Here is a 503,484-nt window from a genome sequence, read left to right as displayed (position 1 = left end):
TACTCTGCACTCACTACTCTGCACTCACTACTCACTACTCTGCACTCACCACTCTGCACTCACTACTCGGCACTCACTACTCACTACTCTGCACTCACTACTCGGCACTCACTACTCTGCACTCACTACTCACTACTCTGCACTCACTACTCTGCACACTCACTCTGCACTCACTACTCTGCACACTCACTCTGCACTCACTACTCACTTACTACTTTTTAGTTCCAGTTTTTCTTTGTCTACAAGAGCCATTGCTAAACTGGATTCACAATGCTTCACAATGATCCACAGATCTTGTAAAGGCTAAGGTGCTTATGTTTCCCTGGGCAGGCAGCTCCTACATAAGGGGCCATATTGCAATGATGTCAGTGTACACTGTGGGCGGAAATCAATTTTGTTGACTTCTCTGTACATCAAAGTGTGGCTCTTGGCCTCATGGAATAAATTAGGACCACAACAAATCATGGCAGTTACCCCCTTGAGCTCCGTCTTCACCCGTTTTGTTTCTTTTATCGAGTTCCGTTTGTTTTATTTGGTTTTAGTCTGGTGCTGTATTAATCTAGCGAGCACCAAGGTGCGCTCCATCAATAAGTATTAACGTTATATTACCATGCCCATTACATACTACAATGTCATAAAATTACTTTACAATCCTTTTTAAAATGGTACGTGCAATATTTTTCCGGAGAGACGTACCCACTGAGGGCTCAGTCCAAGCTCCACAAAAATCCCGATTCAGGCGTAAATTGGGATTATAAATGGGGTGCTAACTGTACACCGTAGGTTTTGGTCGCACAATTTATGGCATAAAACTTCTAGTGCAGACTGTGTACTCAAGCGCACAGCCTGATTTTGTTCACCTCGAAACTGGGGAAGAACGCAGACAATTAGCTGATTGTTCTTATCTGTGATATTCCTATAGGTCTGGTAGGGGTGCACCAGCTACAATCAACACCTCATGGCATCACAAATTGAGGGTGTAATGTCACCACACCAAATTGGTATAAGACTGAATGTACCCTTAACTCACTTCCTTATTGTGTCTCTTTACCTCAAGGTTTCATGAATTCAATGCCCACAGGGCGAGACGTTTCTACTCCTTCACGCCGACAACTCTTTGGTACCCCGGGGGTGTCAACTAGAGCTCAATTCTGTTTTTCGTGAGAAGTCCTGCCTCCTCGTGCTTCTGTCAGTCAGGCCCTCGAGCGCGCTCTTGTTTCTCCTCCCTCCTCCCCTTACCTCCTCCCGCAAGCTCGGCCCCTGCCTCCCACCGCTTTTCTCGGCAAGCCGCTCGGTGGCGCACCCCTGCAGTCGGTGGAAGCGCACTGCAGCTGCCCCACTCCCCGCGCCTCTCGATGTGAACCTCCCGGCGGAGCTCGCTCGCTCTCCCGGTTCCATTTCCGTGGGATCTGTTCCTTCACATCTGAGCGCGCACCCGGCTCGGCGCCGCTGGAAAGGTAAAGCCGCAGCCGGAGCTTGGGAGGGAGCTGGGCTGGTGTTCGGGGAGCAGGGAGAGAAGGGTGCTTGTTAAACGAGACCCCCAGTCCATGAATGGAGCTTGTATGCGCGTATGTATATGTGTGTGTGGGGGGGGGGAGTCTCTCTGTATATATGTGCGTGGCCGCTTGTGTGTGTATGCGCATGCGTGTGTGCTTCCCAGGAGCCAGCGCCTGGCCGCAGCGCTCGTTCGCGTGCCACTTTCAAATCGCCTCCAAGGAGATGCGCGCGGCCAGGACTGTCTCCTGGGAAGCACACATGCCGACAAAAGGGGCTCGGCGGAGACGCGCTTCGCGCGGCTAGCCGAGACCTAAAAAGCTTTATTCGATCATTTGAAAAAAAAAGCACATATAATACATCAGTAATTACGAAACATTGGGTAAAATTAAAAGTCATACAATCGATAAAAGAGAGAGGCGGCAGAATAGCAAAGGCTGCAATTTCTACTAGAAACAATTCATTGAAGTTAAAAGGCCATACTTTTCCTGGCGAACAAAGATTTCAGAATAAATATCGCTGTGAAAAAACATACATCCGGTTCGTCGAGTGCAAATAAAAGCCTCATAGCGGTTTTAACAGTTGACACAAAATATTTTTAAAAAAGCGGTTTAAGATAGGCAATACGGAGATGCAAATACAAAGGACAGAGTAGCAAAAAGTGCTCGGTGCTCTGCTTAGAAAACCCATCACATGGGCAGGGGGTTGACGTATACTTTTTTATCAGGGGGAAAGCCACCAGATTATGGACTATACCAAAACATAGTCTGGTAAGGACATACTGTTTGTATCTCTTCCTTGTGTGACTTTACATCTTGTACATTTGCAATTTTTTTCTGTTTGTATCTTCCATGTAACGCATGTAATCCTAAATCCTTATGTTTTGCAACTGGTTCTCATGTAAAGCGCTCTGACACCTTCGGGTAAAGTTCGCGCTATATAAAATCACATTAAATAAATAAATAAATGTGAAAAAATCAAGGGACCATAAAAAGATTTAGGGGACCCCTATATAAACGAGCCTCTTCTTGGAAAATACGTGATAGAAATCATACACTGACTTAGAAGACTCAAACACATCCATATACATTATATGACTAAAATGATACATGGATTGTTTAATGCATTGAAGTTGTATTTATAGAACACATACTACCCCTAAGGAGGCGTTCAAGCTTTTTATACTGAGCAGCTCACTGCTTCAGATCCTTTTGGTTAATTCAGCGGTTATAATTGATTTCCTAGCAAAGCTGAAACAGCAGCCTGTGCAGGAACTAAAGTGCTAATATTTTTTAAGTTGGTGCATTGTTTGCGGCAGATTATCCAGTGTGCCATGGGCCCTGGTACAAACAAGCATTGGCATAGCCAATAGGTCTCGCTTTTGGTACCTTATAAGTATTTAGTTATGCTGCACAATGTCCTTGGTGCAGCAACATCAACTGTTGCATGGCTAAAACACTTATAAGGTCCCAATGGCAAGACCTATTGGCTATGCCATTGCTTGTTATTAAGTGGCACCATCTTGCTAAGACAGCGACATAGCCAGTCAGCATGGTATGAGAAGCAATTACCATAAACCACGGATACAGAAAAGGTCAGCCCGAAGTTGTCCTCCCATTGGGATGGCATCACTTCACGAGTCTAATGTCCTTACCCTACGGAGGGAGGACCCCCTTACATTAGGGATTCCCAACCTATTTCTATGCCCCACACCCCTAGGAAATGTTTGAGTAATGTTCACACCCCTAAAAAGTCTCACCGGATTCCTATTATGCTTACAGTACATACTTTGCCTCTTTGTTGCACCCCCGAAATGTCATCTCGCCCCCAGGGGGTGTGGGCACCCCAGGCTGGGAACCCTTGCCTTACATAAAGGACAGACTGGTAGCCACTCTGACCTGCATCGAAAGGTGTCATTGTAACCAATATCAGGGCTTGTCAGTGTGACACACAGATACTGCAAGTGAGTAAAAAGTTCACTTATAGTGCCGCATAGTTCTGTAAAACATCAGTGCCGCTGGAGCCTCCCAATCAATCAATCAATTAATCATATCATTTGTAAAGCGCACTACTCACCCGTGAGGCACTCAAGGCGCTGGGGTGGGGAATGCTGCTACTGCTCGAAAAGCCAGGCCTTGAGGAGTTTTCTGAAGGTCAGCAGGTCTTGGGTCTGCCGTAGGTGGATGGGGAGGGTGTTCCAGGTCTTGACGCCGAAGTGGGAAACCGATCTGCCACCTGAGGTCGCTCTTCGGAAGCGGGGGACTGTAGCGAGGGCGAGGTCGGCGGAGCGGAGCTGGCGGGTGGGGGTGTAGAAGCTGAGTCGACTGTTGAGGTACGTTGGTCCGGTGTTGTGGAGTGCCTTGTGTGCGTGGGTGAGGAGCTTGAAGGTTGTCCTCTTGTTGACCGGGAGCCAGTTAAAGGTCTCTCAGGTGGGGTGTGATGTGGCTGCGGCGAGGGATGTCGAGGATCAGGCGTGGAGAGGCATTCTGGGTGCGTTGGAGCCGTCTCAGGAGATTGGCCGAGGCTCTTGCGTAGAGGGCGTTTCCATAGTCCAACCTGCTGCTGGGCCTGGGTGACTGTTCTTCTCGTTTCAGTGGGATCCACTTGTCGATCCTACGGACCATGTGGAGGGTGTTGAAGCAGGAGGAGGAGACGGCGTTGACCTGTTTAGTCATGGAGAGGGTGGAGTCGAGGATGACCCCTAGGTTGCGTGCGTGGTCGGTGGGTGTTGGAGCGGTTCCTAGTGCGGTCGGCCACCAGGAGTCGTCCCAGGCCGAATGGTTAGATTAGAGGATGAGGACCTCCGTCTTGTGCGAGTTCAGCTTCAGTCGGTTGTTCCTCATCCATTCAGCAACGGCCTTCATTCCTTCGTGAAGGTTGGTTTTGGCGGTGTGGGGGTCCTTGGTGAGGGAGAGTATCAGCTGGGTGTCATCGGCATAGGAGAGGATGTTGAGGTCGTGACGTGGGCGAGCGGTGCCATGTAGATGGGGAGGAAGACCCCCGAGGGGCTGCTACGGTGGCTGCGTGAGGACCCAGCGTAGCTGCTGGGGGACAGCCCCGCGGGGCCAGCGGAGAGCAGAGCTGGGGGGTCCTGCTGCCGGGGAGCCTGGGGCTGGGCGAGAAGATCAAGGCGCTGAAGCTGGAGCTGCACCAAGCAGCTCACCGAGCTGGAGAAGGAGTTCCACTTCAACAAGTACCTGACCCGGGCCAGGCGCATCGAGATCGCCAACTCCCTGCAGCTGAACGACACTCAGGTCAAGATCTGGTTCCCTACCTATGCCGACTTCATGGGCCCTCACGAAGATCCCAGAGAGGATCCACAGCGCCATCACCGTCCTGCTCACACCACATAGGATGATTCAGAAAAGGGGGTACTTTTGACAGCTAAGGCAAGTTTCTTTTTTCCTCCACCTTGGCTGCCTTGCATTTTGATAACTCGAACTTCAGTCGGTGACTTTTATTTTTCGTTTCTTTTTTACTTTCACTTCATTTATTTTACTGGCCCTGTATGTATTTAAATGCTATGGACTCCTCAACATAGTTGTTTAATTTAAATGGCCGCTTGCTGGTGTGTTCCCACTACCCTATGACAACTGAAAGAGCACCATAGTCCCTACAATCACTAAACAGAGTAATAGGACTCAGTAATAGGACTCACCAATGCTGGACACTAACAAAGGACTATATATCCGGGCAACAAGTCATACTAAGGATTCGGCCATCTTGGAATGTCCTCATTACATTGCTTTAGACTGATCTCTCACATAGGTACCCCAAAGACTAGACTTTTTGACCACCTCCTGATCCTCACTCTATTCTGGCGGAGTCCGAAACGCATACATGACCGACTCCCGGTGGACCTGCTCCGACAGCTATAGGGGAGACTGGCTCTGGCACACCGCTATAGCCGTCACCTACCCAGCCGGACTTTGGACATTTGTCTCGTTTTCTTCCCCGCTGCTGTCTCCTCCTGTGGTTTACCAGCTTTCCCCGTTCTTTCTGATCTTGATTTCCATGTTCATCTGTTTTTTTGGAACCTTATGTAAAGCGTTGAGACGACATGGCCATTGCCCGGTGGAGCAGCTTTGTTCGGCTATAGACGAGTCTGGCGCCCGCGGCCGTCACCTACCCAGCCCGACATTCGTGCATGGCACTCCTCGTCCTTTCGCTGCTGTCTCTTTATATCTTCCGCCGAGGACCTCCTCTCCCTCTCTCAGAATCCCTTTTCTTGTCCCCCTCTTCCTGCTCACCCTCTCCTCTGATCCTGACCTGCCATCGTGTTCCGTCCTTTGTCCGTTCCTTTCTCCATGCTCCCACTCATTCCCACGTTTCCCTTCTCTTCTCCTCCTTTTCCCTGACCCCTATTTTCCTTCGCTCCCATTGCACCTTAATATCTTTTGTTTTTTGTAATGATCTAATCATTAGATGTATCTGTATAACCTTGTTTTTCCTCTTCCTCGCAACGATCTTTCATGTACATTTTGTAACGTTTGTAATATGCTAAATGCTAAATTCCTCATGTAACTTGTAACTGGTGTAATTCTATAATTTTGTGGAAACTTATGTAAAGACGTTGAGACGACATGGCCGATGTCCGGTGGAGCCGCTTGGTTTGGCTATAGAGGAGTCTGGCGCCCGTGGCCGTCACCTACCCAGCTGGACATTGGTGCATGGCACTCCTCGTCCTTTCGTTGCTGTCTCTTCATATCTTTCTCCGATGACCTCCTCTCCCTCTCTCAGAACCCCTTTTCTTGTCCCCATCTTCCTTCTCACCCTCTCCTCTGATCCTGACCTGCCGTCTTGTTCCGTCCTTTGTCAGTTCCTTTCTCCCTGCTCCCACGCATTCCCACGTTTCCCTTCTCCCTCTTTTCCCATACCCCTATTTTCCCTTGCTCCCATTGCTCCTTAATATCTTCTGTTTTTGTAATGATCTAATCATTAGATGTATTTGTATAACCTTGTTTTTCCTCTTCCTCGCAACGATCTTTCATGTAAATTTTGTAACGTTTGTAATATGCTAAATGCTAAATTCCTCATGTAAAGCGCTCTGATACCTCCGGGTCTAGCAGCGCTATATAAAACTCTTAAAATAAATAAAAATAAGGGTTGGGCTGTGGTATGAGCCCTGGGGTATGCCGCTCTGACCTGTATGGAAAGGTGTCGTTGTAACCGATCGTAGGGCTTGTCGCTGTGGCTCACTGATACTGCAGGCAAGTACAAAGGTCTACAATGTGCAGTGAGCAACGCCCCAGAACACAAAAGGACAGTGTGCACTTCTACCCAGACAGCTTGTTGCTAAGATATTAAACTTTCCCTAGCTCTCCTCAAAGGCAGCTATGGTTACCCTAACAAACTCCATTACTGGGGTAATTAACGCCTCGTATTCAATTGTCTGTACAGAGTAGACACAAAGTGCATTGCTACATATTTTTAATGTTGCAATTGACTCGAAATATGTCATAAATGTATTCACACCTCGATATACATAAATATACAACCAAACTCTCTCAAGCAAATTATACAAAACAACAGGTAAGGAATTCCAGGTAAATCTTCGCCTAACGCTTGAGCGCCTGTAAAACAGCACTTGGCAAACAGGCGACCTCAAATCTCTGTTTTTCAAAGAGTCTTTCTAAGATCAGGCTCGGCTCGCCCGAGATCCACACGGTGCTAGAAAGGGTACAAAGTCTGTGAACCAAGTGCTCGCCAGGCCGACATCCGCACTGCGTTGATAAGTGACACATGAGTGTTTGCACTGCAGGCCCAGAGTTACAGCTTTCGGTGGATTCCGTACCAGGCGTGAAGGGTACCTTTGTCCAGACATCAGGGGGCGCTCAGTACAGGTTCGGACAATCACAGGCCTGCGCAAAACCTTGGTTAGAAACCCCTGGGAGGCTTCTCGTCTTAGGTGCGTCTTGTGGCTTGCGTATAAATATGTAACGTTTTAAAATCAGCCCAGTCGCCTGTCTGATACTGACAGCCAGCACAGGGAGGGCCGGGTATATCCTTTCTGGGCAGTGCCAATCAGGTTACTCTTCCCTGCAGTACATTCCATCTGTATTTTTGTGCCTTTTGCTGTTTTTTAGTTAACCACCATTTTCACTGTGTAGCTTACAATCGTTCTGCCAGTTGCCGCCAAAGCTGTTTTTGAAATAACTGGGAAGAGTTTTTACTTAACTTATGTATCTGAAAAACGTGTACTAATAAAGTAGCGATGAGGGGAACAAACAGCGGCTTGGGGAGGCTGGCATAGATAACTGCGGAAAGCTAAAACATGGCTGAGTTGGTGAGAGGAAAGAGAGATATGGGGTGAGATAGGAAAAAGGGACAGTGAAAGGGAGTGAGAGAAGGGTGAGCATGAACAGAGAAGAAGGACTAGGAAGATGAACAGGTGGATGAAGAGACAAAACGGGGTGACGTTGAAGAGCGAGAGGAAATGAGAGATGTACACATGGGATGGCGAAGAGGGAGAAACAGACAGGATGGATTGGGTGAGAAGAGAATAATGGATAGACGAGGCATGAAGAGGAGCAGTAGACACGTGGATAGGGGTGGGGAGACTGGATCTGGGGGCAGAATGAAACTGGAGACAGACATGGGAGGGGAAGAAGAGGGATACGCAGAAGACTTGAGAAAACAGAGTGAACACTATGGTAAAACGGTAAAACTGGAGAGGCTGGAGGTGGGCACGGAAGACACAAATATACGGATGGAGGTGAGGCGAGAGGAAGAAAGCCTAGGAAGCTAGGGATGCAGACATTTAGAAGGACACGGACAGGCCACGCTTGGGAGAGAAGGCAAAGTGATCGATAAGGGGACACTGGAGAGATACATGGGGAGGGCTGAGAGAAATAGGGGCGGGGAAAGAAGGAGAGAATACATGTGGGGAAACAAGCTTTAAAGAGACACACGAAAGGGAAAGAGAAAAAGACACATGACCACGAGATGCGCTCTGTGGTGGGGGAGAGGCGGAGCGACGCGCTTATAGAAGCGGGGGCTCTTTAAAGCTCACTGCACGCACGTGCGCCTGGAAGAGCAACGGCTAAAGGAGGAGGAGCAGGAGGTGAGCCTGCAAGTGGTGCGCACGCGCCTGGACCACCGGGTTGTAAGGCTTAATGAGCCATGACAATGGCCAGATGGCGGCTGCGCGAGTGCACGCGTGCGTAACTGCAAGCTTGAGGCCAGCAAAAGCGTGTGGTAGCACTTTGAAAACCCACTTAATATATGTCTGACAGCGCATGTGCTTGCTCAGGCGAGACCTAAAAAGGAAATGCCCCCCATGGCTGCTAGATTGAATTATAAAATACAGTTATAACAGGGTACAGTGGGCCCCTAAGGCCGCTGGGCCCTAGTGCAACTTCACCTGGTGCACCAATAGAAGCGATACCCCAGATTGTTTGTTGCACTAAAGCTCAACATGCCTCCAATTGTGGGTATGTGCACGTATGAGTGAAATAAATGTGGGAATAGGAGAGTTGCAACATTTTTCACAGATTAAAAGAAGCCAGAGCTGCTCATTTCAGAGAGACAGAGTGCATTGCAGGAAGGAAGAGCAAGAAAGGCAGCAGGAGGAGAAGGACGTGCTTATGAGAGCACTAGGGAAGATAATTACGGGAACAGAAAGAAGACAAGCCTCAAAGGAGACCTGAGAACTGCGGCACAAACACAAGTAGAGCGTCCAGCAGAGTCATCTTTTCCTCTAGAGTCTGCCAGTGGTATCAGAGTCAAGTGGAAGAGGAGTGTGGAAAGTTCCCGCCGGAGAGAACTCTGCGCTCCTTACATGGCTGTGCAGGGCTGTAATTAGTGACTGCAGTCCCACTGCTTATCTCGCTGCAGCATCGTCATGGTTTACCCGAAGCTAGGCTTCCCCTTCTACGCCGCCGCAGATGTGACGTCACTTGGTAAGTGCTTCATGACGTGGGGTGCCAATCTAGGACACTGAAGAGGTTGACCCTTGTCCATCATTCAGCATGGGGGCAACCTCAGTTGGCTGCCCCAGCTATTGTCAATCTATGGACCATAGGAGCAGGTGCAGTCCCTGTGCACCTCCTGCTGCACCCCCTTCAGGGCTGGGGAGGAAAAGCCGAAGTCCCAGTGTCATTGAGTGACTGGGGAGCGCTGTGAGGTGGAGATGATGAGGCGTAACGGACAGAGCTGCATACTTTGGCGCCGGGGAACAGGGTTAGAGTCTCTGCGTCGGCTCAACATCCTGTGATTATGGGCAAATCACTTAATCTCCCCTGTGCCTTCAAAAACGAATGTGTCATAACGTAATTGGTGCTCACATAAAGCACCCCAATACTTTCGGGTCGACATCGCGCTATATGTAAAAATAACTGTGAGCAGAGCCTGGTGTATTCTTCACAGCCCTTCTCCTCTCCCATATTGCTATGGGGCAGCTTTGTGGGTCTCATGCAGTGTCATGGCCCCGCTGATTTCCATGCAGAGCTTGGGGTGGCAATGCCTAGAGGCCCCTACTGTGCGCTCCGCTCTGCATCCTTTGATAGTTTACAGTCACCGGTGTACTCCCTGCATATAAACACTTCTGCAGCCCCTGCATGGCTGTGGAATCGAATGCTGGGCTGTGCTCCTCACTGGACTCCCTGCACAGCTGGGCGAGGGGCCCCTGCACTTCTAGTGTACGTCCTGCAGGGCAGGGGCCGGAAGAGCCGGGAACACGGAGTCCCTTCTGTACTTCCTGCGAGGCTGGTACAGTTTACATGCAGTCCCTGTACTTTACGCCGTGCGGGGAGAGAACTGCCGAATCCCCCGCTGTACTCCCTGCAGGTTTTAGCTCCTAATCTGCCGCGCGCACTGCTAAAACTGTATGATCGCGAGCCAGAAATACTTTATTGATGTGACTCATCCCATGTCAGAGAGGTGTTGCCAATGTAAACACACAGGACACGTAAAGCAGTCCAAAGATTACAACAGAGGCCACTGCAGTTTCAGGCCTGTGTTGTGGGTAGGGAGCAATTTTAATGTCTGTGCTTTTTATAACAACGGCAAGACCCGCCCCAAGTAAAGCACTGCACGTCTATGTCAGTCAGCAGGGGAAAGGAGTTTATCAGGTGGCACGTCGCTTTGATGGCTAGCAGTCTCAGCGCTGAGTTTTAAGGCATTCTTCTGTGTTGTAGTGAGCGGCAATATATGAAATTAATTATTCTATTGAAATAGAAATAAATCAATTGGACGGCTGAAGCAGTCACGCAATACCTGGGACCAGCTGGACTGAACCAGGGCGTGCGAGCACTAATAGCCAGGTGTGACTGTGGTTTACTGCTGGAAATATTCACAAGCGCCAGGAGAGCAGTTTGAGGGAGCAGAGCCGACTGCCAGCCGCCCCCACAAACAATGCGAGGAGCCCGAGAGGGGCTAGGAATGCAAGAAGAGGCTGAACAGCAGAGAGGGGTTAAGAGGCTGCACCACAACACTAATGCACAAGGACCGCCGACCCTTACCTCCAGCTGATGCCAAGCACACCCGAGCTGCGGTCAGCGCCGTCGCAGGACAGGAAGAAGCAGGGAGTAAGTGAGGCTGGGTGGAGGAGGGTACCCGAGAGCAGCCTGGAGAGTTTGGGGTCCCGAAAGTGAAAGAGGACCGCGTTGCAGCCAGATCTCTTGTCTTTATGGGGCCATGTGTTTTAAACACATGGCCCCAAAAAGATAAGAAAACGTTTACCACAAATGGAAAGCAGGCGAGGCAGTCCAAGTGGGCCGTCCCAAAAAGCCAAAGAGAGGCAACATACATAGCTGTTTTCCAATGGCTGCCCACCATTTAGCATAAACGGTGAGGCCAGCCAATGGAAATGAGGGGCGGGGCTTAAAGCCCTTTTATAAAAGTACTCATCTGCATGAAATCTCACCAAGCGAGCTGCGCATGTGCGCAGCAACGCTAGGCGAGACCTAAAAAGGACAAAAAAACGCCCAGCAGAGGAGACTGCAGAGAACAACTGACTTGCCCCAATCCAATTGGCCCGTCTGCAGTTTCCAGAGATCCTGCACCAAAGTCGCCTTGTCCTGCAGCCAGAGACCTCCAGAACCCTGGGAGGACTGACTGTCTTCAACAAAGACCGGATCTCCTGTGGACAGCAGCTCTGTTCAAAAGAAAACTCCCAAAACAGACTCTGAGCCTGCTGAGGACAAAGAAACCGGACACCTGGAATCACCACTGCACTCGTAGCCTACGGCCCGAGTTCGAGTGACCAACCGGTCCCAGCGAGGTCCCCCAGCGCTTCAGAGTCCGAGTCCACCGTGGGTTGGCCCCTCCAGGACTCCCCGATGTTGCCTGCAGCCTCTGGACGGAGACCCCCCAACCGCAAGTGGCCCGGTAAGGTGAAATACAACCTCAAAAGATACCCCTGCATTCAGCTGCCCTGCGCCCTGGAGAAGAGAACCCGAGGTGCACATATGTCCCAAACCCTCCAACTTACCTGCCCAGCTGTTGGTTCCTCCCGGAAGTCCTCCTGGACCGAGCCTGCAGCTCAAAACCAAAACCAAAAATCCCTGTTGAAAACAACAGGGCACCCAACGCCAAACCAGCACCCTGCACCCAGCCGCCTCTGCAAGTGCATTTTTTGTGCTAAACAGGATCACCTTTTGCCCTGAACTTAACACCAAGAGCTTTGCTCCCACAACCCAGTGGCCTGCTCGTAAAGCAGCCACCAACCAGAGGCCCGCTATCCCCTATTGGATAACTTTGGGGCTCAGCACTCTGCACCCACCCGTCCTAGTGCTGCTGAGGGTGTAACAAGAGTGCTTCCTTGACCATGGGGAAACCCTTGTTCTAACCCCAGAAGCTCAACCCCAAAGACTGATTACTTACATGGTAACCCCTAATTTAATTTTCCTCCATAGGAACCGTTTTTCTCTGAAAAATGTTTTAAGTGTGGAGTTGATTTGTATGGAAACCTAAAGAAGTACAATTGTGCAAAATTGTTTTTACTTACCTTTTCTCTAGGAAATGTCCCAATGTGATATCTAGGTATATCAAGAAGAAATGATAAGGTCAGTAGTGTATGCAGTATAGGCTGCACCAGTACATTTATCCTCAAGATGTCCAATATTGAATAATGGTCTAACTTGACATGAACCCACTACTAAAAAGTTACATATAAGAGAAAACCAGTTCCTCTTCCAATAAAAGCAATGATATCAAGTAGAATAAAGATCTCTATAATTCAATTGTAAAGTACTGTTAGAATCTTTAAATTCTTATAATTTCAAAAACATATAAAGACGCGCCCTATCGGTAGAAAAGAGTAAATGCCTGGAATCTCAAGTTATTTTATTAGATTTTCCAAATGTCATGGAGAAATCCTTCATAAGGAAAGTATACACGCTGGGAATCCCCGTAGCATACAGAATGTTTATCTGCTGAGTACAGAGCCTCAATTCACTTGTCATTCGTTTATCCATGAATACCCTTTCCTACCAATAGGGCGCTATGGGGGACTCCCAACGCTGATTACTGATACGCTCAATGAGGAGGTTCGCGCCATTGATATTTGAACTGCTATACTCCCAACCCTGATGAAGTCCATATCGGAAGAAACGAGCTGGCTGGGCTGATGCATGTATTCATACACCTGACTGTGAAAATAAAAAGAAACAACTGAATACAAGAACTTTCAAGACTACCGTCTTTATATGTTTTTTAAATTATAAGAATTTAAAGATTCTAACTGTACTTCACAATTGAATTATAGAGATCTTTATGCTCCTTGATATCATTGCTTTTTCTTGGCATGGCATATCACACTGAGTAGAAAAAGTAATCTAAAAGTCCCTAAAAAGTAATCTGTACAGTAATTTCAATACTTTGACTCACCTGTATTTCAAAACAACTGCATTGAACTTGCATTCACTTATAAAAACTGCATAACATTTTGCAAAGCATTCATTTCACTTACCTGTGCCAGGCTTGGCTTGGTTCTAGAACTAAAAGAACTTTATATTTTCGGACAAAATAAATTGGTCGGAGTTCAGTCTTTGAGTGTGTGTAATCATTTGCTGATTGAGTATGTACAACAAATGCTTAACACTACCCTCTGATAAAGCCTTACTGCTCGCCCACAGTACCACAAATAGATAGTAAGGTGCAATCTACTTTTGTCGGGATCTAGCTGAGGCATTTACAATTGATGCGCCTGCCGTGTAATTAGGAAGCAGGCAGAAGAACGGACTACGTGTCCCAGAAGGCTCATGGGAGGAGGAGCCAATAAATATGGGAAGTGCGCACTTCCGCATGTGCGTAGTTCTGGATATCGAATGTGAACCGCGTTGGAGAACGCCAAGCCGATACTGCTGTGCGGTACAACCTATCGTGGAACGCGGAGGGGAGAGGATTCACCCGCCGAAAGCCGCGTTGGAAAACGGCGAGTCTGGACTGCTGTGACACGAAGTTTGTGTGGACTATTGGTGGGGACAGGATTCACCCGCGCCTTCCTGAAGTCCGTATGCTGTTCAGATGCAAGGTAGGGAGAGAGGAGCTGGGCTCAGCTCCGTCTCTCAGAACTGCCACTGTTAACCTTGTTTATACTTATTCCTGGAACTGGGTAGGGACACCGTGACGTAACGGATCAGTCCCGCTGCCCTGTGAATTTCTTTGTTGGCATACTCGCATTGAAGGTTACTAACAGATTTTGGTTGCTCAGTGTGTTGATCCCCCGGTGAGGAGGAGCGCTGTGTGATCGGATTGGGTTGACTTCCTATGAACGGCAGACAGCGTGTTGATCCCCGGGTGAGGAGGAGCGCTGCATCAAGTATAATTAAGGCGACGGTTGTTACACCGTGGAAGCCAGACTTTGTAGAGTTAATACATAAGGCTTGTTAGCCTTGGAGTAGACAAGTATCTTTTGCTTTTGAGGAAAGGGGCAGTGCATTTTCTTTAGCTCTGATGCAGCAATCAGAGATGATGCCGGAATTGGCTGTTCATGGTTAAAGGAGGCTGGTTAGTCTTCGTGTTCGGTTATTAGTTAAGGATCTGACTATACAAGGTATTTATACAATTAGTGAGACCTATTGAGAGTAGACCTTGTGAAGGTTTGTGTTTACTAATGTGTCTATTTATGTATTCCAGATCCTTTGTCCCTGCTGTCCCTTCCCGTCCTTTGTCCCCTGCCTGATCTGACCAGAACTCAGTGTTTCACGATTTGAGTTCGGAACGATCTGGAAGTGGAATCATTATAGCATCATGCCGACCCTGAGGAACTGGATCATAACAACTTTTACCTCTGCCTACCTTTGGGGTTTCACTGGACTCTGTGCACACTATACCTCACTTTTGTATATTACATACAGAGCCAGCTTTCTACAGAAAGTTGGAGCTTTTTGAAAAATAATAAGAATGTATTCTCCAATTAACTTCTCCGGCGGTTTGCATCGGTCTACTGACATGTATGAGATTTGCAAGTGTGCTGCTGCAGGATCGGATATCAGAAATGCAAATGTATGTTTTTCCTTACCTGTCAGGAACACAGCGAAATTGCTATGGCAGGCAGAGAGAGCTTGAAAAAATATTGTGCACTTGCCTGCAGGTGCAAGTTACTGGCAGGGCATTATTTGAGTCACACAGTGCCAGTCCCTGCAGAGTCTGAAGCCCGAAGAGGAATCAGGTTTTTTCATGCAGGGATCGGGAAGGCGGTAGACTAGCCTAAAAATCGGTAGTCTCCCACCTGAATCGGGAGGGGCGGCATGTATGTAATGAGTGGGGACTATGTGAGTTCATGCGAATGATTGGCGGGAATAACAGATAAAACAAGAGAAAATTAGATCTAATTAGATAGAAGGGGTATGATTTCAAAGAAAAGCGTCGCAAACAGAGCGCTTCAGAAAAGGGGGTGGTGATGAACAGAGTGTCTGAATTAAGCAGACCACTCTTACCCAGTCCAAAGATCAGGGCTTGATCCATCACCGTTATTTAGCTCACTGCCCCATCCCAGCTCAGAACCTGGCTATATGCAAATTAGTCTGTCCCTGGCCCAGTGCATCATGGGAACAGGGCAGACCAAACTACCAAGCCAATTCTTCACCAGAAAGGAGACAAGCTACCGGGGACCGGTTTCTGGCATTTCAGCCTCGTCGGCCCGGCTTGCTTGAATCCTGATGGAGCAGTGAGCAAGGGACTCATGTCTGAGTATACCCTGCCACACCTATAGTGGCCAAAAACGATTCAGAAAAGGGGGTGGTGATGAACAGAGTGTCTGAATTAAGCAGACCACTCTTACCCAGTCCAAAGATCAGGGCTTGATCCATCACCGTTATTTAGCTCACTGCCCCATCCCAGCTCAGAACCTGGCTATATGCAAATTAGTCTGTCCCTGGCCCAGTGCATCATGGGAACAGGGCAGACCAAACTACCAAGCCAATTCTTCACCAGAAAGGAGACAAGCTACCGGGGACCGGTTTCTGGCATTTCAGCCTCGTCGGCCCGGCTTGCTTGAATCCTGATGGAGCAGTGAGCAAGGGACTCCTGTCTGAGTATACCCTGCCACACCTATAGTGGCCAAAAACGATTCAGAAAAGGGGGTGGTGATGAACAGAGTGTCTGAATTAAGCAGACCACTCTTACCCAGTCCAAAGATCAGGGCTTGATCCATCACCGTTATTTAGCTCACTGCCCCATCCCAGCTCAGAACCTGGCTATATGCAAATTAGTCTGTCCCTGGCCCAGTGCATCATGGGAACAGGGCAGACCAAACTACCAAGCCAATTCTTCACCAGAAAGGAGACAAGCTACCGGGGACCGGTTTCTGGCATTTCAGCCTCGTCGGCCCGGCTTGCTTGAATCCTGATGGAGCAGTGAGCAAGGGACTCATGTCTGAGTATACCCTGCCACACCTGAAAAGAGAGCGCAGCATTAATTAATGAGCAGATACAACTTTTATTCACATCATCATGCAACAGCGACCGGTCCAAGAAATGCTGTTACAACTGTTCAGACCTTCCAATGCACAAATCTATGCTACCGTGTGAGGAGGGCAGGGCCTCATGGTGAGAGCTACCTAAGAAGCACTCTGCTCCTCACCAAGTTCCCCACACCCCCCCCAATTTTTTTTTAAAAAGGGTCATTGATGCTGTCGCCCATGTCATGAAGTGTTTTCACACCTCTTAATGGACATCAGCTGGTTACTGCCTCCAAAAATTAGCTGTAAAGCCAGTGTACAACGGTTTCCAGCTCCTTCTCTCAGCCACAGTGTGAATTTAGCTTCTCAACGGGTGACCGTGTGAAGGGAGCCAAAACCGTGTGAGTTGGCAGCTCCTACAGGTTGTCTTGGAATCAACATTCCAAGAGAAAAACCAAATGACAGTGGGAGGAAGGGAAAAGGATACAGTAGAAACAAGTATTGATAAATGCATTAGGTTTCTCTATGTTAGTAATGATAAGCTGCTTTTTATTGTACGTTGTAGATTGCTGAGTAGTTGTGCTATATAAATTACAGAAAGTTTGTAAAAGTGTTATGACTTCTGTATGTACAAAAATGCAATATGTTGTGCTGTTACTAGTGGTATAGTGTGACTAAGTAATAGCAAATGTTTGAACAATGGAATGATAGTGGAAAATAATAGAACAAATTCATGTAATAGCAATATTATCTGTTTAGAGGAGTTCTGACAACATTTGGGAATGGCGCCACTCCGCCTGCTGCACCATTCAAATCAGGCCCATAGTGTCTGCAAGATAACTGCATTTGTGACTGCCTGTTTAGTAGTAAAATATAGCAATATTTGGTGTTTAGAGGGGTTCCTTGAGCTTTGGGCCCCGGTATTACTCCACCTGCTGCATCATTGAACTCATGACCCTAGTGCCTGCAAGGTAACTACACGTGTGACTGCTTATTTAGTAGTTAAATATAGTAATATTTGGTGTTTAGAAGAGTTCTGACATCTTTTGGCCCCGGAGCCACTGAACCTGCAGCACCATTGAAATCATGGCCCTAGTGCCTGCTAGATAACCACACTTGTGACTGCCTGTTTAGTTGTAAAGTATATCAATATTCTGCATTTAGTGGGGTCACTAGAGCTTTTGGCCCCAGTGTTACTGCACCTGCCACACCATTAAAATCAAGCATCTTTTAACTGCAAGATAACTGCAATTGTGTCTGCCTGTATAGTAGTCAAATATAGCAATATTAGGTTTTTTGATGCGGCCAAGACACATTTTGGGCCCGGTGCCACTGCGCCTGCTGCATCATTCAAATCATGACCCTATTGCTCGCTAGATAAGTGCACTTGTGACTGTCTTGTTTAATAGTAAAATGTAGCAATAATCTGGATTTAGTGGGGTTCCTAGGGCTTTGGGGCCACTGCACCTGCTGCACCATTCAAATCATGTCCCTTTTAACTGCAAGGTAACTGCGATTGTGGTTGGCAGTTTAGGAATAAAATATAGCAATATTATGTGTTCAGTGGGGTGCCTCGAGCATTTAGCCCTATTGCCACTGCACTATTGAAATCCTGGCCCTAGTGCTTGCTAGATAACTGCAATTACGAATGCCTGTTTAGTTGTAAAATATAGCAATATTAAATGTTTAGTGGAGTTAAATGTTTAGTGGAGTTCTGACAACTTTTGGGTCCGGCACCACTGCAGCTGCTGCACCATTCAAATAATGGCCCTGTTGCCTGCTAGATAACTGCAATGGTGACTGCCTGTTTAGCAGTAAAATATACCAATATTTGGTGTTTTGAGGAGTTTTGACAACTTTTGGGCCCTGTGCCACTGCAACTGCTGCACCATTCAAATCATGATCCTGTTATCTGCAAAGTAACTGCACTTGTGACTGCATGTTTAGTAGTAAAATATAGAAATTTTAGGTGTTTAGTGAGGTGCCTAAAGCTTTTGGTTCTGGTGTCACTGCACCTGCTACACTATTGAAATCATGACTGTGTTGTCTGCAAGGTAACTGCATTTGTGACTGCCTGTTTAGTTTTACATTTTAGCATTAATCTAGGTTTAGTAGGGTTCCTAAAGCTTATGGCCCGGGTGCCACTGCACCATTCAAATCTAGTCCCTTTTAACTGCAAGTTAACTGACATTGCGACTGCCTGTTTAGTTGCCAAATATAGCAATATTATATGTTTAGAGGGGTTCTGACAACTTTTGGGCCCAGTGCTACTGCACCATCTGCACCATTCAAATCATGACCCGGTTATCTGCAAGGTAACTGCACTTGTGGCTGCCTGTTCAGTAGTAAAATATAGCATATCTCTTGTATATTAACTAAATTTTTAATGTGCAACGTTTATTACAACATTTAGAATTTGATCATAATGACCAAATAGATTAAGGTAAAAAAAAAATCAATCCAGTAATAGCTACAAAGTGCAAATAAACGTACTGAGGCATGATTGGGAAAAAGCCACAAATGTTCTGAGGCTAAAGCACCTTCTTTACACAACTGTGATAAAAAAGCAAGCATTCCAGCATACTGTTAGAAGCGGTATGTCTTTTCCATAGGAAGAGATCTTGACAGTCAATGGGGCTTAACAGCATGAACAGCTTTAGTAGAAGTATCGTAAATGCGTGCAGCCACAGGAAGTTAAAAAAGAAGTTCCAAACAAATGCAGATGAAGACAGTAATTTGGTCATGGAAACTGACAAGAGCCCCCTTTTAAGATATATTAAATATAAGAGATTTTACAAGCACAGGGCAAGCGGCTGTGCAGTCAAAACCTAAAAAGGGGAGGGAGAAACCATTTAAAAACGTTTAAAATGTGATTTATTTTTCCTATTTAAAAGAGACCATAATTAAACACTGTGCTTCAGCTTCCATTATAGTATTCTGGGCTGGAGCAATTTCTAACAAACCCAGCCATAGAGTCAAAATCATCAATAGAAGATTCCTCCCTAGTCTGAGTTGAGGATTCAGTAAACAGAGATTTTATGGAAGACTCAAAAATCGGGGACATGACTGGATTAGTATGTTCACGCACTGACCAATATGGTCAATAAAATGATGCAAACAATCATCATTGTTCTTTTCTGGTTGGGTATGGCATTAGTACATTATTACATTTTGACACTTCATGCTCCAACATTTCCCATCCTGTGTTATCAAACGTTCCTTGTTTACTTTAACTACCTTCAAGGATCAGAAAAACAGCACTTTCTTTTGCCCAGCCACCAGGGAATTTGAATCCTTAACATATCACCAACTTTAATGATGGTACCCACTACCTTTTGCAATAAGTCATAGCAAGCCTTTGATTTAAGTTGGTGTCAAGGACACTCTCTTGGTGGCATCCCAGGACGTCCCTGTGTTTGACGCACAGTTGTTACCCATACTGGATTACGCAGACGATGCAGTGTAGATTGCAAGAACGGGGCTAGCCCTTCAACGCCTCATAACCACATATATGGCTTACAATGATTCAATAAGCCTGAAAGCCAACCTAACCAAATCCTTTGCCATTATAGCAGGGACTGGCAAACAAGACAAATCCCCGTACCTCTATGTGAGTTCTGGAAGACTTGAAGTGGTAGACACCTTTCCCTATCAGCGAGTCCTCTTTGATAAAAACCTAACATGGTCCAAGCTAGTGGAGGGAATGACCCTAGGAATGGAGAGAAGTCTGGCAGCCATAAAATCATTTCCCAAGAAGCTGGGTGCCAGAACATTGCTCCCCATAAAGAACATTTATCAGGCCAAGACAAAGGATGCAGTAACATATGGGGCAGGCGTCCGGGGCATGGCCTGATAGACTCACTGCAAACCCTTGAAAATAGTTTTTTTATGTTTATAGTGTCCCTGTACACTATAGTTCCTGTTCCAACTACAATTTACACACTGAACTGGGCTTGCCTTATATCCAAGATGTAATTAGGTTAGCCCCGATCCTACTGTGGCTTTTCATTTGGAAGAGGGACACGGTGACCTTAACGCAAAAGATAATAAGTAAATGCCTCAAAATGGAAAACTACAGGAGGATCAGATGGCTCAAATATGTGCAATCAGAGCTTACTGATGCTGGATTGCCTAAAGTATTTACAGATCCAACAGCATGTAGTAAGGTTCTGAAACAAAAGCTAATTAACATATTTATGCTGAAGGCAGAATACAAACAGCGGGAAAAGAATCAAGACAAACAGGCGGTTCTGGCTTATCACTTAAATCCGCCCGTAATAGAGGGTGGCTATTTTTATCTATTAAATGTCAGTAGAGCACAACATAAATGTATATTATTGAGATTCCGCATGAATTTGATATTGTTGATGTTAACTCATCCGAAAAGAGCTTTTAAGCACTCAGGTCTAAGCTCATGTACTCGTGACAACCTTTCCCTACAATCTGATCTGCATCTAGTTTTTTTCTTTGGGCTCTATAAGAAAGAAAGGACTGGGGGGCGTGGCTTAGCGGGCGACAATGGCGGTCGCAGCTTTCTAGAGCTCCCGCCGGCCCGATATAAATCCGACTGGTTATCCTGGCCCCCGAACCCGAACTACAAACCAATTGTGGGGCGAGTGTTGCCGAAGGTGTCGGGAGTCCTCCGGTGCAAACAGCGACGCTCCGGGGCTGTTCGGTGAGGCTGGGTCGCCGGAAGAGCCGCGAGGCCTAGTGCGGGGCGGCGAAGCCGGGGCCTCGAGTTTGGTGCCTCCGGGCCGGAGGGCCTCTAAGAGGGCCGGCCGAACCGCCGATTTCCCTGGGCTTCGACTATCCTGGAGACCGAGGGGCGGCAGGCGTTCCCCCAGATGACTCGGCGGTGGTAGCTGTGGTGTTTGGAGCAGGGAAGCCACCCGGAGGGAGCAGCGGCCTACTTGATCCGGCGCAGCCGGGGCCTCGAGTTTCGTGGTCCCCGCCCATTGGGATCGACATCGGCGTTCGGCCGCAGCGGAGCCTAGGGAGCTGAGACCCTTGGTGTGTGGCCTCACCCAGACGACTGGGCTTCCACTGCTAGACTTCTCTGGCGGCAGGCCGGAGTGTGGCTGGACGGATCAGCGGGGATCGGGCCTGTGCCGGGCGCTGCCCTGAGGCAGGCGACAAACTGTAAGTGACTCCCCTGGGACCCTGACATTGGTGTTATCGGTGGCTGGTCCTGGGAGGCAGACCGCTGGAGTGTGGGGCCCGCAGTACTTGGCGCAGTGGTGCAGACCGGTCGGAGGCGGGTTGGCCACGACGTGGGTGCTGATCCCGGGGCCTGATTCAGACTGGGGGAAGTCACGGACTTGCAATCCGACCGGGGGACTGCGCCAATACCGGTGTGAGGGCGCCTGCACCCCGAGGTGGAAGAAATGCTGGGTTGGCCTATATTGGACATTACCGACGGTGTGAAGAGACTGCGTTGGTACAACCGCCCATTCCATAGGTGGCCCAGTCGTAGACTGCTGCCATGACCAGAGGAGGCGGTGGCCCCTCCAAACAGGGGACTATTGATACATTTACAGGGCCCAGTGGGGGGCCCGGGCCCTCCGGAGGAGGGCATGGAGCAGGGCCGATAATGCGGCACTTATGGCAGCGATCACCCAGTCCAGGGACATGCTAGATGCCAAAATTGGTGCAGTGGGTGCAGATGTAACCCTGCTGCGTCAAGATCTACGGAACGCAGTGGTGCGAATCACGGAGGCAGAATCTAGAATTTCGGTGGTGGAGGACGACGTCGGGTCCCTGAAGAAGAAAATGGCGGCAATGGAAAACATTCAAAGGGGCCTGGCACTCCGTGTGGAGGATGCCGAAGGGCGGGCCCGCAGAAATAACCTCCGCTTTATTGGCTTTCTGGAGAGATGTGAGAAAGGGAACATGGAACAGTTTCTCTCACAGTGGCTGGAGAGCTGGCTGCCCCCGGGGGTTCTCTCCAATTGTTTTGTCATTGAGCGTGCCCATCGAGCCCTGACACAGAGGCCACCGGAGGGTGAGCGGCCCAGACCAGTGATAGCTAGACTTTTGAATTACCATGATAGGGACGCCATTTTGCGGGAAGCGAGGACCAGGGATTCCATTTCGTTCGAGAACCAGAAGATCATGATCTTTCCTGATTATACCAGGCTCGTGCAACAACAACGCCACTCCTTCATAGCCGCCAAGGTGAAGCTGCGAGGTCTGAAAATCCAATATTCCCTGCTGTATCCGGCCCGCCTGAGGGTGGTCTTCCAGTCGCGAACACTCTTCTTCGACACCCCTGAAGATGTGTTTAAATGGACGGACGAAACGGTGAGGATCAGGCCGCATGCCCAGCCGGGACTGAACCCAGGCTCTTCGAGAGGATCGTCGCAGGAACGTGGAGACCAGCCGGCCAGAAGCAGGAGGAACCGGAGGTCCAGATCACGGAAGCGGTCTGCTTCAGTCAGTGGGACACAGGATAGTGGGACAGTGGACTCTGATCACTCTGGAAAGGATCATTGAGGGCCTTGGGAGAACTCTGCTTCTCAGTAGTTGATACAGGCTCCTGCTGAAGGGAGTCGCGTGGCCGGGTTCCATCGCTTGGATGCATAACCACTGCCTCTGTTGGTGATTGCGAATGATGTATTGGACCTGTGTGGGATTGTGGGGAGGGGTTCGGGTGGCCGATTATTAGGGGCTGCCATCCTCCTACTAGAGTGGGAGTTGACTGGGGGGGGGATGTTTCCACTGTTTTCCAGGGGGTTGGGATCCATTGGCATGGTTGGTCCTGGGTCGTCTGTTTTGGGCCCGAGGCTGCCCATGCCGCGACAGGTACTTCAGAGTTCTGTGAGGTATAGGGGTGGGGGCGCGGGGTGGCAGGGGGGAGGGGGGGAAGAGTTGGGGCGGGGTGGGATCAAGGTGGGTACCTGAACAGAGTGCGGGAGGCCGAGATTTTGCTGAGAGGGCTGTCTGACCACTCTCCAGTGGTGGTCAGGGTTGACCTGCTTAAGAGAAGACAACCGTTCCGGTGGAGGATGTCCTCGTGGCACCTTCAGCAGCCGGACTACATCCAGCATCTACGTGGTGCGATTGCCCATTACTGGCAGGAAAACCTGGTGAACGATATAGACGCAGTGGTGGTTTGGGAGGCGATGAAGCCCACCATACGGGGTATTGACATCGCGTGGTGTGCGGCGGCCCGCAGACGACGCCGGGAAGCTATCGCTGAGGCGGCCATGCTGGTGAAGTCCTTGGAACTGCGCTGCCGGAGAGGGGGAGATGAGACTGCGGTGAGATTGCTCCTGCAGGCGCAACAGACCTATGCATCGGTGTTGCTCGATGAGGCTCGACAGGCGTGGCTGGCCACGCGGAGTAGAGTATATCAATGGGGCAATAAGTCCTGTACGATGCTCCATAGGCTGTGTCAACGTACCTTCCAGCCGCATACGCTACCGGGCCTCACTGCTGAGGACGGAGTGGTGATTACTGACCCGGGTGAACTGGCGGCGAGCTTCGCCCACTACTTCGCGGCGCAATATGCTCCACAGGATGATTTATCGGGGGAGGACGTCGCTAAATTCATTGAAGACTTGCCGCCGAGGGTGATCCCGGATGAGACCAAGGTAGCACTAGACCTTCCCCTTACGGCGGAAGAGCTGGGTGACACACTGGGACAGCTCAACACCGGGAAGGCACCTGGGCCGAGTGGCTTCCCGAGCGAATTTTATAGGAAATTCCAGCTCCAATTGGGGTCCCATTATCTGCCACCTGACTGGCGCCACGCTGAAGTGGTAGTTTTTCAGAAGCCGGGCAGACCTCCGGACAGACACGATTCCTACTGTCCGATCTCTTTGCTCAACATAGAGGCTAAAATACTGGCCAAGGCTTTGGCGAAGCGGCTCCTCCCATATGTAACGGATTTGGTCCACCCCGACCAGGCCGGCTTCATGCCGCATAGGGTGACGCGGCATAACATCCGACGGGCGCAGGCGGCGATTGATGCCATGGGTGCCGCGGGGGAACGGGCGGCTTTGCTGCTAGCAGACATTGATAAAGCGTTTGACTCAGTTAGTTGGACGTACTTATTTGCGCTCCTACCCCGTCTCAATCTGGGCCCGGTGTTTATTTCCTACATCAAATTACTCTATACAGACATCACTGCGTCGGTGCGCGTCTCCGGGGCAGTCTCGGAAGAGTTTCCGATTGGCCGGGGGACCCGACAGGGGTGTCCACTCTCCCCATACCTCTTTGCTCTAGCTATGGAGCCTCTGGCCTCTTGGGTGCGCATTGACGCACAGATGCGGGGCTTCGAGTGGGGTGGGAACCTCACTGATAGAATTGCGTTATACGCAGATGACGTCCTCTTCTTTCTTACAGACTTACACAGGTCGGGGCCCCGAGTCTTGGACATTATGCGTGTTTTTGGGGAGGTATCGGGCCTTCGTTTAAACCCACGCAAGTCCACTCTGTGGATGTTGGGCGGTGGGGCTGCAGCGGGTCCCTGGGCGTCAGCTCTGCAGGTGGCGGCCGGGGGTTTAAAGTACCTGGGGGTGTTCCTCTCAGAATCTGTAGATATTGCTTGGGAACGTAACATAGTGCCAGTATGGGAAAGGGTCCAGACGGATGTAAAAACGTGGTCCAGGATGCCCCTAACTATTTTCGGTAGGTCTGCGATCTTCAAAATGGTTGCGCTCCCGCGCCTCCTATACCAGCTGCAAAGCTACCCACATCCAATTGCTCCCCGATGGTTTCGGCAGGTCAACTCCGTTCTGGGCCGCTTCCTGTGGGCTGGAGGTGGTGCCAGGGTGGCACTGCGGACATGCTTCCGGTCTACATACTGTGGTGGCTTAGCCACGTCGGACCTCTTATCCTATTATCAGGCCTCCCAGCTACTGGTACTCAATGAATGGTGGTATGGAGACAGGGGAGACCCGGCATATGCCCTGGAGCGCTTGCTGATGGGGAATAACACCCTCCATACGATTCTGTACTCGGCTAGGCTAAGGCGGACACTGCCGTGTGCCACGCGGGTTGTCTTTGAGGTGTGGAGACAGGCACTGCGTCGCATGGGCTGGTGGGGTAGATTGACGGCGGAGACTCCGTTATGGAAAAACGGGCGACTGCCCGCGCTTGCTGCGTTGTCGGGATTTGATGGCTGGGATGCAATTGGGATCTCGTCGTTGGGCCATGTAATGACCGGGGTCACCCTCAAATCGTTCCAGGAGCTCAGCACGGAATTCCACATGCCCAAGACCCAATTCTACCGATACCTTCAGTTTCGCCATGCGTTAGCACCTAGCCTTACTAACCTGGAGTCACTCCCCGAATTTAGCCCAGTTGAAGCGAAGGTATTCATGGAAGACCTTGGAGATAAGAAGGTGTCCCGAATTTACCGAACGTTGATTACTCACTGCTCCACCACCCTACTTTCACTTAAGGCGGCCTGGGAGGGAGATGTCGGTCCCCTGGATGAGGATGATTGGAGGGAGGCCCTGGAGTCCCCGCGAGGGGCCGCAATTGCCATACGGCTTAGACTCATTCAGTTCAAGTACTTACACAGGGCATACTATACCCGAGAGAGGCTGTGGAAGGCGGGACTGATTGGGTCTCCGGAATGTCTGCGCTGTGGGGCTGCGGTGGGTACGCTGCTGCATACTGTGTGGTCGTGTGCTGGGTTGGTCAGATTTTGGAGGGGTGTTTGGAGTTGCTTGTCAGAAGTACTGGGATGGGATCTTCCCCGCACCCCGCGATTAGGGCTACTTCATGTATTGGAGGGAGTAGGTGGAAATATATATAAACGTCACTTATTGTTGTTGGCGCTTGTGGTGGCCAAAAGAGACCTAGCGCGAGCATGGAAGGGAGAGCGAGCCCCCCCCCCCCTATGTGCGTGGAAGGCTGGATTAGACTACTTAATGGGACTGGAACGTCCGGTGTTTGAAGCGAGAGGATGCCCCCGGAAACACTTTAAGATCTGGAAGCGGTGGGCGGAGTATAGGGGATTGATACTGGACCCCCCCAAGGGAACAAGAGGAAGAAATACAGGCTGATGATGCGGTACAGGCCTAGGCAGTGCGTCATACCTACCACGAGACGACTAAGTACCTGTTGTTTTGAATACTCACGTGTAAGGGGTTAGGGAGGGATAAGGGGTGGGTAGCAGAGAGGTTGGGTGGTTGGGGTTGGTGGGTGGAGGAGGGGAGGGGTCCTGTTATTCATCTTTTGTTGTATGGACTATGCATTACAGATAAAAACGTGTCATGATGCTTGGTGGTGATCTCCTGACTGTGGGGAGCCACATATTGCCTTTTGCTTAACTACTCAATAAAAATTTGTTGTGAAAAAAAAAAAAGAAAGAAAGGACTGACTATATTGTCGAGATTTTAAAACGGTACATTTTTAAACAACATCGGGTCGCACTCTATTTTTTAAACTATTTGACGGACCCTTTTGTCTGCTTCTCTGTAGCAACGTTTTTTTTAGCCTGTTTAAAAAAGAGGAAGCAGTGGGGCTGAAGAATGTAGTGGCTTTTAACCTTTTACCTATTTTCTGACCTTCTAGTCTGCTTATCGGTAACAACGTTTGTTTGGGCCTGTACAAAAAAGAGGAAGCAGTGGGGCTGAAGAATGTAGTGGTTGTTAACCTTTTATCTATTTACTGATTTGATTTATGACTTATTACAGATTAAAGTGACATTTTATACCTATATCATGTCTCTAATTTTGTACAATATACCCTAATTTCTCTTTTAGAGTATCCCCGTTTCTAGGATTCGTTAAAAAAGTAATATTAATTTCGTGATCTGAAACTCTAGATATGGATTTTATGTTAGATGAATTGTAATTTTAATGTTGGTTTTTGTCATTTCCATCTGACCTTATTTATTGGATCGAATAAAGAATGATGGTACTGTATCGATTTAAGTTGGTGTTGTTCAGCTGTTGTGTGTGCTTTGTTGGTGAGAACAGCAGAACAATTATTGTGGAAGAGTTGTAACATGGTCTTAAGCCACCTCAGGCAAATGGAATAGGTGGGCTCTCTACCTCTCAACAATAGGAAAGGTGACATTCTCATGATTGAGTGAATCATGATCCTATAAGTCCACAACCGGTCTCTAATGGTGAAAGATGGAGACGATCTCTCAATCAGTGCTCAGTGAACATTGTCTTTGAGATTTTTATTAAACAGTTCAACCTGCATGTTACACCAGGGACCATACAACATAGTTGTAATGTGCCTAATCTCGTGGAGTTTAAGAAATTCAGACATTTCTGTGGAGATACATTGCACACCATTGTCTGCGATAAAGAACTCAGAACCCTCCCTGCTAAAAACAATGTAATAGTAGACGTTTTCACTTTCTATAGGCATTTTCTCTTTATCTATGGCAGTCAAGTATTTCAGGATTTTTGCTTTGGTTTTCTCCATTCTAGGGAGGGGGGGGGCTCTTATTCTGTAGGAATTACTATGGAGGAGCACATTGTCTGGCTGAGGTAAGTATGAAATTACACAGTGTCAAGACAACAAATTGATGGAGGTAAGTGTTATTTATCATTAGAAGAAATGAAGAAAAAGAATCTATAGTATATAGTGATTTAATCAAAGAAATTACAACGTTGCCTGGAATCCACGGTACATAGGTCTATGTAATGATAGGCAGAAGTACACATCACATAAATCCTGTCAGAGCAGCAGTGGAATGCATAAACGTATTGAATACAATGGCAAAACAAGATGAACACTAGTGTCCAAAGTGAGGCTTGAAATGCTGTGTGTAAAGCTAGGGGTTGAGCTTCAGCCGAGTGAAGCATACTAGGCTTTACAATGAAAACAAGACAAATATTAAAACAAACCCGTTGATTTTAATGCAGAATAGTATAAACCTGATACATGAAATGTACAATGAACAAATCACACTTATTCTAACAATGACTAACGTAGGCCATCATTCAGCATACAGTCATCTTTTCATTTTTGTTTCACTCAGCACACAGATTCAAGCCACACAAGCCACTTTGTAAACACTGATTAGAGATGTAATATCACTTTTCCCAGGTACAGATTGATTTTTCTTTCCTTTAGAGTTCTGTAGCACAGTTTCATTGAGAGTTAATGTTCCCAAGGCTTCACCAAGTGGGGCCACAATGATTTCTCAAATGAACTATTCCTTGTATATTAAGTAGAGACATTTGTACTATCTATTGTGGTCTCTGAAAAGCCCCAGTGATGGGAACTGTGTTATGTGAATCTGTGGTTTACTGCCGAATAGTGTGATTTCACAAACTGTATCCTTCTTCTTTTAACCAGTTTGCTTCAAACAGTGAAACACATAGACAAATACATTGAATGTATAATTCCAATTGTATTTTGCTTTATAAAAGGGGCCCTTTTAAAATCATTACAAGGCTAAATACATGCTTAGAATCAGTCAGTAATTTTAAATCAAGACATACCATGTGGTTCAGAATAAAATACAAATAATAAAATAGCAGATCAAAGTAACGTTCAGCTCAAACAAAACAAATCATAAATCAGAGGTAAGAACAACATAGTGTTGCCTCGTAAAGAGCAGAGGAAAGTGAGCCCAAGATCCTCAGGAAAGCACTTCTTTTATAATACAAATAACACCCCCTCCGCAGCGAGACGTAATCATCTCAGTCCCTTATGAAAAGTGACCCGAGGAGAGTGGAGGAGGGGGCTGAGAGGAGCCATCTGAGGTGTAGGGAATGCGTTTCAAAGAATAATTACCACTGACAAGGGGCTATGGAGAATCTCTTTTTGTAGACTTCCAATGTTTATACTTGGATTAAAATGTAGCAAGGTACACTCTTCATGAATATCCACGACTTACAAAGATAAGCGATGGAGTATTGTTGTTTGAATTCCAGAAATGACAACACTGCATTGTGTGTGGACCAGATGGGCTTTATTTGTGGTTTCGCCCATCCAACCGTAGCAGAAAAAGGCCAAAGAAAATGAGTAAAAGGCATTGAAGGATACTAAAACTCTAAATTTGGTTGAAGTTTTTCTTCATCATGCAAGAGAAAAAATATGATATATTTTTTGGCTCTGCCTTACAAGTGGAAGGAAGAAGATACTTACAGAACTATGGGCCCGATGTACGACCAAGCACTTTACGAGTCGCAAATTGCGTTGCAAATGCGACTCGGAAAAATGCTATGTATTTGCAACCCCAGTGGGAATGGCTGGCCCTCCCAGGGATGGTGGCCTGCTGGGCTCAGCAGACCTTCATGTTTGAGACTGCTTTTCAATTAAGCATTTTTAGGTCGAGGACCGTCGCACTGCGTAGCAGTGGGCGGAGCCAAAGATTTTATGTTTCTTAGAGGGGGCTTGGAACCCGCCCCTCTTCTCCATTGGCTGGCCTAGTAAATGCTGGCCAGCCATTGGAGGAGAGGGGCGTCACTCCCTTTAAGCCCCATCTTTTTGCGATTCGGGGGCGTGTTTTTTCGTTTCTTTCTATTTACTTTCTCTCCTCTTCCCATTGGCTGGAATTTTACCTTCCAGCCAATGGGAAGAGGAGAGAACGAAAACCACGCCCCCGAATCGCAAAAAGACACTGGTTTCTCAGCGGCATTTCTGCTTCGCCTCGGAGAAACATGGTGTTCCTTTCCCCCTTGCGCTGTGTCCTCTCTGCCTGGGCCACAATGTGTGCTGTTTGTCCCCTCTCCTACGAAAGCCGGAGAGACTTTCCCTTCAAGTATTGTTTGTTTTATGTGCCTCGTTGCTGCCGTTCGGACTCTTTCTGCTTGTCCTGGCACTGGAGCCCCCACCCTCTCTGCTCCTCTGATGTTGAAGCCCAGCCGGTGGCCCCGCCGCGTGCAGTGGTCCCTAGCCCCCATTAATGCCCGACCACGGAAAGGTGTCCCCTGCACAGACCGAGCCCCGGTGCGGCAGCCACAGTGTTTTTTTGGTCGCTGCACCGGATCAATCCCAGGGCCGGTAAATGGATATTATACCAGCGGGGGGCGGGGTAGAGTGCAAACTAGGAAAAAAAACTTGCAGTGGGCTGCCTTTGAGCCGAGCGAGCCTGCCTGCTGTGACAGGGCAATTGCTAATGGGGAACATTTTCAGCATATGGTGATTGCAGCTAAATATACTTATTTCACGCGTGCTGCAAACACTCCTGTGTAATGTTAATCGTTGTCTTGCATTGTCTGAGTTTGGCAACCATTTTGGGCGGCACAGAAATCGAAGGAAAAGTCAAAAGAATGTCTCTAACAATCTATCCAACAACCACTCCAAATGGAAGAAGCTTTTAGGAAAGTGAATGCGTGCCGTTTCATTTTGTTTGCATACTTCCTCGTGCCACATCACTGACGGGGGCATGATATGCCGCCAGGAAAGGCACTGTAGGCTGTTGGCATTTGTCAAGATCTGTTGTTGTTCTCATCTATGTCCCCCTCATGCCAACTGTGCGACTGGCTACCCCAGTGCATTCTGGTAATTGCAGTCTCGGTGAAGGAGAACAGGCAATCATTCCCCCCACTGCTCCCAGGTGCGAGTGTATTTAGGGTATAACATGCCTGGGCTGACTAATGTAGGACTGAATTGCTGAGTCATTCCCTCTCACGCGTCTTTGCCAGTGACAAATCTGCACGGTGTCTAATGATCAGGGGGCGAAGCTAGTGCAAAACTGTTTGAAGTCAGGTGAAAATATAAAATTACTTCGAGCAGACAGTAACGGCCCTTATCATGATGGAACACTGTACAATGTTCTTCTGTGCACACACAGCTGGAAGCGAACTCTCCACTCGGGCCAACTGCAATAAACAATCTCTAGAGATTCATTTTGACTATTTCTTCAAAAGGGGAGACCATTACATTTAGGAAGCATTTTAACTCACAAGCAGGGCAGAAACGTTTTAAATCACTGCAATGGTGAAAAAGTTGCTAATGGGGAACATTTTCAGCATATGGTAATTGCAGCTAAATATACTTATTTCACAAGTGCTGCAAACACTCCTGTGTAATGTTAATCGTTGTCTTGCATTGTCTGAATTTGGCAACCATTTTGGGCGGCACAGAAATTGAAGGAAAAGTCAAAAGAATGTCTCTAACAATCTATCCAACAACCACTCCAAATGGAAGAAGCTTCCAGGAAAGTGAATGCGTGCCGTTTCATTTTTTTTGCATACATACTTTATTGATTTTACAGAGTGCCGCATAAAGTGTGGGCGTGAAAATGATGGATGCATAGGCGGAGCTAGAACTATTGAATACGTAGAAAATTCTAAGTTCAAATTAGATTAATTCAAGATTTAGGCATTTAGCTATGCAAGACATCAATATTATAACGTCTACATGCAATTGAGGATTTATCGGAGGTTAATTGTCATTCAATGACCGTATGTAAACATTAAAATTCGAAAGAACATTCCTAAGGAACCCACCACCTGCCTTTTATCTGGCTCACCTCGTTATCCTTTAGCTTATTCCGAGCTCGTGGGTGGCCGAACATGGCTGTTTGTCAGGGAAAGGGGGACTCGTGTTTTATTTGCATTGTGGAAAAGGGGGCTCGATTGCCTTAAGGGCTTCAAGCATTCAATCCCATTCTATGGAGATCTGTGTTTTCCATAGGCCCCTATATTCTTCTCTCCTAATGGTTGCACTTTCTGCATTGCACCATCAGACTGCCTCCATGTGCCATCAGTGTAATGTTGGGGGGAGGGCTGACTTCCACCTCATAGTGATGGAGCGCTTCGGTATAAGTAGGGCCAAATCAGCAAACCGAAGCTGTACTTTCTGTGACTTGGGGCGTCGGTAAAGGCCTGCGTTTTTTTTCATAACAAATAAATTGATGGCAGGAGTTCCCAATATTTTGATAATCTTGAAAATAACTTCATCATTTAGCACCCACTAATGTTCTTCCACATGGTGATAGCTGAACTAGGTTTCCTTTGCGTTCTACAGATCTGTGAGATGGACTGCCCTGAGGCTGCTATGCCAAAATGTCATAGGGCCTCATTGGAAGGGCTTGAGATCAGTTTCTCTCTTGAAGAATGTTGAGGTAATGCATTGAAGTTTGCATTGTGTATGTTGTCCAGAAAAGTGGATTTGGAAGCAACTGTTAGCACATAAGACATTAGGGTCAGGCCGAGCGTCCTAAGTTACATCACAATGGTATGACACCTCAGCTCAAAGTTTAGAGTCTTCCACTGAAGGCTCCCCATCCCCACTTTGACACATCTGTTACAATGGCCTAAGAGCGTTCTGAAAGGGGACGTCTTGGAGCAACTTGGACGTCTTGGAGCAACATGTTCGTCTTGGAGCAACATGTTCTTCTTGCATCATCACACTACAAAGTGAACATATAGTTTGTTCATCAAGATTTGTTCGTCCCAATTCCTCGACATCTGAGAACACCGGTCTTCCAGAAGCCTTCCAAAAGGTTACATATGAAGTTTGACATTCAGGAACCATAGATCCTTGAACAGAAAAGATGTGTCCTACTGTTCACAGAGTTTCCCCAGAAACTGACACTTGCTCTGAATTTTTGACAGTCTCTCCTCTAAAGGAAACACCTTTGAGATCTGTGTTTCTTGCATTGCATTACCATCTGAGCACTGAACGACAAACTGGTTTAGAGGACAGATTTGTTTTCACTGATCTACAAATCTGCATCTTGAAGCAGGCCGACAGCCATCCATAGACCCTGTATTATGCTATGATCTGCGATGGTCTTGAGAAACCAGTCTACCATTAGTATGCACCCGGACAATGTTTAGGGGTTAATATGCAAGTCAAAGGGGGCGCTTTGTGCAGGTGAAGATTTCCGATGTGCAAGAATTCTTCTGAGCAAATTGGAAACTTTTGACAAATAAAAAATAATCTTTCCCAAGAAACATTAAGTACATTGAACGGAGGCCAGCCATTGGAGGAGAGGGGCGTCACTCCCTTTAAGCCCTGTCTTTTCCAGATTCGGGGCATGTTTTTAAGGTTATTTCTATCTGTGACGTCATCCGTCACTCAAACCTAAAAAACACGCCTCCCAGTCTCGAAGGCGCCTATCGGCGGCTGGTGCTGTGAAAGCACGTCCGTCCTCTGAACTCTGGAGGTCGCCCTGTGACAGATGTCCCGTAAGGCTCCACGGAGGTGTTCTTCTTTTGTGATACGCGATACCCGATACCGTTCAGCATGTCAATTCAATTAAATTATCTTTAGTCGATTCACACAAAGTGTATCATAAAAGAATACATAAGGTTAACATTTCTTTAAAAACATGGGCAAACTTGTAAAATGTGTTAGCATCAAAAGGGACAACAATGTGTGTGGCTCTCTATGTGTGTGTGTGTGGCTCTGTGTTTGTGTGTGGCTCTGTGTGTGTGTGTGGCTCTGTGTGTGTGTGGCTCTGTGTGTGTGTGTGGCTCTGTGTGTGTGTGTGTGGCTCTGTCTGTGTGTGGCTGTGTGTGTGTGGCTGTGTGTGTGTGGCTCTGTGTGTGTGGTTCTGTGTGTGTGTGTGTGTGTGTGGCTCTGTCTGTGTGTGTGGCTCTGTGTGTGTGTGTGTGTGTGTGTGTGGCTCTGTGTGTGTGTGTGTGTGGCTGTGTGTGTGGCTCTGTGTGTGTGCATGTGGCTCTGTGTGTGTGTGTGGCTCTGTGTGTGTGTGTGGCTCTGTGTGTGGCTCTGTGTGTATGTGGCTCTGTGTGGATAGCTTTTTTTGTAGGTGGCTCTATGTGTGGGTGGCTCTGTCTGTGTGAGGGTGGCTCTGTGTAGGTGGCTCTGTGTGTGGCTCCATGTGAATGACTGTGTGGGTGGCTCTGTATGTGTGTGTGTGTGTGGCTCTGTGTGGGTGTAAATGTAATAGGGCATGCATATGCGAGCGATTAAGCTATTGGCATTGTAAATGACAATGCCATTTATTTAACGATTAAGCTATTGGCAATGTAAATGACAATGCTATTTATTTATGATTTTAAAAAAAAAATGTCATGAGCAGCCCGTTTACCTTAAAGGAAAACGGGATGCATTTAAAAACAAGCATTTGCAATGCAATAGGTCTCGCATTAGGAAAGTTTGAGCTATTGGTATTGTAAATGACAAATTTTGTATTTATGTGTTGGTTTTGAAAATAGCTACATTAATAACTTTGTCATTTAAAATTCCAATAGTTTTAACTTTCGCAAATGTGACACCTATAGCATTTGTAATGCAATATGTGTTGTATTTACGTGACTTAGATGTACTGATATTATAAATAAAAATGGCTTTTAATTTTTTTAAACAATTAATACTTAAATAAAAGTTATTGTAATTTATAATGGCAAAAGCTAAAACTTTTGTAAATAACTTTTCTGAAACTTATGTTCAGTGTATGTTATTGTGACGAAAATCCAAGAACAGAAGTGAAATATTAACATCTTTTTGTGACATTTGTAATAAAGCTTGAAACATTGAGAGAACATATTCAAACCAGTTATTGTTGAATGGTTGCACAGATTGATGCTGTGGTCGCGCTGAGTGATGTTATGGTGGCGTCGAGTGATGATGCTGTGGCGTTCAGTGATGCTGTGGTAGCGCATAGTGATGTAGTTGTGCCCCTGAGTGATGCCGTGGTGGGGCTGAGTGATGCTGTGGTGATGCGATAGATAGAGTGAGTGCGAAAGATAGATAGAGGGAGGGCGATAGATAGATAGAGGGAGGGCGATAGATAGATAGAGAGAGGGTGATAGATAGAGGGAGGAGGGCGATAGATAGATAGAGGGAGAGCGATAGAGGGAGGGCGATAGATAGCGTGAGGGAGGGCGATAGATAAATAGAGGGAAGGAGATAGATAGATAGAGGGAGGGCGATAGATAGATAGAGGGAGGGCGATAGAGTGAGGGAGGGCGATAGATAGAGTGAGGGAGGGCGATAGATAGATAGAGTGAGGGAGGGCGATAGATAGATAGAGTGAGGGAGGGCGATAGATAGATAGAGTGAGGGAGGGCGATATATAGATAGATAGATAGAGTGAGGGCGATAGAGTGAGTGAGGGCGATACAGTGAGTGAGGGCGATAGAGTGAGTGAGGGTGGTAGAGTGGTAGAGTGAGGGCGGCAGAGTGAGGGTGGTAGAGTGAGGGCGGTAAAGTGGTAGAGTGAGGGTGGTAGAGTGAGGTCAGTAGAGTGAGGGTGGTAGAGTGGTAGAGTGAGGGCGGTAGAGTGGTAGAGTGAGGGCAGTAGAGTAAGGGCGGTAGAGTGAGGGCAGTAGAGTGAGGGCAGTAGAGTGAGGGTGGTAGAGTGAGGGCGGTAGAGTAAGGGCAGTAGATTGGAAGAGTGAGTGTGGCAGAGTGAGGGCGGTAGAGTGAGGGCGGTAGAGTGGTAGATTGAGGGCGGTAGAGTGGTAGAGTGAGGGTGGTAGAGTGAGGGCGTGAGGGTGGTAGAGTGAGGGCGTGAGGGTGGTGGAGTGAGGGCGGTAGAGTGGTAGAGTGAGGTCGGAAGAGTGGTAGAGTGAGGGAAGTAGAGTGGTAGTGAGAGCGGTAGAGTGAGGTCATGAGGGTGGTAGAGCGGTAGAGTGAGGGCGGTAGAGTGAGGGCGTGAGGGCAGTAGTGTGGTAGAGTGAGGGTGGTAGAGTGAGGGCGGTAGAGTGAGGGCGGTAGAGTGAGGGCGGTAGATTTGTAGAGGGAGTGCAGTAGAGTGAGGGCGTGAGTGCGGTAGAGTGGTAGAGTGGTAGAGTGAGGGCGGTAGAGTGGTAGAGTGAGGGCGGTAGAGTGGTAGAGTGAGGGCGGTAGAGTGGTAGAGTGAGAGTGGTAGAGTGGTAGAGTAAAGGCGGTAGAGTGGTAGAGTGAGGGCGGTAGAGTGAGGGCATGAGGGTGGTAGAGTTAGGGCGGTAAAGTGGTAGAGTGAGGGTGGTAGAGTGGTAGAGTGAGGTCAGTAGAGTGGTAGAGTGAGGGTGGTAGAGTGGTAGAGTGAGGGCGGTAGAGTGGTAGATTGAGGTCGGTAGAGTGGTAGATTGAGGGCAGTAGAGTGGTAGTGAGGGCGGTAGAGTGAGGTCATGAGGGTGGTAGAGCGGTAGAGTGAGGGCGGTAGAGTGAGGGCGGTAGAGTGAGGGTGGTAGAGTGAGGGCGGTAGAGTGGTAGAGTGAGGGCGGTAGAGTGGTAGAGTGAGGGCGGTAAAGTGGTAGAGTGAGGTCAGTAGAGTGGTAGAGTGAGGGCAGTAGAGTGGTAGTGAGGGCGGTAGAGTGAGGTCATGAGGGTGGTAGAGCGGTAGAGTGAGGGCGGTAGTGTGGTAGAGTGAGGTGGGTAAAGTGGTAGAGTGAGGGCGGTAGAGTGAGGGCGTGAGGGCAGTAGAGTGAGGGAAGTAGATTGGTAGAGGGAGTGCAGTAGAGTGAGGGCGTGAGTGCGGTAGAGTGGTAGAGTGAGGGCGGTAGAGTGGTAGAGTGAGGGCGGTAGAGTGGTAGAGTGAGGGGGTAAAGTGGTAGAGTGACGGCGGTAGAGTGAGGGCGTGAGGGCAGTAGAGTGAGGTCAGTAGATTGGTAGAGGGAGTGCAGTAGAGTGAGGGCATGAGTGCGGTAGAGTGGTAGAGTGAGGGCGGTAGAGTGGTAGAGTGAGGGCGGTAGAGTGGTAGAGTGAGGGCGGTAGAGTGGTAGAGTGGTAGAGTAAAGGCGGTAGAGTGGTAGAGTGAGGGCGGTAGAGTGAGGGCGTGAGGGTGGTAGAGTGAGGGCGGTAAAGTGGTAGAGTGAGGGCGGTAGAGTGGTAGAGTGAGGTCAGTAGAGTGGTAGAGTAAAGGCGGTAGAGTGGCAGAGTGAGGGTGGTAGAGTGAGGGCGGTAAAGTGGTAGAGTGAGGGTGGTAGAGTGGTAGAGTGAGGTCAGTAGAGTGAGGTTGGTAGAGTGGTAGAGTGAGGGCGATAGAGTGAGTGCGGTAGAGTGAGGGCGGTAGAGTGGTAGAGTGAGGGCGGTAGAGTAAGGGCGGTAGAGTGAGGGCAGTAGAGTGAGGGTGGTAGAGTAAGGGCAGTAGATTGGAAGAGTGAGGGCGGTAGAGTGAGGGCGGTAGAGTGGTAGATTGAGGGCGGTAGAGTGGTAGAGTGAGGGTGGTAGAGTGAGGGCGGTAGAGTGAGGGCGTGAGGGTGGTGGAGTGAGGGCGGTAGAGTGGTAGAGTGAGGTCGGTAGAGTGGTAGAGTGAGGGAAGTAGAGTGGTAGTGAGGGCGGTAGAGTGAGGTCATGAGGGTGGTAGAGCGGTAGAGTGAGGGCGGTAGAGTGTGGGCGTGAGGGCAGTAGTGTGGTAGAGTGAGGGTGGTAGAGTGAGGGCGGTAGAGTGAGGGCTGTAGAGTGAGGGCGGTAGATTGCTAGAGGGAGTGCAGTAGAGTGAGGGCGTGAGTGCGGTAGAGTGGTAGAGTGAGGGCAGTAGAGTGGTAGAGTGAGGGCGGTAGAGTGGTAGAGTGAGGGCGGTAGAGTGGTAGAGTGAGAGTGGTAGAGTAAAGGCGGTAGAGTGGTAGAGTGAGGGCGGTAGAGTGAGGGCATGAGGGCGGTAGAGTTAGGGCGGTAAAGTGGTAGAGTGAGGGTGGTAGAGTGGTAGAGTGAGGTCAGTAGAGTGGTAGAGTGAGGGTGGTAGAGTGGTAGAGTGAGGGCGGTAGAGTGGTAGATTGAGGTCGGTAGAGTGGTAGATTGAGGGCAGTAGAGTGGTAGTGAGGGCGGTAGAGTGAGGTCATAAGGGTGGTAGAGCGGTAGAGTGAGGGCGGTAGAGTGAGGGCGTGAGGGCGGTAGAGTGAGGGTGGTAGAGTGAGGGCGGTAGAGTGGTAGAGTGAGGGCGGTAGAGTGGTAGAGTGAGGGCGGTAGAGTGGTAGAGTGAGGGCGGTAGAGTGAGCGCAGTAGAGTGGTAGTGAGGGCGGTAGAGTGAGGTCATGAGGGTGGTAGAGCGGTAGAGTGAGGGCGTGAGGGCGGTAGTGTGGTAGAGTGAGGTGGGTAAAGTGGTAGAGTGAGGTGGGTAAAGTGGTAGAGTGAGGGCGGTAGAGTGAGGGCGTGAGGGTGGTAGAGTGAGGGCAGTAGATTGGTAGAGGGAGTGCAGTAGAGTGAGGGCATGAGTGCGGTAGAATGGTAGAGTGAGGGCGGTAGAGTGGTAGAGTGAGGGGGGTAAAGTGGTAGAGTGACGGCGGTAGAGTGAGGGCGTGAGGGCAGTAGAGTGAGGGCAGTAAATTGGTAGAGGGAGTGCAGTAGAGTGAGGGCATGAGTGCGGTAGAGTGGTAGAGTGAGGGCGGTAGAGTGGTAGAGTGAGGGCGGTAGAGTGGTAGAGTGAGGGCGGTAGAGTGGTAGAGTGGTAGAGTAAAGGCGGTAGAGTGGTAGAGTGAGGGCGGTAGAGTGAGGGCGGTAAAGTGGTAGAGTGAGGGCGGTACAGTGGTAGAGTGAGGTCAGTAGAGTGGTAGAGTGAGGGTGGTAGATTGAGGGCGGTAGAGTGGTAGAGTGTGGGCGGTAGAGTGGTAGAGTGATGGCGGTAGAGTGAGTGCGGTGGAGTGAGGGCGGTAGAGTGGTAGAGTGAGGTGGGTAAAGTGGTAGAGTGAGGGCGGTAGACTGAGGGCGTGAGGGTGGTAGAGTGAGGGCAGTAGATTGGTAGAGGGAGTGCAGTAGAGTGAGGGCGTGAGTGCGGTAGAGTGGTAGAGTGAGGGCGGTAGAGTGGTAGAATGAGGGCGGTAGAGTGGTAGAGTGAGGGGGGTAAAGTGGTAGAGTGACGGCGGTAGAGTGAGGGCGTGAGGGCAGTAGAGTGAGGGCAGTAAATTGGTAGAGGGAGTGCAGTAGAGTGAGGGCATGAGTGCGGTAGAGTGGTAGAGTGAGGGCGGTAGAGTGGTAGAGTGAGGGCGGTAGAGTGGTAGAGTGAGGGCGGTAGAGTGGTAGAGTAAAGGCGGTAGAGTGGTAGAGTGAGGGCGGTAGAGTGAGGGCGGTCGAGTGAGGGCGGTAAAGTGGTAGAGTGAGGGCGGTACAGTGGTAGAGTGAGGTCAGTAGAGTGGTAGAGTGAGGGTGGTAGATTGAGGGCGGTAGAGTGGTAGAGTGTGGGCGGTAGAGTGGTAGAGTGATGGCGGTAGAGTGAGTGCGGTGGAGTGAGGGCGGTAGAGTGGTTTAGTGAGGGCACTAGAGTGAGGGCGTGAGGGCGGTAGAGTGAGGGCGGTAGACTGAGGGTGTGAGGGCGGTGGGGCGGTAGAGTGGTAGAGTGAGGGCGGTAGAGTGAGAGTGTGAGGGTGGTAGAGTGAGGGCGGTAGGGTGGTAGAGTGAGGGAAGTAGAGTGGTAGAGTGAGGGCAGTAGAGTGAGGGTGGTAGGGTGGTAGGGTGGTAGAGTGAGGGCGGTAGAGTGGTAGAGTGAGGGCTGTAGAGTGGTAGAGTGAGGGCATGTAGCATGGGTTGGTGGTCAGGAACAGACCGGAGACTTTTCTTGGGTAAACTGGGTTTTATTTTTAACAAGGCTCTTCTGCTGCGTGAGGTCAGTCTTTCCCTGGCGAATCCGGATTGGTCCGTGGCTGCGGTGGGTTAAGCCTGTTCTGGCGCAGGGTACCCTTGCTGGCCGTAGGCGGTCTTCGGGAGTCTTCTCCTCACCTCCCGTCGTCGTCCAGCCAAAAGAGAACCAACAAGAGGGACCGCCTTTAGTTCAATGTATTAACACTGATTGCCCTTTTGGGGAAGACCGGAGTGCCGGGGACACCGCTGAGAAGTGCTCTCAGGCTATCTACAGTGATGGGGCAGCGCGAGGGAAGTGTGAAGGGAAAGGTAAGGGATGGGAAGGCAGGTAAGGGAGGGTAGGAACGTAGGGAGGAAGGGACACAGGAATGGAACATGGGTACAGGGAAGAATATATACAGAAGTCTACACAATTTACACAAGAGGGCCACCTCTCCTCCCCACCCAGGCCGACAAACGCCGCCGTACCTGCTGAAGCCACACTCCTCCCTCGGGAGTGTGGCACGGCGCTTCGCGGGGACGTTGGCCTCCTGGCTGTATCTCGCCGTCTTCACCTTCTCTCCTCCGCTCACGGGACTCCTCGCCTCTTCTCACGCTTTCCGGACTCCGTTCTCCACTCTCCCCACTCCGACCGCCTTCTTCCTCCGGGGTGACGTTGCACGATGAGTAGAGGATTTCCTGGCTCTTGTCCATTCCAGACTCAGGGACGTCATCAGGGGGCGTGGTCTCGTCTTCGTCGGAGAACACCCAATTAAAGGCTCCTTCCTCCTTTTCAGCGTCGACGTCGCTCTGCCAGGGCTCCCAGTCTCTCTGGAGGGAAGGAGGGGATTCAGCGTCAGCGACCCACCAGTCATCAGGGGTCGGCTCCCTCCCCACCTCGCTACACTCCTCCCCCCCTGGATGCTCCCGATCGGGGAGAATAGGCACTCTAGATAGGTAATCTGCATTACCGTTCTCAGCCCCCTTCCTATGTCTTACTGTGAATGCAAAGGGCTGTAAGAACAAGAACCATCGCAACACCCGAGGATTTAGGATTTTGTTCTTCTGCATCCATTGAAGGGGTGCATGGTCTGAATATAGGATAAAGGACTGGCCTTCCAGGTAATATCATAATTTGTCAATGGCCCAACGTATGGCCAAACATTCTTTTTCCACCGTAGGGTAGTTACGCTCCCTGGGATGCAGTTTCCTACTTATAAAAAGCAGTGGGTGTTCGGTCCCGTCCTCCCCCTCTTGTGACAATACAGCCCGATGCCTATGTTGGAGGCATCTGTAGCGAGAGTGAAGGGTTTGGTAAAGTCAGGGGTATCAAAACCGGGCTGGAGGTTATGGCATTTTTCAGGCGTTTAAAGGCCTGTCTTGCCCCTTCCGGAGGGGGGTGATACCAGGGTGTTCTTAACATTCTTCTTTAAAAGGTCTGTCAGTGGAGCAGCCATTTCAGCAAAATTCACAATAAAACGTCTATAATAACCGATGAGCCCCAAGAAAGCCCTTAGTCCTTTCTTGGTGGTGGGAAAGGGAGTATGGGTTATCACCTTTATTTTCTCTTCTTGTGGCGCTATGACACCCTCCCCAAGCATGAATCCCAGGTATTTCACTTTAGGAAAGTCCGCTCGGGATTTTTTTGAGTTGACGTGTAAACCTGCGGTCTGCAGGGAGGACAGTACTCTGGCTATGTGGTCTAAGTGTTCTTTCCACGTGTTGCTAAAGATGACGATGTCGTCTAAGTACACCGATGAGTATCGCGTATGTGGGGCTAGGATTTCATTCATCAACCTCTGAAAAGTTGCCGGGCCCCGTGGAGGCCGAAGGGCAGAACATTAAATTCAAACAGGCCATCTTCTGTGGCGAAGGCCGTTTTGCGCTTGTCTTCCTCTCTCAGTGGAACCTGCCAATGTCCCTTGGTCAGGTCCAACGTGGTGATGTAACGTGCTTCCCCTATCCTTTCTATTAGTTCGTCGACACGAGGGATGGGGAAGGCGTCGAAGGATGAGATGTCGTTAAGAGCCCTAAAGTCCATACAGAACCGGGTTGATCCATCCGGCTTAGGGACCATGACAATGGGGGATGACCAATTGCTCCGGGATGGTCGTACCACCCCAAGCCTGATCATCTCCTGCACCTCCCTTCTTATGTCCTGTCGTCTGGCTGCTGGTATCCTGTAGGCCCTCTGCTTTACGATCTTTCCTTCCTCTGTTTCGATGCGGTGTTCTACCATTTGTGTTTGCCCTGGTGTGTCGGAGAAAAGACCGGAAAAGAGACGCAAGGTGCCTATCAGTTCCTTTCGTTCATCTTCAGTTAAGTCTGGGTTTATAGGTAGTTGCTCTAGTGTAGAACCCTCTTCTCCAGAGGGTGCACTGAAGTGGGTGGCTTTGGGTAGAGGACCGATCCATTTCTTTAGGAGGTTAATGTGAAAGCACTGCTGCTGTGTAGTGGCTATCCGTAGCCTATAAGTCGTTTTACCTAGTGTCTCGATGACCTGGTATGGCCCCATCCATTCACTCCTGAATTTCTGGGTCGAGGAGGGTAGCAGTACCAGGGCCCAATCGCCCTTTGCCATGGTTCTCCATTTCTTTCCCTTGTCATAATGATGTTTTTGTTTTTGTTGGGATTTGTCTAGGTTGGAATAGGCCAGATCTCTTAATTTCCCTAGCTTAGATCTGCGGTGTTGGGTGTATTCCAACAGGGACTTTTGGTTTGAGGCCTCTTCTTTCTCCCAGGCCTCCTTCATTATCTCCAGGAGAGAACGAGGCTGGCGACCGTAGAAAAGCTCGAAGGTAGAGTACCCTAGACTGCTTTGTACTTGTGCCCTCAAAATGTACAGGGCCAAAGGTAACAGCCGGTCCCATTCTATATTTTCTATAGACAACATTTTTTTCAATGTGGCCTTGAGGGATCTGTTGAAGCGCTCTACAAGGCCGTCTGTCTGGGGGTGATATGCTGAAGTGCGTATGTGCCGTAGGTCTAACGTGGCGCATACCTCTTTCATCATTTTTGAGACAAAGGGCGTGCCCTGATCCGTCAGGATCTCCCTGGGGAACCCCACCCTTTAGAACAGCTCGATCAGTTTCTCGGCTATGTTTTTAGAGGTTGGGGAACTTAATGCGAAGGCCTCGGGGAACCTAGTGTTGTAGTCCACCACTACTAGAGCATAAGTGTGACCGCTGGCGGTACGTGGTAGGGGCCCGATTAGATCCATTCCCACCCGCTCGAAGGGATTCCCTATACTAGGCAGGGGTTGTAGAGGGACCGATGGAGGTTTATACATATTTTTCTTCTGGCATACTGCACTTTGTTTGCAGTATACCTCTGCTTCCTTATATATGCCTGGCCAGAAGAAGTGCTTGACTATGTTTTGGGTGGTCTTCTCTGCCCCTGAGTGACCCATGGTAAGGTGTGTATGAGCATAGAAGAGTATCTGCTCCCTAAAAGTTTTTAGCACCACTAGTTGGGGGGTCATATTGGACTTTCCTTCCCTATACAGGAGGTCGTTTTGTATTAGGAAACAAGGGTAGGTATCAGAGGGGGTGGTCTGCTCTACATGTGCATACTCCCAGGCGTTAAGGAGGGTCGGGTCGTTGGCCTGTGCGAATTTAAAACTACGGTCCAGGACCCAAGGTTCGGAGTTTACATAGGAGTTATGTGGTTTCTTTTCCCTTTCCTTGATTTCAGTTTGGAACATGGATAGGAAGTCCGGGTTATCCACCCCTATGATCAGTTCCTCCGGAAGGGAGTCCACAACGCCTACCCTGACTGTACAAGGGGTCCTGCCTACTGGTTGCAAAGCAAGGTGTGCTACTGGATATGGTTTCACATCTCCGTGCACACACCGTATGTGTACCAGGACCTTGGGAATTATTTGGGAGGGAAGAACTAGTCCCTTCTTTATGACGGATTGTCTGCACCCTGAGTCCAACAGGGCCTTAACACTATTCTGATTCACATATACCTGTACATAGAAGGACGGTCCCATCTCTGCGGTGTACATCACCGCTCTGGGGATGTATCCGACTTCCATTGGTTCTTCCGTGCTTCGTTTTCTTGGACACAGCCGTGCGATGTACCCCCATTCTCCACACTCGAAGCATTGGGGACCCCTTGCAGGAACCACATCCATCCGTACGGGTCTTAGCTCGGGGACCTCTGGACCAGGTCTGTTTTTCCTCTCTGGTTTCATAGAAGGGACGGATTTGGTGCCTTTGTCTGTGTCCCAAGGAAAAGGACATGGTTGCGCCCTCGCATAATTGGAGGCCATTTCTATGGCCTGTATTACTGTGAGACCTGCGTGCTGCCTCAGCCATCGCTGTGTCCCATACGGTAATGCCTCCATGAACTGCTCAAGGTATATGCTCGACATTATCTCCTCTTTGCTGCGACTTGCTGGTTTCAGCTATTTGTCAGCTGCCATTTTGAGACGTAGAAATAGAGTCTTGGGGTTCTCGCCTGTTACCCCTCTCTTTTTTCTAAACCTTAGTCTATATGCCTCTGCGTCTAACCCTAAGTGGTCCAGGATCACCCCTTTTATCTCTGCATACGGGGTACCTCCTGCATGGTTTGCGACTTGGTAAGCCGCCTGTGCTTCCCCTGTCAGGAGTGGGGCCAAAAAATAGGGCCATTTGTCCTTGGGCCACCCACAGGCCCGTGCGGCTCTTTCAAAGTTTGTGAGAAAAGCGTCTGGATCCTCCCCTGGCACATATTTCTGTAGGGACAGCCCGGCAGGATGGGGGGCCATGCTTCTTCTCTCCAGGGGTGTAGGGGCAGTGGGGTTCTGGACAGCCTTTGCAATCCTTCGATCTGGGCGCTGATGGTGTTTTTGAACATAGTTCTGTCAGCGTCCGCCGTGGTCAACTGCTGGTTAACAGCCCATTCCAGTTTCTGCTGCCCCTCAATCAGCTGTTGGATAACCTGATACATCTTGGTTATCTGGATGGAGGGGCCGGATCCCACTTCTGACACCAGTTGTAGCGTGGGTTGGTGGTCAGGAACAGACCGGAGACTTTTCTTGGGTAAACTGGGTTTTATTTTTAACAAGGCTCTTCTGCTGCGTGAGGTCAGTGTTTCCCTGGCGAATCCGGATTGGTCCGTGGCTGCGGTGGGTTAAGCCTGTTCTGGCGCGGGGTACCCTTGCTGGCCGTAGGCGGTCTTCGGGAGTCTTCTCCTCACCTCCCGTCGTCGTCCAGCCAAAAGAGAACCAACAAGAGGGACCGCCGTTAGTTCAATGTATTAACACTGATTGCCCTTTCGTGGAAGACCGGAGTGCCGGGGACACCGCTGAGAAGTGCTCTACAGGCTATCTACAGTGATGGGGCAGCATGAGGGAAGTGTGAAGGGAAAGGTAAGGGAAGGCAGGTAAGGGAGGATAGGAACGTAGGGAGGAAGGGACACAGGAATGGAACGCGGGTACGGGGAAGAATATATACAGAAGTCTACACAATTTACACAAGAGGGCCACCTCTCCTCCCCACCCAGGCCGACAAACGCCGCCGTACCTGCTGAAGCCACACTCCTCCCTCGGAAGTGTGGCACGGCGCTTCGCGGGGACGTTGGCCTCCTGGCTGTATCTCGCCGTCTTCACCTTCTCTCCTCCGCTCACGGGACTCCTCGCCTCTTCTCACGCTTTCCGGACTCCATACTCCACTCTCCCTACTCCGACCGCCTTCTTCCTCCGATGTGACGTTGCACGACGAGTAGAGGATTTCCTGGCTCTTGTCCATTCTGGACTCAGGGACGTCATCAGGGGGCGTGGTCTCGTCTTCGTCGGAGAACACCCAATTAAAGGCTCCTTCCTCCTTTTCAGCGTCGACGTCGCTCTGCCCGGGCTCCCAGTCTCTCTGGAGGGAAGGCGGGGATTCAGCGTCAGCGACCCATCTGGGGTCGGCTCCCTCCCCACCTCGCTACAGGGCAGTAGAGTGGTAGAGTGAGGGCGGTGGAGTGAGGGCGGTAGAGTGGTAGAGTGAGGGCGGTAGAGTGGTAGAGTGAGGGCGGTAGAGTGGTGGAGTGAGGGTGGTAGAGTGAGGGCGGTAGAGTGGTAGAGTGAGGGCGGTAGGGTGGTAGAGTGAGGGCGGTAGAGTGGTAGAGTGAGGGAGGTAGAGTGAGGGCGGTAGAGTGATGGCGTGAGGGCGGTAGAGTGAAGGCGTGAGGGCGGTAGAGTGGTAGAGTGAGGGCGGTAGAGTGGTAGAGTGAGGGCGGTAGATTGAGGGCGCAAGGGCGGTAGAGTGAGGGCGGTGGAGTGGTAGAGTGAGGGCGGTAGAGTGAGGGCGGTAGAGTGAGGGCGGTACAGTGAGGGCGTGAGGGCGCTAGAGTGGTAGAGTGAGGGCGGTACAGGGGGGGCGGTAGAGTGGTAGAGTGAGGGCGGTAGAGTGAGAGCGGTAGAGTGGTAGAGTGAGGGCGGTAGAGTGAGGGCGCGAGGGCGGTAGAGTGAGGTCGGTGGAGTGGTAGAGTGAGGGCGGTAGAGTGGTAGAGTGAGGGCGGTAGAGTGAGGGCAGTAGAGTGAAGGCGTGAGGGCGGTAGAGTGAGGGCGGTGCAGTGAGGGAGTGAGGGCGCTAGAGTGGTAGAGTGAGGGTGGTACAGTGAGGGCGGTAGAGTGGTAGAGTGAGGGCAGTAGAGTGAGGGTGGTAGAGTGGTAGAGTGAGGGCGGTAGAGTGGTAGAGTGAGGGCGGTAGAGTGAGGGTGGTAGAGTGGTAGAGTGAGGGCGGTAGAGTGAGGGCGGTAGAGTGGTAGAGTGAGGGCGGTAGAGTAAGGGCGGTAGAGTGAGAGCGGTAGAGTGATGGCGTGAGGCAGTAGAGTGGCAGAGTGAGGGCAGTAGAGTGGTAGAGTGAGGGCGGTAGAGTGGTAGAGTGAGGGCGGTAGAGTGAGGGCGGTAGAGTGGTAGAGTGAGGGCGGTAGAGTGAGGGCGGTAGAGTGGTAGAGTGAGGGCGGTAGAGTGAGGGCGGTAGAGTGGTAGAGTGAGGGTGGTACAGTGGTAGAGTGAGGTCGGAAGAGTGAGGGCGGTAGAGTGGTAGAGTGAGGACGGTAGAGTGAGGGTGGTAGAGTGGTAGAGTGAGGTCAGTAGAGTGAGGGCGTGAGGGCGGTAGAGTGGTAGAGTGAGGGCGGTAGAGTGAGGGTGTGAGGGCAGTAGAGTGGTAGAGAGAGGGCGGTAGAGTGAGGGCGGTTGAGTGGTAGAGTGAGGGTGGTAGAGTGAGGGCGTAAGGGCGGTAGTGTGGTAGAGTGAGGGTGGTAGAGTAGTAGAGTGAGAGCAGTAGAGTGAGGGCGGTAGAGTGGTAGAGTGAGGGCGGTAGAGTGGTAGAGTGAGGGCGGTAGAGTGAGGGCGGTAGAGTGGTAGAGTGAGGGCGGTAGAGTGAGGGCGTGAGGGCAGTAGAGTGAGGGCGGTAGAGGGGTGGAGTGAGGGCGGTAGAGGGGTAGAGTGAGGGCGGTAGAGTGAGGGCGCTAGAGTGAGGGCGGTAGAGTGAGGGCAGTAGAGTGGTAGAGTGAGGGCGGTAGAGTGAAGGCGGTAAAGTGGTAGAGTGAGGGCGGTAGAGTGAGGGCGTGAGGGCAATAGAGTGGTAGAGTGAGGGCAGTACAGTGAGGGCGGTAGAGTGGTAGAGTGAGGGCGGTAGAGTGAGGGCGGTAGAGTGGTAGAGTGAGGGCGTGAGGGTGGTAGAGTGAGGGCAGTAGAGTGGTAGAGTGAGGGCAGTAGAGTGAGGGCGGTAAAGTGGTAGAGTGAGGCCGGTAGAGTGACGGCGGTACAGTGAGGGTGTGCGGGCGCTAGAGTGGTAGAGTGAGGGCGGTACAGTGAGGGCGGTAGAGTGGTAGAGTGAGGGCGGTAGAGTGAGGGCGGTAGAGTGGTAGAGTGAGGGCGGTAGAGTGAGGGCAGTAGAGTGGTAGAGTGAGGGCATTGGAGTGAGGGCGGTAGAGTGGTAGAGTGAGGGCGGTAGAGTGGTAGAGTGAGGGCGGTAGAGTGAGGGCGTGAGGGCGGTGGTGTGGTAGAGTGAGGGTGGTAGAGTGAGGGCTGTAGAGTGAGGGCGTGAGGGTGGTAGAGTGAGGGCGTGAGGGCGGTAGAGTGGTAGAGTGAGGGCGGTAGAGTGAGGCCATGAGGGCAGTAGAGTGGTCGAGTGAGGGCGGTAAAGTGGTAGAGTGAGGGCGGTAGAGTGAAGGCGTGAGGGCGGTAGAGTGAGGGCAGTAGACTAGTAGAGTGAGGGTGGTAGAGTGAGGGCATGAGGGCGGTAGAGTGAGGGTGGTAGAGTGAGGGCGGTAGAATGGTAGTGAGGGCGGTAGAGTGGTAGAGTGAGGGCGGTAGAGTGATTGAGTGAGGGCGGTAGAGTGAGGGCATGAGGGCGGTAGAGTGAGGGCATGAGGGCGGTAGATTGGTAGAGTGAGGGCTGTAGAGTGGTAGAGTGAGGGAGGTAGAGTGAGGGCGGTAGAGTGAGGGCGATAGAGTGGTAGAGTGAGGGCGGTAGAGTGAGGGCGGTAGAGTGAGTGTGGTAGAGTAGGGCGGAAGAGTGGTGGAGTGAGGGCGGTAGAGTGAGGGCGCTAGAGTGAGGGCGTGAGGGCGGTAGAGTGGTAGAGTGAGGGCGGTAGAGTGAGGGCAGTAGAGTGAGGACGGTAGAGTGAGGGCGATAGAGTGGTAGAGTGAGGGCGGTAGAGTGAGGGCGGTAGAGTGAGTGTGGTAGAGTAGGGCGGAAGAGTGGTGGAGTGAGGGCGGTAGAGTGAGGGCGCTAGAGTGAGGGGGTGAGGGCGGTAGAGTGAGGGCGGTAGAGTGGTAGAGTGAGGGCGGTAGAGTGAGGGCGGTAGAGTGAGGGCGGTAGAGTGGTAGAGTGAGGGCGGTAGAGCGGTAGAGTGAGGGCGGTAGAGAGGTAAGAGTGAGAGTGGTAAGAGTGAGGGCAGTAGAGTGAGGGCGGTATAGCGGTAGGGTAAGGGCTGTAGAGTGAGGGCGGTAGAGCGGTAGAGTGAGGGCGGTAGAGTACTACTGTTAAACTGTTAAATGTTGTAAGAAACCATGGAGAAGAAATCTAGAGTCGAAGCCTAACCACCGCCCTTCTCACAGAAATAGCATGTTTTACGTAATTTCCAACTCACGTGGATAGCAGGAACACATATTTGAAAGGTTGCTTCTGCAATAAAAGAGAAACGATTTGTTTCCCACTCAGCCACGTCAAAACATGCAAACAAGTCCCCTAAAGAACAAGCATTGGAAATGCAATAGGTCTCGCAGCATTAGAGTTAGTGCTTTTAGAATTGTTTATGGGTTTTTTTGTAAATCTTTAGCATTTTTGTTTCCTGTAGCCAATGCTAAAGAATAAAAAAAAAAAAAACCATAAACATTTCTAAAAGCTCTAACTCAAATGCTCCGAGACCTATTCCACTGTGTGAGGGTGAGGGGTTGAGGGTGAGTGAGGGTGAGTGAGGGTGGGTGAGGGTGAGTGAGGGTGAGGGGTTGAGGGTGAGTGAGAGTGAGAGTGAGGGTGAGGGGTTGAGGGTGAGTGAGAGTGAGGGTGAGGGTGAGTGAGGGTGAGTAAGGGTGAGGGTGAGGGTGAGGGTGAGTGAGGGTGAGGGTGAGTGAGGGTGAGGGGTTGATGTTGAGGGTGAGGGGTTGAGGGTGAGTGAGGGTGAGTGAGGGGTTGAGGGTGAGTGAGGGTGAGGGTGAGTGGAGGGGGGGCATTGTACGTGATCTCACCAAGACCGTATAATGGCATTTGTAAGCAGCAGCCTCAGTTGCTTGGTAGCAAGTGTGATCTTGCACAGATTGGCCACTTTAGAAGCCTCGCTGTAGATATCTTTATAAACCCGTTTAGCAGCAACGATGGGAACAACAGAGCGCTGCAGCTCAAATAGCAGAAACATGAATATTCCACAGTGACAAACGGCCAGGTAGGAATACGAGCTGATTTTTTTTTCTGTATAGGGCAGTTGCTCCTTGAAGAGACAGACTACCTATGGGGTAGAAGCTGAGGCTTCTTGAGCTTTTGGGATTCCTTCCATCTAAAAAGCAATTACTACAGCTCGGCGGTTTTCATGCATCTGTCTGGGGCGAAAGGGGTCCGTGGCCGGTGTTTAAGGCTCCCCCGGCCTGGGGCTCCCTGGGAGCGTGAGTGCGCATCACAGGTGAAGCTTGGTTTGTGCGCGCTGCAGACCGTGCACACGTTGCTGGAGACACTGCATGGGAGCCTTTGTATAGAGTGATAAGAAGTGAACTGCTTTCAATCCTGGTGAGGGAGACTGCACAAGAATGCTCTGTTGATAAAAGAAAGGCACACAGCTGCCATGGTAAAAGAAGAAGTGCAGCCCCAGTGCGCCTTTCAATTTCCAACATCGCACCAGTGAGAGAAGAAGTGTGGCGGCTGTGCCCTTTCTGTTATCAACAAAGTGCCCGCTTCACGCCGCCGCACTTCATGAAGCACAGGGCCATGAAGTGGGTGACCTGCTGATAAAATGAAAGTGTGCTGCCTTAAGCCAGCACCGCATTGTAACAAACTGAGCATGTGCAGCAACGGAGAATAAATGAAGGGTGAAACAAACTGGGACAAACCCCTGTGTCGTTGCTTTCCCTGTGCTGCCCGGACCAAACCTGCTGTTACCTGGGTGAGTCATTGCACCCCTACGAAAGGCCGAGGTGGTGGTTTTCCATCAGAGGCTGCTCTTCGCAGTGGTGAGGAGAAATGTAAACTAAGCAGCTATGTTCCCCGGACCCTCTCCCAAGTGCCGGTGATGACAGAAGACGATGGCCTTTAGCATGGCGTCCCTGAAGCGGGTGCTGGGCTGAGAAAATAAAAGCTGCTTTGCGCTCTAAATCTTATTAATAAACAAAGTTTGTGCAATTTTAAGCATGCTACACACATTTCCTTCTCTTTATTAAAAAAATATTTTAAAGAGGGCTCTCAAACACACGTTCACCTTAGAACTATGCCTTCAGACTGCCTGAGCAGGAAACTAATAAAATGAAAGATTTCCAGACATGTTTTCAGTTGCGCTGGAAATCGAAAGGCATTGCGTGGCGGGAGGGGGCGGGGGGAACTTCGAGGGCAGGCAGGATGACTCAGGGGAGGGGGCGGAGCGGGCCAGAGCGGCAGCACCGCATTGTAACAAACTGAGCATGTGCAGCAACGGAGAATAAATGAAGGGTGAAACAAACTGGGACAAACCCCTGTGTCGTTGCTTTCCCTGTGCTGCCCGGACCAAACCTGCTGTTACCTGGGGTGAGTCATTGCTCCCCTACGAAAGGCCGAGGTGGTGGTTTTCCATCAGAGGCTGCTCCTCGCAGTGGTGAGGAGAAATGTAAACTAAGCAGCTATGTTCCCCGGACCCTCTCCCAAGTGCCGGTGATGACAGAAGACGATGGCCTTTAGCATGGCGTCCCTGAAGCGGGTGCTGGGCTGAGAAAATAAAAGCTGCTTTGCGCTCTAAATCTTATTAATAAACAAAGTTTGTGCAATTTTAAGCATGCTACACACATTTCCTTCTCTTTATTAAAAAAATATTTTAAAGAGGGCTCTCAAACACACGTTCACCTTAGAACTATGCCTTCAGACTGCCTGAGCAGGAAACTAATAAAATGAAAGATTTCCAGACATGTTTTCAGTTGCGCTGGAAATCGAAAGGCATTGCGTGGCGGGAGGGGGCGGGGGGAACTTCGAGGGCAGGCAGGATGACTATGGGGAGGGGGCGGAGCGGGGCAGAGCGGCATGTGGGTGTGAAGAAGCCGGGCCTTTGAAGTGAAGCTAAGCTTCACTTCAAAGGTGTCGGAGGAATGCGGGCGGCTGTGCACGCGCTTTTAAGCTCAATGCATATGCGCATTGAGCTTAAAAGTCACGGGCACTGCAAGGAATCGCCACGATTCCTTGCAAGTTAGATAAAGAGTAGATGAGCCCCTATAGTCTCGCTTGCTCGATGCGCATGCGCATCGACAGGCGAGACCTAAAAAAAACCTTCAGCATAGATAACTAGGTTTTAGTAAGACGTATTGGAAACCATAGAATGGCAGAGGAAAGGCAGCACTGGGAGGGGGGCTGGGCAACCATGCCAGCATTCCGATTCACGAGCAGATGGTCCTGTTTATGACCTGCGGAGCGCGTGAAGTGGCAAATGGAATCAGAGCGGCTGCGGTCGATTTGATGTTCTTGTCTTGCTTTGTGTTTATTGAGTACCCCGTGCCTTTCCAAGTAAGAGCCACGCACCCCATGTACTACAAAGTAAACATAGTATTATGATGCAACTACAAATGTCCAGATTGCTAGAACAACCTTGTTTTTTGTATTTATAACATCGCAACATATATGTAAAAATACTGATCACAATTATTTAAAATCATCACACACTACAATACCTTGTATAGTACAAAACATGCTGTTCTACTTTCTGTCGAACGTTTTGGGAATATAGAATTGTGTTCAAAGAGCATTTCTTGTCAGGAGGTTTTTACCTGGAAAACCGCACGAAAAGATAGGTACTTTTAATTTCCATAATGCGGAAAGTCTGGCTCACTGTTAGCCTTATGGAAGGCGATGCAGACCGTGTATTCACCCACACACATTACACTGATAAGTGACATTTCTGGGCTATTAGTTCCGGCGTCTGAATAAAAGTCGCGAGTGGTATCCCAAACACCTCTTGACACCCTGTGTGATCTTGGACCTGATACTTAACCGCGAGAGCTGCTTAGAACATCAGAAGGTAATGTAGGGTGCCTCGAAGCAGGTAAACCCCAGTGCTTACTGGTGTGTATATTTAATATTTAACGGGCATATATTGGTTCAAGGAACGGCGTGAACACTGACCAACAGGAGATGCAATATGAAATGGAAATCATAAGCAGTGTGTATGTATTAATTTTACACACGTTGCTATTAAAAAAAAACATAGGTCGTCGTAAAAGAAGCATCCTTTCAATCAACATTGTTCCGCAGAATTTATTTAAAATAAATTAAAATTTTCTTAAGTCTCTGACCCCGTGATCGCGGAGGTGTCCGTGGTAGCTGCCGTTTGCATTCAATCATAGTTCTACCCAAGCCTGCTCGGTAGATTTGCACAGGCGTGCGCTGGTGTGCATATTTGCACTTCAATATTTTAAATAATTATTTCTGACTTTCTTATTTGGTCCCCTGTACTACTCCCTTGTAGCGGAGCGCCTATTTGAATGGATTTTTGCCCCGTGTGATGTTTGACAAATTAAAAAAACTATTATATTTCAAACTCAGCACCCGTTTCAAGTCAGCCAAGTAGAAAGTGTACTCTGAGGTGCCCGCTTTCTTAACGAGACGGGATATTTTCGTACCTGCGTATTTACATTGATATAGTGCATTCGTGCAATGGAACACTAAGAAAGGGCAACAAATAAAGCACAACCTGTTATTTCGTTAATAAAAAGACTTTGCAGAATATTTTCGTGGTCTTTGCACTCTTGCATAACAACTTGAAAACGGTATTTGTTATTGAATCGACTCTGTGCGGATGAAGGGCTGGGCAGTCCTACGTACTGGTGTGCGAGTCCCGGCTCCACCCGCCTGGACGCAGAATCAGGTGAAAAGTGAAATTATGTCTTTCTCACATTACATTTAGTGAAAAAAATATATATACAAAGGAGATAGTAAATGCACATTGATCTACTATTTCAAACGTGTTCCCTGGCATTGCAGTGTAGCGATTGCCCTGGGTGTCAGGTTCAGGAAGGGTCGAAAAGCACGGAACAGCAGATGTGGTTCTCGCATGTCGCCACTGGAGGGAGCCAGGCGACTGCAGGACTACCTACCCTCTGTGTGCATGTCAAAATAAATCTAGCACTGGCATCAGTACTGATGTATTAAGATGAGGTGTTTTATACTAAACATCTTTATTTTCAGAGAAGCCTTTATGAAGCTGGGCATCTCGTAATGACCAGTTTTCAGTACATATGTTTCCTGATCACTTCCAATGTCATGGTAAAGGGACCAGACATCACAGGGGCATATCTGTTCATGCAGATATGTCCTCACATATAATATAATGCACCATGCCATAGGGCTCTAAGGCCTGCTGTAGGGATAAATTACATATAGTATATGCAGTGCACAGCGCATGGCACCCAGTGAGTGTGCAATATTGTATTTTCAAAAATGGTTAGCACCAATTCACATATCCTGCAGTGGCAGGCTGTATGTCATTTTTGTCTGGGTCCCTTTGGGTGGCAGAATATATGCTGCAGCCAATAGAGACCCTCTTTATTACCCATGCCATGGGTACTAGAGGTACCATTTACTAGAGGCTTACAGTCCATGAAAATTGGATTGCAATTAGACATTTGCCTGTTTTAAGGGAAAGGGCACTGGCACTGGGCCCCTGGGTAACAGGGCCCACTGCACTTTCAGTCAAAACGCATCAGAGGCTTTTTTAAATCTACACAGCTACCCCTGACGAAGGGCTAACAAATATAGCCCAAAATGCATTGGGACTCATTAAGAACTTAAAGCTGGTTTAACATGAATTGACATAACCCACGTGATGTGTTAAAAGGCCTGGATTGGCATAACCGCCTCATTTGAAAAAATTGGGAGTATGGACAGCCCGTTTGCGAAAAGTGAAATAAAAGCATGATTAATGATGATGAACATGGAATAAACATGAACTTTGGAATAGAAAAAAGCTCGTAAGAATTTTTCATTGAAGCTGTGCGATTGGAAAAGCATCACAATGGTGTTGCTATTCGCTTTTCAACATCAATGTCATGTGCTTGGAGCCAAGGCATAGTTCCAATCTGCACGCAAGCAAAGTTTAAAAGCAAAAAGCAGAGAACAGATTGACAAATTGGTGTGCATGCTGCAACCTTACCGCTAAGCACATCATATGAACACAAGGTTGTCTGACCAGGGACTAAAGAAAATAACTCAGCACTCTGCCCCAGGACTTGCATACAATCAGTTTGCTGTTGGGCAGTGAGGGTGTCTGAAAAGACAACTCCATCAACTGACCCATCTTTAGGGTTGTTTGAGAGGAGGTCAAGGAGAGATTCACTCTCTTTTTGCTGATCCTCATCAGTGACCATCAGCATGGTCACATCAGCCCTGTCATGAAAAGGTTTCAGGTGGTTGTTATGTTATGTTATTGTCTCTTTTATAGCGCGCGAATCACCTGGGGGCATCTCGGCGCTTTACTCTGAATCACCTCATTGGCGGGATTGTCGAGGAGTAGGACTTAGTTAAAACAGAAATGCTTTTAAGTGTCTCCGGAAACTAAGATAAGAAAGGATTTCTCGGAGTGATTGGGGGAGACTATTCCAATATTTAGGGGCGATGTACGAAAATGCCATGCCTCCTGATCGCTGTCGTCTAATACGGGGTACCTGAAGTAGCTGCAAGAGCCAGATCTTAACAGGCGAGATGGAGTGTATCTTGCTAGTCTGTCCTGGAGATACTGCGAGCCTTGACCATGCAGTGCGCTGAAAGTGAGGCAGCATATCTTGAAAGCCGACCTTTGTTTAATCGGCAGCCAGTGCAGCTGACGTAGCAGTGGCCGAGAGGGGGAGCCACCCGGCATATTCAGGACCAGCCTTGCTGCCGTGTTCTGAATGACTTGCAATTTTTGCAGGGCAGTGGCTCCCACCTCAGCCAACAAGGCGTTGCCATAATCCATGCGGCTCATGACCAAGGCCTGAGTTATGGTTCTCCGATGTTCCGTGGGGATAAAAGGCAGAATCTTTCGCAGTAGCCTCAGTCTGTAGTAACATGCCCCTGATATTGCGGCCACCTGATCATGCATGGACAGGGACTGGTTAAGTTTTATACCCAAATTGTTTACACATGGCTTTGGAATGGGAGGAGGGCCTAGTTGGGATGGCCACCACTCATTGGTCCAGACCGCTTCAGCCGTCCCGAAAAGCATGACTTCCGTCTTGCAGGGGTTGAGTTGTAAACAGTTGGAGGTCATCCACTGAGCGATTGCCAGAATCCCTTTAGCAAAGCGGATTCTGTCTGCTTCGGGATATGGGCCGATGTTAAAAAGCAGCTGGGTATCGTCGGCGTACGATATTATTTCAAACCCCAAGGCTTCTACCACCTTAGCCAACGGAGCCAAATAGATATTAAAAAGCGTAGGGCTAAGGCAGGAGCCCTGGGGGACGCCCTTATCCAATGAGGTTCTTTTAGATTGGTGAGGACCTAGTATGATCGTTTGAAAACGATCTGCCAAAAAGTTCCGAAGCCATTTGTGGGCTAACCCACGAATGCCGCAGGCGCTTAGCCTCTCCGCGTGGTTCACATGGATAACCCTTTTCTTTCTAGGATAGGGTAGGGACCTGTCCTGCAGGGCGCTTGGTGCCACAGGCTCCAAAACCCATACCTTCTGCCCTAGCTGAAACTTAACTGGTACAGCCTTTTGATCCAACCATTGCTTCTGTAGATCTTGGCTGGCCTCAGGATTTTTATTTGCTTTCTACGTGTGCTCAGCCATCCTGGAACGTAAGCCAAGCACATAATCCACAATGTCAAGCGTTTGAGAGGCTTTTCCAAGCCTTCCCTCACTAGACGCATTGGTCCCCTAACAGGATGGCCAAACAGAAGCTCAAAGGGAGACTAAGGCCGACTCCTTTCTGTTGCACCTCTCTGTAGGAAAAAAGCAGGCATGACAAAAGGACATCCGATCTCCTTCTGAGTTTGTCAGATAGTCTCATGATCATACCTTTCATTGTCTTGTTGAATCTCTTAACCAGACCATTGCGTTTGTGGATGATTTGGGGTAGCAAATTTATAGGACACACCACATTCATTCAACATTGCTTCAAGGTAAGCAGACATTAACTTTCTACCTCTGTCTGAAACCACCTCCTTAGGGAAACCCACTCTAGTAAAATACTTAAGAGGGTCCTGGCAACTGCAAGAGCAGTGACAGTCCTAAGGGGAATTGCTTTAGGATACCGGGTTGCATGATCCATGACCACCAGTATAAATCTGTTTCCTGATGTTGTTTGAGGGTCAAGGGGGCCAACCATGTCAATCCATACCCATTAAATTGGAACCCCAACCATTGTTAGTGGAATTAAAGGGGGCTTTTGGTTTGCTACCTGTCTTGCCACTGGCTTGACAAGTAACAAAGGAGATGCACCACTTTCTGGGACATACCTAGCAAGTAGAGGTTGGCAATTAACCTACTCCAAGTTTTAGTCGGGTCAAGATGCCCAGCTAGGTGGATGTCATGTGCTAAGGTGAGTAAGAACTCTCTGTACTACCGAAGCACTACCACTGTCTCAGTAGCAGCAGGTTTGGGGTCTCTGGCATCAGTATACAGGAGTCCCTTCTAACAATAGGTCCGGTGGAACCACTGACATCTCCCTTCGCCTGATCAGCAGCTTGCTTTCCCAGGGTCTACACAGTGAGACATGTCCTTTGTCCCTGGCAAAGATCCTTCCTAGAGGGTCCCCTGGGTCCAGGAGCTCTGCCATGTATGGCCCAAGTTCCTGTTACTCAGTTCCCGCAAGGCTGGCAGGTCTTCGCCCTTGGGACAGGGGGCCCATGCTTGTGTCTCACTAGATGTTGGTTTCCCAGCCTTCTTCCCTTTTCTCTTGGAGAAATGGGCCATTATTCCAGGCTCCAATACCTCTTTCTCACCCTGGTCTTTGCTTTGTGCTCTTGTTTCTACACACACCCATTCAGGTATTCCCAGCATGGCTGCACAGGTTCTCGTCTCTACCTCAGCCCATCCTGAGGTCTCCAGATCATTACCTAGCAAACTTCAACTGGCATTGCAGAGAATACGACCAACTTCTTTTGGGCAGTATCTACTCTCCATTCCAAGGTCACGAAAGCCATGGGATGAACCTTGACAATGGTATCAGCATTGATAACTGAATATATGTCTGTCCAGTTAAGTACCGTTCTGAGGATATCAGTCGTCAGTCGCTACGGTGACACTTGCACCTGTATCTCTCAGTGCCTCTACTTCAACCCCATTGATATGCGGCTTGTGTCTGTATTTCTCCAGGTTACTGGGTCAGACAGCCAGGTAGCTATATCCACCCACCTTCTAAGATTAAGGTAGCTTTAGTGTGCTCTCTGACCTGGCACACCAAGGATCCCATCTGAAGACTAACAACTCCTGAAGGTGTTTGACTAGTGGAAGCTTTTCTGGGACAGGAAAAGTCCCCAGTTAGGTGACCATTCTGCTTACAGTCATGGCACCAAGCCTTTTTTTGGATCCCAGTTTTTTCCATGATAAAACCGCTCTTTGATTGGAAAGGGTTTCTGGGCTCACCCTCCTAAACAGGTTTTTTGGGGCCTTTAAAAGACTTTTGGGATTTTTCCCCTGTCTGTTTCACATCTTCACCGGGGGGGTGCAGTAGCCTCTTTCTTTTGATCAATCCCACCCTGGGTCTTTCTGGACACCCTTGTTTTGACCCAATGGCCGGCCTTCTTCCCCAGGTCTTGGGAAGAGACCAACCCTAAGTCTACCAAGTACTGATGCAGTTTTTCTGAAGTACAATTGCTCAACATATACTCTTTCATTATCAAATTATATAGTCCTTCATAGTCTTGCACCTTACTGCATTTTAACCAGCCACTTAGTGTTTTGGCTGAGAAGTCAACAAAATCTACAGAGGACTGACACAAGGTTTGTGAGTCTCCCTGAACTTAATCCTGTCCTCTTCAGTGGTGAGTCCAAAGCCCTGAATCAGGGTATCCTTCATGAGGTCATATGACTCATGATCTTCCTCATCCAATGTCCACAGTCTTTCCCTGCACTTTCCTGAGAATAAATCCCACAGTAAAGAACCACAGTGTCTCTGGTGTAATGTCCTCATCTTACAAGCCCTCTCAAAGGCTGTAAACTACTTTGTGATTTCATCACTCTCAACATATTTGGGGACAATCCCTTTGGGAATTTTTTGATCAACACTTTACCCTCTCTTCCCATTTAGTTTTTTGCTGTCACCACCCATGTGTGCTATACCCATCTCAGCCCTCACTTGTTCTATGGCCAGGACTTTGGCTTCAAGTGCTGCTCTTCTGGCTAGTCTCTCAAGAATTGCTTCTTCATCATTTAGCTCTTCTATGACCTTTGAGTCGCCTGACCCACTTCCATTAGCGGAAGGCACTCTAGGTACATTTCTAGGGTAGATGCAAGAGGTCATCTCATCACTTTCTCTAGTGAGTTTAGGGGTACAGTCTCCTGGAGTACTGTCCCCACTGTCATGGTCACTGTCCACTTCCTCCTCTAGAGAGGTGTCAGGATCGGCTGTTATATTAGCTGTCACAAACTCTGCAAGGATCTACTGGAGCTTTGTCTTGGTAGGGGTTGAGCTAGTTTTAATGTTATAATTCTTACAGAGAAGTCTTAACTGCCTCACATTAAGATGCAGATGAGGGGTCGGGTCGAGTTCCTGAACTCCATCCTCTGAGGAAGACGCTATACGAAGTACAATTGGGACCTTTTTAGAAAATCAACAAAAAATCTTATCAGACTTTTAAGGCCTAACTGACTTGTACACTTTTTAAAGTTCTGATACAAAAAAAGGAAGTTCTTAACACAAGGCCCTAACAGTTCAGATTAAATATTTGAAAAAAAGGAAAACATTTGCAAAAATATTTTTGACTAAAGTCAATTGTTGATTTCTTAGTGGAATCACCTATTGACAGAGTGGTATCAGCAAATGCAAAGTCTTTTATCCCACGGCTGAAGCACCAATGTAGTAAGCTGGCTTTCTATGTAGTATACCAAAACGAAGCACACTGTTCAGAAAGTCCGGGCGACCCGTATTAGCTTACAGGGCCTTGCTTGGACAATCCCAAAGTGCTCTGTTTGTGGTAGTGTAGTCGAACAGTTTAGGCTTATCAGAGGGGAGTGTTGAGCATTTGTTGAACAGTCAATAAACGAGACACACACTCAATAAGAAATCAAAGGCCAGTTTAGAAAAATAACACAACATTTTATATAGTACTTAGACACTAGATCTGCCGGATCAGGTAAGTACTTTAGTTCGGTATCGGATTTACACAGTTAAAGAGTTTAATAATAAAGCTGTCAGATTTGAGACATGTGCCTCGAACAAGGTAATGTTATACTATGGAAGGAAAAGACATGTTCTGCATACAGGTATTTGAAAACAGTTGAAGAGGGTACCCTTTAGGGCTTAAGGTGCTTGGGGACCAAGGTCCAAAGAACTACCAGCAGTTCTGATTTACCTGGTGTGTCCGGGTGCAGAGGTGCTGGTAGCAATGATAGCCTCAAGCACAGTTAGCTGTCAAAGTTTAAAGGGACCTGCCAAAACAAACAAGTCTGAAAAGGGGGACTTGGGGACAGGTCCGGCGGAACCTAGAGGGGGAGCTCAGCTCATGGGGACTCTTTGGCCAAGGGGACACAGGTAGAAGATGTGTACTCGGACTGTGGGGCTCGGGTGCAGAGGTACTAGCTGGTGGACTACTTTAGCGTTGGAGGCTCTCAAGGTTCTCGGTATACCTGCAGAGGAGGGAAAAACAACACAGCAGGGCCACTCTCAGTGTGAACCTCATCTCTCTTGAAGGCCCTTGATATGTAGGTAAGTCTTTGTGGTGGTGTTGTCCGGACTGGACACAAACAAACCTGGGCCCCAGTAGTCAGGGTATTGGTGCACAGGGGGCTCCTGGAGGGGCAAGCGTCTCAAAACTCACCAGAGAGACGGGGCTGACATCCTAGAACCTCGGGGACATTCTCCTATCACACTTGATGACCAACAGCACGGAATATCAGACAAATCCTTTTAAGCCTGCAAATGCAGGGGGTGGCTCCTCCACCACAAGGGAGATGTTGCTTGCTTGTGGAAGTTGCTGGACAGTCCTCCACAGCCTTAGGAGGAGTTCAGCATTTGAATGAGTAAGTTCAATTGTCGATGTTCCAGCCGCGAAGGCAGGGTTTGGCGCCAAGTAGTGGTAAAGTCCTCAAATCTTGTTGTGATTGCTCTTCTTTGTCCTTCCTTTGGTACTCAGTAGATAATTCTGAGTTCCTGGTGTAAGGGGATCCCTAAATACTGAATTTAGGGGCTTATAGGGTAGTAGCCAATGGGCTACTTACCTCTAGAGTGACTACAATGCCTATATGACCACTTCCTGGGGAGAGTGGACATAAAACTAACCCAGAGTTCTTAGTTTCACCAAATCCAAGATGTTGTTCACTTCAGGTAGCCCATCTTGGAGGTGTGACTAGCCTGTAAGTGAAAACACCTTCTGAATACCTAATTTTCTAGCCTGCTCTGGTGCTAAATGGGCCTCAGGGCAGGGGATGGCATTCCCAGATCTAAGGGAAAGCCGGGGCCGCGTATCAAAAGCTGTAGAGGCTTTGAAGCCTTTGACCTTGATATGCTAAATTTGCTAGCTATCCTGTTGGAGGGGGTGTGATTACCTTCCTCCAGACAGGAATTGTTTCTGACCTTAAAGAGCACAGGGTCTCACTTGCAGGGAGTCAGAAACTCATCTGTGGTGGCAGGCTGGGAGATACCAGTTAGCCAGCACACTAAGAGACTAGTAGGATTCAGGGGACACCACAAAGGTGCTCAGGGTGCATGTCATAATAATTCTAGTACTGGCATCAGTACTGATTTAGTAAGATGAGGTGTCTGATACCAAACACCATTATTTTCAGTGAAGCCATTATGTAGTTGGGGAACTTGTAATGACCAGTGGCCTGTACATATGCTTAAAATAGCTTCCTGGTCACTTGCAATGTCATGAAAATGGAGCCAGACATCAGAGGGGCATATCTGCTCATGCAGGTATCTCCTCACATATAATACACCCTGCTTTAGGGCTCTTAGGCCTGCTGTAGCGATGACGTACACACAGTATATGCAGTACACAGGGGCATGGTACACAGTGAGTGTGCCATGTTGTGTTTTCAAACATGATTTGCACCATTTCATGCATCCTGCAACGGCAGCCTGCATGCAGTTTTTGTGTGGGTCCCTTTGGCATAATACATGCTTCAACCAATGGGGGCCCTCTTTAGTACCCATGCCCTGGGTACCAGAGGTACCATTTACTAGAGACTTACAGGGGCGCTATAGCCCTTGCCAATTGGGTTACAATGACACATTTACCTGTATTAAGGGAAAGAGCACTGGCGGCATGGTTAGCAGGGACCCAGTGCACTTTCAGTCAAAATGCATCGGTACTAGGGCAAAAAGCGGGGGTGAGTATGACACAACGGGGCACTTTTCTACACTTTGCCTCCCCTCTTCCCCGCAATTTGGGTTGTTGGATTTGGCACCTTGGGAACTCTGAGCTGATGAATAGAAAATCGATGTGAGATCCTACAGTGAGTTTTCTGTGTATGACATTTGAGGTCCTGACCTCATGCATTCCTGAAATGAAAGTCATCCTTCCAGCAACATGTTTGTTCATTTAGAAGGAAGCCCTTCATTGTACTTAACGGCTGTCTACTAAGATATCTGCGGCCACTGATAATCTCAGAAGTGGCCAGGGGTCCTTGAGCTCCAGAATTTGCCAACTTGTATAGTCTATTTCCTCTGTCTCTTAGCCCCCCCTCGATGTTTGGGCACCACCTGTCGTTAAGGCACTGGGTAAGGCCCAAATAGCAGAATAGGAGTGTAAGACACTGAGACGTGGGGTGACTATTTCCAGTAAACAGGTTTCCATGTTGGTGAACCTTGCAGCGGCTTGAGACTTTAAGATAGGCTAAATCTTAAGGAGACAATATCTATTGACTGGATACATGTTTGGGCACCTCCTCTAGGGTTCGAAATAAAAGTAAGGAAGCTGAGATGTGGAAAATTAATAATAACAACAGTATGCAAGAAGACAAAATCTAAATCCCTCCGAAATCAAATCACTCCTCATAAATCCTTTGAAGGGTTTTGTCTCAGCTCCAGCCCACTTTTTAAAAACTAAGGAAATAATACTGGTAACACCATACTGCAATACATAATAAGCAGTCCTATGAGATGAAAGAATTGTTAGAGCATGCAGACTTGAACAATAAGTCTGCCCAGCCGGAGCACCATCCTGATGACCAATTAAAATTTCTCCTGAAGATTTTACGTTGCCAGATATTGCCATTGAAACCTATATAAAGTTTGTGTTTGATCAAAATACTGGCTGCTCAGGTAGTACTCCATTAATGGTTCTTCAAAAAATTATAATGAAATTGTTTAGCAGTACGCCTAGAATTAAATCCTTCTTGTCTACTCAGTAAGCCCCGACTTAGATTTGCAGGACTTTTGTTATTTATCTGGTAATTACGTGCAATATTCAGAATCACTACAATGTTTGGCAATAATTGTATCTTCTACTTTAACTCTCATAGAAAAATCAGTAAATAAGTCAGATCATATTTTAGACTATCTCTCTGTGATCCTTCAAAGTCTGGTTCCAAAGGCAGGGGAAGTCAAGGGTTACGGGCTGTATTTTATCTCAGAGTCACTATAAGCCTGATACAAGCAGTCCGGTACTATGCCTCAGCAGAATCAATCTATATTACCACAGTCTTCCTCTATAGACTTTGGGGCACAAGTAGGCCAATCAAATTGTACAAAAGGTAAGTGTGATAAAGTGCCATCTTTCTTGCTTTGGTATGCCCCCACTTTTTTCTTAACTGCTGATGTGCTTTGACTGAGTGTGCCCTGGGTCCCTGCCAATCAGGTACCCAGGGCCTGTGTTCCTTCCCTAAAACTGTACCGAAACGAAATACCCAATTGGCATCTCTGGCCACCTGTCAGCCCCTAGTAAATGGTACCCTAGGTACCCAGGGCATGGTGACCAGAGAAGACCCCTGAGGACTGCAGCACTGATTGTGCCATCCTTCCGGGGCCCTGTACCCTGGCACCCACACACTGCCTTGGCAGGATGAGTGCCTAAGTACAGAACCAAAACCAGAGTCGACAGGGCACACATCCCTGTGTGCCCTGCCCACAGAACCTACTGCCCTGGCATACCTCAGTCACCCCTCGAGCTGGGTGCCCTATGCCAGAGGTGAGGGCACGGGTGCATGAGCCCTGTGCCCCTACAGTTCCCAGGGCCATTCCTGGGCACTGTAAGTGCAGTACTGCCATTAAGAGTATATGGTGCTGGGAGGTTGTCATTACGAACCCCACAGCACCACAATGGCTACACTGGAGACTGACAAGTTTGGTATCAAACTTCTCAGCACATTAAACCCGCACTGATGCCAGTGTGGGATTTAATGTAACATGCACGAGAGGGCATCTTAGAGATGACCTCCAAAATCCGAACCTACAATCCAAGTCTGGGCTGAGTGGCTGCAGAGGCTGCCACACAGCAGACATGTTGCTGGACCCCTGGGTGGAGAGCCCCCCACTCTCCTGGGTCTGCAACAAAGCACATCCTGGGCGAGGTGCTATGTCTCTTCCCCCAGGATGGACAGGGGGAAGCTTCAAAGGCATACCGCTTCTCCAGACCATTTGCTGTACCCAGCAACCAGCCCCCCACCAGTCCTACCCCTACTTTGGCGGGAGGACTGGCGGGAAAAACTACGTCAGGAAGCGGGGTGTGCCAACCTGTGCCAACTCCACCCCTCAGGTGGAGGAGGCGAGGGGAAGCACGACCCCGAGCCCCGGCCATCTTGTAGATGTGGAGCCCTACCCAATCCCAGCTAGGGTCCTGCCCCCCTCCCACAGGAGAGGAGCAGGTCAGGGGGTGTACTCACCCCGGGAGAGGAACCCATTGGTCCCTGCCCTTGCCCTACCTGTAACGCCCCTAAATTCAGTATTTAGGGGCTCCCTGAACCTTCCTTCCTCAGATCCCGATAGAAAAAAGAAGCAAAAAGATAAAGAAGAAGACCCACCGCGCAGCTGCTAACAACAGGACAACACCAACTGACTTGGCCCCAGCCCTACCGGCCTGTTGATCCTGGAACCTGCTCCTGCCTGAACCCGGCGACCTCGACAGACAGTGACCTTAGGACACCCAGAGGCCCTGCCTGCCGTGACCCTCTCGACGATTGGGACTCCCTCCAGCAGAGGCTCTGCAGCAACAACCCACCTGGTGCCAGCCAGGAAGCTCTGGACCAGCCCACTCTGCACCAGCCGAGCCCGGGCCGGGCCAACCCAAACCAAGACCACGAGGACGTCCCCCCGGCGACTGGGACCCGAAGTCCAGTGCCCAAAGACCCTCCTCCACGAACCAGCCGACGCCTGCAGAACCAGGGGCCACCCCAACCGTGACCAGCCGAGGGTAAGCTTTTCCGACACCCAAAGACACCCCTGCACCCAGCGCCCTCCAGCCCCCTGTGCCTCCCTTTGGGATACCTACCTGTGCTCCAAGATCCCAACTTACCTCTCGAAGTGCTGGTCGCCCCTGGAGAGTCTCCGTCCCCGAGCCTGCAGCCTTTTTCCCTTTTGCAAGATCCTCATTGGATAACATTGGGCGCCCAACGGCTCAAAAGCACCCTGCACCCAGCCGCCCGAGTGCCGCTGGCTGTGACCTCTCTGTCCTAACTTACTTCCCCCTTGCCCTGAGCAAGTGACCAGGAGCACAGCTCCCACAACCGCATGGCCTGCGAGGCAGCAGCCACCAACCGAAGGCCCCCTTTCCCTCATTGGATATCATTGGGCCTACCTACCTCTGCACCCGGCCGCCCCTGTGCCGCTGAGGGTGAACTAACTGTACCTACCTGACCCTGGGGGACCCCTGAGTCTATGCCCAGAACATTGACTTCATCAACCAAGTACTCATCTGGAAACCGGTAATTCACTTACCTGCCATTGGATAACATTGACCCATCTTTACTCGAACATTTTTTAAGTGTGAAGTTTTGAAAACTGAAAATATTCCTATAAAATCAGCCAAAGTCCGAATCCGAAAGTACTCACCTGTAATCAGGGGAGAAGCCAGTACTGTACCTTTCAGCCCAGTACTGAACCGCAAAAGTAATCCCTAGCGGGTTTACTAGTAACCTGTATTTTCTCCATAGGAACCCATTGTCTGCTTTTCTATGAAATTTCTTCTAAGTGTCTACTTTTGAAAACTGCAAATATTCTTTAAAAGTCGTACGAAGTACTAAAACGCAATTACCTACCTGTGTTTAGTTAAGCCACCAGTGCTGGCCCTAGGAGACTAGTACTGGGTTACAAAAGTAACGCGATCGTACTTTACCTGCAACCTGAATTTCCTCCCTTTGAATAACATTGTCAGATTTAACTTGAAAAGTTTCTAAGTATGAACTTTTAAAACAGTATTATATTCATGATAATTCAATACAGTAACTAAAACGTGGTTGCTAATCTGTTTTCAGTTTGCACCCCAGGACTAAATCTTAGATCTAGTCCTGGAACTACAAAAGTAATCCGTAGAGTAATCTACTGTATATTGTCTTGCAAAACCCATTGAGCTCAATGTTAGAGAGTGATTCAGAACTGTATTGCTTACTGCCTATTCTATAACCATTGTGTGCACAAACTGTATTGCTTCCTTGCAAAGTATTTATATGAGAATACTCATATCCAGAAAAGTATATTTTTACAACTGTTGGTTCTAAAAATAAAACAACTATATCTAAGGATATAAAAACCATTGGCCTGGAGTTCAGTCCTTGAGTGTGTGAAACCTTTTGCTGACTGAGTGTGTACAACAAATGCTTTACACTGTCCTCTGGTGCTGCCTTACTGCTCGACCAAGCTACCACTTTGGAGAGTAAGGTCAGTTCTGACTTTAACCTCTGTTATACCTCTGGGGTTGGTGGACTCTATACACACTGTACTTCATTCTAGTCCAGTATATATAGAGCCACTTTCTTACAGTAAGGAAAAAAGTAAAAGTAGGAATAAGAGAGATGTCTCAAATGTATTCTTTAAAGAAATTATTTGAAGAACCGTCAGTAGAGTAAATTGACTCCTTTCGTGCCATGATAGATCCAGAATCTAATTGTGCCATTTTACCACATTTTAGGATAAAGGAGCCTATCACAGATTCTTCAGTAACAACTGTGGAAGGAATGGCAAAAAATTGGGGGGAAATCGGAAAACCCCCCAAAACAACAAAGAATACAGAAAAGGTGGAACAAGAATGTTGCCTTGCCCCAATTCAGGATACATGTGCCTTTTCAAATGAAGTGAAGGAAAGAGACTTCCCCCTGGAAACTTTAGTTCCATGTAATGTAGTTCTTAACTGTCTTGTTGACTCTTTGCTGATCTTCAGATCGAGCTGGCACCTCATATGAACTTGGTTTCTTTTTCACCAGCTGATAGAGTAAATCTTGCATCCATAAATGGCTCTCTCAATCATGATGCTAAGGTGTTTTCTTTTTCTAATAGATCAGTAGAAGAGGTAAAACAAGCATTTACAATGCAATGGTCTCAGCATTGATAAAGTTAGAGCTATTGGCATTGCTCATGACATTATTTTTATTTATGGTTTTGTTTTTAAAACATATAAATAAATTGCATTGTCATTTACAATGCCAATAGCTCAATGTAATGTAAAAAGGGCCAATATCAAGAACATCATTGAACAAGTAAAAACATTTTTATATGAGCAACTGATGCACAAGTGCATAGTGGTTGGAGTCTTTAACACCCGAGACATGGGCCAGTGTTAGGCAACCCAGGGCGACCATCAACAAACCTTATTACAAGCTTGCCTCAAAGAATTTGACCTGGGATAATCCAATTTAGAAAGGACCAAAGGGTGCAAATCAATTCACAACTTCAAAGACATATCAACTCTACACTATATCTTTTTAAGTAAAGACCTGCTAAAAAGACGAATAACCTGTAAGGTCCAGCAAACAAGTGAGTGACCACCTCCCCATTTCCATAGATATCAACATAGGAGCAATGACGCACAAGAATTACAAATTACAAATTAGCAGGCTGCTCTCTTGATTTAAACGTGGGCAAGTTAACAAAAAGAATCAAATGGAGTCCAGCCAGCATGGATAAGTGCTCTTGTCAGAAAATGCCCCCGGAATCCCGCCGCGGCCGCACCGGAAGTCAGGCAAGGTCGCCTGTGACGGGGGCGGGGCCGCGTCCGGACCGGAAGAGGAGTCAGGCGGAGTCAATGCGTCTCGCGGCCCGGGGCTCCTGTGAGCAGTGGAGAGCCCCGGGGCCGCCAGCAGGAGGTTGCGCGCCGCGTGTTGAGAGCAGAGTCCCCCGAGATTGGACAGGTAAGTTCCAAAGGGCTGGGGGGGCTTGGTGCACTCGTGTGTGTGTGTGTGTGTATGCTCGTGTGTGTATGTATGTGTGCGACGGTGACGGTGGCGGCGGGGGAGGCGGGGCGCATCGGTGCACTTGTGTGTGTGTGCGCGCGTGTGTCTATGTGTGTGGGGGGGTGTGTGTCTCTGTATGTATGTGCGTGCGTGTGCCCTTGTGTGTGTGTCTGTGTGTATGCGTATGCGTGTATGGTGTTTTGAGCTTCCCAGGAGACAGCGCCTGGCCACAGCGCGCGTTCGCGTGCGCGTGGCAGTTTCAAATCGCCTCCAAGGCGATGCGCGTGGCCAGGATTGTCTCCTGGGAAGCAGACACGGCCACAATAGGTTCTCGGTGAGAACGCGCTTCCGCGCGCTTAGCCGAGACCTAAAAATATACCTGCTTCGAATGACTCGGATTATCTAGATTTTATTGTACTCTTTGATGAGTAGGTACACCACTAAATACATTGTTTCTTTAGAATAGTTTCTCTGGCATTGATGCACTAAAGGTGGTTCATAGTAGTGATATTCAAACAGTTCAAATTATCTATCCTTTATCAAACAACAAATCAAGAGAGATTGTTAAACTAAGGTAGTGGCAAACTTTATTGTGAAAAATTGTGATTACTTCCTCAGTTGTGGTAATGACGTTATATTCTGTTTTCTGGGGAAAGAAAAGATAGGCTGCAGGGCACATTTCACTAAGGCCGATGAATATTTGATAATGGTCTGGCACGGATTATTACAAAGATGATATGATGGAAATGGCAAAAAGTACAGCAGTATGGGGGGTCTATTTTAAATGAAGACAAAAAAGTGAGTTTTTGGCTACTAGGAGCACTTAACTACAATCGCCCTCTGGGGAATAGGTAATCCCAGTATAGTTAGCCATGGTTTAAGAGTCCTCTCCTGGAATATGCTGGATGCTCTAGGAATTGTAGAGAATTAGATTCATTAAATAGCTAAAAAGCTGATTGTATATCAATCCAGAAAACATGGCTAACTTCGGATTTCCAGTTCATAATTACTGTGTCAGATGGCCCGAATCCCCTTCGAGTGGGGGGGGTGTCGGGCACCCTCAAAGTGACCGTCCGGGACGACGCACCCGTGGACTGCCTCCTTGGAAACGACCTAGAGAGCTCTCCCTGGGCCCAAGTCGAACGGAGAGAGCATCTAGGAATGATGGGACTACCAGAGTGGGTCTGCGCGACGACCCGATCCATGACTGCCCGGGCCCTGGCGGCACCCGAGGCCACCCTGACTGAAGAGCCAGAGTGGCCCGCGCCCCCACCGGCCGCAGTCAATGAAGAATCCGACCCCGAGCCCGAGCCATCGGAGCATGACCAAGAAGGCAGCGCCGAACTCAGCGACATCCCCGAACTAGCCCAATGGCGCCAAGAGGGTGGTCCCACCCGAGAACAATTCCGGCAGGAACAGAAGGCCTGCCCCTCCCTCGAGGGGACCCGACAGCAAGCCACCGCCCAAGCTGCCGGGGACACCTCGGGGTCCCACTGGGTCCACTGGGACCACGGCCTCCTATACAGTGAACAGAAAATTGCCGAGCTAGGGGCCAGCCGAGTGTTAGTGGTCCCCCTACGATTCAGAGACTTCCTTTTGAACCTGGCACACGATGTGCCCCTCGCCGGGCACCTGGGGCAGGACAAAACTTACAGCCGCCTGGTGACCCATTTCTACTGGCTGAAGATGCGCAACGATGTGCATAACCACTGCCGCACCTGCCCGACATGCCAAGCCAGCGGAAAGAGCGGAGGGAAGGTGAAGGCCCCGCTCCAACACTTTCCAGTAGTGACCACTCCCTTCTAACGAGTGGGGATAGACATCGTGGGGCCCCTGGACCCCCGAACCTCGCAAGGGATCGCTTCATCCTCGTCCTGGTGGACCATGCCACCCGCTATCCCGAAGCCATCCCCCTACGAACCATAACGGCTCCCGTGGTGGGCCGAGCACTGATGGAGATCTTCTCCAGAGTGGGGTTCCCCCGAGAAGTCGTGAGCGATCGGGGCACAAACTTTATATCAAAGTATATGCGGTCCCTGTGGCAACAGTGCGGGGTCACGTATAAATTCACCACCCCGTATCACCCCCAAGGGAATGGACTTGTGGAGCGGTTTAACCGGACACTCAAGGGGATGATCCAGGGCCTAGAAGAGCCCCTCCGCTGCAAATGGGACGTCCTGCTGCCCTGCCTCTTGTTCGCCTATCGGGAGGTACCACAGAAATCCCTGGGCTTCAGCCCCTTTGAACTCTTGTACGGGCACCCTGTCCGAGGTCCCCTCAGCCTGGTCAAAGAAGGCTGGGAAACTACAGTCCAAGACGCACCGCCGGATGTCTACCGGTACTTCCTGACCCTCCGAAGCCAGACTCGGAAGTTCCGGGCCCTTGCCGAGGCCAATCTTGAGGCCAGTCAGGAGTACATGAAACGCTGGTATGACCAGAACTCTTCATCCATCGAGTTCGAGCCGGGCCAGCGGGTCTGGGTCATGTCCCCGGTCGAACCTTGTGCCCTCCAGGACAAATGGTCGGGCCCCTTCAAAGTGATCGAGCGCAAGAGCCCTGTCACCTATCTCGTGGACATGGAGTCCCCCCGAAACCCCCTACGGGTTCTGCACGCCAACCGGCTCAAGCCTCATTTTGCCCGCACAGAACTGAGCCTGCTGCTAGCTACCGACGATGGGGCCGAAGACGACTCCGAGCCCCTGCCCGACCTCCTAAGGTGCGCTGAGAAAGACGGCTCCGTCGAGGGAATCTCTCTCTCCTCCGACCTGACCCCAGCGCAACGCCGAGACTGCCAAGAACTGTTGGGGCGATTTACGGACCTGTTCTCCCTCACCCCCGGGGTGACCCAGTGGTGTGTCCACGATGTCGACACCGGGGACAGCCAGCCAGTGAGACACCGGGCCTACCGAGTTCCCGACCGAGTTCGGGCCTGCATCCAGACAGAAGTTACCAAGATGCTGGCCCTGCGGGTGGTCGAACCCTCCGACAGTCCCTGGGCCAGCCCAGTGGTCCTGGTCCCCAAAGCCGCCGCACCTGGCACCCCTCCAGAACTCAGGTTTTGTGTCGACTACCGGGGACTGAATGCTGTTGCCAGAACCGACGCACATCCCATCCCCCGAGCCGATGAACTAATCGACCGCCTGGGAGCCGCCAAGTACCTCAGTACCTTCGACCTCACAGCCGGGTACTGGCAGATCGGCCTCACTCCAGGCGCCCAGGAGCGGTCAGCATTCTCCACACCCGATGGCCACTTCCAATTCAAGGTGATGCCCTTCGGCATGAAAAACGCCCCAGCCACCTTCCAGAGACTGGTGAACAAAGTGCTGGCGGGGCTAGAAGAATTCAGCGCCGCCTATCTAGACGACATTGCAGTGTACAGCCTCCACTGGGCCGAGCACCTGACGCACCTCTGGGAGGTCCTGACGGCCCTCCGCCGGGCCGGACTAACTGTGAAAGCCAGCAAGTGCCAGATAGGTCAAGGATCCGTGACCTACCTGGGACACCAAGTGGGGAGCGGCCACGTGGCTCCCCTCCAACCCAAGATTGACGCCATCGTGGCCTGGGAGCCCCCGGTTACCCAGACAGCCGTCCGGGCCTTCCTGGGGCTCACTGGATATTATCGGCAATTCATCAAGAACTATGGGAGCATTGTGGGTCCCCTCACTGAACTGACCTCGAAGAACCGGCCACAAAAAGTACAATGGACACCCACGTGTCAGGTGGCCTTCGAGACTTTGAAAACAGCCATGTGCACCGCCCCTGTGCTCCAAGCCCCTGACTACAGCCGGGAGTTTGTAGTCCAGACCGACGCCTCGGAGCACGGTATCGGGGCTGTCCTATCCCAGATTGACCCCGAGGGGATTGACCATCCTGTGGCCTTCATCAGCCGGCGGCTGCTGGCCAGAGAGCAGCGATGGAGCACCATTGAAAGAGAGACCTTCGCCGTCGTATGGGCCCTCAAGAAACTCAGGCCCTACCTCTTCGGCACCCACTTCCGGGTCCAGACTGACCACCGGCCCCTGCGGTGGCTGATGCAGATGCGTGGCGAAAACTCAAAGCTGCTGCGCTGGTCCATCTCCCTCCAAGGGATGGACTTCACGGTAGAGCATCGCCCTGGCGACGACCACGCCAATGCTGACGGCCTGTCCCGATTCTTCCGCCTCGACGAGGAGAATCCCCAGGAAGATGGGTGACTCTCCCCGCCTTCAGCTGGAGGGGACGTGTGTTGGACTCGGCCTCGTGGCGTGGTCCTACCCCTCCCACATGGCGGGCCTGGGACGACATCGGCCCTCCGTCGACCCGCTGTCGACCCCCCTGAACACGAAACATCGACGAGAGCAGCCCCCCCTGGCAACCCACGGCTCTCCCCTCTGGGACCCCGGCGGACCCTGCTCGCCAACACCGCCGGTCTGGCGACCATGCCAGGCCACCATTTCCGGCCCGACTCCATCTTGGGCCCATCACGTCCCGAGCACGTGGCCGCAGCCAGCCCTGGCTCCGGCCTCAGCGAAGCCCCGACATCGAGGCACCAAGATCCTCCCGGGTGGTAGAGTGGCCACTTGGCGGAGCCCGGAAGAGGGGAGTTTCGAGGGGCCTCCAGCCGTCCCCGGACGCCTGGTATCGATCGCCCTTCAGCCTCCCTGGGCGCTGGCTCCACCCCCCTGCTGGGTGTCTGGACACCTTCATCCCGGCCCCTCTGAACCCCAGGCGCGAGGGTCGGGACATCAAAGGACTCCAGTCCTATATCTGTGCAAGCCCTGGATTAGGACTTCAGTTGTATCTTGGAGTCGAAGCCCTGCTGACCTTGTCGGGGCTGATCCTGATCCGAACTCTTGCACCTGGAACCTTCGAGGCCCTGCTGACGCTGTCGCGGCCTGACCAAGCTGAACCACCTCCGAGGCCCTGCTGACGCTGTCGCGGCCTGACCAAGCTGAACCACCTTCGAGGCCCTGCTGACGCTGTCGCGGCCTGACCAAGCTGAACCACCTCCGAGGCCCTGCTGACGCTGTCGCGGCCTGACCAAGCTGAACCACCTTCGAGGCCCTGTTGACGCTGTCGCGGCCTGACCAAGCTGAACCACCTTCGAGGCCCTGCTGACGCTGTCGCGGCCTGACCAAGCTGAACCACCTCCGAGGCCCTGCTGACGCTGTCGCGGCCTGACCAAGCTAAACCATCTTCGAGGCCCTGCTGACGCTGTCGCGGCCTGACCGAGCTGAACCACCTTCGAGGCCCTGCTGACGCAGTCGCGGCCTGACCAAGCTGAACCACCTCCGAGGCCCTGCTGACGCTGTCGCGGCCTGACCAAGCTGAACTATCATCGAGGCCCTGCTGACGCTGTCGCGGCCTGAGCCCTTGAACTATCCACACACCAGTTGGTGCCAAGACTGTCCCGCTACCCCCTATCCCCGAAACCAAGACTTTACGGATCCCTCGATCCTTGCCGGCTAACCTGCCAAGAACTTGCCTTAATTGCTTATATAAAGATTCTTGTGAATATTCCTCCTGTGTGGTGTCCATCTGTAAGTAGTGTGATTGCTCAGCTGTTACGATTGTAGGAGAGGAGCCTCGCCAAGGAGGCCTCCCTACGGCGCTCGGCCTATTCCATACAGAGAGGTGGGTCTCGGGGCGGACAGTCAGACACCTTCTGTCTCCCCTGGGGTCGCCTTTCCAACAAGATGGGTTTAAATACTTAGGGATAAATATTACAAGGGACCCCCAACAGATCTAAGAGAGAAAGCTTCTGCCACAATTAGGTAGATTTAAAAGGGATGTCAAAAGGTGGAAGACGTTGTTGTTATTGTTAATTGGTATTTATATAGCGCCAAATCACCGTCAGGTCTCTTAGCACTCATGGGGGAGTGGGCATAGCTGCTAGACAAAATCAAGAACAATGCATGAAACGGAATTTAGACCGTGTTTAGGGTCTCTCTGAACAGGAGCGTTTTGAGCTGTTTCCGGAACAGGAGGAGAGTGGATTCCTTTTGGAGGTGTTCAGGTAACTGGTTCCAAAGCTGGGGGACCAGGACGGAGAAGGCTCTGTCCCCTTTTGATACAGTATTGTACCGTGGGCAGGACAGATGGCAGGCCTTGGAGGACCGCAGTGTACGGCTGGGAAAATAGGTCTCAAGGCGTTCTTCAATATAGGTTGGAGCTTGGCCAAGATCGCTTTATGGGCAATACAGAGGCCCTTGAATTTTGCACTTTGCCTAATAGGGAGCCAGTGCAACTTGCACAACAACAGAGTGGCATGAGACCTTCTTGGGAGCCTGAAGATCAGCCTGGCTGCATCATTCAGCACCACCTGCAGTCTGCTAGCCAGTTTCTGAGGAAGGCCAATGTATAAGGCATTACCATAGTCCAACCTCGAGATGATAGTGGCTAACACTATCATCTGAAGTGAGGTGGTGGAAAGGAGAGGGACAAGTTTCCGCAGCTGCCGCATCAGGCCTGTGCAAGTGCCAACCACAGAGGAGACCTGGTTGGCCATGGAGAGCTCAGAATCTACTTTTATACCAAGGCTCTTCACGACCAGCACAGGTAGGAGGGGTGGAGCCTAGCTCTTGGGGCCAAAAATGATCGTTCCAAGGGGAGCGTTTGGTGGGGATAACAATGACTTCTGTCTTGTCCGGGTTGATTTTCAGTGAGCTTGCTGTCATCCAACTCACTGTAAATCTGAGAATGTTTTGTGCAAGGTCCTGTGCATGGGGGAATTATCGATACTGAGGATGAGTTGGTTATCATCCGCGTAGTTAAAGATTCTACAATCCAAGTTGGCTAAAGCCGCTACCAGTGGCTGCAAATATATATTAAAAAGGAGTGGGGACAGGGCCGAGCCTTGAGGGACTCCACAGCTAAGCATACCCTTGCCACTAATGCTAATGGGCAGAGCTGCTCTATTTAAAATGATGACGCTACCCTGTTTACTCTATATTGTGCAAAACACCCCATACCTATTACTTCCCACGTTCTTTGGAGCGGTAGAGGCTGAACTCCGATCCCTTCTTTGGACTGGAGGGGAGGCACGGATCGCCCTACACAAATTACAAAGAGGCATCTATGAGGGAGGACTGGTGATACCAGCGATGAAGTTGTGTTACTTGGCCGCTCAGCTGACCAAAGTGAATGACTGGATGTTTAGGGACAGACAGAATAACAAACCCCTCAGTTGCCCTGATGAAATCGCCACAAGAAGGAGCGATGAAACATGTCGGCTTGAGGAGATAATCTGTGTTGGTATATAAGTAACCAATTTTAATTGGTAGTGCTTTGCTGCATCAGAATAAAACGGTATCAGCAAGCAAAGCACCACCACCCACTTGTTTTTTGGTGTGGTTTACATGGGGTTTCGTTACGTGTATTTGTACACCTTTTTATGTTGATCACTATTTGTGCTCTGTCTTCATTTTCTCACTATTCTCACGTCCGCACTACTTTCCTGTTGAGTGCACGTTTGTCTTTTCACAAATAGAGAGAGTCGCCGATGATGAGAAGTGGGTATACCGGGAATTATTGACCGGGAACCCCCTCGGGTTGTTCTACCGTGAGGTACTCTCTCTATCTCTCACAACTTTTCTGTTGGTGAATGATTTGGTCCTGTGTGATTTATTTTTAAGTGAAAAGAATACATTCAGACCTTTTTGTTTATGTTATTGGACATATCCAAGGTAGGAGTGATAATTTATATCCCTACCCGGTCTACGCAGAAGAAGGATGTTTACATGGGCGAGGCACTAATTGTTTGAAGACTTTGTGAGTGGGGGGCTGCCTCGCACATTCCCATCCCCCTACACCCCTCTTATTTATGCAGATTTAGTACGGCGGCTCAGCCGTGAGGGTCTTCCCCTTTTTCTAAAGAAATGGTTCACTAAACTGACCTTTTTTTAAATCATTGTTACTTTTGCAGCAGCTATTAGGCACACAGTTTTTGTACATAATATAATCTGTGACACAGGAGGTATATCACTGTAACGGAGACACTTCAGCACTAGATCTGTGTTATAGGGATGAATTGCCTTGCCTTCTCTGACGAGCAGATTGCCCTTATTTTAGCCGGTCCCTCACTATTACCAGATGCTCCCCTCAGCACCGAGGGAACAGCCAGGGAAGAGTGGGAAAAACTGAGCGTGCTGAAGAAACGCCAAATTCGCGTGGCTTTACATGGAGCGCTCATGACTGAGTACCTCCCCCCCAGCTTGATAGTCCGACTCGAGCCCAAGATCTTCCTCGAGGACAAACAATTTCGGGTGGATTGGAGTTGCATTGCGAACAAATGCACCCGAGATTGGTTGATTTTAATAATCAACACGGCTAAACGGCTGAGTGAGGCTCTACTTATCGAAATCTTGGAGCTAGAGGATAGCCTTAAGAACAATCAGGCCCTCACCGATGCAAAAGAACAGTTAGCACGCATACAGGCAGACTTGGCTGAATACAGAACATATATGCTCAATCAAAAAATGAAAGGCCTTAAAAAGAACCTTGAACGATATACCCACACTTGGGCCTTCCCTTACACAGAGGATGAATACTATGACAGACCACTAGAGCAAGCTAGGAATCAACCATACCAGAGGAGGGGACAGTTCCATCAGAGAGGAGGCAACAGGGCACAAGGGAGCAACAGACGAACCCCAAACAACTGGCGGTTTGATAATACGAGCAGTGAGGACGAAGAGGGCCCAGCTCGCCAAACAGCGCCAATAAACAACAGGGTCAATTTTGCACCTGATAGCAGATCTGACGAGGACTTGGGAGCACTACTCAGGTCTTTTTTAGGTCAGCCCCAGAGAGGGTCTCGGGGGGGCAGAGGTCAACCACAAGGGCGAGGCAGGGGGACACAGCAAACATGGCAAACATTCTCCCCCCGCATCACACGGAGCAGGGCCAACACATTCCGCAATTAAGGGAAATAAACATTCTACCTCCCACGGTGGTCAACGATATAGTAGTAAACTTATCATCTTACGAACTATCACCTATTGAAAGGACTGTGTTAAATAAAGGACTCGGTTATGTTCCGACACCCAGCCATGACCCTTTTCTATGTAGAACAGAGGTATCTGAAATGATGAGGAAAATAAAACTCCATAAGTTCTTTGAGCATAAGGAGAGCACGCCACTTTCCCTCTTTAACACCAATCTACATAGGCCGTCTACCTTTTGCCCGCCCACATCACTTTTGGGACCTGAGGTGGCTGTATTCGAACAACGAGTCATCCAGGAAATTGAATCCCTGGAACAAACTACTGAACAAAAACTGAGTCATAACATGACGAAGAAAGAATGGCAGGCGGTTGGGACTTTACAAAAAAACTTGGCTATCACCATCAAGCCGGCCGATAAAGGCGGGGCAGTAGTAGTACTCAACACCACTGACTACGACACGGAAATACTGAAATTGTTGGGTGTCCGTACAAATTACCATCCTCTTACACGGGACCCCACACCTGAACTTGCTAAAACCATCAAGCAGATGGTTGCAGATGCTGTCACAAATAAATGGATCTCACCCAAAGAAGCGGACTTTATCATCAACAGTAACCCGAGGGCGCCGGCATTTTATATCTTGCCAAAGATCCATAAGCCCCAACGCCCGCCCCCTGGACGCCTAATCGTCTCAGGGATTCAATCCATCTTGGAACCCCTCTCCCAGTTTGCCGATTTCTTTCTGAGAGAGGCGGTGGTCACCCAAGAGTCTTATGTACAAGATACGACTGACATCTTGAACATCTTGAAAGACATATCCTTTGACCCTGACAACCAATTACTGGTTACAATTGACGTCGAGTCATTGTACACCAGCATCCCCCAGGACGCCACGCTGGTGGCAGCAGCACGGGCCCTGGGGTCGATGGAATGGTTTTATGACACACCCCAAACCTTCATCATGCAATGTATTGAGTTGGCTCTCACAAGAAATTTCTTTGAGTACCGTGGACAATTATACTTGCAGACCTCTGGAACTTCCATGGGGGCCACATTTGCTCCTAGCCTGGCCTGCATCTATGTGGGTCAAGTGGAGAAGAATGTGGTCCTCCACGAGTCCAATCCCTACAGAGATAATATCTCTCTGTGGAGACGCTATATTGACGACGTCCTCTGTATCTGGACGGGTACAGGGGACCGGCTCAATACATTCCTACAATGGCTGAACCAGGTGGACCCCAGCTTGCGGTTCACTTGGTCCATTAGTAATGCTTCTGCGGTGTATCTGGACGTAGACATCACTGTAACAGATTCTAAGTTGGTCACTAGTGTCCATCACAAGGCCACGGATAGGAATTCCCTCCTCCATTACCATTCGTTCCATCCGAGGTCGTTACGTGACAACCTTCCGGTGGGACAATTCCTGCGTTACCGCCGGAATTGCTCCTCCACAGAAACTTTTCTTGAGCAGTCCTCTGAACTTGTGAACAGGTTACAACAGCGAGACTACCCAGCCAAAGTCATCAGACATGCACGGAAGAGGGCTTTGAATACCCAGAGAGAAGCCCTACTGGAGCGTAACAGAAAAGAGAAGCAAGTATGTTTACCAGTAGTGACCACCTTTGATCCCCTATCGAGTAAAATTAGACAGATCATTCGGAAGAACTGGTCCATCCTTGACACAATGGAAAACAAGATGCCCATGCCGCGATTTGCCTTTAGGAGAGCCCCTAACTTACGAGATAAATTGGTCCACACACGCAATAGGGACATAGCTAATACCAGCACTGTACCAGCCGGCCATTATCCTTGTGGAAACTGTTCGGTCTGTGGGCTCACAGAGGACACTAAGATGGTAACTCTACGTGGTGGTAGGACATGGTTTCTTAATAGATTCAGCAACTGCAATACGACACACGTCATTTATAGACTGATGTGCAGCTGCGGTCTCTATTATATTGGCCTAACTACCCGGAAAATAAAAATACGTGTGCAGGAACATCTGAGCACCATCCGCGCTAAGAAGTTGACCACGCAGCTGGTACAACATTTTAACACATCAGGACATGACCCTAGGGACTTGAAGTGGACTGTCCTTGAAAAGGTGGTGGGCGATTCGCACAATTTGGGGAATATCTTGGCGAAAAAGGAGGCTAAGTGGATATATTTGGAACGGGCAGACCGGGAGGGACTCAACGAAAATATTGAGTGGAATAAGATCAGTAGGCGCTGACAGGGCTCTGTCATACGCTTTCCACTTCACCCTTGAGCCCCGAGGCTGTGTTGTCTTATATATATATCTCTCTTCCTCCCCCGTGAATAATGCCTCGTTTTCAGCATCACCTAGTAGGGTATCATTATGTGACCAGTTCTACTTATATTGGGATTGGGTGCCACTGCCTTTCAATTTTTTAATTTTTACATTTGGTTCACACTCTGCTCACCGTGTCCAGGCAAAGAATATGCCACCATAACTGTTGAAACGAACCCATTCCAAGATGGCCGCCGCACGTAACCGTGAGGGGCGGGGCTCCGCTCTCGCTGGTTACTTCCTTTCCGACAATCAGTCCGTGCTTGTGGACCGTCAGAAGCGCCGGAGGGACGCGGCTTGAGTAAGAGAGTGTGTGTTTGACCGAGTGAATGAGTGCGGGGACTTTTGCCACGCCATATATGCCTGTATTTCCCAGTGCTGGTACAAATGCGGAGTCTGTTGACAGTACGAAAGGGAATGGGGGGTATGTTTTTATTACTCCACGCCGACTTAAACATGAGGAAGCTCGAGTGACTAGAGGCTGTCCGAGTAGTATTAAAGTGTGGTGATGGCTAATGGGAATGACAACAAGGGTTGATATGTTTGGTGGTTTATATATCTTATCGCCAGACAGCATTTACAGAGCAATTCAGATGGAATACGCTGGTGTTTTCAGGAAAGGGCGTAAACCCCTGGTCAGTGTTAGACAGGGTCTGCATGCGCATACATGTGGGGATTCTGAATATGCTGTTGTTGTGTCTTTTCAACTCAAATAGGTGACTGTGAATTGTCCAGGTCACGGTCACGGACACGTGAACATTTGGCACGGAGTCCTGAGGAGTGACGCTGGTATGTGCTGACATAGCGCACTCCAGGTAAGGCAGGCTTAAACTGTGTGTCTATATATGCTGTATCAGTAGTGCCCCGTGGATGAGGTACTTGAATCACGCCCTGAGCGTGTTTTTGTTTCACACAGGTCCATTTTTAATGTGAAAAGCTTGAGAATAACAAACCCCTCAGTTGCCCTGATGAAATCGCCACAAGAAGGAGCGATGAAACATGTCGGCTTGAGGAGATAATCTGTGTTGGTATATAAGTAACCAATTTTAATTGGTAGTGCTTTGCTGCATCAGAATAAAACGGTATCAGCAAGCAAAGCACCACCACCCACTTGTTTTTTGGTGTGGTTTACATGGGGTTTCGTTACGTGTATTTGTACACCTTTTTATGTTGATCACTATTTGTGCTCTGTCTTCATTTTCTCACTATTCTCACGTCCGCACTACTTTCCTGTTGAGTGCACGTTTGTCTTTTCACAAATAGAGAGAGTCGCCGATGATGAGAAGTGGGTATACCGGAAATTATTGACCGGGAACCCCCTCGGGTTGTTCTACCGTGAGGTACTCTCTCTATCTCTCACAACTTTTCTGTTGGTGAATGATTTGGTCCTGTGTGATTTATTTTTAAGTGAAAAGAATACATCCAGACCTTTTTGTTTATGTTATTGGACATATCCAAGGTAGGAGTGATAATTTATATCCCTACCCGGTCTACGCAGAAGAAGGATGTTTACATGGGCGAGGCACTAATTGTTTGAAGACTTTGGGACAGACAGAGCCTGCCAACAGAGTGGACAGAGTTTATATGGGGTCCAGAGGCTGTGCACATTTGCTATACAGTAAACAAGTGTATAGGGAGCTACCGACACACACACACACACATGGTGGTTAAAGCCTGGTGAGAGGCACTGAAATATTTGGGGTGGGGAAACAAGCTGACGGTGATGCATCCACTGTGGGGAACAAACAATTAGAGGAGGTAGGCAGACTAAAGGGCTTCGGGAATTGTTGGGACTAGAAAAACTCAGTGATATATGGAGGCACCAAGCGTTTGTGCAGTTTATTACCCTCCAACAAGTGTATGAACTAGGACAGGGGGAATAGCTATGATACCTGCAGTTGGGCCATGCTATAAGAGGTTATATCTGGGAGGGTGACGTACTAGCAGAAGCCTCCCCCCTGGAGGATAGACTCTTGACAGAGCCCTTAGAGAAAAAAACGATTTTGTTGGTATTTAAATAACGAGTGAATAACGCGCCGGACCCTTGGTAACACTGAGAGCTGCATGGGCGGGAGATGTCAGACTAATAGAAGATGAGAATTGGAGGGCGGCAATGCAAGGGCGGAGAGAAGTGGCAATTAGTTCCTTTTTCAGATTAATCCAGATGAAGGTCTTTCAGTGCACTTACTGCTCCAGGTACTCTTGCACTGATTGGGTAGGGCAGAATCAACCCTATGCCACAGGGGCTGTGGTCAGGAGGGAACGTTCTACCATCTGATATGGGAGTGCCCACAGACACAGAGATAAAATAGGAAGAATCATGGCACAGGTTGCAGAGGTGGAGGTCCCCCTGGAACCGAAATGGTTCCTGTTACAGATCCCAGGGGAGGTGGCATGCCTGAGAAATACCGGGATCTGGCTGGCGTTAGCAGCTGTGGTAGCCAAGCGTAAAGTATTTAGGAGTTGGGTGCCTGTACCCTATCAAAGGTTGCTGACTGGAAGATGGATCTAGACTGGTGATGGTTGGCTGAACGAACCTTCTACCAAAACTGAGGCTGTCCGAAGAAATGGGAAAAGATTTGGGGACACTGGCAATCCCACTGAGGGTTGTGATAGGATCCTTAGACTAACTGAGAGGTCGGTGTCACATAGGAGGGATACTTGCTTCAATAACAGTAAGATAGATAAATCGATGGTCGAAATGTATGTACAATGGTATCTAACTGATGTACTGCTAATTAAAAAAAAAAACTCCCCCAGCAGCTCTGTTGCCTCTGCAATACCGCAGGGCGAGCCAGCGCCCGAGGCGGTTTTGCTTACGGGGTACGCGTCTGCTTTCAAATGCTATTGCTTACATTTTGAGAATTAACCTTTTCGGGAAGGTGGGGGATCCAGTCGTCTATTGGCTTCACTTATGACCACCCGTCTTTACAACCACATATTCTTCTTTTGTATTAAGTTTTGTTTTGGCTTTGTCAGGAATCATGCAATTACATCTCTGTGATTCAAATAGATAAAAATTCCCGGAGAACGCACTGGTCCCTCTCTCAGGCATTTACTCGCGCCACAGTGGCACTGTGGCGCGAGTAAATGCCTGAGGCAGCCACTTTTATGAGGGACATATCCGCTTGTAAGTGCCTACATTTGAGCTTTATTCCTATGGGACGTTGGGGAATCGAGTCATGACGCAGTCCTCGTTTATAATTTCAAAAGGGGGTGGTGATGGACAGAGCATCTGAGTTCATCAGAACACTCCTACCCAGTCAACAGATCAGGGCTTGATCCATCACCGTTTTTTAGCTCACTGCACCATCTCAGTTCAGAACCTGGCTATATGCAAATTAGTCTGTCCCTGGCCCAGTGCATCATGGGAACAGGGCAGACCAAACTACCAAGCCAATTCTTCACTGGAAAGGAAACAAGCTTCCGGGGACCGGTTTCTGGCATTACAGCCGTCTTCGGCCCGGCTTGCTTGAATCCTGATGGTGCAGTGAGCAAGGGACTCACGTCTGAGCATACCCTTCCACACTTGTGGTGGCCAAAATAATTTCAAAAGGGGGTGGTGATGGACAGAGTATCTGAGTTAATCAGAACACTCCTACCCAGTCAACAGATCAGGGCTTGATCCATCACCGTTTTTTAGCTCACTGCACCATCCCAGTTCAGAACCTGGCTATATGCAAATTAGTCTGTCCCTGGCCCAGTGCATCATGGGAACAGGGCAGACCAAACTACCAAGCCAATTCTTCACTGGAAAGGAAACAAGCTTCCGGGGACCGGTTTCTGGCATTACAGCCGTCTTCGGCCCGGCTTGCTTGAATCCTGATGGTGCAGTGAGCAAGGGACTCACGTCTGAGCATACCCTTCCACACTTGTGGTGGCCAAAATAATTTCAAAAGGGGGTGGTGATGGACAGAGTATCTGAGTTAATCAGAACACTCCTACCCAGTCAACAGATCAGGGCTTGATCCATCACCGTTTTTTAGCTCACTGCACCATCCCAGTTCAGAACCTGGCTATATGCAAATTAGTCTGTCCCTGGCCCAGTGCATCATGGGAACAGGGCAGACCAAACTACCAAGCCAATTCTTCACTGGAAAGGAAACAAGCTTCCGGGGACCGGTTTCTGGCATTACAGCCGTCTTCGGCCCGGCTTGCTTGAATCCTGATGGTGCAGTGAGCAAGGGACTCACGTCTGAGCATACCCTTCCACACTTGTGGTGGTCAAAATAATTTCAAAAGGGGGTGGTGATGGACCGGTATTCTGCATCATTCAGAAGCTCTGTCCACCACCACCCCCCTTTTCCAAAATCGGTTTTATCCACACTATGTGTGGGAGGGTATACTCAGACGTGAGTCCCTTGCTCATTGCACCAACAGGATTCAAGCAAGCCGGGCCGAAGAAGGCTGTGATGCCAGAAACCGGTCCCAGGAAGCTTGTTTCCTTCTGGTCAATGTAGTAAAGTGTTCGCGATGCATCATCTTTCGATCTTCTGCTATCTTCGCTGTCTTCGCCATCCCTGGACACGTGTTTCGGGGTAGTACCCCTCATCAGCAGGGATAGGCCGTGTACTGGGGTTGCCGATGGCTGCCAATATCTGCCAGGTATAGTACCACTCAGGCGCATAGGTGCGGGATCCCAGGCTCGTCAGCCCGCTGCTCAAGGGAGCTTTAATGTTACAAATTCCTAATCCCTGCTGATGAGGGGTAAATACCCCGAAACACGTGTCCAGGGATGGCGAAGACAGCGAAGAAAGCAGAGAATCGAAAGAAGATGCATCGCAGAACACTAACTACATATACTACATTTACCACAGTCCTTAGGGGCGACCCCGCTGGTGTGTGAGCAGTGTGCGACCCCACCCCAATTGTAATGTTTAAAGCTCCCTCGAGCAGCTGGCTGACGAGCCCGGGACCCCGCACCTGCGCGCCTGGAGTGGTACTAAACCTGGTGATATTTGGCAGCCACAGGCAACCCCAGAAGATAGAAGATGGCCTAATCCCTGCTGATGAGGGGTAAATACCCCGAAACACGTGTCCAGGGATGGCGAAGACAGCGAAGAAAGCAGAGAATCGAAAGAAGATGCATCGCAGAACACTAACTACATATACTACATTTACCACAGTCCTTAGGGGCGATCCCGCTGGTGTGTGAGCAGTGTGCGACCCCACCCCAATTGTCATGTTCTTAAGTATGCCTGCAAAAACATTGATCCAGTGTCTGCACAATGAATGAAAGTTCTGAAAAGCAGGTGATGAGACGGGCCCGCTCTCCATTTTTGCCCTCACCCTCAGAGTGAAAAAACAAATCTTAAATCTGCAGCAGTGCCTCCCTTCATTACCTTCAATGAAACTTCAAAGAGACTCGTTATAATTCTTTCACAGTCTCATCATGTCAGAACTGGAGCATTTTCAATATTATATACAAGGAAGCGGTAGTTGTTGCTTATTCATCTTATGCAACTAATAACCACGACAAAGCCAATAGTACCAGCTTGTTATATGTGTAATTTTACTTGTTGTAATATTTATCTGGACGCAATGACAGAGGCAGCAAAATAGCAGTCAGGCGGCAGACTATGCTAAGCACAGATTTATATAGCTTACATGTTTTTAAGCCACACCCTTAATTACATAACCAAATCCCCTTTGAAAGACAACCCCAGTTTTTTTCATTCCACTTAAAGCCCTGCTGTCAGGTCAATATGTAGGTCGTTTTTTTTGGCTGGTTGTTGGCCTGCTTTATGGTCAGGTGAGCTGGTTTTTACTGTTGATTTTTATGATATTAAAGCAAACATTGCCTGCACCAAACTCAAATCAGTGCAGTCTTCCATACCTTACAAAAAACTTTACACAGCATTTCGTTACAAGTTAAAACTGCCCCGGTTTACAAATATGGGACACTTTTCTAGCTAATTAACTAACTAATGGGGGCCCCTTCTATTTTGGTACTGGGCCTATTTTCTTTCCCGGTCTGTAGCTGCATGTTTGGCAGCGCCACTGGCATTATGCGATTGTGCAGCAGCGGCGATTTCTGCAGAATTATGCATTTGGCGCATTTGCCACATAATCGATCATCTGCTGCATAAGCTACAGATTTTAACAACAAAATTGCTTTCTATCGCAAACGGTTCAAAAGTTACTAAAAATGCAGCAACACATCTTGCTGCATGTGGGAAGGCCCTTTCAAAAGCTGGAATAGTCAACTTTCTGTTTCCCACTGCTAAATTTGGGTGTTACATTGGTACTAATGGGGTGTAACCAGTGCCTAAACAGTGTTACCAAGTTTAAAAATGGCAAAAAAATGAATAAAAAAACTATTTCAAAATGTGCCACATTATGCCACATATTTTCCCTTTTCTTGCTACATAATTTACTCACCTTTCCGCATAATTTAGCCCTCTCCTGCAGCATAATTGCAGTGGCCCTGATGTTAGGGTAATCAATGGCAGTGATTTTGTTCTGTTTATATTTCACATGCTTTACTTCAGGTTTTAAGGTTCAGGTTTTAAAGTCTTTATTTCGATTAAAAAAAATCATAAAAGACAGGTAGTAACAGACATTAGTTAATAATAAATACATATTCATTAAGGTCATAAGATTAGTATTAAACGGCATAAAAGACAGTCCTGAAACAAAATTACTAAAAAAGAAAAAGGTTTACGAATAGGTTCCAAACAGTAATTTGTAAGGGAAGAAGAAAGGGACAATACAGTTAAATAATATAAAATGAGTCAAAAACAATCATTATCAGGAGCAAATAGACAAACCAAGAAATGCTCAAACAGAGGTACATCACAACAATCTCCAAGATTAAGCTATTGTTTTGACCTGAGTATCCAGGCCCAGCCCAGGTATTTGGCCAGACTCACTGTAATAACTTCTGATGTGTTAGTTTTTAATACACAAATGGCCTCTTCAGATTGTCTAATAGGCAGGCGCTGAAACAGTGGTTTTAGCCATTTGGCCCTTGGTGCCAAATATCTAGGACAAGCAAACAGAAAATGACCCACTGTTTCCTTGTGGCCTGGGCACCATCTACAGTGATCCGTGGTGCCAGTTGACCAATTTTTCGTAAATGTGTTCAGTGGCAATGCTCCCACCCGGAACTGGTGGTAGAGTTTCCTGTCCAAAGATTTAGAGACTGTATCCCAATATTGTTCACGGGATGGGTCCAACTTGAAAGACAGGAACCTACCCATGAGATTGGTGGAGCTGGAAGCATTGACTCTAATCTGGCGGAGCGTAGCCCAATACAGTTCTTTAAGTGCCAGTTTAGATGGAAAAATACTGGTGGCGGGAGATGTCCAAAGCTGCTCTAGCCCCATGTCCGTCAAAATGGATTTTACCATTTGGAACCAGGGGATTTTCCCCGAACCCCTAATTGACCTGACTTCTGCTACCTCATTTGCAAATAAAGTGAGGTCAGGGGATGTCCATAGGCGCCTCCAGAAAGCAACCAGTCTGAATCTGGCCATCTCATTAATCGGGGGACATCCCAGGTCCAGGCAGAGGGGAATAGAAGGGGACGACTGTGGCAGGCCCACCAAGTTTCGCAAAAATTTACACTGTATTTTAAACAGACCCGTAAGATCCATATGGCCCCACAGATCTGCACCATATAAGATTGCTGGGTTAATTTTGGCATCATAAATCTTAAGCGCTGGGATAACCCGCTTAGTGATAGATCTTTTTTGCTCACTTAGTAGGCAACCAGTGAGTCGGGCAAGCTTAAGATGTTGAGCACCAACTTGGGCTTTCCATCTCAGGCGGCTGTCTAGCGTGACCCCCAGATATATCATATTCTCCACTTGGTCCAGTTTGACACCACCCATACTAACTGTGCTCCGGACAGAGCAGTTCTTTGTTAGAACCATGAACTTGGTTTTTCCCACGTTCACCTTGAGGTCGCTGATGGCACAGAACTCCTCAAAGCGGTCCAACGCCCGCTGTAATCCGCAACGTGTTCTGGAGAGGAGTAAGGTGTCATCAGCAAAGATGAGCATTGGGAATCGCTGTCCTGCCAGCATTGGGGCGTCCGTCGGAGTAGATTCGAAAAATTTGACCACTTGGTCAATAAACAATAAAAAAAGAGTTGGTGCCAGTACGCACCCCTGACGGACACCTCGAGTAACTGGGAAGGGTTCCGTCACTTGACCCTGTCCTCCCCATCTCACCCTCGCAAAATTGTCCTCATGCAGTTTGGTTATTAAGTCAAGTAGTTCCTCAGGTATTCCCAAACTCCTCAAGACTCCCCACAATTTGTCCCTCGGGACTAGATCGAACGCGGACTTCAGATCAATGAACGCTGCGAAGATGGTACCGCCGCCAAGCTGGACCACCTTCCAGTAGATCAGACAGAATCTGAACACCTGGTCGATGGTGCTCGTTCCTGATCTGAAGCCCGCCTGCATTGGAGATAGTATGTCCTCTGATTCGATCCAGCCTTGGACCCTACCCAGGACCATACGTGCAATGAGTTTTTGCATGGAGTCAATGAGACTAATCGGGCGGTAGTTACCTGGGTTGGACCTACTGCCCTTTTTATAAATAGGTAATATCTCCGCCCCCTTCCAGGATTTGGGTATTCTCGCACCTGCAGCTATAGAATTGGCCACCTTGGTAATATATGGCGTCCACAGAGCGGGGTTGGCTTTAAACAGGTCGGCGGGTATAAGATCCATGCCCGGCGCTTTCCCTCGCATGGTAGAATTTAGTGCCAACTCGACCTCCCTTTCTGTGAAAATAATGTTCTCGCCTTGGATGGGTGGGTGGAGTGCCATTCCCAGAGGACAGGAAGGTTTGGGATTCTCGGCACAGAACTGAGTCGAATAAAAAGTCACCCATTCAGTGGGGGGCACATGGTTTGCGGGAGTGCGTGCATCCGGATCCTTCCCCCACTTAACTATTTCCCAAAATTTAATAGGGTTATTGGATGTGGAAGCTTCCAATAGGTCCGACCAGTACTTGTCCTCCCACTCCCGTTTAGCTTCCCACTGTGTTTTCCTATAGGTTAGTCTAGCCGCTTTCACTGAACCCATGATCCGAGACTTAACTGCTTTAATAAGATGAGTGTGGGCTTCCCTAAATTTTTTATTGTACCATTTCTGGGGACGGATAGGTGCTTTAGTAATTCCCTGGTGGCATGGTTGTGAAAGCAGGGATTTTAGATCATCAAAACAACGGTTATGGAGGTTTATGATGTTGTTGGCCGTTTCGAGGTTATCCCCCAACTGAGCATATGTCAGCATCTCATTATATATGTTGTTAACCACAGTGGTGACCTTATTCCTTAGTGTTTCGTCCTCCACAATTTTTGACCATTTTAACCTCTTCCTATCATTTGTTAGGAAGGCGTCCCCAGTCTGTGAAGTACCGGGTTCCTCCAATCTCACAAGTCCTGGCAACCTTAGTTGCAGAGACAAGGGGTTGTGGTCGCTTTCTGGACGGGATAGTACTTCCATGTCCACCAGCAGGGGCCAGTCTCCTAGTTTTAGCAGGATGTAATCAATACGGCTTCTTCTTAACCCGTTATCAAATGTGTAGTTGGCTTCCTGGTCTGATCTTGCACGGCCATTACAGGCCCGAAAACCTCTATTTAGACAGAAAGCCATCCAATTCACCACTGCCTCAGTTGCAGTTACCGGTTTAGCGGACAGCAGATCGGGAATACCCCATACTGCATCCTCCGCAGAGCCCCAGCTATCCCCTGGGTCGAGTAACGGCTCAAAGCTGCAGTTTAGGTCTCCAGCGAGAAGAATAACATTATTGCTATCTAAGGCTGCCAAGTTGAGGTCCAATACTTCCAACAGGGGGGGGGGAGCGACCTCCCGGCAAACCTCGAGCATATATGTTGATCAGGAACAAATCCTGATGACCAGTCTTGCTCAGCTTGATAATAAGGAGGTCCGGGTCTTGTACTGTTAGTTCTGTAGGGTGATATCCCAAGGATTGTTTCACCCAAATCAGTAAGCCCCCTGAGGCTCGCCCTTTGGCACTTCTAATGGCGGGTTTGAAGAAATTTACGTAGCCCTGCCTAAATATTGGGTCAGTTGCCCAGGTTTCCTGGAGTAGGATGATGTCAAATGTATCCATAAACTCCAGCCAGTCTTCAGAGTGAATACGGCCCTTAACCCCAGCAATATTCCAGGACACAAGGGTAAGTGTTTCTGATGTGGAGACCACGGAAGGGACCACCACATCTAAAACTGCAGGGGTGCCCTGTCCATCCCCACCGTCCCACCCATTTTCAATTCTCCCAATGGTGTTCTGGTTATTCCCGGTCATCAAGGGGACTCCCACTTCCCTCGATGGTGATATGACAATCCCTGTTAGTGCTGGGACCCCCATACACTCTTCCACTATGGTTACAGGCTGTAGAGACTCCTGACTCTGCCTCTCAGCCCGAGACCCAAGATTTTCTATGGGTTCGGGTAAGCAAGATGATGTTTGAAGTCAATCAATGGCCTCGAGATCAGATAAAGGGCCAAAATGATTGAAAAGGGGTGGGAATTGCGGAAGTTGGGGTGTCCTTATCATAGGGTAACTCCTAGTGGCGGGTCGTCCATGTTTAGGGGCCTTCAAGATAGAAACCTGCCTGTGTGGGTAAAAGTATGATAGGCCCAAGGTCTGGACATCCCCCTGCCTGGCAAACCTAGCTTCTCTACAAATCGTATCCACCACCCAAGGGTCCTTAAACGAGATTAAAATACAATCACCCTTCAGATCTTTGGTGCCATGGCCCACCCAGTCAACTCTTCTTACAAACAGGATTTCAGTTGGCGAAGATGGGGGTAAGGGTCGATTTTTATTTAACCAATAAATCACCTTATTACGCAGGTCACCATAGGTCTCCCTCTTGCCAGGTTGTAGGGGGGCTACACCAGTCAATACTATTGTGTATAGTGTAGCCTCCATAGGGAGGTCAGCCCGCGGGGTAGTGTACCTGGAGTGTTTTTCTGCCATAGGATTTATGGTACTACGGTGGTTAGCTAGGGGCCCGTGGGGAGGATGCCGGGGGATGTTTAAACTAGGTTTTGCCAAGGAGAGTGGTTTGGTAATATGGGGTCTAGCAGGGTTTGATCTATCCGGTTTGTCCGTGGGCTTCATCATATGGGTATGTTGAGACGGGGCCTCGGATACCTTGCTTGAGGTGGTTTTAGAATCTCCACCCCTCATCGGTCTATCGGTTACTGGCCCTGAGGGTTTGTGGTTAATGGAATTACTAATAAGAGTGTTAGGAATGTTTGATGTCTTTGGGGCTAAGTGTGAAGATTTAACCCCCCCTGGGTTCGTGCCAGTTAAAGATAATAACAGAGCTGAATTCGTGTTCGCTACAGCCTCCAGTGTGTCTATTTTTAAGGTCATTAACCTAGTCCGCTCCAAAACAGGTAATAAAAGATTTTTCATCAAAGCCTCAATTTTTGCCAACAAGGATTCGTCACTGTTTTGGCACGGGTTCGAAGAACCTAAGGAGATGAGGGAGGGGCATAAAACATTTGGAAATGTACTGGGACATTGTTTTTCACTAGGATGGCCAAATGCCAATGTGGGGTTGCCGATTGTATCTTTTAATTTAGGCATCTTACGTTCTCTCCCTCCCATGTGGCTCATGTCTTGCTTTCTCTTCCTCGATACCATGTCTGTGCCTAAAGGATCTATGTGAGTTAGCATGTTAGACACAGTCTTGGGAGAGTCAGGAGATGAGTGGGCGGATTCCGAACTGTATTCGGACACTAGACTGTCCTGGGTTGCAATTTCCCCGCTTGCCTCAAGATCGTCCAGGTGGTGTTCAGCATAGACTGGTATGTGTACAGGAAGATCAACCCCCTCACTATCCATATGGACTATTGCATCAGTAGTGTCTAAATAAATACAATTAAAAGCTGCATGTGCATGTGCATGTGACACGGGACTAGGAATCGTGGCCAACCTACCCAGCGAAGAGCGTTTTCCGCTGACTAGGTCAATTGAGAGTCGTTTTTCCACCATTGCAATTTCTTTTTCTAGAATTCCCGTGGCACGTGTAATAAAAGCGTCCAATGGACCCGATACCACTCCTTTGGGTGTTTGGATTTGGACTGTGCGTGTTTTGCCTGATCTTAGAGACATGATATCTAATTGGCACCAGCTACAGTTATAAAGACTAGGCACACTGTTTACACAAAATGTAGTAATGACTTAGTAGCCCTCACATCCTTTACTTAATCTTGCATTCCCCAAGAGTGATAGCCATTTCCAGCATGTGTGTTTCTGTATTTCATTTCACAGCATATTACTCTTGGATGATGCACACTTTGTACTGAGTCCCCTCCAGGTGTTTACAACAGGCTACAATTGAGCACCTTGGAGCTGAGGCTGCAGGCAGTACAACTTTCACACTGTGCCTGTCTGTGGGTCAAAAGGGTGTTCAGATTACATGATCATTCAAAATATGGCCTCTCTGCAGAGCCCAAAGAGCAATGGTAATGCATTCCAGTTGTGATTCTATGCAAATGTGTGTGAAGAAGCTACTTATTGGTCAAAACAACAAGGGAAAAAGGAAAATAATTTATTGTTGTTACTCATTTAGCTTAAACAGCTAACAACCATTTACAAAACCCAGTAGCGGCCCGCATGAGTCAAAGGTGTGTGGGTCGGGGGCGGGGTTGGTTTAATTTTAATTATAAACAAGCACTGGCGTTGCCAATAGGTTTCGCATTTGGAAAGTTGGAGCTATTGGTTTTGTAAATGACATTTTATATTTATATATTGTTATTGACAATGCCAATAACGATATATAAATATAAAATGTCATTTACAAAACCAATAGTACTGTCCCGCAGTCCTGCATCTGCGAGAGGGTGGGGTTACACCCGAGGTGCCTGGGGGCTTCACTGGGCGGGCATGCGTAGAATCCAATATGTTAACGGAGTACGACTGTGCCTGGGGAAGCGTGTGCAACCCCTAGCTCTAGTGAGAAACAGATGCAAACATAGATAGAAATGAGGAAGTCGCAGTACTATTTCTGTGTGGGTGGGAGTGCATAGGCAGTTTAAGAGAGATTACTAACTGCAAACTGATACGTATTGTAGCGATAGGAGTTTACATTGTCAAGCTGCGGGCGGGGGAGAGCTCCTGGCAAATGGCCTTGCAATGCTGGCAAATGGCCAGAGGGAAGCCGGATGGGGGCGGTAGAGCCTGGTGGGGGGGCGGGAATGCGAGCGAGGGGAGGAGAAGTGTGGCCGGCGGATTAGGGAGATGCGTGGAGGGAAGCCGGATGGGGGCGGGAGAGCCTGGTGGGGGGGCGGGAATGTGAGCGAGGGGAGGAGAAGTGTGGCAGGCGGATTAGGGAGATGCGCGTGCTTGTGTGGTCACGTGACCCGCTTTTGTGGTCACGTGACTGACATGCACTGTGGAAAAAACGCAGTGGTTTGACGAGTCGATGGAGCACTTGAATTCTCGCCTATTACATTCGCAAGCGAATGATAACAGGCGAAACCTAAAAAAGAAAAGAAAAAAAACTTTCCTTAGCCAGTCCAATCCGATTCCACGTTGTTGTTGCTTAGGGGTCTCACATGTTCCTATTCTGCCCGGGCCCCACATATCCTAGGACCGGCCCTGTTAGCTCACATATCACTTTTTAGTCCCTTCTCACAACACTCTGCCTACATCAGTAGTTTTAAGAAACCCCTAGCAGAAACACAGAGAGGGGGTTCTAGCCCACATTGCCACTAAGCTTGCGAGGCGAGGTTTACCTACGAAGAAGCATGCCACCTATGTGTGCATGGGGGGAAACGTCCTGTAAAAGGGATATCCTATACCTTACATTTCTTAACTCTCCAGGTAGACCCAGACGGCCTCAGTGTGTTTTGTGGTATTTCTGACCTTCCCCCACAGCACAAAAGGGTGGAACTTATGTTATGTTCCTCACTACTTTGAAATAGCTGCATTTTCTGCTTGCAAAAAATGTTACTCAAAGAGACACATTCAAGGCTTGGAAATGTCACACACAAGCAAAATGAAAACGTGTAAATGTCACTCATAAGTACACCAAACACTTGGCAGCTCTGCATTACCTGGCTTCACTGTCCTTTAAATGTTTATGACTGTGTAATAAATAAAAAAAATCGAAAACAGCAATTCTTCCACTAAAACCAGCAAGCTGAAAACCGACAGTGAGAACTATTCCGACACTCTCCTGTCCAGCAACGTGGCACCCATCACTGGCATATTGTGTGAATGAATTCAACTCTCTTGTTCATTACCGGAAGCAGTGCTTTTGACACACGCTGCTGTTCCACTGTCTTCATTCCCTCTTCAATATCCGCTTGAAACACTAGACCGCGCGACCGTATAACGCTCCAGTGGCAATTTTAGATGTGGTTATATTTCGCGCTTCCGTAGCGACTTGCATGCGTTTCTACGCTTAAAACACTAGACCGCGTGATTGTATTTGCTTAGCGGCCATTTTAGGTGTGAGTATGAATCGCGCATTCCGTACGACATGCATGTATTTATCTACACTTCCTGACTACAGAGCAGTCTAGTGTTGGACGAGTTCATGCCATGGCAGACTAGCCAGCTCGCGCACATTGACGACGTCTGGAGTGCCAGGTGCATCTGCCAGATCTTGGGCAGGCGGTCTCCAATCTGAGGTGCAGTCCAGTGTGGGAGTGGCAGCAGGTAAGGAATGGTGCGTGGGATCTAAAACAATGTGCCTGATTTGAAGTATTTTTTTTTTACTGAACAGCATTTTATGAGCTATTTACAGTATGGGGTTACTATTCGCAGTTCTCTCACCATGCCTGGCACTGTGGCACAGCCTTCCTTTCTGGTCGCAATGCCAACCGAGGAAGTCAAGTGTTGTCACCGATGCATCTGTAGAGTGTTTTATGTAGTCTGTAAACGAAGCTCCTTCCTCCACCAGGACGTCGGGGGCAAGTTGCACGAGTATTGACATGCACAGCACAATCTGGAAAGGGATAAATGTCAAGAAGGTTCAGTAGGGAGTGTTGAAATTGGTAGCGAGTGGGTCGGTACGAGTGCAGAGAAAAGCCTAATGTTATGGTTGTTATGGGGCCCCAGGACACAAATGACTCCGGGGCACACAGTAAACGTTTGTGGGAATTTGGAACTATCAAGCCTGTGGAGGAAGTTTCGGGATAAAGGACACTGCTAGGTAGGAAAACGTCTGCGGTTATGGATGGTCATGGCCTGTGGGTGAGGGTGGGTTTGTTTTCCGGGAAGTCCCCCTGCAGCGACATGCTCGTGGTAGACAAACATTTACTGAGTTTGAGGTTTTCCTAGTTGTAGGCCATTCAGTTCAGGTTTTTTCTTTGCATTCTGAATTTTGTTTACTCACTTAGAATACCAGGACTACAAGTCACAAAATGCAAACTAAAAACATAGACTTGAAGAACTGGGCACGCATGGCCTCGGAAACTCGAGCTGTCTGTACGATTACTTGTTGGCATGATCGAGATGGGATACATCTTGAGAATTGACTAGGATTAATGCTCTTGAAATTTCGACTCTACATTTTCACTAACACTGAACTTGTGCAATTTATAAAAGACGATTAACCTAGGCTCTTTGATCCACTAACCCCATGACAGCAACTGAAAGGTCATCATCCTTTGCAGAGGCTTTGCCATTGTGGCCAGGCATGTTCTGGCGCTTTCTTTTCAGTAGCTTTTGATCTGTTGAGTTCAAAATTCAATGAAATCTGCAAATTGTGAGACAGATGGTGGATTATGTGGATATGCAGCTCATCCATAATTTTGAAGAAAACAATGTGACAGACAAAATCACGTAATTTCAGTGGTCCTATCTTATAAGCAGCAGTTCCAGAGAGTGGGCCTACACCTGAAGACAGGGAGGCACTTCTAATTTTTAGGAAGGGCCCGCGTGAGTAGTGAGTTTAAAAACCAGTGTAGTATCCCAGATTACATTTATTCGTCTGACACATTACTTGATGTTAAAAGTTTAAAATGTGAGGATTAGGGGAACTTTACCCCATCACCACTGTTACCGTCAACCTGTTTCTGCCTATGGCTCTACTGAGTCCGCAGCATTCTTCAGGACGAACAAATGGGCTCCTGGTGAGGCAATGTTGTGCTAAGAATTGCCTTGCTGTTTGGGTGACCTGTGTCTACCTCTAACCTAACAATTGGTTCATAGATACCCGTGGATACACACATGATTGTTTAAGGTGCCTTAATTGAAAGGAGGACACTAATAACGTTATTTATATATATATATATATATATATATATATATATATATATATATATATAATGCATAAGCAGCATTGTATTCTAGTGTGATGTTGTGACACTGCAAACGAGAGGTAATAGTAAAAGCAGTTCTTTACTCAATTGTGAGACCAGCTCACAACCTTAACCAATGTAGGATCTTCAATGCCTCATGGAAGAAGGGTTTTAGGGGCCCCTATAGTCATACTCTAGGGAAAGTAATCATTTTTGAAAGTTTAAGAAAATAATAATATGTATATATGTGTGGTTTGTTCTACGTAAATTTTTTTCACAGGTGCATGTGATGGTGTATATCAATCCAGTTGTTTTACAAATAGTGTGGTGTCTTAATGTGTACAACAGGTCATGATGCCTAAAGTCTTTCCTTTCAACCGTGAGGTCACAAGACTTACAATGACCACATTTGGAGTGACCCAAAAGGGGTGGAAGACTCATTTGGGACATGATGTCTGAAGTATGATTAGTTTTCAAAAAAGGAACTCACTACAAAGTCCCTAACTTTTTTTGCCTCTTTTGAAGGCAAACAGTTGTTTGTCAGGCATATCAATCTCAGTGGCAACCAGGTTCCAATATTTGTTGATCACTTTCTTAATCTAATTGCTCCTTGTCTTAAATGTGGTGACGCACACTAGTCTATTGGCAGTGATTATCCCTTGCTTTTACCTCTAATAAAGTCTCGCAAGAGCAATGGGGTATCCTCTCTCTTTTAATCGGGTCATTAGTATATTAGTTTCATGGAAGAAATCTGCTGTGCATGTGCAATTGCGCCTTAGCCTACGAAATTGGCTTAAGGGACGGTTATCGCATAGATTCCTAGAATGATGGTAATTATATGTCAAGAGTGTGTTACGTTCTGTTGGCTTTCAGAACAGATTGGTGTATATCTTTGCGTCTTCTATTTTGAGAGATGGATCCAAAAAGGTCATTGTCTCTCTGTCATGTGTCATTGTGAACTTTAGGTCAGAAGATCAGCTGTTTAGTCAACGGGTAAAATCAATCAAGCTTAGTTCATTACCAGTCCAAATCATAAGTACATGATTGATGTATCTTTTCCAAATCGAGATGTTGTCCAAGAAAGGATTTACTGTATTGTAAATGTGTCTTTCCTCATTTATCCATGAACAGATTTGCCAGATGGGGGAAGCAGGTTCCCATCGCTAATCCTTTGCATTGAAAGAAGAATTAATTTTCAAAAGTGAAGTCGTTTTTACTCATAGCTTCATCTAATAGCTGTACAATGAAATCGGTTGGGACCCAACAAGGATGCTCTCTTTTATTAACAACCTCACAAACAACCTCCAGGGCCTGGTCCTGGGGTATGCTTGCATATATAGAGAAACAACATCAAGTGTTACTAACCACTGTGTTTCACTATCAAATGGTTAATTTTCCACCAACTGTCTTACTGCCATGGTATCTTTGAGATAGGATTTTGTTCTTTCTACCCGTGGTCTCAAAGAATGTGTTAATATAGTTATTGAGCGGCTCCAATATGGAACCGCATCCAGAAAAAATCTGTCTCCCTGGCGGATGTTGAAGATCCTTGTGGCCCTTAGGCAGGGTATATATTTTGGGTATGCGAGGGTTCTTTTTCTTGAGGAAGTTGAACTTGGGTTCCATAATGAAACCTTCATCAAGCCTTTTTTGAGTTAACCTGCGGATCAACTTTACAATATCCTCAGGAGGGTCCTTTCTGATTTCAAGGTAACTCTCCTGAATCTTGAGTTGTCTATTTATCTCCGCTGTGTAATCCGAGGTGTTCTGAATGACCACTTCTCCTCCCTTATCAGCGTCTTTTATCACAAACTCCTGGTTGTTTTTGAGAGATTCCAGACGTTCTCTTTCGTTCTTGGTGACAGTCGTACCTAATATATTTTCTGTCAGGCAATAAGTTCATGACTTCTTTAAGCACTATTTGTTCATAGGCTAAAATGTTTGGAGTGACTAGGTACGCTGCTGGTGTAAAGGTGGAAGGAGATTTCAAATTGGTGGCTGACATATGTGTTACAGGTGAGGGATTCTTTGTAAAGAAGTGCTTCAGCCGTATTTTTCTGAAAAACTGCTGTAATCCAATTTTTACGTTAAAAGTGTTGGGAACCTAACAGATCCCGTCATAAATCTGCCCACCTACATACTGACTGAACCAGAGAAAAACACTTCAGCAAAGGATCTATCGTTCATTCCGACTGCCCCTCTCAACACTTTTACTCTGGGTCGACACATCAACGCTTACTCCATTCACGTCCTGAAGTCACTTCACTTTATAAATCATTGTTAAAGTTAAGACCTGGTGCAAGTCAAACCAAATATATTGTGATAGGACGGATTCTTCAAAAATGTATGTATTGTCGTGATATGTTCATGTATATTTGTCAGTTTTATGAATATGCACTGAATAGTAACTTCAAGGCACTGTAGCTCCATGTTATTTTTGTTTTTTGTATGTGAATTAACCCTGCTACAGCCATATATATCAATATGATGCATTTAAATGATATGTAAATAATGTACATTGAATATGACCGTTGGTGTGTTTTGACTTATCCCTTTACTTTCGTAACAAGTGTGTGATTGATGTTGACGTCTTGCAGATAAAACTAGGCAATTGATTTACCAGACAGAACACACAGTAGCATTTATCTATTATACCCAGGATCTGAGGGATACAGGGTTGCCCCATTATATTTAATGGACCATCTCTTTAAGGCAGGATTATTCTAATAATTTTTATTTTGAGTTTTATAAATCATAAATATGACCCAAAAGTGTCTGAGCTCTTTGCAGAGCAAAGGCAGTTGCCATTACATACATCTTACAAAATCAACAGGGGTATCTTATTGATATAAAAGATAACTTTGTCCACCCACACCTTAAGGGGAGTATGTTACATTAGCACTACTGGGATCAATGTCCTCATGGTCTGCTCATGTTCCACCTGTGATAGCATTGCAGAGTTCCGGTGTAGAGAACCAAGTGTATGTTGTATTGTTACATTGCTAACTCTCGGTCAATTCAGTACTCGAGGAATCTAATAAATAAACTCCTTTTGACCTTCCTTTTGCGAACCCTGGTTGATGGGTTCAGCGGAGTCTCCAGTTGTGGAGAGTTCCATATTTTGGAGACTGATTTCCTAAATATCTCCTGTTATAGTAGGAGTGAGCTTGTGCTTCTAAGAGAGCAACTATCTCCCGATAAAGTCAGATTATAGGCTAGGTACTGAGGTTTAACATAACGCAGAGTTTTGTGTGTCAGGCAGGTCATCTTGAGGATGATCTTAGCTTCGTCTGAAAGCCCTTGTAGGGACTTTAGTGATCTGTGATATCGTCACAATGCCTCAGTCCCATTCTAAGTCTAGCTGCAATGTTGAGGGTTGCCTTTAGCGGTTCGAGTCGTGATTTGGGAATTGCTGACAGTGTCCCATTTCTATAGTCAAGCCTAGATAAAACCAAAGATTGTATTGCTATTTTAAGGTCGGAAGCTTGTACGAATGATTTCAATTTCTTCAGAAGTCTTAAGATGTAGAAGTGCACTCTGTGGGGATGTGCTAATGTGAGCTTGCATGTTGAGATTTTTGTTGTGTTATGTCAAGGGATTTTATGGATCTGACAGTTGTGGAATTGCAGCCCAGCACATCCAGGTGAATGAGGTATTCTTTTAGGGAGGGGAGGGGAGGGGAAGGGAGCTGTTAGGGGGTGGGGGGATAGAGATGAGCAGGAAATCTGTCTTTAGGAATTAAGTTTCAGGTGAGTTAGCACTAGCCATGTTTTGGGTTAGCTGCAGTGTATCATTGAGGCATATAATGTCTTCTTGGGAGGATTACTTTAGGTAAATCTGAGTTTCATCAGTGTACATATGGTAGGAGAGGCGTGCATGATTCAGGATCTCTCTTAGCGGTTCCAAGTACAATTTGAAGAGTGTTGGGGAGATAGTGGAGGCTTTTGGGGACTCCCAGTCAGACTGGAGACGGGTGGGAGAATGAGCTTCCCATTTTGATAAGTTGTGAATGGTTGGAGATTAGAGGTGAACTATTTTAGAACGTTTCCGGATAGCCCCATTCTACGTTCAAGCAGTTCGAGGAGGTTGTTTTGGTTGACTGCGTGTATGCTTAGGAAAGTTCGAGAAGGATGGTGTTAGACTTGGCATCTTTTGGCATGTTTTCCCTGACTTTTTGCTTTCTGGCCTCCCGGTTTTGACTCTGCTTTTGCTGGTGTAATGATTCTGTGCACTTTCCTCACTGCTGTCCAGTGGTAAAGTTCAAGTTCTCCTGTATAAAATGTGTTATGGATTGGTATTTCCATGATTGGCATATTTGATTTATGTGTCAGTCCCTAGTAAAGTGCACTGCGAGTGCCAGGGCCTATAAATCAAATGCTGTTGGTGGACTGCAGCACTGGATTGTGCCACCCACGCAAACAGCCCTTAAAGTGTAACTCTGGCCTGCCATTGCAGAGCCTGTGCGCAGCCTGGGGCTGCCATGTCGACTTGGCCAGTGCACACACTTGCAAGTCCCTGAACCATCCCTTTTTCTACATGTGAGTCGCCCCTAAGGTAGGCCCAAGGTACCCCCATGGGCAGGGTGCATTGTATGTAAAATGTAGGACATGTCGTGGTGTGTGTGGCATGTCCTGATAGTGAATTACAGCCTACTTTGTTTTTTCATTATTGCAAGACTACCTTTTCTCCATAGGCCAGAATGGGCAGTTTGATCATTACATCCTATGGTTCTAACTGACTCGGGGAACATGGTTGAAATTAGAGCTTAGTATGCGCTTAGGATGTGCGTTTGGGAGGAGGGCACCCCTCCAGGCCAGGCAGCAGTAGCTTGTCCCCAGAGGAGCTGGAGGACAGGCGTGAAGCAAGGAAGTTTGAATTGGAGAAACTCAGAATAGAAAGTGAGAGGGAAGAGAATAGAATAGCCAAGGAGGAAAGGAAGATGATACTTGAGAATGATCAAGGAGCTGGAGCTAAAGAGTAGAAACGGCTCAGATGGTGGCAGCAACTTTTCAGCACACACACACTGGATTGTCCACATCCTCAAGAACGTAGGTAAAGAGTACAAGAAGGGTGATGACATTCAAAGGTGGTTTCAAGGGTATGAGTCATCTATTCATATGAATGGGGTACCAGAGAGGAACAGGGGGTCAGGGTTGTGGCCTCTCTTTCCAGATGAAGCTAGGGATACTCAGATAGCTTTGGGTAAGGGGCAGGTAAAGGTTCCCAGCCCCCAGGTGATAAGAAGAAAGGGGTCTCTACAGGGAAGCCTGCTGAGACCGGCCCCCGCAAGTGTTATGCATGTGTCCAGGTGGGTCACATGAAGGGGGACCACAGGTGCCCAAAGGGGACACAGCCACCCACCGTTGGACAGGCCAAGGTGTTGGCTAGTGTAGCACTTGGGGAGGAGGGGTGCCCACTGGAGGGTGGGGATCCCGCAGAAACGACCCTCGTCTCACTAAGGGACAGTGAGATAGTCCCAGGAGACCAGGTGCCCCCTAAAACAAAGAAATATAGCACCTGGGTGACCATTAATGGGAAAAGTGTAGAGGCTCTCAGAGATACTGGAGCCAATATGACCTCAGTCCGCTGTCTGCTGGTCTCTGAGAAGCAGGTAGTCCCAGGGGCATTCCACCAAGTAGTTGCTGTAGACCACTCAGAGCGCCAGTGTAAGGTGGTGCAGGTTCCCTTTGAATGGAGGGGGGGTCTCAGGTCCCTTGAGGGTGGTTGTGAGCCATACTATTTTATTTTATTTTTTTAAGTTTTAAAGACCTTTATTGCATCAGTACAAGTGTACACAGCATACCGCCTACAACCCAACGGGCCGGCTGCATATAGTAAATCATTTCAATTATTCCCATGTTCATACACAGCCAGTGTGCCGACAACCCGGAGGCCCGGCGGCATATCCCGGTACCCAATACATCTCATCATTGCAGCGTGTCCTGTTGTGATGCAAGGTCCATGTGTTTCCTATCGGTGTAACCTGTATTCACAATAAGCTTAAGTTCTGGGTGCATGTGTCCTGTTCAACCTACACTACGTTGTTCATCTGAAAAAAGCATGCTAAACACAAGTACTGAATGGCTGAATAAACGTCATCCTTTTATGTCAAATACATATCAACATGGTTGTAAGGCCTAGAGGAAGTGTTCAAGTTTAAAGGCGTTACAAATCACACGTGTAAACCGTCTGGGCCATTATTCATGCTGCGCAGTGGGATCCCCCCTACTGATCCCTATTCAGTGCGAGATCTTCAGACACTTCTACCTCATACAATCAGAGTCCCGCATACCACACACTCCAGCACATTAGCACACCACTCTGTAACCATCATGACGCTATATTCTAACATGAGTACCATAACCTTGTTCCTTTGAATATTGGCGCATTTATGCCTCAGTATGGCTCCAGTATTGTAATAACTCAGAGTCTTTCTGCAATCTCATCCAGCGTCACATCCTCAGCACCCTGCGACCCATCAGCAGAAGAATCGGCAGTGGCCAATAAGTATTCCCTTAGTGGGCCCCAGATATCCCTGGCTCTACTGTGTAATGGCTGTGTATCTGCATATATCTCATTCTGTTCCTGACAGCATATCAGATCAGCTAGCCATTCCTTACATTTCGGGGCTCGGCCACGGCCCCATCTACATGCCACCCTTCGTTTCGCCAGCAACAGTGCGACATCTATAAACTTCCTGTGTCCTTTGGGTATGCGCAATGTAAACCCTAAGAGCATTATGAGGTGGTCTTTATCAAACCGAACATCCACCATCTTTTGCAATGCCGTGTGAACTTGGGTCCAGTAGTCAAACACCCTTGGACATGCCCACGCCAGGTGTAGAAAACCTGCGCCTTCCGCTTTGCACCTCTCACAGCGGTCATTGTCCACTAGATGAAACCTCATCTTTTTTTCCGGCGTATAATACATTCCCTGCAAAAATTTATAATGAATAATTCGCAGTCTGCAACTGCCTGAAACTCTTGAAGTAAGTTCACAACAATATGACCATTGCTCCTCATCAATGTCCCTACCTATATCTACACCCCAATGTTGAAGTGCCCTACATTCCCTTTGTTCGCATTGCCCTCGGATGCTACGGTACAGATAAGATACCAAATGTTTACCATCCGCCGACGTAAGCAGTAATTGCAGTGAAAGAACCGTGTCCGGCTCCTTAGGAAACGGTGGTAGAATCGCCCGAAGCCCTTGCCTGAGCCGTACATAATAAAAGATGTCTAGTGGCGTGGGTTGGCCACCGTGAAACAATCGCTCACGCGTTTTGAACTGCCCATGCTCAAACAGATCACCCCATGTGATGACCTTCAGTTTTGCACACATCATCTGGAATCCCCTTTCCTGCAATAAGGATAGGTCTGGATGATACACCAGTGGCATCGCAGGAGCGTACAGGATAGTGACAGGCAATTGGCGCATTATTCGCCACCATGCATCAATCGTACATGTCACCGTGGTGGCCGGCGTCTCAATCATAGATACTGGGCCATGAATAATGCCCTTCAGTGGAAGAGGATGGGCAATCCATTCCTCCACAGCCAGCTGCGGCATGAATGGTGTGGGCTTATACCAGTTATAGGCAAACTGTGCCTGAGCGCTCAGGTAATAAATCAGAAAATCAGGGACATCAAATCCTCCGTTGAGGTAAGGTTGTGTTATGACCGACCAAGCCAATCTCGGTTGCTTGCCTGCCCAAAAAAGTCGCAGCAATTCCGACCGCAATGTTTTAAAAAAAAAAAAAAGCACCCGGGTAATACGGGATATTCTGAAATAAGTACAAGAAACGAGGCAGTATCACCATCTTGATTAGGGACGCCCTACCAGCCATGGAGAGCGGCAAAGATATCCACCGTGTAACGTCTTCCGTTAATTTAGTGATGGCAGTACCGTAATTGAGTCGCACCGTCTCATCCTTAACAATCCTATATCTGAATCCCCAAATATCTGAGATCAGAGTCACACCACTCCAATGGATAATCCAGTGCAAACCTGGCCACCGCAGGAGTCGGGACATTTTTTGACTTTTTCCAGTTAATTTGTATACCAGACAGTCGACCGAAGACCAGGAATCCCCTGAGAAATGAGTTGAGGTTAGTCTGCGGGTCTACCACATAGAGCGTCAAATCATCAGCATAAAGTGACACATCTATTTGACGTTGGAAACATTTAAAAGCACTTTTTGGTGTAATTGTCGGAAACGACATGCCAAAGGTTCAATCGCAATCGCGAATAAAAGCGGGGATAATGGGCATCCTTGTCTGGTACCTCTGGTGAGGGAGATGGATTCTGACAGTTCCCCATTTATAAGCACTTTCGCCATCTGGTCTGTATAGAGCAGTTTGATCCACGCTACAAATATTGGAGGGAACCCCATCCTGTTTAGAATGGCAAACAGGTAGCTCCATTCAACTGAATCAAATGCTTTTGTCGCATCGAGGAATACTGCAGCTACAGGGAGGTCTGGCGCTATTGTCTGGATCAGAGAAAAAAAGAGTACGTAAGTTACTAGACGTGGATCTTCCCGGGACAAATCCGGCCTGATCTGGCAGAACTATCTTGGTCATTAACAGGGAGAGTCGAGTAGCCAGCACAGAAGACCTCTCTCCCATCCGTCCAGTACATTACAGATGGGACACAATATTTCACGTCCCTTCAGCACCCTCACACACCCTCTCATACCCTCACCCACTCTCACACACCCTCAAACCCCCTCACCCTGACACCCCCTCATACCCCCTACCCCTCACCCCCGTCACCCTCACCTCCGTCACCCTCACCCCCGTCACCCTCACCCTCCCACACACTCACCCTCACCCTTCACAAACCCTCACCCTAACCCCCCCTCACCCTCACACCCCCTCACCCTCACATCCTCAGCCTCACACACCCTCACTCCCCCTCACCCTCAGACTCCCTCACCCCCTCACCTTCACACCCCCTCACCTTCACACACCCTCACCCTCACACCCCCTCACCCTCACCCTCACACCCCCTCACCCTCACACCCCCTCACCCTCACACCCTCACCCTCACACTCCCTCACACCCCCTCACCCTCACACCCCCTCACCCTCACACCCCCTCACCCTCACACCCTTACCCTCACACCCTCACCACCCCACACCCTCCCCCTCACATGCCCTCACACCCTTCACCCTCACACCCCCACACCCTTGCACCCCTCATCCTCACACACCCCCTCACAATCCCTCAACCCCCTCACCCTCAACCTCCTCACCCTCAACCCCCTCACCCTCAACCCCCTCAACCCCCTCACCCTCAATCCCCTTACCCTCACTCCCCTTACCCTCAATCCCCTTACCCTCAATCCCCTCACCCTCAATCCCCTCACCCTCAATCCCCTCACCCTCAATCCCCTCACCCTCAATCCCCTCACCCTCACACCCCCTCACCTTCATACCCCCTCACCCACCCTCACACACCCTCACCCTCACACACCCTCACCCCCCTCACCCTGACACCCCCTCACCCCCTCACCTTCTCACCCCCTCTCACTCACTCACCCTTACACACCCTCACTCACCCTCACTCACCCTCACTCACCCTCACTCACCCTCACTCACCCTCACTCACCCTCACTCACCCTCACACCCCCTCACCCCCCTCACCCTCACACAACCTCACACCCCTCACCCTCACCCCCTCACCCTCACACACCCTCACACACCCTCACCCTCACACACCCTCACCCTCACACACCCTCACCCATCCTCACACACACACCTTCACCAGCATAGCATAACAAAACATAGCATAACATAGCATAACATAACAAAACATAGCATAACCTAACATAAAACAAAGCATAGCAAAACAAAACATAGCAAAACACAACAAAGCATAACATAACATAACAAAACACAACAAAACATAGCATACATAACACAACAAAACATAGCATACATAACAAAACATAGCATTGCAAAGCATAGCAAAACATAGCATAGCATAACAAAACACAACAAAACGTTGCATAGCATAACAAAACAAAGCTTAGCATAGCATAACAAAACATAGCATAACAAAACATAGCATAACCAAGCATAGCATAAGCAAGCATAGCATAACCAAGCATAGCATAACAAAACATAGCATAGCATAGAAAAACATAGCATAGCATAACAAAACACAGCATAGCATAACAAATCAAATCATAGGATAGTAAAACATAGCATAACAGAACAAAACATAGGATAGCAAAACAAAACATAGCATAGCATACAGCATCACTCCGCACCACCACAGCATCACTCAGGGGCAACACTACATCACTATGCCCTATCACAGCATTACTGAACGCCACAGCATCACTCGTTCGCCATCACAACATCGCTCAGCGCCACCACAGCTTCAATCTGTGCAACCATTCAACAACACCTGGTTCAAATATGTTCTCTCAATGTTTCAAGCTTTATTACAAATGTAACAAAAATATGTTAATATTTCACTTCTGTTCTTGGATTTTCATCACAATAAAATACACTGAACATAATCTTCACAAAAGTTATTTACAAAACTTTAAGCTATTGCCATTATAAATTACAATAACTTTTATTTAAGTATTAATTATTGAAAAAATTAAAAGCCATTGTTATTTGTAATATCAATACATGTAAGTCACGTAAATACAACACATATTGCATTACAAATGCTATCGGTGTCACATTGGCGAAAGTTATTTTTTTTAAGTTCAAAGTAAAGTTTATTGACATTTTTTTTTAAAGTCATATAAACAATTGAAATAAATAAATACATGAGATTAATACAAAAATAAAGCACACAATAATGAGAATCAAAAATAGATAAGAGAAAACAATTTATAGAATGTAAATACAAATATAACCAGCTAGGAAATAAGAAATAATACAACGCTTTTAAATAGAAAATTAAACAACAGGGCTATAATGTAAGTATTATGAAGAAGAAAAAAAGATAATACAATAAGAGGAACTCAAGTAGGTTTAGCAACTTCTTGTTGAAAGGGAGATTTAGGCAGAGAACGACGAGCACATGAATCAAAAAATGAAGTAACCGGATCCCATAACTGCCTTCGTTTTGGGGCTAAAGCAAGTGGGTAAACATACGCTGTGTCTAACCTATGATTATAGCAAACAGCGTACCACCAAGCCTGATAAGAGAGTTTAGTGGAATCTTTCCAAGCCTTGGTAATTTGCTGAAAAGCTACTGCAAGAAGCAAGTCAATTATTTTCATGTTGAGATTGCAAGGGTTCCAAATAGGGGATAAACTACCTAACAATAAGTGGGATATATAAAATGGATGTGTAGTGGAATTTTTTTTGTTAATTTGAGACCATACCTGAACCCAAAACAGGCGAACCAGACTGCAGTTGAAAAGCATGTGTAACAGATCTGCTTGAGGAGCTGAGCAGGACCAACAAGCGTGTGACAGGTCAGGATAACTTTTACTAAGTGTTAATGGGGAAAGTAGGAATCGATTATAGATGAAAAATAGAGTCTGGATAGTGTTTGCAGCCCTCGATGATTTCCGTAACTTTACCCATAGTCTATCCCAGAGTTCTACAGGCCATGAAAGGCCCATGTCTACTTCCCAGGCCTCTTCCACCTTTGTCTTGGTGCGTGGTGATGTTGGAGCGTGTAGGAAAGAATAGATTTTTGACGCCCTAGTACCTCTAGTAAGTAAAGTGCGTAATTGAGATATGCTAGAAGACTCCTGAAGTGGTGTAGAAGATAACTGGAGTGCTTGTGTTAATCTGATATAATTGGTGCGAAAGGAAGAAGGGAGATGAAAGGACTCTGCAACAACTGAGAATGGGAGAATACGTGATTGATGGAATAATTGATGTACCCATATAAGACCTCGACTTCTCCATGACTTCCAGAAGAAAGGTTTATTATTTATTAAAATCGAGGAGTTGTACCATATAGTTTGATCATGAAAAGAGGAGATTAAAGGAGGCTGTAGAATTTTTAAGGTATATTTAGGAATAGGAGTAGAAATAGATTAAGGTGAACGAGAAAAAGAGAGGTATTCTAGGAAAGAAAAGGGAGATATATACTCCAATTCTAATGTTGTCCATAGGGGGGAGAAAGTGGGAGAACCATCGAGCCATCTAGAAGCTTGGTTTAACAAAAAAGATTTATGATACAAAGAAATATTTGGGAAATTCACCCCACCCTCAGTCTTTGGTCTTGTTAACTTAGATAAAGACATGCGAGCCTTTTTGCGACCCCATAGAAATGAAGACAAGATGGAGTTAATCTTCTTGAAATGAAATAAAGGAATAGAAAATGGGATATTGGAAATCATGAATAAGATCAAGGGGGAAAGCATCATCTTGATCGTATCCAGTCTACCCCACCAAGAAAGGTATAAAGGATGCTATTTAGAGGTAAGATCTGTCAATTTTTTAAGACAGTCATCCATACAACGTGAAACCGTACCTGAAAGAGTGGGAGTAAAGTGAAGACCCAAATATTTGATGCAATTAGGATTCCACGTAAAGCCAGAAGAGATGAAATCCGATTTATAAGTAAATTTGGTGAGAGGTAACATTTCACACTTATCTTTATTTAATTTGTAACCTGAAACAGAGGCAAATAAATTGACTTCATTTAGAAAAGCAGGTAGTGAAGTCGTGGGTTCAGACAAGTATAATAAAACGTCATCCGCATAAGCAGCCATTTTAATTGTGGATTGTTGAAACGTAAAACCCTTTATGGCAGCATTTTGGCGGATTCGCAAAAGGAAGGGTTCTAAGGCAAGATTAAATAGGAAAGGAGAAAGAGGACAACCTTGACGCACCCCTCTAGCAAGAGGGAAATAAGAAGAAATGCCACCATTCGCTGCAATAGCAGCTCTCGGGTGTGAGTATAAAAGAGAAATGAGGGTCGAAATTCGTGGACCAAATCCGAACCATTTCAACGTCTGGAAAAGATACGACCACTCAACTCTATCAAAAGCCTTTTCCGCATCCAAGGCAATAGCAGCAATAGAATGAGAGGAATGCCAAGTCTTGGAGAGAATGTCAAAGAACAATCTGGTATTATCCGAAAGCAATCTACCCTTAACAAAACCAGACTGCTCCTTCCCTAATAAATCCGGTAAGAGGGATTCTAAACGAAGCGCCAAGGATTTGGAGAAAATTTTGTAATCGATATTTACCAGAGAGATGGGTCTATAATTTTTACAATACTGCGGATCTTTACCTGGTTTGGGGAGAATACAAATAAGAGCGTCAGAAAAAGAACCAGAAGAAGAACCAGAATCAAGAAATGAAGAAATAAGAGAAGTTAATTTTGGAATAAGTAAAGCTGAGAAATGAAGAAAAAATTCTACTGTGAATCCATCCGGACCCGGAGCATTATCTTTTTTTAAGAGCTTTCAAAGCACCAATAAGTTCTTTTTGAGTTTTATGTGATTCTAATGAAGAAAAGTCTGGAGGGGTAATGAAAGGAGATTCAATAACGGAGAGAAATTGAGAAATATCCTGTGATGAGGAGGTGGTTTCTGAGGAGTATAATGATTTGTAAAACTGAAGAAATTCCATTAAGATATCTTCATCTGTATGTTTCAAAACAGAATCCCGATCATAGATACTGTCTATATTAGTCTTATTCTTTTTAATTTTCAAATAATTAGCCAATAGTTTGCCAGCTTTATTTTGGCCTCCATAAAATTTAGCACTAGAACGCAATAAGTAGTTGGAAGCGTTGTTTGTGGTATCCTTATTAAATTGCAACTTAGTGGCTATGAGCTCGTTTAGACATTCAGAAGATTTAGAAGCAAAATATGAATGCTCTAGATTCTTGATCTTAGAAAAGAGTTCATTAGTGATTTGCTCAGCTTTCTTACGTTTACGAGAGACATAACTAATAATGAAATCCCTAGCAGATGCCTTAAAGGCATCCCACACAACAGGAAAAGACACCTCAGAAGATTCATTACGTAAGAAGAAATCGTGAAAAAAGGCAGTAAAAAATGAAACAAAATTAGACTCAAGAAGGAGGGAACTGTTAAAACGCCATTTTTTGTTTAGGGCTGGCTTCTGCAAAATGTCGAGGTGAATGGAGACTGGTGCATGATCCGATATCAAAATGGAGCCAATATCAGAAGCAAAGAGAGACTGAGAAAGATGGTGTGAGATAAATAATATAGTCGAGATTGCGTCTGATGAGGTGGAGAGAAAAAAGAATATTCTCTTAGAGTGGGGTTACACAACCTCCAGGCATCAATGAGTTTAAATTGATGTATGAGTGCTGTGAAAGACTTGTGTGATTTGTGGGGATTGTAAGTGGTGATAGAATTCCTATCTAGAAAAGGATCAAAAACTTCATTGCAATCTCCCGCCAGAATGAAATTAACTTCATAATATTGGGTAATGTGAGGAGATAGGGAAAACCAAAAAGAAGCATCACCTGTAGTTGGGGCATAGATATTAAGGAGGGACACTGGGGTATTATCTACAACAAACTTGACCAAAACCGATCTACCAGATTGATCCGCTGAGTCAGCCACAAATTACGCTTACCATCACCTGGGGAAAAAAGACCTCCCCAACCCAATTTCTTTTAAGTTTGATAGATTCTTCAGGTGAAAGGTGCGATTCTTGTAAACAGGCAATGTCGGCTTTAAGTTTGGCTAGGTGTGTCAAAACTCTCTGCCTCTTTATGGGGGAATGCAAACCTCTAACGTTCCATGAAACAATCTTTAAAGGCATTCAATAAAGCAAGAAAAATACATAATAAGCTGGTAAAGACAATTCAATAATATGATGAAAACCAGAATGCTAGTTAAACAATCAATAATAAATCTTAAGAATAAATGACAAAAAACTGTTAAAGCGTGGAAAGAGGAGCAATACATAATGCAACATTTTTGTATGTATAAAGAAGAAAAGATGTGTGAGAATGAACTTTCAATATAGTTATACAAGAAAAAAGAACTGTATTCATAAACAATCAGAGAAAACAAGAGAACAAATGAAGAATGAGCTAGAAGCATGAGAAAATAAAGAGAAGAATAGAAAAAATAGGAGAGCGTCCAGGAGAAGATGAGAAGAGTGAAAAAAGTTGAATAAAGGTTAAACTTCAGAGGACGGGAAGAAGAAAGGAACAGGAGAAGAAAAAAACAAAAAAGAAAGATGAAAACAGAGAAATATGACTTACAGAACATCCGAGACATGTACGGGTGGGAGGGATGAAGGCCACATAGGATAATGACGGGTACGTAACTCGTAAGGGAAGGCGGGAGGAAAAGACGAAACAACGAACTCCAGGAATAAAATGAAGAGAGGAAAAACACATAGGGCAGTGATCTGTAAAATGAAGACAAAAACACAAGAAAAGCATTAACAACAAGGTAATTCAAAGAAGTAATACAAAACAGAACAGTACCTAAGAACTAACCAACACAGTGAGAGAAATATGTAAGCAGCACCATAAGATAACCATGGAGAACATCAAGTAAATTGAGGAACAGAAGCCACATCCATACCATTAGAACTATGTGAGTATAAAACACTCTTCAATTTTAGCGGATCTTCATAGGTAGTGGTTTTATTATTATGAGTCACCCTGAAAAGGCAAGGATGATACAAACCATAATGTGCACCAAGTGAACGTAATTGAGGCCTTAATGATAAGAATTCCTTGCGTCTGTCAGCTGTTGCTTTAGCAGAGTCATGGGAGAAAAAGAGGGGATTGCCTGACCATGTGATTCGTTTCATAGCTCTTGCAGCTGAGATGATCTTGAGCAAATCCGTATATTCAAGGAAGTAAATAATAACTCCCCTAGGTTTCCTGACAGCTGAGGAGGAAGATGCATTCGAAGGAGGACCTAAGTGGTGCGCCCTTTGTATATTGATATTGGTACTATCAGGCAGTGAAAGAACTTTTGGCAAGAAAGACTTGAAAAACCCCAGGGGGTCTGACCCCTCTGTCCCTTCCGGAAGACCATACATTCGTAAATTATTCCTTCTATTGCGATTTTCCAAATTTTCGAGTTGTTTGTGCATGGCTGAGACCTGCGCACATAGCGGATCCACTTTTGAGACAGACGAGGTCAAGGAGACAACATCACGTTCCAATTGGGTGACCCGACCATCAACAGCTAATAACTTGTCTGTAATCGTTTGAAGTGTGGCTCTAGACTCGTCAATGAAGGGATGTAATGCTCTTATTTCTTCCAAAAGGATATCCATGGTAGCCAAGCTAGGCTGCTTTGGAGGAGAAGGAGGGTCCTTCTTAAGCATTTTCGTTGAACCTTTATTAGCTGAATAGATGGACGAATTCGATGATGGTGACGTATGCTTAGAAGATGACTCCTGTGAATCCTCCATTTCAAGGCACTGAAATCTGGAGCTCGTCTGAATTAAGAACTTTCGTGAAGAAATTGAAGGTTTATGCAAGTCTTTTGAAAACCTACTCATGAGGAAGAAAAAATTAAACCAAAAATAGAATAACACTGTACATTACATAAATTTGCCTATATTTAAAATAAAACAGATAAAAGTGAGAGGAAAACAGTCATATGGTTATAAAATGAAGCAGAAATATGCCGATGACACAAATGCAAAAGTAATTAATTAGAATTGCACTATATGTAAAGTACTAGCATAACAAAGACCAGTAAATTGCAATAATATGAGAAGGTACGAACATCTATCAAAGGAACCATTCAGTATAATATAAAGAAAGGTAGAAGGATATGTTATCATATAAATGTTAAAGAGACATTGCACAAATGACCTCAAAACGTCTAAAAATGAAGATCATGAGGAAAAATAGAAGAGGTACTGTATAATAAAAGTCAAGGAGAGTGTAGGAAATCCTAAGCAAACCGCTTGAATAGTTGGAAAAACAAAGGCTCCACAAGCTCAAATGAGAAGATGAAAATGAAGCATTACAAGTTCATGCATAACTGACTTCCAAACCTGAAGAAGGAATGCTAGACTATGATATAAAAAATATTCAGAAACTGCACTTTATCCATGAAACTGAAAGGTGGTGGAGTGGCAACTTATCGTCAGGTCAGGAATTGTGCTGTAAAGCATACTGTAGTAGCGCTGGAGGAAGGAATAATATCGACTGAGAAACTGCATTCAGTGAAGATAAATAAACTTGAAGCAGCAGACAACTTGAGGAACCATTTCAATATAAAGCAGCATTAGAACTAGAATAGGGCCAACGACCGCTTGCCTCCATAGATAAACTGCCGAGTAACCGCTAGGAGCGAAGCTCCGTCAGCGGGTCTCGCAAAATGGCGACCGTGCCACTTCAAAGGCACTGGAGACAAACGAAGCGGCAAAAGAAAGGCTGCAATCCGCACTCAAGGCTCCACACAGCGAAGCCAGTACAGCAAATGCACAGAGGGAGGGAGCGGCATGGTAAATCACCTTGTGACAGCAAAAAGGACCTGAATATCGCTAGGAGCAAAGCTCCGTCAGCGAGGACCGGAAAATGGCCGCTCTCTCACCAGGCGTCGCAACTTCGCCGAAATGTAAACAGAACCTTCCGACCTCCAAAGCTTCAGCTGAGGGACCCTCGAATGCAGCGGATATTCCGTAAGCCGGTGTGGCTGTTTGAACTCCTCAGGACGTCGAAGGGAGCCGCGTCATGTCCTCCTGCACCGCCGCTGCCCGGGAGAGCTACGAGAACACCGCCAACTCCTGCGGGCGCTAGCCACGCCCCCCATTGGCGAAAGTTATAACTATTGGCATTGTAAATGACAAAGCTATTAATTTCGCTATTTTCAAAAACAAAACATAAATAAAAAAATTGTCATTTACAATACCAATAGCTCAAACTTTCTTAATGCGAGACCTATTGCATTGCAAATGCTTGTTTTATCTGCATTGTACACGTTCTTAGCAGCAGGCATTTTACCGCTCTGCGCTCTAACTTCCATTAGACTAACCTCTGGTCTTTTTCCAGGAAGACATTAAACACCAGCTTTAACTTGACATTTTAATTGATGCCTGACAAATTGCTTGAGGCCAAGAAGGCTGAAGCAGGTCACTTGTAAAAATGATACCCCACCCCAAGTCAGCGCCCAGTGCTATGGCACCGATCGCACCGCCCTAGAGCCGGCCCGGTCACTACCTTTTCCCTTCTAACACTCATGCTGCCATGCACACGAACACACAAGAGCAAGACCTCCCTCCTCACACTCGCCTTCATCCCCTCCTTTCACACAGGCATGTCACTACTCTCCCCAGATGACTCGCACACATACACACACTCAGAGGCGCAACTAGAGCCACATCTCGGGGGGGAGGGGGGCTAAGAAAAATTTGGGGGGGGGTTTGAAACTTTAAGCAACAGGCAGAGTGAAGCTGCATGGGCTCTTGGAAGGGGTGACACAACATCAAAGCCCCATTAACATTCACATGGTCTTTTAAAGACCTGTGAAGTGCTCGGGTGCGGCTGTGTGTGTGCCCGGGAGCCATCTGAGCCCGGGCTGCCACATACGACGGGGGGGGGGGCTGAAGCCCTTTGATTCCAATGGGTGTTGCGTGCCTGCACACACTGGCCCCAGCCTCTCAAGCAATGGCAGAGACTAAGCCTCTGAAAGCACATAAGCACGTACGTACGCACGTCGCTTTTGGGCCAAACATGTTGCAGGATGATTAAGGTGGCATTACTAACTCCCCCCACGCTGCTGCTGCAATTTCACACGTCGTGCCGCGGCACCCCTGGCACCTCATTACGGCGCACCGGGGTACCGCGGCGCACAGTTTGGGAACCACTGATGTAAGCTAACACACCACCACTTGAAACCAAGCGAATAATTCCCCCTTCACTGCAGTTTAGTGCAAACTGACCTTGTGCACACTCGAGGCACATACACCTGGTTTGCAGCCAGTAGATCCTATTCTTGCCAAAGTTCTACAAATGTAACTAACACTATGTCCCTACTCCTACCAATCTATAGCAACCAGACAATTCTGCTCCTTGAAAGACGAGCTGTGTCTCAACTGCAAAAACGTACGGGACATTGTGGACACCTTTATTCATCCAAAACCTCCAAAAATACATCAAGCATAATGCATTGACAATTCATAACAAGCATTGGCATAGCCAATAGGTCTCGCCTTTGGGACCTTATAAGTGTTTTAGTTACCCAGCACAATATCCTTGGTGCAACAGCATCAAGTGTTGCATGGCTAAACACTTGTAAGGTCCCAAAGGCGAGACCTGTTGGCTATGCCAATGCTTGTTTCTTTTTCAGTAGGACCATTTGTTGCTTGTAATTGATTGGCTATGGGCATTTATTAGGCACAGGTGTGGTTCACTCTGGATTCCCCCACTGATGAGATACGTAATTAAGCTCACTGGCTTCTGTTATTTTACGTTCACCTTGGCAAAAGTCAGATTTCTGTGCCCAGTCAGTCTTTTGTGACTATCATGTTAGACCCCACTTTTACCTCCTAAGAAGAGGTGTGGTCCTAGCAGTGCCAGTGAGTGTATTCTGCGGGCCCGCTTCTGTTGTGGCAGTTTCCTCGATGTGGAGGCATCAGCTGTGACCTCTTTCCCAATCACAAGCCGCGGAGCGGGGTCAGTGTTGCATTCCTGCACGGCAGGTGCTCATCTTGACCCATTGTAGCCCCCTAGGCCAGATGGATGCTGGTTCTTGGTCAAGTCATTTGCAGCCTCTGGGCCAGGTCTTGAACAGGTGTGCATCCTTGGCAGTAGAGAGTGATCTTCAGCTTTGATGTCAGTCTCTCGATCCCTCTGAAGGATTCCGTACAGCACACTGATGCTTTACTCATGAAAGGTCTTGGGACATGAATCGCTTGGGTAATAGGGAGCCCTTTGCAGCGAGGCTTACTCCTGGTTTGCTTAGGAAAAGCTGTGCCTATTTAAGTACGCGCGTTAGTGCAAGCGTGTGTTTAGACGTGCAGTGCTATCACTATTTTAAAATATACCGCTTTTGCTATTTTTGTAAAATTTTCATTTCTTAACCCCTGTTTTTATAAAGCATTATCGCGCCCACATACTTGCACGTTAAACTGTGCCCCCACCGCTTGTAGAGCGGATTACTTCGTGTACTTCACTGTCACTCGAGGCGCCTCGCCGCCATCTTGGGGCTGTCTTGGACTTCGATCGTGCCACTTGTCTGAGCGCTCTAGTGCTCAGCTTGGACACCAGGTGAGCCTCTATTTAAAGCTCACACCCCCCCCGCGCAGCGGAAGTGCCTGACTCGCGTCTGAGTCAAGCCAGAGTCTGCCCGTCTGCGCCCGTCAGCGCTAAGGAGGCGTGAGAGGCGGGAGACTCTGAGCATTCTTTGGCTGTTGCACGTAACCTCCTGACTCAGGTATGTCACGTGATTTCTTATTATCTTTTCAAGAACCTCAAGCTCCATGTCATGGCTCCTTAGTCCCGTTAAACTGGTATGGCTCGGTCAGCTGTGCCCACTGTCATCAGACTCTAAGCCCTGAACTGCCAACCGAGACAGACGCTATGCTACTTCGGGGCGGGCTAATTAATGCACGTTCCTTAGGGAAAAATGCTCAGAATGTTTATGATCTAATTACTGAATCCCAGTTGGACTGTCTTTTCGTTACAGAGACGTGGGTGAAGCCGTGGTGTAATCCTGTCTTAGCCATAGCCCTACCCCATGATTTTCTTATCCAGCGGTTGGATAGACACGAACAACGGGGAGGGGGCCTTGCAATCATCTACCGGAACACCTTCAAATGCTCCATAGAACAACTGACGGAAATAAAAGAGGCAGAAGCACTGGCATTCTCCTTGGCAATCCATAACTCCCTTGTTTTCTCTGGGGCTCTTATCTATCGCCCACCGGGCCCTTCCACTAAATTTTTGGACTCTGTAAGTGACGTGCTGAGTGATCTAACTCTCACGTTTACTAACTTCTCGGTGTTGGGTGATCTTAACCTGCATCTTGAGGCCCCAAATGATCCTGGAGTCAGCTGTTTCCTGGACACAATTGAAGTGTTGGGTCTCTCTCTTGTGAATCGGGAATCCACCCATCAGGCAGGACATCTATTGGACTGTATCTGTTCCAATTTCTCCAGCTTGACAGCCAAACCCCCCCGTCCTCCGGTATGGACAGACCATTTTTTAATTCCCTTTCATATAGTCGGGCCCTGGAAACCCACTATAAACCCTTTAAAATGTAATGACAAACCTCACATGAAATTCATTCCGGACTGGAAGTTACTAGCCAGCAGACCTGATATTGCTGAAAAACTCAAGAATAGGTTACCAGCCTTTGCTGATTGTACAATCAGATCTTTTGTGATTGGATTGCTGGAGCGGGTATGCTGCTTAAACCATCCAGAAATGAGAACTCTAAACCTAGGAAGACAAAAAAAATGCCCCTTGGTTCTCACCAACCCTCAAGCTGGAATTAGGCGAAGTGAAAACACTAGAACGGAGGTGGTGTCGTAATTACGACACCGCTACACGTAACATCTATTTAGCAGCGAGACGGAAGTATCATGCAGGAATAAAATCAGCCAAAAAAATACACTATCTACAGGCCATCTCTTTAGCAGGCCAGGAACAAAAAGCAATCTTTAAGATTGTTAAAGATTTCATGAATCCTTCAGCTCTATCGCAAGAGATTCCTCCATCGCAAGATCTCTGTGATGCGATATCTGATTATTTTGATAATAAAATCCTGACCATTACAAAGACCTTTCCATCTGGAACTACCGCAACAATAGATGTTGACGAGATAGTGAAGACGACTTCCTCCCTCCGTTTTGATGAGTTTGCCCCAGTACCTTTGGAGGAATCTGCTAAAGCCATCTTGGCCAGCAAATCGGGTTCCCCTTTTGATCCCTGTCCCCCTCCGGTGTTGCATTTTCTAATAGAGATGGTTAATCCTATGATTAACAATATCATCAATTCCTCTCTAGCAACAGCAAGCATCCCTAATGATTGGAAATTGGCAGCTGTTAAGCCACTCCAAAAAAAGGCCCTTGCCGATCCTACTACCCTTTCCAACCTACGCCCGATTTCATTGTTACCCATTCTATTCAAGCTGACTGAAAAGTTTGTCAATAGCCAACTGACTAACTTTTTGGAGAAGAATAACGTTCTCCATCCCAATCAGTCAGGATTTCGGTCAGAACACTCTACCGAATCAGCTCTACTATTCACTGCTGAAACTTTAAGGGCAGCAATGGACCAAGGAAAACAGGCCGTCCTTATCCTACTTGACCTGTCGGCAGCCTTTGATACCGTGTCCCATAACATCTTAATGGACCGGTTGGCTGCCGCAGGGGTAGGAGGACAGGTGTTGGCTTGGTGTAGGAACTTCCTTACCGACAGACGCCAAATAACAGTGTTAGGCCCATATCAATCTGAGGCTAAAAACGTCAGCTCGGGGGCTAGTCTGAGCCCTGTTCTTTTCAATCTATATATGGCACCTCTGATGAATCTGATCGCGTCATTCAGGATCAGTTCTATTTCATATGCTGACGACACCCAACTGATTTTGGTGTTGGATAGGGAACGGCCAGGTGCCGAGGAAGATCTTAGGGACTGTCTTGCAGCAACTTTTAAATGGATGAACAACAACCACTTAAAGTGCAACGCCGGAAAAACGGAAATTCTACCTATAGGGAACCACAATCTTTTCTCTCCCACAGTATGCTGGCCACCAGATGCTGAAGTGCCACCCAACACAATTGCATCCGCCCGCAATCTGGGCGTTAAATTTGACAACCACCTATCCTTCAAACCCCAGGCTGTAGCAGTAGCAGGTATGTGCTTTCAAATTATAAAAGCACTTAGGAAGTTCTTTGATCTCCTCCCTCTATCGGCGAGGAAAACAGTCGCAGTAGCCTTAATAAATTCTAGGCTGGACTATTGTAATGGACTTTATGTCGGAGCAAACAAAACCGTTCTCCACAAATTACAGATGGTCCAAAATGCGGCAGCACGCCTCGCACTGCGTCTGCCCCGTAAATCGTCAGCCTCAGCAGCCTTAAACACTTTACATTGGCTGCCAATAGGGAAAAGAATTCTATTCAAACTTCTCTTAATTACTTTTAGGGCATTTCACCAACGTGGCCCAACCTATCTACGAAAAGGGTTTAAAAGATACTATCCAGCGCGTTGTCTGAGATCTGCAAGCCAGAATTTACTTACTCTACCTCATTTCAAACTGGCCACAAAGGGTGGCAAATCCATCTTTGTACTGGGAACTAAAGCCTGGAACAAACTTCCCCTTTCTTTGCGGTCTCTTTCTCAAGAAGTTCCCTTCAGGAAAGCATTGAAAACCTGGATCTTCTCTTTGCCTGACGTCTTGTGCAGGACCCTAGTGTAATGTGTGTGCAGAAATTAGGACATCCTTTTCCTTTTCCAACTCTTCCATCATAGTTGTGTGAGCGCCAAGATACTCCTTGGAGTGGAAGTTGCGCGGTAGAAATGTCACTTACATTACATAATATTTTGAGAGTCTTGGTTTATTCTACAGTAGGAAACACTCTACAAACAGGGGACCTTATCACAGCATGGCTTTACTCCCTCTGTCAGCGTACTCTGGGGATTCCTCACACCGGGATCATGGTGGGCTTCTTCTCCTGGACACTTTCTCCTCCTGCAGAGCCAGATACTCTTTTTTTTTTTTCCCTTGCTGAGAAGGCAGACAGGCTTCTAGGCTCTTGTGAGACCCCACCTTCCTCCAGCAAGAAGAGCAAACTTCAGGTGATGTCCCCTCACCTCTGAGTTCCTCGCTATCATGCAGGCACTGTCGGACGTCGACCAGTATCCAGGCAGAAACCAGACTCCTCAGAAGTGTAGACAGCGTCACTCCCCTTCCCAAAGACAGACCCTCCTCCGTGATACAGAAACACAAGAGGATGGCTACTATCCTAGGAAAAGAGAGAGACCAAAACCATAGGTCTAAATGGGATCCGGGGAGAGAACCAAACGTCAATGTGACACAGGTCCCTGCAGAAGGTATAAAGACAAGAGACACAAAGGGATTAAATAACATACAATCCTGTAAGTCTTATCACTTGCTTACTAGTCACTATAGGAGGAATATGCTGTCACGCACTTACCTGACCTTTGTGATAAATGAACTCATAAGGTTTTCAAGTAGCACCAAAAAAAGGATATAAACCAAGCAGGAGTCTATAGGTCTCTCTCAAAGAAGAAATAAACTGTAAGGCCACGGAGTCCCAGAAAGGTTTCCTTTTCCCTTATTGCTCCAGGGACGGTATCCAGTGAGAGAGTTCCAAATTGAGAAGAATTGTCTGAGTGCATCAGGAAAGAACACGACCACACGTTCTTCAGAGTTCACTATGCACTATTGTTTGTTGTAGAAACGCTACCTCGCGTTCCCGCAAAAATAATAATGTGGCCAAGGATTATGGAAACACTTCCTCGCTTTTCCAAAGGATAGAAGTAACGGAAAGCAAAAAGTACAGCCGCGACCTCAAAAATCCAAGAACTCGAAACACAGTTTTTTCGTGTAAGCGCTCCCGTGCACGACACGAATCTCCAGGTCAAGGGTCACAGAAGTGACGGGGGATTGGTTCGGGAGTGTGGGGAGGGGTCACGATGTCCAGGCTCATCAAAGTTTAGTAACCTGCTCTCTTTCCATTCGGAGCAGATGCAACGAGTCAAAAAAGAAATAGTGAAGAGTTCAGGAGTTGAGGGAAAGGCAGGGAGGAATCGTCCAGATACTCGATCTCGGAAACCAGGGCAGATCCAAGGTCCAAACACGGAACACGCCTATGGATTGAAGCGAGGAAAACCAAGCGCCGCCATCTTGGTGGGGGAGGTATAAGAGCCTCCTCTCATAGTCTGATTGGCCCATAAACACCCAGTGTCTCACATTACTCGATCGCCCCACCAGGGCATTCTGGGAGATGTAGTGCAAGTAGCGCGGTACAGCATATTCCTACCTGTAGCCGCCCTCATGATAGTGGAAAGGGGATCTACGGCCTTCGTATCCAAACCGACACCAGCCATTGTGTCCTTTGACTGCTGTGTGAAGTGTGACATTTCCACACCTGTCTGTCTTCAGCCTTCCTGAATCTGCTATCGGGGGCAAAGAAAAGAGCAAACCATATCTAGGAACGTCCTCACCTTGAATAAATACCGCAGTTCCATCCCTTACCCGTAACATCTATTAAATGGCAGTGCTCAGAAAAAAACCTAAATAAAAGCCCTCTTTAATTTCTGTTGTCCTGGCTCCATCTTTCCTCACATCAGTGTCTATGTCTCCAACCTCCAGCCACCGTAATTCCTCAATACCTTTCCACTGTCCGCAGAAGATGTGTCTATCCTCCAATTTGCTCAAGGCTAGACCAGCAGCCATCTAAAATGGATCCCACTAGTCCTAGTACTCGGACCACATGTAGAGTCCTACTACTATACATGTGCAGCAGATCTGCTGCCCATACACACACACACACACTCGACACGCACAAGGAATGTCAGTGAAAGTGTCTGAGGTTCTCATAAAAGTGCAAATTTGCCCAAGAAGGATCATTAAACGGTGCTCTCCTTTGACCCAGAAAAAAAGATCAGGACATACTATGGGTTCACAAAACATGCCACCACTGCCTTACATGACTTACCCAGAACTTGAACACTTGTCCTATGCCCACTACCATGGCTCACTTGGTGGGCCCCTCCTGGTTAGAGAACAGGTTCTGGCCCTCACATTACCAGGGATAGGCTTAGACCTCTGCACATGCCAATCCCTCCTAGATTAGCGTAATAGCAAGGTGAAAACAAGTCCGGATACTATTTTCACATACAGCTGGTACTCAGACAGGGGTACATGTGAGTTTAACATGCAGGGGGCATTCTTGTGAGCATGTTTCCAGGGTTACCACCATTGTGTCATAGCCAGCCTTTTCCCAGGAATCAGTACCATTCTGCTAGGGCTAGCATGCTGCCAGGGATTACTACAGACACTCCCCGAGAGCAACAGAGGAGAAAACACAATAACGGGATGGAAGCGAAGATGGCAAATTTGTCAACAAGGGAGAAAGCAGGAGTCTGCAAGAGTGAGATAAAGGGGCAGGGAGTGTCCGGCAGTGGATTAAAGAGGCCTGAGGTAGATTCTGGACTACATGGACTTGGTATTCGAAGCAGGGACATTTAATAGCACTGCCCGCTCTCTTTTGAGCAGCGTTTTGGGCACCAGCACTCATTATGTTAGACATTAGGAACTAGTCAGGGCTAGCATGTTGTCAGGGATTACCACCATTGTGCTACAGTAAGCATTTTACTTGGATTACCTTCACTGTGCCAGACCCAGCATGATTCTCGGTATTACTACAGTTAAGTTCGACTGAACAGGCCAAAGCAAAAACTATAATTATGTCTATTATAAGACGATCCAAGGATGGTGACATAATGTAGTATATGTGATGTTCACATGCTACTTGCAATCACAGTCAGAGTTTTCTAATGAGACTTTTTTGTGGTCTGCAGATCAAAAGTTGACCTAGCCGATGCAACATTCCTCCTTATCAAGGGCTAAGCTCACTGCGACAAGATCTCCTGAACTCACAGAAAGCTTAGGACTCTCATTTCACTGTTGCCTTTCCTTGGCACCTCCAGGGAACGAAGTCCCCAAAACAGTGGTCTACCGTTTACAACCTTTTATGCTGCCTCATTGCTTTGCTGCAACACATGTTGACTTATCTCCGCCCCAGGTCCTAAAGAGACATTCACGTAGCTCCATCAAGCTCAAAATCCTGCTACCTCGCTTATATTTGACTCTGATATTATGTCTGTACTAATGGCACTCCACATGTTGCTGATAAAAGAAAAGTCTCAGTTTAAGGCCATTTTTACTTTTTGCGCTTTGAAAGAGGTTCTCTGTATGTCCATGGCTAAACCCTCTGGGCCTGTGTTTTCAAAGTGATTTGAAAATTCCCTATTATTAGCTGGATATACATTCCTAAAGATGATCATGTCATTAGCAAAAAGCAGGATACTCTGTATCTCTACCAGTTGGTAAAGCAGATTGGAGTGGGTGCATATTGGAAGCTGTAACTATGGAACAAACTGTGCTTGAGATGTTCTTTTCACTCCATTTTGAACTGATGTCACCCACTGGCAGCATGCCTATTCCAAAAATGACACTTGGATTAAGGACAATATCTGTTTATATTACTCACTCTTTTCCTCGTCTCTTCTTGGCTTGCTGAGTATCCATTGTGGACACACATTTATTTGTGTAGTTTCTGCTCAACTATTTGTTTTTGACACAACACTTATCCCTAGGACTTTATCACCCGCTTCCTTTTAGGCCACTAAGCAGCTTTAGATGTTAAAGAATTAAGACTCCCATTATTAAGGAAATTGAGGTTACATTTCTAGTAATAAAGACATGCTTGCACATCTTGCAGCCTTGGTCTGCACCAGGGTTTCTGCAGCACACCAGTCTCATTTTTGTTCTGCAGAAGGCTGGTATGAACACTCCACCTCGGGTTTTCAAAAGAGCAGTGTGATTGCTTAGAAATGTGGGTTGCCTACCCATCTCTTCAGTTGGCCCTCTTCTGTTAGTATATATGCTGGTCCACAGTACAGCATCTCCTGCAAGCGCTATCAATTGATGAACACCCATGATGAAGCAGCAGCAGTGGCAACCTCCAGGTGGTCTCTCTGCAACAGTCCAGCCATGGTTAATGCCCTGCCTATTCATTTTTTTCAGTTATGTTGATTCCATGAATCATAAGGATAGCAGGCCGGAAATAATTAAACAAAGGGCCTAAGACATTAGGTGGCTTCTTTTTTGTGAAGGCCTTGCTTTTATACATTTGGCTCTCTTGATAGAGAGTGTGCAATGTACATCAGACTCTTTGCACGTTTGGTTCTATTGATAACTAGAGTGTGTGCCTGGGGAGGAACTTGAGTTTGCTTATGTGTTTCAGAAGCAACAGCCGTTTCCAGTGCTAGATGTCCTGCTGGGCAATGCAGTGGATTATCATCCAGTGGGCCGCCTGCGGCCAGTGGTTGACAGGTTGTGTCCATTGAACATACGGCTATTATCTTGCTTGCTTTTGATGGCGCTCCTAGTTTATATATGTGCTGCATTATACCGATGTTCCATTCGTGTACAAGGATTTAAATGGGGGAGTGAGGATGTAAGGCATACGCAGTGTCACCTAAAGCAATAATGCTATATATTTTCCACAATAAAATGTAAAAAAATAAAGTATTTCTATGAGGTGCTATGGTTTACCAAGTAAACCTACCATCCCCAGCATCTTCTCATGGTAGCCGGTCATAAACTGCTGAGTATCCAATCATATAGGAGTCGTTGGTGGTACCAGGCTGGTATGTCTGCAATTATGCAACTTGCATTGCACACCCTTTTTAGGTTTTGACTGGCCATGCGCTTTGCGCATGTGCCAAAAAAACCTCTTGAGTTGTGTGTGTGGGTCGGGATACGCCCCCTCCTCCGATTGGCTAGCTCCATAAATGGAGGCTAGCCATTGGACGAGGGGCCTGTCCGTCAATGCCGGACCAGATTCGGGGGCGTTCCCGAGATTCTTTGGCTTTTGCCGACGTTACGCGACATCAGCCAAAAGCCGGGAACGCCCCCGAATCTGTCCCGGCATTGAGCCGGCACCCGCCTTCCGATGCAGCATTTTCATTGTTACTATAAGCTTGTTTATTTTATACGTTTTAGCGTTGTGGACATTAAAAAGGACTGAAATGATGTACATATATGTGAAGATCCGTTTTAGAGTTAGGTCCTTTGCTGGATGTGTTTTATTTAATGGGAGTAAAGTATACCGAATTCACGCTGGTTTCTCTTTATTTTAATGAGGCGAAAACAGACTAATTTGTGCGGTGATAAATGTCCCAGCGGCGAGCATGCTACTTTTTTTTTATTTAATGACAGCCTCATTAGATGAAGTTATTTATTTAGAGCTTCCCATGTGTTACCTATTATAGGGCACCGACCCCCACTGTGAAACCACTAACTTTCCACTTTCCGACCAGAAAAGTGCACCCGGGATCACAGCATCGCCTAATTGTGCACTTCCCGCGGCAGCGAAAGGCCACGAGGCAGCAATATTGTGCTACTGAACACTGCCTGACCCGCTGGGCATTGACAAACATTGCATGCGTATTAACACGAGGAATAAAAAGGTCTGCTTACTACAGAACAAAGGGAATATTTCAAGTAGATAAACTTCCAAATAAGGTAGGAATCGTAAGCTGATAGTTAAAAAAAATGTTTATGCTGTCGCACTTTGAAACTTCCTGCTCACCTTTTAATAAAATTTCGTAACGAACATCAGGCAAACAAAGGAACCGAGAGTGGATTTTAAGGCGTGCAGATTCAGAGTCAGAGTGCAGAGTGCAGAGTGCAGAGTGCAGAGTGCAGAGTGCAGAGTGCAGAGTGCAGAGTGCATACTGATAGTGCAGACTGAGAGTGCAGACTGAGAGTGCAGACTGAGAGTGCAGACTGAGAGTGCAGAGTGCAGATTGAGAGTGCAGAGTGCAGATTGAGAGTGCAGAGTGCAGATTGAGAGTGCAGAGTGCAGATTGAGAGTGCAGAGTGCAGATTGAGAGTGCAGAGTGCAGATTGAGAGTGCAGAGTGCAGAATGAGAGTGCAGAGTGCAGAATGAGAGTGCAGAGTGCAGAGTGCAGAGTGCAGAGTGCAGAATGAGAGTGCAGAGTGCAGAGTGCAGATTGAGAGTGCAGATTGAGAGTGCAGATTGAGAGTGCAGATTGAGAGTGCAGATTGAGAGTGCAGATTGAGAGTGCAGATTGAGAGTGCAGATTGAGAGTGCAGATTGAGAGTGCAGATTGAGAGTGGAGATTGAGAGTGGAGATTGAGAGTGGAGATTGAGAGTGGAGATTGAGAGTGGAGATTGAGAGTGGAGATTGAGAGTGGAGATTGAGAGTGGAGATTGAGAGTGGAGATTGAGAGTGGAGATTGAGAGTGGAGATTGAGATTGAGAGTGCAGATTGAGAGTGGAGATTGAGATTGAGAGTGCAGATTGAGAGTGCAGATTGAGAGTGCAGATTGAGAGTGCAGAGTGCAGATGCAGAGTGCAGATACAGAGTGCAGATGCAGAGTGCAGATGCAGAGTGGAGATGCAGAGTGGAGATGCAGAGTGGAGATTCAGAGTGCAGAGTGGAGATTCAGAGTGCAGAGTGGAGATTCAGAGTGCAGAGTGCAGATTCAAGAGTGCAGATTCAAGAGTGCAGAGTGCAGATTCAAGAGTGCAGAGTGCAGATTCAGAGTGCAGAGTCAGCCCTGTGTGTGGTGAGGAGGGCCCCTCAGTGTTTCACATGCTTCTACGGAGGTTTAGGGACCTTGTTGCTTCACTGCTGATTGGGCTCTGAGACGACCATCCTGCCTAGTTACCTGTTGTGAATGGGTATAAACAATAAACGTCCGATTATGGTGCCGGTTGGACCTATCCCCCCCCCTCAAGAACACAAAGAACCTACTGACATTTTCTACCTGAAATAGACCATGCAGATTGAGAGTGCAGATTGAGAGTGCAGAGTGCAGATTGAGAGTGCAGATTGAGAGTGCAGATTGAGAGTGCAGATTGAGAGTGCAGAGTGCAGAGTGCAGAGTGCAGAGTGCAGAGTGCAGAGTGCAGATTCAAGAGTGCAGATTCAAGAGTGCAGAGTGCAGATTCAAGAGTGCAGAGTGCAGATTCAAGAGTGCAGAGTGCAGATTCAAGAGTGCAGATTCAGCCCTGTGTGTGGTGAGGAGGGCCCCTCAGTGTTTCACATGCTTCTACGGAGGTTTAGGGACCTTGTTGCTTCACTGCTGATTGGGCTCTGAGACGACCATCCTGCCTAGTTACCTGTTGTGAATGGGTATAAACAATAAACGTCCGATTATGGTGCCGGTTGGACCTATCCCCCCCCTCAAGAACACAAAGAACCTACTGACATTTTCTACCTGAAATAGACCATCTAATTTGGAAAGACCACCCTGTGTCCTTCCTGATTTTATTTTCACCCAGTCACTAATCTCAAACTTATACTCCTTTCTCTCCATGCTCACATTTGTCCCCTTGCCTCCTACACCATTTCAACCTTTCAGCCATGCATGGACCAATTTAGTACCAGGTAAGCATCACACATCTATTGAAATGGGGGTCGCAGTGTGTAGGGCTTGCAGTGTGTGGGGGGGCTCTGTGTGGGTGTGTGTGGAGGGCTCCGTGTGGGTGTGTGTGTGGGGGGGCTTTGTGTGGCTGTGTGTGTGGGGGGCTCTGTGTGGGTGTGTGTGTGGGGGGCTCTGTGTGGGTGTGTGGGGGGGCTCTGTGTGTGTGTGGGGGGCTCTCTGTGGGTGTTTGTGTGTGTCATTTGCGAGAGATAAAGCTAGTTGCATTATAAATGACAATGCCATTTATTTATGTTTTAAAAAAACACATAAATAAAAATAATGTCAAGAGCAATGCCAATAGCTCTAACTTTAACAAAGGCAAAACCATTGCATTGTAAATGCTTGTTAGGTTTTGCCTGGCGAAAAGATGCGCTCTGCGCATCTTTTTCGCGCAGGCGAAAACCTGATGAGAACTGTAGTGTGGCTTTGGGTCGGCCCTCGTCATTCATTGGCTGGCTCCATAAATGGAGCCTAGCCATTGGACGAGGGGCCTGTCCGTCAATGCCGGACCAGATTCGGGGGCGTTCCCGAGATTCTTTGGCTTTTGCCGACGTCACGCGACGTCAGCCGAAAGCCGGGAACGCCCCCGAATCTGGTCCGGCATTGCCGGCACTTCTGCGTCTCTCCACCCCCCCTTTCCCGCCCCCTCCCGCTTGTTATGTGATGTTATCCAGGGCTGGATCAGATTCACCACGCTGTTCAAACATGTCCTGTCCCCACAATGATGTGAGTTAAAAACACACGCGCATAGGTTTTCTCATGTCTCACACCCGTGTGCCCGCGTGCTTTCCCCATAGGTGCTTGTACACGGGTGAGGCAAAATAAAAAGCATCACTCGAAATGTCAGGGGCACACTGAAGCTGCCTCCCTGACTTTAACACCGGGAATTAATGCCCTGCATTAACTGTATCTTGGATTGCAAAAAGCGGCCATTTTAACTTGGTCACTCTGCCCTGAAAAAGAAAGGAAGGAAGGAGACAGACTGCATAACTCCTCTCCTGTAATACTTATTTTAGGAGCAAGCTATCTGAATAAGTGTTAAAGCGGATGGAAGCTATACTACTTTTTTATGAGCACAATATTTCAAAGGGTTAGAACATTTAGATAGTACTCAAAGTAAACGCGTAGAAAGAAAACAACGTAGTTGATGAATAAGGCTTTTTTATTGACATTTTATTTTCTCCTTTAGTTGTGTAAAATTGAGAAACTGGCTACCACGATCAATGCAGCAGTGAAACATGGTGGCGCTGTTGTAATAACACTGAGCATATGAGCTTGAGGCTACATTAGTAGAAGAAGGACTTGCATGTTAGTCTGTCTCCATGGCGACCAAAAAGGACGCGGCTGGTCGCTCCGCAGCACATCTCCCCGCGGACAGCACTTGACAGTCACTCTGAGCAGCGAGGAAGAGTTGGCATCAGTCCCACGGGACCAATCACTTGAGCCCCAGTGCCTGATGAATCACCTGCGCTTTTACAAGTATTTCACTCCACCTGGGAATGCACAGCTTTCATTGTAAGGATTTATGGGGTGTTTTGTTTCCTCATCCTCACCGTGCTCGTCTATATCTTCTGTGTGTGCCTGAATTAAAGCAGGAAAGAGCGCGGGATGGGAAGGGCTTTGATGTAGAAGTGGCGAAAGTGGATCAGCCGTGAGTGGTGGGTTGTTTTAGGATTGAGGTACATGGCGTATTGTGAAGAGTCCGTGTTAAGTATTGACCTAGATAACTGGGAAGCCGCGGAATTAGCCGCAGCACCTATATGATAGTTGTGCTGGGTGCTTTGGGACTGCTTGGGTGTGTTTTGCATTATTCGTATGTCCGAAATAGAATGGATCCTGTGAGACCTGAGAAGCGTCAAGTTGTCGCATCCTTGAACTGGAGATAAAGGCAGAGATGGGTGAGGTGCTGCTATAAGGGTGAATGCATGTATTGATTAGCACATGACAACTTTAATACGTCTCTTAGCATCATGTAATCCAATGCTTCAAACGACACTCAGATGACATGAACAAATGCGATTCAGTATTTCATACAACTGCGTTTCGTTTCAGTGCATTTTATTTAAGAGGAATAGACACGATTATACAGGAATTCTGGAAGTGTGTGGGGGGGCTCGCAGTGTGTTGGGGGGCTCGCAGTGTGTTGGGGGCTTGCAGTGTGTTGGGGGCTTGCAGTGTGTGGGGGGGCTTGCAGTGTGTGGGGGGGCTTGCAGTGTGTGTGGGGGCTTGCAGTGTGTGTGGGGGCTTGCAGTGTGTTGGGGGCTTGCAGTGTGTTGGGGGCTCGCAGTGTGTGGGGGGGGCTCGCAGTGTGTGGGGGGGCTCGCAGTGTGTGGGGGGGCTCGCAGTGTGTGGGGGGGCTCGCAGTGTGTTGGGGGGCTCGCAGTGTGTGGGGGGCTCGCAGTGTGTGGGGGGGCTCGCAGTGTGTTGGGGGGCTTGCAGTGTGTTGGGGGGCTTGCAGTGTGTTGGGGGGCTTGCAGTGTGTTGGGGGGCTTGCAGTGTGTTGGGGGCTTGCAGTGTGTGGGAGGGCTTGCAGTGTGTGGGGGGGCTTGCAGTGTGTGGGGGGGCTTGCAGTGTGTGGGGGGGCTCGCAGTGTGTGGGGGGCTCGCAGTGTGTGGGGGGGCTCGCAGTGTGTAGGGAGGCTCTGTGGGGGGGGCTCTGTGTGGGTGTGTGTGTGGGGGGCTCTGTGTGGGTGTGTGTGTGGGGAGGCCTCTGAGTGTGTATTGGGGGGGCTCTCTGTGGGTGTTTGTGTGTGTCATTTGCGAGAGATCAAGCTAGTGGCATTGTAAATGACAATGCCATTTATTTATGTTAAAAAAAACATAAATAAAAATATTGTCAAGAGCAATGCCAATAGCTCAAACTTTAACAAAGGTAAAACCATTGCATTGTAAATGCTTGTTTAGGTTTTGCCTGGCGAAAAGATGCGCTCTGCGCATCTTTTTCGCGCAGGCGAAAACCTGATGAGAACTGTAGTGTGGGTTTGGGTCGGCCCTCGTCATTCATTGGCTGGCTCCATAAATGGAGCCTAGCCATTGGACGAGGGGCCTGTCCGTCAATGCCGGACCAGATTCGGGGGCGTTCCCGAGATTCTTTGGCTTTTGCCGACGTCACGCGACGTCAGCCGAAAGCCGGGAACGCCCCCGAATCTGGTCCGGCATTGCCGGCACTTCTGCGTCTCTCCACCCCCCTTTCCCGCCCCCTCCCGCTTGTTATGTGATGTTATCCAGGGCTGGATCAGATTCACCACGCTGTGCAAACATGTCCTGTCCCCACAATGATGTGAGTTAAAAACACACGCGCATAGGTTTTCTCATGTCTCACACCCGTGTGCCCGCGTGCTTTCCCCATAGATGCTTGTACACGGGTGAGGCAAAATAAAAAGCATCACTCGAAATGTCAGGGGCACACTGAAGCTGCCTCCCTGACTTTAACACCGGGAATTAATGCCCTGCATTAACTGTATCTTGGATTGCAAAAAGCGGCCATTTTAACTTGGTCACTCTGCCCTGAAAAAGAAAGGAAGGAAGGAGACAGACTGCATAACTCCTCTCCTGTAATACTTATTTTAGGAGCAAGCTATCTGAATAAGTGTTAAAGCGGATGGAAGCTATACTACTTTTTTATGAGCACAATATTTCAAAGGGTTAGAACATTTAGATAGTACTCAAAGTAAACACGTAGAAAGAAAACAACGTAGTTGATGAATAAGGCTTGTTTATTGACATTTTATTTTCTCCTTTAGTTGTGTAAAATTGAGAAACTGGCTACCACGATCAATGCAGCAGTGAAACATGGTGGCGCTGTTGTAATAACACTGAGCATATGAGCTTGAGGCTACATTAGTAGAAGAAGGACTTGCATGTTAGTCTGTCTCCATGGCGACCAAAAAGGACGCGGCTGGTCGCTCCGCAGCACATCTCCCCGCGGACAGCACTTGACAGTCACTCTGAGCAGCGAGGAAGAGTTGGCATCAGTCCCACGGGACCAATCACTTGAGCCCCAGTGCCGGATGAATCACCTGCGCTGTTACAAGTATTTCACTCCACCTGGGCACAGCTTTCATTGTAAGGATTTATGGGGTGTTTTGTTTCCTCATCCTCACCGTGCTCGTCTATATCTTCTGTGTGTGCCTGAATTAAAGCAGGAAAGAGCGCGGCGATGGGAAGGGCTTTGATGTAGAAGTGGCGAAAGTGGATCAGCCGTGAGTGGTGGGTTGTTTTAGGATTGAGGTACATGGCGTATTGTGAAGAGTCCGTGTTAAGTATTGACCTAGATAACTGGGAAGCCGCGGAATTAGCCGCAGCACCTATATGATAGTTGTGCTGGGTGCTTTGGGACTGCTTGGGTGTGTTTTGCATTATTCGTATGTCCGAAATAGAATGGATCCTGTGAGACCTGAGAAGCGTCAAGTTGTCGCATCCTTGAACTGGAGATAAAGGCAGAGATGGGTGAGGTGCTGCTATAAGGGTGAATGCATGTATTGATTAGCACATGACAACTTTAATACGTCTCTTAGCATCATGTAATCCAATGCTTCAAACGACACTCAGATGACATGAACAAATGCGATTCAGTATTTCATACAACTGCGTTTCGTTTCAGTGCATTTTATTTAAGAGGAATAGACACGATTATACAGAAATTCTGGAAGTGTGTGGGGGGGCTCGCAGTGTGTTGGGGAGCTCGCAGTGTGTTGGGGGCTTGCAGTGTGTTGGGGGCTTGCAGTGTGTGGGGGGGGGCTTGCAGTGTGTGGGGGGGGGCTTGCAGTGTGTGGGGGGGCTTGCAGTGTGTGTGGGGGCTTGCAGTGTGTGTGGGGGCTTGCAGTGTGTTGGGGGCTTGCAGTGTGTTGGGGGCTTGCAGTGTGTTGGGGGGGCTCGCAGTGTGTGGGGGGGCTCGCAGTGTGTGGGGGGGGCTCGCAGTGTGTGGAGGGGCTTGCAGTGTGTGGGGGGGCTCGCAGTGTGTGGGGGGCTCGCAGTGTGTGGGGGGCTCGCAGTGTGTGGGGGGGCTCGCAGTGTGTGAGGGCTTGCAGTGTGTTGGGGGCTTGCAGTGTGTTGGGGGGCTTGCAGTGTGTTGGGGGGCTTGCAGTGTGTGGGGGGGCTTGCAGTGTGTGGGGGGGCTTGCAGTGTGTGGGGGGGCTCGCAGTGTGTGGGGGGGGCTCGCAGTGTGTAGGGAGGCTCTGTGGGTGTGTGGGGGGGGCTCTGTGTGGGTGTGTGTGTGGGGGGCTCTGTGTGGGTGTGTGTGTGGGGAGGCCTCTGAGTGTGTATTGGGGGGGCTCTCTGTGGGTGTTTGTGTGTGTCATTTGCGAGAGATCAAGCTAGTGGCATTGTAAATGACAATGCCATTTATTTATGTTAAAAAAAACATAAATAAAAATATTGTCAAGAGCAATGCCAATAGCTCAAACTTTAACAAAGGCAAAACCATTGCATTGTAAATGCTTGTTTTATATATTAAGTGAGTACTGACTTTTCCTATTCCTGTACAGATATTTATTTCAGGAGATGGGTCTGTGGGACATAATAGGGCAGTGGTACAATCTATGTAAGCTATAACTTGAGGAAAATGTGAAGTGGCTAAACTTCCACCGTAGTATTTTGTAACTCTGCTAGGGGACTCGTGAATGTTATGTGCAAATGTTTTCTTGACAAAATAGCTTCAAGAAACATATGCAATAGACTTTTTTTTAACTGTTTTTATTTTTAAACATCAGCCAAAACTTCGGCAGGTGATTCTTATACACATCTGATTTAACATTATTACAATCAATTGTTACTTTCAGGGCTACAGAGATTACATTAAGGAAGTTCCTCCTCCAGTATTTCTCCTCCCTCCCTCCCTCCCTCTAGATTAGGTATGGCGCACCCTGGTTGCACATTCGTAGGAAATGAAGTAATCCATCAACAATTTATGAATCCTGTGTGTTGGGGTGCACATTATCAATCCCAACCCCCACCATCTCCATGCTCTGCGCATCTTTTTCGCGCAGGCGAAAACCTGATGAGAACTGTAGTGTGGGTTTGGGTCGGCCCTCGTCATTCATTGGCTGGCTCCATAAATGGAGCCTAGCCATTGGACGAGGGGCCTGTCCGTCAATGCCGGACCAGATTCGGGGGCGTTCCCGAGATTCTTTGGCTTTTGCCTACGTCACGCGACGTCAGCCGAAAGCCGGGAACGCCCCCGAATCTGGTCCGGCATTGCCGGCACTTCTGCGTCTCTCCACCCCCCTTTCCCGCCCCCTCCCGCTTGTTATGTGATGTTATCCAGGGCTGGATCAGATTCACCACGCTGTGCAAACATGTCCTGTCCCCACAATGATGTGAGTTAAAAACACACGCGCATAGGTTTTCTCATGTCTCACACCCGTGTGCCCGCGTGCTTTCCCCATAGATGCTTGTACACGGGTGAGGCAAAATAAAAAGCATCACTCGAAATGTCAGGGGCACACTGAAGCTGCCTCCCTGACTTTAACACCGGGAATTAATGCCCTGCATTAACTGTATCTTGGATTGCAAAAAGCGGCCATTTTAACTTGGTCACTCTGCCCTGAAAAAGAAAGGAAGGAAGGAGACAGACTGCATAACTCCTCTCCTGTAATACTTATTTTAGGAGCAAGCTATCTGAATAAGTGTTAAAGCGGATGGAAGCTATACTACTTTTTTATGAGCACAATATTTCAAAGGGTTAGAACATTTAGATAGTACTCAAAGTAAACACGTAGAAAGAAAACAACGTAGTTGATGAATAAGGCTTTTTTATTGACATTTTATTTTCTCCTTTAGTTGTGTAAAATTGAGAAACTGGCTACCACGATCAATGCAGCAGTGAAACATAGTGGCGCTGTTGTAATAACACTGAGCATATGAGCTTGAGGCTACATTAGTAGAAGAAGGACTTGCATGTTAGTCTGTCTCCATGGCGACCAAAAAGGACGCGGCTGGTCGCTCCGCAGCACATCTCCCCGCGGACAGCACTTGACAGTCACTCTGAGCAGCGAGGAAGAGTTGGCATCAGTCCCACGGGACCAATCACTTGAGCCCCAGTGCCGGATGAATCACCTGCGCTGTTACAAGTATTTCACTCCACCTGGGAATGCACAGCTTTCATTGTAAGGATTTATGGGGTGTTTTGTTTCCTCATCCTCACCGTGCTCGTCTATATCTTCTGTGTGTGCCTGAATTAAAGCAGGAAAGAGCGCGGGATGGGAAGGGCTTTGATGTAGAAGTGGCGAAAGTGGATCAGCCGTGAGTGGTGGGTTGTTTTAGGATTGAGGTACATGGCGTATTGTGAAGAGTCCGTGTTAAGTATTGACCTAGATAACTGGGAAGCCGCGGAATTAGCCGCAGCACCTATATGATAGTTGTGCTGGGTGCTTTGGGACTGCTTGGGTGTGTTTTGCATTATTCGTATGTCCGAAATAGAATGGATCCTGTGAGACCTGAGAAGCGTCAAGTTGTCGCATCCTTGAACTGGAGATAAAGGCAGAGATGGGTGAGGTGCTGCTATAAGGGTGAATGCATGTATTGATTAGCACATGACAACTTTAATATGTCTCTTAGCATCATGTAATCCAATGCTTCAAACGACACTCAGATGACATTAACAAATGCGATTCAGTATTTCATACAACTGCGTTTCGTTTCAGTGCATTTTATTTAAGAGGAATAGACCCGATTATACAGGAATTCTGGAAGTGTGTTGGGGGGGCTCGCAGTGTGTTGGGGGCTCGCAGTGTGTTGGGGGCTCGCAGTGTGTTGGGGGGCTTGCAGTGTGTGGGGGGGCTTGCAGTGTGTGTGGGGGCTTGCAGTGTGTGTGGGGGCTTGCAGTGTGTGTGGGGGCTTGCAGTGTGTTGGGGGCTTGCAGTGTGTTGGGGGCTTGCAGTGTGTTGGGGGGGGCTCGCAGTGTGTGGGGGGGCTCGCAGTGTGTGGGGGGGGCTTGCAGTGTGTGGGGGGGGCTTGCAGTGTGTTGGGGGGCTCGCAGTGTGTGGGGGGGCTCGCAGTGTGTGGGGGGCTCGCAGTGTGGGGGGGCTCGCAGTGTGTGAGGGCTTGCAGTGTGTTGGGGGCTTGCAGTGTGTTGGGGGGCTTGCAGTGTGTTGGGGGCTCGCAGTGTGTGGGGGGGCTCGCAGTGTGTGGGGGGGGCTCGCAGTGTGTAGGGAGGCTCTGTGGGTGTGTGGGGGGGGCTCTGTGTGGGTGTGTGTGTGGGGGGCTCTGTGTGGGTGTGTGTGTGGGGAGGCCTCTGAGTGTGTATTGGGGGGGCTCTCTGTGGGTGTTTGTGTGTGTCATTTGCGAGAGATCAAGCTAGTGGCATTGTAAATATTGTCAAGAGCAATGCCAATAGCTCAAACTTTAACAAAGGCAAAACCATTGCATTGTAAATGCTTGTTTTATATATTAAGTGAGTACTGACTTTTCCTATTCCTGTACAGATATTTATTTCAGGAGATGGGTCTGTGGGACATAATAGAGCAGTGGTACAATCTATGTAAGCTATAACTTGAGGAAAATGTGAAGTGGCTAAACTTCCACCGTAGTATTTTGTAACTCTGCTAGGGGACTCGTGAATGTTATGTGCAAATGTTTTCTTGACAAAATAGCTTCAAGAAACATATGCAATAGACTTTTTTTTAACTGTTTTTATTTTTAAACATCAGCCAAAACTTCGGCAGGTGATTCTTATACACATCTGATTTAACATTATTACAATCAATTGTTACTTTCAGGGCTACAGAGATTACATTAAGGAAGTTCCTCCTCCAGTATTTCTCCTCCCTCCCTCCCTCCCTCTAGATTAGGTATGGCGCACCCTGGTTGCACATTCGTAGGAAATGAAGTAATCCATCAACAATTTATGAATCCTGTGTGTTGGGGTGCACATTATCAATCCCAACCCCCACCATCTCCAGGTTATAAAATCTTAGCCAAGGCTACCAAATTTTCCAGAACATTTTAGGACACCCTCTGGCCATGTATGTTGTTTCTTGGTCCCCGTATATAAGTCCATACTGTCACGCCATTCCACCATAGTGGGTCGGCCTTCCCCTTCCCAGCGCCTGGTGCTGTCTCTTTTTGCAACTATGAGTCCCGGGTTGCACAATAAAAGTTTATATCTGGGGATATATACATCTGTAGGGATACCCAGGATGATATATTTGGGGTCCATAGGGATCCGTATGTCTAATATGTCATTTAATTCCTTCACTATTCGTGACCAGTATCTTTGTACTTGGTGGCATTCCCTTAGGGTGTGTATGTAGGTGCCTTGATCGGTTTTACAGCGCAGACAGTTGGACGTTTCTGCCCTGCCCATTGCATGGAGCCTCGCCCTGTCATAGTACACCCTGTTTAGGACTTTAAATTGTATTAACCTTAAACGGAGCGTGCAATAGTCTTGATAGCGCACTTTGTGAAATGCCACTAGCAGCTGATGCTAGTAAGGTAAAGCTACAGAGGACCTGCATTGGACCTGTATGTGTGCAGGAATGGCATGGCTTCGTTGCATGTGCCTGCCTCCCATGGGTTGCAGTTCATCTCTCAATTTAAGTATTAGCTTCGACTTCGCATCTTCCTCTTCTTTTTGATCAAAAGGTTACCCTTTGTCTGAAAATCCTTTCTCTCCTTTTTATGAAGTGGGCTTACTCTTAGAAAGGGTTTTGGGTTTTGTGGTTTCTCCAGTTCACGTCTGTAGCTGTTTAGGAAATAATCATCAGTACTCACTATAACAAGCATTTGCAATGCAATAGGTCTCGCATTTACGTGAGTTTGAGCTATTGGCATTGTAAATGACAATGCCTCTTATTTATGTTTTGGTTTTTAAAACATAAATATAGCACGTTATCCTTTACAATGCCAATAACTTAAACTTGTGTAAATGCGAGACCTATTGCATTGCAAATGCTTGTGTCTATGGTTTACACACAGCTGCGCATACGTACGTTGCTTCTCAAGGTGCCATCTTGAATTCAGGCAAAACGTTTCCTGATGGCTGCAACCGTCGAAACCATACAACATAACAAACACATGGCATACTTTCACCTTAAAGGAAGCATAAAGCCCATGCAGGAGAAACAGACCAGTAAAGTCATGATATATTCAAGTATATATATGTGTACCAAAAGGAATCCTTATATCTTATGATTTTTCGAGTAATAGTTTGACTTTCATTGCCGGCTATTGTATATATTGTTACTAATTTGTGTAGCCGAATACTGTACAGAGAACAGCCCTGAGATGGCACACCTGTCCCATGAGATTAACCAGATGTAGATGTTTACCAAGGAGCATCTTCTTGAGGAGAGATTAACAACTTTGTAAAGAAAGCGAATTCTTAATATGAAGAGAAACTGCAGTCCAGATTCTCAGAGTACTATCAGAGAAAGATCTGCAAGGCATAGATTTCTTAAAATGTAGAGTGGAACATGGTCTTCTGCTTTTGCAGCATAATGATACAGAGATTTCAAGAATGAAAAGATTCTGGGAGAGATGCTCGGAAGGTTGGGCATTAATAGTTTTGGATGCAAGGCAGGCAGACCATTCTCATGTAGCAGCATGCCTGGATCTGGAGCTACCTACAGTAGGCAAGTGCAGGTGGTGATGTGATCCCTTTCTAAGAGTTTATGAGGAATCTGGCAGCACCATGACGAGCAGTCCTAACTGGGGAAAGTCTGTTTTATGGTAGGTCAGTGAGGAGGGCAAAGCCCACAGTCGAGTCAGGAGACTAGAAACAGCCTCAGTGCTACCATAAAATCCTGGCAGAAGATATGTTTTAAACTTCTTGTGTTCCATAACATGGAACTGACAGATTTATCCAAGCATGAATGCATCCGTTGAGGTTTAGGTTTGAGTCAAGAAGGAAATCCAGGGTTTAACAGTGGTAGTCCGCTTGGGAGCAATATCTGCCTACTTTCATGATCTAACCCACAGTGGATTGGTTACGGAGTTAGGTTTAGGGAGAAGAAATTCCGATGCCTTTGCCCCATTCATCTGCTTATGCTATGCAAAAAGGATTTTATCATGGAACTGGATTAGGAAGAGTCCAATCTTAGTTAAGCCTGGGTTTCATCAACACAGTCATGAAAAGATAATAAAATGATGGTTAGTAATTTTCACTGAAAAGTTTGACCGAGACTAAATAGAATGGGTGCTAAGAATGAACCATAAAAGACACTGCAACTGAAGTCAAATCAGATAACTTTGTCATCGGTAAAGACTGAGGAAAATTGGTTGGAACTGGAACGTATTGCAGCGGAAAATTATCTACTTTTCTGAGATTTCATCATTTCAAAAAGCTTCTTAGATCTACTTTTTGAGAAGTTGAATTGAAATTTCATATATGCTGCTTGTTTAGTTAACCCCTTCCCTGTGCATGACGGAACCACGCTGTCATGAGCCTTAGGTGGCGTGTGCTCATGACGGCGTGGTTCCGTCATGCTGCGGCCGCTCCGCCCACGCGGCACTGATTCCCCGCCTGTGCGAGCAAATTAGTGAGTGGGCGGGGTCGTGACGGAACCACACCGTCATGAGCACAGCTTGCCCGTGACTGACGGCGTGGTTCCATCACGAGCATGGTGGCGCTGCATTCACCCCCCAGTGCCGCGGCGGAATTAGCACCGCGTCCAAGGGGTTAATGTTTGCCCTCGCACGCCACAACAAGAAAAACAGCAAGTTGCAATACATCAAACTACCACCGGAGAGCAGCAGAGGGCAACAAACCTTTCAATGAATGTCTAAAACCTTCCCGGGAGTGGTGCGTGCGCGCGGAGTCTGCTCTTTTTGGAAGCACATACTCGTGCTTGTGGCGAGCCCGTGCGCGCTCCCGCAAGGTGGATGCCGCCACAAGCACGAGTGTGTGCTTTCAAAAAGAGCAGATCGACGGCTAAAAGTCCTCCTAATCGGCGCATGCGTGCTGCGAAGGCGAGACCTAAATATGAACTATCGGAAAGCCCAGTTTGACTTTTGCCATCCCAACCTCTAGAGGGAAAAGAAACTAGTGCTTGAGGCTTCATGTTTTGTCTGCACAGTGGAGCTGTGGGAATTGTTCTTTGGCTAGTTGAAGCAGATGTGTAGGATTAGACTGTGTTTAATTCTGTCAGCCTGTGGCTTATGTATTACCATCACTCTCCTTCTGCCGAGTACGGTCGTCCATAAACATTGTATGCAGTTGTCTTTTACGTAGGATAAACCTAATTTGTAAACCAAAAAATGATAGATTCCACAAACATGGAAGTATGCTTTTTGAGTGAGGCGAGAAATACCAGCGCTTGTCATTTGCTTCCTCGAAGGAATTCTGAAAACAATGGGACCCAAGTGTAGAGGGGTGCAGAATGTATGTAATTTGCCTTCTCATAATTACGAGAAATGCAAATCCATAATTTCACGATATACTTCAGTGCAAAACGCATCCTTGCTTCAATTTCTGGAGCAAGGATGCGTTAAACAAGAGCACCGTGAACAACAGCTGCTCGCGTTCTGTTGTTCCTGTACATTCGTTGTAAAACTTTCAGGCGAATTGCACCATTCACTGTAAATTTGTTCTGCGAACAGCACATTACTATAGGATGTGAACTAGTGGCATAATTGCTGGGTTTTCGCATAACAAGACGTATGTGAAATTCCCAAAATTATAAAAAATTGCGCCAGTTTAATTAAAATTTGCTCTGTTCTTCCTAAGTGTACCTTATACACTTACATTCTCAATGAGGTGGGCCATCCATCCTTTGTTTTTTCCCTCCATCCATCCTGCCTTATTGTAATCAACCTTTCTTTCTGCATCATCCTTTCTTCTCTCATCCATCCGTCCTTCCTTCTCTCCATCGATCCATCAACCTATCCATACATCCATCTTTCTCGACACACTTTTCTCCATCCCTCCATTACTTCCTTTCATGCTCTGCAATTACATTTGTACCAGTGTGACAGTCAAAGGAGTCATCAACTGTACTTTAACCGCATGCGCGCTAGCGGTTTTCCCGCTGCGATTTAAAAAAACCCGCGTTACGTGACGAGCTCAGCTTGTCATCCGCGTAGCGCAGGTTACGCCCATGACGAGCTGAGCTCGTCATGAGCGTAGAAGGGGTTAAATGTTGTACATGACACTCGTGGCCCCTGGGAACCAATGCCTCACTCAAGTTGCTAAAGTGGGAGTGAGGTGGAAGTAGAACTTCCACTTTGTATTGTTCGCGGCCACAGGTTGACTTAATTCTGACAGAAAACTCAGACAATGAGGCTTTTACTCACTTATAATATTGGTATAATGACATTGCTTTTTATAGCGACTGCTAACTAAAACTGCATTGAAACACATAAAAACGTGCCCCCCCCCCCCCCCCCCCCCGTATTCAGTCGACTAGGTGAAAGCTGGAACAGGTGCTAAATTCAGTGGGATGGATTGTGAAAAACCAGGACTATCCTTACAAATAGAAGGTACCTGGTCACCCTACTTATAGATCGGTAGGAGTTATGGTCTACCATGTTCCAGTGCCATGGAAAGAAAGTTCTAGTGCTCAACACTCTTATCTACCTTTAGTGGGTTATGTAATCTTTGTACACATTGGCTAGATATATTTGAAGATCATAGCAGTAATTTGTCACAGTCAGTAACTATTTTTTAGTTTACACAAGGATTACAGTTCCATAAGAATGATTTATGTTAACCTAAAAAGGTGGACCTTGAAACTTCCTCTTCAGAGACATAATAGTACTAGGAACTATCAACACTTGATTGCTAATTCAGGTTTTTAATTGTTTGCCTGTAGGAAAGTTTAATGATGGTTGTTGTGCCATTCTCTTTCGTGAAATAGTTTTAGTGCAAATGTGGAGTGTCTTTGTGTTAGCTGGTGCTGCAAGCATAGCAAAGTTCTTATTGTTGGGTACACAGTAGCTGCCTTGCCTGCACATTGGTTTTCCAGGTTCCTTTTGATGTTTACAGTGTGCTAAGTTAAAATGTATATTCCTCACTGGTTGCACAGTCCACTTCTAGGTGTTTCTCGAACTATTCAAATTGCCTTTGAAGAAACCCCATACCTGTCGCCACCAATTCCTACTGAGGGACGTGTTCATCTATGTAAATATTAGATTCGTACTAATCAAAAATCAAATCTTGATTAGTTAGACTCTTCCTTTAGGGAAGATTCGTTTGCAGACCTAAGTATGTAGGGCTCCACAAAGATTCTATATAGTATTTTATTTTTAAATATAATTTAACATTGTATTTTGTGGTTTATATTTTGGAAAGACTTGAGTGAATATGGCCTTGTTTTTACAAATCTTTTTTATTGAATAATCAAAAACAGGGAAGATCAAAACAAAAGGGGACAAAGTGCAGTGCAATTCCAGATTTTCAAACAATTTCGGTGCATTGGTACATAATTCGACATGATGTTATATTGGATCAATACTTCAAGCAAGTGTTACATACAGTACTAAATGATATAGACATTATTCCCTCGAATATGGCTTTGTTTTGAACTTTAACTGCGGGTCAAAAATTAGATTAAAAAAGTGGTCGGTAAAATGTTTAGTTTGTTTACATCTAAATGTCATTATTTCATTGTATTGTAGAGTTTACTGTAAGTGGTGTGTTTGAAGCAGCAGATTACCTACTAAAGCTTTGTCAGACTAAACAACACCTTGGAGGTATGAATCACGCATCTGGCAGTAACAGGCATTCACATGAATTACTGAAAGTGTCTATACCTAAACAAGCATTGGAAATGCAATAGGTCTCGCACCATTAGAGTTAGTGCTTTTAGAATTGTTTATGGGTTTTTTTTGTAAATGTTTAGCATTTTTGTTTCCTGTAGCCAATGCTAAAGAATTACAAATAAAAAAAGCCATAAACATTTCTTAAAGCTGTAACTGAAATGGTCTGAGACCTATTGCACTGTGTTAGGGTGAGGGGTTGAGGGGTGAGTGAGGGTGAGGGGTTGAGGGTGAGTGAGGGTGAGTGAGGGTGAGGGGTTGAGTGTGAGTGAGGGTGAGGAGTTGAGGGTGAGTGAGGGTGAGGGAGGGTGAGGGTGAGTGAGGGTGAGGGTGAGTGAGGGTGAGGGTGAGGGAGGGTGAGGGTGAGGGTGGGTAAGGGTGGGTGAGGGTGAGTGGTTGAGGGTGAGTGGTTGAGGGTGAGTGGTTGAGGGTGAGTGGTTGAGGGTGAGTGGTTGAGGGTGAGTGGTTGAGGGTGAGTGGTTGAGGGTGAGTGAGGGTGAGGGTGAGTGAGGGTGAGGGGTTGAGGGTGAGTGAGGGTGAGGGGTTGAGGGTGAGTGAGGGTGAGGGGTTGAGGGTGAGTGAGGGTGAGGGGTTGAGGGTGAGTGAGGGTGAGGGGTTGAGGGTGAGTGAGGGTGAGTGAGGGTGAGGGGTTGAGGGTGAGTGAGGGTGAGAGGGTGAGGGTGAGTGAGGGTGAGGGAGGGTGAGGGTGAGGGAGGGTGAGGGTGAGTGAGGGTGAGGGAGGGTGAGGGTGAGTGAGGGTGAGGGAGGGTGAGGGTGAGTGAGGGTGAGGGTGAGTGAGGGTGAGTGAGGGTGAGGGGTTGAGGTTGAGGGTGAGGTGTTGAGGGTGAGTGAGGTGTTGAGGGTGAGTGAGGGTGAGGGAGAGTGAGGGTGAGGGGTTGAGGGTGAGTGAGGGTGGAGGGTGAGGGGGTGAGGGTGAGGGTGAGGGGGTGAGGGGTTGAGGGTGAGTGAGGGGTTGAGGGTGAGTGAGGATGAGTGAGGGGTTGAGGGTGAGGGGTTGAGGGTGAGTGAGGGTGGGTGAGGGTGAGGGATTGAGGGTGAGGGGTTGAGGGTGAGTGAGGGTGAGTGAGTGTGAGTGGTTGAGGGGGAGTGAGGGTGAGGGTGAGTGAGGATGAGGTGTTGAGGGTGGGTGAGGGTGAGTGAGGGTGAGGAGTTGAGGGTGAGTGAGGGTGAGTGAGGGTGAGGGGTTGAGGGTGGGTGAGGGTGAGTGAGGGTGAGGGGTTGAGGGTGAGTGAGGATGAGTGAGGGGTTGAGGGTGAGTGAGGGTGAGGGGTTTAAGGTGAGTGAGGGTGAGTGAGGGTGAGGGTGAGTGAGGGTGAGGGGTTTAAGGTGAGGGTGAGTGAGGGTGAGGGTGAGTGAGGGTGGGGGGTTGAGGGTGAGTGAGGGTGAGTGAGGGTGGGTGAGGGTGACTGAGGGTGAGGGTGAGGGGTTGAGGGTGAGTGGTTGATGGTGAGTGAGGGAGAGGGGTTGAGGGTGAGGGGTTGAGGGTGAGTGAGGGTGAGGGGTTGAGGGTGAGTGAGGGTGAGGGTGAGTGAGGGTGAGGGTGAGTGAGGGTGAGGGTGAGTGGGGTTGAGGGTGAGGGGTTGAGGGTGAGGGGTTGAGGGTGAGTGAGGGTGAGGGTGAGGGGTTGAGGGTGAGTGAGGGTGAGGGGTTGAGGGTGAGTGAGGGTGAGGGTGAGTGAGGGTGAGTGAGGGAGGGTGAGGGGTTGAGGGGGAGGGGTCGAGGGGGAGGGGTCGAGGGTGAGTGAGGGTGAGGGGTTGAGGGTGAGGGGTTGAGGGTGAGGGGTTGAGGGTGAGTGAGGGTGAGGGGTTGAGGGTGAGTGAGGGTGAGGGGTTGAGGGTGAGTGAGGATGAGTGAGAGTGAGGGTGAGTGAGGGGTTGAGGGTGAGGGGTTGAGGGTGAGTGAGGGTGAGGTGTTGAGGGTGAGTGAGGGTGAGGGTGAGTGAGGGTGAGGGGTTGAGGGTGTGTGTGTGTGACAGTAACTTGTGTGTGTGAGGGCAGTGTGTGTCAATGCAACGGGGCTCATGTTATCGACCTCAGAAGCATTAAAAGTGTGTCTTGGAACGTCTGAGGGCAGCTCGTGTTACAAGCTTGCTTTGAAGATGGTCATGCAGTGCTGGGAGTGGAGCAGATGGTCCTGTTTATGACCTGCAGAGCGCGTGTGAAGTGGGCGCGGATGAAGTGACTGGGGGGTGAGGGGTGTGCAGCCTGGTGTGCTGAAGCCTGGCAGCAGAGGCGGCGCGCGCCAGCAGAGGCGGCGCCTGCACACAAATTGGCTAAGTGGCTAAGTGGCTGGTGGCAAATGGACGCACATCAAAGGAGCCGCGAAAGTAGCATGCAAGCAGAGGAACCAGAGACTCATCTGATATCAATATTGTTCTCCTTCTGGGAGTGAGAAACTCCAGCTTTTAGAATGGTTTCATCACTCATCAAAAACACAATTCTACAACCAGAGACACTATCATTTCCCATTCTGCGTACAGATCTTCCCATGTGTAGGAGTGGTCCCAGTCACCGGATAAGTCCCAGCTGCGGCATTTTTTGCATAGCCATCTTTTTATTTGCGTACCTAATAATGTTTGATCTATACACCAATGCTATCGGACTCCATTCTGCCCCGCTCTATCATGGGCCGATTGCAGGATGCCCGATAGCTTCTTGCGACCTTTGGCGCCCCTAGACCACCTTCGCTCAGTAGTAAATACAATTATTTATATTGGAATTGAGTAATGTCTTTTCTGACTTGCTTTTCATTTCATGCATCACAGCCTCCCTACAATGTAACTACGAAAGGTTGGTATGGCAGGAAAGCTGCCACTTTAACAAGTGTCTGCTTGCAAAATGTGATTACCGCAGCCAGGTCTAATAGTTTGAAGCACACACTTCCAGCAGAAACAAGGAGAAGGGGGACTTACGGAAGGGCAATGCACCCCATAGGTCAGAAACAAATACCCCAAACATGGCAGTACACACACCACAGGGCAGGAAGAAGGGGCACCGACAGGGCAACACACAGGGCAGGGAGCAGGGATCCCGACAGGACAGCGCACAACACAGGGCAGGGAGAATGGGCAGCGCACACTACAGGGCGGGAGAAAAGGGAACTGACAGATTAGCGCACACCACAAGGCAGGGAGAAGCGTTATTGATAGGGCAGGGAAAAGCGGTACTGACCATGCAGTGCATGCAATGGGGAATCGAAAAGTGGCACTGACAGGGAAGCGCACAGGACAGGGAAAAGCGCCACTGACAGGAAAGCACACACCACAGGCAGGGAGGAGCGCCACTGACAGGGAAGCACACACCACAGGCAGGGAGAAGCGCCACTGACTGGGAAGCACAGGGCAGAGGGAAACTGCGCTGGTAAAGTAGCACACAGACAGAAATGCGAGATGCGCGCAGTGAGAGGGCAGGGAGACCGGCGTGCACTGGCAGAAGCGAGGGAGGCCTATTGTGCGAGTGTAAGATGGAGAATGACCTGTGCTGGGAATGGACCGGAGGATGCGCTCAATCACAGGGAAAGGCAAACGCTGAAACTGAGGGTGAACGGATGCGCAAAGAAGCATGCAGAGCAGCAGCGCTAGAAAAGCGAGCCAGCAACAAAGGATGACTGCCCGGAGGTCGTGATCAGATGTGGGAACAGAGACAGAATATACAGCTTCAGAGTGAGACGACGAGTGTCGACGGGGGATTGGAAAGAAGAGCAGTCAAGGGAACGGATTCTGCCATGATATGGCCGTAGAAGCTGAAGAAAAAGATCCAGTCGATCAGGGAGACTGAACAAGAGACCAAGAACGCTGGGCGCAGTGAGCCCCAAGGCAGCGCTAGATCGCCTTGCGATTCCCATCCAGACCCACATCTACCTCGGGCCAAGTCCCATCAGGAAAAAAAGCAACAATTAAAGAGAGTCCTGGACAGCAGATGACAACCTTGCAGGGTGGGATCTACGTGCTACTCTTCAGAAGCGAGAAAGCTGTCAGTCCCGCTCGCCTCCTACACAGCCCCTGCTGTACCACAATCAGAAGGAACGTGACGAGCGCCGTCAGCCAGACGCCAAGCAGGAAGGCAGCGTTTAACAAGCATCAACAAGGCTAGCGGCAGGCAGGCAGGGGAGGAGAGGAGGAGGGGGGAGGAGAGTAGGGGAGGCACGGCCTAGCGGCCGTGCAATCAAGTAGTGAGGGGGCGGAGCTGGGGGAGGCTGTGGAAGAGAGTAGGCAAGGCGACACGGCGGGAGGGGGCGGAGCGGGTAAACAAAGACGGACATGCACGCGCCCGTGACTTTTAAGGTCAATGCGCATGCGCATAAGCTTAATGCGCATGCGCATTGACCTTAAAAGTCACGGGCACTGCAAGGAATCGCCACGATTCCTTGCAAGTTAGATAAAGTGTGGATGAGCCCCTATAGTCTCGCTTGCTCGATGCGCATGCGCATCGACAGGCGAGACCTAAAACAACTTGAGAGCCTAGTTTATAAACATGGACTGCTCAAGCTGATATGCTTTTCTATGCTTCAAACTTTGTATATGTGTATTTTGAGACTTGCGTTCATGGGCGAAGATACTGTCTGAAAAGAAGTCGATGCGAACTACACGCTCCTCCTGTCTGGATGTCAGTTTTCTGTTTTTGTGAGAGAATATTGAGACAGAGCAATACTATTATCTTTCTCAATTGCTTAATTGTGGTTTTTACTGTTTGCATTAGAGCTAAAAAAACAATTTATTAATAGTATTAATTGGCGGGAAGAACTTAGTTTTTTTCAGCGAATTTCTAAGTTTTTTTTAAATGTAAAGTAAGATATTATTTAAGTTCTTAACTGTAAAAAAAATTGGTGTTAGTTAAGGTAGGTGGAAGCTCCCTCTGGCAATAACCACAATCCTCATCACGGTGAACCAAAAACGTCACAAAATTAACCTGTGCTTAACCCTCTCTTAGCTTGGCACAAAAGCAGTCAGGTTTAACTTGGAGGCAAGATGCAAAGTATTTCTGTAGCACCCAAACACTAATTAAGTGAAAACATAATGCAAGAAAAATCCCAACCATGTTAGAAATATAGAGTGCAGTTTAACAAATAAAATGAGACCAGAATGACAGACATCCAATCAGTAGAATCGTAAATATTCAAATTGAAAGTGCTAGTTTGATAAATTGCATAAAGCACAAAGTGCCACTCACGGTCATCTGGTCATGCTAGACTTGGGGAAAGTCACAACTTCAGGCTAACCGTGATAGACCACTGGCTGAATTCGGGGGCCATGTTAGTCTAGCTGAAAAAGTTACCTTCCTAAAATCTGGCGCAAAGGGTTCCCTTCTCAGGTGGAGGAGTGCGCTGAGAGCTGGAAGAATGCTGATGGTCATCGCTGCAGCGCAGAGAACAGGCCGGGCTGCATGGCCTGTGATCAGTGGAAGCGCAAAGAGTTGGCCGACCATCGCAGACAGTCGTTGCTGGAGCTACGTGTTGGTGATCACTGCGGACTGTCATTGCTGTGCCCCCCTACCCCTTCCTTTTAAAAAAAAAAACATTTTTTAATGGGGCTGTTGATCCCCCTCCCACTCCCCAAACTAGAACTAGGGTACTGGTATAGTTACCCTTCACCTTTATATGTTTTTGTTTATTCCTTTAGTAGGACCAGGGACTGAGTTCCCAAGTCCTAAAATGGCTGCCTCTTTGTTGATGTGGTGACATCCAATCAGTTCTTATCTTTAGATCTGTTGGATCTGTGGATCCTCTGCTGCGTGATACATACATACATTTTGGGCCTTAATTTCTCAAAAACTATTGAAAGGATTTACACAACATCTCAAAAGCACGCTTTCTAGACCCCGAATCGGCCTTCTGTCAAAATTGGTGTAAATTCTATTCAGTCGTTTTTGCAGTATCACTATTCAATTGTCCTATAGGAAACGGTATGGTGAAATTTGTATTTTTTCTCACCCCGTTTTTCTCTGCCCCAGCTGGACGGATCTCCCCGAAACATTCCAGGAGAAAGTTGAGATGACCAAGACTTTTTGGGGGAATGGATTCGTCAAACTGCTCCAAAGTTGTTATCAAACCAAAAAATCAGTTTCCTGTTTGAAACATGGTCCTAGCTAAAACTACATAGTGGCGACTAACACTGAGTAAAATATATATATTTGCTTAACATGTTTAAATCTGTCTTTTTATGTGTGCGCGCATATAATATCTATATTGTCAATATAGGTGTATACACACTTACAAAGTCAGATTTAAGCATTTTAAGGTAACAGCACTGCTTTGCGTGAATGGTGGTTGGACAATTTAATGTGTGAGTCTAGGTACAGTGTCTGTTTTTTCTCTGTCGCTTTCATTTGCATACAGCAGCTGTGATAGTGTGGAAGAAGCAGGACAAATAGAGCTGGGCATGGGTCCCATGTCTGGCATCCCTTTGTAGCGTATATTTAACAAGGACCCCCTGGATACATAAGGATAAGGTTCCTAGACCAGGGAAAGAATAAACAATTGATATGTAACAATCTAGGCAACCATAAAGAAGTAAAACAATCTTAATATTGAGAAGGAAACTAAGCTACAACAATACCTCTTGGTATTAACAGTTTATTAATAGATAAAAGATATCAAAATACACTATTTCAGAATTAAAATACAAAGTAAAAAGTATAATTTTCACAAAAAGGGGGTAAACACAGTACAAAAAATCACATTACATATGGAAAGTGCCTATGAATTTAAAAGAGGTGGCGAAATAATTCTCTACGCGCGTCAAAGCGGTCCAGCAACCGCAGTAAAATGGGCAGCGACTCCCTCAGGGACGTTAAATAGAACAGAGCGTCATCCGCATACAGGGAGATCACATTCACAATATCTCCAACCTTGATACCCCACTGCTCCATCTCCGTACGAATAGAGACCGCCAAGGGCTCTATCGCCAGGGCAAAAAGGAGCGGCGACAGGGGACACCCCTGACGAGTGCCCCTTTCCAAAGGCCAGTCCTCAGAACGGGCCGACCCAAGCCGAACTCTGGCCCGAGGTGCTCCGTACAGGACCCGGATCCAATCCCAAAACACGGGCCCCAGCCCCACCAATTGGAGCACCTCTAATAGATACCCCCAGCTGACAGTGTCGAAGGCCTTGGCCAGGTCTACCGACACCAGGACCTGGGGTTCCTCCCTACCACGCATCTCATGTAGGACATGGTTCAGGCGCCGCAGGTTCATTGCGGTGTTGCGGCCAGGGATAAATCCACACTGGTCCTGGTGCACCAGCTGCGCCATGTGAGGCGCCAGCCGGGTGGCCAGTAGTCTGGTAAGGATTTTCACGTCCGTATTAATCAGAGTTATAGGCCGGAACGCCGCAGGATCGCAGCCATCTCCTCCCGGTTTAAGAATCATACAAACCTCCCCCTGATTCATGGTGGGTGGGAGGGCGCCACACTGCAGTGCCTCATTATAGACCCGCAGAAGGAGGGGGGCGAGGACATCCTCAAATGACTGTTAGAATTCAGGCGGGAAGCCGTCACCGCCCGGGGCCTTAGCCCTCGGCAGGGCAGCTAATGCCACCCTGACCTCTCGCAGCGTTAAGACCGCGTCCAGTTCCTCCGCAGCCTCCTTCGAGAGGGCCTGGAGTGTCAATCCCTGGAGGTAGGGCCGATAGGAGGCCTCCATTATCGAGGGGTCGGCAGTATACACCACCTGCAAGTGAGATCGAAGGACTCCAAGAATATCCGACTCCGAGTGCACCATGCCCCCAACAGGATCCCTCAGAGCAACTATCCGCTCCGGGGCGGATTCTCTCCTAAGAATCCAGGCCAGCAGGCAACCAGACTTGTCCCCCTCACGGTGGTGACGCTGCAGGTATTGGCCCAGAGTGTACCTATCCAGACGAGTAAGGATGTCATGGACACACACGAGGGCCATCCTCTCCGACTTCGGATCCGAGTCAACGGGATCCGACAGAGACTGACAGTGCCGAAGTCTATCCTCCGCGACCCGCAAATCTTGGAGCAACTGCTTCCGGACCCCATAGGTGTGGCCCATGAATACGCCACGCACCACCGCTTTCAGGGCCTCCCATTTAGTCGAATAGGGCAGATCACCGCCCTCCCAATTCAGATCTACATAATTATTCAGGGCTGTCGCCACATGTTCTCCCCCCACCTGGTCCTGTAAGAGGTCCATCGGCATCCTCCAGGTCCGGGGACGGGAAGACTGGGCAACCCACTGCGCAACGCACGTCACTGGGGCGTGGTCCGACAAAAAACAGGCCTGGTGGGTAACCGTCAAGGAAAGGGACGCATCAGTATTAGCAGCGAGGATTCTGTCCAGCCTACTATGGGTGTTATGTGTCGGGGTATAACAAGTATACAGTTTCTGTGTGGGGTGGCCCATACGCCACACATCGCCAGCACCCAAGTTATGCATCACCTCCCGGAGTCGCGCCATCATACGCGGTTTTGTACCAGAACGTGGGGGTGCCTGTCCAGATCCGGATCCAACACACAGTTGAAATCCCCAAACCAGAGGAAGGGGGCGTCCAGATCCGAAACAAGGATCTCCTGAAGATGTGAGAAGTAGTCGGATCATCCACATTAGGGGCATACGAGTTTAAAATCAGGAAATCCCTACCATCCAACTTCACTCGCAGTAGCAAGTACCTGCCTTCTATGTCTGCCTCCGCGTACTGAACGGCGAGGGGAACCCCAGGCGCCACCCAGATCAGGACCCCCTGGCAAACGTGGAAAAGGAGGAATAGAACACCTGGCTCCTCCATTTTTTGGACAACTTCTGAGCACCCTCCTCCTTCAAATGAGTCTCCTGCAAACACGCAACGGAGACCCCATGGCGCCGGAGGAAGGAGAGGACCCTGTGTCTCTTAGTACAAGTGCCCAGTCCGCGCACGTTCCAGTCAAGAATTTGTAACCCATAATCGGTGAGTACGCCCATCTGGGCTGCTATGTGCATTCTCTGCGATCCGCCACCCATGAGTACGAACAGTAGTACACTCGATGCCTTTAACAGTACCCCTCAACAACAACACCCTCTCTCCTAACCATCGCAACACATCAAACCCCAAAAAACACAACCCCCCACCCCCGCCCACGAGCAAGATGACCGCAACAACGAAACATGCTTCCCTGCCCTCCCCCTGCCAGTGCCAGGACGTACACGGCCACCCCAACCACCCTACACAACACTCACTCACAAACGATAGAACAAAACCCACTTCCCCCCCCCCCCCCCCCCCCCCACCCCCACCCCAGTTCCCTACGGGACCCAAGTCCAACAGGAAAGTCTTTAGGCTCAACCAAGTGGAGCAGTCCCAAGGCAGACATTGCCCCAACAGACGCACCCCCAACCCACCATACTGCCCCTATCCAGCAAGATAAAAGTCCACCGTCCCGCCCAGCATCAGGAGGTCAAACACCCCAGGCCCCGGGTATCAACAGCAAGGCTAGGACAACCTACAGGCCGCCCATGTTAGAAAAAGACAATGCTCAGGCCACATATCACCTCAGGACGGGACCGTCTCTGCCAGCGACTCCGCTCCACCAGTCTCCGGGACCACCGAGGCCGTGAAGATCGTGTCCTGTATCGTAGCTTGTAAGGTATCCGAGACCTGTACATCCCCAGACCCGGGTGGGCCCAGGCCCCCCGGCCCAGTCTCCGCCGGCAAAGGATCCAGAAGCATAGCGCCGTCCTCACCCACTGTGATCCTGGGTTCCTCAGGAGTCGCCGACCCAGTCCGGCGCCTGCGTCTGCCATGCTGCCGCCGCGAAGGGCGAGTTCACCACGTCTCCCGGGGCCCCCCGCCTTCTCCTGGTGGAAGGTCGTCGCCTCTAATCTCCAGCCACTCCCACACCTCCGCTGGGGACTCAAAGAAATGTGCCTTCCCCTGCGAGAGCACTTTGAGTTTGGCCGGGTACAACAGCATGTATTGCAGCTTCATCTCCCGGAGCTTTTGCTTTACCCCCAAGTAGGTTTTTCTTTGCTCTTGGACTTGTTGGGTATAGTAGGGGTAGATGGACACCGGCTGTTCTCAATGGTGAGATTCGCCGATTCCCTCGCTGCTCGCAGGATGCAATCTCGATCCCTATAGTTCAGGATCTTGGCGATTAACGCCCGTGGGGAAGCCCTAGGACGCGCCGGCGGGACCAAAGCCCGATGCGCCCGCTCGATGACAAAGACATCCGAGAGGCCCCTTGGACACAGCGTCGTCCGGATCCAGGTCTCTAAGAATCGCTCTGCATTACCAGCTTCCAGACGTTCCGGCACCCCCAGGACCCTTATGTTGCTGCGGCGAGCCCTCCCCTCTGCATCCTCAGCCCTCCGCTCCAGGGCATGACTCGTGGCCGTGAGGTGTGTGACCGCCTTTTTCAGAGAGGCTACTTCACCCTGGAGTTGTGTGATATTACCCTCAGCGTCCGAGACCTTATCCGCAACCTTCCGGAGATCTGTTCGCAATAAGTTGACGTCAATGGCAACTGTCTCAATCTGCCGCTCCAACGCAGTGTGTGAGCCTTGTATGGCCTTCAAGAGTTCCGCCCGGGAGGGTTCGCCAGAGCCATCCGCCCCCTCATCTTGACCCGACTGGCGCGCAATCTGCTGCGAGGGCAGCCGCTGGGTGGTATATTGCGTGATAGTATTGGGCTGCATGGAGCGTGACATCCTGTCCTTGCGCATTGCCAGGAACCGAAGCATCTCGACTAGCACTCCAGAGGGGTATTCAAAGCCTCCCCCAGCTACGTTTGCCCTGATGCGCGGTGTAGGCCGGTCCCCCAGGGCCAGCGCACTGCGTACTGATGTCTTCAGCTGCCAAGCTCCAGGTGTCCCCAAGCTAGTAGTCGCCAGGAGGGGGTCGCCAATCTTAGTGGTGCGCTGTCATCCGGTAAGAGGGAACCCGGCAGGAGGTACAGAGGCCAGTCTCCCTCCGAGCTACCAACACCATCGCCGGGGGGGGGGGAGAAGCGGGGGGCGTCAATGCAGGATACCTGCCAGGCGGTCCGGTCGTCCCCAGAGGGAAAGTGAAGCGACGTCGCCCAGTCCTGCCCCCTGAGCACACACGACAAGGGGATCGTCCGGAGGGAACCCCAGGCCACCGGCGCTGTCCAGATTGCGTTGGGCGTCTCCCACGCCGGACCTCCCAGGACCACCACGGCAGCGTCCACAGGGGCAGTATGGAGCTACAGTCAGGCCCAACTGGAGGCGCCCAGAAAAGGAATGGGGCCCGCCAGATGCAGAACGGTGATATCAGGCAGAACACAACACACTCTCCATTCCAACGGCGGGGTCCGGGGCAAGCAGGCCGTCACAGAATGCAGGCTCTTCGCGCCGGGCGGGTAGCCCGGTCTATGGCCACTCACCACAACGCCCACAATCACGGCCTCCCGGGCCCCCCGGCCCTCCACCAACAAGATCCCAGCTGGGGTGGGGCGCCGCAGTGCGACGGCACGGGGCAGCGAGCCCTCCAACCAACAGGCCCCCTCGTTGCGTCCAATGGCCGCACCTCCGTGGAAGCGAGACGCCGGCTCAACGGGGGAGGGGGTTGCAACCCAGGACTCGTGTGCCCCCCAGTGCCGCTCTCATTCCGGCTGCCTCAGACTCCGGACCAGCCCTCCAGGACTCCCAGGGCAGAGGACGTCCCCTCCAGGCAGCGCTCACCAGATCGGGAGGCCCCCACACCGTCCTCGAAGTAGCGTCCGGGGGGAAGGGCGGCCGTCGCGTCTCTCCCCTCAGCCTCCGGATCAAAGCCAGGCAATGCAGGCCATCTGCAGATCTCGCCGGCCGCACACAGATCCCTCCGAGGCAGAGCCCCAGATGGCAGCGGGCTCCGCCGTCCTCAGAGCGGCACCTCAACCTCCAGGGACCGCAGCAAGGTAGGTCCGCCCCTTCGACACCACTCCGGATTAGGCTGCAGAACCCAGCCCCACGTAGGCAGAGGTCCGGCCTTCACAGCGCCAGCTCTTCCTGTGAGGATACTCGCGGATTCCCGCTGCCTTCGCTCAGGAAAGGGGCCACCAGTGGGAGAGGAGCCCTCGACTCCCGATTTGAGTATTGAGAAGCCCAAATAGGATAAATAAACAGGATTTCTGGGTCCACAGTCCGGGAGCTGGTGGAGCTCACATCCTGTCAGCCATGCTGCTTGGCCACTCCCCCCCTGCCCATCCATCCTTAAGGTATTCCGGCAAGCATTTTGTCTGAGCAATGAGCGATCATTACTGTAAAGCAACAGCTTTGTGTCTACCATAACTGGTGCTGCCAATCACCCTTAATCCTTGATGTGTTGGTGGTTAAGTGTGATCTGTTTTCCAACAGCTTCTGCTTTGCTGTAATGATTCATCAGTGGAGAAGAAGATTTGCTTCAGGGATGCCATAATGCCCGCAGTTGTATGAAATCAATGCATGTCCCTCCTTCATACATGTCTCCCTCAAGCCTCTGCAGCACCCTCTTGTATATTTCACTCCAACATTCCAAATGTGGTGAACTTAATAATCCATGGGAATATTTTGTTGGCTTGAGTGATTGTGTGTGCTTGTTCTCCGTAGGGCCCTTGCCAGCTATTTGTAACCTCCCTTCATTAGAATTTCAGCACCATCATCTCTCCCTTGGGTTTCAGTAATGTTCGCAAGAGTGACATGATCATGGCTATGTTTGGGGCTTCGTAACAGCGAGAGAGGAAGGGAACGGAATTGGCGCTTCTATACCCCTCAAGATAAATCAAAGAAACAACAAAGGAGCGTCAAAAAACTATGAAAAAAGAGCCAGCATGTAGCAACTCTCACAGTCTCAGTCAGCTGTGAGGGAGACCTCTTAGGGTTGTTCGGAAAGCCCTCCCTCACCAACCTGGTTGGCCTCATGCTTCATCATTGGGCCCCACCAGGAGTGGCTGAATGCCACCCTAGTGTGCTGCAACGCCAGTTTACTGTGGAGCTGGTTTTGTGTGTGAAGTGTGATTTGTAAGTGATTTAAAAATGTACCAATTGTGTCAAAAAAAGAAATTTTAATAGTTTTGACAATTGGACATGAATAAAAACAATAGTGTGGGATAAAGGACCAAGATTAAAAGTCCAGATTTATCCTGAGTAGGTGGTCAACATGTTTCTGCCTCAGTGATAATGGTATATCAGGCGTTCGTCAGGACCAGTGAAAGAGAGTGAAATAAAAATATTATAATCCTCCTGCCAGGAAGCTGGGCCAGAGAGGACAAAACTGGTTTGGACTGAGCACAGAGCCTCTCTGCCGAAAGAGAACACAGAGAAATTGAGTATTAATATTGGGGCCCAGACCCCAAGACTAGAATACTTCTGGACTCGAGAGGAACCTCTGCCAAGGAGAAGAGATGAAACAACTGAAGGAGAAGTACTGCCCTTTTGCTTTGTGCTGTCTGGGGTTGGCCTGAAGTGGCTGTTTCTGCCCCGGAGAGGACTACATTTTTGTTTTGTATCCTGCTTGAGGAAGATCTCCTAGGGCTTGGTGTAGAGCTTGCCTCCTGTTCTGAAGTCTCAGAGACACAAAGACTTCATTTCCTCTGTCCTCTGTCCTCTTGCTGTTTCAGCTGTCACAAAGGGAAACTGCAACACTGACGCCGCGACCTGCAACGAAGCCATGGGAACAGCCCGTGAAGAGCACAACTCACCGTCCCAAATACGATCACATCTACCCGGCTCGTAAGGATCTGAAGAGGCTCCCTATTGACCAACGAGCCAGCTTCCGCACAGCTTGCCTCACTCACAAAGCGCTGCATACAGGCAAACCAGAATATCTGGCCAACAAGCTCAAAAAGGCCGGTCAGTCAAGGATCCTCAGAAGCTCCAATACGCTCCTACTCATTCCCCTGAAATCCCAGAAACACAAAACATCCAGCAAATCCTTTGCGGGCAATGCTCCCAAGATATGGAACGCCATCCCCCCACATATCAGAACGACCGCCTCCTTCCCGAAATTCAAGATGTTACTCAAAGCCCTCTTCCTTGAGCGCTCTGGATATATTATGATCTCCACGTTTGACTTTGAAAGCCCATTTTCTCTGCGTTCCCAGAGCCGGATGACTTGCTTTTGACTCTGCCCTGTTTTGCGCTCCTGTTACTATTGTAAAGACTTTCTCTTCACCCATGTACTCCCTACCCTGTTCTCCTTCCTCACTGTCTTTCGGATGCCTATTTGTACGTGTTGTGAAGCGCTCTGATACCCTCGGGTCAAGCTAGCGCTATACAAAACTTTAATAAATGAATAAATAAAAATAAAAACATATAATCTACTTGCTGCAATATATTCCCCCATCCTGAGTCCCCCGAGATATTATGGGGTATACCAGCTATCACCGGGCCCCTTTAGTGTCTTCCTTGTATTATTTTGCTTGCCAATGCCTCCAAGGCCTTGACAAACCGGATGAAGGATAGTGGGCACCCGTTTCATGCCCCTACCAACTGGGTAAGACTTGCATATTAACCGTCCAGACTTCCTCCTTGCAGTCTCTTGTGTGTATAGTAGCTGCGTCCATTCCCTAAATTCAGCTTCTTGGCCCATCCTGTCCAAGGCCTGGTAAAACAAAATTGCCAGTGGGGGGGTCTCAAATGTTTTGTCACTAGAAAGTGTTAGTGCATCGTGATGGTCCTAGATGGTTATGTCTATCATCTTTATTAACCTCTTATTGTTAATAGCTGTGTCATGTTCTAGGATGAACCTGCTTTGATCAGGGTGAATCAGCCCGTGTCCACTACCACTCCCCAACCCCCAATCCACCCCTAAGGCACAGATACATCATTGTGATCATTCTAGAAACATAAACATAAACTTTAAAACCCCAACAATCCTCTCACTGGACTGTATGGCTGACATCCGTTGTCCAAACATCTGTCATTGCTGCCCGTTGCCAGAGCTCAGTAGAACAGCACTATTAAGGTGGGGGGGGTGATCGGCTCCCAATAAAAACCTGATGAGTGCTTGACATGTGACCTGTGTTGACTTACTATTTTTCTCAACTTGCATTCCAATATCTGCTGGGCTTTCCATGGCGATCATAGTTCACTTGCTGCCCTTAGAGTTATTTTGGGCAATTTCATGCTGTCATTTGTGCCACTCATTGAGTCTGTGTAGATATGTGTCTCTTCTGGTGATGATTCTTTGTGTGTGATTGCGCAAGAGTCGTCTTTGAGAGTGGCTTCTGCTGCCACTGTCCTTCTCTGCATCAAGCAAGACTGGAAAGAGACAGGTCTGCCATCTCATGTTCTTTTCGCACTCTGCCTTTTTGTGGCTCCAAGGCCTGGGCCTGCTGTTCATGGGAACTTGTCAGTCTTTTAAGTATATCTGTGTGTCCATTCCCAGACCCCATGGGAGTTCTGTGAAAAAGTGAGTGCTCCCCTTGATCACAACTGATCTTCGCTGTAAAGAGTAATGCATTCTTCATCCCTATTTTGCATAATCTTTTTTATGCTTCTATACATAACGCTATGTGGTCCTGGCAGCAACCATGTAATCAGAGAATATCATAACTTTACAGTGTTCTACCATGAAATTTCCTTTCATGCGTGCTTTTTGCAGTACATAGCCTCGGTGCCTATAATGCAGTAATCTGTCCGCCACTGATCTTGTGGAGCCCCAGAAGATGGTGGACGGGATTGGACCATGTGGTCTTTTCAGGGCGAAAAGCTGAATTAGGCCTTTGGATGGTATGGTTTGTTGTATTCATGTCTTAAGGTAGGATATGCATTTCTAGTTTCCAAATGTTGATCTTATTTTTGGTAGCAGCATAACACCTACATCCTCAGCAGCAAAGGTTTGCCTAAGCTTTTATTTTAACCTCACTCAAAAACTTATTTGGCTTAGCCCTACTTCAGAGGATCTTATGTCCCAAGCGTGTTACAGAAACATTACTAAGTTTGCTTCCTTATGTCTACAGATGTTTCTCTTGCAATCACAACACTTACTCCAAAATTCCACCTCTGTGCTTCCAAATACAAGAAGGTGTCCTGGAAGCATGTGAATCTACCTACTTTTTAATATGCTATGCAGGCTCACTAAGAAGGTTAACCTTGGGTCCAAGGAACTTAGCACCCATACAGGAATACACATTTCATTAATTTTCCACCAAGTCTTCAAGGCCAGGTGGGAATGAATGCTAGGAAATAGAGTATTGGTGGAAATTGCCATAATTTATCCAGAAGAGCTGTATATGTCTGGTATGTTCGGAAGGGAGAGGGAGAAGTGTCAGCCTCTTCAACAGTAGGACTGTTTGCGGTGGTTGATGAGATTGACAGTGAAGGGGTGGGTAATGAGCTTTCTTCGATGAAGTATTGGGAATGTACCGGATAAAGTCCTCAATACCGATGTACGCAGCCAAAGACATTGGTTTCGGAAATATGTTTTTTTTTTTTTATGTATTGCCAGCACCTGTAGTTTACAGGGATGACATGTCCTGGATGAAGGTGGGTGAAGGAATGGCTATTCCATAGTGCACAAGTAAAAGGTAGGGGAGAGGATGAGTATAGGGTGATGGGATGAGGCCAAAAGAACTGCCCCATGGTTTTCTACTGCAGCAAGTACAAAAGGAACTTTTTGCCGACTCTACACTAGGCAGTGTCTTGACAAATTCTGCAAACATGTACTATTTGGAAATGTGCCTTCCTCGTGAGCTAAATTGCTTCCGCTTTTTAAAAAATTTGGTTGGAGGCAGTGTGTAAAGGAGAGGTCCAAACGCTAACCTGAAAATACTCATTGGCCTGTCTTAAATATGCCCCTTCTCTTCCGAGACTACTTACAAAGGGTTCCATGTACATGTTGTAATCATGAAAACTGTTAGACCTGTCATACAAAGTGATCCTTCTTGAGTCTCTTTTAAGCACATAAATGACTATTGCTTCTACCAAGTTTGATTTCCTCAAATAAGGTTTTCTATATTCTTGATTGTGTGCCGAAGGGATCTTTGGCTGACCTAGCAATTTGTCACTCACCAGAGTTGCTACATTGCATCTTGTAATTATAAAGCTGCGATACCTGGCGGACCATATACCTGCAAGATATGCTGCAGTTACATAAAATCAATGAACAACAGCCAACTGTAAATCCTGTTGATGCAAATCGTAGGATTCATTTATGTGAAACGACATAAGGGTTCAATGATATTTTGGTCAGGAGAACTGTTTAATCATTGTGACTGCACATCTATCATTGTGTTTGGAGTGAGTGAGGCCTTCCAATGACACAAGACATTATTTTGTGAAGTTATTGTTCTGATTCCATGCACACACATTGGTAGGTCACACCTGCTGATGTCTATTGGGACAGTATGCCTGGGAAGTACAGATTATCAAACTTTAGTGATCAGGCAGAGGAAGATCCTGCAGGAAAGTACTCTGATTTTCAGAGTATGCTTCAGGGCAAGTTGTGAGTCTAAAGAGATCGGTTTCCTTCGGGACTCGTCTAAACTAATTTTGCTTGTGAGGTAGTTGAAAAGCCATCACATCTCCTACACTATGAACTTCCAACTGACTTTCATGTAACCAAGGGAACAAGAAACATATATATATATATATATATAACTGTTGCTATAGCGACAGGCTAACCATGTACATGTGCATGCATTTTAAGCATCTGTTGCTATCTTCGCCTTGGCGGATGATCACCAGCCAGCTAGTTATTTGATGATTTTGTTGCCCCACCTGACAGTTTAAGGCTGTCCACCCATCCTTTCTCCTCTGTTCACAGGTCGGTATGCTTCAACATGGCTGCACGTTAGTCTCCTGGGTACAGACAAGAAGTAATTTTGGTGGATCATAAAGACAGTTAATATTTAACAATCGTGATCGGACTTCTGCTTTTTGTTCTGCTCTTCTTGGGTAACCTTCTAGGATTACTCAAATAGATATTCTTTTGACACTTCCACAAATTTAGAATCCACATTATTAATCATTAATGCTCTAACAACAGCAACATTATGGTGCATTTGTAAACTGGCTAGTAAAATTGGTATGTGGGAAATCTCAACTTTCTCCTGAAAGGACACCTGTGCAAAACGATACACTTTTGAGCTATATCCAAACATCTTCTCCTGACCAGTCTATTAATTGTCATGCAGCTCACTGCCCTAGTGCAAGGTAACCATTAATGGGGCAGTATTGCATTTAAGAGGTAGCCCAGTAATTCAGCACAGCATAACATGCAGAGCTGAGGCAACACAGCTGTTTGCCAACCTTTAAAATTAAACATAGCCACATTTTTAACTGGTTGCCAATTGACAGTGTTTTTTTAAATGCCTGAGCGTTTTGCACCTCATCTTAATCCACCCTTATTTTTACTTTTGAACTATTTTTACTTCTTTGATATTTTATTTTTTAAATCATTTATACGTGCTTTTTAAACTTCTCCGCCGCTTTTGTCATGAGCCAATGCATGCAAAATGTGTCATTTAAGCGCTTAACACATCTGTTTGTAGATAAATTGTTACTTGATTTTGAGTTCTCAACTTTTTGTTTCTTCATTTATGCTGGATGAAGATGGAAAAAGAAAGGAAATATTCTGGTTAATAAATTGAAATTGATTGCAGTTTATCTTTTTTTATATATAACCAATTTTATTGACTTTAATGCAAAGAATACAGCCACATACGAGCACGATAAAGTACTTTTCAACCCTCTGCATGGGTTGTGTTATTCATATCATCTCAGCCACAACACTAAGAAGCGCATATGCATTGCCATCTGAACATACTAACAGTTTAGGGTCACTTATCCTATCACGCTTGACCCAACCATTTGCTCCACACTCTGTCGTACTTCTGTGGGCAGCCAGTGGTAGTGACATTCGGACACTGAATTAAGTATAAACAAGACTTTAATGACATTGAGCAAACGGACCGTGATTCTGGTGGAATCCTGCATCCACAACATTCTGCAACATGGAGCAAGGGCGGTAAAGCCCAGAATAGTACTGCACAATAAATAGCACTCAAGTGGGTTCTGTTATTTGTATAGTCTCAGCCACAACACTAAGAAGCGCATAATATGCATCACCATCTGAACATACTAGCAGTTTAAGGTCACTTATCCTATCCTGCTTGAACCAGCCATTTGCTCCACACTCTGCCATACTTCTGTGGGCAGCCCCTTGCTATAAACCCCTATTTCTCTTGAATCGCACACCAGTCCAACCCTCTAAACCATTGTGACATTGATCTGTTTCCATTTGGTAGCTATGTCCTTTTTCGCTACCATGAGGGCGGTGCCCAGGAATGCTTTATCTGCCCATGATCCTCCCACGCTCTCTAGAACCCCCAGTAGAAAGGCCACATGCATGTAAGGAACCTTCCAGCCCAGCACCTCAGTAAATTATGCGGCTATAGTGGTCCAGTATCTGTATATGGCTGGGCATGCCCACACCATGTGATAAAAGTCTGCAGGGTCATTGTATAGCGGGGGCATTCTGGGCTCGGTAAAAGGCCTGCCTAGTATAGCCTGGCCGTGGTGAGATAAGAGCAGTATAGGTAGTATGTCTGGATTGGTCTCAGCCGGGAAGAAATGGTAATGACCCAGGGACTATGATGGTGTCCCTCCAGTCATCGTCCTCTAGTGGGTCCAGCCAATATTCCCAGTGTGTCCTTAGGTAGTCTAGCTTAGGGGAGGCATTGATAACAAGTGTGCAATATATTTGGGAAAAAACCTCCTTCCCCCAGTGCTCCCATCAGAAACTTGGCCTCCCTTGGGCTACATTCTGGGGTGGGAGTATTAGTGGGAAGAAGGGCAGTGAGCGCATGTGCAGTTTATCTTTAATAAATACCTTCATGCTTTTATGTGAAGATTATTTGTGTCTGTTAAGGAGCATAAACCACAATTGGGCAGTGGGTGCTGATGTTGTATTCTTTTAGTTGTACTGTTACCAGTTTGCCAGACTCCTGTAGGAAACTCACAGATTGCTTCAAGCGGCATCCTGACTTCTAATTCGTGGCCAGGATCTGCTCTCACCCATTGCTACCCCCTGTGCTCAAGTTTGCTTTCAAGGGTGCTTTAATAAAGAACCTCCTTCATGGGATGCCTACATCCTATCCGCCTTCCATTTTTCTTGCCCCTTGTTCACTCTCAGTCCAAGGTTCTGTTTCACTCTGATGCACCCTTCTTTTCCACTGTACTCCTGCACCCTTACCGCTGGAGGTAGCCAATCGGAGGCAGTGGGCGTAGAGCAGGCAGCACTTATAGCATGTTGGGGTGCCACCCTGATTTCCTGACTCCTTCCCTGTTTATATTCTTTACTTCCCTCCCTGAACCCTCAGTAAGCTGAATAGGCTTGATCTCATGTGCCAGCATGGCCAGAAACTAAAAGAGGTGCATCCCGCATGTCCTACGCGCACCCAAACATTTCTCTGGGTCCACCACAGTGCCGGTGTTAATCCCCTATGCTTTCAAAGTAGCTTTGCTTTACTCCTCTCTCCACTCGCACTTCCTACTTCGCCCTAGGTCAAATTCCTACATCCTCCTATGCGCGTTCCATCCCTGAAACCCATCTAACACGGTGCCAAAGACCACCACATTAACAATGTTTAATTCTCAACTACAGATGTAATTTTTGCTAATCCAGTCCTGGCATGCTACTGAAGGACTGTGCTAATTAAGGCCCAGCGGTGCCAGGGAACAACACCTATAACCTTCGTGGGATACCTGATTCGGCGCACAAGTGACAGAGACACGGGAGACTTCCTTCGGCGTCAAAGATCAGAGTTTATTACTGCAGGGAGGCAAAAGTCGCTAGAAGTACAACAGCGTGTAGGTTCTACGAGTCTGCTTCAATTGCATATGTGAGTCGCTCTCTTTTATATAAGATTTCGCCATTGCACAACATGTGAACAAACGGTTACAACCCAGTTCCCACAATAAACTAATAAAAGGGTCGCTTTCATGCTTTCAGAACCCCGGAACATAATCACATTACCAGTTCCCAACTGTAAAGGCACATTTTCCCATCGTGAGGCACATTCCACTTGAGTTGTAAATGAGCAAGAGTAAAGAGACAAGAACAGCTGCTAGGAAGTCAGGCACACCTAAAGAAAAGAGTGTGGGGGTAATATTGGGAACATGATCATAGGATCAAAGAGCTTGATCCCAGCACATGCACGGCTGAAACAATAGGCCGGTACGGCAAGATTACCCTCAATCTGAGCCATTTGCCTCTGCAGTGTCATTCCTCCGGTCATAAAGACGCATGAAAGGAATATGCGTCTTCCGTATGGCTTGGGAACTAACAGGTCACGATGCGGACAGTTGCCTGTTCACTGACTACGTGAGGGCAAGAAACAAAATGGATGCCGTATCTAAAATGGAACCCAAGGGTTCAGATGAAGAAACACGTAAATAAGGCGAACCAAGTCAGGTAGTGTAGTGAAAACGCGTACATTTACCGAACTCGCCATTTACGGTTCATAGATACCACACTCGTCCATATTCGGCAATGCCCAAAACACCGTAACGCTTTTCACGGAACCTCACTCCAGTACATGATTATTCCCTCTGCTTGTTTTTGCACATGCATACCTCAAGCATTGTACCTTGCTTAGTAGTAGTACACTGTAAAGAAGCCCGCAGCCACTCATACACCCAACACCAGGTAGCAGGCTGCCGAAGCCCAGCTGTATCGAACGAGCAAGCCAATGAGGCATAGACATCATGCACCGCACATACAGAAAATCATATGCACCCTAACATGCACACATAGGCACATTCGAGCACATGCACTCACACATGCTCACTCAGTCATGTGCTTAAATCCTAAGGTTCTGTTTTTCAGAGCTTTGAAGCACATGGTACAGGCAATCCAGAACCGTGCAGTCCACTTTAAGAAGTCACACAGGCTGCACACGTGCACTATATCATAACTACAGTAGATACAGAAAATACCAATACTAATCATTGCATATTTTAGGTATTCATGTTAGGAGGTCTTTATATTCTTGTACAATCTTTCAGTTTGTCTATTTAGCTCTGGCTACAGGTAGCTGTTGGTGTCCTCTTGTTATCAATTTGCCGCAAAAAAGTACTGTAAGATGGGAGAGAGGGGGCTTTAAGTCCCCTCACTTCAGGTATTGATTTTCATGGTTTTTAGGTCGAGGTAATATCCGGTCTGCCGAAGGCAGAACCGGAAGTACCAAGATCTTATGTTGCTTAGATGGCTATTTCTCCCCCCTCCTCTTTTTGCCTCTCCTCTATTGACTGGCTCCCTAAACGGAGGCCAGCCATTGGAGGAGAGAGCCGTCCCTACAAATAGGCTCCGTCTTTTTCGGATTCGGGGGCGTGTTCCTTGCTGTTCTTTCCACTTTTTTTCCACGCCTCTTTTGAACAGCAGAACACGCCCCCGAATCTGAAAATGGCGGAGCGTTTCTTTATGCCATTTCGCGACGACCGCCGCACCAAGAAGTCGCCAAGTCCTCGCCCCTGCTGCTGCGCTCGCAATGGCCGGGGAGTTAGGCGGAGGCAGCCCGGCCCAGACAGAAGACACGCACAGGATCGCAGGTACGGAGCGGGAGCCAGAGCGCACAAGCAGCAGCCCCACTACACCCCATCCTGCAGCTCGCACAGCCTGCACTCCCCATGGCCACCAGCGCCGTGCTGAGCATGTCCTCCCGGCTGGGCCCGCAGCGTCTCTACCCGGGAATGCACCAGGAGGAGCCTTCCGTTTTCGCCCAGCTGAAACCAGTGCAGCCGTGGAGCCGCGTAATAAAGTCCTAAGCCTGGTGACGGATGCTCAAAAGTTGAGCCGTTTTTTTTTTTTTGCCCTCATCTCTCTCTTCCCGATGCATTCCGGAGCAGGCAGCGCCTGTGGAAGGCTGGCACACAGACACTGACACATGCCACAGGGAGCTGAGCGCAGCGACCAGCCCCAGAAACCGCACAGAAACTTTCCCAAAACTTTTCCTGTGCAAGTTTTTCTTCCCTCTCTTGCGCGTCTTCTCCACCCAGAAGAGTTAGTCCAAGTGCGCAAACAAGGGACTGGAGCTGAAGCGATGAGGCCCGAGGAAGGGCGTAGGGTCGGCAGGCTCCGCCCCCCCCCACCCACCTTGGACTGTCACCCCGCTGCCCTTGAAGAGGTTTTCTTCATTTGATTGTGCAGTGTAAACTGGGTTATAGGCCCCAAATAATGGGAAAACATGTGCTAGTTTTTTTTTTTACTTTACAAAAACAAAAAATGTATTTGCAAACCCAAGAGGTCTTGTCTATGCACCAGCCATTTGCTTTGTCAATGTCGTTTATCCATGTTCTACAGCAGCTTTGCTGCTGTTTAGCATGGCTAAAGAAAAGAAAAAAACTATGGCGTGGTCACCACTGACTGCATCCTAATGCTTGCTTTTCATTTTATGTTGACACCTACCAGACAGCAAAGCTGTAAGGTTTGCTCAAGACATCTTGGGGATGTTCAGAAAGCTTCGCTGGGAATGCGTTCCACCCATTGCGTACCGTTGGCTTTCTGGTTTGTAACACCCATTTGCTTGCTTTCTATTTGCTGGTTTTATGTGTTTTAGACTGTCCAGCATGAGTTCATCCCTCCCATGGAGAAAACGCTATTTACTATATTCTTCCACAGTGCTTGCTTTCTGTAAACAGGTCTTTAAATCTTGTTCTTATCTTGTCACAGTTTCTTTGCATTCAAAGACAGAGGTCAAATTTCAGAATCTGTCTTCTGAGGGAGCGTGGTTTTAACTTTTCTTTCTCTGGCTTCAAAGTGGGAGGATTTATGTGACCATTTTGTTGTGAAAGGAATTACATTTTTTGTAGCACACAATACCATTATAATGTCTGTTAATAAACTGTGCAGATATTTCAGAATATATTAGATTTAGGAAAGCACAAATAAGCCACATTTTTTTATTCTGATTTGGTGGAAACAAATATTTTAATACGATCTAAACAAATCAATACTCTAGGTGATGACATTTCCACACATTATTGTTTGTGCGCTGTATACTTTTAGCAGTAAAACTGTATTTCTGTACAAATGTAATGGTAATTTCAAATACAAATGTGTTGTCTGCAATGGCAGTGTGCTCCCACACCATGCATACTCCATTTGACGCCACTCCATTCCAGTCTGCATCACTCCACTCCATTGTACTCTACTCTTCACCACTGCACTCTACACCACTCCACTCTGCGTCACTGCACACTAACCCACTCTACTCTGCACCAGTGCACTCTAAGCAACTTCACTCTACACCTCTCTGCTCTGCACCACTATACTCTATGCAAATGCACTGTCCACAACTCTACATAACTGCACTATTTACCACTGCACTCTACACCACTCCAGTCTAGGACACTACACTCTAGTCTACTGAACTTTACGCCAGTGCACTCTACACCAGTGCACTCTACTCTGCAGCATTGCAGTCTACGTCACTTCACTTTACTCTAAAACAATCCACTCTATGCCACTGTCTTCTACGCCACTCTACCCCACTCTCCACCAGTCTACTCTCTGCCACTGCACTCTGCGCCACTGCAATCTATGCTGCCCTACTACACTCTACATCACTCTACTGTACACCCCTCCACGCTGCTGCACTCTATACTACTCTGCTCTTAACCAGTGCACTCTACGTCTCTGCACTCTACGGCAATGCACTCTACACCATTCTACTAAAAACAATGCACTCTGCGCCACTGCACTCTACTCCACTATACACCATACCATTGAACTGTACGTCACTGCACTCTATGCCTCTTCATTCTACTCTATACAACTGTAATCTACACCACTGCTCTTTACGCTAATCTACTCTACGCCACAGTACCCCACTGCACTCTGACACTGTACTCAGCACCACTCCTTCGATGCCACTGAACTGTACAGTCCTGCATTTTAATCTTCACCACTCTACTCAATGCCACTCTAGTTAACTCTACGCCACTGCACTCTACTCTACTTTGCGCCACTGCACTCTGTGCCACCGCAATCTGTGCCACTGAAGTCTGCACTACTCTAATCTATGCCAGTGCATTGTACACCAGTGCACTGTACGCCGCTGCAGTGTACGCCTCTGCACTGTACACCGCTGCACTCCATGCCACAGCACTCCATGCCACAACACTCCACTCCACTCTGCACTACTCCAATCTAGGCCAACACACTGCACGCCACTCTAATCTGCAACACTCTGTCAGTGCACTGTACTCGAATCCATTCCACTTCATTGTGTACTATCCTGTGTAACTCCAATCTATGCCACTCCACTACACAACACTCTGACACTCCAGTCTACGCCACAGTGCCACTCTAACCCACCCCCTCTATACAATGCTGCTGCACTCCACACAGTGCCACTCTAACCCACCCACTCCATACAATGCCACTTCACTCTACACCACTGCATTCTACTTGACTCCACTCCGCGTTGCACCACTCCACCAGCCTTTGCACTGTATGCTTCTCCACTCCACTCTATACCGCTCTACTCTATACCACTCTACTCTATATCACTCTAGTCTGTCAATGCAATCTGCTCTGCACCACTGCACTATTCATCACTGTACTGTACAACACTCTACACCACTGCTGTGTGCACACTGCTCCACTCTATGCCACTCTGTTCTGCGCCATTTAGCTCTATGGAACTCTACTCTATTCTACTCTGCTGTATGCCACTCTGCTTCAATCTTAGCCACTCTTCTCCGCTCTACGCCACTCTGCTCCGCTCTACGCCACTCTGCTCTGCTGTACTCCACTCTGCTCTGCTCCACTTTATGCCCGACACTGTATGCCCTATATACTCCACTCTGTGCCCCTCCTTTCTACGCGCCTACACTCTGCATCACTCTACACCACTCCACGCCACTCTATGCCACTCCACTCTCATACACGACACTCTCTGACACTCCACTCTATGCAACTCTACGAGACTCTATGCCAGGCTATTACATTCTGTGCCACCCTAAGCCACTCTGACACTCCACGACGATTCTTGCCACTTCAAAACACTCCACAGCACTCTCATCTACGCCAGAAAGTTTTAGCTATGTTGAACAGCAGCCATGCTGGTGTACAAGATTGCTAAAACACATTGGCTCTTGCATAGGCTTCAGCTATTGTCTTTGCCAGTGTTTTGTTTATTTTCAGTCCTGATACTTAGCAGCCCCACTGCTATACCACATGGCTAAACAAAACATTGACAAAGGCAGTAGTCCTCGCATAGGTGAGACCTCTTTGCTTACCAGTGCTTGTTCATTTATAAAGCGCTTGCTGTTTGTATGCCTGTCTCATAAAGACACAATGCTATTAACTAATCGTCCTTGCCTGTTCGTTTGTCCCACTATGCGGTCTTAATAACTTGTTGTTGAAGGTACAACTTTTTTGCCCACAAGGTAAAAGTGTGCATGAACCTGAACTTTCTAAATGTTAATAAAGAAAGTATTGTCCCTTTGTCAAAAGTATCTACTGTGCAGTTTTTTTAATGTGCATTCTGTTTACGCTCGCCACTTAAAATGTAAGCTGCTTCCTCTGAATCCTTTTCATAACACTCTTCTTTGAAGTTATAGCTTAGCTGTTAATGCTGTCTGTTCAGCAAAGGATCTCTACAACCGTATTCAATGTTGTTTTAACCCAAGATATTACTTTATTTTCGAATGTTATTTCTAGGACCACACACATTCATAGATGTTCAACTATTCCTAGATTCTTCCCCTAATACTAATGCAAAAAGAGGCACAGGGTCAAGGCTGATTTGCATATGGCCCAGTCTAAATTGGGGTGGCATGGTGAGCAAAAGAATGATGGATTTAACCCAGATCTCTTGAGTGGGGGTGAATGTTTTGATTTGTTCTGCATTCCATCCATCAATTGTGTGTCTTTTGCTTTCTCTCCCCTAATACTAAGTCAGGCCTTTTGGCTTTGTCAATGCTATTTTAATTCAAACCTTTTTCATATTCTAATGTATTCCAATCCTATAACAGTGTGACACGTGCCTGTGAAACGAAGATGGGTTTCTCAAGGCTTCTAGCCTTTCAACAGAGTTTTCAGTTAAAACATCCTTGTATTTTGGCTTGTATGCTATCTTATGAGTCAGGAAATACCTGTCAAGCAGCATAGATTGTGCTCACATAAAAAAGTGGGTCCATGTTCCATTAAAGACATTCCTCAGGGAATAGATGATCCAAAGTATTTTTTTTCTTTTCCAGAAAGTGGTGTTTCAGCAGGGCATTAGGTTATAAATTATGATGCACAATAGTTTGCATTCCAATACATAGTCATTCTATTATTTTGTTCTTCTTTCAGAAGCCTAGTCTGTCCAGAAAGCACACGGTAGCATGGACAGTAAGGATTTAGATGCCGAAATTCACCCCCTGAAGAACGAGGATGGGAACACTACGGACAACTGTGCAATCGGCGCAGGAAAAGAAGTGAATAAAACGGGTGCATCAAAGCTTTCCAAATGGCGAACAGCAGCTTTTTTTGCATCTTTGTTTTTGTGCTTGGTCGTGGTGTTTGCTTTTTCCTTTATAATCCCTTGTCCAGTCAGACCTCATTCAGTGCGGACGTGGAGTAGGACCTACGACAATGCAGGTGAGTCTGGCCCTTTCATTGCATCCCACGTTATGTTACTGACTGTGTAGTTAACCCTTTGCCTTTGCAGTGACTTTGTGGCCTATTTCTAGCATGGTCCTAACAACCAAAGCCGGCAGTCCTGCTTGTCACATGTTTCCATCGCTCATTGTTGCAAACCGCTAGAATGTGAGCAACCTGCAGGCCACACATTTATTCAAATTGGACTTCACTTTCATCCTTTTTTTCCCGTAGTTTATTTATTTGCTTAAATTCGATTTTGTGAGAATAATTTTGAGTTAGTATGTGGTTTCTCAGTTGGGCATTCAGTTAAACGTGGGCATTCTGTCAAGAATTGTAGGCAGGAGCCAAATGCTTCTAATCGTACAGTCGAGACGCTCTTTCTACTGTGTAGAGTAACACCAGCATCTCATGTCCTACCTACACAAACAAACATTGGCAAAGCCAACAGTTCTGGCATTGGCTGCCAGCCATTTGACTTTCTCAGTGCTTGGTTTGGTGTTGTCATGTTTTTGGCAACATTTCATTGTGAGGGAAGCTGCTGGCCTCTCTTTGATCTAAAAAAAAAGTAATAAACATTGGCTAAAAGTAAAAATATTTTTGATGTCAAAAAGCACACATTGCCGCAGTAGTCTCTCACACTGAAGTGAACAACTTAGTGTAGAAGTGCTCATTGTGAAAGGGCAGGATGCGTTCGGTGACAGGGAAGTCAGCCAATGGCTGAAGTGGGTTGACCCACTACCCACAGTCTATGATGTAGTGGGTGGAAGAAAAATGTGAATGGCAAAGCCGCACACCAGTGGATGGAGATGTCTGTCTGAAAGCCCCTATAAGTAAGCATATCAACCATATAATTTTAGTAAATCAAAAAGTCTTGGCTAGACCAGACCTAAAACTGTAATGCAATTTGAAAAGAGAAATAACCATCACATTTTCATCTGCTAGAAGTAATAGTGATAGAAAGCTAACAACATAAAAATGAGGTTGCAATTGATGATAAATGTATTTGTGTGACTATTTCGTAAAATTAATTTATTGATGCATGGAGCATGGCAAACTTAAGATGAGAGGGACACTATGAGCAATTCAGCTGTCCTCAGTTTATACCTTCATACCAATTAAATCTGTACAATCTTTTCAGAGTTTGCTTAGCTCCAAAATCACTAATCAATAAAAAAAAAACTTTAGTCATTAATTGAACAGTAGAGAACAGATACAGAATTGACAAAACATCTTACGTACCTCCCTTAGAGGTTGTGATCATGTTGAGGATGTATTCACAGAAACCTGTGCTGTGCTACGCCTTGAATCTTAAAGAATTCAGATTCCTTTTCCCAACTCCCTCAAGTCGAAAATTGTTCACTTTTTGGAGTAAACTGAACCAAATTTAGCGGTTGTAAATGACGGACATGATGCTCCATAAACACATTCATAGGAGTGTTGCTGTTGACGCAACTTTAACAATTCACATTGCACACCACAAAAATCATGCCTGGGACCTCCTTTAACCTTCCCACCATTCCATCCCATGAGTAGTCTCCTGAAAAGCACCACGTATTTAAGAGTGGAAAATACAAAATTCGGGTTGCTTAAATGTTTTTGGTAACAAAAAAATGATTACATTTTGCTTTGCTCATACCCGAGATCAAAAATGGGTTCCATTGAAAGAACACCCTGTCATTCAAGAGAGTACATAGAGTATGTAAATGATCTAATCTTTTTTAAATTTTTTTAATCCTTGGAGTGATTTTAAAATACATGTAGAGTAAACTACCCGTATTCCTGAATATGGTTGGCGGGGAGTATAGAAATGTTTACCTTCGTTTGTTAGGGCATCTAGCAATGACAACAAGGCGCAATTAGTTTAAGACAGCTAAATCCATATGGCAGCTTATAATGAATTAGCGTTACATTTGCTGATTCCCTGTTCATGTTTGAGGGGATTCCTTCTTTTAAAGTTTGCGGGCCTCTGTAAGAGGATCCCAGTTTAAATAGACTCAAATCTCAGTCGAGTTGGTCCCCCTTGCCTACAAATGAGCCAAACTGTCAGGCCTCAACTCTATCCGCCAAATGTTCTCCTAATAATAAGTCACAAGTATTGTAGGAATCTTCCTAGTTCAATAATAAGATTAGTTAGTTAAAAATAGCATTTGTTACTGCGTTGTTGTTGTTTCATATTTTATAAGAGGCATTGCTTTTACCCATGACAATGGTTCTCCTTTTCTCAACATCGAAAGGTTATAAGATTGAGTCAGGCCTGGTAGGACTCAAGCCTTTGACCTCCATGTTGGACACAGATCTTAGTAGCGAGTGTGAAGTAATGAGGTCCACGCAAGTAGGATGTAGTTTAAGTAGATTTATTGAAGTAAGTTACATGTAGAAGAGTTCTAGTGCAGCAGCCCCACCAAGAGCAGCCTGCCTGCTGCTCAGCCCATTCTCCAACTGTCATACTCCATCTCACAGGCCCCCAACATTCCAATACGCATCATCACACCAATATTCCACGCAGCACACAGCACATTCACACTCGCTGAGCAGGGAGGGAGATAATGGCAGAAAATATAACTGACTCTGCTTGTGGTTGTTACATTTTAAAAGATGTAGTTTTAACCTACTTGTGATTTGCATAATTTATTCTTGTTTTGTGTTTAAGCCTGTGGTGTTTACCTGCCCATACTGTCTACATTTAACGTGTTGAATTGTGGGATTTGCAGTATAAACTCTGTAGTTTTCCCTCTCATTCTCCGTGACTATCAATTTTTCCCTCCAAATTTCTCTTTTGTTCTGTGCTAAGACCTGTATGTTAAGCAGTCCACCCCCAGCTCCCATTTTGTGTTAGCAAGTGAGTGAAACCAGCCCCCCCCCACTGCCCCGCCCCCTAGCAACAGGGATATTCTACATCAGAGGGTGCTCTGAGACAGCAGTGATCTGCTGTGAGCTGTTTAAGCTTTGTTTTAAAGGGACTGTACACTTAGTTTTTTGGCTAGGAGAGTGAGTAAAGTTTTATACAAGCAGTATTGTTAGAGGGCAGTTTGTTAGGCCTTTATCTGCAGAAGTCCAAAGTGTGGCTGGAACCTGTCTGTCTTTTAGGAGATTCTGAATAGAGGAACAGCTTCCAACTCCCAGGCCAGCAAACCTTGTCTGAGGTCACTGGGACCTTATATAGTCTACTATTGGTTGTTACATGTATGCACTGATTGATGGTTGTATCTGGTGTTTCTATTGGATTACAGTGAGTGTTTTCATTGGTTGGTTATTTGAGGGTTCTAATTGGTTTCTGGGTGTGTGATTCAATCAATGTAGGGTTGGGACTAGGGTTAGGGTTTTTATTGGAAGTAGGTACTGGGGTTGTTGGGACTAGGGCTAGGGGTAGGCCTTCTATTGGAAGTAGCGATTAGGGCTTCTTGTTTGATTAGTTGCTATAGTAGATGTGGAACTAAGACTAGAGTTAGGCTTTTTATTGGAAGTAGGGACTAGGGTTTCCTGTGTCATTCGTTGCTGGGACTAGGGTTGGGACTACAGCTAGGGCTAGGGTCTTTATTGGATGTAGAGATTTCGACTAGTCTCTTGCGAGGAACCCTTTGACAGCCTTGTTCAGGAAACTCCCATAACTCGGGGAGTCTCAAACGATACAATTCTCTCTTTATAAAGGCCAACCACGGGATTCTGTCACGCTGGTTCAAATTCATTACATGGATAAGGTCTTGCCTGTAGTGTGCAAGCTCGCCAGTGGTCCATAGCCTGTGCCAGAATCTTAGTGGTTTTAATTCCAAATCCTCGCCTATAGAGGGAAGACCCACATCTAGTCTTAAGGGAAGGAGGGGAGTGCCACGGGGGAGGGCCAGGAGACGTCTGAGGAAGTAGTTTTCTACTCTGACAAGTTCTTTCCCAGCTTTATACCCCCATAAATCACTACCATAGGATGCGGCCGCTTTTGCTTGGGTTTTATACATCTCTACTGCCGGGCTAATGGGTTTGAAGGTAGAAGTGTTTGCAACCCTCAAAATCGCCCCCGACAGTTGGGACAACTTTAACCGGGATCTGGCTATCTGTGGGAAATATACAAGGAGAAAAGTCTAGCTTCTTTGGTGTGTGCACCCAATAACGGCATTTTAACTGAACAATTCCTGGACTCCAAAAATTCATACCAATTTGAAGGTTTTAACGACTTTATTTTCCCCATTTTAGCAAGAAAATTGTTTATTCAATGGAGGTTAGGTAACCTGCCCATCAAAACCTTTACTTGTAAATGGACGATGAGGGACGATAAAACTTGTCCAGGGTGCAGTAATCATGATGAGGAGGAGATTCACGTTCTGTTTTTCTGCCCAGCCTACAATAGACCAAGGAAATACTGGCTAGTGCCATTATGTAGGAATATGGGCATAAGGAACCATTTACATTCATACAGAATACTGAAAACAAGTACCCTGCCCCACATAGTCTTTGCAGTTGCTAAGTTTATAATGGCTATGTGGCAGATAAGGAGAAAATTAGCAAAAGACTGAACACAGTTATGAACTGTAATGTTAACTCCTACCCTCGTCCTGGCCTCCTGGGAATGAACTCTCATGGATTGTACATTAGTGTGTTTTTACTGTATGCGGATGTTTTATATGTGAATGTTTTATTGTATCTTTTATGGTCTTAAAGGCCGAAATAAAGAATTTTTGGATTGGATTGGATGTAGAGATTAGGGTTTTTGTCCCTGATTGAGTGCTTAGACCAGGACTAAGATTGGCTGTAAGGTCTTGGTCTCCTATTGATTCTAGAGTTTATGGCTAGTGTTGTGATTGGATAGGGTTAGGACTAGGGTTCCCTTTGGCTGAAGGGGTCACCTGACTACTAGGACTATAAAAGACCCAGGCTTAGGGCGTCTCAGCCCGGGCGTCGAGGCTAAGGGCGGAGAACGCACATTCCATTACAAAGGATGTGGGAGTCCAATCATCCTGTGAATGTGCAAAACAACAACCACATGAGGATTTGACTGGAATGTGCATCTACTGCTATGAAAGATAATTTATTTTCCTTTGAAGACCAACTGATCCAGAGGTTCACCAACATCAGATACTCCACTACCATATACTCACCTGGGCCCATAAACTCACGGTGGTTAAACCGCTGGTGGGTGGTCAAGTTTTATTAAAATTTCCCAAACTGTTTAGGATTTGTTTATTCAATACCTCTATTAAAAAAAAAAATGTAAGCAAATTTTATTGACAATTTGCACAGAAGTCGCAGGGCTCTGTACCCCAGAGGCCACTGCAGTATCAATTTTGCAATCACAAAATAGGAATTGACATTTTTGTGAACAACCATGCAACCAAATTACTTGACATAACATGTCCAGTAGGATTTAAGCCCCTCCCGCCCCAACTTCCCCCCCCACACCACCCCCGAGTTGTGCACAGTCCACTGAGTCCAGTCCATATGCAGATACAAAACAGCTGAAAAGGAAAGGTATTAACGCAAAAAGAAAAATGGCAGAGAGAGCAGCCCACCCTAGCGCACACACATCTCCGTATTTCCCCTCACCACCTCGTGCCAAACCTGACCAACCAGCCCCTACCCTCATTCCCCTGGGAGATCGTCTGCGGCAATCGGAGGATCTAGCCACAACCCCCTGTAGTCCGCCCACCGCTTCCATATTTTGTAGTGCTTACGTGGACCACCCCGGTCTACAAAAATAGGCTGTTCCAACCCCATGCAGAAGTCCAGGCCATTTTTCCAGGCGGCCACCGAGGGGGCCTGTACATCCTTCCTCCTCCTGGCTATGTCCCGTTTTGCCAAAGTGAGGCCCAGCAGCAGAAGATGACGTTTGTAGGCATTACCCCCAATCCCCTCCATCACATGCAGCAGGGCGAACTGTGGTGTGCGTGGGAGTGTCCACCCCAATACCTTTAATAAGCATGAAAATACCCCCCTCCAGAATCGATCTAAGAAGGTACATTGCCACACAGTGTGCAAGAATGTGACCTCCGGGTAAAGTAGACTCGGTGGAGGTATTTAAATTGGATGAGGTGGAGGCGCATAGCTATGGCGGCTCCCCGAGGGGCGGCTCATCCCTCCATTCTTCCTCCTCCAGGGTACCCACTTCCTCTTCCCACACCCCCCGCAACTTCTCTAGCGTTGGAGCACTGTGAGTGACCAAAGACTGATATATCCGTGAGATCTTCTTGGTCTCCAGATCCCCCATGAAAACTTTCGCTTCCAACGGACTAAATTCAGGGAGAGAGTCAAGGCCCTCCAGGCTGGGTGACAGCGCATGGCGTCTTCATAATGAGACTACAATAAGGCCCTCATTAAAGTGACCTCTTAATTCCGATGATGGGCTTAACAATAGTTACCAACTGCGTTGGAAATAGTACGTTTTTTTTCTCCCCAAACAAATATTTTAGTTGCTGAAAAACAGCCAAATCCTCCCAGTGAATGTCCAGAAAGAATGAGGAATTACCAGGGAATTGTGTCCAGAATTACAGATTTTCCACCAGTAATTAAACTTAATGAAAATTTTAAAAGCGCAACTGTAACCTGAAAGGTATTGTAGCGCTGGATAACAATTCCACATTTCTCAGTGAGCCCTCTGGGTCCTACTGATGAAGGGCTGGATTTTCTCTGGAATGACCAGTACTCTGGGTATTGGTAAAGGCAGAAGAAAATCCGACTCAAGTAACTAGGGCCTATCAAGTGCATTGAAGATTTCTTGTGGGCAAGAGAGGCCAATCATAGGGTCGTTCAAAACATGTGCCATTTTAATAGCATTCTCATAGAGAATTTTAAGAATTAACAGCACTCATTACTCCGTAAGAATATTGGGACCAGGGTGCGCAAATGGCTGATTTCCCAATGTAAATCCACATATCATATTCTTAAACTGTGAGTTTCTACATTTAAAGAGATTTAGTCACACGCTCCATGTGAATAAACCCCCAGAAGCTTAGGGTGTGGCATTTTAATGTGGACATGCGCCTTGAAGCCTATGCCCACCCAAAAAGTAATGTGTTTTGTGGGTATTTACAAATTCATGACCATGATCTGATATTTACTTCTGCATTGGGAAGGAGTTAATCCAGGTCCAGATTGAGAATGGGGAGGGAACACCCCACAAAAACTGATGAGGAAGAAAACGGGGTTCTCCTCAGAGAAATCATTTATCCGCGGAAGACAAAAACAAAATTTGAAATTGCATTTGCAGTACTACATTGAATTTACGGTGTTAAATTTGCACAAGGGGAGATGTACATTATGTACAATTATGCATGCACAGCTATAAATCGGAATGCTAATCAATGGTGCTGGTTGCAGGGGTTTTCTTGTTCCATCCAGGTCAAAGGAGTGAGCAGACAAAAATGCTGCTCCCTTTAGCCAGCCCTACATCTCTAACGATCACTAGCAGTTGGTATTCCAGAATGTTCCTTTGTTCGGTGACTTCTCCTTATGTTTTGAGGTCTATTGCAACATCGTTCACCCCAGTCCCCTTTAACACAGTCTGTGAAGCTCGGCAAGTATAGAGTTATTTTTCTTTCACCGACGATGCCAGGAATTTTTATCTAGTGTCTACGTCAAGGCTGTCAACTCTAATGTAGGCCCCAACAACAAATTAACTACTTTTTTTTTTTTTATGAATCTTTAATTTCCTGCCAAGGTCTTTGCAGTGGAAAGAGGAAGGCAAAGGTTTATGTACATGAGTGGACAGCAATGTCTGTTCTCACACTTTCCGTTTGTTCCTCACACAATAATACACTGACTGGACCTTGGTGATGTGGGTCGTAGTGACTGTGAGCCTGTTGAATCGAATTTCGATTGTCAAATAATTTTTAACGCTCAGTATGGCTATGCTCAAAAGAGACGGATAGCAAGCAAGAGCTTCACGTGATATGTTAAAGATAATAGTTTGAATCATAGGTTAGTACCGCTGATTTAGTGAATGAATAGCTGTAAAAGTGAAGACCCCCCCCATTGCTTGATGTCTCATTGCATGTGGAACACGTAAGTAAATCAGCCCTCTGTCGCAGAAAGCAAACTAATGGCACTAACTATATTCAAGAAATGTGCTTTTTATTATTTCATGTTATGCAAAGTCAAATGGTCAGCTTTTGCCGCAAATTAGAAATTCTTCACAAGCGTTAAGCGAAGTGTGACAGGAACGTCCCATGAGTAGATGGTTGAAAACGTTTAGTGCTGTACTGGCAAGTTCTGGCTTTTAAAAGAGCTTCAGTCAGTAACGGCCGAAAGCCAAGAGTCGAGAGAGTCCAGATCTTTATGAAAAGGTGTTAAAATCTTTGCTGATATTTTTAGGTTTCGTAACCTGGCGAGGGGCGAAGCCACTCCCAGATCGAAATCTGTTGTTTCTAATAGTGAGGTTAGGACAGCCTCTGTTTCCAATTGGCTAGCTCCATAAATGGAGGCTAGCCATTGGGAGGCAGAGGCTGTCAATCGCGTTTTCTCTCGAAAACGCGATTCGGGGGCGTTTCTGGTGCTTTTTTTAAGCCCCGCCCCTTTGTCCCGGGCCGCGCTGCGATTGGCTGCCGGCCCGGGACACCCCCGTGACGTCATTCCCGGGCCGCGCTGTGATTGGCTGCCGGCCGGGAAACCCCCGTGACGTCAGCCAATCACAGCGCGGCCCGGGACCTGACTTGTTCTTTCTGGTGTTCCTCCTGTTTCTATTAGTGCTTGTTTTTATTTGTGTAGTCTTTCTTCAAGATTGTTGGTTCTCTCATTGGTGAGCTGGTGGTAGGCTGTTTCCGCATCCTAACAGTGACGTCGCCAAGCTGAGGGTTGGGTTGTAGGATGGCCTTTTGTTACGTGAGAGCCTGACAGGGCCAATGGGCGGATTTCCGTGGCTGTGATCGACAGGCAGCAAAGGCAATGGAGGCTTGCAGAATCGGCGACCTGCGCAAATACTCGAACGATGGCTGGTAAGTAAGGCCGCTGAGCCAATCATCTCGCAAAGCAGGGCGTTGTAGGTGGGGCAAGCTACTGTGAGGTCACAGGACGCCATCGGAGCTGCGCACAGACACGTAGAACTCAGAGCGGAAGAGAAGAGAGAAGGAGCAGGTAAGGGTGGGTCGAGTTGGTGCTCTCGGGCGCACTCGAGGGGCCAGTGGGTGGGTAGTGTGACGTTACCCGTCAGTGAATACCCCCATTGTTCTCTTTTCACCCTGAGCTCGGGCCTCCTCCCCACAGCCCGAACTCTCGCTTTATGTGCCCCGCCCCCTTGTTGATCTCTTACCCCCTTTGTCCCATCTTGGTGTTACCTACCCACCCTTGCGGAGTTTTTGCTTCTAGTTCCTCACCTTTCCCCTTTTGGGCCCTCTACCCGTTTGCCCACCAAGGTGGTTCATCTGGGTTGAACGTTGTTGGTGGTATCTTTCTGCGAGTCTCGGTCTTTTTACGGGTCGTGGTTTGAGCCATATGTTTTTCGGGTTGTTGATTTAGTTTAGCTTAGTTTTCGCAGCTGGTATTTCGAGAGTGAAAGTATTATAATGCAGGACTGTTTTATCGGCGCTTGTTACGTTTTTGAGCAGTGCTGATTGTTATATTGGCAAATGACGTGTTTTTTAAGGGGGGTATTTTTAGTAGCAGTGGTTGCTTCTCACTTTTTTTAAAAAGCGGTTGTAATGATGTTTCGTAGGTTGCTTCTCATTTTCGCCCTTCTGTCTTTTCTAACCGCACCTAATATACTTCCTGTGATGTATTTTTAGGGTGGTTTTTATTTCGGATGTTATATGATTAGCACTAAATCTGTTGAGAAAGTTTAGGGTTTGCGTTTTGTGGTAGTATTAGCTGTATGTTTGTAACTGTATGATGCATTTTCTAGGTCAGTTGTGTGCTGTCTTTCAGGCGTTGCGTTGTTTTGACTTACAATATTTTTTGGTCGTATTCCATTTTTTGTTTTTTGAGGGGCTGCACATGTTGTGGTGTTTCTTCTATTTTTTTTGTAGTGAAGAGCGTCATCCATTTAAAGTCAAGAGCTTTCTTCTGAACTTAATTGGATGGCGCTCTTCACTATAACAAAATGTACAGCCGTCCTCAGTCTTTTTTGTGGCTGAACCGGTGTAGAAGTTTTGGGTGCTAGGAGTATTGGCGATCATCTCCCCTGCCAGACTGTTTCAAGGTGGAACAGCCTGGAATCTTCGTTTTGACGCGCTACATCCCAAGCCTGTATTGCAATCCTTGAATGTGAAGTCAGCCGTATTCGGACGAGCTGCCTTTCCCTTTCGGTTCAGCCGAAGTTTCATATCGAGTGAAAAGAGCCTCGGGGAGATTTTCAGGTTCACTTCTTCTTTTGGTTCATAAGAATTTCCAAAATAACAGATTGTAGAACAATATTGTCTCCAGTAGGCAGGCTGTCTCTGTGGGGTAAGTTTTCTTTAGACACTGTGTACCCTTCAGGCCTGTTTCGTGAGCCATTAATGAATGTGTTTAGGAGCTGGTTAATTGTGAGAGACGAAGCAGATGCAGGCATACGGACTCCTACATGACTAGGCTCTTTCTTGTGACCAGTCATGGCTGGCGCTGTTACAGTTAAGTTGGCTCTTGTGACAGTCATGAGGCTGTCGCAGGCATTCTGGCTCTTGTGACGTTCCTGGTGACTATAGCGACTGGCTACGTCCATGACTGGTAGACACAGCCTGTCTCTTGCGGCAGACCATACCTCTGTAACAGACTGGCTATCCTATTCTTGGCTGCAAAATTTTAGTTTTGTGCTTGTTCAGGACAGTCTCCCCACATCCCAGTTACCCCCTGTGTAAATTATTTACATATTTTTTTATTTAGTTGTTTATACACAGTTAATAACTCGAAAGTGAACACAGATGTAAAAAAGAGTATTTTGTTTTTGGGTAATACAAAGTGTACGTTAGCTTCACTTCGTAATCTCTCCATGTCCTCCGATGAAAAAGTAGTTGATGACCATCCCTGAGGGATAACCAACTTCCCTTGCTTGTCAATCTCCCGATGTGATTCCTCCCTCCCGGCTTATTTGAAGTTGCACTTCCTCTGGGCTCGTCTAGAAAGTAGCCGGATACCAAACCATTAAGGCATGGTTCATTTCCCGGTACAGAGACGTAATTAATTGTCGCAAAGCCCTTACCTACAGAAGTCACCAAGACCACTACGCCCCATTACTGTGGTGTGGTTGCCCGTAGCAGGTGAATCTACAACAGCCTTAAACCTCTTCAGTCTGTGCTGAGAAGCATGAGGCAAGCACTTGACCTGACCGGTTACTTCTCTTCCGTTATGGCTGTGATCTATAAATGATACCGTTTGGAGTGTCATGAATTGCTGGCGTTCGATAGGATTAATTGGAGAGATCACCAAGGCCCTCAAAGCTACACCACGAACAGATCCAGCTGTAGTGATAACTGTCCGAGCTCATGTGGAAAGTGTGTGACCTTAGTTTTCTGTAGGTATGTTGAAATATCTTGTAGACTGTCCAAATATCTGAGGTTGGTAATTTCTTTGTTCTGACCCAATAGTAACATACCGGTCGGTGGAAATGAGTGACTTTTTATGGTTCACCTTTGCCCACGTCTGATTTCTGTCGCCCTGTGGACCTTCTGTGCTCTTTCTTCCCTTGTTGAGTGGCAGTCACGTGGGGGAGGTGGCTAGTTTGGGAGATTGGGATTGGAGGACAGTACTCGATTCCACTTGTGTGCTGCCTTTCGGCGAACTTTATGCAGTGATACCTTGTACCCTGCAAGCCCCGGTACAGCTGCCAGTTCACAGCCAGCAGATATCTGCATGTTTTTTTCCTATCCTAGCAGATATTCACAAAGCTAGCATGCGATTTTGTAACGGTACACATGCCAGACATTCATCAAACACTTTGTATTGATTTTAAAGTCCTTTGCTTCAGTATTCGAAGTATCTCATTTTATGTTGGCTGCTTGTGGGGCACTTCTACTGTGGCTGCTTCAGAGCAGACTTAGGACATTGGGGTAAGGTGGGAAGGAAAGAGTTGGACAATATGTATAATTGGAGAGGGAAGGTGGGAGAAGCTTTGTGAACATAATGGGCTACCCCAAAATGTTGACACTGGTGGCCTTGGACTCCTGCTGTCCTGGACAGGATAGAAGAAGCCTGGCAGATAAAGCAATAATGCTTCAGTTTTACCAAAGTAATGAATAAAGAGCTGTTTTCAAAAATCATCGTCCGGGAAAAGGAACAAGCATTTACAATGCAACGGTTTCGCCTTTGGAAAAGTTAGAGCTATTAGCAATGTAAATGACAATGCCATTTATTTATCTGTTTTCAAAACCAACACATAAATACAAATTTTGTCATTTACAATGCCAATAGCTCAAACGTTTCCAAAGGCGAAACCGTTGCATTGTAAATGCTTGTTACATTTCTTTCTGAGAGAAAAGTAAAATGAGGGGGGGGGGGAGAAACATCGAAATTGGTCAAAAATGTACATTAATCACTCAAATGAATTATATTAAACCAAACTCTTTGTATTTATCAACTTTATCAATTTTTCAACATGCTCGATTGTTCACAAAGTAAACTAATTGAAATATTTATGCATATACAGTGTCTTGGTCACCATGGCACACATCTCTCTTCAGACCATGGTTGTACCTTATGGTTATAGAATAATAGTCCACACTGGCTGCAGTCAAGTTGCCTGCCTGGAGCAGGTGGAGGGGGGCTGTATGGTGGCATAGCACCGGGTAGGGGCCTTGTATAGTGGTGTAGCACAGCAGGGAGAGACTGCACTCCCCAGCCCAGCAGTGAGGTGAAAAAGCCACATGTGGCTGCAAAGCAGCACGGCGCTTCATGGTCAGCCTATTAAAAGAAATAACTTCTGCCCAACTGGGCACATTATAAAGATACTGCAAGGTACCTGGAAGCTCCCTGCCCTTATTTAGCACCCTTTACCTTTGGCCTTGTGCCTTTCTGTGGTCAAGATCATGTTGGGGGATAATGAACAGTTGGGGTACCTTTCATTTTTTACAAAATGTTAACTAAGAACTCCATTTGCCTTTGCACAAGAATCTTCAATTGATCAATGGCTAATAGAATGAATGCATTCAGACGCACACCCTGGTGGCCACAGTCCCTGCTTCACAACAAGGACCCGCACCTGTTGCAGACTTCTGTCTTTAGTCCCTTCTGTCCCATACTGTCACCTCCTTTCTTTTCACACACTATTTCGATGGAGACTAATTTGAATCAGTTGACTCTCGCCTTTGCTCATGGTCACACTTTATCAAGAAATAACTTAGACTTCGTCACTACAAGCCACTGCAAACAAAACAAGGAATCAGCTAATACACCAAGGCCACCAGGCATCTAGAATGCAAACAATTAGACGCCAAATGACACAGAATGCATAACAATGTAACATTTTGATTAAAAAGTCAGTATGCCTAAATCCAGCATCTTTTGCGTCCATCTCCTGCTTTACTTTGTGTTTATTGTTTTTGCTCACTCGTGAAGATTAATAGTTTGTGCCTCCAAAATACGATCAGTAGTTTTGTCTCCTCTCCCCAATTCCTTCATCCCATGAATGCCTCCATTTTTTGAACATTGAAATAAAAATGGGTTAAACGAAATAAATCATTTTAATTCTGTTGTAAAACGGATTCAAATTTCTAGCATGTCGCAACCCCTTTCAGATGGCCACTGGGCAAACAAGATCTAATGGGCCCAACCATGGGGGTTTAGGCCGTTTACTCCTGATGTCCCAACTTACTATGGGCCTCAATAATTGGGACAAATATTAGCCCTTCAGCACTAGACTATCCTTGGTAGCGTGGGTCAATCTGTGCTGTGCTTCTCTGGGGGGGCGGAGTGGGAGGAAAAGTAGGTGCAAGGTTTATATGAGCGCAATACTCCAAATATGCTCAGCAAACCCAACGAATAATGTCCGGCCAGATGCTTGCTTTTATGAAAAAAGGTATTATTTATGTACAAACAGAAAGTTAAATATGAGACATGACAAATATTATACATAATCTTCATAAGGCTTGCGCTTTAGCTTTTGTCTGGACAAAGATCCCCAGTCCCACTGCCCTGTTTACTGGCTGTGGTTATTCCCCATTTATATGAGGCAACATTCAGGCCAGGACCAGCTAGTGAATACGAGTCTTAGAGTTCCACAATGGCTTTTAAAGTCAAAGTGCCTCTGTGCTTTAGCGGAAGTTCCCCCACCTTCCCCATGCCCCCATGGCTCTGCAGTTGCTGGGCATCAACAGCTCTTTTCCCTTTTGTGCAGGAAGTCCTCCTGATTTCAGCTGCAGGTCTTGGGCAGGTTCTTGTTTTTGATGGCACAGTAGAGGCTCTGGTTACGTGGGTCACCACTCGCTATGCCTCACTTTTGCACAACACACGAGAGACAGCCTTTTCTCTTCTTTGTGGCCCCCATCTGACATACGGCTGCTGGAAACAGCGGCACACAGGGTCACAGCCATTTCAGGTCACAGCGCTGCACGGGGCATTGGCCCTCCTTGGTCACTTCGATACACCAGAGCAATGGCCCTTAATCTTCACCATGCACCCACCTGGCATATGAGGTTGCCAACTTGAGCATCACATGGGCAGGTGGCCCAATCGGTATGGCGGTCCCAAATGGACCGTGAGTCTCACACTTTGCTTAGGAGGTCCAGTTGACAGGATATCCACTGTACCTCGCTCTCTTTAAGTGCTAGCCTCCTCCTCAGAGGGTCCTTTGGTGTCAGCAGCCTGGCTGATGCTGGTGCTGAAGGCTCCAGGGCAAATGGTCTTGATTCTCTTAGGTGACGCCCCCTCACACAGTAGGGAGACCAGCAGACTTTGGTCCCTACAGGCCATTTCCAGACACCTATGTGATTTAGTGTCTCAGTCATTGAAATGTGTGCGGTGTGTTTGCGTTCTTTGAAGTGCCCACTTCTCTGCCCTTTATCCAGGGAGCAGTTTGTCACAGAAGGAGCAACTCCAATCTCGATAGCTCTGCACACAGTCCAGGGGAGTGCCTAGGGAATTACACCAGGATATGAGCCTACTGATTATACCTAACAAATCCTTACAAAGGACCGAACCCAGCTCTTTATGATTTCCTGTCTCTGCAGAGCTTACCTGACCAGCCCCATCATCTCTCCTCTGACAATGTTTGGAGTTCCCACTGACTCGTGACCTTTCCAGAATCGGAGACCTTTTGAAGTGTGCAGAAGAGCCTGGCTCCACCTTCCTCCAGTGTGTGAGTCCCACCAATTTCTATGGAATGAAGGCAATCCACAAACCTGTTTGAATGGTTCCTCCACCTCCATATGCCTTTCCAAGGCCTTCGATGTCCAACATGGACTTAAAAGACCTCCATGTACAGTGCCACACACAGGCACACAAATTACTGCACGCACGCACCAGCACATGTGCGCTGCAGAGCACTTAATGTAGTCCAAGGACGAGTTAAGTGCATAGCCATGGAATTTACACAAGAGGGCTCGTAGGCTCCACTCCTGTGACATAGGTAAAAAAAGACATGTTCAACCCACTGATCCCTATTACATAAACAGTATGCTGCCCCCATGTGCTCACGCTATTCAAGGCTTGGTATGGGCAGTAGCCCTTTACCACTAATAGGATAGCTCTTTTTGTGCCCCTGCCGGTCTAACAAGACCACAATCTATGAGACAGGCCTATGTCATGATGCAAACACATGATCTGTTTTCGCACATGACCAAAAATCTGTACCAAGGATCCAGATATATTGTTGCACCTGGGGCACTCGGTGCAGAGGTGCACATTTGTCACCATACAGTCCCAATATGATATGAAAGTTTATCATACGAATTTGAAGCTGGCTCATCAACGTAATTTGTTATTTAAAAGGGTCATTATTTTCAACAGGTAAAACCTGAGATCACTTGAACCGTATGTTTGTTCTCCAAAATGGTCACAAGCCAACACATTGGCCTCATCCAAAATAACAAAATAAATAATACGTAAAAGAAAGAAATCATGGTTTAATGAGGGAGTTTTAAGTTGAATAACATTAACCTTTTTCAGTGGGTAGGCCCCTGGCCACTGCTATGCTTTATGCTAGTCGGCTGGCATCCTACATGCAGTTTGGAAGGAAATCGCTCTCTTGTGACACAGGTTCTTATCCCAATATTTAGAACTCTAGTAGCTCTCAAATATGATTCATGTGCTTCTTTAATATGGAATGTAACCCATCTGACTGACACTATTCATACTTTGCAGAGTCGGGCCCATTTAAACCAAGGCCTTCATCTTTAAAAGCTTCTATGCCAATATACTACATCATCATTGTCTTCTGTTATTGGTCCTGTAAAGATATATATTTTTTTTGCATTTTCAAAAGTAAAGAACATCATACAGTGATTCAGATTAGGGCATTGGTACAGCATGATCAGATCAGAGCAAAATCCATCTTGGCAGATCTCGATATTGCAAAAATACAATTGTGCAGATAAACAACGACATGGCAGTTACTATTAATACATTATGCAGTTGTAACAGTCAGAGCAAACTTACAAAACGTACCGGGCATCAAATGTCAGTTATCGATGGTAGATAAGACGTGAGTGTCCCCCAAATATCCCGGGGCTTGGACGCCGTAGGCAATTCCTCCGCATAGCAAGTCAGCTGATCCCGACAGTAAGTTAGGTCCTGCAACCATAGTTTGATGGTAGAGATCGGTCTGCCTCCCCAACATATGGAGACCCTGCGCTTAGCTAGTAACAGACACAAATTTCCAACTAGTTGCCTTAATCTTAGAAACAATACCTAACGGGCATATTTGTGGGCTACACTCAATCGGTTCTTCCACCATTTGGCCTAAAATTCGTGTGACTGAGTTCCAATACTCATGCACTTTGTGGCAATCCCAAGCTAAGTGGCAAAAATTAGCACCAGGTGCTCCACGGCGTGTACTATTTTCCGTGTCCCGTAATCCATATTTATGGAGTTGAGTGGGAGTGTAGTATAACTGATGCAAATATTTAAAGTGCACCAACCGTAAAAAATTCCATTCGCCGTCAGCTGACCCGTTAAGCAGCAACTGGCAAACCAATCCGCTTCAGATAGCGGCGTGGGTAGCATGGCATTCCACTTAGCTAATGCAGATTCAACTCCAGCAGTAACCTCCCTCTGTGATGCCTGGTAGAGTCTAGTGACCAACTTGACTCTGGATGTAGAGGTGTATATGAGTTGTAGTGCTTCTAGCGCCGGAGGTTCTGTGGAAAATGGCGGATAGAGCGCTCGCATAGCAGAGCGCAGCCTAGTGTAAACAAAGAAGTGTATTACGGTAACTGTACCCCGGGCTTTCATGTTATCTGAGGTTATAAATTGGCCTCCAGGGAACACATTCTCCATTATGGTCCGGTAAAGTTCATGTTTGCCTATACATATGGCTCATTTACTATGGTTTACTAAATCAAAAGTGTTTCAGGAAAATTTAAAGATAAGCATCATAGAAAGGCTGTCTTGCCCAGTGCTTTACTGAAGATGAGACTCTGGATAAGGTCTGTGCTTAAGCTACTCTATCTGTATGCAAGTCATCTTAAAAGTTAAAATGATTTTTTTTCTGCCCCTGAGGGCCACTTTCTTTTATGAGGTTCCTGGTATCCTTGTGAGTGACTGAGCAAGAGCTCACACTTCATCTCCGGCTACCATTTGCCCCCAAATAGTAGCAATTATGCTTCTAGAAAACCACGCTTTTTCAGGCGTTTCTCCCACCATGGCCTTTTGGGAGGAAGATCCATTCAAGTGTATTCTGCAGGTTCACATATAACCTGAGACTCTGGATTCTTGAGCTAATGGGAAATTAATGTTCCATTAGGCTTAAAAAGAGAGTTTGCTTGTTTACCTACCCAAGGGGAGAGGTGTGGCGCTGCAGATTAGCCCAGCACCATGTGACTATGGCATCTTCCCGACGGCCCCCAGCGCCTAGAGCCCCCTACGGGTGATTGTTCGCCCTTTACAAATGTGGATGATTATTATTATTATTATTATTATTATTATTAAGAAAGGGGAATTATTCACGGATGACTGTTAAGAGGTTTGTTCATGAAAGGACGAAAGAATTAGTCCTGTACTTATATCAGAAATTTCAGCAAATCACAAAATTGAGGATTGGGATGGCGATCTCGAACTGAATTTGTGTATTCCCATAAGAAACTGTAAAAAAAGCTCTTAGGAATTGTGGTGAAAAATTACTCTACAAACAGAAGAATTTCACTTTTGGCTTCAACACAGCTAAATGCTCTTAATTTAATCAAATACCACAAATCTGCATATTTCTTGACCCGGAATGTGAAACTGCGATTTAAAGTTTTACCTATAGTGTGCACAAATTGTAGACATGTGTATCCTATTGGAATTTCATGGTGAAGTTTGTTGTGGCTTTTTTATCTCGTGATCAGAGACAATCGCGCATTCCTGTACTGGGCCAACTGATTAATCAAAGCTCCCAATCGAGAACCGTTTTGCAAGTCTTTCCCGACTTCTCTATCTGTTACACGCTTTCCAGCTCAATCGGACTCCAGTGACCCCATCCCACTCTACAACTCAAATGAAAGAATCAACACATTTAGTCGAAGATAGTTAACTTGTGTTTAATCAAATGTTTAAGATGCAATATATGATTTTACAAAACTCAAGCAAATTGTAATTTCCATGTAGTATATGCATACAGTATGCTTAACATCATAACATTGATGCTTCCATGGCACAATGCACATGCATCACAAAATATTGCAGAAGGCTACCATCCCTTTTTCTTGTGGGTGCCCCAAGCAAACAGTGTAGTTCTAGAAACCGTAAAATATTTTGGTGCCTCTCTGGGCTTATTTGCACAGAAAAAAATTAGTTCCATTCATTTAAGCCAAAACCCTTAGAGGTTTAAGTACTGCCTCAAAGGAACCAAATCAAACGTAATCAGGACTTTTTTTTACAGTCAAATGATTAGCTTTAAGGGTTTTTCTTAGCCAAAGAGTTTGCGGAACCTTTGTATCCAAACATTGCCTAATGTTTTGGCTGCAGAAAGGGTTAATCAATTGTTTCTCAAATGGCAGTAGTCTCAAAAATCTGAAAGAGTGCCAGAATTTCTTCCCAACTGATTACATTTCTGGAATAGGAGACTCTGCTTAAATATCTCAGGTTAGAGTCCATTCTTCATGGTGGTACTGACTGAAATGCCTCTATTTTTTGCATGAAAAAATATCTGAGTTTATCCTAGTGTGATCTCCATTTTTACTGCTTTGGTCCTCGAAATGAAACCAACGTTTTTTTTGTTTTTTTAAATCTTTATTTGAGTTATTGGAGAAAACAGAAAGAAGAAAACGCGACAATCCCGCACAACTTCCCACACAGGGGGGCATAAGCAGAGGCAAAAAGCAAAGGAGTTGAGTCCCAAAGAGCGGTGTCCTTGTAGCCCAATAGGCAGTTCATCGATGCGATAGGGCAGCGAAGCGCGGGACAACGCTGGCCATAGTTCAAGATCTCGATGGGTAAGACGCTCCGAGAGGTCGGAACAGTGGAACCCCCATACACTTCGCCATTATACAAGTCGCTCGTATGCCTCATTATCAGCGAGGGCGCCGCAAGAACAAACTAACAAGAAATTAACCTCCACCCCACCCTACCCACCCCCCTGGTGGTGGTGACATCACACAATCAGTCATTCAATCTAGTTCCACATTCAAACCTGAAATAAATGGAGAGCCCGCACCGTAGACGGGCACACAGCAGAAGGCAACCCATGTGAAAGGAAGCGGACCAAGGGTCCCCAACGGAATATAAAGTTCTTGAAATTGCCCAAGAAGATGTCCGCTACTCGTTCCATGCTCAGAAGCTGCCACAACTTCGCATGCCACCGGGACAGGGCCGGGGCCTCCGGCTTTTTCCAGGCCGCCGCCAAAGTACGTTTGGTGGCCCCGAGACATAGCCACAAGATGTTTTTGTCTGCTCTGGTCTGGTGTTCGAGAGCTGGGTCTCGTAGACCCAGTAGTACACGGGCCATCGAGTCAGCTATTGGGTAACCAAGAATTTCTTTGATGTGGGATAGGATCTCTTCCCAGTATGGACGGATGATCGGGCAGTCCCACCAGATATGGCGGAAATCTCCCAGCAAGCCACAGCCCCTCCAGCATCTGTCCGACGTAGACAGGAAGATGCGATGTAACCTGGCCGGGTGCAGATACCAGTCCATGAGATTTTTGAGATGGACCTCCCTCAACGCCACCTACTGGTTATGTGCCGTGATGTCCCACCACAGGGACGACCACTCAACCTCAGAGATATCCCGTCCGAGGATTTCCTCCCAATGGCCCATATACCTGGGGCGAGGTGAGACGGCGGAGGTAAGCAGCAAGCTATAGAGAAAGGAGATAGCACCTCTCCTGGCAGTGGTCCGCAAGATGAAGGCCTCAAAGGGAGAGGGGGCCCTTGTGGCCGCCTCATTAACCAGAGGCGTCGTGGCCCAATGAAGTAGTTGGAGGTGGCGGAATTTCTCGGAAGCAGGGACTCCGTAGTCCCGCATACAATTGGCAAAGGTAAGCGGGGCATGTCCATGAAACAGGTGCGTGAGAGCCCTACATCCTCCTTCCCTCCATACCTCGAAAGGCCCTTCATGCAACGCCGGCGGGAAGGCCGGGTTAAAGTGTAGTGGCGTAAAGGGGGACGGGAACGTAGTCCAGCGTTCATCACGCGACACTGTGTCCCAAACCTTCAAGGTGGTGCCAGTGGGGGTACTGATGTATGCGTTTTTGGGCCTGTCCTTCTTAGGCTTCCATGCCAAATCCCAGATCGACCTCCCCGCTACACTCCTGTCCATATGCAGCCAATGTTTTTCCGAGAATTGCTGGGACCACTCCACCAAAACTCTTAACTGCGTGGCTTTGTAGTATAGGTGCATATCGGGGAAGCCCACTCCTCCCTCCTTCCGCGGCCGACGCAGAGTAGCAAAGGAAGTCCGCGCCCGACCCCCTTGCCAAATAAAGCGGAGCATCTGGGTCTTGAGGCGCCGGAAGAAATCCAAGTCCATCGGTATAGGGAGTGCCTGGAAAAGATATAAAAACTTGGGCAGAAGGACCATTTTTAGCGTGTGAATTCTGCCCAGCCATGAGATATACTTCGGTTTCCATCGGTCCAGTTCCGTACGGGTCTTTGCCAGCAGCTGGGGGAAATTAGCAGAGTATAATTTCCCTATCGATGGTGTCAGCCGGACCCCTAGGTATAGGATGGAGTGGGAGGCCCAAGGGAGTGGCGTAAGTGGCCGCACTCTGTCCACCTCCGTCGAGGACAGTGTTAGATTGAGAACATACGATTTATCGTAATTGACCTTGAAATCGGCCACTTCCTCAAAGCGCAGTAGCACCTCCTGGATGTGTGGAAGAGAGGTAGCCGGATCAACAACAGATAGCACGACATCATCGGCAAAAAGGGTAATTTTGTGTTGTTCCCCAGAGAAGGGGAGACCTCTTATCCCCTCATGCTCCCGCACCGCCAGTGCCAGCGGTTCAATTCTTAAAGCAAAGAGCAGGGGCGAGAGAGGGCAGCCCTGTCTGGTGCCCCGAGAGTGCGAAAAGAACTCTGAGACGTGGCCATTCACCGCCACTCTAGAGCGGGGGCTGTTGTAATTCGCTCTGATCATTGAAATGAACTTAGCCGAGAATCCGAAGGCGGCCAAGGTGCGGAACATAAAGCCCAAGTCCACCCGGTCAAAGGCTTTTTCCGCATCGAGACCAAGCAGGACCGCTGGTATACGAAATCTGTTGGCCTTCTCGATCAGGTGGATAATCCTCCTCGTATTGTCGTGGGTCTGGCGCCCCTTAATGAACCCAGATTGGTCTGGGTGAATGATCGCTGGTAGCAAGTCTTTGAGCCGACTTGCAAGGATGGAGGAGGACAGCTTGGCGTCTATGTTAAGGAGGGCTATCGGGCGATATGAGGAGCATTTAGTCGGGTCTTTCCCTGGTTTAGGGATAATCGAAACCAAGGCTTCCGCCATGGAGCCGGATGTTTCCCCGGCCTCCGCCATGGTGTTAAAAAGAGTGACCAAATAGTCGCTTATCTCCGCCGCGAATGTCTTATAGAAAAGAGCGGTATAGCCATCTGGCCCAGGGGCCTTATGGAGTTTCAACGCCTTGATGCCATCTAGCACTTCCGCTCTGGTAACAGGGGCAGCCAGTAGGTCGTTCCACTCCTTGGACACCTGAGGTAAGGGCAGATCGCCTAAATAATCCTGCTGATCCCTAGAGTCCAAGTACTCTCCCGCATAAAGTGCGGCATAGAAGCGTCCGAATAGGGTAGCTTTGGTCTCATCCCGATGCTGCAGTGTCCCCGACTCATCCCGGATACCCCCTATGTAATCCTTTTCCCTCTTGACTCCTAAGTTGTCGGGCCAGGTGCCTCCCCACCTTATTCCCCTGGGAGTAGGAGAGGTGCCGAAGTCTAAGCAGAGTAAACTCTGCTCTGTAGTTGTAATGGGCCCTAAGTTTCCCCCTTACAGCAGTCAGCGGGCGAAGGGTCAATCTGGAAGGGTTAAGCTTATGCGCTTGTTCCAGAGCAGCGAGTTCCCCCTCGAGCTCCTCGCGTTCTTTCCGCTGCAACTTGTTTAGGTGAGCGTTGAGGGCCAAACAGGTGCCCCTCAAGGCGTCCCAGGTGGTGAAAACTGACGTGTCAGATACGGGGTTAAGAGCAAAGAAGTCCCGAAGGGCCCGCCTCAGTTCCTTGCATGAGGGTTCATCCCGTACAAGCGAGGCCAGAAAGTACCACTTGCGTTGCCCAACATCTTGTGCAGACCAATGCAGTCCGAGCACCAGCAAGCTGTGATCAGAGACAGAGAGCGGGAATATAGTGGAGTCGCGGACATCCCCTCTGAGAGCTTGACTCAAGAAAATGTGTACCAGACGTGAATAGGAGTGGTGGACATGGGGAAAGAAGGTTTAATCCCGAGAATGTGGGTGCATGGAGCGCCAACCATCAACCAACCCCAAGTCACCTAGCAGTTGCTGTGTCTCAGAGGAGAACAAGCCAGCAGTAGACCTCTGAAGGTGAGAGCTATCCAGTTCCCTGTTCCACACCAGATTGAAGTCCCCCATCAGGATCAGGACTCCTTCAACGAAATCTTCCACTCTCCGCAGCAGGCCCTGGAGAAACCCATTTTGTCCTGCATTCGGGGCAATAAGCACCACAAAGGTGCATAGTCTACCACACACCATACCCTTAACCATCAACCAACTGCCATTCTTATCGCTGAGCACCCCCATAGGCTGAAAATGAAGGGTTGAACGGAAGAGAAGGGCCACCCCCCTGTGTTTTGTGGAAGCGGAAGATCTGTAAATAAGGGGGAAATTTTTGTGTTTGAGGCGGAGCTCATCCCTGCGTGCTAGGTGAGTCTCCTGGAGACCCACCACATCGAGCTGGTGATCATTCAGATACTTCCAAACCTTTTGGCGCTTTTGTGGAAAGTACAAGCCCTTCACATTCCACGTGCCAATACTAAGAGGCATTACAAAATAGTGACTCCCCCCTCGCTACATGCACACTGTCAAAGGAACCCCCCACCGCCTTCACCCGGGGCCGCCCCAGGACAGTCCGCGTCGGTACCCCCCAGCATGGGACCCCAAGGGCCCAGACAGCACCTAGAGCCCACGGGCCCAGATCGGAACAGGCAGAACACACACATACAGCACACCACATACTAATAGTCGCAACGAACCACTTAGCCCAGTCACCACCACTCCCCCCCCCCCAACCCCAACACTCCCATTACCCCCAACATCCCCCCTGGAGACTTTCCTCCCCCCAAGAAGAGTAAGTACCGCTCTAGAACCAATAGAACAGTGAGCGGCAACAAGGAGAAAGGGAAATCCCCCAGTCGATCCCCCCCCACCACTCCCCAGCCCCAGGACACGGGAGCCTCAACAGGAGTACCTTCCCTACTCGTACTGGAAAAGCCCCAAAAAGAAAATAAATAGAAAAATTCAGAAATAGAAATAGTTCCACAATGAGGGCTGTCGTTAGGACCCTCAGGGAGCGGGGACTGATGTCACAGTTAGTGCCCCATACGCTCACCGGACCGGGGCGTCTTCCCAAAAAGTACATAGTTACCCTCGGTACCTGAGTGAGGGGGGGGGAGGGGAAGTCCCTCCGACGCCGATCATTGTTCCCTCAGGAGTCAAGCAGCTGACGAGCTGTCCTGCGACGTTGCTGTAGTCACGCTTATCACAGAGGCCACTGCTCCACTTCTCTCCTGCAGGCTAGCCGCAGGGTCCAGCCTATTCTGCGCTGTGGGCTGCCTCACCCTTTGCCAGGAGGAAGAGGAACGCCGCCTGCGCCGCGCCGACGAGCGCCCGGCACCCGGAGAAGGGGCCTCGTTGTCCATTCCAAGAAGGTCCTTGGCAGCCTGCAGGGACCGAAGCTGGACTAATCTATTCTGCCATCTGAAGATGAGGTGGAAGGGATGGCCCCAGGAATATGCCACATTGCGGTCGCGCAGGATGGTCGTCACCGGCTTAAAGTCGCGTCTCTTCTGCAGCGTGGAGGCCGTCAGATCGTGGAAGAGTTGGGGGTGATGATCCCGAAATTGCAAGGCGGTGATACCTCTCGCTTTCCGAAGAATGCGCTCCTTAAGCTGAAAGTCGTGTACACACACCAAGATGTCAGGAGGTGGAGCAGTCTCTCCTCTCGGCAGCCCTATTCTATGGACCCTGTCCATCCGGACCTCGGTAACATCGTCCTCTCCCAGAATCTGCAAAAAGAGGGCTTCCACATAGCCTCGCAGGTCTCCTGCCTCACCGTCCCAAGGCACAGCACGAATGCGGATATTGTTCCCGCGGGACCGGTTCTCTAAGTCCTCGCATGGGCCTGGAGGTCCAAATTCTGCTCTGTGAGCCTGAGCACGTCCTGCTGGAGCTGGTGCACATCCCCCGCCAGCCCTAGGTCATGCTCCTCCAGCGTTGCCACCCGCTCGCCTATGCCATCCACGTCTCTCCTCACCTCTCTGAGGTCCGAAGCCAGCTGGGAGCGGAGTTCCGAAATGACCTCCTTGATGGCAGAGAAGAGCTCCAACATAAAGGCCTTGGTAGCGGGGGCTTCGTCATCGTTCCGCTTGGGGGAAGCACTGGTACCCGGCGACGCTGCCAACTGCGATCCCTTCGGGACCCCCTCTTTGCCTGGCTTGTCCTTACGGGGCCTGGTAGCCATCGCGCCGAGATCTGTGGTCACGCTCCAACCCAGGAGCCAGGTGTGGCGCACCCCCCAGGCGCTCTCCAGTCAGCTCCCTGGGGCAAGGACACCCCTCAAAGCAGGCAGTAGTGGGCGCAAGTGTCTCTCAGGCCTCAGTGCAGAGGTACGGGCCCCCCCCCAAAAGGCTGGCAGCAGTGGGCGCTAATGGCTCTCAAGCCGCAATCCATAGGTGCGGGGCAGTAGGCCCCCCGACGCCCACACACCAGTGCACTCAACACACCCCCGGGGAACGGGGCTCAGCAACTCACCCCGGCAGGCAGGCCGCCAGTTCGCCGATTCATACAGGGCCCCACGCCGCGTTCGCCACCTCACGGCCAGGCAGCACAGTCCGGGGGGGGGGGGGCGGGCCCAGGCAGCAGGATCCGCACTGCAAGAGATCTTCACGAGGCAGCCAGTCCTCAACAGGCTCTCGACTCCTTGTTATACCTCAAGGTCCCAGGGATCCGGGCCAGACAGCAAAGGCCTCAGAGTATCTCCAGAACCCCCGCTCAGAGTCAAAGCCTCAGAAGGCAATCCAGCGCTCCAGGGCAGGACTGCACAGCCGGCGGTACAGCGGCGGACAGAGCCGGCAAGGAGCGCCCGCACCCGGCACCGCCTCCTTACGCTCCGGGTAGGCCCAAAAGCCTCGGTCTCTCGTGGCTCACCACTGCGCTCCCACTCAGCCGCCGGATCGGAGGCCACTCCTCCCGCAGGCGGGCTCCTCACAGCTGCCGCTCGCCGGCGTCCGCCCCTGTCAGGCCCCAGCCGGGGTCCGCACGGGCTTAGCAGCGGGCGCAGGCACAGGCCCCACTGCCCCCAATGCTCGTTCAGGGCTCAACGCGGCTGCCGGCCCGCGGGAAGGCCGCGACACCACTCTCCGCCTCTCGGTCACCGGGAGCAGAACCAAGGCCACCGCAGGGCGTCCGCAGCAGACACTGCCGCGCGTGGAAACGGTGCCCCGGGAGGGTGCTACACAAAGCTGAGATTCGCGTGGCGCCGGAGGGACTCTAACACATGTCCTACTCCGTCGCCATCTTGAGACCAACATTTTTAAGCTAAGTGAATCAACAATAATTAATTGAGCCAGATAAGATAAATAAATCTAGTGAGATTTTTTTAATGGACTTACCACACTTGTTCGACCAAACAGGCTGCATTTCCTAAAATTCTTTTGATATGGTAAACTATAGTAAATTAGATATATTGCTACTGTTGTTTGTTATGAAAAACTGTAAGTGAAAAAAAAAAGCACATTCTAGTGGAAATAAATGTGGGGTTTGCATCTCTTTTCTTTCTCCTCCTGTAACTATTAATTTGGATCTTGACCATGCCCATTGCCATTCTCCGTCTGCTGAGTTTATATGAGGGACTCACTCAGAGTCTGGCTAAACAGGAGCCGGTCAACCTTATTTTTCACCCATCGAATTTATATATGTGCAGAAGAACAAGGCTTCTGGAGTTTGAGCCTCGGGTGTCTCCGCCAATAAACATTGGACTAGAGGGCTGTCAGTCAATGTATGTCAGAAGAACCCACCTTCTGACGTTCATTGATCCTGTTCAGGACAGCCAAGAAAAGCCTGGCTGGTCGATCAGAAAACAACACAGATGACATGCATTATGTTGGGAGGTAACTCCCAGCACTTCCACACAATTTGGTTCATATGTGTTTTAGGAACAAACACCCGCTTCCGGGGTTTATTTCTGCAAATAAATAGTTTGCAGAGTAGGACCAAACAATATTATGCCCACTCAGAAAGCGTCTGTACCTTTTGTGCAGGAGCTGCACTGCGAAAGCATGTATGATTGTGAAAAGCCTGTTGGTCTGGTGAGGAGCTCGGAATTAGACTGGTAGTCCCCCAGCAGGAGAGTGGTTGCCATGGCCTCCGCTGACCATGTGGCTGGGGCATCGCCCACTGAGGTTGAAATGGCCATCTGGGCTTGAGCTAAACGCTTATGGAACCAATCAAGAAAAAGCTTTCATTCATGAATTTTAGTACTGATTATTTACATACAGGTTGATTTATCTTGAAACTATAACTGTATTGTGCGGTCATTAGGCCCACTCTCATTAATATATGTAAATGTAAATGTTTACCCTCCGTTTTTAAACCAAATCTTATATTGAAATCTGCCACTAGCCTATGTTTTTTAGAACTGGATTTCTAATTCTGCTTTCTATTTTAACAGTTACTTACCCATTTCTATCAACCAATGATGCTAACAAAGACAAAGTCCTGGACGTGCTTTTCATTTACAAGTCTACCAACGCCAGCAACCCAAACATATCATGTTCAGATGAAGGTATCTAGGATTTTATGGTTTATTCTGACGGATGTATGACGTTACAACGCATACTTTTACCACGCATGCCTTTACAACGCGGTTTTTACATCGCAAACCTTTACAACGCATAGCGCTTAGAGGTGCTGGATAGTGGTAAGTATAATTTTCTATTCCAACTCCAGTCCCCGTGGACACTAGGGAAGGTGTTGGATAGAAAATTAAACTTATTCCCTATCCTAGAGCGCCCCCCAGCGCAATGCGTTGTAATGGTTTGCGTTGTAATCCTGCGTTGTAATGGTAGTGCGTGGTAAAAGTTTCGTTGTAAACGTTGTTTACCATTCTGACTAAATAGTCATTACAGATTGTTTTAATCCATCCTTGTGCTCCTTTTCTTTCGTATTCTTTTTACTATTTCTTGTCAATTAATTCTTCAACCTTTGTGTTCTTTCTCTATTAAGTAACATTAAGCTTACAGTTTTATCTAGCTGTCCGATAAAGCAACCATAGCATGCCTTGCATGTTTACTGAAATATTTACTCGAAATCAAAAATGCGTGAACGGACATACACGCTGCTGGCCATGTTTGATTATATTGTATGTCAGTTAAAGTAATTTGTTGGTGCCCCCTAGGATTGCATTGAAAGGACTGTGCATGGTCTTAATGCTTTCTACTTCATGTGTAAGGCTCCCGGTTTTCAGTTTTTACTGATTTTCACAGATAAATATAGCCAGAAACCCATCTATTTTCTGTTCTGTAATTATTTTTAAATAGGGAAAAATAGGTTTTCTTTTTAACAATACTCACTACTGTCAATCATGAGTGCTAGGTCAATAACCCTGCAGATTGACAAGCAGGGAAGCTAAAAATAAATGTAAAAGATTTTAGAATGAAGCTGAATAACTGCAGCATTGAAGCTGTCTAAGCTGTGCCACAATGCAAATGATTTCCAAGGACTGTAGGGTACTGCAAACCGCTAAAATCCATTGGACATTCAAGCACGAGTAAATATTTGTCAGTTAAATAATTGTGGCAATATACCCATGACTTTGTCATTTTTTTACATTAAGCACAAAATAAATATGCATAAATACAGAAAGAAATGTAGATACAATTAATAACATAAAACAGGGAGCCCTCAAATTTACAGGTTACACTAAAATTTTTAAAAAGCATCATAATTTGTTTAAATACAGTATCATATGTGTCAGTTGTTTTAGCCTAGGTGCAACAGCTTGCTCTGCGCTCTTTATATTCATATGAGGACATTTTATTGCTAGTATTTGTTTATGTATTTCTGTCAACTCTGTCACCTTAAAGCTATCTAAAAAAAGCATACAAAATAAGCACTAAGATGCGCAGGTAGTTATTTAGAGCCAGGCAGTTAGAAAGATAGTTCTAGAAATCACATGCGCCGAGATGAAGATCACGTCCTGGTGGTGGGCTCTTGCCAAATTCCTTCTCCCGACCTTATGTAAGCACCCAAAATCTCCTGGAGGCAGCTGTCAGCCAACATCAGGGTGGCAGACCAGGAGAGACCAAGTGAGAACTACTTCGCGGACAAGTACATCATGACTTCTCAATCCCAGTAATAAGAGCTCGCACAATGGGGGTGCAAAAGAAAAGCCTGGGATCTAGTCCACGTCATATTTTCCACAAACTTGAATCTTTGCAACTGAAGAGTTGAATGATTACAGAGGTGAGGACAATTGTAAAATAGATCAGAGCTGTCATACACACAGGAGAGAAGCAAGGTGCTCCTCAGCCTCTTTGGGCCTTGCTGGATGGGCTGTTGCACGTGAATTCCACATTAAGGTCCTATAGCTGCATACCAGGGGGTTACTGGCATCCATATACCCTGAAGCCTACAGAGGACTTCAAGCTCCATCAAACCCTAACATCAGGAGGCGCAACTGCCATATTGTTTCCGGATGGGGGCATGGTGTCTCGCAACGCGCTATAAGGCACACTCTGCTGTCCTGCTGTGTGGGACGCGCACGGGCAGTGCCTGGACAAAACCCGGGCATGGGCAGGCCTATCCGCGCCCATCAGTGCCCGAAGGAGGCTGGGCCCCCTTCCATGGTTATGTGCTCGAGCATAGACATTGGGTAAAGTCTACTGGGAGCATTCCAGTCGGCCTCAGCCTGTTGGTAGGAGGTTTACTTAACCCTTTATAGTGGTGACTCTACTGTATACATTTCAGCTGTCATAGTGAGTAGAGCCTTAAAACACTCCCGCTCCGTCTTGCATCCTCTTGACCCTGGGAACTCGCTTGGACATTGTACTGTTGCCAAGTGGCTGCACTTACTGTACTTCTGCACTACAGGGATGTGTCCGAGCACCAGTCAATTGTCTACTTTGAACCAAAGAGTCCTTAAATGTAGTCGCTTTATCTGTTTTCAAGACTGTTTGCACAAATCAGTTTGGAGGTTTTCTACAGGTTAGGCTTGTATTATGGGGAAACACAAGTTACCTGTCACGCTAAAGCCCTCCTCTAATGCCTTCCGATTCTTTTTTACAACATGCACTAGGGGTCATTGACAAGGAGATAGCGCTTACTGAGTGCTATTTCTCCTTCTCCTCTATTACCCCATCATCTTCTGGCTCCATTGGCGCTGCCCCATCTGTTTCCTTAGACTTTGGGGTCGGGTCCAGTGATCTCGCCCATGTCAAGTGGGGTTCGGGTGGTTCAGTCTTCTGTCCCCCCCGCCCCCTCCAAAAGCTCTCCCATTACCAAGTTATTCAAGCTTGACCACACCTTTGGTGCCTGAGACTCGGGTAGATTCTACCGAGTTCTGTGGAGTGGGAAGAAAGAGGAAGGAGACAGTTGTGTTTACGGTTTTGAACAAGACCCATGGTGGGGTTGGGAAGAGGAAGCGACATGAAGCCAATAACAAATCTAAGCGCCCAGGGGTCAGTGTTAATCAAACACCCAGGGGTAATGATTCCATCTCTAGTTCAGAGTATTTTATAATGTGGGAAGGTGATTCAATTGTAGATAATGTCCAGTATCAGATTCAGCGGTCTGTGGGCAGACCGGGTCGGATATTGAGGACCCCTTTCACTTTGAGCACACTCCCAGTGGGAACATATTCAATTTAACACTGAATAATATGTCTCTGTATTTAATGCTTGAGCTTAGCAGCCACCCTAATATAGAACATATTTCGTTCCCGGGCAGAGGCAAAGGTAGCTTTATTGACTTTATTGCACTCTTACATTCAATTGATCATTACCGTATCTTGATATAGGCAAGGCTAATCATTACCAGTTGGCTGCTCCTAATAATTCACCAACATTCAATCCAAACAAGGTGATCTTACGTAAGTGGGCCACATTAGATTCTGGTCTCATTTTAGAGGAACTTTTAAAAATAAATGAGGACAGACTGGATATTGAGGACCCTTTCGCTTTGAGCACACTCCCTGAGGGGATATATTCAATTTAATACTGAATAAGATATCTCTGTATTTAACGCTTGAGCTTAGCAGCAGAGGCAAAGGTAGCCTTATTGACGTTATTACACTCTCTGTCTTATAGGCCAAAGATTTTGCAATCCTACAACATTGCTTAAGTGACCACTACTCTTTATGTTTGTATCTTGATACAGGCAAGGCTAATCATTACTAGTTGATTGTTCGTAATATTTCACTAACATACAATACAAACAGGGGATCTTAGGTTTATGTTTGGAATTTAGTATAGCGCACGACACGTCCTTGGAAGGGCATCTCAGCTCTTAATAGCCAAACAGCCTTTCTGTGCCATTAAAAGAGCCAGGTCAAGTGGGCTACTATAGATTCTTGCCACCTTTCAGAGGAAATGTTAAAAATAAATAAGGGCCATGTATTAGCTTGTTTAAAGGATGAGCATAATCCTAAAATCAAGGTAAATGCATTTGAGGGAATTCTGCCAGGCAACCACCAATCTCTTGACCACTCGTATTAGGAAGGAGGGGGAAAGTAGGTTGAACAGGTGGTTTGACAGAAACTGCTCCAAGTCACATAGAAAGCTTATGTATGTTCTAAAACATGCTCCCTGAGACCAGGGGCTGCTGAGATTGTACAGACACAAGTATACACATGCTATTGCTTAGAGATAAAATAATCTCAGAGCTGAAGCTTGGGAAAAATTACACGCAGCTAGTTTAAATAAGGATTCCTGTCTGTTCTGGAAGACTGTAAATTACCCTTCTCTCAAAGAGGGACCATAACACGTATATAGATGTCGTCATTCAGCCACAAGATTGAGTTGAGCACTTTATGAAGATATATCGTTGTAATGATGGAACCGTTAGTCTGACCAAGTATTTCCAATATCGATAAGTAACAGTTTGGAGATGAATCCGCCTGTGAATCACACTCAGAGAAACAAGGCCTCCGGCCCTGATGTTGTATCAGCTAACCTCTTCTTAGATAACCTTGACTTGTGGGCCCCGGTCATGACAAATATCCTGAGGAGTGTGTCCACAGTGGTTCCCGCTAAATCATGGCTAGGTTCAAACATAATACTCACCAATAGATCTGACCCCCGATGTTACCACCAATCTCTTTAATCGATACCACTAACAAACTCAGGAGCTGAGTTCTACTGGAACGCTTGGAAGTGTGAGTCACCGATAAGGGGTGTTTTTCCAAAATACAATATGGGTTCAGACCGGGACTGGGTACCTCAGGCAGTGCCTCATTCTCCATCTGGTTACCTCTAAATATACCATGGCCAAGTGTGGTTCCATGTAGTTTGGCTTCATAGACTTAACATCCGTATTTGACTAGGTGGACAGAGGGGAAATTATGGGCTAAGATGTTGAATATGGGTATCGATTCCGCTCTGGCCCACTTTCTCACCTGTATAAGTCATAATGGAGTGATGGGGCCATGTGAGGTATGGGGAGAAAGGTGAACTCAGTGACCCAGTCGAAATAAAACTGGACGTAAGGCAAGGATGTGTAATGGCCCATTTTATTTTGCCTATATGTCAACAACCTAGAGGAATTTCTCAATGTAGAAGAGGCGGATGTCCTGAAGGTAGGCCCTAGGAAACTACCCTCTCTCCTGTACGCGGATAATTGTCTCCTAATCCCAAGAACAGGAATAAGTCTCTAAAAGCTATTGAATAGGTTCCATCTCTTCATGAGTGGTCTGGGTTTAAAGACAAGCACTACTGAATGTATTTTTTTAAAAATAATTTGTTGTCATCAGCAGAGGACTGAATAAAATCAAATAAAAAATCTTGATAAGCACTACTAAATCCCATGTTTTGGCCATTGGGAAGAAATGTAGTGCCTTAATGACACAATACATTAGCGATGAGAAACTCATATGTGCCCACCTTCTCATATTTAGGAGTTCCTGTTGATTAAAAATGTACATGCTCTCCATTGGCTAAGACCAGGAAGCAAAGGCTCGAACAATCCACTGAGGCCATTTTTAGATTTGAAATGGAGCTTGGGCAATAAACCTCTAGATGCCATGAATAATATCTACTCCACACGATATCTCTCCATGACCACACATGTTGCAGGGGTTTGGGGTGATGTTGGCGCCTTACAGGTGTCCGAAAATAGTTTTCTAAGAAGACTTTTGCCTGTCCCAAATAGTCTCCCTATATACCCTTGTCACGCAGATTTGGGACTCGTCCCGCTAGAGAACTACATTAAATTAGCACCTCTAATGCTCTGGTGAGCAATATGGGTCAAATAGGAAACCTTGCTTAACCAAGCTTTAATTAATCATTGCAAGTCTCTAGAGAAAGCGCAGAACCTCACATGGCTACGATATGTAAAGCAGCATCTTGACTTGATGGGGAGAAGGGATTGTTACCACAACCCACTCTCAATGGCTTCCATTCCAAACAAGCATTTGCAATGCAATAGGTCTCGCATTTACACAAGTTTAAGCTATTGGCATTGTAAATGACAATGCCTTTTAAACGAAAACAAAAATAAAAGCCATTGTTATTTGCAATGTCAATAGCTCAAACTCGTGTAAATGCGAGACCTATTGCATTGCAAATGCTTGTCCTCTCTTCCTCAGGCTCCTTTATCCTCACCCACTTACTTTCTTCAGATCCCTGTGGCTCCTACATTTTTCCACCTTCCTTTACCAGTCACGGTAGGTAGCGTAGGCAAAATACCGCAAACCTGTCTCACCACATGTGCACAACCGCTTCAAAAAAGATATGTTTAAGTGCCGCGGATGGTAGGCCAATCCTTCAGTGTTTCATTTTTAACCTTTATAACTTCCCTTCCATATCTTTTCTTTTTCTTATTTTTCAGTTTTAGAGCACACTACAGATCAGTGGTGCTAATGGGCCACTTATATGCCGATCATTTAATCTGCAGTGCTCTGCCCCACATTCAGCCACCTCCTTTAAAGAAGGTATACATGCTCCACTCACCACCAGCGCCGCTCGCACTGCGCAGACACTCATGGTTATTGTACTCTAAGCAAGGGTTGCTCTGTGGCAGGCAGGGCCCTGTAGTTAAATTACAGACGTAGGATCCAGGAGACCTGAGTTAGAATTCCTGCTGCATCACTAGATCATACCATGTGAACTCCCACGGTCTCCCCATGCCTCGGGTGGTGGTGATCCGTAAGCGCCATACCATTATTTTCAGTACTTTGAAGTACCATATTTAGTACACAACAATTCATTAACTGAGGGGGGAGCAGTAGCAACATAAAGAATGTGCATCGCTTCTGCACTCGGCCTAGCAGCATTGTAGCGCTGTAAATACCAAGTGTCGCGATTACTCAAAGTTATTTAATCAAACTCAAGGGGGGGAGGGGGGGAAGGAATCAGAAAGACAGAATTCAACCACATGACTATATAGGAGTGTCTTCCCTTAGCAGAAGCTGCATTCTCAATAGCTACATCCACTATAAAGGTTTTTGAAAGAGTTCCCTGGTGCCCTCTTCCATTTTACTGTGACCGTTTACATCCTGTCCTCAATGAGCTCTTGCTTATGTACAAGCAGGGGTTAAATAGATTTCTGCAAACGTCAATTGAAGAAACATGGCTGTGGCACTAGAGTATGAAAGACACAAAAGCAATGTTGAAATCAAAATACATGATTTCACCAAATAAAAGGAAACTCATTTCCATATTAGGTTAGGCACCAGCCAACCAGGTTACACCTTCGGTGTAAAACATCCACATGTAGAAAATGAGAGTATAAATAACTTCCAAAGAACTGGCTGGAGAACACAACGGTGCACAGATACAAAAGGTCTACAACATTCTTTAACTCACTTTTAACAACTTTTCTGAAAAGGGACACTAAATGTATAAAACACGAAGAGTTCGGTACAGTGTACGCAACGAGCAAGACACTAAAAGGTGCAGACGTCTAATGTTATGTTTTGTTTGTAAAGAGCAACTTACACAGACAAGTCGGCCTGCTCGAAGAGACGCGGGAGGGCAGGAGCGTGACGCTGTGAGCGTGCACGTTGGCGTTCCCTGCGGCTCGTGCCAGTGGCGGCGCCTGCAGTGGAAGCGCGTCCACAGACCGGTGTCTGCTCGTGCACCGGTCTGTACCACTTGGGAAGGGAAGACAACGACAATGATGCTCGCCTGGCGGCAGCGCTTCGCACTGCAACACCAGGCGAGCCCTAAAAAGCAATGAAATCTTGATTTGTTTGCTGCATGTGCCTACCTCAGACTAGTGCATGAATCAAAAAAGGGTGCACCCGGTCTTCTGTGTAAATCTTTCCTATCTGTGTTTAAAATTGCACCACGCACTTTTTTAGATTTCATCATTTCAGTACAGGTGGAAACTCCTGTTTCTAAATGCATCAGAATTGCATTAAAGCCATTAATGAGGGCCTACAAAGAATTTTCATGGAGATATTGATATATTTGATAATTCTGAACAGCTTTAATACCTATACGACTAAAAGAGAAAGACATAGAAGTCTTTGGCTGTAGGGTTACCATGAATGACCTGATACAGAATCGATCGGAAGGTGCTAATCATCCAACAAAGCTGCCACCCCAGACGTGATTCCATTGGAGTTATTGCATTGAGAGTACTGTCTAAAAACCGTTCTCTACTTCTATGAAAACCCATCCTTGAATTCTAAAAACTCCTTGCTTACCCCTATGCGGTCCCATTACTATCCTTATATAAATTTTAAAAAATGAAACCATTAACCCATATTTTGATGTTAATTTATTTTAATTACTTGTGTATTAATTAAGTTTACATACTTAAAAGTAAAGTATTTATTATTTACTTGATTATTTAAATTTAAATTACTATTACAATTGTATATAGCAGAACTTTAACGATGTGTATGTATGTTAGTACATATGCACATACATATATACTATTAAGGTTTAGATACATGCATGTTTGCCTTCCTCCTTATATTTGTATTTCTACAAACGTTCCGCACTTTATTTCAAACGTTACAACCTTTCCTTCAAAAAGGCATACCACTACAACCTAACCATAACTAATCTCCTGTTGCTCACCTGTTTATACTGCCAACCATGTCCCTGAATGGATATACCTTCTTCCCATTAAAGACAACGCCTAACTCCTCTTAATTCAATCTACCACATGGAAACTGGAGAAAACACATGGGATGGTTTCCTTAAGAGCACACAAAAATCCCATTAACTAACTATAACCACAGTGAGATAAAAAAATAACCTTTGGTTCTGGAGCAGCATGCTGCCCAGCATAAAGAACTTAAATGCCTTGTCATGGTTAGTAACCGCTATATGACTGCAGCTGCAGCACAATGCATAACCTCCTGGTACACACTAATACTAATGCCATAACACTCAGCAGTCGGTAGTCGATTGCAGTTCATACAGCCTGCATACTAATTCCTTTACACTGCTTGACTGTCTTATACCCACATAAGACAAACTTGTTACAGATCCTCCCCATTGCCCAGTACTGTACCAGTCCACAGCATTAACCGACCCATCACTAACTGAACAGGCATTGAATAACTGAAGAGATCTGTCACATGCCTCAAGTCAACGGAGGACTTTAATTTAGTCCACCACTGCAGGTCCTGACAAGCTACACATTACGGCCGCTTCTTAACACCTCACAATGGCAATCGTATACGGGATGATTTTAACAAAGTGTATCCCAGAAGAGCTCTCCACCTTTCCTCCCTCCAACCTATGCCTACTCAAAGCATCTTCAACAGCAGATAGCTTGTGTGCTTCTGGTTGGTCTCCAGATACCTGTAAGTAGCTCTTCTGTATACAGTCCAGACTAATAAATTAGAAGCTTTTGCTTGGCCGAATAAATGTATTTATACCAAAATTGAAGTGTGTATTCAAGAGGAAAATGTGTGTATTTTCAGAACTTGTGAGGTGGTGTTTGGGAAGACCTATTACTAATAACTTGGTACTGGGAGCATTGCAGTTATGGTTGTTATCCATTACCCATGTTAGAGGCATTCCCCATTGATAAGGAATTTTTTAAATTACTGCTGGAAACCGTGCCTCATGCACTGAGGTGAACACTGCAGATCATATTGCATATAGTGGACATTAATGTAACCTTCTCTGATGTGGTCAGTATTAGGAACTTAAAAATAACAGCAGCTTGGGTGGCTTTCACCGAGCACTTACTATACAAAAGATTGGTGACCCCCTACTTGAAACGAAGTATCTCAGAATGGGCAACCTAGTGAAGTAACCAGCTAAGTGGATTCTGATCTTAAGAAATATAAAGGGACTTGCAGAACTGGTAAAAGTTGCCAGCTTAATGAAAACAATAAACTGTGTGTCTCTCTCACACATTTTAGTTAATCAAACTGCTAACCTCTGCTTCTTATAACACGATCACCGCACCTTGATGGTCATCACACACGACATCAAAACACTTCCCGCACAGGATCTGAACATAAACCACACACTCCCAACCTCAGCCCCCCTCATAGGGCTAGCAAGCGCTATATAAATGTTACAATACAATATAAAACTTAAAATTAACTTACCTGTGAAGCAAATGTAAGAAAACGTACCTGCAATGCAAAGACCCCTCCATGCAAATCCTGATGTGTACATTAGGAGTAATGGATCCTAATGAAAAAAAGGCTTGGTCGATTTCATTGTCAATTCAAACACCTTTATTTGATCATCATCATGATCATAAAATTAATAGTCAAATGCATAAAAACAAACAAATGAAAACATTCCATCACATCATATATTTTTTAAATTTTTAAATGACATAACATCACATTGCTGAATGACGGAAATAAGAACAACTAGAGATTATATTATTACACAATTCTAGCGCTGCCTGATTGCCCTCTGAATATAGGTTGCAGTTCAATGAGCAATCCGCGAATTCGGTAATGACAATAAATTTAAAAAAAGCTCCTCCGGTAAGGCAAATCTTTGCTTGTTTTAAAAACGGCACAAGATAAAACCTTCACAGCCATCACTGAGGCAAACAGGTAAGCTCTTAAAAAGGAGCTCTGGGTTGGAAAGGCCACCAAAAGTGAACAGTGCCAAACCTAAGCCTCACCAGCAAAAACAGATGACTGGAGTTCGCCACCCACTTGAAGTATGGAGCCCTACTTGGGTGAATCGGGATCTCAGTGTGTGCCTGGACACTTCGTTTATTGACCTCCTTTTGTAAACCTATGGTCTCCACGATGCATTGTTGCATTAAAACCAACTTTGAGCCTGCTCGGGGTCCTAAACAATTTGTCGAGCTCCAGGCTCTGGAAAGCATGATGGATATACTTTAGCTAAGGAATGTCCATGCACCAGCCCAGTTGCAGACAATCTTGCAGGAATGCCTGTTTGGAACTGTCTGCTCCAGAGTCCAAATTGGTAGCCACAGATGTTGCATTTTTATAAAATCTTCAGTATATCCCAGCCCCGCTTCATGGTAACAAATACTTGAGGTAATTTTACCATACCATTTAGTGAATATTATTCGTGGCATTCTTTTGGAGAACATATGTCATGATCAACAGGGTAACTTGTTCCCATTTTATGGCATTTTTCTCTTCGTTTTCCTAAAAAAAATAAAGCTCATCTCCCTGCTTAATGCAGAAGGTGTAATCTTTGCCAACATTCTCACAAACCGACTGACCTCATATTGAGATGTGTTTTGTTCCTGATTGGAACCCACTGGCCCAATACGTGTGCATGGCTTTACTGAATCATTCAATATTTTTTACCCCAGATACTTTTCTGCTAGATGGTGCGAAGGGAAGGCATTCTGTACGGTGTGATGGAGATACATCTGGTCTGTAAATGTTTGAAGCTGGTACGCTGGGTCAGTGGGTGATGTGGTTCTGACTCATACCCTGTCAGCAAGTGTTCATATGCCAAGAGGACGGTGGCAATGGTGTCCCCTTTCCACTGCCTTCTTTGTGCTTTACATTGAGCCCTTGCTTTACTCTCCTCTGCTCTTTAGGAGGTGCATTATTTCAAGTCAGTCTTTTTTCTTGCCCTTTTGCGGTGCTTCCCAGTGGTATTTCCGTTACAACAGAGATTCAGTAATAACAAATACTTTCGATGCAGCTCCTAAATAAGTTTCAGACTCCTGCTATAAACATGCAGTTACTGACTAAAATCTTAGCTATCAACTAAAGGAATCTTCTGAGTTCTGGATAACAAAAGGAGAAGACCTGGATGTCAAACGTCAGGGAAACATTGATCAAAAAAACTTAAAGAACTATCGACAAGCTTCCCTGTTACCATTTCCAGCTACAATACTGGAGCGGCATGTAAATAAGATCCTTACAAAAGTCAAGTCTCCTTCTTCGCTCATAGAAGGCCCTCCTAGTGTTTAGGATAATTTGAAGACCCTCCTCCTTATTGAAGCCTGGGCTTAACCCTATGCTGCTAGCGATCGTACTTACCTATGGGTGCTGTGATTATCCTCTCTTAGCGCTTAGAGACCTGACGGTATTAAGCGCTATAGAAGTCTAAATTAACATAACATAACATAACATGGAAGATCAACAAGTGCTCCATCCTCGCCAATCTGGTTTTCAGGCCACTCATAGTACCGAGTTAGTGATGCTCTCTGTTCTGGATGAACTTAGAGTGGCTTCTGATATGAGCAGGCCCTCTGTGTTGATCTTGCTTTACCTTACGGCAGGATTTGATATGGTTGACCATCAAGTGCTCCTGTACTGGTTAATGGTGGACGGTATTACAGGGTCCACACTCCTGTGGATTTAATTGTTTCTGAATGGCCGGTCACAGAGGGTGCAGATGTATGGGCAAGTCTATAGAGAGAGGGTTCTCTCTTGTGGCATTCCACAGAGATCTGCACTATACCCACTCCTGTCTAATATTTATACATACCCTCTGATTGCAGCATCAACTCCGCAGATGGCACTCAGTTGGTCTTACGAATCGGAAGTTCCATGCAGTCACGGTTGAACGTTCAGAATATTTAGCGGTTCACTATGAACGGGATGACCGATAACTCGCTGAACGTGAATCCTGATAAAACAGAGGTTCTAGCGATCACTATGAAAGGGAAATCATGGAGGGATGTATTTTGGCCCTGGGAGTTAGGTCCCGCCCCAGACTCTATGCCAGTAGTGAAAAGTCTTGGTAGTATGCTGGATAGTAACCTGTTAATGGCTAAGCAGGTGGCGACAGTGTCCGCTACCGGCACAGGTCTCTTGAGGCAGCTCAGGAAACCGGTTCCTATTCTCTCGTTTGCTACTATGCGAACAGTTGTGGCTTAATTGATTATGTCACTGCTAGATTATGGTAATGATAATATAACATCCAGGGTAAGAGGGTCTCAGGGAAGTTTAAAGACCCAGCCAGGCTACGTCCCCTACCAACTAACATGAATAACTGAGAAAACCTGGGAGTCTAATAGGAACAGAAGTTAATCCTAGCAAGTGATAAAACCAATGCCCGGCGCTTAGGTGCAGAGGAAAAATCCTTACAAACATTAGCAAGATGTTCATGTACCAACGCACATAGCCACTAGCAACCGTAGGTGTATCCCAGTGTCCAGAGATGGATTCCCATCAAAGTCTTGTTAATAATCAATACTATCATTTGGTCATCCAAAGGTAGGGATGGTAAGTCTCTAGATCATGGAGACAGGATCCATACCCTCCATAAGAGACAGGGTTGTAGCCCCCGAGTTGCTCGTAGACCATATGTTTGATCATTAAGTGGGAACTAGTGCAGTGCAAAAAGAAATATGTGAGAATAAAAATGTATAGAGAAAGACAGCGAGGTAAACTTTAATGGCTATCAGTCTCTTCCAGATTAAAATCAAGAACAGCGCAATCATAGCAGTTCAAACAAATAGCTGCTGAGGGGCCGACATGTTTCTGCCAAACGGGGAAAAACTCCTAAGGCTTTCTTCAGGGCCTCTGTTCTAAATAATTGTTGCAACTGCAAATGTATAGTACATATAAATCAATAAACCAAAAGCAATAAGTGAAAAACCATAAAGGAGATACGTGACTATTCCTCCATGTCACTTGGTGTGATGTTCACCTACAAAAGCAAACAGTGACGTCAATGCGTTGGACATATCAACGTGAAAAAGAATTTAAAATTTATTCAACTCACCCATAGTAACAGGGGATCGGACCTCACCTCACCTGGACCAAGCTCAGGGTAGAGGAGGCCACGCGCTAAAAAGGCAAGGAAAAAAGAGGGTGCTAGATCCAAAGGCAAGAAGATTGATCTTCTTAGTTCAAACAAATCTGTGCCACCTTTCCCTTTGCTGAACTTCCCATATCACCTAACAGCTCACTAGCAAAGAGCTCACCCACCCCTCACTCGGAGGCAATCACTCAAGTATAATTTCTCCAACTGTTCACTCGTGCCTATCAGTGATGGCAAACAATAAGCTCCCTACCTCTCCGTCGTTGCCTCAGACTGATCCTAAGTCTGGGGGAAGCAACGTGGAGAGGAAAGCAGAACTATTTTATAAATATGAGGGCCGAGCCCCTATCCAATCGGGGAAATACCCACGCGAAAACGCCATGTTAGTAGTTCAAACAAACCGAAAAACGGTTAACTCGAGCAATAAACTTACTCTGAGTAATGGTGTGGTAACCGGAGACGTCCATTGCTCAGTTCAACCCAGTTCCCTGCACTCGCGAGTTCGCGCGATAAACGGCGACACTTCGACACAGCCTGCAGTAAAACTACAAAGTGACGTCATCCGAGACTTCACAGTAGTCTTTGCTATTCAGAATCTTAAACTAATACCAACCACTGCGAGTGAGTCGATATATATCACATAATGTGCTCTATTTCTCAAAGTGCAGGGGAGGGACAAGTCTCTCACTCTCAGAAACATTACAGACAACTAATCATCGCGTGTAATTACAACAAAGGAAACGGATTACAGGCAATAGATACCGAACGGTAATGTAGTGTAATAAAGTCTGGTAATGCGGCACGAGTTAGCACTAGGATACCATCGCGATAAGGTGTAATAACGATAGGATATCACTCATAACTACCGCATTACATATAGGTTAATGTACAATTTTGTACCATCTATGCTCCAAAAAATGCGCAAATCCCTCACTTGTAGAGCCGCTAAAGGAAAACTAATCTGCGTGTAACCACACTTATTAAAACGGGATTACATCCCCAGAGTACCAGAACGTAATGCTGTAGTTTTGTTTCGTTCGAAATACAGACCTAAATAGTGTATTCTGCTGTGGTAATGATAAGGTGTTGTGTATACTGAAAGGGTATGAGAGTCATTCGGAAAGGTATAGATAACACCCTAAACCAATTATGGTTCATAGGGCTATGGCCTCCCACAATAGCTCTCCCACATCACAGCGGAGTCCCCCAGATAAGCTATAGGACTGCTATACACTACATCATAGCAGTCCTATAGCTTATCTGGGGGACTCCGCTGTGATGTGGGAGAGCTATTGTGGGAGGCCATAGCCCTATGAACCATAATTGGTTTAGGGTGTTATCTATACCTTTCCGAATGACTCTCATACCCTTTCAGTATACACAACACCTTATCATTACCACAGCAGAATACACTATTTAGGTCTGTATTTCGAACGAAACAAAACTACAGCATCACGTTCTGGTACTCTGGGGATGTAATCCCGTATTAATAAGTGTGGTTACACGCGGATTAGTTTTCCTTTAGCGGCTCTACAAGTGAGGGATTTGCGCATTTTTTGGAGCATAGATGGTACAAAAGTGTACATTAACCTATATGTCATGCGGTAGTTATGAGTGATATCCTATCGTTATTACACCTTATCACGATGGTATCCTTGTGCTAACTCGTGCCGCATTACCAGACTTCATTACACTACATTACCGTTCGGTATCTATTGCCTGTAATCCGTTTCCTTTGTTGTAATTACACGCGATGATTAGTTGTCTGTAATGTTTCTGAGAGTGAGAGACTTGTCCCTCCCCTGCACTTTGAGAAATAGACGACATTATGTGATATATATCGACTCACTCGCAGTGGTTGGTATTAGTTTAAGATTCTGAATAGCAAAGACTACTGTGAAGTCTCGGATGACGTCACTTTGTAGTTTTACTGCAGGCTGTGTCGAAGTCTCGCCGTTTATCGCGCGAACTCGCGAGTGCAGGGAACTGGGTTGAACTGAGCAATGGACGTCTCCGGTTACCACACCATTACTCAGAGTAAGTTTATTGCTCGAGTTAACCGTTTTTTGGTTTGTTTGAACTACTAACATGGCGTTTTCGCGTGGGTATTGCCCCGATTGGATAGGGGCTCGGCCCGTACATTTATAAAATAGTTCTGCTTTCCTCTCCACGTAGCCTCCCCCAGACTTAGGATCAGTCTGAGGCAACGACGGAGAGGTAGGGAGCTTATTGTTTGCCATCACTGATAGGCACGAGTGAACAGTTGGAGAAATTATACTTGAGTGATTGCCTCCGAGTGAGGGGTGGGTGAGCTCTTTGCTAGTGAGCTGTTAGGTGATATGGGAAGTTCAGCAAAGGGAAAGGTGGCACAGATTTGCTTGAACTAAGAAGATCAATCTTCCTGCCTTTGGATCTAGCACCCTCTTTTTTCCTTGCCTTTTCAGCGCGTGGCCTCCTCTATCCTGAGCTTGGTCCAGGTGAGGTGAGGTCCGATCCCCTGTTACTATGGGTGAGTTGAATACATTTTAAATTCTTTTTCATGTTGATATGTCCAACGCATTGACGTCACTGTTTGCTTTTGTAGGTGAACATCACACCAAGTGACATGGAGGAATAGTCACGTATCTCCTTTATGGTTTTTCACTTATTGCTTTTGGTTTATTGATTTATATGTACTATACATTTGCAGTTGCAACAATTATTTAGAACAGAGGCCCTGAAGAAAGCCTTAGGAGTTTTTCCCCGTTTGGCAGAAACATGTCGGCCCCTCAGCAGCTATTTATTTGAACTGCTATGATTGCGCTGTTCTTGGTTTTAATCTGGAAGAGACTGATAGCCATTAAAGTTTACCTCGCTGTCTTTCTCTATTCATTTTTATTCTCACATATTTCTTTTTGCACTGCACTAGTTCCCACTTAATGATCCAACATATGGTCTACGAGCAACTCGGGGGCTACAACCCTGTCTCTTATGGAGGGTATGGATCCTGTCTCAATGATCTAGAGACTTACCATCCCTACCTTTGGATGACCAAATGATAGTATTGATCATTAACAAGACTTTGATGGGAATCCATCTCTGGACACTGGAATACACATACGGTTGCTAGTGGCTATGTGTGTTGGTACATGAACATCTTGCTAATGTTTGTAAGGATTTTTCCTCTGCACCTAAGCGCCGGGCATTGGTTTTATCACTTGCTAGGATTAACTTCTGTTCCTATTAGACTCCCAGGTTTTCTCAGTTATTCAGATTATGGTAATGCCCTGTACATTGGCCTCCCCAATAAACTGTTGGGTAAGCTTCAGGTGGTTATGAACGATGCAGCAAGACTACTGTTCAAGCTACCAAGATGGATGCATGCTAAGCCACTGTTGCAAAAACTGCATTGGCTGCCAGGCAAAGAGAGGGCCATGTTTAAAGGCATGCGCATTGCACATAAGACGTTGCATTAGACAATTCCATCTTATTTTAAGGAACGGCTGAGGCAATATGTGCCTGGATGCCGTCTACTCTCTTCTGAGGTGTTTTTGCTAATCATAGATCTGGAAAGGACTTCCGGAAGGTTTGGCGAAAGAAACTGCTCTCCTTTGCTTTCGGAAGAGATTGAAAACTTTCCTATTTAAGGAAGCTTTTGGAAGAGATTAATACTTCTCATCTCATCAATAGCTGTAGTAACATGTTCTAATAAACCCTTGGGCAAGGCCTAGAGACCAGTGGTATTTGTGCGCTATATAAGTGTTATTAACATAATAGAACATAACCATTTGGCATATGAACATTGAACGAGTCATGAAACGTATAAGGATTATTTTTAAATGGTCTAATTTTTCTCTTTCGATCCTCTGTACAATTAGTGATATCAAAATGGCTATACTTTGGACTTCTGTATCTTCTCTGAGTTCCTTAATGCTATTTGCGCCATGCTTGTGCGGGAAGAACCTTGTTGGAGAGACCAGATATGTGGGTGTTAATAATGTGCCCTTTATTTGGGTGCATTGTATTAGTCGAGGTTACCCTCTACCACACTGGCAGAACACTCTAAATATGACATTATTCAGTGCCTAATTTGTATAAAACATAAGTGCCAGGTCTCTGGTCAGGAGGCCATTGCAGCTTGCATCACACATTGCCCCTGCCAGCGATAGTAACACAACCACTAACCATGACGCTACTACAAGTGTGACAGTTCCGACTATTTCAGCCCCCCCAAAGCTTATAGGAATGGTTTGGGTGGCAGGTAATATTCATTTTTAATGTATTATTGAATTAATAATTAACTGTTGTTGTGCTCATCTGGAATTTAGCCAGACAGTGCCACCTTGTGCAGATTATCACAAGCACCATTGTTGACAAATAAGTTCCAGTCACTGGAAACTACTGGCTCAAACTAAGCAACCTCTACCGCTGCCTTGGAGAGGGTAGAATTTGTGCCTTACTGGCAGACTGAACAACAGAGCAGTAACACTCCTAAGACCAGCACCTTGTCACCTCAGATCAAGCACCATCACTCAATGGTTCATGTACTACAAGATTTTGAGATCTGCTATCTACACTTATGGAGCAAAGCTGATTCCATTCTGTTGCAGGGTTATTGATTGTTTCCTGTGCTTGTTTGATTGTGGTGAGGTCCGTGCTATATAAATCCTTGAAATAAATTATTCCGCTATTACATTCCTCACTTTAGTCCCACCTGAAGGTCTTAAGGATGGGTTCCGCTGTATGAATAGGTTTTTCAGAAATTAATTCTGTATTACAATTAACAATTTTAGTTCCAATAGTTCTGTCTGATCGAAACAAGTCTACTAATGGCATTTAATAATTTAACAATATTGAACTCATCAAAGCACTTTGCATTGGTCCTGTACATTAAAAACATTTAGGTGTTTATATAATTTTTATTAAAATATTACTATTTTTATGTACTTTTTCAGGACTTTCCTCACCTTGTGCCTTCATGACTGCTGTCTCCGGAACCAATAGTACCACCTTGTGGGAAAGGCCAGTAACTGAAGATATCCTGCTAGTTGAGTGTGGTATCGAACAGTTGGGCGGGGTCGTGCCCTCAGGATGCCTCATTGTTGGCAAACCCGAATTCTTAACTGCAATCGATTTTCACACTGGTAGGAATGTTTACTTAAAAAGCAGGTTTATAGTATCGTACTTGCATGTACATAGGAATCTTAAGTGCGTAGGGAGAAATCCTGTGTTCATACGCCTCATTCCTGCATACATGGAGAAATTGCACAATTTATGGGAACATGTTCACCGTTGGAGATTAAATATGTGTGGGGAAGGTCCCTGTCCTATGACGTAAATTGATTGGGGCACAACTAGGCAGTTTAGATTGGGCATACGCACTGAAATGTGGATGGCAATGTCTCATGAGGTAGGCACAGGAAGGGCTTAATCAGGGATCATCGTGACAGTTGTGTAACACAGATCACTGCGCATAGCAGGAGCAGCATGGGCCTTCTCTCTTTCCTAAACCCTGCTAGAACAGAACATGCATTCCCCTTCTCTTACCCAGTGCCCATAATGTGAGATTTATGGTCATAGGGCAGAACTAGTCCAAGGGGCCGATTATGAGTGTCCAAGAGAGGTAGATGATCACTACCACACCCAATAAATACTCATAGCCCCAGAGATTGGAGGCGATAATTATCGCCAATTTGAAGTTAAGTCCTGCAATATGGGGCATAATATACAGATTTGGGTGCTTTCAGGATCCAAATTCCCTATATTTACAGAGCCTCATCTTCCATCACATTTAATAACAGAGGGTCAAGGGAAGGAGCAATTGGAGGGCGTCTTCTTAATCGCTCTTGGTGAGTAGTGGATGCGGTAAACATCTTCTCACTTTTTATTGCACAAGGATCATAATTTAGAGATGCCAACGTAATCGAAGCAGAGTTATTTGCTGATTCATCGGTAGAGTGCAGGTGAGAGGATTGTGCTTCTCCTTTCCTTTGTCCTCTGTCCTTTGACATTTTCATCCTTGCTTTTACTTCAACTAAACCTTTCATTCATCTGCATTTCCTGAGTTACACCATCACTGTCTCAAGTCAACAGAAAGTGGTACTTTATGGTAATAATACATTAACATTAGGGTTTTTAAAACATAGTACATTCTTTATGATTTCGGATGATTTACATGTATTTACCTCATGGCTAGTATTTATCTAAACATTTGACCCTCTGTTTAATTAATACGTTTTAGCCTTAGAATAAAATTCAAATCACATTAAAACCCTTTACTGTTAAATGTGAATGCGATTAATACAACATAAGACTATGATTGGCAATACTTATATAGTAAAGTTTAGATTAATTTCAATTTAGGTTTAGGAATTGGATTGAAATTAAGACTATTTAATTTTTGTTTTATTAAAATATTGAAAAATCAATAATTATGATGTTATGGTTAGAATAGGAATTTAAATACGTTTTTCTAAACTGTAAATTACATTTATAAAAATATAGGTTTTTGAATTAGTATAAATGCAATATTAAAAATGTAATTTAGATTATTTATTAAAACTAAATTACAGTTAGGTCAATACCAGGTGGTGGCTGGGTTCATTTGGAGCACACAACACAATCAGTACAAGGTTATTCTAATATAAAGTCCATAAGGCCAAAATCCATTTGCCCTATGCTGCTCAGGAGGAGGGAGAGCCACCCGATCTTCCTCCATTGGAAAAAGTTCTTTTTCACAATAAATTGAAAAGAGTTCTCCGTCTCAATAAAACACTTCTGATGTTGAGGTCGGGGGTATCCATTGCCCTTTATTAGATCATCCAAACAGTCATTGCCATTACTGCTTCTCTCTTTTTTCCTGGCCAACACGTGTTTGTCTGTTAACAGCAGACTTCATCAGGGCTGGAATATAAAGATGATGATATAGTAATAAAAGAAAGAGTCTTGAAGTATATCTAATCCCATCACCAGGGTCAGTCACCCAAAATACGCCCATTACGTGTTCACATTCAATTGTCCATAAGCTGATAATTTGAAAGTGAATATAGAAAGTAGGGGACAAGTGAAATAAAAGAAAAGTGGAAACATTTATGTAAATACTATAATCCCTTAGTCTGTGAGTATTATTTGTGTCCATACTGTAAATATAAGTAAGGGGTGCCACATCAAAGTGCAGAGCAGGCAACTGGTGTTCTTACTCCCAAATAACATAGTGCAATTTTCTCGTTCCGATGGTTACAAAATCCATCAAGTCACTAAGTGGTCTATTGGTTATGGCTGTCACATAATGGAACAAAATCCCCATGAGAGAGTAGTCAAGACTTATGTTATAACCCATATATGGCAGTATAGAAGGTACCAAGCAAGGTAACCAGAAAAAGATTTCCATAGATTGTGTAAATGCTGCCAAACTCCTATTAATACACCAGGAACAGTTCTCATTGTCTAATATCTTGGAGAAATAACATCTCATGTGAATGTCTTGCCTTTTATTCAGAAAGTCAATAGTAAAGACTTGGTGTAGGTTATCGTAGCGTCAGTTAATCTGTGATAAAATAACGGGTGGCACTAAGTTATATCAATTTGATTTTATATTCATGTCAGTAAAACTGGAATACCCTACTCAAATTAAAATAACTTGCATGGTCTCAAATGTTTACGATGGATTGGTAAACATAGCTGGCAATATGCGTCAATCGAACGAAGTATAGGACCCCAAAAGAGCTAAATTCATATTGTCTGGGAGAAAGTGGGATATAGACCAAAATCAGTGAACGACCTCCCATGTGACCTAAATTGCTTTAATGCTTGCTACTGTATAGTATAGAAGCGGGTTATTAACTTATGATTTCTCCACACATGAGTTCAATTTTTATAAAAATACTTGTATTTATCTCTTGACAGCTGATACCCTGAATGACTGTTCAAGTTACAAGGGTTATCGACACTCCGGCTGGAGTGCATTGACGTGACATCTATAAGTAACAGTTAATACTTTGGTTTTTAGATTTCCCAAGGCTTACCTCTAAAAGAAAAAAGAAATAACGAAAGAACTGATAGGTCCTGATGAAGATGGAGATAATGCTATAAATCCATTGAAACGTACATCGGCCTGAGAGTATGATGTCCCAGATAGCAGCATACCATTCAAGGGTTATTGGTTTTACCCTAAACACAAATTTCTGTTCATCTGTGTTTGCGATGTTGGACTGGGGAGGATGAATGTGTACAGTATGAGTCAGAGATAGGAGTGTGGATTATGTGAAGGAGGTATGAATGTGGGGCGAGTATTTATTGGTATATGTTTCCTAAGAGCAGTTGGCTCCTGATCTGGCGCGAAGCTGGACAAAGGACATGGGAGCATCCTCCCCCCTGTCCAAACCCTCCCCTGAATCTTCTCAACCATTTCCTTAGGGTACTAAAGGACTTACCTGGGTGTAGGTCCCTAGATTCATCGTGGACAAGATTCAGAACTGAAACCACTGCACTTCTACCGTCTGGGCACTCTGGACTTCGCTGGACTTCGTTTAAGCCTGACTTTGTCTCCCCAAAAATGATATTTTGCAGAAGTCAAATTGTATGGATTGGTTTCCTGTGAGTAAATACATCGTTTGTGAATTGTAATTGTGTCACACTATGTGACAATTGTAATATATTTCAAAAGTGCCGAGGTACAGTGGTTTTGTGAAATCTTATCCTAGGGGTCAACCTCTGGCTGCCTACAGATTTTTGTTGATCACTTCTGGTTGGAACAATGGCGGGCCAGTGAAGGTTTGAGACTGCCTGGTCCCAGGCTTTCCTTTGTCCAACAAAGTCCATCTGGGGGATGACCTTGTCTAAGGGTAAGAGGGATCCCTCAGATTGCTGAGGGTTATCTACCTGTTTAGTAGTACTAAGCTGGGGGTCCCTAATCTGTGGAGGAGAGGTGGATTCCTCCTGGCAGTTGGCCATTAAGGGTCCACTGACATCCCTGACCTCTACAGTCCTAGGCTGACTCAGGCTCGGTAGAGAGGGACAGGATACCTGCTCCAGACTGGGTACCTCCTTGGAAGGTTCACCTGCCCTCAGTTGCACTGACAGGACAGGCCTGACCACCTATGGGACAGTTCCTTCACAAGGGTAATCAGTTCCTTGAGGAGGCTGATCCTTACCTATAGTCTGGGAGGAAAAATACTTTTCTTTATCCCCTGTGCTCTCTGGTGTAGCAGGGTGGGCCATTCTTTCAGGCTCCACTGCTCCTGAACTTCCCTGAGGTTGGGCTGGGGCCCTAGGGGTCCCACCAACTTTCTCAGCGATGCCTAACATTTCTAGGTGGGCCTTCAGTTGTACTTCAGCCCAGGCTGAAGTTTCTAGATCATTGCCCAAGAGGCAATCTACAGGCACGTTTGGGGACACTGCAACTCTTTTGGAACCAGTGACCCCTCCCCAGCTGAGATTGACTGTGGGCATGGGATGATCTGTCCTAACACCATCAATGGTGCTGACCTGGTACTTGTACTCTGGTAAAAGCTGAAGTTGGGGCACAAGGTTTCCTGTCCCCATGGTGACACTAGATCCTGTGAACCTATAGGCTACACATTTCTGACCATTGATCAGAGGCTCCTGTCTGTACTTTCCCAAAGTACTGGGAGTTTCAGTAAAAGTGGCAAACCCCATGCCACCATCAGAGACTAAGGGAGCATGTGTGGGGCTCTGGCTAGGCCAGTACCCCATGAGAACCCAACTACATTTTTGGGTGTGCTACAACTACCTGAGAGAGTACTGCCAGGAGCACTAGGGGGTGCTGTAGTAGTAGGAGAAACATTTTCCTTATTGCTGACCTTGGGGCAATAAGAATCCTATTTCTTGTAGCCTTGCTTTTTACAAACAAATCAATAAGGTTTCTTTTCAGGGGAAGCAGGAGTTTGGGACCCACTCCCAGAGGAGGACTTTTGGTGACCTTCGGTGGGCTTCTATATAGACTTATCCCACCTTTCTCTTGAGTTTTTAGAACTATCTTTCTTCCGGTCACCACCTTCTTGATTCGAAGTCAGATCCGAGTCCACCAGTTATTGATGCAAAAGCTGTTTTTGACAATTGTTAAGGATCTGCTCCCTCATTTTCAAATTGTACACTCCTAAGCAGTCATGCACTTTGCTGCCAAGCAACCAACCTTCCAGAGCTTTTGTAGCACTATCCAAAAAGTCTACCCAGTCCTAATTCTGTCTTCTGGGTGTCTTTGAACTTAATCCTGTACTGTTAAGGGGTTAAGCCTAACCCATCAATGAGAGCACTCTTCAGAACTGAGTAATTGTCAGCATCATCTTCTCTAACAGTGAGGAGCTTATCTCTACCTTTGTCAGCAAAGGAGAGCCACAAAATAGCTGCCGACTGCTTTTGAGGGACTCTCTGAACTTTGCAGGTGTCCTCTCTAAAGCAGTTATCCATTTATGGATGTCATCCCCAACATGGTAGGGAGGGATAATCTCGCTCAGGTTTCTATTATCAAAGGAATGTTCCTTAACTCTAGAGACACTGTTGCTGCCACCATGAAACTCTAGTCCCGAATTCTTTTGTGCCTTCTGGACTTCTAGGGACTCTCTGTCAAGGGCCAACTGTTCTTTCCTGAGTCTAAGCCTAGCGTTCTCTAGTTGAAGCATTTGGTACTCCCTAGCCAAAGAGTTCCCTGCTTTACTAGAAATGGAGGTCCCTACTGACTGTCTAGAAGTATTGGACTCTGCAGAGGGGGATCTAGACCTCATTGGTCTACTCTGCATCTTCCCAGTAGGATCAAAGAGGACATACTCTTGTCCCTCTGTGTTTGCCTCTGGGAGGTCTGAATTGTCCAGGTGGGAGCCATTAGGCTCCCCCTGGTCAGGGTTTGTTTCTAGGTCAAAGAGGGGTTTGCCTCCTGCCCTATCATCATTCCCTGGCCCACTCACTCTATCCTGTTCATCTGACCCAGAGGCTTTCCTCAGGTCATCCAACAGTAACACCTCTACAAGGCGTGGAGTGGTGGCACTTTCCCTGTCTTCAGCTTTCTAGAGGCACACAGTGCTTTCAGTTCTTGGAACGAAAGTTCACTGTATATAGAAGGCAGAGATCCACTTACATCTCCTTTAGTAGGCATACTAAGTGGGGTGTGGTGTTGCACCTACCTAAACAAAGAGATTCTATCAATGTGTGAACATATATTTAATTGGTTTTCCAGTGATGAGACTGTAGTGAAAGTACTCTCTCTTAGGGTGGTAAAGATGAGAGCGCTATGTGCTTTTTAAAATACCCCTCACACACTAAAAAAATCCAATAGTGTCATGCTTCATCATTGGGGTCTTCCCGTCCCTCTACGGGGCGGGGCGTGCTACGACCTGACCGACTGCGCGGGAGCACTTATGAGGTGACAGGACTATGTGATAGTGCAAGTGTCAGTGAAAGTGTAGGGACCTAACAAAGTGTGTGAGTACAAAAAGTTAAAAATCCTCTGGCTAGTAGAAAAAAACGATTTATTAGCTTCTCTAGCTGGGGACGTTAAGAAGGGGGTTTTGGGGTTGAGCCGATCGCTGCAACCTGGTCTACATGTTTCGTAGGCAGTCCCCTACTGCCTACTCATCAGGACCTTCTAATGGTCCCTACGAAAATAAGCTCAGTTGCTAAGTATTGTCAGCCTGTCTTCCTACAAACCAACAGTAAAAATCACTGTTAGTTTTTGCTTCAGGGCATGAGCTGGCCCCCTGGGAAGCAAAAATTGTAAAAAATAATGACCCAAATGTGGTCTTGTTGTGGCAACTGCGTCGTGCCTCATGAGCTGGCAATAGGTAGGAATTCACAGCGGCGCTTTTGTCCGCATAGTCCCTAAGTCTTACTTCTACCAATGTTGCCGCTCCGCTGAACCCTCCAAAGGACCCACAGGTCGAAGACACTGGAGTCGCAGGAGGACCTGGTGCAGCTTTACAAAACAGGCCACTGAGCACCTGGTACGTTGTGGGTGAAGATTCTTTGCAGGAGAAGTTGCCAGAGGTTGGGGGTTACTTGGAGCCCAATGCACTTACTGCAGAATTGCCAACAAGCATTTGCACTTGCAAAAGTACACGCTGCACAGGGTTTCGGATATTGCAGCCCCCACGAGGGATTCTGGCCTCAAACTGGGTGAGAGAGCAGCTCGGGCCTCGAGAGATGTAGAAAAACACACCTCCTGTGCTGTTCAATCCTTCAGAGTCTGTAGGAGCTAGGATCACCATACTGGTCAGCAGTGTTGTGGTGCCTGCGATTGGAGGGGAGTGACTCCTTCACTCCAAGTGAGATTATCTTCAGGTGTCTTTGATGCTCCACAGGCCCTGCACAGATCCTGTATGGTGCACAGGCACAGGCGAGGCAGCAGACCAAAAGGGGGAGACGAAGTCAGGCCCAAACGAAGTCCAGCGAAGTCTAGAGCGCCCAGATGGTAGAAGTACAGTGGTTTCAGTTCTGAATCTTGTCCACAATGAATCTAGGGACCTACACCCAGTAAGCCCTTAAGTACCCTAAAGAAAGGGTTGGGAAGATTTAGGGGACCCTCCCAGGAGAGGGTCTGGACAGGGGGGAGGTTACTCCCATGTCCCTTGTTCAGTTTTGTGCCAGAGTGGGAGCCAACGGCTCCCAGGACTGGTTTGAACTGAACTATGCACAGGGACACCAAATGTGCCCCTCATGCAGACTTTCAGGCGCTGGCAAGCGCACTCACCCAGCCCTACTACACTAAATCCTGTCTCGGAGGTGGTCACACCTCCCTGTGACAGCATGCATATTGTCCTCACTTCCCCTGCTCAAGCTTGGCTCAGCAGCAGGACAGCAGAAATGTGTCTCTGGTCGGCAGCAACCATTTTGTGCTGTCTGGGACTAGAAGGCTGGTACCGGGAACACTGAGCCTAACTGAGGCTTCTCCCAGTGGGTGGAAGCATACCTCCCACCCCGGTAATGTTGTGGGGGTTCGATTCCAACATGATTGACACCAAACACTATAGGGTTCATTGCAGCTGTTTTTGAGATGGTCATCGCACGGTCAAGCAATTCCCCTCTATATTAGTATATGGCCTCTTCAGTGGCAACCCAGGAGAATAGACTCCCTGGGCTGCAGGGGTGTCCTGCTCATGCAGGGCCACCCTCTTACTTAAAACCCAGCACCCTGCCCTGAGGATTGTAAAGGCTTGCTCAAGGGGTGACTTATAGGATTTAAGTACAGTGACCCTTAGATATAGTAAACCTATATCTTTCGTAAGGCTTGTAGTTCCATTTTGAATGGTCTCTCATGGTGGCATAATACCTGCTGCAGCATGGAGACCTCTGGGGTACCTATGCCCTGGGTACATGGGTACCATATACTAGGGATTGACAAGGGTACCCCAGTATCCAATCTGGGATGTACCTGAGTACTAAACACAACACTTTAGGGAGAAAGCAGATAGACTGGGGTCCTGATTAGCAGGATCCCAGTCAGACTAGTCACAAACCAGCTTAGCACTAGGCAAAAAGTGGGGGTACACATGCAGAAGGATCATTTGCATTTACAGATCTATTGAAATCTTTGTCTTATTACCTTGCTTGGTACCTTCTACACTGCCATCGTTGGGCATTAAGATAGGTCTTGACTACTCTCTCATGGTGAGTCTGATTTCGTTCCATTATGTGGTGGCCATAACAAATAGACCACTTAGTGACTTGATGGATTTTGTAACCATCAATACGAGAATATTGCACTATGTTATTTGGGAGTAAGAACACCAGTTGCCTAGTCTGTGATTTGATGTGACCCCCTTCCTTATATTTACTGTATGGACACAAATAATACTCCCAGACTATAATGTTATAGTATTTACATAATTGGTTCGACTTTTCTTTGATTTCACTTGTCCCCTACTTTCTATATTCACTTTCAAATTATCAGCTGATGGACAATTGAATGTGAACACATAACAGGCGTATTTGGGGTGACTCACCCTGGTGACGGGATTAGATATACTCCAAGACTTTTTCTTTTCCTAAATCATCATCTTTATATTCCAGACCTGAAGAAGTCTGCTGCTAACATCATAGCAACAGACAAAACACGTGTTGACAAGGAATATAGAGAAGCAGTAATGGCAATGATTATTTGGATGATCTAATAAAACACAGTTGATAACACGACATCAACATCAGAAGCGATTTATTGAGTTCTTGGAGACCTCTTTTCAAATTACATTTAGGGTCAGGAAAGGGAGCTACTATGAAATTGAATGTACTAAAATTAAATTGAAATTAACATTTGTGAAACAGTTTTATGGTAAAGTTTAAGGTTGGGGAAGGTACATTTGAAAGGAGGTAGAAGTAAACAAAACAAAGTAAAAATCATTTCAATATTACAACTAAACATGGTTGTATGAAGTTTAAGGTATGATGAAATAATTCCATAGGGAACTAAAGGTCTTCGAAATAAAGACTATCACTAGTAGGAGATTTGAAGTTGGGGTTTGAGGAGTCTGCAGTGGACAGTATTGAACATTGAAAGGAGAGAATCGTTCTTTAGTTGAGATCTTCCTAAGTAAAGAATAAGAATGCGAAACAGTTGAGGAGTTATTATTGGGGAAATAGGTAGATTTTCAATACAATATTCAGGTAACACATCAGTTAGACACAAACTAAACCTATACAATAACCATACATTTGTTATTGATATTTTAGGCGAAACACTGTGGCAGAAGCCTAGTTCTTTTGGGGCTACTTACACTGTTATGAAGCCGTTACTAAAAATACCGGACGTGAATAATGATAAAATCCCTGACTTGATGGTGTTGGTTTCATTGGAAAATAAGGTAAGAAACTGCATGTGATGTCTTGTCAAATAAAAATATAAGGTGCTGCTGGAGTGTTTCAGATTGTGCCCTCTGTGGTTTTTGTTTTTGAAATTAACTTGAAATTAACTTGGAAGAATGTATAATAATAATAATGTACAGTGCCAGAGGTGGTTAACATTTAAATTGTAAGTTGTTAATTCTTTATTTTACTGATAATTTACGCGGGTGAAGTTACTATCGCAGAAATTTCTGGAAGATTGCTTTCTGTATAAAAAAGTATTATGCCTCTTAATATTTACTTAGAAGGTAACTGAAAAAGGTAAATCCTCTGGCTATTATATGAACACACTTTCAACTTTAAAGATACCTGTCCTGCTCATCTGGAAAAACTGTTGATTAGCTGATGAAGCATTTAATTTCTGCTGCTTTTTGTAAAAATATAAAAAATCTTTAAATAGAGTACTGCTGATTGTGAGAAAGTGCCATCTTTCTTGCATGGTATGCCCCCACTTTTTGCTGAATTGCTGATGTGCTTTGTCTGAGTGTGCCCTGGGCTCCTGCCAATCAGGTGCCCAGGACCTGTGTTCCTTCCCTAAACTGTGTTGAAACTAAAACCCAATTGGCATCTCAGGCCACATGTCAGCCCCTGGTAAATGGTACCCTAGGTACCCAGGGCATTGTGACCAGAGAAGACCCCTGAGGGCTGCAGCACTTATTGTGCCACCCTTAGGGGCCCTGTAGCCTGACACACAGACACTGCCTTTGCAGGCTGAGTGTCTTGATGCAGAACTAAACAGAGTCGACATGGCACACATCCCTGTGTGCCATGCCCACAAACACACTGCCCTGGCATACATCAGTCACCCCTCTAGCTGGGTGCACTATGCCAGTGGTGTGGGCACAGGTAAATGAGCCCTGTGCCTCTACAGTACCCATGGCCATTCCTGGGCACTGTAAGAGCAGTGATGCCATTAAGAGTATATGGTGCTGGGAGGTTGTCATTACGAACTCCACAGCACCATTATGGCTACACTGAAAACTGAGAAGTTTGGTATCAAACTTAGTTAAACACACAAAGAGGGGTGGAGAGAACCAAACACTAGCAGTACCAGGAGGGGTGTTTTGAGAACCCTTATTTTCTCTCTTAAACACTACCCATAATATTTCTTTTTAATCCGGGTTGAGGAACCTAGGAATAAAAAAAAATTGGTTGGCATCCTCAAACTAGTTTTAAATCACATCCCTATAAACTGCACTTTTGTCGTATCACTAGTCCCGAGCACTTGGTGATATGCACTGATTTATCACTTTATATGTTACGTGTTTTCTATGTTGAGTATTGTGTTTTTTTGGTTATTATTTTCATTTATTATATTTACCCCCTCCCTTATGCTCCGCCCTGAGTGTGGCTACACCAGGGCATATTGTAAGCAGACCCGATGATGATGCATGTCACATACTTCGGTATGTGAGTGAGGGCAGTTTTTCAAAACAGATGAATTTTTCTGTCTTTGTTACATGTGATGTTTGGTTCTCTCCACCCCTCTTTGTGTGTTTAAGTGAGATTTGTTTGGGGGTTCGGGTGGTGGAGTTGTGTATATATAGACCCTCTCCCCTTTTTGTGTAAAGTGATTAAACTTCTCAGCACATTAAACCCACACAGATGGCAGTGTGGGACTTAATGTAAAATGCACTACATAGGGCATCTTAGAGATGGCTCCTGTAACCTAACCAACTCCCAGTGTCCTGACTGCATGGCTACCGAGGCTGCCGCCACCAGACATGTTTCTGGACCCCTGGGTCGAGAGGTTGCCACTCTTGGGGGCCTGAAACAATCCACAGCCTGGGACAAGGTGCCAAGCCTCCTCCCCCAGGATGGGCAGGGGAAGCTTTAAAGGCATGCCGCCTTTGTGAGCTTCCCCAGGCCAGTTGCTGTACTCAGCAACTGGTCCCCACCGGTTCTGACCCCCACTCTGGCGGGAAACAGGCTGGAAACCCTAGATGAGGAAAAGGGGTGTGTCAGCCTGTGCCAACTCCACCTCTCGGGTGGGAGAGGCGAGGTGCAGCACAACTCCGGGCTCCGGCCATCTTGAGGATGGGGAGCCCTGCCCATTAAGAGCTAGGCTCCTGCCCCCCTCCCACAGGAGAGGAGCAGGATAGGGGGTGTATTCACCCCAGGACAGGGACCCATTGGTCCCTGCCCTTGCCGTACCTGTAACGCCCCTTAAATTAGTATTTAGGGGCACCCTGAACCTTCCTTCCTCAGATCCCGATTTGAAACAAGAAAGAAGAACAAGAAGGAAGACCTGCCATGCAGCTGCTAACAAGAGGATGACACCAACTGACTTGGCCCCAGAACCATACAGGCCTGTTGATCCTTGAACCTGCTCCTGCTTAACCCCGGCGTCTCCTGCGGACAGCAACCTTGAAAACCCTGGAGGACTTGCCTGCCTTGATCATCTCAAAAACTGGGACTCCCACGAGCAGTGGTTCAGCTCAAACAGCAACATCCCTGGTGCCAGCCAGGAACCGGGAATCCAGCACACGCTGCACCCGCCGAGCCCTGTCCGTGCCTGAGTGGACAAAGACCACGAGGACGTCCCCCCGGCGACTGCGACCCGTAATCCAGTGCCCAAAGACCCTCTTCAACAATCGTGACGATCCCTGCAGCCTCACAACCAGGACCCCGCCAACCATGACCAGCGGAGGGTAAGATTTCCAGACATCCAAAGACACCCCTGCACCCGGCGCCCCACGGCCCCCTATGCCCAACTCCTGGGTGTCTACCTATCCTCCAAGATCCCAACTTACCTCTCGAAGTGGTGGTCGCAACTGAAGAATCTCCGTCCCCAATACTGCAGCCTTTGTTTAACTTCCAAGACTCCTATTGAATAACATTGAGCGCTCGACGGCTCAAAAGCACCCTGCACCCAGCCGCCCGAATGCCCCTGGGAGTGCAACCTTTGTCCTAACCTACTTCCCCGTTTGTCCTGAGCAAGTGGCCAGGAGCCCAGCTCCCACAGCCGTGTGGCCTGCTAGCCAACAGCCACCAACCAAAGGCCCCCTGCCTCCAATAGGATAACATTGAGCCTACTACCCCTGTACCCGGCTGCCCCTGTGCCGCTGAGGGTGTAACAACTGTACCTAACTGACCCTGGAAGACCCCCGAGTCTGTGCCCAGCACCTTAACTCTGCCAGTCGAGTACTTACCCAAAATCCGATAACTCACTTTTCTTCCATAGGGTAACATTGACTGGTTTAACACAGAAAGTGTGGAGTTTTGAAACTTTAAAATATTCATCTAAAATCAGCCGAATAAAGAATTCCGATTTACTCACCTGTTATCAGGAGAGAACCCAGTGCTGTATCTTTCAGCCCAGTACTGAACCTGAAAAGTAATTATAACCGTGTTTACTGTTAACTCCATTTTCCTCCTTAGGAATCCATTGTCTGGTTTTCACCAGAAAAGTTTCTAAGTGTCGATTCTCAAAAACTACAATATTCCATTAAAAATCGCCTGTATGACATAATCACATTCTTTTAATTGTTTACAGGAGATACACCAGTGCTGGATCCAGGATCCAACACTGAGTAAGAAAAAGTAACGCCAACATTACTTACCTGCTAAGTGAATTTCCTCTCATAGGATAACATTGGTGATTCTATGTGAAAATGTTTCTAAGTGTCAACTTTTAAAGTACAATACTATTCCTTAAACATCACTACTGTAACCAAAATGCTTTTACTTAACTGTTTACAGGAGATGTCCCAGGACTGAATCTAGGATCCAGTCCTGTGGTTCGAAAAGTAATCTATAAAGTAACTAATTGCACCATTGTCAGTCAGTGGACTGCGGAACTAGCTGCTGGGGGCTCAAAGTGGCACATGAATATGCTGCATTCCAAAATCCCCCCAGCCCTCTGAGGTGCATACTTGCCTTGTGTTTCCCATGCATGTGCCGCCCCTACCTAAGAATGATCAGTTTCCCACTTGACCCAACCCTGTATTGTGCCCCTATTTTAAGGGAGAACATTTCATCCATTTATTGAGCTCAATAAAAATTCATTTAACTTCGAGTGGAAGCCCTAAGTAAAGGACTGTTGATGGGCCAGGGACAGACTAATTTGCATATAGCCAGGTTCTGAGCTGGGATGGGGCAGTGAGATAAATAACGGTGATGGATCAAGCCCTGATCTTTGGACTGGGTAAGAGTGGTCTGCTTAATTCAGACACTCTGTTCATCACCACCCCCTTTTCTGAATCGTTGTTGATGGGAGGAAGCATAAATTAAATAAGCCTTCTTTTGGATATGATCTCCAACACATTTCTTACTTGAACCTTCTGCTCAGTGCCAGATTTGATCCTGAAGCATTTTTGTACAATGTCAACTCGTGTACTATGTGGCGCTGTAAAGCAGCATTGGTGTCTTATGGTTTAACTGGATGTACTGCAACGGCCCTGCATATAGAGCCACCCAGGATGGTGGCATCATTTCTTTTTTTTTTTTTGTGCGTTGACAGACCCTGAAAAGAAAATAATCAAGTGCTTTTTGGTTATTTTTTCCTCAAAAAGTAAAATATGATTCCCTTAAAGTCTGTAGCCTTTGAAGTCTTGCGAATCATTTCACAAACCTGTGTTTGTTACCTTGGCATCAATGGTTTGTTGTGTATGGGAAAGAAACATAACTCGTGGTGTGATTTCTTCTCACTCATGGACACAAAAGTGATTTAGGAAAGAAAGGGCAAGCTTTTAATGGCATCATTAAGGAGATGGTTGAGTACTCCTTTGAAACATTTTTTAGCTTGATCCATGACTACTTCACCAGAGAAAAGGCATAAACTGTGTAAAAGAGACCGATCCTCCTTGCATCACAGGGTGAAGGACAAACGTTCCCAGAGAAGTTTTTTGTCCACTTCTGATCATATACCTGCTCTCCATTCTATCCCACATGTGAATTTTCCTTCAGTGGGAGAATCCGCTAGTCAGTTGGACTTTGTCCTGAAAGCTGTGTTTGCCATATTTACAGCTCTACCCTCTGGTGCACTTCTTTTTGCATCCAATACAGTGATAGTTTCAGCCTCCTTCGATGACAGTACCTCTTAATTCATCGGTTTCTCAACCTCAACAGACTTTTTGATGCGGCTTCTGATGTGGAAATCTAATCAGCATGGTTCTGTGGCCACAGCTGTGTTGGCGAAACAGAAACTGGCAGTATTTTCAATGCAGTGTTTAGTGCATGAGTTATTTCACTCTTTTAATGCACAACCCACGTCATTACTGCTTAGAATCGGGTCCTTGCTCAGCTCCGCTTCCATTTACTTTCTCACAATGTTCCTTGCAACACACTGTTGATAGAATTGGCCAAACACACCACATCATTGTCTCCATTACCAGCCGCTTCCACATCTCCTACTGAATCATCTAACAGCGTTCCAGATAAAATATTTGCTATGGTGTTGATCTTGCCAGGAACATGCACAATATCATATTTAAATTCCTGTAGTCGATATTTCCGTTTGACAATCCTGGCAGTAGCCTCGTTACCCCCTTTTTGTGCTAAACAATTCAATTAACGGTTTGTGATCCATTCTAAGCTGGAAAGGTTATACTCCGTATTTATAGCTTCTCCTTTGCTGAAAGTAATCTGTTCCAACTCTTGGGGGACTGGATACGATGCAGTGGAATGTCTCCCAATGACATCTGTGAGATAAGGCTTTTTTTTCAAATAAGGGTAGCCCTTTACTTTTAAATTTCTTCAGAAACAGTGCAGTATATTCTTTCAAATCACTAGATATCTAGTTTATTCACACAAAACGGATTTTTTAATGACCTTTTAATATAAACAATGCAAACAGCTTCTTACCTCTCATGACCTCGACTTGCCACCTCTCTCTGATCCTACCTCTAGATCTCTAGCTCTCGGTCAGCTCTCTGCCCCTCTCTTTTCCTCCAGTGCCTCTCGCTCTCTCTCTAATTTCTCTTCTTTCTGCATCCTGCTGCTCTGTTTGCATCTTATTCCCCTTCATGTCTCTTCCATTTACTTCACCTCCCTCTTAATTTAATCTCTCTTTATATTACCCTTTCTATCATTTTTGCCATCTATGCCTTACCTTTCTCTACCTCTCGCATGCCTCTTTCTACCTCACCATTCTCTTACATTTCTCTCTCTGCCTCACAACTCACTGCCTCATTTCTCTTCCCCACCTCTCCTATACTACCTAGCCTCTCAATTTACCTCACCTATTCGTCGTCTGTCTCTCTTTTTATTGATGTCCTCTTTCCCTCATCTTTCCCATTATTTTTAGGTCTTGCCTAGCGTATTGCGTAGCAATCACTATGCGAGAGATATAGAGAGCTGCTCCAGGAAACCTTACCAAGGGGCTTTTCAATGCGGATTGTCGACAGTGCATGTGCTCCGTGCGCGCGCTCGCCATTTGCTCTCCCGCCCCCCCATCCGACTTGAAAGCCGCTCGCACACCACCATTTGTGCCTCGCCTCACTTCAAAGGCTCCCCCCATCAGACTTGCGTGCTCGCCATTTAATCCCCTGCCCCCCCCCATCGACTTGAAAGGAAGCCGCTCGCACACCACCATTCCACCATTTGTGCCCATCAGACTTCAGAGGAATGCCTCCCCCGCCCCTGCAATGCCAAGAGCTTGTTTGAAACCATTCTTTAACATGAGCTCTGCGTTCCCACGGAGCTAGCTATCCATGCACAACACGGAGCCAGCTTGTTTTCTATTCCCTTCTTGTGCGCCTCTATTGCTCACCAAAACACCCATGTGTTTGCACTGACTCACTCCCTGATCGCCACCACTCTCGCTTGCTCCCCCCCACCCCACCTCTGCTCGTCACCGACTATCTCGCTCTCTTTCCTTAATTTAATTTTTTATTTATAGACTTCCTAGCTATCCATGCACAACATACCAGCAAGCCACTCACTCCGCCTCAGCCTGTTTGTTTCCTGTCAATAGTCATTAGGGCGGATTTGAAAATGTGTGTAAAACGGTTTGGCATGGCAGGCTGCAAGAGCCACTGGGGGCCCCGTTACATAGATGACGACACGGGAAAGGCACATCAGAGAGCTAGCAACACAGAGGCTGTCTTGCAGCTACAAATTAAAGCCATCTGGGGGGAAACTGTTTATTATCATAGGAGGACCTTCAAATACGTGCATTCTGGATATGCGCTTGTTGGACCTGGCCCTTTTGGCAGGTTCACCCCGAAACTTTTTGCTTTTTCATAGCCTGTTTCTATGACCTGGTGTTGGTGATTTTAGGCCTCTGCGCACCTTTTCACTGTGGTACAGTGTAAAGTGCTTGAGCTCTCTGTGTCTGTGTGGTGAGTGACCTGCCCTCCCATAGGAATGAATGGGGAATATGTATGCCCATGGTAGTTCCTGATGTGTGGGGAGTGCAGGGTCGAGTTTGGTATGTGCCACTTCTAGAAGTTGGCATATTTGTGTAATTTGTGCCTGGCGTGTGATTGGCTGGTGAGCCTGGCCCAGAGTGCCTGGGCCTGTTTGTGGATTGACTGTCTGGTTTGAGGATGACAGGGGCTGGGGAGCCCCAGGAGGTTGTCTGAGTCAGCCCGTGGAGGAAAGGCAGCATCTGCTGCCAAGGAAGTGGGCGGAGATAGCACCTGGGAGTGAATGAGGCTCTGCCTGCCTGCCACAATGCTGGCTCCACCTCCCCGCTGGACGACTGTCACCTCTGTCCCTGATACTGAAAGGAAGTCCCTATAATCAGTTCTAGCTGGTTCTCACACTGCCTGCACAAAGACTTCAAAGACTTTTCTCTGTATAAGAAGGGGCTGTTTCCCCTTCCAAAATGTCCAAAACACACACACACACACACACACACACACACACACACACACACACACACACACACACACACACACACACACCACACTTTCAACAGACACGCACGCACACACTGCGCACTTTCACCAGGCGCGCACACACTGCGCACTTTCACCAGGCGCGCACACACTGCGCACTTTCACCAGGCGCGCACACACTGCGCACTTTCAGCACGCACACACTGCGCACTTTCACCAGGCACACACACCATCAGTCGTCAGTGCACGCTTCCACCAGGCGCACACACCACCAGCCGTCAGTGCACGCTTCCACCAGGCGCACACACCACCAGCCGTCAGTGCACGCTTCCACCAGGCGCACGCTTCCACCAGCCATCAGTGCACAATTTCTACAGGCACACACACCACCAGCCATCAGTGCACACATCAATTGTTAACGCATCCACAATTAACTAGTGTAGCAATCGCAGTATGGCACACTTTACTTTTAAACATATTCATCTAAAGCGCAGCATGCCACAATTGCTACAAAAATAAATACACATTTTTTTGGCCTACAATTTATAGACTTTTTTGCAATTGGTGTTGCAATATTTAGCAGTGCGAATAGCTCAAACTTAATTAATGCGAGACCTATTGCATTGCAAATGCTTGTTTTTCTTTCTCTCTACAATGCCCTCTCTACCTCTTCCACTCCATCCATCACTCCCTTTGCTTTCATCTCTTTCTATCTCCTTCACTGTTTCCGTTCACTTTCTCTGCTTCCAATGCCTCGCTCGTTTAATACATCTGTCTTACCTCTGTCTCTCTCTCCCTATTTCACCATTCTCTGCTTCTCCCTCGCCCTTCCTCTGTATTAGCCTCATCTCTCTACCTTATCTGCACCTCTTTTCTCTCTACTTCTCATATCTTTCTATTTTTCATCCCACCGGCTCTACCTGCCTCTCTGCCTCGCTACTTTGTTTACCTGACCTGTCATTCTGTGCTTCACCTTTCTATTTGTTCTATCTCATTTTAACTCGCCTCTCTTCATAGCTTATTTCTCTCTAGACCTTGCCCCTCAGGTTGGCACCTTTCTTACCAGCCTACATTTAAAACCGCATGGCAGGCTTCTAAAAAAAAGCATTGGCAAAGCCAATAGGTCTCGCCTTTGGGACCTTATAAGTTTTTAGCCATGCAACAGTTGATGTTATTGCACCAAGGATATTTTGCTGCATAACTAAATACTTACAAGGTACCAAAAGGGAGACCTATTGGCTATGCCAATGCTTGTTCTTCTTTCATTGTGGCAGCCATTTTGGGGGGAGAAAGCTACAGTTACCGGTCAGTGCAGTAGTTTTCCAGGTTCCAGGCCAGCACGGACAATACCAAAAGTGCTGATGCATTCCCACGCAGCAGGCTCGCCAAAGGCAAGCCCCTCTTGGCTCCCTAGCGCTGCCCAATGCACATGATCCTGCTTGTTTCACCCTGACCCTGAAATTGAAGACCATGTTTTCTTTGATAACCAATTTTATTGAAATTTTACGGTGAGACACATAGCATCCAAAGACAGAAATCACATACATATAGTGGCGGTTTCATGGATTGACATGAATGTAAACAAGATGCATAGAGTTTTCAGAGACAGCCCATAATGGTTGCACCATTACTCACATACGCGGCTGTGCTTCTGAGGGCAACCACGTGCTACACAAAAATGGAAGACAATGTTATGACATAAAGAATCCATAAATGAGCATAGCAATTTATGGCCACATATCCTATTCCAATCTGTTATGTGATGTATTTATTTAAACTGCTGTCCTCCTTTCAACAGGCGTCCAGGAGGATACTGTCCCCAGCCTATATTCAAAAGTAAAACCACTATCATGCTTGGTACATAAACCTTGAATGCCTTGTTGTGTAATATTTGTTTAACCTCAGCATATCAGGTCAAAATGTATCCACTGTTTTGGCAATTTGAGTTGCAAATACTTATTTTAGTGGCTCGTCCTGCTCTGCAATCCCATAGTAGAACTAGTTATACTCTTCAAATAAAAGTAAACAGTTCTTTGATCTGTTCATTCATGAAAACTTGGTATCTAGACTGGATATTAATGGCATACAATTGCCATTTCCTTTAATTTACAGACCTCCACATCTCACCTTCATTTGAGTTAGTGTTGAAGGAATTGAGGTCTTTCTGCCTCCTGAGAAAGATGTTGTTTTAGGAGACGTCAATCTTTGGTTCAAGACCTCATCTGGTCCTGCACAGAAATTCAAAGAAACTTTTGACTCATTTGATCTAGAACTCATCTCTACCTCTTCCACCCATTCAGCGAACATTTGCTCCACCTACTATTTTCAAACTTGGACAAGTTAACAAGCCTGTTCCTATTGCCTGTAGTGCTCATTAGTCAATTACGTTTAGTTGACCAGGCCATACTCCTTAAACTAAGAAGGTAGGTATAAAAAACTTTAAAGGCCATTCATGGAAGACTTTATGGTAATTACTTGATTAGTCAGGCATTTAGTACAACATTGGGCAACATAATCAAATGATGGAATCACTGCTACTGCGATTTACTTAACAGTCTGAATATTGATATCAAAACTTTGGATGAACTGGTAAAAATGATTTTTAAAAATCAGACCCTAAAAAATGAGTGTCTTGTTTACAGATGAGCTCACAAGAATTAAGTTATAACTTCTTAGAGTAGCAAGACTTTGGCGTAGGTCCTACAATACACTGGTAAAAAAAAATCTCTTTAGCGTAAAAACATTATCACAGAATAAATTTAATCAAATGTTTATCAAACCATTTGATAACTGCCCCAAATCAAATTAAAGAGTTGTTTAAAATTATTTAATGAGCTCCAGGAATCGGCTACACGTACTTCAGCTGTTTCTCCTACAATTGTCAAAAGTAAACAACTATTCCATTTTTTTCCTAATAAAATCATCAAAATTAAAGCAGATACAGAACCTGGAACAATTTGCTTCCCCCACCTGCCTGAATAAGATGAAACAGTCTAACTTTTTTAAACACTCCAGAACAGACCACATCTACATTAGGTAAATTCCTTCAGGCATCTGCCGAACCAGATATTTTCAGCAGTTAACCTGTTCATTATTGCAGTTTCATACCATCTTGTTGGAAAGAACCAGTTCTGTGACCACTGCTATTAAAAAAAAACCTTCTTAGGATATATTTTGTTCAAGTAAATTTGTTTTTGTTGCCTTTTTTGTCAAACATTGTTGAAAAATGTGTCTTGTTGTAATTACAGCAGCATATGGAGTCAATCACTCTTCTTGACTGCCAACAAGCAGGCTTTTGTCCAGGTCGCAGCAGAGAGCTGGTTGTGGTATCTGCTCTAGGCGATCTTCGAAGGATGGTAGATGTTAAAGGTCCAGGAGCCTGGGTGTTTCTGGACCTCGTGGCACAATTCAGAACTACAGAGCATATGATTCTATTGACCCGACTGACTTGGGTATTAGTGGACCTACTTTGTCCTTGTTAAAATCATTTCTTACAAATAGGAAACTAACGGTATTTACACATCCCTTTCTTGTCAAATTCCGAAGACATAGGGGGTTGGTCTTCCTATATGCAGTTATTGGTAAATCGCTTTCACCACCTAATAATAAACTTCATTTACTCCGATGACATACAACTCCTCTTTGGTGTATCTCTTAACTAAGGCACAGATCCATATTCCTCCTGTCTCCTAACAGAGGGTTTAACAGTAACTCTTTGATGGATGTCGGAAAAACTACTGACAACTCAATCCAGACAGAACAGAGCTTCTGCTCACCTTCCTTAAAGTAATGTTCCTGACCTCTGTAGCCCCAATGCATAACCCCTCAATTCCCCACAGAATCCTTGCAAACTAATTTTGCAACATGGGGATACACGCCGATTCCAATTTTGGTCGCAAGGCCAAAGTGATTAACATTTCCAAATCAAGCTTCTATCATTTGAAAATATTATGCCACATTTTTCCATTTCTTGAATTTTACCTTACGATTACAGTAGTTCATGTCACTATTCAGCTCCTCAGATTGGTTAAGTTACAAGGAGCTCAGCTGCACGGTTTATAAAAACTGAGCTCCAGTATCAGGAGCCAGAAAAACCCTGCACTGGCTTCCAGTTCATGCCAGAGGTATTTTCAAGGCTATGACCACAGTGCTGAAGCAATCTATTCTCAATCACCTGAGTTTGTTTAAAAGCTTTTGTTGGCTCAAGTTCTCAAGGAGGATTTGAGATCCAGCCAACAATATCTTATACAAGTCCCCAAGTCGCATACAACCAGTTATGGGCTCATTGTTCCGGCACCAGGTAAACCTAGAACAATGCACCTCTTACAATTGTATGGAACAGAATTCAGCTCAAATTCCACTCTGCACATTTACAATTCAGGGCTCCGTTCTTTTGTATGCGTCTTGCAAGTGGGCTGATTAGGGAGAGAGAGCTCAACACCATGAAGTATGTGAAGCAATGAAAAAACCGAGTCTCCTTTACCTGTAAATGGCATCTGGATGACATTAGTGGTTGAAGTGGGCGTGATCTAGGCAAAATGATGTCCCTGATCTTTTTTTTTATTATTTATTAAAGACCTTTATTGACCATTTGCGAACAGCAAACAGCTTCTGGCCTACAACCTCTGGGGCCGGCCGCCATTTTATCGTATGTATACATTATACATTTGATTACACAGCCTGTATGCCGCCACCCCGGAGGTGCAGCGGCGTTGAACATGGTCATGTGCAGGTGGTTCGTACTCAGCGTGCGGATACTGACAGGTCCAATTTTATTTTATAACAATAAACAACATTAACATGAAGTTGCCACTTTCGGTCATTCAATCTACCTGAAATTAGTGTAACACCCCCCAGTCTGATTTCAATCACCAGGCTTCCATTTTGTGGGTGCAAATCTAAGACCACTCAGGGTGCCCATTAGCGTTAGCCATACTCAGTAGGGTGATTCTACAGGACAATCAGTAAGTACCTTCCATTCCTCCTCCCCTTCTCTTCCCTACCCCGTCGTTGAACTAGGTATTCCCTCGGGTTTACATCCTTCCCTCCCACACCTCCCCCACCTCCCTCCCTAGTCGTCCCCGCCCTCTTCATCTGATGTCAATATGTCTTCGTCCTCCAGTGGTTCACATATGTCCCCCCTGTACACGTTCCATGGGGTCCAGATCTTGTTCCACTTACGTGGGAATGCTCTACTGGTGTATACTGTCCGCTCTATGATCATAACCCTGTCCATGTTGGAGCACCATTGTGTCAGTGTCGGGGTGTCCGCCGCTCCCCTCCCTGATCATTTTTAATTAAACAATAACAGGTCCCATACGTTTTGTTAACTATTTTTTTAAAGCAACTGTTGCAGAATAGATAATGCTGGCCATCAGGTGCCTCTGACTGAAAGTGATGGTAGGAGGTCTATTCTTTTTTTTTTTTTTTTTTTTTAAAACCTTTATTCGAGCAAGCAGAAATGTACAAGGATGGGCCTACAACCACACGGGCCAGCCGCTAAAAAGGAGTAGACACATATCACATATGCCCGCAGAGGTAACCGTCAATCAACAATGCAATACTCCACATTATATACAGGACCAAAACAGGTTTTATATATATGAAAGAACAAACATACAAAAAGGCGAGAGTGTATCACTGAAGGTCAGCCCAAGGGACGCAAGGGGGGGACAGCAGCGGAGGTGCAGTAGTAATATCCTAAGCACTAAGGAGTATGGAGTGGGGGGGGGGGGGAGGGGGGCAGAGATCAGGAAGAAGAAGGGGGAAGAGCCGGAGACACCAGCTCAGTCCCCATATGAAGATTCCGGGAACGCCAGCCTAAGGAGATAGGGTAATCTCGATAGTGTCCACAAGGGGAGGAGTACAAATGTCGCCACGGTATTCGTTCCATTGACCCCACACCTTCACCCATGCCCTGGGTCTACCCCTGGCCACATAGACAGTTTTCTCACGGAACATGGACCAATCCATATTATCCTCCCATTGCGAGAGGGCAGGGGGCCTGGAGGCCCCCCAGAGTTGCGCAATATCTCGCTTCGCAATCATATAGCCCAGGGTGGCCCATCTAGTCTGTGCCACCGAATAGTCCGTGGGCTCCCAAACATTCAAAAGACAGCGACGAGGTTCCGGTCGCAAGGATATCCCTGTCACCACAGTCATCAGATCAAGCACGGCCACCCAATAAGCAGCCACCATCGGGCACTCCCAAAGAATATGCAGGAAAGTAGCACGCAAACCACATCCACGCTTACACAGTCCATCGGAGGAAAAGCCCATCACCATCAGTCGCGGTCCCGTCACGTACACCCGATGAAGGATCTTCAATTGGACCAGACGGAGTCGAGCCGGTATAGCCACCTCCTTCGGAGAGGAGAGGGCCGATTGCCAATCCTCATCATCAAGTTCCAACCCATCTCCCATCCACTGTTCCCGAAGTCGGGCCAATAAGTCAGTCCGATTGTTAATCAACTTTTTATAGATCAGGGAGATAGTGCTATCAGGAAGATGTTCGTCAAGGATACGGTCTTCAAGTGGGGAAGAGTCAGGCGGAATCTCACCAGGAGCAAACACCGAAACCAAAGCGTGCCTGATCTGTAAATAACGAAAGAATTCCCGACTACTCAGGCCGTAGTCAGCCTGGAGGGCCTGAAACGGGCGCACAGAACCCTTAGAATATACATCCCCCACTTTAGAGATCCCAATCAAGTCCCAACGGTCAAAACCCTTGGAAGACCAAAGACCGCCCAGACGTTCTGAAGCATAAAGCGGCGTCGCCAACGTCAAGCGATCCTCCCAGCCCAGGCTCACATTCGCAGCACGCCACACTGTCAAAGCAGTCAAAGTAGGTCCCACAAGATGGCGCCCAGCGGAGCGAGAATAGAGCACTCTATTAAAGTCACCTCCCGGAAGCTGAAGTTTATCCATCTCAAACGCCGGATTACGACCCGGAGAGAACATAGCGTGATTAATAGCGGACAGATGGGAAGCCCAGTAGTATCTCTTAATATCGGGGAGCGCCATGCCCCCATCGTACCACGGGATGGAAAGTTTCGCGAGAGCAATGCGCGGTCGCCCATCCCAAATAAGTTGCCTCTGAAGGCTCTCAATCTCCCGAAAATAGGTCTTGGGGATAGGATCATAATAATTCTGGAGAGCGTAGAGAAACCGCGGTAGTGACATCATCTTAAACAGGGCCGCCCGACCCAGTGGAGACAGGGGAAGTTTGCGCCAGCGGGCAACGTCCAAACGGAGCCTAAGCAACGGGGGAAGGAGATTACGATCAAAACGAAGGGACGGATCCAAGGTAACGAAAACCCCCAAGTATTTGAAACCATCCCGGACCACCCGAAGAGGAAGTCTACTCGGCAACGGAGGCAAGATACCAGATAAAACGTATACACAGGATTTAGACCAGTTGATGACGAGGCCTGAGTTAGCGCCAAAGGACGCAAGAACGTCAAATAAAACAGATAAAGACTTGCGAGGAGAAGTAAGATACAAGAGAATGTCGTCCGCATAAAGCGAGACGCGGTCTTCGAAGTCCGGGGCCCAACGAATACCTTTAAGGGACGGTTCCCAACGGAGCCAGGCCGCCAACGGTTCAAGAGCGAGCGCGAACAACAGAGGGGACAAGGGGCAACCCTGACGGGTACCCCTGCCCAAGGAGAAGGGGGCCGACACTCTACCGTTCACTACAACTTGCGCCAGAGGTTCCGCGTACAACAGCCTAACCCAGCTAATAAACTCGCACCCGAATCCAAATTTCTCAAGTGTCGCCCATAAATAGGGCCACTCCACAGTATCAAAGGCCATGGAGGCATCCAGGGACGCCAAAATGGCCGGTTCAGTCAAAAGCCCCGCCCTCGCCAGCGCGCCGTGGAGGCGACGTAAATTCAGAGCAGTGTTGCGATGCGGGATAAAGCCAGATTGATCCGGATGGACCAACTCCCCAAGAACCGAAAGGAGACGGGTCGCCAAAAGTTTAGCCAACACCTTAGGTTCAACATTTAATAGGGATATGGGCCTGTACGAGGAACAGAGGTCACGCGGTTTACCCTCTTTGGGAATGACGACGATTGTCGCCAGACGCTGATCATAAGGAAGTATGTTCCGCTCACGAGATTCTAGAAACATGGCGCGGAGATACGGCGCCACCTTATCGGGGCGTAATTTGTACAACTCAATAGGCAAACCGTTCGGGCCCAGTGCTTTGCCCGAACGGAGCGATCGAACTGCATTGGCTATCTCATCATTCGTAAAAGGGGAGTCCAAAGCAATACGGTCCAAGTCGGTGACACAGGGCAAAGTGATATCACGCAGAAGAAGGCGGGAGTCAGCAACATCCCTCACAGACACGGGAGCATATACCACACGGAAATATTCCGCAAAACGATCAACAATGGCGGTCGGATCAATCACATTCTCACCACTCGCAGACTGAATCACGGGCACCACACGATTAACTCTTTCTTTCTTGTCCAACCAGGCTAGGAGTTTGCCCGCCTTGTCACCCACATCGTACAATCTGCCCTGCTGCTCACGAAACATCACCTTTGCAGCGTCAGTGACCAGAGATTTATATGCAAACTGTTTTAGACCCAGGGCATGGAGTTTCTCAGGCGTGACACCAGATTCCAACTCGTCCTCCAAAGCAGAGATCTCCCCCTCAAGGTCCACCACCTCCTTCCTCCCTGCCCTCTTAGCTTCAACAATCAAGGAAAGGGCCTGTCCACGAATCACAGTTTTAAAAGCTTCCCACAGGGACACAGCCGAAGAGACCGACCCCTCATTTTCCAGGAAATACGCATCCATGGACTTGAGCAAGAGGGTACGAGTCTCAGGGGAGGAAAGATACCAAGGGTTAATGGGAGCCACTCGGCCCGCCGCCTCTACCCCAACCTCGAAACGAAGCCAGAGCGGCGAGTGATCAGAAATACCCCTCGGCAAATGTAAAATCTCGCGAACCGCCGATGATTGGGCTGCGGGCATCAGGAAATAATCCAGCCGAGACAGACTGCCATGGGCCCCAGAATGGAAGGTGTATTGGAGCTGAGTAGGATGCAACAGTCGCCAGCAGTCCACAAGGCCAAAGGTATCTAAAAACCCACCCAACCACTGCTGAGCCTGCGGGGTATCTCTAGGGGGATGGCGATCGTGAAGGCCGGAAAGCACCGAATTAAAATCACCGGCAAGAAAGAGAGTGCTATCAGGGAGATCTAACAAAACACGGCCCAAGTCAGTAAAAGTAGAGGCCTGCAAACCCGGGGGAACATAAACATTGAAGAGAGATAGGGTGCGGCCTTCATATCTACCCACCAGGACAGTATATCTCCCACGGTCATCATGAATCACCTCATCGATAGCCAGGGGGAGGGAGGTTCGAACAAGAATACCCACACCCCTAGATCCGGAGGTAAACCCCGAGTGCGCCACAAGGCGGTAGCCCCATCTATTCATTGCATAACAAACATTACCAATCAAATGGGTTTCTTGCATGAAAACAATGTCCGGTGACAAACGTCGTATACATTTTAAGACCACACTGCGCTTAATACGATCTCCCAGGCCATTAACGTTCCAGGAAAGAATTTTCAACCCTCTACCCCCCATCCCAACCGCCCGAGCCAAGACCCCTCGTCCATGAGCTAGACATCAGAAACAGCAGCAAACACAGGAGCAACTCGCCTTGAAAACAACACACAGAAAAGAAAAAACTTCCCAACCCCCCTCCCCCAAACTGAAGAGAAACACCCCCCACCCTGCACCCCTGCAAAAAGCTAAAGAGCCACCCCAACCTGCAGTGTGCCTGTCGCCCAAGAACCCCTATTCTACACAAAGACCCCGGAGGAGGAAAGGTCTCCGTTCCATCCACCCCCCGACCTCAGCAAGAACAAAAATAACAAACGAAAGACAGAATGATCACAATGTAGAGGGACGCCGGCCAACACTCCTGAGAATGTATTCAAAATAAGACATAAGAGCCGAACAGTTAGATCTCCACACCACCTTCGGCACCACCAGGGTGAGCGGCGGAGTCTGTCTCAGGAGGACGGTCAGGCAATGAGTCCAGCCAGTCATTAACAGCAGCTGGGCGATCAAAGAAAAGGGTACGTTCATTGTATTCAACCCGGAGTCTAGTGGGAAAGAGCATGGCGTAACGTAGGCCCCGATCCCGGAGACGTTTCTTGGCACCACGAAACTCCATACGTTGTCTCTGAACCTGTTGGGAAAAGTCCGGGTAAAAGTTCACCGTAGCATTCTCAAAGGCCACCGGGCCCTTCACCCGCGAGGCCTGCAGGATAGCGTCCCGGTCTCTATAATGAAAAAGCTTCGCTACAATGGGTCTCGGCGGGGCTCCCGGCTTGACTTTGCCCCCCGGAACACGATGTGCACGTTCCACCGTGAAAAATTTTGTGAGACCAGAAGGGGCCAAATGGTTCAAGACCAGATCCTCCACCAGGAGATCCACCGAGTGGGGTTCAGGGTTTTCCGGTACACCAACCAGGCGAACATTGCAGCGACGCGCCCTATTTTCAAAATCCTCCAGGCGACGGGTCATGAAGTCGTTCCCCCGACGGAGATTCCCAATCTCTGTTTGGAGCTCCGAGACATCATTCGTAAGGCTAGAGGATTTAATATCCAGTGATTGTACCCTCTCATTCGTCTTGCCGAGATCAGCACGAATCAGATTCACCTCAATAGCCACGGTGTCAAGTTTGTGGGCCAAGGCCTCGTACTGTAGGCCGATGGATTCCCTCACACCCGAGATGGCGCCCATGATATCCTGTAGGGAGGGCTCCGCCGACTCTTCCAAAATTCGTTCGGACGCTATACTAGAACCAGGCAGGGCAGCTCCGGGGGACCCCTTAGAATGGGTATAACGGTCCATGACATTTGATTGAACTGGAGCTCCGCGCAGAGGTGTTTTCGTCTTGCGCGTCTCTCTGTCCCCTCTGCCCGCCATTTTGAAGATGCGTCACAGGACAAGCCACCAGGTTCGACGGGCCCGACACCCAAAGTACAGGATCAAAAGTACATAAAAAGGGGGCACAACTCGGGTAGAGGTCGCCAAGCCAGCAAATAGGTCACATGAAAGCCCAACAGCCGATCTGCCTCCAAGTCTCAGTCGCAACACGACATCCACATCCGTGGCCCAAGTCGGAACGGAATCGAAACCGAAACTTAGGAAGGGGGGACCCACAAGGCCAGATCTCCTGCCGTTGTTGTTCAATTGCAGGACGGCTACAGTACCGCACCCCGTCCCGGGCGCACCTCAAGGGCGGAGCCCAAAAGTTCAGAGCACCATATCTCAGGAATACGAGATCCAAATCGATTTCTGAAAAGTGCCAGGGTAATCAGCCAAACGTCCCCTACACGAATTCTTGCAAGAAATCAGGATTCAGCCAGGATAAAATGTCGGGAGCGGCGAGGGTCCGGAGAGCACTGTGCTCAAGCGGCCATCTCGGATGCCCGCCAAGCTCCTCCTCCAGGAGGTCTATTCTTGGAGGTGGGCGAGCCACTGAAAGCCCCAGCCTGGCTCAAGCCAAATTTTGGACTACCTCAGTTTGGGCTCCTCATGAACCCTCGTGCCTAAAGCAAGCTGAGACTCCATTTGCCTTCTGTCTGCTATGCAGGCTTTAGCTTCGTGCGGCAATAAATAATATAAATAAATCCGTGACATTTGATGTAAAATAGGAGAAAGAAAGAGATACCCATCTAGTGGCTGAATTGCACAATGTGGAACAAGAAAACCTGGGATTCAAAGCTTCCCTACTTGACCATACTACATTATCCGACCTCCTTTTTCTTCATTATCACATATGAGAGCACCTTCAAATATGTGAGTTCAGGATGTGAGCTGTAAAACAAAATCTCTTGTGTACGATTTAATAGACTATAATGTTGTCCCATGCATTATAAGAATCCAGGGTATATATATGTAGGGTATGAATGGCAACCAGCTTGCCTCTTAATTCACTCTTGGCATTGTCGACATGCCCGGGGCATGGGGTACTTGAATGTTTCCAAGTTCATGTTTGAACTCTATCTCTTTTGATAAATACTTCTCAGTGCAGTGATGTAATGCTTCCACATTAAAAAGATTACTCTTTTTGAGTTTTACATGGCTTGATTTACATGCCAAAAATGTTCATGGCATGGCTTGTGCATGGACTTCTAGAGCCAAGCCAGACTGTTGGCTCGTGTCTGACTCAAGTGTCCCCGATAATTTCTTGGCTTACCCACCTCTCTGTTTTGTGAAGCCAAGGGGCAGGCAGACAGTGGATTAAGAAACAAGTCTTCTCGCCAGAATGACTGCTACCTGAAAGAAATATAAATGTGTGAAATTGGATAATCAATAAATATAAAGGCTTCTTAAGAGACTGTATTGTGGTTAAACTGATGGAGGCTGTTGAGGCTTCAAAGTACAAAGATGTATTGTTTTTGAGAGCTAATGTAAGCGTTTTAACAGCTAAGCTCTGGAGGATGTAGTTCTAATAAACTTATTAGAAAAGGGCTTGCACTAGGTACAATCTGATTGTGCGTTACTAAAAATATAAATTTGTATTACACTTGTTTTATCTTAACACTAAGCTGTAGATTTACAAAAAAAAGCCTCCTGCAGCAGAGAAACCAAACGTCTTGTACTGTGTTCCTTGGGAGGGAGGGAGTGGGACTGTGCCATATCTATTAAGATACACCAATGGCTGCTCCACTCCCAAGCGCTGGCGCACAATCAAGCTGCCTAGCCGCACACAGACAAAGTGGTACAAAAGGGGGTGGTGATGGACGGAGCATCTGAATCAATCAAACACTCACACCCAGTCAACAGATCTGGGTTTAATTCATCACCATTCTTTAGCCCACTCTGCCACCCCAGTTCAGACATGGCCGTATGCAAATCAGTCTGACCCTGTGCCTCATGGGAACAGTCCAGCCCGATCTGCCAAGCCATGCCTTCCCTGGACCGGAAACAAGCTTCCGAGGACCGGTTTCTGGCATTTCAGCCGTCTTCAGCCCGGCTTGCTTGAATCCAGTGGCAAAGTGAGCAAGAGACTCACGTCTGAGCATACCCTGCCAACTTATGGTGAACAAAGTGGTACAAAAGGGGGTGGTGATGGCATCTGAACCAATCAAACACTCACACCCAGTCAACAAATCTGAGTTTAATCCATCACCGTTCTTTAGCCCACTCTGACACCCCAGTTCAGACATGGCCATATGCAAATCAGTCTGACCCTGTGCCTCATGGGAACAGTCCAGCCCGAACTGCCAAGCCATGCCTTCCCTGGACCGGAAACAAGCTTCCGAGGACCGGTTTCTGGCATTTCAGCCGTCTTCAGCCCGGCTTGCTTGAATCCAGTGGCAAAGTGAGCAAGGGACTCACGTCTGAGCATACCCTGCCAACTTATGGCGATCAAAGTGGTACTAAAGGGGATGGTGACACCGCACACAGACATCTTTGCATCATAGCTCAAAGGTGTCTGCGTCACGTCAGGCATAAGTTTTGTACTGGAAGGATAACTTTCCAGTAGAAAATGCCATCCCTAGACCACCTTTAAAAAATTTCCCATTTTGGATGTGCACTATACACTTCAACACATATGGAACGTCAGAAACATTTGGAGAAATAGAAACATGTCTCCTTTTATCACCTGTCTCAAAGAGACATTATTTCTTGGGTCAAAACCCTGTGTTCTTTTGTTAGTAAATAGGACTTTGCGTCATAAACCATGGATGGTTGAATGGGAATGCCCATGTACCACTCATGCAACTCCCTTTGACGCAAAGTAGGACTTTGCGCTGCTTTGTGTTGCTTTCACACAACTTGGAAAGTAAATTCAAAATTTACTTTCTACCGTCCGGCCCGCTCCTTGCGGTCGGAATCTTTGTTCCTTGCCGTGGTGCCCCGTGTGAGGAAGGCCCGCGTCGGGGGTCGTTCTTTCAGCTTTAAGGCCCCCCAGTTGTGGAACTCTTTGCCCCTTGCTCTACGCAGCATTCCGAGCCTGCTCCTGTTCAGGAAAAACCTGAAGACCTGGCTTTTTAATCTTTAGGCTATTTTTCTTTTCACCTCATTTTTTTTTTTTGTTTGTTTTTTGTCTGTTCTCTGTTATGTTTTTTTAACTGCTGTGCCGCTCTCTGAAAGCGCCGGGACACTCTTGTTGAGTAGCCGTGCGCTATATAAATAAAATCATAACATAACATAACATGACAATAAACATTTTGCATCGGTTTGCGTCACTTTTGGAATGTTAGCAAATATGCCCCTACATCTGTGCCCATTTTTCTGCATGCTATTTTATACGGTTTGCAATAGTCACAGCACTTTCATTCGCAGGCTGGGACCTTATAATACTGTAAATGCACATCACTATTCTGCAGCACAACAAGTAGTAGTTATTTCTGTGAATGTCTAGTCACACACTGTAGCAGGGTCTGAAGGAATGCGCAACAAGCTGCGTCGGGCAAAGAAAGTTTTCTTTTTAAATAATCACGTCTCCTGTGAGTTGCCAGTGTTGCACAACAAACAGGGATTAAGAGGCTTGGGGAAGAAAGCAACATAAACGAAACAGGTAAACAACGAAGAGTCCTCCTCTTCTTCTGGGCTGGTAGCAGTCCTCTAGGTTAGATTCCTCTGTTCTCCCTTAATCATCAGGCTGAGGTGGAGGAAGGTGCTCCGGAGTCCCCAAAAGAAAACAACAGCAAAAAGGCACGGGTCAATGTAACCTCCCGATAGTCCAATCACACGAGGAAAAGGGGTGAGGAAAAACACTCCGGTACATGGGTGATTGAAGCAAAGAAAGCGGCAGGCGTTGAGGAGTGACAGTGAGGGTAGGGTTATTTACACTATACAATGAGGAGGTGGTGAGCGGCAATACTGTAGGCCTCAAGCTTCTCCCGCCTCCTGACCCAGCCAGAGAATCTTGCCCGTACCTGAGTCAGGCACGCTCCTCCGGGAGCGTGGCTCGGCGAAGCGTGTTCCCGGTGGCCTCCTTGCTTCACCTCCCAGTCTCCGCACTCGTTCTCTCCCTCAGGGCTGGATGTCTTCTCCGGGCGTCTGAGGTTGTCTTCAGCGTCTTTGTTCCTTGATCTTCCGGTCTCCTTCCACTCGAGCCTCTCTTCGGTGTCCATGCACACCTCGTTCCGCTGTCCGAGGCTCCTTATTGGGCGCCATTCCACAACGTCATTAGAGGGGGCGGGGCCTTCCCAGTTAAAGGGACCTACATCGGAATCGGATAGGTCCGTTTGTGATGACTGCCACGAATTCTCCTGGCGAGAAGAAAGCATAGGGGTTGAGAGTTCACGGGCTTCCCACCAGCCACCCCATTGACCCGCTGTTTCCCCGCTGACCTTGTGACACACACACAGACATCTGCAGTGATTGCATTAAGCAATTGAGGTTTCATAACTTAAACTGATGTATTTCCCACTAACTGCTTTAACTAGCATTTTTATTCCATTTAAGATGTGTGCATTCTATTTAATATATATATATATACCAAAGGTCTAGGACTAACAAAATTGTTGCAGAATATTTTGTTCTTTTTGGCCACTTATGGGGCCCCTGCCCAAACTCCCTCACCCTGCCCACATTGCTCTTAGGTTCACAGTCCCAATACGTTTTGTTTAATGTACTTCAGCCTCTGGATGAACTGTGAAATATATTGTAAGAGGCTGTCATTGAGGGCCCATCTCCAACCCGTCCCATAAAGAATTGTTTGTGTCCTGGAAGCTGCAGCAGTCTGAGCTAAGACACAGGACGGGGAGGGAAGGAGGTTGGGGGTTGAAGCTCTTTTTGTTCATTGGGCATTGCCTGTTTGCACTACACCCCCCAGGCCTAGGCACTGCACACACGGCCCTGCAGAGAGGAACAACAAGCCAAACCAGAGCAGTTGCATTGACCGGTTCTAGATGCCCTGAAAGTACTCGTCATCCTTTCTATCCCATATAAGGGAAGCAAGTCCAATTCAGGACTTTAAGGGCGGTGCTGGTGATGGCCTGGGACCTGCCATTGTTGAGTGCTAACTATAATAAAAACAAACATTGGGAAAGCTCGTAAGCCTTCCTTGTGAGCAGGATTTGGTTTGCAATGTTTTTAGCCATGCTGTACAGCAACCCGGCTGCTGTGCAGCATAGCTGAAAGTAAAATGAAATAAATTACAAATAATGCCCAATGATCCTGCCAGCACAGGTCCCTTCACAGTGCCATTTTTTGTTATTGGTAGGGGTGGGAGGAAGCGTGACCTTGTGGTGGGACAACACAGACAGTTCTGGGTCTGGGGAAAAAAGGGCTATGATGTGGCCACCAGTGTCCATGTCCGAGCTTTCTTTTTTTATACGGGGTGGGGCACAACATGGATAATGGAGAGAGGATGGGTTGGGTGCAACATGGACGACAGAGAGAGAGCAGGTGGGGCAACATGAACAACGATTGGGCTCCGGACTAGTAGACCTACAACCGAGGGTTAGAGAAGGGAGAGCTGGGAGCCAGCTCATGGACAATGGAGGGTGGGATAAGGCGCTAGTGGAAAGAGGATGGATAGCTGAAGGGTCAGTGGATGAGAGTGGGAGGTACACACAGGAGACAGCTGAAAAACACACTCTCGTATAGTGCTTAAACACAAAGAAAAAAAGTAATGTGCCAATGCTCCTGAGGAGATACAAACACACAGAGAGAAAGGATGTGTCCGGCAGCTGACCAATAAGAAGCAAGCAAAGAAGCTAGCAAATGAGTGACCAAGAAGCCAACCAATGGTAAGCACTGGGCTGTCTCTAACCCCACTGTTATGAAACAAAAGGTCTTGTCAAAAGAAAAGACCTATAAACAGACATTTCAGCAGGTTCCTGTGCCTTTCAATGTCCTTTTTTAGGTCTAGCCTACGCAGCGCGCATGTGCTGCATAGGCAAAAAGACCTTTTGCGATCGCTTTGGCTTTTCAGCCAAAAACGTGCATGTGTTCTATTGCCTTCAATGCACGATTCACTTACGGGAGCGCGCGGCGCCATATGGTAGCAATTATCGCTCCTGGCGCTGATAGCTCTCGCAAGTGAAACGCTTTCACTCGCCCCCTCCTCTCGACCCTCGTAGCAAATCCAGAAAGTAGCCCTGTCGATCTTGCTTGTTTCTAATACTCACAATACTCGGATGAAATGCGAACAGCGTGCCGGCTTCTGCCTTTGCTTCTTGTACTGCTGTGGAACAGATCTAAGTAACCCGTGGAGAAGACAGGAATTTTTCTCTTTCGGCGTCTGGTTCTCCAAATTGGTATAAAAAAAAAGACATTCTGAAAGCTACAGTTTCAAAATCCTTTGACATCGCACTGCCTCGGGAGAGAGAACAGCGAGAGTCATGCCCCCGCCGCGGCATCACTTCAGCTGTGAGAGCCAGGGATGCCCACACCTCTCTCAAAGAGATGACCTTTCGGATTGTGTATCAAAACACAACTTTTGGGAATAATTGCAAAATGCATTGTCCTTTGAAGGCACCCATCAAAGGCTTTGTGATCTCGGATCCCGAGATCCCCATATCCGAGACTATCTAACCCCTCTATTACCGCCTCGCACCATAGCCCGTCCAGGCAGACGCGTAGAGCCCCCAACAACAGCGTCCCTGACGACAGGCATCCCGCCCCTCTCTCCTGTGCAGGAACCAATCAGAGGTGCCGAAGGACCGGAAGGGATACACCGTGACCCCGGAAGTCCCGCCTCTCCACCGACTGTCGGATACAGAAAAGCCGGAAGAGAAGACACGAGCGGGGTCGAAGGATTGTGGCAGGAGATTTCGGCTGGACCGGTGACGGACGGAGAAGACGGGAACGGAGAACACGAGGAGTGGTCCGAAGAGTGGTGGAGTCCCACGGAGGTGGCTGGAGAGCGGCCGTAACTCGGAGGAGAGTTACGGCGGAGCGCGTGAGTACCAGTTACTCCCTTGAGCACGCTAGGTGCCCGTGTATATAGTTAGAAACCCCTCCCAGTGTAAATTGTTCCCGCTATCCTAGGCACGTCACAAGTAAGCACTAAGCAAGTTGTAAATACGCACTTCACACTGTATAAAGAGCACCCCTCTCCCCACATCCCTGAGCACTTCCATTCCTTTCCTTTCCTTGATCCATACCCGTACCGCCCTCACTTCCCCTTCGTATCCACACACTCCCGGGTTAACGGTGAAGGTACCGGATCTCGAGTCCAAGCACAGCTAACGGCTCCCTCTTTTCTCTTGTTTGCCCTCCGAGGTGTTCTCCGACCACAACGAGGCAGCTACACCAAAGACCCAGCCTTTCCTTGGACCCTCATCCCGCCCAGACAAGAAAGAAGAAGACGGACACCTCTTCCCGGGATTTGGACCGGACTCTCCTACTGTCCCCGAAAAACCTTGTACAAACAAACCCCAATAAACCGCTATCGCCCACTATATCCGGCCTCCTCGCCTGCTTTACCAGTCCGCTGACCGCCCACGATCACAGGCTTCTAACACCATTATTTCGTTCCTTCAAACTGTTTGAGCTCTGAGCTGTTTCTGGTTTAAATTATCAATGCCGCTGTTCTCAAAGCAATTAAAAAAACAAAACGTAAGCTTATAAATATTTAGAGCTGCGACAGTAAACTATCACATGACACAAAAGAATTTCTTTGTGTGGTACGTCCCTTGTTTTGCTTTGTGAATTGTCTGTCTCCTGTCAACTTTCGAACAATAAAGGTAAAGTAGGTCATGCAACTGAGATGAAGTTTGCTGCACCACTTGTCCTACTGGTTGTTTTTGGCGTCATCAATCATGTGTACACAAACAATGCAAGTTGCGAGCGGAGTTTTTTTATGAGGCACATAAATGAAAATATCTGAGGAACGCACTGCTCTCCTTGTTCCAGACAGAACTGGTCACACATTATATGAATGTGATCACTCATGATTGCAGTCTTCTTGTTTTCTAGCAGATGTCTCTCAGCCACAGCTGCAGCGCTAATATCTGTATAATGCACTCTTCTCAAGAGGGCTGCACATTTAAAAATTCCTCTTCTTTAGTGGAATGATTTTGTGCAATCCTCAGAGCATGCGAGCATGCCGCTGAATATCGGATATGCATTTGCTACGGATTGATTTTTACTCCGGAAGAGACCCTTGATGTCCTGCCAAAATACTGGTCCTTTCGCTCTGGAAGAGGTAGCACAGCATAACTAACGAGCCACTAACCCAGGCAAAACGCGTCGTCCCTGATTACTCGTCAGTTTCATTGCAGCATCTGCAGAAGTCCGTGCCCTATAATGTGTGGCCTATAGTAATCAGGAGGCCACACTCGAAAGCATGAAGACGCCGTGGAAGCAAGTGCGCAGAGAAGGCTTCCACTTACAAATAATGCATGTTTGCACAGAAAGTGACTCGCGTGCACTTTGAGATCTAAATGAAGCTGCAGCAGGATGAATGCATTTCTGCATTAGAGATGGAAAAAACGCATACGAATATCGAAGCTTAGAACTAGAAGCAACATCTTCCTCCCGGCCTGGACAGTGGGTGGCTGCAGACATGCGGCATTAGGTTGGGAGGCGGCACCAGTAAACTCTGCTCCGTACTCTGCTCCGTGGAGATTGGCAGAGTTCTTTTTGTGCACTAAAACTCTGTGTACTCCTCCAACGGAGCGCAGTTAAACGCCCACCCCTAGACAAAAGGCCCTGGCTAGAAGCTCGGACCACGACACTGGACGACCTTTTAGTACACGGGATGCTTTGCACAATACAAAACAGTGAGGACGAGCATTAGTTGGACCAGGTCAATTCATCATATAAAATGTCCTAATACATGCATTGGGCCAAAACTGGGAGGACCATTGGCCATCTTGCAGCCCTTGATCACCCACAGCCAAGCGAGAAGGGTTTTGATCTGGCTTTTGTCCTGGTTGAATGCAGCATTGCGACGTCATGTAAGTCACCCAAGCCTTTATAACTGAGCTTGTGGCAGAAAGACCCGAGTCTGACACTCGACCACCTTGAGGCAAAAGTCAGAAGAAAACAGGTATCGTTAGCTGTGCCGGTTTGGGCGGTGGTAAAGAATGGGCACTCCATTAATGGAATTTGTTAAGTACATCTGTTTGTCAAGCTGCACCATAAACGTATTATGAATCAAAAGTTAGGGCTACCATAGGACCAGGAAGGCCTTGGATGAAAGATGGACTTAATATGACAACCTTGTTACATGCTTAAGTTAAAAAGAGAATGCGAGAGGTGAGAACTGATGAAACAAGCATTGGTATAGCCAATAGGTCTCGCCTTTGGGACCTTATAAGTGTTTAGCCATACAACAGTTGATGATGTTGCACCAAGGATATTGTGCTGGATAACTAAACACTTATAAGGTCCCAAAGGCGAGACCTATTGGCTATGCCAATGCTTGTTTATTGCTGCCACATCTGGCCCAGAAAGGGTATTTATGAACAAGCAAACAAATTAATAGCGTGAGACAAGCCAGAGCCGAGCCGTGGGTCTGGTTTTGCTATAGGATACACAGCAGAACTGAAGCCATTCGAATATCTGGCAGGTAAATCATGCAACAAACGTCATGTACAAATATGAAACAGACACTTCAAAACTCAAAAAAGTATATTGCTTTAACATTTGGAATCGGTTCATTTTAGTGAATGGTGTCTCTGCATCCAATAAGCTTTAATACATTTGATCATTTCTAAACATGACCTTCGAAACATTCTTGAAAGCCCTGCTTCTTTCCTGATGATGATGCCATTAGAGAGCCAAGCTTGTCTTGTGCTCCTTTAATATGTGGCTTATATTGTTGTTGTAAATGGAAGATTGTCCATCCTGCACAAGAGATGGCATTTGGACAGCACGCATCATAAACTGAATTATTAGAAGGTGCTTTCAAATATGACGATCCAGGAAAAGGAGTTACAATGAAATTAAGTAATAGTCCATGATCACACAAGTTGGTCAAGCAGGGAAGCGGGATGATAGTGCTGCATTATTTCATGAGCTCCCTTTCAGAGCTTATTGCTTTTTAACAAATTCAAGTTTGCTTTCCTCGCTTGCTGTACTTCAACTTTGGGCATGGTACAAGTAGACAACAGTTCAGAACAGTATTTGAAGTCGATGGCTAATTGGTTAAGTGTGCGGAATTTTATCATTTTTTATTAATGTATTTAAGAATTAAGCATGAAGTAGTGACTGAACAAAACTACATGCTTGAGCCACAAACAATTTGCCCTTGTTCAAGTTGAAGATATAGGAAGTATTACAAATGCAGCTCGAATAGTGTGTGTTTCTGTCAACAGAACTTTAATACAGTCGTTTTTTTTCTTTCAGATGCAAATCTTTGTACATTCAGGGAAGAATGGTGATCAAATAAGTCACAATGCGAGTGTGAACTTAGACATACCAACTGGATATTTAATTCATGTTACCAAGTCTCAGTCTCCCTACATCATCTTTTACAACGGTAAATGTTAGTCTTTCTTTAACAAGATTTCCAAATAATTCCTGATGTCAATAATGTACGTGTTTTCAAATTGTAAAGAAAGCTAAGTATTAGAGTGCTTTAAGGAGGGCATGAACATTTTTCCAGTAGCTTTCAATTGGTTCAGACTTCCCTTAAAAACTGTTTGGTAACTCTCTGGTATCTTTAACCGGATCTGATGAAGTAGGTAATGTGAGGTAATATTAAAGCTAGTTGTACAAACTTTGATTATAGGACTATATGTTGCTGACCACAGCTGCCTACCTCCACTGACCTAATTGTGGCTGGAGAAAAGAATACCACTAGACCACAGTCCCTCCTCATTTAACCTGTGTTAGAAATTGGGTTTCTGATTAGCAGAGCTATGCACCTGTCCAAGCAGGAACCACAATCCCTAGTCATGGTAAGCCAGATACACACTAAAAGTTAACCTTTACTCGCCCTTGCTTGTCACAGAGCAGTCTAGCTTATCTTAAGAGGCAATAACCTTTACTCACCCTCGCTTGTGTCACAGAGCAGTCTACCTTATCTTAAGAGGCAATGTGTAAAGTAATTGTGCAACACACACAACAACACAATGAAAATACTACAAAAAGGCTCCACACAGAGGTTTAGAAAAAAAGACAATGATTTTCCTCCATTTTAATTATTTGACAATATTCTGAGGGTGTGTTTACCATGCTCAAACCACTGCCACTCTCACAACTGGCTAATAAAAAAGGTTCAAGTGAATTTTCCTGGGGCTTACTCGTGAAATTAGTAGTCCACAACTTACCCTGGGTTTAGCATCTAGCTGTCCATTTGGTAAAACGTTGATCAGTCAATCAATCAGGCTTTATAAAGCATGACTAATCTCCCGATAGGGTATCCTGGAGGCTTATTTAAACAGCCAGGTCTTGAGGACCATTTGGAATTCTGGAAGTGAGGTGATGGTCCGGAGGATTGTGGAGAGACTGTTAGAGGTATTTTCTGCAATGTGGGAGAAGGAGTGCCGGCCACTTCTGCTTCGGTAGATGCAGGGAGTATGGGCAATTGAAAGGGAGGCGGAGCATATTCCTCTTGATGGTTGGTAAAAGTTAAGGCAGTGGTTTATGTAGATGGGTCCTTGGCTGTGTAGAGCCTTGTTTGCGTGGGTCAGCAGCTTGAATTGGCATCTCTTCATTAACAAGCTAGTGGAGTTTCCTGAGGTGGGGTGTTATGTGGGTTTGTCGCGGAGGCAGAGGATGAGCCTTGCTGCGGCGTTGTGTATGGTCTGAAGTCTCTGTAGAAGGTGTGCAGGGATTCCTACATAGAGGGCATTGCCGTAGTTCAGTTAGCTGGTTATGTCACGCTGCATCTCGTGTGTAGGGGTAGCCACTTAAAGATGTTGTGTAGCATTCGCAGAGTAAGCAGGCAGAGGAGACAGCGTTGATCTGTGATTTCATGTTGAGCTTGTTGTCAATGTTGATTCCAAGGTTTCTGGCGAGGTTGGAGGGAGTGGGTGCAGGTCCTAGGTCTGATGGTCACCATGTGTTGCTGCATTTGCCAAAGATCAGTACTTCAGTCTTGTCTGTGTTCAGCTGCAGGCATTTTTTCATACAGTTGGCGACGTTTGTCATGCATCTGTGGAAGTTGTTTCTGGTGGTGGTGGTGGGGTCGTCGGTGAATGAGAGGATGAGTTAGGTGTTGTCTGCATAGGAAATTATGTTGAGACCATGGGATCTGACGATGTTGGCCAGTGTGTCATATATGCGTTGAAGAGCATGGGACTGAGGGATGAACCCTGGGGGACACCACAGGTGATCTCCTTGGGTTCAGAGATGAAATGTGAGAGGTGGATCCTCTCTGTTCTTCCGGTGAGGAAGGAGGTGATCCATCTGAGCCCGTCCCCTTGGATGCTGATGTGGTGGAGTCTTTCGATCAGTGTGTGGTGGGATACGGTGTAGAAGGCTGCCGAAAGGTTGAGTAGGATCAAAACTGTTGTTGCTCCTTGGTCGAGTAGGGTCTGGATGTCATTGGTGGCTGCGATCAGGGCGGTTTCAGTGCTGTGATTGCTGCGGAAGCCGGATTAGGAGGCTCTGAGTAGCTGGTTCTGCTCCAAGTGTGTCATGAGTTGATTGTTGATGATCTTTTTCACTACTTTTTCTGGGAATGGGAGCAGGGAGATTGGCTGTTAGTTTTTGAGATCGCTTCAGTCGGCGGAGGTTTTTTTGAGTAGTCGTCTGACCTTGGCGTGTCGGGAAATGTTGCGGTAGTGATAAAGGTGTTAAGTAGGGTAGTGAGTTCCTGGCCGATTGTTTGGTTTCCGAGGTTGAAGATGTGGTGCAGGCATAGGTCTGTGGGAGCTCCCGGGTGGATGGATTTCATGGTGGAGGCGGTGTCCTCGTTGGAGAGGATGTTTCTGGTGGTCAGTGTGTGGTTCGTGTTAAAGTGCGTAGGTTTGGGTTGGGGTGCGAAGCTTATGTATATAGTTGCGATCTTGCTGTTGAAGAAGTGGGCGAGGTTGTTGCACAGCTCCTGTAAGGGTGTGATGTTGTTTTTGCTGGCAGCCGGGTTTGGAGAAGTTCCTTGGTGTTGTTGGGCGCTGGTTTCGATAAATGCAGCAATGGCTGTCTTCTTTGTTGCCTGAGGTTTCCTTGCTGGAGTGCCTTCTCCTCTCCAACTGTTTGCTGTCTCATTTCACTGTTCTGAGTTCTTGGGTGTACCAGCTGGTCTTTTTTGAGGATATGCTCTGGATGTTGCTCTTGATGTGGATGATGCTGTGCAGATCCAGGTACTGACTTTTTCGCTCCCTGTTCGAGGTTGATGGCGGTAGCAGGGTTGGAGGTGTTGAGGGCTTTAACCAAGCTGGTCTCTGAGATTTTATTCCAGTGGGAGGGTGTTGGTCTTCTTAGAGGTGGCGTGCTGGGGCTGGAGATGCTGAATCTTTCTCCAAGATGCCAACTACCTCTACTGGGTTAGAATCTAATTTTTTATCATAGTGATTTAGAATTAGAAAACCAGGGTTATTTAATACAGACAATAATACGAATTGGCAATAATGGTAGGCAGTAAACGTCGTCATAACTTTAGAAGCAAATAAAACTGATATTTAAATAGCAAGATCTTCCTTTGCCCTGCTCACACTAGAGGGGGCTGTGGGGGTAGCAAGTGACAGAAAACCCTCAATATAGATTTTATTTACAGCACACGTTTCCTGAATAAATATATTCTGAATTGCCATAATGTAATTCTGTTTAACCCGTAAATATAAGCTTATTTGCTAGTTCTACGACATTCCATGAGGTTATTACAGCATTAACTTTTAGACAGGGTTTTGGGAGAGGGTACACAGGGTACTGAGTAACAATTATTGGTACTAATATTTTCCTCACAAGAGTTGTTACACAGCAACTGTGGTGAATATAGAGTTATTCGGTATGCACACGAAAAGTCATTCAACTTCATTCAGGTACTGAAGAGGGGCAAACCTATTCTGAATAACAGCACTATTTTCTTGTTCTAAAAGACACATCCTTTCTTCAAGGTTTTAAGACTTGTCACTCAGTACAAAGCATTCAGGCTTTTAAAAGAGGCAGATAGGCAAACTTCAATTTTCCCTCCCATATGATTATCAGATGATTGAATAATAGTAAATGTGGAAAATGTAAATGTAACAAAATGAGTGCAAAGAAAATGTATAACAATGCAGTCTCCCTCACTAGTTTTCCTGGAATTCCCAGCACACTTTACTCTCCTCACTGCTAAAATTGCGTTATATAGGCGATTGACATTGCTGCCGATGAACCTTTTTTTAGATCCTGCCAAGACTCCGATAAAATGGGGTTTAGTGGAGGGACACACCCTTCATGATAAACACATATGGATTGGCTTCTGAGGGAAGGTGTTAGACATCTAGTAAACAATGATTCTGACCCATTTGTGTATCGGCTTGTTTCTTTGTGAATCCCCCTGATGTAACATGGGAGGAAGTAATCTGCGCTGCCTTTTGACTGAAACTTTTCCCCCAATTAGTTTAATTAGAATCAGAGTAAAATTGGGGATTGTTTGGCATGTTTCTCCTCCATAATAAGGGTGCACTGTTATTCCTTCGCGCTAACAACAATCCTGTTGGAATTGGGTTAGTGGGACCATTGTTATGAATAGCAGAACTTTGATTAGTAGAGCAAATAGGGATTTGTTTTAGAGCTCCCTCATTTTCTGCACCACAGACTTGAGTGATTTAATTTTACTTTTAACGTCCCCTAGGACAGACTATATATAACACTCCAAGCAGCCCAACTTAATATTACATTTTCTTACATTATTGGCAGCTTCATCCTAATTCATTCTGGTCTTAGAACTTCCCTGCTGATCATTACTGAAGGGTCATGTTTGAATGAGTCTTGAAGGGGCTGAAGTAGCTTTCGCCAGTTTACTCTAGCTTTGACTCTTTTCTTTTGAGCTTGAAAGCTTGCATGGATTGTTATTATGTAGTAGGCTCCAGATGTCTGGAAATATTCCAACTGAGGTCGCACTAGGCCTCACTATAGGATCTGACAAAGATTTTTTAGGAGCCTCATTTACAGTCCATTGAGTGACCACAAACCTTTCTTCCATGTTAACTATTTCATTATTGAGGCATATGGCCCTGGAGAACTCTTTAACAGTTGCTGCCTGCGTTTATTTCCCTTTTCCCCCATTGTTGACCGTTTTGTTTGTAAAATCGTGTAGGTTGTACTGAGCTGTGTTGTCAAAGTTAGGAGCCAATTTGTGACGGGTGGCCCAGCTCAGCTCAGACAGGCCATTCTTAGCTGGGGCACAGCTCAGGCACGTCGCACCCTTCGGGAGAGCGCGTTGATTTTGATATTGTCTCCTCACTGACTTCGCAGCACACTGGTCCGTGAAGTCCACACCGACCGTCAGCCGGATGAAAATTGCCTCCTCTATTAAAAGGTAGAATGGCAGGGATGTTGTTCTATTTCCTGCTGAGCCAGATATCTCCTTTCATCCTCTGTCTGCTTCAAATCAGATAGGAGTCGCAGGAGTGTTAAGGTGCGATGGAGGTAGGTGAAGAAGAACTGCTGGTTGCATCCAGAACATTATTCCAGCAGTTGATAAGCATTAAAACCCTAGCCCCACACCCCATCCCACTGCCTATGTGACTGTCACAGGCCTCTGATTAAAATAAAGTAAATAGGCATACATGTACATAGGCAGGTAGATGGTGAGTGTGGGGCTATGGCCAGTAACCCTGCACACATCATCCCACTTCCTGTGTAAATGCATGCTTGCTTTGGTTAAATCAGAGTCCCTGTGAGCAGCTTTCAGCACATATAGGAATAGACTATGGTTGCCAATTTTTGTTTGTGCCACTGCACAACTGGTTTCTCGTGTCTGTAAACTAAGCAGTGGATAGATTTTGTCTGTACTTTTATATTTGTAGCTTAGTTGCTTTGCTATGAAAAAAGAGTAAGCAACTCATTCAGTCAAGGTTTTGGGCTTTGCATTCTGGGAGGTTTAGCTCTGTTCATTCCATTTTAAACATCAGGACTGAAAGTCTAGTGAAGGACTATTGAGATGTTGTGATGAGCTGTTCAAGCGTGGACCTGTGAAACAAAAGAGTTCAGTGTATTGCAACTAAGATATTTGAACTAATTGGAGGAGGAGATGGACTTTTTCCTAATCATCTTTCTTATGTAAGGAACGTGAAGGGAGCTCCAGGAGCTGTGGCACAGGGTGGGAGGGGGCACCTCCTGGGAAAGAGAGACCAAGAGTTTCTCTTGGGTGCACGGAATAGAGGATGGACTGGGGATCATTACCAGGAAGCACCGCAAACGGATGATGTAATGCTGGCATGAACTTAACAGCCCATGAATTGTGTTGTGTGGGCAATTAAAAAGCAATTGAAACATGTAAATAGTTCTTAAACAAACATATAAAGGAAGTTAAACAAGCCACTGAATGAGTCTCTTTTGCAGGACTGGCAATCAGCTGTGATGAAATCACATAGCTAGGTAAAAGTTAACCTCCATCAGTTTTGCCAGAATCTGGTGGATAGCCTGCGCTCCAGGTAATATGGTCTGTTGTTAAGCAATAGCTGGCAAATGAATTTGTAACACTTCCATCAGACATAATTGTCATCATTCCACACAAGTAACCAAACAGCCTTGAGAGGCCTTGTTGGGAAGGTCACGAGAAGTTGGGAAACTTGTGCAGGAAATTCGGATCCAAAGGTTTCAGAGAATTCTTTGATGATGGAGGGATTGAGATTCTGAGACCAATGAAACCTGTTCAGGGACGCAAAAAACACACTGCCTTTGACTTGAGGTGATGGTGAGAGGGGTTTCAGCACGATTAACTTGATAATGTCTCCTAGCTTAAAACGTTTTAGAGTTGCATTTCTTTCATCACTGATGTTCATTAGCCTTATGGGCCCCCGCTGCTTCTTTTGAATCCATTGCCATGTGTTTATAAGTGGATGTCTTCTCAGCGCCATTCAGATTTGTAACCACTCACGGAAATTAGATCCTACTGCCCCTTACAGCTTGGGGATTACCCTTAAATGTCATGCTCGGAATAACACATTTAAAGTGTACAACCTGTATTTTCTTGATAATGGTCAAAGTGTGCTAAAATTGTGAATATATAAATTAGTGGTATGTTAAGTTGGCTAGGGCATCTTTAGTTATAATATGAACATTTGAAGCTTCAAGCATTTTAATGTGATAACTGTGCTTTGTTCTCACTGTCAGATTTGTTTGGAGGGGTGTTTACTGTGGCACCAACTTCATCCTTATCAGGGCTGTTTCTGTTCAGATGGGGATCTCAAGGCACAGACACAGATTAAATACGAAGGAGCTTTCACTTGTTGACTCTCATAATGCATTCATATGTTGTTAAACAGTATTTACACCTGCTAATCCTAAAATAAAGAGTCTTAAGATCTTTAGATAGATGAATGCATTGGAATTTGGTGAGCTAGTCTTGACGATCTGGTGAAATTTGAAACAATATTGTTGGATGAAAACTCATATTAACAATTGATTCACTCATGGGAGGAGCTTGGCGGGCATCCGAGATGGCCGCGTGAGCACAGCGCTCCCCAGACCCCCGCCGCTCCCGGCATAATATCCTGCATGAATCCTGATTTTTCGCGAGGATTTGTATAGAGGACGTTGGGCTGATCTACCTGGACCTTTCAGAAATTGATTTGGACACCGGGTGCCTGAGTTATGGTGAATTGAACTTCTGGGCTCCGCCCTTGAGGGGCGCCCGGGACTGGGTGAGGTTCGGTGGCCGTCTTGGAGTTGAACAACAACGGCAGGGGGATTGGACTTGTGGGTCCCCTTCTTAAGTTTCGGTTTCGATTCTGCCTCAGACTGGGACATCGGTGAGGGAGTCGGGCCAGAGCTGGTGCCGGGACACGCGTCGGCTGTCGGGCCTTTGGCTGGACTACTCTCCTCGTTGGCTGCCTCTATCCTAGTGATACCCCTCTTGCGGTCCTTTTGGTCCCGGGGCCTCCATTTCTGGTGCCCGGTCCGTTGACCCTGGTGAATCTCCTTGTGACGCATCTTCAAAATGGCGGGCAAAGGGGACCGGGAGACGCGCAAGACGAAGACACCTCTGCGCGGGGGTCCGGTCCAATCTAATGTTATGGACCGTTATACCCACTCTAAGGGGTCCCCCGGAGCTTCCCTGCCCGGTCCCAGTGCGTCTGACCACGTCGTGGATGCGTCGACGGAGCCCTCCTTGCAGGACATCATGGGCGCCATTTCTGGCATGAGGGAGTCAATAGGCCAACAGTACGAAACCTTGGCCCACAAACTTGACACTGTGGCAATCGAGGTGAATCTAATTCGAGCCGATCTCTCCAAAACGAACGAAAAGGTGAAGTCGCTGGATATCAAATCATCCAGCCTCACGACGGACGTCTCTGACATACAGACGGAGATTGGCAATCTCCGTAGGGTGAACGATTTCATGACCCGGCGCTTGGAGGATTTTGAGAACAGGGCACGTCGCTGTAATGTTCGCGTGGTTGGTGTGCCGGAGAACCCAGAACCCCACTGGGTTGATCTCCTGGTTGAAGACCTGATCCAGAACCACCTTTCTCCATCTGGCCTTAGTAAATTTTTCACAGTGGAGCGTGCACATCGTGTTCCGGGGGGCCAGGGTAAGCCAGGCGCCCCGCCGAGACCTATTGTTGCGAAGCTTTTCCACTATAGAGATCGGGACGCTATCCTGCAGGCTTCGCGGGTGAAGGGCCCGGTGGCCTTTGAGAATGCCACGGTGAACTTTTATCCGGACTTTTCCCAACAGGTCCAGAAGCAGCGGATGGGATTTCGTGGTGCTAAGAAGCGTCTTAGGGACATGGGGATGCGTTACGCTATGCTCTTTCCGACCAGGCTGCGGGTTGAGTATAATGACCGAACTTTCTTCTTTGATCGGCCGGATGCTGTGAATGACTGGCTGGACTCCTTGCCTAGCCGACCTCCTGAGACTGAGTCCGATGCCCACCCGGGCGGTGCTGAAGGTGGTGTAGAGAGCTGAACATTTCGTCCATGCCTGGTGCCTTGTTTTGAATAACTTCTCCAGGGGTGTATGCCTGTGTTCCTCTATTGCTTATGTGTTTGATGTATGTTCTTTTTCTCGTCATTGGTCTTGATCGGGGTGGCGGGTGGTACGGAGCCTTTCCTCCTCCGGGGTCTTTGTGTAGAATAGGGGTTCTTGGGCGACAGGCACACTGCAGGTTGGGGTGGCTTTTTAGCTTTTTGCAGGGGTGCAGGGTGGGGGGTGTTTTCTTGTTCTTTGGGGGGAGGGTGGTTGGGAAGTTTGTTGTTTGTGTGTTCTGTTTTCAAGGCGACTTTATCCTGTATTTGAAAATGTTTCTGGTGTCATGCTCATTGGTGGGGGGTTTTGGCTTTGTTGGGTGGGATGGGGGGTAGCGGGTTGAGATTTGTTTCGTGGAACGTTAACGGTCTGGGAGATCGTATCAAACGAAGTGTGGTGTTGAAATGTATACGACGTTTATCTCCTGATATTGTTTTCCTGCAGGAGACTCATTTGGTAGGCAATGTTTGTCATGCAATGAATAGGTGGGGCTATCGCCTCGTAGCACATTCGGGGTTTACCTCGGGTTCTAGGGGTGTGGGTATCCTTGTTCGGGCTTCCCTCCCCCTAGCTATTGATGATGTGATTCAGGATGACCGGGGGCGATATGCTGTCCTTGTGGGTCGCTATGAAGGTCGTGCCCTCTCCTTGTTTACTGTTTATGTGCCCCCCCGGCTTGCAGACTTCTACCTTTTCAGATTTGGGCCGTGTCTTGTTGGACCTCCCTGATAGTACTCTCTTTCTGGCTGGTGATTTTAATTCGGTGTTCTCAGGTCTCCACGATCGCCACCCCCCCAGGGATACTCCTGCGGCCCAACAATGGTTGGGTGGATTTTTGGATACCTTTGGCTTGGTGGATTGCTGGAGGCTTTTACATCCTACTCAGCTTCAGTACACCTTTCATTCTGGGGCCCATGGGAGTCTGTCTAGGCTGGATTATTTCCTGATGCCTGCGGCTCAGTTGCCAGCGGTGCGTGAGATTGTACACCTACCCAGGGGTATCTCTGACCACTCTCCGCTCTGGCTTCGTTTTGAGGTTGGAGTGGAGGCAGTCGGCCGGGTGGCTCCCATCAATCCGTGGTACCTTACCTCCCCCGAGACCCGCAGCCTTCTGCTTAAGTCTTTGGACGCGTATTTTCTGGATAACAAGGGGTCGGTTTCCTCAGCTGTGACCCTATGGGAGGCCTTTAAGACGGTGATTCGTGGGCAGGCCCTCTCCTTTATTGTTGAAGCTAAGAGGGCGAGGAATAGGGAGGTGGTGGACCTTGAGGGAGAGATTTCTGCATTGGAGGATGCTTTGGAATCTGGTGTCACGTCTGCGAAACTCCATGCCCTGGGTCTGAAACAATTTGCCTATAAATCCATGGTCACGGATGCTGCTAAAGTGATGTTTCGGGAGCAACAGGGTCGTTTGTATGATGTGGGTGACAAAGCGGGTAAATTGCTGGCATGGCTGGATAAGAAGGAGAGAGCTAATCGTGTGGTACCCGTGATTCAGTCTTCGAGTGGTGAGAGTGTGACGGACCCGATTGGAATAATTGACCGTTTTGCTGAGTACTTCCGTGTGGTGTATACCCCTGTGTCTGTGAGAGGTGTGGCTGACTCTCGCCTTCTACTGCGTGATATAGCTCTGCCCAGTGTTTCCGATTTGGATCGTGTGGCGTTGGACTCCCCCTTTACTGTTGATGAGATAGCTACTGCCATCCGTTCACTCCGTTCGGGCAAAGCACTGGGCCCGAACGGGTTGCCAATTGAACTGTACAAGTTGCGTCCCGACAGGGTGGCGCCATATCTTCGCGCCATGTTTCTGGAGTCCCGGGAACGGGGTATTCTCCCTTATGATCAGCGACTGGCCACGATAGTTGTCATCCCCAAGGATGGTAAACCGCGAGACCTTTGTTCCTCCTATAGGCCCATATCCCTGCTGAATGTTGAACCCAAGGTATTGGCGAAACTCCTGGCGTCCCGCCTCCTGACGGTCATTAGTGACTTGGTCCATCCAGATCAATCCGGATTTATCCCGCATCGCAACACGGCTCTGAACCTACGTCGTCTTCACGGCGTGATTGCGAGGGCGGGGCTTCTGACGGAGCCGGCCATTTTGGCATCGTTGGATGCCTCCATGGCTTTTGACACTGTGGAGTGGCCTTATCTTTGGGCGGCTCTTGAGAAATTTGGTTTCTGGCCTGAGTTTATTGGTTGGATCAAGTTATTATATGCGGAACCTCTGGCACAAGTAGTGGTAAATGGTAGAGTTTCGGCTCCTTTCACCCTTGGTAGAGGTACCCGTCAGGGATGCCCCTTGTCTCCGTTGCTTTTTGCACTCGCCCTGGAACCATTGGCTGCTTGGCTTCGGTGGGAACCTTCGCTCAAGGGGATTCGCTGGTCTCCGGACTTTGAGGACCGCGTTTCGCTTTACGCGGACGACATTCTTTTATATCTCACCTCCCCGCGTAAATCTCTGTCTGTTTTATTTGACGTTCTTGCTTCCTTTGGTGCCAACTCAGGCCTCGTTATTAACTGGGCCAAGTCCTGCGTGTATGTTCTTTCGGGTGTTTTACCCCCGTTGCCGAGCAGACTTCCTATCCAGGTGGTCCAGTCTGGCTTCAAATATTTAGGGATTTTTATTACGTTGGACTCCTCGCTCCGCTTTGAGCGTAATCTCCTCCCCCCGTTACTTAGATTGCGACTGGACGTGGCCCGTTGGCGTAAGCTTCCTTTGTCTCCTCTGGGCAGGGCGGCCCTGTTTAAAATGATGTCCTTGCCGCGGTTCCTTTACGCGCTCCAGAACTCCTATGACGCTATCCCCAAGACCTATTTCCGAGAGATCGAGAGTCTTCAAAGGCAATTGATTTGGGACGGGCGTCCACGTATTGCCCTCGCGAAACTCACCATCCCTTGGTACGACGGGGGCATGGCGCTCCCCGATATCAAGCGATATTACTGGGCTTCCCAGTTGTCTGCTATTAATCACGTGATGTTTTCACCGGGTCGGAATCCTGCATTCGAGATGGATAGACTCCAGCTGCCGGGTGGGGACTTTAATAGGGCGCTTTATTCTCGATCTGCCGGGCGCCATCTTGTGGGCCCGTCCAGGACTGCAGTAACTGTGTGGCGTGCTGCGAATGTGAGTTTGGGATGGGAGGATCGATTGACGCTGGCGACGCCGCTTTATGCCTCGGAACGTTTGGGCTGTCTCTGGTCTACCAAGGGTTTCGACCGCTGGGATATGATTGGGATTTGTAAGGTGGGTGATGTGTGCTCGAAGGGTAGTGTGAAGTCGTTCCAGGTCCTCCAGGCGGAATATGGTTTGAATGGTAGGGAATTTTTTCGTTATCTGCAGGTCCGGCACGCCCTCGCCTTAGTTTTGACCCCTGATGAGGCCCCGCCCGAGTCTTCCCCCCTCGAAGATCGTGTCCTTGATGGGCACCTGCCTGATAGCACTATTTCCCTGATCTATAAGAAGCTGATCAATAATCGGGCGGACTTATTGGTCCGACTTCGGGAGGCTTGGGTCGGCGATGGGTTGGAACTAGACGATGAAGATTGGCAATCGGCGCTCTCTTCTCCCAAGGAGGTAGCCATTCCTGCCCGTCTCCGTTTGGTTCAACTTAAGATCCTTCATCGAGTGTATGTCACTGGTCTGCGTCTGGTGACGATGGGCTTTTCCTTGGATGGGTTATGTAAGCGTGGTTGTAGGTTGAGTGCTACCTTTTTGCACATTCTTTGGGAGTACCCGGTTGTAGCGGCTTACTGGACTGCTGTGCTTGAGGTGATGACTGATGTGACTGGTGTGGCCCTGCGGCCGGAGCCTCGACGATGTCTGTTAAATGTTTGGGAGCCCACTGACTACTCTGTGGCCCAGACCAGATGGGCTACCTTGGGTTACATGATTGCGAAACGGGATGTGGCGCAACTCTGGGGCGCATCCAGGCCCCCTGAGGTCTCGAAATGGGAGGACAACATGGACTGGTCCATGTTTCGTGAGAAGACTGTTTATGTGGCATGGGGCAGACCCAGGGCGTGGACGAGGATTTGGGGCCAGTGGAATGAATATCGTGGGGATATCTGTACCCCTCCCCTTGTGGGCACTACTGGGGTTGTCCTATCTCCCTAGGCGAGCGTTCCCGGAACCCTTTCGTACTGTTTTTTGAATTTCCGATTCTCCCCGCTGCTCCCCCCCCCCCCCCCCCCCCGACCTTGTTGGAGCCTCAGGGCTCTGGGTATGTTCTCCTGATCGTGGACCATCCCCTCCGTTCTTTGGGCTGACCTTAATTACCGTGCATTCGCCTTTTTAGTGTTTGTTTTTCTTTTTGTACAAAATAAAAAGTCAAAATGCTCTGTGTTATGTTGGGAGTAATGCTTTGTGCTGGATTTGTGCCTTACCACGGGTGTACATTCTAATTCATGCCTTATGCCTTCATATTAGCGGCCAGCCCGTGAGGTTGTAGGCCCATTCTTGTATTTTTCTATGCTTGCTCAAATAAAGGTTTTTGAAAAGAAAAAAAAAAAAAAAAAAAAAAAACAATCGATTCACTGCAAGTAGAATCCCTCGATGCAGTAATGATACCAATGGTAGCTTTATCTTTATTCGATAATTCCAATCATAAAAGGCACAGAGTAGCTTTATCACAAGTGTGGTAATCTGTGAAAAAAACTTCACTAGTTTTTTCCAGTTTTCATACTGATGAACTAAAAGAGAAGCTTCAATTTGGTCAGTTTTGTTTTAGTTTGTTGCATAGTGCCAGTTGAGGAGACTTAAAGAACTGCAGAAATGTGGCTGTGCTGTCAGGACGGGGATTATGTTAGCAATACACTAAATAAGAATTTGGAATGGATTGAAAATATAACCAGAGAGATGGCACTGAAACCGTCACAACGAAATGATTTATTAGTTGAAGCTGAGAACAACATGGAAGTTTTGCTCCCATTCAGCAGACCATTTTACAATATAAAACACATCATTAAAAAAAGAAGTTGAAGATAGTGAGAAATGACTCAAAAACTCAATCAATTTTCTTTATTCGATTTTACAGATAAAATCATAATAGTTAATTCATTTAAAAACAAAATACAGATTTTCATTTCCAGACTCCTTCATGTTTTTAAAACCCCCCATCAAAAAGCGTACAAGAAAAATCAAATAGAGGGAGATTTTAACAGCTGTAAAAACAGCAAGGCAGGCCTAACTTGGGTAAAATTCAAAGGTCTTAAAATTGGGCTTAGGAACTTATGTTGCAAATTATTGTATTTTGGACAGAGCTTAACAACATGTAATGTATTGTTGATCGATGTATTGTCACAATTGCATAGGGGCAAGTCCGAATACGTAAAAAAAAACCAATGATTAAAAGGGACTAGGCGGGGAAATAAGTTTAACTTGAAATGAGTCCGCAAGCGGCGTCGATGGTGAGTCCTATTCCAGGTCAAATAAGGTTCAATATTGCTGACTGTTTCCACTAATATTGCATGTTGCATAGAGTGTTTTGATTAGCACAGAGTCTTCTCATTCTGATGCCAACTTGTCCCTAAAGGCAGTTTCAACCCATTTCCCATCAGTACAAGTAATCTCAGAAGTATTATCATACATGTCTGACCTCCGTAAATCCAGCAAATTACGCGCCACATATGCCACGGCGATCAGGGAGTATTTTTCTAGTTTTAAGCAATCCTGCCAGATTAGTCTGCTGAAACTAAGTTCCTCCTTTACCCAAATTGAGTTCCAAAGTTTTAAAGGACAAAGGTGGAGCTGGTGAGTTAAAACAAATACAACTAGTTCTTCGTGGATAATGTTGTAAGGTTAATTTTGTGGAACTCCCAAGAGGTCCCATAAAAATGTATTTTCGGCTACCTGAAGTTGAGCAACCCACTCATATCCCCATATTCCACTGCCATAGCTCGCTGAAGGGATACACTTAGCTCTGTAAATTTCCAGGACCGATTGAATATGAGTCAATCAATCAATTTGTATAGCGCGCTACTCACCCGGAGGGTCTCAAGGCGCTTGGGGGGGGGGGGGTGTCCGCTACTGCTCGAACAGCCAGGTCTTGAGTTGCTTCCTGAAGGAGAGGTGGTCTTGGGTCAGACGGAGTTGGATTGGGAGGGAGTTCCAAGTCTTGGCTGCCAGGTAGGAGAAGGATCTTCCTCCCATGGTGGCTTTTCGGATGCGTGGAACGGCGGCGAGGGCGTGGCTGGTAGATCGTAGCTGGCGGGTGGGAGTGTAGAAGGTCAGGCGGTTGTTGAGGTATCTGGGGCCCAGGTCGTGGAGGGCCTTGTGTGCGTGGGTGAGGAGTCGGAACGTGATTCTCTTGCTGACTGGGAGCCAGTGCAGGTCTCTCAGGTATCCGGAGATGTGGCTGTGTCGGGGGATGTCCAGGATGAGTCGTGCGGAGGCGTTCTGGATGCGTTGGAGTCTTTTCTGAAGTTTGGCTGTGGTTCCGGTGTAGAGGGTGTTTCCGTAGTCCAGTCGGCTGGTGACGAGTGCCTGTCTTCCTGGTTTCGGTGGGAATCCATCGGAAGATCTTTCGGAGCATGCGTAGGATGTTGAAACATGATGATGACACGGCGTTGACTTGTCTGGTCATCGAGAGGGAGGCGTCCAGGATGAAGCCCAGGTTGCGTGCATGGTCCGTTGGCTTGGGTGCGTTGCCCAGGGCAGGGGGCCACCAGGAGTCGTCCCAGGCGGAGGGGGACGGTCCGAGGATGAGGACTTCTGTCTTGTCCGAGTTCAGCTTCAAGCGGCTGTTCATCATCCACTCGGCTACGTCTTTCATCCCTTCGTGTAGGTTGGTTCTGGCGGTGGCTGGGTCGTTGGTGAGGGAGAGGATCAGCTGGGTGTCGTCGGCGTAGGAGATGATGTTGAGGTTGTGTTGGCGTGCGATGGCTGCGAGGGGGCTCGTGTAGACGTTGAAGAGGGTGGGGCTGAGTGATGATCCTTGTGGTACGCCGCAGATGATTTCGGTGGCCTCGGATCTTAATGGGGGGAGGCGGACTCTCTGGGTTCTTCCGGCGAGGAACGAGATGATCCACTCTAGTGCCTTGTCTTGGATTCCGACGTTGCTGAGGCGTTGCACTAGGGTGCGGTGGCAGACAGTATCGAACGCTGCGGAGAGGTCCAGGAGGATGAGGGCCGCTGTTTCCCCGTTGTCGAGCAGGGCTCGGATGTCGTCAGTGGCTGCGATGAGGGCGGTCTCGTGCTGTGGTTGACTCGGAAGCCGGACTGCGAGTGGTCGAGGGATCCGTTCGTCTCGAGGAAGGCGGCAAGCTGTCTGTTGACGGTCTTCTCGATGACTTTGGCAGAAAAAAGGGAGAAGCGAGATGGGGCGGTAGTTCTTGAGGTCGGTGGGGTCTGGTGATGGTTTCTTCAGGAGGACACTGAGTTCGCCATGTTTCCAGCTCTCTGGGAAGGTGGCGGTGTTGAAGGAGCAGTTGATGATGTCCCGGAGTTGGGGTGCGATGATGGGAGTCAGCCTTGTTGAAGACGTGGTGGGGGCATGGGTCAGTTGGTGATCCGGAGTGGATGGTGTTTATCGTGTGGATGGTGTCTTCGGTGCTGACCGGGGTCCAGGCGTGGAGGGTGGTGGTGGCGGGCGTCGGTTCGGTGGTTGGGTGCGTGGTCTGTGCGCCGAAGCTGTTGTGTATGTTGGTGATCTTGCTGTGGAAGAACGAGGCGAGTGAGTCGCAGAGGTCTTGCGAGGGAGTGATGTCGTTTCCGGCGCTGGGGTTGGAGAGCTCTTTGACGATGCTGAAGAGTTCCTTGCAGTTGTGTGCGTTGTTGTCTAGTCGTTCCTTGAATGCTGTCTTCTTGGTGGTGTGGATCAGCTGGTGGTGTTTGCGGGAGGCGTGCTTGAGGGCGGCCATGTTGTCTGTGGTCGGGCCTTTGCGCCAGGCTTTCTCGAGGGTACGGCAGTTTTTCTTGGAGATCCTGAGGTCGTCGTTGAACCAGGAGGAAAAATCTCCATTGCTGAATATCGCTCTATTAAAAGCAAAACATTAAGAGATATGAGTGAGTGCCAATTAAACTCGGAATCCAGTTGGACCCCCAAATGCCTGAACTTGTCTACCTGCCTGATGTGTTGGCCATCTATTACGTATTTCATGGTTTTCCTGTTTGATGGACCAAACTTCATAACATGTGACTTTGAGAAGTTTGTCGTCAAGGCACATCATAAAACTAACAAAAAGGGTAAGAAGTTTTTGCAAGCCTTTAGCTGTACAAGCAATTAAAACTGTATTGTCTGCATAAAGCAAGGCAGGTATAGAACGATCTCCTAATTTAGGGACGTTAGTACCTGGAGCTGTCGGGGCTTGCTCAATGTGGTTAATATAAAAAATTAATTAAAAAGGAGCTAAAAATTGGCGATCTGTGGGTAAGAGGAGAGATCATTCAGTTTACAGCGCTCCAAGTGAAGTACGGACTAGTAGACTCTGAGCTATACCGTTATATTCAAATTAGGCATGCACTCCAAAGCGCTATCCCCCGGGCACTAAACTAGCTGACGCTTCACCCCTCGAGGATAGACTCCTCACAGACCACATGGACAAAAAAGCAATATCTCAGACATATCGTAAATTAATAAATAATCTCCCAGATCCCACGGTAGTTCTACGTAGCAAATGGGAGGCGGAACTGGGGGACATACAGGATTCAGACTGGATGAATGCATTGGCGTCAGCCAGGGAGGCGGCGATCCCGCCTCGCTTAAAATTGGTACAACTCAAAGCACTACATCGTATATATTACCCATGCACCACGATGCACAAACTGGGACACGCGCTTGATTCACTCTGCCTGAGGGGTTGCGGACAAATCTGAACATAATTTCATATAATATGGGACGGTCCAAAGATACAATCCTACTGGGAGCAAGTTTTAAATGAGATTTCAGAAGTGGGTGGGGTTATACCCTAGGTGCTGCCTGCTGAACATATGGCAACCGACAGACCTCAACATGGGGCTGAAAGCATGTGCAATGCTAAGGATGGCGACGGCAAAGCGTAATATAGCAAGGAACTGGGGATCTAGGGTGCTACCCACGCAGTTACAATGGGAGAATTGCGATGGTAGCTGAAAAAGCGGTTTATATCCATCGGGGATACCCCAAAAAATGGACGAGAATATGGGGGAAATGGAATGAATCCCCAGGGAATATTTGTGAACCACCATGCATGTCATTGACCCCTGAAAGTAGCCCTTGACTTGAAGGGAGATCCTCTAATCCTCTAATAAGTTGGCAGCCAACAATTGTGAAGGTGGGGGATGTGAGGGAGGAATGTTATACTGAGGAAATGGAGATTGAACAGTATTGAACAACCTTGTGAAGTACGCAGTGTCCAGAGATTGTATTATATCATTGTAATATGGAGAAGACTGTAGTTGACTGATGTATGTAACATCCTGACAATGAAATGAAAATAAAAAAGTTTCCAAAAAATATAAAAATAAAAGGAGCTAAAATACAACCTTTCCGAACCCAGCGCCGTAATTTAAAGTGCTCAGTGCATTCCCCCTTAGGGCCAAACCTCACACTGGCTAAGAGATCTTAGTGCAAATCACGCAAAAAGTTTATTAAAGCTAAGTCGATATCCATCTGTTCCATCATGGACCAAATCTCAAAGCGATTGATTCTGTCAAAGGCAGAGCTAAGGTCCATGAAGGCCAGATGGACTGCCCCCTTCTTAGCCTTATTGTATTTACAAGTTAATAAATAGTGGTTCAAGGTTTGCTCTATAGTACTCCGGCTGGGATGAAACCCATACTGGAGGTCAGATAAAAAGCCTCTCTCTTCGGCCCACTCCTTGAGGCGGTTTAGTAAGATCTGGCCAATGATTTCCACTTCTGAGTCTCTATGGGAGATGGGCCTGCGGCATTCAGGGTCTGACCTAGTGCCCTTTTTAAAAACCGGGACTATCACTGATTGAGACCAGGTTGGTGGGAGAGAACCAGAGACTGCAGAGTTTAAGTGCAGTGTCAATAGTGGGGGGCCATAATGTTATGCATGTGTTTTTTTATTATAATTAATTGACTTTTATGATTTTATCTGTAAAATCGAATAAAGAAAATTGATTAATTGACTCAAAGATACAACATAATGTTGAAGAATATCCACTATCTATTTATACCAGGAAAATGTATGACAATTGTTGATGCAGTCAAACGGTGAAAAACAAAAAGAGCAATGTAGAATGTGTATTCCAGTAAAAGGTGCTGTTCCATGTTTAAGTGGTTTAAAACAATAACGCATCCAAAAACAGGACAAGGAGAGCTCCATCAGGGGTTAATAAACTTTTTGTTTAAAGGGAGTGGAGTACCTTCTAAATTGTCCGCGTATTGGAACGTTTTACATACTCTGGTCATACAGAAGCTCAGTCAAGATTTCAAGTTGCGATATAGAGAAACCTTAAGTGAGAAGGGATAACTTCACAAAAAGACCTTTGCGACAAGAGGCATGTTGGATATTTAGACAATTTATCCATGTGGAGTAAATAGGTTAAGTTCTAATTGTTTCTTTAAAATAAATTAGATACAATTGGTAAAACAACAAGTGATATGTACGAAGCACTATAACTTGGGTTTCAGGGAGTAGAAATACTGATAGGAAGTTAGGTAGTGATCACACTTTAAGACCCTCTAATGAAACCTTCAAACCATATTACCCATCTGAAGTGGATCGCAACCATCTATCTCAATGGACTTACAGAACCTTTCAATTACTTTTCTCAAAGAGAGAATAATTACAGGATCATTTCAAAAACAAAATCAATGGTGTCTTCTAGATGTGGCACATTTAATCAGAGAATTCAACATGTTCATAGATACTTGCAAACAGTCTTCTGCTTGATGGCATTGGAAGCCAGGCTGATCCATGGGAGACATCCTCACTTCTGCTGCCTCACATAAACATCTATAAAATTTGACAAACTCTTTCAGTTCAGTAGTTACTACTTGCAGTTATTTCTTCTGGACTATTCTGTGGAAGTCACCTTATTGAGATCAGAGAGTTCAATTGCAAGTACTTAAACCTGAATAGGGTTCCCCTAGGTACGGTACTGGGAGTGTGCCATGACTTAACCTAATCCATTTTTAAAAAGATTGCCCAAATGCTAATCCATGCTTCTAGAAACTGTAGATTTTCCCAAAATCTTGCTAAAATACGAACCTTTTAATTAATCAATTTCTAGTTCATTTGTATTGTTGTTTTTATCTTGGCATTTTAAAAGTTCATTCCTTGTTAGTATCTGTGTTTTCACCTCTATTCTTCTCAACATGAATTCCTTACCGTCTCTTAGAATGTATTTCTTAAATGTTTCTTTTTGTTCAAATCATTCAGATTCTTCTGTAATAATTTGTTTCAGGCTTACACTGGGCCAAATGGCAAATGTTATTTCAAATATTAAAGATACAGATACAAATGCATTGCTAAAATAGATTATTCCTACTTGTGGGTTTGATGGAAGTATTTACAACCCATTCTCTGTTCTTCTGTTACTTTCACACTGAAGAAATGTAAATCCTTCTACTTGTATATTGGATAACAATCAAATTGGTTAAAAAAAGGAAATTAGGGGGGGCGGAGCCGGGCCGGCGACCAAGATGGCCGCACGGGGTCCCGGCTCCGCCGACCTTCTTCCCTCCCCGCTCGATTCGCTCACCTGCTCCGTGCGAATACAGAGCCTCCGCGCGTCGGAAGGGACGCAGAGATGAGGCGTTTGATTCCGGTGAAAATCCGCGCTCCACGGCTGGTGCGGTGCTCCTTTGCGGGATGCGGCCCGCCCACTGCCTGCAGCCGGGGCCTCGCGCTGTACTGCATCCGGCCGCCCGTTGTATGATCGTGGCCACACAGACCTGTGGGACGCCGGTCCCCCGTCATGGAGACCAATTTACACCTCGAATCAGCTGGTGCCCGCAACTGACCTGATGCGCTCTCCCTTTGTGCGGTCTGCTTCTTTCCCCCCCCCTCCACTTCGGTATACTTCATCGGCAGCCGGACACTGGGACCTGCTCTTTGTTTCCCTGGAGGTACGCTGTTTGCCTGGCTACATCGCATTGCCATTGAGGCTCCGGCTCACTGTGGCCGGTGGAGGCGCAATGTTGCTGTGGTACTCCTCGGGCTGGGGGGGCCCGTCTGCGCAGCCTAGTGTGTGGGGAGAGCGGCATCCTGTGTTTATTTCACGATGGGGCACCGATGCACCCTGACCCCTGTCTGGCGGGGGCCGGTGGTCCCGGAGCTCGTCTGCACTACGCCGAGGGGGTGCTCCCTAGAAAATGGCGACTCGATGGGTTCTGCCTAGTCGTGGTGGCGGCCGGATGTGTTGGATACCGGGTGATGGCGACTGTATGCCCCCGGGGGATTGGAAGACTACGTTCTGGAACTGGCGTGAAGGGGTTTTGATTACCTTTGGACCGCTGATTACCTGTGAGCCGACATCAGCTTCCCCCGTCACTTATTGTGGGATGAATATTGCAGCTCCCTGCGGAGGGGCCGCGGCCGCCCGTGGATGCGACTTATGACCTTGTGTGCTCCAGTTTGTACTTTTTGACCCGGCCCGACACACCGTGCCCTGTGTTCTCTGTACTGTTGATCTTACGGGCCCGTGGGATTCGAGTGCACTTGGGGCGCCATTGTTGCTACTTGGGGAGATCTATACTCTCCTGTGGGACCTGAACTGCCGACGATTGACTTTATCCTGTTTTCACTGGGTGCTCCCGCTGTTGTGTCTCTACTCTCCGAACAATTGATTGTTACATAACATTATCCTGTTTCACTGGGGGCTCCTGATATTAGGGGCCCGTGCTTCCTGTCTTTTCCCCTTTTTTTTTTTTAAATTATCTCGCGGGTGGGCGATCCTGCTAGGGTGGGCCGGGGTTGGAGGTGGTGAGATTGCGCAGAGGCTGTTAATTGATTTCTTATTGTTTGTCGTACTTGAGGTGGGCGCCGGGTGGGGGGGGTCGGGGGTTGGCCTGGGGTCCTCCTCTGTCTTCTTTGACACTATTTTCTTTTCTTCCTTGTGGACTTTTCATTTTGGGGTTTTAGTTCCTACGGGCGACAGGCACGCTGTTAGGGGGGGTAGGCCGTAGCCATCTACAGTGGTGCAGGGTGGGGGATGGGTTCTTCTTCTTGTCCTTTTATTGTTTCTATGGCCCTTTCTTTTCCTTCTATTCCCTTTTTCTTTTTCGGGATCTGGGTAGTATGTTTCTAAAATTCTGCTGGTCGATTCAGTTTGGGGAAATGCTCCTATGGGGCTCATAGCCATGAGCTAGGGATGTTTTACCGGTGCTGTACGTTGTTGTCTTTATTGATTATCCTGTTTTACATGCACCGGAGCCGACTTCTCAATTACGGTGATCCTGTTAGTGACTATCCTGCTTTATTTTACTTCCCTATTTTGTTGTTGGTTAACTATACGTTGCCAGATCCTGTATTTCTTTAACCTTTTAAAAAACAAGCCTTCACTGCTCCTGCCGGGTCTGTGTTCTGCTCAGGGTGATTGTTCCTTTACTTTGTTACAGGGACTGCGGGTGGCGGACGGTTGTTTTATTGTTATGCTTTACTTGCCTGGACCTAACTGTGCTAGCGGCCGGCCACGCAGGTTGTAGGCCCATACCTGTACCTGAGCAATGTGACAATAAAGGTTTTCAAAAAAAAAAAGGAAATTATAAGAAAGCGCCTTTAAGGAATCCATACTGAGAAAGGTGGCTGAAAATTTGGAGAAATTGTGTTTTACAGAATGGAAATATATTTTTCTTGGGATATAATTGTAAACTCTTCCTTATGTTTTGCAGATTTATATAGCTCACTATCACCCAGGTGGGTTTCCTGGCACTGTGAGTGATGTAGGAGAAGGTTAGACCGCTGGATCTGGTTTTCTGTATGCGTGGATTGTGTGCAAGTAGGAGTCAGAATGAGTGGAGGTGTCTGGAAGGTTTGTGAAAGCTGATGCGGTTATTGAGGTAGGCGGGCCAATGTTATATAATGCCTTGAACGTGTGTGTGGGGAGCTTGAATTGTGCTGCTTTGTGCATGGAGAGTCAGTAGAGCTCCTTCAGATGTAGTGTGATGTGAATCAAGTGTGGGAGGTTAGGAGTGACTCTGGCTACCAATTTCTGAATGGTCTGCAGGCTTCTGGTGAGTTTTTTGTTGATCCGACAGAGGGTGTTCTCGTAGTTGTTACTTGTGACGAGGGTGTGTGTGACAGTTTTCTGGGTGCTGATTGGGAGCCATTTTAAAATCCGTATCTTCAACCTATGGAAGCATGAGATGGTGACAGCTCTGACTTGGGCGGTCATGTCGAGTTCATTGTTTATGATGATCTCAAGGTTCTTGGTCTGGGTGTCGGTCCTAGCTCTGTTGGCCACAAGGTGGATTCCATGTGAAGTACTCTTCTCAAAGATCACAATTTCAGTCTTGTCAGTGTCCAGCTTCAGATAGTTGGTCATCATCCTGTGGGCAATATCAGTCATGCAGGCATTGAACATGACCCAGGTACTGGGCGTCTTGTCCGTGAGGAAGAGAATGAGTTGAGTGTCGTTGACGTAGGAGAAGATGGTGATGTGAGATCAGATAATGCTGGCTAGAGGGATCATGTATGTGTTGTAGAGGGTCGGGCTTCAGGAAGATCCTTGTGGAACTCTGCAGATGAGGTGAGGCCTCCGATGTATACTGTCGCAGGGTGACTGACTGGCTCCTTTCCGTCAGGAAAGAGCAAATCTATTGAAGTGCATGTTCCTGGATTCCGCTTCGTGTCGGTCTTTAATAAGGTAATAAGGATGAGGTTATAAACCTAGTCAAACCCTGCGGATACATCTAGGAGAATGAGGACCACTGTGTCATCTCTGTCCAGAGTCATACGAATGATAGCGGTGTTGAGGACAGTTTCCGTGCTGTGGTAGGGTCTGAAACACGACAGGTGTTTCAAGAAGTTAGTAGTGGTTGAGGTATTCAGAGAGGTGTCTGTTGATGCTTTTCTCTAAAACGTTGGCAGAGAATGGTAGCAGTGAGATCAGTCTGTAGTTGGCAAGCGTTGAAGGGTCTGCAGAGGATTTTTTCATCAATGGGGTGGAATGTTGTGTGTTTCCAAGCGTGTGGGAAGGTCACAAAAGAGGTGAAGGCGTTCAGAATAGGTGTGTGCATGGCGCTGATGGTTTGTAGTCATCTGGATTAGGTGTGGTGGGGGCAGTGGTCCGATGGGCACCCAAGTGGATGAACTTCATAGTGGAGGCAGTATCCTTTGCAGTGATGACAGGCCATGTGTTTAGAATTGGTTCTTTGGATAAGATCTCGGGGGCATTTGGTGAGGCCTGTTGGGTCCGGTCGCAGGTTGAAGTTGCTGTAAATAGCTGTGAATTTGTTCCTGAAGAATTGAGAGAGTTTGTTGCAGATGTCTTTTGAGGGTGTGATCTAGTTGGAGATTGCTGGTGGTGAGGTGAAAGATTTCTTTGCTTTTGTTGGTGTGGACATCAATTTGATCTGCCAGAGAGATTCGATTGGTGGTTCGGATCATTTGATGTTAGCGTCTTAAGGCAGATTTAAATGAGCTCCTGTCTGCATGTCATGGCTCGCTCTCCATTTTGGCTCCAGTTGTTTGCAGTGTGGTTTCATCTGTCTAAAAATTACTCTGTGTACCAACATGCCTGGGGTCTAGATCTTGTTGTACTGCTATTTTTGAGTTGAGCTAGGGAGTCGGCGCAGGAGGTGTAGAGTTGTTGAAATTCTTGATGGCTTGAGAGAGGCTGTTGCTGTGTTCGAGTCAGTAGGTGTTGAGAATGGTGTTCCAGTCATTGCAATGATGCCTTTGCAGTTTTGAGCTGGTCTGGCAGTGGTGTGTGTGCGCATTGGACCAGTACAGAGTTGCTGAACTTGACAAGGCCATGGCCTGTACAGGAGACTGGTGTGGCTTGCTGCTCATTTGCTTCGGAATCCTTAGCCTTATAGATGTTAAAATTGGTGGGTTACATAATAATATGAATGGGCTTCGATCACTAATAAGACTGAAGTTTGAGTTCACAGCAATTTAGTTGTTTTAGAATTTGATTACATATGTTCCTTTTATAAGTGGATTGAAAATGGTTGAACTTTAAGTTACACAACAGTTCATGTATTGGCTTTGTCAGATAAGTAATATGTATATCCAGATGCATAATGCATTATGTTTTAAATAGGTTTAAACCAGAAAAAAATGAACACTTGTATTTATGTATTGAAATATGTCAATTTTTGATACAGAGAACTCCATTCACGGATACTCCTTAAACAACTTGTATTCAATGACAACTGGAGAAAAGAACAAACCAGTAACGCTTAAGCAAGACCAGGAGTGGGAAAAAAAGATAAACATAACCACTGGAAGAATCCCAATACCAGTTTCTAGGTACGTGTTGTTAATCTGCAGAAGTGTGTGTTTATATTTTTTAAAAAGCAGCATGCGTCTCTTGTGGAAAAAGCAGCACATGTTTCTTTTTTACTAGTGTTTTTTGTTAAAATGCTTGCATTTTAGGATGTGGTTTGCTTTTATGCACTTTCTGTAACAATGGGAGTCATTCTGGAATTCTGGCTGTGTAAGGCATGCTGTAGGAAGCTGGCTTTTTAGGTCTTGCGTGGCGTACTGCGCACATGCGCAGTCGAGCTTGCGAGATTTTATGTTTTAAGGAGAACTTCACTAGCGAGGTTTAAGCCTCGGCCCTCTTCTTCATTGGCTGGCCTCCTAAACGGTGGCCAGCCATTGAAGAAGAGGTCCTAGTAACATTCTCCTTTCTCTTTTAGCCCCGTCCTTTTCAGATTGGGTTCCTTGACTTACTGCTGAAGTAAAATGTTTCTTATTTTCTTTATGGGTCCAGATGGCCCCCTCACCCACCCTCACACCCCCTCACCCTCACACACCCTCACCCCTCACACACCTTCACCCTTACCACCCTCTCACCCTCACACACCCTCACTCACTCTCACTCACCCTCCCACCCACACGCACCCCCACAACCCCTCACCCTCACACCCCCTCACCCTCATACCCCTCACCCTCACACACACCCTCACCCTCACACACACCCTCACCCTCACACACACCCTCACCCACCCCCTCACCCTCACACACCCCCTCACACACCTCACCCTCACACCCCCTCACCCTCACACCACCTCACTCTCACACACCCCCTCACCCTCACACACCCCTCACCCTCACACACCCTCACCCTCACACCCCCCTCACACCCCTCACCCTAGCCCCCTCACACCCTCACCCTCACACCCCCTCACCCTCACTCCCCCTCACCCTCACACACCCTCATCCTCACAAACCCTAACCCCCCTCGCCCTCACTCACCCTCACACCCCCTCACAACCCTCTCACCCTCAAACACCCTCTCACCCACACCCTCACTTATCCTCACTCACCCTCACACCCCCTCACCCCCCTCAACCTCACACACCCCCTCACCCTCACACACCCCCTCATCCTCACCCCGCCTCACCCTCTCACCCCCTCACCCTCACACCCTCAACATAACACCCCATCACCCTTACACCCCATCACACCCTCACCCCCTCACCCTCACAACCCTCTCACCCTCACACACCCTCTCACCCACACCCTCACACACCCTCACTCACCCTCACTCACCCTCACACACCGTCACACCCCTCACCCCCCTCAACCTCACACATACCCCCTCATCCTCCCCCTCCCCCTCACACAACCCCTCACACCCCCTCACCCTCACACCCCCCTCACCCTCATACCCCTCACCCTCACACACACCCTCACCCACCCCCTCACCCACCCCTCACCCTCACACACCCCCTCACCCACCTCACCCTCACACCCCCTCACCCTCACACCACCTCACTCTCACACACCCCCTCACCCTCACACACCCCCTCACCCTCACACACCCTCACCCTCACACCCCCCTCACACCCCTCACCCTAGCCCCCTCACACCCTCACCCCCCTCACCCTCACTCCCCCTCACCCTCACACACCCTCATCCTCACAAACCCTAACCCCCCTCGCCCTCACTCACCCTCACACCCCCTCACAACCCTCTCACCCACACCCTCACTTATCCTCACTCACCCTCACACCCCCTCACCCCCCTCAACCTCACACACCCCCTCACCCTCACACACCCCCTCATCCTCACCCCGCCTCACCCTCTCACCCTCACACCCCCTCACCCTCACACCCTCAACATAACACCCCATCACCCTTACACCCCATCACACCCTCACCCTCACAACCCTCTCACCCACACCCTCACACACCCTCACTCACCCTCACTCACACACACCGTCACACCCCTCACCCTCACCCCCTCAACCTCACACATACCCCCTCATCCTCCCCCTCACACACCCCCTCACACACCCCCTCACCCACCCCCTCACCCTCTCACCCTCACACCCCACTCACCCTCACACCCCCTCACCCCACACACCCTCACTCACCCTCACACACCCTCACTCACCCTCACACCCCCTCACCCTCACACACCCTCACCCTCACAGACCCTCATAGACCCTCACCCACCCTCACCAACCCTCTCACCCTCACACACCCTCTCACCCTCACACACCCTCTCACCCTCACACCCCCTCACACACCCTCACACCCCCTCACCCTTACACCCCCACCCTCACACCCTCACACCCCCTCACCCTCACACCCCCTCACCCTCACACCCCCTCACCCTCCCTCACCCTCACACCCCCTCACCCCCCCTCACCCTCACACCCCCTCACCCTTACACCCTCCCACACCCTCACACCCCCTCACCCACCCTCACACCCCCTCACCCTCACACACCCTCACCCTCTCACACACCTTCACCCTCAACCTTACCACCCTCTCACCCTCACACACCCTCACTCACCCTCACACCCCCTCACCCCCACACTCACCCCCACACCCCCTCACCCTCACACCCCCTCACCCTCACACCCCCTCACCCTCACACCCCTCACCCTCACACACACCCTCACCCTCACACACACCCTCACCCACCCCCTCACCCTCACTCACACCCCCTCACCCTCACTCACACCCCCTCACCCTCACACCACCTCACCCTCACACCACCTCACTCTAACACCCGCTCACCCTAACACCCCCCTCACCATCACATCCCCCTCACCATCACATCCCCCTCACCCTCACACACCCCCTCACCCTCACACACCCTCACCCTCTCACCCCCTCACCCTAGCCCCCTCACACCCTCACCCTCACTCCCTCACCCTCATTCCCCCTCACCCTCACACATCCTCATCCTCACAAACCCTAACCCCCCTCGCCCTCACTCACCCTCACACCCCCTCACCCCCCTCACAACCCTCTCACCCTCAAACACCCTCTCACCCACACCCTCACTTATCCTCACTCACCCTCACACCCCCTCACCCCCCTCAACCTCACACACACCCTCACCCTCACACACCCCCTCATCCTCACCCCGCCTCACCCTCTCACCCTCACACCCTCAACATCACACCCCATCACCCCCTCACACACACACCCTCACCCCCTCACCCTCACACACACACCCTCACCCTCACACACCCTCACACACCCTCACCCTCACACCCCCTCACCCTCACACCCCCTCACCCTCACACACCCTCACCCTCACACACCCTCACCCTCACGCCCCCTCACCCTCACACCTCCTCACCCTCACACCCCCTCACCCCCCCCTCACCCACCTTCACTCACCCTCACACCCCTCACCCTCACACCCCCTCACCCACCCAGCCTCTCACCCTCACACCCCCTCACACACACTCACTCACCCTCACACTCCCTCACCCTCACTCACCCTCCCTCACAACCCCTCACCCTCACGCCCCTTCACCCTCACCCACCCTCACACCCCCTCATCCTCACACCCCCTCACCCACCCTCACTAACCCTCACACACCCTCACTCACCCTCATACCCTCACACCCCCTCACCCTCACACCCCCTCACCCTCACACCCCCTCACACCCCTCCCCCTCCTCCCCCTCACACCCCCCCCTCACCCTCACACCCCCTCACCCTCACACCCCCTCACCCTCACACCCCCTCACCCTCACACCCCCTCACCCCCACACTCCCTCACCCTCACCCTCACACCCTCTTGTTGGACTTGGCCCTTCTGGCAGGTTCACCCCTGAACTTTTTGCTTTTTGTATGTGACCTGGGGATGGTGATTCTTGGTTTCTGCGCACTTTCACTGTCCCAGTGGAAAGTGCGTGCGCACTCTGAGTACGTGTGCCGAGATAGGCCTGCCATCCCATAGGAATGCATGGGGAATGTATGTGTCCCTGGTAGTTCCTGATGCGTGGGGTGTGCAGGCCCGAGTTTGGTATGTGCAAACTCGTGAGATTGAATGCTGCGCAATGATGTGTGCGGCGTGAATGTGTCTAATATGGAAGTGCCACTTCTAGAAGTGTGCCTGTATTGTGGTATATAAATAAATAATACCGGATCTAGGTTTGACTGGACATAGCAATAACAGATAGCTCAATAAATAAGAGTCAAGATTCGAGGTAGTAGGAGTTTGCAGGTTTAATACAGCATAAAGGACAGGAACAGGACAACCTGCACGGGAACAGGATGGCAGGGCCCTGCAGGGGGGACAGGGAATGAGCGCGCTAACTTTAATAACAGTACACAAGCATATATACTAAAACAGTTGCATTACAATACATATGATAGGCGGAGCAGTGGGTGTGGTCAATAGCGGTCGCGAAAGATAAGGGTGAAAATGGGTGTAACAGGAGGCGTATACATGGACATGTGATGTAAACGTAACAGAATATGTCATAAATGGGGCGGAAACATGGAGGGGGCTACCTAAGGAGCCGGGACCTCTGACCTGATGGTGCGCGCAAACTGACAATGACGTGTTACTAGGAGAAGCTGGGGGCTATGAACTCTGCGCTAGGAGTAGAGACTGAAGTCTGGAGAGTCAGGGCGACATGTACCTAAACCCTATCTAGTATCTAATGTTTAGAGGACATGTTGATATAAACTAAGAGTCAGGAGGGGAGAGGCTAACAGACTCTAAGACTGGAGCATGCATTATTCTACATGTAGTGCGTGTTGAGGAATATTAAATGACCATTAATACAGTATTTCTCTTACATGGAGACGTAAAGGCTAGACAATGACGGAAACTATTGATGCGATTCAGTAGCTTAGGAATGCAGAGAAGGAGGGCTGGACTGATAACTAGAATCATAACATACTCTTGGCAGACTCGTAGGCAGAGCCAGGCCGAGCCGGGCACTGCGAGGCAGGAAGTAAGTGAAGGGTCAGGAATACAGGTGGGGGCTGTATCGCTCCTCAGCGAGGGCTCAGGAGACAGAAGCTGAATCTGGTGTCCGGGCCCTTTTGAGGCCTAGAAACGGGGACTTTTCAATGAAATAACGTGCACACTGAGAAACGTGGCAATGTAACTTTACATAGGCCTGATATTCGTAGCTTTCACGAGAACTGGAAACTAGCATACTAGGGATGGACACAACTATAATTGCGTCTTTAATCGAACATGGGGGATACATATGCATATTAATCATGCACACATAACATAAGATGGGGGACACGTAGGGACACAGAACATGGCAAAATTTACTTTTCCACATTCCCTCCTTGTCACTACGTTTCCATCAGGAAACATCAATATTCATGATACCATCTATCATTTCATACAGTATCATTTGCTCGTCTCGAATTGTCTTGGAACTGGATTTAGAACGGGACTCGGGACTAGGAATACAAGAGGTAGCACAAATGCCGCAAATCGCAGGGCCACATTGTAAACAGAGGCAGCAACTGAATATGATCGCTACTGCAATACCCAGAAATGACAATACTTTCCATCCCCAGGTGGAAATTATATTCCAGAACCAACCGGACCATGTCCAGGTGCCTGGATCTTGGTGTAACATATGGGCAATATTATGGAGTCTGGTAATAGCTGAATAAACAGACGGCGCGTTATTAGGAATGAAAATGCAGCAACTAGATCCGATGACTCTACATGCCCCGCCCCTATCGGCCAGTATGACGTCAAGGACGAGACGATTCTGGAGCACGACAATTCTCATAAAGGATTGCTCTTCGGTTAAGTTACCTAGAGCAGAAGTAGTCTCAATCACTACTGCTTCAAGGGTTCTCGTTAATCTACGTATCAGTTTACTATTCACGACAGTACCTAAATAGGGGAAGACACCTTTATTGATATCTATATATTGTTCTAGAGCAGTTTCAGTATAATCGACAATCGGGAGGTCTCTTTTGTGTCTAGTATGTACTAGGTGGGAATTCCTATGATAGTCAGGTGGGGCTAGGAAAACTGGTGGCAGTAGGAAGGCAATGTAACAGGTTCCCTCCCAATCGAGGGGCAGACGAACATATGCGGTCTGACCACAAACAAAATAAGAATGACGTGAAGCTTTGAAAATAGATTTCCTACTGTCACTATACTTGACAATAGTAGTACAATCACTATGGCCTACATGTACGGAACCATTATTTCTGACACATAATTCGCCTTTGACTGGTAGTACTGACATAGCAGGTAAGTCTGGAGTAGTATCAGACTGAACATTCAGGACCATAAAATTCGAAGAATAATTACCCAAATTATAAACTTCATTTTCTAGATCTAACCCTGTTCTGTGGGGAAGACCTTGCTTGTCTGGAAAACATGTACTGTTAAGAAAAGACATATCTGTTGAGGACGACGTTAACGTGGACCATGCTCCACACGAACCATTATGTGAAAATGGATAAGGAAAGAGTGGCAGAACTCCCTTCGGGGTCTGGAAAGGGGGGAGTCGACCACACACCCAACAATTAGTGGCATTGCTGGTCTGGTGTGAATAATGTAACATGCGGATAAAGGAATTATTACGCATAGCAAGACGATATGAGAGTTCATGAGGAGGTAGATCACTAAACGTGTGCTCTACTGTAACATTAGCAGACTTATTTACATGAGACACTGGAAAACACAAATAAAATGCATAACCTATGCAGGTAATCATAAGGCTGAGATATAGCAGAAAACATAAAATAATAGTGCAACTTTTAGAGTTCTCACTAACTCTCTCTCTGTGGGGGTCTATTATATACATGTCAGAAACCGGTCTAACCGTTTCACCTAGGGGAGGACTTAGACAATCAAACTGGCTGACTTATTTTACTAGACCTTAATTTTTTCTTATACTCCTGCTGCGGAGTTTTCTCTAACAGGGAGGAATCTGTATCATTGTCTTTTGCGGGACAGTCCTTAAGAATAGTACTTTGGCAATCCTTAAAATCCTCGGAAATGTTCTTTGAAACAGTCTTTAGTCCGTAAAATCTTTTCACATGAGACAGGTGGACCCAGCCCTTCCTGCCTTCCAACTTGACGGCAGTACGGGTGGCCAGGAGGACCTGTTTGGGTTCTTTCCAGCGGGGCTCCAGCGGACTTGAACGATCAAAGTTCCTCACAAGAACCATGCATCCGGGAACGATTTCATGCGGTGCCACCTCGGTATTGTCTGGAAATGCGGCGGCAACCTGTGAACGACAAGAGTGTAGGGCAGACATCAAGGAAGCTAGGTAATCTGTCAGCATATTACTTGAAACATCTGTAATACTTCGGGGTCTAGGTGTACCCCACATATTAGGGGGGCGGCCGAATACGACCTCGTACGGGGACAGACCTGATCTGGAATGTGCGACCATGCGCATATAAAACAGAGCAACTGGCAGAGCTACTAACCAGTCTACACCTTTCTCTTTACATACTTTGGCGATGCGGATTTTCAGGGTCTGATTATGTCTCTCTACGAGACCGGCTGCTTCAGGATGGCGTACACAATGGAACTTCCACTGGTACCCTAACAAAAGGGAAACATGTTTCATGAGCTCAGATGAGAATGGCTGGCCGTTGTCAGAATACACGACTCTAGGGAGTCCATAACGGGGGAAGAATTCACGAACCAACTGCTTGGCAGTGGTCGCGGCTGTGTAATCTGGGACTGGATATGCTTCTGTCCACCTGGACAAAGCGCATACAACTACAAGGACATACCTGAAACCTCGACATCGCTCCATCTGAATATAATCCATTTGGAGGACTTCAAAAGGGTGGTCAGGGGGTTGGAATCCACCTTGTTCCACCGGGACACTTTTACCTGGATTGAACTGGCAACATATCATACAAGTACGGACCTTCTGCTTGGCTGCAGCTCGTAAATGCTTGTTGAACCAAATGTTCTGGATACTATCTAACATAGCTTTTTCTCCTAAATGTGCTGGACTATGTGCGGTATTGATAATGACTTGAACCATAGAGTCGGGGAGAAACCATGTGGCTTTTCCCTTCGTTACCCATCCCTGATCTGTCTGGACCCCTCCTTGTTCGGACCATTTCTTGATTTCATCGGGAGTAGCGTATAACTGGATATCTATGACATCTTGAGTGGGGTCCTTAACTGTCATACAGGTAGTTGGATCTGGAGTATGTGTCTGTGTCGGATTAACTGACATGTCTGGAGTCTGTGCTGTAAGCTTGGCTGTGCGATCTGCTAGATCGTTACCTTGAGAAATAATATCAGTAACTTTCGTATGTGCTTTGCATTTCATGATAGCAATAGATGTCGGTAAGTGTATGGCATCTAACAGAGCTTGAATAAGGAGACCATGCTGAATCTTGGTTCCATGAGAAGTCATGAAACCTCTCTCCTGCCAGAGCACTCCAAAGTCGTGTACGACTCCAAATGCGTAGCGTGAATCTGTGTAAACATTAACTTTCAGGTTCTTGGCGTGAATGCAGGCTTGGGTCAGAGCAACTAGCTCTGCTGCTTGAGCAGACAGGGTGTCAATACGGTGTGTTTCTATAACTTCAGTGTCAGTAGTCACTGCATACGCGGCTACTAGTTCTCCTGTACTTGTTCTCATACATGAACCATCCACATAAAGTGTCAGGTCGGGATCTGGTAATGGAATATCTGTCAGATCTTGTCTTGGCTTAGTCATAGTGTTAACTACTTCCACACAGTCATGTGTGGCAGGATTTGAAGTAACTGACGGTAACAGTGTAGCAGGATTTAGAACGTTGCAGCGTCTGATTTCTATGTGTGGCTGGAACAGTGTCAGTTCATAACCTGTTAAACGTGCAATTGTCAAGTGCTGAGTCTGTGTTCGGTTTAAAAGAACTTCCACGGAGTGTGGAACTTGTACTGTCAAGGAATGTCCTAATACTATGGAATCACTTTGTCTGATAGCTAGTGCTGTGGCTGCAACTGACTTGAGGCACGCAGGTAGAGCCTGGGCTACAGGATCTAGTGTGCTCGAAAAATAAGCACAAGGCTTGTACTGTCCTGCTTGATCTTGTGTGAGAACAGATAATGCTGTACCTTCCCGTTCTGTGACGAAAAGTGTAAAAGGCTTACTGTAGTTCGGTGTAGCTAGAACTGGAGCTTGGCATAAGGCTTTCTTTAACTCATTAAAACTAAGTGTATGTTCAGATGTCCAAGGGAGGACAGTCGATACGGCTGCCTCCTGTGTCGTTAACTGTATCAGTGGTTTGGCTAGAAATGCATACTGAGGAATCCATTGTCTGCAATAAGAAGTAAGGCCGATAAAAGCACGTACCTCCTTCTGGGTCTTGGGCTGAGGAAGACTCGCTATTAACTGGATACGGTCAGGTGTCAACTGCCTACCCCTCTTGGACAGTAAGTGGCCTAAATAGATCACTTGCTGGACACAGAATTGAAGCTTCGAAGGGGACACCTTGTGCCCCATCTCTGCTAGGAAATACAGGACTGTAAGTGATGCTCGCTCACAAGCACGTTCAGAACGGGCTGTGATCAGTAGATCATCGACATACTGGAGCAGGGCAGTGTCAGTTGGCATGTGAATATTGTCTAGTTGTCTCTTAAGTGCTTGACTGTAAATGCTAGGACTTTCTGTGAAACCTTGAGGAGCTCGTGTGAACATATAGCTCCTTCCATTTAAACAAAATCCGAAAAGAAACTGGCTGTCTGGATGAATGGGGACACTGAAAAACGCGTTCTTGAGGTCTATGACTGTAAAAAATGTGGCTTCAGAATCAATGGCTGTCAATAGGGAAGAGATATCTGGGACAACTGGGTACTGGGGAATAATACATTTATTGAGTTCTCGAAGGTCAATCACTAATCGATATACTGGGGGTGCATTTGGATCAGTACGTTTCATGACTGGAATGATCGGAGAATTACATACATTGGAGTCAGTTTCTACAACTACTCCTTGAGCGATGAGCTCGTCAATAATTTTGGATAAGGCTGCTACAGCCTCAGGTGGCAATCTGTACTGTCTGATTCGTGGTAACACTACACCTGGCTTGAGAGTCACACGATGGGGTGTGATTTGCATATAACCTACATCAGTTGGACCTTGCGCCCATAGATGCTGCGGAACATTAGACAATCTCGGATCAAAATCTCGTAATACATAGTGACCCTTGAAGTCACGTAGAAACAGTCGTATTCCTTCTGGGGAGCAGCAAATAACTGCACCTAATTCTTTCAGTGTTTTAATACCTAACAGATTTTCTGGACATGACTTCGTAAGTAATAGATCAGTAGTGCGGGACAATGGACCTACTTCTAGAGTAACTGGTTTAGATATCTCGTTTACAATAGGCTTTCCTGAAAATCCAAGGGAAACATTTCTAGAGCCTGAGAGCGAAGCCCCTGGAACTTCGGCGTGACTGATGGTCGTCCTACTTGCCCCTGTATCAATCAGAAACTTTCTGTCTTTCCCTAGTACTTGACTATGAACATAGGGACCTTCTTGATCTACAGGTATCTCGATGAGAGGCAAGCCTATCTCCCTCTCTAGGCTGTTTCATGAATATGGCTGATACTCTGGATACTCGGACTGAGCATACTGGTACATCTGCTGTGTAACATGCTGTGTTGCAGCAATAGGCTGCGGTGCTGGAACTGTCTGTTGTGCATTCTGTGGCTGAGAAGTCTGTGAAACTTGTTCTTGTCTAGGCGGACGTGGTCTTTCTTTAGTCTTACCGGTAGCTATGTTGTGTTTCAGAACTGCACACTCGTTTATAAAATGACCTGGCTGTTTACAGTAATTACAGGTCCCTTTAACGGGAGCTGCAGGATGACTGGCTTGATTCGGACCCCTCTTCTGACTGTCTTGAGGAATAGATTGTGCAACTAGTACTTTCATTTTCGTGTCTTTCATACGTTTCCTTTCATGATCTTGCTCTTCTCTGATTCTATTCTGGTGATACTGAAGCATCTGTAACATTTGGGACGGGGTATTAGCTTGCCAGGTACTTTCGACTTTCAAAACTCGATTCTTAACTTGTGGACTTGAATTCTCGACTAATTTAGTAACAAAAAGATGAGGGTATGACTCGCTACTCGTCTTGAGGCCACTGTTTATAATTAAACATTTCTCGAATCTAGAATAGAAATCACTAGTGTCTTTGTCTTGTTTCTGTTTACAGGCTGAGATTGCATCCCAGTCTTCCTTTTTAGTGGCTAATAATCTGGGCAAAACTTGTATCAATAATTCAGGTAATTCTTTACATTTCTCTCCAAGACCGGTACCTGGTACTCGTATCTTATCTTCAGCTTCTAGAACTGCCCAATCGATCTTTTTCTCTCCCACCTCCCATTCTTTTTCCTTGAGTTTTTCATATACCCCTGCGGGCAACAGGACCTTTAGCATTTTAATAATATCTGGATACGTGTATTCTCCCATACGGAGCATGTCTTTTAATTCTCGATGGAACCCTGCTGGATCTTTGTCATGGCAGGGAATTAATTTCTTCATCTCTAAGAGTTCCATCTTTGTAATCGGGGTGTAAACAAATACTCGTTGCATTTCACCATCTGCTGTCCTGACTGGGTGTACTTCTCGTAACGGATTCTGTCTGTCTATGTAAAAGGGTTTACTTTCTGGGGGTGAGACATGAACAAAATGCGGGTTCAGGAACGTTCTATATTTGTGGCGCTGTTCTAGAATGACACTAATTAAATCGGTACCTAGACCTTTCCATCTATACTGGAGTAACTCGTTCAGGACATCGTGTAATGGACCTGGATCAGAATGTTGACCCTCATACAGAGTAATGAGGTGTTGGATCATATACATACCCACCAGTCGTTGCTCGGCTGGGGGCAGTTTCAGAAACATTCGTGCCACTATTTCATCTGGAAAAGTGGTAGAATCAGTAATCCATCGGACTGCTGATCGGACTAGTTCTTGTTCATGCATAGTACTTAACTCACTGTAACCGATTCGTGATTTCAGAATATGATCGGTAGCTTGAAATACTTGTTCTAGAGAACCTTGTTCTGGTGCTGGGTGATGAAAAACTGACTTGTGTTCTAGGCGTAAATGGCGGTCTGGAAATCTAGATTTTCCTACATACGCTATTCTGGCGGGATTCTCGTCGTCTACCTCTTCTGTAGAAGAGTCATTTTCTTTCTCGTTTACTTGTGCTGCTTTACGTTGTTCGTGTAACTTTATTATTTCCTTACGAATTTTCTTGTACATACTCTCTATACTACTGATGGTTCTGTGCTTACCCTCGGCTATATTATCACTCCACCTTGTCAGGATTCTCATTTCGGCCGGATCTTTAGTCGGATAATCTTGTTCTCTTATTAAACAATTAATCAGAAACTTTAATAGCATGAGCTGGATCTCAGCTTTCCTTTGAGACATGGCTTCGCCAATACTTTCTGGATCATCCCCTGTACGGATGAAACGATATATTCTGTCTAGATCTTCTTTCATATTCGGTAGGGTGTCCAAATACCCGGTCACCCGTCTTACACGGATGGAATATATAACTGTACTATCATCACCTGCAACTGGATCATAGCGGCATTCAGTAAGAGCTCGTCGGATATCTGCAACGGACTTATATTTGGGCGTACGCTGTAACGCACATTCATGTAACTCGACTAACGTTACTCGTTGGTGTGGTGGCGGGGTACCAGGAGGACCTCCTCCTGCGGCCCCTAAACTAGAATCGTCGACTGATACTCTTCGTGCTGGCGCGGCGGGAAATTGTAATGTAGGCTGAACCGGGGGTACCGTAGCAGGTACTCCGGTGACTGGAGGAGCAGGATTTACATTATTTACAGGAGCTGGCGGAACAGGATTTGCATATTCTGGGACTGTGTCGTCCAAATAGGACGAAATAAAAATATCAGCTGCGGTCGGTTTGTGACGTAGCTTGATCGGAACTAAGGGTGGCGGGAAATTACTGGATGCCTCCGGGGTTGCTTTCGGCAAGCCCTCGGCAAGAAGAGGATACATACCCTTAATGAGGGCATGCCTCTGTCTGTCTGACTGTTCGATTTTAACTTGTTCACCTATCTCGATTAGTTCCCTTTCTTGGGCTCGTTCTAAGGATTCTCTACTTAGTTCTGACTTTCTGATTTCTTTTTCGGTTCCTTTATGAGATTCTTTGCGCCATAACTCGATGGCATCTTTCTGTGACTGTCTGGCTTTCTTTTTCCATAATGCTTCTTCTACTCGCATGATGCACTCGGCATCCCATGTGCCTGATACAGGCCATCTATACTTTTCTTCTAACTGTTTGGTATACTCTACCCATAAATCTAGATATAATATGGCACTTATGCCATGCTTCTGATACATAAAATGACCTGGACTGTCCCTAGGCGGGACAGGAACTGCTGCTTCTAACAGACCTTTTCTGGTTTTTAACTGACGTAATTTCGAGAATAAAGGCATGACTGAACTGTAATCTAGACACAATACAATACACAATGAACACGATAATTACTCCACTCTCATACCACGACATTAAAAATACATGAAGAACATTTAAAATAACAGTTCGAACAGAATACTACCTGGAATACTGAAAACAGAATACATGAATCTTCTCGAGAACAGAACTGACTAGAACAGAAACTAGATGCACTGCTAAAACAGTACGAAACTTACCGGTCCCATAAAGAGACACGTCAGGACCCGCATCCACCGAAGTGGACACTTCGTTTTGGGTCTGTGTACCACCAAAACCCACGGACCAGAGACAATTAGATTGACCCTGTCTAGATACTACCCCAGCAACGGTACTCACCGGGCAGCAAGAACGGAAGGCCTCGGACTGGACTGGACTGCTTCGACGCCGGACGGACGAACTTCGGACTTCAGTTACGGGTGGGCCTCCGGATACCTCGGACCTTGGACTCTCGGCTTGGGCTCTGGTCGGGACTCGCCGCGTTCCTCCACCGCCTCGTCTGGATGCTGGACCGCCACCTCCGTCTCCTCCGTGGGCCTGAGGGATACTTGAAGCAGAAATATCTGCACGTGCACGGTATAGTTCCGTCACGGCTGCAGAGGGTCAGGGGGCCGGCGTGGCTTCACCAGCGCGTGGGGAAAGGGCAAGTCCCTATTCGGGCGCCATTATGTGGTATATAAATAAATAATACCGGATCTAGGTTTGACTGGACATAGCAATAACAGATAGCTCAATAAATAAGAGTCAAGATTCGAGGTAGTAGGAGTTTGCAGGTTTAATACAGCATAAAGGACAGGAACAGGACAACCTGCACGGGAACAGGATGGCAGGGCCCTGCAGGGGGGACAGGGAATGAGCGCGCTAACTTTAATAACAGTACACAAGCATATATACTAAAACAGTTGCATTACAATACATATGATAGGCGGAGCAGTGGGTGTGGTCAATAGCGGTCGCGAAAGATAAGGGTGAAAATGGGTGTAACAGGAGGCGTATACATGGACATGTGATGTAAACGTAACAGAATATGTCATAAATGGGGCGGAAACATGGAGGGGGCTACCTAAGGAGCCGGGACCTCTGACCTGATGGTGCGCGCAAACTGACAATGACGTGTTACTAGGAGAAGCTGGGGGCTATGAACTCTGCGCTAGGAGTAGAGACTGAAGTCTGGAGAGTCAGGGCGACATGTACCTAAACCCTATCTAGTATCTAATGTTTAGAGGACATGTTGATATAAACTAAGAGTCAGGAGGGGAGAGGCTAACAGACTCTAAGACTGGAGCATGCATTATTCTACATGTAGTGCGTGTTGAGGAATATTAAATGACCATTAATACAGTATTTCTCTTACATGGAGACGTAAAGGCTAGACAATGACGGAAACTATTGATGCGATTCAGTAGCTTAGGAATGCAGAGAAGGAGGGCTGGACTGATAACTAGAATCATAACATACTCTTGGCAGACTCGTAGGCAGAGCCAGGCCGAGCCGGGCACTGCGAGGCAGGAAGTAAGTGAAGGGTCAGGAATACAGGTGGGGGCTGTATCGCTCCTCAGCGAGGGCTCAGGAGACAGAAGCTGAATCTGGTGTCCGGGCCCTTTTGAGGCCTAGAAACGGGGACTTTTCAATGAAATAACGTGCACACTGAGAAACGTGGCAACGTAACTTTACATAGGCCTGATATTCGTAGCTTTCACGAGAACTGGAAACTAGCATACTAGGGATGGACACAACTATAATTGCGTCTTTAATCGAACATGGGGGATACATATGCATATTAATCATGCACACATAACATAAGATGGGGGACACGTAGGGACACAGAACATGGCAAAATTTACTTTTCCACATTATGGGAATTGGCTGTCTGGGGTGTGATTGGCTGGAGCAGGCTGGTGAGCCTGGCTCCAGGAGTCTGGATGGGTCTGCCCCGGTGGTAAGTTGTTAGAAGGGGCGACCTCAGGGGAGGACAGAATGTGTACCTGACCTCCCTGGGACCCACTTCTCCTAGGAACACTGCCGAGCACTGGCGGTAGACCCTTCAGGGGAAGAGTCTCGTATCTAAGATCGCACGCGCGGAGCTAGCACCACTTGACAAAGGGACACCGCACCGTAGGTTCTGAAGAACGTATTCTTTATCTTAGCAAGGAACTGGACCTTTATGGTCCGCAGGATTCGTATTTACAAGCAGAGCAAGGGCTCCTAGAGTCACGGTAGGGATAGGGATAGCGGGACAGTCTTAAGGTTCAGGGTCATTGCAGGTGCGTATCCGGCGCACAGCTCTCAATCCTCGAGCCGGGGCATACGCTACGATCTTGGGTCCAGTCGGACCAGAATAGTCTCCGAGCCGCTACCAAGTCAGCAGGGCTCGAGCAGGAAAGCACAGGAGTTCTTACGATCTTTGGGGGAGCCGCGATCCAATCAGCAGGGCTCAAGTGTTCTCAAGGTTGCAAGGAAGCCGCGACCACGTCTGCAGGGCTCCGATGTTTCAGGCAGAAGTCCTTCTTTGCCAAGCTTGAGCCGTGACGATGTCAGCAGGGCCCACCAAGGTTCCAGGGTTCCACTAGTTCGTCTTCGATGTTTCTGTCGAGCCGCGACCACGTCAGCAGGGCTCCCTTTGTTCCAGGATTCAACTGCCGATCTTTTCCAGAGCACCCCTTGTTATAGGTCGCTTCTCCTTTGAAGTCCGGAGTCCTCGCCGGCAGGGGTCTTAGCGCCTGGGGGCCACTTGTCGGGGTTTTCTGCCACTCGGCCCTTTTGATCCTTTGAAGTCAGGTCTGGAGGGATCCCAGACACCCAGCATGCGTGGAGCCAGCCCCTAGGGGGGCCGGTGGGCGATCGAAAACCATCTCTCGAGAGGAGGTCGGAGGTGTGAGCGAAACTACTCCTCCCTGTCCTGCTCCCGGGAACTCTCTACCCCCCAGCTGGGCATGGCGCGTCTATGGCCTAGGTCACGCGGGGCCGGGGTGCCGTAGTCGGCCATTTTAGGTGCATGGGACTGGGCACCGGAGGCCCTTGGGGCTGATGTGGTTTGGGGGGCCTCCGGTACCGGGAAGATGGAGGGTGATGCCGGGGAAGTCCTGTGTTATCTGTGGGCTCATGGAGGGAGTGAGTCGGGTAGGCCGGGGTAACCAGGGGCCTGGTGTGGTGTATGGGTCAGGGTTGGGCCGCTACGGGTCACGGAGGCCCACGCCAGGAGGGCAGGTCTAACACGCATCCCCCCCAGCTGAAAGTCGGGGAGAACTACCCATCCTCTTGGGGGTTCTCGTCGCTGAGGCGGAAGAATCTAGTGAGGCCGTCAGCGTTGGCGTGGTCAGTACCAGGGCGATGTTCTACTGTGAAGTCCATCCCCTGGAGGGAGATTGACCATTGCATCAGTTTGGGGTTCTCGCCTCTCATTTGCATGAGCCACCGTAAGGGACGATGATCGGTCCATCCCCTGGAGGGAGATTGACCATTGCAACAGTTTGGGGTTCTCGCCTCTCATTTGCATGAGCCACCGTAAGGGACGATGATCGGTTTGGACTCAGAAGTGTGTTCCGAATAGGTAGGGCCGTAGCTTCTTTAGAGCCCAGACTACGGCGAACGCCTCGCGTTCAATGGTTCTCCACCCTTGTTCTCGGGGAAGTAACTTCCTTCTGAAGGCTACGGGCTGATCGAGGCCTTTCTCGTTGAGCTGTGAGAGGACGGCCCCAATGCCATGCTCGGAGGCATCCGTTTGTACTACAAACTCCTTGGAGTAGTCTGGGGCTTGGAGCACGGGGGCTGTGCACATGGCTGTTTTCAGGGCATTAAACGCCTCTTGGCAGGATGGGGTCCACTGCACTAGTTTCGGCTGCCTCTTCGAAGTGAGTTCTGTGAGGGGACCCACTAGGCTGCCATAACTCTTTATGAATCGGCGGTAATAGCCCCAAGAAGTCCCGGACTTCTGTTTGGGTCGTGGGGGGTTCCCAGGCCAAGATGGCATCGATCTTTGGTTGTAGAGGGGCGACCTGCCCGCTTCCGACCTGGTCACCCAGGTAAACCACTGAGCCTTGCCCGATCTGGCATTTGCTTGCTTTGACTGTTAGGCCGGCCTGGCGCAGGGCCATCAGTACCCTCCGGAGATGCTGGAGGTGCTCTGTCCACTGGGAGCTGAACACCGCAATATCGTCCAGATATGCGGTGCTGAACTCTTCTAGTCCGGCCAAGACCCGGTTAACTAGTCTCTGGAAGGTAGCTGGGGCATTTTTCATTCCGAAGGGCATCACCCGGAAGCGATAGTGCCCATCAGGGGTGGAGAAAGCGGACCGCTCCTTGGCTCCCTCCGTGAGCGCAATTTGCCAGTAGCCGCAGGTCAAATTGAAGGTGCTGAGGTAGTGAGCAGACCCGAGACGGTCAATGAGCTCATCTGCGCGGGGGATAGGGTGAGTGTCGGCTCGGGTGACCGCATTAAGCCCCCGGTAGTCCGCGCAGAACCTGAGTTCGGGGGCGACACAGGGGGGCAGCTGCTTTTGGGACCAGTACCACCGGGCTGGCCCAGGGACTGTTAGAGGGTTCGACCACCCCCAGGGTCAGCATCTTGGCGACTTCGACCTGTATGCAGGACCAAACTCTGTCAGGGACGCGGTAGGCTCTGTGCTGTACCGGCGGACTGTCTCCCGTGTCTACGTCGTGGATGCACCAGTCGGTGACCTTGGGGACGAGGGAGAAGAGGTCGGTGAACTGCCCCAACAGTTGGCGGCAGTCTTCGCGTTGCTGTGGAGTGAGGGATGAGGAGAGGCTGACTCCCTCTACGGAGCCATCGTTTTCTTTAGCACACAGGAGGTCAGGTAGAGGCTCCGTTTCCTCTTCCGCCCCGTCGTCTGTGGCTAGGAGCAAACTCAACTCCGTCCGCACGAAGTAAGGTTTGAGGCGGTTCACGTGGAGGACCCGGAGGGGGTTCCAAGGGGACTGGACGTCCACTAAATATGTGACTTGACTTTTCCGCTCCACTACTTTGAAGGGCCCTGTCCATTTATCTTGGTGGGTGCAGGGTTTCCCCGGGGCCATCACCCAGACCTGCTGGCCTGGTTGGAACTCGACCAGAGTGGCATTCTGGTCATACCAGCGTTTCATTTCCTCCTGGCTTGCCTCGAGGTTGGCCTCGGCCAGCTCCCGGAACTTCCGAGTTTGGTTGCGGAGGGCTAGCATGTATCGAAACACATCCTGGGGTGGTTCTCGGGGTGCCGTCTCCCACCCTTCTTTGACCAGGCTAAGGGGTCCCCGGACAGGGTGTCCATTGAGCAACTCGAATGGACTGAACCCCAAGGATTTTTGGGGGACTTCTCGGTAGGCGAACAGGAGGCAGGGGAGGAGGACGTCCCACTTGCGTCGGAGGGGCTCTTCTAGACCCATGATCATCCCCTTGAGAGTCCGATTAAACTGCTCCACTAGGCCATTTCCTTGGGGATGGTACGGGGTGGTGAATTTGTACGACACTCCACATTGTTGCCACAAGGACATCATGTATTTGGAGATAAAGTTCATGCCACGGTCGTTCACGACCTCTCGGGGAAAACCTACACGGGAAAAGATTCCTATCAACGCCCGGCCCACCACGGGGGCCGTTACTGTGCGGAGGGGAATGGCCTCGGGGTATCTGGTGGCATGGTCCACCAGGACTAAGATAAACCGGTGGCCTTGAGGTTCTGGGGTCCAGGGGCCCCACAATGTCGATCCCTACCCACTCAAAGGGGGTACTGACGACGGGGAAGGGTTGGAGTGGAGCCTTGCTCTTTCCTCCACTTTTTCCACTAGCCTGGCACGTGGGGCAGGACTTGCAGTGGGCCTCTACGTTGGCGCGCATCTTTGGCCAATAAAAGTGAGTAACCAGGCAGTGGTAGGTCTTGTCCTGGTCCAAGTGTCCCGCCAGGGGTACGTCATGTGCCAGGCCCAGGAGGAAGTCTCGGAAGCATAGGGGTACCACCAGCACTCGGGCTGACCCTAGTTCGGCAGACTTCTGCTCACTGTAATAGGGGTCATTCTCCCAATAAACCAAATGGGTTCCGGACTGATCGCCCGCAGCTTGGGCTTCGGCCTGTTGCCGGGGTCCGACTAGGGAAGGGCAGGTAGCTTGCTCACGGCAGAACTCCTCTCGGGAGGGGCCCCCCTCGTGGCGCCATTGTGCTAACTCGGGCAGGTCACCTAACTCGGTGACCTGTGCGGACTCAGGACATAAGGGCCCGTCGTCGGAGACGGGTTCTCCTCCCGTGGGGAGATCGTCGGGCTCGGGCAGCCTGCTCCTGTCTTCGTCGGCCAGGGTTTGGTTTGGGGCTTCGGGCTCGACTCCCCCAAGGGGGGGGCAGTCGGGCGGACATCGATCGGGTGGTGGCGCAAACCCATTCGGGTAGGCCCATCATGCTGAGATAGGCCTTCCGTTCTACCTGTCCCCACAGGGAAATCTCGAGGTCGTTGCCCAGGAGACAGTCTACTGGTTGGGAGGTTCGGATGGCCTCTCGCAACTTGCCGGTCACTCCTCCCCACTCGAAAGGTACTAAGGCCATTCGGCATAAGCTCTCCGAATTGTCTGAGGAAATTACTGGGCAAAAGACATTGGGGAGAATCTGGTCCTCTGTGACTAGCTGACTACGGACAGCTGTGACGTTTGCCCCGGTGTCGCGAAGGGCCTCCACTCGGTGCCCATTAACCGTTACTAGCTGCCGGTATTTCTTGGTGTTGGCGGGTAGGGGGGCTCCGGGGATCATTTTTCGGTCTCCTAGGGAGACTAGGGACATGGCAGCAGGTTCCCACTCTTCGGTGTCCTCAAACTCTTCCCCTAGGGCTACGGTGGCCATTTGTCGGGCTGGGGGAGCTGTGGTTGTGGGTCGTTGGGACATGGGACACTGGGGGTCACTGGCATAGTGACCGGGCTGCTGGCAGCGGAAGCAGGTGATACTAACTCGGGGCCCTTGCCTACCTGGGGGACCTGTATTGGCTGGAGGGGGTTCTGGAAAGGTCGGGGTTGATTTCTGGGGGGACTACGCTGGGGACCTGACTGGAATTCCCTCTGTGTTCCTTGGTCCCCCCCCCCCCCCCCCCCTCCCCCCTCTCTGGCGGGGAGGTCCCTGACTGTTTCGATGGTAGTCCCCTACGGGGCCCCGGGGGACCCGGGTGTTCACCTAGCGATCTGTTTCGACGGCCAGCTTCCTCGGATCTGCGAGCTTGCTGTCGAGCAGATGTTGGCGTAGCTCCACAAAACAATTCGTGGACAAGTGTTCCCAAGCAATAAAGTCGAAGAGTTCTTCAAAGGTGGTAACCTTGCTGCCCTTGATCAACCCCTCTAAGTCCCTACTGTAGAAGTTCACGTATTCTACCCATGTGGTGCCAGGGATCTTTTTGCAGTCTCGGAACCGCTGGCGATACATCTCGGGGGTGAGCCCGTATCTAGTTAAGAGGGCCTCCTTCATGTGGCTGTAGGAAGTTTGCACGGTGGAGGGCAGGTCGAGCAGGGTGTCTCTCCCCTCGCTCAGGAACCGACCCCACAACCCAGCCCCCAATCCTTCTGTGGGACTCGGTGGGAGGTCATGGCTACTTCGTAGGCCTTGAACCATTGCTGGATGTCATCGTTCTTGTAGTACTCCTTCACCACATCCTTGGGGATGTGGACCTTCGGTTCTACCGGGGAAACGGCCTCTCGGGGGGCCGGGTTTCTTCGCTCCTCGCCTTGAGCTCGATTTCCTTTAAGCTGCGCTCATGCTCCAGCTGAAGTTTCTTCCCTTTGTGTTCTCGTTGGAGTTTTTTTTTCTTCCAACTCCCCTTGCACTCGCAATTGTTCCACAGCTAGCTTCTTCTCTGCCAATTTCAGTTCGCCCTCGATCTTTAGTTTGGCCAGTTTTAGTTTGTGGCTGCGGCTTCTCTCTCGATCTGCTAGTTCTTCCGGGGATAGACCCCCATCTGGTGCGTTGCTTCGTACCTGGGTGCTGCTTCCCCCTGGGACGCTTCTGGGTTCGTCCGGCTGCCCTGTCTCTCCTTCTGTTTGGGGAAGGAGGGCTCCGGACTCCACCCAGGCCTTTAGGGCTTTCTGCAGATCCTCTTTGGTGTTTAGGCCAGTGGTAGCGATTTGAAGTTCTTTGCAAAATTGTTTCAGTTCTTTATGGGTGTACTCTTCCAACCGGTCCTCTTGGAACGTAGGACTTGCGTTGGTTCCAGTGGGACTCATCGTGGTTCCTTCTTCCGTCTTTGTTCGGTAGTGCGTCAGCCGCTTTCTGTACGATCTCTAGATTGTGGGCTCGGATCCCGTCGCTTGCCACCAATGTTAGAAGGGGCGACCTCAGGGGAGGACAGAATGTGTACCTGACCACCCTGGGACCCACCTCTCCTAGGAACACTGCCGAGCACTGGCGGGAGACCCTTCAGGGAAAGAGTCTCGTATCTAAGATCGAACGTGCAGAGCTAGCACCACTTGACAAAGGGACACCACACCGTAGGTTCTGAAGAACGTATTCTTTATCTTAGCAAGGAACTGGACCTTTATGGTCCGCAGGATTCGTATTTACAAGCAGAGCAAGGGCTCCTAGAGTCTCGGTAGGGATAGGGGTAGCGGGACAGCCTTAAGGTTCAGGGTCAATGCAGGTGCGTATCCGGCGCACAGCTCTCAATCCTCGAGCCGGGGGATACCCTACGATCTTGGGTCCAGTCGGACCAGAATAGTCTCCGAGCCGCAACCAAGTCAGCAGGGCTCGAGCAGGAAAGCACAGGAGTTCTTACGATCTTTGGGGGAGCCGCGATCCAATCAGCAGGGCTCAAGTGTTCTCAAGGTTGCAAGGAAGCCGTGACCACGTCTGCAGGGCTCCGATGTTTCAGGCAGAAGTCCTTCTCTGCCAAGCTTCAGCCGTGACGATGTCAGCAGGGCTCACCAAGGTTCCAGAGTTCCACTAGTTCGTCTTCGATGTTTCTGTCGAGCCGCGACCACGTCAGCAGGGCTCCCTTCGTTCCAGGATTCAACTGCCGATCTTTTCCAGAGCACCCCTTGTTATAGGTCGCTTTTCCTTTGAAGTCCGGAGTCCTCGCCGGCATGGGTCTTAGCGCCTGGGGGCCACTTGTCGGGGTTTTCTGCCACTCGGCCCTTTTGATCCTTTGAAGTAAGGTCTGGAGGGATCCCAGACACCCAGCATGCGTGGAGCCACCCCCCAGGGGGGTCGGTGGGCGATCGAAACCCATCTCTCGAGAAGAGGTCGGAGGTGTGAGCGAAACTACTCCTCCCTGTCCTGCTCCCGGGAACTCTCTATCCCCCAGCCGGGCATGGCGTGTCTATGGCCTAGGTCGCGCTGGGGCCGGGGTGCCGTGGTCGGCCATTTTAGGTGCAGGGGACTGGGCACCGGAGGCCCTTGGGGCCAATGGGGTTTGGGGGGCATCCGGTACCGGGAAGATGGAGGGTGATGCCGGGGAAGTCCTGTGTTATCTGTGGGCTCATGGAGGGAGTGAGTCGGGTAGGCCGGGTTAACCAGGGGCCTGGTGTGGTGTATAGGTCAGGGTTGGGCCGCTACGGGTCAGGGAGGCCCACGCCAGGAGGACGGGCCTAACATGAGTGTTGAGATTAGCACGTGTGATGTGAGGGAGTGGTGCACCTGGGACCTGAATAGGGCTCGGCTTTCCCCACACAATGCTGGCTCCACCCCCTGTGGTGCGACTGATGACCCTAGCCTGCCTGGTGAATAGGAAGGGTGGCTGGGCACATCAAGAGTGCTCCAAAACCAGCTGCGACTGGTTTTTCCCCCACCCTGCACCCTGAGACAAAGGAATTCACTGTATAAGAAGGGGCTGTGTCCCCTTGCAATTTGTTCTCTTCCTAGATCCTTTTCCTGAGGGGGGCTGCTGCTGGGTGCCAGGAGGACCGCCACTGGGGATTGCCTCCATGCCTAGGAGGACCCTGTGAGCTGGCTCTGGGCCCAGCCTTGCCTCCCCCACCTCCTAAAAGACTTGTTGCTGGACTTTGCTTGGGTTTGTGGCTGATTTTGCTAGAAGCGACTGGGAAGCGCTGTTTCTGCCTTTCAGGAGCACTGGGCCTTGTGTCTGCAGCCCGGAGCTGCAGTCTGCGTTCTGGAGGGATTCCCCGGCGTGGGGATCCCCCTTCTGCTTATTTTCAGCGCGGGAGCCCACTCTGCTTATTTTGCCGATTTTTGATATCCCTTGCGAGTGCCCACCCCGCCAGGGACCTGGTGCCATTTTGTACCCCCCAGGCGAGTGCCCACCTCGCTTTGTTATTGATTAAAGAGGGAGCCCACCCCTCGTTGTAGCACTGAGTTCACCGCCGCAGCCCAGGAGTGTTTGAAACATTGCCGGGCCACTGCCTAGTGCGACCCGGAAGTGCCCTCCTCCACATCCCCGGGCCGCGCTATGATTGGCTCCCGCAGCCGCGACCCGGAAGCGAAGGGAAGGCGGCCGGAAGTACTATGCACCCCCTAGCAGGGCTCCCGTGCTCTGGGAGATCCCCGCCTGCGGCCAGGGGCACGTCGCCATCGAGGAGAAGGACGGGAGCCCACCCCGCCTCCACCGGACCCAGCGCGTTGTCCGCTCCGCACCTGAGCACAGAAGAAGTCGTCCGCGACCTCGGAGCCTCCCCACAGCGGAGCCCGTTGAGTTGACAGGTGGGGGGGAGAGCTCCGTGCCTATCCCTAGGGCCTGAGGGGCCCGGGGGTGTTTAATACGGAGGGGGGCGTCGGGGCACATTGCAGGTGCCCGCCCCCCAGTGTGCGCACTATGTGCGCGAGCCGCCTCACCTGAGCGCAGTGGTGCAGAGCCCACGAGGCTCCAAGGCTCAGGGCACCTTTTGTTTATTTAGAGTCCCCACGAGGGCTCCGGGGGCCTATTTGTTTTACGAGCCCTGAGAGGCTCAAGGGGCATATTTGTTTTGTCGAGCCCGCCGAGGCTCCTACGACCCCTGGGGGCCATTATTGATAGAGGGGACGTCGGGGCACATTGCCGGTGCCCGCCCCCTCCTGCTAAGTGCTACCTTTGCGTTTTGGGCCATAAATTAGTTGTCGAGTCCCCCGAGCGGGACTCCAACATCTTGGGGGCATCATTGTTTGAGCCGAGAGGCTCCCCGCCCGTATTGTTTGTTTAGAACCCACGAGGCTCTTGGGGACACAAATTAGTTGTCGAGTCCCCCGAGCGGGACTCCAACATCTTGGGGGCATCATTGTTTGAGCCCGAGAGGCTCCCCGCCCGCATTGTTTGTTTAGAGCCCACGAGGCTCTTGGGGACATTTATTTGGTGTCGAGTCCCCTGAGAGGGACTCCAACGTGTTGGTCCCGTCAAGTTCTACAGCTGCCCAGCACTTAGTGGGCTTGCTACGTTTAGGCCCCCCTGACATTGCGACACAGGGCGTCCTAGCCCCCGAGAGGCCAGTTGGCCTGGGGACAGTTTATGAGTTCATGCTAAATTTAATTTATGCGCAATTGTTCCTTGTTCTACACCGCTGAATGTATGTTTATGCATCATGTGTTTTCCTTCCCTACACCTGAATGTGTTGTGATGCATCATGTGTAATGTTCCTATGCTTATACCCCTAAATGTATGGTGATACTTAGGTGGTTGTTCTTTTTAGTACAGGTGTTACTAGAGAGGTCCTGGTTCCCTGCGTGACATTCTCCTAAGGTGGCTAGGGTTGCGTAGGTGGTTCATACCTTTCACCAGTGGTTACTGGTTGGGTGCTACATTTGCTATTGTGTGCTACATTTGCCATTTTGTGCTACAAGTGTTCTATGTGCTAAGTATTATCCCTACAGAGGGCTAATTCTACCAAGTGCTAGTTCTAAAAGTGTTTATTCCTGACAGTGGCGCCTGTGGCCCTGCCCCATGTACCTTATCCCCTGTAAATTCTTCCCGTGAGTATGGCACATTGTAAAGTGTGGATTTATTATCGAATGTGTTTTTGTACAATACAAAGGCTATTTTTATATAACCTTGTGTGGAGTTTCCTTTGTGGTGGGCCTTGGGTGTTGTCGCTGGGGGTGCGCGTGCAAACACGTAACTCACATTGCCTCCGAGTTTAGCCTTACTGCTCGTGTCACGTTACCAAGGGGGTGAGCAGGGGTTAGCTTGGCATGTAACTCCCTTGCCCTGACGTGGAAGTGGTGGTCTCTGACTGACTTTGGCGCAAGCCCTGGCCAGCCAGGGATCCCATTTCTAACACCCCTCACCCTCACACACCCTCACCCATCCTCACACACCCTCACACACCCTCACCCTCACACACCCTCACACCCCCTCACCCTCAACCCTCTTACCCTCACACACCCTCACTCAACCTCACCCTCCCCCTTGCCCTCCCCCTCCCCCTTGCCCTCCCCCTCACACACCCTCTCACCCCCTCACCACCCCTCACCCCCTCACCCTTACACACCCTCACTCACCTCACACACCCTCACCCTCACTCACCCTCACTCATCCTCACACCTCCTCATCCTCACATCCCCTCCCCCTCAACCTCCCTCCCCCTCACACCCTCACACACCCTCACCCCCACACACCCTCACCCTCTCACCCCCTCACCCTCACACCCTAACCCTCACACACCCTCACACCCCCTCACCCTAACCCACCCTCTCACCCTCACCCTCGCACACTCTCTCACCCCCTCACTCGCCCTCTCACTCACCCTCTCACCCCCTCACCCTCTCACCCCCTCACCCCCTCACCCCCTCACCCTCTCACCCCCTCACCCTCTCACCCTCTCACCCTCTCACCCTCACACCCCCTCACCCTCACACCCCCTCACCCTCTCACCCTCACCCACCCTCTCACCCTCACCCACCCTCTCACCCTCACCCACCCTCTCACCCTCACCCACCCTCACTCACCCTCTCCTCCTCTCACTCACCCCCACTCACCCTCTCATCCCCCACTCACCCTCTCATCCCCCCACTCACCCTCTCATCCCCCCACTCACCCTCTCATCCCCTCACTCACCCTCTCATACCCTCTCTCACCCTCTCTCACCCTCTCTCACCCTCACTCACCCTCACTCACCCTCACACACCCTCACACACCCTCCAACCCTCACACACCCTCACTCATCCTCACCCTCACCCTCACGGACATGGCTTGCCTGGGGTGACGACTTCCCTTGTAAACTCCTGGCCCGTGAGGGGAGAGTTGGGTTCGCAAAACAGTTTTACCGCTCTCTGAAAATGCTGCGTATTTCACTTGGAGAGCGCGGGGTGTGTTTTGTTCCCATGGTCTCTGAAGTCGCATCTAGGCGTTGCGGCTGGTCCATTCTGCTTGGCTGTAGGGGGCGCTGTATAGTGTGCCTTCACTGTTCGCTGTCCCGCCTTCTCGAGGATTATCTCTCTCCATCCAGACATATGTCCCGGATAGCACCCCCTCCCGTTGTCAGACGCTGATTGATCCAAAGTCTGATGGTCCTAATTTACACCTTTGCCTTCACATGTACTGACCAATTTGTGCCCCCTCTCACTGCTAAAGGGAGTACAGCCCCCTCTTACCCTGCAGTGGATGCCTCTCGCCAGTGACCCAGTCACGCCCACTTCCTACTCTGCCACAAGGCTTTCTCCCACTAAAGCGTGTGCTCTTCCTTTGAAACCTCACCCCACTCTCATATGTTCCAAGTCTGCACCCCTCACCCCAAAATAGCAACAGGATCGCTATTCACAGAGTCACAAATATGCAGAAGGTGTTCGACACTTTGTCCCCTCCAAGGTGACCCTGTCGGGTCTCAGCCCCAGACTTATAAAGGGCACAGGGTCTCCTTCAGTGTAGGGACCGCAATACCCCAGGAGGGTAGCGGAGGATGCCGGGATACCCAGAGAATGTAACCAGTGTTGCTCCCTACCAAGGGGGTGTAACCTTGGAAGTCCGTCCTCACGGGGGCAGTGCCAAGAGGCCTGTCTGTGAAGGGAATGTAACTAGCGCCTGCCTACAAAGGGAATGTAAGCCTAGATGGCGGCCTGCCAAAGCATTGTTGCTGTAGACGCTTGGATGCCCTGAAAGTACCGTCCCAGATGTCTTAGTACAAGGGAATGACTGTGGAATGTAACCATACATGTGTACACACTGAAATTACTAGATGATGTAACCTCCACAGCCAGGAAATGTAGGTGTGTAAATGTCCTGTATATATCCCGTTACGCTTGCAGTGTGACTACCAATGTCAAAGGTTACAAGGAAGCCTAACCGCATAGTTCTACATTGTTTACGATTGTGAAAATGTCATTAAAGACTGTTACACACCCATGGAATGTAATTGCAGATGCCTCTTAACCTGCTATTGTACATTTCTGGCGACCCATGGGGTGTTAGCGCAGCTGTTTGGGAATGTGCAATGCTGCTGTGTTATTCAGTAGATGTGCAGAGACGGGGCAGCTGTGGGAACGAGGTTAGACAACTCGGGCAATGAGTAGGTAAGTAGGTGATCGGCCTAAACTGGGAAATTACTGCCCGAATGCTGACTGACCAGCTTTGGAAATCTCACTGATCATTGATTCAGAGAGCAGAACATGCTGCCGAGAGGATGGAGGGGGCAGGAGGAAGGAGGGGCAGGAGGAAGGAGGGGGCAGGCAGCTATGAAAAGGGAATACTGTGTAACCTGGTTCTTATGCTTCGAGCCTTTGCTGGCTCTTGGAATTATGCTCTGGGGCTCTGTGTGTGTGTGGCTCTGTGTGTGTGGCTCTGTGTGTGTGTGTGGCTCTGTGTGTGTGTGTGTGTGTGTGTGGCACTCTGTGTGTGTGGCTCTGTGTGTGTGTGTGTGGCACTCTGTGTGTGTGGCACTCTGTGTGTGGCGCTGTGTGTGTGTGGCGCTGTGTGTGTGAGGCGCACTGTGTGTGTTTGTGGCACTCTGTGTGTGTGTGTCTGTGTGTGTGGGGCGCTCTGTGTGTGTGTGTGTGTGTGTGTGTGTGTGGCACTCTGTGCGTGTGTGTGGCTCTGTGTGTGTTTGGCTCTGTGTGGCTCTGTGTGTGTGGCTGTGTGTGTGGCTCTGTGTGTGCGTCTGGCTCTGTTTGTGTGTGTGTGTGTGTGTGTGTGTGTGTGCGCGTTTGTGTGTGTGGGTGTAAATGCGATAGGTCTTGCATTCGCGAGAGATTAAGCTATCGGCATTGTAAATGACAAAGCCATTAATGTATCTGTTTTCAAAACCAACACATAAATAACAATATTGTCATTTACAATGCCAATAGCTCTAACTTTTGCAAAGGCAAGACCGTTGCATTGTAAATGCTTGTTATGTAGTGGGACAATGTTAGGGGACACCATCCAAAAATTCCGGACAACCCTTATCGGTTTACAGTGCTTACTTTAATAATCCCAAGTGCTCTATTTGTGGTAGTGTGGTTGAGCAGCTTAGGCTTATCAGAGGGGAGTGTTAAGCATTTGTTTCACACATAGTCAATAAATGGTACACACACTCAAGAAGTAATCCAACACCAATTTATTTTAAAAAGTAGCACAGATTTTTATATAATTTTAGACACCAATATCATCAAAATCAGGTAAGAACTTTCGGAGTCATAGATATTACAAGAAAACAGTAAAATATGTAAATAATGTTTTTTACGGTATGAGCCTCAAACGCTGTAATGTTATCCTATGAAAGGAGAGACATATACTGCAAACATGTACTTGTAGTTGACGTTCGGGGGTGCCCTTTGGAACTTAAGGTGCTAGGGGACCAAGGTCCAAAGAGCCACTAGCAGTTTTAGGTTACCTGCCTTAGTGTGTCTGGGTGTAGAGGTGCTAGACGGATTGGTAGCCTCGAGCACTACACTGTTAAAGTCAATGGGCACCTGAAAACATAGGCTGCAATGGGGGACTTTGGGCAAGTCCTGTAGAGCCCATAGGGTGGCTCTCACGGTTCTCAGTCTGACCTGTAGAGGGAGAAAAACATACCAACAGGGCCTCTCCCGGGGGCTACCCCCAAAAATAAAATAAAAGCTAAAAAATATTCTTACAAAAAAGTGGGATAAGGAGTTTAAAGGGTCAAGGATGGGAAGTGGTAAAGGGAGTTAAGGTGGCTTTAAGGTTCAAGGTACGGCTTTTACGGGCTCAAGGACAGTTAGTAGAAAAGGGATGTAAGGAGTTTTTAAGAAGAGGGGTTTGGAGCTACTACCCATAAAGAGGGGGCAATTATTTTAAAAAAAAAAAGTGGGGTTGGGAGGCAACTGCCTCCCAAAAAAACCACATTTATCTAAATCTATAAATCTATATACATTATATGTATATATGTGTACATGTCTCTTTCTTTCTCTCTCTCTCTCTCTCCACACACACACGCCCACACACACACACTCTAGCACAATCTCCCGAGACGCTTAAACCTTCAGCACTAGTGGCATATTAACCCCTTGCCTGCTTATGACAAGCCCAGCTCATCATGAGGCACAGTGGAGCTGTGCTCATGACGAGCTGGGCTTGTCATAACGGCAGCGGCCCACCCACGCGAAATTGATTCCCCGCCTGTGCGGGAGAATCCATGAGAGGGCTACGTCGAGACGAGCCCAGCTCGTCATGAGCACAACTCCACTGTGCCTCATGACGAGCTGGGCTCGTCACGAGCACTGCGGCGCCACGCGGGGCCACTCCCCCCACTGCACCGCGGCAAAGGGGTTAATTCCAATGTAACAGAAGTTAACAAGCGTGTCTGAATTATACATTCAAAAAGGACACAGTTGCTGAGTGGTATTCCGTCCGGGAAATTTTACCTGCTGAAAGTATACAAAGTTTCCAGGTAAATTACTTGGGACAAAACATGCAGGAATTGGTGTGGTAAATCCAATTTCGTCAGATATTCCACAAAAACTTGATATTTCTCTCTTGTGGAATCATTGGAGCCCTATTTAATTGTAATTTACAGAGATGAAAGTGACATGGATAAATCCAGGCCACTCGTAATGAGTTCTCAAGTCGAGCATGGAAAATGCTAAAGGCTGTTACTTTATTTAGTTCTTGACATCTAGTGTTGTATATTTGACATAAGACATTGACACTTTCAGTACCGCAGTGTAAATAAGTACTAATGGTCTAAACAATTCTTTACCTGAATCTCTGTGTAGCTGTGTCACTGGGTAGAGTTCCATTGACACATTTGCGCTGAGTGTCTTCTCACACCTTTTGTAGTTTGTGGTCAAGCATATTCTTCTGAGAATGGCCCAGGGTGAATGACTGAGTTTATGTTTAGTTTGTCATTTTTTGTTTTTGTTTTTTCGTACAAACATAAGTCCGGCATTCCCACATGCAACCAACTACTCAACCAAAATGGAACTACCAGCAAGTCCTTCACAACCCCTCCCCTCCTCCCTGTCACCACCTCGTTATGAAGAAAGCACAGCGATTCATTAGCCCAGCATTCGTCAGTCATTTCAAAGTTACGGGTCATCTTCAGCAGACAGTCTGTAATGGGATAGTAGGCCCAATGCTCTGAGGCGACTTGGACATGTAAGATCCCTATTTCCTTGACTGAGGTACTTTAATATTGGTCCCACTTGGCTGTTAATTTATCAGAGGCATCCTGCATGTCATATGCTATCTTCATATGCCAGGAGCTGCAGTACTCTCAGTAGCCACATGGAGATGTTAGGGGTGAGGTCTTTCCCCAAGAGGCCCAAGATTGTCTGTTTAGCTGCCGAGAGAAGGTGCCAGATCCTCTTCCCTTTGGGGGGAGGGAAGTTGATAAGTGATCTTTAGGGGCAGTCCCAGTTAGATCATTCTCCTAGGGGTATCCCTCGATTGAGGCAATGACCTGCAGAACGTCCTCCTTAAACCAGTTCTAATTAGGGCAGGTCCATAGAATGTGGTAGAGGGTTCCCGTCTCTCCATACCCCCTTCAGCAGTCCCCTGATTGAGTACTGTCCCACATCTGTAGGTGTGCTGGTGTATAGTGCCACCTATAAAGGATCTTGTACACCGTTTCCCTTTCAAGTGGGCGTCTTGCAAAGTTGGTCGTGGCACCCCATGGTTTATCATCAAGGGTGACATCCAAGACCTCACCCTACCTAGTCTTGTATTTCAGGTGTGTCTGCGGTGTTTTCATAAGTAGAGTGGCGTATATTTGGGAGCTCAATCTCTCCCACCTGGGGATCTGGTAATGTCAATTAGATGTCTTCAAAAGACCTCATGGTGCTATTATGGAACATATCTTGAGCCGATAACAGCCTCTGTCAATTCATGTGCAGGACCACAATCTTTCCAAACTGGGACAAAATATATGTTCCCATATATCGGTGTTAAGGGGAATGGTACTCAGTAGTTTCCCCTGTAATGTGATAGTCCAAAGCATCCAGCGTATCCCTCGTTGCAGGAGAAATGTAGAGGTTACAGCCACACTGTGATCTAGGTAACCCAAAGGACCTCTGCCAGCGGTCCAGCTGTCATATCCTGGTCTATGAAACACCAGGGCGTGTCAGTCTCCCTCTAGAGCCACTCTACCATGTATCTCACTTGCGCCTCTAGATACTAGAGTAGAGGAAGATATGGGGGGGGGGCGCCCAACCCTCCGTGTTTTGGATGGAGTGTACTGGTTAGGTGCTAAAATCTGGGGCATCTGTCGGCCCATATGAATACAGATATCTGCAAGCCATCTTGTGTTGTGGTAAGGGGAGTGCCTGAAGCATGAACAGACTCTTGGTGAAGGCAGCTATTTTACAGGAGGCTCTCCTCTCGACCCAAGAGATAGTTTCAAGGTGCCAGGAGGCAGTAAGCATGTTATGGGAGTGTGCTAGGAGCTGGAAGTTTGTCCTCGCCTGTAGATAGGCATGCTTAGCTCATTCCTCTGGCATGTCAGCTATGTACAAGGGGTTTTAGAACATATGGAATGCCTTGGCCTTGCGGTCCCCTGAGGGTCCCAATTCCCCAGCGGAGTTCTTTACCTCCCAAATGTATCCTCTGGTACGTTGCGCCCAGAGTTTGTTGGCGAGGAGGGAGCCAGCTTTGTTACACCCCCTCATAGAATCTAACCCTGCACGGGCCAGTATAGAGTTAGCTCTATCATAATCCACATTACAGATTTGGCCACTGAGGGCTGTAAGGCTCCTTCAGAGTTTCTTAGAGGGGCAAGCCTTATGTTCCTTTTCTGTTTTTGGCATAGTTAACTGCTTAGGTTGGATATTTTTTCACCCAACTGTTGAGGGAAAAGCGGCATATTATAAGGGGGTCTATAGATCAGTAGGCAAATCAGGGGAGTGTGAGGGGAATCAAGTTTAATGATTAAACTGTCAATTGAAATAATATCCAAGGCAGCGAAAGAAGTGAACTAGTTTCTGATGAACTATAGCCGCGACCCCTCTCCCTGTCTTCCCGGGGGCCCTGTTGGCTTGAAGAATGTAATAATTACTAGGGAGTGCCCCTAGGATGTCTGGGTGGACTTTGCAGAGCCAAGTTTCGGTAAGGGGAAGTATGTCCAGTTTTTCGGAGTCCGGAAGCTGAAATATGTCTAATTTGTGTTTAACCGTGAGTGAGTATTCAAGTAGGTAACTGTTAGTTCAGTCATCCTGTAACTGTGGTGTTTAAGAATGGTGTCTTCACCTAGATAATTGCCTTGCCTATTGAGGGTATCTGGACAGGGAGGTCAGTGGATAAGTTCATGAAGGAGCTCTCTGTATTTCATGATTCCAAGATTGACTAGTTTAGAGTGAGTAGTAGGTTTAAGTATATAATCATCAGTGTACAATCGTTTCAAGTTGTGTGGGGAATAGCTTATAATTTGAGCATAGTGTTTGGCCCCTGGACGTGAACGGGCGCAGACGGGCTTGCCTTTGGCGTGACCACTGCGCTCCAACACTGCGGCCGGCCTTTAATAGCAGAGTACAGGAGCTGGCTCTACCCCCTCCCACAGTGATTGGTTCCCCGTAGGGGTTGGAGGGAGAGAGTATACAGTGTTTTCAACCTGATACCGGTAGAGAGTTATGCTAAGCTCGATGCGTTAAAAGTAAGTAAAATATACAGGGGGTATGGGCTTTCAAGTTGAAAGTTCACCGCTACACTGTTTGTTGGGACATGTTAGAAAATTTAAGGGGCGCAAGATGGGTAACAAATGATTGCAGCTGCTTTTGGTGGCAGCAAAACGCATAGTCCCCATAACATGGATGAGTCAACGCGCCCCCTTAGTTGACGCATGGCACTGGGATGTGCAAGAGTGGACTCTAGCCAAAGAGGCCCATATGAAATTAAATAGAAGGGATGAGAAACTGGAAGACTACCTTAGGGAACGGAGGGAGTTGTGTGATGCATTTATGAACCCCAACTTGGATGAGAGTGACCCGCGTGACTCAGACACTAGTGCAAGCACATATGCAGGGAAGAATTTATAATAATGGATGGGGTGAAAAACCTAGTATAATAGTGAACGTTGAATTGACCTGTACCCCAATTGTTGGTTTACCAATGTGTGCTCTGCCGATCACTGCTGATTCTGTCACCTGTAACTGTACAACTGCTGCAACTTTGGTATGAAGAAAAAAATCATCATTTTATTTTTCAGATCAGCAATTTCAAACTATAATTTCTCCAATTTCCTCTGCAGTGTCATCAGGAAAGAGGAATAAAGTATCATGCAAATCTTTAGGAATCATTTTTATTTCTAAATATTGTTTTAGTGTTTGTACTTCCCACCATTTCAGTATTTGTATTTCCAACCATTTTGAATTCTTTCCTCTTTTAATCTGTAATCATTTTAGTCTAAAAATTAACTGTTTCAAACTTTTAGGGTTATCAATGGAGCAAATTTATAGGGATCAGTCATAGGTCTCTTAAAGAGTGAGTCCACCAACGCCTCGCTTTTAGTTAGATGTTTGGGTAGCACCATTCCTCAAAGAGTTTTAAGCTTGGTCTCAGAACCAGAACACAAACTAAAATGAAGGGAAAGAGGGAAATGCCTCAGTTTGGGACTAGCGAATGACCTTAGTGTAAACTAGAAGAGTGAATATGCACTTTCTTCTAGTGAGGTAAGATTTAAGTATAGAGATTACATTGAATCAGCAATCTGAACTATTAAATCGGAACTATTTTTAAAAGTACACTTCACAATGTGCTTCCTAACATCTACCACAATTCAGTGTACTTGACTAAATCCTTTTTGGAAATGTATTGGAAATATTTGGAAGAAATATCTTTTCCTATGTACCAAAAGTAATATTCATAGGATTAGTTATTTAGAAGTTAATTCTGATTTTTAGGTTTTGCCTTAGCCATGCGTACGAAGTACGCATGCGCTAGCAAAACCTCTTGATTCCTATCTGGGGTGATGACCCGCCTCTGCCTATCATTGGCTAGCTCCATAAATGGAGGCTAGCCATTGGGAGGCAGAGGCTGTCAATCGCGTTTTCTCTCGAAAACGCGATTCGGGGGCGTTTCTCGGGCTTTTTTTAAGCCCCGCCCCTTTGTCCCGGGCCGCGCTGCCATTGGCTGCCGGCCCGGGACACCCCCGTGACGTCATTCCCGGGCCGCGCTGTGATTGGCTACCGGCCGGGACACCCCCGTGACGTCAGCCAATCACAGCGCGGCCCGGGACCTGACTTGTTAATAGTTAGCTTTAGTAAACACTCTCTTTTTGTATTTGCAAATCAAATAAGAGTTTTAGTGTACTTACCTGTGTAGTGAAAGCGCAGATATATTGCACAGTTGTATATAATTCAATATTTACAATTGTATAGCCTTATTGAAATCGCTTGAAATGTGCTTTTGTTGCCCTTTCGATATGAGAGCACTTCGATTTTAAATATGCTTCTTGCCAGCACATCTCACCCCTTAAAACGCATGTGTCAAACCCAGTCCATTTGAACATGTTCTGCCGCGGAACACGGACGATTTGGCTATATCTCGACACACCCACCTGCTCACGTGCGCAACAGGCTGAAAATTACTGTATGTTGGGAGCGCGGTGGGTAAAGTTTACTCTGATTATGTAAATATGCCGGTCATTTTCGAAATATAGCGTGCTTGGAGTAAATGGGACATGGCCTTAGTTACATTACAACATTTGCGACTTATAGCTTTAAAATAAGATGTGTTAAAAGCTCACAAAAAGTCCATACATATAAAAACAGTACAGATATAAATTATTTGTTTAATTTTCCATTCCTCTACCATTGTTCACTTATTTAGCAATTTTAATGTCCGAAAATTGCTGCCTTGGGAGTACAGGTCTATGCCGAACGAATACAAATGTTAAATTACGAAATCATGTACGATGAAGATGGCGGCTGATTTTTACCTCCCTCTATCTGAAGCGGCGCGGGTGGATGACGTTGTGCGACGGGCAGCGCGAGCTCTGCTGCTGCTGCTTCGGTTGCCGGGAAAGGAGAGGCTGGAGGTCGGAGCCGGGAGCCGAAAGGAACCGCGTGTTCCACAGCCGCTGGAAGTCCTGAAGCCGCCATGTCCTACTGCCGGCAGGAAGGTGCGGGCGAGCTCTGCTGCTTCGGTTTCCGGGAAAGGAGAGGCTGGAGGTCGGAGCCGGGAGCCGAAAGGAACCGCGTGTTCCACAGCCGCTGGAAGTGCTGAAGCCGCCATGTCCTACTGCCGGCAGGAAGGTGCGGGCATGGAGGGTTGGTGTGACCCGGGGGTCTGGTCTGAGAACTGACCATTTGGGCATAGGTGGCACATTGTCTGGTCGTCTATTGGCGACGTTTCCATTTGTGGTTATGTATGATACTTAAGGCGACGCGATATTATCTGCGAAACCAAGCTGATACCTCTGTGCAATGAGAAACATTTCAGAAATTATGAAGTTTTAGGATTACAATGTGAAGCTTTGGGAATACAAGGACAGATATAGCGTATAGAATGGAAGTCCTGGCCCTAGACAGCAGGTAACTTCTGTGCCACCCTCTAGAGAATCGGTATTGAATTAGAGACTTGCAGTAGAGTTAAAAGCAAAAAGCATGCTACCTCTTCCATGTGATTAGATCGCAACAGGGGAAGGCGCTGCTGGCATACAGTGGAAGCAACTGAATTCTGGTCTTGTCAGTTCTTGAGCTGGAACCGGGTTGGCCACAGTGAATGAATTAGAGGTGGTCTGCTGCTGTGTGCTCTAATATATTGTAATAGAAGAAGGGTCCATCGATCCGGATGTATATTAAGTAAGAGGATTTTTTAAGATGTTGAGTTCAAGAGATTAAATTAAGAGATTCACCAGGAGCAGCCTATCTGCTGCTCAGCCCATCCTTCAACTGACTCCAACATTCTACAGCATCATCACGCACCAACATTTTATACCGCAGACACACTGGCTGAGCAGCAGAAACAACACATCCTTTCCTTACAGGAAAAAAACACTGCTATAACCCTATGCATCCCACAAATACATAGCAAGGGAAAGGACCCCTGCAAGGAAATGTAGGATGTCCAAGCATGCAACCCAGTGCTCCCTTCGAAGTAAAGATTAGCAGCTGCAACCATGAAAACAAGTAGGCACTTGAAATAATGGAGCTATTAGCAATGATTAAGCCATGTCGTATAGCAACATGCCTAAAAATATATTTTTTTGAGGGGTAGGAGGAAGCGCTATGATGTGGGCAGCAGTCATGTGGTTTCCCCCCCTTCAAATGGAAACAAGCATTTACAATGCAACGGTTTCGCCTTTGGAAATGTTAAAGCTATTTGCAATGTAAATGACAATGCCATTTATTTATCTGTTTTCAAAACCAACACATAAATACAAATGTTGTCATTTACAATGCCAATAGCTCAAACTTTTCCAAAGGCGAAACCGTTGCATTGTAAATGCTTGTTCTTTTTACTATCGCTTTTATGTACTACCTAGTGGCAATCACGATGGCTTCTCAATCACATTCCTGTGTGGCTTTTTAAAGAGCGGAGGAGATTAAATAAAAAATTATGATTATTTTTGTTCATTTACTACAGTTGTTAATACTTTCAGTAACACCTTAAACTACTAGAATAATAATTCTTACGTTTTTTACTTAAAAATGATTGTAAATAGATCTCATTATGTGTGAACTTTGGGACAAACGTGGAATATTCACAGAACGGAAATCAATGTCACTTTGATATTGTTTTTTAGCTTGTCAGTGTGACGTGAGTCTGACAATTTTTTAATATATAATCTTTTAACCACAATTCTTTGGATGAACAAATATAATGTATTTATTTACCGTTGTTATTAATTGTACCCTAGTGAAATAATTGGGAACTCACTTTTATTAAATATTAATAACAATGTGTAATTAATTTCAAAAGTGTGCTCTTGTGAATGTACTGTATATAGTGTGATCTTGTGATATGTTCTCTTTTCTCCCTTTTTTTGTTTTATTGTTTTTGGGTTTGATCGAGAAACACATGCGTGCAGTTTTTTGTTCAGATTCTTTTTTTTGTGATTGGAGTTCTGTTAATAAAATAAGGAGTTTCCTCTTTTTTATAACAACTATCAAAAGTATCAGTATATTTCTATTCTTATGACATGCTCCATTTAACTTTTTTTGACCTCAGAACTGCCTCTTTTTACATTTTCTAGATTGCTTGGGGAATACAGACTACAAAATGAGACCTTTTGCCGGTCCCAACTGAGTTAATTTTACTCCTTCTTTAGATTTCAGTTCAGTGCTTCTTACTTCTACTCCTAGTTTTTGTTTCTTAGTCGCGATGCTGTTAGCATAGTCTACATTTCTGGAAGAAGATTATTCAGATTCCGCTGCCCATTGTAGAAGAGAGCGTACAGTTATGTGAAGTTGGAGACATAGCTACAAAGGTTGGATCTGAGAAGAGCTCTGTCAGATCCAGTTCTAACAAAAGAAAGCTGGCAAAATGGACATCGGACATTGTGTGCATCACCTTTTTGTTTTTACCTGGTTCCATTAAGATCTTTGCAGAAGAATTCTTTACTTTGTTTTATACCACTTGCGGCAAAAATGTCAGGAATGAAGTAGTACAGGAATGTATTTGGTTGTTTCTGACATGCTGTTGCAACCTTTGAAGTGAAGATGTTTGATTAACTGTTTTGTGAGTCTGAAGATGGTAATATATGTTTGATATGGTAACTTAAGTTGAGTATGGTAACAAATGTTGGATATGTTCAATGGCAAACTGAATCATACTTTGTAAAGCATTTGACCAGACTGCCAACTCTACTGAATCCTTTTGCAGGATTTGCTGCCAGGGTCATTCAGTGCTAGTGCTAGATTCAAACATGATAAGCAATCTGCATTGACTAAAATGGCAATGGTATAAGACTGAAAACTCACCTCTTTTAAAATATTTTTTACAGTCCTGGACAAATTCGATATGTAGTGAGGGTGCCTGGATATTATTATGAAAATCTGCTTGTGGTAAAATCGGATTTTTCTGAATTACTTGATGGCCAAAACCTTCGTACTCTGTGGTCTCTCAACACATCAACTGTCCTAAGGTAAGAAATTACCGTGATGCAAAGAGAACACATGCTAAATCGTGATTAAAACAGCAAATATGTTTCTATCTTTAAATATGAGTTTTACTAAATTGTGTAAAAAACATGGAAACTAAAGTTGAGGAGCCCACTTCTTGCAAGGTATTTTGATAACTGCTGCTACAGTGACAGAACTTGTTTTTCGAGCGTTGAGGATAGTAGACTGGTAAGAAGGTACTACAGGCGAGATTATGGTGAAATTACTTACTGTGTACATTTATTAAATAGGGTTGTAGTGTTTATAATTAACAGGAAATCGTTTTTAGTTCATTCTAAGTTGGATGAAAAATTTCAAGAGGTTTATTTTGTTTATGGACTTGAACTTACTCTTTCATAAAAAATATATTTTGTGGAAACATTGTGTTAATTTGAAAGTCATAGCTGGCTAATTCACAAGGAATGTAAAGTGTCTTCAACAAAGAACCAGACATTGAAGAGCATGAAATGAAATGAAATGAAAATAAATGTATACAGCGCAACTAAAGCCCAATGGGCGTCAAGGCGCCTAACAAAAGAATATCAGCTATTAAGGTAAACTCTTACTGCGGGTAAGCCCTGATAAAACACCAGGTTTTAAGCGCTTTTTTAAAAAGAGAAAGAGATGGTTGGGTTTTAATCTCTTGGGGAAGCGAATTCCACAGTTTGGGGGCCACAATGGAAAATGCCCTATTGCCCCAACGTACCCTTTTGGCACGAGGAACCACGAGCAAATTCATCTCCGAGGATCTCAGAGATCTACAGGGCAGGTAACGAGTAAGCAGAGTACTTAGAGGATCCGGTGACCCATCTGCCAGAGCTCTAAATGCTAAGCATAGGATCTTAAAAGAGATCCTCCAGTGAATTGGGAGCCAATGAAGGCTCTTTCTTGCCCTTGTAGCAGAGGATACCTTGGGAAGTGCAAGGACAAAGCGGGCAGCCGCATTTTGCACGACCTGAAGTCGATGAATGAGTCCCTTGTTGGAGTCTGCATAAAGTGCGTTGCAGTAGTCCAACCTGGAACCCACCAGTGCCACCACCGTCTGCTTACGTACTGAGGGAGAGAGATAGTGAAGGATCCTCTTAAGAATTTTTATAACCCCCCAACATGTAGCAACAGTTCAGTTGACCTGTAGTGTCATGGACAGAGAGGTGTCAAAAATAACGCCTAGGTTTCTGGCTGACTGGGAGGGCGTAGGACAAGTTCCCAGCGCTGGCGGCCACCACTCATTAGACCAGATATCCTGGTCCTTGCCAAAGACCAGGATTTCAGTTTTGTCGCCATTCAACTTCAGGGAATTCTGAAGCATCCAGTCAGAGACTGTTTGCATACAGATCCTGAAATTGGTGGCGGAGGTGGAAACCGAGTGGGCCAATGACACCATGATCTGTGTGTCATCGGCGTATGACACCACTTCCATCCCCTGAGATTTTACTAGCCTAGCAAGGGGGGCCACATAAATGTTAAATAGGGTCGGACTAAGGGCCGACCCTTGTGGTACCCCACACTGCAAGGATTTGACAGGGGAAAGGAATTCGCCAAGCATGACCCTCTGCTCTCTATGATGTAAAAAGGAGTGCAGGAGGTTCAGAGCCGAACCGGCAATCCCTGCCTCCCTCAACCGAGATGTAAGAGTAGAGGGAGACAGGGTGTCGAAAGCTGCTGTGAGGTCCAATAGGACCAACACCGTAGTTTAGCCTGAGTCCACCTTCATACGTATGTTATTAACCACCATAGTCAGAGCTGACTCCGTACTATGGGCCTTTCGGAATCCATGTTGGGAACTATCAAGAAACCCAGATGAGTCCAGAAAGTTAGAGAGATGAATGTTGAGGTGAGACTCAAGCATTTTTGCGGGGGCAGGTAACAGTGAGATAGGTCTAAAATGTTTCAACTGTTCCGGATCTAGCGTGGGCTTCATAACCCCTTCGACGCTGATGACGAGCTGGGCTCGTCACGTAACATGCGATTTTAAAAATCTCAGCGTACGAGCGGAATTCCGCCCGCACGCATGCGGTTAAGCAGAGGCTTCACTATCGCCCTCTTCCAGACTGAGGGAAAAATGCCTTGAGTTATGGAACCATTCATTACCTCCAAGAGAGGCGGAAAGGAGTGTGGATCTACATTCCTTAAAGGTCTTCAGGGGGCAGGGGTCAAGAGGGGATGAGGATTTAATCCTATCAAGCAGAAGCTCAAGCCCTTCAAAGGTAAGTAACGGGAAGTCTGTGAAACTCTTAAGGTGATCTTTAGGCCAAGCTTCTAAGTTGACCAAAGTTTGAAGAGAGGAATCACCCAGGGTATTTCTCTGGGATTCCAGGGCAAGATAGATATCCTCAATTTTCCTTTAGAAAAACTCTGATTTGTTATCGCATAGCTCCTGCGAGCCCATAACTGGGTCAGGTACCTGAAGGGAGCACAGGGAGTCAACGATCTTAAAAAGCTCCCTGGAGGAGGTGAGAGAAGCGGTAAGGTTTGAAAAATACTGCTGTTTTTCCCTTATGACACTGGCTTTATAATCTCTTAGCAGGCCCTTGTGGAGCTCCCTTTCAGTAGGGTCCCAGGATTTCCTCCATTTTCTCTCTTGTCTTCTACAACTTTGTCTAAGATGTCTTAGAGATTCCGTAAACCACGGGGCAGTGGGCTTGCGGCGGGCCGAATATCTATAAGATAGAGGGGCCAGCTCATCGACCGCTTTGGTGATGGAGGCAGAATACCGTTCAGCTGCTTCCTCCACATCTCCCAAGGGAGAGTATCTACTCTTCTCTAAGTATGGAGCAAGGACCTCATTAGTAATATTCCTAAAACTCCTTTTCGGACCTCCAGTATTGGAGGATGGTTCAGAAATTATTGCAGAAGGATAGGCCATCAGGAGGGGGACAGCCAAATGATCTGACCAAACTAGAGGCTCCGGAGTATCGACAGAGAGTCTTGCGTCATTAGTAAAGACTCCATCCAGAATATGGCCCGCCTGGTGTGTCGGGTTATTAACAAGTTGTATACACTCACTCGCTGCAAGTGCGTCCACCAACCTAATGGTGTCTATATCACATAGGTTATCTAGATGAAAATTAAAATCCCCAAGTATAGTCAGATGAGATTTGCCAAAGTAGGGTTCAAGAATTCTAAAAAGGTCCTCAGTAAAGGTAGCTCTAGATCCAGGGGGTCTATACATAAGAATTCCCGAGAAAGAAACCGAGGGGGCACACAAAATGGAAAAATAAAGGGCCTCAAAAGAATCTGAGGCTACAGACAAGGATTTTATCGTACACGACAGGGCGGATTTACATAAAATGGCAAGTCCTCCACCTCTGCGTTTAGGTCTATCTTGTCGAAACAGATTAAAACCTTCTGGAATAGCCATCAATAGATCATGACCCGACGACTCAGAGGCCCAGGTTTCGGTGACAAACACCCAGTCTGGTTGTCTGTCCGCCACAAACTCATGAAATGCGACGTTGTTTTTGATAAGGGACCTAGCATAAATCAGGAATCCCTTATTTGTCGACAAAGTCCCAGGAGATATGGAAGTATACTTAGAGCCAGTTTTAGGGGATATAGAAGGTAGAACCGGTGATTTACAAGTGTGACAGCGTGAAGAATGCATAACACCTTCCGGTGAAAACTTATGAGTGCAGGGCAGGAGGAGAGGTGTAAGAGCTAATAGCTCCGAAATAGAATAATAAAAAGTTACCTGTAATCGAATAGGGGAGCGTCCAGAGTCCAGCCCGTCCTCAGCGCGGACGGGCGCAGACGGGCTGAACTCTGGCGTAACTCCGGCGGTACGACTGCGTCCCCGCTGCGCGACTGCGTGACCTCCATTTAAAGCCTTCTAGCGTCCTTCTGACGACTAGAACGCGCAGTGTCCCCAGGTTCTCCCAAGATGTCCGCCACGGACCGATCGCACTCCAGGAAGAGGGCCCGCCCAACAGCGGTGGGTTACAAACAATTATCGTGCAAGTAAGAGGGCTAGGGAATAAAATCAGGGGATAATGCTGCCAAATATAAATTTAACACAAATACCATAACAGGGTTTTTAAAAATATACGAGTGGCCGCTTGTGAGTCAGGGACCACCCGCAATACAAGAGTAATGCACGTTAATAGCAGGAGAAGACACGGCGCCTAGTTTTCCCTCCTTTTAAAGCCTTCTAGCGTCCTTCTGACGACTAGAACGCGCAATGTCCCCAGGTTCTCCCAAGATGTCCGCCACGGACCGATCGCACTCCAGGAAGAGGGCCCGCCCAACAGCGGTGGGTTACAAACAATTATCGTGCAAGTAAGAGGGCTAGGGAATAAAATCAGGGGATAATGCTGCCAAATATAAATTTAACACAAATACCATAACAGGGTTTTTAAAAATATACGAGTGGCCGCTTGTGAGTCAGGGACCACCCGCAATACAAGAGTAATGCACGTTAATAGCAGGAGAAGACACGGCGCCTAGTTTTCCCTCCTTTTAAAGCCTTCTAGCGTCCTTCTGACGACTAGAACGCGCAATGTCCCCAGGTTCTCCCAAGATGTCCGCCTCGGACCGATCGCACTCCGGGAAGAGGGCCCGCCCAACAGCGGTGGGTTACAAACAATTATCGTGCAAGTAAGAGGGCTAGGGAATAAAATCAGGGGATAATGCTGCCAAATATAAATTTAACACAAATACCATAACAGGGTTTTTAAAAATATACGAGTGGCCGCTTGTGAGTCAGGGACCACCCGCAATACAAGAGTAATGCACGTTAATAGCAGGAGAAGACACGGCGCCTAGTTTTCCCTCCTTTTAAAGCCTTCTAGCGTCCTTCTGACGACTAGAACGCGCAATGTCCCCAGGTTCTCCCAAGATGTCCGCCACGGACCGATCGCACTCCAGGAAGAGGGCCCGCCCAACAGCGGTGGGTTACAAACAATTATCGTGCAAGTAAGAGGGCTAGGGAATAAAATCAGGGGATAATGCTGCCAAATATAAATTTAACACAAATACCATAACAGGGTTTTTAAAAATATACGAGTGGCCGCTTGTGAGTCAGGGACCACCCGCAATACAAGAGTAATGCACGTTAATAGCAGGAGAAGACACGGCGCCTAGTTTTCCCTCCTTTTAAAGCCTTCTAGCGTCCTTCTGACGACTAGAACGCGCAATGTCCCCAGGTTCTCCCAAGATGTCCGCCTCGGACCGATCGCACTCCGGGAAGAGGGCCCGCCCAACAGCGGTGGGTTACAAACAATTATCGTGCAAGTAAGAGGGCTAGGGAATAAAATCAGGGGATAATGCTGCCAAATATAAATTTAACACAAATACCATAACAGGGTTTTTAAAAATATACGAGTGGCCGCTTGTGAGTCAGGGACCACCCGCAATACAAGAGTAATGCACGGTAATAGCAGGAGAAGACACGGCGCCTAGTTTTCCCTCCTTTTAAAGCCTTCTAGCGTCCTTCTGACGACTAGAACGCGCAATGTCCCCAGGTTCTCCCAAGATGTCCGCCACGGACCGATCGCACTCCGGGAAGAGGGCCCGCCCAACAGCGGTGGGTTACAAACAATTATCGTGCAAGTAAGAGGGCTAGGGAATAAAATCAGGGGATAATACTGCCAAATATAAATTTAACCCAAATACCATAACAGGGTTTTTAAAAATATACGAGTGGCCGCTTGTGAGTCAGGGACCACCCGCAATACAAGAGTAATGCACGGTAATAGCAGGAGAAAGGCATGGGAGGGGCAGGTGCATTGTCCTCTGCCAGTTCCACACCAAACATAATACACTGTAGTCTGGACAAACTCCACATCTGCTGCTTCTCTGTCAATTTAAGGTTTGCCTTACGGTCACATGGCAGTATATTATCATCATTACTTCCACAGATGACACAGAAAGACTTCATTCACAAATGTTTATAGTACTGAGGCCTGGCCTAGCTAGTGCTTGTACGTACACATTTGCCATCTTTCTAATCATTGTCTCTTAGGACCGAGCACTCAACACAGACATTTAAACTTTAACAGCAACCACTTCTGCCAACCTACAAAATGTCTTACCTCCTTTTAGAAAATTCAAACATTTCATCACCACCTTTCCACCCCTCCTCCCACTGTAAACTGCAAGCTGGACCACCACCCAGACCCTCATATCCGATATTAATGGCCTGCCTATTAAGCATGTTTCCAGGATTGGTCCAGCACTTTAAATCCTCCAACCATACCCTCATTAGACCAAAAATGCATCTTTACCACTTATACCTGTTGTCGTCCTGCACCTCACCAAGGCTTATATACACTTCAAACTTCAACTGGCACAGAAAATGTTATGACCTCTGCTGGATATTTTGTAAACTACCAACTTAGCATCTCTTAACAACCTACTGAAAATCACCAAATCTAAACGTACTCTGGTAATCACAAATATCTAGCCGTACCCTACACTTCATGTGCTGCAAGTGCCACTCCACAAATACCCCTCAGACTATATTCTTTCAGAGTCCTCAGTAACAACCATGACCTACTGTCTGATGGCAACCACTAATCTGATCGAACCTCTCCCTTTTGCGGTCTCCTCTGGAAGCAAATGAGAATTGTTCACCCACGCAAAAAACATGGGAAAGGGGGAGTGGAGAAAATAACAAATAGAGCCTCTGGATCCTGGAAGTCCTCGCTTGCTGTGTCCTTGGCAAGTGTAGGGACGATCACCATCTGAAAGTGCCAACCCTGAATATTGCAACCTGTAGTTAGAAGAGAACCGGGCAGGAGAGACATTAACATCCACCCACTCCTATCTCAACTCCTTGTTTACCCATATGCAATCACTCTCCCTCTTTCAGTATACCCAGATAGCACCTATAGACTAACAGCAGTGCGTTTGAGGAGACAAGAGTTCAGATATTTCACTTCTTCCCCTATGCACATTCGAGTTGAATGGTACCTCCTCCTCAATGAATCTGGAATCTACAGGGTCAATTAATTCACATGCGGTAATATACCCAAACAGGAACGTAGGAAGCACAAAAAGTCATGTACCTCAGAGATAACCCCTCTCTGGTAAAGCAGCAAAAAGGTCTCAATGTACAAGTTAATAGTAGCGATGTGCATGCCCGCACTGCATAGAACCTATCTGCACATCACTACTCTTTCCGTGAGTGTGCTTTCCATGAGGGCTGCAGTGAAGCGGCAATAGTAGACGCCACGGAGCTTGAGAGCGAAGCAAAAATTAGTCCGGTTAACAGCAGATGTAGGAACACACACTTAGATCTAGGATACAGTTCCACCTAAGCTTCATTAACACAAGCGACAGAGCTCGGTCCAAAGCAGTCATTCTGCCGGCAAGCACGCTGTCCCAGTGATACAACCAGCAAGGTAAGAAATGCCAGCGGCCATGAAGCGACCCGCATGGAGTTTCCTTTAAGATGTCCAAGGACTTAGACTTACATGCCCTCTCCCGAACATATGTGCCTACAACCAGAAAGTAATCCTGCAACGGCTGAGAGCAGGTTACAAGGCGGGGAGTGTAGCGAAACAAAACTGTCCTCTTTGCTTCTCAAAGTGGATTGTCATGCAGTGCACACTCATGTGGGTGTAACCTTTATACCTCTGTGAATCATTATGGCTGCCAGCAGGGGCGCAACTCGACTCAAACTTCGGGAAGCTAACACATGGATTAGTAGTGACAGAGATATCATAAGAGCCAAATCAAAATTACTTGGGGGGGGGGGGGGGGGGGGGGGAGGACTCCCTTTGCTTTTCCGCTGTAGTGTGTAAAACACTGAGTCATTCTTTGAGACTACATGTGGCAAATAGTGCATTTTAAAGCACACAGGGTTAGTAACATTATTCTCGGCATAACATGATTTTGGGTCTCTCCCCGCCTGACGCCTCGCCTGCCCCCGGGCCGAGGCTGCCGCCCAGAAGCTCCCGCCGCTGACTCCCTGCGGCCCCGCCCACCTCCATCCCATTCGCCGGCCCCGCCACCCAGCTGACCCGCCCTCCCAGGCTCCTCACTTATGACGCCCCCAGAGCGAGCGCGCAGCGGACGCGCGCAGCGGGAGCACCGACTGAGCGCCGAAGGTGCGCCAAAGGTAAGCCCGTCTGCGCCCGTCCGCGCCTGGCCCGCGCCCAGGGCCAAGACCCCTGGTCCCCGCAGGCCCCAGCCCGCCTGCCGGACGTACGACGCCGCCACCCTCAACGCACTCAACACCGGCCAAATCCCGGGATGCTACCGAGCCACCCCGAGACGCACCCACGGACCCTTCCGCTGCCACGCCTGCAAGTTCTCCTGCATCCGGACCTGCCTCGCACCAGCACCCGCCAAGCCGAACACCAGCAGCAACCACCTCAAGTGCATCCTGCTCAACACCCGCTCCGTCCACAGACACGCCATCGAGCTCTGGAACCTCCTCGACACCACAGCTCCTGACGTTGCCTTCCTCACGGAAACCTGGATGAACGACTCCTCAGCGCCCGACATCGCCATCGCCATCCCAGAGGGCTACAAGATCACCCGGAGGGACCGCACCGCCAACCAGATGGGAGGAGGCATCGCCATCATCCATAGGGACACCATCCACATCACGACCAACACCGACGACACCCTGACTACCGCCGAACACCTACACTTCCAGATCCGCACCGACCCGAAGACCACCCTCAGAGGCACCCTGATCTACCGACCCCCGGGACCACGCACACAATTCAGCGAGGACATCGCCGACTTCATCAGCCCGCATGCCCTCACCTCCGCTGACTACATCCTCCTGGGGGATATCAACTTCCACCTGGAGAACAACAACGACCGCAACACCATCACCCTGCTCGACAACCTCGCCAACCTCGGACTCAAGCAGCTGGTGTCCACCCCCACCCACCTCGCCGGACACACACTCGACGCCGTCTTCTCATCCAGCAAAGACATCGACTTCAGCCACGCCATTGGATTACACTGGACGGACCACAGCTGCGTCCACTTCACCTTCAGAAAAACGACTATCCACCACCACCAGCAACAGGTTGCTCGAAGAAGCTGGAACAAGATCACAGCCGACCAGCTCGCCGCTTCCCTGAGCCAGCACCCTCCCGCCAGCTCAGCGAACCCCAGCCAGGCCGCCGACAACCTCACGAAGTGGATCAGCAACTGCGCGGACGAACTCGCCCCACTGAGGACCCCGCCCAGCAGACCCGGCAGCAAGAAGGCCCCATGGTTCACCGACGAACTCAAGAGCTCCAAGAAGAACTGCCGAGCCCTCGAGAAAGCCTGGAGAAGCGAGCCAACACCGGACAACATGACCACCCTCAAGCTTGCCACCCGAAAGCACCACCAACTGATCCGCGCCACCAAGAAAACTGCATTCAAAGACCGGCTGGACAACAACGCACACAACTGCAAGGAACTCTTCAACATCGTGAAAGAGCTCTCCAACCCCAACGCCAAAAACAACGACATCACCCCATCGCAAGACCTCTGCAACTCCCTCGCCTCCTACTTCCACAACAAGATCGCGGACATACACAACAGCTTCAGCCCTCAACCGACGCACGCCACGACCGAACCACCGCCCCCCACCACCACCCTCCGCGCCTGGACTCCGATCAGCACCGAAGACACCGTCCGCATGATGAACTCCATCCACTCCGGATCTCCGACCGACCCCTGCCCTCACCACGTCTTCAACAAGGCCGACGCTGTCATCGCACCCCACCTGCGGGACATCATCAACACCTCCTTCGACACCGCCACCTTCCCGGAGAGCTGGAAGCACGCCGAACTCAGCGCCCTACTAAAGAAACCAACAGCGGACCCCACCGAACTCAAGAATTACCGCCCCATCTCGCTCCTCCCGTTTCCAGCCAAAGTCATCGAGAAGACCGTCAACAAACAGCTGGCCGCCTTCCTCGAGACGAATGGATCCCTCGACCCTTCACAGTCTGGCTTCCGAGCCAACCACAGCACCGAGACCGCCCTCATCGCTGCCACCGATGACATCCGAGCCCTAATGGACAACGGAGAAACAGCGGCCCTCATCCTTCTAGACCTCTCCGCGGCATTCGACACTGTCTGCCACCGCACCCTAGTGCAGCGCCTCAGCAACGTCGGAATCCAGGAGAAGGCACTAGAATGGATCATCTCCTTCCTCGACGGAAGAACACAGAGAGTCCGGCTACCACCGTACAAGTCAGAGGCCACCGAAGTCATCTGCGGCGTCCCTCAAGGATCCTCGCTGAGCCCCACCCTCTTCAACGTCTACATGAGCCCCCTCGCGGCCATCGCACGCCAACACAACCTCAACATCATCTCCTACGCTGACGACACCCAGCTGATCCTTTCCCTGACCAACGACCCCGCCGCCGCCAGAGCCAACCTTCACGAAGGGATGAAAGACGTAGCCGAGTGGATGACGACCAGCCGCCTGAAACTGAACTCAGACAAGACGGAAGTCCTCATCCTGGGCGCCTCACCCTCCGCCTGGGACGACTCCTGGTGGCCCCCCAACCTGGGCACCGCACCCAAACCGACAGACCACGCACGCAACCTGGGCTTCATCCTGGACTCCTCCCTCTCCATGACCAGACAAGTCAACGCCGTCTCCTCGTCATGCTTCAACATCCTGCGCATGCTACGGAAGATCTTTCGGTGGATCCCCACCGAGACCAGGAAGACGGTCACCAAGGCCCTCGCCACCAGCCGACTGGACTACGGCAACGCCCTCTACGCCGGAACCACCGCCAAGCTCCAGAAGAGACTCCAGCGGATCCAGAACACCTCAGCCAGACTCATCCTCGACATCCCACGACACAGCCACATCTCCGGACATCTGAGAGACCTGCATTGGCTCCCCGTCAACAAAAGAATCACCTTCCGCCTCCTCACCCACGCACACAAAGCCCTACACGATCAAGGCCCGAGCTACCTCAACAACCGCATCAACTTCTACGCTCCCAAACGCCATCTACGATCAGCCAGTCACGCCCTCGCCGCCGTCCCCCGCATCCGAAGAACGACAACAGGAGGAAGGTCCTTCTCCTACCTGGCCGCCAAGACCTGGAACTCCCTCCCGTCCGACCTGCGCCTGACCCAAGACCACCTCTCCTTCAGGAAGAAGCTCAAGACCTGGCTGTTCGAGCAGTAGCAGCACCCCCCCCCCCCCCCCCCCAAGCGCCTTGAGACCCTCCGGGTAAGTAGTGGGCTCTATAAATGTCTTTGATTGATTGATTGATTCAAGGAATTTTAGCCCAGTGAATGACAAATGTTCTATTTTAATACACATTAGGCCAGTAAACCAGTTGCAATGTGAAACACCAGATTCTAATTTACATCACAATCTCGGGCAAATCGTACACTCCAAATACTCTGATCTCTCATTATCCATGCATTCACCCTTTCGCTCATCCAATCATCCCTTCACTAATCCATCCAGCCATTCCTTCACTTACTTACTCACATTAATTATGATCTGAACGTTTGTCTGCAGAGTTGCAGGCAGAAGAGACCCATCAAGAACGTCATCCTTGCTGTAGTTTTAAAGCAAGGGGTGCGGTGGGGGAGGGTTCGTTATGCCCCTGCACATAGGCAGTCTGAAAAGTTTGAAATCATGAGTCTTGCATGATGCACAGTGCCAGGACGTGAGGTGACTGTGACATGATGTTGTTTCCAGGGCTTTAAGTGGGTTTAAAAAACTTGGTGGTCTCTCCAAAGAGCTTGTCCGATGTAATTAAAGGTGTGGCTTCAAACACATATGCTAAAAATCTGTGCGCCCGGCCGCCAGTCAAGTCATCCAGGTCTAGCTGTACTCAGCCGCCCAGTGGTTTTCTGGGACACTGAGTCCTGTACTGTCAGCCTTCGTCGAGACTAAAGGAGTAAGAAGTCATTTTGATATGTATACCCTCATCTTCCCAAGTACTATGCTTCAGCAAACTAAGAGAGGAGATACCTAAAATGTAACTAAGTGCGTGTGTGTGTGTAATGTGTTTGAGGTCGGTAAGTAACTGCACCCCGATGAATCAGTGCTCACCTTACATTTATCTCAGACTTATATATATGATCTGTCTGTATTTATATATAGAGAGAGTTTTTATCAATACATATATATATATGTATAAATATATGTATTTTGAGGTCCTCACCCACAGGTACCACACCACCCATGGCATGCTTCATCATTAGACCTCACTCACATCGTGAAATGTGTGTGAGTGGACTCGACGCGTTTGTAAGCGGAGTTTTATGTCCTTTTTAGGTCGAGCATTTAGACCTCTTGTATATAATTTAGTATATACTCATATGTGTATGTACTTTGTGGGCTCTTGAGATCAGCCCTAGGACTAGACGGCTTCCGCTTAGGGACTTTTTTTTCTGTTCAACTGCCTCTATTTAACTGTCTTGTTAGAAAACGACCAGTAGAGGTCAGTAAAATACCAGAATTACTTTCTGCTTAGGGACTTTCTTTTAAAAAAAAAAAAATTCTGGCAACTGCCTCTATTTACCTTTCTTGATAAAACACGACCAGCAGAGGTCAGTAAAATACCAGAATCACTTTAGCGTTCTCTATATTCTCAGTGATATGACCACCGAAGGCCCTGATTTTATATTAAAAACAGAGCTTTGGACTATACCATTTCCTGCTGAAAGACAATATTTCTCTCCATGCGTTCCCATACCTGGCGTGTCACGCAGTTTGTTGCTTACTTTCCCTCCATGTTAAAGAACAGTAGATGTTTCAGCACCCAGGCTAATGTGCTGCATAGCTAAATACATATAAGGTCTCAAGGTTGAGATCAAGCGCATTGCAAATGCTTGTTTCTAGTGTGTGACTACAAGGACGGTCCATCCCTGAAACTCCCTTTGATGTTGATAAACTTACTTAGACATGTAGGTAACCTACACTGCCATTTTATGTTTGTTTGTGTTGTTGACAGGTGTAGTACACCATTGTCTGTCCATTGTAAATATATGGTCGTGTTTGTCATGTGTAATCGGCACATTGAAATATCACTGGATACGACACGAAATAGAGTGATAAAGACAAAAAGCACATAAAATGGGTCCACGTTAAGATATGAGTAACCGGATATTTGATTATGAAAATGTTCTCGTTTCAGCTCCAACTATACGAGGAAAGGGTCCTTCATGTATGGTCTGTATATAAATGAGCATGCCTTTTTGAATACAATATAATTGCAAAAGCTAGTAGGCTTTTTACTATATTTAGCATGGAAAACAATGGTCCTGAAGAAAGCCAAATGACCTTTTGAGGCAGTTTTTTTTGCTGAAACATGTCGACCTAAGACCTAATAGACACCTGGGATCATTAAATCCTTAGAGCGACGTCAATCTTATTTTTAATCTAGCCAACTGTAGACCATAAAATATTTGAATTAGGATTTAGAGGTTATTTTAACACACCCACCTTTCACTGCCTCCACTCAGTTACTATTTTATAGAACACCGCTTACAAATGCGTTGAGTCCACTCACACACTTTCAATGTGTGAGTGAGGGTCCTATGATGAAGCATGCCACAGGTGGTACCTGTGGGTGAGGACACTAATAATATATATATTTATACATAGATATATATTGATAAAAACTCTCTTTACTTATAAATACAGATAGCTCATATACGTGGGTCAGAGATAAATGTAAGGTGAGCACCCATTCATTCCAGTGCAGTTACTTACCTATCTTGAACACATTACACACATGCACTTAGTTAAATTTTAGGTATCTACTCTCTTAGTTTGTTGAAACTGTTAGCCTCCTACATGCATTCATTCATCATTCGCACCCATGTCATGTGGGCATACGACCGAGGTTGTTGCAGCGTACTACTGGTTGTATCCTTATCCCCCAGCAAAGAACCTGAACTCCTGTACAAGGTTATGACACCTATTGCTCCTTACTGAATCCAAGTTCACCTCACACAGACAAATGGCATTTGATAATCTACTCCCTCATCAGTACTTCCGACATTGTTTTTGGGAAATGGCAAGCGATTATCTCCAAAAAGCACTTTCGGGTGCCCATTTAACTTCACAGCCAATCCTGTCTTTGAACGTCTGTTCATTTCCTTCCTTACATCTGCTGCATAGTCTCACAGTGTGCATCTTCTTTACACCCCACCGAGTAACAGCTCTGTGTTCTAAGGGAAAAGGACTGAAATGTTCACCATTCATTTCATACAATCACAAAATATCACCATTGCAAAAACTTTTGACTGGTACTGAAAACATCCAGTATTCACCCTTCCCAACATGCCCTGTCTTCATTCTCATCAACATTGTCCACCCATGCTTGCCTGGCTGGACAAATCATTTTGGAACCGACTATGTCATATTTTAGCTCTTGAATACCTAATGTCATCAATTCTTCAAAAACATACGAGACTTACAGAAAGTAGGCTTAGGGTGATGCTCCTTCACCCATTTGTGTTTCCATGGTTTGCCAATGCTTGGATGAGCTGTACATTAATGCCATGGCATTTTGTGAATGGTTACAGGGTCCGTGTTCCTGTTTGATAAAGGGGCATCAAGGAGATATTTTGTTACACTGCAGGTGCAAACCGACTGTAGCTTATAATTGGCAGCCTTTGATGTTTTACTTTGCTGACACAACAACATTTTAATTGCTGATGTATGTCTTTTGTTTGTTTAGAAAGTGCAGTTGTTTGGCTTCTTTAGCCTGCCAAAAAGATACATAGCTATTCATGAATTGACATTGCTCAATCATTCATTTTACTTTGCTTTTATGTTAACATGTTGTTGGATTTAAGGATTGTTTGTTCACAAAGTAAATATGTGTGGGCACAACGACTTTATACATTTTGTTAGCTGTGTATGCCTTTTAAGTGCACCACTCCGAACACAAGCTTCATTTCATAACTCCTTATCATAACACTCATCTTTAAGGTCATAGCTTAACTCTGCTAATACAGTCTGTTCAGCAAAGGTCGCTGTCCCTAGCTTCCATATTACAAATACCAAACTCTCCACCTTAACGAAAATGCAGCCTTTCTAGATTTGCCAGTCCTTATTTATTTTGTTTCAAACTGAAATCCCCACTTCCAAAGCCCCCAACAGGTTAGATAAAATCTAAACAAAAGAAATTATTTTACGGTAGAAACTGCTTGAGCACAATAGATTACAGGCCCTTCCTTAACAGAAGTAGAGACATTTGTGTCCTTTGACTCTGAGGACATTCCGGACAGCTGGTCAAAGCATCAGTGAACGATTGTTCTGAGGTATGTGTTAATTAAAATGTATGTATTTACATATAAAAAGATTAATCACGGTGGCAGACTCTTAAGCACCAAGATATGTTTATCTTGCCACCAAATGACTGTGGGTTTTTGATAGGCCACTTATAAGGCTAACGTATGACTTTCACTTACTGGGCCACACGTGGGGGCCTCTTTGAAGCGCTAGCATGAACTGGTAAAGAGCTGTAAACAGCTTCATCACCAAACACAGTAGCCAAACCACCCTAACAGGATGAGCAGACAGCGACGGGCGCTACAGCCATGCTGCCGACACCAGGCCCAACACGGTCAGACCAATAGCCCGAAGCGTCAGGAACCTCCAAAACTTCCAATATGGAGTCAAAGATGGATTCTGTGCACCAGGCAGTAACACAAATCGGCGAAACACTGACACAGACCCGTGCGACTCTCGAAGGCCAAATAGATAGTCGCATCGGACTTCACGCTCCTACATGCAGACCACAGAAAACTAGTTGGGAGGGACAGCGAACTGGCGGCGGAGGTAGGAGAGGTTGCTCCAGTGACCAAGGCAATGACTGCAGAGTAAGGGACCTCACGTCCAGATTGCACTCACCGGAACACAGAATGGACGATGCAGAAGGCCAGTACTGCAGGAACAATGTCCGCTTGGTGGGGCTGCCGGAAAGCATGAAAGGCGGGGATGCAGTAGCGTACATCGAAGCCTGGCTACAGTACCTAATGCCAGCATGCACACTCTGCGCTTTCTTTGCGGTAGAGCGAGCACACAGGGTACCATTGAGTCGTCTGCCACCAGGTGCTGAACCCCGGCCTTTCTTGTTCCGACTCTTGAATTTCAAGGATAGAGATGCAGTGTTCCACGAGGCCATAAAAATGGAGGTGATCAAGGTGGACAACTTCCAAGTCCTCTTCTTTCCGGACTACGCCCTGGGTGTGCAGAGGCAGCGGAGCGCGTTCCTCACTGTCAGGAGGCGAATGCGGGACCTGAACATGAAATACTCCCTCATATTTCTGTCACGTCTTCGTGTGGTCACGGATGGATCCACACACTTCTTTACCAAAGCGGAAGACGCATGGGACTTGCGCGAAACCATGGGCCATCACGCCAAGCCAGAAACACACCAACACAGAATCGAACACAGCAGTTCGAAGGGGTCATGGCAGGAGAAACAGGGTAAGAGCCGCGAAATCACCGATACAACTAAAGACTTTCCCCACCCTAGAACACGTACTGCAAGAGACAAGTGATGCCCTGCAAGCGGTGGTGAACCTGAGAAAATTATAGCACAGCAGAGACACTGACGGCTTTTCAGAATGATCACTGCGTGAAGACAGTTCGCTGGTCGTGTGGCCCGTTCACGAAGACTGGCAATCACTCCCAGTTGTAACACCCCAGACTGCAGATGACTAAATGTAGCAGATCAACATAGCCCGTGGACACGCAATTATACACCCGCAGCAGTACACACATGGGGTATATACATGATCTGGGAACACTCCACACAACGCGTCCTAAGGCAGTAAGCACACTAGAAAGGGGAGCCAGCACCAACCCTCACACCCCAAGTTACAGACTACTGGCGAACCACACAAGCTATGGCACAGCATGCACATGCAACTCTCCCACTGCAAGCTTTACCCCACTCCCATCTCCATACAGCACCGCCACTGTGAACAAAGCCGTAAGTTGCCGCATGGCATTATTTTCTGGGCAGACACAAGTTGTCCCTCTGCTCTATCCTAGTTGAACCTCACAGGGTTTCCTTCCTCAGCACCTGCCCGAGTTAGCATGCCCACACACTTGAAGGTACCACAGTTGCATTTCGCATCCACTGGATACTCGACATATCGCCCCCCCCAGTCTTTAACGTGCAGAGCCACCCACACACAACACTAACCTATGACTGTCACATGCTGCCCACAAACATAGTCACCTGGAATGTTAGGGGGATTCACACGCCAGCCAGTAGGTATGAAATATATGTGTACCTTACGCGACATGTGGCACTCTTACAAGAAACACACATAATGCAACCAAAGATTTGCAGATTGCAGCAGAGATGGAAAGGGCAAATATTAGCCAAGGGCTACTCGGCCTACGCTAGGGGGGCCTTCATTTTGATCAGGCCAGGAGCCAAACTCACACCAGAAGAGACTGAAGTAGATGTGCATGGCAGATATGTGCTGGCAAAAGGCTGCCTCAAAGGAAAACTAATAGTGTTAGGGTCCATCAACGCCCCAAGCATGGACCAGAACGCATTCTGGCACACACTAACAGGCCTACTCTCATGCTGGTGCGACATTCCCTGGTTGCTGGGAGGAGACTTCAATTTGGTCCTTGACACTGCACTTGATGGATCTTTCTCCCCCACTGCCAAAAACAGTTGCAACATCTAACACTCGGAATCTAGGGGAGAGGCTGCGCCGCTGGCACTTGGCAGATGTAGGGAGAGCCCTCCACCCGCAGGCACGATTGTACTCCCATTACTTGCACCCACACTGGTTACATGTTCGCATTGACCATATTGTCGCAAGTTCATCAATACTAGCGCAGTGCCCTAGTGCAGACTACCTTGGCAAAACACACTCAAACCATAACCCACAGATCATGAGTCTACGGGTGGGGATGATGGGGGACCCACCTCCCACCTATGGAGGCTCCAGACTCTGGCACTAGAAGATCCCCCATTCAGAGAAGCAGTAGGCGCAGCGATAGAGATGTACATTGAAAGGAACACGGGGTCAGTCACAGATTCGGGTATGGTGTGGGATGCAGGCAAAGCAGTAGTCCGACCGTCCTGACTTCTCAGAAGCGGTCGCTCCTTACGCTGCTCCCTGATCTATCACTGGTATCATAGCGCTTGCTGCCAGACTGCTGATTGCCATTAGTTTCAATTGCTCATTTCATCGTTACCATAGCGCTTTGCTGATAGACTGCTCTTGAATTTTTACCATAGCGCTTTGCTGATAGACTGCTCTTGGATTTTTAGTGAACTGTGCACTGCTCGCTTTGCCTGCTTTGGCCATAGAATTCATTTGCTCATTTCTTCGTTATCATAGCGCTTTACTGATAGACTTTTGAATTGTTACTGAACTGTGCTCTGCTCGCTTTGCCTGCTTTGTTATTTGTGCCTGATTGTGCCGGTGCCACTGCCCAATTAATCTCGTCCTCTTTCGCTTTTGGCTTGCTGCCATTTTGTTGTTTGTTGTTGTGCCTCCCAGCCCGGCTCTCCACCCCGCTCCCGCCTCCCAGCTGCTCCTCCCTCGCTCCGCCCCCCCCCCACCATCCACTTATGTCTGATGCACTAGCGTGCAGCGTTCACGCACAGAGGATGCGCCACATGCGCGCCGAAGGCGCGCCAAAGGTAAGCCCGTCCGCGCCTGGACCGCGCCCAGCGCCAGTCCCCCTGGCCCACGCAAAATCCACTCCACCCGCATAACGTACGACGCCGCCACCCTCTCAGCCCTTAACCCCGGCCGATCACCAAACTGCCACCAAGCCGCCCCAGGACACACCCATGGACCCTTCACCTGCCACTCCTGCAAGTTCGACTGCATCAAAACCCACACCAAATCCTCTAACTCCAAACAGAGCTTCGACACTAACCACCTGAAGTGCATACTGCTCAACACCCGCTCTGTCCACAGACACGCCATTGACCTTTGGAACCTACTCTACACCACATCACCGGACGTCGCCTTTCTTACAGAAACCTGGATGAACGCCTCATCAGCACCCGACATCGCCATAGCCATCCCGGACGACTACAAGATCATCCGTAAGGACCGCATCAACCAAACAGGAGGAGGCATAGCCATCGTCCATAAGAACACCATCCGCATCACGACCAGCTCTGACGTTAACCTCGCAGCCGCCGAACACCTTCACTTCCACATCCACACCGACCCCAAGACCACACTCAGAGGCACCCTCATCTACAGACCACCAGGACCCCGCACACAATTCTGCGAAGACATCACTGACTTCATCAGCCCACACGCCCTCCCCTCCGAGGACTACATTCTACTGGGAGACCTCAACTTCCACCTGGAAAAGAACAACGACAGCAACACCACCACCCTTCTGGACAACCTCGCCAATCTCGGACTCAAACAACTTGTTGACACTCCCACCCACTATGCCGGGCACACGCTTGACCCAATCTTCACCTCCAGCAAGCACATCTCCTTCAATCTCACCACAGCTCTCCATTGGACAGACCACAGCTGCGTTCACTTCAACTACAAAAAGACTACGACCCACAACCACCCACAACCAATTCCCCGCAGAAACTGGAACAAAATTACCTCCGACCAACTCTTCACATCGCTCCACCAAAACACTCCCGCAAAATCATCGGACCCAAACCTTGCAGCCACCAACCTCACACAATGGATCACCCACAGTGCTGACGAATTAGCACCCTTGAAAAAACAGCAACTCAAGCAAGGTAGCAAAAAAGCCCCCTGGTTCAACGATGACCTTAAGAAATCCAAGAAGTTCTGTCGCACCCTCGAGAAAGCCTGGAGAAAAAACCCAAACACTGACAACCTGGCCACCTTCAAGAACGCCACCCGCAAACACCACCAACTGATCCGATCCACCAAGAAATCAGCATTCAAGGACCGACTCGACAACAACGCCCACAACAGCAAGGAACTATTCAACATCGTCAAAGAATTTACCTACCCCACCGCCGGCACCAACGACATCACTCCCTCCCAAGACCTCTGCGACTCCCTAGCCTCATTCTTCCACAACAAAATCGCTGACATACATAACAGCTTTGAAAACCTGTCGGAAGACCAGTCCACCCCACCCACCCCTGAACCAAACCCCCCCCCCCGCCCAACAACCTCTGCGCCTGGAACCCAATCACCACTGAAGACACCATCCGCCTGATGAACTCAATCCACTCAGGATCGCCAACCGACCCATGTCCCCACCACATTTTCAACAAAGCAGACTCCATTATCGCTCCCCATCTCCGAGACGTCATCAACTGCTCCCTCAACGCCGCTACCTTCCCGGAAAGCTGGAAACATGCCGAACTCAGCGCCCTTCTGAAGAAACCCACAGCAGACCCCACTGAACTTAAGAACTACCGCCCCATCTCGCTCCTCCCATTCCCTGCCAAGGTCATTGAGAAAGCCATCAACAATCAGCTCGCCGCCTTCCTCGAATCCAACAAATCCCTCGACCCTTCACAGTCCGGCTTCTGAGCCAAACACAGCACCGAGACCGCCCTCATCGCAGCAACAGATGATATTCGAACTCTACTAGACAACGGAGAAACAGCTGCCCTCATCCTACTTGACCTCTCTGCAGCCTTCGACACTGTCTGTCATAGCACCCTTATACAACGCCTCAGCAACGTCGGAATACAAGGAAAAGCATTGGACTGGATCATCTCGTTCCTCACCGGGAGAACCCAGAGAGTCCGCCTCCCCCCTTTCAAATCGGAAGCCACTGAAGTCATCTGCGGCGTTCCACAAGGATCATCACTCAGCCCCACCCTTTTCAACGTATACATGAGTCCCCTCGCATCCATCGCGCGCCAACACAACCTCAACATCATCTCCTACGCAGACGACACCCAGCTGATCCTCTCCCTCACCAAAGACCCAAACACCTCCAAAACCAACCTACACGAAGGGATGAAAGAAGTAGCCGAGTGGATGAAGAACAGTCGCTTAAAACTGACCTCGGACAAAACGGAAGTCCTCATCTTAGGTTCATCCCCCTCCGCCTGGGACCACTCTTGGTGGCCACCGGCCCTGGGAAATGCACCCATACCTACGGACCACGCACGTAACCTGGGCTTCATCCTGGACTCCTCTCTCTCGATGACCAGACAAGTCAACGCGATCTCATCATCATGCTTCAACATCCTACGTATGCTCAAAAAAATCTTCCGTTGGATCCCCACCGAAACAAGAAAGACAGTCACCCACGGACTGGTCACAAGCCGACTGGACTACGGAAACACCCTTTACGCCGGAACCACAGCCAAACTACAGAAAAAACTTCAACGCATCCAAAACGCCTCAGCCAGACTCATACTAGACATCCCCCGCCAATCCCACATTTCCGGTCACCTGAAAGACCTCCACTGGCTCCCCGTCAACAAGAGAATAACGTTCCGTCTCCTCACCCACGCACACAAAGCCCTCTACGACCTAGGACCCGAATGCCTCAACAAGCGCCAGTCCTTTTACACCCCCACCCGACAACTACGATCGTCCAGTCAAGCCCTCGCCGCAATTCCACGCATCCATAGATCCACCATGGGGGGAAGATCCTTCTCCTACTTAGCGGCCAAAACCTGGAACTCTCTCCCCACCCACCTCCGCCTTACACAGAACCACCTCTCCTTCAGAAAACAACTAAAAACTTGGATATTCGATAAGTAAAGCACCCCCCTCCCTCAAGCGCCTTGAGACCCTCTGGGTGAGTAGTGCGTTATACAAATTGCTAAACTTGAACTTGAGGGCAAAGCATGGGATTGAGCTGGTGTATCAGGAAAGGACCGTGACGTAAAGTGCATAGAAGATGCTCTGACCAAATTAGAAGCGGATAGAGCGGGTAGACTGCTTGCGAGAATGATTCATGTAAATGTAAATGTAGTTGAGCTTATATAGCGCACAGCTACCCGCAGTGGGTTTCCCGGCGCTTGCTTAGGGAACCCTTCCTGGTATTCCCCTGTAAGATAGCAGGGTATCCACAAGGTGAAAGTCAGGCATCCCGCCGCGAGGGGCCGTTGTGGAGATTAAGCAAGCTATTGCCCAGAGTCGCAGAGTGTGAACCCGTGAGTCGAGGAGGCACCGGGGCGAGAATTATCGAGTCCGTGGAATTTTTAGCCCAAGACCCGCCGAGGCGGAGAATTGAACCCTGGTCCAGGACCGATCTCAGCTTCCGGGTCTGCTGCCTCTAACCCCTGAGCCACACTTCTCCACATTCATCAAGGGCACGCACAGATGCCTGTATTGCGGCTACAATCTGCTACGGGGCAGGTACTCATCAAGCAACACGATATCCACTGTGAGTTTACTGCGCACTACACCAAAATATGTCTTCGACCCGTACAGAACCAACAGAGCTTGAATCCTTTCTCAACCCCCTTGCCTTGCAGCAAGTCACAGCGGAGCAGAGAAATGAGCTAAGCCAGCCACTAACGCTATTGGAGGTGCAAGATGCAATACGTTCGCTGGCCATGGGTAAGACGCCAGGACTGGACGTACACCTGGCCGAATATTATAAAGCCTGCCAGCAGGCCTTAGCACCGCGGCTCCTCACAATGTATCATAGCGCTCAGGAAACAGGGATAATCCCGGGCAAGCTTCGCAAATCCCTATTAGTGTCTTTACCCAAGCCCAACAGGAACACAGAGCTGATAGGCTCGTACCGCCCGCTAGCACTCCTTAATACGGACTACAAAGTGCTAGCCAAAATATTGGCGAATAGATTGGCCCCACTAGTGCCGCAGCTAGTACGCACTGACCAAAATGGGTTTGTGCTTGCCCGCAGTACGTCGTTAAATCTACGTCGCTTCTTCTGGGTGGCACACTACTCCAGGAACAATTGGGTTTGCGATGGGTGCCTGGTTTTAGACCTGGAAAAAGCTTTTGACACCTTAGAATGGGGATTTTATTTGCTACATTGCATAAATATGGCTGGGAGGTGTGTTTCTAGGCCTTGTTAAGCTACTTTACAAGCGCCCAACAGCTATGATCAAGACAGGCCTATATATATCAAAGCAGGTCCCAATTGAGCGGCACGAGGCAGGGCTGCCCGCTCTCCCCGCTACTATTCCCGCTGGCCATTGAGCCACTAGCTGAGGCACTGCTCAGAACGTAAGACAACTGGGGAATCCCTCTGGGTGACAGCACACAAGCTGTCTCATTATATGCAGATAACCTGCAAATATCCCTTAGGGACGTCTGGCAGCCCTGCGCAGTGATAGTGCATACACTGTTCGAATTTGCCGACATATCAGGGCTGCGAGTGAATTGTGAGAAGTTGTGCCTGTACCCCTTCACAGAGTCTACCCTGACCCGCAATTAGTCATCAACGGCAGGCCAGTACACTGGCAGCTAACAGAGTTCCTATACCTCAGGATCCTTATATAAAGGGATCCATAAGACCTGCTTGAAGGCAAATCCAAACAGCTTTAATGTGTAAATTGCACTGTTGTGGATGTATAAAGTGTTGTGGAAAAATACAAAATTTAATAAAACAAATGTAAACCAAAAAAAGGCTAACCTATGACTTTTGAAGTTTATTCATTACCATCGTACTCTATATTTGAAGCTAATCTCAAAACATAATACACTGTCACAGTAGATTAATAAGATCACCTCCTGATCCTCTTCTCCTTCAATATTTCATGCACCTAACCCAAAGGTCAAGCCAAAAATTTCAGCTCAGCCTACATAATCAACCCTCTTGAACCCTGTTTGAGTCTGTTAGAAAGTGGGGTTGGGTATTACATCCAGTAAATACAAATACCCTGGGTCCAGGCATTTATCTCCTTACGTAAATACTTCTTGTTCCGAATCTGTGCCTTGCAATATGTAATTGTAGTTGCATTTATATAGTGCTTCAAAGAAAGGCGTCAAAGCTATTTTCGGTGAGTAGCACGCTAGTCTGCAACCCAAAGAGGATCAGTGGTGAGTTAGTATAGGGTGATATGAAATTCATTTGAGCGGTGGACATGTACGTTGGTTATTTGGATTGAAAAAGGATAGTGGGGGATAGAAGAGGGCATGGTTTGGATTTATTTAGCACTTGCTACCCCTGATGAGGTGTCAAAGCGCTTTTCTATGTGTAGCGCGCTACTCCGGAACCCAAACCGGATTAGTGGGGAATTGAAGGAGTGTCAAGCAGCTTATTTTACCAGCTGTATTCATGTAGTGTAGATTAAACGAAAAAAAGAACAACACAGTGTATATATAAAAAAAAGTGTTTATTTATTACACAACACTCACTGACTCACTGGTATATCTCCTACCCGGAGATATAAACACAAATACATAATAATACTTCAACTGCAATAGGTAAGTAAGCACAAAATACAGTGGTCTCCGAAGTCAGCACTTGGACTAGGAGACTGAGAGGAGCTGAGGACACAAGGAACCACCCAAGGTAAGTACCCAGGAACCCCACAGAGGCTGTGTACAGAGTGGAAACACAGCCGCTTGTCCAATAGAAGTCAAAGGGAAAGTCGCGGTTGGGGAAGAATGACCCTTCCCAGTGGACCCTGAAGAAACCTCGTAGAAGACAGAAGTTTGGAGAGTCATTCCACATGTGCAACCAGGATACCTACACCAGGAAAGCTGGGTGCATAGGTGCGAAGTGACATCGGAAACTGCCTGTGAGGGGTTGTGGGGTTCAGAGCACAAGGCCACGGTGTATTGTCCTGTAGGACTACTTTATTTGATATAGACAGAAGTCAAAACAAGGTCTTGTGCTGCAGGGCGTAGCCGTGTCCTGTCTGGTCCACGAATTCAGGATTAATTGGGGCTTCTGTCTCGCCTCTCTTATGGATCCCGGAGTCTCTGAGCCTCAGAAGGGAAGATAATAAGATGGGAACCGGAATTACTATATGCTCCGTTTATATGAGTTGTGCTACCATCACCAATATGTGTGAAAGGGGGGGGGGGGGGGGGGTTTGTGTGACTTCTTTTATCTCCGGCACCTCCTGACGTGCCCGTACTCCCGCCTCCCAGTACAGCTCTACCTCCCCCCTCCCCACACACCCCACCAGAATGCCCCCTGTAACGGAACTTGCCTTGGGCTACGGCACGCCTCTCGGACCGCAGCGTAGGGACCCGTGGCATCTTCTCCCTCCTTCCGCCCACCCGGTATGGAAGCGGTGTATAGAACACTGTCTTGGCTCGCCCTCTGCTTTTCCTCCGTCCTTACGCCTTCCCGCTCCTTCTCGCGTCGTCTCTCTGCTCCGACCTCTTCGCTCTCCACTCTTCGGACCTCCTCCACTCCGTCCTCGCTCTCCACTCTTCGGACCTCCTCCACTTCATCCTTGCTCTCCACTCTTCGGACCTCCTCCACTCCGTCCTCGCTCTCCACTCTTCGTACCTCCTCCACTCCGTCCTCGCTCTCCACTCTTCGGACCTCCTCCACTCCGTCCTCAACTCTCCTTCCCGCTCCAGTCTCCTCCAGGTGCTCCGCTTTCTCCTCGCGTTCACTGCACACCGTCCGTTCTCCACCTCCGCCTCTTATCTCTGCCTTTGCTCCTTTCTCTTCCGCTTTCCGACGCGACTCCTCCCCTTCCAGCCGCTTGAACGCTAGAGCGCCGCCACTCACTTCCGGATTCGTTAGTGGTGGCAACCAGGAAGTCCATGTTTGCTCCGTCTCGTATGGGGTCTCCTGCTCCTCCTCCCCACACTGCCGTAGACCACAATGGAGTACTTCAGGAAAGACGCCACTTGAAGACTGTACAAGAGTCTGGTGGAATCCAAGGGTAGATTCTTGAAGTGAAGAACCTGCAAGCAAGGGGGAATGAGTCTATGCCACTTGGAGGTGACCAGGAGGCACAGAAGAGCAATGCCCACTGATGTCGGATGGTTAAGTAGAGCTGACGGTGACCTTGTCACTGCAGCTGTGAAGACCAGTCAATGCTCAAGAAGACCAGGAGACGTGCACGAGCTGTCCCACATTGGAAGTCGAGAACCAGGCAGTTGGTGTCCGACGGGAGCACCAGCAAGCCTTGGCAGCTGCAACAAGCATGGAAAGTGAAGGAGCGACGTTGGGACCAGCATGGACCAAGGGATTCACCACAAGCAGGAGAGTCAGAGCAGGCACCAAGCAAGCAGGGGAACCCCCTGGAGCAGGAGAAGACTCAAAAGGACCCAGAGACTGAAGGCACAGGAGTCGCAAGTGGACCTTGGGCAGCTCACCAAGATGAAGGCCCACAGTGCAGAGGATGCAGTGAGGATGCTGTTGTTGACTGGAAGAGTTGCTGGAGATTGGAGCTTCTTGTAGCCCAAAGATCTCTGGAGGGCAGTCAACAAGCCTTGGCAATGGCAAGTTGACGCAGTGCATAGGTGTTTGGTCCCAGCAGTTCCGTCAAGGGATACTTGCCCCAAATTGCAGAGAGGACAGGTCAGGCCTCAAGGGAGTTGCAGAACCATCACTTATGTTGCTAAGCCTTTTGAAGACCGTTGGGCATCAGGAGCTTTGTTGCAGGGCCTGCAGATGTAGGGGAGTGACTCCTTCACTCCAAGAGAAATTACTTTGGGTGTCCTTGAAGCCCACAGGTCTGTTGAAGATCCTGGAAGAAGCACAGACGATGAAGAAGACTTGCAGAAAAGTGAGACCAGGAGCATCAGGAGTCTTCTGGGATGCAGTTCCAGGCGAAGTCCAAGTGTCAAGATGGTCAAAGATACATGGGGTTATTATATGTGCAAACTGTATTCATTGCACTAGATTCTGCATGTATCAGTTTTTTGCCACATTTTTCCCCCAAATACATTTTCCCTGGTTTAACCTGCCAAAGTGTTTCATGCAAAATATTGATTTTGTGGTGTTTACCACAAAATTCACGTTTCTGATCCCTGTGCAAACTCCTGTTATTCTTGATCGGTAAACCTCATTCATATTTGTGAGGTTGTTTTTATTTATGTAAATGTATTTTAAACTGTTGTTAAGCTTTTTTTAGCGGAAACAAAAAGTATAGTTGTAATTTTCTGTTTACACCGAGATTTGAGTTTCCCCTTATATGGTGGTTGCCTTTGATGTCTTCTCAAATAGGATTTCCACATTATCCCTAGTATATGTAGCATCTGAGGTGAACTTAAAAATAAAAACCTAGATGAGGCCATACAACATACCATTAAAGATGTTTGCCCCGTTTCCATCATAACTCAGAAAAGTAGGTGTCCCGATCCCAGTACAATAAGTAGCTGAAAGCCTTCAAAGATACCCGGGCAAGCTCAAATAAATGCATGAGGGTGGAGAACAGTGTTATCAACAAGGTCTAAAACAAAAAAAATATTCTACTGATCCAACATCATCGAAATAAAAGCCATCTACAACAAAATGATCAATCTGACAAAAAATGTGCACTTCATTTTCAAATTATTGTCACTGGCTTTTTTCCTTTTACTTGTAATACTAAGAATAATACATAGTGCACACATTAAAGACATTGAGATTACGACCTAAGAATAAAAAACTTCCTAGCTAATTTAAATGAAAGTTTCAATTCAACAAAAGATACCTATGCAAGGATTATGCAATACTTTCATCTTTATTTTCTCCTGGAGCGTGTTAAAATTCACCACTTCAACGTATACAAACTGTATATCCCAGGAAACACTGAGATAATGCAATAGTTGTTTAATACAGTGTCCTACTACTCCATGAAGAAAGAGTCTCTCCAACTTCCTGTGCCTCCTTTTTCTCTGCACAGCCTTAAATCCAAAACATCCTGAATTTGCCCCTCTATCGGGCTTCTGTGACTTGGGTGCCATCCGGCAGTCGGAGCACCGTCAGAGGTGGGACAAAAACGTGCGAGATGTGTGACGCACATCCGGCGCCCCTGGTGGCTGGAGTACCACTCCTGGTGTAGGCGCAACCAGGCAGTAGGAGATCCGTTGGAGAGAACCGCACTCAATTGAGTCAACCCTGCGGTCTCTTGAGGTAGTACAGTTCCTCCGTTCCGGACATAGAATCTTACTTTTGAAGGAGATGCATTCACCATAGACAATCCATTCTGTGGCTTGAAATCTTACCTGAAGATGCAAATCTTTTCCTAAGGCAAGGATTTTTTTATTTGATGTTCAGAAGATGTTTTCAACCATTCATGCATTGTTATAATGCAATAAGAACTTAGTCAGTTTTGCAAGTTTGTGTTGGTATTCTGCTATTGGCAACATATTTCATAAAGTGCAGATATTAGAACGCATTTTACTGTGGTTTCACTGAGTAACTCTATCTGCTAAGTGGACCTAAAATCCTTCTTTTGTTTAATTAATGACTTTCATGCTAATTTATTGACGATTATGTTTTATGGGTAGATTAATATTAAGCTCACTCTGGTATAGGTGTTGTAGAAACATGAAACTAGACAACGCATACCTCAGTTAATGTCCTGTCTACAGCCAACAAACCGGGTCCAATTACTGACTTATTTGACAATGGGTCTAAGAAGGACAATTCATTGTTACTTTCTTCTTTACAGCGAGCCAACATTAGGATACTATAAAAAAGATGTGTTGGATATAGTAATGGAAGTCGGAATTGGAGTCGACAGAAAAAAGGTACAGTTGTCATCGCTTTCGCATTATGTTGCTCTTGTAACAAAGTATTGTCGGATGCTCACCCTGTACTAAACACTTTACTCCAGGTTCTGCTGTTCCTCATCACAGTCCTTGTTACAGTGAAGGGGTGGCTGTGCGCTCCAGGTAGTGACCTTGTGGCCTGTGAAAACTTTTTTTCTATATTATACTTCTAAACCTTTTCTAAGCTGGTAGCCTCCAGCTACACTCGTGACCTGCTTACCCATCCCTGATGCTGAGGTGAGCAGGACCATCACTTGCGGATACGGTGAGCTTTGTTGTTCTGCTACTCGCAGGTTTCATGTTAGACCAAACAAAGATCACTGCAGCCTTTCATGTGTTTCCTGTTGGTAGTAATAACTTCAACAGGACACTTTTTTCCATCAGAGTCTAAACATTAGTAGACTGAGGCTCCAGCTAGCACAGACCATCCTTTTAATGTCGAATAAGCAACAGATGGCATCAGTCACTCCCAGTTGTCCTCTGTACCTTACTCCAGGTGATCCTACAACTTTGTGTCTGAATTCTCCAGTTGATCCAGGTCATCAAATATGCCCTAGGTCTCTGAAAACCTTATGTCCTTTGGACAGGGTTGGCTTCAGTGCTGGTGGCAGCAAGTGTGACAATCTTTGTTAGTGCCCCCACTCACCAAAAACATCCATCTCCACTAATTCCCTCTCCACCAAGCTCCACCAACCCCTATCTCATATGATATAATTTGTTTTATTTGAATCAATAAAGGGTTCTGACCTGTAATCAGCAAGGCTAGGCCAATACAATAATCTACCACAAATGCCACTACTGATAATTAATTATCAGTAGTGGCATTTAGATAATTTGTTTTATAGCACTACTCATATCAGTGTAGGGTGTCAGAGCATATTACATCACACACAATTGATACAGAAACAATTAATCATACACATGTAAATCAGTCTATAGAAAATGTTACAAAAGACAAAGAGGATTATAAGTTGGAGGACTCGCATGTCATCTATATTAGTAGTCTGGATATTTTAAGAGTATTTGATCTGGGGCAGCTCAAACACAGGATTTAAAACATATCACAGTGGTTGGAGTTAGCTTTACTAATAAGAATGTATTTTTTTCAAATGAACTCTTTTTAGCAACATTAGGATAATGAAAGACTGGGGATAATATATAAAATGTAACCTATACCATGCAGTTTGTATGCAGTTCTTTGATGACCTTTAATAGCTTACCGTGCTATATTAGGGTTGTAACTTCTGAACTGCACGTAACAAATGGATCTCTGTGACAAAGTAGTATTGTACTGACCGATCCCTATAAAATATTTATTTCGGATTAGAGTGGTACTCGTTCTTTGCATCAAGCATATTAACCCTATCCGCTACTTTATCATGGGTGTACACTGCCACTAGACAAGACTCTGGTCTCCCTCAAGCGGGAACATTTAATCACCAGATTTATCTTGACATTTTTATTTTTGCCTAAAAACTGCTGGACACACAAGGAACTCTACAGCAGGTGCTTTTTAAACTCATGTTGTTTCTAAATAGGACATCCCTGAGGTAAGTGCCAAGTGCGGCTGCACCTGTTGCAGTGCTCTAGAGACAGCCCTGCCATTGGATTCTAGAAGGTCAGCGTTGATCTATGTGTTGTACTTCTAGACAAGCAACACAGATTCACCCATATAAAGACGACCAACAAAGGTCCAAAATATACTTGGAGATAGTTATTCACCAGATATGACAGATCCTTCTCATTCAAAATTGTTCCTTTGATGACTTATTAACCTTTTCAGGTATAATGACAGCCCCTCTTCCTCACTGTCAAAACACATCAGTGAGCTACACTGCAGTCCTCTGATGGTCAAAACCTCCTATCCCAACGGTTGGGTTTCCTAGAATTTACCATGAGGACGTTTGTAGGACCTCTTTAGTAATACATCACAAGCCAAAGCAGTAAAGACAACTACAAAGCTTTGGAGTCAGACCCTCTCTTCTATGAAGTGGAGCTTTTCATATTCCTAATGTGACTGCTTTTAGAAAAGGAACGCATTCTAAGTTTTTTCGCTATTCTTTCAGTCAGACAAAGAATGTATTTGCTTGGATTTAATGTAAAGAAAGACATTAGACGTTTTCTTCACTATCATTAAAGCCTATAGTGCTATTGCCCAACCGAAATGATGGTAGAATGTAGGTCAGTTTTTGAAAAACTTTAGTTGAGGAGCACGCAGTTGAAACTAATACTATTTACTTGTGGAAGAGGTGTGGCGCAGCGGCCAGGGTGCCTGCCTCTGGACCACGGGGCTCACGGTTCGATCCCTGGCGCCGGCGGCAGGTCAGCCCAGCACTATGTGACTCTGGGCAATAGCTCGCTTCATCTTCCCGAGGGCCCCCAGTGCCGGGAAACCACTTCGGAGGTAGCTGTGCGCTTTACAAATTCAAGGTTATTATTATTATTATTACTTATATTTGACCACTTAAGCATGCTACCGTGAAGGACCACTAGCCCCGTACTTTGTAAAATGCCTGATTGAAGTCCCCAGCAATTGATTGAAGCTCGGTGCACTACTACGTTGCGTAGAGGGCTAAAAAGCTTTGAATAATTTTCATCTACAAGAAGATCAATGTGATTACATTTTTACTTTATTTGCTATTCATAATAATGCAATACTGAGTTTATTTATTCAATGTCCAAGATTTTACACATGAATGTTTTAAAACGGACCTAATTTAATTGCGGGTGACCAGTCCCTTCATCAGAAGACAAGGATAATCTCGTGGAGTGATCCACATCTACAGAGAAAAACAATATAAGGGAGTAACATTTAAGAGAAAAGCTATGGGAAAAACAAGCAAACGTATAAATACTTGGAAAAACAATTATATTTGGCTTTTCCCCAGTCTTTGTGCCTTCACCCTTCATTTTAGCTGAACTAATTTTTGTTGGCATTAGGACTTTGTGATCTTCCCCTCTGCCAGGGGGAAGGGTAAGATATTTATATATGTACATTGACAATATATTGGAGTCAGTTTTTTAGTACGTTGTTATTAAAAACTAGGAATTTATGATAGAAAATTGTGAAGAAGTGACAGAATGCAAAAAATCGAAGAAGGATTTCATCACACAAGGACGGGAACTTTGAAGTGAAGCAAATAAGCAATTTCAGGATTCCCATTCAAGGGGCAAAAATGCTGTGCTCTAAATCTGTTGATAATGTCAAGGGACTTCTCCTACCAACAAAACTAAATCAACAGGAAATGTAGTGGCTGGGAAAATGACACAATGCAAAGTGAGCAGTAGGTTAAATTGTATTATTTGAGATTTTTTACAGTTCATTGTTTTTTGGGGAATTTTGGCTCTCGGTAGGCCTAGATATAGCAATTTGAGCTGTCATTTTATTGATTTAAACTATAACAAATACATGACAACAGAAGCCATCATGCAAAGGAATGTGTCTTATTCACAGTGGGTATATTAAAAAGCTGTGCACTATGATGATCAGCATCCAAATAACATTGTAAGAGACAAACTAAAATGAGCGAGGAAAAGAAAACCATCCGACTTTTTTATTTGCATGTACATATTTCATTCACAGTGTCACATTTGGTAAGTTTGAGGTAAATATTCACCAGGTGACCCTGTAATTAGATTTAAACTCATTATGTTAAAAGATAGGAGTAATGGCATGTGTTTTTTTAAACCATTGTATTAAACCTAATGACCTCAGCTTACTTTACTTGTCATCAGACTTCAAGGCCAGCTTCAATAGTACTGTGTCCAGGCTAGAAACGCCTACAAGACCTCCCAGTTTTGTAAATGATGCCGCGTAATGCAGTGTCTTCCACTTGTGCCCACTTTGCTCTAGTTGCCATGCGGAGACCGAATGGACAAGGGGCCTGTTTTCCACTGGATTGCTATGGCCCTTCCAGCTATTACCAGAGTTGAATCAATGAAGAGCCTTGGCCTTGGTTCTCAGTACAATACCCAAAACATTTGCTTGGGGTGTTCCCTGATACTGCCTCCCGTGTATGATAGGACCAGTTCTTCAACCTTCATTCAAAAGACATTCACATGGGGACATGACCATACCATTTGGTAGAAGTAGTTTAGCTTCACTGTGGCACACCTGGAACAATGGCTGGGATACTCTGGGAACATGTTATGTAACTTAAATGGTGTAAGTTAGAACTGATGCACACAATGAAACTGGATACGTTTCAGTCTGGTATTTCAGGAGACTGTAGGTACTTGTGCGAGTGTGGCTGCTCCCTCTCAGTCTGAAAATTCCTCCACCAAATGTGACACTTTGCTTTGTTTCAGAAAGCTCATACCCACACTCTCCTTGTTTCTCTGGGAATTATACAAACAAATAATCATTAATCGCAATCCTTCGCATGTCAGCAGTATCTGCAGTGTTAGGTCTGTTTCAGGTTTGCTTGTGGTTTACTTCTATGTTGTTCCGACCGCTGTGCACAGTGCTGCAGGCGTTAAATAAAAGATTCTCAAGATGTCTACCAATACCCATCCCTAATCTCAATCTGTCAAAGGACATGAGGGAGTCCACATCAAAGAGTTGTTCCCCCTATGTGATTTTGACTCTATTCAATATAGATAAGGTTATTACTTCCTTCACACAAACAATTTTGGGTCCGGAGCAGATCAACATCTCTGGGACATCCAAGGTATGTGCTTTCTGATCTTCTGCAGATATCTGCAAAGGCAATGCCTGGCTGCACCCACAAGCTGAGGGATTCCATCTGAGAAACTTTGGCCCTCAAATAAGAGGAACCTCTATGCCACCTTCAGTAATTGAGAGGTACAGTTTGGATAATGCGACTCTGCACCTCCCAGAAACCCATATCTATTCCATCAACATAGAGTTGAGGTCCTGAAGAAGTTCGCCGGTGTAACAAGTGGAATGGTGGAGGAAATTTAAAGAATGCGTAGCAGAAGCACTGTCTTAGTCATAGCCACCCTCCAAGGTGTAAAAAGAGGCACTTTTATCCAAACTTCAACCAATTTCCTTGATGCCCTCAGGCGACAGAGCTGTCTGCATCCGCAACTACTTGCTTTCTAAAAAAAAGTCACTCCCTGGTAATTCAATATATGAGATATCAGTTTCAAACCGTGAGGGTGCTGTGCGGTGAGGGAGTATTGGGTTTTTCTTGTCATTGAGTACTGCCAGAGAGTAAATGCAGGACTTAGATTCATTTTTAGCCCTGGATAGCACAAATACCTCTAGTTTCCACAGAGATACAGCCACCCAGAGCAGACATTCTGTAAATGTAATAAAACATCTTCTGCATATAATGCGACAATTCAATTGGAAATTACCCTATTTGGCATGATTTCCTCCAGTATTTGCCCTATTTGTTTTGCTGGATTTAGAACTGTGTGCACTTTACCAATGCTAAACTGGAGTAAAGTAGCTTTGCTCCCCCTTTAAACATAGTTACATTGACTTCACCCCTGATGGATATAATTAAATTGCTTACAAGTCCCTGGTATAAAGTATGCAAAATGCACCCAGGGCCTAGAAGTTACATGCTACCTGTGGACTGCAGCATATGTTGTGCCATCGGCAGAGTTGTCCTGTAAATATGGCTTCAGCCAAGATGGCGGGCTGAGTAGACGCTCTCGCCTCGAGCTCCCGGAGCCCCTGAGCCGTTCTGCACCGCTGATCTCCCCCGGATCAAGCGGAGGAGAAGCCCGGTGCAGCTGCGGAAGCGGTGGTGCGGCTTGGATCCCCTGGCGGCCCCGCAAACACAGCGCGACGCCTAGCCACAGACATCCCCGGAGCGAGCGCGAGCTGCGGATCCGGCGGAGACCCGCAAGCCGGCAGCCGTGACCCGCGGGTGGAGCCACAGGAATACCGGAGCTCCGGCGAGGACTAGCGGCTCGAGGACGCACCCTTCCCGGGCCGCCGGCGCGACCTGGAGACGGAGGCTCCGAGCGGAGCGAAGGTACGCCTTCCGGACCGGGGCGGGGGAGGAACCGGCGAGAAGTTGCCACGCCACTCCGAGGATCGAGTAGGCCGGGAGGCCTATCTCTGAGCGGCGACCCCGCACTTCCTCCTGGAGCCCCTGCAGAGAGGTGGGGCCGGGCGACGACCGGGGGAAGGCTGAGAGTGCCCAGCTGCTCCCACGCACGGCATTGGGGGCCTGCCTGACCCGGCGCCGTGGTGATTGTGCCTGTCCTGTGGGGCAAAGCTGCCATACGAACTGGCGGCCCTGCTTGGCATTGGGCCCTTGCCCCCCCGGCCACTCCCGGCACCGAGACCACGCGGTGGAGCCGAGTCCACCACCGGACACCCCATCAAGAGCGGGTGGCGCCCCGGGGCCCAACAAGCACTGGCACCGCAGACTGCGGTGGCGTGACCCGACCAGTGGGGGATCCGGCCTGTACCGCCTCTCCCTGTGACGCTGTGGGGCTCATCTAGGCCCTTGTGGAGACGCTGCATTTCAGACACCGGCCCGAGGTCTAGTTCCGGGCCCTGACGACGTGGTAGCCCACTCCTGGGCGGGCGGGGGAACACTTGCCGCTACTGGACACTGGCCATTAACACGCAACTGGGCTGGACTGCTGCTGAGAGCGGACCGCTGCGCCCCCTCCTGGATCGGCGCCCTGGGGCCCGGAGCCCCGCTGGTTCGAACTCGACAACGCGGAGACGCTGAGAGAGACGCGGCGGCGCGAGCCCCGACCCCGGCACCGCCACACCCAGTGGACTTTTGTGGGTATCCCCCCCTGCGACGCGCCCCCACCTCTGTGATGTCGGGCAACAGAGGGGGCAAGAAGGGAGAACGCACCTTGCCCGAAATGTTGGGCAGAGGTGCTCCGAGACAGGACCGGAATCAACCAGCCTCGAGCCCCCCCACTGGCTCTCGGGGAGCGGAAGGGGGAGAGCCTCCGGTCACCAGGTCTTTCATGGAGTCGCTGTTCGGCACCCTCAGAGAGGACTTCCAGGCGTTGAAACAGGAGGTGGCCGGGGAAGTCCGGGAGGTGCGGAGAGAGGTCGGCGCGCTTGGAGAAAGAGTATCCACCGTGGAAGACGCTAACCAATCCCGGGACGAGGAGATTGCGCACTTACAGCAGGAAGTCTTGCGGCTCCAAGACCAACAGATTGACCTCCAGTCCCACGCCGAAGATCTCGAGAACAGGTCCAGGCGCAACAACATCAGGGTCCGGGGCGTCCCATCTAAAGAAGAGGGGGAAGACACAGCAGCCTATCTGAGGGACCTGTTCCGCGACATTTTGGGCGAACCCGCAGACTTCCCGGTGAGAATTGACAGGGCACACAGAGTGGGTCTGCCGCGCCGGGCCTCGGCGCCGCCCCCGGACATTCTGGCCTACCTACCGGATTTTCCCCTGAAAGAACGGATCTTGCGCGAGGCACGACGAAAGCAGCCAGTGAGCTTCCGGGGTCATCAAATAGCCCTATTTCAGGACTTATCAACGATCACACTGCAGAAACGCAAGTCCTTCAAGATCGCCACAGACTTTTTGCGGGAACACGACATGCAATACTCATGGGGCCATCCCTTCAGGCTCATCTTCCGTTGGAACGGGACACTGCATCAGCTTCGGTCCCTCCAGGACACTTGCGGAGTGCTGGGTATCACCGCGGCAGACGACGACGTTCCAACGCCTCGCCGCCGCCGCAACTCCAGGGAGGGATGGCAGACGGTCCGACGGCGACGACCCACACTCCCGCCTCCACGACCGGATTCTCCCACGATCAGAGCTGAGATGGACAGCGCCATACGGGAGGCGTCCAGAGATACGTCGTCTGGTGATATAGCCTTGACGGCCTGAACGGACTCCGGGGGGAGATCATATTGGCTTCATCATCATTGCAGGTGCGGGCGTTCTGGGGGGGAGGGAGGGCTCTGGGAGGGCATAGGTGGTGGCTGGACGTCCACTCGAATACGTTTCCACGGACTTGTCCGTTAGGAACCAGACTGGGACAATGGAGTTTTTTGGACAGTTGGGGTTGGGGTTGAGGGGGAAGAGGGGGGCTGAGGGTAGGCCAGTGGACGAAGGGAGGGGAATCGGGGAGTTGGGCAGTTCAGGGGATGTTTGGAGGGTGGGGATGGGGGGGATATGGGGTTTATGCTGTGCTGTATTGTCTTGCTGCTATGCGCGCTTTGTCCTCGCGCCACTTTCTCAGGGCTGGTTGAGGAATGTTCGGGGGGGATCTGGGGCTTGTGCTGTGCTATAGTTTTTTGCTGCTGCTTTTGCCCTGTCCTTCATCCACAGGTACGGAGTTCAGAGTGTCATGCTAGAGGGTTATTGCATTTGTTCCGACCCGCATTGCTAATTTGCACTGATTTCACTATTGATTCAGGTTCATTAAGCGGTATTTCACTGTCCGTTCATGGCCCTTAAGATTGTTACCCTTAATGTGAAGGGGTTGAATAACCCGAGCAAGCGTAGAGCAATGTTGTCCCTTCTAGAAAACACCCAGGCAGACATCTGCCTCTTGCAAGAAACTCCCCTTTTGGCCCGAGATTGTCTCCGGATGCGGTCTCCCAAATTCCCGATACAGCTCTTTTCCTCAGGGACTACTAAAACAGCAGGGGTTGCGATCTTGGTGTCTAGACAGTTTAGAGGGGAGGTCCTATGCAAGGTGGCGGAACAGAAGGGGGGGCTCCTGGCTTACCGGGTTAGGCTAGGGGGATTGCTGTTCACAGTGGGCTCGGTATATAGCACTAATGATCGCCAAGATCTGTTTCTACAATCGGCCCTGGAGGATATCACGACGACTCCGGACAGGCACATAATCATTGGGGGGGACCTGAATATGGTCTTCAACTCATCCTTAGATAGATCTGCGCAGCGACGCCCACACACTGGGGAATTTTCACAGATGAGTACCTCCCGCTTACGGGATCTTGATATGCACGATTTATGGAGACGCTTACACCCCACCACACAGGCCTATTCTTACTACTCCCACGCGCACAAGACATACGCTAGACTAGATTATCTCCTGGTTATGGGACCGGTCGCCGGAATGGCGACGGCTTCCGATATGGGGGTCCTTACATTGTCTGACCACGCCCCGGTGTCGGGCTCCTTCCAACTACCGCCGATGTCTCCCTCGCGAGGGGTCTGGCGTCTTCGGGATACCCTCCTACATAAACAGACGGTCGTGAAACAGATACGTGACGCGATTACTGAGTATCGGAAACACACCGAGAATGGGGATACCACCCGGGCAATGCAGTGGGCGGCCATGAAGACGGTGCTCCGGGGTGAGTTTATCGCCATTTCCTCTGCGGAGAATAGGGAACGACAACAAAAAAGGGACGAACTTACGACTACGGTGCGGGAACTGGAACAGATGCATCAGAGGACGGGGGCCCCCAGAGTCTGGCGGCAACTCAAAGCAGCCCGGAAGCTTCTTTCCGCGCTAGATATGGACAGGGCGGAATACGCGGCGCTGCGCCTGAAGCACGCGTATTACACTGGCGGTGACAGATGCGGCCGGCTACTCGCGAACAACTTCGGGTGAAGCACCAGCACCAACGGGTTAAGGAGCTGTCCCTTCCTGGCGGAACTTTGGCCACGGAGGACCACCAGATTGCGGACGGGTTCCGTCGCTATTACGCCAACCTATACGCGGGTGCACCCTCCTCGGCCTTGGCTGAGGATGATTATCTCGCGTCGGTCGACCTCCCCGTCCTTACCCCGGAACAGGCGGAACATATGGAACGAGACATTAGGCCGGAGGAGGTGATTGCAGCTATCTCCCGACTCAAACATGGGAAAGCCCCGGGTCCCGACGGTTACACCCCACTTTTTTACAGAACGTTTTGTCAGGAGCTGGCGCCACTGTTGACACGGCTCTTTAACTCCTTTGCTGATCCGGGGGCTATCCCCCCGGATTTGCTGCGGGCAACAGTATCGGTGATTCCCCAAACCGGGGAAGGACCGGACTGAATGCGACTCCTACCGGCCGATCTCGCTACTGAATGTGGACCTCAAGCTCTACACGGGGATCCTGGCGGCACGTTTGGCGCCACATTTGCCAGGGCTAGTGGACCCGGATCAGTCCGGGTTTGTTCCAGGCCGACAAACGGTAGACAACACTAAGAGGGTGGTCCACGTCCTAGAGAAGGCCTCCCGTATCCCCGGGGAACGCATGCTGCTTTCGGTTGACGCGGAGAAAGCGTTCGATCGGGTGCATTGGCCTTACCTTGAGAATGTGCTCTGCAAACTGGGTATGGGTGAGAAATTCCGCACCCTCATATTTAACTGTTACAGATCCCCTGCCGCGACGGTACGGGTGAACGGGTGCAGCTCCGGCCAATTCATGATAGAGAGAGGAACCAGACAGGGGTGCCCACTGTCCCAGCTACTATTCGCTCTATACATGGAGCCGTTTGCCCAGAGGATTCGCCGAAACCCGGAGGTGACTGGCGTCCGGATGGGGGGCCACATTCACGCCATCAGTTTGTATGCGGATGATGTGATCTTAATGCTTGACAATCCGAAGGAGGCGCTCCCCGCTTGCATTGCCGAGATGGACGCCTTCGCCACGGTAGCGGGCTTCAAAATGAATATGAGAAAGTCGGCGGCCCTGGACATCTCGCTCAACACTGCTACGAGACTTGAGTTGCAAGGGCGATTCCCTATGCATTGGTCTAAAGATCTGGTCCCATACCTGGGCATACTCCTGGCACCCTCTTTGCCTGCCATGGTGACTGCTAATTACGCAGCCCTGGGCAAGAAAATTAAGGAGGAGCTATCCCACTGGAGCAAAGGCACGCTGTCGTTGCTGGGACGGATCGCCGCGGTAAAGATGACTCTCTTGCCGCAGGTACTGTATTTGTTCCGGGCCCTGCCGCTCCAGCCACCGAAGGGATGGATACGACCGGCTCAGACCGATGTCGCACGCTTTGTCTGGCAGGGCCGTAAACCCAGACTCAGGAGAGCCTTGTCGACGCTGGCACCTGAGTCTGGTGGACTTGCCATTCCGGATCTGCACACGTACTTTCAGGCGGCGCAGTTGCGGTATCTGGTGGAGTGGAGCAAATGGGAATCTGACAGACACTGGCTGTTTCAGGACCAGGCAGTGGCGGGCAGGACCCTACAGGAGATACCCTTCATGCGCAGATGTCACCGCCCCCCCAATCTCTATGCGTCCTTTGTCACACAGGTTCCGCTCCGTGTGTGGGACGCCGTGAATGCTACGCATGAGCTCACCACCTTCCCGTCACCGCTTACACCACTGATTGAGAACCCCGACTTTCAACCCGGGATGGAACCTGGCGCTTTCGGCTCTGGCGGGCAGCCAGATGCTGCGCTTTGTTTCACATATACGGTCCGGAGGGTGCTGTGTCGTTTGAGGACCTCCGCCGGGACTACCACCTACCCGAAACTGAGCGTATGCGGTATCTACAGGTACGCCATTGGGCGCTTCAGTCGCAAGTTCGGGATCTAGCTGACCGGAAACTCACCCCATACGAGATGTGGCTGGCGACGTTCCTCGGACGCCAAGCTCATCTCAGACCTATACCGACTCTTACAACCCCCCACTTACCACATCCATAACCTCGGAAGGGTTCGCTGGGAGCGAGAGCTGGGGAGGGAACTGAGTCACAAGGAATGGGACGATATCTCCTACCGGGCGCGTCATTCAGCGTACCACACTGGGCTCACTGAAACCTTTACTAAGATATCCACTTACTGGTACTACACGCCTCAGAGGTTGCATGAAATGAACCATAACATCCCGAGCACCTGTTGGCGCGAATGCGGACAGACTGGCACGCTTACACACATATTATGGGATTGTCCATTACTAAGTCCTTACTGGACGGAGATTTTAGACGAGATAGACCAGTGCTTTAACATTGAATTACCCCGCTTATCCAGTATTAGGGGTGTCTTTCATGGATTCACATGCCTGAATCATTCCCCGTCGTCGAGACGGGAGCCTCCGGTACATAAAAAAGTAATGTCCTATAGACATACATAGAGAAAATAGGCCTAAGGGCCTCCCCTTAGTAGTTTTTCTTAGTCCTTATGTAAAAAGGACCAAACTCTCCTAGTCAGCCAATCAGCTCCGACCTCCCTCTAGAACCTTCCTGGGAGGAGCCTCAGTCCCTCAGATTTTCTACCGCACGTTGTGCTAAGGGAGTCTCCTCTGAGCTCTGCTCAGATTCTGTGTTGTTTTCACCTAATTTGGCTTTTCTAATATGGATTATCTTCAAATACATTCTTTATCTTCAAATACTTTCTTTAAAGAAGGTTTAACATGGGAAAAAACGGAAGAATTCTGTTTGGAGCCTGCACTTCTTGTTCCAAGAGGTGGCTCTGCTCGGTTCCTCACACTCACAGACCAAAGGCTACAAGGTATGTTGCTTTTTCGAGTGACTTTTGAAGGGTCGTGAACAGAGGCTGTTAATATGGTTAAGGCCAGAAAGGAGGTTATTTATTTTCTCCAGTTACTGCGATGAGGTGTTGCCCTCAAAGTCCAGGAGACCTCAATAGAGAATCTCTTCAGACTCATTCCTCAGGGTACCATCCTGAGAAGGCCCCAAAAAAGACCGCTCAGGGGTCTTCCGGGCGCAGTCCTTCACGGATCTCCTCACTCTGTGGGAAAGGAGAGTAAAGGACTTGCTTTGGAGAAATATCGGACAAAATAGACGACGTATGAACCGTCTATATCCCCTGGTCATAGGATCGTTCAGAAAGGCGTCGTCTATACCTCCTGAGGTACAGCCTAAGAAGCCATCGATGTCAAAACCATCATCATTGCAATGAGAACGTAGACGACGACGATGGACGTCGACTTCGACACCGTCGACGTCGACGACGGCGAGGACCGTCGACGACGGCGAGGACCGTCGACGACGGCGAGGACCGTCGACGACGAGGACCGTCGACGACGACGAGGACCGTCGACGGCGAGGACCGTCGACGGCGAGGACCGTCGACGGCGAGGACCGTCGACGACGAGGCAGTCGACGACGAGACCGTCGACATCAAGACCGTCGACGGCAAGACCGTCGACGTCAAGACCGTCGACGTCGACGACGGCACCGTCGACGACGAGACCATCGACGTCGGCGACGCAACCATCGACGACAGCCTCTCGGAACGAAGGCCTGTCTACGGTATCAATGATGGCTTCATCTACGAAGACTACTCGGCATGTCTACGGCCTGTCTACGGTTTCGATGATGGCCTCATCTACGATGATGGCCTCATCTACGAAGGCGCATTGCATTTTCATGGGCGCGTCTATGACAGCCTGTCTACGGCAGCCTGTCTACGGCGGCCTGTCTACAGCGTCTACAGGGCCTTGTCTACAGGGCCTAGTCTACGAGGACCTAGTCTACAATGGCCTAATCTATAGTCTACGATGGCCTAGTCTACTGGCCTACTCTAGGAAGGCCTAATGATCTATGGCCTAGTCGTCTACGAAGGCCTAGTGCTCGATGGCCTAGTCTACGATGTCCTAGTCTACGACGGCCTACTCTATGACGGCCTCGTCGCCAAGGGCTAGTCTAAGGAGTCGACTGCTCGCCTACGACGCCCTGTCTACGGTATCGACGATAGCCTCATCTACGTAGGCTCATCTTCGAGGACTCGTCTACGGCGGCATAGTCATTGAAGACATCGTCTATGACAGCCTGTCTGGTCGACCAGGGCCTTCTCTAAGATGGCCTAGCCTAAGATGGCCTCATCTACGCGGGCCTCGTCTACGTGGGCCTCGTCTACGATGGGCTAGTCTACGAGGGACTCGTCTACGATAGCCTCGTCTAGGATAGTCTAGTCTATGATGACCTCATCTACGACGGACTCAGCTACGAAGGCTAGCATACGACGGCGTCGACGGCCTTGTCTACGAGTAGTCTACGACGGCCTCATCTATGACTGCTCGTCTACGACGGCATACTCTCTGACGGAGATCTTGTCGACGAACTCGTCAACGAAGGAGGAAATCCACCAAGTCTGTAATCTCTTTTAAGGGGGTATGGTCATCTATGACTGCGCGTCTACGATGGCATAGTCTATGACGGCAACCTCGTCGACGGATTCATCGACGAAGAAGGAACTACACCACTTCTGGAATCTCTTCTAAGGTGGTATGGAGAGCTGCTCAACGTTTTAAGATCTCCATGACCTCTCAAGAACAGGCCTGCTTCTTGTACGTCTTCAAAGAACCCTACAAGAAGGCAGTAAGGTCAATACGGGTTATCCATTACCTATAGTCAGAAGAGGTAAGGGTCCGGTAGTACCCCTCCTCTGTGTCACTGGTGATCCCTCCGTTGGAGAAGAAGTATAAGGCGCCAGATACAGCACCGGCGTGCTTAACAGGAACTTTCTAAGCCGGACTCGGTAGTGCCACAGGCGGCCTAGAAAAACTCCGGGGATCCTTCGGCCCCGTTGTCACCTCCTCCTGATAAGGAGGGTCTAAGAGTGGACAACCTTACGAACAGGTTTTCCTCTGTGAACGTTCTAGCGCTCTTGGTACGCTAGCATGGATAATTGTGGGCACACTGGCCCCATACCAGCCGCTAGAGGCGGTGCATTGGCGTTAAACCATAGACTGCGCGAGGAATATCGCTATGACAGGGTTCCGCAAGTGGCTGGACCAGCAGTCTTGCGGATCCAAGGAGGGCCCTTTCTGTCCTGAGGTGCAAACAACGTTTGTGGACAGGCCAGATGAGGGCCAGTCACTATTGGCACGAAAAGTTAACGAAACAGACAATGCGAGAGCTTTGGACACTCTTCAGTATATTAACCAGTCCTTTAGTACAAATGGAGGAAGAAGAAAGTCTTCCCTCAAAGGAAATTATCAATTCCAATCTTCCTGCTCTTCAGGCCACAGTAGACCACAATGCCTTCAGTCGCCGACAATAGCAAAACAAGCGCCCATCTTCTGAGAAATTGTCTTCTCATGGAACGGGCAGCGGAGATATCAAGATATACAGCTGCATCTACGTCTGGATTATGCTGTAGAAAGGAGCTATAGCGAGAGTTCCTCCTCCTCAAAGGAGCTATAGCGAGAGTACCTCCTCCTCATAAGGGAAAAGGGTTTTTTTGTTCCCGCTTCCTTTTTAAATCCAGAAAAAAGATAAGAGGAGGAGACCAACCTTGGGCTTCAGAGACTTCAACACCCTCCTAAAAGAGGCAGTTGTTTCGCATAGTAATCCATGAGGTCCAGCAAACAGGACGTTTACTTCCATATCCCACTTCACAGGAATCACTAAAAGTACTTACGATTTGCAGTAGTTGGCAGACATTTACGGTTTCGCGTCCTGCCTTTCGAGCTCAAGTCTGCACCACACATATTCACGATATACAGTTCCCTGGGAGCGACATAACTAGGACACCAAGTCTTTCGGTATCTGAAGGACTGCCTGCTCAAGGCTTCATCCTTAAAAGACGTGTCCAGGTCTCCCAACGCCTGCTTTCAGTTTTCGATGCTTGGATCTCATCCTCAATCAGGAAAAATCAGTCCTGAAACATTCTCACTACATCAGTTTCCTAGGTACATCAGTTTCCTAGGTATAACCCTGGCCACACGGTCAGCGAAGGTTTTCCCATCAGAGAGTGATAGTGTATCCTCCTGATTCCTCGCTCTCAACTACGAACGAGACCTCTACAAGAGGCGCTATCGAGGCAGTGGTTACAATCTACAGTGTCATCTTGCCACATAAAAGGGAATCCTCACATGGCCGGAGTCCTACAATGAGGAATATCCTCTCAAAAACTGTCTCAAGGCTTGTCACTCCTACTTCCGGCGGTTCCTCACGTCGTCACAAAATGCGGAAGGTAGTCTCCTATGGAGAAGACACTACATTATCAATCTGCCGGAACGGCTGACGGTTTTCCTGGGCCTTCAAGCTTGCCTACCAAGAATAAGACGAACAATGGGCTCACCGATGCGTTCAGCAGGCAGAAACCATTGTAACAGGGAGCTGGACCAACAAATCATTGGCCGCGTCTTCTCCAGATAAAACACGCCGCAAATGGATCTAATTGCGACGTGAATGAAAGCCGAATGCCCACACTTCGGTAATTGGCTAGGGAATGCATCTCCAACCGCATGGCGCAATGTCTTTGCGTAGGCCTTTCCACCATTCCCGATGCTCCCATTGTCCTCAAGACAAGGTTGGTGGAGCCTTGTATTCTGATTTTAATAGCCCCAATTGGGCCGAGGCGACATTGGTTCACAGAACTCCACCACCTATCCCTGTAGCCGCCGATCCACCGGCGGCAGTATCTATCTCTGCTTACTATGATCGATAATGCAGTTCGACATCAGGGTCTGAAGTCTCTCTGATTGGTCGCCTGACCCCTGAGTTCAGGGTTCCACAATCGGAATAATCCACAAGGCTGAGTTCAGAGTTCCACAATCGGAATAATCCACAGGTCTGTAGACATTCTTGCCAGAGCAAGTGCGGATAGCACATGAACATATTCCCGGAAAGGGAAGCGATTTGTGTCTGCGGTGTCGACCGCAGAAATATGCTTTTCTCCACATCACTGGTGCAAATATTGCCTTATCTATCCTTTACAGAACACTTAGCAGTGCTATCTCGTTATAAAAGAATTCAAACGAGCCCATCGCTCTGGTCAAGCGGGTTGATTAAGCAAGTTCTGAAACGTTTATATAGATCTTTCCCGCCAGTAAGGATGTTGCCACCTCCTGGCATCTCAATGTGGTTCTTACCAAGCTCATGAAACATCCGTTCAACCAGTACACGGAGCTGACCCAAAGTATGTCTCGTGAAACATCCCCACTAAGAGTCAGTGGGCTACAGGCGGTTTTCTATCCAGAAGAGTGAGCGAGCTCCAGGCTCTGTCCATTCAGGAACCATACATGCAGTTCAAGAATGCTAGCATGGTGCTGAGACCGAACCCAAAATTCATTCCAAAGGTACCTTCAGACTTTCATCTCAATGAGCCAATAATCCTTCAAACTTTCTTTGCGAACCCTTCAACCGCAGCAGGAAGGGCTCTACATTCTTTAGATCTCAAAGATGTCTCAGGTTCTACCTAGATAAGTCTAAGACTTTCAGAAACTCTTCACAACTGTTCGTGGCATACAGCAAACCAAGAATGGGCCTGTCCCTCACGAAACAAAGCATCTCAAGATGGATCTCATCAACGATTGCATTCTGCCATGACCAGGCCGGACGGCCCTTGACTGATCAGGTCACTGCACATTCCACCAGGGCGATGTCCACGTCAGCAGCACTCTTCGTGGGGTTGCCAATCTTGGACATTGGCAGAGCGGCGACCTGGAAGTCACCGCACACTTTCTCCAGCCACTACTGCCTGGATATCGAACTTCAGAAGGATATGGCAGTGGGTCAAGCGGTGCTTCGCCATCTCTTTCAGTGAGGTGAGCCTTCCTACATCCCGCCATCCAGGTATGCACATTCCTTGCTCTTGTGATACTATATGTGATGATATATGCATTGTCTAACATGACTGCAGAACTGATTTACATCACAAATGTGCATATCTCATTGCTAACTATTCTGATTCAGGCATGTGAATCCATGAAAGACACCCCTAATACTGGATAAGAAATGCGTTACTTACCTGTAACGGCAGTTATCCAGTATTGGTGTCTTTCATGGATTCACATGCAACCCTCCCGCCTCCCCGGGAAGGACTCACATCCCTCTCTGACAACATTACGCCTACCTAGCTGGGTGCGTACGAAAATCTGAGGGACTGAGGCTCCTCCCAGGAAGGTTCTAGAGGGAGGTCGGAGCTGATTGGCTGACTAGGAGAGTTTGGTCCTTTTTACATAAGGACTAAGAAAGGCTACTAAGGGGAGGCCCTTAGGCCTATTTTCTCTATGTATGTCTATAGGACATTACTTTTTTATGTACCGGAGGCTCCCGTCTCGACGACGGGGAATGATTCAGGCATGTGAATCCATGAAAGACACCAATACTGGATAACTGCCGTTACAGGTAAGTAACGCATTTCTTCCCCGCCTATGTCCTGCTAGGATTACCTAATGGCTTGATGTACCCTCTACGATCCAAGAGGGGCAGACAGATAGCGATCGCTTTGGGCTCGGCGATCCAGAATATACTCATATACTGGCGTACCACCACCCTTCCTACCACCATAGGCTGGCTGCACAGGTTATGGCACGTTCTGGGAATGGAGAAGCTGTCCCTCACGGTGGCAGGCGAGGTGGATAGATTTGAGGATCTGTGGCAACCTTTCCATATTTTACTACAGTCGGAATACAAAGAAATTACTTGTCCCCGATATCTTAGACTATTGAGACTGACATCCCCGATTGCCTAGTTGACTTGGAGGGAGAACACGATGGGAGGTGTGGATCCTTCGCGAAGGTGATGGACGTGTAGGACATTCGCTCAGCACAAGGGGGGGGGAGGGGGGTGGTTCTGGGGGGAGGGCGTGGCGGGGGGGAGTTGAGGGGGGGTTGTTAGTTTTGGGATTTGTCATCATGGCGCTCACACCTAGACTGAGGCTCTACAACTGCTCAGATGGTAATGTATGGAATTCTGAAGGCGCATCTGGAGCAGAGACTTTGCATTCTGTTATTACGATGACTGTATTCATTGTGTGTATTGTTTTTCCTTGTTTCTTAAACTGCAATAAAATGCTTTAAACCTAAAACATGAACAAGCCACCCCTAAGTATGTCTTGTTGCCTACAAGATAGAATGCCTAAAATTTAAAACTAGAACATGTGAAAAATTAAAATTGGCAAGTTCCTGCAGTGACTTGCCCCCAAAAGCTGTTCTCGCTGACACAGCTGTAGTTTTAGCCTGGAAAATTTCAAATTAAAACGAGACTGCTACAACAGACAATCAGAGTCGATTTTTCATATCTATTAAAAATCCAATTCCTTTGTGAAATCGGATTTTTGTTAACTGTATGAAAAAATTACTTTCAGAAAGTTAGAATTTTTCTGTCTGAGCCTCAGTTAGGCTGATTAGCTTCACTCTAGGACAGCTGACCTGCCAGTGCCTCCTTCACAGGGAGGTGTGAGAAATGTTCCAAAGACAGAGACCGCAGCCTGGGTGTGCGATTGTGTTTTTCTTCCCCTTTCTGAAAGGACAATTGGAATGGGCCCAGGAACTTTATTAACTTGAAACGGACCATGATGAGGCCTAGCCTTTCACAAGCAGATGTAAATTGAGTCCTGAAGGAAGGTAATCCTTTGTTCCCAAACTAGCCAGGCTGACTCCAAACCTAGTGGGTGGAATGTTGTCCACAAACCTCTTTTAGAGGAGAGAAAGGGTAGGGCACTACTCATTTCCCTAGCCACACCTCTTGGTGGGCATAAAGGCTCTGCACAAGAGAGGAAGGAAACCCCCATCCTGGATTTTAAGAGCAAAGTGGACAGAGACGATCTGGTGAAGTCTCAACTTCTCTGTGCTGAAAAAGCATGTTTGTCCCACTTAAAGTTTCTTCACAGGAAGCAAATCAGTTTCAGCTGGCCCTCAGCAAGAGGTTATCAGACCTCATGGAGTCCTCATCGGACACAGCTTCCTGCCTTGCCCCTCTGGAGGAAAAGGTCTTCCATTTCAGATAAAAACTTGTCCTGTTAAAGCCCTGAAAAATATCTAGGTGACGTTTGGACCTCAGCGGGCAGGAAATCCAAATTTCCCTGGCTCTGAGCTATTCCCACTCAAACCAACAGCTTCTAAAGGACCTCCCCCCAACGTCTATCAGATTTTTTATCCTCTTTGCCAGATACAGCCTACTGCCTTGCCCCACTGGAAGACTTTTTCTTTTATTTTGTAGACAAAGGGTGTGAATGTAAAATCCTTGATTGGGCCATCCCGCTTGATATAGCCAACCTCAGGATCCTTTGCTGCAGCCTCACAGTGCACCTAGGTAAGGGTCTACCAGGGCTTAGTTTTTTACTGGCGTCATCTTCTCTTAAAACATTAGAAACTCATATCTCTGGTGCCTCTTACTGGATTTTTGTCCTTTTGCAGTTATTTTGTTGATTACATTTTACTCTATTTTTTTCTAAATGAGTGTGATTTTTATTGTTCTGGGGTTTTGACTTAATTTCTGTTTTGGTACTGCGTAAATACTTTACATATTGCCCTATATTAAGCCTGTCTTCTCTGTGCCATAGCAACTTGGGTGTTGAGCTCAGGTTAATTTCGTGATTTTGTGGCTTCACCTAAACACATTAGTGTTTTTATTCCTTAACGTGAGTAGCCTCCCGCCCCAATAAATAACCAACTTTCTTACAGAGACTATGTGAATTTCACCATGTAAACTGAATCCATAATGATGCCCTCCTTTAGCACATGACTTACAAAGGGCTCCATTACTAGGATGCACATGAGTGAGTATAGCCTTGCTTTTTCCGTATAAACATGGACACGTAGGCAGATATCATTTTGGCTGTTTTGAACCTCTCAGTTGGGTGACAATATAACATTTATATTTATGCCAGGAACTATTCCCCAAATATACACTGAAGGAGATTGAACAGATATTGCCAATTGTGCAAATTAAGCGATTTTGTTTTCCCCGTCGATGGAGACCACTACTGCATACGTATCATTAGCGGGCAGGCTGTCCATCACATGGAGATGAATGTATATGTTGGGGCAGTGCTCCTTTTCAGAACAAACCTACTTTGGTCTGTATGGACCAGCTGAGGGAGGATTTTTCAGAACCTAATGCCTATACCTTTCAGAATATTTTATAATCTAGATTTAAATTTGATAGTGGTTGATAATCATTGCGTCAAGCAAGTCACAACTAGCTTTTAGAAGCAGAGTGATTATAGCGTCATATGTTATAGAGGGAAGCAAGTTCCTCTCTCGGGTGGACACATACATGCTTTATAGACATTGCACCAATAGTATTCCGAACAACTTTATAAAATTCTAAGGGTAAGCCATTGCTACCAGGGTTTTTCCCACTCGCGAACTGATTGATATCTAGGTAGATCTCTCCTCTGTGGAATGGGTTTTCCATGTCGGCCTGTTGGTCCAGTCTTAATTGAGGCAATGCTATTAAGCATATTTAAGCTTCCTGTAGCGAGGATTCTACCTCCAGGCCTAATGTATAAAGTTACCCAAAGTAAGAGGCAAAATCCTCATAAATATCCAATTGTGTGCAAAAGACATGCAGTTATGGATGCATGTTAGGTTTCTTCTCTAATCAGTCTAGAGAAAAGACAGCCTCATCTATATTCCTCAGCATGCTTCAGCACAATGTAGTCTCTGTAGTTCTGTAAACTCAACCTATTAAAATACTCTGCATCCTGTTACCGCATGTAAGTGAGATTTGCAAAATCTACTTGGGTCTAGTGTACGTTTTCTCTAGTGCATGCAAATCATTCTCAAGTGGATACAATTGCCTGTGCAGAATCACTCGAACAACCTACAGATATCTTAATGCAAAAGTCTCTCATTCAATTAATGTGTCCCAGGTGGATCCCACATCTGTGTTAAAGTAGTATATTATTTCTTTGGATTAAGTATGTCTGTAAACTGAGTCCTCCTAAGCAGCTGGCTGCAGACACTAATTGGGTATATTTGCTGACTTATTCTTCCAAGGTAGAGTTGGCATTAGGTGACTGTGATCCAAGAGGGCCTAATCCAAGTAGTCCCCTCCATAAGTCAAGTATTGTAAGTCCACTGTGGTAAAACTCATATCTCTCTGGGTGTGTAGAGCATGAGTAGCAGAATAATGTGAGTACTCTCTGAGTAACAGGTAAGTAGCCCTCCATGTTTCAGTACTTTGCCAAGCTCCTCAAGCTGTTAGCACATCAAGGAGTGTATGTCAAACAGGGTGAATGTTACCTATCTGTGTCCCCATTCATAACCCAGGTTCAAATTGACTGCTATAAACGGGGGTCCAGAGGAGAATCAAAGCAAGTAGTGCTGAAATACTATTGAGAATGGTGTTTTCCCATAGTTGGGCAGGTATAACCACCCGCACATGCAAGGATTTACCACCTAACGGGCCTCCTACATACACATAGTGTCCTCTTAGGTCTATGTGTTGCACCTCAGCTGTGAAAGACATTCTGGGATACACACAGAATATGACACTCCTAGCATATGCAGAATATGAGGTGAAATATATCTGACCATTCCATTTCTCCCTAAGCTTCTCCCCACTGTGGTTTAGCTTTGATTTAGTAAGGGACATTTCTTGTAGAAACGTGAAGGTGGCTCTACACCTCTTTGAAATGGTTTGTATCTGGTGTCTCTTAGTGATACGTCCCAGGCCAGGACATTCCAGGTTATGATTGTGTACTAACCATGTTTCCTCATGTGGTGCTTTCTACTGGGTGTTGGTGTGCCTGGGCTCCTATTAGGCACCCACTGTGCACGCTGAGCTGAGAAAACAACCTGATGGCCATAAGGATGTTAATATCTGTCCCTAATGGCCACTGTTGATTGTTTTAAAGATTGTGCTCTTCGTAACCTGTCTGAAGCCAAACAAGAACAGAAAACTCAAATTGACTGTCCCCATCCAGGGCTAATCCAAAAAACCAGCTTGGGCCCATATTTTAAATGAGGAGCAAGAATGCAAGATGATGTATGGCAAGCAGTAATCCAGTCTGCCTTAAAACCACAAATGCCCTCAGTGAATAGGATGTTAACCAACCCACATGAAGCGTTTGCTCCAACCTACATGTAAAAGCTAATGTCTCATGGCTAAGTGTGTCTGTAATTAATGGCGATTCAGCACAGGAGATTGCCTCAATGTAACAGAGAAGCTGATTTGCGGTCAGCCAATCAAGCACTCAGTATACCTACAAAATTGGCTTATTAGAGCCCCTTTGAAATACAAGCAAATTACCTCTTAAACGGCCCCCAACAACCAGCAAGCCTCGTAACAGTTATCATTCATCCATCTATGTACTGTCCACTCATAGGATGTCATCTGCTGTTTGTTGAGTGACTCTGGGTAAGTCTACTACTTTGGAAGCTAGGGAGGAACTGGTCCAGTCTTCTTCACCACTGGTTTCTGCTATATCAAATGTTTTTTCCTCAAACGGCAGTCTGAAGGCTGCTGCAGTGACAAGTGCATCCTTCTTGGTTTCCTCTGCTTCTTGGTGAATAAGTGTCGATCCTTATTTAGCTGGCTCATTGCCTATACATTTCTGATGTCTGCTCCTCTAACTTTCCTCTTCTGATCCCATTGGTTAGTAATGCTTGCATTTTGTTTAATCCATGCCCAACTGGTGCACGCCTAATCCCCTCTGTTTGTGCTTCATTGCTAATAATGATGACCTAGGATGCAGTGCTGCCAGGCAATAATCAGAGAAGAGTAAAACCTTTTGGACTTCCATCCTGTAATGACCAGCTTTCCATGCTGACTACAGAATGGCATACCGGCCCCTATATGAAGTAACATTGCCACAGTGGTTCTGGTTGATGCACTGGTTGGAGGACGCTGGGCCAGCATACTGTGTGTCCTTTTGAGCGAGAAGAATCCAAACCAGCCCTTTGAAGCTATAGTGTCAGAGAGATATTTTTCCAGGAATGCAAGCAATTTTTTTCCTTCAAGTCCTTTTTGCATGCCCACAATTCTAACATTACTCCACCTTAGACCTGTGTTCCATGTCATCTGCCCTCCCATCAAGAAATCAAACTCACGCTGTTAAATCACAAATCTGCTCCTGCATCTCAACAGTTTGAGATTGAATTGTTTGTAGTGTGTCTTCTCTCAAAAGACCAAGATCTACTGCCACTCATCAATTTTGGTTTCCAACAGATCATGTGTTGTAATAGAATCCAAATTGTCTGCTGACTTTTGACTGTTTGCAGCTTTGATGATCTAATGATCCATTACAAGAGTCTTTAAGTCTGCATCTGTGGGTGAAAGATGTTTATATTTTACTGTTGCACCTCCCAGCTGACTGGCTCTCAGCAGACTTGGTTGGGGCCGGGTGGAGTAGAGTAGGAGGGCCACCTCAATCTGGAATCTGCATACTAACCTCCTGTCCACGCACTCCGGTGCAACTGGTCTAACTCCGGCGTAACTCCGGCCAGCTGTAAAACTTCACCCACGGAGTGCCCATTGCCTACCACCACCAGGACGACTGAGATCCAGAGGCCCAGTCACCTTGTCGCCTTCTGCACCAGGGAACCCACTGCACAGCCCAATCTCTTCCGAAGTGCATGGAGTAACAGCAAGGGTATGCCTCATTTCCGGTCTAGATCTACTGGTGTTGGCACAGGAACACAGCAGTTGCTAGTGGTCTCAAGGATGGGAGCGCCTCGCTATTCTGACTCCATGCTGCATCAGGCCTTTCATTGGTTGCTCCATTATAACACAGCAACAGTCCGTAGAAGATTATTAAAAACTCCTTTGCACTAAAGGAAGGTATGCCATTGTTTCCTGGCTATTTTGAATCGCAGATGTTGAATGACTGTCAGGATTTTTAGGGGATTTCAGATTCTTGGGCCAGAAATAATTGAGTTAACGTTAGCCACCTTCACCGATGAGACCACGTTCCTAGGATGAGCTGTTTATTTTCAGAAAAGATGGGTCTTTAGAGAGCTGTAAATGTTTAATGATCTGTTATAGTCAAATTTCTTGAAGTGATAGCCACTCGAACTGAAGAAGATATGTTTGATACTAGTTTACAGAATATTGGGGCAGTTCTTAAGAGTGTCATAGATGTTCTATGCTGCTGGCATGGGATGAAGACTTGAAACCCACCACAAAGTGGGACTCTTGTTGTTGACCACTCAATGGATAATTCAGATGGGCTTAAAGACAGGCTTGTGCTGTACCCGTACCCGCAGAGGGGTCACTATAATCCATTTGTATTATGGGCTTGCCAGTTGGTCTGTTAAGTCAAGTCTGCTGTTGCATGCTATACCATTTCAGAAGTTGTAGTAAATAATGTGACAGACCAATTAGATACTGCCTGTGTATTCCATGTGAAATGGCACCAAGGTCAGTGTAGCATTGACTTAATTGTCACAAAGGAAAATATTTTTCTTAGCAGCTCGGTTAAAATATATCTTATTTTGTGCCATTGTTAGATCTGTCAGCCATAGGGGTTTTTCCCCCCTTGCCGTACTTCTCCATTTTTGCTGGTCTCATTTTTGTTGGCCTTAGGACTCTGTGCACTTTACTTCTGCTAACAAGTGCATGTGCTCTCTCCTTTAAATATGGTAAAATTGGCTGGCACTCAATTGGCACATTTAATTTACTTTTAATCCCTTTTAAAGTGGTACTATATGTACCAAGGGCCTGGAAATTAATTTGTGCCACCCACTTCAGTAGCCTTTGAAGCATGTCCCAGGCCTGCCACTGCAGCCTGTGCGAGCAGTTTTTAAACTGCCTTTTCGACATGGTGTCTCTTTGTTGAGAAGATTACCCAGTGCAATGCACTTTTCTTAATTGCAACTTGTTTTCAACCACAGTACCAGGCTAGATTGGTTGACTACCTTCAAAGTATCACTTACATTTAACACAATCCGCCTGCTTTGGTCAACTTTGCCTAATAAAAACAAAATAAAATCATCAAGTCTAGATACGATCACTGAATCCGTCCTTCTCCAGGGTCTAACCCCAGGGTGTGCCGCTTGAAGAGTATTATTTGGCGATTTGAAAGTTTTGTTGCAACAGCTTTGTTGGATAAGGTGGACTTAAAATAGGGCAGGTAAGTGGGGTCAGTTTGTTTTAATAATTCATAAGTGAAATGAATTTAGTATGCGATTTGTTTGAAACTCTATGCAATATCATATGATATATAATATACACTAATAATTAACACCGTTAATCAAAACAAGGAGTAAAAGAAATACTTAACCGGCATTTAAGTAAGCAGAATAAAAAAATGTTAAAAACTTATGACAGGCAGGAATAGGAAATATTGAAACGCAGAATTTAAAAAAAGTTAGTCTCAATTTTTTATCCTTAACCTCATGTATACATTTATCAAATATGTTTTTTTAATTTCTTTTTTTTTGAACAGCTCAATAAACAGTATAATAACATTTACCATCGCATTCACATTGGGTAATCATTTATATTGGTCAGAAGCGCAAGTGACAGGGTGAAGCAGGAATCGTCATACAAACCAGGAGGAATCCACATCAGACCAACCACGCTCCCTAGGCAATCAGATCATCTCTGGCTTCTTCAGAGTCTGCCAATAGCCCCCTGTACTCCCTCCATGGCGCCCACACTTTTCCCCATTTCTTTATGGACCCTCTACTTTTTAGACTGTTTCCTCTGCTCTTTGGCACCAATCCAAGTCTTTTTTCCCAGTCCGTTACTGAAGGGTGGAGTGTCGCCCCCCATCTCATGGCAATATTGTATTTCGCGACCCCGGCTCCCAAGGGTAAGCCAAATGGTGGCATACTGGGGCCAAACTATCTCTCCCTCATTGATAAGCAAGCACCACTTTGCGTCAAGCGGCACTTCAGTACCCACCACTCTGGCCATAATAGCTGTCGCCCTCCGCCAAAATTGTGCGATTTTAGGACACTCCCATAACATGTGGAGAAAAGTACCCTCGCCCCGGCAGCCGCGGATACACTGCGCTGATGGAGCCCTGCAAATCTTATACAGGAGTGTCGAAGGGTAGTAGGAGCTATGCAGGATCCGCAGCTGGATCAATCGGAAACTCATTCATACTGCTATCTCCCTTGGACCCTGGAGCACCTCCTGCCACTCCTCATCCTCCAGACTACCAAGGTCATCTTTCCAGGCGGCACTCAAGGCCGTCAACTGGTCCGGCAGATTATTGATGAGATTTCAGTATATTGTTGAAGTGGCTTTCTCGGGGGATAGGATCTAATAATAACCGGTCTTCTAGGGGAGAATAGTCAGGGAGGAAGGTGTTGTTCTTCATCTGCGCCAACAGTGCATGCCTCAACCTCAAATAATTGAACCTCTGGGCCTCAGCCAGGTCAAATTTCCGCTGCAGGTCCTCAAACGGAAGTGGGGCTCCCCCTCTATACAAGTCCCAAAGTCTGTCTATCCAATCGTCTTCCAGCCGTGAACCCCTGGAGCGAGTCTAGCACTGTCAACTCTGCACTAGCCCACAGAGGCGTTCTATTGGTCAGCCTATTTTGCCACCCCAGGGCCCGATTAGCCTCCCTCCAGCACGTCACAACAACTGCCATATGTTGGGGCCAGCTAGGAGCACACTTTTGTGAGTACAACAGAGGCTCACAATTTCCCCGCAGGCATCACATCTCGGTCTACTGCTCTATATGCTGGCTCATCTCTGTTCGAGTATACCCGATCATTTACTACTAGTAATTGCGATGCCCAATAGTAGAGACGTATGTCTGGCCTCCATCAAGTACTCATCTCTGCAGCTTGTGCAATGCTATTCTAGGCGTACCTGCCTGCCACAGCAATCCCCGAGTAGCTTGGGTGATCTTCTTAAAAACCGTTGGTGGGACAGGACAGGGAGTATTCTGAAGGATATACAGCAAGCACGGCAGAGCCATCATCTTAAAGAGGGCCACTGTGCTTGCCAAAGACAACGGCAGGGCACGCCAAGGTAATGCATCACTATGGAGTCGCTCCAGCTGAGGGCCGAGATTCTTGTCCAAAAACAACTTCTGGTTCCTCACCACTTGAATCCCCAAATATTTAAAACCCTCTATAACTACCTGTGCCGTACAACGTACCGGTAGCCTCGGGGGGTGAGGGGGGGGGGGGGTTGGGGCAGGGGCTCTAACAGCGGAAACATCACAGATTTTTCCCAGTTGATAGTGTAACCCGAGTAGCTTCCAAACAAGTCAGAGATTGAGTACCCTGACAATTGAGTGGTAGGGCCTTGCGAGATATAATAAAATATCATCAGCGTAAAATGATACATGCTTTTCCCACCCTCCCGATTCAGAAAAGGGGGTGGTGATGAACAGAGTGTCTGAATTAAGCAGACCACTCTTACCCAGTCCAAAGATCAGGGCTTGATCCATCACCGTTATTTAGCTCACTGCCCCATCCCAGCTCAGAACCTGGCTATATGCAAATTAGTCTGTCCCTGGCCCAGTGCATCATGGGAACAGGGCAGACCAAACTACCAAGCCAATTCTTCACCAGAAAAGAGACAAGCTACCGGGGACCGGTTTCTGGCATTTCAGCCTCGTCGGCCCGGCTTGCTTGAATCCTGATGGAGCAGTGAGCAAGGGACTCATGTCTGAGTATACCCTGCCACACCTATAGTGGCCAAAAATAATTCAGAAAAGGGGGTGGTGATGAACAGAGTGTCTGAATTAAGCAGACCACTCTTACCCAGTCCAAAGATCAGGGCTTGATCCATCACCGTTATTTAGCTCACTGCCCCATCCCAGCTCAGAACCTGGCTATATGCAAATTAGTCTGTCCCTGGCCCAGTGCATCATGGGAACAGGGCAGACCAAACTACCAAGCCAATTCTTCACCAGAAAGGAGACAAGCTACCGGGGACCGGTTTCTGGCATTTCAGCCTCGTCGGCCCGGCTTGCTTGAATCCTGATGGAGCAGTGAGCAAGGGACTCATGTCTGAGTATACCCTGCCACACCTATAGTGGCCAAAAACGATTCAGAAAAGGGGGTGGTGGTGAACAGAGTGTCTGAATTAAGCAGACCACTCTTACCCAGTCCAAAGATCAGGGCTTGATCCATCACCGTTATTTAGCTCACTGCCCCATCCCAGCTCAGAACCTGGCTATATGCAAATTAATCTGTCCCTGGCCCAGTGCATCATGGGAACAGGGCAGACCAAACTACCAAGCCAATTCTTCACCAGAAAGGAGACAAGCTACCGGGGACCGGTATCTGGCATTTCAGCCTCGTCGGCCCGGCTTGCTTGAATCCTGATGGAGCAGTGAGCAAGGGACTCATGTCGGAGTATACCCTGCCACACCTATAGTGGCCAAAAACGATTCAGAAAAGGGGGTGGTGATGAGCAGAGTGTCTGAATTAAGCAGACCACTCTTACCCAGTCCAAAGATCGAGGCTTGATCCATCACCGTTATTTAGCTCACTGCCCCATCCCAGCTCAGAACCTGGCTATATGCAAATTAGTCTGTCCCTGGCCCAGTGCATCATGGGAACAGGGCAGACCAAACTACCAAGCCAATTCTTCACCAGAAAGGAGACAAGCTACCGGGGACCGGTTTCTGGCATTTCAGCCTCGTCGGCCCGGCTTGCTTGAATCCTGATGGAGCAGTGAGCAAGGGACTCATGTCTGAGTATACCCTGCCACACCTATAGTGGCCAAAAACGATTCAGAAAAGGGGGTATACTCAGATGTGAGTCCCTTGCTCATTGCACCATCAGGATTCAAGCAAGCCGGGCCGACGACGCCTGAAATGGCAGAAACCGGTCCCCGGAAGCTTGTTTCCTTCCCAGTACAAGAATTGGCTTGGTAGTTTGGTTTGTCCTGTTCCCATCATGCACTGGGACAGGAACAGACTAATTTGCATATAGCCAAGTCCTGAGCTGGGATGGTGCAGTGAGCTAAAAAACGGTGATGGATCAAGCCCTGATCTTTGGACTGTGTAAGAGTGGTCTGCTTAATTCAGGCACTCTGTTCATCACCACCCCCTTTTCTGAATCATTTTGTCCACCATAAGCGTGGAAGGGTATACTCAGATGTGAGTCCCTTGCTCATTGCACCATCAGGATTCAAGCAAGCCGGGCCGACGACGCCTGAAATGGCAGAAACCGGTCCCCGGAAGCTTGTTTCCTTCCCAGTACAAGAATTGGCTTGGTAGTTTGGTTTGTCCAGTTCCCATCATGCACTGGGGCAGGAACAGACTAATTTGCATATAGCCAAGTTCTGAGCTGGGATGGTGCAGTGAGCTAAAAAACGGTGATGGATCAAGCCCTGATCTTTGGACTGGGTAAGAGTGGTCTGCTTAATTCAGGCACTCTGTTCATCACCACCCCCTTTTCTGAATCCTTTTGTCCACCATAAGCGTGGAAGGGTATACTCAGATGTGAGTCCCTTGCTCATTGCACCATCAGGATTCAAGCAAGCCGTGCCGACGACGCCTGAAATGGCAGAAACCGGTCCCCGGAAGCTTGTTTCCTTCCCAGTACAAGAATTGGCTTGGTAGTTTGGTTTGTCCTGTTCCCATCATGCACTGGGACAGGAACAGACTAATTTGCATATAGCCAGGTTCTGAGCTGGGATGGTGCAGTGAGCTAAAAAACGGTGATGGATCAAGCCCTGATCTTTGGACTGGGTAAGAGTGGTCTGCTTAATTCAGGCACTCTGTTCATCACCACCCCCTTTTCTGAATCATTTTGTCCACCATAAGCGTGGAAGGGTATACTCAGATGTGAGTCCCTTGCTCATTGCACCATCAGGATTCAAGCAAGCCGGGCCGACGACGCCTGAAATGGCAGAAACCGGCCCCCGGAAGCTTGTTTCCTTCCCAGTACAAGAATTGGCTTGGTAGTTTGGTTTGTCCTGTTCCCATCATGCACTGGGACAGGAACAGACTAATTTGCATATAGCCAAGTTCTGAGCTGGGATGGTGCAGTGAGCTAAAAAACGGTGATGGATCAAGCCCTGATCTTTGGACTGGGTAAGAGTGGTCTGCTTAATTCAGGCACTCTGTTCATCACCACCCACTTTTCTGAATCATTTTGTCCACCATAAGCGTGGAAGGGTATACTCAGATGTGAGTCCCTTGCTCATTGCACCATCAGGATTCAAGCAAGCCGGGCCGACGACGCCTGAAATGGCAGAAACCGGTCCCCGGAAGCTTGTTTCCTTCCCAGTACAAGAATTGGCATGGTAGTTTGGTTTGTCCTGTTCCCATCATGCACTGGGACAGGAACAGACTAATTTGCATATAGCCAAGTTCTGAGCTGGGATGGTGCAGTGAGCTAAAAAACGGTGATGGATCAAGCCCTGATCTTTGGACTGGGTAAGAGTGGTCTGCTTAATTCAGGCACTCTGTTCATCACCACCCCCTTTTCTGAATCATTTTGTCCACCATAAGCGTGGAAGGGTATACTCAGATGTGAGTCCCTTGCTCATTGCACCATCAGGATTCAAGCAAGCCGGGCCAACGACGCCTGAAATGGCAGAAACTGGTCCCCGGAAGCTTGTTTCCTTCCCAGTACAAGAATTGGCTTGGTAGTTTGGTTTGTCCTGTTCCCATCATGCACTGGGACAGGAACAGACTAATTTGCATATAGCCAAGTTCTGAGCTGGGATGGTGCAGTGAGCTAAAAAAACGGTGATGGATCAAGCCCTGATCTTTGGACTGGGTAAGAGTGGTCTGCTTAATTCAGGCACTCTGTTCATCACCCCCTTTTCTGAATCATTTTGTCCACCATAAGCGTGGAAGGGTATACTCAGATGTGAGTCCCTTGCTCATTGCACCATCAGGATTCAAGCAAGCCGGGCCGACGACGCCTGAAATGGCAGAAACCGGTCCCCGGAAGCTTGTTTCCTTCCCAGTACAAGAATTGGCTTGGTAGTTTGGTTTGTCCTGTTCCCATCATGCACTGGGACAGGAACAGACTAATTTGCATATAGCCAAGTTCTGAGCTGGGATGGTGCAGTGAGCTAAAAAACGGTGATGGATCAAGCCCTGATCTTTGGACTGGGTAAGAGTGGTCTGCTTAATTCAGGCACTCTGTTCATCACCACCCCCTTTTCTGAATCATTTTGTCCACCATAAGCGTGGAAGGGTATACTCAGATGTGAGTCCCTTGCTCATTGCACCATCAGGATTCAAGCAAGCCGGGCCGACGACGCCTGAAATGGCAGAAACCGGTCCCCGGAAGCTTGTTTCCTTCCCAGTACAAGAATTGGCTTGGTAGTTTGGTTTGTCCTGTTCCCATCATGCACTGGGACAGGAACAGACTAATTTGCATATAGCCAAGTTCTGAGCTGGGATGGTGCAGTGAGCTAAAAAACGGTGATGGATCAAGCCCTGATCTTTGGACTGGGTAAGAGTGGTCTGCTTAATTCAGGCACTCTGTTCATCACCACCCCCTTTTCTGAATCATTTTGTCCACCATAAGCGTGGAAGGGTATACTCAGATGTGAGTCCCTTGCTCATTGCACCATCAGGATTCAAGCAAGCCGGGCCGACGATGCCTGAAATGGCAGAAACTGTCCCCGGAAGCTTGTTTCCTTCCCAGTACAAGAATTGGCTTGGTAGTTTGGTTTGTCCTGTTCCCATCATGCACTGGGACAGGAACAGACTAATTTGCATATAGCCAAGTTCTGAGCTGGGATGGTGCTGTGAGCTAAAAAACGGTGATGGATCAAGCCCTGATCTTTGGACTGGGTAAGAGTGGTCTGCTTAATTCAGGCACTCTGTTCATCACCACCCCCTTTTCTGAATCATTTTGTCCACCATAAGCGTGGAAGGGTATACTCAGATGTGAGTCCCTTGCTCATTGCACCATCAGGATTCAAGCAAGCCGGGCCGACGACGCCTGAAATGGCAGAAACCGGTCCCCGGAAGCTTGTTTCCTTCCCAGTACAAGAATTGGCTTGGTAGTTTGGTTTGTCCTGTTCCCATCATGCACTGGGACAGGAACAGACTAATTTGCATATAGCCAAGTTCTGAGCTGGGATGGTGCAGTGAGCTAAAAAACGGTGATGGATCAAGCCCTGATCTTTGGACTGTGTAAGAGTGGTCTGCTTAATTCAGGCACTCTGTTCATCACCACCCCCTTTTCTGAATCATTTTGTCCACCATAAGCGTGGAAGGGTATACTCAGATGTGAGTCCCTTGCTCATTGCACCATCAGGATTCAAGCAAGCCGGGCCGACGACACCTGAAATGGCAGAAACCGGTCCCCGGAAGCTTGTTTCCTTCCCAGTACAAGAATTTGCTTGGTAGTTTGGTTTGTCCTGTTCCCATCATGCACTGGGACAGGAACAGACTAATTTGCATATAGCCAAGTTCTGAGCTGGGATGGTGCAGTGAGCTAAAAAACGGTGATGGATCAAGCCCTGATCTTTGGACTGGGTAAGAGTGGTCTGCTTAATTCAGGCACTCTGTTCATCACCCCCTTTTCTGAATCATTTTGTCCACCATAAGCGTGGAAGGGTATACTCAGATGTGAGTCCCTTGCTCATTGCACCATCAGGATTCAAGCAAGCCGGGCCGACGATGCCTGAAATGGCAGAAACCGGTCCCCGGAAGCTTGTTTCCTTCCCAGTACAAGAATTGGCTTGGTAGTTTGGTTTGTCCTGTTCCCATCATGCACTGGGACAGGAACAGACTAATTTGCATATAGCCAAGTTCTGAGCTGGGATGGTGCAGTGAGCTAAAAAACGGTGATGGATCAAGCCCTGATCTTTGGACTGGGTAAGAGTGGTCTGCTTAATTCAGGCACTCTGTTCATCACCACCCCCTTTTCTGAATCATTTTGTCCACCATAAGCGTGGAAGGGTATACTCAGATGTGAGTCCTTTGCTCATTGCACCATCAGGATTCAAGCAAGCCGGGCCGACGACGCCTGAAATGGCAGAAACCGGTCCCCGGAAGCTTGTTTCCTTCCCAGTACAAGAATTGGCTTGGTAGTTTGGTTTGTCCTGTTCCCATCATGCACTGGGACAGGAACAGACTAATTTGCATATAGCCAAGTTCTGAGCTGGGATGGTGCAGTGAGCTAAAAAACGGTGATGGATCAAGCCCTGATCTTTGGACTGGGTAAGAGTGGTCTGCTTAATTCAGGCACTCTGTTCATCACCACCCCCTTTTCTGAATCATTTTGTCCACCATAAGCGTGGAAGGGTATACTCAGATGTGAGTCCCTTGCTCATTGCACCATCAGGATTCAAGCAAGCCGGGCCGACGACGCCTGAAATGGCAGAAACCGGTCCCCGGAAGCTTGTTTCCTTCCCAGTACAAGAATTGGCTTGGTAGTTTGGTTTGTCCTGTTCCCATCATGCACTGGGACAGGAACAGACTAATTTGCATATAGCCAAGTTCTGAGCTGGGATGGTGCAGTGAGCTAAAAAATGGTGATGGATCAAGCCCTGATCTTTGGACTGGGTAAGAGTGGTCTGCTTAATTCAGGCACTCTGTTCATCACCACCCCCTTTTCTGAATCATTTTGTCCACCATAAGCGTGGAAGGGTATACTCAGATGTGAGTCCCTTGCTCATTGCACCATCAGGATTCAAGCAAGCCGGGCCGACGATGCCTGAAATGGCAGAAACCGGTCCCCGGAAGCTTGTTTCCTTCCCAGTACAAGAATTGGCTTGGTAGTTTGGTTTGTCCTGTTCCCATCATGCACTGGGACAGGAACAGACTAATTTGCATATAGCCAAGTTCTGAGCTGGGATGGTGCAGTGAGCTAAAAAACGGTGATGGATCAAGCCCTGATCTTTGGACTGGGTAAGAGTGGTCTGCTTAATTCAGGCACTCTGTTCATCACCACCCCCTTTTCTGAATCATTTTGTCCACCATAAGCGTGGAAGGGTATACTCAGATGTGAGTCCCTTGCTCATTGCACCATCAGGATTCAAGCAAGCCGGGCCGACGACGCCTGAAATGGCAGAAACCGGTCCCCGGAAGCTTGTTTCCTTCCCAGTACAAGAATTGGCTTGGTAGTTTGGTTTGTCCTGTTCCCATCATGCACTGGGACAGGAACAGACTAATTTGCATATAGCCAAGTTCTGAGCTGGGATGGTGCAGTGAGCTAAAAAACGGTGATGGATCAAGCCCTGATCTTTGGACTGTGTAAGAGTGGTCTGCTTAATTCAGGCACTCTGTTCATCACCACCCCCTTTTCTGAATCATTTTGTCCACCATAAGCGTGGAAGGGTATACTCAGATGTGAGTCCCTTGCTCATTGCACCATCAGGATTCAAGCAAGCCGGGCCGACGACACCTGAAATGGCAGAAACCGGTCCCCGGAAGCTTGTTTCCTTCCCAGTACAAGAATTTGCTTGGTAGTTTGGTTTGTCCTGTTCCCATCATGCACTGGGACAGGAACAGACTAATTTGCATATAGCCAAGTTCTGAGCTGGGATGGTGCAGTGAGCTAAAAAACGGTGATGGATCAAGCCCTGATCTTTGGACTGGGTAAGAGTGGTCTGCTTAATTCAGGCACTCTGTTCATCACCCCCTTTTCTGAATCATTTTGTCCACCATAAGCGTGGAAGGGTATACTCAGATGTGAGTCCCTTGCTCATTGCACCATCAGGATTCAAGCAAGCCGGGCCGACGACGCCTGAAATGGCAGAAACCGGTCCCCGGAAGCTTGTTTCCTTCCCAGTACAAGAATTGGCTTGGTAGTTTGGTTTGTCCTGTTCCCATCATGCACTGGGACAGGAACAGACTAATTTGCATATAGCCAAGTTCTGAGCTGGGATGGTGCAGTGAGCTAAAAAACGGTGATGGATCAAGCCCTGATCTTTGGACTGTGTAAGAGTGGTCTGCTTAATTCAGGCACTCTGTTCATCACCACCCCCTTTTCTGAATCATTTTTTCCACCATAAGCGTGGAAGGGTATACTCAGATGTGAGTCCCTTGCTCATTGCACCATCAGGATTCAAGCAAGCCGGGCCAACGGCGCCTGAAATGGCAGAAACTGGTCCCCGGAAGCTTGTTTCCTTCCCAGTACAAGAATTGGCTTGGTAGTTTGGTTTGTCCTGTTCCCATCATGCACTGGGACAGGAACAGACTAATTTGCATATAGCCAAGTTCTGAGCTGGGATGGTGCAGTGAGCTAAAAAACGGTGATGGATCAAGCCCTGATCTTTGGACTGGGTAAGAGTGGTCTGCTTAATTCAGGCACTCTGTTCATCACCCCCTTTTCTGAATCATTTTGTCCACCATAAGCGTGGAAGGGTATACTCAGATGTGAGTCCCTTGCTCATTGCACCATCAGGATTCAAGCAAGCCGGGCCGACGACGCCTGAAATGGCAGAAACCGGTCCCCGGAAGCTTGTTTCCTTCCCAGTACAAGAATTGGCTTGGTAGTTTGGTTTGTCCTGTTCCCATCATGCACTGGGACAGGAACAGACTAATTTGCATATAGCCAAGTTCTGAGCTGGGATGGTGCAGTGAGCTAAAAAACGGTGATGGATCAAGCCCTGATCTTTGGACTGGGTAAGAGTGGTCTGCTTAATTCAGGCACTCTGTTCATCACCACCCCCTTTTCTGAATCATTTTGTCCACCATAAGCGTGGAAGGGTATACTCAGATGTGAGTCCTTTGCTCATTGCACCATCAGGATTCAAGCAAGCCGGGCCGACGACGCCTGAAATGGCAGAAACCGGTCCCCGGAAGCTTGTTTCCTTCCCAGTACAAGAATTGGCTTGGTATTTTGGTTTGTCCTGTTCCCATCATGCACTGGGACAGGAACAGACTAATTTGCATATAGCCAAGTTCTGAGCTGGGATGGTGCAGTGAGCTAAAAAACGGTGATGGATCAAGCCCTGATCTTTGGACTGGGTAAGAGTGGTCTGCTTAATTCAGGCACTCTGTTCATCACCACCCCCTTTTCTGAATCATTTTGTCCACCATAAGCGTGGAAGGGTATACTCAGATGTGAGTCCCTTGCTCATTGCACCATCAGGATTCAAGCAAGCCGGGCCGACGACGCCTGAAATGGCAGAAACCGGTCCCCGGAAGCTTGTTTCCTTCCCAGTACAAGAATTGGCTTGGTAGTTTGGTTTGTCCTGTTCCCATCATGCACTGGGACAGGAACAGACTAATTTGCATATAGCCAAGTTCTGAGCTGGGATGGTGCAGTGAGCTAAAAAACGGTGATGGATCAAGCCCTGATCTTTGGACTGGGTAAGAGTGGTCTGCTTAATTCAGGCACTCTGTTCATCACCACCCCCTTTTCTGAATCATTTTGTCCACCATAAGCGTGGAAGGGTATACTCAGATGTGAGTCCCTTGCTCATTGCACCATCAGGATTCAAGCAAGCCGGGCCGACGACGCCTGAAATGGCAGAAACCGGTCCCCGGAAGCTTGTTTCCTTCCCAGTACAAGAATTGGCTTGGTAGTTTGGTTTGTCCTGTTCCCATCATGCACTGGGACAGGAACAGACTAATTTGCATATAGCCAAGTTCTGAGCTGGGATGGTGCAGTGAGCTAAAAAACGGTGATGGATCAAGCCCTGATCTTTGGACTGTGTAAGAGTGGTCTGCTTAATTCAGGCACTCTGTTCATCACCACCCCCTTTTCTGAATCATTTTGTCCACCATAAGCGTGGAAGGGTATACTCAGATGTGAGTCCCTTGCTCATTGCACCATCAGGATTCAAGCAAGCCGGGCCGACGACACCTGAAATGGCAGAAACCGGTCCCCGGAAGCTTGTTTCCTTCCCAGTACAAGAATTTGCTTGGTAGTTTGGTTTGTCCTGTTCCCATCATGCACTGGGACAGGAACAGACTAATTTGCATATAGCCAAGTTCTGAGCTGGGATGGTGCAGTGAGCTAAAAAACGGTGATGGATCAAGCCCTGATCTTTGGACTGGGTAAGAGTGGTCTGCTTAATTCAGGCACTCTGTTCATCACCCCCTTTTCTGAATCATTTTGTCCACCATAAGCGTGGAAGGGTATACTCAGATGTGAGTCCCTTGCTCATTGCACCATCAGGATTCAAGCAAGCCGGGCCGACGACGCCTGAAATGGCAGAAACCGGTCCCCGGAAGCTTGTTTCCTTCCCAGTACAAGAATTGGCTTGGTAGTTTGGTTTGTCCTATTCCCATCATGCACTGGGACAGGAACAGACTAATTTGCATATAGCCAAGTTCTGAGCTGGGATGGTGCAGTGAGCTAAAAAACGGTGATGGATCAAGCCCTGATCTTTGGACTGTGTAAGAGTGGTCTGCTTAATTCAGGCACTCTGTTCATCACCACCCCCTTTTCTGAATCATTTTGTCCACCATAAGCGTGGAAGGGTATACTCAGATGTGAGTCCCTTGCTCATTGCACCATCAGGATTCAAGCAAGCCGGGCCGACGACGCCTGAAATGGCAGAAACCGGTCCCCGGAAGCTTGTTTCCTTCCCAGTACAAGAATTGGCTTGGTAGTTTGGTTTGTCCTGTTCCCATCATGCACTGGGACAGGAACAGACTAATTTGCATATAGCCAAGTTCTGAGCTGGGATGGTGCAGTGAGCTAAAAAACTGTGATGGATCAAGCCCTGATCTTTGGACTGGGTAAGAGTGGTCTGCTTAATTCAGGCACTCTGTTCATCACCACCCCCTTTTCTGACTCATTTTTTCCCACCCTCCCGGCGCCTCAATACCCCATATCATACGGTCCCTCCTGATCAAATATGCCAAGGGCTCCAATGCCAACTCAAATAATAAGGGAGACAGAGGGCACCCCTGTTGCGTGCCCCTCCGCAGGTGGAATTGTCTGGACAACACACCGTTAATTTGCACTTGAGCCATCGGGTCCTGATAGAGGAGTCTCACCCACTTACAAAAATTAGGGCCAAATCCCAACTTTGTTAGCACAGCAAATAGGTATGGCCATTCAATGCTGTCGATGGCCATGGATGCGTCTAATGCCATTAGTGCAGTTTGCAGGCCATCAGGATCTTGCGTCGTGTGGAGCACCCCATATAGCTGGCGTAGATTGTGACGGGTACTTCTATGAGGCATGATCCCCGATTGATCTCTGTGGACCAACCCAGTGAAAATCGGTATTAATATATTGGCTAGGGTCTTGGCCAGAACCTTGACCTTGACGTTGAGAGAAATCGGCCTGTATGAGCTACAGCCGTCTGGGGACCTCCCGGGCTTGTGAATTACTACAATAGTGGCTACCCGCTAATCAATTGGTAGGTGTTCCTCCTCTCATTTATCAAATATTTGATCAGTGAATAGGATACATCTCCTTAACAAGAGAGCAAATGTATCATGCCTCTTAAAACCCTTTACAGTTAAAATAATAATAATTTAGCAAGCTTAACTCTCGAAAAATTAAATCTTATACAATCGATAAAATATGTGGGATATCAACTTTTCCTCTCTATCCCCATTCACAATTAGTAACATTAGTGGAAGTTAGTTAACAGATGCTTTGTAAACAACAGAACTATGCCTGGTATAATGTTAGACCCTGTATGTTTTCCTAACAACCGGATCTAGCTTAGATTTGAGATCACTTTCCTGCTTAACATCAAAATGTAGCTTATTTGCCCCAGCCATTAGTTGACGTATTGGACCAAAACATGCTGAAATATGAATTCCTTACAAGCTTTTTATACCGTGGACCTAAGCACGGTGAACAAACATTGTTACAACACATTTTCTTAATCAGGGTGTAGAGACTCTTGCTCTATCCCCTCTTCAAAAACTTGTCGGTGTAATGATCCAGTGCTGTCAAGGTGTCCAGATTATCCTCATATCAAGATCTGCAGGCTAAACTTTATGTATCTAGAACAGAGGTTCCATAATTCTGAGCAGATAGCAGAATATGACTTTTCTGATTAAAAAACAAATGCTGTGTGCCACAGTGTGCCCTCTGAAATTTTGTTCTATCCAGATAGAGGCCCTTGCCTTTACTCCTTATATCAATTAAACTACTACCTCTGTTTCAAATGCATGAATAACCACAGCTGATGAATTAGGCTGTGCTAGATCCCTAGACACATTTGCTGCCTATTTTACCCTGGAACATTCTCTAGCTAAGTAACTAACAGGTAATCGTGTCAGAACTTCCTCAAGGGCTTGGTAGTGTATTTGTTGTCCCTTTACAATTTTTAGGTCTCGCCTAGCGATGCAGCACATGTGCTGCTTGCTCGTTAGGTCTCGCCTAGCAAACACAGCTCATGCGCTGCTCACTTGCGAGATCTATTGTCGTTTGTTTTGCCTCGGAAGCGGGGTGGAAGCTCCACCCATGCTTTGTATTGGTGCATGTCAAAAATACATGCTTTTGATTGGAAGGGAGGCATGTTTGTTCCCTCCCTGTCTCCTGTTTGCCGTGCCTGCCCGGACAGGAGATGTGCTCGCGTACGGCTCGCTGCTTTTCAGTACAACGTGCGCATGGCGTGCTTTCACTTTCCCTCCCTCCCCCCGTCGTGCCTCTCCATCTCCCATTGTGTGCCAGTGCTGGTCAGAGCCCAAAGCGCCATGCCTGCCCGGACAGGAGATTGGGCTTGCATAGGTCGTCTCGCTTCTTTCTCACTTTCTCCAGATCATCTCTGAAGCTCCCGGGGACCCTGCTTGGCGTCTCACGTAGATTATTACTAGCACGCTGGCCGCGAGCTGCTGACTTTAGAGCTGGGGGGAGCAGGCAGCAGTCTCGGAGTCGGCTCCCCGTTCTGTGATTCTGGGCAAGTCACTAATCCCCGTCTCTTCCGCCTTATTTATCCCACTTAAAGCCCTGGCTGAAATAATGTCACATGGTGCACTGCCTCTCAGCAGCAGTCTACTTGTGAAGCTCGCACACCTTGGCCAGTCGCCTCGGATAGGTGCCACCCCTGTCACCTTTCCACTTTCATCATTAATCAGCACCCACTTCCCAGAGAGACGTGCAATCAGCGCTGAGGCCTTCTCAGCAGCACTATTGGCGCTTCATGGGGGTGACGCTCCGATCTCCAGCCAAGTCTGTCTGCTTGTAATGCACTCATAAATGATTCGGGCTCATTTTATGTCCGCTCTCTGCATGTTAATCGAGCAGGCTAATATTAGCTTAGAATCCAAATGATTTGGTTTTCGGGATTAGTCAAGGTGCGGAGCGCACCGAATGTCATCAATCCCGCCTGTTTTTTTAGCACCATTTAGTGGCATTCCAGTCTCCAGGCTGGGCGCACCAGTGAAAAACCCGTTCCCCACTGTGCACAATTTCATCATCCACACAGAGAATAAACCACAGCACTCAATCTCCACACAAAGTCCTTTTCCAGTACAGTGAACAGTCCCTTGGCCCATGACCCCTCTCTCAGTGTGCAAAGGCCGATCACCCTTTCCCCACTGCACAATCTTCACACATATAGCACAACAGTTCTAAATAACCCCCCCTAACATAGTGCACAATCTCTGCACGCACACCCCTCATCCCAGTGCACAACCAATGCACCTGCACAACATCCTCCACAGCGCATTGTTTCCACTTCCACACTGGCTCCAAGTCAGCACCCACTCCCTCCACCCATCTCTAGATGTCTCTACTAATGACCAATCTTTCAGTACTATGAGCTCATCCCATCTTTTAATCCAGGAGCTCGCTGTGTATCACAGCCTGATGGGTGGGAACCTTCATAATATTATGGGGACCTTAAATGCACTCCCACTGCACTCCACTGTCAGTGAACACACAACAAAGCTACAATAAAAATGTACAGAGACCCTGAGCCGACCACTTTGCTGACCTACATATGGATGAAAGTGAGGCCTAAGTGTTTCTAGTTTCTTGTAGTGGGCATTTGGTCGATCCCTGCACCAACCTTTATTAGCCTCCCAGAAGAAACTGACTCCAAAGACTCCAGATCCAGGCGGATCCTCGTCTCCAGCCCACTCTGCAGCCAACGCCCACTGCGAGTCTGCGTGACTCACCTGTGCAGTTCAGTCTCCCCGGCGGTCCCGACCTAGTGTCCAGCATTTGCGGACCTCTCCTGTCTTCCACGACGGCGCCTGCAGTGTGACTCCAGAGGCTCCCTCCGACCAGCTCCAGTTAAGAGTCCGACGTCCAAAGGCACCCCTGCACCTGAAGCCCCTGGGCCTTAGTGTGCTGAACTGATGGTGCCCCTATGACCCCCTACATCCCAGGTTACCTCTGCTGTCATTGGCCTTCCTCCTGCCACCTCTGGTGCCACGCTTGCAGCCTATTTGCCATCAGGAAAATCCTAATTGAAAAGCATTGGGTCCAGATGTCGAATTTGCACCCTGCACCCAGCTGCCCCTGTGCCTCTGATGGGGTATGGTTGGTGCTGCTTTGTGTCTCCCCCTGTGCTTGTGCTAACCTCCAAAGCATGTCTCCTGCAACCGATTTACTTACCTGTAAGCATTGTGGCTCCAGGCATCCCCTGTCTCCATTGAAAAGCATTAGATCAAACTCCGATTTTGACCTCTGCACCGGCTGCCCCGGCCCTTGCTGGTGGTACAGTTTTGGTACCAACCTGACCCCCGGCCCTTGCTGACCTTTGGTTCAGAAGACTGAAATTGTAAGTTCGATACTCACCTGTTTAACCGCAATATTCTTTTCTCTGTAGGATTACTTTGGACATTGTGAAAAAGTTTCTAAGTGCCGATTTTTGAAAGTGAACAGTATTTTTAATTAAGAACATTCTTACATTAGTACGCAGATCTGGGTTTTGAAATAAGTACAAAGTATAATTTTATAAAATTGGTCTGGATCTCCTTGAGTCGTGTGTCTTTTGTTGATCGTGTGTGTGCAATAGATGCCTTGCACTCATCTGTGTTAGGCCTAAGGCTGCTCGCCCACACTACCACTGATAGAGTACTTTGGGTTTTGCTTTGAGCCCTGTACACTTTTGGGGAACTCCGGGACTCTGTGCACGGTATTACAACCTAGTAATAATATCATATACAGAGCCGGCTTCGTACATACACATAGAAATTTGAAAATCAGACCTGTTGCTTCTAAGCCTTTTCCCCCCAGAATGCTAAAAAGTTTTTGGGCTATTTGGTGTAGTTGGTGCTTAGACTACTATAACTTTTTTCCTCATAAGGTAGCCACGCCAAATAGGCGTTTTCTTTCCTCCAACATCCTGGAGATTCTAAAGATACCCAGAGTTTGTGGAATCCCTTGGAGGGGGACTGACTAAATTGGCACAATATAGCCAATCCTTGGTTTTTTTTTGGGTTTAAATAGCAAAAAAGTACACCAAAAAAAATGTCGTTTTTTTCTCCTAAAAATGGCATAAACAAAAGGTTTACTGTGATGAAGTCATAATTTTCCCAGCTTTCAGCAACATGCAGAGCTGAATGAAAAAAACATTTTTTTAATCACAGTTTTGTCATTTTTCAAAAAAGTAGCCAATTTTTCCAAATTTTTGTGCTTTCAGTCTACATACCGTTTGTGGTGGAAACCAGGGTGAAACCCATGGGTGATCCCGGAAAGCTAAAGATTTCTGGAATCTAGACCACATTTTAAGTTCAGCAAGGAGTCATTTGTGGAGATTCTTCAAAGTTTTCCCAAAGAAATAAACTGTTGAAATAAAAAAATATTGAAAATGAGTAGGAAAAAAGTCCATTTGTTACAACATTTTCCTTTGTAACTTCTTGTCACGATGGCTGATTTACAAAAGCAAGATACCGTTATGTTCGCTAGACCCTCCTGGTTGCTGGGATATTTAGGGTTTGTAGATTTTATAAGAATCTGAGGTAGCCAGGGCCAACAACTGCACTGCACCTATCAATGGTTCAGACCCACAGGATATACCGGCATGGATTAGCAAATTTAGCGGCACAAATATGGAAATTTAGCGGCACAAATATGGACATTTTGCAGCACTTTATTTTACTCATAATCATTCATTTTCAGCCTTAAGTCAATGCAACTGTAAAATAAAAAAAATAAAAAAAACACACATGCTAGCCCTAAATAAATATGGCACTTAAGTCGACCTCTAAATTAATGCTGTATAAATAAATTAAGATTATAATTTTAACATCATGTCAAGGAAACGGGAAATGAGTAGGTACGGGGGCACTCCTAATATTTTAAATGGGATTAATCAGGGTCTCCGCGATAGGTCAGAGGCGTTGGCGATAGGCCACAGGTCTGCACCACACAGAGTTGCTCTTTGCCCTTGTTTTTATTTCATTTTTTATTTTATGGAGTTTTATAAAGCGCGAACTTGACCCGAAGGCATCGGGTATCAGAGCGCTTTACATAGCACCAGTTGCGTTACATGAGGACTCATTTGTTTTTGTTAGGCACGGGGAGATTAAGTGATTTGCCCAGAATCACAAGATGTTCAGCGTCATTGCCGAGACTCTAACCCAGTTCCCCAGATTGATCCCCATAATTGCAAGGCAATGCCAACTTCCTGCCCCTGTCAGCAGATTTACGTACACCAACATCACACCATTCTGGTGTAATAAATAATTCATAATGCTTTTGCAAACAAAATACACGTTTTGCCAATACAAAGCATGATTTTTTACTGGTAACAGAAGCCACATTTACAAGTATCTTCAACTTAGATTTGAAAACGGCTTTGTGAAAAAAGTGCTTTTTTCCTGGAATCGTAGATAAAGTGTTTATAATGAAGTGACGAGAAGTCAGATTTACCCAGACATGTGAAAGGAACACTACAGACAACTAGGTTTTGACTGTCTTCTGCATTATGCTGATCAGAAAAGGCTCTCTCCTCATACACAAGAGGAACCTTAAGCTGGAAAGTTGAGCTAAATAGTGCCGTCTTCCTGCACCACAAGTGACAACCCAACCACTACAACACATCACACCCTGGTAATAGTTGCTTGGGTAACAGGCCTCCTTGTGTTTCATATGCCTTCAGCAGGTTACCTGATTGAGGCGAGAAGAGTTTAATTAGGAGTTGTTGATTTCACAGGCACTTTTTTAAAAATTGCGGCATTTTTACAAAAGTGCAGATTTCGCTGGCACTTTTGTAAAAATCACGGCATTTTCGCAAAAGTGCCGATTTCGGGGCAAATCACGAAATCCTGGCGGATCTGTTCATTGTGCACCGTGTATAGAGCAATTTTTACGGTAAAATGTAGATTAAAAAAATGGGTATCAAGGAAGCCTATGTATTTCTGCAATAGATACCAGAAACGGAGTTTAGGAGCAGTGATTATTTGTACATCTCTATATTTGTGAGTACTGATATGCAACATGGACACATCATATTTTTCCCATCAAAACTGACCCTTTTATTTTGTTGCAATGTGGCTAGCTGTGGATTTTGGGCCCTAGCTCATCCAGCACCTATGGAAACCTAGCAAACCTGTACATTTAATACTAGGTACCTTGGGGACTCCAGAGTGGAGTGACTTGCTTGGCACTCACAAGGTTAGTAATTATGTGTAGGGCAGCTTGGGTGTTTGTTATAAGAGACATTCTATAACGACTAATCAATTCACCAGCCACAAAGCACTTTAACTTTATGAGAGGAGGTTACTGATGATAGTTTTTTTATGGAGGTTTTTAATATGCTGTTTTCACATCTGGAAATTGGGCGCGATTATTAAAGCCAATGATTTTTCTTTAATCATTAGGTATACTTTGATGGTTTGGATCAAATTGAATAAAGTTTAAAAAAAAAAAACCTCCAAGCAGTCTTTCGGTCGCCGTCTGAGATAGATTGGAGGGGTTTTCCTCCAATCTACGGCCCTGGCAGTGAACAGAAAGCCTACTAGACCACCAGGTCGTGCATTTTGAGGCTAATATCCCCTGCAATGAGCTAGTTAGCACAGGTGCGATAATTGATAACAGATGGCGCCGCTGCTCTCTCCCGCAAGGTAAATGCCATATATGCACGAGTACACATTGGAAACAGTGCAGAACATGCATGAGTTTCCACAAAAGCCCAGAGTCATTCCAAGAGGTCACTCCAAAGTATCGCTTGCGCGCTGCGTAGGCAAGACCTAAAAAAGGCTTGGACTTGGGGTAAGGCTTAATGTGTAGAAACTCTGTGGTTAAGCGCCTTACTTGTAGCATACCGATCAGCTACATAAACTCAGTACTTTGCTTTTACATTAACTATATTTTTTACTGTGGGCAATCCCGTATATTAATCAGTCCCAGGGATCTGCACCAAGTTGCAACATGGAGTAGCCATGTAATCTGTTTGGTACCACTCATATTTAGAACTTCTCTCAGCGATTCGCAATAATCGCTTCGCTCCAGCGTGGTCCACAATAGCAGCAAATACATCAGGGTTTTTATTAAGGCCACATCCCCAAATCTCTTCATCCCAAGTTAAAAAAAACAGTGGGGTGAGTGGGATACTAACCAGAACAGAGACCAGGGATCTGACTTATATATTTTCACACACCGCCAACGTGTGCGTGTCAACGTGGAGTTATTTTGGAGGTTTTGGATCTAGGCCAGATACCAGGGTGGACTGCCCCCACCCATTAATGGCCCCCCAAAAAATCCCTAGAGTCTAGTTGGCTGGGCTTTCTGGACCCTCTCCCCCAACCCCGAGGCACTTTGGAAGTAGCACCCTCCAGTCTGCACCCACGGAGAGCAGAAAGACTTTGGGCCGGAGAGGAGGGTATTAGGCCACTGCGACTGTAGCTTCCCCCCTAAAAAAATAGACCCTTGGGTCTATTGGGTGGATCCCTGCTTGGCGAATCACCCTCCTGTGGCGATTCCCAAGCAGGGAGCCACTAGGTAAAGGTACCATTGAATAGGGGAGGCCCTCCCCTTTTCATTGATACCTGTCCAATCTGAATCAGTGGTCACGTGCCTGAGGTAGGTACCCGAGCACCAAAACAGAGAAAGTGAAATGAGCCATCTTTCACTTCGGTGCTTGGCGGCTTATTTCACTTTCAATTGTAATGACGTCAGCGCACCATGTGCGCCGATCATCATTACAAAATAAAATAAAAATAATGCCTCAGGTTGGTGGAGACGCTTTTCCTCAGCAAAGTGAAATTAAAGAAAGTAAATCTGTCTAGTGCTAGCACCTGAGGGATTTCCTGCCGCAGGTGAGCACTAGTGCTATGGATGTCTCCAGCACATCCATAGCACCCAAGCGATTAATCTGCAAGTTACTTGACAGCTAATGTAGAACTTGAAGTGTTAAAGAAACATAAGGCCCAATGTCCTACGGGTCCAATCGCAAAAAGGAGTTGCCAACTGTGCTGTTTTGTTTTGCAGATGTACTGTGATTTTACAAACAATTTATACAGTTTGTATCATCACCATTCACTGGGGATCACAGAACGACCTCTCTAATAAATATTAATCTGAAAGAGACATGTTAGTGATAGATTCCTTACCTTAGAATATCCCTAGGCCTCAGACTGGATCCGGAAAGTTTTGCTTACCAGTACCCTTGCGCGTCAATAGGTGGTGTCCTGCGGCTCCGTGTCCGTCACTGGCATTGTCAGCGCCGAGATGACGTCACGGAGGGTACTTAGGCGCCACCCATGTGCGCTGACGTCGGTTCTTTCTTTTTCCGCGCCAGTAAGCGCAGATCCGGATTGAGCATGTTCCTTGGTCACTTTTTGTCTCCCCACTTTTTTCTCCTGGTGCACGTAGGGATGCCCGGCTTGAAGTCTTTTGGGGCCTGTCGCCGAAATATGTTGTTACAACATATCCAAGGGACCCCCTCTATAGATACTTTCGGCCAGAGAAAAGAGAGGAAAAAGCAATATCACAACAAAAGAGATTCCCTCACGGCCTTACTAAATTTTAATTATGACATCTAGTTCCTACTTTCAACCATAGTCCTTCAAAACATAACAGATGCAATGATTTCTTTCATATTTTTTATTTAGTATTCATTTTTTACTTTTAGAAAAATTCTTTTATATATATTTTTTATATTTTTTGTTCCAAATTCATATTATAAACAAGATTTTAGATCAGTACATAAATATCGTTTACATTTGTACATCTAAGCAATTAAAAACATATTTATACCTGAGATACCCTACAGAAAACACCAAATAACATTCTCACAAACTCAACACACATCCTCTAACATTCATTCAAAATTCACTCTTTATTCCGTGACTAAGGAGTCACAGATCTTATATGTGAACTGTCACGCTAGGTCGACGCGTTTCGGTGGATTAGGACCACCTTCCTCAGGACCTTTGACAGAACAAAGTTCGTCACAGCAAATTGTGCACTCTGTAGCGATATCCTAGCAATAGTGCAAGGCGATGACTTCTGTGAAAAATCACCTTCACTGATGGGATAGGCAGTACGTCCTCAACACTAAGTCGAATCCGACTTGTCTTATTTAACTTGTAGTTTCTTTTTTTGTTTTTGGCTGTTCCCTTTAATCAGTTTGTATTGCTTGTCACCAAAGTCTTATGCACATTTGTTAGTAGCAGTATCCCTATTCAAATCGGGGACCAGATTTCATTGTTTTTTCACAATATTTAGTGCATCCATTGGTGCTGAGTTCACGCTTCCTACGTCCCGGATACCAACTACGCCCAGTAACTTGGACCCCCACGTTGTTTGCCTGTACTGCCTGGAGACCGAGCACGACTCCCGGGTCTTCCATGACTGTCATGCCATGGCCCCCAAGGCCTTGCGGGAGCGGCGCCGGAAGTTGCAGGAGGCCCAGCATTCGTCACGTCGCCGTTCCGGGTCTAGGGGCAGAGCCGTCGCTCCTCAGACTCCAAGTCTTCACCTTCGGATTCCAGTAAGCGTCGCCACAAAAAGAAGTCGAAGAAGCTTGTTCGCTCTCCGACGTCCCCCTGTCGCTCCTCGGAGGCGGACGAGGGGGACAGGGGCCTGGGAGTCCCTCGGCCTACCCGCCATACCCGGGTCCGTCGGCGACTCCCGAACAAATGCAAGAGTTCCTTGCTGCCACAGGCTCTATCCCCGGCGCCACAGGATCCTGCGCCGCTGGCTCCGGCCCCGGTGCCACAAGGTGCGGCGTTGCCGGCTCTGGCCCCGGCGCCACCCTCTGCTCCACCCCCGGCGCCGCACTGGGTGCCGTTTATCCCACCCTTGCCCCGGTTACCAAGCCATTTTGTTCCGACCTGGGATCCACATTGGGAGCCGGCGCCGTTCCCGATGCCGTTCCTGATGCCGTTCCCGAATCCATTAGTCCCCTCCCCTCTCCGGCTCCGGCTCTTCCGCCGCGACCGGCCTCCTCTACGCCAGAGGCGGAAGATGACTGGGAAGGGTCCGAGGACCCGCTTGCTCGGCAATGTGACTCCGAACAAGATTGGGTGGACGACTTGGAGGATGAAGGCTACCTAGATGTCTCCTCTCACCCGGGGTTCGCCTCTCCCCTGCCTACGATGGAGGAGGGTGCCTCCTACACGATGGTGCTCCGTCGGGCTGCTGAGGCCCTCAACCTTGACCTCCCTATAGTGTCCCTCAAGACCAACCTCTTCACCGAGGTGCTCCAGACGGCGTCTACTTCATCGGAGCCACTGCTTCCCTTTAATGACGCCCTTACAGAGGTCCTCTTGGGCACTTGGTCGAGGCCAGCCACGGGGCCCCGGTGGATAAGAACGTTGCCAGACGCCACTGACCGGTGCTCGGTGACCCCGCTTTCTTGACCACTCACCCTACGCCTGAGAGCCTGGTCATTCAGGCCTTGCCGTCACAGAATGCTTTTCCCACGGCCCCGCCGAATAAGGACTCTAAAAGGCTGGACCAGTTTGGGAAGCGGATGTCCTCTTCGGCCAGCCTCGTGCTGCGGTCGGTGTACACCGCCTGCTTGTTGGGCCGATACTCCCACGCGGTGTGGGATGCCGTTGCTCAGGTGTTGCCTCGGTGTCCTGAGGAGGTGCAGGCTGCCTTTTCCCAGGCGATTGCTGAGGGTAAGGATGCGGCTCAGTTCGCCATTCGGTACGGGTTGGACACCGCCGACTCAATGGGCAGGGCGATTTCTACGACTGTGGTGTTGCAGCACCACGCCTGGTTGCGTTCGACTGGGTTCACGCCCGATGTCCAGAGCTCACTCATGCACATGCCTTTTGATGGCACCGCCTGTTTGGTGACAAGGCTGACAGTGCACTGGAGTGCTTTAAGGACTCGCGGGCTACGGCCGAGTCCTTGGGTCTTTCTACTAAGGCCTGTTCCTTTCGTGGCCGGGGAGAGGCACCCAGGCACGCCCTTCCACCAGGTCTGTGCAGAACCGGCCTCAGCCCGGCCGTGGTTTCCGCAGGGGTGGGTCAGGGATCCAGCGTGCAGGCCCGTCCACCTCCACCCCCGCTGCTTCCACCTCCAAACCTTCCTAATCTGAGTTTTGGGAAGCACCCCACGCCGGTGGGTGGCAGGATCCACCACCACCTCCCCCGCTGGCTCGAGATTACATCAGACAAGTGGGTGCTGCAGATAATCTGCCAAAGTTACTCCCTTCCCTGGAGGCGCTAGGGGGCGCACAGCGGAATGGCTGCCTGAACTGCAGCTCCGCCAGGCGACCACTAACAATGGGTGATTACATCCGAAAACCCCGAGAAACCACTTTGAAAACGTATACACGTGTGTAGGAAGATGAGCTGCACAGTCCGGTGTGCTGAAATACGGAGCTCGTGAGGGGCAAGTTAACTTTTTGTCGAGAGGCATGCCCGGTCCGGTCACTAGCCTGACAAAATGGCCGGCGGAGATTAGCGTACTGGGGACAGACGTGCTGACCGAGGACTGAGATCGGCTTCAAACACCAACAGGCAATTACCGGAGGTGAAAAACTGCAGATTCCGTAAGTACCGCCGAGATGGGTTGCCTGTCCTGCATATGTGCGCCCGTTGGCCTCAGGAGTGACACCGGACGAGTGCCTGACAAGATGGCCGCGCAGGGTCCCGGAGTGAAAATAGTGTTTACATCGCGCCCAGAGTAACGGGTTGAGCGGGACGGGACGATTTGGCTAGCGGATCCGCAAGGGCGCTGCTGCTGGGAGCTAACGCTGGTGAATGCCTCTCAATCCACACACTTTTGCCGCCAAAGGTTCTGTGTGGGCGTGGATCCGCCAAAGTAGCGCTGGTAGCGCACGACACAACAGCGACGTATAGCTCGCAGAGACGGCTGAGGATCCGCGACCAGAGGTCAGCAGAGGGGACAAGACCAAAATAACGGTACTGATTGGCCGTGTAGCGCCGCATCACTGCAGAGGCGACCTGATCACGGTTCCCCATCGCCCAACAGATCTGGCGGTAGGCTGTAGTGTCCCTACTCATTGATTACGGCGGCGGAGTCGAGTGGAGTGCTTGAGCACCCTGGGAGGAGTATCACGACGACGGCGGCAAGGGTCACGAGGGCGTCGGTGCCCGTTTGCAGGAAGGCGACATCCCCATCCACAAACATGGGGAAGCCAGATAAGCAGCAGCCCAAGATCTCTTTTGACAACAGGAGAGCGGGGAAAGCCACGGAGGAAGTGGTTGAAAATGGCGACGCGGCTACTCCTATGCCTAACAGCAACATGGAGAAGATCCTACTGGCGATTCAGTCAAACCTGCAAGACATCAACGGTAAGCTGGACAACCTAACTTGTAGGATGGACGGCATGGCTGCGAGGCAAGAAAAACATGGCGAGAGATTGGATGAGGCCGAGACAAGGATTGCGGCCGTTGAAGATGAAGCACGAGCCTCCACCTCCAAATGCACTGGCATGGAGAAACTCCTGGAAGTAATAAGGGCGAAGGAGGAGGATTTGGAGGCGCGCTCGAGGCGCAATAACGTCCGAATCACGGGCCTGCCGGAGACGACCAACACGGGACGGATGGAGAACTACGTCGAAAACTTGTGTAGGGATCTTTTTGGAGCGGAGGCCTTGTCGCCAATCTTCATTGTGGAGCGGGCGCACAGATCGTTGGCCCCCAAGCCGCCACCTGGTGCCACACCTAGACCAATCGTGGCGAGGATCCTGAATTATCGTGACAGGGATACTATTCTCCGACTGGCACGGGAGAAGGGAAAAATACAACATCAAGGCAACTCACTGGAGTTCTACCCAGACCACACGGTCGCGGTGCAGCAGGCCAGGAAGGAATACGCCTCGGTGAAAGCTAAACTGCGTGATTTGAACATAGTGTACTCAATGTTGTATCCAGCACGTCTACGAGTGGTATGGAGGGAGAAGGCGATCGTACTAGCTACGCCAAAGGCGGCTCAGGACTTTATCAAAAAGGTACAGCGGGAGGTGAGAGCGGAGTCGCATAATGATCAACAGAGAGACTCAGACTGACGCCACCGAAAATAGCTTCGTCCGCCGGTGGTGAGTTCTATTATAACATTGGCAGATGGTTATTGCCACATAACCACTAACGGTTAAACTGGGCGGACCTGCCTGGTACACAGCTCAGCTGAACAGATGATGTCGAGGGTGCGGCACTGGCTATCTGTCTGAAGGGCTAACTCACACTGGGGTTAAGGGTTTTGCTATGCTTCTTTATACTTGTACTCTGTTGTTGATTGAAGCTACAACCTGCGAACTGGTCCGATTTGTGGTGTGTTTACACTAGACATCCAGCAGTGTGGAGGTAGTTTAAGGGCACATAGCCCGTTTGCGGGGATTCTGCCCAGACTATTCGCAGACACATCATGGATTTATGCGCGCAAATGAGCGACAGGGGTGAGCACGTGTAGTGCCTAATGTGACGCAGACAGGGGTTGTGAAACCGGGCGACTACATGCCCGCTACTGCGAATCTCAAATGTACAATTTATTCTCAGGATCCTAACTGTGACAGGACACACCCCGAACGTTAAACGTGAGATGGGTGTGCAGACACCTCTGACATATGAGGTTGTAGTGTTGTTATTCTGCCCATATTTCAGTGCAGCTGCGTATGTTATATCAGGATATGCATGAAAAGTGGAGGGGTGGGAGGTGGAGGATCACACATCTTAAGCAATTACACAGTTTCTGTAATGTCGCCTGCACCCATCTTCTGGGTGTAGAAGTGTGCTCCTGGCGGACCTCCGTGAGGGTAATACCCAACACGAGTTCCTAAGATGGGCACTGTGTTAATGGTTTTTTGTTTAGGGGCCTGGTGCTCTGAGGGGATATGGCTTCGGCAGATTGGGGTTGCTGGAGTGGGCGGGAAATGGGAGGGGGGGGTATTCGTATGTTTACATAGACCGACAGCTCTACATATTGATATGTTAGTAGTTTCTCCACCGGAACTGCCTAAAATGGGCATACCTGTTCGTTATACAGCGGAAAGGCACGCATCAATTGTAACATGGAATTGTATGAAAATGATATGTGTAGCATTAACTGATGTCAATGGGTTCTAGAAATACGGACAGGCGAGGATTGCACATTCTTACCTGGAACATACGGGGGTTCTCGAAGCCTCAGAAAATCAGACAGATATTTGCCAGTCTTACCAGGTGGAATGTAGATATCGCATTTCTGCAGGAATCACACCTTGCACCACACACTCGCGCAACTCTGGGAATGAGGTGGGCTGGATCTATATACAGGGCATCTTATTCATCCTACTCCCGTGGGGTGATAATATTGATCAGGAAAGGGGTCAACTTTGAGGCACAACAGGTCACACAGGATCCCTCTGGTAGGTACGTGTTGGTTACGGGCACATTGAGGGGGCAGCGAGTAACGCTTCTTAATGTGTATGGACCAAACACAGATGCTCCGGAATTCTATAGGGAGGTTTGGGACCGCTTGCAAAAACATGCTAACACGCACATAATCTGTGGGGGGGACTGGAATATGACACTGCAGGACGGAATAGATCGATCTTCTAATTCACTGGAACAGCATAAGCAATCACGACAAATGGTTTGTCACATGATGACAGACTTGGCATTAGCGGATCTCTGGAGGTTACAACACTCTGACACGCCAGGCGCCACACACATAACAGCTTCTCACAATAGCTGGTCCAGACTGGATTACTGGTTGGGTTCGAGGGACTGGGCCTTATGGGTGCGACAAATACAGGTGTTGCCCCGCACGTTATCGGACCACAATCCGGTTCTGTTACAAGTAGAAATTCCACATTACACCCCTCCCCCCTTCCAATGGCGTTTTAACTCCCAGGCCCTGTCAGACACGGTATATACAGACACCATTAAGAAAGCTATAAAGGACTATTTTGATATAAACACACAGACCACAGAAGACCCTTGCTTACTCTGGGAAGCGTTCAAAGCCACAATTAGGGGGGTCTGCATTGGCATCACCGTAGGGGTACTTAGAGACATTAGGAGCCAGATCCACCGTTGCGAACAGCGGATGAGAGATCTGGAGTTGCAATATGAGGCGACTCAGGATGTTTCATTGCTGCCTGAGTTACGTGAAGTGCATACAGAACATGCCAACTTCCTGGAGTCTGAAATAAAATATCTGGATCGCCAACAAACGGCTAGAGCCTTTGGAGAAGGGGGTAGGCCGGGGGCTCTGCTGGCTCGGAAAATTTGTGAGGGAAGGGGGCGAGCAGCGATACTCAGAGTTGCATCGAGGGAGGGTGAGCTGCGAACACACTCTGAGGACATACTGCAATGTTTTGTAGACTCCTTTAGCTCCCTCTACCAATCACAACCTACAGCAACAACGGAGGAAACGAATGACTATCTGCATGATGTAGCGATTGGGTGGCTGTCAGATGCGCATAGGGAGTACTTGGCTAGGCCAATAACGGTGGAGGAGGTCACTGAGGTGATCAGATCCTTGCCAAATGGCAAAGCACCGGGTCCCGACGGATACACCACCGAATTCTATAAACAGTTCGCGGACAGTCTAGCTCCTCATTTAGTGGCGATGTATGGCGCCTCCTTTGAAAAAGCGTTGCTTCCCCCATCGCTACGAGAAGCAATGATTATTGCACTTCTAAAACCAGCCAAAGACCCAGAGGATTGCGACTCCTATAGACCCCTATCCCTGATTAATGTGGATTCGAAAATTCTCGCTAAACTACTGGCGGGTCGACTATCCCCCTTGATGACCCGATTGGTCCTCCCGGATCAATCTGGATTTGTACCCACCAGATCCACCGCACATAATACTAGGTCCCTATTTGCACTATCGCATTATTTGCAACCCTCGGTTAAAGCGGTAGCGGTAATGTTAGACGCCGCAAAGGCATTCGATTCAATTGAATGGCGCTACATGATCACTGTCCTAAATAGAATGGGGTTTCCTAAAAGATATGTGCAATGGGTTTCTTTGCTTTATACTCAACCGCATGCAAGGGTCAGAATAAATGGCTATGTTTCAGATCGGTTTGCCATTGAACGAGGTACAAGGCAGGGCTGCCCACTATCGCCACTGCTATTTGCGCTGGCACTGGAGCCACTGGCCTGCATAGTGCGACAGAAATATAAGGAGTCGGCGCTGAAATTCGTGGCCAGACCTCTTCACATATCACTCTATGCTGACGACATGTTGCTATACGTCCGAGACCCGGAAAACAACCTGAACCCACTGCTTAGGGAATACATTCGCTTCGGCAGGCATTCGGGGCTAGCGATTAACTGGGCTAAGTCATCTATAATTCCCCTAACTGACACTACATCATCCTTTGCAGTAGACTTCCCGCTGGAATGGCAACAAGAACCGGTTCGATACCTAGGGGTCATGTATCATAGGGATCCAGATGAGGTATTACGCGCGAATTATGGTGTAGTACTCTCTAAACTGGAGGACAAAATTCAGCGCTGGATTCATTTGCCGTTATCGCTGGCTGAAAGAATAGCAATCGTCAAAATGAACGTGTTGCCCAAATTGTTGTACCTGTTTAACAACATACCGATCACGCCACCACAAACAATATTCCGCCGTATAAATTCCCTGGTGCGGACATTGATATGGGCGGGAAAGCAGGCTCGTATTGAGTTGCAGACGCTTACATTACCATTTGCCCTTGGTGGGTTCAGTGTGCCTGATTTCCTCCTCTATTACCTTTGTGCGCAGGCGCAATATGCTGCGTATTGGTACCATGCGGTCCCATATCTCACACACACGGCCATTGAAGAGGGAGATGCCTATCCTGTCCCCCTCTCTGCAATTATCACACACACCAGGCCACCGCTACATGCACAGGATATAAACACTGTAGACACCACGGTTAAAGCATGGCATAGGCTCGGGCAGTTAGCCCACAAGACCCCGCTGTATGCACCGGCCATGTCATTGCAGCACCATCAGGCCTTATCCGTCACTAGGGAAAAGGTGGGAATGTCCTTGCTGAGCAAGGCTGGTATTGACAAGTTGGGAGATGTGTTTCAGGAGGGCACATTCGTAGGGCTAGACAAATTGCATTATATTCAAAATCAGACTCCAATGTTTCGTTTTACATACTACAGACTGACCAGGGCATTGAGGGAACACTACCCGACATTCCCAACAGAGCCAGAATGCTTTGCACCACTGCAACTACTAATTACCACAACTGATCTTTCACATTTGGTGTCCAGGCTGTATACAGCTGCGCAATCAGAGCTGGCGGGGCACACTCAGAAAGCTAAGGGGCGGTGGGATGCATTAATGGACACACCATTGACAGACGAGGAATGGAGTAGCACCTGTGCTTTGACACAGATACTGACGCCAAACGGCAATTTAAGAATTATCCACTTTAAATTTCTTCACCAAATCTACTACACACCGGCAAAAATGCTTAGGTTTGGATTGCAAGAGGAAGACAACTGCAAGAGATGCGGGAGGGAGGGTGCGGATTTTGCACATTTGGCCTGGGACTGCGCTCGGGTGGCGAGGTATTGGGAGGAAGTCATTGACACTCTAGCGGTCATGATGGAGGAAGAGGTGCAGTGTACACCCAAAATATGTCTACTGGGTATAGTGCCACAATTTAGGGCGTTAAAGCGCAGGTTCTGTGCTATAGCATTGCTGTTAGCGAAGAGACAGGTGGCACAATGTTGGCACAGCCGTAAAGTACCGACGAAGAAAACGTGGCTTCATGACATGAGCATCTGCCGAGACAGACTGCAAACGTATGAAGAGCAACTACCAGCAAAATCTAGACCGAAAGACATTTGGGGTTTCTTAACAAACTACCTTACCTCACTGCAGGACTGTGAGGAGGAATAGCTCGTTTCATATGTAGTTCTAACAGGAGGGTGTATGTTGCGCAAGCCCGAGGCTGAAGGTGGAGACGAATGGTGGACAGGGGAGCAATTCTCACATTTGATGTTTAGGCTGTGAAAGGTAGAGCTGTGAGGTCTTAGTTGGGGTATGTTAAGTTTCTATTTTACTTTTCTATACAATAAAAAAAATGTAAGGCTCACATCTGTTAACGGCTAGGAGACCTACGGAAATTTTACGAGGCGGCTCATGTTTGAAATACTGTGCTGTAAGTAATTACGCATACAAGTTATGCCTGAAGATAATACCAACGTGGCGAGCCGGCCCCAGGGTTGTAGGCTCATGCTGTGTAAATTGCTTTGTGTTAATAAAGGTCTTACACAAAAAAAAAAAAAAAAAAAAAGTTACTCCCTTCCCTTTCAGTCCTCCCCTCCAGCCATGCTACCTCGGTGCCACCGCATGTCGGGAGATCATTTGGTTCTTCTCCGACAGGAAGTCACGGCCCTCCTGGCCATGGGGGCCATCGTGTGCCTTCCTGGGCCAGAAGTAGGGAGTGGTTGTTATTCCCACTACTTTCTGGTCCCCGAGAAGGACAAAGGGGGTCTGCGTCCTATCTTGGACCTCCGGAACGTCAGTTACTTCCTCTGGAAGGAGAAGTTCAAGATGCGGACCCTGGCTCAGGTCTTGGCTGCCCTCGACCCTGGAGACCGGATGGTAGCGTTGGACTTGCAGGAAGCAGATTTTCACATCCCCGTCCTGCCGGCCCACCGGCGGTACCTGCGGTTCATGGTAGGCCAGGAGCATTTTCAATTTACCGTGCTCCCTCTTTGGCCGTATCAGCGCCCCTCGGTTGTTCACGAAGGTGATGGCGGTGGTCGCAGCTCATCTGCGCAGGTCAGGGGTGTCAGTCTTCCCCTACCTAGACGACTGGTTGTTGAAGGCGGGCTCGCCCCAGGCATTAGTCACCCACCTTCTGACTTCGGGCGACCTCCTGCACTTGCTGGGTTCTCCATCAACGTGCCGAAGTCGCCCCTGAGTCCCTCTCGGAGACTCCCCTTCATCGGAGCGGTTCTGGATTCGACGCAGTTTCGGGTCTATCCTCCCGAGCAGCGAGTCAGGGATATTCAGGCTAGGATTCCGATCTTTCAGCCTCTATTCCAGGTTTCAGTCAGGATGACCCTCCGGCTCTTGGCCTGATGGCCTCCTGGATCCTACTGGTGCAACATGCCAGATGGCATATGCGGGCTCTGCAGTGGGACCTGAAGTTCCAGTGGGCTCAGCATCAGGGCAACATGTCCGATCATGTCCAGATCTCGGAGGGCACTGCACGACACTTGCAGTGGTGGCTCACGAATCGTGATTGGGTCAATGGCAGATGCCTCACCCTTCCCCAACCGGGTATTAGTGATGGATGCGTCCCTCCTGGGATGGGGAGGTCACTTTGGAGAGGTGGAGATCAGAGGCCTCTGGCCTCCAGCGGAGTCCCAGCTCCATATCAACCTTCTGGAGCTGCGGGCGATCCGACTTATACTGAAGGCATTCCTCCCTCCGTCCGGGGAAGTGTGGTACAGGGGTTCATGGACAACACCACTGCCATGTGGTATTGCAACAATCAGGGCGGGTGGGGTCCTGGACCCTTTGTCAAGAGGCTTTGCGCCTCCAGACATGGCTATAACATCAAGGCATTATCTTGGTGGTTCAACACCTGGCAGGTCCTCTGAACGCCAGGGCGGACGAACTCAGTCGCCGGTGCTTGATGGATCACAGGTCCAGGGAAGGCATGGCTTGGCAGTTCGGGCTGGACTGTTACCATGAGGCACAGGGTCAGACTGATTTGCATATGGCCATGTCTGAACTGGGGTGGCAGAGTGGGCTAAAGAACGATGATGGATTAAACCCAGATCTGTTGACTGGGTGTGAGTGTTTGATTGGTTCAGATGCTCCGTCCATCACCACCCCGTTTTGTACCGCTTTGTTCGCATTAAGTTGGTAGAGTATGCTCAGACGTGAGTCCCTTGCTCACTTTGCCACTGGATTCAAGGAAGCCTGGCTGAAGACGGCTGAAATGCCAGATACCGGTCCTAGGAAGCTTGTTTCCGGTCCAGGGAAGGCAAGGCCTGGCAGTTCGGGCTGGACTGTTCCCGTGAGGCACAGGGTCAGACTGATTTGCAAATGGCCATTTCTGAACTGGGGTGGCAGAGTGGCCTAAAGAACGGTGATGGATTAAACCCAGATCTGTTGACTGGGTGTGAGTGTTTAATTGATTCAGATGCTCCGTCCATCACCACTCCCTTTTGTACCGCTTTGTTCGCCGTAAGTTGGCAGGGTATGCTCAGACGTGAGTCCCTTGCTCACTTTGCCACTGGATTCAAGCAAGCCTGGCTGAAGACGGCTGAAATGCCAGAAACCGGTCCTAGGAAGCTTGTTTCCGGTCCAGGGAAGGCATGGGTTGGCAGTTAGGGCTGGACTGTTCCCATGAGGCACAGGGTCAGACTGATTTGCATATGGCCATGTCTGAACTGGGGTGGCAGAGTGGGCTATAGAACGGTGATGGATTAAACCCAGATCTGTTGACTGGGTGTGAGTGTTCAATTGGTTCAGATGCTCCGTCCATCACCAGCCCCTTTTGTACCGCAAACAGCAGGCCACCATCACTGTGCGCTCCAAACTGGAAACTTTTTTTCATTTTGACAAGCACAAGTTCATTAAAGAAACCTGTGCTGCTTTAAAAAAAAAAGAAAAAGTTACCCATTTAGGAAAACTGTAAAAGAGCAGGCATGAGTTCCATGGACCACTACCTACTCCACCTGAGGCTGCCATCACAATTCCAAACTGGAAGGGGTTACAGAGTTCAGAACTAGATGTACGAAGCCTTTATATGGTTGCAAAGAGTTCAATTCACAGAATCGGACGTTTGCAACCGCACAAAGGCTTTTCCATATGTATGAAACTAAATTGAGATTTGGTAACATGTTAACGAATCATAATTAAGGTTTGCAGCCTAACACTGATGCAGTATTTGAAAGGGGTGTGTTTAGGGCATCCCTTCCAAATACCGAATTGGATTGGTATGTATTAATGATTTGCGACCAAATTCCAGTTGCAAAACAATCTTTTACCACATTATTAAAAGAGATGGATAGCCTTCACAAACCGGATTGGTTTCCAAGGGATTCCTTCCCCTTTGTGAATGTTGACAAAAACTTTTTTTACGAGTGAGGAGTGATCCAAAGAACCACTGCGTACTCTAAAAAAAAAAAAACGAAAACTTACTCTTTTCCCCCCCAATACATCCTGTTGTCCTTAGGAAAAAAAGGGATTGCATTAAAGAAAACTGCTTTATTTAAACAGCATGGCGGTCTGCTGACCTCAGTAGGCCACCATCCCTGTGATGACTGTGGATCCTAGTGGGTAGCAATTAAGAACATTCCTCATTAATATTCACGAGCTAGGTCAAATTGCAATCCACTAGGAATCAGTCATTTGGAACTGACCTATTAATTAGTATATAGGTCAGTTTGCAAATTGCCACAGTGGTAACAAGTTGCAACCAGTATTTTGCAACCAGTTCTTAGTACATCTGGCCTTTAGTTATCATCTGTTTTGAGGAGTCAATAACAAATCAGTAGTTTGCTAGTGCAATTGCTGCTGAAACCATCTGAAAGAAACAGGTTAGTATTAGATTCCTTACCTTAGAATATCCCCAGGCGTCAGTCTGGATCCGGAAACTTTTGCGCAGCAGTACCCCTGCGCGTCGGTAGGCGTCGTCTGCAGGCGTCCCCTGCGGCTCCGCGTCGTCGGCGTCGTGCGCCGTGATGACGTCGCTGGAGTATATAGACGCCGCCTCCGCGCGCTGACATCAGTTCTTCTTTTTTCCGCGCCAGTTAGCGCAGATCCGAAGAGCAGTACTCCGGTCTTTTGACCAAAGTTTTTTGATTAATATCTACTTCTTAGGTGCCGGTAGGATGCCCGGTTTCAAGAATTGTGACGGGTGTGACCGCACGATGTCGGTCACCGACCACCATCGACTCTGCCTCCGGTGTCTGGGCCCGGACCACGACGTGGAGGCCTGCGTTGACTGCCGGGCCTTAACGAGTAAGGCTAGACGGGAGTGGTCCCGCAAGCTACTCGAGCTCCGGGTGTCGGCCCCGCGTCGAGAGCGGTCCCGGTCCAGTCGGAGGTCGAGGGAGCAGTCGAGAGAACGGTCGCGGAGCCGCCACGAGCGCTCCGGAAGTCGACACCATTCCTCCGGTTCCTCAGGTAAGAAACACAAGAAGTCGGGGCGTCGTCATCGCACCCCGACTCCCCCCGACGCTCGCGCGATGCGGCCGGGAGTTCGGGGGGCCCCGGCCCCGCGTGGGTCGCCGACGCCGCCTGCTCCATACCCGTCGGTCCCTGGGCAAGGCGCGTCGCGCGAGGAGATAGAGGAGTTCCTCATGGCCATGAGGGCGCTGTCTCCTCCGGCGGGGCCTACGGCGCCTGCGGGCCCCGTGGCCCCGTCTGGGGGCCCGAGCGGTTCGGGTGCTCCTGCCCCGACGCCGTCGGGTGCTCCGGCCCCGACGCCGCCGGCGGCTCCGGCCCTGGCGCCGCTGGGCCCTTCAGGGTCGACGCCGGCTGGTCCGCCGGCCTCTCCGGCGCCGATTCCATCGGGGCAACCCATGGTGCCGCCTCCGCGCGGCGCCGCCACTCCGTCGCCGGCCGGCGTCGGGGCTCCGGCGCCGGCTCCGGGCGGCGCTGCCCCCATTCCCTCTCCTACTCCGGACGCGGAGTCGGACCGGCGTCGTCCGACGCCGAGTCCGGCGCCGATGGGGCCCATTGACCCCGAGGAGCCGGTCTACATCGTTGACTCCTCATATGGTGATGATGAAGATTATGGAGAGGGTTGGGAGGGGTCTGAGGACCCTCTGTCACGCGAGTGTCAGTACGATGTGGACTGGACAGGTGACTTGGGTGATGCCAGTGGTCTGGACGACTCTCCTAACCCTGGTTTTGTCTCGCCTCCCACTGTGGCGTCGGAGGCTGGGGCTGCTTATTCTGTGGTGCTGATGAGGGCTGCCAAGGCCTTGCGCCTTGAGCTCCCCGTCGCAAAAGTGAAGCCTAACATCCTCACCGAGGTCTTCAAACCGCAGTCATGCCCACAGGAGCCTCTGCTGCCGTTTAATGAAGCCTTGACGGACGTTCTGTTGGGCACGTGGTCCAGGCCCGCTTCAGGTTCGCCTGTTGATAGGAACGTTGCCAGGCGCCACCGTCCGTGTTCGGACGACCCTAAGTTCCTGTCCACCCATCCCACCCCTGAGAGTCTGGTGATCCAGGCCTCAACTTCCCAATCCACGTTCCCGTCGGCCCCGCCCGACCGGGAATCTAAGAGGTACGACCAGTATGGCAAAAAGGTCTTCTCGTCCCTGAGTCTGGGACTGCGGTCGTGCCACTCTCTGTGGGATACGGTCGCGGAGTGTCTGCCGTAATGCCCGCAGGAGGTACGGGACAAGCTCGGCCAGGCTATGGTTGAAGGCCGAGACGCGGCGAGGTATTCCATCAGGTGTGGTCTTGATACGACCGACTCGCTGGGCAGAGCGATGTCCACGACGGTGGCGATTCGTCGCCACGCCTGGCTGAGATCCGCCAATTTTTCGACGGATGTCCAAAATGCCTTGATGGACATGCCGTTCGATGGCAGTCGCCTGTTTGGCGACAAAGCGGACAACGCGCTTGAGCGCTTCAAGGACTCCAGGGTCACGGCCAAGTCCTTGGGTCTCTCGACCCAGCGCCAGCAAACGGGTTCGTTTCGCTCCTTTCGTGGCCACGGAAGGGGCGGTCCCACACGTGCTGCCAGCCACGCACCGCAGAACACTTCTCAACGCGGTGGCGGCCGTGGATTCCGCCGTGGTGGCGGTCGGGGACAGCGGCGAGGTCAGGCCACACCTCCCCCCGCAGCAGCCTCCAAACCCTCCTAGTCCGAGCTTTCAGGCCCATGTGACGCCAGTGGGTGGCAGGGTTCGCCATCACCACTCCCGCTGGCGCACTATCACATCGGACAGGTGGGTGCTGCAGCTCGTCCGAAGGGGTTACTCCCTCCCCTTCGAGACCACTCCTCCAGCCATGCCACCGCAGAACCACCGTGTGTCGGGGGACCACTTGACACTTCTGCAGGAGGAAGTTACGGCCCTCTTGGCCAAGGGGGCCATCGAGCGCGTTCCTGGGCCAGAAGTAGGGTGTGGTTGCTATTCCCACTACTTTCTGGTACCCAAGAAGGACAAGGGGGGCCTGCGTCCTATCTTGGATCTACGGAACGTCAACGGCTTCCTCCGGAAGGAGAAGTTCAAGATGTTGACTTTGGCTCAGGTCTTGGCTGCTCTAGACCCGCTAGACTGGATGGTAGCGTTGGACTTGCAGGATGCGTATTTTCACATCCCCGTCCTGCCGGCCCACCGGCGTTACCTACGGTTCACGGTAGGCCACGAGCACTTTCAGTTTATCGTGCTCCCATTCGGCCTTACCAGCGCCCCACGGGTGTTCACGAAAGTGATGGCGGTGGTCGCAGCTCATCTGCGCCGGTTAGGGGTTTCAGTCTTCCCCTACCTCGACGACTGGTTGTTGAAGGCGGGCTCGCCCCAGACAGTAGTCCACCACCTTCAGATGACGGCAGACCTCCTGCACGACCTGGGGTTTTCCATCAACGTGCCGAAATCACACCTGTGTCCCTCTCAAAAGCTCCTTTTCATCGGGCGGTTCTCGACTCGGCGCAGTTTCGGGTTTATCCTCCGGAACGGCGGGTCCGGGATATTTAGGCTCTGATTCCCATCTTTCAGCCGTTATCCCGGGTCTCGGTCAGGTTGACGCTGCGGCTTCTGGGGCTGATGGCCTCCTGCATCCTTCTGGTGCATCACGCCAGGTGGCGGATGCGGGCTCTGCAGTGGGACCTGAAGTTTCAGTGGGCCCAGCATCAGGGCAACCTATCCGACCATGTCCTGATCTCGGAGGGCACTGCGAGACAGTTGCAGTGGTGGCTTACGGACCGCGATTGGGTCAGAGGCAGATCCCTCTCCCTTCCCCAACCGGAGCACGTAGTTGTGACGGACGCGTCCCTCCAGGGCTGGGGAGGCCACTTGGGAGAGGCGGAGATCAGAGGCATCTGGTCTCCGGCGGAGTCCCGGCTCCATATCAACATGTTGGAGCTGCGGGAGATTCGCCTAGCACTGAAGGTATTCCTCCCCTTTGTCAACGGGAGTGTAGTGCAGGTGTTCACGGACAACACCACCGCCATGTGGTATTGCAACAACCAGGGCGGAGTGGGGTCGTGGACCCTTTGCCAGGAGGCTCTGCGTCTCTGGCAATGGCTGGAACGTCAGGGTGTGACTCTGACGGTTCAACACCTGGCAGGTTCTCTGAACGCCAGGGCGGACGAACTCAGCCGTCGGTGCTCGGTGGATCACGAATGGCGTCTGAACTCGGACGTGGCGAAAGGCCTCTTTCTGCAATGGGGAGAGCCTTGGTTAGATCTATTCGCCACAGAAGAGAACGCGCAATGTCATCAGTTCTGCGCGTTGGAGTTTCCAAGACGGCACTCGCACGGCGACGCCTTTCGGCGCGAGTGGAGTTGCGGTCTGTTGTACGCCTTTCCGCCTATACCACTTCTGCCCAGAGTGCTGAAGAAGATCAGGCGCGACCGGGCCCAAGTTATCCTTGTGGCTCCGGACTGGGCTCGAAGGTACTGGTATCCCGAGCTACTCAGCATGTCAGTCGGTCCCACGATCCGCCTGCCCCTTCAGGAGGACCTTCTGTCGCAGCAGCAGGGGACGGTCCTCCACCCGAACCTGTCCAGTCTCCACCTCCATGCGTGGAGATTGAGCGGCGACAGTTGAGGCCATTTGACTTGCCTCCTGAAGTCTGTGATGTGATTCTGGCAGCCAGGCGTCCCTCCACAAAGTCGGTATACGCCTGCCGGTGGAACAGATTTGTGGCATGGTGCACAGCAAAGGCTGTGGATCCCCTTTCTGCCCCTCTCTCCGAGGTTCTCCTCTTTCTTCTCTCTCTTGCCCAGCAGGACTCTGCTCTGGGCACTATCTAGGGCTACCTTTCTGCCCTTTCCGCCTTCTTAAGGCTACCTGATCAGCCATCTTTGTTCAAGTCCCCTATTGTAACGAGATTCTTGAAGGGCATCACGCACATGTATCCACCTGTTCCGTTCGTGATGCCTCAGTGGGACTTGAACCTGGTTCTGACTTTCTTGATGTGCGCTCCCTTTGAGCCGCTTCATTCCTGTCCTCTCCGTCTTCTGACTTTAAAGACGGCCTTCCTGGTTGCCATCACCTCTGCCAGGAGAGTGAGTGAGCTCCAGGCTCTTTCTGTGAAACCTCCTTTCTTGTCCATTCATCCAGACAAGGTGGTTCTTAGAACTAGACCTTCTTTCCTGCCCAAAGTAGTTTCTGCTTTTCACATCGGGCAGTCCATCACCTTACCCTCCTTCTTCCCGCCTCCGCATCCTTCAAAAGATGAAGAGCGGCTCCATCGTCTGGACCCAAAACGTGCGCTTTCATTTTATATGGATCGCACACGCCAGTTCCGGGTGGATGACCAACTGTTTGTTGGCTACGTGGGTGAGAAGAAGGGAAGGGCAGTACAGAAACGAACCATCTCTCGGTGGGTCGTCCTGTGCATCAAAGCATGCTACTCTTTGGCTCGGAAGGAGACTCCTGTTGGGCTGAGGGCCCATTCCACTCGGGCCACGGCGGCTACTACTGCCCTGGGCCAGGGAGTCCCTTTGCAGGACATTTGCCAGGCGGCTACGTGGGCCTCGCTGCACACCTTTGCGAGGCACTCCTGCCTGGACAGTCAAGTCCGGAGGGATGGCTTCTTTGGCCGTTCGGTCCTCCAGGACTTTCTGGTGTAGGATTGTATTGGTTCGCAGACCCACCACCGGGGTTGGTATTGCTGGGGTATCTATTCTAAGGTAAGGAATCTAATACTAACCTGTTTCTTTCAGATGAACAAGTTACTTACCTTCGGTAACGATATATCTGTAAGAAACAGTAGTTAGTATTAGATTCCTTACCGCCCCACCCGTCCTCCCCGTTCTGCGAACTGATACCTAGGGTTAAGGACATCCCTTTCAGGGCCCTAGTTTCAAATGGCACCAGTGTTAGTTCTCACATGGCTCTGCGTGTTCTGGCGCGGAAAAGCTGTGTGCAAAGAACTGACGTCAGCGCGCGGAGGCGGCGTCTATATACTCCAGCGACGTCATCACGACGCCGACGACGCGGAGCCGCAGGGGACGCCTGCAGGGGACGCCTACCGACGCGCAGGGGTACTGCTGCGCAAAAGTTTCCGGATCCAGACTGACGCCTGGGGATATTCTAAGGTAAGGAATCTAATACTAACTACTGTTTCTTACAGATATATCGTTACCGAAGGTAAGTAACTTGTTCATTAATACCTAGTATACAAATCACAATTTGAAAGAAACGCTTCTGCCAAATTGTGATTCAATTGAACTCACAAAACCTATTTTATGTGTCGGAAATGTTTTCTGACTCAAAAAATGTTTTGTACATCACAAAAAGGACATCTGTGGTTGCAAACCCAGTGATTTTATGAGTGTCGGGGTTCGTAATCACATAATCCTTTTGTAGTACTGACCAATAGTTTGTACTATGTTGCTTTTGACTAGATTTGTTTTGATTTAATATATCCTTTTTTCTGTTGAATTGTTTGGCGGATACTTGTTCCACTCATTAAAGCCTTCTAGGTAAGTGTCCCCGAAGTTTAAGGTATTTTCTATTGGCATTGTCTAATTTAGACATTACTGCAGTTAGGACTCCAGTGGTTTAGAGGAACAAAAGAAAGGTAGAATTCTTGTATTGGTTTTCATGTGATAGAGGGGGGGCTTTGATCATTTTGGATTTGGAGAATAAGAGAGATTTGATCAATGAGAATACCTGGATTGTTTACTATTAGGGAAGGGAGCTGCATATTATGGAAGGTGCTCAAAACTCTGATACAGGAGGTCAAGGGACCTTCTGAACCTGGAAGATTGGGGCGGTCCTTTCATATCTGAAAGGATAAGGTGATAGGTACTCCCTATAAATAATACATTAGCCTTCCAAGGTGTCCCTCTGCTTGAAGAGGAAGTTCTCACAGAGCGGTGAAAAATGTGTGGTAATGTGTCACGCCTATACGTCACCTCAATAAGAGGTGGGGAAAAGGGGAAAATCCCTTTTTATAAGTAACCTTCACCCTCTGTAGTAGTGGCATGCTTCATCTTCGGGTTTACCATGACTCCTAAAAGTCAAGGTGGGATTGAATGTATTCCAAGGAGCTCTTTGATAATTAATTGTACAGTTTTTTTTTTTTTTAAACAAGAAAATACCAGCATTAATAAAATGCAGCATAATAATGCAGTTATAAGACGTCTCCATATTACATATACAGGAAAGGATGAACTTGTAATACATGATCTTATAGAATCCCACATAGTACACACAGTTCCTGAAATGAGATGCGTTTATTCTATCTGCCTCAGCCATTTGCCCAAACTTTGCGGTGTTTAGCTGGACTCCCTCTGGACTCAAACTTCTGGTTCTCTTGTGCTGCACACCAGTCCACACCTCTGCGCCATTTCGCTAAACTAGGAGGCACAGGGTTTATTCAACTAGCAGCAATATCTCTCTTAGCCACCATCATGGCTGTATTAAGGAATTGTTTGTCAGCTCTGGGTCCGTCTAATCCATCTGTGATTCCCAGTAGAATATTTAATGGTTTGTGTGGCACCTCCCAGCTCAGGACCTCTGTGAGCTCCTCTTCTATGGAGTCCCAATATCGCGCAATGACAGAGCAGGCCCATACCATGTGAAAGAAGTCTGCTTGGTTGTGTTTGTAGCCTGTACATGATGCGGTTGTTTTCAGACCTGCACTATAAAGGTGTTTTGGTGTTAGGTAGGCAGGGTGTAGATACAGTAGGACCAGACTGAGTCCGGCTGAGGTGGTGACTTTTTTGGGTACCATCAGTGCGTCTCTCCAGTCTTCCTCTTCAAGAGGTCCGACCCATACCTCCCAATGGCTTCTAAGCTGGTCTAGTGTGTTTGGAGTGTTGTTTTCTGTTAACACTTTTATATAGATTGAATACCGTGTTGGGTAGGAGTTACCCTTCTATCTGTGGTTGATAGTCACAGTGAACTCGGCTAGCCTTGAAGTGTATTGTTTATGGTCAATGTTGCATGTAACACAAGCTTGGTTCACCTAAGGCGGTTGTATATATGATGGCATTAATAATGCTTCGTATTATTATGATCTATTTTATACTTAGTTTCAGACGTCTAATGCCATACTAGTTTTAAAAGCAGTGTGCACAAAAGAAGCTTGGATGATGTTATCAGTGATGTCATCAGTGATGTCATTTAATATGGTGTAAATCCGTTCAGTAGTTTTTGGGATATTAAGGATCAAAAATACTTGTATAGCTGGACCGTTGGGCTCGAGGGACTCAAACGAAAAAAATAAGGAGTTCACTCCAAGCCCCAGAGATCCCTTCACCCAGGGGCTGATATTCTGGGGAAAAAAAGGGGAAGAGTCACATGGCCCCCCTTCATGAGCCTCTGTTGGTCCCTGGGGACGCAAATCCCCAGAGCCAAAAAATCTATAAAAAGGGGAGGGGGAGCCATACCCCTTCTCCATGTTGGTATCTGCCCTGTCGCCCACTACCCTTGGAGTGCGATGCTACACAGTGTGCCAGGAAACCCACACTCTGAACTCTATGGTTCCTTACCCCAGACAGTGCAGGCACACCCTACCCGCACTCTCACAGGCAAGGAATTCTACTTTTTTCTCGTCCAGCAGGAGCAGTAAAAAAAAAAAGGAAATGCTGCTCACGTACTAGCTGGAGCAAAGGAAAGGTGCCCTAGCATCCTACAAGGTGCTGGCTAGGGATGCTGGCTGGGGCTGTGGGTGGCTCTGGGGCTCCCCCCCCCATATCCTCCAACATTATATTTTGTGGGTGCCCCAGGTAGGCACCAAGGCACCACCTACCAGAGACCCTTGGGGATTGGGTCTCCAGGACCATTAACGCCCGGGAGGAGGGCTGCGCACCTTCTGCCCTTAACTAAAAAATAAAAAAAGACCCCGGGGTTAGGTCCTAGGGGCCGCAGGACACGCATGGCATGGGGTAGCTTGCTTGCGAGGTGTTGGCCGCAGAGCCTGGCTGCAGGCCAGGCTCTGCAGCCAAACCCTTGCAACACACAGCAGAAGGACGTGCCCAGCGGGGGTTGTCTATACCTACAATATTAAAATATTACTTTGTGTTAAAAAAAAAAAGCTATAATTTCACAGAAGAAAACTAAAGTTAATGTGAGGTTATAGTTAAATGGAAATTTCAGTAACAATGTAATATTTGAAAATTATTAAAAAATGCCGAAATTCACCAGTTATATTTATCTCAAGTAACTATATAACTCATACCCTAAAGCAACTATAATTCCCACCCTCGACATGAACCACTAAATACCCCTTAATATTACATCTCTTAGGAAATGTTCTATAATATCATTGATAATATCACTGCAACATTTGAAATTACATTATTGATGATGAGACTTGCATGGTGGGTGCACGAGTTCTAGTGGAGTGAGTAATTGCTGCCATCTGGTGTTTATTTACGAGGATTGTCCGTTTGAAAGCTAAGCATTCAGCTTGAAAATTATTATTAGTTTGGGTGAAGACTGATTTTCTGTGTGCAGGAGCAATTTATTTAAACTTTTCTAAAAGCGCATTTCTGAGGATTATTTCTTTCCAGATGCCATTGGTGGTATGGTGTATCATACCACCTATAGTACTTTTGTTGCAATGCCTGAAGCATAGTCTGATTGATCTTGCCCTGGTTGACCAAACCACTGAATTCACTCCGATATGTTGGAGAATGATTCATGGCATACGCTGCAACTTGGATCTGAGCCTCTCATCTGGATCTGTACCATCTCCATAGCCTTTCTCCTGGCAACCTACATAATTACTGCTCTTTGAGTCAAGAACAAAAGAACTGCTTTACATTTTTGTACTCTCCACATATCTGAAGTATTCAGTTGGTACCCACCTATCAAAATTCTTCCTCTGTTACATATCCATCCATTTTCTTTATCTTGGTCTTTCCCCAATCACCTTTGCCGCCAGTATCGACTGTATCACCTGAGAACTCCCTCAAAGCTTTCTCACTTCCTGTCCTCTCTCAACCCCATCACATTCATTGACCCCAAATGAGGGCATCAGCCTCCCCGTGTGAAGAGTGACCCCCCCCCCCCATAGAGAAGGAACACAGAAATAACCATAGTGTCCGTATGAGCAACAACTGAGTAATGGAAGATGGTGCCGACAGGAGAAAGGCATGTTGGGAACTAGCACGAAGAAAGATGAAAGGAGACAGTGCCACTAACTTCCACTTCTAACTAACATATACCATGTAAGAGTTCCCCACAGGATTGCCCTACTCCTTATTGAAATGGAGCACACAACCAGTCGTAGCAAATCACACCCGACCAGCCACGGACAAATGTGGGCAGTCCATAGAGTCTCACCAGCTCCACCTAAACGCTGAGATGTGATGGCTACACTCAGCTGACACATGTTCAGCATTTCTAAATTTATATCTGGCTCCCCACACTTTTCCCTAAGTGCATCACCTTCTTACTTACTTTCCACCCCCATCCTGAGCATTGCAGACTACCGCCACAATTTCTAAGTCTCACTAACATCTGTCATATACCATTAACTCTCTGCATACTGACTATAACCGCTTGTTATGCAGATTTGTAGGACGCACTATTACCTTTGAGGGTGTCCCAGCTCTAAGCAGAGGTGAGTCTAGGCCCACCTGGGGCCTAATAGGACTGGCCGAAAAACCAGGTCTTCAGCTTCTTGCGGAATTCAAGAAATGAGGAGGAGACTCTTAAGTGTAGTGGCAGGTCCTTCCATGCTTTAGGAGTGATGAGAAGAAGGCTCGACTGCCAGATCTGTTTTTCCGCATGCGTAGGATTTGTGCAAGTAAGAGTCTGGATGAGCGGAGGTGTCTGGAAGGCTTGTGATAGCAGATGAGATTGTTGAGGTATGTTGGGCCAGTGTTATGTAGTGCCTTGAAAATGGGTGGGAAGAATTTGAATTGTGCTAGGTTGTGAATGGGGAGCTAGTGGCGCTCCTTCAGGTGCGGTGTGTTGTGAGTGAGGAGTGGGAGGTTGAGAGTGATTCTGGCCACTGAGTCCTGAATGGTCTACATCCTTTTGGTGAGTCTTTTGTTGATCCCAGCATAGAGGGTGTTCCCATAGTCCAGTTTGCTTGTGACTAAGGTATGCATGACAGTTTTCCGGATGCTGATTGAGAGCTCTTTGAGAATCTTCCTCAACATCTTCAAGTTATGGAAGCATGAGACGGATACAGCATTGACTTGAACAATCAGGTTGAGCTTCCTGTCGATGATGATCCCGGGGTTCTTGACTTTGGCGGACTTAGCTCTGTTGGCCACAAGGTGAAGTCCCATGGTGATGTGCTCTTCTTAAAGATCATGACTTTGATCTTGTCAGTGTTCAGCTTTGGTCTTCATCCTGTGCACAATTTCAGTTTTACAGGCATTGAACTTGATCTGGGGACTTGGCATCTTGTCCGCGAGGGAAAGAATGAGTGGAGTGTCATCGACATAGGGGAGTATGTTGATATTGCGAAAGGCAGTTATGCTAGCTAAAGGGATCAAGTTTGCATTGACGAGAGTCAGGCTTAGAGGGAATCCTTGCTGAATTCCACAGCTGAGATCAAGGGCGTCCAACGTGCATAGTGCCAGACTGACTGACTGACAGGGTCCTTTCAGTCAGGAAGTAGCAGATCTATAGGAATGTGTGTCCTTGGATTTCAATGTTGTGTAGGCATTGGACGAGCATGGGGTGGGGGACTGTGCCAAATGCAGCAGAGACATCCAGGAGGATGAGGACTGCTGGGTCTCCTCTGTCTAGAGTCAATGCAACATCATCTGTGGCAGCAATGAGGGCAGTTTCCGTGCTGTGGTTGGACCTGAAACCAGACTGAGTGGTGTCAAATAGTTGGTGGTCATTGAGGCATTTAGTGTGGTGTTTTTAATGATTTTCTCTACTCTTTACCTGATCCCCTGAACATGCCCACAAAAACTTCTACCTTGGTGTGCCACTAGCCTCTACTCCATTGGCTGCCCCCGATTTCTGATCTTCATGTCCATCTTCAACCAACATCACTTGGTGGTCACTCTTCTCTCTATTGACATCCACCCTTCACACAGAGGCCCCCAATGCTTTCCCAATATGCTTTGAATTCTGTCTGTAGTTATAGCAATTTGAGTCAAGAGATTTCAGTTGCCTTCAGCTTCTTTTTTGCAAAGGACCTGGGAACAACTCTATATCCCTGGAAACCGATGGGCAGCAGAAGTTGAGACACACAGTTTACATATGAAAATGATGGGGGAGAGAGGAATCCAGGCAACAGAACCTCAACTTCTTATTTGCCTTAAATGCAACCTACAGTTCTCGCCTATAGCCACAAACCTTTACAGGGTCTCGGTAATTGATATTTCAAATATGCCACAGAGGTGTTAAAATAGGGCCCCCATTAATTATAAAAAGATTATAAATTAGGAGGATTTTTCTTGCAGTGAAATATTTTGCACCCTTTCAAGCATCTTTAACAAAAGGAACAACAATTAATGTTTTAAACAGAATGGGTACACAGTTTTAGGTTTTTTCACCATTTAGACAAACTCTAGACCTCTCTGAAATGTCGCCAGTAATTTACCATTCTGACAGATGTTATTGTAAGTGGAACCGCAATGAGTCTGGATCAGATTTTTGTCTTAAGCTGTTAAAATGTATGGGAGTTGGGATATAGGTTAACTTGCAAGTACTGATTTAATTAAATATGTTATATGAAAAAAGGTGATGTGTGAGGATATTAAACGATGATGTATAACAACCACACATTTGTACATAATTCTGTGTGTGGTGTACTGCTTCTTTGGGCTTATGTGTGGCATTACGTATGTTTATACAAATCAATAACTGTTTTCCTTTGCGTATTAGGTCATGATTCTTGAGAGCACCTCGGGATCCGTGCACTGGGAATTGGAACTTGATTACAAACCAGGGAGCCCAAAGCCAGCCACTCTCCGGACTGGAGATCACAGGTCCACGTTCTTGTTCTGGGGAGACTATCAAATAGAGACCAACAGTACAGTATGTCTTGTTTCATTTCTACAGTTTCTTTGTTTTGAAATCCTTGAATCAGTCATTTAAATCATTTTTGGATATTGTGCGTTTTACTAGTCTACAGATTTTTTTGATGTGTTAAAATTCCCTTATACTTAACATAGTCTAAAAGGATCATCAACAGATGATAATTTTGATAACTATAATTCGTATCGCTGAGACTTCCATATCACTTGTTTGGTATGAATACAAAGTAAACTATTACTTTTTATTTATCTTCAGATTTTTAAAATCGTTTGTGTTTAGTTATGCTCTGGGTGGTGGAAGGAAAACTGAAATATGAGGTCTATAAAAGGCATATGGCCATTGTATGTCATATATTGGGACATCCACAAGGGAGAAACATTGTGAGCTTCTTTGACTCCCTCCTGAAGAATACTTTAAGCTTTCTAGACATTTTGTTCTTTATATTTGTAGTGACATTGCCATCATATATTAGCGATTCATCTGACTTTCTGATGAATATTCAGAATACACCTTGAAAGTGTCAGGCCCAACTCCGCAGGATTCAGTCGCAGCAGATATATAGTCCACCTCCTGATATTACCAAGCTCCCTGATATGGGGCTACCCCCAGGGTCTTCAAACTATCAGGTGAGGGAAAGGTAGGGAAAGGGACAGCGGGGAAATAGGACCTAAAACAACAAAGACAACGGGTTAATACAGGGAGGTAATCTACTCTCATAAAATTCTCACTATAAGACAACTTGAATGTACCTGGGTAAAACTACTGCTGAGGATTATGTATATGTGCTTCAATCAACATGATGTAGATTTACCTGTAATGAAAGCATTCAAAAGCATGAATTCAAACCCATTTACTTCTATGGTTTATAAACATCCAATACTAATGTATGATCGCCTACCCCTTGTTCTATAGTATATCCTCTAATAGTAATAAACCTTCAGAACCAACAATTGTCCCAACAGAACAGTCCAATAGCGCTATACAGGGTTGACTTCACCACTGTGTAAGTTTATAGCATATCTCCAATTGCAAGGGTTTCAGAATGTACAAAATAAGCCTTCATGAAATGAGGATGAAAGCAAAATAAAGACTTAACCGTCTGTTCTTTGCAACGGGAGTACGTGGTTGCGACCGCCGCTGTACTCCGCTACAAAGAAGGATTCCCAATTCGATAAATGGTAAAGTAACTGACCACAGAAATATGCGTTTGCGACCACCGCTATATTCTGTTGCAGCCCAAAGCACAAAACTGCTCACGGGATTATGCAGTTGCGAACACCGCCATAATCTGCTGCAGTCAATTGCCACAAAGAACTTCACCAAAGAAGGCAAGAGAATAGTTCTAGCTGCTTGGCATTAGTGGTTAATATCACCGCTGAGTTTGCCGACAGCCGTTTGGTAACTTGTAAAACAAAGCAGGGAACACGGTAATACGCGGCCGATCATACCGCTGTATTTCGCTTCCGATTATTAACACCCTTCAAGGTACTCACGGGTGTTGGGCATGAACTTGGCAAGAAAGGATCCCTTAATCCACGAGACCCTCTTGCGACGTCCTCCACTCTCTCGGCCGAGAGAGTAACTCCAGCAACGGATCAGATTACACGCGTCTTCCCACACAACTTCAGTCCTTAAATTCCCCCACCCTGGCAGGCATTCTAGGAAACGTAGTTTTTTCAGGTATGTAGGCTCAACTAGCTTGATTCCTTGAGATGTTAGGCTATTGCATGGAATATAATGTCTTTGTTTACAATTCACTTTACCTTCGGAGGCATGGCGCAGTCAAGGGTACCTCCTTCATCCCAAACTACACAAATCTTTTCATGGGGTGGTGGGAGAGGGACGTGGTGTGGGCTGAGTATAATCTGACATGATGGAACATTTGGTGTTTTGGTCTTGATTCATCAATGACCTTTTTCCTTATTTGAGATGAGTGAATCTTCACTCCATGCCTATATTGAGAGGTTGAACAACAATGACTATAACCTCAGATTAATGAGCAGGAAGGCCACTGACTTCTTGGATGCCACACTGTTTGTTAAGAAACAGAACTATGCACAAAGGTTCATCAGAATAAGACAGCTAACAACTGTATTTGTCATACCAGCAGTGGGCATTCCAAAGGCTCTTAAATGGATCATACCCTATGGGTAATTGCTTGGAACTTAGAGATTGTGCTCCCACTTTGAACCTCAATCCAAACAAATGAGAGATTGCTTCAAAGCTTCAAATTTAGAGGCCAGCCCATGGTTCTTGAGGATGCACTAGCTAGAGACTGAACAAAAACAGAGAATTCCTACTGCTATCAACAATGGAAAAAGCAGCAAGGGAAAGTGTGACAGCCAAAAGTGCGCAGGCTCATAACAGACTTTTCAGGGAATCTTCTGAGAGTCAGAAACATTTTAACAAAGAGATGTAGCCTGCTCGGAAGTATTGAACATTTGATGTATACCTTAAATCACTTATTTGTCAAGTTGACAAAGTAGCATGTAAAATTTGAGAGACCCCTTTTATGAATCAATTTATATATTCACCCAGATCCAGGAAATCTATGTCATTTAAATTGTCAAACAGCATACTAGACAGTTTACAAGACCCAACATCCACCGAAATTCTTGTCACAGAAGATTATAATATGAACCTACTGCAACCTTTCACCTGTGATGACCATATTATACACCAGGACCATATCTGCCTTGTCCCCAAACAATCTGCAGCAACAACTAACAATATGTCAAGGAATTCAAAGTTGGTGACACTGGTAAAAGATCTTCAATCCTTTGGGCTAAGAGTATTAAATGGCAGATGCCAACAAGATCCCCTCCAGCGTGGACCCACTACTCATCTGACTCACACTCTAAAATTGATTTCACAGCAGCAACTCTCCCTCTACTTAATGTAATTACATCTTTCCAGATCAAAATATCAGACAGAAGTGATCATGGACAACAAATTTTAGACCTTGATGTTAAATATATCCTCCACCACCAGGCAAATACTCTGCTGGGGGAATTGAAAATGATAAATTATTAGACACTTCAGTTGTCTAATGAAACTACAGGTACTATCAGGGAGGCCAAAGCAGCCCTTATCAGGTATTGCTTTAGTAAGGAACACCTTACCCTGATCTCCAGGGCAGTCTATACAAAAAACATTAATAACCGTTACTCATCAAAAAAACGCCCAAGCGCACATCAGGTTACAAAGTGCTCGCAAGACTTAACAAGCATTTACAATGCAACGGTCTCGCCTTTGCAAAAGTTAGAGCTATTGGCATTGTAAATGACAAAAATGTTATGTATGTGTTGGTTTTGAAAACAGATAAATAAATGGCATTGTCATTTACAATGCCAATAGCTTAATCTGTCGCAAATGCGAGACCTATTGCATTTGCACACCCACACAGAGCCACACACATACAAAGCCACACACACATACACACAGAGCCACACACACACAGAGCCAGACACACAGAGCCAGACACACAGAGCCAGACACAGACACTGTTTAAAAGATAAGACAGTTTAACTGTGCTCTCGCCCCTCTGGGAGTCCTGTCTGCCGCCTGGCATGAGGTCCAGACGTGCTATTTTAGCGCCACAGTGTAAGACCGCATCAGCCCCGAAGTGTCACTTATGTTACAATACACAGTAACATGTGCAAGGGCCCGGGGATGAACCACGGTCTGATAGATCTGGGAACACTGTGAAATGAAATGAATCTTATAACGCGCGACTTAGCCCGAAGGCATCAAGGCGCCTAACAGAAGAACCAGGGAAACAATAAAATAGTAACTACAAGTACGCCCTTGCAAACAGCCAGGTTTTTAGTGCTTTGCGAAACCGCAGAACCGAAGGCTGAGCTTTAATTTCACATGGAAGGGTATTCCAAAGCTCAGGGGCGATTAAGGAAAAGGCCCTACCGCCCCATCTGCTCTTACGGAAGCGAGGTACCACAGGCAAGTTCTTTGAGGAAGAGCGTAAGAGTCTGCCCGAGACATAGGGGGCCAGCAGTTTCTTGACCCCCTCCTGCACCATTGCCAGAAAGTGCACTATGAGTCAGGCAGAGCACTTTAAAGGTGATCCTCGCTTCAATAGGAAGCCAATGTAAGGCTTTCCTGGCTCCTGTCGATGATGCTAGTCTGGGAGCGTCAAGAACGAATTTGGCGGCCGCATTTTGGGCGGTCTGAAGACGCTGTGTTAGGCTCTTATTCATACCGATGTAAAGGGCGTTACAATAATCGAGTCGCGAAGCAACAAGTGCTACCACCACTTGCTTCCGCACCTGGGGGGACAGGTAATGTTTTCTTTTCCTGAGTATTTTGATGATCCCCCAGCAGGTAGCAACAGTTCTGTTTACCTGAAAAGCCATGGAGAGGGCAGGTTCAATCAAAACTCCCAAATTCCGCGCTGACTCCGTGGGGGTAGGACAAGGCCCCAGCGAGGGCGGCCACCATTCAGGTGAACAGATGTTATTATTAGGGCCAAACACCAGGATCTCCGTCTTCTCCCCGTTCAACTTTAATGAATTGTAAATCATCCATTGTGACACTGCTTCCATGCAGTTCCTAAGGTTGAGCGGGGACGAGCCATCAGGGTGAGAAAGAGACCCCCTGACTCAGTCTCACACCCTGAGACAACGACGGACAGAGCGGGGTCTCACATATCCTGAGCCAGGTCCAGGAAGAGGTAAGGTCCACTCCCCGGACACCCTGGTACTAAGTCGACCAGGTGCCGAAGAGAGGAGTTGACACAGTTGAAGGAACATTATATCCTTTACTGGTTTTCACTTGTTTGTTTTTTGTATAGTTTTTTCACACCTTATTCACTTATAAGCAGTAGCATATATATAGAACAGAGTCCCTGACGAAAGCCTGGGGAACCATCCCGGTGTGGCTGAAACATGTTGGTCTCCTCGCAGCTATTTGTGTGGACTGCGATGATGATGTTATACTGTTCTTGTTTTTAAAGGGGAAGGGGCTAACGTCTATTAAAACTGGTTTTTGTTAGGTTCCCTATCCTTTTTTAAATCACCACTTATTTGCTTTTGCACTGCATTTCCCATCGTATCAACATCATGTGGTAGTACCGAGTGATTGTGGGTCGCTACCCCGAACTGGCTATTTGGGTATGCTGGTCTCAATGATCAAGAGACACAATACCCGATAAGGATTACCAAATGAGAATATTGATTCATACAAGACTTTTGATGGGAATCCTCAACTAGGGGTGACTTACGTTTACTGGTGTTTCACATTTTGTGGTATGGTTTGTTGGATTTGCTGTGTTTGTCCTCATGTACAATTGACATGACTACAAAAGCATAGAATCGCCATTGGATTTCTTATTATTTTGATGATCCCCCAGCAGGTAGCAACAGTTCTGTTTACCTGAAAAGCCATGGAGAGGGCAGGTTCAATCAAAACTCCCAAATTCCGCGCTGACTCCGTGGGGGTAGGACAAGGCCCCAGCGAGGGCGGCCACCATTCAGGTGAACAGATGTTATTATTAGGGCCAAACACCAGGATCTCCGTCTTCTCCCCGTTCAACTTTAATGAATTGTAAATCATCCATTGTGACACTGCTTCCATGCAGTTCCTAAGGTTGAGCGGGGACGAGCCATCAGGGTGAGAAAGAGACACCAAGATCTGTGTGTCATCTGCATAGGAGACTACCTCCATCCCAAAAGATCTAACCAACTTGGCAAGTGAGGTCACGTAGATGTTAAACAGGGTCGGACTTAATGCCGACCCCTGTGGGACCCCACATTGCACAGGTAGAGATGGAGATAGAAAGTCTCCCAGCTTAACCCTCTGTGTCCTCAGGTCGAGAAAGGAGGCCAGCAGACTCAAGGCCACCCCTTCCACCCCTATCTCCCTCAGGCGAGATGTTAGCACCGAGGGGAACAGGGTATCAAAGGCGGCCGTGAGGTCTAGAAGGACCAGGATGGTGGAATGTCCCTGGTCTACCTCCAAACGGATGTTGTTCAAGACGACCGTGAGGGCGGACTCGGTACTATGATGTTTCCTGAAGCCGTGCTGGGATTGATCCAGAAGGTCTGAGGAGTCAAGAAATGCCGCTAGATGTTGATTGAGATACGTCTCAAGCATCTTTGCAGGTGCTGGGAGCAGATATGGGGCGATAATTCTTGAGCACCTCAGGGTCAAGTGTGGACTTCTTTAAGAGGGGCTTGACCACCGCATTCTTCCATTCAGATGGAAAAATGCCCTCTCTCATAGCTCTATTCATGATGTCAAGTAGAAGAGGGAGCAAAGAGTCTCTGCAATCCTTCAGGACTTTAAGAGGACACGGGTCCAAAGGGGATCCCAACCTTGTCTTATTTAAAAGCAGGTCAAGCTCCTGATAGGATAAAGGCGGAAACTCTAAAAAGACTCTTGGAGTCGGTTGAAGAGACCTCCTTCGAGAGCAGAGAGAGGGGGACAGGCGGGGGAGATGTAGCAGATCTTTGTACTTCAAGATTCCGGTAGATGTCCGCAATCTTCGAATGGAAGAATCCTGCGATTTTATCACAGAATTCCTGGGTACCTGCCACAGGGTCCTGTATCTGTAACGTGCAAAGCGAGTCCACTATTTTAACGAGATCTCTGGGAGAGGAGAGAGTCATTGTCAGGTTAGCAAAGTAATCTTGCTTAACTCTGATAATCTCCAACTTGTACTCCTTAAGGAGTAACTTGTGTTTATCCCTCTCCTTCAGATTCCAGCTTGCTCGCCAAAGCCTTACTTGCTTCCTGCACCCTTGTCTCATGAGCCTAAGATGCTCCGAAAACCAGGGTGCAGAAAGTTTCTTTCTAGCACAGTAGCAAGAGGCGAGAGGAGCAAGCACATCGACTGCTGCACTAATGGCTTTGGACAATTCCGAAGCCGCTAGGTTGGTATCCACATAGAGGTCAGGTTTATAGTTATGCATGAGTTCTGTTCGCGTGAAAACAATTAATGTAACTAATGAACACAAATTGTACACCCGGGGGCAGTTTGCTCCATTAACTGGTGATTTAAATAAAAAATTAAAAACACAACCCTGGATCATACAAGCTGGCTTCAGGTAAGCACTTGGCAAAACCAAACATGGAGATGGGACTTTGCAACAATAGTGGGTTCACGTATGCATGGTACTTTTCACATTCTGCAAATACTCCGCCCTCAAAAAAAAGTCTGCGTCTGCACATTATCGTAGTACTCCCGTTTACATCCAGTAGAATAAGAAGACGAGATCATTTCACAAAAAGGGTAATTGAGGAATGAGTCACGTGGCCAGCATATGAATTAATAAAAAAAAGTGCTTTGGCTTCTTTACCTATCAATTGACCATTAGGTAGCAAAAAAGCTTGTCTGCATCGTGTATTTCCGGGGCGAGCAGTGCTTCTTGAATGGTCTGTCAAAGACGCTCAACTGATGCCTGCTGCCATGCAAGGTTCTGTGTCTCTGTCAGGCCCTGTGAGTGGCGGCTTCTGAGCCTATGTGCACCACTCCGGGTACAGGCGCTTCATTTCTGTGAGTAGACATTCCATTAAATTAGTAGCTGATCAATAACAACTTTTTAAATGAATTACATCATTTTCTGGTGTTTAGATCGTATCTGATAGACTTCTCCGAAACGAAAGCTTGTGGGCCACATAAACCTTGGGGAGTGCAAATTCCCCTGGAAACATTACTCAGACTTTCTCCCAGTAGCACATCTGGAGTGACAGAGTGAAAACTGTAGTACTCGCCCTGTTAATTACGACCTTGCTGCCTCGGCTTACATACAACAAACTTTCGCAGCTGACGTCCACGCACACTGGGGGAGGGAGAGGGATGGAGGCGAGAAACTGGTGTGTAACCCGTCACTTGCAGCACGGAGTGCTATACGCATGTGAATAGCTAAATGACGGGGTTTCCACTTTACCCAGAGATGCAAAAAGAAACGCATTGAAGAAGCATTCTAGTGGAAACAAGTAAAGCAAACACATGAATCACAGAACAAACTCGACAAAAGCAGGCTTCTGCGTCAAAATAACAATTTCAGAGAATGGATTTGGTGCATTTTTCTGTTGCATCAAAGATACATGGATTCCTTAGTGCCCACCCACAGCTCTGCTCTGCCATTGTCCCACAGCAACTCCCGGTCTCCTGCATGCCCCTGCTGACTTTAAAAGCATAACAATAAACCGCCTGTGCAGGGCTGAAGTGCCGCTCTCACTAGATCACAACCCACGCTGCCTCCTCACACATAGCGCCTGCCCCGAGATATTAAACAGAACAGGTCCGGGCATCACACCCGCCGTTGTTTTCACCCCCATGGGGCAGACACACACTGCACACACTGCATTCACGCTACCCCTTTGCACCCGGCACTTAATGCACTGCACTTACAAGAACGCCTGGGCACCTTTAACACTGTTTCTGCCCCAGCGAGGCGTGCTTTGCCACTGCCCCATTACAGCACTAGCCCCCCAATCCTAAAGGCTCGACAAGTGCACAGAGAGCACTCGCCTTCTCTGGTGCCCCTTAGCGCTGTATGCCCGGTGAGCACTTTGCAGCACTGCGTGCTCTATCGCACTTTGCTCCAACGACACTGCCCGTACTGCACCCCCACTGCCACCAGACCCTAGACGCACTCACCTAGGGTGTCAGCAGGCAGGCAGTGCAGCGGCAGCACGCCCAGCACCAGCAGCAGGTAGGAGCCCGGGCCGGCTTCCTGGCTTCCCGGCGGCCGCAGCATGTTCCTCAAGCGCCGGTTCCTTCCTCCTCTCCCAGGCTCCTCCAGTGCTAACTTTCAGCTGGCCCTCCGCTCCTGCTCCCGTCAGCCCTCCACCCTCGCCTGCTGCTCCCTCCTTCCAAGTGAGGCGGCCGGAGTGGCAGCGCTGCAGGCCAGTCCCGCCTCGCTTCACCCGGGTGCTGCGGGAGTTCCTCTCTGGGCTCCCCGTCTGCTGTCACCCGGGAGCAGTGCAGACTTCCAGCGCCCGTCTACCTAGGCAGATAGCAGGGTGCCAGCACATATTGAGGCTTTAAATGAAGCTGTTTATCCACCAAATCCGGACATCAACGGCAGGAATCACTAGAGAAAGCCGCCGTGACGGTGCGTTCCCGTTTTCTGTCTTCTATTATGAAGAAATAAGAAACAAGAAAAGCGAACACTCACCAATGCTCCCGATCGAACTCGCCCGCCCCAGCTCCATGAAAAAATGGCGGCCGCAAACATCGTAAAGAAAAAAAAAGTAAACGCCCACAATGGGCCCACCTCGTCATGACTGCAAAAAAGGGGCGGAGAGCGAAAAAATCGCCGGAACGCCCCCGAATCTGTTCGGGCAATGACTGACGCAACTCTGTTCCAATGGCTAGCCTCCCATTTATGGAGCTAGCCAATGGAACAGAGAGGCTGGTTAAAGCCCCATACTGATTCTCAAAAGATTTCGCCTGCGCGAACACTGCTGCGCAGTACTACGCCAGGCGAAACCTAAAAAGTACTTAAATAGCTGCCTCATTTCGCAACGGATAAGTCGGTAACCAAAAGGAATTCACTGCTGCAAACCCCCACATGATCAGCCTCTGTTCCTGGAATGTTCATGGTTTTAATAGTATGGGGGGGACTTTTCCAGCGAGGAGCTTACCGGACAGCATACCTCCACGCCGCAAGCAGCTCCAGTGCCAGCTCCTGGGTGGGGAACGCTGTAGTCTCGCCGCCACAGCAACAACACCGCGTCTGGAGACTACAGCTCCCAGCGAACTTTGCGGGCACTTCCTGCCTCCCGCACTCTTTGCGCCCGGAGGCGCTACATAGAGCAGACGCTCCCTCCGCGTCGCGGGACGCGCGCGGGCGGAGCCCGGGCAGAGGGCGGGCCGTCTAAGGCCGTCCAAGGACGAACAGGGACGGGACGGGCCACATCTCTAACATCATGGGTAAGCGCAAACTCGTGACAGCGCCGGTTGGCGAGGCTAAAGCTAAGGTCCCTAAGTACACCACTAGCATCATCACGTATTTGACTACGAAAGTGTCTGAACTATCAACCCAGATTGCAGAGTCAGAGCGTGAATTGGGTTTGGAAACTACTCCGGTAGGCGCGGACTCATTAAATACCTCCACCATTAACTGTATCCCGTTGGAACCCAGGGTTATTATTGAGTCATGTAGGCCAACTCAGCCACAATCTCCCATGGTTCTCCCGACCCCGGTACTGCCGGAAACAGTGAGACCATCTATTACGGCGTCTACATATGATTCAGGAAGCATAGCTTGTAGCCAGCCTGGGGCTCAGCGCGCATTGTGTGTTACTGAAGAGGGTATCTCAGCTCTACTTGAAAAACTTTTCTCGGATAGGCTGGAACCCGCCCTTATCCAGATTGCCACTGACATTACTGAAACATTGAAGGATTGTGTCAAGGAGCTTCTGGTGAAATGCGAGCGCATCAATGACATTGTAAACACACGGGCTCTTTCAACTACTATACAAGAGGCGCCTTGCTCAACAGCGGTACAGGTTCCTGCACCCAAGCCTGGTGGCCCATCCACTACTGTTGCTAGTGTGGCTACTAAAGTGACTCCTGAGAACCCTGCTCAAAACAAAGGGGAGGTTAAAAAGGGTTTATCTGCACCTTTCCTAGAAGCCGCATCTAGTGAAACCCCAATAGTAAGGCCTAGAGCTACACAGGGGGGCCGGGGGAGTATGGTACCCCTAGTTAATTTACCTCCTGATGCAACACCATTTGTAGCTATACTGGTTAACGTACCGAAACTTGCTGTGGGGGAGGTTGAACACCATGAAACACTTTTGAAGCATACTAAAAATTGGTGCAATGCGAATTGCACGGGTGCAAGTAACATCGCAGATAATATCTTGACAGGAAGAAGGGTTGACTGGGTGGGCACAACTAGGAAAAGTGTAGCTGGAGACTGCGTAATTGTAAATTTTAAATCAAGAAACGTCTCCAGCCGTCTCTTTTGGGATGCTTCCCCACTGGATTCAGTAGGCAAAGGTGTTCGTGCGATGCCCCTTGGCTTTTTTTATCCCCCAGTTAGTAGGTTAGGTGGTGGAGAGAACACTATGTCACATCTTATTAACAACGTATGTGTTGAAGACAAACCTATTCCACCTTTACAAGCGAACCGATGGGTGACCAAGCAACCCAGGGCTGGTGGCAAAGTTAATTCTGTAAAAAATATCCCTACCAATGACTTAATATTGTCGAATAGATTCTCGGCTCTGGCAAATAATTTAGATATTGATTGACTAGAGCATAGTCATAATAGCCTGAACGTCTCTTGTAATGAAAATGTTTCTACTGATTTGTCATGTAACACAATCACTGCCGTAAATGACCCTTTAGCTTTGGGTAGGGGGAACATCAGGCTACTTTCCTGGAATATTGCGGGATTACGTTCTAAGCAGGATGACCCGATTTGGCTACATAAGATAAAAGAACACGACATAGTGGCCTTACAGGAAACTTGGGCACGAGAAAATGCTTTGTGGGTGGATGGTTATACATCTTTTTTTGTCAAAGCACAGAGTTCCACGGCGGGAAGGGATAGGGGGGGCTTGTTGCTTTTAGTCTCAGTTAACGTAACAGGCACTATTAAGGAAATCCCCAGCTCCTCATATTATTTTCAGCTGGTGGAAATTCTGCAAAAAGACAATAACAAGATAGTGCTAATAAACTGTTATAACTCTGTGCAGGGGGGTCCTCTTAATTTTGTTTTAGAAGAGTTGTCTTCTTTTTTTATTAATTACATGTCAAAACAAACCACTTTTGTTCAACTCATACTGATGGGAGATTTTAATGTTCATTTGTGTGGGCTACATTGCCAGATTGAGGTTGATACTGGCCCAGAATATACGACTCTGCCACATTTTGAGCATAGCCTGAAGGGTATGGCAATGGAGGATTTGCTTTCCTCTAATGATTTATTTGAACCAGGGTTCTTAGACTTAAAGGAGCGTGTGGCTACATACAACGCGAGGGGAAGTGAATCGATCATCGATTATATTTTCATGTCCCCAGGTTTGCTCCGCTATGTATTGTTTTATAATGCCATAGTAAGTGGGTTCAGTGACCACAACCCAGTGTCGCTAGTCTTAGATGCTTCCATTGGTCTACGCAAAGGGGCTTTGAGGTCCACCGCTGTGAAGGATGTGAGGAGCATAGACCAGGGAAGGCGCCTTAAATGGTGCAAAGTTTGCCCTGAGGATTTCCTTGCCGTAATTGAGCAAAATATGGCAGCGGAATTTGGGATATGTAGGGATTCAGACATGGGGGGGAGGGAGGTAGTTTGCGCTTTTGAGGATATTTGCGCTAGAGTAGAAAAAGAGCTTATAGCTAGACCAAAGAGGGGACCTATCCCAGCTTTTGGTTGGTTTGACCATACTTGCTCCAAGGCACATTCTGCTCTGTTGGAAGCGCTTAAACAATCCCCTAGAGATAGGTCATTGGTGGCACACTTGAGGAAGAAATATGCAGTGGCAATAAAGATCAGAAAAAAGGCTATTAAAGAGGAAGCCTGGGATTCCTTGATGGATTCTGCTATCCTTAAACAAAGCTCCAAATTTTGGTCTATAATCATTAACCCTTTATTTGCTCAATCAAACAATTCAGATATAGAAGTAAACATAGCTGAAGCAGAGTGGCTCAAACATTTTTCTAATATCTATGGGTCAAATGAAATGGTCGAGACATTTAGTATGTCTTGTTTCTCAACTTCTCCTCCAAAGCTATGTTTCACTAAAACTGAAGTGGAGGTTGCTTTAAAGGGTTCAGCTGCAAACAAAGCCCCCGGTCCAGATGGGGTTCCTCTGGATCTTTATAAGCTAAACCCAGGTATGTGGGCAGAGCTACTAGCAAATGTTTTTAACTGTGTACTTGAGGGGGGTTTGCCAAAAACTTGGGCTTGTTCAATCATTGTCCCTATTTTTAAAAAAGGTCAAAGAAGCGATCCCAAATGCTACCGACCCATATCCTTGTTGGATTCTTCTATGAAGGTTTTGGGCAAAGTTTTATTGGCAAGAATCAATAATTGGTCTCTGAAAAATGACATCTTATCGGATGCCCAGTATGGGTTCCGCTCAGGAAGAGGCACAGAGGACCAGTGCTTAAATCTCCATCTGATAATTTCTAAATATTCTACGGTATCAAAGGGGTCAATCTTTGTTGCATTTATGGACCTGTCCACGGCCTTTGATCTAGTGAATAGAGCGCGGCTGTGGACTATGCTGTTGAAATTGGGCCTTGATCCCCCTCTTGTACACTTTCTGGCTGAACTTCACAAAGACCTAAAGGCATCGATCAGAATGGACCAAGAAGGTAATCGCACAGGCTGGTTCAAATCAAGCAGGGGTGTACGGCAGGGCTGCATCCTTGCCCCCATGTTGTTCACTCTATATATAAACTCATTGGAGAAAAACCTTTTAACTGCTACCTTGGATACACCGCGTGCAGGGGATACTCGCATCCCCGTTCTCCTGTACGCAGACGATGCTGCACTAATAGCTCGGACACATTTAGGCCTGCAGAGACTTTTAAATGCATTTAGTGAGTTCATGTCCTCACTTGACTTAGTGGTAAACAATTCAAAATCCCATGTTATGGCTTTTGGGGCTGTTAAAAACAATTCCAAATCGTTTTATTGTAATGGTGAAGTGATCACTAATGTCAAAATTTTTACTTATCTTGGTGTGATTTTTGATACAAAGGGTAGTTGGTTACCTCAAATTACAGCCAAGACTAAAGCGGTGAGGAGTTCGACAAATGCTATTTTAAGTTTTTCTAGGAGACTGGGAGGAAAGCCGAGCGGTGCTTTACTAAGCTTGTATAGGGCAAAAACTCTGGCAATAGCCAGGTATGGCGCAGGTTTGTGGGGCTATGTGAATACCAAAATCATTCAAAGGGAGGAAAATAAGTTCCTTCGGGCCTTATTAGGACTCCCTCTATCGACAGCTACATTTTCAGTTCACCAGGAGTTAGGTTTAGGGTATATCACCGATATCCTTTTAATGGCACCTATTCTCTTATGGATTAGGACCTGGATTAATAATAACCTAGGCTTAAACCATAAAATACTGTTGGACTGTCTAAAATTGGAGAAATCCAATAACATTGCTTGGCTGTCATATATCCATAGGTGCTCTTTGGAATTAGGACGCCCAGAGATATTTACTGCTCCCACGGGTCTGAAGAAATCTGATTTAAATTGGGTCAAACTCAATTTCTCGAAATTGAAGACCCTGGAGAGAGAGGATCAGCAATTCATTAAGCCCATGGTTAGAGCTCATTACCTAACTATCACCTGCTTAGATATGCAGCCGTACCTTGCTACAGTGAATACCCCTTTTCATAGGTGGCTTCTAGTAAAATTCCGGTTCAACCAGATTTACATGGTTCTGTGCGACAGTCAGGGTTGGTTTAAGCAGGAAGATGCACCTGTATGTAATTGTGATAATTTTTCGCGGCAGGATAACATGCATCTAATGCTGTTTTGCTATTTTTATAACACGCCCAGACAGAAGTACCTGGTACCCTTATTGAAGGATAAAGCTTTTCTCCAGGCAAAACCAGCCCTCCTATATCTCCAACTGTTGGACTCACCTTTGGTCATGTTTAGCGTGGCAAGCTATCTTGTTGCTGCAGTTAGGACTAGGAGGAGGCGATTGAGAATGTAACTTGGGGGTACTCTTTGGAAGATGAAATATGTTCCTTGTATCTGCAATTTTGGCTAATAATTACCTTCTCTTTTTAGCTGTTTTTAAATTGTTTTAAACCGTGTACATAAATGATAATTCTATATGTAATTTTTATGATATCAAATTGTCCTTTTCTATTGACTGTAGTATGCTTTTATGATTTTTAACTAAATCGAATAAAGTGGTTTTTGACTTGACTTGAAAATAGTATGGGGCACGACCATGAAACTGCAAACTTCTTGGATCAACATGACTTAATATTGCTACAAGAAACCTGGAACCTGCGCCAAGCTTCCATCCCGGGTTATATCGAGTTTCACGTTCTCGCCGAAAAACGTTCTAAATTTGGTCATCCTAGAGGAGGCTTATCCACGTATATCGCCCAACAATACAGATGGCAACCGGAAGAATTGGACACGGTGGTAAACTGGATACAAGCAATAAAACTTACGGAGAAGTTGGACTCTGGTTCAGGTATTTGCAATCTTTTAGTACTTAACGTTTATGTACACCCGGAAAAGAGAGAGAAAAATGAAAAACTGATAACACTACTAACCTTGATCAGGGCTTTGCAAAGTACTCATGAGTCGCACTCCATGATTATCTCAGGGGACTTTAATAGCAATCTATCAAAAGATGACAAAATAACTCAAGCTCTCGGAAAACTGGGCCTTTCTATCCTGAACAAGAAAGATAGTGTGGACAGTGGCATACCTATAACTTTTGTAAGCGGTAATCGAAAGTCAACAATAGACTTCACAATAATGAGCAACTGCTTGATACCGATGGTGAGCTCATTTTCGGTGGAGCAACGTGTGGAAAGCGATCATCTTCCTCTAATTACCAAAATAAATATGTTGGTCAGCAAGACGGAAAAACAAAACACCGTCATCGAGTACACTGAAAAATTCAATCTACGTAAACTGAAATGGGGCGGTAAGGATATAAAACCAACAATGGATAAATTCAAAAATGAACTGCTCAGATTAACATCGGAAGAAAAAGAAAACCTGGTAAAAACATGGGAACATCTATGTGAAGCAGTAACAAGAAATCCCCCAAATATAAATCAGAATTCGAGAAGACTCAATACTGGGAAACAGCCTTGGTATAACATCACCTTGATAGAGGAAAAAAGAAAAATCGCACGAGAAGTCCGCAAGCAGGTATTATTGATAAAAAGTGGAATAAAACCAGATAAGTCAAAATTGAAAGTCATGCGAAAAAAATATAAGATCATGCTGAGTAGCGCAAAAACATCGTACCAAGAGGAAATGTGGACAAAATTACTAATTGCCGGGAAACACAATAATGCCAGAACATTTTGGGGTATGATTAATAAACTGACAAAGGGGAATACCATAATACAGGAGGCTGGCATTGGAGAAAGCAAGTGGACTCAGCATGTAAAAAACATGTTTTTCGACAGGATGGATGGTCAAAACTGGCCCTGTAAATCAGAGTGCAAATCCTGCATTAGAAATTCCGAACATGCGGAAACTATCTTAGGAACAGGACATAATCCACCAGAAGTAACTCTGAAGCTAACTTTGGGTTGTGGAATTGGGAACAAAGGGAAACTTGAAAACATACTTGTTGGTAAATCAGAAAAATTAGTAAACACCGTGCCTGATACCCTAGTAACAACAGATCAGCTGAAAGCTATAATAAACCGCCTGAAAAAAGAGGGTGCAGCGGGTCCTAACGGGCTTCCAAACTCTATCTTCAAACATTCACCTGAATTCTGGGCAGAATACTTGACACCATTCTTTAATTCAATTTACAACCAGAATAAACTGCCAAGATCCTGGAACGGGAGTATAATTCACCCCATTTTCAAACAAGGTGACCATAATGAGCCAGGAAACTATAGGCTGATTTCGCTGATGGATGTTGAGGCAAAATTATATGGGTCATGCTTATTATCACTTCTCCAAGACTGGATGGAAGACACAAATATAATACCCATGTTCCAAACTGGCTTCCGGCCAAGGACCGGCACACTAACAAACTTGATAACCCTGGCTCTCCTAAAGGAAAAAGCTGAAAAAAGGAAGACGAGACTGTACGCTTGCTTTATAGACCTGCGAGCAGCCTTTGACAGAGTGAACAGAACCCGCCTATGGGAAAAATTAAGATCATGGGGTATCCCGAAGAAGCTACTGGAGGCTATTATAGGCTTGTATAGTAACACCTGTGCTAGAGTAAAATTGGGAGACGGTAGCAGCGTAACGGCCGAAATTAGAACACAACAAGGCTTAAAACAAGGCTGTGTACTGGCCCCAAGTTTATTCAACCTTTACATGGCAGACATCGTCAGTCACATGGAGGTCGGGGAATGCCATCCACCCTATTTGTCAAAAATTCCTATCCCCTTCCTGCAGTATGCGGATGACATTGTCGTTCTGAGTCAAACGCCAATAGGCTTGCAAAGGTCGATCTACAACTTGGTAACCTATTTGGAACACGAATGTTTGGAACTGAATAAAGACAAAACCAAAGTGGTCCGCATCGTGGATCCAAAAAAGCCAACATTCAAATGGTACGCAAATAGCACCCCAATAAAGGAGGAAACATCTTACAAGTACCTAGGTCTGAAGTTGGGGCGAGGTCAAACGAACAAAGAACACAAAATCGATCTAAAAGCTAAAGCACAGTCCCTGATCTACGCATATCGGCAACTACAAAAAAACGAAGTTGTCCAAATTATACACACCTCCTGAAAGTGCTAAAAGCACAAACCCTACCCACCTTGTCATACGCATTGGCCACCTGGTGTGGCAAAGAAGCAGGGCTGTTAAACAGCTTACAAACAAAGGTATACAAGGCAGTCCTAAACCTCCCAAAATCGTCAGCACCGGCGCAGGTTCGTCTAGAATGTGGTCTTCTGAATCAGACGTTTCGCAGTATGGGAACCTTTGTGAAACTCTGTCACAAAATACGAATGTCAGAAGACGGCTCATTGGACAACCTGTGCTGGAAAGAAATCGATACCCAGCAGAAACTGCACGTGCCGAACAGTTGGGGAGGTTTCCTGTCCCAATCCCTGAACTGTATAGGAATTGAAGAAATTTGGGACACGAGGCCAGATAGATATACTTTTGACAAAATAGTAAACAAAGCGGTCAAATGGGAATCCTATCTGGAAGACAAAACAAGTACCGCAAAACGACGACACGGGTGGACTGTGATAAACTCATATTCCGGGATAAAGCCACAGACCTATCTGGAAAGCCACTTCTATAGTTCCCTAAAACAAAGATATGTAAAACATCGACTAGGCTTACAGTTTTCAAAGGATTTGTTACCATCCTGGAAAAATTGTCACACTGACCCTCATTGTCGTCTATGTGGATATCAGAATGAAACATTAACTCACTTACTATGTGTTTGCCCGGTGCTTAAGGATTTGAGGTGACGGCTTTTAAAGAACATTTTTAACAAATTGAACATTCGAACATGTAGGCAAGCTGTAATTCGATGGCTAGATGGATCATCTCCTATGTTGGCCTGCAGGGGGGTTAAATACATGATGAAAGCCCAATCCCTCCTACAGCAAGCTGAACAGGGAATCATAGTATCAATTTGAAATACATGATATTTATTTTTCATATGGCTAACAGTCCCTAATAGTTAACATTATACACGTGTTTTATGTTCTATGATGATCAAAATGCATTTTGTAATAATTTTTAATAATTTTATACAATAAAAATTGACTTGACTATATATTGCATTGTAAAGAGGAATTGTAATAGAATCCTGAGAATTGACGGGCGGCAGCATAGGAACCCTTTGATTCAAGCGGATCTGAAGTTTATTTATAAAATATACCAAAAGATGGTTTGGGAGGAAAAAATAACAGCGCTAAATTTTGGGCAAAAGCATTGTATCTTCAGTTAATAGAAAAACTCAAGAGACTTCTGGAAGATGGTGAAAAGCCTAAACAGGGCCTCTATCGCTGATTATAGTTCAAATTTAACAGGAAAAGGTTGGGCTCAACTTTTTAACCAAACACGTCAATCAATCCTCAAAGGACACAACACCCTTCAACCATGAGACATAAAGCACAAACCTCATAAGCATCATAAATCTAGACGACGGTATGCTTCGCTTTTTTGAAGATCAAGAATGCACATCAATTCAGAAGTGCAGACGTGATGGAATGTTGGGAACGAACGGAATACCACAAACATTGTATAAAACAAATCCTACCCTCTGACTTTAGTTTTCAACAATGCGCTGCAGCTGGAAACTATCCCTGATTCATGCAAAGGCTCTATAATTAATCTGATCTTCAAAGTCAGTGACTGCCACTAGCCTGAAAATGATCACCTCACTACACTATTAGATACCGAGGCAAAGCAATTTGCAGGCCTTCTCCCTACTAAACTATTGTTTGGCCAGAAAGAAAATATATAAACCCCCTCTAACAATCTGGATTTACCCAAGGGGCGGCACAGCAATTAACATCTTATCCTGTTTTTGTAATAATGGATAAAAAAAGTTAACCAAACAAGCGACCTATCTATTTTGTGTATTTCACAGCCACCTTTGACAGTGCAGCGTAATCTCCTCTGGCAAAAATTGACACACTGGGACATCCCTGAACCTCTTTTAAAAGCAATACAATTGCTATACACGGACACTTGGGCAAGAGTGAGAATAGGGGATGGTTCTTTCGTGTCCAGTAAAACAGACACCTCCCAGGGTTTAAAGCAAGGATGTGTATTGGCGCCATATTTGTTCACTCTATTTTTAGAAGACCTTACCCCAGCACTGGAAGGGGTAAATGCTCACCCCCCAAAGGTAGGAGATATGCATATTTCAAATCTTCTGTATACAGATGACATGGTTCTCTTCAGTCAAACAAAAATCGGTCTACAAAGCCTCATTGACAGACTAGCTAATTACTCCATAACCAATGCCACGTTAATATATCAAAAGAAAACCAAGGCCATGGAAGTTAGTAACAGTGTACAGAAAAGGCAGATATGGTATCTACAAAGACAACAACTGAAGTCGGTGAAAACCTACAGATACCTTGGAGTATGATTCTATGGCAAAGGCTCCTTCCACCAACATAGGCTGGATCTACAAAGGAAGGGCAACACAGTACTTCTAACACTACAGAGTCCTTGGATGGTCCAAACTTCCTACCATTTCTAAAGGTAATAGCACCAATATTAACTCAGAGCCTAACATATGGGAGTGAGGCAAAGACAAAACAGCCTTAAACTCCATTATTACAAAAATATTCAGATCACTTTTCCGTCTTCCATCTAATGCCTCTCCGGCCCAGATAAGACTTGAATTTGGCGTAGTAAATCAGTCGAACACTAGAAAGGGGTGTACATTAAAGTATGGAAAAGAGTTCTGTCCTGGTCGGCCAAACAATTGTGAACAATCTTCTGGGATGAAGGTCCAAACAAGAAACAATGTGTCCTCCCGTCGGTATCTAGACTCGTCCATTGACAATTGGGGTGTTTGACCTTTATTGGCAATGACCCTTCACAAGGGTTATTGAAGAAAACGATATTGGCGTAATGAAAAGAATCTCGGTAGCTAAAGACGAAGAGGCGTGCTCAACTAGATCTCATCCCTGGATGGGTCTAAGCTACAACAAACACTGAAGAATCTGTATAGGTTTTAACAGGGTCTTTCTTTGTTCTAATTGTGTGTCAACAACTAAAGTGTCTGGGGTTTTCATAATGTATTGGGTTATTTAATTGATTTTGGAAGTGATTCATGTTTACATCGACAATTTGCGAATTCAGCACATGGTGTTATGCTGTCAATAAGTGATCCTGTTGCTGATGTTTTATTTTCATTTTAATGTTGTCTCTTTTATGGCTTCTACCAATGCCGAATAAAGATTATTGTTATAATTATTATTATTATGGTCCTAAACGATTTTAAAGCCCTCACGTTTCAGCCCTATCTTGAGCCTCGGTGGTCCAAGCAACTGAAAGAGCACTTTATTAGATACTGCAACGGCTTTTTCCTGGACTTGCCCACATTGCGCCCTGGCTCTGGGAAGCAAAAACAGCATGATGCAGACTGGGCAAATCTGTGGAGGAAAATATTGTTCTTTAACTTGTTTGTCCTGTTCCTATAAACTAAAGGAGGGCGACGATGAGAGCACTTTTAATCAAACATAGTATTTGAACTTACAGACAGGCCAGGATTGCGTTCTGTCAGGCAACGGATATCATTTTGAATTGTTGTTTTAGTAAATTTCCAAAGCACGCTGCAAAAGAACTGAAGGACTGTGAAATCATATTGCCTTAAGCTCACAGATACCATTTTGAATTACCTTTTTAAACCAAGCTGCAGAAAATTGAAATATTGTGAATTTTATTATTTATGCTTTTTAATATCAAGTCCACTAGACCTATGTTTTAGGAATGTCTCTGTGGCAGTTGCACAAATATGCTAATGTATGCTACTCTTCATTGTGCTGTCCATTGTATTTCTGACATTTACCCTTCACCTGCTACCAGAGGTTCAGAAATTACGGTGTAACATCCACCCCGAATTGTTACACTTGCCAGGTTTTAGAATGACAGTCCAAGGCTTGCACTCTCAGCTTCCTGGTTATAGGCATTGCACTTACAGTTCCCCCTAACTCTGGAATGACCTGCCTCCCAATCCATGATAAAACCCTGCAACCCCGTTGCTCTCCATTAAACTGCAATCTTTAAATTGTTTTACTCAATCATCAATCAATCAGATGATTGTTAAGCGCGACTACTCACCCATAAGGGTCTCAAGGCACTTTGCCATACTAAAGGAAAATGTATCAATATAAACTTGAATGCACCTGCTCCATACACCCCTTAAGATATACAAAGTATCCCTCTCATATGTCTATTCCTGTCCTATAACTCATCAACCATGCACACATTTTCTCATGTTACTGTCTTTGCCCCAATGTACCGCAATGACTGTTGTGTACAGAGTTTCATGCAGATTTAATTTTCTTTGTGCTTAAATAAATAGCTCATTGTGACTGGGTTTTGAGCAACTTCCTTTGTTGAATGAGAATCTTCATAACATGGGTATGGATGGATTAGATTGATCTGAATATAGTGTATAAACAATAAGATATTTACTTTAAAATAGGCACCCAGAGAGAAACCATAAATAACTAAAATCTAGCACTCCTATTGAGCCAAAATGTTTTTTTTTCTTTTAAGGATTCGCCAGTGAAACAGAATTTGTATATGTTCCATCCTTCGCGCCCCAAGGTTATCCTGGAGTTGAAAAACAACACAGAAAAAATTGCAGCTTTTGATGGTATGTGTTTTACAGTTGTGCAACATGAGAGATTGCAGATATTTGATTTTGTTATTTCATTGGGGATATTTATGATTCCATAATTTATTTTTGAGTTTTCAGAGACTTCTCAGACATCGACATTTAAAATTGAGAATTAAAAATACCGATCTGCTGCTAATCGGCTATGTGGCTAACGTAGAACCTATGCCTCCTCACCAGGAGTTTATATATCTTGAAGAGATGGGAAGGGTTTCTTACTCTGCCATCTGCAAAACATTTTCAAAGGTAGTGAGAGGCCTAATGGAAGTAGTTCTAATATTTGGGCTTGCAGTCCAATGGCTCACCTGTGAATATCTAAATATTTCTACTGGCCACAGCTTGCTTTAATCTGCTCACATGTCCAAATCGATCCTCACACACAAACCACCTATCGTTGCGCACCCTGCCTGTTTCCACCCAAAAAATGCCACCTTGCTGCTGACTAAAAGATAGACTTCCTTGAAAGGGGATGTACGGTGAGGGAAAGCTTGCTTACTCAGTTCAACCCTGTTTGATCCGTCACCCTCCGGTCAGATGTTAAATCATATTAAGAGGGTGTATTCAGTATCCATCAATGATGTGTGTCAAAGTTATAATTGATAATCTTTACAGCTGTACTCCTTTCATTTTTACATCACAGATATCACAGCTGTATGAAATGTGTCTAGAGCATATGGTCCTTACCGACCTTTGATAGATTTGTTGAAATTTGACTAAAACTGTTAACTTTCTTTAATATATAATAAGGTACTCTTATCATGGAATGGGCTAATCCTTCCTGCTGACCATTGGCCAATATCTCTATTAGACTCCAGTGTGATCTTTGCTATGTTACTGTACAGTGAACGACCTGCATAGATTGCTGCATATGTTGAGAAACCCACATCCTCTAAACTTGTAAAACTGGGTTTAGGTAGGGTAGTGAAGGCATGGATCATGTTCTTGCATATACTAACTGAAGAAAAGCAGGGGACTATGGCAACTCCTGTTCTTTGCTATGTAGATCATTCTGCTGTATTTAATCAAATTAAATAAGGTCTTCTTTTCAAGAAACTTGATTCCTGGGGTATTAATGCTTGTTCCCAGGGTGTTCATTGGTAGAAGGCACCCCAATACCAGCCCTCATATTCATGGACTTTACTCTTCTGATTTCTCAAACGCCGGTGGGATTGCAGAATTTGTTAAATAAATTCACTGACTTCTGCAGTCTACAGGATTTGGAGAAGAATACCTTCAAAACCAGATACATGACTTTCAACTTCCATAAGGCTGTCAGAGGTGGTTTCACGATGAGGGACACACTGCTGCACACGAGTGATAGATTTGACTAGCTTGAATCAGATTTGACAATATGCACCCCTGGAAATCACACATACAGAAGAGTGGTGCAACAATGCTTCATAGATCCTCGCCAGTAGTCAAAACGTATTAAGTCACTAGACCTAGATGTGCCTAACCGGCAATCGTGAGCCAGGGTGCAAAATGCATCCCTCTAAGGGACAGACATTTGGGGATCTGGCAGCACTAAATATCTGACATTTAAGGAGAACAATTTACTGAGTTCTTTATTTAACTTACATCAAAACAATTCCATCTTACCCTTATTCTTTTAATACAGGGCTCAAGAAGATGAGGATCTAGCTGCTTTAAAGCACCTTCTCTTTTGGATCAGATTATGATCAACCCCAGACCCGCCATATAAAATCCTGGTTTTAAGTCCTAGGGCTGAAAAACCTTTTGAACTATCTTTCAACTATTAACAGAGGAACTCAGGACATTGGAAAATCTACCTATTCCTGTCATTTGGCAAAACAGTGCCATTGAAACACAAAACCCAGTAGCCTGACGGATAGCTTTTTAGATTATAAAGCTATTCCTGCATTTGAACCTTGTATGGATAACATTATTCCACATCAGGCTCGAACATGGCACACTAAATTCAGATTGTGAATATTTGTATCTAATAGAAGTGGAAGCATAGCCCCGATAATCAAAGCATCTGCAAATCTTGCAACAACACAATTTAGAATAGAGAACATGTATTAGTCTACTTCCCGATGTACAAAAGGTCTGGAAGGAAGTGGTTCAGACACATGTTTGAATCTGAGTTTTAGGCACCATCATACTGCTTCCACAGAACTTCAATCAGACATGAGCCCACTTACTGTTTTTGCTATGAGTACATTTTGCTATACTGTTTGGCTTAGAAGGAAGTCGTTGGGGCTTTCAGTGTGATATTTGGTACAATTAAGATCTTGCACATGGCGCTTCCCATTCAATATAACATAGGGCTAGCCAGGAACATTTGCAACATTCACACTTTGTGATCCATGCAGATATTTGGTTTTATAGGAATAACAAAGCCATGGCCGGTGTCTCAAGTTGTAATTTACTGATACAGTTATAAACCAACACCTGAGTGTGAGTGAAATAGTCTTTGGCGGGGAAATAACGAATCAAAGAGACTTTAAACAAGGAAGCATTCTTGCCCCACTTTTATTTAACTTAGATCATGCTGATTTATTTATTTATAGTGTTTATAGAGTGCTACTTGTGTGTCTGTTTCGGATTACTTCAAGTGCTATCTGAAAGGGAGGAGTTGGATTCCAGCAGATAAACAGGAGGCCCCAGTCCAATATTCTTCAGACAGTGGCATCAGATGCATGGACTTATGTTGAATACACACTGGAAAAGTTTTTGTTTAAGGCCTATCTTGGAAAGGCCGTAGTTTGGTTATGCCCTGAGACTTCAGATCACTGGGAATTGAGAGATATACCTGCATGTTTATTCTCTCTGGAGGTTTGTTGAAAGACCAGGTTTACCAATGGTGACCAAACTTACAGCAATGTTGTGACTGATCACGCAGCTTTCTGTATGTTTTCAGACTAATTCCTTTTACAATCATATATGTAGTGTCAACATATTTTCAATGGGGATAGTTGGTACTGGACTGTTCCTAGTGAAGCAGGATCAAGACTAATTTGTTAATGCTTGTGTCTGTTCTGCAGAACTGCAATAAGCAAAAAACGATGCAATGTAACATTACCCAAGCTCATAGTCAGTGGATGAGACTTTAACACGTTATATCTATGCCAATTTCTGTTGTTTTAGTGTTGTAAACTCTGCCATAAGATATTTATTTACTAGTGAAATAAATATATTTACTTTACTACTAAATATATTAACTTTGTTGGAGAGAATCTAGAAAGTCATGGATCAGCATCTTTTCATTAAAATACTCATAGGAAAGGCCCCATCCGGTCCATATCTCTGGAACTACGCCATAGAGAGCAACCCCTTTCACACGCCACAAGAAACACTGAGGCAGGGTTTATTTTTACAGTATTACTTGTGCACCTCATCCATTATTTTGTTTATTAGTTTTGGTTAAACGTGGACAAGAGTAATACTAGTTTTAAACTCTTTATCATGGTCAAGAAACAGATTTAAAAAAGAAATTTAGTTAAGAACAAGTATAAAGTAAGTATGGATAAACAATGTTCAAATAGAATTAAACATATTAAATGAAATAAAAGAAAGATTTTAAAATGAATTTGTTGAAGGAAATTATGAAAGCAACAAGGTGCCTGATGCTACTAAGCAATTTTTCAATCAATGACCCTGGGATGCACAAAGTCAAAGGGTTTGGTACGGCAAAATGGCTATTTCTAATATACAAAACCCATTGTACGAAGCAGAAACGTTTTTCTGATTCATAAAATGGGTTTTGCAACCCATACCGAATCACAATTTGGAAAGGGTTGTGATAGAGGCGTTGCTTCAAAATTAGGCTTTGATATGGTGCCAATTGTTTGCAACTGAGGTTACGGTTGCAAAACATTGACCAGTTACTGACTCGTCATAGGAGATGGTAACTTATTCCCAAAGGGAATTGTGTTGGCAGCCTCAGTAGGCAAGGGGACCACTCTATGCTCTCCCTGATGTTTTGATGTCACAAACATTTTATTATTAGGTCTCGCCTGAGACAGCGCATGCGCTGTCTCTTCAAGACATTTAGTAAGTGGCTTTTAAAAGGGCCACCAGAGGCTTTTGCTGGCCTACAGCTTGCGTTCATGAGCTTGTGCACGTGCACAGCTGCCATCTGTGTTTTTATTGCTCTAATCAGGCTCCTTTGCTTGCACTACCCCCCTCCCTTTGCCCCCTCCCTCCTGGCCAGCTTCATTTGTGTCTTCTAGCAGTAAATCATGCTCCTCTGCTCGCACTCCCCCCTCCCTCCTCCCCTTCCTCTTCGTCAGTTTCATTTGTGTCTTCTATCACTGTGAATGCTCCTGCTTCCACCAGGCACACACACCATCAGTTGTCAGTGCACGCTTTCACCAGGCACACACCCCCCTAGCTGTCAGTGCACGCTTCCACCAGGCACACACACCACCAGTCGTCAGTGCACGCTTCTACCAGGTACACACACCACCAGTCGTCAGTGTACGCTTCCACCAGGCATACACACCACCAGCCGTCAGTGCACGCTTCCACCAGGCATACACACCACCAACCGTTAGGGCATGCTTCCACCAGGCACACACCACCAGCCGTCAATGCATGCTTTCACCAGGCACACACACCACCAGCCGTCAGTGTACTTCCACCAGGCACACACACCACCAGCCGTCAGTGCACGCTTCCACCAGGCCCACACACCACCAGCCGTCAGTGCACGCTTTCACCAGGCGCACACACACCACCAGCCATCACTGCAGCAGGCAGGCTCTTCTCAGAGTTTCTTGGTAAATATGTGTTCAATGCCTGGGAGGGAGTGGGTCGTGTTTCTTTAAACCATGCTGAGTATGCAGGTGCAGCGCATGAACTCATGTGTGAGTGAGTCATGCTGCCTGGGGCTCACTCACTCCACACTTGTAAATTGTACCTGCACCAGGCTTTTCTCATTTGCAAAGTTCGGCGCATGTGCACAGCTAGGCAGCCCCCACACCCCCGGGAATGACTGCTTCCTACAACCAGAATGGAAACAACATTCAGAGCAATGAAAACAAGTTTATTTGATGCAAAGAACTGTTAACAAAAACCATGTCCAGCTATTGTAGATCTGGCAACTTAAACAAAACAGCAAAAAAAAAAGCATTAACATAGCCAATAGGTCTCGCTTTTTGGACCCTATGAGTATTTAGTTATGCAGCAGAATATCCTTAGTGCAATAACACCAACTGTTGCATGGCTAAACACTTATAAGGTCCCAAATTCGAGATCTATTGGCTATGCCAATGCTTATTTTTAAAGCATCACTGGTTCCGTTAACCTTGCAGGCCACCATCATTGTGTTTGTAGACAATCACAGGGAGGTAGCAAATTGCTATCTGCCTAGTTAATATTTGTTTGGCAGGTTGTTCTCCAACCTGGTGTGAATGGTGATTTTGCAATATGACCTAACAGTACATAGCATGGTACATTTGTAAAATCAAAGGGCCTGATTTAGATTTTGGTGGACGGGTTACCCCATCACAACAGTAACGAATATCCCGTCTGCTGAAATATAAATCCCATACAATATTATAGGATTTATATTTCAGCAGCTGGGATATCCGTCAACTGTGCGACTGAGTAACCTATCTGCCAAAATCTAAATCGCGCTCAAAGTCAGTTAACAAAGTTGGCACGCACTTTGCAACCATTTTATGCAAATTGACTCTTAATATATCAGGTTCTATGTATTCTTCATTTAACAAGCTTTGTACATTTTACTGGTCCTTAGAAAGGGCAGACATGCTGGGGGAAGCTCTTTAAAAAAATGCTATTGTATAGAAAACAAAGTTACATGAACACACACTTACATGAAAAGGTTTCTGAAAACCACCTGCGAGCTGCCGAAATTTGATTCACTTGTGGCCTAAAGCTCTTAATAACAGATGTTACCAGGCACATGTGTTTACGTTCTCTGCAGGGCAGTTACTGGGGCACATGGAGTTGTTGTCATACAGGCATATTTTATGAGATCATCCCAAGTTCAACAGAAAGCTGTTCCATATATTTCCACTTGTCAGGATTTCCGTTCTTATGGGGAACTGATCAAAGTTGTAGCAAAACGGATGGCGGTTCCATGTGAGGCAGTGGCAAGGTTGACCAACGTTTGGAATTTGGGTACGGTGATCAGCTAGTTTGGGCATTAGATTTGGAGCTAGGTCTCAGGCTCAAATTCCTAGTGAGGCATATAATGCATTGTATAACTCTGACTCCATCCCTCTGGGCCTGCTTTAATTGGCTGTAAACTGGGGTGCCTAGAAGTGGTTACTGATGGAGTATCTGCAAGGCAGTTCAGAGGAGGGTAGATCGAACAGCAATGTCCCGGACCCCGCTAAGTGTCCTGTAGTTTCACCGGGACCCTCCGCCTTGCCTTTTGGGCTATTTCCCGCTCACCTTGGGGTGGCATCATTGTGCTGCAACCTTTCAGGTGACCAGACGCTTGGGTCTCCACCTTTAACTCACTCCTTCCAGTCTCCAAAACCACCGTATCAGAACACAACCGGAAACTAACGATCTCCCCCCTGAACCAACAGTCCCTGACCGGAGACATCTCCATCTCCATCTTCAAGAATGGCACCATTCTAATCCAGGCGAAAGATGACAACCTCGATTTCTTCGACTCCCTCTTTCACACTCTTAAGACGGCCATGGCTCTCTACCCACTACTTACAGGCCCCACCACCTCCTGTGACCCTCACCAAACTTCTATCCCGCAGAGCATGCCTCATCCACCCCATCAATCCCCTCCCCTCGCCCTTAATCACGTCAACATCCACCCGTCCCTCCGAGCCCCTCCCCCCCTATCCCACAGCCCCTAGCGCCCGCCCCCCTCTCCCAAACTACCAGAACACCCCCACCCCCCTCGCACCTACATCCCCTAACATCCTCCCCCTTCTCCCTAACTTCCAGGACTCCCCCACCCCCCCCTACCCCTCCTACCTCCCTCCCCCCTCTCCACGTCTCCCGCACCCCCCACAGGATCTCAGTCACCTCCCCTTAGAACTCCCAGTCCCCCCGCCGTCTTTGAATCACAGCGCCCTGCGCGATCCCTCACTCCCACTGCTCACGCCATTCCCCGTAGTGAAGACATTCACCTCCCCCAAAGAGACCGCAACCCCCCTCCTTCCCTACTCCCCGCCCATCCGAACTCGAAAATCCAATCAGATCCCCCCAGCTCGACTACTCCCCCTAATAGTAACTCGCCCAGCAGCCCCGCCCACCACCCTGCCCTTGACCAAAAATTCACGAAAGCTAACCCCGTGCCTCCCTCTCCCGTCTCACTTCCTAACAGTATCTCGCCCCAAACCCGCTCTCCCTCACTAGAGGTCCCACAATCGAACTCCAACCTAGACCCGGTCCCCTCGTCACAGACCCCCCCCTTTCGACGTCCTGCTACACGACCTCTCCCACACCAAACCTAACTCCACCCACTCGCCCACCTACTCTCCAGAACCTAAACTGACACAACGCCTGGACTTTCTAGAAGCCCAGATCGCGACTCTGATCCTCGGCCTGAAAGAAACCCTATCCTCCCTAGAGAAACTCCAGCCCCCCTCCCTGAACGTCCCTCCTCCGCGCCTCCAGCCGCCTCCCGCCAAGACTGACTGTCATACCCACACTGGGTCCAAGCCCCCCACAGGCTCCCAGCCTCTTCTCTCTAATCCCAGGACTGAGGCTCGAATCGACAGTCCTAGAAGGACGGCTCCCTCCCTTTCGCCACAGGAAGTGACCTCCCTCATCACCTCCTATGAAACCCCGCCTAGGCAGCCTGCTCTAACATTGCCCCCTGACCACCCTCCCTTCTCCTCAATTCAAGTCATTACTGGAGTGGGAAGGGACCCGCCCCGTCGTAAAGCTGCCAGACCTCCACCCTATCTCTCCTCCTTACCCAGAGCTACATCAGTCAATCATATCTCACAGGATGACTCCCAAATAAACTGTATGCTCATCAATTGCAGATCCGCCGTCAAACATGCAACAGAAATAGCCGAAACCATCCTCTCACAGGACCTGGACGTAGCCTTCATCACTGAGACATGGCTGAACACTCTATCCAGCCCCATCCTGGACACGCTGGTGCCGCCCGGGTTCTCAATTATACACAAAGACAGGCCCATTCACAAAGGCGGCGGAATAGCTATTATCCATAAAAGCGACCTCTCCATCACTGAATCTCCTGCCGTCATTTACAACTCCTTTGAATCCCTCGCGGTCAACATCAATTCGCCTCAACACCCTTCACTCCAATGCCTTCTACTCTACCATCCCCCGGGCAATACCTCCGAATTTGGCGCTCAGCTGACGGATCTGATCACGCAAACAGCTCTCAACAGTGATTTCAGTATAATTCTGGGCGACCTCAACCTAAGATGGAATGTATCAAAAAACCCGCTCATTCAATCCCTCAACACCCTTATTCATGACCTTGACATGACCCAGCACTGCACAGAGGAAACCCACCACAGAGGAGCAACCCTGGATGCTATCATCGCAGATAAAAAGACAATTTCAATTGACCACATCATCCCAGTAGACTGGTCAGACCATCACGCCATCCTCTTTCATATCAATTACCCGGCGCTCTCCGTCCCTCCCACGCAAACATCCCCCAAATGGATCAGAAACTTATCGAGAGTACCTCTTGACAAGCTTGAAAAGGGCCTCAGCTCACTCCTCCCGACCACGACAGAACCCCTTTCAACCACAGAACTCACCTCGCTCTACCATTCCAACTTGGAGCTCGTCTTAGACCAGCTGGCACCAAGGAAACTAAAAAAACAAAGAAACATCCCCTCCAGATCCTGGTTCTCCACCGACATTAACGATGAAAGAAGACACCTAAGATACTTGGAAAGATCCTGGAGGTCCAATCCCTCCTCACGCAACCGGGACCAGCTCAAGGCAGCCCGCAAAAGCTACTACAACCATATCAAGAACAAAAAGTCGTCCTTCTTCTGCGCGGCCCTTGATAATGCCAAAAAACGCCCCAAAGAACTTTTCAACATCATCAAGAACCAAACCTCCATTCCGGTAACAAGAGACATGGTAGCGTCCAAATCCCAATGTGACGACTTTGCCAGCTTCTTCAACGAAAAAATCGCGAAAATTGACCGATCTCTCGGCACGTTGCCCTCAGACCACCCCGCTACAACTTCCCATTTAAGACCAACAATCACATCCACTCGCTGGTCCTCCTTCCAACCTATCCAGGTTGAATTGATAAGTAATCTCATAGCCTCCGCCAAACCCTCAACCCACTCCCTTGATCAGCTTCCCCCGAGAGTGACCAAAGACTTGAAGCTCACTCTAGCCCCTATCTGGGCCAAGATCATCAACAGCTCTCTGAGCGAGGGCTCCATCCCGGACTGCCTTAAAATAGGTCAAGTCACGCCTCTACTAAAAAAAACGGGCCTTGACATACAGGATATGAATAACTTCAGACCAGTCTCGAACCTTCCATTACTATCCAAAATCTTGGAAAGATGTGTGCTGTCGCAACTTTCCCAGCACTTAGAGAACACAAAGCTTCTAGACCCACATCAATCAGGGTTCAGAAAAGGCTGCAGTACTGAAACCGCAATACTTAACGTCCTAGACGATCTTCACATGTCGCTCGACTCCAACCATTGCAGCCTTCTCATCCTCTTAGACCTATCGGCTGCATTTGACACAGTCGATCATGCCCTACTAATCAAGGTCCTAAAGGAGAGAGCAGGCCTCGAAAAGACTGTCCTAAAATGGTTCTCCTCCTTTCTTAACAACCGCACACAAAGAATAAAAATCAAAACTTGCGAATCAGACATTCTTCCCATCAGCAGAGGAGTTCCTCAAGGGTCTGTACTCTCTCCTCAACTCTTCAACATTTACATGGAGCCCCTCACCTTAATTCTAAGGAAAGCTAACATCCCCTTCCACCTTTATGCAGACGACACGCAACTCTATCTGGAAACCACATCGATCTCGGACATCCACAGACTGAACCACACACTTACCGAAGTTCAGCTCTGGCTCTCTTCCAACCACCTCAAACTCAATGAGGAAAAAACTGAAGTGCTCCTCATCTCTAACAAAGAAGAAAACCCCCAAATTCTTGATTGGCTCAAAGCCTTAAACGCCCTAAATGTGCTGCTTGTTCCATCGAACTCCATAAAGTCCCTAGGGATCACCCTGGACTCCAAACTGGATATGAAAGAACATATCTCAAAAACTGCCAAAAGTGCCTTCCTGAACCTGAAATTGCTCTACAAACTAAAACCATTCCTCCCCACAAAAGACCTGAAACAGGCCACGCAGGCTCTGGTCCTCTCCAGAATTGACTACGGCATTGCCACTCTGACTGGAACAGCCAAATCTCACCTGCGTCCTCTGACCTCTACCCTAAATGCAGCTGCAAGAATGATCACTGGAACAAAGAAATATGAACACATCACCCCAGCTCTGAAGGATCTGAAATGGCTCCCTATTGACCAACGAGCTAGCTTCCGCACAGCTTGCCTCACACATAAAGCCCTGCATACGGGCAAACCGGAATACCTGGCCAACAAGCTCAAAAGGGCCGGGCAGTCTAGAAACCTCAGAAGCTCCAACACGCTCCTACTCATTCCTCTGAAATCCCAGAAACTCTCAACATCTAGCAAATCCTTCGCTGGCAATGCTCCCAAGATATGGAACTCCATCCCCCCACACATCAGAATGACCGCATCCTTCCCGAAATTCAAGAAGCTACTCAAAGTCCTCTTCCTTGAGCGCTCCGGAACCAACTAGAACTAAACCCAGACTTTATAGTTTCATGTTCTCGTTCACCCCAGAGCTGATTGACTTGCCTACGACTCTCCGCCCTGTTTCACGCCTGGCTGCTATTGTATAGACTGTACTGTTCATTGACCTGCTTTTTGTCCGCATTATCGGTCTAACCCATGTATATTTGCTGTGAAGCGCTCTGATACCCTCGGGTCCAGCCAGCGCTATACAAAACTTTAATAAATAAATAAATAAATATTGTACTGACCGAGTGGCCACCCTTTACTAGAAATGGAGTCCTCTTCTCCACAGGGGGTAGTATTCTACTGTTATTCTTTGGTCCTGGTGAAATGCTGACTTATCCTTTGGGTGACTAAAGCATGAAACCTGTCGACCTCACTTTATTGATAGCTGTCTAGGTACATTGTAACTGAAGGATTGCACCACTATTTTGAGTTATTCCTGGTACCCCTACCCCATAAAGGATTATTTTGGGGTATGGGAGTCAATTTTAGACACACTTTACTTTTTCACCAGAAACATATCTGCACTGTCCCCTCATGCATTCACCTAAACGGCGTATTCGGATCAAAGGATCTCTGACAAAGAGCCCCCAAGTCTGTCAGGCATTGCAGCGCCGGCCAGACGAGGAGCATCAAATGAGGAAGCATGACACCCTAACAGGTGTGTGAAGGCATTAAGATCTGACCTGCTGGTACCTTTGTGACAATATTGGCCAACCTTGTGGCTTCACCACCTTGTGATCCTTCTGCTTACGAGGAACTACTCCTACTTTAATGGTTAGTCTGTATCTGCAATAAAGTAATTTTCCTTCTTCATTCTCTTCACCCTTGCACTGAACTCTATATAGGATTTTTTTATTAGTTGTCAAAATAACATCGCCTCATATTAGTGTCACTTCCCCTTCCTACTTTAAGTTTGCCTCATCTTACCTTTAAGTAGTGCTTAGTTTGTAAAATAAAGAGTGCCAGTGCCCAAAGCTCTGCTCAGAAGACAACAGCCGTCGCTATTACATGTCAGTGCACAGAATACCATGGCTGCCCAGTGTTGATTCCACCTCCTGCCTCTTTAGTCCACTACCAGTCACTCCCTGCCATTTTTTCCCAGTTTTGCAGGTTCCTGCTTTCTCCCTTTGTGACAGTTTTTCCATCTTTCTCTTCCTCCTCCCCTTACCAGACATTACCCTCTTGGGTAATGTCTGGTAAGTAAAAATAAGTATCGTCCCAAAAAAAGGAGTGCTGATGGCACCCACCGGCTCAATTTAAGAACTGCCTATAAGTTATAAATCCCTAAAGTCTTTACATTGTATGTATCACCTATGTCAATATCAAAAACAGTGCCAATTACAACAGTTGCCCACTCCCCCATACTTTTTTGTAGAATGTTTAATTGCATTACTCTTTCCTATCCTTAGCACCCATTGGTTGCAGTCTCTATTCTGTGTTATTAAATTATCTTGTATGAAATCCTCCCCTAATTCCTTAATATTTTTCCTTTTGACTGTGCAGCTTATAAATAGTTTTTAGGGTAGAGCCTGCGTGAGCATGCACTTGCGAGACACTATTATTTACAAAAATAGCTTGAAGCCCACCCATTACTTACCATTTGTCTACTTCAGCCTCACTCTTCTTTGCAGCTGCCTTAATTGGGCAGTGCAGCTTAAAGGTCACTTCTGATGCTTGCTGTGGAGCAGGGACCAAGCACTGATTGATTTAACTTAATCCATGCCTGTCCGCTGCTCCCAATATGCGTCTGTTACTATTTCTTCCCCCTCTCCCTGCCTGGTGCTCTACTAATAGTCCTTTTTAGGTTTCGACCTGGCGAGGGGCACGCAGTGCCCCTCCCAGATCGAAAACTATTGTCTACAGTAGGGATGTCGGCACCGCCTCTGCCTCTCATTGGCTAGCTCCATAAATGGAGGCTAGCCATTGGGAGACAGAGGCTGTCAATCGCGCTTTCTCTTGAAAACGCGATTCGGGGGCGTTTCTGGTGCTTTTTTTAAGCCCCGCCCCTTTGTCCCGGGCCGCGCTGCGATTGGCTGCCGGCCCGGGACACCCCCGTGACGTCATTCCCGGGCCGCGCTGTGATTGGCTGCCGGCCCGGGACACCCCCGTGACGTCAGCCAATCACAGCGCGGCCCGGGACCTGACTTGTTTTACAATATGATCGCTTTGCCGATCGTTTTAAGTGCCGCTTGTTTCTCAGTGACATACAATTAAGGGCGGGCTTGTCTTAAAGTGGTGGACTCATTAAGTCACTGTGCAGAGTCTGCACTTGCCCTCCGTGCGCGTTATGGACGCTACCTCGCCACCTGCACAAACGCATGTTTGCAGTGTCTGCCGCGGACTTAAGACCGGGGCATTCCTCGTGCCCGCCACCACTGTGGTAACTATAGACTTTGGCAGGGAATGTGGCGGATTCATTTCGAGTCTGTTAGCTCAGCCCATGCAGCCCGCATCTTTTCCGGCTGTCTTGGAGACTGTCCTGTGCCCCCGCTCTGCTCTGTTATTTCACCAAACCCTGTGAATTCTGCTCAGCAAAGTAAACATTGGGAGCTGCTAATCGCATCCTCTGAAACAGAACAGCACTTGAGTCGGGGATCTGGCGGAGATCAGAGTTAAGCAGAGTGAGTCTCTCCCAGCTGCTGCTCTCGGTACTGCTGCTGTGCAGACCCTCCGGCGGCGCTCCCTCCTGCCGGCCGCCTGCTGAGCCCCGGCTGCGCCCACCCAGCTCCCAGCTGCTTCTGAGGGACCCCCGGTTCGGGCCACTGCTGCAGCGAGGTCCATGCTGTGACCAGAAGTTTGTGGATACTATGGCGAGGGCATATGCGTGGCAGACCCTACTCCTGCAGTTCCTGGCTCTCACTGCCTCTCGGGCGGCATTTGGGTTTACGGACGATACTGTGGAAAAAGCCTTCAAGTCCGAGGGGTACTGCAGCCGGATCCTGCGCGTCCAGGGCACCCAGAGGGAAGGGTACAACAAATGCAGCCTGAGGGTGGAGGGAGACCCCGAGTTTTACAAGCCGGGAGCCAGTACTTTGCATGCTGGGAATTGTAGGCCTTTATAAAGACTCGAAAAAACTAAAGTACAGGTCCCATAAACATTATAGAATGATTATTGGTGACCAAAAAATTGATGAATAGACGAAGGAAGAGTTTCTGGCATGTTTAAGGTAAACGGACTGTAGAGTAGTTCTATGTGCCTGAGCAGCCGACTTCGGAAGTGGGGTACCGGGTTTGAGTTCCAGCGTCATCTCTCCCACCTATGATTCTAGCAAATTACTTAATCGCCCGTGCCTAACAAAATAAAATCTGTCCTCGTGTAATATAATAATCTTGTACTCATGTAAAGCACTCTGATTCCGTAGGGCCATGGTCGCGCTGTTTAAAATTGAAGAAAAAACATTATTTGCATGGCATGCTAACTATACAGACGCCCCCTCAATTCTATAGTTTAATAATTCCAAGCGTCTCTTTTATGCCTTTATTCCAACACCCGGCGCAGCTCTCGCTGCATGTAAGCAGGGACCGAGTCACGTGATCCGAGGTCTGAGTGCAGCCATCGCCTTAGACTGGCCGTGAACCCGGCCGCGCTTGGGGGTGAGTCAGCAGCTGAGGGAGCCTCTGCTGCTGAAGGAAGGAGCCATCCTCCTCTCTCACGGCTGGGGCTGCCTCAGGTCACTTAACCAGTATTGGGAACACCCGCGCCCTTCACCCGCCCGTTCTCTCCTATACCCACTATACTGCAGCCCCGGGTATTTTGGGGCTCAGCCCAGTGTCTTATTTCAGCTGCTGTCTGTTGTGTGCGCCTGTTGTTGTCCGCTTTGTGTGTGCCTGACAAAGATTTTCTTTTTTAGGTAGTGCATAGAGGCAGCTTAAATTGTTCACAACACAAGCCTCATGTAATAAAAGAACATCTTAAAAAATACATACATTTATACATATATGCCTTGTGTTTCCCCTCTTCTTTTATTGGGCTGTAGCCCTACCATTCAGGTTTTGCGTCTTCACACTACATCATAAAGCATGGTGTAGGGGACAGGTCGGCACTATGAGTTGCGGCATTTCCTCCTTGTTGTTTAAACCTGTCTAAACATTCTAAGTCGATAGTGCCCTCTTTTGCGCAAATAAGAATCATATTTTCTGTGATCTGCATTAAAACTAAAAATAAAATTCTGTACCTATTCAGAGTACCTTTGCCTGCTAGAGAGCACTTGGACGACACTGTTCTGTCAGAATTATATGCAAGGGTACATTTGTTTAATATAATTTTTTAATTGCAAGTGTACGGTCACCATGTTTAGCTTGTGGTGTATTTTCTTTTTTTTCATCTTTTTATTTTTCTGGACCATCATGGCAGTAAAAAAATAAGATTTAAAAAATAACCATAGCACCAGCTTGCATAGGTCAGATGTAATCACTGAAGTTCTATTGGATCTGGCAAAGGTGCAATCTAGAAAGGAATATTTTCTATTTATAACTTCATCGTGACTTGCACTTGAGATGCGCTTCGTGTTTTCCATATTTGGTTAAGCCCAAGGGTTACTCTCTTGGCCTTGTGATTTTCACACCTGGAGTGACCATATATATGTAAATACTGCCTGCACTTTTGAGAACTTGCATCTTTGAGATAAATTATGTTTTTTGCATATGACTGTGCAGTCCAGTGACTGGCTGTGTGCACAAAGATCTCTGCCTGGATCTGTGTGTGTGTGTTGGGCTCTGTGTGTGTGTGTGTGTGTTGGGCTCTGTGGCTCTGTGTGTGTGTGTGTGTGTTGGGCTCTGTGTGTGTGTGTGTTGGGCTCTGTGTCTGTGTGTGTGTCGGGCTCTGTGTGTGTGTCGGGCTCTGTGTGTGGTGGGGCTCTGTGTGTGTGGGGCTCTGTGTGAGTGTGTGTGCCTCTGTGTGTGGGGGGGGTGTGTGTGTGTGTGTAGTGCTGTGTCTTTGTGTGTGGCATTTGCGAGAGATTAAGCTATTGGCATTGTAAATGACAATGCCATTTATTTATCTGTTTTCAAAACCAACACATAAATAACAATTATGTCATTTACAATGCCAATCGTTCTAACTTTTGCAAAGGCGAAACCGTTGCATTGTAAATGCTTGTTATTCTTGTTTTTCATTGGGGTACTTTACATAAGCACCATTTACATTAAACAAGTTCACTTTCTTCTTTTTTTAAGTCAGAAGAGATTAAGCGATATTCCCAAAATCACAGGATGTTGAGGTGACGCCAAAACCTGATTCCTCAGTTCGGAAGTCGGCATCTTTGCCGTAGCATCATATCCTTCTTCCCCCTCCCACCCACTCATCCATGCAGGTTTTGTGTGGTAAGGGCAAGTCCAAATTCTGCACAATTAATCATCAGTTGGTGCAACAGTGTGATTTATTGTGTTGCACATTTTGCGCATTGTACTATGTTAATGTAGTGCGAATGGCCAGAGGACATTACAGTACTTTACAAGAGAGACGGATTGTTTAATAGACACTATTTTTAGGCTTTCAATTCTTCGGAGGCAAATAGAATGAGTCCTAAGTACCGCGAAAGAAAAGTACTGGGTAATTACACTGTGATAGTAAGTACAAAGCGATCCCATACCTTGGGGTCCAGTTTGCACTATATAAAACCGCACCAATATATAAAACTGCCCAAAAAAAAGCAAACAGTTCAACTACTAATCCACTTTCTTCATTTGCTTGTAACTCACCAGCGTGTCCCGTCACCTGTTTTGCTCCTGGTGGTCAGCCTAGCCATTAGAAGCATTTTCTTCAGGCCTCCTGGCCTCTAAAAGGGGACATTTTGTGAGAAGCAGGAATTTTGGGCTCTCTACTCCAGGCATGTCTTCTGCCTGGCTTCTGATGTTCCTCTGCTGTTGGTGAGGGCATTTTGCACTGCTCCTCCGCAGCCAGCCAGAAGAAAACACTTGTTGAAGCTCCCCCAGTCCCCTAAAGCCTGCTGCCATTTTGAATTGCACGCGGGTGGTAGTGGTGTCCTGGTCCTTTACCCCAGAAGTCCCTCAGGGGATATAGGATAACCAGTGCCATGGGCCTTGGAGAAACCATCCTAGGTTTGGGGGTCAGCTGGAGTCAAAGTCCTTGGTCAAATCTTGAAGCCCAACAGATGGCTTCTCCTTCCATCTGGACATCCTTTTGCTGTTGTTGCGTCCAGGTCTAGAGTCTTCTCAACTGTCGCTCCCTTGTGCCGGGGTTTTAAACTGGGGGTGAAAAGTTTTAGGGGCCAGGCACCCCTGGCCAATCCTAGGATGCCACATCATCCGTCCACCTTTGCTCCAATCTCTTGCTTAACATTCTGGGGCAATCGCTGATGGCGATCACATTTTCTCTGGTAGGAGCTCTTCTGAGGGTCTCACTTCTGCTCCTAGTTGGCTGATCCATTCCCACCAAAACTTGCCTTGACTGTATTGGCTCCAGTGGCTCCCTCCCTTGTTCCAGTAGACGGGGCTGTACCAGACCAAGTGCAGTGTGGCAAGCTAATTATCAGATGCAGATTTCTCCTCCCCACCCTTTCTTTTCCCAGGAACTGAGTCAATCACGGTTGATTGCCCTTGTCAGGAGACCTTTGATTCCTCTGCTGGGGAGTCCAGTAACATGGCCCAGTATGGGGGACATAGGCCTAGAATTTGATTTAGCTGATCTGAGCCAGAGAAATATGACAAATCCTGAAGCCCCATAAAATGTGGATGTGCGTGGTTGTGGACTGCAAATTCAGTGTGCATGTTTTACCCCAGTTTCTACCATGCTGAACCCTGTAGGCCTAAGTGAAGTGAAACCCTACTATAGGGCAAATATCTAATACAAGTGTAAAACACCACAGATTTTACAGTAAGCACTACGACCTACACTATGAATTCCTACTATTATCATAAGGTCTACCCTGGGTAAATACCAATCGTTGCAGAGGCCCTTCTGTGATAGGCTGCCTGTGCGTAGATACCGGACTACACACCACAGTAGTCTCACATACTTGGTTTGCACACGTGACTACTCCTGTCTAACCAGCCCAGTGCCTCTTACTCTAGCTGTGCAGCACAAGCCTTTTCCTTAGAAGGCAGATACTGGCATTTAGCATGCTTAGTCTAAATAAAGAGAATTTACTGTGTGTGAGACTCGGTGGTGAGACTCACTCACTGTAAATGTCCAAAAAACGGATAGTCAAAATCAAACAATCCTGGTGGATGTAATAGGCGGAACTCATTTGCTACAAGTATGAATGAAACATGCATTTTTGAAGTGTGCCATACATTCTGAGATTAGGAATGATGATCATTTGCACAACTCCGAATTTGGGGTTACCCCATCTATTGTGATTTATCATGTGATTCAGACGATATTTTGCAAAAGGTGTAATTTCTTGGACACTGGCTTACATTTGGAGGGCAAAAATGGTGAGAGATTCAATTGATATTAACAATTGATAAACTATTCCGTCCCCCACAATTCTCCCAATAATAATGGTACCCCACTTGTGAGGATGGACTTAACCCCCATGACAAGAAAAGCCCCAAAACACAATTTGTAGATATCAAACTTTGACTATCTAAATCAACCCATTTTGGAGAAATGGGCAGCATTTCTGTGACTGAAAGTTCGGGAATCTGCTGGATCTACAAAATTCCTACTACCCTGCGTTCCCAAACTTCTGACAAAAACGGTACCCCACTTGTGTGGCTGGGCCTAGCATCAGTGATAGGAATGACTATGACCATTTGAAGTTAATGAGGTCTTTGGATGGTACCTGGTTTAGCCAATTCCTGTGGTGGGTGATAGGCCCTGCCATGCAAGTTTGGTACCATTACTGTAGAAGTGTGGAAATGCTAGGTGGTAGGAATTGTGTGTCTCCCCACAGCTTCTGGAACTGTTGCTCAGCTAAATGTCAGGAAAATGTGTGATTTTAACCAGTGTTTGAGGTTTGTAAGGTATTCTGGGTACGAAAACAAAATGTGTTCCTCCTAAGTCCCACCACCTTGGACTTCCCTGGTATTTTACTTTTCAAAAAGGTAAGAGATTGAGCGAATGTGGCCTAATGGCTAGGGCGGTCGACCTTGAAGCTGGGGAACCGGGTTCGAGTCTCTGCAGGGGCGCTCCACATTCTGTGGTTCTGGGCAAAATGAATGTGTCTATTTGTAACGTAAATGGTGCTCATATAAAGTGCTCTGGTGCCTTGGGGTCTAGTTCGCGCTATATAAAACTCCACAAAACAAAAAAGTAATTGGTACCTCAGAGCTAGCTGACACAGGATTAAAATACCATAGCCATCAGAGTGCAATGTGGTATGGAATTTTGCAGGTATTCTAGGAGAAAATGAAATGTCATTGCCCTGGAGGCATCTAACGCTAAGCTGGGAGTCTAGTTTTCAGAATTGTATGGGTTTAATAGGATTCCATTGGGTGATTGCTGAACCTGGGCTCCAAATACCACTGTTACCCACATCACATAAATAGATTGATTTTTGATGGGAAAAACCATCTCCACATTGAGCTTTGAAGCCTTTCTGGTCACATGCGCTAGGCCCAGCCACACAAGTGGGGTACCATTTTTATTAGGACAAGTGTTGGAGCGCTGGGTGGTAGGAATTTTGTGGATCCTGCTGAACTTTTCCTCTCAGAAATGTGTGGAAAATGTTTCATTTTATCCAAAGTTTGATGTTTGCCGAGCATTCAGGGTAGGGTAAAAAAAAGTAGTAGAATCTATGCCACTAACACCACCATATCAGGGATTGTTAGTGGTCCCTCAAAGCTGGCTGACACCGGGCCAAAATACCATAGCCATCACAGAGAAGTAAGTATGTATGGAAATGTGCAGGCATTCTAGAAAAAGCTGAATTTTCATTAACCTGAACTCAGTCAGTTAAAGAACTTTATTTGCAATATTTCTTTGCATAAAATAAAATACATCACAATAGATAAGTACAATTCATTATTATATTATCTTAAAACATCACAATAAAACCATATAAATTATAAAAACTGAACAACTTGACTACAAATTACATAAATAATTATTTACATTTCCTATCAAATTGATATACATTCAAAAAGCTAAAATCGGTACCTAATAAACCAGACATTACTACTTTTAAACAATAAGAATGTTCTCCCATATCTATGCATTCTGCTTTCAAAAATCTTAAGTGCTTTCCTGGTTTTTACTGTTGCCCACAAATAGGTGGCCAAAACCGAACAAACTGAGGGGTTCTCTAGCCGTTGAAAGTGGGACAATGCTTGCCTATATTGTCCAAAATTAGTGTTATGCAGAATCGGTACCAGTTTTCTTTTTCTTTGCTGGGAGTAAAATGAACAAAAAAACAGTAAATGATAAGCTGTCTGTTCAGAAACATCATCACATGGACATCAGGACACATTTTTATGTGCACAATTATTTGCCTGAAACCCGAGCATAAGTGGGATAAAATTTAACCGAAATCTGGCTATGGGCAAAGGTCACGTAAATCTGAAAATCACACCCCATGTAAGATACCTGTGATAAACATAGTTAGACCTGGCACCATTGGCGTGGGTCTCCCTTAAATTTTTGCTGTTGCCTCATGTATTTTTCTGATGTTATATGCTTTGGGCACTGTGCCACTGCTATCCAGTGCCACAGTGCAAGTGCTCCGTTTTGTAAATTGATATATTAATCAGTGGTTCCATGTTTGGCTATTTGGTTTGCTTGTCAGACCCTAGTCTAGTGCACCGAGTGTGCCCAGGGCATGTAAATCCAAATGCTGCTGGTGGGCTTGCAGCACTGGTTGTGCCACCTACAGAAGCAGCCTTGTAAAATGTGTCTAAGGTCTGCCATTGCAGAGCCTGCGTGCAGTCTGGTACTGTCATGCTGACTGGGCAAGTGCACCCACTTGCCAGTCCCTAAACCTTCCCTTTTCTTCATATCAGTCACCCCTATGGTAGGCCCAAGGGCAGGGTGCATTGTAAGTATAAGGTAGGACAAGCCCTGGTGTGCGTGGCATGTCCTAATAGTGAATTACAGCCATTTTAGTTTTTCACTATTGCAAGGCTACCTGTTCTCCATAGGCCAGAATGGGCTGTTAGAGTTATTACATTTTATAATCCTAACTGTCTCAGAGAACATGGTAGAAATTGAAGTTTAGTATGCCTGAACTCAGAATAATAAAATACATATTTTAGTGAAGTTGGTTTTAATATTCTGTTATTGCAAATACCACTTTTAGAAAGAAGGTATTTGCTAACTATTCAAACCTGCCTCTGCGAGGTTGTGTATTCCTTTGTCTGGTTTTGTGAGTGACAGGGCTGGGGAATTCCAAGAGACAGGCTAAGTCCCCCAGTGGTGAATAGAGAGATTGCATCTAGATGGGAGAGTGGAGTTGCACCTGAACCTTGAACAGGGCTGTGCCTGCCTTCCAAAATGCTGGCTCCACCTCCTGGGGAGCGGCTGATGTCTCTGCCCTGCACACTGAAAGAAGAGAAGGAGTCCTATAAACAAAGTGCTCCAGGTCTGTACTTGCCTTCCACAATGCTGGCTCCACCTCCTGTGGGGCGTCTGATGTGCCTGCCCTGCACTGTGAAAGGAAAGGAGAAGTCTGGTAAACAGAGTGTTTCAGAACTGGTTTGGACTGGGCAGAGGCCCCTCTCCCCTCAGAGAACAAAGGATTTTGGGGTATAAATATTGGGACCCTGATCCCATGAAATTAGATCACTTTAGACTACAAGAAGAAACCTTTACTTAGGAGAGGAACCTGAAGAAACTAAGGAGAGACTATTCCCAAGCTGAAGTGCTGCTTGGGGTTTTGGCCTGCAGTGGTTGCCTTACTGCCAAAGGAAGGAGAAAGGAACTTTGTTTACTTTGCTTTCAACTTGTGACGGATCTCCAAGGGCTTGGAAAAGTCTCATGGACAACCGACTTCACCCCCCTGCTCCCCAGAGTTCTTTGGAAGTGCCTGCTGCTGTTTTGGGCCTTCTGAGGAACTGCGTGTCGCAAGGAGCTGGAAGCACGGCTCAACGAGAAGAAGCGTGACCCCATCGCTGTGCCTGCCATCGCAACTCCGAAGGAGGGTGTCGCCGCTGGAACTGTCGCACTGCACCGCATCGGAGAGAAGCGTGCCACAACGAAGAGGAAGCATGTCGCCGTCGCTGCTGCTGCCGTCGCAACTCCGAAGGAGGGTGTTGGCGCTGTAGCTATCGCATTGCCCCGCATCGAGAGAAGAGTCTCGCAACGAGGTCTGAGTGTGTCGCCGTCGCTGTGCTTGCCGTCGCAACTCCGAAGGAGGGTGTCGCCGCTGGAACTGTCGCACTGCACCGCATTGACCAACAGCACCTTGCATCCCTGAGAAGCTCCCCACGTCGGAGCTGCTGCCGTCGCATCTTGAATGTCGCCGATGTAGTTGTCGCATCGAGCAGAAACTGCACGCAATGTGAGAGAAGAGTGTCGCCGCTGGAGCTGCTGCCGTCGCATCTTAAGGGTGTCGTCGCTGCAGTCCATGCATCTAACCGAGAACTTCTCGTATCCCCGAGAAGCATGCCGCATCTGGAAGATCTTCACATCTTTATTTCTTTGTATCTGAACTTTGCCGCATTTCCCATCGCTGCGACATTGCTGGTAGTGGAAGCGCAATGCAACCTAGGGTACATTGACGCAGAGTGTCGCATCTAAGAACTGAACTGAACTAAGCTTAAATCTACCATCTTAAAGTAATCGTATTGTGTATTTTTGTCATTTATGGTCTTGTGGTAACTCTATATAAAGTCTACTTATTTTTTATATAAAACCTCTGTGTTGTCCATTTGTAGTGTTGTCACTGGGTTACTGTATGTGGTCACAACTGCTTAGCTTACAACGCCTCTGAGATAAAGCCTTGCTGCTCGTGCCAAGCTACCAAGGGGCTGAGCAGGGGTTATTTTAGGAGTGTAACCCCCTTATCCTGACTAGAGGAGAGGGTCCCTATTTGTCACACGTACCTACCTACCTGTGCCAACTAGAGACCCCCAAATCTAACAAACATCAACTCTAAATTTGTTTTTATTTGTATCCCATCTGATAGCAGCAGCATTTTCTAGGACTGTCTGCATCAGTTTGTCTTTAGGAAAATGGAGCAAGGTGATGGGAGTCAAATAACTCGTGCAGACCCAATCTTGCGAGTGTGGAACCTACATATCTCAGCCACAGAATCTCTTTGGCATGATCAAACTTAAGGCAATCCCTTCATACTGCTTGATTTAGGGCCATTGTCTCTCTCTTCCAGATAGAATGCCATAGTGTCAATGGGGTCAATTTTACTGCATCTCTAATATACAGGAATCCCAACTCACTAAAGTAATCTCCAGCTTAGCTTATGAGAAAACACCTGCAGGACAATATTCAGAGGCCGGACTGGCATGAACGTGAGAACCTGTTTTAGGATGGCCCCTTAAATGCCTTTCTTAGTGTTGATTTATCCTGTTCTAGATTATGACATGCACATTGGCAGTCTCTGAAAACAAAACTAAGATGTCAGGGCAATTTCCTGGCCTGTTTTCCACAATGGAATGGGATGCCAGAGGTGCTGCTTTCTCCACCTCACAATGTGTAGGACAACTGAACACGATGTTAAGTACCTTTACAATCTCATGTGTATGGCATTTGGAATACACAAGTATGGAAAACATCATGTAGCACACTTACTAGAAACACAATTGAATTTTTTTATGAATCATTTCTGAAAACTGCTGTTTGTGCACGTACTACGATGAATACTGTATAAATTGCATTTTAATTTGTTTTGCATTGGATTTGGATTTTACAGCAGTCTCTTATGAATATTATGAATTTGTGATTTTTTGATGTATTATTGTATGAGTCTGTCCTTTTTTGGATATGTTTTTATCCGAATAAAGTAATTAATCCTGAATCATTTCTATTTAACATTGTACACCCATACATTACTCAAATATAGATGCATTCCTGTTGGATTTAGCACAAGTAGTGGTACAAGGTACAAAGAGCAAATGCTGTTAACAAATGATCTCACATAAATCAATACTCTGAAATCACTGTTAATAAGATTATTTGAGTATCAGAATATTGCACCCATGACATTGATTAAGAGCTGTAAACCCACATCAACGCATCACTACATACATACCGCCAGCCACCTTGAGTAGTGGTTGGTGCTGAGGTCTGTGTACCTTGACAATCTGCCTACTACCTACAAACCTGGCTAAACGTTGAGTTATTCTTCATGTCTCTGCCTCACCCAGAGTCATCAGTAATACTGTGTGGGTGGCAGGTGAACCTTTACAAACGCCTCCCAAGGCAGCCGTTTTAGGGTCAGGAAGACCTGTCTTTCAAGAGTCTTTAGCATACTCTCTGCACTCAATCTCACCACTTCCAGTTTATTGTAGCATATTGATAGGTGCCCATGAATGCCTTGAGGATCATTCATCAGACATTATGACTATATCTACATTTGAAAAGTGGGGTACACATGCTGGAGCAGATCTCCGAAAGAACACTTCTAAGAAGATGAAGGTCCTTCAGGTTTGGTGGAAAGGGTACTCTTTAAAAACGTGGTGCGTGTTCCGTCCTCAATTAGGTACAGTGCATGGACTGTAATGTACTTGTAATACGGTGGACAGGACATCAGAGACATATATGACAGAGGATGAATGCGGCAAGGATTCTGCAAGTATAAATTGTGTGAGCAGTGTTGGGCGCAATGATCTGTGAGTCACCCCTACCTAGACCATCTGCCGACAAAAAAATCCCAAAGAACACAAACCTAGTCTGATTTTTGACTATCTCTTCATATTTCTGTCTTACTCAGAGTCTTGACTAATAATGTGTGTATGCCATGTACACCTTTAATAACATCTCACAGTGACAGCATGCTTAGGCTCATAATGATGTGTCTTTTGTGCACCTTCAGCATACTCACTGCACTTTTTCCAACTACTTTCAGTGTGTGGGAGTATGTTGGGTGTGTGTCCAAGAATGGTTGAAGGCCCATTCATCATACGATATTAGCAAATCTGCATTTGAAAAGTGGGGTAAAATATGCTGGGACAGACTCTCCTAAGTTCCCTAATGAACAATTCTAGAAAGACTGACGGCCTAGGGGTTTGGAAGACAGGGTATTATGTTTCACCCACTGTTATGTTACTGTATGGCATTTGTAATATGGTGGATAGAACATCTGCTATGTTTTGACAAAGGATGACGGTAGCAAGTACACCTCAAGTGTGAGCAATGTGTTCCTATTCACTGGAATCAGTAAAAACAGTCAGTACCTCATTTCCAATTTAGGAAGAAAAATAGGCTTAGATTATGGATCTTCTGTGGTTTTGTACTATTAGAAAGATTTTCCAGATTAGATTAGCAATTTGAAAGGCTGCATAACTGATCACATAATGGCCCATGGAAGCTATGTACCCATGAACATTCATTTAAAGTCACATACTTGGTAGTAATCTAACTGCTCCTCCTCTGTCAGTTTCCCAGAACTTTCCTTTTGTGTGATACAGAGTGAAGCAAGTTGAAAATATCAAGCCTTGCCGAGATGGGCACTGGACATTAATAAGGACTCCACTGCCACTTTTCTTGGCGAGCACAAACTCTGCATTGGTGATATGGATTGCTCTTTTTTTCTCTGTTTCAGAAATGTGTTCTGCAAAGTGCTGATCATGCAACATTTCACCGCACTCCATAGCAGATACATTTGAGGCTACTGCTTCTGCAGCAGTAAGAATCTCATTAACGGCCAACTGAAAGTCAAGGAAGTGCATCAGTCTTCCTTTGGCTGTCTGACAATAGACAACATATGCATTGTATGTTGCCAGCCAGATTATCGGACAACCAATTTCTTAAACAATGTGTTTTACAACTTGCATTATATGGGTGAAGTAGCTGGTAATTTTTATTGCCTCCACCAATATACTATTTGTAATCAAGTATACAGTTAGGCTTGTTGATTTCTGCCAACTGACTTCAAACTGAGACCGGAGAAGTAGTCTCATATTCAGTTGTAGCGAGCAAATATACTTGCTGCCTTTCAGAAAATTTGATATCTATCAGTTTGTTGCAGTGCTTTTGAAGCTTCTAACAAACTCCTGAAGGAATCCTTTTGTTGTGATTTTGAATCGTAACGCAAGCTGCAGTGCTGGCATTGTACCACTTACTGAACAGCGGGACGCCTGTAAAGAAGTAGTACGCATAGAAGTTTATAACCTTTATGAAGGAGTGATTGCACAAGCTCATTTAGAATCTTCTCAATAATTCCTAACATAGAAAAGTGATTTGCAAGGTTTAAACTTGAGTCCTTCCCAGTATATAATCTTAAGCTGTATCTATAACCAGTGGAGCTCTTGCACAACATGTGCCGCTTGATGCCATAAGAAGCTGTTTTGCTTGGAAGCTGCTGTTTGAACAGCTCTCCCCTTTGTATGAATATAGTGGTCTTGTCGACCACTATATTCTTCCCAGGAGTATAAACCTCTGGAAATGTAACAAATTTAACACGAAAGGCCCAATTTTGAACAACCTGTGATGGTCTGGATGATCCCAAGGTGATGCTGCAGACTCCTCTTTCAAATGCAGCATACACTTCAGAATCAAAAACCTATCTCTGGTCATGACCGATGCAAGGATGAATGTTGCCCAAAATATATCACTCGACCACTAAGGCTGTACAGCTGTTCTGTGCACTATTCCTATAAGGAGTGTACGGGCCAGAAATATTTCCAGTTCTCCAAGTGAATTGGGAGCACTGACGTGTGCTGTAGAATGAGGCTCCAGAGTGCCCCATGCACCCTCAGACATATTTTAGCTCACAAATTAATTTGGTGCACAATTTTGTCAAGGAAGACATTATCCAGAAAAAGATGGAACCAGTCAATAGAAAAAAATTGCAATATTGACTTTACATCCAACGTCTGTCATAAATAGAGGAACTTTCTCCCTCAAATACTATGTCATGGTTGTATTTAGTGGTACCCATAGACATTAATGTCCAGTCATCCCCAAAGGGAAGGGAAAAATGTTATATATGCCTAACTGGGAGGGTGGTGGAGCCATGCCTGGGATGGGCAAATCCCCCATCCCCAAACACAAGCTATCCCTGGTGTCTATTGGAATTTCCAATTTGTTTGTGATCCATGAGCTAGAACCTTTTTGAGAGAGGCATCGCTGTAAAGGGTAAACTACGACTGACTGTCTCATTTCCAGGAATGCCTCTCTCAAAAATGTCAGGACTGCTGTTGGGAAAAATCCCACGGAACATGTGTGAAGCTCAGCTCAACTTCTCCTGTTTGCGGAACAGATTCCGTGTAGGCCTCCGTAAATATTGCCATGGGGAGAAACCTCCTGTGCAAGAACCAAAGGTTCCCCTGCAGTGTGATGGGCGAACTGTTCACATTGAACTGTTTCATGCAGAGACCTCAGCTTTCTACAGTTAATGAAGTTTGAGACCTGTATGAAGATGCCATTGGATGTGTTCAACTTACTTAAATGTAAGCATGTCTCTTAATAGTTGACTAGAGGCAGAAACTTCCCCTTTACTGGCATAACTGCTTGAAGAAGCCATTCCTTTATAAAAACTGGAATTGTAGAGTGGTTATTTGCATTTCAAGATCATAGCAACACAGTTTAATGTTTCTGTGATTCTTGTACTTAATCAGCAAACCATTCTTGTATCTTTTATATTCTTAATTTTTGATATTTACATGGTGATCAATTTCAATTATCCGACATGTTCATGTAATTATGAAATTATTATTTTGCAGCTGTTTTGTTTGAGAGAAGTCGTCATGCCTGCTACATGCTACTGAATGGCCCATTGGCATCTGAAGCACCAGGTCCAGTGTCTCTTACTAAGCGGAAGCTGAAGGAAGACATCACTAATGGTAAAGTCATCTGGCTGAGCGACGACAACGAGTACAGCGAGAAGGACATCAGGGATTTCTTCTTCAGAATGAGATACAGCAGTGAAATTGCATGATGGTTCTAAACATTGCCTTTTTTTCATCTATATGAGGTGACAATACTGTAAGCCTGTAAATCTTCTTTCCATACTTGTTTATTTCAGTCTCTCTGTAATCGATAAGATATCAAGCAGTGCCTCAGGACAGATTCTAAAGATCTGTTGTGAATTTTTTGATTATTGTCAAACATTTCGAGCATGGTTTAGCTGTATACAAAAGGCACAGTGAACACTATTTAAAATGGAAGCATATTTGCACTTTTTTACGAAATAGGTTTTGGAAGGTAGATGCCCACAATAGGTTTGTTTGCCCTTGCACATAAGGGCCTTTTTTTAAATTTATTGTCCCTGACCCTCAAGGGATCATTATTCATGTCCTGAAATTCAATTCCAATTTTTGGGAGGTTAAGGTGGGTACTGCAGTTAATCATCCTAATTGGTATGAGGATAATGCTTTTACAGGGACTGATTGCACCATTTTAATTTTTCTTTGCTCCATGAAGTAATTAAGGAAGGCAACCTGTTGCCTTTATCCTTAAGGCAACTTATTATTGCAATGTTGAAATTGTGAGGCCACTTATGATAAATATAACATCAAAATATGTTTTTTTTTCAGTAACAAACTTGTAGAAGGTTCTATTCACCTAACCAAATGTTTTCATTAGATACATTGTGTTTATTGATATTTGGGCTTTCAATCTCATAATTTGCTCAAACTAAAGATTAATTGCTCTGGAGATGCAGGGGTTTCTGGATGGATATTAATGTATACCCATTTAGCATGTTTGGTTTCCAAAGACCTGCCAGGATAACACCGTTTTTTTTCGGGATCGGAAATGACACTTCTTCCATGCCAATGGCTCTAGTAATCCTGAGCGACTTCCTCTATATAAAGTTTCAGTTAAACGTGGCCAGTGTAATGTTACAGTTTCTTGTAGAACTATCGTTTCCGGAAGAATATGTAAAACTGTTAGTTTTCTTAATTATTTGGGTTCCTGACTTAATAGGCTTATCAACTTATGTGGAATAGTTTGTAGAATATACTATTATCATACATCTTTCATCTTTCATATGTACTCACTCTCTAAATCTCATTTGGACTAAAAATCTTCTAACACTCCAGAAAAACATTATTGCTTTGTCGGTGAAAAAACCTCAGCATGATATAAATGTCTGTACCCCACACTCAAAACATACAACATTAAAAAACATAAACACAGCAGACTGAAAAAGAACGGAATGGCTACAAAATCCAAAAATTAATAAAACTCCCTTTCTGCAGTTGGATGACTAAGCCTAAAAGATAGTCATCCTTCTTTATCAAATCAACAGTCTTACAAGTTACAGATTGGGTCAAAAGTTCCAAACTGAAATTAAGTATTCATTAGGATCAAAACACATGCACAGGCCATCTCCTATTTTGGACACAAGACATATGATATCAAGTTAGAACAAAAAAACTAAATAATCTAGAAACCGAAAAAGAAAAGCAGATTCTCAATCTAGCAACATTTATAAAAGAAGCAATGGGGCAACACTTACTGACCTAATCTTGAAATCGCAGAAAAACAAAAAAATATTCTGACCAGGTGCAGCATAAAAAACGAGTACTTACCCAGTACCAGTAATCTCCAACCATTCAGCCACTCAAATCTGGAACTACTGTAACAAATTAGACACCATGACAGATAATGTAAAAAACCTTCTGGCTCAACTCATTCACCTGACGAGCAGCTCTCCCAACTCAAATATCAGTTAATGCAGCACTCCCAATTACAACACTCAAGCACGCAGACTCCCCAGGAGATATAGGGGACCCATCTCTCATCAAGCAAAAGGCAGAGTCCTTTGCCCACTATAGTGACTATGTCAAAGAAGCTACATCTTCTTAAATCTGTGAACCTCAATATCAATATAGGGCTACCTTCTGAACCCTATGGAAACTAAAGTTAACACAGGAATCGGAATTACCAAATGTGTGAAAATTATCACAACCCGATGCAGTTATCCCGATAGATACTGACAGGTCAAGCTTGTGAAACATGTAGAAGTCGGTGTATTAAAATCAATGATGCATATTATGCTTCATTTTCATATTGAAATCTCTGAATATGCAGTATTTACCAGACGAGTGATTACCTCAACCTAGGGTAATGGTATTTATCAATTTGTTTAAATAAGCCACCTGATTACTCCCTACTTGTAATGAGGGGCATAAGCATTTGTTATTTAAAACACTCCTAAAATAACTCCACTTGGGCACCAATGTGCTGGTCATTCTCATATCATAAATCACCTTGCTTATCACCTCAATAACTCTAAGTGCTTAGTAACTAAAAATGTTAGGTATTATTATGAAGGCACAGCTTCATAGACCCAATGCAATAGACTTCCTTCCTTCCATATCTGGTCTTTTTCAGACCCAACCTCAGAAGATGATAAAGGTTCCCTGCTCAGATAAACTTTATTATACTAACTCAAAGTGAAAATACTTACCAACCTTTCAAAGGAACTGACCATAGGTGCAGGTCCAGCTATCCTGCGAGACTTAATACAATCTAACAGAGCTCCCTTGTGACAATAGCTCATCAAAACTCTAGGGCTCTGCTTTGAAGAAGCAAACACCGGGAGCCCCAAAAGACCACCACAAATTTGGCACTTAACAGTATACTGCCAACGGACCAACACAGCAAAACTTTACACAGTCAACTACAAAGGCTGCATGCTGTGCTACACCAATCTCTGAAATCAATTAGGTACATCATTAAGACGTATACAACATAGTACCCCAAGGAGAACATGCCTCACCTATATTACTCATCCCAACAGCAACATTTGAAATACTGGAATTATCTTGATGTTCTGCAGTCTGTAGCCTTTGTCTCCTCATGTAATTCACACCATTTTTACACCAATGAGAATTTAAGTCAGTACAAAAGCCAGGCTGGCCAAGATGAAATGTGGAATTTCGCAAGCTTCTCCACTGTCCATATTACTACCCAGAATTTACTTGCTCCTGTCCTATGACATTAAGAGAAAATCCTGCATAATGATACCAAACTTAGTGGCCTATTACCATTTCTGTCATTAATATTCTAACTGTGGAGCTTGCAAACGTTTCCTAATTTGGATACCACCCGCTTTATTCAATGGTGTTGCAAAATCTGTAGTGGGTTTATGTTTACAGTCATGGACAATTTCATTAGCTTGGAGATCTGACATTGCAAAAATGCAGTTTTCTCTCAATACGGGTTCAGGCGGTTTCATTTTTTTAGGGCCGGTATTACCAACAAAAGCAATATTTGCATGGTCTCTACTCGATTTTACAATATGAATGACAATAAAATCATATGGTATAATACACTGCCTATTATGTAGAAACCCAATATATAAATATGCAATACTGTATTATTTTAAGTAAATGCTTCAACTGTAAATTATAAAACTTAATTAAATGTAATATTTTCTGGAAGTAAAAATGTAATGAACTGTAGAGAAAAAATTATTTTGAAGAGCCAGTGCAACTGGCTGATCGAATGAGTAGTTTGCATTAATGGTATCAGTAGCACATAGACAACTACTACACTGGACAGACGGAAATTTGTATTTAATGTTGTATTAATGTGTTTCATTTTCCCTACTGGTTTTGAAAGACTTTATTAGACAAACCTGTATATACCCACCTTCACAAGCATCTGTCTGTCAAAGAAAATAATGTATGTCTCTTAGAATGAATGCCAATATGTTTGGGGTTATGTTTGATTGTGGCTGACTTTGTGATATGATTTTTGTTTATGTGCACCTCAGATTTGTGGCTGGGGGTAAGCCTGTACTGATCTTTTGGCTTGGGGAAGTTGATTTAAATAATGTGCTCCTGATAAAATTCTAAATTATCAGCTTACATTGTGCCTTGAAAATGTAACAAGGGTGATAAAATTATTAATATAACTTTTTTTTTGTTTTTTTTGTTTTTAGAAGTGTTCCTTCTTTTAAAGCCAAAATATGATTATTGTAATTTCAATGAATAATTATTTATTGTTTCTTGTTGTATTGAAATTAATTTTATTGTGTTGACTTGAATAAATCTTCTAGACCGCTCTCTGTTGATTGATAAATGTTTGTAAATTCATTAACAAGTTGTATGTGAACAACTATCAATGAGCTGTAAAAGCACTTGAACACCCAAACAATTAAACAAAAACATAAAACAATGTTCAGTTCGCTTACAACATTATATATGATGAATTTTGTGTTTTGTTGGGCCTAGCAGTCTCGGCTGAGGCGGGTGTTAAAAAGACCTATGTAATATATAGGGCAGTGGTTCCATGGACGCCTACTGAAGAGGTCCGGGAATGAAAATTCAGTAATATTAACAGAATTATTATGTGTTCTTAAAAAGCAAAACTGAAAATTTTAAAATGCTGTAAATGTGAAGGAATTTTAAATTAGATGGCAAAATATAATTGGTATCCTTAGCCTGGTTTCTGTGAACAGTTCAAGTCCAGCGTACAGAATCCAGCATGGTGGCCTCAGTTAAAGGGCCTGTCTGCCGCAACTAAAAGAGAGCATCCATTAGGAGCAAAAACTACAAAGTGATATCCTAGCATCTAGCATATCACTTCATCTTTTAAAAATAAAGATACATTTCGAAAAGTTCCTTTCTTCTAATGAAAATGAAAATTCCAATTTTTTTGTTTGTTTGTGAATTAAATAAAATATTTAATGGTTTGTGTATTTTGTTTGATGTATGCTTATAATCTGTATTTGTGTGTACTGGTATGAGGTTCAAATAGTAGAAATGCCTTAAGCCATGTCCCCAGCTTCAAGTAGTGATTCTGTGGGGGTCTGCAGAAGTCAAAAGGTTAAGAAGCTCTTATATAGGGTGTATTTTTGGTCTGTTGATACCTGCAGAATCGTCAGCCTATACCTTTCCTATTACTTTACATGCTCTATGATCATTCACCGTATGTTGGGCATGTTGTCAAATAAAGCCCCTCTAACCAGCTGCTCACTTACTAATATTGCTTAGGGAAAATAATAGTCTATGGCAGTCTTTTACCACTTTGTCTCTTTAAAGCTAGTGAGTACCTATGCAACATGGCTGAGTTAGCTAGTCACTGACATTACATTTATATTGTGGTTAATGTGTTATTTTCAGTGCCTACTCATCTAGACCGTTCTTTTAACCATGATTTAGCTGGAGTGCAGGAAGATTTACATGCAACAGCGATTTACGTTTGTCCATCAATAGTGCTAAATCTTTAAACCTGGCCCCCGGTTGTAGCTTTTTCGATCTATGCCGCAGTACTCAAATTAAATTTTCAGCCTTTACAATTGAATTTTCCTGGTGAGTTCTGTTATCCAGTCTGTAATATAATTTCAATAATTACTCAAAGATGGCAATGTGAAGGGTAGCGAAGCGGCGTGCGGTGCCCTCAAATTGCGATGCAGGCAGCGGCTCAGTGACTGTCATCCAGCGGCGTCTGTTCGACCAGGGCTGCGGTGTGAAGTGGCATGATTTTTTGTGCATAGTATTACAATTGTACATAGTATTATAATATGTGACCCGGGACCTGGTCCCGGGTCACATAGAATGAGTCTTGTGATATAGAAGAGCAAATCTAAAGTTTCATTTAAATTGAAAGAGATATACAAAAACAAACGTGTAAATCTGTTTGATCTTACGATTTTCTTTCGTTCTACTTTTGTGATGACACTGGGACCTCTACGTTGTATGAGTGTTAGAAGTTTGTGAGAGGTTTGGATGTTGTTGGCCATATGTGTGAAATTTGCGCGAGTGTGTCGGTTGTAAATGTAATGTATATATTTTTCTGTATATAATCTGTTTTGTACATATTTTGTATGTAATACTACGCACAAAAAATCATGTTGCTTGCAAAAAATAATGAAAGCATAAAAAAAGTTGAATATATCATTAGATGATGCAATTTATAAAGCAGACTTTTATGTTTTGTTCATAAATGTGTTGTAGAGGAATTTGTGGGAGTCTTTCTCAGTTCTGGCAATTGTTTTGTTCTATTAGTATTTGACTCATCCTGACTGAGTTCGAGTCAAGGCCCTGTGCTGTTGTCTAGCGGTGTGAAGTGGGCGGTGCTCCTTGCGGTGCTGACAGGTCACACACGATGCAGGAGGCAGTGCCGGTTGTTGGGAGCTGTCGTCGGTCAGCCCAGTCTGCGATGTGGGAAGGGGCGGTGCCCCCAATCCACGTTGCACACACGGTGTTGAGGTCAGTGGGCAGCAGCGTCGTCCGTGTGACCAGGGCGGCAGGGTGAAGCGAGGCGGTGCGGAGTACCGTGCCCACAGGTCGACATGAAAGTAGCGGCTTGTTGGCGGCGGCGGTCATCCTCGTTGGTAAGACCCGGGTTGCGGTGCGAAGTGCGCCTGTAGCCTTAGGACACTGAGCCAGCAGTGGTGATGTTGTTGGATGTTTTCCCCCCTCTGTGGCAACTGAAATACACTGTATCAGAGGAGATACCCAGAGGTAAGTGAAATATTTGCTGCCCCTGAGACTTCTTGAACAGGAAGCAAGCTCAGCGACAAGTTAAGAAAGTTTAGTTCAGTCCTTTCACTGCCCAAGGTAGAAGCAGCGACTGCAGACGAACCCAGCAAAGCAAAAACACAGCAAAGGGGCAGTACTCCTCCTGGCAGATCTTCCCGCTCTTCTTGGCAGGTTCCTTGACCCAAGCCAGTTCTAAAGTGTTGGGGTCTGGGCCCCAATATCTATACTCAGTTTCTATTTGTTCTTTCGGGCAGAGAGTGTCTGTGCTCAGCCCAAACCAGTTCTGTCCTCTCTGGTCCAGCTTCCTGGCAGGAGGTGGAGACAGCATTGTCCAAGGCAGACCATACCCATTCAGGTGCAAGGAAATCTCCTCCCACTACTCTAAATGCAGCCCAGGTCTATTCAGCCCAGACCTGACTCATCCGGAAAAGGCAGGCCACACCTCGTCCCTTCCTCGCCCGCCCCCAGTGGCTGTCTACGGTGAATGCACATCCCCAGTCCCTGTCACTTCAAAGCCAGATAGTAAATCCACAACCCAGCAGAGGCTCACAGGAAGTGGTATTTTCAGACGCAGAATATAAAAATCATCTTTTCTAAAAGATGTTTTTTATATTCTGAGTTCAGCCATACTAAACTCTATTTCTCCATCTTGTCCCAATGGGAAGTTATACTTGTAAGATGTTACAAAGTATTCCCCATTCTATCCAATGGGACATATAGCCTCTCAATAGTAAAAAACTTAATACTCTGTATTTTACCACCAGCACGTCCTACCTTTCACATACACTGACCCTTGCCCACAGGGGTACTTGGGGCCTACCTTAGGGGTGACTCACATGTAACAAAAGGGAAGGTTGGGGGCTGGCAAGTGGGGGCACTTCACAAGTCGACATGGCAGTAAAAACTGTGTGCAGACACTGCAGTGGCAGGTCTGAGAACCCGTTGACATGCTGCTTGTGTGGGTGGCACAATCAGTGCTGCCGGGCCACCAGCAGCATTTGATTTACAGGCCCTGGCGCTCTCAGTGCACTTTATTAGGGGCTTACCAGTAAATCAAATACACCAATCATGGAAACACCAATCCATAATACAATTTACCATATGAGCACTTGCACTTTAACATTGAGCAGCAGTGAGAAAGTGCGAGAGACACTACTTTCAAAAACCGAGTCAACGTATTCAAGCCACTCTCTCCCAAACCACAGCCACATTTCAAAAGGTCTGGCAACCATTCATCTCGCTGCTGTCCAAAGAATTTAACGAAATTACATGTCCGAAATACTTACGGCTGCTACGCCTTACGGACCCGGCGACTGGCACCTAATCACTTCAAAAGTTTACAGGGCATGTCTCTTTCTGATCCATAGCCTATGGACCTCTACCGTATGGCACACTGGTTGGGGAGGGGGGAAGGGGGTTGGTTGGTGGGGCGGGGGGTTTTGTGGGGTTGGTTAGTTCTAAATTGTTGGCCAAAACTGCCTGTCAAGTGCCTCATCTGCATCGCCCCGCTCTTATTGAATGCTCGCTTCCTATGCCAATTCTTCCTTAGCGCTATATGGACATGTGCTTACAATCCGCGTCTGTCTTACCTGTTACATACACTTTGTACTGCGATGCTTTGCTGTGCTTTATTTTGGCTCAATAAAAATCATTTAAAACTAAAAAGCGAGTCAAAACCAGGAGGTCAGAAAGCAAAAAGACAGGGGGAACATGCCAAAAGATGCCAGGTCTAACAATGGTATTGAGACCACCCCTCCAGTATAGGCAGCAGCAGTTTTAAAGCACTATTTTACACATCTCATCGCCCCATACTAGATCTAGAAATAGAGTATTCAGAGCTTTAAATATGTGTTTGGATGTTACAACTGGCACATTTGCATATAAACACATTAGTCAGGGTGTGAGGAAATGGGATGTATTATATGGTGTGGTAGTGCTACCTCACCGTGTAATACGCTTTACGGACCCTTGGGTTTAGTCTGTCAACCCCTTATCTCAATGCTGGGTAGTTGTGGCACTGAGCAGCAACGCTTACTCAGAGCAAGAAGTGTTAAGCCTTAAACCGCACCAAAACAATTGAAGAAGAAATTGACACAACACTCAAGAAATCCAAAATCAATGTACAAAAATAGGTTGATTGGGTCCTGTTTGCAGGTTCGATATCCCATGAAGTCCACCAGTAGCCTTTTATCGCAGTTACAGCCACATTTTTCCTGGGTCAATAACTCACCTTCTGAGGGTCCCAGCAACTCTCTAACAGCACTCTCTGGCTAGTCACCTCATGTGAAACTGTGGTTCAGGTCTTGGTCCTTCGTGCTGCACAGCAGCAGTGGTAGTGACTTTAAGATATTTGGCTACTAATGTGCCCCAGCAGGCTACTTCAGCAGTTGTGTCCCTGTGCTGCAAACAAGAGGCCAGTCAGCTGGTCCTTGGAGTACTTTGGCTTGACCGGGCTCTGGAGACAACTTCTTCTTGAGCAGGACAAGACAGGCACAGGCCCTCTCTTCTCTAGCCAGCAGTTTCAGTCCTCGTCAGTGCAGCCTCTCTTTGCTGGTCCCTCGGTGAATCAGGGCAGCCCTTCTTCCAAGTCGGTCAAGATCTGAAGTGTAGGTGCCCCCTCTATGCTTGGAAAGTACCCTCTGGGAAGGATGCAGTATGTAGCTAATGGGTCTCCAGGTTCCCTCCCACCTGGTGAACACTTCCTGTGGTGTGTGGCATCTCACTATCCCAAGATGCACCACTCCCACGATGGTGAGACCCCTCTCCTGGTGTACAGACCTCACTAGCCCACCCCGGGGTGTGGCTACATCAGGGCTACACACTGCTCGTGAAACAGGTTTGGCAAATGGTTCCCCTCTCTGCTCAGGGCAACAAAAGCAAAAGGAATAATTGACGGACAGAATGCTGAACTATGCAAACATTTACCCCCGGTCACAGAGATCTGGGTTTAATCCATCGTTCTTTTGCTCACCATGCCACCCCAGTTTGGACCCAGGCATTTGCAAATCAGTCTAGACCCTGTTCTTCATGGGAACCATCCAGCCTGAACGTCCAAGCCAGGTCCTCCTTGGAGCGTAAACCAGCATCCTGGGGCTGGTTTCGGGGCATCACCCCTCATCAGCCAGGCTAGCTTGAATCTAGTGGTGCAGTAGCACGGGACCCACATTTGGGCATACCCTTCCCACAGGGCAACAAAAGCAAAAGGAACAATTGATGGGCGGAATGCTGAACAATGCGAACATTTACCCCAGTCACAAAGCTCCCCATGTCAGTCTGTCTACCTCACAAATGGAGCAGCCCTCATCCCTTATATTCCACATTTGAAGCCTGCCTTTTGGTGCCAACGCCTAAGCGTTTCCTGCAGGAGGGAGGTGACACCTCCCTGGTCTGCAAAACCCCACTGTTCTCCTTCTTGAAAGCGGTTGGCACATCACTCAAGGAGGGAAGAAAAGTGTCTTGTGGAGCAGGCTCCATATGTGCCCGGGAAGGCACCGGAGTTTTAAAGGCAACAACATATCTGCTTTGCTGAAGCTGCACACTGCAACAAGTTACATTAATTTCAACGAGATACGAATCAGGCTTAATGTAACAAGTTGTTTGATAACTTGGAGTGCACACTTCGGTCACACTATGCTGGAGTTAGCATAGCTGAGAGGTTCAATGTATAACACTACTCGCCAATTGAGCTGCCAAGTCTTTCCACAGTAAAGATGGTTGTTTTGCTTGTTTTACTGTCAGGATATGTAAAGTACATGTGCTGCCTGTGTCATATGTTGCACCCTGCCTTTAGGGCTCGGTAGGCCTGCCAGAAGAGTGACTTGTGCACATCTAGGGGAAGCAGTGGCTTTGCCATTGCTTTCAATGGCAAAGTTGAGCTAGCAGTGCATGACTGTTCTACCAGTCTGCAGTGCATGGCTGGGGTACTAGTTTACTTCGGGGACCTCCAAGGTGGGACAATTAGTGCTGCAAGCCCTGGTGTACCAGGGTGCCATTTAATCTGTACTTAAAGATAAGTCAGCCATTTCCAATTGGGTATAGCCAACACGAGATATACTTTTGTAGTCAGGGCACTGGCACTGACGTCTGGTTAGCAGGCCTCAGTGCGCTCTTAGAGTTGAAAAACCATTGGTCGAAAACATGGGAGTAACCATACAAAAAGAGGCATTTCCTTACACAGGTATTCTACACATAGTGGACAGCGGCTGTTTCTTCATATAGTGTATGGATGCTCTAGCTGCACTTATGCTGATGCCCAAGTTCTCCCCTATTGCTTCTATCTTCATACAACCAATACTACTGTACCATTATGAACATGTCCTGGACTTGCTTTATCCAGGTGATACTTTTGCCCCCTAGTCCCATACTTTTCAAAACCAAAAATATAGTTCCATACAAAAATGTCAAAGGCTTTCTCCAAATCTATGGAGACTATTGCTTTCTTTTCAGGGGTTGGGAGTTAAGTAAATGATGCAAAACAACAGTTGATGGACAGAATGCAGAACAATGTCATACATTCACCCCAGTACAGAGATCTGGGCCTAAATCCATCGTTTTTTTGCACTCCACACCACCCCAGTTCAGACATGGCCATATGCAAATCAGCCTTGACCCTGTGCCTCATGGGAACAGTCCAGCCCGAACTGCCAAGCCATGTCTTTCCTGGACCGGAATCAAGCATCCTAGGACCGGTTTCTGGCTATCAGCCGTCTTCAGCCAGGATAGCTTGACTCCAGTGGTGTGGAGAGCATGGGACTCGCGTCTGAGCATACCCATCCCACTCGGGTTGACAAATGCAAAACAACAGTTTATTTATTTATTTATTTACGGGTTTATACCGCGCTAGGATCACCTCCCGAAGGAGTATCTCCGCGCCTTTGAAAACCTTTCAACTTGCGGCAGTAGGTACACAGATATCACTAGTTGGGAAATAGGAAGGTTTTTAACTGTTTTCTGAACGGGAGATATTCCTGGCAGAGTCTCAGAGAGAGAGGGAGGCTGTTCCACAGCCTTGGTCCGGCTATGGATAGCGCCCTTCCACCTTGCCTGGTCTTTCTAGCTCTTGGAACCTGTAGTAGAGCTTGGTCACTGGATCTCAGGGACCGTACAGGTTTATAGAGGGAGAATCTGCTGTTTAGATACTCAGGACCTCTATTCTGGAGGCTTTTATGTATAGTACATCCAATCTTGTACTTCACCCTTTGTTTAATGGGTAGCCAATGTAAGATATGCAAGAGAGGCTTCGATGGTGTGCGGGGGGGCTGATTTAGTACAAGACGGGCCGCAGTGTTCTGGACTACTTGCAATCTTGCAATAACTCCCTCGTTTGCTGATAGGAGCATCCCGTTGCAGTAGTCCAGACGACTCAATATTAAGGCCTGTACTAACGTTCTCCTCATTGAGTCGGGGAGCATAGGAAAAACTTTCCTCAGCATGGCGATCACATGGAAGCATGAGCTCACCACTTGGTTACTATGTTGTTTCAGGGAGAGCTCCTGGTCCAGACGCACGCCGAGATTTTTTACCACCTGCTTTGGCTCTGGAACTGGGCCTAGATCTTGCGGCCACCAGTCTGGGGACCATAGGAGCTTAGCCTCACCGAACAGCATCACTTCCGTTTTTGCAACGTTACATTGCAAGAAGTTAGATGCCATCCAGTGGGCTACTGCCTTCATCCCCGAGGAGAAAGAGTTCCTAACCGTCTCTGTAAGATGTTTAAACGGAAAGAGGAGTTGGGTGTCATCCGCGTATGACATAGGGATGAACCCATGAGATCTCATGATGTTTGCCAGGGGGGCCACATAGATATTAAACAGGGTCGGGCTTAAGCAGGACCCCTGTGGCACCCCCTTTGAGATCTCCAACTCCTCTGACCGGTGGGGACCCAGGATGACTGTCTGGGAGCGGTCAGTCAGAAAACTCCTTAACCATGCCAGAGCTCCACCTTCCAGACCGATGTTCACAAGTCTGGTAGTCATGATGTCATGTGACACGGTGTCAAACGCCGCAGACAGATCCAATAGAACCAGGATGACGGAGTAGCCCCCATCCTGGTACATATGTAGATCGTCTGCGACTGACAGCAAGGTGGTCTCGGTGCTATGGCTTGGCCTGAAGCCCGATTGGGAGGGGTCCAGCCCATGTGTATCCTCAACGAACCTGGACAGATGTCCGTTAACAAATTTCTCTATCATCTTGCCCATAAAAGGGAGAAGAGAGATGGGACGTAGGTTGGCAAGATCCGTCCAAGGAATGGTGGTATTTTTCCTTAGCGGTCTTACCAGTGCCCGTTTCCAATCTCTCGGGACTTCTCCCGTACTTAATGATAGATTAATTAGCTTCTGGACATCAGGACCAAGGGTCTCGGCCAACATGGGCATGATACGGGCGGGAACAGTGTCCTGCGGACTGCCGCTCTTAATCATTTTTGTAAGGGCGATGACTTCCTCTAAGGAAATAGGAGGGAAGTATTTTAATTGAGTGGCCTGTGTGTTCCGCTGCGGACTATTGTGAAGGGGGGTATTAAGATCGACTACCTTAGCCGGTTTAGCGGCCAGTATCTTTGCATAGATCAGATCGATTTTGTTCATGAAGAAGTGCGAGATCCCATCACATAATTCTTGTGAAGCAACCTCCACCGTCTCGCATGCTACAGGCTTGGTAAAAGTTTGCAGGATTTGGAAAAGAACTTTAGAGTCCTTCCCAGCCTCTGCAAGTTGCATAGCAATGTGGCTTTTTCGGGCCGTCCTTATGGCTTTGTGATAGGATCTAAGGGATGTTAAATGACATTGTTTATCCTCCTGACTCCGGGATAGTCTCCACACTTTTTCCAGTTTCCTGGACTTTTGTTTCATATGTCTCAGGTCTTCAGAGTACCAGACTTCTTGTCTGGCCGCTTGGCGGGGTTTATACACTTTCAGCGGAATGCTGCCATCAATCGCTTCATTTACAGCATTTACAAACCGATTGAGCTCAGTTGACATCATTCCCTCATGCTCATTAATCATAGGGGCTTGATAAGCTTCTCGGAAGGTGTCCTGTGTTAGTTTGTGCCAAGGTCTTCTCTTGGTCGCTAAGGCGGTCGTTACATTTGATTTACCCATGGGCTTAGTGTAGAATTTTAAAATAAAATGATCTGTCCATTCTACTTGAATGGAGGGTGTACACATATTTAAAGTTGAGTTGGAGAACACCAGATCCAACGTGTGACCTGCCTCATGTGTGGGTCCCTGATTCATCTTTTTAAGACCTATATGTTCCATATCCGTAAGAAGTGTTCTGGCCTCCAAGCATGTCTCTAATTCACTGTGGAAGTTGAAGTCTCCCACTAATAGGAAGTTCTGGTCATTTAGGATAAACGGCGCAAGAACCTCCATAAGTGAGATCGAAAAATCCACGCTTGAACCTGGGGGTCGATATAAAACCGCACCCCTTCTATTCTCCCCAGAAGCGGAGCTGAGTTTGAATATCATTAGCTCCATGAGGGGGGTGCTGATTTCCTCCAATATTGTGACAATTAATTCCTCCCTATAAACAATGGCTATTCCACCACCTATTTTATGTGGGCGGTCCAGTCTAGAGACCTTATAGCCCATCGGGATGGCCAGAGTGATAGCTGAGATTGAATGAGGCTTGAGCCAGGTCTCTGTTAAGAAGCAGAGATCAGGCTTCTCTGTAGATATCAGATCCCACACCTGTGATGCATGCTTTGGTAATGAGCGCACATTACATAGTAGATGTTTGCTTCCTATGGGGGTAGGATCCTTGGTGATTTTTACTGGACCAGTATTATGTGTGGAGCATAGCGGGTTAGTTGGAGCTCGCAAAAGAATGTTGGCCACTGCCTTATGTCCAAAATGAGTATGACAGTCAGGGCATGTGAATGGGCCTTCTAGATTAGAATGAAAAATAACATCACATGGGGAACTTATACTGGGACGTAGATCCCATAGTACCTGTGATGAGTATGTTAGATGGCCAGTATCAGGGGACATCGTGATGGTAGTTGGGACAGCCATAGTCTCCTGCCCCTGGCCCCGTCCAGTCACGGACGGGCACAGACGGGCTTCTCTCTGGCTTGTCTCCGGCGCGTCCTCCGGCGCTTCCCTGCGCGCGACCGCTGCGCGCTCAGGGCGACGAGGGGGCTAAATAGGCCCTCCTTGTGGGAGGCTAGACCGCTAACCGAAGGGCTGGCGGAAGTGAGGTAATTCGTCAGGCTCTTACCTGTCCGCCCTCCGCTCAACGGCAATAATTGCCGAGTCGGACCGGGGCGGGCAGGCTACAGCATCGAGCGCCGACTTCCCAGTGCAGGTAAGTTTCTAAATCACCCCCAGTACACTGATTAACATGCAAACAGTTTTTACAGTATGAGGCAGAAACGAGTGGTTTTAAAATCAACCAATGACGTTTTTAAAATAATTAATTCAGTATTCCTGATTTCAGGCAGTTAAAAACTCGTTACTGAGTACCTGAGCTGATGTTGATGGACAGAATGCAGAACAATGTCATACATTCACCCCAGTACAGAGATCTGGGCCTAAATCCATCATTTTTTTCGCACTCCACACCACCCCAGTTCAGACATGGCCATATGCAAATCAGCCTTGACCCTGTGCCTCATGGGAACAGTCCAGCCCGAACTGCCAAGCCATGTCTTTCCTGGACCGGAATCAAGCATCCTAGGACCGGTTTCTGGCTATCAGCTGTCTTCAGCCAGGATAGCTTGACTCCAGTGGTGTGGAGAGCATGGGACTCGCGTCTGAGCATACCCATCCCACTCGGGTTGACAAATGCAAAACAACAGTTGATGGACAGAATGCAGAACAATCTCATACATTCACCCCAGTACAGAGATCTGGGCCTAAATCCATCGTTTTTTTGCACTCCACACCACCCCAGTTCAGACATGGCCATATGCAAATCAGCCTTGACACTGTGCCTCATGGGAACAGTCCAGCCTGAACTGCCAAGCTATGTCTTTCCTGGACCGGAAACAAGCATTCTAGGACCGGTTTCTGGCTATCAGCCGTCTTCAGCCAGGATAGCTTGACTCCAGTGGTGTGGAGAGCATGGGACTCACGTCTGAGCATACCCATCCCACTCGGGGTGACAAATGCAAAACAACAGTTGATGGACAGAATGCAGAACAATGTCATACATTCACCCCAGTACAGAGATCTGGGCCTAAATCCATCGTTCTTTTGCACTCCACACCACCCCAGTTCAGACATGTCTCAGGTGTCACTGGGGCTGGGACTCCTGCAGGCAGATCATGGGAAGCTGGCTGACCGAGTGAAGCAGGCCGAGGCTACCCTGGAGGTCTTAGAAGCGGCTCCGAAAGCAATGGATGTCCAGGGGGGAGAAGTCACTTGCAGGCTCCAAGTGCTGGAAAGGAGGGCCAAAGATGCCGAAGGCAATAATAGACGGAACAACGTAAGGGTAGTGGGCCTTCCGGAAGAGGTGGAGGGAGACAGCAGGATTGGCTACCTGGCTGCGTACCGAGGTTGCACCGGAGGATGTGATGCCATTCTACACCCTGGAGAGGGCGCACAGGGTGCCTCCTCGTCTGTTGGCACCTGGGAGACCACCCAGGCCTGTGGTGGCCCGCTTGCTCCATTATAAAAACAGGGACCTCCTGCTCCAGAAAGCACGCACAGCAGGCCCCTACAAAGTGACAATAATAACCTGTGACTGTTCCCGGATTATACTTTTGATGTTCAACGCCATCGTGCCTCGTTTCTGGCGGTCAAGAAGGCCCTCCGAGACGAAAGCATTCAATACTCCCTGATGTTCCCAGCGCGCTTGTGAGTGACACTGGATGGCAAAACATTCTTCCATAACGACCCTGATGAGGCATGGAGCTAGTTGGAAACCTACCGGGCGGGGACGGGTAGAGCAGGGGGCGCTGGAGGGCAACAATGGAGGCACCACGACTGTGCTGTACAACGTGTACCAGAAGACTGTGTCCTGGGACACAGAAGCCTTCCACAGCACAGACAGAGAGGTCGGCAGCCCTGCAGGCAATGACACAGATCTCAAAGGCGAGCGGCACAACACTGCTGGGAGTGACCAACTCGGAAAAAGGGTCAGCAAGGACGGATTTAGATGGAACGGACGCAGTGAGTGTTACTTAACCACTTGTCACTCCAGGGACGGTGGAAGAGATCGTTGATGCCTGAACTTATGCAGTGTCTCCACTTACTAGTAAGGGGGGTCAATTGGTCTTAGCACTGTAGCCTTTGGATGGGGGTTTTTGGGAGAGACTTGGTGGTTAGGTGGGCTTGGGCAAGAAGACATTCACGTTGTGCAGTTAGTCACCCGGCTGGGGGCCCTCCCGAGGGAGAGGGGAATTCCTTTTTGTTATAGTGGGGTATGGCGTTTGGACACAGTGAGGCTGCAGACCGGATCTCTTAGCGATAGAGCTCCCCCCTTAGTTTCACTCCTAGAGTGAATCCCTGGTAGGTACCAGAGGGACTGTTAGTGGATAGTTTGGATGGGTACTAGCTGTTTAGAGCCTGTTCTGAGGTTGGGAGGTGGGGGAAGTTTGGGGATTGTTTTGGGTTAGTTAGAGCCACCGGTGTGTCAATGCACGAAGTGCAGTTATGGAACAGAGATAATCCATACTATGGGGGCATCACCTGAGTTCAAATGTATTACGTGGAATGTACGGGGGATGCATACGATGTTGAGTCGCCACAGGGTTCATGCTTATGTAGTGTGTTGAGGGGTACAGATCGGTTTCCTCCAAGAAACCCATATGGACCGTGTTGGAGGGGGCAGCTTTTTTATACAACGTATTCTGCTTTTGCTAGGGGTGCACTGGTTAGGGTGAGGGCGGGAGTTCCTTTCCAGCTGACTCAGCAAATCGTGGATCCTGAAGGGAGGTTTGTGGCTGTTATGGGGAGGCTGGATGGGAGGGACGTGAAATTGTGCAGTGTGTATTCCTCTAATGTGGAACAGATGTCTTACTTTGCTCGGTTATCTGGGAAACTGGTGTAATTCCTGACAGGTTCAGTGATCTTGGGGGGCGATTTCAACTCAGTCACATATACTGAGATGGATAGGTCCCACCCTCCGCTACCCCAGCCACCGATACATAAGCTCTTGAAACTCCGTAGGGACTGGCAGACCAAATGGGGACTGATAGATACATGGTGGGCGCAACATATAGGGGAGCGGGACTATTCTTATTACTCTGCTCTACATGACTTACATGTGCGGCTAGACGCAGTGTTGTGTCCCCGGACGTTCATGCGCTGGTCCACCATAGTGAGTACATGGCAAAGACAATATCGGATCATAATCCACTACTCTTGGCGTTGAGATGGTCTCGGGGACAGCCTGCAATCCCTAACTGGCGCTTACGCCCGGAGGCTTTGGAAGACCAGGTGTTCCGCACAGAGGTGCAGCAGGGCATAGAGCATTAGTTCCTCGAGAATGAGGGGACGGCTTCGACCCTGCCCTGGAGTGGGACGCCTTTAAGGTGGTGGTACGGGGCTTATGTATTGCTAAAACAGCGGGAGTGCGGGGGATGCTTTTGCAGGATATAGAGAGGGAGGAACAGCGGCTGCGTCGGGCAGAGCGGGCTCTCTCTGAGGACCCGGGAGCACAGGCCAAAGTCTTAGCTGCGAGAGAGGGAGTGGCGACGCAGGTAGGGAGGTTGCTCTGCTTTGACCACAAAGAGTATATGGTACGGGCGCACGCGGAGAGGGATAAGGTGGGTTCCCAGGTGGCATGGCTGGCCAACCCGGCCCGAGGGGTACGCCCATCCTGGCTTTGTCCACCCCAGCGGGTACACCGGAATATACCCAACAAGGGATTAATGAGATGTTCTTGACATTTTATAAAGACCTGTACGAGAGTTCTTGGCCGAAATACGACTGCCGCGCCTTGAGGCCGACCAGGGAGACATGTTGGGGCAGAAGATCACAGTGGGGGAAATTCGTAGTGCAATAAAACATATGGCCATAGGAAAACCCCAGGGGCAGATGGTCTACCGATTGAATTTTACTTGACATATGTTGATATCCTGGCCTCCAAATTGTTGGCGGTTTAGCAGGAAGCCTGGGATTTGGGGAGACTGCCAGATTCCACGCACGAGGCTTTCATTATCCCATTGCTGAAACCGGGTAAAGACTTGTTGTCTAAGTCAGCTTACCGCCCGTTGTCAATGTTAACAACTGGCTCAAGATTTTGAGTAGGATACTTGCGACTCGGCTTCTTCCCTATATGGCGCAACTGGTCCATTCTGACTAGGTAGGCTTTATCCCAAAGCGCAATACCGCGACTAATGTACGACGCCTTCTGCGTATTTTGGGTGGGGACCATAGCGAGACCCCTACCACGGCGGTTCTCTCAGTTGACATTGAAAAGGCGTTCGACAGCTTAGAGTGGCAGTATTTGTATCGGGTCCTACACGTGTTTGGACTTGGGGACTCCTTTGTATAATGGACGGCACTCCTTTATAAGTCGGAGACGGCGCGAGTGCGGACGGGTGTGACGATCTCATCAGTCTGCCAGGTAGGTCGGGTCACGCGTCAGGGTTGCCCACTCTCTCCATTGTTATTTGTCTTGGCAATTGAGCCTTTGGCCTCCCATGCCCGGTTGGGGAGGCACTATCCTGGTTTATGCCTCCCTGGGGACATGCAGTTCATCTCCCTCTATGTGGATGATTTGTTGATCTTTCTCACGGACACAGATATGGCTTTGGAGGGCGCACAACGCTTGCTCACAATGTTTGGGCAGTACTCGGGGCTGAGGGTGAATTGGCGAATGACTTGCTTGTTTCCGGTAGCGCCGGCTATGTTGAACCCTTCGCAGGTGGTGGGCATCCGTTGGGAACCCCACTGTTTACCTTACTTAGGCACCAACGTTTATCATACCTCCAAGGATTTGCTGGAGGGTAATTTGGGTTGGGCCATACGCGGATTTAGGGGCAGTTTTGGGTTTTGGAGTACGTTACCACTATCAGTAGCAGGTCGGCTGGCGCTCCTGAAGATAGTGGCGCTCCCGCACTTATTGTATTATTTTCGGACATTGCCCATCTGGGTGCCGGGATCTATCTTCCGACAGCTCCGCTCTATAGCTGTAGGGTTTATCTGAGGATCGGGCAGACGGCGGGTTGCTATGGTTACTATGACGCGCCCGAAAACTGATTGGGGTATGGCAGTGCCGGACTTCGAGTGGTACTATTTAGCAGCGCAATTGCAATGGCTCACCCAAGCTGTAGCTCGGGAGTTCCGGGGCCTGAATGTCCCCGAAGGGCGGTGGGTCCCACGCTATATCTTGTCCTTTATAGTGCTTCAGCAGAAGACGCGCCTTGAACCCCTCACTACTAAAGAGAGGACGCTGCGGTTGGGCTAGAATCGGAGCCAACGCCGGGCTGGATTCACTCGCCCGTATGCCCCAGAGATACCGCTGGGCATGTGCACGGCCTTCCCGCATGGCGGGGATTGGACGGCACTGGCTAACTGAGAAGATTTGGGAATACAAGTGCTAGGAGATCTCTACGAAAACAAAACCCTGTTGTCATTTCAGGCCCTTCAACATAAATACGATCTTCCGCGAGGGGATTATTTGCTGCATTCAGCGCTTGTTTTGGCAATACAGCGATATTGGGGGATGGGTCTGTCAGAACCGCGGACCAGGATGGTGTGCCAATATGTGGTAATAGAACAAAATGGCTGATCAGGATTATTAATGACAAAATTTGGAAACACACAGCCAAAGCATGCCGTGTAGCCACGGGATTAAATATTGCCCAACAAATTTAGTACATTTTCAAAAATGATTTTGTATTATTTCACAAAAAACACATGACATCAAATAGACACTCCATCATAACAGTTAGTGCAAAAACATGGAAGAATATATACAGATATATACAACTATATGGCAATGAAGTAACCATACACTAAAGGAAAAAAATATCAAAATCTTGTGGTGACACCAACTATAGTCTGTACACTAGGTTCAATAACACAAAAATTGCAATTTAAACACATTCTTAGCAATTCATGTAAGAAATAAACCAGTCCTTTAGTAACAAAACCTGTGAACAAGGCGGAACTTGGATGGAATAGCCTGCCTGTCACATGACACCTGTGAATAGTAATTTTAAAGAAATTGCGGATAGGGCCCACGTAAGTGGTCTGAGTATGTCCCTAGCTGCACCCTTTGATTTTTAACACAGGCTGGGGGTCAACGCGTTTCGAACCTTATTGAGTCTAGGTTCTCCTCAGGAAGAGGACTGGGTAAGGATGTACCTGAAAGGGAATTTAAGGAAGGTGTCAGAATCTGTATAGATAGTATATATTTTTGACAAAATACCACTCTGACTGTCTACCCAAATGCATATAAAGTTACCTTCTCAGCCTACACAGGGGCTGCGTGGAGAGAAGTTGAAAGTGCCACTCAGTTGTTTCTGCAAGAACAAAGGTGGGAACTGTAAGTATGAGCGTGAAGAAATTGTGAATCACGCAGGGGCGGGACAACAATAACTGGTGAAAGATACCTGAATGCAGTGTCAAGGATGCCGGCATCCGAGGCGCCCTGGGCGGTCTGTATTGTCTGTTTTAGACTCACATTATCTTCATTGTGCTTTTTTTGTATATTTATATTGAAGGCTGGAGATCAAAAGGGACAAGGAGGACACATCAGGCTAGGCGCTGTGTGATAGTCGCACAAGATGTTATTGCAGCGATTGGGAAAGAGCGCGTTTCTTACCTGCACTTAAAAATGCACGGTAGAACAGAGACGAGCCGCGGGACGTTCCAAGCGGCTGAGCGGGAATGAATCTCTCGCTGTGAGCTGCGGACAAACAAAGTCCACAGGGTTAGAAAAAACCGCACGTTAACTGTGCCGCGCTGAAAATGCAGGATTAAAGGTTCAAACGAACCAGAGTCCACTTACTCAAAGCTCTCAGTTGTTCTAGTCCATAGTCGTGCTTGCCTGCCAGTCCGGTCAGCTAGGTGAATGGGCGCCGCCCTCAGGAATACTAATTAAAGGCAAGACGGCGTTTAGGTAACCACGTGACGCCGAGGATCTTGGTCCTTGTAGTCCACCAGGTGTAAGGGGGTGCCGAATGTAGGAGTACATGACTGTTTTCCCATGCTGGAATGTCCAAAGTGGCGGGGTAAGTGTAACCTGCCGAACATGTACAGAAGACGCACTCTTTTTGTCCAGAGCGAGTGCCTCATTGGAGTACAGTGTGACGCAGGGAATATTGTACGTTCACAATAAATTGCATCTTGAACTACCAGGGCATGAAATAATATTCACGTAGCTAAGTGGTCACAGGGAGTGTCGCAAATAAACATATTCTATGAACAAAGAGTTTGTATTATCTGAAGAATAGTTTTGCAACACATCACCCATTTCGCATACTAAATGAAGAATCTTAACAAAACGTCAAGGGGTGTCAGGAAACAAACACTCCTAATCCATCTTGGCACCTGATGTCAAAAATCACATACAAATAAATTTCAGATACATTTCAAACATTAGCGAATACAAGCCCCAGTGCACTGTGTTGATTATAATTCAAATGACACAAATAACACAAATAACACTCGTTACTACGCCCGTCTTGCCCCATCATGGTTTGTAGTAGAAAAAAAAAAGGTGAAGCAGGGAATTAGCAGCAAGAGAGCAAGAGCATGAATTCCAGGGAGTACAAAAGACTGCAGCCACAGTATCACAGCTCAAACATGGGTACTCCAGGTCATGCAGGGAGAACTTAAGATCCCAAGTTGGAGAGTTCGGACATTTCATTTAATCCAGTGTTGGATGTATCAAATTTTAGAATGAGATACGCTTCCTTTTGGGACAGACGTACATCTGGGTCGCCACTCCCACCCCGGATCACAGCCAGGACAGTCCATCGCATGTCATTCACTGTGTGTTTGTGTTGTAGGAAATGGGCCACCAAGGCTATTCCATCCAAGTTCCGCCTTGTTCACAGGTTTTGTTACTAAAGGACTGGTTTATTTCTTACATGAATTGCTAAGAATGTGTTTAAATTGCAATTTTTGTGTTATTGAACCTAGTGTACAGACTATAGTTGGTGTCACCACAAGATGTTGATAATATTTTTTTCCTTTAGTGTATGGTTACTTCATTGCCATATAGTTGTATATATCTGTATATATTCTTCCATGTTTTTGCACTAACTGTTATGATGGAGTGTCTATTTGATGTCATGTGTTTTTTGTGAAATAATACAAAATCATTTTTGAAAATGTACTAAATTTGTTGGGCAATATTTAATCCCGTGGCTACACGGCATGCTTTGGCTGTGTGTTTCCAAATTTTGTCATTAATAATCCTGATCAGCCATTTTGTTCTGTTTTGCAACTATTGGAGGTCCAGGCTGACCAGTAGTTGGACCCTACACCTTTTTGTGCAATATGTGGTAATGGCGGCTGGAACTGTTAAGGCCATAACGTGCCTTTACAGGCGCATGATGACTGAGGCTCTGGAACCATTGCGCACGTTGCAGGGGAAGTGGGAGGTGGACCTTGGCAGGGAAATTCCTGAAAAAACATGGGCGCAGTTGGTTAGAAGAGCCTGGAAGAGCAGGAGGAATGCTAGATTTCAATTGATACAATTCTAGGTCCTGCATAGAGCATACTTGACACCAGCCAAGCTTAATCAATATTTTAATGCAGTGCCCGAGATGTAGATTGGAGGGAACCGACTTCCAGCATATGATGTGGGGATGTACCAGTTTGGGAACGTATTGGAAAGAAGTGTTGGAACTGCTGTGTATTCTAACCAATCGCACGATAGAACTAGACCTGGGCTCTTGTTTACTGCACTGGTTCCCACATACTGCTAAAACGAAAGTCACAAGCAAATTTTTAGACCTGGGCCTCGTATTAGCCAAGAGGGAAATTACAATGCATTGGAAATCAGCGAGGGGGCCGGGAGTGGGGAGATGGTGGGCGGAACTGCTCAAGTGGGCACAAAGTGAAGGTACACTTAGATTACAACAGGCCGCACGCTCTAATAATGACAAAGCGCAAGAGGCAGCAAGTGCGTGGGAGGCTTTAGTTGCAACACTGCAGGCTCCAGAAACAGGTTCAAAGAAGGGATCGGACTTGGAAGACCGGAAGGACCCAACTGGCACGTGGTGCAAGGAGAATGATCCAGGGTACGGTCAGTGAGACAGAAGGTGATCTCTAATGAACATAACATGCCTTGTACTGCACTACTGCTGTTCAATATTGCTATTGTACTAAATTCTGATGCACCCTAATTGTTTATAGACCATGCTATGGAAGCACACCGGTGGCGGAGGGAGGGATGTGGGCGTAGGGCACAGTGAGAAGCGACTTGAGATATATTATGCTGTCAATTGCCCATTTGATATTGCTTTGCTGCTCATGACAATAGTTGTTTGAAAATCAATAAAAAAAATATATTTTTTAAATGCCTAGCGTCACGCAGTCTTGTGCTGTATGGTTGAGGTCTGTGGTCTCCCATAAATTAAGGAGGCATCTTTTTGGTTCTGGGAAATCCGTAACCGTCGTAACTTGCAAAAGTGTGCGCATAACCACCCTCCAGTAACGTGAAATCTCTGGACAGAGCCATAGCATGTTAATGAGTGTGCCCTCTGCACCACATTGTCGAAGGCAGAGCGGTGTGTCCGTCGGGTCAATTTTGTGTAGGCGCGTCCATATATAGTAAGTGCGATGTAGGATTTTTAATTGTACCAATTTAAGTTTGGACGAAATTGCCACCTCCTTGGGGGACGCAAGCGCTTCTTGCCATTCTGTGTCATCTAACTCACCTACTTCTGATTCCCATTTGGTTTTAAGGCCTTCGGTGGGATCTGGCTGGTTATTTATTATTTTCCGATAGGTTCGGGAAGTGGCTTTTTTATTGAGGTGATCTGTGAGGAGCCTATCTTCCAGCGGGGAATATTCTGCAAGATGTGTTCCCGGTGGAATCATTGCCATGAGTGCGTGTCTGATTTGCATGTAACAAAATGTTTCTCTTTTTACTAGTCCATACCAGGGGTGTGGGATTTTTGAAAAACTGTACTTGTCCAAGGGACAAAGGGGTACAATAATCTTCTAGCCCTGTAAAGTAATCCACTAGTCCCACGCACTCTATAAAACCAAAAGCTATACAGACTAGCAAGGACTTATTACTACTCAACTATAAAACCCAAAGTATACATGACCATCTCTGCCTCTTTGCCCTTGCAAAGTCTCTTATTATAAAGTATTACCTTCCACACTGTTTTCTTGCTATCAGCATAAATCATTTGCCTTTCCACTAACTTGCCATAGGGCCCATACCAATTCCACATCTTCATCATAGGTTTCATAACCCACCTGTTCTCTTTTCTCACAACAAGGGTTTCACACACTTACTGTTAAATTACACCACTCCCTTACTACAAAATATACCTTCACACTATATACATTGGAATGGATATCCCTCTCACTACCCATCCCATGACCTTCTCTCCACTCCCTCATCACAGGCTCTGTACCCCGAGCACATTTCACTACAGGTTCTCCTCCCCTCTCATAAGAGGTTTTATTCCATCTCCAGTTTCACCATAGGCTTCACCCCTTCCAAAACCCTCTCTTGTCTACTGTTGCTACCTTGCCTCCACTTATCACAGGCTGCTCAGCCTTCTTTACCCCCTCTGCGATCTCATCTAAGCGCTCTGAGCAACCCTTTTACTTTAACCAGCTCACTTTGCTTCCTGCCTTCCATCAGCCCTGCCAACTGCCTCCACAGAAACAGAGGAAAGAGTCACAATTGAGAAGCCTGCACAATACAGCTCTGAGAGTGGATATTTCAATAGCATAATACCCGAATCAATGAAGGGAATGTTATGAGACTCACAGATGGCGCGGAGGTAGACCTCAAGGGGACCAGGCTGGATTGAGGTGGAGAGAACAGACACCCAAGCTGTGAATTATTGAAAAAATCACCAGGTAATATTCAGTGAGCTATAAACTGGCATCAAGCACCTGCATGTAAACTGCAAGACATGGGTTTAGAACCTTGTTTGTTCTCAATCTGTTATTATAAGGCTGCTAAATAGTTTTTTTGAGCATTATTAATAGACCATCCAGGCTTTGTCATATTTTAAACCCCAACTTTCAATTTCTACCAGCCAAACAATCGTGGCATATAATCCCTACCAGTAAAGACTGTTTATGACACTACACACTTGTATGATTAATAGTCAGTGTATAATGTATGTGAGATGTAAAGCGCTCTGGCACCTTACAGTGGGATAAGTAGCGCTATGAAAGTATTACATTAAAAAAGTTAGGAATTGCTATTTATTTTGTCATTCCTATAAATACTCATACGCACCATTACAGCTGAAATTTTTACAGTGCATGCATATGTGTTACATATAGGAGCTACAGAAAATCAAAAACCAGCCTCCAAATCTTAGCTTTTTTTACTTAAGTGAGAACAAGCTGTGTGCCTTTGTTTCCCCCATTACTGTGGCATTTAGGTGTTAGGATCTAGATAGCTTCCACCCAGGATTATACTAGAACAGAAGGAGGGATGATGGCACTTTAAATGTTCTCTTAGTTTTGGGCTCGAGCTGGAAGAGAAGATTACTAAAACCCTGGCAGCGCAGCCTCCGTCATTCAGCCTTCTAAGGTCACTGATTATCATCTGATTAAGTAGTGGTAAAGTCTGTTTTTATAGTGCTTGAAGAGCACTATAATATCAACCACAAGTACTGGCTAGTAGGGGAGAACTTGTGAACGACTGAGATATAGCACTAGAATGTGGTGCTAAAAGTTCAGTGAATGTGGTGGGAGGAAGAGACAGGCTGGGCACAAGCAACTGAAGGATTCAAAGCAGATATGTGGGCACTAGAGAACAGCTTGAGGTGGGCATTTATGATTATGGTGTGGCATTAAACAAAGGAGGTATTTAGAGAAAAGTATCCAAATACCTGAGGAAAGTGGGGGAGAGCGCGCAGAGCGGGTCAAACTACTAGCGTTTCGCCCGGTGAGCCTGATCATCCCCATGAGAGTCTAGGCTCGGGCTCAGGGTAAGTGAGCCACGTATGGTGAAACACAAATTCTAGCAGCTGATCAGATAGGTTACTTGAACGGGAACAGAAAACAGTGAAGTTAGAAAACTGGGGAAGACAGGGAGAAGGAGGACTGGGCACCTTAGGGGACACAGAGGGTGCATTAACCACCAACAGCGAGCTAGCTCCCAGTGAAGAAAGGTCAGTACCACCTCCATTGGGAAACATATGCCTTTAAGACAATGTAGTAAAAGAAGGATTGAGCATTTTGAAACACGCCCAATGTCCCACTCCGTTGCTTGCTGCCTGCCTCTTGGTTGGGATTTTGTTCCCATTAGTTGAGTTTTTTGCGCTTTCGGTAAGTGCCTCCTGGAAGTTCCTGCATTTCATATTTATCAACCTTGACACTGAGCCTACGCAAATGAGACGATCTATTCCCCTGGACAGAAACTGCTTTCCTGTGGAAAATGGCATCACAAATGGCAGCATGCATCTTTCTGCACAGTAAATAGAGGAATGTCCCAGCAGTTCCTTGAATCAGGGACTTCAGAACTCTCTACAAGTGCATCAAATATTTCCTGCATTACTGAGAGAAATCTGTATATGTTTATCAAACAAGTACATATATATCCGTAACCCTTTATGTAATTGAGGGCGTCCAGTGGCACCACATCCTTCTTGTTCAGCTTCCTTGCCTTCAACTTCAGCTCGCAGGGCTCCTCTGACTTCTTACTCTTTTTCGAGAATTTGCATACATAGCATTCCTGTACACTCTCAAGGAATTGTAACGTACGACATGCACCTTCCCTGACCCCGCTCACGTAGGCATCTACCACTGCAGGGGAATCCACCCAGCACCACTATTGGCATATCTTTATTATTTAACTAAGAGCGCATGTGCAGCAACTTTTAGCACCCGGAAGCATAACTAATATGGGAGCCGGTGTTCTAACACAGACCTCAGGGCCGGCTTTAGCATTGGTGGCGCCCTGTGTGACAATGTTTGTTGGCGCCCTCGAGTGACCATCTCCACCACAGATTCCTATTCCCTCACTACCACCAGTTAACAGTGCCCATCAAATCTCCATAACCAGTCTCTGATTTATTTCGTTTTATAGCACCACTCATACCAGTGTGAGGTATCAGAGCACTTTACATCATACACACATTTAACAGAGACAATCACACGTGTAAATCAGTGTATAAGAAACACGTTACATAAGACAGAGGATTACAAGATGTAAGAGTCACATGTCATCCATACTTTACTGATAGGCAGATATAGTCCTTGGTCTGAAAAAGCACAAATTCAGAATTTAAAACATAACACTAATTGTTAGGGGTTTTCTTCAATAGTAATAATCCATTTCTACCCAAATGAACCTTTTTAGCTGGATCAGATTAAGGAAAAGCCGGGCAAAAAAAGACATGTAGGTCTAATATAAACCCTGCAGTTTGCATGCAGACCTTTAATGACAGTTAATACCTCATTGTTCTCTATTAGGATTCTAACTTATAGACTGCAAAATAACAAATATCTCTCGGACAATAGCAGTAACCTATTTACCTATTAATATTACATGCACTTTGCAATCTGCATGGCACACGTTTTTAGCAGCAGGCATAGTAACCCTCTGAGCTAACTTACGAGTAGTCAAACTTCCACTAGACAAAACTCCTCTCTCCAGGAAGAACATTAATCACCAGAGTAATCTTGACATTTTAATTGATATCTTAAAATTGCTGGAGGGAAGGAACGAGGCAGCAGGTGGTTTTTAAACCATAATACATTTGCGGTGGCACTGATCACACCGCCCTAGAGCCAGCCCTGACGGACCTTACAGATACAGTGAGCAATAACGGTATTTTTTGGCAGGGCCGGCTGGGGAGCTCAGAAAGACATGCCAAAAGTTTATTTTTGCAAATGCACTTGCAGGGTTAAATACGCGTGCAGATGCGAAGGGGAGATCATCCCGATGGGGAGATTAAAACAACGGAGGGGAGATTAAAACAACAGCACAAACTTTCTCACAGCTGCAGCCAGGCTTTTAGTTACCGTAATTACCTAAAAAAAGGCGCATTCACTAAGATTGCATATTCCAATCGGATAATAACTGCTTTGTGATTATATTAGAGGCACAAGGGTTAAAGAGAATGTCTACTTGTCCGGAGGACTAAGCAGACAATAAAACTTCTTGTCCACAACAAGAATCCTCATGTCCAGGGCGTCGGGCGATACAAATTACCCACCCCTGTCCATACGTGACCTGTAATTGGGCAAATGTGACCATTTCTCCTTTCTTCCACAGATCTCCCACCCTTGAGATTCCTATCAGGTCCCACTGCCGAAAACCTTTGGCGTTGCGCAGTGTACCTAATCTTTTCGTGTCCCATAATAGCATGGCCTGTGTTATTAATCCCTTCCATCCCAGTGCTCGTTGTGCCTCAAACCAGATTTGGATAGTGTGTGCCGTTGGGTTGTCTCTCCGTATCTTATGGTATAGTGCACCCATAATCCCTGCTGTTCATAGGAGGTGTCTATCCATGCGATATGCTGGGTAATTTTTGGGGTATGTGAAGCCATTGATTTATGACAACGAGCTGCGAGGCCCAATAATATACTTTGAAGGTGGGGAGGGTATACTCAGATGTGAGTCCCTTGCTCATTGCACAATCAGGATTCAAGCAAGCCGGGCCGACGACGGCTGAAATGCCATAAACCGGTCCCCGGAAGCTTGTTTCCTTCCCAGTATAAGAATTGGCTTGGTAGTTTGGTTTGCCCTGTTCCCATCATGCACTGGGACAGGAACAGACTAATTTGCATATAGCCAGGTTCTGAGCTGGGATGGTGCAGTGAGCTAAAAAACGGTGATGGATCAAGCCCTGATCTTTGGACTGGGTAAGAGTGGTCTGCTTAATTCAGACACTCTGTTCATCACCACCCCCTTTTCTGAATCATTTTGTCCACCATAAGGGTGGAAGGGTATACTCAGATGTGAGTCCCTTGCTCATTGCACCATCAGGATTCAAGCAAGCCGGGCCGACGACGGCTGAAATGCCAGAAACCGGTCCCCGGAAGCTTGTTTCCTTCCCAGTATAAGAATTGGCTTGGTAGTTTGGTTTGCCCTGTTCCCATCATGCACTGGGACAGGAACAGACTAATTTGCATATAGCCAAGTTCTGAGCTGGGATGGTGCAGTGAGCTAAAAAACGGTGATGGATCGCATCAGGGGCTGTGTGAGGTTTTCAGCAATGAATTGTGTTTTATCGTGTGTTATGTAAACCCCTAGGTATTTAAAACCTCTTTCAGCTATCTGTATTTCGCATCCCCGTGGAAGCCGTGGTGGGGAGCCGCGGAGCACATAAAGTAGCGACTTTGCCCAGTTTATGGTATAGCCGAAGACCCAACCATATAATGTACAAATGTCCAACAAGCAATTAATCGAACACGCCGGGGATGCCAGGTACAGTAATATATCGTCCGTATATAGCCACATGTGATCATCCCAGCCCATGGCTCATTTTAAACCGCGGATAACCGGGTCTTGACATATCGAAGCGGCCAAAGGCTCTAATACAAGCGCACAGAGGAGCGGTGATAGGGGGCAGCCTTGCCGTGTCCCCCTACCCAATGGGAAGTCGGACGATATATGGCCGTTCACTACAACCTGTGCATAGAGTAACTGGACCCAGGCGCACAGCTTGGGACCGAATTCCAGGTTTCGGAGGACTGCAAATAAGAATAACCATTCGAATACGTCGAACGCCATTCGCACATCAAGCGACAGAATAACTGCGTCTTCCTCTATAGTAGATCTGCGTGCGATGACACTGTGTAGCCGTCGCAAATTAAGGGCAGTGTTCCGATTTGGCATAAATCCAGACTGATCCAGGTGAATCACTGTGGCAAGATGCGGCTGTAGCCTCATGGCCAGTGTCTTTGCCAGTATTTTCGCTTCAGCATTGATTAAGGAGATCGGCCGATACAACATACAGTCATGCAGTGGTTTGCCAGGTTTGTGAATTGCCCCTATGGTAGCCACAAAATGTAATGGGCAACCCAAACAATCCTTGAGGGCTTGGGCAAAGTAAATGGTAGGGTACAGGTGCCGTCAAGGGATTTATTCACGTATTATAGTTTAGATTATTGATATACTAAGTTTGTACGGTCAAATGAATGATTGCCTTAGGTGGTGGTTAATTCCAGTTATTTGATACCTTAGTCTAATGGTGAGAACAAATCAAAAAATCATAACTTTTCATGTATGATCCAAATCATCAATGTAGAAGTAAACAGAGCAAATACAAATAAAAACAATGAGAGGGTGTATGTAGAAAAATATATTCAGTTTTATCTTACTCAAAAAAGGGTACTTTTGTAGACATTATACAAACAAAGTGACAGAGAGGTAACAATATCAATTAAGAGCCTTCACTGTAACATTTGTGGACACCTTTCTTCTTGCTAAAAATAACAACAAATTATGGAAGAGAAGGTGTTGGTCGACGTTTCGGTCTCTACGTTGCCATACACGAGACCATCTTCAGGACAGTAATATTTGTTTATGTTGACCCCTTGATGAAGCAGCAAGAAAGCGTATACGATTTACACTTTCTGGGCAATGTTGCATCAGCTTCTATGAATGGAGGAGGCACGAAAGTGGCACAGCTAAGACGACGTTTTCACAATCTTGTTCTTTGCCAGTGTTTTACCCCTGTAGTGAGTAACGAAGCGATGGAACGGTAAGGCCTGAGGTTCTGTAGCCCGTTCTTAATATTGCATTCGATATAAATATCTTGTCGTTCTTTAAGCCATCAAGAATCTGTGCAGCATAAAGATTTGCATGCAACCCCACTATGGTAGCCAGGCGCTGATCTCTGGGCAGGACTCTGTATACTTTCTGTATACATATTCAATAAGTGTAGTACGATATGAGGTGCTGCTTTCTTATAGAATTCCACTGGAATTCCATTTGGCCCTAAAGCCTTCCCCGTATGCAGTGCACCTATCGGCAGCATTCGTTATTCCGGCGCCAGGTCTTTTTCTAGAGCCTCAGCCGCAGTAGGGGTCATTGTGGCATGTTTATGTCTTTGGGAAATTCCAGATTCTCTACTATCGTGGTTGTTGCCGTTGGGGTGAATACCTTTTTGTAATGTGCTGCTAATGCTTCAGTTATGTTCTGGGGTTCTGCCGTTATACTCCCATCATCTAACTAGATCTGTGCCACCCATTTGTTAGCCCTTTCCTTCTTATCTAGCCACGTTAAGAGCTTACCCGCTTTGTCACCCAGCTCGTATACAGTGTGGTGTGTTTTGGTGAGCTTAGTTTTTGCCTCTTCCCATACGTAAGCCTTGTACTCCTGTTGTGCCAAGTGTACCCTATGTTTTGTGTTATCATCAGTGTTTGCAACATGTTCCGCCTCTGCCATGGATACTCCTTGCTCCAGACTTTCAATTTGTTGTTGCTGAGTCTGTTTGTGACCCGTAACTAGGGAGATAGCTTGCTCTTGGAGTACTGTTTTATAGGCCTCCCACAGTGTTGTCAGGGATGCGACTGAGTATTGGTTTTCTGTAAAGTAGTTGTTTGTCGTTTTAAGGAGATCTTTACCAATCTTGCGGTTTTTAAGGTACCCGGGGTGAAGCAGAAACATCATGCGCCGTCTCGGGGTGGAAGCTTTACATGTAATGAGCACTGAAGAGTTGTCTGATATACCCCTGGATAAGTGTGTGATCTCTGTCACCCCTGCCAGCCCCGTCGCTAATGTGAAGATGTAATCTAATCTGGGGGCAGTATTTTCCTGCTTCTCGTCAACAGAGTAACTCTCTAATAAAATTATGGATATTTGCAACAAACCTATTTGGCTGAAACCTAAGTTTCACAACTGAAAATAATCTAAATCTTCACACACACACATATTTGTCCTTGCAAGGTGCACACAACACCAAATCAGCCTCCTATTTAAAATCAAACCTCCTTGCTCTACCTCATGACTTTAAGACTTTGGGCCTAATTGAGAGTGTGGGGGGTGGGTCTCAAAACACCAAATCTCCATGCATTTTCCATTGACTTCTTTTAGAGAGGTTTCAGCAAAAAGTGCTGAACGTAATTACACCAAATTCGACAGGAAGCTAGATATTGGTCCACAGATTGTGCTTTTTCTGATTTGGTGTAAATCCGTTGAATTTTTTTTAGAAATTAAAGGGTGTGAAATAATTGTAAATTTTGGCAGTTGCACTTGTGAGCATCCTGCAAGAGCGTGAAATAAAAAATTGAGCCCTGTGATTGGTTGAGTGGCACATTTTTCTCATGAGCCTTCACGCTTTACTGGGAGCAAAAGGCTCCCGCAAGTCCTGCAATGGCGAGCACTCTGATTGGCTGGCAGTTGGAATATTAGAACTGAAATGTCCGCCATTAATGTTTACCATGAAAAATTGGAGGTGTTGCGGAAGTTAAATAAAAAAGTTATAAAACAGGAAAGCAGAAAGGCATGCTATTCTCCCTACGTTTAGAGAGAAGGTGTCTAAGTGAAAAGTAATGTGAAGAAAATAAATGTATATTGTTTTGAACTAATTTTTATATTCTCGCGGGATCACAAGCAGTAAAAAGGGGTCGATGAGTTCTATATGCACGGATGCTTATCGTGGTACTTGATTTTGAGAGAAAGTGTGTACGAGAAAAGTACTGTGATGAGTAGATAATTATTTTAAAGGCGTTTGTTTCTTCTCACGAGCATCCTGCGAGACTTGCACGGGAAAGCCTGCTTCTTCATTTAATTCACTAACATCAGGAAGGGCTCCTAATTTCTCGCCACCCAGGGCGCTATCTTAGCAAAGGCCAGCTCGGACCCTAAGCAGCATGTGCATCAGTCTTTGTCCGCCCGGCTGCATGTTGCAGAGTTGGAACAGCACTTTATAGAAACTTTTTGCTGCTAGTATTGGTTGGGAAGGATTTTCCCAAAAAAGATGCACAGAGCACTCGCACTTTTTTCTTATGTTGATAACTAAGCATGTGCACTTTTTCAAATGCTTTTTGCTGCTAGTTATTTATTTCCTAAAGCTCATGTGTTTTAAATGAAAATGATAATTTGTAATTCTACTTGAAATTACTGGTGTATGGAATTGTAATTTAATAATGTATTTTATGTGGAATTCTTCAGAATTCTAAATCATAATAAATAAATTGAATTGAATTGAACAGCACTTGGGGAATCTTGGGGTGCTCATTGCTCATGACCCCCACCACTGATGTTAATGGCTGAAGACTTGAGGAGGGGATAAGGTTGTACCAATCCTACAGTTATTGGTGGTAGTAGGGCGACGTTTATTGCACTGGCCTGCCACTGCTGTACTGAATGGAAGCAGCACCTAACAGTGATGGCCTGATTAAGCGGCTGCCCGCGTAACAGCACTATAACTTAAACTGCGCTTTATTGCTGACCTCCCATGATGTACATTGTTATGTTCACATTCAAAAGACTTTGAGAGGCAATTCCATCACAATGTAAACATGCCTGCAGTCAGACTACGTTAACGTAAGAAGTCACTTAACATAGGCTAATCACCTGGGTTTGTTTTCTAAGACTTTACAGAGGCTGGACTTGTAAAGAATGTGAGCTTTGTGCTGTGGTAGGAACCCAATCTCTCTACATACATTGTATGTTATTTTAACCTGATTTACAGGTGCATTTATTATTATCGATCTGCTGTGCATACTGTTACACATTGAAACTGTGGGCAAAACGTTACTGCACCACTAGATAGGACAAGAATGCAAACGCGTAATTTGGAAAATTAGAATGGCCGGGAAATTATTCAGGCAACAGAAGACACGCCTTCTTATTTTCAATAAAAGAAAATGCTCTTGTTTTTAGTGGCGAAGTCTTTCTTAATTTCAAAGTAATTTTTTTATTGAGTTTCAAAACAGAAGAAACAGGCAGGGTGTAGCAATAGACAATCAGCAGGCAAAATTGGCAAGCGAGACAGACAAGCATGTCTTCTCTAATAAGCGTCAGGAAAGCAGGTTGGTGATGCCCAGATGGAAAAGCAGTGCCTGGAGATCGAGACAGGCCCCTAGTCGGAGCAGCAAGTGAATAAGACAACTCTGAAAACCCGCCCCACCCCCCAACTCCCAACTCTAACGCCCTCCCCCCACCCCTACCAGTACGCCATTTTTCCATAGTGGTCGTGTGAACCATAGTTAGCCAGAGTGTGTCAAGGTCGTGCTTGGTCTACCTTACTGTCTGTGAGGCGTAGGATGCGGAGGTATTTCGGGCAGGTGATTTCATGGAATTCCCTGGATAGCAGTGTCAAAAGCGGTTGCCAGGTAGTTCGGAATGAGTCAGAGGTATGTGTGAGCGTGGCCTGGATCCGTTCCATGCCTAGCGTGAACCACAGTTTGTGTAGCCAGCCTGTGTGGGTGGGTGAGACAGTAGAGCCCCATAGTGATAGGATGTGTTGTGACGCTGCTTGCATAGCGATGCCCATCTGTTTGCCGCGAGCAGATCTCAAGGGGAATGTATGCGCACTGGGGAGCCCTAGGATTATGTAAGCTGGGAAGCGTGGGACCTCAGTGTCAAACGTGGAATCGATGTCGTCCAAAACAGCCCTCCAGTACTCCTGC

At 47.2% G+C, this 503,484-nt stretch overlaps 1 protein-coding gene across 4 annotated transcripts; it reads left to right on the top strand.

Annotated features, from left to right (window-relative positions):
- Positions 1–93,459: 93,459 nt before the first annotated feature.
- On the top strand, positions 93,460–473,049 carry FAM234A (family with sequence similarity 234 member A). Of its 4 annotated transcripts, none has more exons than XR_013601635.1 (13): positions 93,460–93,665; positions 168,296–168,583; positions 195,950–196,063; positions 214,568–214,756; positions 224,289–224,419; positions 253,548–253,680; positions 278,492–278,636; positions 317,233–317,373; positions 345,799–345,877; positions 418,482–418,634; positions 440,504–440,603; positions 468,125–472,673; positions 472,727–473,049. XR_013601635.1 is itself a non-coding variant. In XM_078663112.1 (12 exons), exons 2-12 carry the CDS (start codon positions 168,328–168,330, stop codon positions 468,337–468,339), a joined length of 1,656 nt encoding a protein of 551 aa, XP_078519238.1. In that variant the 5' UTR covers positions 93,460–93,665; positions 168,296–168,327; the 3' UTR covers positions 468,340–473,049. The 4 variants fall into 4 exon arrangements, 2 of the variants coding, with proteins under 2 accessions (XP_078519238.1, XP_078519239.1); XR_013601636.1 differs by having other exon boundaries at positions 93,493–93,675; XM_078663112.1 differs by having other exon boundaries at positions 468,125–473,049.
- Positions 473,050–503,484: the final 30,435 nt, after the last annotated feature.

The sequence above is a fragment of the Lissotriton helveticus genome, chromosome 10 (genome assembly GCF_964261635.1).
Source record: "Lissotriton helveticus chromosome 10, aLisHel1.1, whole genome shotgun sequence".
In the NCBI taxonomy this organism is placed as follows: Eukaryota; Metazoa; Chordata; class Amphibia; order Caudata; family Salamandridae; genus Lissotriton; species Lissotriton helveticus.
This window is presented reverse-complemented; position numbering and strand designations above follow the sequence as displayed.

Bases quoted from the DNA above. Each gene is read 5' to 3' on its own strand.
- FAM234A (XM_078663112.1), top strand. From the start codon at position 168,328: ATGGACAGTAAGGATTTAGATGCCGAAATTCACCCCCTGAAGAACGAG. The intron at 214,757-224,288 runs GTAGGAATGTTT...TTGATATTTTAG, and splicing joins TGCAATCGATTTTCACACTG to GCGAAACACTGTGGCAGAAG. The intron at 224,420-253,547 runs GTAAGAAACTGC...TTTTTCTTTCAG, and splicing joins TGGTTTCATTGGAAAATAAG to ATGCAAATCTTTGTACATTC.